The sequence below is a fragment of the Canis aureus genome, chromosome 22 (assembly GCF_053574225.1).
Source record: "Canis aureus isolate CA01 chromosome 22, VMU_Caureus_v.1.0, whole genome shotgun sequence".
Lineage (NCBI taxonomy): Eukaryota > Metazoa > Chordata > Mammalia > Carnivora > Canidae > Canis > Canis aureus.
In genome coordinates, this window is record NC_135632.1 from 5,453,052 (window position 1) to 6,029,767 (window position 576,716).

General features: G+C 39.0%; 1 protein-coding gene, 5 long non-coding RNA genes, 1 other non-coding gene and 1 pseudogene across 43 annotated transcripts; 5 read left to right on the plus strand and 3 right to left on the minus strand.

Annotated features, from left to right (window-relative positions):
• Positions 1-121,515: 121,515 nt before the first annotated feature.
• On the minus strand, positions 121,516-156,798 carry LOC144293681 (uncharacterized). The gene is made up of 4 exons (XR_013360913.1): positions 156,474-156,798; positions 130,264-130,305; positions 127,658-127,706; positions 121,516-121,658 (listed from the first exon to the last, which is right to left on the minus strand). It is a non-coding gene; the product is annotated as an uncharacterized LOC144293681 (long non-coding RNA).
• Positions 156,799-168,573: 11,775 nt separating this feature from the next.
• LOC144294432 (U6 spliceosomal RNA) lies at positions 168,574-168,680 on the plus strand. The gene has a single exon (XR_013361812.1). It is a non-coding gene; the product is annotated as a U6 spliceosomal RNA (small nuclear RNA).
• A 14,386-nt stretch (positions 168,681-183,066) lies between these two features.
• On the minus strand, positions 183,067-188,422 carry LOC144294285 (uncharacterized). Its single transcript, XR_013361712.1, has 3 exons — positions 186,389-188,422; positions 186,094-186,237; positions 183,067-183,765 (listed from the first exon to the last, which is right to left on the minus strand). It is a non-coding gene; the product is annotated as an uncharacterized LOC144294285 (long non-coding RNA).
• A 10,573-nt stretch (positions 188,423-198,995) lies between these two features.
• On the minus strand, positions 198,996-478,552 carry MBNL1 (muscleblind like splicing regulator 1). Of its 29 annotated transcripts, none has more exons than XM_077864652.1 (13): positions 478,538-478,552; positions 403,642-403,766; positions 343,992-345,002; positions 240,358-240,528; positions 239,163-239,273; positions 230,516-230,716; positions 219,491-219,748; positions 218,216-218,269; positions 217,124-217,277; positions 209,306-209,341; positions 208,524-208,618; positions 205,462-205,536; positions 198,996-202,451 (listed from the first exon to the last, which is right to left on the minus strand). In XM_077864652.1, the coding sequence occupies exons 3-12, from the start codon at positions 344,163-344,165 to the stop codon at positions 205,480-205,482; spliced, it is 1,311 nt and encodes a 436-aa protein (XP_077720778.1). In that variant the 5' UTR covers positions 344,166-345,002; positions 403,642-403,766; positions 478,538-478,552; the 3' UTR covers positions 198,996-202,451; positions 205,462-205,479. The 29 variants fall into 29 exon arrangements, with proteins under 29 accessions (XP_077720778.1, XP_077720782.1, XP_077720796.1 ...); XM_077864656.1 differs by lacking the exons at positions 403,642-403,766; positions 478,538-478,552 and adding exons at positions 206,645-206,708; positions 377,149-377,376; XM_077864670.1 differs by lacking the exons at positions 343,992-345,002; positions 478,538-478,552 and adding an exon at positions 309,793-309,912 and having other exon boundaries at positions 403,642-403,757.
• LOC144293685 (uncharacterized) lies at positions 329,757-364,484 on the plus strand. 8 transcript variants are annotated; one of them, XR_013360920.1, is made up of 9 exons: positions 329,757-329,820; positions 335,170-335,255; positions 345,884-345,999; positions 346,168-346,344; positions 347,988-348,134; positions 360,696-360,828; positions 361,304-361,378; positions 363,841-363,915; positions 363,997-364,484. It is a non-coding gene; the product is annotated as an uncharacterized LOC144293685 (long non-coding RNA). The 8 variants fall into 8 exon arrangements; XR_013360919.1 differs by having other exon boundaries at positions 345,887-345,999; XR_013360923.1 differs by having other exon boundaries at positions 329,769-329,824; positions 345,887-345,999.
• On the plus strand, positions 376,031-402,518 carry LOC144293686 (uncharacterized). 2 transcript variants are annotated; one of them, XR_013360929.1, is made up of 3 exons: positions 376,212-376,710; positions 377,175-377,281; positions 402,336-402,518. It is a non-coding gene; the product is annotated as an uncharacterized LOC144293686 (long non-coding RNA). The 2 variants fall into 2 exon arrangements; XR_013360928.1 differs by lacking the exon at positions 402,336-402,518 and having other exon boundaries at positions 376,031-376,710; positions 377,175-377,377.
• Positions 478,553-526,211: 47,659 nt separating the features above from the next.
• On the plus strand, positions 526,212-526,580 carry LOC144294286 (large ribosomal subunit protein uL30m pseudogene; annotated as a pseudogene).
• Positions 526,581-532,772: 6,192 nt separating this feature from the next.
• On the plus strand, positions 532,773-536,059 carry LOC144293687 (uncharacterized). The gene is made up of 2 exons (XR_013360930.1): positions 532,773-532,804; positions 535,697-536,059. It is a non-coding gene; the product is annotated as an uncharacterized LOC144293687 (long non-coding RNA).
• Positions 536,060-576,716: the final 40,657 nt, after the last annotated feature.

The window sequence follows — 576,716 nt, forward strand, 5'->3', positions numbered from 1 at the left end:
ACCAACCTCTTCATATAATGAATTATTTATCTCCTTGACAGGTAGAAGATAATTTATATTTAAATCAGTTTTCTTTGCTACAATCCCATCAAAATGGCAATGTCTATATCACATAGAGGAAGGAAAATACGTAAACTACGTAACTTAAGTGCAATCTTCAATTGAATCAACTTCTGAACATTACAGTGGCTGACTTATAAACCTATACACCCAAAAATATTTTGGGGGAAGCGTCATGGTTATGGGTACATTACTCTTAAAAGTTTAAATAGGGATGCTTGGGTGGTTCAGTTGGTTAAGCATCTGTCTTTGGCTCAGGGTCCTGGGATGGAGCCCCACACCTGACTCCCTGCTCCACAGGGAGCCTGCTTTTCCTTCTCCCTCTGCTTGCTGCTCCCTTTCCTTGTGCGTGCACACTCTCTCCCTCTGTCAAATAAATAAAATCTCGTTGAAAAAGTTTAGATAATAAGTTATTATCACTAAACACAGAGAAGTATTTTTTACCCTGGTGGCAGTAACTCCAAAGTTGACATAATTACAGTGTGAGAATTTAAAACTATGCCTCTACAAGTCTCAAATAAGCTGTTTGAATATGAAATAAGCAATTAAACTTATTGCTATCTGCATTGTTACAGAGACTCAAGTCTTACTAATTGAAAGAAAAGTAAGTGTCATGGTTTCTTTCAACCCTGCAGAAGAAACAAATATCCACTGCTTACCTCCCAAGAATTCAAATTTTTTAGTAACCAGACAAAAAAAGTTGCCTGTTTTTGCAGAGTTGATGTTCTAGTTGGGAAATACATACGACAAAGGGTTAATTATATTGTGCTACCTTCCATAAAGATTATGAACCAGGCCTCCTCTTCCTTTACTTCTTTCTCCCCTTCCCTTCCCAGATATGTCAATCCTACAGCTCTTAGATGGGGCAGAGTGAGGAGGCGGCAGGGGTGGGGAGGGTGGTGTAGCCCCCGGGTGCACATTATTAGAGCCTGAGTGAAGTGAGAACATCGGCAGCAGTGGGCCAGGAAGGAGGAAACTGGAGATTGACTATGTACGGGGACTTGTCATATGAGAAAACACACTAAAAATAATGGCAGTCAGATTTCTAGCTGTTGAAAAGGGAGTTATAAACTCAGAAAATGGGAAAACTAGAATAAATCCAGTTAGATTGGATCAGAAAAATTACAACTTTTAGTATATGTGCAGAAAAATATAGAAATAAACATATATGTAGAAATATATATATATTGGGGATCCTTGAGTGGCTCAGCGGTTTAGAGCCTGCCTTTGGCCCACGGTGTGATCCTGGAGACCCAGGATCGAATCCCACATCAGGCTCCCTGCATGGAGCCTGTTTCTCTCTCTGTCTGTGTTTCTGCCTCTCTCTCTCTCTCTCTGTCTCTCATGAATAAATAAATAAAATCTTAAAAAAAGAAATATATATTTATAATATATAACAGATATTTATCATGTAAATAATGCACATTATATACATATATAATTATATATATTGTATTGATATAAAATATATATATTCCATGTATTTCTTTCCTGAGAGGGATCAAGCACCAAATTCCACTAGCAATGAGGATATCGAGAGCCCAAAAATACTGTTTTTCACTAAAAGGAAACAGGGCTTCTTGAAAAAAAAGTCTGAGTCCAGGGCTAAGGCAGAGAAAGTACAAGTGAGCACACATCTTTTCTTGCCAGAAAACAAGGAAGCACTGAAACAATGATTGAAAGATGTCAAAAGCAAAAAGTCAACCTGGAGAGGCCCCCACTAGCCAAATTTGGGATGGTGTGAGTATCTGAATAGATGATGACAGCAATGGGTTGAAACATACTGAACAAAACAGGGAGCTGTCAGTTCACATAGATGTAAATGAATGGGGGAGAAAACGAAGTCTGACAAGGAAGTGATACCTACAAAGTACCTCTTCCCAAAATGCTTACAAATTACAAAGGGAAGTGAGTAATTTTATAAAGTGGAGAAGCCTAGCAGACACCGCCTTATTCAAGCGATCAAAGTGGCACATCACGTCAAACCTGTGTGCCACCCAGGAGGAAGCAGGGAGAGGCGCAGGGTATCATTTCCGAGATATTTGTGTTAGTGAACTGAATTGAATCATAGGGAAATATCAGACAAATCCAAATTGAGGGGCCTTCTGCAAGATAACTGGTGTGCAATGTGGAAAGTCAAGGAAAGAGACTGGGTTGCGGGGGGGGGGGGGGCTCTTCTAATTTGAAGCAACTAAGAACCACCAAATGCGACGTAATTTTGAAGTGGAGCCTTTCGTTATAAAAGATATTATTGGGACAATGTGAATAAAGCCGAACAAGGAGATGGCGGTAGTGTATTTGTGTTAGTTTTCTGACTTTGTTGGTGACCCTATGGCCCTACAGGAGAACATCCATGTTTGTAGGAAACACCCAGGAAAAGAGTAGAGAGTGACCAGAGGGCATGATGTCAGCATATTACTCTCTCTAGGGGCTCAGGGAAAAATTTCATTGTATCATACATCCACCTCTTCTCTGTTTGTGATTGTTTCAAAATAAACAATATGCATAAAGGTAATATGGCAGATGGTGAATGCACATGAGCGACTCCTTTAAATTTGTGTTGTCTGGAAAATATGCCCTGAAGAGGTGGCATTTCAATCTGAGGACTGAATAAAACCAGAGCTGGCCATTCAGAGATCTGCTTGAAGAGCATTCATTCCAGGCAGAGGCCTGAAGGAATTTAGTGAGATCCAAGAATAGAAAAAGACAAGCATCCAGTAGATGGCTGGAGCTGAATGAACAGGAAGGAGATGGAAGGTACACGGACAGGCTCTCGGGAAGAGCCTCGCCAGTGTCAAGATGTTTGGAACTTCACTTGAGGTGCCAAGGAAAACCACTGAAGGAGTTTAGCAAGAATGTAATGTGAGCTCATTCATGTTTTCAAAAACCACTCAGAAGAAAAGGAGACCAATGTTAACATAAAGAGATAAAGGCTATTCGCACTAGGAGTGAAAAAAGAAGAAAGGTGGTGTGTACTCTGGAAGTAAAAATGATAGGATTTATCACCATCATTATTGAATGAGGAGATTGAGAAAATATAGAGTAAAAAGGGCAGCTATTCCTTAGTTAAGAGCTTACGACCCACCAGGCAGCTTCCAGTCACTTCACATACATTTATTTACTCATTTAACCCCTCGTAACAATACAATGAGACAAGTACATGTGCTAGTCCCATCTAGAGATACCGAGGTGTGAAGATGGTAAGAGACAGGACCAAAGTCACACAGTCTTTGGCAAAAGAGCTGTGATTCGGATTCACAATGGCATACTTAACTACATGCTGTACATGTTTTTTTTTTTTTTTCTAAATCAACTTTTTGAGGGATAATTTACACATAAAATAATACACTGCCTGTAAATGTACAGTTTAATGATTTTTGATAACCATATATAATTATGTAAGTATCCCCACAACCAAGATACAGAACATTTCCACCACCGAAGAGTTTCCACTCTAACCTTTTAATTTCCTCCTAATTCCATATCTGATATCTGGTTCTCCTAGCTCCAGGCAACCATTAATCTGCTTTCTGTCACTATCATTTTGTTTTGTCTGTTCTAGGGTTTTATTTAAATGGAATCAGACAAGTATGTAGTCTTTGTGTCTAGCTTCTTCACTTGAACATTTTTAAGTTTCCACGATATTGTTACGTGGATGAGATTTATCTTTCCATTGCAGAATATTCCCTTTCATTTTAGATTACTATTTTTCAGTGCAGGATACTATTCCATTATAGTCAGAGAACACAGTTTGCAATCCATCTACTAGCTGATGGGCATTTTGGCTTTTTCCAGTGTTTGGCTATTTCAAATAAAGATTCCAGGAAAATTTGTGTACAAGTCCTTTTATTAAAAAAAAAAATAGAAATTTCCTTTGAATCAATATCCTAGGAATAGAACCGCTAGGTTCTATGTTTCATTTCATGAGCAACTGGGAAAGAGTTTTCCAAAGTGGTTGTACCATTTGATATCCCCACTCAAGAATGTCTGGGAATGCCACTTGCTCAACATTGCCTTGTCAACCTTTAGTTCTACCGGTCTTTTCCAACTGTAGCCATCCTAGTGTGTGTGCAGCTTGCATTTTTGGGGCAACTAATAATGTTAGATATTTTTCATGTCTTTATTGGCCATTTGTTCATATACCATCTTTTAAAAGTGTTCACTTTTTCCCATTTAAAAACTATTTTCTTTTTGCCTTCCTATTATAAGTTGTCAGATATAAATACATATATGGTAAATATTATCTCCCCATCCATGTCTTGCCTTTTCATGTTCTAATGATGTTTTTTGAAGTTTTTTAATTTTGGAAAAGTACAACTAATATTGTTCTCTCTTATACAGCTTGTGTTTTTGCCCTAAACATTTTGCTTACTTCAAGGTTTCAAACATGTTCTATGTTTTCTCTTTAGAAGTCTTACAGTATTAGCTTTTATTTAGATCCATGATCTATTTCTAGTTAATTCTGTGTATGGTATGAAGTAATGACTGAGATTATTTTTGCCTGACATGGATATCTAGTCATTCTGGCACCATTTTGGAAAAGACTATCTTTTCCCTGTTACATTGGCATATTTAAAAAAAAAATGAATTGGTCATATTTGTGTGAGTCTATTTATAGACTCCATACCCTGCTCCATTGATTACCATGTCTATTCTTACATTAAATGTATGCAGCCTTGTTTATTGAAGTTATACAATAAACCATGAAATCAAGCAGTGTAAGTCTTCAACTTTGTTCTAATTCTTATTTTTAAATAGATTTTATTGTGTACTAGTTTTGGATTACAGAAAAACTGACAAAGGTAGCACAGAGAGTTCCCATATACTCTGCACCTAGTTTTCTCTATTATTAACACTATGTTTGTATAGTACATGTGACTCAATTAATGAATCAATATTGATACAGTTAATAACTAAAGTCTATCCTTTATTCTCTACCTAATAGTCCTTAATGTTTCTTTAATAATGTTTTTTTTTTCTGTTCCAAGATGCCACATTACATTTACTTGCTATATTCCCTTATATACCACTTGATTATAACAGTTTCTTAGACTTTTTGGTTTTAATGACCTTAACAATTTCAAGGAGTATTAATTACAATTTTCTGTAGGATGTTCCTCTGTTGGAACTTGTTTGTGTTTTTATTTTCTCATGATTACACTGGAGTTATGGGTATGTGGAAGGAAGACCACAGAGATAAAGTGATACACACACTGATAAAGTCCATCACATTAGATCAAGTGTATATCATACCAACATAATTAATCACCATTGATAGTGACCCTTGGTCACGTTGTTGAAGTAATTTTTGTTAGGTCCCACTACCATAAAATTATTCTTTCTCCCCATGTCATACTATACTCTCTGGAAGGAAGTCACTATATGTAGCCCATGGTTAAGGAGTGGGGAGTTATTCTACTTCCTTGAGGGCAGAGTATCTACATAAATTATTTGGAATTGTTCTGCAGGAGAACTTTGTTATCTTTCATTATTCATTTTATTCAATTATTTATTTATATTAGGATGAACTTATAAATATTTATTTTATACTTTAGATTATATTCCAATACCACACTATTTACCTTGTTGCTCAATTTTCTAGCTTTGGCTATTGGGAGCCCTTTCTATTGGCTACTATGTTACTCTGACAAATACCCATTGGTGCAGAATGGTTTTCCTTTATTTTATTGTTTTTATTTTTGTAGTCTTTTTTTTTTTTTTTTCACTTTTTACATTTTGGCCCTAAAAGATGCTCCAGGCTCATCTAGTATGTACCCTGCCCTGGTTCAAGAACTAACCATTTATCCAAGGAACTCTGATTATTTTTATTAAGGAATGCTATTAGGAACCAATATTTAGATAGATGGTGTGTTCTGTTCTTTTTCAAAATTATCTTGTTCTTTTAATATTTTATTTATTTACTCATGAGAGACACAGAGACAGGGAGAAGCAGAGACACAGACAGAGGGAGAAGAGGCTCCACACAGGGAGTCGGATATGGGACTCCATCCCAGGTCTTCAGGATCACACCAAAGGTGGCTCCAAACCGTTGAGCCACTCAGGCTGCCCCTATTTTTTGTTTGTTTGTTTTTAATGTTCCTTACACCTCTATAGAAAAACCCAATGCCTCCTACATTTCAGCTTGAGCACCAGATAACTGATTGCACCTTTTGTTCAAATTAGAAAATCTAGGGCAGCCCCGGTAGCACAGTGGTTTAGCGCCACATGCAGCCCAGGGTGTGATCCTGGAGACCTGGGATCGAGTCCCACGTCAGGCTCCCTGCATGGAGCCTGCTTCTCCCTCTCCCTGTGTCTCTGCCTCTCTCTATCTCTCTCTCTGTGTGTCTCAAATAAATAAATAAATAAAATTAAAAAAAAAAAAACAAATTAGAAAATCTAGAAGATAATTAGTTGGGGATGAGGAAATCAAAAATTCTCTTCTGGACATTTTAAATTTGATATCGAAATGTTCTTATCAAGCCTACATATCTTCTCAGCTCTCAGGACCAGAAGACTATTTTTTTTAAGACTTATTTATTTATTTGAGAGATAGTGCAGAAGCAGAAGGAGGGACAGAAGGAGAGAGAGAGCTGGAAGTAAAGCAGACTCCTCACTGAGTACAGAGCCCAACAGAGGGCTGGATCTCATGGCCCAAAGATCATGACCTGAGCCAAAACCAAGAGTCAGTCTCTTAACAAACTGAGCCACCCAGGTGCCCCTCAGGACCAGAAGATTATTAATGCTAGTTATAAGATAAAAAGGGCAATAGGAACATTAATTAATTAGTTAACTAGTTTAAATGGTTTAAAATCTTGGCTAGCAACATCCAAATTTAGTAGTTCATTCATTAATGAGTTATGTGTTTCTTGACATAAAAGATTGTAAATTTGTAACTGCAGCTATTTCCACATGGCTGAAAAGAATCTTGGTAAAGGGGACAGATTCTGACATTTCTTTTTTTTTTTTTTTTTTTCAGATTCTGACATTTCTTAATCTCCTATCACATTTTAGGTATTGTTCAGATCTTTAGCATATATGTCAAGACTAACAACAACCAAAAAATGGCTATTCTTCTTCCCAGTCTGCAAATGTGAAGAGTGAATTTTGAGAGATTGGGTAATTTCTCAAAGTCACAGAGCAGGAAAGGTGGTGCTGAGATCCAACCCATTACCCATTGAATTGGATTTGAAAAATTATCCATTATTTGAAATTCAGACATAACTAGGCATCCTGCATTTTTATGTGCTAAATCTGGCAACCCTAATCTAGGACCATCTGGCTTCAAAGGCTGTGTTTTTTCCATACCACAGCGTAAACACAATACATCAGGAGACAACACATGAGAATCTGGGAAATATTCTCTCCTATATTCTCATACTTTAATTTACTGTAGTTCCATATATATATATATAAATATATAAATGTGCTTTTGTGTATATAATCCACACTCAGAAAGGTGTAATATAGGTCTGAAGATAAAAAGAACATTTTTGGTTTGAATTTCTTGATTTTGGGGTGTTTTGTTGTTGTTCAGCTACATAAGACTAATAAAATTAACCTTTTGCTTCAATCAACTGTCTCAAATTGGAGGTTTTTCTAACCCAATAATTCCATTACACATTTAAACTGCCTTGTCACACTTAAAAATTCAATCTAAAATATCTGGGAAAAAAAAAAAAAAAAAAAACAATGTCTTGTTATATTTGATGTTCCCAAGTTCTAATTAAAAACACCAGAACAGTAGGACTGCTGATGAGATTGGTCCCACTCTGGAGGAAAAGCGCCCTCTCAGCACACTAGAAGAATTAATTGATGCCTTTGCAATCAACTCTCAAGGTAAATTTAAAGTCTTTATTAGGAGCATCAAGGTCTTGTGACATCTCTTCTCCTTTTAGCCTCATATTCCTTAAAATTATGAGTTTTCTAACATGTCCCCTGTTCTCTATTTCAGTATCTAAATACTCTTATTTCCTACATTGATATGTTTACTTGCTTCTTAACTTTTGTAAATAGGAGAAATGATATAAATTTTGAAAATTTATGTAAATATTTTATAACCTTGGAATATAAATGAGACCTTTTAAACAAGATAACAACAATTGAGAAAGAAGGAACTATAAAGGAGAAAATTGAATGATTTACTCTGCAAAAATGTAGTATTTCTGTATAACTAAAAACACTGTAACAGAATTAAGTCAAAACCAAATTGGTTTAAAAAATGCATATGGAAGCCAATAATTCATTGGCAAATTTGCTCAAACTATTCATTGACTAATTTATTGTTTAGTTTTATATTTTTTAAAACATCCAAAATTGTATTACTTTTGCTAACATATTCAAAAATTTTCTGTTCTTTTTTTTTTTTTAAGATTTTATTTATTCATGAGAGACACAGAGAGAGAGAGAGAGAGAGAGAGGCAGAGACACAGGCAGAGGGAGGAGCAGGCTCCATGCAGGGAGCCCAACGTGGGACTCGATCCTGGGTCTCCAGGATCACACCCCAGACTGAAGGCGGCGCTAAACCACTGAGCCACCCAGGCTGCCCAATTTTCTGTTCTTTTCATTGTTACTTGCACCCCAATCATTCTATCAGATTCATTTTCTTGTATTATTAAGTTACATCCTTTACTAGCTATTTCAGTAAGTGCAATGGATGGTAAATTCTCTTCATCTTTCTATATCTGCATTTCACTTTAACATTGGAATGACAGCCAAATGTGTAAAGATTCCAAGGTTCAAGCTAGTTGTTCCTTCAGATGGATTTAGTCTTCTCTGAGATCTATTGATTTTTTTTCTTTAGCTTTGATGTTCTGCAGTTTCACTAGATGTTGTTACGTATATCAACATCAAAATATTTTTTAAATTAAATTTCAGAAAACAGTGTGCTATCTTATATCTATATATTAACATGCAAGTCTTAAAATCATGACATGTAGACATAGAAATATATACGCACCTAAAATGGACCCAAATTCAGAAATCATGTCATTTTGAGTTGAGAGTCAAGATTCTCTGAGAGCAGCCAAATGCAGAAACAAATATAGGGTAACCAGTAGATGGAAGAGAGGTCGGGGCTTGGAAAAGCATTTTTTTTAGTCCCCTAGCTTGGACTCTGGACTTTTAAAGGAGTCTTTTTATAGTGGAACTCCAATTTCAGTAGCAGCAGCTCGGTGGCCTGGGCACGCTTAGAGATTTAGAGGAGGAGAATGTAGCTCAGCCAGAAAGAGAACCCACGGTGAACTGTATGGAGTTACCACCTGTGGAAAATTCACAGGAGTCAAAAATGCTTCCTGTGCTCAACTAGTCCTCTGTCCTTGAATCAGGTGTCTTAGGGCCAGAGATTGTACAATGACTTGGGTGAGGTTGGGGGGCATGGTGGGAGCTTTGGGCTGGATCATCCTGCTGTCTTATATCAGAAGCAGCTGCTGACTTCCTCCATCCCTGGGGTTGCAGGGCTTATCCACGTATTATGCCATTTTAAGGGAAACTGTGCTTATAGTTTTGGTTAAAGCTTTCTAATGGCCAAGGAGGTAACCAGGAGGGATTAGGATTGAGCTACGTAGGACTAGAAGGAGGTGAGCATCCTGGGGAAGGGGTAACAACTATTATTCAAGAAAGGTGAGAATTTGAACAGTGTCAAATTCAACTAGATGAGCTTGATGAGATGAGAGTAATAGAGGTTAAGAAGATATCCTTCTGAAGCGAGGTGTACACATCAGCCGAATTTCTCATGTGGGAATGTCACATTTACTAGGGGGAGATTAGAGCAAGAATAATATTTTAATATTGCCAAACCACTGTGCTGTTAATCATTAGCAGAGTTTAGCTCTTGCTCTTCTCAAGCCCTAATAATAAAAAGCCAGGCTTGGGTGACTCCATCAGAGTTTCTTTTATAAGCTATAGAGTAGGGAGAAATAAAGATGTCATGTAAATTAAGTTTCCCTAAAACAGGCAGGACAAAAGCTCTCCTTGTGTGTAGAGGATGGAGCGGGAAGGATGGAGCGGGAAATAAAGGGCAGGAGGAGAGGAAGAAAGGCTGGAAACCATATTCAAATATCTCTTCTGCCAAAATACAGCTGAGAAAAATCTCCAAAGCAGAGATCCACATGTCATCTTGCCTTTGGGACCCTGGGATGAGGAGTTCTCTAGTGTGCCCCAACGATAGCAAAACACCAAAAATTATGAGTGTTTAGGCGGAGAGAGGGCTGAGTTCAGGCCCCAGTTTCCTGTGGATGTGTGGAGCTTACAGAAGATTCCTTGTTTGCCACATGCCCATACAAGGTGAAGTGGAAGTGCCAAGAGGACTAGAGACCAAAAGAGGCAAATCCAGACAAGAAACAAGCAGGGATGAGGACCCTGTGTCTAAATCAAGGGCAGAGTCCCCCGAGGGTTAAAAGTGGATGTCAGCTGCCTGGAGGCCAGAAAGGAAGAAGCAACATCATGGAGGGGGCACTGGGAGGTTGTAGGAAGCACGTGCTTCTGACACCTGGGTTCTTGATGAACAGGGAAAGGCCACCCCCACCCACCCCACCCCCCTGGGGCTAGCCAATTTCTAGAGATACTAAGGGACTTGACTAGCCTGCAAGTGTGTCTTTCCTGTGCACACCGATCAGTGCAAAATCTATGTCTCTAGCCATCTCCTTTATGGAGCTCACATAACCAGGCCACTATCCCCTACTCTAATTCACCCTAGGGCCAGGGACCAAACACTGACAGATAGCTCCTACACCCAGAGCCTGTTGAAATTACCCAAACTAGCCAATCCTAAGGCTACTTACTCTGCCCATTGCTTCATGTAGAAAACACAATGAAGCCTCTTGCTCATGCCTTTCCTTTGTTCCCTGTGCCTCCTGGCTGAGCCTGCTGCTGTCCCAAGTGGCTCCTGGGAATGGTGAGCAAGAAACTATCTTTTCAATGACAATCGTCTCCTGATCCGTTGGCCTCACCACACCTAAATAATAACAAAACTTTCATTTTGAAACAGAGGCAACACCCAAAACCCAGCAGACTAAGACAACACATCCTTAGGCCAGCCTGCAGCCTCCTCCTAGTTGACATCACTCTCATTCTGCATTCTAAAAATATTTGGGGAAGGATGGGGGGTAGGAGAGACTCCTTGAGGAGGAAGTAATGATCTGATCTTTGAGTTGGCATAATACTGATCTAAAAATGACTTCTTAAACCAGGAGAAGTTTCTATGTATTTAATTGGAAATGTTTCACCTCCCCTGACCCACAACAAGCTCACACTGGCCAGTTGGTAGGCGCATGGGTTCAACAGAAAGGAGAAGCCAACTGGAAAACCTAATATGAGAGTCTTGCATAGTTGAGTTGACTTTTCTACCCTAGGGAAGGATTCCAGTCTTCAATAATTTTTAAAGGAAAGAAATTCTGTCCATTGGGATTAATATACAACTCTAAAGTAACACATATCTGCTGAAGATAATTTGGAATATCCATCCTTCAAGCCAAAGAAAAACACTGCATTTACTCTCCCACTGTCTTTGAAACGTGTCTCTGCATGTATTCATGTACTGAGCAATGTGCCTAACACCCTAACCTGGTTTTCATTAAACAACATTTAAATTCATTAGACCATCCAAGACTATTAAGTGGTCTTACTATTTGTTGCTTTATTTATGTAATCAGTCCCCTGCTGTTACTTGTTTAAGTTGTTTCTACAATTTCTTACTCTAAATAATACTCTGGTGGGTATCAAAATACATTAAATGTTGTGTGCGTCTTTATGTCTAATTAGATAAATTATTAAATAAATTAATAGAAATTAATTAATAGAAATTAAACAACAGCATTCCCTTTTCAAGACCTTTTGATCTTATGCACATTTTCAAGACTTTTTATTTATATTACCACATTTTTTCCAGCTGTACTAATTTGTATACCTCCCACCAACAGCGTGTGAGAATTTCCATTTCTTCCTTCTCTAAAAAAATGTAAGGTTTATTTTTTAAATATTTATAAAATCTTTGCCAACAGAAAAAAATGGCATTTCTTTAAAAAAAAAAAACACACATCTCTTTTCTTCAATAACCAATGGGAATGAACATTTCTCATCTATCTGTAGGCTAATCTTTAAATTGCATTATTCAGATACTTTCTCAAGTTTCTCAGAATATTAACCTCTTTCCTACTGATTTCTGAAAGTTCCCTTTAGTATAAGAATTATGAACCTTGCTGGTCATAGATGTCACAGTTTTTCTACTGGCTTGGCATCACCTTCTAATTTTGTGTTTAGAGGCTATCTTTCATTTATAAAAAACAGGATAGATATTTAGAGATGAAATACTGTGATGAGCTTATCCCTAGCAAATTTCCCTTTAATTTGCAATTATTCATAGAACGTTGAGAATATGCCCTTACTGGCAGGGAGTAATGATTGTAGTAAATTAAGGAAACAAGTTTAAACAAATACATGCTTACTCAAACTCTGCCTCCCAGAAACTGCTCTCCTCTCAGTCACCAGTCTTCACATGAGCTTCAGGGAATCTCAATAGCCTAAAATGCCCTGGTCTGTGGAGGACAGTAAATACAATAATAACTGACAAGGTCTAGGATTTTAGAGTGTTTCACATTCTTCACCTTAAACTGTATTGCATTAAACTGTAGAAGCTTGTGAATTTTGTTTCATTTTACAGATGCAGACATGAGCTTAGTGACTTGCCTGATGACATTTGGGTAGTGAGTGGGAAGGCATGACTCGTATGCACATGTAGTTCTTTCCCCACCTTGAATTCTACGCTTTGTTTTTACAGGACTACTTTCCCCAATGAGAAAAGGCTGTAGGTTGAGAAAAGTACTGAGAAGTAAAAGTATCATCTCTGGGATAATTTATGAAAAGTGAAACTTGAACATAAATTGGGCTCTTATAGGTTAAGCGTTATTTCAAGCCATGTGCTTGAACTGAAAAGTAACTTGACAGGCAAAAAAAAAAAAAAAAAAAAAAATATATATATATATATATATATATATATATATATATATATGGACTCTCGTCTTTCTCATCATCTCTCTCATCTCAATCTGAGCCCTATGGAGGGTCCAAGTTTTTGATTCTTGAGAATGTTTTGGGGACAAGAATGAGGAGGTCACTGGCACATTGGCATGTGCTCACCTGTGAAGGAGCAGGAATTGGAACATATTAAAAGCAATGAGCCAAACTATATGGTTGTGAAGTGTGTACCTTATACAGGCTGAGGGAATATGTCTGAGTTGTCACCCCTGCCTGTCCTCCCCAACACACACTCAATTCTGCTATGTGTCTTAATCCTCCATGAGATTTCTTCATAACACTTATCGCCTCTCACTTGTTATGTATTTATTTGGTTACTTATCTATCATCTATGTTCATACACTAGAATGAACGTTCCATGACAGGACTTGTTTTCAATCATTACATTATAGTCAGCTCCTAAAACAGTACCTGTTATTCAGTGGCACCAAATATCTATTCAGAAGTCATAGGTAAAGTCTGAGCCACACTGCAGTTGCAGGTAGACCACATGAGGCCTTCTCTTCTCAAGTCTGACCAAGGTTATCTGAAATGTAGCTTCTCTTCATCATACTCCCAACACCGGCCCACCTCAGGGTACTCAAATATTTTCCCAATTTGTAAATTTTCTTGAAAATTAATATTCAAAGATAATACATATAATGTGACTATAAAACACAACTGAACTTTCTAAATTATAAAATATAATTTTTACTGTTATTTTAAGGTATATATTGACCTTATAAAATATATTTTGAACAGCTATAATAAGAACTTATTTGCACATATCATACAGGATGGGGTTCTTTTTGAGTAACTGAGACCCCAAATAATAGTTATTTACAAGAGAGAGGTTTATTTCTCTTACATAAAAGCCTGAAGACAAGCAGTCTAGAAGCTGTAGTTAAAATTTTTAAGTTCCTGGACTCTATCTTGTTATTTTACTAACCTCCAATTCCAAGGCCACCCCATAGACCAAAATAGCTACATTAGCTCCAGCAATTTTGTAGCATTCTAGCCTCTGGGAAGGCAAAGGGACCAAGAAGAAAGGACAAAGGATGCATGATGATTGTCTAATAATATTCAAGGCTGCCATGTGACACTTCCACTTATATTCCATTGATCGAAACTAAGTGATATGGTCTCATCTTGCTTGAAGGGAGGTAAGGAAATGTAGTCTTTATTCCATGTGGTGACATATGCATCTGAAAAACTGGGACTCTCCTACCACACAAAAAGGAAAAAGGAAAATAAAAGACAGCTACTAGTTTTTATGGAGCTATCCAATTGAGTGCTTTCCTATTCAAAATAATCACCCCAGGAGGTCAAGTGCTTTTTCTTTTTTTTTTTTTTTGTTTTTTTTTTGTTTGTTTTGTTTTGTTTTGTTTTTTGTTTTTGTTTTTGTTTTCTTTTCCAAGTACTTTTTGTAATAGCACTGTCATTGCCACCATTTTTGCCTTCAGCGCCTATGATACATGTTTTTACACATCCTCAGAGGTGTCAAATACTCTACCTTAAAAAGTAAATGTGATTTTTTGAAACATCAAAAAGTTATCTCAGATGAAATCTTATGGGTTAGATATGTGACAAAATTAGTAAGATCATTTGAGACCAAAAATTTACTTATAGCCTCAAACTTCTAAGTCCAATGTGTTTATTAAAATGATTTTCAAAAGGATGGTATTGTACAAATTCCCAACTACCAGCACCATCTACTACCCTTCATGAACAGAAGCACTCTCATCAGTACTTAGTACATTAATACTAGTAAAGATTGCAAACTTACAGGACTCAAGTAGATTCATTTCATGCCCTTCAACTTGTGACTTCTAGACTTGTACCCATTTGTGCAAATGATATGCTCTAGGAGCTGATGGTATATCATTTAAAATCTCCCATCATACTTGGCATTCTTTTTTTTCTAGGATGAAGAGAAATGGATCTCCAAAGTTTACATAAAGGTGCCCTAAAATTAGGATCTTAGAGTAGAAAAACTACTTGGGGCTGATTTTAAAATGTCATGTGACCTTGTGTTTCCACCAATTAACTGGAGGTAAAGTGTTAATTATTTGTGTACTTTTTTTATAAGGCAACTCAAAACATTGAATTTCATTCTTACATAAATTTGAAATTAGGAAAAATTGTAAGTATTAGCTATATTTTACAGTTTCTAGAATTTAATATCAAATTTCTTTTGTTTTTGAATCTTTATCAGTTGTTCCAAATCAGGAAAGTTGTTCTTTGTTAGTCTTTCAGAACTCAACTAAATATTGTGCTTGCCAGGTTCTTTCCCAGACAGTGGTGTCCCTCCTAGGTGCCCTGGTAACATGGCATTGTAATGTATTATCCTTGCCCATTGGTCTTTCGCCAAACAGAATATTCCTTTAAGGTGGAAACTATGACATAATCACCAATTGTATTTTTAGCAATGTGTCTGAAATTTAGTGGGCATTTAATAAATCTTAAATTATTATAGAACACCCTACTTTAATTTCCAAAGGCACATTATATATGTACTTTCATATATTCTTCAAACACATTTTACTGGGAATTACTTGGTAAGTGCCCATTATGAATTGTGCTGGAATATGAATCTACCATCATTATACAAATCATAGTTATTGGAGAGGAAAAAAAGGATGAAGAAAGAAAGAAAAATAGAGGAATAAGAAGCTGTGGAAGAGATAGACAACACTCAGCTGACTAAATATAATAACTATATTTTAAAAGTGATGTTTTGGGGGCCCCAAATAAATTGTATTATTTTGTAGATTAGTATAACCATGTTAAAGATAAGGCTGGATTAAGACAAAAAGATGAGGGGTGCCTGGGTGGCTCAGTCAGTTAAGTGTTTGCCTTTGGTTCAGGTCGTGATTCAAGAGTCCTGGGATGAAGCCCTTCATCAGGCTCCTGCTGCTCAGTGGGGAGGCTGCTTCTCCCTTCTCTCTGCCCTTCCCCCTTCTCATGTTCACTGGTTTACTCTTGGTCAAAAAAAAAAAAAAAAAAAAAAAAAAAAGATGAATGGGATATGACTGAAAAATCTGAAAATAATGGTATATAAATTAGAAATTCTAGAAATTCTGTTAAACTACAACCCGCTCAAAATGAGTTTTTCATAAACATCTTTGGTAGAAAAAAATAGATACTTAAAAAATAATAGTTATGATTATATAATACCTCTATGAACCCAAAAGTCAGCATCAGTCAGCACAAAAGGCTTAATGGTGAAGCACTAGAAGAGCATTACAATTAGAGGCATCCAGGCCAGAATGTCCACTAATACCTCCATTATGTACATCCATTACGTATATTGTTCAAGAAATATTAGCAAAAGCAAATCTACAAGAGAAAGAAATGAGGTATAAACACTAAACAGGAAAATGACTAATATATGGAGAAACCATAATTGCACACATGTGGGATCCCACTTGTTAATTTTCCACTTTACACATGAAACTAAGACATAGAAGGGATATGTACTTGACTCAGATCCTGCACCTACTTTGTGGCAGAGATAGAACCTGAATTCAGGCAGTTTCCAGATTTTGTACTTTAATCATTGTACTATATTCCAGAATATAGAGCAAACTCATTTCTTCCTCTTTCTTCCAAATGCACGCACACACACACACTCTCTCTCTCTCACACACACACACACACATACAGACACACACATTTTAGAAAAACATACGAGAGGCAAAGACATTGGAAGCTTTGGTGAGAGTGACAGGAGAGTAAAAGGAAAGATTTGTTTTTATTTTATAGATTTTCATACTGTGTAATTTTTCTAACCACACAGCTATTTTATTTCTGCTTTAATATAAACAGAAACACAAGAAAAGCACATGAAAAGGCCCTGAGGTAGAAAAGAACATTCTCTGAGAAACAAAAGGAAGCTTTCATGATTGATGTACAGAGATGGATCCAGAAGGGAAATACGATGAGCCTGGAGGGGAAAGCTGGGTTTTGTAGGCCATTTGAAATGTATTTTGGAACTTGTCCTAGAAGTAATGGGAAGTCATTTAGAGTTTTAAGCATGGGAGTAACACAATCAGATCAATGTTTTTTAAAGAGTCACTGGGTCAACAGAGTGAATAATAGATTGGAGAAAAGCAAAAGTAGAAGCTAGGGACTATTTACAAGTGAATTAGAGTAGTACAGAAAGATGATGATGGGGACTTAGGCTTGTGACAGTGACAGTGGAAAAAGAAGTAAGTGGATGGGTTGCAGAGGGATCAAGTAAGCAAGATTGTTGGGATCTGGTGATTGACACGATGGGGAGAGACAGAGATGAGATAAGAATGAGTCTCAGTGCTTTGGCATTGAGGGCAAGAAACTAGGGGGGGGAAAAGCTCAATTTGGAATATGTAGAGTCAGAGACAACAGTTAGGAATCTGAGTAAAGATGCAGAACAGGCAAATGGATGTAGGCTTTGGAGCTCAGATGAAAGGTCTCTGTTGGGTACAACAACAGCCCCAATGGGAGTAAAAAAGGACATATAAGAGGATAGCTCCTGAGCAGAGGCTCTGAGAGAGAGACCAGCTCTGTGAAAGGACTTAGAAGATAATTGTTGAATGAATGAATGAGGCAGCCAAGGAGATGGAGAAAGGGTACCATGAAGAAAGGGAAGAAAAGTCAGATATACATCATAAAAGAAAGGGGAAAAACAGTGGTCAATTCAGTCACACAATGTTAAGGAACAAATTTCATGAATATTAATTGATAACAGGATTTATTTTAAAAGAATTCTAAGATTTACCTTTCATTTACTAGAGATCTGAAATAATATCCAATAGCTTTTCCAAGCACAGTATTATATAATTAAAATATTAATTATGATATTGCTGGAATCATGTAAATTAGGGAATCAAAGAAAAATCCCACTCAGTCGATGTGCTCTGTTTGAAAATATAGAATATCATAGGATTCTGGGAATCTTTCACTTATTCGAAACATTCAAATAATCAGATTATCCAATTTTTAAAACAAACCATTTAATAAAAGGATTTTTAATTGAATGTCAAATATAACAGATGTAATTAAGAAACAGTAATATAATTGTAAGTAGGTATAAAATGTGATGTTTAAATAAATATGTTAGAGTAGAATCCTGTCAGGTGTCTCAGAAATAATGTATCGGGGATGCCTGGGTGTCTCAGTGGTTGAGCATCTGCCTTTGGCTCAGGGCGTCAGTCCCATATTTGGCTCCCCGCAAGGAGCCTGCTCCTCCCTCAGCCTATGTCTCTGCCTCTCTCTGTGTGTCTCTCATAAATAAAATTTTAACAAATAAAATAAATAATGAATCATATAATTGAGTTTGTGGTATTTTCATACTTAATTTCATTTTCCGAGTATTTCTAGACTGTTTCCCATCCCCAAAGCAATTTTTTAATATGGGGAATACCGAGGTAATTTAACTCAAAGTTTCTGCCCTCAGGAGTTTGCATTATTGTAAGGGAAGGTGTTGATACAAACATAATCATTTGAGGGGCACCTGGGTGGCTCCCTCAGTTAAGCACTGGCCTTTGGCTCAGGTCATGATCTTGGGGTTCTGGGATCAAGTCCCACATTGGCTCCTTGCTCAGTGGGGAATCGAGTTCTTCCTTTGTGTCTCCCCCAACTTGTGCACACACTCTCTCTCAGTCTCTCATATAAATAAATAAAATCTTTTTTTAAAAAATAATTTGTTTGCAATAATATTAATGTGCACAAATTATGAGGGATGCCTGTCAGTCTCTGATATGCAGGAGGTAACATAGGAATTGAGCTCTGAGGGTTGAGTAGGAGTCAGGCAGAGGAAGTATAAAACAGGCATAGTCGGCAGAAAAAAAAACGAATTCAATCAGAGAACCAAAGGAAAGGTTTACTGCATTCAGCAAAAACAAAAGCTGTTTGGCATTATTGTAGGGTGATGTATAGGACCAAAAGTCAACACTGAATTGCCAGGGATGAGTCTAGGAGTCTTAGAGACTACACAAAGAAAATTGGACTTTACCCTGTAGTAGAATGGAAACTTTGAAGGGTTTGATATAGGTGGGTAATGGTTATACACACATGCACTCACTCTTCTTTTTTACTTCTTTTATTTATGTAAAATGAGGTCTATGTTGAAAACAGATTTGGAGAGTTCAAAATTTCGAGTCAGGAAGATAAGGACAAAGATCAAAACAGTAATTTAGGAGAATAATTTAGAAAAGATGAACAAGAATAAATAGAAGAGTAGAGAGGAAGGAATAGGTTTGTAATGGGCATTTATTTATTTATTTATTTTGGCCATGCAGCACCCCTTTCTCTGATATTTCTGATCCAAGGCAGCGTCTTCATTCAGGAATTGGATCTCACCCCCATAGCTACCCACCCCCATCACCAAGAGTGCCTTCTACATGGATGAATTAAATCTGTTAACCCCTCCTACCTTTTTTTTAAAGATTTTATTTATTTTTTCATGAGAGAGAGAGAGAGAGTGAGAGAGAGAGAGAGAGAGAGAGAGAGAGAGAGGTGGAGATACAGGCAGGGGAAGAAGCAGGCTCCATGCAGGGAGTCTGATGTGGGACCTGATCCTGGGACTCCAGGATCATGCCATGGGCTAAAGGCAGACACTAAATCGCTGAGCCACCCAAGGATCCCCAAACCCCTCCTACCTTCTTACCCCATATCCATACCCATATCATAGTAGCTCAGCCAAGAAGTGAAAATACAGTGCAAACTGAGTCAACAAAAATCACTTTGAGGTTTGGAGTTAGGAGAGAAAATGCCTCTTCTTCTCCACACGAAGCTGTGAGCCTGGGGTTGCCAGGGGGTGCAGCCAACACAGAGAAGCAGGGATCAGTGTAGGGTAATACGAGTGAAAGATTGAGAGGTTTAGAGACACACCTGGTAGCACGAATTCCCTTATGGCTCAGCTGTATTTCTACCAGTCAGTGTGACACAAGTCTACGCAGGTACCCTCAGCTTTTTGAAAGTTTGAGCTACGTCACTTTGCTCTGGTGAGAGATCTACATTAGTACCTGTCTTCTCTGAGAGAAATCCAAAAGGGATTTTCATTTTTATGAAAAAAAGGAGAAAGGGGAAAATGACATTCAGTGTTTGTTTCGTAGGAGCTGTTCTAGAGGTAGCATGCCCTCAGAGCAGTGGCTACCGTGGCCCCACCAAGCTCCCTTCCCAGGAAATATCTTGAGCATCTCAGCATCAAGCCAACACAGCTTGGAACCATGTTTGTGAGCTTCTGTGTTTTATCTCTATTTTGTGCATCCATTAGCAACATGTGTCCTAAGGTATAAAAAAAAAGGCTAAGAGAGGTTACATTTTTGGGTCTGGGAATGCTCAAAAAAAAATTTCATATAAATTAATGGCAATTGCTTCTTCATGTCATTGTAATTCAGGAAAGGTTTCGTAGGAACGCTGTGCTGTTGGCTGCTGGAGTCCATCTGCACAGTTTCCCTTTCGTCCAAGGGAAATTTAAGTTGGATTTCTCTCACTTGTGACTCAAAGTGACATCAATTAACACAAGATTCAGGAAACATTAGGAAATAAAATAGAGAAAGCAAGAAAACAGGAACAATAGCCCTAATAATCTAGTTCGCAATGGGTAGAACATGGTACTGAGATAGAGTGCTGAACATACGGAGCAGGTTTTGACAAGATATGAGTCGAGCTTTACGTATGTTAAGTTTGAGGTGCCATTCAGGGGGCGTTCCACTGATACAAGTAAATCTAAATAAATCTGGATGGACTTGTACCCAGCTTTGGCAATTTACAGGCTAGAGAATTATTTCATCAAGGTATGCCATGAACAGTTCAAAAGTGATGAATATTAGACAAGGAAAATGTGCAGCGTAAGAAAAACAGTAGGATGCAAATGAAAATCTGAAGAACGTCAACCATAAAGAGTACAAAGTGGAAGAACACATTAAACAGAGAGAAAAATACCATAAAAATATAAAACAAACAAGGAGCATGCTCAGTCAACGTAGGAACTAAGGAGTAGAAGATACCTAGGAGAAGTTGCTAACTCTTGAAAGCTACAAAGAGGTCCAGTGCCTGAAAAGTCTCCATGGCACCAGGAAGGGCTATTAGTGCTCTTTTGTTTTGAACATTGATTGATTGATTGATTGATTGATTATTTATTTAGAGTGCATGTGCATGAGCAGGGGCAAAGGGGCAGAAGGAGAAGGAGAATCTCAAGCACAATCCACACGGAGCGCGGAGCCAACGCAGGACTCCATCTCATGACCCTGAGGTCACGACTTGAGCCAAAACCAAGACTGAGACACCAAACCGACTGAGCCACCCATGCTCTTAGGGCTATGGGTGCTCTCACATGCAACGGTTAATAGAACGGTGTGAAGGAAAACACACTTCCAGGGGACTATGATCAACATGTGAGCTGAGGAAGTTAGCTACAACCAGCACAGTTCTCAAATTTTCACAAACAGAGGACAAAAGGGTTGGACCACGGCTGGAGGGGAAACAGGCAAGGTTTTACCAGCTTAGGACAAACACCGGTGGGGAAACGACACACACACACACACACACACACCCATGTGTAATACATGAATCACATATATATATAGTATGCAAATTATATGTACAAATAGACATAAACAGCTACATTTAGGCATGCAATCTGAACTCTTGGGTTTATTTTATTTTGTTATTTTATTTTATTATTTTTATTTATTTTTTGAACTCCCGGGTTTAAATCTTACTTTCTGAGAGCAAGTTGTATAACTTCTCTGGGCCTCTTTGACTCTTTCTGTAATACGAGAAAAATGGGAAAATAACAGAAATTATTTAAGGGAATCATGTTGAGAATTAAATGAGTTATAAGGTGGAAAGAACACAGAGCAGATTCTGGGACACAGTAAGCACTCCGTAAGTATTAGCTGTCATTTCAGCAAAGATAATCCATCTTCGAGAGCCTTCGTATTCACTTGGAAGTCTCTTCCTTCCAGGTGGTTCAAGTGTGTAGGTAGAAAGGACGTCAGTGCTCATAAAACTGCACCACTACCTTGATTTCTTAATAATGGACAGAGCTCTCAACGCCAAAAGGATTTTGGACTGGCTGACAGGGCATTAGCATTGATTTTCTGGCTTTTCCTCATCAGTCTTCCTCCCTGTAAGTGTTTTCTTTTCCTCTCAACTCCAGGCTCCCAGGTGTCCTCTTGATCTACTTAGTCTGACGCCCAGAAGTGCTACTTTTCAGTGTCACGGAGAGCATGACATCATCACAGGGGGGCAGAGGGCTTGTGCTTCCTTTTTCAGTCAATGGTTAGTGGTGGCACCTGCCCAGGACTTATTTCTGCAGCACATCTAGGTTCATTTCTCATAAATATTGAGACACCCTCCAGAGGCCTTGCAGCAATTTTTAAAAATATAAAAAAATGATTAAAGATGAAATGCATGTATTATACAAAACAGTATTCAAAAATTCATCCATAACATAATTTTAACTCAACCTGTACACAGGTAAAAACAAACAAACAAAAAAAACTGGAAGAAAAACACATAAACCCCTTAAAATTACATATCTCCAGGTGGCATGACTTTATCTTCTTCTCTATACTTTTGCAATTATTCACACAGATCATTTGCTAGTTTACAATTTTAAAAAATCTATTTTGTTAGCTGGATATACAGAGTTTTACCAACATTCAAAATTTTTCTTTCTTTTTTTGTTCCCAGGCAACTGCAGATAATTGTAATGCTCTCAGAGCAAAGCTTTTTATAAAACTCTACTTGAAAAGTACCAGTGGCAATCCAGATCCTAAGTCATTTAAAGGTAAAAGGTTTGGTCATTTCTTCTGGTCTTAACATCGCAACATATTTTGGTTTATACGTTCTTTCAGATGCAAAGATTTGCGTACCTCTTCCATATCAGAATTCCTTTTCTGGCAGTAGGACAGGGAACAAAAGAGCTTTAAATCCCTGTCCTCATGGAGAACCTCTCCAGGATTTATTTATCACTTAAGTATTATCTCAGAATAGAATTTTTATCATTTAAAGCTGGATGTTATGATATACAGGAACGCTCCTTCATTTTCTGTCATCTAGTACATACTCATCACACCCCTGACCATACTACCATGTGTTCACCCTGTACCTGCCCTGTCACCACCCACCCCCATGGGCACCACTTCATCTCACAGGTCCTGCTGACATGCCTGGATGAGTCCGGAGGGAGGGTCCGGGGGTCAGGAAAGGGAAAACAAGAAACAAGTTTCAAGCACACTTGTTATTCATATAGTCCTTAAAGCCTAAATAGGGTAGGTAATATTAACCTCCCACTGTGGATGAGGACACAGGTTTAGTGAAATTAAGCATCATTTCAAGCGTCATGTGGCTCGTCAGTGGCAGAGCCGAGTTTTGAACCCAGGTCTAACTGACTTCGCAACTCGTGTTCTTCACTGGGCTGTGATGCTACGTTCTGATCACAGGCAGGTGAAGCAGGGCACAGGCTGAGTGGCTTGGGCGAACCCTCCCATCCCCAACCTCCCTTCCATCACCTTCGCTTACTCAATTTTTAGCAGTTAGTCAATCCATCAATGTTCTCAATTTAAGTGTCTTCTCAATTGTCTAGAAGAATAAGTGCCTTCCTTCAAGCTAATTCTCCCCCTAGACATTGGGTTTTAGAGGAAAAAGAATAAGAATAGAGAAGGACTGAGAAGGATAATTAAATCTTTTTTTAGAAGACACAGACATCTCAGCATAATTGTTTAACTTTCCTTTCTCTTCTCTCTCACCCTCTCTCCCTCCCTTCCTTCATTCACTTTTCCATTTGTTCATTAAACACATATTTGTAGAGCACCTAGGTGCTAAGGATGCAGTGATGAGTGAACAGACCAGAAAGTGAAAAGTGGGAAAAACGGGGATAGAATCATGGGAAGAGGAGAGAAAGGGAAAGTTTAGACACAAAGTTCCACCTGAGGAGTCTGAGGCGCCCTCCAGGGAACCCTATACCAGGAGGAAGAAGAAGAGGCTCACAGGCTTCAGAAAAGGGATATTTTCAGGACACTCTTTGTCTCCCCATCTTGTCTCCCCATCCTGCATCCAAAGCCAGTCACCCTCCTGGTTTTTCATTTTTAATCAATTTTATTGAGATATGATTTTATTTAGATATGATAAATTTCATCTATTTAATGTACAGTCCGATGAGTTTTAGCAACAATTATACCAACGTAACTCCTCAGAGTATAGGGCATTTCTATCAACATAGAAAATTCACTCATGGGATCCCTGGGTGGCGCAGCGGTTTAGCGCCTGCCTTTGGCTCAGGGTGCGATCCTGGAGACCCGGAATCGAATCCCACGTCGGGCTCCCGGTGCATGGAGCCTGCTTCTCCCTCTGCCTGTGTCTCTGCCTCTCTCTCTCTCTGTGACTATCATAAATAAATAAAATTAAAAAAAAAAAGAAAATTCACTCATGCCATTGGCAGTCAGTTCCCAACCCCCTATATACTCATTGATCTAATTTCTATCATTCTAGATTAATTTTGCCAGGCCTACTTTTAACCAACCTCTAACTGGATACTTATCCACGGAAGCTGCAATATTTCATTGCCATAACTTTGCCCACCTTTTTGGCTACTCACTCTTTTTATCAGAAAGGGCACAGACATCAAAATCAATGGTATCTTTTTTGGAATTGAAGCCAGTCACTTTCCACAAGTAGCTACAGAACCAATTACCTCCAAGAAGGTGGGGACTTCTTGGGGGGTGAACCTGGCTCTGGACTCCTAGTCTCTGGGAATGTAGCCAAACTGGTTTTAAAAAGTCTCCCCTTGGTTTCTAGGAATAACAGTCACAGTTGCCCAAATAAAAACTTTCTCCTGTGTTTGAAATTCTGTTGGATGGTGAGTACTGAGGTTGTTTATCCATCTTATAAGAACTTTAGTGAGGATATTTATAAGCATTTGTTTTCATGCTATTTTAGACTTCAGAAAAATCATTCTACCCAATGATTCATTGTCCTGGAATATCATTCACAGTACCAGTTCCCTTGATATATTTGTAATTGTTATAGGAGACAAAATTGCTATTGGAAACAAAAGCAACTTGTGCTTTTGTGGGATAATAGGCAAATGTGTGCATTTACCTATGAAGCCATAATAATAGAGATGCAGGTATTCTTACCATAAGAGCCTTTACTTTAAATACTTAGGATTTAGCCAAAGCAATCTTGACAAAGAACAACACTGAAAGTTTAACAATTCCAGATTTCAAGATTTACCAAAAAGCTGTAGCAATCAAAACAGTATGATACTGGCACAAAAACAGACACATAGATCAACAGAACAGGATAGAGACCTCAGACATAAACGTATGATTATATGATCAATCAATCTATAACAAAGCAGGCAAGAATATACAGTGGAAAAAAAAACAGCCTCTTCAATAAATGAAGCTGCAAAACTGGAAAGATACATGTAAAAGAATGAAACTGGATCACTTTCTAACACTATACATAAAAATAAAGCCAAAATGGAGTTTTGACCTAAATGGGAGACCTGAAACCATAAAAATCCTAGAAGAGAACACAGGCAGTAATTTCTCTGACATTGGTCGTAGCACCATTTTTCTAGATATGTGTCCTCAGGCAAGGGAAACAAAAGCAAAAATAAACTATTGGGACTACATCAAAATAAAAAGATTCTTCAGAATAAAGTAAACCATCAACAAAACAAAAAAGACAACCTACTGAATAGGAGAAGATAGTTGCAAATGATATACCCAAAAAGAGGTTAGCATCCAAAATATATAAGGAACTTCTATAACTCAACACCAAAAATAAAACGAAAAACAAAGAATCTGATTAAAAATGGGCAGAGGATCTGAAATGGACATTTTTCTATACAAGACATCCAGAGGGCCAACAGATACATGAAAAGATGTTCAACATCTGTCATCATCAAGGAAATGCAAATCACAACCACATGAGATATCATCTCATACCTGTCAGAATGGCTAAGATCAAAAACACAAGAAACAAGCGTTGGTGAGGACGTGGAGAAAAAGGAACCCTCTTTCATTGTTGGTGGGAATATACATTGGTAATGGTCACTGTGGAAAACAATATGGAGGTTCCTCAAAAAATTCAAAATATAAGGGAGCACCTGAGGGGCTCAGCAGTTGAGCATCTGCCTTTGGCTCAGGTCGTCATCCTTGGGTCCTGGATTGAGTCCCACATCAGACTTCCCACAGGGAGTCTGCTTCTCCCTCTGCCTGTGTCTCTGCCTCTCTCTCTCTCTCTTTCACAAATAAACTCTTTTAAAAAATTAAAAATATAAATACTGTATGATCCAATAGTTCCACCATTGACTTACCCAGGGAAAACAAAAACACTAACTCAAAAAAATGTGTGCACCTCTATGTTTATTGCAGCATTGTTTACAATAGCCAAGACATGAAAGCAACATAAATGCTCATCAATGGATAAATTCATAAGGAAAATGCCATGTACACACACACACATACATATACACATACAATGGAATATTACACAGCCATATAAAGGATGAGATCTTGCCATTTGAGATAACATGGATGAACCTAGATGAAATACATCAGGCTGAGAAAGACAAATACCATATGATTCTATTTATAAATGAAATCTAAAAACACCTTAGTCTCTGGATTACTCCCTCTGAGGGAAACAAGCCACCACACTGAAAGGGCCCTGATACGGAGAGGAGAGACCTCAGCAAACAGCCAACAGCAACTTGCCAATCATGTGAATGAGCCACCTTGGAAGTGGATTCTCTGGCCTCAGTCAAGCCTTCACATAACTGCATCCCCAGCTAATATCTCGTTACAATTTCATGAGACACCTTCCCTAAAGGGAGACTAGTTCAGCTAAGCTTTTCCAGAAATCCTGACACTCAGAATCTGTGAGCTAATGAATACATAAATAAAAATCAGAATCAGATCTATAAATATAGAGAACAAGCTGATGATAGCAGAATGGAAGATGGGGGGGATTGGGCAAAAAATAGGTAAAGGAAAGAGGGAGAAACAGGCCTCCAATTCTGAAATGAGACAGCCACAGGAATAAGAAGCAGAGCATAAGGAATATAGTCAGTGATATTGTAATAGTGATAGAATAGGGGCACCTGGGAGCTATACTTGGGATGAACATAGCATAATGTATAAATTTGTCAAATTGCTAAGTTGTACACCCGAAACTAACATGTGTCAACTATATTCAAATTTAATTTTTTTATTTTAATAAAAACAAAATGAAGTACTTAGGATTTGTAGCCCTGCCTTCTCTAATATTGTCCTTATGTTCCTATAGGTGAGCTAGCCATGTATGTTCTGAGACAAAGATGGGGAAAATTATTGGAAATTCACCAGGTTGCATTACTTCTTTTCAGCATCCAAACCCACCATTCCTCTTATGGAATTAACACAAGGAATACAAAGGAAAAAGGAACATAAAACAAAACAAAACAAAAACCAACCCTGGAGGAGTTTTGGTTTATTCAATTAGAAATGCTTATAACCCAAAATTTTCCCAGCTCCAGGAAACAATTTTTCCTCTTATCGTTCGTTCTTTCTACACATGTAAAAATAGTTGCTTTCTGCAAATCTATGAAACTGTGTTGTTGTGTTGGGGGTATTTTTGTACCTGAAAGTTTTAGTATAGAAGCTGCAATGGACCCCTGTGCTTCAAAAGTATTTAGAGCTTCAGGAATTCTCAAATTCCAGCCAATCTTTATGAACCTGCACTTGTGATGACAAAATTAGAAGGAGCAGAAAGTTAGGTGATTAGTAATAGATTTGCAAAACAAGGCCCATCACAACCATGGGGGAAAAAAACACCCTTTTTGTTGTTAAGAACATTATAGGTACAATCTGAGGAAAAAAAGAAATGAAACAAAAGAGAGAAGAAGAGAGCGAGATAACAATCAAATAAATCCTTAGTCCTCTGGAATCCTGACATCACATCTCCTAAACCAGTCTCAGAATCTATCCCATAGGACAGCTTTGGTTTTCTAGGCAGAAATCAGCATTTTCAGAGGCTCAAGTCAAAGCCTTTAGTATTTATCTTTGGGTTCCCCCTGCCATGTAATTCTCTTCACTTTTACTTATTATCACAATTAATATGGAATTGCCAGTGTGCCCTGATTAATTGCGTGAATCAGCCAGTCGTCAGTAGTGCAAAGCAGAGGGTGTGTGCTAACAGCACGACATAGCCATTCCCTTAGGGGTATTTATATGAAAGGAGAGAAGAAAAGCTCATCATTACCTGGTTTTGTTTCTCCTACATGCTAGACAAGATGAGAGCTGGAGAAAAACCTGTAGGCACACAATTACAGCATGATTTGCTAAGGGCACATGGAAAGGGTTAGCAAGAAAACGGGGAGGGTTGCATGATTGTGCCTCCTCTGCCCCTCTAGACGACGCGACACTTACTCTAGGCTATCTGAGCTTTCTATTGTGTCTTACTACTGGTGATAGAAACCAATCTAGGATGCCTGGGTGGCTCAGTGGTTGGGCACCTGCCCCTGGCCCAGGGCGTGATCCACGGTCTCAGGATCTAGTCCCAATCGGGCTCCCTGCATGGAGCCTACTTCTCCCTCTGCCTAAGTCTCTCTCTGTGTCTCTCGTGAATAAATAAAATCTTAAAAAAAAAAAAAATAAAGAAACCAATCTGAGCTAGCTTCATAAACAAACAAAACGTGTTTCATTAAACAAAATAACTGCCACTGAGGGACACTGGGAAAAGTATGGTGCGAGGGGCCAAACCCCACAGCTGGACTGCATCAGGTTTAAATCTCAGCTCTGCTGCTCATTTGCTGTGAGACCCTGAGCAGGTCACATCACCTGTCTGTGTTTCATGCCATCTAAGTCAGAGTCTGTGCATAAAATGCTCACAACAGGGCCTGGCCCGTGGCTTGCAGGGCCCAGGAAGCTGGAGCTAGAGCTTGGGGGGATCAGCTGTGCCTCCATCGCTCCTCACGGCCTCCCTCTGGCCTCTGCCTCCCTTTCCCCTGTCCTTCTCAGGCGGTAGGCCGTGTGGACTTGGAAAAGCAAGTGGGGGGAAACACAAAGCGTAAAGGGCTCTGTAGATACAGTGCTCAAGTATTTGGACTTACAGGTAGCCAGCTGGTCAAATAAGGAGCCCGAAGTGCTCAATACAGTGGGGTAACATGCTTACTTATGGTCACAACATTCAAGAAAGATGACGCCCAGAGAGGCATGAGAGAGTGGAGACAGAGATGCATGAGACCCCACTTTATCCTGCAGATTTCCATTTACTGTTTATATGTATTTTCCTGGTTACCCACCCAAGATGAGCAGAGCTGTATCTTTATTTCTATCCATTTCCATACAGAGGGGGTGGAGGAAGAGAGAAGGGACATGATGCTTTGTCAGGGAAGACTAGAGGATCTTTTCAGGGGAGATGTATGTGTTAGCGATGCCAAAACAAAATATCACAAACTGAGGGGCTTAAAAAACAGAAATTCACTTCCTCACAGTTCTGGAGGCCAGAAGTCCAAGGTCAGGGGGTTAGCAAGGTTTGTTTTCTCCCAAAGTGTCTTTCTTTGGCTCCCAGATGGCTACTTGCTTGCCATACCCTCACCAAGACTCTCCTCTGTGTACCACACCACTGGTGTCGCCCCGTGTGTCCTAACATCCCCTTTACACGGGGACACCAGTCAGATTGGATTAGGGCCCACTCCATGGCCTCATTTTAATTTGATTACCTCTTCAGAGGCCCTTCAAATATAATCACATTCTGAGTAATGAGAATTAGGGCTTTGGCATCGAAATGCGGTGGTGGTAGAGGCACGATTCGGCCCATAACAGGAAGCGAAATATCTTGTGTCAGGAAACACAAGAATCCACGGTGGTAGTGGTAGGCCAAAGAAATGGATCACAATGATTTTCTCAGGTAGAATTAAGAGGACTTCATGACTGATTTGATGTGGAAGGAGAGAGATAGGAAGAAGTGAGACTCTCTTTAAGTGGCCTATCTTGGCTAGCTAGATACACTTGGCTAGCAGTACACTTAACTAAAATAAAAAATACTTAGAACAAGATAATCATGTGGGAGTAAAGTGGGGCAATCATTTACAAACTCATTCAATAAATATTTAGCATTTTTTTTACCACATACCTAGCAGTTTTAGAGACACAGATTCCCTACGCTCAGCAAAATTGAGGACTCCGATAAATAAATAAATAAATAAATAAATAAATAAATAAATAAATAAATTAATTAATTAATTAATTAAAATAAAATAAAAATTAAAAAATAAAAGAAATTAATGGTCCTCACAATACGTGACCTTTGAGATACTATACTAATATTAGTCATAGAAGCATGGAGACATTGGGTAAGCAGCTAAAGGTATGAATCTGGAACCCGGGGGTTCCAGGTATATCACTACAGCCGTGAGCCCGAGTATGTTCACCCAGGAAGTGCGAAGGCTGATAAACAGTCTTGGAATCAGGCAAATGCATGGGGGTTAGGGAGGAGAGGAGGGGCCAGTAAGGAGATGAAGGAAACCAATCAAACAGCGAAGTAGGAGGGAAAACAGAAGGACTTCAGTGGTGACTACATCCAGTTGAGACTGCCGACAGAAGTTTCATATACATATCTTCAAAGTAGCATTCTAGAAAAAATAATTTTTTAATTCATACTTTATATCTTCAGGCCCTCACAGTGACTGCCCCACTGTGTTAAAGGTAGAAGTTCTAAGGAAAGGACTTTAATGGACAACCTAGACCAATCTACAATCGACAGGGAACAGCCCAAACCCTCAAGAGGTCTGTCTTCCTGTGCAGACATGACTCTGCCCTTGGCAGTCTTATCTAAAATACGACTTTGCTCAGCATCGACCGTACAGAGGTAACCCAGAGCCGACTGGCTCTCACCAGCATCAACTTTAAACATCGTGCACAATGTTGACGGATACTTTCCCACCGAATCAGGTCTGCCCAACTAGATTTCCCTTGGTTCCCATTATTCTCCCTGAGTCCCCAGACTGCAATAACAATTTCTCTCTTTGATGTTTAAAGCCTTTAATTACTCCTTCAGACATCCCTTCGCAGTTTGCCTGTGTAAAACCAGACTGCAAGGAAAGGTTTTCTGGAATGAAACAAATGGATTGCAGCAACATTTTTCCTGTTCTTGTAAGAATCTGGGCAAAATTAGGTCTTTGTCATGTCCATCCATAGGAGATGGGGCCAAAGAGCAGGTTGGTGATTATTCTCCTTGGGGAGAATGCTGAGTGGTCCTTCATCATCAGTCACAGCTCATTCCAATAATGCTGGGGACAGCACAAAGGAAGTCTTCCTGGCTGCTCTGATAAGACCAGACATTCTCCTTTCACCATTTCCACGTTTGGGAGGCTGGTGTGAGTGCAGTTTCATGTGTCTCCTCCACTTATTTCCCCCCAGGCTCTCCAGTCCCAGTCATTATACCCATTTTTGTCCATAAAAACCATCCGTCTTTTGATTAGTCATCATCTTTCCCAAATCTGTCTGAAATTTTGCTTTTCCCAAAACACACGCACAAGTGGTTTTCTTCAAAAGTACAGAGCTACGACTTTGGCTCCCTCGGTACTTCCTCTTCATAATAAGGCTATTATATATTCCCCAGTTCCTCATGCAGCCAAAAGTGGAGGGGGACCAAGATTTTGGAACCCCTATTCTACATGAGCGGCATATTATACATTAAATACAAAGTCAACGTGAGCTTGTTCAGACACATGAGGGAGGAAAGCCAAACCTCTGCTACCTTCCTCTCAAGTTCCCACTTCTCATCCCCACCCTTTCCCCCGTTTCTTTCTCTCAAGTTTCTCACCGCAGCTTGGGCATGGAGTCAAGACCATTCTCAGCCACAATGTAGACCCTAGTCCAGAAAGCACAGGGTATCGTCCCAGGCTCTCTCAAAGTGATGGGGTAGGAAAGAAGAGGAGAAAAACATGGGCAATTAGCGAGGCCCCCCAGGAGTATCAGAAGAAGGTACCTGGGAGATTGTATCAATGAGGAGAGCAAACCCTGCCAATCCTCAAGCCAAGAATGTGCCACGAATGAGAAAAACCAGACAATGCAGAGAACACGACACATGGAGATGGAGTTGACGGTATTGGTGTCCAACCAAATATTGCCATTTGGACCATGGGCTCAGGGTTGTCAGGGCTCCTGATCATTACTGTTATTTTTGAGAGTTGGGCCTATCATTTTTTGAGAGGATCAGAAGTAAGGTTTTTAAAAAATATCTATACAATACCTCGAGTTTATAAGTCAACTCTTTTCCTTGACATCATTATGCTGAGAGACCGCCAGGTTAAAACCTCTTGTTTTACAATAAGCAAACAGTATTCCAGATGTCTACCAAAGTCACATGATGATTGCCAAACAGAATCCAGACCAAAATATAAATTTCACTCCTCCTGAATATTCTCCAACTGTTATGGTGAGGAGTTTCCCAGTGTATCAAATTCGGTGAAAATATAGGAGGGCAAAGGTAACAAATTCTTCAATGAAGGAACAGTAAAAGGAAGAATATTAATACCCTTCCCTATACATTATTGTGACATGCTTTTTTATTTCTCCTATTCTGCATCTTTTCAGGAAAAAAAAAAAGGAAAAAAGGAGAAAGAGGGAGAGAGAGAGGCTCCTGGAGAGGAAATTAATCTGTTTTAAAGGCTTGTCATGTGCCAAACAACTTCCTTAGGACGTTGGGTATATCTTTTAATCTTATTTAAGAAATGAGAGAGTCAAGTAGGTAAATGGCAAATGGAATGAAATGCAAAAAAGCATAATTAACATCTCTTCCTGCATGTAAGTTAAAAAAAGAATTAAATAACCTAGAAAATGGTACATGAATTTAATCCCTTAAACGTGTTGCAAGGCAAGCACACGGTCTCGGAGAACCCTAAATTTGCAAAAGATTACCTCTGATAGGGGGATCCCTGGGTGGCTCAGCAGTTTAGTGCCTGCCTTCGGCCCAGGGCATGATCCTGGAGTCCTGGGATCCAGTCCCGTGTAGGGCTCCCAGCATGGAGCCTGCTTCTCCCTCTGCTTGTGTCTCTGCCTCTCCCTCCCTCCCTCCCTCTCTCTCTCTCTCTCTCTCTCTCTGTGTATCTCTCATGAATAAATAAATAAAATCTTAAAAAAAAAGATTACCTCTGATAGAGTAAGATTTCTGATCCTCACCCCCCACACACCCCTATTTGAGGGCTCCAAGGTATAAGACAGACAGGATTAGGATATTTTTACTTTTTATTTTTTATTTTTATTTTTTGGATTAGGATATTTTTAGTGCACATATGAATGGGTGCTCCTCTAGGAGCAGGGTCAGAGAGAGGCTGAGCAGATACATCTCACTAATAACCAAATCTGGGTGCTAACGTGAGCACACTGGGGAAAAGTCGAGGGTCTTGCTCACCCAGATTGGGTACATCTAATGCTTTTTATTTACTTTATTTCTTCCCTTCATCCAATCGACACACATTTATTATAATCGGCACAAAGGGATAGAGCAACAGACAGGCTGCAGGAGATCCCTGCTGTGATGATGAAGTTCCTATTCCATCAAGAGGAGACAGACGAAAGAAAAGAGACAAAAATTGACAAACAATACAATTTCCAATCCTGCGAGGTGCTAAGAGGAACACTAAAGCAGAGTACTATACTGGAGAGTGATGGGTGTGATGGCAGGGAACCAGTTTTAGATATTGACATCAGAATGAGCCTGACATGGAGGTGAGGAGGTGAGGACAGGGGAGGAGAGGGGTAAAGAATGGTGTGTACAAAGGCCCTGAGGTCTGAATGAGCTTGAAAAGTTTTTCTTTTCTTTTCTTTTTTTTTTTTTTAAAGTTTTATTTATTTATTCATGAGAGACACAGGCAGAGGGAGAAGCAGGCTCCCTGCAGGGAGCCCAATGCTGGACTCGATCCCAGGACCCCAGGGTCACAACCTGAGCCAAAGGCAGATGCTCACCCCTGAGCCACCCAGGCATCCCTCAGCTTGAAAAGTTGAAGAGAGGGAAAGAGGGTCTACGTGCTGGAAGAAGCTGAGCCCGTCAGAGAGGTCATGGTTTCCACCTTGGGGGCTTCTTATTCTAACACCACAGGAAGCCACTGGAGAGTTTTAAGGAGGGAAATGACCTGCCCCCCTGAGGAAGACTACAAGGATTCTACAGTCTCTGTGACAGAAGAGAACAGGAGAGCATCACTTCTCTGCCACCTGGAACAAAAGAGAAAATGCAGAAGAAAGAAGGATTTTGAAGCTTGACGCACATGTAACATGGAGCCCAGAAACCTGCAAGGGGAGAGGCTCTCACTTTGGCGGCCTTGTGCCAAGAAAGGGATTTGGCTGAATGAGTAAACATTGGCCAGAGTTGCAAGAATGCCCCAACCCTGCTTATAAAATACCACACAGAGCCCATTAAACACCCAGTCGGCTTCCTCAGAACACGGCCTTACAGACAACCAACAGGTCCAGCTCTTGACCTGAACAGAGACAGCCTCCTCCACAGGCCGCAGTTCTCACTGGCAGACCCCGGGGGGCTTTGCACGGGCACCCACTTGCCCGTTCATCTCAGCTGCCAGGCTTTGGCTTGCTTTCTTTTTTTTTTTTTTACTGTAACCTCTGTAGTGTTGGCCTACGTTGCTGGTGAAAGTAAATTGGCACCATGTGGGCCACACGCAGAAAGAATAACAGAAATGGGCGTTCCCCTGACCCAACACCTTGACTTCTAGGACTTTATCTTAAGGAAAAATGATCAGAAATGCTGTGGTAAGATACACAAAAGGAGAAAAAGTGCAGATGTCCAATGAGAGTACGGGGGTCAGGTACACTGGGCCACTTTTGCAGCCCCTCAACGTCACCTTCTAGAAAAATCTTTTTTTTTTTTTTTTTTTTTTTAGATTTTATTTATTTATTCATGAGAGACACACAGAGAGAGAGAGAGAGAGAGAAAGGCAGAGACACAGGCAGAGGGAGAAGCTGGTTCCATGCAGGAAGCCTGACATGGGATTCGATCCTGGGTCTCCAGGATCACACCCTGGGCTGAAGGCAGAGCTAAACCGCTGAGCTACCTGGGCTGCCCTAGAAAAATCTTTCATGACAGAAAAAAAAAAAAAAAAATCTGCAACACAATGTTAACAGAGACTACAAAATACTATGCAGGATGGGAGCCTGATGTTTTTCAGCATCTGCTTTAATATGTACATATGTAATTACATTGCATGTGATAATAAAGTTCTAACGGCGGCGGTTCTCTCCATGGTTTAGACTTTTTTGTTGTTTTGTTTTGTTTTCAATCGATTTTCTATTTTCTGAAGGTTTTGTAATGAACAAAATTATTTTTGTAATTTAAACAACTCTCTCAAAATGTAGTCATACTGCCTCCACTGAAAGCTCGGTGTCCAAAATGCTTACCTGCAACATCCTTAGGGCTTATCTTCTAGCCTGACCAGTGGGGTTCGGGCCAGCCACTCTGGTCAACAGAATCCTGGGAGACCCGAAGGGCTGGGCAATTTAAGAGAACCAAAACAGCCTGTTACCCCGATTGTCATTCCAGATACTTTTTATCCTTTCATAGTTTTTCTTATTTCTGGACTTAAGTTTTTAACATTTTGTGTATTCGGTGGTGATCCCCTCCTTTCCCTCCTGGATGCATGCTGTATCGGGCCAACAAAAGCCCATTGTGTCCATGCTTTATCTCCAGGGTCTGCTGGGAACTAAGTAAGTATATACTGAAAAAATTAAAAGAATGAAGGAATCTAAGCCCTGTAAATAGGGAATCAGAGAGAAACCCGGCACAAGGCATTGATGAAAGTGGGCGCATTCAGGTCAGTGCTCAGTAAAAATGAAAGTATAATGTCTAGGAGGACTGAATTAAGCTTTTTGCAAGACTATAGTGTCCTACTGATGTGGTGGCAAAATTCCCTTCTGCTCCAGCCGTTTTTTGGAGCTACTAATTTTTCATACGAATGGCTCTAGACAATGATTTCTTTTCCACAACAAACAAGAAGATTAAGACCTATGGGGGGAAAACATTGATATTCATAGACTAACATTGCTGCCAACTGGAGGCATAGAATGAAAGGTTGTGGGGGGACTTCATGAGGAAGAAAGAGGAGTAAAACAAATGAGACTATGCTAATTACGAACATTCTAAAATTATTTTTTCTATGCTATTTAATTCAAAAATTATAAATGCAGGGAGCCTGCCACAAAACCCTAGGATATTTTATATAATCCAAATAAGTACCAACAATCTTAAAAATGTTCGCATCTCTGAGGCAGCACATCCACTTCAAGGTTGCAAACTACTGACAAATAAGAAATGCAGACAAAGATTTTTATACAAACAAGGCCGAACCATGGATTCAAAGGAGAAATTTCATTTTATACATAAATCACAGGGAGAGAGAGTTGAAAGGGACCTTGGCCATATTAGAGTTCTCCAAAGAAACAGAACCTTATTAAAGAAAGAGAGTGTGTGTGTGGAGAGAAAAAATATTTTAGGGAGTCAGCTCGTGCAATCGTGGAGGCTGACAAGTCCAAAATCTGCAGCAGGCTGGAGACCAAGGAGAATTGATGCTACAGTTCAAATCAAACGGCAAACTACAGTCATGATGCCCTCTTTTGGTGGAGTGGGGATGGGGGAGAATCAATCTTTTTCTATTAGAGCCTTCAACTGATTGGATGAAGCCCATTCCTGTTATGGAGGATTCTCTGCTTTACTCTGGAGTCTACTGATTTAAATGATAATCTCATCTAAAAAACAAAACAAAAACCCTTCAAACCAACATCCAGATGTGTTTGAGCAACCACCTGGATACTCTGGACTAGCCAGTCTGACACATAAAATTAACCATCACGTAAACCCATATGCACATTTGGAAGGACTCTTAAGAGATTAGTGAACTTCCCAAGCTAGTTGACAAATAGGCCACTGGAATCTTTCTTTCCTCGTGTTGATACAAATCTTTTTCGGGAGTCTGCAAAATTCCTTGACAGTCATTTCTAGAGCTAGAAAGTATCAGGCAACACCTTTTATTGTGTTATGTTAAAGATAGTGTGATTCGTTCCCAAAGTAGGTCAATCAGCTTGCGGGGATACTGATGATCTTACTTGCCTGTTTCCCAGATGCTCTGAGCGCAATGATTCCATAGGGTGGGAATCCAAGACCCACTTACTTGCTCAATTAAACTACGCCTTGTTCTAAATAAGCTCAATCAGAAATTGGTCATGTCACAGCACCCAACTTCTGATTTTCATTTTCCCTCTTTAATACAACAATCGCGTTTCCTAATACTCTGAAGCAGTGGCTGTGTCACATCGGTAAGAGTTTAGAGGAGAGAAATGGCCAGGAAGGCTCTTCATGGAGGTGAGATCTGAAGGAGAAGACAACATATGTGGTGAGAGAAGAACATGGGCTCGGGCAATGGGAGGAAACTTCAGGAAATGGAAGAGGTGGAAATGTCTGAGGCCCACCCCACACACTGTAGGTTGGTGCCCAGTGCTGTTGAGAGAAGCTCTGTAACTGGGGATGCACACAGTGAACTTGGCGACAGTATGAACAGGTTGTGCTTTAAAGGGATTGGGGCATTAGAATTCCGAACTAGGGAGTAACATGATTAAAATGGTATTTTACGTAGAGGGGGGAAAAACTATTCTGGTCATATTAATGTAACCTCTTTAAATTAACCTACTTCATCTTTTTCTTCTGTCTCCCATCCCTCTGATTTTTTTAAAATCACAGACAGAATAATCCAATTCCGTGTATAAATTATACAATACTAAACTGCAAAGCCATGCACTACCAGAAAAATAATTTAGAAGTAATTTTGTCATAAAAATTATTTCAAGGCAGTTGTCACAACTAATACCTGTTATTACATTTATACACAATTACTTGTCAGAGGAAAGATTTAAACAGGAAAATGTGGGCTGTGAAGAACCCCATTAAAATGAAACATAAATCTCGGGTGGAGGAAAGAACGAATTTCAAAATTAAGAAAAAAGAGACACAGTCTGTACCCAAGATGTCACATTCAATGTTCCAAGTTACAAGTAAGGATTGGTGGCTTGCGACTTTATCTCCAGCAGCAAAGAATCAACTGGTTCAATGCATCTGATTGTGGCTGGTATTTGGGAAAGACGGAGCGTTGTTGTGGCAATAACAGGAGATGCTGTGGGGGCTGAGCTCAGCCTCTGCGACTATCTGCTTGGCGACTGAGCAAACATTCTCATCACTGGGCCCTGGCTTCTTCGTCCCTAAATAAGCATAACTGTGTCATAGAATTAATATGCTGAGCATTCTGGGCCAAAGTGCCTAGGGCATTGCCCCACACATAATAGGGCTCTCTAAGAACGCAGTCCACCTTCCCACCACCTTTTCTACTCTGGCCTTCAACATCTTTTTAGTCGCACATTTGTAGACATTGCCACCAATCTCCCAGTGCTTAGGCAAAGAAGAGAGAGGACTAAATCACTCTAAGTAGCACCTCCGAGACTCTCATTGTACCAGGTCCTTTCACACATTATGTATCATACTTTGTTAGACAAAATTATTCGTTAGTTCTATCCATTAAAAGAACGTGGCCTGTACTTTTGTGTCTGGTTGGAAACAGATGTTTCCCCCTTTTCCTTCACAGAATTCAAAAGTGAGCAGAATGCCATGATCAAACGTGCAGAGGTCTCATTCACAAGAGCTCATAAAACCATTCATCTTACTAAGTAAAATATTAGCGACAATAATCTATTGAGCGCTTATTACCTGCCAGACAGTCTTCAAAGTGGCTTGTGTGAATTAACTCATGTAACATTCACTCTAAGTTGGTGAGGCCCATAACCTCTATGATTGGCATAGAGGCATAACCTCTATGCTATTTTATGGGCAGGAAAAATTAGAATTTATGAAACATGGTTGAGGTCACTCTGCTTGTTAATAGCAGAGGGGAAATTAAGAGACATAGAATCCCATGTACTTGTTGGGACATGAAATAAAAAGCAAATAATACCCAAAATTGTGACCTACATTCTTCTTTCTTAAAACAAACAAACAAACAAAAAAAAATGAAAACATGGAAAGCATTAGACTTCTACTGTGTTTGAAGTGCCATTATTTCAAAAGAGCAAATTACATATCAGACAGTGAGGAAAACAAATAAGGGGCATCTGGGTGGCTCAGTCCATTAAGCATCTGCCTCAGCTCAAGTCATGACCTCAAGGTTCCTGGATTTAGCCCCACATCAGGCTCCCTGCTCAATGGGGAACCTGCTTCTTCCTCTCCCTCCACATCCCTTCCTTGCTCCTGCTCTCAAATAAATAAATAAATAAATAAATAAATAAATAACTTAAAAAAAAAAAAAGAAAACATGAAAAATCTAGTAGATCATCCTTAATCAGAAGTGTTCTGTTTTGTTTTTAACTAAATTTTATTTAAAAATTACTTTATAGGGATGGCTAGGTGCTCAGCGGTTGAGCTCTGCTTTGGAGTTCAGGGATCGAGTCCTACATTGGGCTTCCCACGGGGGAGCCTGCTCCCTCTCTCTCTGTCTCTCATGAATAAATAAATAAAATCTTTTTTTAAAAAAATTACTTTATAAAGAATCTCAAAGATATAGAGATATATAATCCATAGAAGAATTTTCAATGCTGCTCTTTACAGAACTTTTGCCCTCATAATAAATAGCTATGTTAAAGTGAGGCATATTTCTGGTACATACCTAGGGATAAACATTCTTGTTCTTAGACATACTTTACCTTTATTTTCTGAAGAGATTTATTCAGATCTAATTTACATACCATAAAACTCCTATTTCTTGTTTACAATTCAAGGACTTTAATATACTTAGAGCTGTGCAACCATCACCACAGTCTAATTTTAGAACATTTCCATCATGGTAAGAAAAAAGCCTTGTGCCCATTTCTAGTTATTACCTATGCCTGTGCCTTTCTCTCCAGATCTAGGCATTTGCTTTTAATTTTCTGTCCCTGTAGATTTGCTTGTTCTACACATTTCATGTAAATTAAGTCGTACAGTGTGTTCTTTTGTGCTGAGCTCCTTCAACTTAGCATGTCTCCAAGGGGCCTCTGTCATGTAGTATGTTGTCAGTGTTTTGTTCCTTTTCATGGCTGAATCATATTCAAATTGTTTAAATATACCACATTTGTTTTTCCATTTACCAGTTGTTTGATGTTTTAGTTGTCTTCACATTTTGATTATTGTGATAATGCTGCAGTGAACATTCATCTTTATATGTAAACATTTTTTTTATGTCTCTGGGATAGCTAACTATTAGTGAAATTGTTGAGTTATATCATAAGTTTATGTTTGTTTGTTTTTAAGAAACTGTTTTCCAAAGTGGCTGCACCATTTTGTATTCCCACAAGCAGTATATGAGGGCTCCGATCTCTCCAGATCTTTGCCGTACTTCTAATTTTCAGTCCTTTTGATTATAGCACGCTAGTGGGTAGGAAGTGCTAATTCACTGTAAGGTTTGATTTGCATTTCCCTAAGGACGAATGATGAGCATCGTTTCTTGATCATCTTTTCATGAGCTTACAGGCCATTTCATACGTCCTTTAGGAAAATGTCTATTCCAATGTTGTGTGCATTATTTTATTCTTTAGTCATAAATGTTCTCTATGTATCCTGAATAACAGTCTCTTATGGGTTACAGGACTTTCAAATATTTTTTTTTCCTCAGTCTATGGGCTGTTGTTTCACTTTCTTGATCTTTTCTGAAGCCAAAAAGATTTTTGTTTCAGTACAATTTATCAATTTTTCCTATTATGCTTATGCCTTTACCGTTGTATATATAAGAAATTATTGCTTATTGCTTAACCCATGACCATGAGGATTTACTCCTATATTTGCCTTTATTTTTTTTTAAGATTTTTAAAAATATTAAGTAAATGTAGGAGTAAGGGCTCTTTGGAAACTTAGATGAGGTGGAATTACATAAATAACAAAAGAATGACTCCAGACACAGCCATTCAATAGTATGCACTGAGAATAACATAGCAAAATAGATGATAAAGTTTAAGGGTATAAAATGCAAAACATTCGCTTTATAATTATCTCACTTATATGTGGAGCCTAAAAAACATAACAAATGACCAAACAAAAACCAGGAACATTCACAAATACAGAGAACATAATGGTGGTTTCGGGGAGTGGAGTGGGTGGAAGGGATGGATAAAACAGGTAAAGGGGATAAAGAGGTACAAACTTCCAGTTATAAAATAATTAAGTCATGGAGATGAAAAGTCCAGGATAGGGACTGTAGACCATAATACGGTAGTAATGGTGTACAGTGACATGGTGACTACCTATGGTATAAAACGATCACATCACCGTTTTTAGGTGCAGCACGTTGTGCACTTCAAACTAATATAACCCTGGATGTCAACTATATCTAAATAAAACATTTTTTAACAAATTACTTGCAGGCTCAGAGTCTAGTAAGAATGAACCAAGAAGGCTGGTCAAAGGAAAGCCCGAAGGTTCTCAGGCTGGAGAATATAGAAAACAGCTGGCCATGAGGGGGTAAAAGCTGAACCTGTTCTCTAAAGAAGGTAAGAGCAGAAACCATCGATCAATTTAGGAACGTACTTGGAATATTTAGACACCAGAGTTTATGGAAAGTGATCTACTTAAACATGACAAATAATAAAGAATTATCTTTTTAACAAGAAGCAGGAATACGGTTGCATTTCATGCAACAAGAATAAGTGTTTTACTGACCCACAGAGAGTTCAACTAAGATGTCTCAGCTAGAACGTGCCATCAGTTCCCTCTGTAAGGCTTTCTAACGAAGTCCATTTGCTTACAAGTTACTAATCTACTTGTTGCCAAAACCATATAGTCTCTCACTCTTTGAGGAGCAAGAAAAGATAATGAGAAAGATGAGACAAATGTCTGTCAATTGAGAAGGCTGTTGAATTTCAAAGCTAAAACTAAAGGTTCTATTCATAGACATGAAGTTCTAGATTTTTCACAGTCTAACAGTACTTTGACAATCTTTTTTTCTTTTAATAGATGGAGCTTCTAGAGATCAGAACCCAATCTAGTGAGCTACCTGTGACCCAATTTTATAGGTAACATGATGACCCTGTGTTGTTCAAGGGTTTCCACTCTCATGTGTATATGTCATCCCTTTAATAATATCATAGGCTTTTCAGGGGCAGGGACTGTTTTTCTGCATCCTCAGTATCCAAGAGTACTTGGCTTAAAAGGTGTTTGTTGAATCACTATATTGTACATTTGAAACTAATATAATACTACCTGCTAATTATACTGGAATTTAAGAAATAAAAGAATTTTTAAACATTTATCACACTTTACTCATAAAATCTCAGCCTATTGTTTCTCTAAAACTAAAATGTCTATATCCACAAATCTGACTATGGTTTGCTATTAGATTTTTCAGCTTTTGTTCTCCCTTATTTTATCTTCTGTTACTTTTTTGCTGCTTTTTCTTTATTTCAATGTTAAAATAAATTTTTTTTTTTTTTGAGAGAGAGAGTGAGTGGAGGTAGAGAGGAGGGGCAGAGAGGAGCGAGAATCTTATTAAGCAGGCTCTACACCCAGTGCAGAACCCAAAGTGGGGCTCGATCTCCCAGCTCTGAGATCACGACCTGAACCGAAACCAAGAGTCAGACGCTCCACTGACTGAGCCACCTAGGCGCCCGCCCCAAGATAAATTCTAAGACATCAGAATTTCTAAATAACTTAAAAAAATAATAATACAGATTACATCAGAATAAAAAAAAGGAATGATCTTTGGAAGAACAAATCGTCAGATAAAATAAAGCAACCAAAGCTTTAAATCCAATTCAACAAGCACCGATGCAATCTAAGCTTTTATGCACTGAAGATAAATAGTGTCTTATACAATAAGACCTACATCCTACCCTCAAACTCACATAGTAGACTCAAATAAATTTTGTATGACAATTTGATAAGGTAATTATATTCCAAAGCAGTAACTCTTCCTATATATTATCACGAAGTACCAAATACTTTAACACATTTAATCTTCACAACAACCCTATGAGGTTTGCACTACTACACGTTAGTTTTACAAATGAGGAAATAGGAGCGTGGAGCAGCTGAATGACCTGTTAGCTGGTTTGGGCAGAGCTAGTTTTGGAACCAGGCGGTGTCGATTCAAACCTGCGATCTTGTGCCACGGTTGTCCTGCCTTTCACCTAACTGCAACATTGCCGCGAATTTTATTTCCTGTCTCAAACAGATCACTGGAATTCGTCCTCAAGATTTGCTAGTTATTTTACATCAGGAAGGGAAATCCATCTTTGACCTTTGACAGACTCCTCATCCAGAAGCAGCCCGAAGGAAGCCTTCAGAAATACACAACATGATGAAAAGACTATTTTGATTCGATGCAAACGTAGATTTAGAAGCCTCAGCATGTGCTCTAGTGCATACGTGCATTCCCCAAATGCGTGTGACAGGCTACCTTGCACTTGCAGTCAGACAGCTTATGGAACCAAATGAAATGAATACAGGCCTCTGAAAACCTATCCCACTTTATGGCCAGAGCATTCACAATAACAAACAACAAAATACTCAAAAACAACTTATTGGGGTTTTTTTTTAATGTTAAAATCATAATAAATACTATAGTAATTATAAGACTTTGTCCTAAAATACAAATGAAGGTAGACACCATAGTCCTGGCGTGGGGATGGGGTAGGTGGCCACTGAGTTATGGGACAAGCACATCGGAAATCGGAAATCGTGGGTGGCTGAGAGGATGAGGGCGTTCACATGCTACCCCAAGAATACAGACTGGTGGGTTGGGATCAATTCCTTTGTCATTGTTTCCTTTGCACCTGTTCAGCCTCCAGAGAAGCGGGCCTGAGGGGTCACCGGGCCCAGTACTGCACCCCCCGGGCTCGCTGCATTCAGCGTCTCCACTAGAATTGCTGCTTAATTCCGGTTCCTTCCTCCTTTCTGTTAAACACGCTTGCAAGTGGAAAATGCGTATTTTACTCAGAACAAAACGCTTCACTAAATTCGATGCAATTATAGTCAGTAGGCTCCGGGTCACGGCCCAGAAAGCATGGCTTTCAACACTGAGCAAAGGCACCCAAGAAACCCTTCCCAACATTTCCATGTGCAATTTCAGCACAAGTGTAGGGTTTCTTCCCCTTCCATCGCCAGCGACAATACGACATTATTAGGAACTGAAGGTGACATGGAGAGACAGTTACGGGCTCGTGTTCCCAGCTGCCCCGTATCAGGAAGGAGGCAGCACCTAAAGTGCACTATCATTTAGAACAAAAGCCCGGGGGGCTCAGCGGTTGAGCATCTGCCTCTGGCTCAGGGCTTGATCTTGGGTCCAGGGTCCAGGGCCCAGGGTGTGATCCTGGGTCCAAGGATCGAGTCCCGCATGGGGCCCCTTGCAGGGAGCCTACTTCTCCCTCTGCCTCTCTGGATCTCGAATGAATAAACAAAAATAGAAACTGGCACTTTCCCTAATTATATACAGAAGAACAACTTTTGTCCAATTCCTAAGAAATGCCTGTTGATTAAAGCCTACGTGTCCAGCCCAGGTTGGCGTTACGCTCTCCGCGTTAGGTGAGCAGTGGACTCGCTGCGGAGCACCAGCCCGGGCACACGCACCTGTGCTCCGGCCCACGGCCTTCTTAGGCCCAGGGAGGAGTCCGCCCTTCCTGGAACTCGGGGCCCTGGGTTGCCTGCGGCTGGGTTTACTCAAGCCCAGTAAAAGTCACTGCTGGTCGCCTCCTGCCCTGAACAAAGGCTGATTTTCATCAGAAGGCGCTGGTGAAAGCTTTCCCCGGGGCCTGGGCGAGCTCCTCCAGGGAAGCGGCCTGAGCCTTGCTCCTCTTGGCCTCTCCTTGCCCCGGTGTTTGGAAAAGGCCGCAGAGGCTGTGCTGCTTGGGGCCTCGGCCTTCCAGAAACCAGGGATGGAAACCAGCCCCATAGGATCGGCGGCCAACGCCTGTGGGCACACAGCTGGGCTTAGGGCCCTGGACGCCTGCATTGTCCTGGAAGCCTGGGCCCACGGACCACCCCTTGAGCATCCGTCCCTGGCTGTGGCTTCCCTGCTGCCGTCGGGAACGTCCAACATGGGACACGGAGAGTTGGCCGTGCAGCTCCAAGCGGCTTCAGGAGGCACGAGGTTAGCAGGGGTTGCAAGAGGGATCCAGAACTTCAGGGCCTGGCTCCGCCTCGGCCTGTAAAGTTGTCCTTCGGTCCCACCTCTGAGGGGTGCTTCTGCAGAAGGCAGCTGCGTAGCCATCCGTTCCTGAACACTGGGAACTTTTCTGCAAGGGAGGAGCTGAGATTTTTGAACACTGATGATGGGGTGATATGAAGGCATGCAAAATTTTCCTTGTCTCTTGGAAACTACTCTCGCCCTTGACGAGTGCGTAGATATTAGCTCGAGATAAGCCTTGAGGGCCTGTTTGCGAGCATCTTAAATGCAAAAAGAGTCTTTAGGCCTCCCTCCAAATGAAGCCTCGGCCCCCGATTTAAGGATTATTTTGCACAGCTCGACTGCACAGGACAGGATAACTCCTGCATAGACGGCGGCTGAAAAGAGGGAGCTGAGGACACAGAGCTTTCCCAGGAGTGCCTGGGTTCTTCCTTTCGGAGGGTCTGTACCCAGGAGCTCTGAGAAACACAGAGGACGTGGAGGAAAATGAGAACATGCATGGCAGGGCTGTGGCTTCACTTCCTGAGTCCCCCACCTCACCCCACTCACCTGACTCCCAGCAAGTGACCTGACCTTTTGCATCAGGACCAACAAAGGCAGTAGGTGCTCAGGGCTGGCTAAGGGGCAGCCACACAGAGAAAAGCCTAAAAGGCAGACTTGGAGAAATCTTTAATATAGAACTTTCCAGAACACACAGATTTTCCCCTGGGATGTGTGTGTGGGGGATGCTATTAACATGTTAATGTTCAAATATATTCATTCAAGAGGGGTGTTAAGATATTTAAGTTTACATGACTCTTGCATCTAAGAGAGTACCAGGAAGGGGAATACTGGGGAAGGCAGAAAATGTGGAAAACCATCTTTTTTTTTTTTGATGCAGCAGAGCAGGGTTCAGCGCCAGTGGTTATCATGTACAGACACTGGAGATTAATTAAAAAACAAAGTATTAAGGAAAAGAATGCCCCATTTAAAAATATTTCATTTTAAAATATTACTCAAGTAATTGAACAGGACTATTTAGAAGGCTCTCCGATTCCATCTAACTTCTTTCTCGGCTCTGATATGATTCTTGCATTTTTTTCCCCTTTTCCTTTGGATTTGAATATGGAAGCACACAATTAGAATTATACTAGCGTAGTTCAAAATACTGAGATAACATTAAAGTTTGAAGACAGTGGTCTTAAAAAGTTAGCCTTTTCGGGTTAGGCCGGTTTACTTGAGGCCAAGTGCATAGAAAATGTATCTGTGCAATGATCAAAGGCATTATCACATCCCAAATCCCTGAAGCCTTTCTTGCCTCTCTTAGCAAGGTGCATTAGCCGGCTAATAGTATTTCCAGATAGAAAAATGGAAAGGAAAATGCTGAGCCTGACACAGACAGAAGAGCTTAATAGGCTTGTGTACATACATTAGGCTGATGACTCACTTCGGATCCGCGGAGCAGCAGTGCCAAGGCCATCTCAGAGGGTCCGTCATCAACACTCCCTCCTCTCCCTCTTGCCTTTTCTCCCTGCAAATTCTCCTACAAGCTCCCCAAGTGGACCCTTTAACGTAATGTTTCTTCGAGGAGGAGAGAATGTAAGCAAACTCAAGACAAATCAACCCATGGTGCATTTTCTCGGCTGATTTCAACACACATCAAGCTCTGGATTTTGTTTTATTCGTGGGGTCTCTCTCTCGATTCACAGAGAAGCAATGACTACTGAGTCACTGGAGGGCTGGAAGGAAAATAATGAAAAAGCCCTCTCTTCTCCTGAACTAACACCAGATTCCTTTTGAATTTGTTTTAAGCGTTTGCGATCCTTTTCAAGAAGCACTAGGCTCAGATGTCTCAAACACACAAAAATGGAACAACTGGTAGTAAAGTAATCTCATTTAGTCATCAAAACTGGTCCCCCCAGCGCCACCTTTTTGTTTCCCACCATCCATTAACATGAGAATCAGAGGGATGACTGGAAATGAATTCTTTTTCCCCCTACAGCAATTGAAAGCCGGTATTTCTGTTACCCTTGATCAAGTCCACATATAAAACAAACTGTGATCTCCCAATTTGAACAGTCATTGAGATTGGCACGGTGGTTCCTCAGTCTTTCGTATTTCCTGGAAGATTCTAGGAAGACGTTGCTTACAAGAATTGTTTAGACGGCCTTTCTGCTACAGTGTTTTCTGGGATGGGGTAAATGATTTCCGTTGCCTCTAAGCAAAGCACAGACACACTAGAAAGCTATCAGGGATCTAAAATATAAAAATAAATGAGGAACTTCTACAGATCACCCGTCCTTCATAACGTCTATAACTAATGCTATTTCAGAAACGGCTGGAAGCGAAATCGGTTTAGAACGGCTTCAATTAGGATGAAAAATTAGTATTTAATAATTTATTCACTTCAGCATTTTCCACATTGGGATCTAGAGGAAGTTTTTCACTGTTCCAACAGCAACGTCTTGTGCATGCTCACCCTGCACTTTAGACAAAAGCTGAGCTAAGAGGTCACATCATCACCTCCTGGCCTTCCCACAGAAGGCCCCAGAACTCAGTTCTCTGTTTGTAGGACCAGCTCAGGCTGGTTTAAATATGCCTAGGCCACATCCTTTCTTCTCCTTTCTCACTTTCACCACTTTTTCTAGCATTACCACTTCCCTTTCACACTTCACCTCCTTTACCTACATCTAATCTTAATACAATCCAACATCTGAGGGTCCCGAGTCCTCCTGGAGAAACCACACCACCATGCAGTCACTGTTCCAGATGCCCGGTGACAGCTGGCCTGTGGCCCTCTCTGGTCAACTATTTCCATGTTCATAGTAAGTGGTCTCTGGCATTCCTCACAGTGGCAAGTCAAAACCACCAGCAAACTGTCTGGTTGCCCTTCACTTACCTGCCACCCCCACGCCTACCCTCTTTCTCAAAACAGCACCCTGCTCTCCTATTCCACACAGAAAATGAAGCTTGCCAAGTGTTTTCCTTTCTGATCTCCAAGCCTTCTACTTCTGTCTTTCCTTTAGTGGCCATTTCTACTCGTCTAACACCTCTTGGGGATGGGGTTTCACCAGCATCTCCTCCCTTCTGCTGTGTCGTCAAGGTCTTTCTTCTACATCCCCCCACTCTCTCTACCTTCTGAGGACTGTTACCTGGTTTCTGCCTCTATTCTGCTAAGATTTTCTGGGGATGTTTGCCAATGATCACTGCCTATTGCTCCACACGAACTCATTGTGATTATATTAATTGACATCCTTATACTATGTGACATAGTCGGTTATTCCGTTCCTCGTGGGATTCTCTCCTTTATCCCCTCTGGGACCACACACAGCAATGTTTCTCCACTTGTATTTCGACCTTTCCATTTCAGTCTTCTTCCCTGATCCTCTCTCCTTCCTCAGATCCTAAATGCTTGTGATCTTAGGGGGAGCTGAAGTGGTCGAACCAGGATTTTGGAGCCAGAAAATAGAACTCCGGAGCTCAGCAACACAGGCCCCATATTGCATGATGACTAAACCCAGTGGCTTGACAGTTAAGCAAAAAAAGGGTTCAAATCCCTGCTCTGTCACTTACTAGATGGATGCTTTGGGGGCAAACTATTTAGCCTCTTTGAACACCAGTTTTCTCCTATATAGAATATAGGAAATAATATTTTCCAGATAGAGTTGCTATGAGGAATATCTCTGGTAATAAATGCAAAGTGTCTATAAGTACTGCTTTCCAATAAATGCTATCTACTATTATTTTATTGGTTTTTATGGTTCCTCAAATATTTATCTTTGTTTTCAGAGTCAAGCATGAGACAAAACATCAATGTGGGGAGCCATTTAGGGCTGCATTATATTAGGGAAGAGAGAGAGAGAGAGGCATTCTTGCTACAATTCAATTGAACCAATTTAACAATTATCTGCTATTCACCTAGCCTAATTCTCCATTAAGTTTAAGAGGCTTCCATTCTTTCCAGAGCAACATTGACTTGAATGCTTCACCAGCACTGTTAGCCAGAGTTCCTCACCATCATTCCTCCACTCCACCCCTACCCCCATCTTAACCAAGAATCTGTATGGATCAATGATCCCAGATTTGCAGAGTACAAAGCATATTAACACATCATCCCATTATCTTTAGGGCTATCTTTGAACATCAGAAGCAGAAATACTTAATAAGAATCTATTGAACAGGGGCACTTGGATGGCTCAGTTCATTAAGCATCTGCCCCTTCGGCTCAGATCATGACCCTGGGGTCCTGGGATCCAGGCTCCCTACTGCCCCTCAACCCCCCACCATGCTTTCTCTCCTCTCTTTCTCTCTCAAATAAATAAATAAAAATTTTTTAAAAATCTGTTGAGCAAATCAACATTTTTTAATTTATGGAGAGTTTCTCTGCCTACACGTTTGTAATGCAAAGTCTATTAACCGTTTAAAGTTCTTGATAAAGGATTATTTTGAAAGGTAAAATGATTGGCATAATATAAAGCAAATGCATGCTAAAGATTTTATCTAACTCATTAATGAAGGAACCAGTAAGATGTCAAAACCTTGTCAAAGAAGAAACCTCAGTACACATATCTAGTGGTCCACAGGAATGTACAAATGGATATTCAGATGGATGTAAAATTACCCACCTGGCAATAAATAAATAAGTTCCACCATACACAATACATCTTTATTTCTGTTTATGGGGAAAACTTTTTTGTATTATCATCAGAGTTGTAAACGTTAGATGACAAGGGACAGGTAACCCTAAGAGAACACTCAGTAATTTTTTTTTTTTTTTTTTTTTGCTTATTTCCAAGTTTTGCACACTTTTGCCTGACACTTTATCTCTTAAAGCCAGGAAAGTTTCCAGTGCACATAGTCTCCTATGTCTTGATACTGTACACAGTCAGGTTCGAGTTCACCAGCAAGACAGATTTAGCGTGTGTTATATGGTTCTAAAATAATATATAGTAGTCAGAGTCTGAATAGGATGGAGAACTCTCAGTGTCTAATCCTACAGCCAATGCTTTGAACACTATGCATGTCCATTAACTTATGTGTAATGTGGCATTTAAGTTTGCTCTATTCGACAATCTTAGAGTAGGTGGCCGAAACTATATAAACAGAAAAAAATAAGATTCACCAGTTTAGGATGCCACAAAAAGAATAACGACTGTTCAGGCTTACATCCCCCCCTCATTCTTCCTCTCTTCGTCACCCTTCAGAATTGCATTATAGAGCTCGAGACAGGACCTCACTGAGAAGAGGAGTGGGAGCTGGTGGCAAAGTACACTGAGCTTGATAGAGCATCATCGTGGCATTTCCACAACGAGCTCACAAGGGAATCTTTGTCAAACTTCCTTTTGCTTTGACCCTGATGCTGAACATGGGGTCAGGGCACATGCCCCACAGTTCATCCAGCTGGAGTTCTAGAACAAGGATGGTGAGGTCAGCTTTGGCAGTCCGGGGAAGGACCATGGAGTCTGTGCCTAGTGGCTTACAAGAGGATGGATCACACCCCTCAGCTCCGAGTTTACAAAGGCATCAGGGCTAAAACCACGTACCTTCTGGGGCAAAAACACCGCAGCCACTCTCATCATCATGACAAAAGGAGAAAAAACAGATTAAAAAAAAAGCATAAGTAATTTAGAAAATACAATAAACATAACAGGACACCCCTCCTTCTGGTTTGGCAATATCACAAGAGCACATGGAAAGGCCGTTTGCCTTTATTTTCCGTGAGTTGCAGCCCTTTGTCACTTGTAGCTATGGTTGTACACATCAGTTATTACACTAACCCTTAGGAAATTTTACAGCTTTCATTTTAGGGGATCCCTGGGTGGCCCACCTGCCTTCGGCCCAGGGCGTGATCCTGGAGACCCGGGATCGAGGCCCACATCAGGCTCCCTGCATGGAGTCTGCTTCTCCCTCTGCCTCTCTCTCTCCCCAAAGGTCTCTCATAAATAAATAAATAAAATCTTAAAAAAAAAAATGAGTCTCATAGGAAAAAAAAAAAAATAGCTTCCATTTTAATTGCAGCATAAAAAAAGGACAAAGAATTTAGTTCTCCAAGTCATTTGGGTCAGGCACTTGTAAAATGCCCATAGCTCTCTTGACACTTCTTTCTCGAAGCACAAAGTTGGTATCTGATTTCACCACCCCTTACACAGCAATAGCAGTCATTAGAACCATTTTCCTTCTCTTTATAAACAGCTTTCACTAATAATCTGCTCCCTCTAAGAAACAACTAAGCACCATTTCTTTTACAATCATACTCATGAGGCGGGGCTCTTAACAATCAAGTTAATGGGTTTCGGTGCATCCCTGGAGAAGGTTCTCAAGGCAGAAGAGAAGGGAAGGAAGGACTCCCACAGCCTGGTGGGGTCAAGTGCACTTGAGTATCGGAAAGCCAGTCATGCCTCTTTTTCATGAAAAAAGCTGGTGCAGTGAAACGCCGGGGCACCTGCACCCCGATGTTTCTAGCAGCAATGTCCACAAGAGCCACACTGTGGAAGGAGCCTCGGTGTCCATCGAAAGATGAATGGATAAAGAAGATGTGGTCTATGTAGACAATGGAATATTCCTCAGCCATCAGAAACGACAAATACCCACCATTTGCTTCAACGTGGATGGAACTGGAGGGGATTATGCTGAGTGAAGTGAGTCAATCGGAGAAGAACAAACATTATATGTTCTCATTCATTTGAGGAATATAAATAATAGTGAAAGGAATAAAGGGGAAAGGAGAAAAAAATGAGTGGCAAATATCAGAGAGGGAGACAGACCATGAGAGACCCCTAACTCCAGGAAACGAACAAGGGGTGGTGGAAGGGGAGGAGGGCAGGGGGTTGGGGTGACTGGGTGACAGGCACTGAGGGGGGCACTTGACGGGATGAGCACTGGGTGATATATCTTGGCAATCTGAACTCCAATTAAGAAAAAGAAAGAAAAACAGAACAAAACAAACAACAGAAAACAACTCTGTCATTTGTTCCACAGTATGGACCATCTTATCTGTATCTTTAAAAGATAAGTGTGTAGGGGGCACCTTGGTGGCTCAGCCAGTTAAGTGTCTGATTCTTGGTTTTGGCTCAGGGTCATGATTTCAGGGTCCTGGGATCCAGACCACTTTGGCTTCTGGCTCAGCAGAGTCTGCTTGAGGACTCTGTCTCTCCTTCTCCCTCTGCTCCTTCCTTCTCACACTCTCCCTCCCTCCCTCCCTCTCTTAAATAAATAAACAAACAATAAATATTTAATTGCAAACAAAGTCAGAAATACTTGCAAATACATTGTTCCCCTGAACACACACACACAGCCTCAGTGGAAAAAGGGACTCGCATATAATTGTCTTTTTTGTTTTTTAAAAATATTTAATTTATTTATTCATGAGAGATACAGAAAGAGAGAGGCAGACACACAGGCAGAGGGAGAAGCAGGCCCCAATGTGGGACTCGATCCAGGGACCCTAGGGTCTCACCCTGAGCTGAAGGCAGATGCTCAACCACTGAGCCACCCAGGTGTCCCTGTTATTGAATTTCTATAGGAAAAAAAAAAAATGTTGAGAAAGAGTTACAGCTCTTAGCCAATAAAAGTGGAAGCATTTTTGATGTAGGAGCAGAGCTGAGGCCAAAGCACAGCTGATGGCCCACAAAGGACCCCCACCCAGGGTGGGGTACGTGCTACAGTCTTCAGGATGTTTCCTTTTTTTTTTTTTTTTTTTTTATTTTTCTTAACATTTATTCACTTTTTATCTCAAATTTTATATCACTCTTATAGATGGTAAATAGAATATAAATATAATACATACCATATAAATAACTATAACATATCTATAATACACAAATCAATGTAACATTACATAAATGTAAAATGAGTTACATTGAAAACAAAAGCTTAATTATTGCATTCTGGAGAGGCCCTTGCCTGCTGGAGGTTCCGAGCCTGAAGTCTCACCCCATTTGGGAAGAAACAACTGTTCTAAAGACTTTCAAGACATAGTGGTGCAAAGTCAAGGTGTACACACCTCTTGGAATCCACTTTCTCGGTCTATCAACCAGTGCTATTTAATGCTATCAACTTGACAGTTTATCTAACAAACATTTACACAGCGTATACTATGTGTCGGAGGCCTTTCTAAAAGTTCTTTTAAAAATTAACTCATGGGCAGCCTGGGTGGCTCAGTGGTTTAGCACCACCTTGATCCCAGAGCATGATCCTGGAGACCCAGGATCGAGTCCTGCGTCCGGCTCCCTGCATGGAGCCTGCTTCTCTCTCTGCCTGTGTCTCTCTCTGTCTCTCATAAATAAATAAATACATAAAATCTTTTAAAAAATAAAAATGAACTCATTCTCCATTTAATTTGTATCATAACCTCATAACCTTGTGTGGTATAGCACTACTTCCATTTTAGAGAAGGGAAACTGAGGCACAGAGAGGTTCAGTAACTTGCTAAAGGTCACCTCAAACTCTTACTCTCACCTAAGGTCATGCGCGCGTTGGTGAAGTCTTCAGGATGTTTCCAATTGTCTTAGTGTTTATGCCTTGCTAGAGGGAAAGGCAATCTTCAACTTGCCAATGGCAAGGCCTCCTATCTCATAGGTCCTCCTAAGCTCATGAAAATCCTTTGGGAATCTCCCTTTTCCCTACCCCTCCCAACCCTGCAGGTATATATAACCAGCCACCCCTCGCAGACCCCAGGCAACCACCCTCCTCCCCCACCTCCTGCCCCTGGGCTTCCATAAAACCACCATTTTGCACCACAGACCTATCGAGAACTCTTTCCTGGGGTCATCAGCTGCAGACCTCATCTATATTCCCAAACTTCAGCATTTTGCTCTTAATCGTTACAGAACTGACTCAAAACCTACACTAAATTTCAGTTCCATGAAAACAAAAACAATTTTGAGGGTTTTTTTCTCCCTCATTCTTGCCTTGCACAATAACGGATAACATAGGACGAGCATTTAATACATGCCAGACACGAAGTCTTTAACCTGCATTAAGTATTTCTGATGCTTAACAACAACGTAGGAGGCCAATACTATTATCATCTGTCTTTTTCATGAATAAGGAACTTAAGGATTTGAGATGTTAAAACTTGCCCGAAGTCACAGAGTCATAGGGATCCACAGCAAGCATTATCTTTCCTGTGTTTTGGGTAAAAACTCAGTAGTTACAGTATAGAGATTCCCACCCACAAGCAGCCATCCCAGGAAATGCTTAGGCTCTGGAACAGTGTTTCTAAGTTCTCGGTGTTTCTCCTTAGGGTTCCAATACCCACAGTCACTTCATTCCTTTGTCTTTATTCTCACAGGCTTTATCACAGTCTCTTTAGTCCAAAAACTCCAATAAATTTTGCCTCCAGAGGTCCTTTCTCAGGTCCCCCTTGTATCTTTATTTTCCTGACCACACTAAAATTTCAAATATTGTCCTTTTCTCATCATTTGTCCTTTACCGACATGAAATCCTCTTGCTGTCCTTTTGGTCTGGCTCCACAGGAACTTAGCTATGCCACAAAATAAGTGACCAGGTTCCAGGGAATGGGTTAAGCAAAGGCCCTTATTTGTCAGACGATTTTACTCTGGTCCTGGAGGGATTATCTTAATTGGCGAAAACTGTAAGTGATAGGAAGATAATAATCACCCCAAGTACAAAAATGATAAAACTTTTTACCTCGAAAGCACCAACCCTCTTCGCCTCCTTTCCCCAGCCCTCTGTGTCCTCGGCAGCTAATGAAGGCAGCAAATGTTTCCTTTACGGAAGCTCCTCAAATGTGAACTTTCTATTCAAGCTTTGGGGACTGTTAGAAGGGGCAGGAGGGTCTGTAAAGTGTCTTCCAGACTGAGAAGGCATGTGAAGACCAAAAAATAAGGCAAACCACTCCATACTATTTATACAGAATTTTTTTTTAGGGTGACTTACTGACAGGGGGGCTCCAGGTGGACAGATGGCAAGGCAGTAGGTAGCCCATCCGGACTTTAGTCTCCAGCTTTATGGAGCCAGGGGCAGGGGGGTGAGGTCATGGGGTAATTATGTAAAGTGGCACCATCTGCGTGCCAGAGGCGCTCTCCTAGTTGGCTAAAGTGGGGCTTTCTGTGCAGGGGGCACCTGAGGGAGATCAGAACAAGCCTTCCCACATTCCCACATTCCAGTCAGGGCACGCAGTCACCGCCACTGGGCCTTGCACATGTAGCCCCTAAACAAGGTGGCCTAAGCAAGAGGAAGGCCAAGGATGGGGTCGTTGTCATCAGCCCTCCTAAGGGGGCCTCCTCCTAAACCACAAGGAGGGAGGGCTGAAGCTTCATCGTTACCATCTGCATTATTCTGACTTGTTCTCTGACCAGGGACCAACGTTCAGGACCACAATTGGATACAGATTTTTAGCATGAGAGAGGCAGGACCATGTTCTACTCAGCTGACCCCCGTTAGATTACATGTATTTTTATTTTTTATTTTTTTTTATTTTTTTATTTAAAAAACTTTTTTTTGATTACATGTATTTTTAAACACACACACACACACACACACACACACCTCCATGAGGTCCTTCATTATTTTTAACTCTTCTCTTTTTCAATAAACTTTTTTTAAGGATTATTTCATTCTCTTTGAAGGCTGGGATCATGCCCTCTTCTCAGACAACGTCCTGCTCTTCAGAAGCACACAGATGGGGGGAAGAAGTCCCCTGCTTGGGGACTTGTACACATAACACCACGGGCATCACGGTGTTCTTGAGGTAACGTAAGAGCTGGTCAGATTTAATTCACCTAATACAGAGGGAGAAGAAACCATTCTATTCCTCTCACCCTGGAGCCCTGCCTGGACAACAGCAATGATGCAACCAGTTTCGTCCTAGGGTCAGCTAAAATAAGCTATGGGACCCAGGGCAGAAGGAAACTGTGCCTTTAACGGTCCTAAAATATGTTTTTTTCTTCCCTGGTCTCTCTCTTGACTGCCCTAGGGCCCCAGCCCACCTCTGGGTGCAGACTATTCACTTCCCCCATCAGCTGCTGGGTCCCTCCTCCCACCAGCCATAGGCCCTATGCCTGTGCCCCAGTAAGGGGCAGAGAAGTCAAGCTGGACATGTCCCCTTCCCTCTCAGCGTCCTCACAGCCTACGGTGGATAGTTGCCCTTCAAGAGACTACAGTCCCCACACTGAGACCTGCCTGGTACCTGGACTGGGGGTGACCGAGAGGCTCACACCAACGGATCTCTACTGAGCGGGTCATGGAGCTGCCAACTCAGGGCAGGGACCACAGCTACCCTGTCCCGCTCCCACGTGCCGTGGGAGTACTCGTCCCTGCCCTCCCCACCTCCATGCCCGTGGCCAGGTCACAGGATGAAGAACAGAGGTGTGAGAACAGCAAGGCCAGGCTGGGCAGGAGAGGCTGCGTGGTGCTCAAGGGGCCAGAGGTCAAGCAAGCAGGCTGCTGCTGAGAAGCCTGGCAGGGAGGGAGGTGAGAGGAGAAGGATGCATGTGACAGAGGCTGTCAGCCTGCTGCGTGTAATCTATTGTTCAGGCTTATTATTTTGAATCTCAAGCAGCAGCCACAGAGCCTTAAGTCCCTATCACGAAGCCTTCGGAGGACACAGTGCTGGGCCCTAGGTGACTGCACCAGCCTGATGCCCATGGAGCGAGTCCCACCTCTCACCACCCATCTCAACTCTGTCATCCTACGGTCGTCCCCTATCACTCCAAGAAAGAAACTTATTGTGCATCCATTTTAATTTTTCTTTAACAGCCACTACTCTAGGATGAAGTAAAAATGTCATAGCCTGACCTAAAGGAGGCTTCCAAATGGCATCACCTTCCCCTGCAGCCCCATGTCTTCCTGCCACTTTCCAGGCCGGTGGGCTCTTTGCCATCACTGCTGAACTCCCTAACCGGGCTTGTGCTTCCATGCTTTGTGCACGACCATAGTCTTCCCTAGAAAAGTCTGTAATGCGCTCGATCCATCTCAAGGCTATAGCGGAGGGAGGGTTTATCTTGGTAATCCACCCCCCTCTGAAAGCCAGCACCTCTCACCTAGCACCATACCATTTTTTCTGTTCTCCTCTGCATCTTTCTGATGCTTTGGCACAGTTCCTGGAGCATCCTTCCAGGGATTGAAGCCCAGGAAACTCTAAGAAAATGCCAATTCAAGCAGTTGACCCTAAACGCAAGCCCACCCCAACTTTGCTGGCATCCTTTTGCCATGGGGGGAGTAGGGGTATAAGGGCAGCGGAGAAGGTTACAGACAACAGTCACTTCCTGATGGCTGCGACTTGCCCAGTGAGGGGCGACAGGGACTACTTGCCAGGAACACTTGGATGGTTGGCCAGGGGGGCCACAGAGCAGTGCCTGGCCATATGGCGGTCTGCTTTCTCCCCCAGAATTCACACACCTAAGATACTGGGTTGGTTTCAGATTAGGGCTAGGTGGATGGGCTAGGTGGAGCCTAGGAAGGGACAAGAAGAAGAAGGGAAAGGGCAATGCTAGCAAAGGTGACTAAAGTGAAGGAGGAGGAGGAGGAAGGATGTGCTCTTCCATACTGAAACAACAGCGGGACCTGGCTGGGGTCCTGAGCTGGTAAAATAAGGGGAGAACCAAGTGACGGGGTTTCTGTAGGATAAAGAACAGGGTGTATAAAAAGAAAGGTTGTTAGAAAGCTTGAAGAAACTTCACTCTGAACGATGCTATTGAACAGCAAGAATGATATAATTTAAGTCAAATGAAACATTTTCTTCTTTTTTGCGTCTCAAAACTGAGAGAATGAAAATGCCTAAAAGTATTTCAAAGAGGGGTGCCTGGGTGGCTCAGTGGGCTGAGCATCTATCTGCCTTCTGCTGGGGGCATGATCCCAGGGTTGTGGGATCGATCCTGTGTCTACAAACAGAGAGGTTTAAAAAATAGGGGGGGATCCCTGGGTAGCTCAGTGGTTTAGCACCTGCCTTCAGCCCAGGGCATGATGCTGGAGACCTGGGATCGAGTCCCACATCGGGTTCCCTGTGTGGAGCCTCCTCCCTCTGCCTGTGTCTCTGCCTCTCTCTCTCTCTCTCTCTCTGTCTCTCATGAATAAATAAATAAAATCTTTTTAAAAAATAGGGAAGTGGTGCTTAGAAGGTACACTTGCAGGCCCCTGGCTCCCAGTGAACAATGTGGGGCTTGTAGTCTTTCGAAGGTGGGTGTTCTACAGGTATGGACCACCTACTACGTGTAATGTTCTCAAACGTCCAGCAGAGCTCATGGGACACACAGATTTCACCTTCCAAATGTACTTTCTTCCATTTCAGTTTCCCAGACTTGATGCACGAGGAAATCCACATGGCCATTTTTTAATCTCTCAACTTTGAAGCCCGTTAGGAGACTTCGCAGGGTGAGGAGCAAGAGCATGGAAAGAAAAGTGTCAGAAAGCATGAAGAAACTTGTAAGACTTATCCTTAAAAATCTCATATTTTTGATGCTATTTTAAAATGGCATGGCTTCTTAAATTTTAATTTTAATTTCCAAGGAGACTTACTCTATATGTAGATGAGGACACATCATCCATTTTAATTTTCTGGGGAACTATGTTCAAGTCCTCATTTATTCAAAATTCCTGCAGAAGTTGTCAAGGCGTTGCTTGGCCACTTAATCCACTGAAGAAAAGTCCTGCTTTCCTTCTCCTAAGTACACCTGTCCTACTGATGGACTATGTAACTAAGTACCTTTGGGAAAAGTACTTAGTGAGAGTCTAAATGAGGTTATTTCCTCAATTGTGAGGAGAGCTTTGAGGGAAATTTCTTTTTATAAACTGAGGGTGATTCATCTGACAGTAATACCCCAGGTATTGAGCTTCTTTCAAGGACAGTACAAACTATAAGAATATTTGGATTAACCTTCCTTTGAACTACAGTGGATAAAACTGTAATGAATAAATACATGTGTTTACCTGCCTATATTATATAAATTGCTAGAGGCCCATTTAGAAAGCTACTTTTTCCAGAGCACTGGAGAGTGTTTGGTTCTCTAATGGGATTAATTCAACTAAGACAGTTAATTGAATCAATTTATTTCCCCAGAGAAGCTTTTACTCACCCTCGTTTTCTACCAAATTAAGGATAAGCCATGTTTCCTTTCTTTTTTTGTGCATTCATATTTAGCATTATTCCTCCGGTAACTTAACAGCATTTAAGTCACAAAACGAGTTAAGAAAAAGATTGATTACAGACTTTGGCAGAAGCTGTGAAGCTCTTTGGTAAAAGCTTAGAATATAATTTATTTCTAAAATCACAGATGAGTGTGGTCTTCTCTCAAGACCCGCTGAATCATACTCTGGAATGTGGGTTTTAAAAAACAAATCTCTTTCCAAATTTAATAGATTTTTTTAGAAGCCCTGTGAGCTGGGAATCTGAAAAAAAGACAGCTGTGTGTGTGTGTGAACATTAATAAGTGATTTTTCGTATTCCTGCATTCAGCCCCAGATTTAAAGCCGTTTTGACAGACTGGTAAGCGTAACCAGAGGTTTTCAGTGGACTGCTAGTCAATCACATTAGTAACTAAAATAATGCTCAACATAACATTTATGGTAGGCCTGAGATACGGAACCCAAGCCTCCTGCAGCGTTCATGAATCAACAGAAGCAGGAGACTGGGACTTCTTAGGATTGCATTGGGTCTAACAACTGCCAAGGCCGAAAGTCTAATACCGGATAGGCAGTGTGACCCCTTTGTATTAGTCTACTAGGGCTGCCATAACGAAATACCAAAGACTGGGGGGTTCAAACAACAGAATTTTATCTTCTGGCCTTCCGCAGGCTAGAAGTCTAGGATCAAGGTGTCAGTAAGGTTTGGTTTTCCCTGCATCCTCTCTCCTTGGCCTACAGATGGACACTGTCTCAGCTCAGGCTTAATTAAACAGCAAACAGTTATTTATCATAGTTCTGGAGGCTGGGAAGTCCAAGGTCGAGGTGCTGGCAGATTCAGGATCTGGATGGTCGGGGGCCGCTTCCTGGTTCTTACAGTGAGTTAGGGACAAACAGGGGTAGGGAGGGGGCCACGGAAGCAGGCTCACAGAAATCCCCAAAATGCTGAGGTGTAAGGAAACCGGAGATAAAAGAACAAGCCAGACCACCCAGCCCTAAGGTGTGGGTGGGGAGGGTGTCTTGTTCTAACAGCTATTAGTGACCAACAAAGGGTAACCAGACCCCAAAGAAGAAGTGAGCCCCTAGAGATGTCCAGTCCAGATCACCAGTCCTGACTCAATGGTGATGTCAATAGATAATATGAAAAGGATTGAGGTTCCCTGATGAGGCTCTCAATACAAGACCAACCCTACCAGGCCTCAGTGGCAACCCAGTCGGGACCCTTCTCACTCCTGAGAACTTTCTCTGTATCCTCACTTAGTAAACTAGTGTCCCTTGACTCAGTCCCCTGTGTCCACAGGATTCATTCTTCAACTCTGTGAGACAAGAGCCAAGCTCAACAGGACTGTCTTCTTGACGGCGCCCTCACGTGGAGGAAGGAAGGTGCAACGTAGCTCCCTGGAACCCCTTTGGTAAGGGCGCTAATCCCCGTGGTGAGGGCTCTGCCCTCGTGATCGAATCACCTCCCAAAGGCCCTACCTCCAAACACCATCACATTGGAAATTAGATTTCAGCCCACGAAGGAGTAGAGGGACACAAACATTCCTTCTGGAGCTGATGCCTTTCCGCTCTGTGTTCACACGGTCACTTCTCTGTGCACACGCATGACCTGTGTTTCTGTCTGTGTCCTGATCTCCTCTTCTCATCTTGGATTATGATCCAGCCTAATGACACCAATTTTAACTTAATCACCTCTTTCGAGGTCCTCTCTGCAAATGCACTCACGTTCTGAGGTACTGGGGGGGAAGGTTAGAGCTTTAACATATTCAATGGGGGAGAGCGGACGGGGCCACAGCTCAGCCCACGACCACTCTTAACTCTTAAAGCCTTGCTGCTTTGTTCACCAAGGATGTGAATTGGTTAAAATACCACTAACAACCGTCCAAGGCCTAAAGGATTAATACTGTTTTGAGAAGATGACCCCTGTTGTTTCTGCAAGTAACCATTGTGACTCTCCAGTGTCCTTGGTTGCAGGCATCATAAAATGATTATAGCGAGCTTAAGGTAAAGGGGGATCTGCTGATAAACTGCAGGGGAGTCAGAGAGGAAGGGGAGGCGAGGGGCTCTGACTATGAAACAGGAAGGACCCCAGGAGCTGTGAAGGCCTGGTGGCAGGGCTATTTAACTGCTGCCCGCTTCCTTGCAGACACGCAGGAAAGGGAGGCCTGGCACATGGGGTGCTCACTTGGGAGGCCAGCGCCAGCCCCCTGCGGGCACCACACAGAGTGAAGGGGGTGCTGGGGACCCCCTGCAAAATGGCAGACGACTGCTAAGCAGATCTTATGTCACGTAACCAACGTGAAGTCAAATCAGGTTGCAAGAACTGACAAAACCACAAGGCAAACAATCTCCTGACATGTCTGAGGGCCCTTGATGATCCCATTTTGATGATACGTTTTCTAAAGACAACTCAGTTTGGAAGTGGAAGTAGGAAACGCTATGCTCAAAAGCTGCTCTATTTTATTTTTCCATTCAGAAACCTCTCCAGACTTCAACAGTTTCATCGGCGAAATGGGCCTCGACCTGCTGTATTTGTTAAAAGCAAGATTTTGCAATAGATGGATTTAAAAAATTTTTTTTCAATAGATGGATTTTTGCTTTCAGCCTGACACCTGTGAACTTTATGATTACATATTGAAGATGTGATCAATGCTCCCATCTTCTGTCAGTGCTTCTGTTATTCATCTTTCACTGATTCTTTTTGGGAAGGTTAATTCTCCCAAGGGAGGAAAACTGCTCATTTTCAGCTTTTTTTCTCTTTTTTATTGATTTCCATAACCTCAATTTTCTCACAGATATTCTGTTATGATCAATTCCACTATACATTTTTTTCCCCAATGGGCTTTCTTGAAATTCCTATCGATCCTATGCCAAAATGCTAGTAATTGCATTTAATTGTTGCTTCATCTGTAGATTTTGTTATCTCTCTTTGTTCCTCAACTCTACTCTGAAATATGAAGCGTTTGGGTTTTTAATTTCAAAATAGGTCCCACTTTTGGTCCGAACCCTACAAATGTAAGATCATTATTAGAATCTAGCTATTCAAAACATCTCTTTATATACGAAACTTTATTTTGGATATCCAAAAAATTACAAGTTTTTATTGAACCCCCTGTTATCCTCATTTCATTTTCAAATATTTTGAAACTTCTCTACATCGATCCTTTTTTTTTTTTTTTTTTTTTGCTCATTTTTAGCTGAGTAGACAATCTCTAAAACCTGACTGCTGCATTTTGAGTAATTCCCACTAGGAATTAGTATTTTTGAATGGTCATTCATTCAACAATTATTTAATGAGCAGCTACTATGGGTCAATGACAGTTATAGTTGGTGCTCACTAATATTCTTTTGTGAATTGTGACAATTCCACTGGGTTTTCTGCTTTTGTTTTCTTTTTCTGCTACTCAAACTTTAGAAGTGACTCTTTAGAAGAGCTTTAGAAGAAGCTCTACTCTTTTTACCTTATGTGTAATGATCATGGGGACACTTCCATTCATTCACTGTGCATATCTAGAATAGAAAATTCTTTAAAATCAGAAGAAATGATTATCTATATAAAAGGATCTTGTTGCTCCTGGTAGCTCAGCTGTTGAGCACCTGCCTTCAGCTCGGGGCATGATCCTGGGGTCCTGGGATCGAGTCCCACAACGGGCTCCCTGCAGGGAGCCTGCTTCTCCCTCTGCCTGTGTCTCTGCATCTCTCTCTCTCTCTCTCTCTCTCTCCCTGTGTGTCTCTCATGAATAAATAAACAAATCTTTAAAAAGAAAAAAAGGATCTTGTACTTGTTTCCAAACTTTTAATGGAGGAGAGTTGGAAGAAAAGCAGGCAGGGGCATGGACAAAAACATGATTGGCAAACAAAGGGCTGCAGAAGGGGAGGTGGGAGGGGGGTTGGGGTGACTGGATGACGGGCACAGAGGAGAGCACTTGATGGGATAAGCACTGGGTTTTATACTACATGTTGGCAAATAAATTTGAATAAAGTTAATCTAAAAAAAAAAACTATGATCGAGTGACAGGTGCAGCAGGGAGGGTTAATCAGATTAAAACAGCCAGCCTACAATCTCCTAAAAACCCCTAGACTTAGAAACTCCAATGGTAACCTTCTTGGGTTCCCTCCCTCTTCAGGACCCTTTTATTGTCGCTCAATAAACTTTGCTTTGTTGCCCACCACTGTTGGTCTGGCCTACCTCTTCATTCTTCCAAGCCATATGACCAAGAACCACGGGCACTACAGGAAAAGAAATTCTGAAACATTTTTAAATCGGTTGTTTTTTTTTTTTTTTTTAAGTAAAATTATACATAGAGCTCCAGTTATCTAAAACAGCCAAAATTGCTATTTTCCTAGTACCAAGATATAGGATATATCCAAATTGATAACTTTTTACAATTCCCACCAAATGAGAGCCATGAGCCAGTTTTGTTAAACGCACAAAGTTGAATATCAGAGTGACATTCCTGGGGACAGTTGCAGTCCCATCAGTCTCAACATCTCCTAGCTTTCCTATTTTGCTAAAGTTATACAGTTTTGCGAAGATATGTAGTTGCAAAGGGTGATTTTTATTGGCCCCTTTGCCTCTCCCTTGAGGGATACTCTTCGACGGGCTCTAATCCAGACATGGGACATGAGAGGTCGTTGCTCATTTTATACTTCAAAGTCAAATCCCTGACGACATCTGCCATCTGCTCACATTCCCCTTCGCAAAAATAAAAGCCAGACAAGAAGCTTACAAAACCTTCAGATAAAACCTGTAAAAGATGTTATCACGACCTGGCACGCTACCCACTCACTCGCCGGCTATTGCACAATAACTGCTAGGCAGTGTGAACACATGTTGAGAGCAGAGTCATCTGAGCCCGGGCAAACGTTTAATTGGGCTTGGCACATGTACGCTGTGGCGATGTACCCACTCCTACGTTTTTATTTGAAAGAGCAAGCACAGGCCTGAAGGTAAAAAAAAAAAAAAAAAAAAAAAGAAAAAGAAAAAGAAAAAAAAAAAGAAAAAGAAAGGAAACAGCAAACAAGTCTTCTTAATCAAATGCACATTTGCAAGGAGTTCAAGGACGTGCCAAGAGACTGCAGGTCCTTTTACCTAGGCCTGCCCTCCAACAAGCTAACCTACAGTAACTATTTAGTGGCTTCACTGTGTTTCAAGAGATGTAGTTTGAAAAGCCCTCATCTCCTCCCACTATAGTTATGGGTATGACACTGGGACCGAGGCAAGTAAAGCACTTTATCTTTTTTAGTCTCCTACCCTGGGTGCGCAATACTTTTTTAAATGAAAACATTTACGAATAAGTGAAGAAATGGATGAACGAACATCGGCCCTGGATATCAAGGGGTCTAGGATAAAGTTATGGGTCTATCGCTATATACCGTGTATAACCATACAGCATTTTCAATAAAACACCAAGCAGCGTTCAAAGAAATATGAGACTTATTCTTCATTCTGATTCTTAGGGCATGTGTAGATGATTACTCTTGTTTCATCCACAAGATCAGAGTTCTTGTACTTCAGAATTTGAAATATACCTTTTTTTCTTTTTCTTTTTCTTTTCTTTCTTTCTTTCTTTCTTTCTTTCTTTCTTTCTTTCTTTCTTTCTTTCTTTCTTTCTTTCTTTTTTTTACCTGAGGGGGTATTCTAAAGATTAATAGGGAAGATTTATAAATTCAAGGACTTACTGTTATCTTTCCATCCATCCACGCATATCTAATAAAGCTATTGTCAAAATGAGAGCCTTATATGTCCACCTCAAATGTTTCATAGTCCTGGACAAAAATAATTCTACAAAATTTAGCACAGCGTTATGGGGCCCATCATATTCTTCTCCGCTTCTCGGTTCATAGATTGGACCAAGCTTCCTGGTCGGGGAAGATCTGTGAGGTGCCAGCCCACTGCACAACTCGAGAGGGCACTGCTTTCCCTGCACTCCAAGGAGCTGGGAATCTCCAGGAGCTGTACAGTGCACAGCCACACACCATGGCACAGGCAAATAGAAAGAAGAAAGACATAGGAAAGCGATCAGGACAGGACAGAAAGACAAAATATACATGTGGTGCAGTGAGCCTTTCTGATCCTCTGTCTCTTTTCTTTAGGCTTGGGTGCACTCTGGACATTATGGGGCCGAGGGGACAAATAAGTGCTCATAGCCGGTCCAAAAAAGCCCAGCAGGACCTTTTTACTGTGCAAGGAGGGCATCGAGACAGAGCTCCTGAGACTTCCTAATGCTGGTTACTGGTGACTTTAGAGTCAATGTAATCTGGGAATTGGAGAGATATCAAATAGGTTTCATGATCAGAGATCTCATATGGAGATAAAAATGCTGCTGCCAACCCCAAAGAGGGCACAGAGGACAAGCGGCAATAGCAAGCAGTTGGGAAGAATTGCCCCAGGAAAGGTTACATGGGAGCTTTCCAATTGGGCTTTTGTCTCTCAAAGTCCTTGGATCTCACAACGTTCTCCCTTTTCTGAGAATCTTCCAGGTAATGGGTATCTGTACATGAAAGCATGGGATGTGAAGGATCAAAATATGAATTTGAATTAATTTTAAAACTACTCTCACCATTTTAATTTTTCTCTGTATTGGCCTGGAACTCCCAAGCTACAGTTATTGTTATTATTATTATTTTCTATAAATTAAAAAGTACTTTAAACACAGCTATGAATATATATCTTTGCCTAGGAGAAAAGTTATATGTGTGTATGCTGTATGGTTATCATGAAAGAGAAATATGGGCACCTCTGGCTCATCCCATAGAGCACGGAACTCTTGATCTAGGGGTTGCAAGTTCAAGCCCCACATTGGATATAGAGATTACTTTAAAAAACTAAATGTTTAAAAGAAAAGAAAAAAAAAAAAAAAAAGGGCACCTGGCTGCCTTTGGCTCATGTTGTGATCCTGGTGTCCTGGGATTGAGTCCACATCAGGCTCCCTATAGGGAGCCTGCTTCTCCCTCTGCCTCTCTCTCTGTGTGTCTCATGAATAAATAAATAAAATCTTTAAAAATAATAAAAAGAAAAAAAACATAAAAGAAAAAAGAAAGAGAAATGCAAGCAACAACTGGAGACTATGTTGACTCACTGAATTATAAGAAACTCTCAAAGAGAAACTTGTGACTTTAAAAAAAAATATGCCAACATAGAAAATTCTTTCATAATAGATATTATACTATTTACCTTGTATGACTATGGTGAAGGGTAAATAAGATAATACATATAAAATGCTTGACATATGGTCTGGCCCAGGATGGATAATAATAGATATCAGTGATATTATCAGATGCCCTTTTGAGAGATCAGCATCCAAGTGAAAGAGATGACAATGAAATGGGATGGAAGGGGTGAGAATACTCAAGTGTTCCAAAAAGTTTAAGAACAGTTGGCCAATAAAATGGATTCCGGGTAACAACGTGTGAGGGGTAGTAGGAGAAGGAACTTGAGAGAGAAGTTGGGGAAAGCAGTAAGAGGACGGGAGAAGGCTCATAGATGAAAGGTTTACTCAGAAGCCCGGGGTGACAATGATGTCACGTGGCCTTAACAGGGTCACACAAAGATTTAAATTTGTCTATTGGATTTGGTAAAGTGGAGATGGGGAGATGACCTTTGTCAGAGCAGCACCGGAGAGAACGAAGGAGTCAGAACTCACTAAGCTTTAGCATTTGGGAAGGTCGGGACCAAGAGTTAGCCATTGGCAAGCCTGAATGAGAATTAAAAGAAAGAGATGAAGTAGCACGTAGAATGTAAAAGAAAAACTGGAGAAACCTGAAATTTGTGTGGCATGGGGCAGAGGGAGTAGGGAGGGTCCCAGGGGGCCTAGGGTACAGGGCGATGAAAACAGATGGCCTGGGAACTGACATGGACGATGGCCTAAAACAAGGGATGGCTGCCTTCATTCCATGCACCCAAGTGGGAACAGGGGAAAATGGCTTAGATGCTATAATAGTAGTGAGAAGAAGAAGAAAGAAGAAAGAAAGAAGAAAGAAGAAAGAAGAAAGAAGAAAGAAGAAAGAAGAAGGAGGAGGAGGAGGAGAATAGAAAGAAGCTGAGAATGGTGGGTTGAGTGCACACTCGTTCTCCCCCTCAGAATCCCATCAATGATAATACAGAAGCCTTCAAAAAACAAAATGTTAAACCCATGGCACTGAAGGTGACTGACGCCAGGGCCAGCAAAAGAGATTCCCACTAATTTCATAAGGAGGAAATTTAAAAAGAGAATTTTGAAGTACGGGGGGGGGGGGGGGCGGGGGGCGGGGGAGCGGGAAAAGTAATGCAAATGGTACGGAACATGTTACAGACAGAGCTTCTGCCAAGGCCACAGAGAGCAGGGGTGCAAACCAAGACAAACTAGGGGGATTAGAGGTCCACATAAAGAAGAACTTCATCAGTCAGCACCTGCCTTATCTTCCTCTGCTCCCATCCTGTGTCCTCCCATGTAGGACAAAATGTGAGAAAAAAAAAATGAGATCAAAAAGACCAGCTTAGTCCATTAACCAACTAATTGGAATCCTAGAAAAAGCAAAATCTATGTGAGAAAAAAATATTTGGTTTCATAAAAGGAAAGCATTAAGAAACGGAAGAAGCAAAATGTCCAGAACTAAAGAAAGCCTTAAGAATTCAACTTTCAGGCGGTGCCTGGGTGGCTCAGCCGTTTAAGCATCCAACTCCCAACTCTTGACTTCAGCTCAGGTCATGATCTCAGGGTGGTGAGATCCAGCCCACAATAGGCACTGGGCATGGAGCCTGTTTAAGATTTTCTTTCTTTCTCTCCCTCTGATTTTCCCCATGCTCCTTCTCTTAAAAAAAAAAAAAAAAATTCAACTTGCAGGACTAACAAATAATAAAAAAGCTGAATATACTATGGATATGGTAGAAATACAAATAGAAAAATTCAAATTGATTTGTAATGATAATAAATCAATTAACTATAAATCAAATCAATTGTAATAAATGTAAAAAGACTAAAATTTCTTATATTAAAAAGTTGTGTTTTGTTCAGATTTTTAAAAAATTAGCTGTAGGCAGCTCATAAGAAACATACTAAAAGGTGGAAAATGAGAAAGCAACTGAAAAATATGTACGATGTAATTTTGAGCCAAAAGAAAGTTAATGACTCACTCAATTAATGTCAGAAGAAATTGAGACAAAAAAGCAAAAAGCAAACTGGCAATGTTTAAATTAGTAGGAATGATAACCACACAATGATAAAAGACATAATCAAATGAAAATCTATGATAATGATAAACTTGAACACATTTGAAAACATACTCTCAAAAAAGATGATCCAAAATAAACCTCTAGGATTCTAAGTAGAAATAGATAAATTTTCAAAAAAGATGATTCAAAAGAAACCTCTAGGATTCTAAGTATAAATAGATAAATTTTATAAGCACAGTGGGAGATTATAACACAACTCTGTTTAACAAGCAAAAGATAAACAAAATTAAGATTAAGAAAAATATAGAGGCTGTGAACGGCACAATTAGGAAGTTATTCTAATAGACAAAGAGAGATCCATAACTTCATCAATAGTAGTTTTAAATTATTTTAGGTATATGTAGACACTAACCAAAAATAATCATATATTCATTTTCCAAAGTATTCATAACATATTTAAAATATTATTATACAGACTGTTTCCTGACCACAATGTGATTAACGTACAAATCAATAATAAGGACAACAGTGAACATTTTTTAATTATATATTTTGAAAGTAACTCCTGAGTTAAAGAAGCGGAAATCATAATGGAAATTATAAGCTATTTACTTGAGAATACAACTTAAAGTAGTTCTTAGTAGAAATAGTTCTTAGAAAATGTATAACCTTGAATGGATTTGAATACTTTTATTTTAAAAAACAAAGTGAAGCTTAAATTAAATTGAAGAAATAAATAATAAAGGCAAATATTAATGAATTAAATGGAAGTAATTAACAGCATAAAAATCAGGTGTTTTGAAATTAATAACAGATAAATGTCCAGCAAAACATGTCAAGGAAAAAAAAAAAAGACAAACACCTAGTAGAAGGAACCAGAAATAGAGGGTATAACCATAGACAGAAATTTTAAAAATCATTGAATACTACGTGAATGCCAATACATTTGAACACATAGGTAAAGGGGATGCTTTCCTTTAAAAAAAAAAAAACTTACCAAAATTTATGTAAGAAGAAGTATTAAATATTAATAAATCAACTGTTAGTGAAGAAATCTCTCTTGATTTCTCTAGAGAACAAACATCCTGCAAAATGGTGAAAGTTTTCCATTAAACTGAGTGACGAGAAAAGTCTATCCTCTACCACTGCTAGGCCTTTCATTCCTACTCAACACTGTAATGAAAGGCCTAGCCCGGGAAATAAGGACACCAAATAAAATCAAAGATACAGCAATTGAAGAGAAAAGGACAAAACTTTCAATACTTGCATTATTTCACTGCCTAAAATGCCCAGGAGATCTACAAACTATGAGACAGAGGACTGTTGTTCCTATAAGTGTTAACCAATTAAATACGTAAAGTGAAAGAAAGAAAACATACCAATAGCTGGTAAAATAGGAAGAACTTAGGAAAGTACCTATTTTTCTATGTGTAAATGAACTTGTGAGATCACAAACGAGTACTCAGGAGCACCAAAGAATAACTTCAAGATGGCAAGATGTAACATGTTCTTAGAATTCATGATGCCGTTCCCATAAAGCTTGAAAGGATCCCAAGCAATGGTATTGGTTGCTTCAGAACATGAACCTATGTCATCTATGTCATACCAGTATCCATAAAAGTAGTAGAATTTAGTGCTTTGGAAGGTGGGAAAGGGGAAGGGATGGATGGGTGGGATCAGGACTGGGTGACACGGTTATCTCTAGCAGTTTTTGCATTTGTTTCTTCTCTTAATGTGTGTGGTGAGTATGTGGATGGATAGGACCCTTCCCTGCACCGTCACAGTTCTGTGTGTTTTACCTATTTTGTCGTTCTCTCGGCCATTATTTTTATTTTATGTATTTTTATAATTTATAAAAATATTCATGGGAACGATGTGTTCCTCTTACAGGGTTTAAAAACCACAAGCCAAAAATGTGAGTCATAAAATTTTTAAAACTCAGTAGGCTGACCTGCTTCATTATAGTAAACAGATTCTTGCAAGGAAGGGGAAAAGGAGAGAGACAAACCAAGACACAGACCCTTAAGTCTAGAGAACAAAGGGGTGGTTACCAGAGGGGTGGGGTTGGGGCAGGGGTGGGTGGGACAGGTGATAGGGATTAAAGAGGGCACTTATTTATCATGATGAGAATAAATAAAATAATAAATAAATAAATAAATAAATAAATAAATAAATAAATAAATAATAAATAAAAATTGAAAGGAAAAGAAGCACTGTATACTGGCGATGCACATTTGAAGCCTAAATCAATTATACATTCAGGTGCAACAATACAGGTCATTTTATTTATTTTTGATGCATTTATTCTTTGATTAATAACTCTTGGTATTTAGTGGGGGAAAAACCAACTTCTTTTCAGCCACAATAATCTCAGAGACTCCAGGTTTCTTTTCCTTTGACAGCTGTCATAGCTGCAGAGACTATCATTTTTATCTCAAGGGAAAAAAGGGGAACCTGCCAAAAAATGTTCAAATTCTGGATTTATTGAAGCATTAAATACAGGTTTTAGATCTGACTGATAGCACAAAAAATTCACTGAATTCTAACTACCAGTAGAGTAGAAATGTTAAAAAAAAAAACCAGCATCTTTCATCTAAAGACCCTAAGTACAATATTGAGCAGAATATTGGAAAGAATCAAACACAAACAAAAGTCGGGATTTTTTTTGTTTTCTTTCGCTTTCTTTCATTTGTGTTCATACCATATGGAAGAGAATAATATTATCCCACTTGAAGAACCACAACCCCAGTTTCCTCACCACATGAAAATGAGCATATTAATTTCTTCGTTAACATAATTTAAATAATGATTTTCTGTGTTGATTAGAAAATATTTGACCTAAAAGTCAATGTTGAAGCTCCTGTCTGTAAATTGACTCTGCTTTGGTAGGACTATACAGCCCTGATTTTAGTAGACTTAGATACCACACCACTACCCAAACAGAGGTTGGATTTTCTCTTTGTATTTCACCTTAAAAAGACACCTATCCGTGCTCTTTGCTGTGCTCCAAGAGATTGCAAACTTCTCAAACACTGCTCTACACTGGAAGGTTCTCAGATGTAGAAAATTCATCCACATCTGAGCAATGCAACATTCAGTTGATTTGGCACACCAGAATGTGAACGGGGATGCAAATTCTTCATGGAATTCTTCACGAAATGCTGATGTTTTGCCAGCATTTCTCATTCTGGCATTTGAGTTTTTATCTTCTCTGATGCTCAGCGTTTACATTATACCCTATCATTTTCTTGTGGTTGTAGGTGCTTAAATCTTATATCCTAAAAAACGATAATGGGGGTTCGTATTTATTGAGAACTTGGCTTTGCTGGAATTCATGCCAAGCTCTTTGTGCGACTGGCTTTTCTTCATCTGCACAACAAACCCCTAGCATAGATATTGTTACCAATTCCATTTTGTAGACGAGGAAATTGAGACATAATGAGGTTAATTAACTTGCCAATGTCACCAGGCTGGTAAGCAGCAGAGCCAGAATGTGGACTCAAGCAGGTGGTCACAGGAACTATAAATATTATTAGTCCCTTCACGAAAAGTTACAATATATAAAATAGTGGTAGACACCTTATTTTCATTTTTCTAGTGTCGTGCCTTCGGCATATGGTGACATTAGACCGTGGAATAAATGACATTCCTCACATCACATAGCAAATAAGGACTAAATTTAGGTGTGTTTCGCTTCAGATCTAATGGTTTTTGCACAGTATCAAAGCTTGCTAGAAAATGTGACTGTTTTAGATGTTACTCGGAAGTCTTTTTTTTCCCCAAAGGGTTTTATTTATTTATTTGAGAGAGAGAGAGAGAGAGAGAGAGAGAAAAGATAACATGCACACACAGGAGGAGGAGGAGGAGCAGAAGGAGAGGGACAAGCAGGCTCCAAACCCAGCACTGCACCCAGCTAGGGCTCAATCCCACGACCCTGAGATTGTGACCTGAGCTGAAGTCAAGAGTCGAATGCTTAACCCACTGAGCCATCCAGGCGCCCCTGAGAGTCTTATTTCTAACCAGTATCAGGACACTGGTGCATGCAAAACAAATAATGGTTTAATGCGAAACACTGGAGGGGTTAATTTGGGAAGATGAGTTTTCATCAATTCAAACAAGCACACTTTCTCTGCATAGCTCTAAATCAGGAATTTGACCTAAACTGCTTAAAGAGACATAACAGATTTCAAAGGCAGTTTAAGAAACAAACAGATGAAGAAAAGTTCAGCATTAGACTGGCAGTGGGCAGCACTGACCCAAATCGTGCTCGCTCTCGCTCTCTCTCTCTCTCAAATAAGTACGTAAATAAATAAATAGAATCTTAAAAAAGAAAGGGGGAGGAGAGTTTACCCAAAAGTGCTCAATGTCACAGCATAGTTTAAAAATAAAGACACATTGGGCAGCCCCGGTGGCCCAGCGGTTTAGCGCCGCCTTCAGCCCAGGGCATGATCCTGGAGACCCGGGATCAAGTCCCACGTCGGGCTCCCCGCATGGAGCCTGCTTCTCCCTCTGCCTGTGTCTCTGCCTCTCTCTCTATGTCTGTCATGAATGAATAAATAAAATCTTGAAAAAAAATAAGTAAAGACACATGATGTGTCAAGGTTGGTCATTGATGGTAACAAATGTGCCACTCTAGTGTAGGACATTGATAGTGTGGGAAGTTGTACATGTGTGGGGATAGAGCATGTATGGGGACTCGGTACTTTCCATGCAATTTTGCTATGAACCTAAAACTGCTCTAAGTAATAAAGTCCATTAAAAAATAAAGCAAAAAGAGAGAGAAAGTCTTGGGGTGCCTGGCTGGCTCACTCAGTAGGGCATGCAACTCTTGATCTCTGGGTTGTAAGTTTGAGTCCCATGTTGGGCATAGAGATTACTTAAAATCTTAAAAAAGAGAGAGTCTTAGTAGGGATGGCTGATTTGCCATTTACAAGAATAACCTCCATAAATAACCTAAGATGTGAGGCTGCAATATGTGCCATTTTCCTACAGATGGAGAGCACCATTGTGAAAACTGTATACACAAGAGGTTGACTTGACTGTTCTTACAGGTAGACTTTCTGAAACAAAGCACTACGTTCTTTACTCACTCCAGAGTCACACTTAGAGTGAACCTCATTGTTTCTTCATTTTTTGTGATTAAAATTACCGCTAAAATGAATCAGGAGTCCAAAACATTACGAGAGAAAGAAAGAGAAAACAAAACGTCTCAGTTCAGAGGGAAATGCATCAGGAAGGGTAGCCAGACTGCCTGGAAACAATTTTCCTTTTGAAGAAAAGTTCTGAAAGCGGCACTGATCCAATGCATTTTTACCCTATTGAGAACAATCTTATCTCTTTAGGCTACTTGTATTTTTGAATCAAAACATATCATTCAAATAACGCTTCCTGTGCTATCATATATTTAGGCCCTGGGGGAGGTGAGTTTGAAGGAAGAAAACTGTGTCCTTTGTTAAAGTTCTGTGCACAGTTGCAGAAGTCCATAATTTAGGAAAGATCCCAATTACTTTCCTGATAGTTCTTTTCATATTTTATTTTCTTTTCCGAAGCACAAAAGAGTTCCCTAAATGCCTTATTCTGCTTTACAGATGTGTTCTTCCGGCTGTTGCTCAACCCTCAACTCGTATGCTCAGCAAAATTTGAATCAACTTCTCCACTCTTGTTCTAATTCTAGTTCGTAGGCACTTTTGTTTTGCTAACAAGTAGGTGGCTAACTAAAGATGGACATCAGGGCTTATTGGTTCCGTCCCTGAAGCCACAGGAAACTGGAGATGTTCACCAAACATTCAATTTTCAGTGCTTCCTACATACATTTGGTCAATCTTTGATCGCTTCCTCAACTCTGCAGTCATCCAAACTTTTTTTTTAATCTTATAATTTCCTGAAATAGCCTGACAACATGGTATCCACTTCATACACTAGATGGCTGAGTCATTCATGTACCTCCCTGGGTCACATAGTTCCTATGACACTAAGGATATAGTAGAAAGATATGTATCCTGAGAGATGGCAGGGAGACCATGCAATTTCTTCCCATGGTGGTTGTCCTGGCATATTCCAGAGGGCTATGACCTGTTCTCCCTGGCCCCAAAGGATACAAATTGAACTAATAACAGAGAGTATAGGTGTTGGTTTGGTCTAAAGAATGAGCTTTCTATTGAAAAAAGGAGATTTTATTTACTTATTTATTTGAGAGAGAGAGAGAGAGCATGAGTGAAGGGAAAGGGCAGAGGGAGAGAGAGAAGCCGACTCCCCGCTGAGCAAGGAGCCCGACACAGGGCTCAACCCAGGACCCCAAGAGCATGACCTGAGCTGAAGTAAGACACTCAACCAACTGAGCCACCAGGCACCCAAGAATGAACATTATTAGATCTGTCCAACAATGTGCTGAGAACAGGAAGCTGTGCATGCTGAGTTCCCAGGCACTAGGAGGTTTAACAGCCAAGACCAAGAAGGGGTGTGGTGCAGTGGGACCTAAGATCCCTCCCAACCCTGATTGCACAGTTCTCTGATTCACCGTGGGAACCACATACAGAGTACGTGTGCGTCCATTATTCATAGAGGTCATGGGGAAGATGCACAGATCCTCCGTAGAACCAGGACCTCCTATGTTGTTTTTTCAGGCCTGGCTCTGTCCTCACTTGCAGCACGGGGATTTGGGGGAGGGATTTAATGCCTCAGTGCTTGTTACTCAATTGTAAGTGCAAAGATAGGCCCCTGGTCAGTCACCATGGCTGGGAGAGAGACCCCAATTCTAGTCTTGGCTTTGTCCTGTGGGCCAGGCATCTGACCTGTGCGGGTCTCAGTTTTCTCACAGGGAAAACAAGTGAGATTTGGAAAACTCTGAGGTCCTTCCTGCTTTGAAGGTCCACAGTAAAAACATATCTCGAGGCTGGCAATTAAAAAGCAATAGGTGGGGGTGCCCGGGTGGCTCAGCAGTTGAGCATCTGTTTTTGGCTCAGGTCGTGTTCCCGGGGTCCTGGGATCGAGTTCTGCATCAGGCTTCCCACAGGGAGTCTGCTTCTCCCTCTGCCTGTGTCTCTGCCTCTCTGTGTGTCTCTCATGAATAAATAAATAAAAATCTTAAAAAAAAATAAAGCAACAGGTGAACATGAGGACACTTTGACTTACAACGCACGAAACTATTGTTTTTTAGTCAATCACGCTCATACAGTAATAATGGCAAGATATGTGATCGCCCTTCCTGTCCAGCCTCAGGAAGTCGTTTAGATGTCAGTAGGCAGGTGGGGTGGGGGTAGGGGGAAATATTTCCAGATGATTAACATCTGTTTAGTGGTAACCACCACCTTGCACCTACTGCCAGGAGAGGCTTTCCAATCTTCATTCACTCAGCGAATATCTTTCGAGCACCTATGAAGTTCCAAGCACTGGGGTGTTATGTCCTGAGGACAACATGGTAGGTCACACATCAGGAAATACACGTTCGTTTATGTGAGAGGCTCACAGTGGAGAAGACCAACGTGGAGTAGGCAATGATAAGAAGTCCGATTTTTACTGACCCACAAGCAGTGTGCTGGGGCTACATGGAGCACACGTGCTTGGAAGATGCGTGTGACTAGTCCTGAGGCCTCCAGAAGGCTTTTTTCTCCTCCCAGCATGAAGAATAAAGAAAGCTCAGCAGACTGAGTCATCAAGGCTTCCAATTCAATGGCAGGAATACCTTCATTCATGTGGTTGAAGGAAGGGCACAACTGGCCGTCACAACTTGTTACACACGCAGATCCAGCACTCTGCAAGGCTAATCCACCTTGAACATGATAAGGCACGAAGAGGCGTGACACCCTGAGACTTCCCTTGGCTCCTTTCACACCCAGCCCGGAGCCCCAGAGCCAACCATCGTGTGGGCCGTTCGAACCAGACATGCTTCTGCCGGTGATTAATGGTGCTTGCGTGTTTCCTTTGGAGAATCAGATAAACAAATAGTTTCTGCCTCCCTCTGTCTTCTCTCCCCTTCCACTCCCCCAGCCGGCACATGGGCTCTGGTTCTGCTTGTGGCTGGGTAAGGGAGTCTTAGACAAACATTGAAAGGCTCCCTGATTTGAAGGGTTGGGCCCAGGACTGATGTCTTCTGTCCCTAGAGGACACTTGGCCAATGAATTGCCTCATTGTTTGCAGAGGAGAGCTATTCAACGAGGAGTGTGGGTGTCTGAGAGACTGCAGGTCTGTAGAGCCAGGCTGACCATAATGCGGGCCCCGAGAAAAAAGGTTGGCTTGCCATCTAGTTCAAACAGGCTGCTGAAAATGCAAAAACAAAGCAGGCATTTCACATGTGCAAAAGGTCACTTGTAAAAAGCCCTCGTGGAATTCAGATTAATTTAGATTTGAATTTTTTTTTTTTTTTTTTTTTTTTTTTTTGGACACCAGTATTCTAAGCCATTTACTCTAAAACTATTTAGGCGTTAGGAGACTATTCAAAAGCCATCCCTTTGTCATGGCAGAGTCAGGGCAGCTCTACACTATCTGTATTGAAGGACACATGTATTTACTGTTTCTACCAACTTTGTTTCGGGACTTATTTTAAGTGGCCGGGCTCCCAGTAAAAAGTCTACCCTAATTACAAAGTCAGAGCAGGCTCAGTTTCTATCTGGGAACCTTATCCTACTTTGAATTTTATTTCACTTGCTGAACTGACAATGAAGTGAAAGGCCCAGGCAGTGCCAGAAGGGCTGCCGTGATGGCCAGAAAAGAGCAGGACTTATGAGGCGTCTCAGTTGGCCCGATGCTCCGGCTGCCAGCTCTCAGGAAGGCTGGCAAACACGCTTGGCACGAAGCTGGAGCCCCAACAGCAGTCGGGGTTAGAGCAGCACCCTCGCAAGGCCTCAGATGACTCGAGCAGGGAAGCCCAACAGAAGGACAAACACAATGTTTGTCCAGATTTCTCTCTGGCTACCCTCAGTGCAACGGGCGCGACGACTTCAGCCCACTTCAGCAGTCCCCATCGTGGGGCTTTGTGAAGAAATTACTGTAAAATTCTCTCTTTTATAAGGGTTTGCATTCTTTTATCCGGGGCAGGCATCTGAAGCCCTGTGAACAAATGTCAATACCAGACAGGTCTTTTGAGTACGCGGCTACCCGCCCTGTACGTCTTCCCACCCCCTCCTCTCTTCACGTCAATCTAAAAGGCCTTCTGCTGATAACACCCACCAAAATTCTTATCAAATTTGTGTCAGGGGTCGTTTCTAGAATGTTGGATTGCTTGATTTCTCAGCAACATTGGACAATTCGACCACTCGGTCCTTTCAGACTTCTCTCTTTCCTTCACTTCCTTTTGGCCTTTTCTTCTCAAAGTCTTTTCTTAAATGGCCTGTTTCCTCAGGTCTTGACTTCAGGCCTCTTCTAGTTTTCCATTTTCTTCCAAGGCCATCGCATTTGTTCCCATTGCTTTAGTTCCCAAGAGTATGGGATGGGAACTAAACAAGCACTTCTAGCTCAGCCTTTCTTGCTGAGCACTAATCCTATATAGTCCACTGTTTTCTGGAAGTAACCACATAGCTACCCCCCAGACTCCTCAAGACGAATATATCCAGTACAGAACACTTTCTCTCTTCCCATCCTCAATTTGTTCCCTTTCTTTGTTATCCCATAGTCCCTTATATGGTGCATCATCTACCAGAGGAAGGAATGGGGTGGGCCATCATTGACTCGTTTCCATCAGTCTCCTAACTCATTCATCACCAGGTTTTGTTGAGCTTGCTTTCTTAAAGTCTTCTGAATCCATCTATTCTTCTTTGTGTCCCCTGTCACGAGCTGTCACCTGAATTGCTGACATCCCATAGCCACTTAGGACCTCTTACCATCTAAACCATTTTCCCACCAGATTGCTGGCTTTATATATTTCTTCAATTCTTTTTTAATATTTTATTTATTTATTCATGAGAGACACAAAGAGAGAGAGAGGCAGAGACACAGGCAGAGAGGGAAGCAGGCTCCTTGTGGGGAGCCTGAGGTGGGACTCAATCCTGGGACCCCAGGATCATGAGAGCCGGAGGCAGACGCTCAACCACTGAGCCACCCAGGTGACCCTAGGTTGTTGGTTTTAATAAGCATCTAACTTAAAACTGACAAATGGCTTTCCAACACTCTTGGGATTAATTCCAAAATCCTAAACTTGCCCCTAAGGTCCAGAACTGGCCCTTCTCCAGTCCTGTTTTGAGCTACAGCTATTCATTAGCTGTGATGAGGCAATTGGTTTCTCTTGAATGGTCTTTCCAGGCTCAAGGCCTCTCACATGGTATTTGCTTTTCTGCATAAAGAGATTTACTCTTTTATGTCCTTCCAGTTTCAAACTCAGCCATGCTCCCCTTGCCCAGTGCTCTGTCAACCCTACATACCCCCCTATCATAACAGTTATTATATTTTATTCTAAAAGTTTGGGGTTTCTTTTGACAACTGTTTTCTGCCAATACACTGTAATTCAGTAAGGGTGGGATCTAATTTATCTTAACCTCCCCCAAGTAACTGGGAACATAGTAGAGTCTCCATAAATATTGAGAAAATAAATCAGTGAATTTTATATGTATTTCTGTATAATTATGAATGCAATCACAAACATTTTTAAATGCTTTACACAATTTTTGGTTGGGAAGTAAAAGGTACCTTTGCCTTTATTCATAGAAAGAAATACTAGCATTTGTGTGTCAGTTGATATTCAAGGAAGAAAATAATAGGGTCATGTTTCTATCATCCCCTTAATATAGAAGCCATCTGTACTCTATAAAAAAAAAAATTCTTTCGCGGAAAGGAAAAATGAAACCCAAATGAGTTGTGGTAAGAAAATTTAAACATTTTATGTCCATTTTTTTTTCTTTCCCCAAATTATTTGTGTTGCCACACATCTCTGTTGGATGTAGGGGGGAAGGGGAGAATGGCACACGTCAGCAGCAGATGGTGGCAGAGGCCGATGCTTAGAGCTACACAGAATGCAATATCTGGACAGAGGCCAGAGAGGACGAAAGAGCAATAGGCAGAGATACCCTTACCCTCAGCCTTGCTCCTGTGAAGCTTCTCTCCTCATCCAGGTACCATTTTGAGAGAAGGAATGGTGAACCTTGGAGAAAAGAACCACTGCCTGGTAGGTCAGGCTTCAGCTAGCTTGGTGATATCCTGAGTTGAATGTATAAGTACCTGAAAGTGGCTGTTATTTTTGGTTGTTTGGTTGGGGTGGTCTTTTCTTTCTTTTTCTTTCTTTCTTTCTTTCTTTCTTTCTTTCTTTCTTTTCTTTCTTTTCTTTTATTTCTTCTTCTTTCTTTTACAATTTATTTATTTTAGAGACAGAAAAAGAGAGTGAGGACAACTGGGAGGGGCAGAGGGAGAGAGAACCTCAGGTAGACTCCACAATGCCCTTGGAGTCCGACACGGGGCTCGATCTCACAACCCTGAGATCACGACCTGACCTGGAACCAAGAGTCAGATGCTCAATCAACTGTGCTGTCCAGGTGCCCAAAGGGAAACTGAGTTACCCCCAAGCATAGGTAGTAGATGTCATCGCAAAGCGGCAACAAGGACTTGTGATCGAGTCAGGTATATTATTGGGGAAGTGAAAGAACTTTGGATTTCTGATCACTCAAGTCATTTATGAGTGTAAATCTAGTGTAGAGAGAGGTCAAGTCCTCAACATAGTACTTAGGAGACTGCCCACGCCTTTGGGTGAGCTACCTGAGTATAAAAGCTAGATCTCAGCCACTGAATTGACTCAAGATAGAAAGTCTCAGTTTCCAATGGGACTTCTTATCCTCCCCAAGCTACTAGGTTAGTGAAAACATGATAAGAACAATCTGAAGCTCCAGGGAAAAAAAAGAACTGTGGGTTTTCCTACTCTGAATAGAAGGCATTTTTGGTCTCCATCTATCATCTTTGCATGTCCCTCCCTACCTCCCTGCCTTCACTGTTTTCCACATTTAAAACATGAATAAAAACAAAATATGAAAAAAATTGAGAGTTTCAATCTTTGGATATTCTCTTCTAGCCTCAAGTGAACTACCTTTAGAAATGCTGACTGGTATATGCAATCAAGAATTGCGAAAGAAAAGCCTCAAAATAAAATATGAAGGATAATACATATACTGTAATTTAATAATAATTTTTCTCCTGGCCCACATAGAGCTAACCAATATCATTTATTTTGTCACTACCTGACATAACTTAATTAGAACTATTGGTAATAAACCATTAGCAGCAGACTGACAGATTTTACTCTCTACAACTGAGCTCAGACTTAAAAGTAAAACTCTGGCGATTGGTATTCTTGATTAAAATTTCTTAACGAACTAATTTTATCACGTCGTTAGTAAAGGAATATCCCTCTCCCCGTCACTAGATGTACTAGCATTTTCAGTGTAGTCTGTGACCTCAGGTTTTATGAAAAATTCTTGTAGAATTTCCTAACAACTTCCAGGAGGATATATCCATAAACAAGATGACACATACGAATACGCAAGAGAAATTGAATGTGATTTTGACCACCTTGTCCAGGAAAGATACTCAGCATCATTTTTACTGCTATTCCATCCCATATATAACATATATGTGTCATGTATGATCATGTAACTGTAAACAAAGTTATGAACCTGCACATCTTCAAGGACAAGCAGGACGCCCTACCACACATGAAGCCCCTCAGCATTCACTGAGCACCATGTACATCCTGGGCCTGGAGAAAATGCAATGGGCCTCTGAGTGCATCGAGCATCGAGCATATCTCAGAAACCACCGTGATGAAGATCCTTGGCAATTTGACCAGCAGGCCTGCCTAGTGCAGTCATATGTGGCTGAACTCTACAAAGGGGGACCGTGGAAAATGATCACAAGTGGGACTGGAGTATTGAAAATAAGGATTTTTTGAGTGACCTAAGGTCCTGATTTCTGAAATGCAACATGCTTTTGCCCAGAAGGGTAAGGACAGAAGTTACGATTCAGGGAGATTCGTAGTTTCTAAAAATTAAACGATGATGGCAAAGAAAAGTGGGATTTTATAATTAATCCTCCCTGGACAGATAGGTTTTTAATGCAGGACTCTAAAGCTTTCGGTTCAACCTTAGAGAGAAGACATAGTCCTTTGGTGACCACAACTTTCAAATAAATCAGTTTCTTCTGCAAAGCTAGATTTGGAAGGCTTACAAAAGAGTGGCTTCTCTGGGCTGCTCCCAGAACCTCCACTTCCGGCGGGGCCCAGAAACACAACAGCAGCAGCTCATCTTGTGATACTTTGGCTCCTCTGCCCTGACCAGCAGCCAGATCCCGGGGGTGGAAAAAAGAATTAACATCAATAGAAACATTTTCAATTTTTACAAAATGCAAGATTCAAGCTAACCACAAACACAGGAGTGAGGTGAGGGGGTCAGAGATAAGCGTTTACAGATGACATCTTACATTTTGGCAGCAGAATCACTTATGGGATATTAAGTTCCATCAAAGCAAAGACCAGGTCTATTGCTATTTTTTTTTTCTCTCCATGATCTAGTTTTGAGCTTGTACGCTACTAAGAAGTCAGTAAATATCTGTGAAAGGAAAGAAGGAAGGAAGACGACCCAGAGATACTAGGCTTTTGCCCTATGGCTGAAAGACAGAGAACTTGAGTTGGTTAAAAAACATGACATGCTGGATTTAAGTAAAATAAGAGGCGTAGAGCAATTATTATTAATAAGCATTAATTAATTACTGTATAATGCATGCTTTCTAAAAATGCATAAGAAGCCCAAACAGAGAAGAGCCTTTATTATCAATATTTCTACCCACAGAATCCTGACCTATGTATTTTTACTGACAAACACCACAAAGAAGATGCTCCCTTTGGGCTCAGCAATTTGCTTTCCGAGGTAAGGAGCTTTGAAACTTCACCTACAATGGACAGAGTGAAAGAGGATGGGAAAAGATGTGTGAAAGATCGGATCCGATGTGGTTGCCGGTTAAAGAGGTTGAAAGTCGGAGTCAGCCTTGTAATGGCTTCAGTCATTCACAGACATCTGGCACGATGAGCTCTGCTTTTTGCAAGCACAGGTTGCACAGAAATGTAGACACCAATCCTTGCACCTAAAGATTCTGCTAAGTCCTTTACCAGCGGGCTGTTTCTTACTGTAATTTCTTCAAGATATAATTTACTTTACCTGAGTGCTGGATAATTCAGGATTAAAACTGTGGAAGGAAAAAAAAAAAAAAAACTGTGGAAGGAGCCACGATGTCCTTCGACAGATGAATGGATAAAGAAGATGTGGGATGCAAATACACACAATGGAGTATTACTCAGCCATCGGAATGGATGAACACCTATCATTTACTACGAAGTGGATGGAACTGGAGGGTATGATTCTGAAGGGCATGAAATATGCCAATCGGAGAAAAACAATTTTTTAAAAAGATTTTATTTATTTATTCATGACAGACATAGAGAGAGAGGCAGAGACACAGACAGAGGGAGAAACAGGCTCCATGCAGGGAGCCCGATGTGGGACTCGATCCCGGGACTCCAGGATCACGCTCTGGGCCAAAGGCAGGTTCCAAACCGCTGAGCCACCCAGGGATCCCAAGAAAAACAATTATCATACGGTCTCACTCACATGGGGAATATGAGAAATAGTGTAAGGGAAAGGAGAGGAGCAAGACAAACCATGAGAGACTCCTGACTCTGGGAAACACACAAAGGGGTGCAGAAGGGGAGGTGGGTAGGGGGATGGGGTGACTGGGTGATGGGCACTGACGGGGGGCACAGGATGAGATGTTATATGTTGGCAGATTGAATTTAAATGAAATATAAAAAAAAAAAAAAACCTCAGCCTTGTAGGTCCACAAATTGTCACAAAACTGAATTATGTTATGGTTATCTATATTTCAGTGATTGACATTTATGTTATTAAACTTCTTTTCTCTCCTAATGTGCTTTGATTACTACTTTTCTGTGCAAGTCTTTAAGACATATTGCAAAGATGAAATTCCACCTCTAAAGACTCTGAAACAAAACATAGTCCACTTCTCTAAAGAATGGACTATTTTTACATGTTGGAGATAATATTATCACACTTCACAGATGTCACAATTCTCTAATATTAGCTTATACGAAATCCATCTGCAAACTTGCCCCATTTTGACAGAAAAACGTTCCTTACAGACAGCTGCCTAACTTTATACCTTAAAATTCCCACCCACGTCCACACCACCCATCACACACGTGCATACTCCTATAGACCTTCCAGACCCTGTCTCTCTCCAGGCCATAGAGCACAGTAATACTTGGAAGTCTGTCCCTCCCTTATCGTTGTCCCTCTGGTCACTTTCCCCCCGACTCAGCACGTCCTACTCAGCCTCCCCAGGACGGCATGGAAGATGCAGGTGGTCAGTCTTACAATTAAAAGCACATTTCTGAACATACTGTTCCAGGGAAGCTTTGTGCTCCAAACCCATGTGGGGACTTGGACTGCTTTAGCTATTATAACAGTTCTCAAAGAAGCACTTGTACAATTCGGAAGAGAACTTCCCTTGATTTAGGGCCATGTTTTTGTACTCAAGGAAGCACACAGGAAGGACAAACAGCCCTCACTGGGATTGGCACGGATGACCAGAACTGGGCAAGTGTCCCCAGAAAGGCTGGGCCTGCTTTCAGTTTGGAACCTCTGTAATCTCCCTGCCTCCCCATGCTTCGTTTCTAGAGCATACCACAGATAAAGCTGCATGCACGTGCATTCCCAGCCACTGAGAATATTAATGTGAAAGCGCCGTCACACATACAAGAAAAGGACACTCGAACACCCACATTTCCAGAGGCAGGTGTGACCTTTGCTTCCAAACCCCGAAGACTGTTATTGACGCCTACTGAGACCCAAAAGCCTGATGGGTGGTGGGGAAGGAGGAGCGTTTTCTCATTTTCTTGTCCCATTTACCAGAAAATGTCTTGCAAAATGACTTCATCCTATACAGGAGGCTTTTTACATTTCCAAATCTCCTGTTAGTGGCAGGGACTGCTTGATTCACAGGAGCCAACCTGCAATCTTTGCACCCTTCAGCCGGTAATTTGGAGTTCACTTCTTCCAGGACCTTGTGCAGTTGCAGATATGTCCCCTCTTATGGGAGGTGGCCCGGCTGACCGGGGACAATAGGAAGAGGAGGGCAGGTGAGGGGTGGCTGTAACCCAGTGCGGAATCCTTCACTGACCCCCGGCTGCGGGGGATCATTACAGCGCCATCCCTATGGAAACATATTCCAAATATCCTATGTTTGCAAGTCACTGGTTTTCTTTTTTTTTTTTAAATGTTTTTTTTTAAATTTTTATTTATTTATGATAGTCACAGAGAGAGAGAGAGAGAGAGAGGCAGAGACACAGGCAGAGGGAGAAGCAGGCTCCATGCACCGAGAGCCCGACGTGAGATTCGATCCCAGGTCTCCAGGATCGCGCCCTGGGCCAAAGGCAGGCGCCAAACCGCTGCGCCACCCAGGGATCCCCCAAGTCACTGGTTTTCATTCTTTCTTTTCATTCTTTCTTTTCTTTCTTTCTTTTTTTTTTTTTTTTTTTTTAGATTTTATATACTTATTCATGAGAGACACACAGAGAGAGGCAGAGACAGGCAGAGGGAGAAGCAGGCTCTCTACAAGGAGGCCAATGAGGGACTCGATCCTAGGACCCCAGGGATCATGACCTGAACCAAAGGCAGACACTCAATCCCTGGGCCCCCAGGCCCCCAAGTCACTGGTTTTCTAAGCAGTTCCTGAAGCAATACCATTTTCCAGGACTCCTTTTGCTTCCAGGTATGGAACCTCATGTCAACGTTAGCCACATCCTCCAAGGGGCTGTGCAGTCTCTGCTGTCCCAGAAGCTACCAGAGGACTTTCACGAAATTAAGGAACACCTCTGGCCTAACAGGGCACTTTGGGTGTAAATTAAAAAGAAGAGTTCCCCCTGGGGAGATGAATAAGAAAAAGTGCCCCATGGGGCACATGCAGCCCCTCCCAGGAAACAGCAGGGCAACAGAAGCACCCTTGTGCAAAGGCAAAAGGCTTCTCTTCTCCCCAGGGGAAGTCCCCCCTTCGGGGAACTGGGTGAGCGGAGCAGGGTTGTGTCTCGGCCCCCACCCTCGTCATTGGTCGGGGACCCTGTACAGAGTGTACAGCTTGATTGGGTTGTCCTGCCCTCAATTCCTAACTCACCAGATCCCTGAGGTGCTTGACTTTGCCCAAACTTGCATTTTAACACAATGGACCTCCTCCCACCCCAGTACTCTGGTAGCATCCAGGGCGCTCGCCTCATCCTTGGCCTTATCTGCAGTAGGCTTCAAGACAAAACAAAATAAAAACAAAACATGGAAAGCAAATGAGATCAGAGGAGGGGTAAAGAAGAGGCTGGAGGAAAGCCACCCTTTGCACTCATCACAGTCGTTCTCCTGGTCTGGCTGAGACACATGATGCGTTGCGTGGACGGTTCACCCCCGAGACAGAACTCTGTGCCAGCACATGTACTTCTAGGATGCACAGCGATATACAAATGGCAGCTGGGAGACGTGCTAAATCACGTGCAAACACTGTGCACACCCAGCCTCCCACCCACAGGTACCCCCTTCACATAATGGCCATGGTTCAAGTCACATAGGCACCCTCCCTCTCTCCCCGCCTCTCTCCCTCTCTCTCTCATACAAATGCACTGTTTGTTCATGTCTCCTGTGTTAACTTCTGATTCCCAACAATAAGAAGACAATGGCCTTGACTTTCAGTCTTCCATTGTTCTACTACTCAAAGGTCCCTTCGACCTCCCCAGCGCATTGCCTGGTGGACGCAGCCAAAATAAACTTTACTTTCAGTCTCTTTTCTCTTATATTTTATCAGAGAAGATTACGTGGGGATTATTTACATTCTAGGCTTTAAAATGATCCTGACTATACTATAGTCATTTTAACATGGCAAAAAAAAAAAAAAAAAAAAACACATTTAAAGCTTTTGCAACATGCCATGGGACAGGAAAATGACTCTTGTAGAAACAATAATAATTAACAACTGAACTTGTGTATCATCCCATACGTTTGGGAGGTTTTCTGAGACGTTGTGGAGGAAGGAGTTTGTTTTGACTAACTGGGCCCCCACCAAAGAACAAACCCCCAAACTTTCATTAATGTGAAGCTGGAAAATCTTGTATCATCCTTCCATTTTCTTATTATTTAAGTACCCAGCGTAAATGCCGAGGGCAAAAATACACAATTACTGAGTTAGGTCGATATTTAAGTGTTTTTTTTTTTTTTTTTAATGTATGTTGAAAATCATCTACCCCGTGAAAATGCAAACCACACTTCTGTAATTTAAGACATAGGGACTACGAAGAACACAAAGAAACTCAAAAACCCGTTCAAAGTCCCTGAGCGCTGGGAGGGACTTGCTCCTGCCCACGGTGATATCCTATGCCACCTTGACGCCTTATCTGATGGTAGTCGTTCCAGGGAGCAGTGGGCGTCTGAGGATAAAATACAACCCATGACAAAGCCTGCTTCGGGCCTTAAACTCAAAAGCCTACAGGGGCCAAAGAGAAAAATGAGTGAAAAGGAGGGCTTGCCTATTCAACATGTAGAACTGTTTGGTCTTTGCCTGAAAAACTATGCTCTCTATCTTTCTTGAAGTCTGCGGTGGTGTTGGCACACATGGCATCTGCTACCCCCAAAATCGATAGAGATTTTGAGCAGCAGAGAAATATTTCCGGTGCTAAAAGAATAACAAGAGTCCAGCTACGCTCGTGTAATGATTGGCAACTATTTCCAGCCTCAATGTGAACAGAGAACAGAGCGAGTGATCAAATCTGTGCTGTCCTAGAAAGCTCATGTCCTGTCTAATGGGGTCAACTGCTTCTCAGCCCAAGACCTCGTTGTCACGTGGAAATATGTGAGCTCTTGTTCCCCTGTCGTCCAATCTTTCAAGGGAAGATGGAAATCCAAATTGTTAGATTAAATCTCTCAATTTTGCAGCGTTAAGCTTAACTTCTTTAAAATTGGGTGATTCGAGGAAGCTACATGAGGCCCTTCACCTTGAAACTCTGGTCTACACCACACAGTCTAAAACTAAAAGGGTTCTGAACGTTCTTAAAATTTATTAGAGCCTAGAGCAGGAATTAGTGAGCAACCTGCATCTCCATGTAGATGGATTTTCTTTCATGTCTGACTCAAAATAAATCCTTTAGCTGTTTCTATTCACTAAGGGAATGGAAGGTGGTGGGTCACCCCATCCAGGTGTCTCTGTGAGTCTCTGATTCATTGCTTGCAGGTTTTTTTTTTTTTTTTTTTTTTCATCATTCGACATCTGTATCATATACTCAGGGAGGAGATGCCCTATTTTGGCTGTGAGGTTCCATCCCAGACATGCATTTATACCTAAAGATCATGGGGTGAGAAAGCTCCTTAGTGTTTCTCCCCTTGATAAAGAATCCCATCTACACTGGTAAGAATTGCTACACAAGTTCTCAGAAGGTGACACAAGTACACTTGAGGCAGATGCATGTTAGTTGCCTGTTAAAGATGGGACAGAGGCCAAGAACCCAAACTAGTGATTACCCACTGGTGCTCTTTGTTTGTACAAAGAAAGAACTCCGGAGGCCCCCCGGGTGGCTCAGGTGGTTAAGCATCCAGCCCTTGATTTCAGCTCAGGTCAGGATCACAGGGTCATCAGATAGAGCCCTGCATCAGGCTCCCTGCTCATTAGGGAGTCTGCTTGAGAGTCTTTCTCTCTCTGACCCTCCTTTCACTCATATGTGTGTGCACTCACTCACTTTCTTGCAAATAGATAAATAAAACCTAAAAAGAAGAAGAAGAAGGAGAAGGAGAAGGAGAAGAAAAGAAGAAGAAGAAGAAGAAGAAGAAGAAGAAGAAGAAGAAGAAGAAGAAGAAAGAAGAAAGAAGAAGAAGAAGAAGAAGAAGAAGAAAGAAGAAAGAAGAAAGAAGAAAGAAGAAGAAGAAGAAGAAGAAGAAGAAGAAGAAGAAGAAGAAGAAGAAAGAAGAAGAAAAAAACACTCCAGGCAAGCATGTATCATTTTACTAGTTTGACTTTCAAGCACAAATCCGTTCCTTCAGAAGATGAACCGGACATCTTGAAGGGTCCCTGGAGCAAGAGGCCTAGACTCCAGGAGATGCTGCTCCAAGCCCCTCCTTGATTCCCGTTGTTTTTTTTCCCAAGAAAGAAATTTCTCTAGACCTCACCTAACCACTTCACCTGCCTTAGAGCAAAGAGAAATGCAAGAGATCAGATCAGAAAACCTTTCTTCCTTAAGGCTTGGCGTGGCCGAAGGTGGACAATGAATTCTCCTCCTTTGGTCCTTCTTGGCCTTCCAAGGATGAAGACATTTTTGAAACCGAGTATCTCCCGTTTTGGAATTCTGGAAGATCTTCAAACATTTCCCCCCTCTCTATCTCCGCCTCTCTCTCTCTCCTTTTCTCTCAATCTCTTTCCCCTGCTACTTCTTTTGCTCCCATGTGCCCTATCCCACAACTGCCCACAATAAAGTAGTAGTAGTTCTAATGTCACTGATTTCTCCTCAGTGTCACGGTAAGCTCCAAGAGTAAATGAATAGTGCTCGACTTTTTCAGCATTCGCCTCTTTCCCTGTTAGCCAACACAAGACTTCCCTGGACGTGCCGAGGTAGACATCTCCAAACAAGGAGCAAATTTTTCGAAACTTAAATCAAGAAACAAAACTAACAACAACGACAAAACAGAAAAGAAAGAAAAAAGAGTTTTCATCTGTCTTTAAATTCAGCCCCATGCTCACATACGGAAGAGTTTTTAGATGAAAATTCCTCCCCAAATTTTAACCTTTTAATTAAACCCCAAAGTCAATCCACACAATTCAGACCCGAACCCTTTTAATATAGATGGTCTGTTTCCCATCTCCTTTAAGGATTAACCTCTAAATTCCAAAGGGAATTCTTAATCGTATGGGCTGATCTTGGGGAACATAAACTCAGAAATGAACCACACCACCTCATACCTTTATTAAATGTCTGACATCTGACATCATTCTCTAAATACTGGACTTTCAGTAAGTCTTTAAGGAGCTCTTTACACCTACACTACCTTTCTAGAAAGGGATGGACAGGCAGGCCTGACCCAAGCCACTGTTTACGTGCCTGTCCGGAGACTCGGGAAGGGTTGTCAGACAGCCACACTTGGCTCTGCGTGGAAGGAGAGGCTCACATTTGTGTCTGAGTGAGAACATCTGTGCTGGAGGCAGGCAAAGGGGGGCAGGTGCTGGGAGACAGCACTTCTTGCTGCTCAATATTTGGACACTGGACCCTCCGTTGCATGAAGCTGCTCCCAGGTGCAGAGTGAGAGGCCCAGCAGCTCCTGCACAACGCCACCCTCAGGCCATTCCCACATGCCACCCATCTGCAGGCCTCCCTCACCAGCTCAGGACTAGACAGGCTTTCCCGAGAGCCACTAGGACCATCGTTTGGTTCATCAGGATCACAGTGAAGCCATTTGTACTGGTGGAGCAGGCATGGGGCCAGTTGAAACATTCTTACACAACCCAACCACTCGGGATGATTTGTACATCTTGGAAGCAGGCACAATATACGCAGCTTTGGATCCTTGGAGCTGAGAAATGAAAACAAAGGATGTGGTCTCTCTGTGGCTCCCTGACCTCAGGGATCTGTGTGGTTTCCATGATTATAAATTACCCCAAAAGAAATTGAGTTTTAGGGCCAGAGAAATTATTCTGAGCAGCAGGATCGCAGTGACTGAATTGCCATGCCAAAGTGTCATTGAGTCGGGCTGGTGGTGTTCCTTTGAGAATGTCGTGATGGCTATTTGTCCCACTCTAGGGCACCTTTTGGCTCGGCAAAAATGTCCTGCAGACCCTAGAATATCAAGGAAGTAAGTGAGATTTGGGTCTCCCAGCTGTGCTGCTGTAAATGATGCGATTAGAGCACATGTGAGCTCCACACCCGGATTTGGGTAAAGTTCACTCCCGGGGGTGGGGTTTGTCTATCTACAAGGGCTCATTCTGCTTGGGCTGATAAGGAAGTGCGTTTCCTGTTTCTCTCAGGACAAGAAACTTAAAGTAGAAGTTCAGCCAGCACCAGAGAGCCCGGGCACTCTTCCCTCCTAACTTGAGTTTCCGGCCTTGCTCTTTTAGAGCTGCTTTTAGCTCAGGAGCTCCTTGGGACCTTCAGTCTTGTGGTGAAGGAGAGGAAGGCGCTGGCCGGCTTCTGTCCCCCCACCCCCGACCCCCCAACCCCAGACTAAAGGATCCCTTGAAAACATAGGAAATGAGAAGCTTGTTACCCAATTCTAGATTATTGTGTTACTGTTTTTACAGGACTACATTTTTACTGAAAAGCTAATATATCACTGAATGCAATCCATTCTTCTTGTAATGAAGATGGGTCATTTCTTTTTCCTTTTTCCAGCGTCCAACCTCTTCATGTGGAGGGAACTCTCCCTTCGGAGAATTTGGTGGGAGGCAGAGACCTCCTCCCAGAAAAGGCCTTCAAAAATTGCTGCCTCGGTGTTCCCGAAGCCAGGACATGGCCATGGGCCAATTAGATGCTCTCCAGGAGGATGTTGGTGTGGGAATGAGGATGCAAAATGTGTTCTTCGAGCTGGGGTGGCAAGACCTCCCAAGGGTTTCCAGTATGATGAGTATCAGCGGTGGGTGCCGGGGAACGGTAGCATCAGTGTCTGCAGAAGACCAGCGCGGCTTGGCTTGACGTTGGCCAGTGGAAAGTTGAGTCTATTCCTGGCAAAACCCTCCAAGCTCACTTGAAGATAAATTATATTTCTGCTTAAATAAACCCAATTAATTTCTGTTGCGTGCAACTAAAAACCCTAAGTCGCCTCCTTAGCCTCAATCTCAAATCACGTCCCTCCCTCTCTCCATCTCTCCTTCCTGCTTCCCTCCCCTCCCTCCCCATTCCTCCTCCCACTTCTCTCTACCACCTCCCTGTCTTGCTGCTCCTTCTCTCCTGCCCCTTAACCTTCACTCCCCACCCCTATTATTTTTGGCTCCTCTCTTCAAGCCATTATTGATAGTCCTCTCTTGAAAGTAGCAGATCTGAAAAGAAACTCTCCACTCCCATTTTGTAGTTGACAAAAAGGAGACCTCACAGATAGACGCTAAATATTCTAGTCAAACGGCAGGAATTTAGGATGATTTCTTCCTAATCTGATGCTCCTAGAACCATGTCCTATCACCTAAAGAGTAGATGCATCATGTTCTCTGAAGATGATTGGGCTACTGATTTCATTCTATAAAGAAATCACGAGCAACAAAAGAGTATCTATTTCAAAAGTTTTCCATCATCTCTGAGATAGAAAATAGATGGATGTATGTTTGCATCCAATCTATTTTCATTTGGTGACTTCTGTGTTTATATGATCCTGTGAAGAGAAGTGGGGAGGACACCTGGACAATCACCTCTATGGGCCCAGTAAATCAAGGATTATCTCTTACCTGTTTTAGGATTTTAAACAAGGGAAAATTATTTGAGACTTTGTATAAACACTTACAGTGCTCATTCAGAAGGTTAATCTTGTCTTTGTTTTAAAAATCACCCTGTGGAAAAATAAAAAAAAATAAAAATAAAATAAAATAAAATAAAATAAAATAAAAAAATAAAATAAAATAATAAAATAATAAAATAAAATAAAATAAAATAAAATAATAAAATAAAATAAAATAAAATAAAGTAAAATAAAATAAAATAAAATAATAAAATAAAATAAAATAAAAATCACCCTGTGGCTTCCTGTCACACATAGAATCCAGTCCAAAGTCAAAGGAGAATGACCGTATCACTTGGACTTGGCTCTGGGATGCTTGTGAGAGGAAGGGGGTCCTATTAGTGATCACAATGAGACAGCAGGCACACATTGAGACCACACCACACCGGGATGCCAGGTCCCGCTACCCCTTGGCCTCCACGCTCTCCTTGACCTCATGTAGTACCGCTAATCTCCCAGCTCAGTATGCTTCCACTCCATTGGCATTCTTTTTTGTTTGGTTGGTTTTTGCCCTACTCCCCCCCCACACACACACCCCTTAGATATATTAAGCTAGATTTTTTTTTCCCAGAACCTTTACCCTACTGTGCCTTCTGCTGGGAACTCCTCTCTGTATCTATTCACTTGGCTGTTTCCACGTCATTCTGGACTCCACTCAAATTTAGTTTTCCAAGAGTGGCTTCTTCTGACTATCCTAATACTGCACACCCCTCCGTACTCTCCCTTCTAGCTATCCTTTATTTAAAAATATTGTGTTTATTCATTGGTTTAATGTCCAAGGAGGCAAGGAACTTGTCTCTCAAGTCCACCCCTTTATCTGCAGTGCCTAGGGCAGTGACGAGCACAAGGCAGGGCCTCAAATCTACTCCTCAAGAATGAGTCTGTAGGAATAGAATTAGAAAAGAATGCTACACAACAGCACTCACAATGATTGCAGACGTGCAGTCAAGGACTTGTTAACATTATACACACACACACACACACACACACACGGCAAAAACATAATCTGTGTGAGAGAATCTTCATTTCTTCAATTATAGTAACACCATAGAAATTTATTTCCATATTTATAGCCCAAAGGCACCAACCTATTTCAGGGAGGCTCATACATTGCATAGAAGATGAGACCCAACAAATTCATAGGCCTCCCCACTAGATTACAACTATTCACTTTTTTTTTTTTTTTTAACTATTCACTTTCTGCTATTCCTTTCCCTGTGCCCACCCAGATTTCAATTTTTTTGGAGAATTTTAAATCCCAGGTAGCACACCATTTTATACCAGATACCTGAGGATGTATCTATTACAATATCATATCTGACAAGATTAAAAAATAATTCATTAACATCTAACATGAGACTGGGTTCCATTTTCTCCAGCCATCTAAAAAAAATGTATTTCTTTCATTGGTTTGTTTGAATCAGAGAATAAATAAGAATCAAATGTCACTTTTCATTCATATGTCTCCTTATGTTGCTTTGGATCAATTGCACTCCTTTCTATGCCATTTATTTGTTGGAGAAACAGGATCATTTGTCTTATAATTTCTCACAGTCTGGATTTGGCTGAGACTCTATCTTCAGAGTGTCTTAAACATGTTTCTTTATCTCGTGTATTTCTTTTTTTTTTTTTTATCTCGTGTATTTCCTGCAAGTTCATAGTTAATGATTTGGAATCTTTTTTTTTTTTTTTTTTTTTTCACTTGGTGCTACTTTCTTCCCAGTTATACCACATCAGGAAGAACAGAATGTCTCGATGTCACACTCTCAGCAATGCTCAGATTGATCCCTGCGTTCCAGGCTGCCAGTCCCATCCATCCACTCTCACCCCACCTTCCCCCCCCCCCACACCAACTGTTCACCTCTAGATCAGCAGTCATTAATTATCATTGCCTAACATCTATTACTTTGTTAGAAACTTCAAAAGCAGACTTTTTCTTTTTAAGTCTATACTTTCTTCTTCTTCTCTGAAGGAGAACTTTTCTTCAACAGCTGTTTGGTTGCCTTAAAAATATGGCCCTTGTGGGAAAGACGGAAGAAATGTTCTAGCCTTTTTTCTTAATAATTTTCAGCCTAATGAGTTGGTATTCTAGTGAACTCCAAAAGTGACCACTGGCTTTTAATTTTTTTAATTACAATTAAAAAAATTGTCATCACAAACTCATTGATTTTCAAATATCTTATTTAACATGTTTAATTCACAGCAATTATTGTTCAATACTTGAGCTCTCCCCAACCCTGGCTAATGGGAACTCCTTCAGGTTTGCTCCTGTGTTCATTTGTTGCCACTCAGTCTTTCTGATAGTTTCTTTGCTTTCAAGCACAACAATATGCTCAAAATACATCTTGTACATTTCCTGCTTCAGACCTAGAATCAGCAGTTTTCTGAGGAGTCTTGGTTCCTTTTAATGGGAAATATATATTTTTAAACCACAGTCTGGGCATCAGGAGTGTTCATTGTTTCCAGGTGTTCTCGATTTTTTTTTTAATGGAACAAGTGAGAAAATACACTTTTAAATAAAAATAAACATCATTCCAAAGTTCAGGGTGATATTTTCACCAAATCAAATGAAAGATTCCAGTATTTTTACTTAAATTCCTTGGTTTCATATTAAATCATTTTTCCCTTCCTCTGAAGATATCTTGGCCCATGGAAACATTAATAATTCATTATTTGCTTTATTTCAATATACACAAGTTTCAAAATAACAATATTTCCAGTATTAACCAATCTCCTGAACGCATTTTAAAATTTCTTTGTGGTTTCCCTTTTTATCCTTAGAATGTACAGTCAAAATACTATGGTTTATAGCCACTTGAAATTAATCTTCCCCATGTCATGGCCATCTACTCGACAGACAGTTTGGTTCACTTGTTTCAGGTTTTATAATTACTACTTTTAGGGACTGGGTTTGATATAATTTATTCAATTGTGTAAAATATAAGCATGATCTCAAAATCAAAACCATAAAATAAATATAATCCATTTTAGAGAAGTCTAATTTCCATCCCTGACCCTATCCTTTGTCTTCTCCCTCTCTTGTGGATAATGTATTTATTAGGTTTTGTTTTAATCATATTTAATCCTTCCCTCTTGTCACACAGAAGGCAGAACACTATCCACACTCTTGTACAACTCACTTTAAAAAAAAATAATTAACAATGTATCTTGGCAATAACTCCCGGAGAATATAGAGAAATCCTTTCTGCTTGCTGTCAGCCTGCATAGTACCCCACTATTTGAGCATATGTGGTTTATTTAACCCATTCTCTACTGCTGGCATTTGGGTTGTTTCCGGCCTTTTTCTGTTACAAATGGCGGACCTGTCCAACACTCGGACTTTATCTCCACGGGAAAGCTAAAGGAAGTCCATTCAATTGCCTTTATGAAGTGTCTACTATCTTAAAAGTCTTAGGGAGGTTAACATTTATCATAATGTGGTTCGGGCCCCACAGGAATTCATATTCCAACTGTGGCAGGAGTTCCAGATGCTTTTGTTTATGTGGCTTCACTACTATTTAGCTGTGTGACTTCACAGAATGTGATCCTGGGCAAGATAATTAACCTCTCTGGGTCATTATCTTCTTTGTGAAAGGTGACTAGTGGGATCTACCTCTAGGGTATGTCATGAGCATTAAATGAGACAATACCTTTAAAAGCACAGTGCTGGGCAGCCCTGGGTGGCTCAGCGGTTTAGCGCTGCCTTCAGTCCAGGGCCTAATCCTGGAGTCCCAGGATCCAGTCCCATGTCGGGCTCCCTGCATGGAGCCTGCTTCTCCCTCTGAGTCTCGGCCTCTCTTTCTCTCTCTCTCTCTCTGTGTGTGTGTCTCTCATGAATGAATAAATAAAATCTTTAAAAAAAAAAAGCACAATGCTTAGCACGTAATAAGTACCTAATAAATGTTATCTATACATGGATATAGATATTCTGGATGAAACACACCACCAGCAAAAACTAATATCATTATCATTAATATTTTTTAAGTAGTGTGGTATATAGGAAGAATAAGAACATTGGAATCAGTCAATATGGGCCTAAATGCTAACTGTCTCTCTTCCTCTGACCTCCCTTGGGCAATACAGTCATTGCCCTTGAACTTCAGCTCCCTTGCCTTTAAAATAGCTTTGTTTTTTTGGATAATATCAAGAGATTGCCGCAAAGACAACTTCAGGTATAGAGTAAGCAGATAACAAACACTGCTCTATATCTCTATCCTGCTTGAACACTCTACAAGACAAAGACTTACGTTGGCATTTGAGATCCAGCCAACATACAAGTATGGCCCTGGTAAGGAGAAGCTGGGCAAAACATCTTTTGCTTTTGCAAAGCAGAGGGTCCCAAGGGCTTCCTTGTTAGGATTCCCTGTAGCCTGCATGGATCCATTTTCTTAACAGAGCATTTCCTTAATGTGTTTGAGGACCTATCTCTCTCCTCAGAGATGTTTTCTGCTCTTCTTCTCTTCTGATCTCTATCTTCCTCGGTTGTCGAATGCTACACTGCTTTACTAGAAACTGGTCTTGGGTTCAGATGACAATCACCTTCTGGAGGCAAAGTGGCCTCAAGGCTAAGTACATATGACTCAAGACAAGAAACAACAAAGCGTGCACAGCAACAGCAGAGTGGCAGTCTCATGACGCCCTGTCATAGCTTCCAACAGGATCCAGTCATTTCATATTTGGGTCACACGTGGTCGTGAGAGGCAGCCTGAGTATATAAGGACTGCTTCCACTCAGGGAAGACAACAGCTGAGTGGTTCCTTTGCCATTCGCACGCTAGTGTGTTATGACACTTCTCCCTCAGTCAGGCACAAATGACTACCTGACTTCTTAACAGCTCAGGTTACTTATTACTCCATCTCAAGGATGAAGTGGTATACTTGCTTGGCCTAGAACTTTGTCATTGGACGGATTCTTACTTATCTCGGATATGGTCTAGATAAACATGGCCTTGAGTTAATCTTACAGGGAAGACTGACCAAGGATCAAATCCTCTGTTGTCTTCAAAACTAAAGGTCACAGAACCAACTGTTAACCCTTGCCACATATATACGGAAGACAGCATGGTATGATATGATGCTGTGTACTAGATATAGCGTGAGACACTTTATATATACATAAATTATCTTCTTTAACCCCCTATGACAATCATAAAAAATACTGTTTTATTCCAATTCTGAAGATGAAGAAATTAATTACAAGTTTGAAATCTAATAGACTATAAAGTTCAAATCCTGATTGTACCATTAATCTGGTGTTTGCCCTTGGGAAAGCTACTTAGCCCCCAGCCTCTATTTTCTCATTTGAGAGAACAATACCTACTTCTAGAGCAAAGAGAGACAGTTGTGAAGCTGGTATACCACAAAAAAAGTGTGAATTGACACTAAAATAGAGCTTGCACTTCCCTCCCTAAGCCATATGCCCTATGACTTCGTCTTTCCAAATTTCCAGGAGCCTTTCCCAGTTTGCAAAGAGTCATTTCATAGCCAGCCTATGCAACCCTGTAAAGTTCGTGATTGTTGGGATGCCCGGGTGGCTCAGTGGTTTAGTGCCTGCCTTCAGCCCGGGGCGTGATCCTGGAGTCCAGGGATTGAGTCCCGCATTGGGCTCCCTGCATGGAGCCTGCTTCTTCCTCTGCCTGTGTCTCTGCCTCTCTCTCTCTCTCTCATGAATAAATAAATAAAATCTTAAAAAAAAAGTTCATGATTGTTGTTAATGATTAAGAAAGATAAATGTAGAGTGGCTTCTACATAGAAAGCATGTAATGAATGTCTGCTTTTATATTCCTTACAGTACCTCATTGTTGGACTTTCCCTTTAACAAAAACTGTAGGTGGCCAGTAACAAATTATACTTAAAGTATTCTAGGAAGTTGGCTATGTCCTCCTAGCAGAAAGATCCAAATTGAGAAGTCAGTCTCTGATCATGAAATTTAAGGCACAGGCTATTAGCAGAGGAGAATCCTGGAAGTGTGGGCCCCTTCATCCTGACCACATTAAACAGACCATCACCTACCCTGTGTGTTTACAAGGGCAGAACTTCCTGGGTAAAGTGATATCTCTACTTAAATCTGAAAACTAGTGTTCTAGCTCATCTCAGAACTCCAACCTACCACCTCATATATAAAAATCATCTTTGCTGGTTGCAGAAGGGAAGGTGAGTGGAAGGATAGGGTAACTGGATGACTGGTATTAATGAGGGCACATGACGAGATGAGCATTGGGTATTATACTGTATGTTGGTAAATTGAATTTAAATTAAAAAAAAATCATCTTTGCTAATTATCTACCAAAACAAAAATTTCCAAGTCCACAAGATCCACAAAATTCCATGTGACCTAAATAATTTGCATTAGCACAATCCATAGTATTAATGCCACCATCATTTCCTGTGACTACTTTGTCTACTCTATCAGTAGACCTAGCATATCCTATTTGTTTTTAAAGATTTTATTTATTTATTTATTCATGAGAGACACAGAAGAAAGCCAGAGACATAAAGGAAGAAGCAGGCTCCCTGCTAGGAGCCCAATGTGGGACTCGATCCCAGGACCCTGGGATCACGCCCTGAGCTGAAGACAGGCACTCAACCACTGAGCCACCCAAGCACCCCAACCTAGCATATCCTTGAAGCACATCCTTAGGTAACTATTTTATTCAAAGATTCACAGGGAGAATAAATGTGATCCCATGGCAAAGCATGTGCAGAAGAGAATGTTTCCTTTTCAATTAAATGTGTTTGTGGCACTGATTTTTAAGCCCTGGGAATCTTACTACCCATTTTTAGGATCATAGAAAGTAAGAAACTCTTAACATAACAGTAACCCCTGTGCAAAATATATTTTCTTACCATCTAGTCAACAGTGTGGCCAATGAAACCACAAAACATCAAGCTGCATTTGACCGAGAGACACTGAGTGTTTCCAGCAATGATGGAAGCAACTGGAAGGTCAAACATCTTTTGTCATGGGGTAAGACAGGATGAAGCCAGGAGTAGGTTTCCCTCAAGGGAATGGAGCAGGGGCAGCAGTGGTTGTGTCAAATGCCAGGGACTCCAAACCAAAAAGAATGACTTAAGACACTCTCCTCTGCCATGCTTTCTGGGAATTCCTGTTTCTGCCTGAGAACCTCTTATTTGAGGTTCTCCTGAGTCAGCCCACAAATGCTTTCTCATTCTCTTTTTATCCCGTTTGTATTTAGTTCGTGTAATTGCACAATTTCTCAGAAAAGACATTCCTTCCTTAGATACTCCATTTTCCTTGCTATTCCTCCTCAACAAAGGGCAAAATCAGATAGGATTTTCCCATTGTCGAATTTGTTAAACTCCGTATTAATTTAAATCCTAACTCTGTGGCAGGACGGGTGTGCTAGGGGTTGTGAGCAACGTCTGTGACACAGGAAAGAGCTCCTGTCCTCTGGGAGCTTATAAACCTCTCAGACCATATTGGGAATGTGTCACCTTGTCAGTCTCCCATCTCTAGTCTGTGAGGCAAGGGCGGGAACAAGACTTCTTCAGTCCTCTGTAGCTAGTGTTTGCACACAATGGTATTTATTGATTGGGTGGGTGGATTAATCGAAGGGAATCAAAATGTGGTTTGGTTGGGGTAGATAACACTTCAGGTAGAGAAGAAAAAAAGCAGCATAGAAATGAGATGAGGGGCTAATGGAAATGTATGGAGTCTCGAGTGGCGAGGTCCAGAGGCTATATGGAGACAGAACTGGGTGGCCAGAGCTCAAGCCTTTGGATAAAAGAGTTGGGACTAAATTCCATCTGTAGGAACTTGCATATTTTATGTTCCTAAACAGAACCTGACTAGACTAGCCCTACTACGTTGTGCAGAATGAAGAGGAGTGGACCCATTCCTCTATTCCTAACACATCTGTGAGTGTGCAAATGGCAGAATGTAAATGCACCAAATGTCTGGTGACTATAGCGATGAGATGGGTTCTTCTACCAGCGGGTCCAGCTGAGTATGTAATTTTATGGCATCGCCTTCAAGAATTTTTCTTCAAATATGAAGCCACTGCTGATTGTCATGGTTGCTGCATCTTTAGCCAATAATCGGGGGCTAAATCAGCCCAAAGTGTGGTATTTCTGCCCCTGTTACAGAGTAAGGAAAGTCAATCTCTTTCTGAGAAGAACTGTTGAAATCATGAGAATGTAGAAGGAAATTGTGAAGGGTTCCATTTTTTTTTTTTTTTTTATCTCAAAAGCCTATCTCTATCAACCTTTAGTCTAACAGGATCCATGATCTACCCAAAATAGTGGTTCTGTGTAGACTTTGTTTAAGGGAAATTAGATTTTAACAGAATTAACAGATTCAAGGTAAGTCGGGATAGTAGTTTCTGGGCTCAGAGCTCAGGTCTCCTTCCCCACTTACTCCTCTGTGTGTTGAGGCGTCCTAGAGAGGGAATGTCTCCTGACCTACATAAAGCATTTCTCTCTGCTTGTCAGCTGCTCCCCACCTTGTGACTATTGGTTGCTCACAGCTGGTTTTTAATGGCTGCCTACCCCTCCTGGATTAGAGGCTGCTTCGAATTGGATTCCTTGATCTGATCCCACCACCTTTTACCCATCTCCACCTCCACTGTCTGAATTTACTAAACCGTTGGCTCTCAAACTTACAGCATGTACCAGAATCCCTTGGAGGGCTTTTTAAAACACAGATTTCTGGACTCCCTCCCCAGAGTGTCTGATTCAGGAAGTTTAGAATGGAACCTGAAAATTTCCATTTCCAACAAGCTCCCAGGTGCTGCTGCTACTGCTCTTCTGGGGCATCTTTAGTTCTACCCATCTTTAAAACCTGGACCCCAAAATAACAACAGAAGTCTAGTCCCTAATTTACAGTTATAGGGAATTCAGACTTAACAGGTAAGAAATATCTTAATAATAACTAACATTTACTGGGGACCTGTTGTGTACTATTTAACCCATTATACTAAGCCTATGAGTTAGGTATAATTAATGTAGTGTTTATATTCTCATTTCAAAAATAAGAAAAGCGGGGGCACTTGGGTGGCTCAGTGGTTGAGCGTCTGCCTTTGGCTCAAGTCGTGATCCTGGGGTCCTAGGATCGAGTCCTGTATTGGGCTCCCCACAGGGAGCCTGCTTCTCCCTCTGCTTATGTCTCTGCTTCTCTCTGTCTTTTATGAATAAATAAATGAATGAATAAATAAATGAATAAAATAAGAAAACTGAGGTATAAATTATACAAATTTCCTAATGTTGCAGAGCTGTGTTTGAACTCAGACTACTCCAATCCCAGAGTAAAATTGATTGCCTTTGATGATGTTTTAATGGGCAAAAAGAATCTCAGATTTGCATGTTCAGAAATGGAATTTTTTCCCCAGTGAAACTGCAATAATCAGATGTGAGACAACTGTTAATTATTGTCATTTACTTGGAGTTATCTAGTGTGGAGAGACTATCTCACTGTGGATAAACTTATCATCCATGGCTTTGGAAAATCACCTCATCCGCTGGTTCTTAATTTCCAGATCTGTCGAAGAAAGAAATTGAAATGCTCTCAAAATCTCTTACCTTCTTTTAGCATCTGTGGTCTCCAATTTATAAGCAGAGAGACTATTGCATTACCCAATTACCCATACTGATGAAGAACTGCCAAGGATTTAAAACGTTCACTGTATTTTCTTTCCACCAGGAGTGTCTACATTAAAAATCTTCTACACTGGAAATTGTTCTATCAGAAAGCGAAAGTCAGAGCAAAGAGGGTTAGACTATTTTAATGGAAAATGTCATCAGCGCTAAGGTATAGGCTGTTCTTGCTTCTGTGAAAAAAAAAATAGAGCTGAAGAGGCATCATGCTATTTCTATTTGAGCTTGGAGTTCGGCTCAAGACACTTAGACCCTTTCAGACATCATCTTTCTCCACTGCCTTCTGCTGTGCATCTAGTCTTTTCTCACCTTAAAGTTACATTTGCCCCCTTGAAATTGGGAAGAAATTCCTGTCCAACCATCAGTAAGCCTACATACAAACCCATCTAGGCGCTGAACTGCTCTCAGCAGTGAACTTCATTTAACTTTAGTAGCAGAGGCTGACATTTTCCTGTACCTTGTTGCCAACTTCTGGGGTGACACCCTGTCTGGAAACTACAGACCATATGTACTGACAACAAGGAGACTTTGTATGAAGAATCAGACTTTTCCTCCCCAGCTGTCTGGGGAGAACAGCACAGGAAGTGTGTCTTTCATGCATGATGTTTATGAAGTGACCATTCATTGTAAAAACAAATTTATAATTGGTGAAATGTGGGTGGAAGATGTGTGGTGGCCATGATGGTGCTAATCATGAGTAAAATTAGAAGGCAGCATCATGGTTTGAAAAACTATGGCCTTAATAGTTTTTAATAGCATTTCTTAATAGCATTATATTTATATATTTATATATTTAATAGCATTTCTTAATAGCATTTCTCATTTAAAGAAACACCTCCTTAGTATCTGACTTCTATTCCTATAACCTGATTTTTTAACATTGCGACGTCCAGACATTTTATCAAGATCAATACTGAAGCAAACCATGTGAGGAAGAGGTTATTCAACAAGAACACGAAAATCTGTTGGAGGAAAGGAGAATAGTATGTGACTTCGTGTGCCTTTAAGCACTCTCTAGTTCTCTGAGAATGTATGAAATTAATTTCCATAACTAGTATCAAAACATCAAATGGGATAAAAGAGAATTATAGTAGACAAAATTCCCCAAACATTGTGAATTTTTTTTCAGTTATGTTCATGTGTGTGTGTATGTGTGTGTGTGTGGGGGGTGTACTAGTCTGATGTAACCTGCATATCTTACCGTGGGCTATGGTTGTTTTAAAGCCATTCATTACGGACGGCCTACCATTCTTCACACGATGGTACAGAAAGAGGTTGTAGCCTCTTCTACTCTTTCCCTGGGGTCTATAAACCAGACTAAGTAGGTATTCACAAAGCATGCAGTGACCCATGATCAATCACACAGAAAAGATTTGTGTGGTATTTTATATTAGAGTCTGCATAAAATTTGTGTTCTGGCCTCCAGAATGAGCAACTACATTTAATATGGTTTCAGTGACCTTGACTTCTGAGGTACAGACAACTGGCTGGAAAGTGATCCTTATAAACACTTTTTTTTTTTTTCCAGCTACGATTGCACGGACATAAAAAACTCAATGACAGAGCAAGTACAGGGTAAACACAACGATTAGTAGAAATAAGTCCCACTGGGATCCCGAGGATGGAATGATCAACTCACTCAGGGCTAAGAGTGGAGAAATACTTCCAAAGGGAAGGAGGTTTTAGGGAGGCAGGGGGAAGGGGATTTTGCTTGCTTGTGGAATGATGACCAAAGGTATGGAGATATTCTTTTTCTATCTTATTTACGTGAAGACAAAGAATTAAAAGATGTCATAAAATGATTTTTAAAGAATGCATTTTACAATGTGTTTCAATTTAAAAACATTTCATGTTGCCAGTTTACGGGGTGGGAAGGGATATCATTAACAGCTGGTTGATGCCTATACCTTGTTAGGCCCTCTGCTGGGAGCTTTCCATGTATAAACTTATTTTTTTCACCCCCATAGCCTCAGTAGGCAGTATAATTTCCTTTTTTTTAGGGAAAGCAAGTCACAACATGGTCAAATAACTTGCTCAAATCCAAAGTCTAAAAGTTGGGGAGTTGAGTCCAAATCTAGACTTATCTGATTTTAAGGTTAACTCTTCTTTTGTTTTGTTTTGTTTTGTTTTAAGGTTAACTCTTCTAAGAACAACCTGATTCTTAAGAAGAAAGTCCATTTGGAAGTTTCCTGGCAAATGGCCCCTAATTGCATATGTCTGAATGCTGGTCTTAGGTAAGTATACAGCAAACTCCTCTGAAGTTTTTGTTTTTCTGTTATTAGAAGAGAAATACCTTAAAATTCCCCATATGTGTATTAGTGTCACTTCCTAAGATGTGGGTTCAAATATTTAAGTGATTATCTCTTGGCTATTATCAATGTCAAGTAAAGTCAGAGTTGAGTGAGAGGTATCCTCAATCACTAGATCCACTCTTAACATTTTATTGATTAATCTTGAGAGGAACTTAAGGCAGAGTTTTCAGATTTTTTTTAAAAGGTATTTTGAAAACATTTAAGTTTAAATGAAACATATTTCAAACTATGACATTCTTTATTATTATTGCTTTGGAGTCATTTATTATTTCCACTCAAGGTAATGGATTTTACGGTTTCATTTAACAGAAAAATCTCCTACTTTGTTCAAAAGACTAGTAGAAACAGGGAGAGCCGCCATGCTGGGATGTACTATGAGCTTCAGATGAGAAGAGAGTCAAGTGAAAGAAAATAACCCACACACCTTCCTTTGAATGTTTGAATGATATATCACTTTATTCTGACTTTTTTCAAAGTTCTCTTGCACTAACAACTCCCTGTTTTTAGCCAGAAATTTTTTCTCAATAATTTTATCATTTCCTTGAATCTTAACCAATACAACTAATGTTTATTAAGTATTTACTCTGAGCCAGATACTGGTTGGAATGAAGTTTATAATTTAAGCTTTCACACAAATCTTTGAGATATCCTTATTATTTCTTTTTTGTATATAGAAACCAAGTCACAGCAAGATTAAATAATTAATAAGGTATAAACTTGGGTTTGTATGAAAGAAGTCTTATTTTAGCACCAAAGATTTGAAGTAAACATCTTTAACAGTTTTTCTCAAAATGGGTTCTGGGGAATAGTAGCTCTGCAAGATATTAATAGTTATTTTTCAAAATCAGATTCCAAGGTCTGAGAAGTTTGCCAGCCCATGAAAACTTATTGCACAATTTTGCAGAATCTTTAATATGGTAATAGGCACTGTGAATCTTCGAGAAAGAATATTATATTCAATGTTTCTAAATATATTTTACACATGTGTTTATGTACAAGTGTTCAAATTAGTGAGGTCTTATATTGACCCTTACACATCTGGGACATATCCATTCCTGTGCTCTGAATGTAACATAATTCAGCAATGAATAGAAAGCACCTAAATTTTAGAGTAGAGCATAAAAAGAGAGCATTTTGATGCTTCTCTAAATGCAACATAAGGATCCTAGTAAGTGGGATTCCTGGATGGCTCAGCAGTTTAGCACCTGCCTTCAGCCCAGACTGTGATCCTGGAGTCCTGGGATCGAGTCCCATATCAGGCTCCCTGCGTGGAGCCTGCTTCTCCCTCTGCCTGGGTCTCTGCCTCTCTCATGAATAAATAAATAAAATCTTTTTTTAAAAAAATAAGAAATAAAATAAAGAATCCCAGTAAGCTCCTAAACAGAGTACAGCATAACAAGAAAATACTGTGATGCTCCAAAGTTTGCATCCCTTCCATAGAACGTAACATTGGAAAAGTTTTAAGTATTGACCAGGAGTCAATAGGAATTTCCTATTCTGAAGCACCAGAATTACAATATCCTTTAATACATCTGAGCGTCAATCCTCTTACTCTAAAAGGTATAGAGGTTTTTCAGGACACATTGTTGATATTTCAGAAATTACCAGTAATAAAAATTATGTAGCTTCAATTTTTTAACTCTTTCCTGAATTATATTGACCTTGACACATAGGTTGACAACATAGTTGGTAACGCTAATTTCCTGCTTCTTTTTCTCCCTAGGCGTGTTTCAGAGCAATGGTTTAAAGCCCTGCCTTTAGCATTGGGGAAGACTCAGCCCTAGTTCCATCAGAAATGTCATCTTTATTTGACCAATGCTAGGTTTGAATACAGCATTAGTAAATGCACTCTATGAGAATAAGAGTAATTATCACGTTAAATCATATAATCTACGCAGCACAGCTGCAATTCACGTACACATAGGTACACACCACACACGCTCACACACAGAAGCATGCAGTTAGACTTTGTTTTCCTTCATATTTCTGTCCCAAGACTGCTCTAGGAAAATGTATTATGGTCCACTACCAGCCACAGCAGTCCCCTTTAATTGAGGTTCATGCTACCATCTACTTAAAGAACATTAATGATTCTGGAGTCCCCAGTTCTAGTAGGACTCTAAAAACTATTGGGCCTTTGTCTTTGTGGCAATTTGTTTACTATAGCTACAAGCTAGTTTTTCAAATAAAAAGGGGGCTAAGTAATATTGTACTATGACTTAACTGATTTGTGGAAGGGTCAAAGTAAAATATGCATGTGAGATTGCTTGGATTTTTTATATTTTGACTTCTCTCTTCATTACACTTATATTTTCTTTATAAGTACTTTAATCCTGGTTAAGGGTCACATGTTCCTATTTGTCAGCCTAACGATTTTTGACTGCATATTGGGCATTGTGTTGTTACATTGTTGGATTTTGACAAAATATCATTTAAAGAAAGACAAGAAAATCCAGACAGTTAAATGGAAGATCAGTTTGATTGCTCTGACTCTTGTTTTTAAGCCTTGTTAGAAAAGATTTTGAGTTTTTTTTATTCCAGAGATAATTTAGTTCTATGACTAAGGTATGACTTTTTGGGGGTCTCCATGGAATGCCCAAGTGATTACTGAGGACTCTTTACGATGACTAGTTAGTCCTCAAATGATAAACCAGCCTTTCTGAGCTCTAGAGATTATTTTGCTTACCACTCCCAGATTGCTTTCTGTCTGACATCCTAGAGGTTTACTCTCATATATAATGGCTAGTACTCCAAAAAGATTCACAGTGATTCCAAAACAGATATCTGGAGCTGTTCTATCTTGTAGTTCTCTCCTTTCTGTAACTCTACCCTGAAACTTCGAGCCACTCAGCCTCTCTGAGCTCCAACCTCTATCTCCCCAATTCCCTAAGACCCATGGACTCTGGGTTTTTCCTCCCTGTGACTGTGGACAGAAATTTCCTCTAGGCAGGAAGCAAGGGAGATTATAAGGCTCCTGTCAATTTTCCCAACAACTCTTAAGGGTCACAATCCTAGATTGCCTATTGCCTAAACCCTAAAACTAGTTATTTTATGTACATCATCTAGTTTCCTATGTTTATAGCAGGAAGTTGAGTCTGGTTCCTATGATTCCATCCCAGCTAGAAGTGAAAGTCTTTATAGAAAGATGCTTTGAATTCTTTAAAGTATTATATTGTTTACATTTCCTCTTCTTTCAACTATGTATTTCTTTCCTAAGCTTTTAGAGCAATATACTCACACTTTTGATTGTGTGTGATTGAGATTGCCATTACGTGTGTGTGATAAACAGTAAGAGAGAGGAAGGAGAAATACTTAACATTATAGAAACTACGATTTTTATTTTTTCCCTTCAACTTTTGGTTTTGGCTTTTGAGTGGTACACTTTTTTTTTTAATTCAGTAACTTGTTTTAATAAGAATTATAAAATTAACATCAAAATTATTTTATATATATTGGATTGCCTACAATATAGCCAAATAAAAACAGAAAAATATTAAGTAAATTGTAGTAGAGATAAAAAAAAAAGAAATATAGTAAATTTTCTGAAGGTGGTACACGGCTGGCTGACTTGGGGGCCTCCTTTACACTGCAGAAGGAGTAGATAAGGAAATGGAAGAGCTAAAATACTCAAGACCTTTTAGTTTGATGCGACACTACTTTTCATCTCTTTGAAAATTCTATCTCCCAAAAATATATTCGTATTATTGCCCTTTTTGGGGGGTCCTTTTGTATTTGAATTGGCTAATGGAAGATACTTGCAGTATCTGGAAATCAACAATATCATGTTGCTGGCACCATGGACATCAATCAGGAATATAGGGATGAGAGCCCAATCCTATGTATCTCTTTTTCATCTACACTTTTCCTTTTGCTTGACAATTATACATTTCTTCCATTTATTTAAGGGAAGAAGGGGGTCCACGAAGAACTCTTCAAAGAGAGCTATTAACATATAAAAAAAGTATAAAATAAATGAGGACATTGCTGACAGAAGGAAGTAGAAGTTAAATTAAAGATTCATATCTCTTTTGCATTTGCATATGCCATGATTGTGTTAGGGTGTTAGAATTCAGGAAGCAGACACTGTCATTATGAATAAATTAGATGAGCCAGTTATCAGGGAGGAAAAGAACGGACTGTGGATGAGACCAGTCATTACCTTAGTGTGCGTCTAGGTCTGGACCTCTGCCTCCCAGTGCTTTTAAGTCATGAGTGTAGGGTTGGATATTTGGAGATTAATTTGGTCGTCCCAAACTTTTCCACTAACCATGGTGATTTTACCCATTAACACCATGAAGGCAGATTTTCTGCCATCTGATTAACAATGGTGGAAGTACCAAAGAGACAGCTTGTTATAAATATAATCAGCAGCTTTCTACATCCACAGTCTTGTGGAGTTCCAAGGTTTGGAGACCAAGGCAATAAAGATCTAAGTTGCAAGAAGTTCTCTTTTACTCGTTTTATCTATCTCCTCTTTCCATTTCTCTCAATGTACAATATCTCCAGAGTGTGGGACTCAGAGTCCCTTGACTGACTCGTGTAGCACAGAGGAGCTGTAAGAAAACATCTCGTCAAATCTTACTGTGAGACGGGGGAAAAAAGTTAAGATCGGCCAAGTGGTTGTGGAATGTCTCAGAAGAAAAATTGAGGGCTTAACTCCATACAGGACTGCCGATCAAAGACGCAAATTAAAAACGTAAAGATGAGCTGACTTTTCCAAACAGGGCAAAATATTGTAAAACATAACTGAAAGTACAAAATGCAATCCTTACGAAGTGAGTTTCCACTCTCTCAGGTGGGTGATGGGTACCTACTGAGACAAGCGCAGGCTCTTCCAAGTAGAGGAGCCTTGGAAGGAAGCATTGCCTCCTCAGGGAGGCAATGGTGAACTTATTTCTTCTTGTCTTCTTTAAAATGAAGAAAGGCTTGGAACCCTTGCCCTGAAACAGGAACCAGCTAGCATTAAGGTTGAGGTTGGCCACCAGGTGGCATCAATGTCTCAGTAACAGGACTTGAACACTAGGGCACAGCTTGCCCTGCCTCCTTCATCTCCTCACCTCCAGATTCCCAAGCATACCTTTCCCATATTTGTAAACCACTGCTAGTGGAATCATGAACTCCGCTTATAACTTCACTCCTTTCCCACCTTCCCTCCTAAGAGGAAAACATAACCCCCGTTTAACCAACTTCAACTTCACTTAGGCTCCCTACACTGACCATAGTTTCTAAGGCTTTACTTCATAGTTTCATTTTTTTTTTCCACCTTTCATCCAATTCTTTGCTTTTTTGCTTTCCTCTTTAGTCCTTTCTTGTACCTGCAAGCACACCCAGAAATATTACTAGAATTCTGCACAGCTAGGCCTAAGGTCAATCTTTGATGTCCGTCTTGGCTTTCCCTCCTCATCTCACCCTTCCCGCTGCACCACAGGAAGACTTTCTCTGAGAAGAGCAAGATGAAATATTTACTTTTAGTTCCCTGTTCCTGGCTCTGCTAAATCATGCCTTCCGCCTCACAGAAGCAGAAAAAGAAAACAAAGCTATTGAGCATAAACCTCTTGTGATTTTTGTCTTCTCTTTAACAGCCATTTCTGTAAATTTGCCTTTAGGGATGTGGAGCTTTGAGAATTTCTTCATCCTGTTCCTTCATTTTGTTTCTTCAGCTGGAGGTAAGTGAATTCATATACAAGGACGCTTCTTTAACAGGATGTCATTGCCAACATCCGCTTCAAATATAAACTGCCTCAGTGGAAGCAACTGTGTGTCTCTAGAGAGTCAAGCATAAAGCCAGTAACAAAGTTGAAGTTAATCTGGATATTATATTGACCATGCATCTGAAATTTTTACAGAGGAAGGATATATATATACACACACACACACACCCAGGGCTTTCAAATTAAGAGAGAGGGCTTTGGGGGGGATCCTATCAAAATCAGAGTCTGACACTGGGTTTGGGGAAAAATGTAATTGTCAATTATACTTCCTTCCCATCTAGGGAATCTACATAAGACACAGGTGCTAGATTATGAAGGAGAGCATTATGTACAGAGGCTGTCACCTTTGGGGCATCTTCTAGATGTTTTAAGTTCCATGGGTAGAGACTATATCTTTTTTTTTTTTTTTTTTTAGAGAATAATGAGCCAAATGCTCATGTATCTATAAAACTGACTCTTGAAGGGGAGTGTTTCCTAAGATTATGTCTCATTATGGGAGGAGAATTCAAATTTCTGGAACACAGACTGCCTATTGTACAGTAGTGCTATTAAATACTCATCTTAGGTAGTATTATGGTGAGGAATAAGTAACAGCATAATCCACCCTGCATAATATGTGACACTAAGTAGGGGAATCAATATATATAACTTCCCTAAGTAATAAATAAGAAACAATTATAAGTGAGGGCTTAGAATAAGACAGATCTGTGTTAAAATTTTGCTTATTGCACTCACCAGCCTCATGTTTTTGACTTTTTAAGTTTAATTTTCTTCTCTGTAAAATGGAGATATAATTGGCCCTACCTTATAGGGAGTGTCCTTTATAGGATACAAGAAATGCTAATGAATTGAATCTATTATTATTATTATAAATGTTTTGAGGTAACATTGATGAAGCATACCTAAACAACTGGAACGGGAAAATTCATGTGGGCACTAGAATGGATTATTAAGCAGGGCATACACATAATTTATTATTAAATGCTCTAGGACACACTATCTATGTACTATTTTCTCCTCTAGAAGAAATTTCTCTCTGGAAAAAAAATGAGAATTAAATAGAATAATTTCCTTTTGTTTTGGCCAGGGGAAAACTATTTAAAAGGGTTGGGTGATAAAAGTAGCTAGATTTAATAGAATTATTTAATGCCCATTCTTCAGTCTCCTTACTCTATTACTATTTTAAAGTGCACTTAATTCCATTCAAAATTTGATTAAAAAATCATAATAAATAAGAACATTTTTTAAAAAAGGACACTTCTTTCTTTCTTAATCAGAAAAAAAATTTTCCATGTCAGTGCTAAGCTTGACTTTCTTTATGCTTTAATAATTAGTGTGTAAGTATAACTGCCATGAAAAAGGCTGAATTTTGCAATAATAAGGAAAATACTCAATTAGCAAAGCAGTGTCCAAGTAGGATCACCAAATATCCAATCTGTGTTCAGGCTGTAGCTTAAATACTGCTGCAAAGATAAATAATTTTCTTATCGTAATGACAAATCATGCAATAAAAATTGATTGGAGACAGAAGTGGTCAGGGCATTACCAACACCTCTGTGTCGAAAAATTGGAAGACTAATTTTCTCATTTAAAATAAAACACTAAAATGGCATTGAGCTCCATGCATAGTGCGTTTGTGCACATCTGCAAACTAAATTCATCTTTTTTGTGGGTTTTGTTCATGTTTAGAACTCAGTCAGTCACAATTTGCTCCTTATCATCCCTTCTAGAGAAATCAGAAATAAGATTTTCCCGTAGCTGCCCTTATGGTGGTTAATCACGATGGAAACAAAAGCTCATTTCAATCATGATACCTCAAAATACAATCCCATGAATCAAACTGAGGAGGTCTTATTAAATAGATGTCTTTGATTTAAATTATGGGAATTAATATATAGGTCTGTAGCATTAGTTGAACTCTGGGGAAAAAGTATCACTTTTTTATTAAGCTCCTGATAACCTATACATTTAAGATAGTGTATAAAATGTTAAAGAACAGGGAACAAGCTTGAACATGAAATACGTACCATATTCTATGAAAAAGCTAATTTATTGTGTTTAAGTACTGTGGCCTTAAAGAGTAAAAAGTCTAAAAGCATAAATCTATTCTTGTACTTTCTTTGCTTCTGTAAAGGGAGATTGAAAATCCCAAGTTCAGCACCATGAAAATAGAACAGCAAGTCAGAAGATAGCTATCTTATTCATAAAAACACACAAGATATAGATAAGAAGTTGCTGATAATGATAGGCATATTTTTGGCTCTACAAAAAAAATTAAGGAAGTATGATTTTTCAGAGAAGTTGAAGTAAATAATAGTATGCTATCACCACATTCAAGCCTTTGCATTATTATTCTTGGCTAGCTTATCATTTCTTTTTTCTGAACGAAAATATGAATGCTATAAAGACCCAACGATCAGATCAGATTGTTCTAGATCTGTCCCATTAAGCATTTTCTATATTAAAAAAGTTAAAAGCCATTACATGAGTGACATATTAAAAAATAGCACGCCAAAATACTTTTCTAAATAGGGTTTCTGGAGCTACTCAAAGCATGTTAGTGGTGCTTCTGTTTCCTTTTAAGAATGAGATGGTATCTGTTTAATTTCATGACCATAAAGCCTAAATCTTTCCAAAAGGGGAAACAGGGGACCAATAGAAGTAAATGAAAAGAATTCTTAATCAAGTTGAAAACTAACATAGTGATCACAGCATAACTTCAAAGTTTACATTCTCTCTGGGCTAACCACAAGTTGTGGGTTCTGTCTTAAGTCTCTTCTTTCCGAAAAGCACTCCTAAATTTTTCCTTCACTCACCCCACTATCCTTCACCCTCCATTTCCTAGTCATTAAGCAGTAAAGGCATAAATATTGATCACTTTGGATGTTTGAAGTGAAAAAGAAAATGTCTTGCTGATTTCACTCAACAATTCCTTCAGTCTTTTGAGATCCTACCATGTGCTGGGGACAGAGTTTGGGGGAAAACATAGTTAAAATGAATGCCCCTGCTCTCCTGGAGCTTCCAGTTCTGGTAGAGACAGAGATAAGCAAATAATACATCATATGCAGGTGGTGATTAAGGTTATTAAGAAAAATAATGCAACAGTGATGGAAGGAGAGAAGATCCTATTTAAAACTGTATATTCAGAAAGACTTCTCTAACAAGGTGACGCACAGCAGAGGACTGAGGGGGACTTAGGGAGTGAACTGAGCAGTTGTATCTAAGGAAGAGAATTCCAGGCACTGGGTCGTGCAAAGCCATTGAAACAGGAGCTGTCTGGTGATGTTTGAGAATGGTCGGACCTAGTGAGAGGTGAGAAAGGGGTAGGAGATGAGGTCAGAGAGGTACCCAGCTGCAAAGTCATGGGGGACTTGCATTTGCAGTCTAATAAGGTAAGGGGGGTTTGGGATTCGGGTTCTGCTTTATACTTGAAAAGGGAGATTGATTAGGCTTTGAACTTTTTCTGTCCCCAAAGGCCGCAATCAGAACAGCTGAAAAATCAGCCTTGGTTCTGGCCTTCACACCCAAGATCTGCATCGTAAGGTGTAGAGGGAAGGTGTAGAGGGAAGCTCCAGGTGTAGGCATAGAGTCCACAGGCTCTGCGAGTCCTTATCCTTATCTGGTTGTACAGGAGGCAGGCTATCAGTTCGTTTGCCTTTAAAATATTTTATGACACTTTCCAATTGTTTAGGGGCGGTGTGTTCCTTGGCATGCCGAGACCCAAACGCAACTAAATAGGACCCACTCAGTAATGCTGCTGACGCTTTTAAAGTTACAGACAAAATAAACAGGATCACCTGACTTCTTTATGAATAGATTATGAGGAGGTAATCAACAATAAGCACAAACAAAAGCTCTGTTATAACAAAATGAATCAAAATAGAGCAGTAATTCTTTGTTTTCTTGGTCGGTTCCTTAATAGAATCTTTGGTTTCATGGATGGCAAAAGGCAATGAGACACCACTGAAATTAAAACACAAGCAATGACTTTGGGAAATGAGGGAAGATATATATTTTTTTAATTCTGCGAGAATCTCTAAAAATGGAGTAAAAAGAATTTTAAATCTATTTCTCTTGCTCAAAACAGTGAAATGAGTTTCTCCCCCAAGATGACAGTCTATAAGATGTATACCCATGGTGCCATTACCCTAAAAGCACTTGTACAGGTGTTTAAATAGACTAGTCAAGAGGGAAAATTATCTATCAATGCTGAGAGAAAATAACACAGGTAATTGAATTTATGAATTCATTTCTCCAACTTCTTCCAATGATAAGATTTTATAAAGAATGAACCTAGAGCTAAAAGTTAGTCACATTTGCTATCAATGATTGGCTTTTAGTATAAATTCAGCGGTTCTTCTAATTGTAAGCACCACTTCTTAAGGGAATTACGGGATGGTAGCGTGGCATTGAGATAGAAGAGAAAGATCTGAGGGCCAATTTTTCCTTTGCTGCTTAATACTGTGATTCTGCATAAATTTCTAATCACCTTTAAACTTCCATTTCCTCTTCCCAAGTACAAGAACAAGCATTTAATAGGTTTTAGTGTTGTTATGAGAATTGAGCTACATCCTCCCATTTAATCCTTGGTTAATACAGGCAGTCAATAAGTACTAGTCCTCTCATCTGCTTCTAAGAGTGTCCCTGGGGTACAAGCTAATATTCTCATATAAAAATGGAGAAAGCAAGCACACATTACCCTGCATTGGAAAAACAACCCAGTTGTCCTTTCGTCCTACATCCTTTCTGAAGGACTTTCTTTACTCGTTACACAGAACACTTCTGACATTTCTGGTCACCACCTGTGTGTGTGTGTCTGGGGGGGGGGGTTCCCCCACAGCAAGCAATTCTCTGACACACCAGCTGAGTGTCCCACACTTTAACTCATTTCCAGCACTATCTACCTGGAGATATTGTCTGATCCCATAGGTTAAGGGCCCAGCCCTCCCTTGAGAGCTTCCAGCACATTTTGCATGTCAATAACGAGGAATAAGTCCCCAGGTTACTGGCAACCTGTGTCCAATTTGGTGGCAAATTGAAGGCTCCCATGACACCTTCCTCGAGTTCAATTAATTTGCTAGGGTGGCTCACAGAACATAGGGAAAGACTTACTTACACATCTATGAGTCTATGGAAGAGTATGATGGAAGATACAGAGGACTAGTTGGATGAAGAGATGCAGAGGCAGAGTCTGAGAGGGTGGGGAGCACAGGAGTTTCTGTCTCCGTGGAGCTGGGTGCTTCACCTGCCCTGTGTGGATGTGTTCACCTCCCTGGAAGGCTTCAGACACCAAATGGGCTTTTGGGAGGCTTCCACACATAGGCATGATCAATTCTGAAATTCACTTCCACCTCCTGGCCCATCTCTGGAAGATGAGTGTGGGGCTGAAAATGCCAAGTTTCTGATCGTGTCTTCAGCTTTCTGGTGATCACCCCTCATCCAGGAGCATTCTGAGCCCTCCTAGAGTCACCTTATTAGAGCAAAAAATGCTCTCAGTGCTCTTATTACTTAGGAATTTACAAGTGTTCTAGAAACCCTATGTCAAGGATGGATCAAAGACAAATATTAAAAGTGATGCTGCTAGTGTTCTTATCATTTAGGAAATTATAAGGGTTTAGAAGTTCTGTGCTAGAAACAGGGGACAGAGACCAATATAAACACATTCTACTATCTTACAGCCCCCCATGTACATATTACAATAAAAACAATTTTAGTTAAAATATTCGAGTTTTTGTATAGCTATTTAAGCTTTCCTTTGATAAACTAGTTAAGTTCATAAGCCTCAAAAAGGGAAGCAACTTCTAAAACTGGTTTTTACTTTTGAACTTAGCTTTGTTGTGAAATAATAGAATAAATGGTACAAGGTAATTTTTGCATCTTTAGCTCTTCTGTGTTAAACATCCTAATCATCTGGATATGTGCTGGGTTAGCCTCAACAATGGCGCTAATCAATGGTTGACAATTACAGATGCTTTTGTATTGATTTAAATCAGACAAAGCCCCCCGTAAGCTGACTCAGAGAAGTGAGAGGGGTCAAGAATAAAGTCAGAGTAACAAGGTCAATGGAAAAGAGACACCCTAAGCAGTAACCATTAGGCACAATTTAGGGGTGTTGTCCCAGGAACGTGCGGGGAAGCTGTTCTAGGGGTGTTGTCCCAGGAACGTGCAGGGAAGCTGCTCTATTTTAACAGCAGATTCAAATCTCCTGCTGAGATCACCAATTCTGGTTGTAGTCAGTGCAAGCTTGATTCCTCCACTGTGAAAAAAGTGGTAATGGGGAACCTGGAGCTTGAGAAATATACTTTACCCGTTCTGGGAAAAAGTCCTCCAAGATATAATGGAGAAAATAGAAGTAAATTAAACTAGGTAATGATAAAATACTTGAGGGATGGGTACAAAGGATTTAAGAACCAAGGTGAATAAATATAAGTTTTAGGATATGACAAAAATAAGGGAAAGAAAAATTAAGGTGGATATTAATATGTTGAAAGGATATGTACTTCTTCCTAGAGATAATGACCCCAAACCTTCCAATATCAATAATTTAGGCTTGATCAGGGCAATGGTACTTGACAAGTTTTTTTCAGTTCTGATTTCCCAGTGCCTAGAATAGTGCTGGGTCATAATAACCAATAAATATTTACTGATTTTAGGGCTAAATGAATGATTAGATGAATAAATATATGGATGGATGGATGGATGGATGGATAAAAGGCAATAAGGAGATATAAGTCCATGTAGGACTTATCCGTTAAATTGGAATTTGATGCTCTTTCCAGACAGATAGAGTCAGAATTGAGTGGAGGTGCAGGATACTCAACTGGTGTCAAAGAATTGGTAGTGATATGGGAACCCTCTACCCTCCCCAGTTGGAATTGGATGCAAAATCAGAGTAATGCCTCATAGAATTACTTGAAAAATGTTTCCTCTTCCTCTATTTTCTGAAAGAGTTTGAAATAATCTCTTCCTTAGTTGTTTTATAAATTCGTAAGTGAAGCTCTCAGGGGCCGGACTTTTCTTTATGTAAAGATTGTTAATAAATGATTCAACTTTTTTACGTATGTTCAGTCATTCTATCTTTTTCTTGCTGCAGTTTTGGTAATTTGTGTCCTTCTAAGGTTTTGTCCCTTCTATCTAAGTGATATAATTTGGTGGCATAAAGTCATTCATAATGCTTCTTTGTAATTGCTTTGATTTTGAATTCTCTAGAGTTGTTAGTGGTGGCCTCTCCCTTCAGTCCTGATTTATTATTTCAGTCTTTGCTCTTACTTTTTTGGTCAGCTTAGCTAGAGTTTTGCCAGTTTTCTTGATCCTTGTGAAGAACTTTTGTTTTCATTGAATTTCTCTATTGTTTTACTCTCTTCTATTTTGTCGATTTCTGCTCAAATCTTTATTGTCTCCTTTCTGCTTGGTTTAGGGTTCGTTTATGATACTTTTCTAACTTCCTAAGCTCCTTAAGCTTTAGGATACTGATTTAAGGATTTTAAACTTTTTTTGTCTTATTTTTATTCTTCTCTGATGTGCTCTTCTTTTATTTTCTGAAAATAAAGGTGCTACTACCATATGTTTTATAAGCCTACTGTAAACTTTGTTATGGATACAAATTACTAGCTATGTTAAAAAGGGCACAAATTTCAGTTTACTACTTTATTGGACTTCATCTAGTTGAGTTTCAACTGGTAAATAAAGAATTACATGAAAGAGTACATAAAGAACACTGGGAATATTAAAATGAAGATTATCTCTGAAAAAGGAGATGAAATAAGAGATTTTATATATTTTGTTATAACTTGGGACAAAAAATTCTCACCTACCTTTAAATAAATCATTTGTCTTTGACACACTCACTTTTAATATACTTTACAAGGGCCCAAACTGGGCAAAACTAGGGGACTCTCTTTATATTAAATTTTCATTCAAAGAAAAAAAAAATTACTTCAAGTTTCAAAAAATACTTATGTATCAATGACCTACAAGAAAAAGTCCGAATTCCCTCACTTTCTCAGGATGCATGAGCTCATTAAGACATGACCTCTGCAACAATACCAATCTGAATTTTCCTCAGTAACACCACCAAAAAACTAATACTAATACTTTTATATTATTTCATATCTAATTCCTTGCTAAGCTGTGTTTTTAGAAATCATAAATTTAAGTTGTTTCTCTTAGATTTTCTGGAAGTGTCTTTCTGTTACTTTTGCCTTCAACTTCATCTTATCCAGAATGAATATTAATTTTGGTGAGCACAATATATTCTCATCAAAATTGTAAAGATGTCATTGTCTTCTGACATATACAACTGACAGGAAAATGTCTTCTACCTTTTACTGATGGCTTTCTATGTCTGAGCACCATTCTAACCACCCAAATTATTCTTCAGGGACACATGTTTTCCCTACTCCAGATTGACCATCTTCTTCCTCAAATCTCACTCCTTTTGTCCTTTTCTGTTGTACTCTGCTAGATGCTGTTCCATTTTTTCACCTCTGATTTGATATATCTCAATGTCAAGGTCACATGTAATCTATCCAGTGTGCATTTTTATTTTTTCCTTATATTTTTAGCTTATCAATCTGTTTTCATCTCATAATATTTTAATCTCAACTTATTCTCTTATATATTTATGCTCCTCTTTGATTATATATATATTTTTTGTTAGGAGATTTTGCCAAAGTTCCATTATTGTTTATTTTTTAAATAATGACTGACTCTATAATAAAGAGCTCCCCAGACTTAGTATCTGTCAACCAATGAGATGTGTGGACTGATCCTGGGTTAACTGTATCTACTTGCATTCTGTTCTAAACTCCTTCTCAGAAATACTCCTTTTCAGCTGGGGTATCATGTTGATATGCACAGCACTTAATCCAATGTCCACATTTTTAGAAAGTTGCATCTAGTACAATTCTTTTTTTTTTTTTTTTTTTTTTTTAATTTTTTTTTATTTATTTATGATAGTCACAGAGAGAGAGAGAGAGAGAGAGGCAGAGACACAGGCAGAGGGAGAAGCAGGCTCCATGCACCGGGAGCCCGACGTGGGATTCGATCCCGGGTCTCCAGGATCGCGCCCTGGGCCAAAGGCAGGCGCCAAACCGCTGCGCCACCCAGGGATCCCTTTTTTTTTTTTTTTTTTTTTTTAATTTTTTTTTTTTTTTTTTTTTTTTTTTTTTTTTGCATCTAGTACAATTCTGCTGGACTAACATATGACCTATTTTTATCTCCTCTGCTGGTTCTCCAACATTTAAAGTGATTCATTCATCCATCCCAAAACATCAACTTTTAGTCAAGAACTACTCTAGGCTCTGGAAAAAAAAAAAAAAAAAAAAAACCAGCAGTAAATTAAACAAAGCCCCTGACCCCCCTGGAGCCTAAATTCCCATGGTGGGAAATTGAAAACAAAACGAGTGGGCACTTACTTAAAATGTCGGATGATGCTAAGTGCTGGAGAGAAAATTGCAGCAGAGTGAGAGGAATAGCATTGCCCTCCACAGGGAGCCATTAGTGACAGCCTTATTAAGAAGTGATAAATGTGGATAGATATGAAGGGAATGAGTGAATCGTGCAGATATCAGTGGGAAGAACATTACAGGCCAAGGCAAGTGCAGATTCCTTGAGGTGGATGCATGATTGGTGGGTTTACAGAATTTCAAGGGGGTCACTAAAACTGGAACAGAATGAAAGAGAGAAAAGCTGGAGACAAGCTTGAAGAGGTTCTGGAGGTAGAGAGGGGAGATCAATTTATTCCATAACGAGTAAAGGGAATTCTTTAAATTTATACTTGTTATTATATACCATCAAAGCTGTTCCTGCTGCTACCCCCCAGAGCAGCATATGGAGAAAACATTTGGCTCTCAGAATGCAGCATACCATAGCTAATATCCTGCTTACCTCCCCCACCCCCAGTCTCCCACCATCATCATTTCCTGCCTAGCTGTTTTCTGGAAATTCCATCTTCAAGAGCTAGTGATAAAAGAGGAATATATGAACAAATGAGATGGGATTTGGGGATTGGGGTCGAAGCAGCATGCTAATTTGTTCAAAGAGAATCATCCATGCAGTGGAGGGCTAGTTGCCCGATAGTCAGGTGGTTCTAGTCACTACACTTAGGAATAGGGGCAGGTGTTGACAGATTCTTCTTTCCAACCTACTTTCTTGTGACTGGACTAATGCTGTTTCAGGACAAGTAGCACAAACAGCACATCAAAAGCACATTTCAGTAGACTCAACAGTGCAGTTAGCAAACATTTAATTTCTATTGGAATCATCCAATCAATTGACAGTTCTCGTGTGTATGAATATGTGTGTTGCAAACATACGCATATTTTTTTTCTCTTAGTATTTCAGTGGGACATGGGGACAGGCAGTGCCAGGATATAGTAATAAGATACTATTTAAATCCAAAAGTAAAATTTAATTTTTAGATTTTTTGGGGGGTGGATTTCAAAAGTTCTCAATATACACAGCTATAACAACACAGCCTTAGACTCTGGAAAAGGTGGCAATTTCAGAAGTTTGATATCCATGCAAAAATTACATTATATTTACATAGACTCGAATTCTCCCCAGTCCAGAGGAGAGGAAGAGATCCAGAATAAGCATGAAATGGCTGCACGGATACTTATATAATGAGCTCAGCCACTAAATAAACATACTGAGAAGAAGGAAGAAGGGGACTATAAATTAGGATAAATACAGAAGACAGAAGCAGACATGTAAGATAGGCCAGAGGAAGTTTAGGCTTAAAAAAATAGAGACTGAGAGAGAACAAACTATGAGTATGATTAGATATGGTCAATGAAAAGCAAGGAAGAGTTGCTTAGAAGTATAATGAAAATGGATGGCAGAGAATGATGAACAGTATAATTGCCCACGTTTCTCATTCCTTTTTTTTTTTTTTCATTCCTTCTGTCAAATAAAATATCCTTACACTAGAAATCCAGGAAGAAGGAAACATTAGTAAAAGGAAATGGAAGGCCAAAACAGATGAAGACATCTTCAGGTATCACCTATCAACTCATAATTAGTTGAGGTCTCCTATCTCAGTTTCATGCATCCCAGGGGCTGGGGGAACTGGTGGACAAAATTGTTCAACAGTTGCCAATAACCACAAAGTAAAACCAGGTTCTCGAATAAACGGACAAAACCCAGGCAATTCTTATACCATGTTTCAAAGAAAATATCTAAGCCACAAAACACATTTGATGACTCTGAGAACAACTCTAGAGAAAGTTTTAGAGTGAATTATTTCTTTAGCAAAGGAAATGGCCATCAATGAAGCCACCATGAGTTCAGTAAGAAACCAGACTATACTCTTTCTTAAAGAACTACTGGAATAGCTTTTCACCAAGGGGTAATTTCTTGCCAAAATTGAGGCTAGAAGGATCATGTTCTTGAAAAAAAAAAAAAAAAAACCAAGAGATTAATGAAAATAATAAAGATGTCATTCATATGCGTATCTATTAAATCAAGAGTATATATATATTTTTTAAAAATGGCATATCCTTTCAGAAAAAAAAAGCACGCTAGTATGACAATCTTGTAAATAATTTTCTTGAATTCTGTTCTCTTTCTTAAACTGTTCAGGAAAAAAAATCTCTGGAATTATTCTCTGCTGAGGCAGATTGTCTCAGAAGATTTATGACTCATATTTGTCTTATTTCAGTTTTGCAGGTTATATCACATTTAACTGAAAAACCATGAGAGAATTTAGTAACATGGCTAAAGTACAAAATAAATGCATAAATTCAACAGCATTTGTGAACCAAAACAGCAACCATTTAGAATATTATGGATAATGCACAACGGCAATAAATCATATAAAACTATGATGACTAAATGGGATAGAAATATGTGAGGCTAAAACAAAAAACAAAAAAAAAGAAATATGTGAGGCTTATAGGACAGTAAATCTTTACTGAAAGACCAAATATTATGCATGAATATATAGAGACATAGCTATGGTCTAGGAAAAGAAGGCAATACTGGGCTCATGTTGATTCCCTCCAAATTTATATACTATGCATCACTTGACTTCTCATCAGGATTTTCTTTGGTATTCAGCATAAATGGTTTTGAAATTCTTCTGGAAGAAAAAAATGCAATAAACAAAAAAATTCAGTAAGAAAATGAGAAACTTCTCTAGCAGGTATTCAATTGTATTTTAAAGGTATAATAATGAAAACATATGGCTTAGGTATAAGAACAAATAGATGAAGCTAAGTACAAATTTTCTATGCACTGCAATAATCCTCTTCCCTGGGGGGCTTGGGTGGCTCAGTTGGTTAAGCTTATGACTCCTGGACTCAGGGTCATGAGATCAAGCCCCATATCAGGTTCTGTGGTTAGTGCTTAGTAAAAAGCCTGCTTAAGATTCTCTCTCCCTCTCCCCCCCTTCTTGTCTACATGTGTTCTCTCTCTTGCTCTCAAATAAATAAATAAATAAATAAATAAATAAATAAACAAACAAACAAACTTCTTCATCACCATCATTACTTCCATTTGTTGAGTATCTACCAAGGGCCAGCCACTAGTCTAAGTTTTTTTCATGTATTTACTTAATTCTCATGATGATTCCAAGTCATAGCCCTAACCTTGCTGTTTGTTACCTTTCAATTTTCAGTGAGATTATTTAACCCCATAGCATTGAGCCAGCGTGAATCTAATAAAGGAAATCAAAGAAGGGTTGACATTAAGATGCTGACTAAAACAGAATTGAAAGAACTGGACTGCATTGTAGGAATGGAGGACTTTATTTGAGCTGGATGATGGCGAAGCCATATGCCCTCTTTACTTCAGCCCTGCTAGACAACCACAGGCTTTCTGGTGATTCACATAGGAACCTGAGGACCATCAGGCTTCTTCCTCAAGATGGGTTTATTTCTGACTACCCAGTTAGTACCCCTCCCGAAGCTGTGTTGGCCCCTCTGGCCAAACTAGTGGTCTTTAAGCTTTAGTAAGCATCCTTAGCCCCTGTGATTGATTAATTAACCTTTCTTGGTGTACTATAGATCACACATTCTTTCCTAGAAAGAACAGAGCACCTCTGCACATCATGAAACAGAAACCAGACCCCCTTACACAAACCCCAGGCTCTAAGGAACCAGACCCCCTTGGGCAACCTCTGAGCACTGAGATAATGTCTGTAGCTGTTACCATCAAGTCTGCACATAATCGAGAAATGCCAAGGACGACTGTACTCCTTTACTGATTAACTGCCCTAAACTCCTAAGAACCCATGGGCCAAGCAGAAACCTTGAGTTGGCCTTTGGACAAAAGCCTGCCTTCCCCCCATGTGGCTGGCCACCTGAATAAAGCTCATATTCCTTTCCAATCAAAGCTCATCTCTTGATGATTGCCTTTTTGACTGACGGTGGCCGAACCTGGGTTTTGGCATTGCTCATAGGACGCTCAGTGAAGGGCAATGACAGTCATCAATGGGAGGTCCTGCTAGGCGGGTGGACATGTCCAGATGGTATAGTGCTCCTGGCAGTGCAAGGCATTTTAGTCTAGTGGCAAAGTCAGCAGAGTGGTAAGCAATCTGAGGAACAACAACTTGGGACCAGTCTTCACATGTCTATTTCAGATAGAAGTCCTAACAGTGTTCTGATTTACAGGAAGAAATCCACTGACACTCATAGTTTGAGAGTCACAAATTATGGAACGCAAACATCTTTGTCCCGTTTTCACATCTAGTGATAAAAGAGCTTTCTCTATCCTGTCCTTTGAGCGGTCATAAACTTACAACCACTCATTAGTCATTCCATGATATCATCTACCCAGACTCAACACTCTGCTGGAGTTTGTGGGACCAGATGGCTACAGCAAGGAGGGAAGGTGAGGGCCAGGACTCTGTCTGAAAAACAGAGTTTGTGAGTAGGGGGTCTGGTTTCTCGTGAATGAGCTTTTAATGTTTTCTAATTCCCCACGTTTACATATGGTCAACATGTTAACAGAACCTAGAGGAGCTCTTCCAAGTGGAGTGATGGCCAGCAACCAGGAGAGGGCATGCACTCCCCAGGAATGCCAAGACATACCAGACTAAAGAAACAGACACTTAGATAGTTAAAGAAAACAGTGATTTCAAGAAGTCAGAAAACTTAGGGATGTTAGGATCTACAAACATGTAGATGTGTGCATGAGTATTTTTTCTGGGAAGGTATGTTTTGTAATGAATCTCACAGTGGCTGAATTGGGTGTCATTTACCTTTTTTTTTTTTTTTTTTTTTACCATATATGCATACACACACATTTTATTGTGTAATAAAGACTAGAGATGACTTTAGATTAAAAAACTTAATTCTATTTTTGTAAACTTTTATCAATAATATATGTGCTACACTTCAAGGACTTATATGAGAGAAATACATTAGCAAAGGCATTATTGCTTGAAATCAAATCCTTAAAGAATTTCTGCAAATGTGCAGTGACAGGAATGTAATCTATGCCTATCTATAAATTATACCAGTGTTCCAAAATATGTCACCCAAAAAGCATTTCAGGGAAGTGCCAAAAAGTGAATCTTCAGCTCAGATCTCTCCTCTTCCAGCATTGATCCATACCCTGAAGTCTACTTGGCCACAGTTCTCTTTGAGTCATGAAAGCCTCTGAAGGGCTGCTTCTAATTTGGGCTTTGGTTTAATGACATCACACCCCCCAACCTTGGGAGCCCACATCCTCCTTTGGAGGTGGCCACCAGTTTGTGTTGGCTTACATTAAGGCCCACACGTTTCCCCTCCTCTCTTCTCTGAGCCCTCAGCCCAATGTTCCTGATCAGGACATGAAAGGAAGCTGCATGGAAAACAGATTTCCATGCAGAGCAGATGCTTGGAAGCACCTGTGAGGCTCCTCTGCCTGGTTCCCTGAGCAAACCTTAGTTTCTACACCACTGCTGTGGAATTGGTACCTTTCCTAAATTATAAATAGCTGATGTTGAAACTTTTCCTCTCAAAAGCATGGGCAGTGTCACACAAAGACATTATTCATACAATCCCCAAACTGGAAAACAATCCAAATATCCATCAACTAGCAAATTTACATTTTTTAAAACATTGTATATCCATATAGTGAAATACTACTCAGTAATAAAAAGAAAAAAGAAAAAAACTACTGATCCATGCCACAATGTGGATGAACCTGAAAAACATGCTGAATGGCACATAATCTGACGTCAGATGAAAAGGACCACATATTGTACGATGCCTTTCGAGTCAAATGTCCAAACAAGGAAGAACCGTAGACAAAAAGCAGGTCAGTAGTTGCCCAAGGCTGGGAGTACGGGTTGAGGTCTGATTGTAAAGGGGGCACAAGGTAACTTTATACAGGGACAGAAATGTTTTAAAACCAGATTTTGGGGGGGATCCCTGGGTGGCGCAGTGGTTTGGCGCCTGCCTTTGGCCCGGGGCGCGATCCTGAAGACGCGGGATCGAGTCCCACATCGGGCTCCCGGTGCATGGAGCCTGCTTCTCCCTCTGCCTGTGTCTCTGCCTCTCTCTCTCTCTCTCTCTCTGTGACTATCATAAATAAAATAAAATAAATAAAAAAAAAAACAAAAAAAAACAAAACCAGATTTTGGTGTGACACAACACTAAATCTACCAGAATCATTACAGTAGATAAATTAATTATAGCAGGGAAATTTTATGTCATGTAAATCATACCTTAATAAAGCTGCTAAAAAATAAAAAGAGCATGGCAGTGATCTGTCTAGATTCCCTGTGGAACAGGATCTCATCCCCTAAAACAGAGTTCACAGCATAGCCCCAGCTCAGATAGTCTGATGATTAAGGGAATGTGGGGAATATCTAATGGGTAGGATGCTCATCCAGGAATTTTTTGCAATACCTGGCAGGTTCTGGGGCATAGCAAGTATAACTCTCAGCCCATGAATTCTTATGGGTAAGAATGATCACATCTCCTTTTCTTTAGAACCCAAATAAATTTCGCCGTTCAACCTTCATCTTGACTGGCTGGTGAAACAATTATCCTCATGGCTAATTAGAATTCCCACTTACTGCTCATGCTGTTGAGTCAGGCCATGGAGTCAAAGCATTGGTAGCTGAAGTGCCTTCTGGTTCTGGGCCATCAGTCTGGGTACTTCCCGGGGTCCCCATCTGCATGACCCTTTCAGGCCAACAGTCCTCTACTGTTTCAGTGCCACCCTGAGACGTGGGAATCACTGAGACCGCCTGGCCTGCAGGCCTGATGCACTATAGGTTGCAAACCAGTGACATGGAGGCTACATCTGGCCTGCAGATGTGCTTTGTTTGGCCTACACTAGGCTTTAAAAACATGTTAGCCAACTTTTAAAAGTCAGGAGAGTTCACTGAAAAATACAAATGTCTGGCTTCTCAGGAACAATCAGAAAATCTAGTAATAACGGGCCACCTATCCTTGTGGCCAACAATCACCAAAGCTGAGAAGGGGCCATGTTTTTAGCTCTCCGATTTGCCATAAACCCATTCAACCTCAATTATCTCTCCAGCAGGTGCCAGTTGATGTTTTTACAATATTTGTAAGAATCCTTTGTTATTGTTTTTCACACCAGACCCTTTGCCACTCTTCAGTTGACCTGCCTTTGCCACGGCAGGTGTTTGAGAGCCCTGGCCCAGCCCCATCATTCACCTTTACCCCTCCCCAGGCCCAACACGAGGACCTGCCATAGTCTCTTCTGCTTCCCTCCTCCCTACCAGTGGTCAGGGTCTGCTAGTCTGCAAGAAATTCTTCTCTCTGCACTTTTTAAAAAACCATCTTCCTATGACTAGGCAACTCAGACTTAGGCTCAAGGATTTAGTCTTTTAAAATCCCAAACCAGGAAATGCCCTTTCCTGGAGTAGCACCAGCTTTTGCCCTCACATAGACCTCTTGTGGGATCATGGGAGCAGATTCAAAAATTCCTATTTGAAAAGAGAAAGGAGACGAAATGTGGAGGCAGGGAGCAGAGGTTAAAAATCTCAAAACACCAGGCAGCACAATAACTTTGCTTTCAGGTATCTAATTAAAGGCCATGCTAGTTGAGTCAAATAACTCACCAGTTATAACAAACACATTCCGTCTATCACTGGGAATCCAAATACAAATTTCAGTGAGTTATTACTCCCTGGACTCGTAGTAGTAACATGGCTGGGCTGTTGATGCCCAAGGAATGTGGGATTGTGCAGCAAGATGGCAGGGCCTCCCTCTAATGGGGAAGGAGGTGCTTCTAGCCAGATCTTGGCCAACACCCCTACCGATATTAGGGCTTACTGGGTGCCACTTCCTGTCCGGAGTGCCCAGCAGGTGGAATAGGCCCCCAGGCAGATCCGAACCCAGACAGGGCTGAGCCAGGCCCCAGTGAATGCTCAGCCTCGAGAGAACTGCAGATGGCAGAGGAAAGCAATGCCATTCCTGGGGTGAAGGATGATGAAAAAAATAATAAAATAATAAAATAATAAAAAAAAATAAAAAGCAGACGCCCGTGGCATTTAGCCAGGCCCACTGGCAGGGAGCAGAAGACTCTGTAGACTGCACTTGAAGTGAACTTTGAGTGTTTACAGATGGGAAAGCTGAGGGCTCTGTGTAAACAGTCCTGAGGGTGCAGAGACCAAGAAGCTGCATCCCGGTCCAGAATGTCCAGAAAGTCATCAGGCCACAGGGCAGGAATCCGCTGCACAAGGATTCCAGGCCAAGTGGACCCAATCACTATTGCTGACTGGGCTTATTACCAGATCCCAGGGGCCCAGGCGTGGGAAGTTGTCATCCAAACCTCATTAAATGATGCTAACGGGTCTCCCTCTGGAGCTTGGGGTCAGTGATTTTCTGTAAGTTCTTCAGTAAATTAACTTCAGTCAATCAGCCCATCAGTCGAATCACCTTCTTTGGCTGCCTAGAGGGAGACTTCTAATTTTCCTGATGATGAACGTTAACCTTTCCCTTCTGAAGGTAAACACAACCCTCTTTTGAGTCTTGTCCCCCATTAGGGCCCTGTCCACTCTGGGTACTCTGCAAGTTAAATACGCAGTTCCCAAGCCTGGAAGGCCAACCTTCATGGAGGCCTGAGTCAACTCACTTCTCTGCAGCCTGGCTTTTCTTTTTGAGGAAAACCTACCTGGATAGTAACAGCAAGTCACTCTAGTATTAATCATTCGGCGATCAAGCTGTAGCGAGTAGACAAATACTATTATTCTTGTTTGAATATAATCGACCCAAAGCAAACTAAGAAGATGTAAAAAAACATCTTATGGTTCCTGGAAAAGAAATTGTGTCAAAGGCAAAGCTGTGGGAAAATAACCATGCGAAAACGCCATCACGTGCCTTTAGGATTGACACTAAAGGGAATAGCAAGTTTAGCAAATTTATGGGCTGTTAAAATACTGCAATATTTCTGTACTGGCTAATAATAGTCTAAACATGATGCAATTGAAAACCAGTGTAAATAGATCCATCTATCAATCAAAATTCCAGTGTGCCCATTGCCATTCAAGGCATTTCCCTTCCCCCCTTTGGGTACTGAAGCTGAGGTGAGGGGAGTGGCCAGATACAAACCTTCTGTTGCTCATGTCCAAAGTTGGTGTGGGGAGGGTGGCATAGCTAAATTGGAGGAAAACCTATTCTTTCAACCTCACTGCCCAAGGGGCAACATATGCGCCTCCAGCCCAGATCTTAGCCAGGAAGGCAGCCAGCAGCCAAGGACATGAACTGACGATTAGAGGGGATATATTCCCCCATAGACTGTTAATTTTCCTTCAGGTGGGTTTGGGGGCTCTGCTGTATTGAACAATCTAATTCCTGGGGAGAACATACATTGCTATAGATCAGGGGAGGTCTGTAGGTATGTGTGTCCTGAAGACCCTGGTTTACAACAGAAGAAGAGATTATCCAGCAAGTGAGCCCCATACCTAGTCCCTTCTGACCCACCCTCACGACTGGTCCCTGGTCAGAGGAGCCTCAAGCAACTGCCCATCCCCCCCCAGGCCTTCCCAATCTGCCACTTGCCAGTCAACAGAGCCTCAAGATGGCGCTGCCATCTTGTCCATCCTGGTCCACTTTTTTGTACTTTCTCTTTTTCCTTTATTGTCTCCCTTTCATTTCCGACTTCTGCCTTCATCCCAGGATACTAAATAGACTGAAATCCACCATGCCCTTGCCTTTGTACACTCTCAAACCGGGTCTGGCCAGCCACTGGCTGTGACAGTTAAGAAGAAACAAATCTAGCCCAACTCATCCCTTATCCTTAGGCCTCCACACCCTCCCCTGTGTCGCTCATCCTCTGGGTCAGGTGTTCCTAGCATGAGGGCCTGGTGTATGAAGAGCATATGAGCAGGATGGTAGGTATCACCGTGGTTCATGACAAGAGTCACTGAGAGGCCAAGAGTGCAGTGAGGAAAACAGTTTGAGAGGAAGGGGAGCAAGTGAACGTAGATGGCTGGCAGGACTCCCAATAACCAATGACTATAAATTAAGGAGTGACTATTCAATGAAGAAGTCCCTGGAAAAGACACAGTCAAAACATAGTTGAGAGAGAAGTATGGTTTAGCTGGCCAGAGCCATGTCAGAGCAATTATTAGAATAATTGTGTCAACGACGTTTGCTATAACTCATATCACTGGTTATACATTATTAAAATATATATAATTTAGACCTGTGCTGTCCCAGTACAACAGGCACTAGTCCAAGATAGCTGCTTAAAGATTTTATTTATGAGACAGAGAGAAAGAGAGAGCATGTGCAAGCAGAGGGAGACAGAAGGAGAGGGAGAGCAAATCTCAAGCAGACTCTCTGCTGGGTGCGGAGGCTGACCTGGGGCTCGACCTCACGACCCTGAAATTGTGACCTGAGCCAAAATCAAAAGTCAGATGCTCAACTGGCTGAGCCACCCAGGTATCTGGCAGCATGGCTATTTAAATTAATTAAAATTAAAAATTCACTAAAATTAAAAGTTGCACCAGTCACATTTCAAGCGCCCAATAGACACATGTGGCTATTGATACAGAACACTTCCAGCATCTCAAAAACTTCTCTGCATTTCCATATATCTGGTTATCTTTTCCTCCATACCAGTTGACCAAGTGTATTGTGTAGTGCTTATAGCTCCGACCACTGTGACAATTTTCCTTCACTGCTGTGGCGGCTGCTCTCTGGGTCACCTATTTATATGATCTGCTTGTGACTTCTGTTTGTATTTTGCAAATCTATTTCTATTATACAATAGATTGGTGATATCCTGTGTCACCTGATGACTCCTCAGATTCCATAATATTCAATTTAGGATAAGCAACTCAACTTTCATAAACACTTTTTACCCCTAGTATCAGACTCTTAATCTCTCTAAAGGTCCATTAGCTTCCAAGGAGCCATTTTTCAAGCAGAATTAGTTCTAGAAACCTACAGGTCTGTCTACCCTGCTACTTTACCCCTGGAGCTTGCCAGAGGCTCCAAATATCTACCATCTACACCTCTAGCACCATCAAATCTGCAGGATTTCATGGTCAAGGGGAAGGGAAGGTGGTACCACAGCTTGGCTGTGGCTACAGAGTCCTCTTCAACCTGAGCCCTAAACAAAATTGTAATGTCCTCCTGTAATCTGATAAGTGGATTGGAGGCAGTATTCTCAAGCATGGCATAAGCTGACTCAAAAAATCAAATAGGCCCAACCAACCAAATACTACGCCTCTGTCTCAACTGAGTTCCAAAATGCAAAACTGTGCTACTTACCTTAGAGGGGAATTTCGTGGTATGTCTCAAATCACTGGTTCACTAAAAAAAAAAAAAAAAAAAAAAAAAAAAAAAAAAAAAAAAAGGTTAACGTTTGAGTACCTATATATGTATGTGACTAGAGTATCTAGGATAATTGCTATATCCTGCTCACCAAGTCCAGATAGCATAAAGGTATCAAAATGGCGGACTTATAGGATACTTTAGGAAAAGTCAAGACAATAAAGATTCATCCAGACTATATTATGAAAAAGAGAGTTATCCTTCAGTTCGATTCAGAACCCTGAAACAAAATGGTGAATATATGCCACCATGCTCGAAGTGAATTCTCTTGCGTGCTTCCCTACTCAAGGGATGGTTCATTTTCCAACAGAAGCCAGAGGCTGTGGTGACCTTTGCTTCAGCAAAGACACCACATCTGGCAGACCAGCTGTAATTGGTCCACGATCTGATTAAGTCTGGCCATCCCTCCTATTACAGTCCTTTTACTAAGAGACAATGAAATGAATATGAGGGTGGATAGCTAAGTTCTAAGTATTTTGCAACTGGGGAAATAACCACAAGTTGAGTCCACAGACCCACTGAACCTCCAGTAAAATGGACTTGAGACCATGTTCCATTTATTACCAGGAATCTGTGAGTTCTCATTCCAACTGATGGACCATGATGAAATTGTCAGCCCATACAGAACATCCTTGAAATATAGGTCTGTTCCTCTTTCTAGAGTGTGCTATTACCCCGAAAACACCAAGGAAACAGTACCAGCTATCATGAGCAAGTGCGCTGTAGCACATAAGCTGAATTTGTCAATGATTTGTTTTAAAATTCTCTACATTCTGTGGTTTTATTTATATATATCTCTATATTTATATATATCTCTATCTATATATATCTTTATTTATATATATCTCTCTATCACAATGTCTTCTTTTTAAAGATTTTATTCATTCATTCATTCATTCATTGAGAGACACAGAGAGAGCAGAGACACAGGCAGAGAGAGAAGCAGGCTCCCTGCAGGGAGCCCAATGTGGGACTCCATCCCAGGACCCTGGGATTGTGACCTAAGCCACACTCAACCACTGAGCCACCCAGGCATCCCAATACCACAATGTCTTAATTGCTATAGCTTTACAAATATTTTGTTATCTGTTAGAGCAGTTTGCTTATTTGGAAATGTCTTAAACCTTCTTGATATTTTGCTCTTTAAGTTTCAAAATCAGCCTGTTAATTTCCATGAAAAATTCTGTTGTGATTTGGAATGAATTTGACTTCCAAGAGATCTGTCACTTATGTATGGGATGGCAGCTGGATACTATTGGTAGCTACAGAATGGATATTACCATGGGAGCAGGAGTGATTAAAAATCAAAGAGTATCTGAGAATGCTTTCCTGACAACTGGTATTTGTCCCTACTAGATCTTCACTGTTTTATAATGAAATGTAAACTTTTGTAATATACAGATCTTTTGAGAAGCCAGATCATAAAGGGAAGGAATTAGAAGGGAATATTCCTTGTAGATAAAACTCGAAGGTTGAAGTAGTATATTTTGATTTTCTTTGCTATCAAGCTAGCAAAATTGAAAGTATTTGTAGATTTTAAAAAAGGAAAACAGAAAGGTAGAGAGCAAAGACTAAAGAAGAGAGAAAATGACTGAGGTAGCAACACTCCATAGCTATAAGATAGAATAAGAATGTAGTTCTCGCTCTCTTTCGTGCATGTGTGCACGCAGACTACACTCAGAAAACATAATTTCAAGAGTTCACAATATTAAAGAAGAAAAGATTCCAACAAAAATCATCCCCAAAGAGTGCCTTGATGTGTGATTGCTTTAATAAAATGGAGTAAAATCATTAGATTTGAAATTGAGGAACTATCAGACCAAAGGATCATTATAGACAACATGACCCATTTTAAGGGTTTTTCTTACAAGAAAAATGAGGTAGGACTTGAAAATAGATATGACTCTATAGAGCATCCGAGTTAATATCCCCAGCCAGTTTTATGACTTCTTGTATAACTCTGTAAGAGCCACGAAGATTTCTCTGTATACCTATAATTTTACCCATCTTATTTAGAAGGAAAATTTCTCCACTACATAAATCAAGGAGAACATTTTCATAAATTAGAGCCTGGTTTTCCGTTTAGGAAAAAATATGGAGGACTGAATGAAAAAAATATTTTAACATTAAATCACTTTTCCTACAAATGCACACATTTTTTTTGGAAATTTTAAAATATGAGAATGAAAGTAAGTTTTATATTCAAATAACGTAATAGAAATTCAACAAGGGAAATATTAAAAATTGAATGGCACTTTTAGTTTCCTTGACAGAAGAATGTTCAATTTTAAAACAAGCGTAGCTTTAGAAGTTTCTGATCTACACCTGGTTGTTTTAAAGTTACTGCTTATGCTTTAATCTAATTCTTACTTGCTATACCTGAGAAAGTGTGTGTCTATGAATCCATAGCTTATAAAATTGTTTTAACAATGTAAAGCAAAATGATTAAAGTTACAGTATGAGAGGATATTTTTATGTTACTCAAAAAATTACCAATGAAAATGGTACAAGCATTAATAAGTTTATGAGTGTTCCATATGACTGCAGAAATATCAATCCTTCATACTATCTCTTCAATCACATTTGTTTTTAAACAGCTATATATAGTTTTGCTTTTGTTTTATTTGGGGGCTGTGGGGGGTAGTTTAACACTCTCATTTTTATACACACACATTCCTTAATGATTCTGTGGTTCTTGGAAAAATTTCAGTGGGTTAGAATTAGAACATAGCTAATAGTTTAAAATTAGAGCATAGCTAGTTTGTTCACTGTGTGCCAGATAGATGGAATAATTTTTCTTTAAGCCATTAGTGCTCTACTTAGAAATTATGGTTCCAATATGAAGCATGACATTGATGATTTGAGGGAGTAACAACTTGTTACACATGCAGCATCTTGCTCACTCAACCAGATCTAATTCGGTGGCCTACTAAATTTCACAAAGTGTGAATAAGGGAAATGGACACTGACTCTTAGGTTTTATTAGTTAATGTGTAAATGGGGAGTTTGAGACAGTTATTTGCTATAATAAGTCTGATGTCATTCAATAACAAATTTCAAGAGCTGAAATTAGTGTCAACAGCTCTTAACTCAACCTGTTACATTAATGAACTGGTTGTATGTGTCTGGATTAAAATAGAACCCTAGATAGGACTTACAGAATGGTGGTGTGAGGACCCACTTCCCAGCAGAACAATCAGGACCAATTAAAATTATTTGAAAAGCAATACTTGAAGTCTCAGGAAACTGTTCTAATAGAGAAAGTGGTGAAATGTTTATTTAAGGAAATATACTGCATCTTTTCAAGAACATCCAGAGTTGGTAGCAATAATTGAGCCACAGTCCACTTCCCCTCACCACCCCCTCAGTTCTGCATCATGGAAACTACTTCTGATGGGTGCAATCAGGAACACAGGGCTCCCTCTCAACCTGACCCCCAGTCTGCTGTGGCAATAGTATCGGTCCAGGTGGAGCAGGTGCTAGCAATACTCATCCTCCTGGTTCCTAGTTGTAGAAACTCTATTTCAGAAAAGGGCGGTTGAGGGATGTGGGGCTCCCTTTTTCTACCCATCTCTCACGTGTAGGGTGGAAACACTATGTCTGCCCTAGCAGGCCAGGAATACTGGGGCCCAATCACTCTTACCCCATCTTGCTCCTAAAGTGCAGGTTTCATGCTGGAACAATCAAGAATAGATGACCAGAGAGTACCAACCTCACCCAGCATTTCACTTGCATGGTGGGATTGTCACTCAGAGAGTAGCTGGCCGGTTATCCCAACCTCCAATTCCCTAATAGTAGCACAGAGGTCTTGCAAACAATCATGAAGCAGGTCATAAGAACAGAAAGTTCCACAGCTCTCCCCAAGAGAAATGATTTTATTTGGAACACATCTGGGGAAATTTAAGGTTTTGGGCACTGTTGAACAATGGAGATTTTGGTGATCAGCAATTAAAAGGAGACTGGTAGCTCCTTGAGAGCAATAAGCAAAACCCTGAACCAGCTAGAAGTTCAACAGATAGAATCAGGGAGAAAAAGCTAAGAAGAGGCCTCTTGGGATCAGAGCAAGCCACAGTTTAATTGAATCAAATTCAATATCCAAGGGCCTGAATTTAATCGAATTAAACTGCAGAACAATTTATGTCCCAGGGTATTGCTGAAAACAATAGAGCAATCAGCTAGCAATTAGTGGAGGTTAGAGAGGGGCACATAATGACAGAGGGGGGAAAAAACTTAACAGAGAGTTCAGGAAAAGAGAAAAAGAGGTCTCTGATTTAAAGAAAAAGACTTCAAAAAAAACTTATCCTCAGTGACTGTATGTATACCCAAGACTTAGCCCTATGAGGAACCACACCAGAGGACACATGCTGTGAGGAAATAGATTTCACTAAAATTATGAGACATAAAGAAACAGGAAAGTGTTGTGACCTACATACAGAAAAAAAAAAAATGCAGGCATAGAAATTGCCTTTGAGAGGGCTCAATGATCAAACTTTGCAGACAAAGATTTTAAAGTAGCTGTTATAAATATATTTGACAAACTGAAGGGAAGCATTCATAAAGAAGTAAATCAGGTATTAAGACAATGTCTCAGCAAGTAGAGAATGTAAAAAAAACTAGATGCAAGCCACAAAAGAAAACAAAAAGCAATTCTAGGGTTAAAAAGTAAAATAAAAAATAAAAAAATTTACTAGAGAAACTCAACATATTATAGCCGACCAAAGAGAAACTTGATAAACATGAAGATGATTGATGTACAACACGTAATCTGAATACACAGAAAAAAGAAAAAAATAAACAGAGCTTCAGAGAACACAGCAAAATGGGATGCAGCTAGAACAGTGCTTAGAGAGAAGTTTATAGTACAAATAATACTTTAGATAAAGAAATTTCACCCTAAAACAGTGGAAAAAGAGCACACTACTCATAAAGCAAACAGAAAAAAAAGAATAATAAAAATTAGAATGGAGATTAATGAAATAAAGGATAGAAAAACAATACAGAAAAAAAGCCAATAGAACAAGATAGTGAAGTGATTAAATGGACAAATCTTTAGCTACTTGAGAATCAGAGAAAAGATTTTAAGTGAATAAAGAAGGAGTGAACATAACCACTGACCTTATGGAAATAAAGATTTTAAGGTAATAATATAAGCAATTGTATATGAACAAGTTTGATAATTTATATGAAATGAACAAATTCCTAGAAAGAAGTAAACTACCAAAACTGACAAAAGAAGAAAGAGATGTGAACAGACCTGCAACAAATAAAAATTTTGAGTTAATTAAAGACTCCCCACAAAGAAAGAACCCAGGTTCAGATGGCTTCACTGGTAAATTCTAGAAACGTTTTAAAGGAAAACAAATTATCCACAGACTCTTACAAAAATAGAATAGTTCTTAACTTCCTTATCAATAGACTAATGGATGACAACTATATGACTATCTCAGAGGCAGAAAAAGCATTTCACTATAAAGTAAAAACAGAATAGAAATATGAATAGAACGGGACTGCATTAACCTGAAAGACAGTTTCTAGGAAAAATCCCACAGCTAACATCACACTTAATGGTGAAAACCCAAATGCTTTCCCAAGATCAGAAACAAGACAAGGATGTCCACCCCACCTCTTCTATACTCAAAACATTCTTGAAGAACAAAGGTTCAGGATTCCCACTTCCCAGTTTTAAAACTTAATACAATGATCAAAAGAATGTGGTACTGGTATGAGGGTAGACCTAGAGATCAACGGAATAGAACTGAGAGTCCAAAAGTACATCCTAACTTTTATGATCAATTGATTTTTGACAAGAGTGCCAAGATAATTTAATGAAGAGTAGTCTTCTACATCGGGTGCTAGGACACTGCATATCCACATCCAGAGTTAAGCTCTACCCTTTCCTTATACCACACACAAAAAATAATTTCTAGAAGACGTATAAATGGCAAGAGCTAATTCCATAAAATGCACAGAAAAAAAAAAACAGGAGTCATTTTCATAACCTCGATAGGCAAAGCACTCTTAGATATGCCACCGAAAGCATAAGCCTAGGCAACAAAAGGAAGAATAAGTTGGAGGCCATCAAAATTAAAATTGTGTTTGAAATGACAGCGTCAGGAAAGTGAAAAGGCAATCTACAAAATAGAAAATGAATTGTATCTCCATTTTCTTAAAAAGGAAAAAAAAGTTTTAAAAGTAGAAGGAACTAGAAGCTGTGGCATATTACATATGGGATCTAAGAACATTTTTTTTTAGTGTCAAGTCATGGCCTCACCTTCCTCATCGATCCTGCCACTTTCCCACTATTTACAGTGAGAGAGCAACAATGAAAGAGGAAAAAATCAAGAATAGTTGCTTTTCTAATCAACTTTAGTAGGGGAATTTTTCTCTAAATCTTTTTTTTTTTTTTAAAGATTTTATTTATTTATTCATGATAGTCACAGAGAGAGAGAGAGAGAGGCAGAGACACAGGCAGAGGGAGAAGCAGGCTCCATGCACCGGGAGCCCGACGTGGGATTCGATCCCGGGTCTCCAGGATCGCGCCCTGGGCCAAAGGCAGGCGCCAAACCGCTGCGCCACCCAGGGATCCCCTTTTTCTCTAAATCTTGAGAAAAATTATAAGAGTTCTCACTCAGAATGTTACTTGGCCTGCAAGGAAAGCCTATGCATCTAGCCTATGTACTATACAAACCAAAAGGACTTACCTGGTGACTGGCAACGATTCTTTAAGATTTACAGCAAATATATGCGAAAACACGCATACTAACATGAGTCAAGTTTTACAAATCAGTACTCCTACCTATGAGTTCCTCCGAGAAAAATGTGGCAATTTATTTCTTTATTTCTTAGAGCTGCATTAGGCAGGTCCTAGGTAGTAGACAAGCTATACCTTGCAGAACAGGGCCTCCGAATGGTAAGGAAGCAGTTTTTGGAATAATTTTTTTTTTTTTTTTATCGAAGAAACAACTAATACACAATGTTACACTGGTTCCGGGTATACAACATGGTGATCCAGCAACTCTGTAGTGGTTCTGCTATGCAGCCACCGCCTGTCACCATACAACACTATGACAACACCGCCCGTTGGCTATGCTGTTCCTTTTGTTATAGTGACCTATTCAACTCCCAACCGGGAGCTTGTACCTCCTACGTTCCTTCACTCCTGTTTACCCATCCTCCCTCCCCTCTGGCAATCACCAGTTTGTTCTCTGTATTTATGGGTCTATTTATGGTCCAAGACAAAAATTAATATTTTAATAGATTACTCACCATGGAATACCTAGCATGTTGGCTTTTAAGCAGATTTCAAACTTAAATTAGCCTTTAAATTCTTTTACCAGAATTACTAATATTCCCTAAAGAACGATTCATTTGCTAACTTGTTCATTTTCATTACTTAATAGACTGTTGGGAATACTTTATCTTGGGCCACGTCTAGACGTACAGATGGTTTTGATAAGTTCATTTGAAAAAGAGGCTGAGTTCGGGGAAATGGCTAATTTTTTTTTTAACTGAACATTTTCTTTTAAAGAATTCCACATAATCATCTTGACTGAATTATTCATCTTTCAACTGGTTATTTTGGCAAGAGGTAGTTCAGAAGCTTCAGGCTCCATGGAGGGACTTCAATATTTAGCACAGAGTCATAGCAGCACCACCCCTCTCACCCCCTTACCCACGGTTTCATTTTCTACAGTTCTGGTTATCCATGGTCTTCTTTCTGAAATATTGTCAGAAGGTCAGTAGTAGCCTAACACTACGTTACACTGCCTATGTCACTCACCTCACTTCGTCTCATCATGTAGGCATTTTATCATCTCACATCATCAAAAGAATGAGCACAACATGATATTTTGAGAGAGAGACCACAGTCACATAACGTATTACAGCACAATTGTCCTATTTTATTAGTTATCATTGTTAATCCCTTCTTGTGCCTAATTTATAAATTAAACTTCATCTAGGTATGTGTGTAGAGGAAAAAAAAAAGTCTATCCACTGGGGGTGTGTGTCTTAGAACATATTTTCCTTGGATAAGGGGAGGTACAGTAGTTCACAGAGATGTGCCTTTTGGAGGGGACAGGGAAGGTGAGGGTGGTGTCAAGGAGGGTTGCTTTTAACGGCTGCCAGGTTAAATATTGCCAAATAATACATGTTCAGCATTTTCACAAGTAAAATCATATCCAAAATCTGGGTGACGTTTTATTCCTAAAGGAAATAGATGTTGATGAGGAGTTTGCCCAAGAATCACTTTTTGAACTATAGACTGAAAAAGACCTTGAGATCAGGACAATACTAAAACTGGTGACCAAAGGTGCAGCTTTCTCACGTGGCAGCAAGTAATGTTTTATTTGCTGCACTCAAAGATAAGGGTCAGAAGGAGACAGGACTCACTGCACACGTCTTGGCAGATACAGAGCGGATTCTCTCTTGTTGACTCCGTCAGACATATTTCCTGGATTCTAGATTGAGGAATGGTGTGCGCGGCCCATTCATTATGATTCTAGGACTCAAGGTCAGGATGGCTCCTCTACTCATCCATTTATTCAACAAATGTGGGAATAAATATACGTTGTGCATCTACCGTATACAGTAGTTCTGAATTAGGTGAACAATATATATGATCCTTATGTGATTCTCAGAGGGGCCCAATGAAATTAATGTATCCAAAACCTCACCCTCTCCCAGATAGAAGAGCCAAAATGGAAGGAGTTCCTGAAGACTACGAGGATATTTATTTTCGTTATTTTTTAAAGACATTCTTTTATTTTATTTACAACATAGCTTATGTACTTAAAAAAGAATAGAAACAGCTTGACATCCAACAACCACATTTAAGAGACGTGAACACTTCATGTGTTTGCTCCAGATTTTTTTGTTAAAGAACTTAGGAATTACAGATCCAGCTATAACTCTAATTTAGTTCTTTCCCTTCCTAATTTCCGAGAAGTGTCCACTACTTGAAAATGCTTTACATCATTCCCATGCATGTCATGGTGGACAGTGCCTAAGTATTTTTATATAGTGATGTTGTTTTGTATGTTTAAACTTATGTAGATGTTATTATTGTATGAATTGGCAAGGGGTTTTTTTTGTTTGGCATGTATCATACTATTATTTTGATACATGAACACTTGATTATTTTTAACAAATTATATTAATATGCATTTTAATACATGAATACTTATTTTTTAACCAACAAATTATATCAATATGCATTTTTAAATTTCCAACTGCTTAGGCTCTTTTTTTTTTTTTTAGGATTTTATTTATTTGTGTGTGTGAGAGAGAGAGAGAGAGAGAGAGAGCATATATGTGGGGGGAGGAGCAGTGGGAGAGGGAGAAGCAGGTTTCCAGCTGAGTAAGGAGCCTAAAGCGGGTCTTGATCCCAGGACCCTGGGATCATAACCTGAGCAGAAGTCAGACGCTTAATGGACTGAGCCACCCAGGTGCCCCTTGCTATTGATTTCTAATTTTATCACTACTTAGCTCTAATTTTGTTGAGTTTCTTGATGGCCCATGTATTTTCAATTTTACAAATTATATTGGTCCTACCCTCTATATTGACACTAAATTTTGTTTGCTTGAGCAACTAAATTTTTTAAAATTATATTAAGTAAAATTATAAATCTTTATAATTACATATCTATAAATTTATAATTTTTTCTCAATGCATATTCATGCTTTTAAAGTCATTATCAAAATCATAACTTACTCTTATCATGTAATGCACTTTTTCATAATAATGCATTTAACTTGAGATCATTTTGGTTGATAATCATCTTTCTAGAACACTGTAATTAGTGTCTCTCTTAACAACAAGGAAAGCTGAATTTTATAATCTAAAACTGAGAATTTCTGTCTTTTACCTTGTGATTTCTCTATTTTTTTTTTTTTTTTTACAGTTCTTTATGGTACATGTATTACTATCTTGGGGTGTGTGTATTCCTATCATATTCCTTTCCTAATCATTTTTCCTTTTTTCCTTGACTCTATTAATGTGTCCTTAATTCCATTTTTTAAGATTTAAAAAATATGCATACTTTAAAAATATGCATATTTGACAAGCTCTAAATTAATAATTCCACACATCTACTGAATAAGGACTTCTGATTGCTTTAATTCTGATCTCATTCTTTTCCCATTGCTTTTATTGACCACATACCATAATTACTTAGAGTCAATACTCTAAGCGAAAAGAAATGTGAAGTAGTTACACAAAGAGACAAATGGAGACAAAATCCTGATAGTGTTCTAGTAATTCCTGAAAGCCAATGGGATTCTGTTCTTTTGAGTCCACTAGACGAATAAACAGACAAATAGTTATCAATTCTGCTCCTTGATTTGTTTGAGTGAAATACATGTCACATGGAACCAAATGAGGTGCCTCTCACTTATAAACTAAAATAGGGTAAAAGGAAAACAAAAGAAATATAAAGAAGATGCCTATACAAAATTAATACTCTGATGCCATGCACAATTCCTGAAGATGTTCCAAAATTTAGCTCTAATGTTTCTTGGTGCTGGAGTAAAGAGGAAATCAGGATTATTTTAAATATGTATTAATGACTATAATATAAATACATATTATTGCTCGGGAAAAAAAACGCAGGTCTTCCAGTTACTAATACCTGGAAGAAAATTTTCTGTAGGTCATCATAAAGCAAGTGCCATGTGAAATGGTAAACTTTATAGTCAAAAACTTCTTTACAGATATCTCTGAGTTGTAACTTTGATTCTCTTTGTGTGATGTTAACGTGGTACATGTGTGAATGTGATCTGAGCCAAAATAAAGATTTAAAGAATACGTCCATTGTTCTCATAATAGAGTCTGCTATATTTGAACAGAAGACCTTCAAAGTTCTAACTATTAAAAACTTTAAAGGTATATTTATGAGGTTGAACAAACAGCATTGGAAGGGTGAGTTCTAACAATAAAAAGAAAATACTTCATCAGGACACACTCTTTAATAAAACAGTTTTTTTTTTCCCCCAGAAACAACTTTCTGCTTATACTAATATGTAGACAAATGTGTGATTAGGGTTACCAGGAAGTTTTCATAGCATTCAAAAATGTAAGAATCCCTTTTAACATATTTGTCATCTCTCTCTCTACCTATCTATCATCAATCTGCATGGGGCAGAGAACTATATAGAGAAAAAATAGAGAAATAATTTTAACATTTAAACACAATGTTTAAACGCAGAAATAATTTCAGAGTTTAAACAAATAAAAATATTAGAATCTACGAGAAAAGGCTAAAACAATGCTAAGAGGTAAATTCATAGCCTTAAATGATACCAGTCTATATGAGGAAAGAATGAGATTTATTTAGTTATGACTTCAACATGATTAAAACTGTTTCCAGCCACAGAAAAGGAATGAAACTTTTTAGAGGCTTTACTAAAAACTAGTGGAACATTTATTTCAAATAACAAAAATAGTACTAAAAGTGGAAAAGGACAGACAAATCTCGAATACTAAATCAAAGATAGCAAATAATGAATTAAAAATGATAAAGCAAGTGCCATGTGATAATGTAACACATTACATAAAATCTGAGTGCAAAGATGATTTCATTTCTAAGAAATCTATTACTATAACACATACTAGATAAAATTAAAGATAAAAATAATGAAAATTGGCAATATTCAATGTGTTTTGGAGACAACTGTTAAATATAGGATATGGAGATAGAGGGATCTCCGATGCATATATTCAGGGGAATACACATGTATTTGCATGTATGTAATTGTATATACAGAGAGAAATGCGCGTATCCATCACTTTCTCAAATGCACACAACTCCCAACAGAAAAGCAAGCTGCTCTCAATCTGAAATGGAAATTGTTCAGGTGCCCAAACAATTAATAACACCAGCATAGAGAATAAAAATTATCAAAGATTACCATGATGTCACTAGATCTAAATGGGTGATGTGAGCCCGGCAGTAAGAGCATTAGCACAGGAACAAATCCAATTTAACTCGCATTATGGGCTAAATAAATGTTTGTATCCCCCACTTCCAAATTCATATGCTGAAATCCCAATTCCCAATAATTTGGTGTCGGGAGGTGGGCCAGGAGGCTAGAACCCCATGATGGGACTTAGTGCCCTTGTCGGAAGCAGCCAGAGAACTAGCTCTTTCTTTCTTGGCCAAGTGCGGATATGGTGAAAAAAGCAACCTGGAAACCAGGAAGAAGGCCCTTACCCAGAGACTAATCTGCCAGTAGCTTGACATTGGACTTCCCGGCCTCCGTAACTGTGAGAAATACGTGTTGTTTAAGGCACCAAGTCTACGATAGTTTACTCTAGCAACCTGGGCAGAGTAAGATGATTTAGTTGAGAATCAAGTCAGAAATGAAGTGAAAGATTCTGACCACAGATTCCAGAGAACTCAAAGTTTTTTTCCATCAAAAACTTTTCTGTATCCCTTTTCCTAAGTAACTCAGACACTTATTGTTAACCCAACCCAGAGCAGTTGACAGAATTGTGGATGGATGGCCAGTCCACCAGCCCATCCTTACATTTGCCAAAATGTTTCCCTTCAGACCCGGAGAGGAAAAAAATTATTAGCTTTTTTAAAAAATAAGTTCTGAAGCCTGGATGTCTTTTTTTCAGACACGGAAACCCGTTACATGGATCACTGCCATCATTAGGTTTTTATTTTCACTAATCAAGGACGAGATCTCCTATCATTTGTTCTAATAAAAGTTCTCTTCCATTTCTAAAATACATCTTCTGTTCATCAGGGAACAGATAAGAAACTGAATTATTTGCCAGATTTTTTGTTCTGACCCTAAAATATTGCACTGGTCAGAGTAATTAGCACTAACTGCCAAAACAAACAAACAATTCAACATTTCAAGGACTTCAAGATTTATTTCTCTTTCGTGTCACAGTCACAGTCCAATATGAATCAGGTAGCCTTTCTCCTTACTAAGGCTATTATATTATTGTGTAAATTATCTATGTGGGATAGGATTATAAATTATAAAAAATATATAAGCTACATAAAATATAAGTATAGTCATATGGCTTCCCCCCACCTGAAAGAGTGGTGGGATGAGATGATGAAGAGCTAATGGATGTTTCTTTGGTGAACACTAATGCAATCTCCTACACATCAACTCTTGGTTTAATAAGCTCTAAAATAAAAATAATAAGTTAATGATTCAATAAAACAAAGTATAACTTTGAGTGCCTTCCCAGCTCACTATATATCAGACAAGATGTCGTCTGTAGTCAGCATTGACTTACATGGGGTAAATGGCAGTATCTTCCTCTTATGAGCAGCCTTCTCAACAGTTACACATACTCAAGCTTCCATCAAATTTCTACCTTTAAGTAAGTTAAAAGCTAAAAAAATATTAAAACCTTTCTCTCCTTTCTCTTTTAAATTAAAAGCTAAAAAAATATTAAACCACTTAATTCTCTAGTTATCATCCCACCTACGGAGTGGGATATAATTAGCTAAGACATTTAGTCTTCTTATAAGCTAACTCTCAGCAACTAAGGGGAAGCCTTGCCTATTCTGTGAGTTATCAGTTGTGCATCCTTTAGACAGTATTTTTGTATCCACTTTAGAAACGAAGGCTTCTAAGACCAATCAATAACCCAGTTAGGATTATAGAACCAACACATGGAGATGTGTTGAGTCCAACTCATCTTTTTTTTTTTTTAATTTATTTATTTACGAGAGACACAGAGAGAGAGAGAGAGAGAGAGAACTCCTCGTCTTCTACTGTCAACATTGCATAGTAGGGAAATGATCTCACTATGATCTTAATGATGCCCTTACATTTTTCTCTTTTGCCTGGCTGCCCCTAGTGGTCTGGTGCCCCACCATCAGGGATAGCTATCTTCTCCGACTACTCATCAAAATTTTCCGTCCCATTCCTCTTGCAAAGAGCACTGATGCCAGCAAGACAACACACACACAAGTGCATGAACAAAAGCATAACAAAATCCGTCATCTTCAAGAGTAAATTTCACTTTAACTAAGAAACAAGGACCTGACATTCTGACACAGTAGAATTTGGCCTTAGACAATGCAATAATTTGAGCGACCTACAAATCCCACTAGGTAAGCAACTATCCGTGCTGTCTCTTTAGGGGACATATCCTGAATATTAATGATTATCACATTCTCATTAAATAATTATATGGATTACCTAACCCCAACATTATGGTAATTTTTCTTAGGTCATATAATAAACAGTAGTACTGGCTAAACATTTTAAATATATTTCCTAAGAGAAAATTAAATTCATGAAACACAAAAATTACAGAGCTGCTATCAAATATTTAGATGTTTAATTCATGGTAAACTTAAATCAACTAACCTTGCGTATTTAGACTTTTCCAATGTAATTTAAAAACCTGGCTGGAGCCGTAAAAATAATTTTCCATGTTAAATTATGCTTTTATTATAACAGAAGCATCATGCAAAAGTTCATCAGAACTGTTATTTATATGAGGTGTAAAATTTTACCAAGTCTTATAATTATATTATAATGTGTTACTGATATTAATAGATGTTTTTATCACTGCCAAATTTTTTAATGTAATTCATATATTAAACTGATACCATTTTTATATAGTCTGACGGGCTGCAGGGTATCACGCAGCCCATGCAGTTTGCATTGCCACCATTAGATGGCAATAGTTGTTTCTCTATAATTCACAAAAGCATTTGTTTACTTTTAACACTTCCTTCTGTAGTGTGGAAAGGGCATGCGTCAATTCACTTCAAAAGTCATCCTGCTTTAATGGCAGCTTGCAAAAAGAGAAACAAAGGTGTTAAAGAATGGATTCAAAGTAAGATCGAACGGATTCGGGTTTTTAGAAGCCCCAAATCACTGAAAACATTCTGGTATACTTGGTTTTCTTCCCTTATGGAACGTAACATAAAAACAGTTAAATCAAACTTGTATGAACATAGATATTAAAATTTTTTTCCTAGATTCTTCTGTTTTCAAAATTCTGGTAATATCTGGTAAAATCAATCCCAATCTCTCCTATTTATTACTCTGTGTCTTTAGTGTTCCCTCTTCAGCACATATCCCGACACCTGGGTGACCCTGCTCCAACCTAAAGACAGTATGTAAGGACAATTCGAGTTTATAATTCAAGGCTTACTAGTTTTTTTTTTTAAGATTATATTTATTTATTCATGAGAGAGAGAGAGAGAGAGAGGCAGAGACACAGGCAGAGGGAGAAGCAGGCTCCATGCAGGGAGACCGATGTGGGACTCGATTCCAGGACTCCAGGATCAGGCCCTGGGCTGAAGGCAGACACTCAACCCCTGAGCCACCCAGGCTGCCCAGCTTACTAGTTTTTAATTCTTCAATGGTTAATAGGAGTCTTTAACCAAATAGGTTATTCATTTTCTCAAACCAAAGCACGTGCATGGACACACACAGTTTCCTACTCCTTCTGTAATAGTAGCTGCAAATAAAAATGTCATAGTCTTCTACTATAGTTAGAAAAGCTTATTGAATTTCATTATGACTGTATCCCAAAACACATGTTTTCTCAAAAGATTTTATTGGTTTGAGAGAGAGAGAACACGAAAGGGGGGAGGCACAGAGGGAGAGGGAGAAGCAGGTTTCCCGCTGAGAAGGGAGCCCCACGTGGGGCTCGATCCCAGGACCCTGAGATCCTGACCTGAGCCAAAGGCAGATGCTTCCCCCACTGAGCCACCAAGCACTCCAAAACACATTTATTATATTCGATATGGAACCATATTGCTAATGTTACTAATTAGTATTAATAACATAAGATCTTTATTATGTAAGAAAAGTTTATGATCTCAGACTTGGGCAGAAACTTGAGCTCCTATTCTGGAGGGTAGAGACCACGTCTGCCTTATTCACCATTATACTGTGGTCAGCGCGGTGCCCGGCACATAGTAGGCCCTAATAAATGTTGGTGGACAAGCTAAAGGGGAATTGGTCAGGCTCAGTTTCCAGAACAGTGTACAATTTACTGAATATAGTCATTGAACTCAAATGGAAGTAGATTTGAAACCTAGCTCGAGACCAGCCATATTAAGCAATAAATTGACATAAATTGATTTTTACCATTCTAACATTTATTCGTATTAGCATTCGTGGAACTTCGATTTCCTCATAGGAAAGACTGAAAGAAATAATGTGTGTAGAGCCCCGGATATAATAGGTATTCAAATGGTGACTAGTGTTATTTCTTACAGACAATTACCATAATTGATTATCCTGAATCCTTATAAAAAGAATTTATGTAGACCACTATTTTTTTTTCCTTGAAAAGCAGCAAACTAGGACCCTTCGGCATTACTTTATCCCCAACATAAATTCACGGCGCCCCTTAGTTCTGATTCTTACAAATCCAAGTCTAAAGTCCAGTTTTGCCACCACAGAGAAACCAAACTGAAGGAGGAAAGCCTTGAGGAGGACAACACCTGGATACGCGAGCATTTAGAGATTCTGTGTCAGTGCAAGTCAAATCAGCCTCTGCACCCCTGACTCTCATAATAGCTCATAAGTAGCCAGCATGGCAGGCTGAGCCCTCAAATGGCACCAACACTCCCACTACGTGGGGCACAGCTCTGTGTAATCCTGACCCTTGGAGTGTGGGCAGGACCCATGAATGTGAAGAGTGGTCGCTCCCCTGTTTAGATTAAGTTATACAAGACTGTGTTGTGACAGACGGGCGAGAGCTATTCCAAGCAGCAGCAGATTGCACTCCTGCTGGCCCTGAAGAAACAAACTGCCATCTTGTGGAAGGCAGCACATGGCAGGGAAAGGTCTGCAGTCTGTGGGAGCTGAGGGCCCTGGTCCTACGGTCCCAAGGAGCTGGGTTCTGCAGCAACCAGTGAGCTTCGAGGACAATCCCCCCAAGCCTCGGAGGAGCCCCCAGCTCTAGCAGACACCTGGCTTTCGACCTACTGATAATCTGAGCACAAGTCCTTACTAGGCCATACCTGGCTTCCTGCCGAACAGAACTGAGTGGGTTTAACCCCTGAAGTTGTGGGGATTTGTTAAGCAGGAACAGTAAACTAGCGCAGATCTCTAAAGAAATGTCTAGGTTATTGAAACATCTAGAAATTCAGTAATGGTAGGAGATACGGGAGGGGACTAGCAAGTCTGACCTGGGACAAAGGAAAGATCATTAACAGGAGTCAAAAAAACAATGTTCAGCTAAACACAAAAACATGAAACAACAACAAAAACCCTATAGTTAAACTTGATCTGTCGGCCTCTGGTGCTGGTGACTAGCTAGTTAGGCCGTAGCATCTTCTCTACCCGCTGACAGGGTAGGGATGCAGCCTACAAGCCACCCAACTCACGGAGTTCATTCCAAAGCTGTACTTTGCAAACTGAACATTCTGCTAGAATTTGGCTTTGATATAAATCAGTGCTCTGGGAAGAAATTATGGTGATCAGTGAAGTCTGGTATTTTGGTCTATTTGATAATTAGTCATAGTTCCCATTGTAAAAGAATAAATTCAAATTCTCTGGAAGCCAAGTCTTCTCCGGGCTGGTATTACCAAAGGATTTCATTCACTTGTAATTTTCAATGAAGTAGCACTGGGATTTCATCAACAAAGTGCGTATTTTCTTGTCCAGAGGAGGCACCTCCCAATACTCCCATAAGATGTTCGGCAAACTGTGAAATATAATTTTGCCACACAGGTTTTTAATCAGATGATAATTAGCCTGAGGACCAAACACTTCCATAAGGCAACTGTATTGATCTTCTTGTTCTTTAAGATTTTATTATTGGTTTTGTTTTTGTTTTTTATTATTTATTTAGAGAGAGGGAGAATTGTAAGCAGACTCCAAGCTGGGCACAGAGCCCCACACAGACCCTGAGATTATGACCTTAACCAAATCAAGAGCTGGATACTTAACTGACTGAGCCACCCAGGCACCCCTGATTTTCTTGGTTCTGGTATTTCGGGTGGTTTGGGCATTACCTTCCAAATATTCCTGAGAAGCCAATGTTTTGAAAGTAAATGTATAAGATAAAGACACGGTAGTGTCTTCTGGTAATTTATTAAAACTTTCTGTCCTCTTGGTGATTACCTTTGGGGCTTCAAGTACGTAAGTTTGTTTGAAATACACGAGCTGAAAATTGAGCAGCAAGGTTGGAAATCTCAATCGAAGCTAACATTTACTCAAGTCTTTTCCATGTGTCAGGTACGATACGAAGCCTTGCACCTGGATCATTTTCTTTAATCCTCAAAACAACTTTATGACTTTAGCCATTAAGCAGAAGAGGAAACCAAGGCATAGAAAGATTAAATAACTTGCCCGAATTTGTAAAGCTAGGAAACCATGGAGCCAGGAGTCAAACCCAAGAAAACATACGCCAGCTACATAACACACCATACTTGCTAGATAGGATATTGTCTAAACGGGGGATACATAACATATAATCAATAATTAAGAGTGTTATCTATGGTCTAATGACGAAATATATCTAACTTTTAATTAGCCAGGTTTATAAAATTGAAAGAACACATTCCTGTAGCTGGGACTAGTAGGTTGTATTCCAGCTCCAGATTCCCCCAAAGTCACTTGCTTCTTCCCTCAGCTATCATGCATATTTCTACATGAATCTTCTGTGCATACACAAATATGTGTTATATATATTCTTTTACACCAATTGGGCATTTACACACTGTTCTGAATCTTAAGTTTTTTTCACTTAACAACGTGCCTTGAAGATTGCTCTGTATCAGCACCATAGATCAAGGTTTATCTGCCTCTGCTTGGACACTTATTAACTTATCACCATGAGAACCAGTAGAATTCTTTGAAGGAGCAGTTCCTCCTTTTTCAAGGCTGCCAAAGAAAACAGGAGAGGGGAAAAAAATCTTTTTTCTCCCTTTCCCACAGTATGGTTTTATAATTTTCATTTTACAGAGAGGAAAAAGAGGACAGACAAGTCACGAGACGAGGTAGGAGTCTGCTCTTTCTTATGTTAAAATTATCTCTGAGGGTAGCATGACAATTTTTAGTTTCAAGGAAGACTTCCATTTGTTTTATGAACGTTTTCCATTCTTATACTTCCATTTGTGGCATTAAAAAGGCACATTCCAATTAGTCACCAGAAGAGTAAATAAAAAAATATTCTCTTTATCCCATCTGCAACAAATCCAAAATTGGAACACCATGCTCAGCACAAATCTTCTGGAAATCTTACACACATTGTATTATTTTCTATCCAATAACTGTGTGCATGTGTGCAATGCCATATCCAATAATTTGAATAGGGCCTTGAGGGGACTTTTTTTTTTTTTTTAACCTTTTTTCCTGTTTCACTGGCTCTTGTTCATTGTGACCTTATCCCTCACGTGTTTTGTAACTTTGAATTTGGACTCACGTTGAATGACTACGCTATGTAGGTGGAATTCAGTGAGATCCCTGATAACTGGGCATCTCTCCAGGGAATATTTGCTTTTACTACCAACCTGGAACCACGTAATAGTTACTTGCCTAGGTTGGAGTTCCCTATAGACCATGTAGGCCAGTGAAAAATGAACCCCAACCCCCCAATTACTTCTACCTAGAACTCACAGTAAGACTGATAAGTTATTGTTTCTCTTTGCTGATAAGCACATTTTACAAATCTGGCATTCTCTGGGCATGTAGCCTTTCTTGGCTCTCGGATTTATGTGGAGTTTCAACTCAAAATCTCTCTTCTGAGTGCTCTAAGAGCTGATTTCCTGTCCTATATGTAGCTGCAAAAAGCTAAGGCTTTGGGGCACATAGGGATCAGAACTTAACAGGGATGATTTCAGGTGTTTGGATCTTTCATTTTGTTTCTTATTCCCTAGATTTGTTCTTCTCCATTTTATAAGCCGAGCTTTGCATTTAAAAAGAAGCGTATTACATTTTATAAAACATATGTAAGGGATTTTGGGCTGCAAAAAAATTTAAAGTAATGCAGTTATATGTCTAGAAACAGAAGATTCAGAAAGTCTCCAGTCTACTTTTTGCGTGAATCTGTTGAATCCTGGGTATCAGATGAACCTCTGAGAGTATGTTACTGTGCCCCTTGAAAGAAAGTGATCATAAACATTGTGCACCAGACGAGGGAAGGGTGGGAATATGAGGGAGGTCAAGAATTGAAGAGGAGTTTTGTGTATAGTCTTGAGGAAGGTTTGGGATTTGAAGTCATAAGGTTACCCCAAGTTTGCATTATGGCCTCACCACAGCCTTCAGGCCTTGAACAAGCCATTCAACAACCTTCGAGTGGGGAGAATAGGTCTTAGCCCACAAAGTTATTTTAGAAACTCAATGGAATAACTTATGAAAAAATTATCTGAATACTCACTTACATGAACTGAATTTCAGTAGTTGTCCATGTGTGAGCACTAGGTGATGACTTAGAGGATTTCAGGGCTAATCAAGGGGAAAAATATGACCACAAGGTGGCAGTGATATATAACCAGCTTTACTGGGTGGTGTGTGAGAGATTGCATGAGAGATGAGAGGGAAAGCCCTTCCTGGAAGGGGACTGTCCAGAGACAACAGGGTGGGGTCATCACCCCAAGGGAAGGAGGCAAGGAAATCCCTGGGGAGAAGGGGAATCGAACAGGGGGCTCACAGGTCTGGGTGATGCCGCTCAGCCTCCAAGTGGGGAACCTCTTGGTCAGAAATTTGCAAGGGGCAGCAGGGGTTGGCAGCTTTCTACAGCCCCACAGTTTGTCTATCTATGGCTGGAAGGTGATGTGCGCAGTTTCAGGGAGTACACAACGCACGCAGTCGCTAAATAGCTAAAAATACGTCCACTTGGGCTGAAATTGAAAACCACTGGACATGTAAACATTGGAGTTTGACACTGCCAGGATTTGAGCTAATGGTCCTAGCTTGCCATGAAGAAGACACAGTGTCAGGGCCAATATACAGGCGCCATCTTCAACTTATTTATCTAACACATGTGGACGGACCTGCGCACACACGGCCAAGATGCAAGTTGTCATCCTAACATCCCCTACTGGTGATTTTTCATTTGTTACCCAGATTTGTCCTCCTCCCTTCTCTGCCCTCTTCTGTCCACCAGGAAGATGACTACACACTCCCCTAGGCCTCCGGGTCCTCGAGTTCTGTTTGGCACTATCAGGAGATTATGCTGGAAAAACAGGAAGACTGGGATATTATTCTTTTTGTTCCTCTTTGCCCCACTGCTTTTGGCAGTAGCTGCTTTGTACTGTTAGAGCTCTTGTCCCTGCAGTGCCTTCAGGACAACTCCAACCCCCATCCTTCTCTTGTGACCTAGCAGTGGTTCTGGTATCCTGTTTTTGCTAATCCCGGACTGCATCATCCTCATTCACGGATTCCCTAAAATCAGCACATGGTCCCTCACTGAACTCTCCTCTGTTAAACCTTGGAGTGAGCCATCTCAAAGCTAGAATTCCTTCTCAAATCCGCTTAAATAATGTGTCTGCTGACAAAGGGCAAGCTTCTTACTCTTTAAGCACTATAAGCTGTATATACAGTTTAAGATTTTTTAAAAATTTTTAATTAGATAGTATGTTCACATGGCTCAGAAAAATGAATAACTATAAAAGTAAAAAAAAAAAAAAAAAAAAAAAAAACTCCTTGCCTTCCAACATTGTCCCTCATCTAGCCAGAAAGAACCTCCTTCCCTTCTACATATACATGTCTATTCTTGGATTCTATGGATCTTTCCAGAGTCATGCATATTCAAGAAGATGAACATTTAGATTTTTATTTTCACTTACTTTACACAAAAGGTATATTAAATATACTGTTCAGACATATTTTTCCCCCCACTGTATAGTTCCTACAAATATTTTTTAACAGATACATAGCACTCCACTATAAAAATTAGGCCTAATTTGTAGCCACTCCTTATTGGATTTTGAGTTGATTCTAACCGTTTGCTCTTATGTAAAAAATGTTTCAGTGAATAAATTTGAACCTACAGCATTTAGCATATGTGCAAGCATATATGCAGAATATATTTACAAAGTAAAGTTGCTGGGTCAAAGGTTATATGCATTTACAATTTTGGATAAATATCGTCAGATTCCTTCATAAATGTCATACTAACTCACACCCCCCAGCAGTGAAGAGTGCTTGCTTCCCTACACCCCGCCAAGGTAGGGTGTCCTAATGCTTTCTCCTATAGATCTCTCTGGCACCGTCTCCAACTCCCGACAGTGGGGCAGGAAGTTTGCACAGGATTGAAGAGAGCAAAAGAAAAACACCCAAGGTGAAAAAGCAAAATTAGCTTTAACAGGCTTACTTGAAATACTAGATGAAGAGAAGGGGTTATAAACCACTCTTTGGAATGATCCCCACTACAGTGTCTCACTGATTTTCTGCTTAATAACCTCATGTTTATTCCCCTAAAATGTCTCATTTTCATACCCACCAAAGAGCAACAATCAGTGAGGCAGAATTTTTTTCAAAGGGCCTTTTTCTTTTCTGACGAGTGGCCCCAAACTCCAAGGAACCTAAACAAAATCATTAGTCCTTGGGGAAACATGCATCAATTCCTTTCCTTGCTTATCTCTCCAGAATATTGGTCACAAAAGCTTCATTTCCCTAGCTCAGAGCTGAAATATCTGGCTGGTAGTACTGGTGGTCCCAGGAGAACTGTTGCAAGGCAAGGACAGGGAAAGAACAATCCTTTCCCTCTTCTAATGTGTTCACTAGTTAACCTTCTGGATGTGATTAAAAGGTTACTGAAACATACTAAATTTGTCCCTATCCTGATTCCTGATTTTTTTTCCTTTTTTTTTTTTTTTTTTTTGGCTGGCCAGCATGAATATTGCAGACTATCAAAAAATATTTTAGCTAATAGAAGGCAGAGTGTGCTGGTAAAGGTTGAAAACCTACTCTCCAGAAAAAAAAAAAAAAAAAAAAAAAAGGACCCACATTTTAGTATATGTCAGTTTCTGTGGTATAAATATTCCCTCGATGATCAGCTTTAAAGCTACCAATGTGACGTCACTAAATGCAGGACTGGGAAGAGATCTACAGCAGGACCCCATGACAGAAATGTCATCGTGCAGACTTAATAGACGTACGTAACTTCAAGGGCTTAAATAATAACAAATTATAGTAAAATAATTAAGGACTTCTAATGTTCTAAGTATCTCCTATCTTTGTTTCTAATATAATTTATTCAGTTCTATTTCTATTATTTAATTTTTAAGTGTGTGTGTTTAATTGCCAGCTTGTGAAATTCTTGAGCGCTTACCGGGTGGCTCTCCTAAGCCAGTAGAAGCTGCTAAAAGGGGAACAGCGCAGGAGAGACACCCAGAAGCAAACTACTGGAAGAAGATTCATTTATTCGTGGACTTCCCAATAATTATAATCGTCACCATAACACTGGGAAAGACAGTTGCCTCTCCAAATCCAATTTTCCTTTTTCTTTCTTAACTACAGAATTTTGATTTTAAGCTTGACAATGCTTAAAATCCGGTCAAAACACACGTTACAGCTTACCTTAAAGAAAAGGGAAGGCATGTAACTCTGCTCAGGACAATGTTATTTGGGCAAAAGCTGTTCACCGGGACTCGGAAAAGTCTCATTAAAACAGCAAGGATTCAGCTGGCCTTGACCATTTTGCATATTCCTTTTTCCTTCTCTACCTGTGATCGGTAAGATAGGGCAGCCATCGGGAGCATGAGGTGTTCTGAGGATATAAGCTTCTGCTAAGCACAGCAAAGCAGGAAATAAAAGTATTCTAAAGATATTAATACAAAAAAAGTCAACATGCCAGGCCTGAACAGCCTATCTCTGGATTCCATCATACACGAGAGAAAAGTTCATGTATTTTTAAGCCGCTTATTTTTAGGTCTTTGTATCTGGCAAATGGCACTCCTAACTGGTAGTGTAGTTTGGATTTATGGAGTGTGTGGTAGGTTCTAGATACAGGTCACCCCAGAAAGGTAACACCTTTCTGTGCAGGTTAGACGTACCTAGTTTGTGATTTTTATAGCCTCATTTGTCGTCGGAAGAATTGATTAAATTGATAGATGTTCATACCCCTCCATTCAGCAGAAAATAATTATTCTGAGATTGGGTCATCCCTTCACACTATAGAGGGTACTAACTCTACTTCTGCTCAAAGTAGTATTAACAATTATAATTAACAGTGTTGCATTTGAATTTTAAACGCTAACTACTCAATTCACTGTTTGCTGTACAGTAAATATCAAGTCACAACGACAAGAAGTAAATACAGAAAGCACCGTTTTGATGTTTGAAAGCTGCTTACAAAGATTGAACTGAGGTTACGCTGTTCCATTTTTCCAGACAGCTTCAAAAACTTCTAAAAAATTATGTTATTAAATTAGACATAATATTCTGACATGGAGTCCTTGGGAACGCAGACACAAGAAACTTACATTTCTAGTTCTAGCTCCTTCCAAGGAGTCTATGACAGCACCTCAAAATATAACAACTCCTTTAAATTGGCTCCTAGGAGGAACATTTGATTATCAGAAGAATGAAGCCTTTGGCACGCTTGTCAATCATATCTATTGTTGTATCCTGTGAAGAAGGGTAATCAATTCTGAATAGTATCTCTTAAGGAGAAAGCTTTTATTATAATAAGGCTTTTCTGTAAATGTAACTTGTAAAAAAAAAATCTCGCTTTTTCTTTTCTGAAGTCTTAAGAGGGCTCTTCTGGGATTGTTCAAGCTATAGTCCATCTTTTATTTTTTATTTCTTTTTTTTTTTTTTTTTTTTCTAAAATTAAAGTTGAAGGGTTTTGGCTTTTGTTTGGTATTTCAAGTCTTCAGGATGAAACCATTGATAGTTTTCTGTGCCTAAAGCCATCACCAAATTATTCTCAACGTCTTCAGCTTCACTCAGCACCATGTCTGTCTTAGAGCAGGGATGAAAGGATCCTGAACAGAGTAGAGTTTCTGCAAGAGATGTAGGGATGTGTTCTAAGACACTTTTTTTTTTTTTTTTTGGACTACCATGACTTTTTTTTTTTTTTTTGAAGATAATCTCTACTAAGTTACCTCTATTCCTCAGTGTATTATAATTAAAGAGAAAAAAATCTGGGAGTTCATGGCACATTTTTCTCCTTTATATTCCACTCCCCTCACTGAATTGTGAGAATTATCAGGAAGTAAATACCCACATACATATCCAAGGATTTAGGTAATAGGTTGTACTGTTGATGATAAAAATCGACAAGTTCTAGGTGTGTATGCGCTAACTACTTTTCTTACATAAACTGGTATATACGACAATGGGATGTTATTCAGCCACAGAAAAGAATGAGATCTTGCCATTTGCAAGCACATGGACGGAGCTAGAGTATAATGCTAAGCAAAATAAGTCAGAGAAAGACAAATATCGTAGGATTTCACACTTCTGTGGAATTTAAATTAAAAAAAAAATGAACAAAATAAAAAGAGAGAAACACCCAAACACAGACTGTAAACTGTAAAGAACAAACCCATGGCTCCCAGAGGGGAGCTGGGCAGACGAGGTGACATCGGTGAAGGGGATTCAGAGCACACTCCTCATGCTGAGCCCCGAGAAACGTAGAGAACTGCTGAATCACTACATTGGCCATCTGAAGCCGAGTAGAGACACTACTAACTATATTGAGCTAGAAAAAAAATACAAATAAAAATAAATAAATAAATAAAGTGCACAGTTATGTTTCTGGGCCCCTTCACAAGCAGAAGGTCTGGAGGGTTCGAGAGAGCTCCTGGGTCTAAGGCTGTGCCTTTTGCGTTTCCCTGGGTCTTCCACAAAATGCCTCGTCCTAGGCCCAAACTAGAAAGTCACTGACTGGGAAGGTACGAGGAGTCTTTACTCGCTGACACACAGGATTTCCCTCAGAGCTCACGACACGCCCGAGGCGGTCACGGTCCGTGGCCTCCTTTCACAGCTGAGGGAACGAGCACCCCGCCTCGGCCACCAGATGGCAAAGCCCAACCGCCATCAGCGTGTGGCCCCCAGGTCTCTGACCTTTGACCTCGGAGCTTCCGTGTGGACGGGAGCAGGCGTGCAACGTGTGCGTGCGGAGCTCACAGTGGAGCTCTGGGCCTGCAAGGCCCACACAGCCCTTTGGAAGCACTCGGACTCCAAGACGTCCCTGGCGTGGGGACCGCGGGCCTCAGCTCCTCAGCCTCCACCCCAGAGCCACTCACCTGAATCTGAGGGCTCCTCACCTGCAAGGGAGCAGCACCTGGAGGCACTAGCTGTTTTGACCGCAGGGAAAGGAAGAAAGGGCGTGAAGAACGGAACAGTTTGGAGCAGTGACCAGCGTCTGCCAAGGGAGGCCTGTGAGGGGCCGGGAGATGGCCCCGGGCAAGGCGCGAGCCTGAAGAGAAAGCCGGAAGGCCTCCGTGGGTTCTAGCTCACCTCGCAAACCCTGAGGCCCTTGGGGCTGAGACACAGCCACGGCCCCCCCGGGGCACATCTGGCTTTGCAGCTGGATTACTAACAGCCGCCCTGGGCCTTGAGGCGAAGTTTTAAGATCATTAAAATGTAATAGTGACCCCACCCGTAACAACACAGCACAACGCCAGAGATCCTGTTCGGAAGTGGATTCAAACCCTTTCGGGTCTTGCTTGTGAACCTGCCTCCCCAAATGCAGAAAATCATGCTCCTAACACAGGCTGGCGGGTGTTTGGAGACGCTCGAAGCTGCACAACAGGAAGACCGTGAAGCAAGCCAGCGGCACATTTTCTGCAGAGGAAAGTTACTCCCGGCCCCAAGGCTGCTGCAGGCCGACAGCCTTGGCCACAGGCCTCTCCTGGCGGGGCCACAGCCTAGTGGCTTCATGGATGCTGCGTTGCTCTTCTATGGCCTCTCCAACCCCTTACCACAAACACGGTGGTATAAATAAATAAATAAATAATAAATAAATAAATAAATAAATAAATAAATAAATAAATAATCAAGTTACCAGCAGTCTTGTCGGTTGGAAGCCTGACACAGACTTTCCTCAGGCCTCACTGAGCTACGACCAAGATGTTGGCAGGGCTGCTCTCTGCAGTGGAAGCTGTAGATGGAAAGCCATCTCCTTACCTGTTCCAGCTTCTAGAAGTACCCCTCTACCTTGGCTCACGGCCCCTGCTTCCACCAGCTTCTAAGATGGTCACACTGCATCTCTCCAACCTTTCTTCAGTCCTCACATGTCCGACTATGGTCGAGAAGTGTTCTTAGCTTTTAACGACACGTGATTAGATTGGGCCCACCTGGATCATCTCCCCCCAGAGCCAGGCAGTGCCCATCACACCTGCGAAAGTCTCTTTTCACCACGGAAGGGGACATAACGCACAGGCTCCACAGATTAGGACATTGGCATCTTTGAGGGCTGTTATTCTAATCACAGGTGGCCAAGGTGGAAATATTTTGACTAGCACTGCAATGGTCACTCCCCATGGGGCAGACAGGAAGGTCACTGCTGAGAGAGCCTGGCGGGGCCTCATCTCCGAGTGACTCCAAGATGAATCTTCTCGTAGCAACCTTAGTGATAGCAAGTTCAAAAACAATCAACACTTGCCAGTGGACTCTAGCTGTGAGCAAATGTCACAGCCCTGGGAGAAATAAGATTGGACGAACTGGATTTGCTGCTTCAACGTGCAAATTTTTCGACATACGTCTGAAACGGTCCTGAGTTGAGGGGAGGGGTACATTCACGCAAGCCATCGCATCCATTCCAGGGCCACCCCAGGACGAGACCGAGCCGTCCCCTTTGCTGCCCAGTGCTGTGGTCCCTGCCACAAAGGTTCTGGCCGGTGAATGGTGTCTGAGCCCAGCAGGGGATGGGAACTCACTGCTCATTTGAATTCTGCACGGTTGTAATTGTTTGAAGGCTCTTCCCACCACTGTGCTGAAATAAGCCCATCTGTCATGCTCACATATGGCTCTCAGTTCTCCTTTTGGGAACCACACAAGCAAAAATTTAATTCAGCTCCTACTTGCTAGCTGGTTTTTGAGGGGGCCTCGAGAGCCATTCTGGACCACCATATAGACCAGTTAAAGAAGCCAATTCTCCTAGTCTCCAGTCGAGTCAAGGAAACAAGAAATAATAATAATTTAGCTTATGTAACGAGGAATCACTTGTGAGAACAATTAAGAGAGAGATGACGTAATAGAGGCACTAAATTATTTTTGATTTGTTATAATCTCCTTAGTTAGATGTGTCACAGGGGAAGAGAATTCCACAACACGCTTTCAGCCAGCCCGATTAAACTTGCAATTTATTTCCAAAATATTAAAAAATCATCTCACTCTTCCACTTTATGATTTAAAATTACAGTAGTTTGCTTTATTTTTTCTAACTCACCTTAAAATAATCTAAATAACATTGCCTATGTTATTTAGCTCACGGGTGTCTTCCGGGTGTCTCCACCGGTTAAGCATTCAGTCCTTTTGATTTAGGCTCAGGTCACGATGATCTTGGGATTGTGAGATCGAACCCCACATTGGGCTCCAGGCTGGGCATGGATCCTGCTTAAGATTCTCTCTCTCTCTTTCCCTCTCCACCCTCCACCCTCAAAAGACATAATGTTATTCTGTCAACAAAAAGAAAGAATTTTAAGGTTGAAATTCTAAAGCAATAGAAGAGATAAGGGTCAGGTAGGTATGAAGCAGATGTTTCTGTGTTCAGACATATTTTTCTTGAAAAGCACTTAAGAGTGTTCTAGTGTATCTCCCATTTTTTGGTCATGCTTTCTTTCTGTATTTCAAAAAGATTTTAAGTCAGTATTAGTAAACGTATATTAAAGCTAAAAAATTTACTCAACTAACTTTTCTGCAGAAACATTCTTTCTGATTTGTTAAGTTTACTGGTTTATAAGCAGCCAAGAAAAGCTGAATCCATCCAAAGACCATTTATTAGTGTTTTTAAAAAATAATACTGAAAAACACAGGAAGTTAGGGGGAGAGATTTTTAAATGAGGGGATGATCTTAACCACAGAAATGTCAACTTCTTGAAATGATGAAAAGCAACATGTTCATAAAGGGAGCATTTGATTGACAGATGAGAATCTGTACAAAAAGCTTTGAGAGTTTGATCCTGGTCTTTTGTGAAGTTTTTGAATTTTAAAAATAATGAACATACCATGTTGTTTGGAGGCATCTCTGCATCTGAAGTGTTATTTGGTTCATTTTTTTTTCTGTGTTGTTAAATATAATTGCTGTTAAAATGTCCTATAAATGTGATGGTCTATCTAAAATTCAACTTTAAAATGGAATATAAAGTCAATGAAATCCCCATTTGCCATTAGACTTTATTTCTACCTGGATGAATCCTTAGCTAAAAAAATTCTAAAGAGGATATAGCCTAATTGAATGTTCTCCTTTAACCCCCATTGTTGGATGGTTATAATACATCATGTAAATAATACCAAATTCATTTGTGTCATCGTGGGTCTATTTTTTAAAAAAAATTAAAACCTTTTATTTATGAATAGGTACTTTTGTGAGACATTTGTGGCTTAGGTTGGGCTTCCTGAAGAATGGATTCTGAGAAGGATACTTGGTGTCAGGTTTATGATGGGTGCTCTCAGGGATACCTGAGAATCACCCTCCTACATTGCCCAGCCCGCTAGATGTGAGCCGCACACAGGGGAAGGCATGTGCAAGGAAGCCTCCTTCAAAGGAAGAGCAGTTCCCCAAGTATGGCGCAACTGTGAGCTCTAACCACCCAATGCTCCCAGGAGTTGAGAAATGGATACCTCCATCCTGATGGTTGTGGATACACTGCAGTAGGTGCTACAATTAAAAAAAAAAAAATCTTTCAGTATACCACTGGTCTTTATGGCCATGATATCATTAATACTGAAAGCTGCAACCTCAAAATAACATATGTCATCCTCAAGCCCAGCAGTCTCACAGCACAAAGGTGGAAAGGATATAGATGTACTCTACGAACCCAACGACTTTAAAAGACATTGGACTAATGCTTTTCAGCTAAATTCCAACTCATATAGTCTACATATTCTCAATATCCTCACTCGGATGCCTACGTGGCATATTAAAATCATATGATGCTCAAATTAAAATTATCGGATTCATTATACTTCACTCCCTGTGGCACATCCAATCCATCATGTAGGCTCTTCCTACACAGCGTAAGTAGAATCAGGGCACTAACACAGTTACTCCCTTAACATAAGCCAGTATCTCCACTCGACTCCTGCAGCAGCCTACTAAGTGGTCTCTCCACTTCCTCTCTGTCTCGTATTCTACTTTCCACCCATCAGACTGAGTGATTCTCCTACAACTAAGAAAGATTATGTCACTCCTTGTTCCAAAGGCGTCATATCTCCCTCACAGCGCCACTTACTATCTATCTTAACCACTTACCAATTTCCCCTCCTGCCCTCTGATCTGGCTACACTAGTCTTGCTATTTCTTGAACACACCCACCAAACTCATGTCCTACCCCAATGGCCTTTTGCACTTTGTTTCCTCCGCCTTGAACTCTGGGCAGAGAGTTAGATATCTGCATGGGTGGTTCCCTCCCTTATTTGGGTGGTTAGTGATCTTTTCACCACTTTGGTGATCCTGAAATTAATTTTTTTTTCTAATATGGCTGTTAACATTGCTGGCAGCTTACTTCGTCTAAAGTATATGCCTAGCACATAAGCATCTAGCATGGCAAGAAAAAAAAAAAAGAAAAAGATGATGGAGGAGAAAGCAAATTTTGCAGTTTTGCTCAATAAAAGAATGTTCTAGCAATGACTGCCATCTAGAGGGGACTGACACAGAGGTGGTGTTTCCAACCTCCAGAGGGTGTCCACAAGGCACTAGAGAATCACCTGCTGGTGATTATATTCATGGACTTGGCTTAGGGGTTGGCCAAGTGAGTCTCAAATTCTCTTACACATCTGAGTTCATATGATTTATTAGAATTTTAGAGACCATTGTGTTTTACTATTTTATGAATCCATGAAATATTTTAATTCATATTGAGATCTCACTAGACAATCCATCTCAACACGCTTGTGGTTTGCCATTAAGATGACTCTTCTGGTAAACAAGCAAAAAGATTTCTCTTGAAGCATTCATTATGCATATGAGTACTTGATTAGAAATATGGCAACGGGAAATAAATAATCTCTTGAAAGTTCATTACCGAATGATGCTATCATGTTCTAAATAAGCACAGTGTGAATTTCAGACTGGCTCATTAATCATTAGAAGACAACTCTAATCAGTGGAATGTGACTCTAACTTTACTTTAGGGCAATTGTACTTGATTGAAAATAGCAGCCAATTAAGAAAAAAAGTACAAATGATTGGCAAGAAGGAAAAAGAGAACTTTGAAATCTTAGACATAATGACTCCATTGATTGCTAAAAATTGAGTTGTTTAAAACTTTCAGTTTGTGATAGTTGCCCTGAATTAATCCTGCACTATGCAGATTAGGGAAGGAATTTCTAAGTATAGTACACAGGGTTCATTCTCTCCTTCCTTAGTGTAGAACCTCCATTATGTGTGGGCTACAATGCACTCATGGGATGGACCACATTTCCAGCCAGCCACCTTTATGGTTTTTGGCCCTTTATGGGACAAAATTCTGGATAAGATTTTAAAGTTCTCTTTTTTATTTCCTCATAATGATGTGAGATGATAAAGTGCCTATGTGATAAGATGAAGTGAGGCAAATGACAAACGCGTTGTGACATAGTAGCTAAGGCTCCTATTGGCATCGTGACAATGCCTCTGAAGGAGGATCACCCGCTTCTGGACCACTGTCGGCACAGGTAACAAACTGTAGCTAAAGGGGGAGTTGTGTACACTTCGATAAATATATTTCATTTTTGCTTTCTTTAGGGAAAGGGGCTATATTTTCTTTTGTTTCTGTCTAAGTAAGCAAAAACGAGCTTTATATTCCAAATTGTACTTAACATATGACCAAAGTTATATGGCCAACAGTGGGTCACTCAAACCCAGCATAGTTGGTATTAACTAAACTCAAAACTCATGTCCACTATAGTCGATATATGGATTCTGACATTAGCTGACTCCTAGGACTTCTGAAATTCCAGCATTGGTTCTGGGCCCACTGGACTCTTAGGTCACCACTACTTAGTGCAATTAGTTACTGTAGAGTTTTGATGAGATCAATGTAATAAGGCCAGATACCTTTTTTCTAGTTTATGACTCTGGAATGTACCCTTGGCCATAGCTTGCCATATCACAGGTAATGCCACTGACCGCCAGCAATATTTGGAGTGCGAACATTTATTTTTGCTCCTAGAATAGCACATCAAGGATTACATAACATTAACGCTAACATAGTAGACCTCGAACACATTTAGTACAGCCCCAACTTAGCCCCATAAAGCATGATCAACCTGTACCAGATCTTACTATAGCAGAGACTGGTCTAGAAGATGAAGCAGCCTGACTCCAGTTTCTGTGCTCTTTCCCCACACATAAAGGCTAGGTACAAACTTTAGCTCTGGAGTCAGAGAACTAGATTAGAGTCTACATGTTCTAATTTGCTCAGCATAATTTATATAACCTCTCTAAGATTGTTTTCTCACTTCTCATCTGTAAAATGAAAATTATTGAATTAATGCATACATTGGGTTTAGAAAAGTACCTTATACAAGGAATTGATATAATGCTATAAATGTTGGATACAATTATTAAATTAGCAATGATTATTTTAACAATATGAAAATACTTTATATGTTACTCATTTTATTTTCCATAGATCAATGAATGATTTGGCATCAAAAAGGAAAATAAATACAAAAACCAAAAATAGAAAGGCTTCGATTTAGCTCTTTTAACTATGAAATATCAAGTAAATAAAAAATAATTGAATCTTTTTTTATCTCTTAAGTTCTTGGAATATCAAAGGCTTTTTTTAATATTTTATTGATTTATTTATTTGAGAGAGAGAACATGAGCAAGGGGAGGGACAGAGAGAGAGAGAAGCAGGCTCCCCACTGAACAGGGAGCCTGACATGGGGCTCGATCCCAGGACTCTGAGATCATAACCATCAGCCAAAGGCAGCTGCTTAGCTGACTGAGCCACCTAGATGCCCCAGAAATATCAAACTTTTAATCAAACCTTTTGTTCACAAAATGTCATTTATGACTACACTACACTGTCTAAAGCTGCACTCAGAGGAAATTTCATAGCTTTAAAGACACATATAAACCAAAAAGAAAGAATAAAAGTAAACTTGTAGAAATTCAAGAAACTGGAAAAATGCCAACCTCAACATAAGGAAAAATAAGAGAATAATAAAGACAGAAATTAATGACTTAAAAATGAAAATGACTTGAAGTAATAACTAAATTAAATAGCTGTTTAATTGAAAAAGCTACAACTTTTACCTATTCTAAAGAAGAGGAGAAAAAGGACAAATATATAAACAATAAATATGGGGAAATAACCTCAAATATTGAGAAAATTAAAATAATCAAAATGTACTGTTTGATCAAACTCCATGAAAACAAATTTTAAAATATAGATAAAATAATTAATTTTCTAGAAAGATATGAATTATTCAAACTGATCTCTATAGTGGGAAGATTTTTTTTAATTGAATAACCATAGAAGAAATTTGTCAAAGAGCTGTCTCCTTAAAAAACATTCATAAGTACAGTAGGCTTAAGTAAAACTATTTTGTTACATGGACCCACCCTGGAGTGGAAATTCTGACAATTCACATGAGGCAACTCTGGGTGGATGGGATTCCAGAAAACTGAATTACTGTGTCATTGGTCTTCCTGACTCAACACCGGCCAAATGACCCAGTGAGACCTGCACAGAGATTATTAGCTTTCCTCAGAAGCTTTGCTCAATTTCTTTAGTGGTAGGTCCTCAGATTTTCACAGGAATAAAACTCACTGTGCACCTCAGGATTCCATTTGTCCACTTTGTTTCTCTCTCTGTGATTTCCCATCCTTTTCCGATTTGCAGAAATAAAGTGAAACTTCTCATAAATGATGACTTCTTTTCACTCTAACCTCCACAATTCTTTTTTCTATTACGAGTATATTTTTATTCATACATCCTTATTTCCTTCCCTCTTTCGGGAACATCTTAACAGGCAAAGGGGGCAAATGCATACATTTGATCTGTCACATTTATTTATTTATTTAAGAGAGGGAGATGTTGGTGGGGGGCAGGGGAGAAAGAGAGAGAGAATCTCAACCAGGCGCCACATCCAGCACAGAGCCTGATGCTGGGCTCCATCTCACAACCCTAACAATATGATCTAAGCCAAAATCAAGAGTTGGACACTCAACTAACTGAGCCACCCATGATCTGTCACCTTTAAGAGAAATAATTTTTATCTTTATTCAGAAGATGTCAGAATGCAAGTATTCCTAGTATATATTTTTGAAATAAACAATTTCATATACGCATTTTACTGAGATAGTTAATATGTAGTGTAAATCTAGCAGTGTGATAGCTTCAAATTGTAATAATATAGCCATCATATATCTATTCAATGTCAACATAACCAATAGCAATATACTTTAGCTTATTACATATTATTGGTGCAATATAGTAAAGACTAAGATATAAAGGTGACTTGACTGAATATACACATTTATGTAAATGTAGACCACATATCAATGCTCTGTCTTAACAAATGGCTACACTTCCTTACTAAAAAATACATCTCTTTTCCTCATTCTCCACTTTACTTGCTATTTTGACATTTTTATCTCTCCTTTTTATTCCTACCACCAGGAAAAAAAAATGATAAGGGGTTTTGAAAAATAATCTTGGATTCTGCTTAGCTTCCAGCCTGATACTCATAACTATTAAATAGGTAAGCCATCCTTGAAAAAAATTCAAACATTCTCATATTTCATATAAAATCAATGTACAATATCTACTTGTAATATCTAATTATCCAAATCATTTCTATAGGATTTTTTATGTGCAGCTTAAGTATTTTTTATTGGTTTTAAATCTAGCTTTGGAAATATAGCATTCCCAAAAATCGAAGTATTATAGAACAATACTAACAGGAAACCAACTTTAAAAATTTTTCCAGTGAGCTAATTTTAGAGATATCCTTTATTTTATTAGATATAGTAGTATTTCTAAATTAATGTTCTTCATTTTTCAGTAAGTTGATCACAGATCCACATAATGTAATTGTGTATTTATAAAATTCATACATAATAATCTCATTTTCTATAACGAAGTCAGTGAGCAAGTTTTAAGAGATTTAGTGAAACAATTTTATATTAATCAGATTAATATGTTCTGGTTGTATATTTCATAAATAAAAAAAATGCATTATGGTGTTGACTTCCTGGTAACAACATGAAAGCAATTGATTTTTCAATATAAGGATGCAAGGTGATTTTAGATTAATTCTTGTTTGAATTGTCACAGTGAGAATGTATTTCTTTTGAAATGTAATAGGTTTGTAACAGATTCAATTAAAAATAATTTGGCTAATTCAGTGGGAAAAATTTAAAAAAAAAAGTTATTTGACATTCTTTGATCTTTGCTTTCCTGTCTTATCTCCTGTACTGCCACCTTCAAAAGATGTTGACACCTAAATTACTTAGCTCTGCCCTCTTGTGCTGTAGCTTACCAAGACTCTGAATCTAATGATCAATGTCAACTCTAAGTAGGGCTTTTCATCATGGTATGACTTTGGGTGGCAACAATGAGCAGGGAAACTGTTTTGCTCTCTGCTTTATGGCATGTGGTAATAATTTAAAAGTATTTGATAAATAGATAATTAAATGAAAAGTTAATGAAAATAATAAGCACACTAGGCTTAATAAGATAAATATTACTATATCTACATTCGTGACATAAAAAGAGAGATAACAAAAATTATTATTTGTAGGAACCCATTTGTAACAGAATTCTTCCTATATTTTGCCCACCTTGTTATTTTCAGTCTCTTGCTAACATCTGACATTTTCTTGACATGTTTCTTATTTTGTTGACTTTGTCATTCAGAAGAGAAAATACAGCTCAGCATCCATCTTTTGAATTGCACAGAGAGTAAAAACATTCTGGGCCAAGACAACAATGCAACTGAATATGAAACACCCCCTGCCCCCAGGAGGAATTGGAAATTAGAGTTGAGTGGTAGCAGATATACTCAGAAAGAGAGAAAATTGACAGCAAATGGAGGGAATAAAACAAATACTCTGGTTGGGAAATTAGAAAATATTGCAAAAGTCACCTTTAGAATAATGTGCCTGTTGACTATTTTTGGGTATTGAAGTTGAAACAGGATTTAGAAAGCCACTGAGACAATAGATAAAATGTTTCATTTAACTCCAGAGAACATTTCGGTTGACAAGTGACTTATTTTCTGAGAAAATGTAAACAGAAGGATAAAGGCTTAAACAATCACTATGTCTATAAATTAGTAGCAGTCATGTTTCCTTCTTGACCATAGGAGGAAAAAAATAGAATTTCACTGGCAGGAGTACTGTGTATCTCATCCAACTCCTTAAGTTACAGAAGAGAAAGCAATGACATAAGACAGTCAAGCTGCTTGCCCAAGTTAAGTGAAACTATGTCTACTAACTTCTAGTGAGATGGTCTTTTCAAGATTTATTTGATAGTAGAATTCTTTAAAAATGATTAGACTTCCAGCCTCAATACCATCATGGTAGAGAAAGGCAAAGGGAGCTATGGAAACCTGCCCACAAAGGAAGTGCAGACCAATGATCTGTGATGGGTATGAACAAGTTTCTGATAATGGTGGCAAAGTGATGTCATATAAATCACACCATGGATAAAAGTTATATAGCTTAGACATAAGCTCAAACATAAGCCAAGGGCAATTGTGTTCTCAAACACTTGTCATTATGAAGATTAAGAAATGTTGGAGCATGCTCCAAAAACCATCTGTAGAGAAGGGAAACCGCCAGCCTAACCAGCTCAGGAATGGAGAGGAAAGTGATCAGTATTAAAGTAACAGTTGAGAATTTAAAAGGCAAATCTGAGAAGTGCAGAAGTACCAAGACTCAACATTTGCATTTGCAGAAATCCCTGGCTGACCACTAAACTATAAATGTGTAAAGCAGAGCCCTGGGTGACCGGCAAATAAAGCAGGGAAAGGCCAATAGAATATAGTGTTGAAAAACGATTTATCAGGTGAAATTTGTGATTTTGCTGCTTTTTTTTTAACCAAGTGCCTTCTCTGACTAACATGCCAATCAGCCTTACTGATTTGAAACATCAAAAAAGAGAATCTGATGCTGGCACACTCATAGTGAAGAAATTCAGGAACTAGGCTAGAAAAAAAAAAAAAGAAAAGAAAGAAAGAAAGAAAGCAGCAGCTGGTTGCTGTGAGGCATAAGCAGGGTTTTCAGCTGCTGCATTCCATTAGAAAGAGTGAAGTTACAGTTAGAATCCAAGAAAGCTAATTAGACTGCTATTACAAAACATCCCCAGAAGAACACAACAGAATCCAGAGTTGCTACAATGTATTATCTACAATGTTCAGTTTTCTCCAAATATTATTATATATGTAAAGAAAGAGTAAAGTATATGCTATAATCTTAAAAAAATAAACAACACAAGTCGAGCGGGACCTTCAGTTGACCAGATGATGGCTCTGTCACACAGATACATTAGAGTAGCTATTATGTGTTCAAAAAATTAAAAATATTTTTAAAGAGTTAAAGAACAAATGGTCTAAAAGAGTGAATACAAATGAAAATACATAAAAATGGAAATTCTGGAATATAAACATTGAAATGAAAAATCCACTAGATGGGATCAGCATCAGATTGAAAATGATAAAAGAAATGACTGGTGAAATTTATGAGAAGATCACAAGAAATTGCTCACCCACAAAAGCAGAATGAGACAAATTACTGAAGAAAAATAAATAGAAAATAAGTAAATAGGAAAATACTCTTCTGGGATAATACCAAGCAGCTTAACACACATGCAATTAAATTTCCAGAAGGAGAGGAGACAGATATAGACAAATATCCAAAGAAATGATGGCTCAACCCTTCACAAACTGGTAGACAATCTTAAGTTTCAGATCCAAGAATCTCAACAAATCAGAACAAATATGACACCTACACACAAAGGATAAATATAAAGAAAACCACATTGGAGTCAAACTGCTGAAAACTAAAAAAATAAAGAAAAAAAATCTTAAAAAGTACTTAGAGAAAAGTAACACAGAACACATACAAGAACAATGATATAATTCGTAGTTAACTTTTTTATCATAATAAAAGGAGTCCAGAACTATATTCAAAGTGCTGACGGATCTTTTTCCAGAAAAATTATCCTTAAATAATAAAGGATAGTGCTCGCTTCGGCAGCACACATTCTAAAATTGGAACGATACAGAGAAGATTAGCATGGCCCTTGCACAGGGATGACATGCAAATCCGTGAAGCCTTCCATATTAAAAATAAAATAAAATAAAATAAAAAATAAAGGATATACAGATATTTTCAGGTAAACTTACCATGAGGATATTCGGCTCCAGGGGATCAAGTCTAAAAAAAAAAAAAAAAAAAGTGCTAAAGGAAGTTCTTCAGGCTAAAGGAGTTGTTCTCTTGACTGTAAGAGAAGAGTTACAAATGAGGGCCGCTGGGTGGCTCAGGTCCTGATTCTGGGGTCCTGGGCTCAAACTCCTTCTTGGGCTCCCTGCTCAGCGAGGAGCCTGCTTCTCCCTCTGCAGCCCTGGCCCCCTGCCCCTGCCCCTGCTCATGTTCCCTCCCTCTCTCACTCTCTCTCTCTTTCAAATATACATAACATCTCTTTAAAATGAGAGAGAATAGTTACAAATCAATACAATACGACACCTAGAAAAGCCCCAAAGATAAGTCAATTAAACAACTCACTTCTGCACAAGCTAGGAGTCAAGCAAGAAGTCACAAAAGTTAGAAATCCATTTGAACAACATGATACATGAAACGTTACCGCAGTTGGGTCCTCGGGCCCCACAACCATGAAAGCAGTGCCAAGGCTTCCTGGGGCCCCAGCTGGAGGCAGACCAGCACCAACAGAGTGGTTACAAAGGGGAGACTGTGAACACAGAAATCTCCCACTCAGGTTCCCACTCTAGTCCTCTATGCTAAGGAGGGAAAAGGGGGGCGAAAAGTGCTTTGTCCCAATTGGTAAATATTGGCAGGCAATTCCAGGCGCTCATTGGTGGCCTTGGACCTGGAGCCCTCTGTGTTAAGGCTGCTTGGTCTAGGGGGCCGCATTCTGGTTCGGCCTCCTAGGAGCAGCAGTGTAACAATAGCATCCAACAGAAAGTGCCCTGGTGCATCATGCTTTTCACGTGGGCCTTGTTGCCATGGTCCTTAGCAGCCTCAAAAACAGCAAAATCCAATCTGTGGTATTCAGCTGACACAGAAAAAGAAAACGGAAAAAAAGAAAAGAAAAGAAAAGAAAAGAAAAGAAAAGAAAAGAAAAGAAAAGAAAAGAAAAGAAAAGAAAAGAAAAGAAAAGAAAAGAAAAGAAAAGAAAAGAAAAAGAACAACCCAACAGTTACCTTGGTATGTTTCTATTACAAAAGAAAAAAAAAAAAAAGGTCTAGGACCCAACATCTAAGTGTTGTCTGCCTCGGGAAGATAAGAAATGAAGAACACGATGAAGCAGGAGGAAGGAAAGAAGGAAGAAAGGGAGGGAGGGAAGAAGGAAGGGTGGTGGTAATTGCTTATGAGTCCAACGTGGGGTTCCTCTCTGAGTTTCCATGTGTCGATCTGCTGATGATTTTCCCTCGAGGATTTTTCCTGTTGTCCTGGTTCTTTGTATGTCGAGTATTTTTGGATCGTATCCTGGACATTGTGAATATTATGTTAGGAGACAGGAGACCCCGAGTCCTCTAACAGTCCCTAGAGGGTCCTGAATTCTAGTGGCGGTGGTGTCACAAAGCAGTTTACCTACTTAGGGGGCAATGTCAAGCTTCAGGAGCCCGGGTGGCTCAGTCGGTTAAGCGTCTGCCTTCAGCTTGTGTCATGATCCTGGGGTCCAGGGATCGGCCCCTCCACCCAACCACCCAACAGGCTCCCTGCACAGTGGGGAGTCTGCTCCTGCCTGTGCCCTTCCTCTCTGCAGATCCCCTCTGTCAAATAAATAAATAGAAGATCTTTAATGAAAAAAGAAGAAAGAAAGAAACTTGAAATTCCATCTGAACACCCAGGGGTAGAATTCCAATCCTTTGCCTTGTCGCTCGTGGTCTGTCTCACGGACACGCAGACCTGTGTCAGCTCAAGTGCAGAAGTGGAGCCTCCCCTCCCCCTTCCCTGCAGGTGGCACCTGCCACATAGTCTCAAATGTCCAGGGAAATCCTGTTTTCCTAGTCGTCTGGCTTGAATACGATTGTGTGTGGTTCTGCGTTTTGTGTTTTGCTTTGCTCTTGGAGTTTTAGCCACGTGCACCGCTGCAGTTATCCACAATTGGGGCTGCCCTGGGAGCAAAGGCTACTTTTCCTGTTCCTCGGACTAGAAAGACAGAGTTTCTCTCTGAAATTTGCTCCCTGTACCAACCACTCTGCACCTTTTCACGCTGAAACTGCCCTTGATCGTGGCACAAAAATAAAAGAGGGAGAAACAACCCAGAAACTTACCCTGTAAGGGTCATTTTTCGGGCTTGGCCTTTCATCCTCCATTTATTTGCTGTTGCTAATCTTCAGAGTTCTTAGGTTGTTGGTTTTTGAGGTTTTTTGTTGTTGTTTTGTTTTTGGTGTTTAGGAATGAAGAGAAAATAATACAAATAATCTATCATTAAATTTTCTGTCTTTTTTTTAAAGATTTTATTCATTTATTCATGAGAGACAGAGAGAGAGAGAGAGAGGCAGAGACACAGGCAGGCTCCATGCAGGGAGCCCGATGTGGGACTCGATCCCAGACCCCAGGATCACACCCTGGGCTGAAGGCAGCGCTAAACTGCTGAGCCACCCGGGCTGCCCTGCATTAAATTTTCTCAAGCTGCAGGGAATAAAAGTTGTTTTGTAGAATTTCAGCCCAGCAAAATCAAAAGAAAGGAAAATACAGTCACTCCTGTGTATGTTTTTGTGGTTCATGTGTGTTTGGCTCCTTATCAGCGCATATGCTTGTTGCCAGGAACCGTATGTGACCATATTTGCTTCTGTCCACCGTGGTTAGCGCTGCGTATAACCCGTAGTAAATGTTATATTGTCCTGACTTCGATTATCTGTTATTAGAAAGAGACTCTATCTAGGGGCACCCGGGTGGCTCAGTTGGTTCAGCAGCAGACTCTTGGTTTCAGCTCAGGTCATGACCTCAGGGTCCTGGGATCAGCCCTGAGTTTGCTCATGCTCAGGGCGAGTCCACTTAAGATTTTCTCCCTCTCCCTCTGCCCCTCCCTCCCCGCTCGAGGTCTCTCTCTCTCAAGTAAATAAATCTTTAGAAAGAAAGAAAGAAACCCTATAAGTGGAGCCCTTTCTGGCTATCTGCTGTAATTGCTGACCATATACTTTTTCCTACTTTCTTCTACCCCCACCCTTCACTACTCAATTCAAAATCCTGTAGTGAGTTAGAGAGGAGCTGAGTTGAAAACAAAAGACTCTAAATGTTTAATAATAGCAGTAGCTTTAAGGAGAAATTAATTAATTAATTCTGTCAGTGGTGTGTCAAATGGACTTTAAAAAGTTATTTTCGGTGGGACACCTGGGTGGCTCAGCGGTTGAGCGTCTGCCTTCAGCTCAGGGCGTGATCCTGGGGTCCTGGGATTGAGTCCCACATCGAGTCCCACAGCCTCTCTCTCTCTATGTCTCTCATGAATAAATAAATAGAATCATTTTTTAAAAAGGTTATTTTTTCAAGAAAATAGCAGTACTCATATTGTTACTGAGCCTTCTTAAAGAACCTTTCCAAAGGCAAGGGATTGTGTATAGACCTGGAGAAAACAAAATTGTCAACATCCATAGGCTTATTAAATTAAGGCTATTGATCACTGGGGATAAATTTTAATGTAGGAAAAGACTAATGCAATGATACCTGCATATACTTAGTCCTAGATCACATATTTGACTCATTTTGAGAAAGTACTTATTTGATGGAAAATAATTCTAAAAATAATGAGCAAAAATGTATAAAGAGGTGAATTTTATTATTTGATCTTGCCTTTTGGTCTTATTCATACAAAAAACCCAGTAATTAATAAATCAGGTTCTGAACTCAGAAAATTGAGTTATAAAAGTGACTAGTCTTGAGAACAGTCACCATCTTACAGTTTTAGTAAAATCGGTTTTTTCTAATGTTATACAACTAATATTGAAATTATTAAAAAAAATTTTTAAATAGTATAATGGCCCCAAATCCATCATCCTAACACAACTATGAGCATTTTGATATTTCTTGAAATCGCTTTTTTCTGGGCATCTGTTTCTCATTTAGCCTTAATGGGCCTACACAATTTACACCACACTTTTCTTTTTTTCTAAGCCTTACCATCATGCCATATTGTTTTCATGAGTTAATTTTAATTGGGACTTAATATGCCGAGAAGAGATGGCACCATGGTTATTGCAAACAATTTTTTGGTGGGTAATTAGACTCTCCTCAGTGTTTACTCAAATAATACTATTCTAAAAATTATATCTATGTTGATTTTCCATTTTTAAAATAATTTCCTTGGTGGGAATTCTCAGAAGTAGAATTGATGTTTAAAATTAAAATTAGTTTTTATATTTTTGAAAAATATTATTTAATTGGTCTTCCAAAATGTCACCTTTTATCATCAATGAATAAAATCGCTTTCTCTACTGTACTTTTAAAGTCATTTAGTGGCATCTTTTTGAGGGCGATTAATAAACAGTAAGTGGCATGTTGGTGTCATTGTGCATTTCTTTGATTACTAAGTAGGTTTAAATGTTTTCACGTTTCTATCATATTGTCTTTTGAAGATTGGTTTTTACACCCTTTGTTCTTAGGAAGGAGCTTCTTATAGATCTCTCTGATGCTAAGCAGCAAAGAAGCTTTTGTAATCATTTTTCAATAAGCAAGGGGCAATTTTTAAATCCCTTATAATGTTATTTTCAGTAATCCTACTTTTTGCTCATAGAAAATGTTTTTTTTTTTTTAAGATTTTATTTATTTATTCACGAGAGACACAGGGAGAGAGAGAGATGCAGAGACAGGGAGAGGGAGAAGCAGGCTCCATGCAGGGAGCCAGATGTGGGACTCGATCCCAGGACTTCAGGATCACACCCTGAGCCGAAGGCAGGTGCTAAACCGCTGAGCCACTCAGGGATCCCCAAAACCAGTTTTTTAGAAGTCTAGTTGCCAAACAGAAACTGAGCATAGAGACTAGACTCTTTACATTCACTATCTCACTTATTCTTTTGATCAGTGTTTTGAAGTAGGGACTATTTTTTATTGCTAATTTAGAGGCAACTGGAGAGAAGTTTAAAAAGGGTAGATTACCAAAGGTCCTACAGCTGGGTGCTGCTGAAGTCAAAACCAGACCCACACCCCATGTACTTTAACTTCTACAAACCACCAAATACAGGATGTGCTTATAAAAACAACCTGTCACATGGAAGCTGTCAGAGAACTATCTGATTCATCTGGTCTCATTTCTAAGCTTTTAGCTTTAGCCTTATGACCGGAAAATACCCAAAGAATAGTATAAAATTTACCTCTCAACATGACTAAAGAGCTGAAATTGTAGCGAAATGTTCCTCATTATCTGTTGAGTTGACAAAGAGGACCAGGAGTAAGGTCTGGACCTTCCACCAATCCTCAGTCTTCCCTTAACCCACTGAGGGACCACAGGAAGTTACGTTCTCAGAGTCACAACACCCTCAACTTTAAAAACAGCATCCATGAAGTTCTGCTTGGATTTTTTTTCCCCAAAGATTTTATTTATTTATTTATTGGAGAGAGAGGAGAGTGAGTGAGCATAGGGGAAGAGTGAGAGGGAGAAGCAGACTCCCCACTGAGCAGGGAACTTGAAGTGGGGCTTGATCCGGGGACCCTGAGATCATGACCTGAGGGGAAGGCAGACAGTTAACCAACTGAGCCACTCAGGAGCCCAATTTTCCTTGGATTAAATGAGATTATAAGTGTAATGGACCTCAAAGCATCCTGGGTACAAAAACAGGAGCTCCATAGACAACTGATGGTTCTGTACTTAGTTTCCAAGACTTGGTTTGGATGTGCGGTGTGTCAAATGCCTCCAAATGGCTCAGACTCTATCATTTCTGTGAGTAACTACCCAACTTGACGCTTGCCAAGACTTCAGCTGGAAGAAAATAATCCATTTTAGAACTTCTAACAAGTACGTATACACTGGAAACTTTCCAACATAGATAACCCTACTTGGAGTGCGTCGCTGGACAATTTCATGTCCCCCCAAATCTCTGTACCTTGACTCTTCATCATGTAAATTCCTGCAATAGGCTTAAATAATTAATTCAGGGAAAGAAAAAAGAACCGTACACTGCTAACAAGATTTGATTCTGACACCCAGAAGCCTAATTACCTCCCTGAAAAGTACTCTTCTGTCCTCCGGCTCCTGTCTCTCAAAACAATTAGCCACAGTCTTGATTTTTGTTTCTGCTCATTACCTATAGGTTTTATCTTCAAAGTAGGTATGAATAATGGATTATTACTCTGCGATCCAACACTGACACAGGCATCATTGTAGGATCTCAACACCTCTTTGGAAGCAGTTCATTTTATAGAGTCCTTTGTAATCTAATTGTTCCTGATTACTGATTTAGTTTAAAGAGGGTTGTCAATGAAACGTCTTGTTTGCTCATATTCTGTTGCTTCCTGTGGGTGGATTGTAAGCCATTTGGTCTCTCTCACACAATCACAGTCATTATCTTGGAACAACTAGAATTGTTGCATTTATTTCCTTCAAGAATAGTATAATTTCCACACAAAAAAAAGAAAGAAGAAAGAAAGAAAGAAAGAAAGAAAGAAAGAAAGAAAGAAAGAAAGAAAGAAAGAAAGAGGAAAGAAGAAAGAAAGAAAGAAAGAAAGAAAGAAAGAAAGAGGAAAGAAGAAAGAAAGAAGAAAGAAAGAAAGAAAGAAAGAAAGAAAGAAAGAAAGAAAGAAAGAAAGAAAGAAAAAGAAAGAAAGAAAGAAAGAAAGAAAGAAAAGGTCATACTTAGGAGCTGGAGTGATTTTATCCAGTTTTCTTCATTCACTACAGATGGTGGAAAGACTATTTGGGGTCTGCAGAGAATAAATAGGTTAGATAGATATTCAAAGCAGACTATTTTTGAATGACACAAATATTTCATTATTTTAAACTGCTTTGCAGTACCTCCTATGTCGTAATTATTGTCTTTAGGCTTTAACGACCCAATGCTCACCTAATTAAAATGGCAGCTCTAATTCTCATTCAGGCCGTGTCGTATTTCTATTCCTACTGTGATGGATAAATCACTTGGAGGACATAACCCTTAACAACTTTTAACAAGACCTCATACTGTAATCTGTCAGAATTATTCCCTGAATATAGTTCTTCCTTCTGCTGCTGAACATTTATATAGCAATGAAATGTTAATAACTCCCAGGAGAGTTGGTTGGATTTTATTATATTTTAGAGGGGACAATTATTTCTCGGAGAGCCCAAGATTTACCCTGGATAGTCTATCCAAGGACCTCAACCTCAAAGACTTCTCTAGAAGTAGAATGATCCAGAAAGCCATTTGGGATAGACTTTGAAAATTTCATCTTTTCTAAAGAAACTGCCCTGATGCCAATGACATAGGGTTAGACCGTTCCTTTCTTGACTGCTGTGGATTAAAATGTGACTCCCCTGAAATTCCTTACTTATTACGTCACAAAATGCACACGACTCTTCTCTTGACCATGGTGTGATTGAATGTCACCCAGCACATCTGATCATAATATTTTGTGCAGAGCAATCTAGCTCCTGTGCACCAGAGTTGACAAGGGTAATCCTTGCGACTCCCTCAGTTATGGCGCCGAGTTCACTTTTGGAGTATAGACTTCACATCTGGTTTTATCCCATCTGTCTCTTTCTAGTCTTGATTTGATTCTGACCAGAGCCACGCAGATATGAGAAGTTATGTTAACCCACATCTGTGCCTGCCGCGGTCATCTAAGACTCAGCTTTATACCCTGTAACTGTTGGGTTTTAAAATCTCACTAACATCTAGGAGAAATTTTAGAACAAAAACTTACGTGCTAAAAAAACAAACAAACAAACAAAAAAAACTTAGGTGCTGGGTGATTAATGGTGATTTTTTCTCTTTTCTCTCTCTTTTCAGAAGCTCCTTAATTTCTAGAATGACTCCTTAGCTGCCTATTTACTATGCACTCAGCATGTGTGTTAAACATGGATGTGGGACAAATATTCCTATTACTCAGATTTCTTCTTTCCCCCCATGTGAGTTTTGAGATTTCTTTCTGATGGTGGGTTTCTGAGAAAACGTCCTCCACCTAAATCAACCCCAACCTGAAATCTAAATTCTGTACGGACTCAAATGTCCATGCAAATATGTTTTGGTCACTCCACAGGAGAGGGCCCTACACTCAACATCTGGTTTAAATGTTGAGACTACTGATGCCACACACATCAAGGGAGCAGAGAAAAGTTAGTTATGTAATGAGATTTTTGGAGAGTGCAGGCTGCCTCCAAGCAGGTCCCAGAGTGATTTGAGAGAGGGAGCCTCGCTGGAAGGTGGGGTGGGGGGAGTCTTGTACCGTCCAGGGCTGGGACTGCAGCAAGAATTGTGCATGGCTTGAACCTCCTGCATGGGCAGGAGGGAATACCAGCCTTTTTTCTGTGCTTGCCCAGATGCAAAGTGGGGGGGGGGGGGAGAGCAGAGAGGCTTATATTATTTGTCAGTAGGCAAATATCAAAAAATGAAGTCAGACTTGTAATGCAATGCTACACCTGCATAGACGGCGCAGATTTGAATGCACCTACCTACACCTGCTGCCTCCTTAGCAAACCTTCCCGCAGGATCTCTGTGCATCACAAGGACTTCAGTTTCTGTGTCATCCTCGGTGCATAATTCCTGCTCTGTTGCCATTCTTTATATATATATATATATCTTTTTATTGGAGTTCGATAGTTCAATTTGCCGACATACAGATGACCTGCGTCTCACCTCCCGGGGCTGTTTACTGTCTCTGCACTGGGATGGACCAAAATGCAGAATTCAGTCCCTCTACATGACTGAAAAAGCAACAAAAACAAAAATCCCACACTGACACAAGACCTTTGTATGTGTGGCAGGCAATTCTAGAAGTTTGATCACTGAGGGGAACAAGAGGGGAGAATACTATCACCCTGGTAGGATTTGCTGCATCTCTTAGAAGGCAGATGTGCTTGCAAGTTGGAACTTTAAATAACTAGTAGTTTTATTTTTCTTTCTGACATTTTAAAAAAAAGCTGTTCCCCTTTGTATGAGATTATAAATCTAAGCAAGCTAGCCCCTGTCTGTGTGTGTGAGCACCCACACCCCCACACACACACGCTCAGCCCGTGCAGGAGAAGGCTGACCCGTGCTTTGCAGATTTTGTTGGCATCCCTGAGGCTAAATGAGGAAACTCCCCACAAACTTGGGCTCAGGAGACTCAGGAATTCTAATATTCCCTTGGAAAAGTGAAACCGAAGCTCACTAAAGATCTTTCCAGTTAAATTTTATTATTTGTATAATAAAACTCCTACAATGGAGTTCTCACAGAAAGTATATCCAAATTCATTTTCCCTCTTTTTCTTTTTCTATTGAAAGCGACCTCAGGGGGAGAAAACCCAGAAAAATTGGTTTATTCCTAAAATATAGATTCACACCTCACTTTCCCTAGGGACATGTGACACTGGAGGTAAATTATTTTTAGTGCCAACTTGGTACTGGGAGTTGAGTCTGTTTGTAGACATGAAGCCTCTGATGCTCACCTGTAATGGTGTCACTGTAAGCATTTGCTGAGAGTGAAGGTTCTAGAAGCTACACTGTACTGCTTCCTCCCAATAATCCCTAGCAAGATTCCTACTGGGGAGGACAAGTGATAAATGTACCTGCTTGATCTTTGTCTTAGAATACGAATAATTTGAATGATTCAAATATAAATCTCAAGGTTTATTTTTTTCCCCAGTTCTAGGATATATGGTTTCAGGAACAGTTTGTCCATCTCTTATGGAAGCTAGTAAATATTTTGCCTAACCGAGGAGCTCCACAAGGCTACTCAATGCTACAAAACGCTAAGATCAAGAGACCCTTGCCTCACCCAAATTTGCTGAAATATTAGGAGGTGATTATATAGGAAACAAATTACACACATCAGTTCCACATATGTCAGATAAATCAAAAATATTACCTCGGATTTACAATATTAGATACCTGCCATTAATAATGTAGCTATTTTCTCTTTCATCAATTTTTTTGTGAGTAATTTTCTCATTTGATACAATTCCAATGACTCCAAGTGGTTTCTTAGAAAAAAATGTTCTCAAGAATCCAAATGAATCAATGAATCTTTGTAACTAAACATTTCACTTGCTTTCTCCCTAAAACAGAGAAATTAATTTTAAAACAGATGATTCATCCTGATACATCCTTTAGCCCAAACCAATGCTGACCAAGTAAATCAGCTATACCATTTCTTTAAATGTTTTTATGGATTTAAGTGCTTGTGAACAGATTAGGCGAATTCGAATTCAAAAGTGATCAAGACCAGTGACATTTCTCTTGAAAATACCAAGGTTTTCCCGAGGTCTCTGGAGTCAAAGGCCTCATTTGAATTCTTGGTGAATTAATAATGTGATATTTGGCAAGGCACCTGTCCTCTCTGTGCCTCGGCTTCATCATCTCCCAAAGGGGGATTAAAAGCACTTACCTCAACAGACTAGTTGTGAGAGTGAATGTAAATGAAATGATTTGCAGAAAAAAAGCAGAGCCCAGTGCCTTGTCTACAGGGGCACCTAGTGCATAGTAACTAGTCTCATTATGGTACAATTGCATTTTCTGGATACTTTTTCTTCACTTCTAAAAATACATATTCTTCTGAACTAATACGTGGGCTCCGCAGCAAGATGACTTTTAAGTCTGTTTGGTTTGTACACGTCTCAAGCGGACCCTTTATGCTAACTGTAACCTCTCTCCCTCTTTTTTCCTGCTCAGGTGCATATGATACAAAAAAAGAAAAAAAAAAAAAACTGTTACAGGCACACCCAAAAAAGAAAACGATCCCTCTTCTTCCTGTTCTGAAAATATTTATACTGCAAGAAACACAATTTTTTATGAAGAATTTATTTTACATAATATTTATTTATCTACTTAATTATTTACATAAAATGCAAAGCTTTTATCCCAAGGTAGATGCCAAATATAATTGAGTTTAGGAAAGTTTCCTTCTTACAAAAGCACCTGAAAATGTTTAACAGACTAATGTGATTGAGATCGTTCTTACCACTTCACCAGTTTATCTAGGCCAATTAAAAAAATAATAATGTAGGGAGATAATAGTTTGAGATGCTCTTTTGGGCGAAGACATCTGAGCTATCTTGCTCAGTAAAGATAGGAGAGATGGAAGACGGAAACTTCTTAGCTTTTTTATTCAACCTACCATCAAGCTTTAGGATGGAATCATTTAGGAAGTGACCGGTTTTCAGCCAGAACTAGCTTTTCCTCCTTCCACCCAGCTCCAGAGCAGATGAAGCTCCTTTACATTCAGGTTGAGAACTGAGAGTGTTTCGACATTGGTCGTTCTCTGTCTTGCTTCCCACCTTCACCCCACCCACAATGTATCTGGGTGGGCTTTGGAGTAGCAGGAGAATCCTTCAGAAGGATCTGAGGACCATTCAAGAACTGAGAAGACAAAAACAAAAAAAAAACAAAACAAAAAGAACTGAGAAGACATGTGAATCACCAGTCCTTCTGGATTCTAGTGATGGCCAATCTTGCTTCAGTCCTCCCACCAAATGGGGTGAAAACTAGGCTCAAGAAGCCTGCGAGGGGTGCACCTCAGTGACTCAATCAGTTACGTGTCTGCTTTCCACTCAGGTCATGATCCCAGGATCCTGGGATCAAGTCCTACGTCTGGCTCCTTGGCCTGCTTTTCCCTCTCCTTCTGCCTGCCCTTACCCCTACTTGTTTTCTCTCTCTCTCTGTCAAAAAAATAAATAAAATCATAAAAAAAAGAGAAAAGAACACTGCGAGGGATGTTAGAGACATAGATTGTAGCTTCTCAGCCCCACAGAGGGCTATGTGAGAGCAGCCAAGACTTCTCGAAGTCCAAGAGAAAGGGTACAGAAGTTGGACGAGAAGGGAAATGATTAATGTAAGCCTGGGGTTGGTTCCTTCAGCTGAGATTAGGAGTCCTGTAGCAGCAGATGTGTGCAGAATTGTCCTGGCCGGGAGCTGGTTGTGAGTGCAGTCCTCACAGAAGATGGCCAGTGAGGACCGGACAGTGACAGCTCAATCACAAAATTAATTAAGGAGGGCTTTTGCATCCAGAAAATTTCTTTGCAGGAAAAATAAAGGTATATTTTTTGCGCACATGCTATTCCAGGAAGCAGGTTAGTGCCAGGTGAGAGAAGCCAGATCTTTTCCAGAGAAGGAAAATGAAGTATATCCCATATTTCCTATCCCCAAATTGTACCAATTTTGGAACTGAGGCTCCCGATAATTTAACTCCTGTAACGTATCCTATATTCTCCATGTTGAAAGAGTTCATCTACCAAATAAGACATGTGTCAAGTGACAACTAACTCATATTTTTAAACTTTAAACCAAGGAATATATAGTTGCTCATCAACTTGAGTCAATGGAATCCTTCTCAGGCCAATGGGATTTATTTGGGATAAGATCTTTAGTCTTATCATGGCAGTCGACAGGTTGTTTCCTCCTGGGAAATTTCTGAACTCCTAAAATCCGAAGCACTGAGTAGTTAATACTCGTTCTCATTTTGTATGTGAAGGGACGGTGTAAGGTGCATGGGGAGTGAGCCACTCATTCAAGTTCACATGGCGAGGAGATGGTATGCAGCCAAAAGGAGCACATGGAAAGAGGATAGATTACTGTCGTTATGAGTAATTAGAATTTAAGAAAAGAAGAATTCATGGGTGTGTTTAAAACTTTGTAGAGCTATCTTACTTACCCAAATATACATTGAATAAGCTAAAAGGTGGGAAAACTGTGAAATGGTTGTTGGGAATATCCTTAATTCTTTAACTCACGGCTCCTTACATAGTATCTTGTGCGACAAAATTTCCCTTCGGTAAAAACTTGGCTTTCTTTGAGAGACTGACGTATTTCTCTCTCTTTTTAAGATTTGAATTTTTTTAAAAGCAGTTTTAGGTTCACAACAACCCTGAGAGAAAAGTACAGACAAAGGCATTCCTATATATTCCCGGCCCCACAGAAGCATGGCCTCCCCCATTATCACCATCATGTACCAGACTGGTACATTTGCTACCGTGGGGGAACACACAATGACACATCACAGCCACCAAAGTCCATAGCTTATTTGAGGGTTCATTCTTGGTGTTGTATATTCTTTGGGTTTGGACAGTTGTATAGGGTCACGTATCTATCATTAAAATGTTTTGCAGAGTATTTTCACTGTTCTAGAAACATCCCCTGTGCTCTGCTTATTCATCTTTCCCCCACAGCTCACCCTTGGCAACCACTGAACTTCTCACTGTCTTCATACTTTTGCCTTTTCATAATGTCATGTATGGGAATCATACAGTATGTAGCCTTTTCAGATTGGCTTCTCTTGAGTTCTTATATATTTTGGTTCACAGACCTTTATCAAATGTGTCTTTTGCAAATATTTTCTCCCAGTCTGTGACTTGTCTTCCATCTCTTGGCATTCTGTTTTACTGAGCAGAGGTTTTGTTTTTTAGGGTGTTTAAGATTTACTTATTTATTTTAGAGAGAGAGGCAAAGGGGAGATGGAGGGAGAGAGAGAGAGAGTCTTAGGCAGACTCTGTGCTGAGTGCAGAGCCTGACGTGGGGCTCCATCTCAGGACCTTGAGCTCACACCTGAGCTGAAACCAAAAGTCAGATACTCAACCGACGGTGCACCCAGGCATCCCTAAATGAGCAGAAGCTTTTAATTTTAGTGAAGTCCAGCTTCTCAGTGATTTCTTTCATGAATCATATCTCTGGTGTTGCATCTAAAAAGTCATTACCATACCGAAAGTCATCTAAGTTTTCTCCTACATTATCTCAACAATTTAAATTTTCTCCTACATTATCTCAACAATTTAAAATTGTTACTGTTTTGTGTGGTCTATTTATCTTTATGATTCATGTTTAGTTAATTTTTGTGAAGGGTGTAAGTTCTGTGTCTAGATTCCTTTTTTTTTTTTCCATGTAGATGTCCAGTTGTTCCAACACCACCTTGTTGGCAAGACTATCTTTGCTCCATTGTATTACCAAAGACCACTTGACTACGTTCATGTGAGCCTGTTTCTGGGCTCTCTATTCTCTTCCATTGATCTATTTGTTTACTCTTTTGCCAATACCACACTGTCTTGGTTACTGTAGCTTTACAGTAAGTCCTGAAGTTGGGTACCATTATCGCTCCAACTTTGTTCTTCTCCTTTGATATTGTGTGGGCTATTCTGGGATGTCTGTTTCTCCATAAAACTTTAGAATCAGGTTGCCCATATATGTTTCTCTTTTCAGGTGAGTTATTCAACTCATTCCACTTTTTCACTTTGGTTGCCTGGAAAGTCAGTGTAAGATATATCTGCTCAGTCACTGGAATTTTGTTCACTCTGATGGTTGGAGAACTAGATTTTCTTCTTTTTAAAAAAGATTTTATTTATTTATTTGAGAGAGAGGAGAGAGAGACAGAGAGAGAGAGAGAGAGAGCATGAGCAGGGAGAGGGGCAGAGGGAGAACCAGACCTCCCCCACACCCCACTGAGCAGGAAGCCCAATGCAGGGCTTGATCTCAGGACCCTGGGATGATGACCTGAGCCAAAAGGCAGACACTTAACTGACTGAGCCACCCAGGCTCCCCTTGATTTTCTTCTTTAAGTCTTGTTTCCCCCTCTTTTATTTAATTTCACTTTCTGAATCTGATCACTTGCATAAAGTAAATATGAACATGGACCACACGGTCAACCCAAATTTAATACCCCCCCCCATTCACCTTCCTCACAGATTTGGAGTTCTAGTCAATAAACCAGGGAGCTGAGGATATGATTCCCATTCTCTCCTTCAACCAATGCATTCCATTCCCAATTATGACTTATGAAAGGAGTCACTCTTCTTCACAGGACAGGAGGGAAAGCAGACTGCTGGGCGATCAGACTTTCAATGTTGGCTTCCAGGCTCGTGTTGACAAAGTCCTCAATAACCCTGATTTTCTCCTGAAAGTGCTTGAGCACTGTTGTTACATGGAGGAAATTTCTCACATTCTGTTCTTTCAGCCTGTCTCCTGCCTTTTTCTCGGTATGTTTCCGAATCTGAGTTGGCCCTTCGCTGATAGCATGTGAATGTGATCCAACACCACAAAGCAAGACATGTAGAACAGATGACTGCTTAAAATGCCTGTTTTGACATGTTTTCTTCCCTAAAAGATAGAGCAAATTCTGCATAAATATGAAACATTGGTGAACTATTTGTTAAAAAAAAAGGTTCACTTATTTTGCCAACTATAATCTAAGTACCTCTGCTCAGTGTCACCTTTCTTGTACGTTTCTTCATCATTAATGAGATAAAATAACTCCCAATAATAGCTAACATTTTGAATACTTCCTATGCGGCACATACAACACTAAGTACTTTATATTTATTTCACTTAGTCTTCTTAACAATTCTAGAAAGTCCTGATATCATCTTTATCTCCTTTTCAGATGAAGAAACTGGTGCAAAAGAATATTGAATTTTTTCCTGTATCATAACCTAATCATTGGAAAGCAAGAATTTGAATCTGTGTAGACTCTAAACTCTGTGTCCTTAACCACTTTTTAAATGGCCATTGATCTTGATCCCAAACTATTCTTCTCTTTTCAGAGGGGGAAAGGGGCAGAGAGAGAAAATCCTAAACAGGCTGGAGCAGAGCAGAGCCTGCCACAGGGGCTCCATCTCACAAACCTGAGTCATGCATGACCTGAGCTGAAATCAAGAGTTGGATGCTTGGGATCCCTGGGTGGCTCAGCGGTTTAGGCGCCCGCCTTTGGCCCAGGGTGCGATCCTGGAGGCCCGGGATCGAATCCCACATCGGGCTCCCGGTGCATGGAGTCTGCCTCTCCCTCTGCCTGTGTCTCTCCCTCTCTCTCTTTCTCTCTCTGTGTGGCTATCATAAATAAATAAAAATTAAAAAAAAAAAAAAGTTGGATGCTTCACCAACTGAGCCACCCAGACGCCCTTACTCCCAAATTATTCTTAACTACTTGAATATACTTCAAGTACTCTCCAAAGAATCAAGGACTATGATCTAAAGTCATTTATATGCATGACCAACATTCGTTAGAATTTTGCATGTCATTTCTTCTCTGAAAACCCTTCCCTGGGAAGCTCGTATTCATCCTTCAAGGCTCCACATGCCTTCCCCAATGAAGCCTACCTCTCCCTCCTAGACAGTATTTGTTACCCTGTCTCCTGTGCTTTCTTGGTAATTTGTTTATATCTTGTGATAGAACTTACTGCTGTAATGACAAGGCTTCCTTCCTTTAAGGCAGCTAGAATATTCTATTCTGTTGGTACCTGGTGGGTGCTAAATATATTTTTCTGAGACAAACACATTGAAATTCTTGAAGCCAAAAAAAAAAAAATCATCATTCTGGGAAGAAATTCAGACAGAGAAATAGATAGTGAATATACTTTTTGGAGCAAGAGGAAGAATAAATTCATACAATTTATGTGCAACTAGAACAAGCTAAATCTAAAAGAGATGGAAGAAAATGTTGAAGCCGTATCTATTTCCTAACTCACAGCAATATATTTCTGAAGAAAACATCCTACAAAAGAACAGGATTCTCTGACTACCTTCCCACACTGCACAAGAATTGAGGATCTGCACAGAACCCTGCTCATCCTCAAGGTGAGGCCCCCGGTTTGGAGGACTTTCTAGATTATATCCAGCACCAACACTGACATCTGCTGGAAGTGCACACTGGCCACATCTTCTGCACTTCGCTATAAAAAGGAAAAACTAAAAAACAAAAAAGGCAAGATGATAAGAAACTACCTAAAAACTACCTCAGAATTCCAACCAAGAACTAATATATCAAGAAAATGTGAGCTTGAGCAATTTTGGGCATTCCCTTTAATTGAGAATATAATCTTGCCAAACAATTGTCTGGTGATAAACATGGCCATAGATTTAGGATTGTGAATGACTAATTCTTTTATAAGCATGGCCCCCAAAACGAATTTGATATTTTTAAAAGCCAAATAAGAGACATATCTCTGCATTTGAGGAATTCAATTAATCACCACATCACATTTCATAAATAGCATGGGTTCATGTTCTGAATCATAGGAAGCACTGACTCATTTTGAGGCTTCACTTTTCATGGATATGAAGAGGTTTGACAAGTGGTTTGCTACTGTGGTTTGTATTTTTCTACATATCCTCCTAAGTTTTCTTTCTGCTGTCTCCCTCGTGATATCAGTTAGGTACCTGAGAAGTAGTCAAACTGAAGAAGAACATACTTTCCTCTACTTGTTTATTTATAAATTTTAATTAATAATCAGAAGTAACATATTTCTTTCTACGCCCATTTTTCCAACTTATTGAAACTTTTTGGTAAAAGAAAAAATTCTGTGAATAGAGGAAATTATTTTTTTCAAAACAAATCCCCAAAGCCCGTGTATTTAAAATTGTTACTGTAAAAATCAGCTCCTAGTTTCCTATCATCTGTTAAAAGACGTTCATCTTTTCTTCTCAACTTACCTCGTATGTTTTCTTTTCAGGAAAAGAAGGTATTGCTTTTGTCCCTTTTTGCTTCTCGGTTTTTATCTCTTTATTGTAAAATACAGCAAGTAAACAGAAAAGGTATAGGTATACCTTGGAGACATTGCAGTTTGATTCCGAACACTGAAATCAAGCAAATATCACAATGAAGTGAGTCAAATGAATTTAGGCTTACACTATAATATAGGTCATGAAGCATGCAAAAGCATTATGTCTAAAAAAGCAATTTATATGCCTTAATTTAAAAAATACTTTATCACAAAAAAATGCTAACCATCATCTAGCTTTCAATGGAGTCATAATCACTGACCATAGATCACTGTAACACCTACAGCAATAGTGAAAATTTTTGAAATATTATAAAGGTGACATAAAGATACAAAGTGAGCACATGCTTTTGGGAAAATGGCATTGATCGATCTTCTCCACGTGGGGTAGTCAGAAACTTTCAATCTGTAAAAAAGAAAAAGGAGAGTATCTGAAACACAATATAATGAGGTATGGCTATCCAAAACACTAATTTTAATATACATAAATATAAATATATATTTATATTAATATAAAATATATAATACGTATTTTAATAACATGAGCACTCATGTAACCATCACTCACATCAAGAAATAAAACATTGTCAACATGCCTACGAAAGCTCCAGTTGTCCCTTCTCAATTACAATCCACATCCTTGCTTTTCCTTACATCTTAACTTCAGGTACACATCTCTAAATACGATAGTGTTACTGGCATTTTATTTTTATTTATTTATTTTTTATTTTCATTTTTTTAAGATTTTATTTATTTATTCATGACAGAGCGAGAGAGAAGCAGAGACACCGGCAGAGGGAGAAGCAGGCTCCAGGCAGGGAGCCCGATGCGGGACTTGATCCCGGGACCCCAGGATCACACCCCAGGCCCAAGGCAGATGCTCAATTGCTGAGCCACCCAGGGATCCTGGCATTTTATTTTCATATCAGTGGGGTCATAGCACGTTTTATGTTTGGTTCATTCCGCCAACATTCCGCAAGTTTTGTCTGTGCTGCTGCCTGTGGCTATGACTTGTGTATCTTCACTGATCAATGTGATTTCCCATTTTATGATTATGTCACCATTTGTTCGTACAATCGATCACGGATAGATATTCGGGTCATTTCTGGTCGGCCACTGTTTCCGTTTCCAAGGCTTCCACAAACGTTGTCGAGCAGATCTTCTGGTGCATTTCCAGGCATTTCTGTTAGATGTAAGCCCAAGGGTAGATTTGGTGGGCCATAGGTTATACGGGGCTTCAACTTCACGAAACTTCTCAGGAAGTGGTTGGACCAATTTGCACTCTAGCCAACCACATATGAGTGTTTCACATCCTTACTAAAAACCTGATATGGTCAGACTTTTTCATTTCAGTAAATAGGGAAGATTGGTAGTAGTGTCTCATTTTATTTTTATCTTTGCACCGAATAGCCTTTTTTATGAAGTACCCATCTAAGTCCCTTGCTTAATCAGTCTTTTTCTTATTAATTTCAAGATTTAAAAAAAAAAATCTGTGTATTTGACTTTAGTTGGCTTGCCTATTCAGTTTCCTAATGTTAACCTTTGTTGAACAGAATTACTTTAATATAGTTAATTTTATAAAGTTGCATCTTACAAATAACTTCAGACCGAATGCTTCTTAAATCTGATGCTCTGACAAGCAAATAGCTTCATCTTTATGGATATATATCTATATCTAGCTGTGGATGAGGATGAGCATAAGGCCCATTGAGACCCATGTGTCTTCAGATATGTTTTCTTAGTTGTGAGCTGACCCTATCCACGTAGATATTCCAAAAACATTTAATATTCAATCTGATTTTAAAAAAAGGAGTTTACTCCCATTCCTATTAAATCCTCCATTCTTTCTCCATCAATTATTGCTTTGTACCAGGTGGCACAGAAACCACAGTCACCCTGTGTCCTTCCTCTTTCTCTTTGGCTTCCATATTCAATCAATCACAAATCACACTTTGCCAGACTGCTATACTTTATATATTCCTTCCCATCCCTGTAGCAGCCATGAATATGCACCTCCCAGATCTCCAACTGTGTAGGAAGCAACATCAACTGACAAAGCTTGTTACTTCCCTCCTCGTTCCACCACTGCATTCATGCCAAGGCTATGTTTTCCATGAGCTATTCCTCCTTTTTAGCTTAGTTTTTTTTTTTTTTTTTAACACTCTAAAGCCCTGGGAAAATAAAAGTCTTTTAATTTGCATTCGTTTTTATCAATGAGTCCTTTTAATTGAGATTTAATTGACATGTAACATTACATTGATTTTAGATGCACAACACAACAATTCAATCTTTTCATGCAATGTAGAATAATCATTGCAAGTGTAGTTATCATCCATCACCACACGGAATTATCTTTTTTCTTGTTATAAGAACCTTCAAGATCCACTCTCAACTATATTAACTATAGTCACTGTGTTGTACATCGTATCCCCAAGATTTATTTATTCTATGGCTGGAGTTTATATCTTTCGGCCACCTTCACTCATTTTGCCCATCCAACTACCAATCTGTTCTCTGTATCTATGAGTTCTGTTTTGTTTTGGTTTTAGAGTCCATATATAAGTGAGGTCATATGGTATTTTTCCCTCTCTGTTTGACTTATTTCACCTGGCATAATGCCCTCGAGGTCCATAGGCCCATCTATGATCTGTATGGTCACAAATGGCAGGACTTCATTCTGTCTTATGCTTGAATAATATTCTATTCTATCCTCCTCTCTCTCTTTATCCATTCATCCATCTCTGAACATCTAGGTTGTCTAGATGTCTAATGTCTAATGTCTTAGTCATTGTAAAAATGCTTCAGTGAACATGAGGATGCAGATATCTTTTCATTTCCCTCAGATAAATACCCAGAAGTGGGATTGCTACACTGTACGGTTGTCCTACTGAGACCAGCCTAGGGAGGTAGGAATGGGAATTGGGTCTGGAGGAATGGGGGACCACTCTGTCTCCAGGCTGGACAAGAGGTCCTGGCTCTGCCTCACTTTCCTCTTATGGGACCTCAATCCCTCCTGCTCACTGGGCACACAAACCCCAAACCTTGCTGCCCTGATGCAGAGGTGAGGGCTAGGTATGTGAAGGCAGTGGACAGGGAGCCTCGGGGAGTTACGGAGCCTAGGGTAGGGCCCACAGTGTGGAGGCAGTGGCAGCTACCTGGGCAATTCATTCCTGGAAGCAATGACAACAGAGAGAGCCACACCTCCCAGGGCAATTGCAGTGCTCCATGGGATGGACCAGGAACCCTTTCCAGGACACTTGACTGGCCATGGGCTGGGGGAGTAGGCAGCATTTTCTGACATGTGGCAGTCTCTGAGCTCCTGGGCTGTGTGCTTCTTCACCAGCTCCATGGACTCTGTGTGTGGACCGTCCCAGCTTTAAGACCACCCTGAGGGTGGGGATGGCCTCTCTGTACTCACCTGGCTGGGTTGGCGCCTTGACGTTTCTGAAAAGTGCAGTGATCTTGCCCATTTCTCCTTCCCAGCAGGCCTTGTGGCAGCCCTTCTCCAGCCCAGTCCTAGAACGAGGGCCCATCACTCTACCTACCAGAAGGTGGCCCTCCTGCTACCTTCTGACCAGGCTCCCCACGCTCAACCCCACCCCCACCAAATAGTAAAATGAAGCCCATCTCTCCCTCACTACCCCTTACCCTCCCATGCAAAATGCAGACACCAAATAGCAAAATGCATGGCTTCTTTAACAGGCCACTTGGGCTTGGAGTCTCTGGTGGCCTGGCTGAAAGTCTCCTGGAACTCTGCTGGAGCCTGAGCCCTTCGGACCCTCTCTTCCTCGCCCTCTTCCCTTCACAGTGTCAAATGGTCCTTCCCACTTTCTCCCACTTTGTCCCCAGTAAGATTGTTTTTTTGCACGTTTCATCCATCCTGGCCCAGACTACTCGGGATCTTAATCCTGACAGTGATGTCTCATAACCAAGAACTGGTTTTCCTGTTTCTACTTTGGCCTTCACAGATACTCTTGACAGTGGCAACCAGAATATTCCATCTGGCCTCTGAAAGCACAAAGTCTTTACTGAGACCCATGAGGTCTCTGTGATCCCATTCCAGCCTCTCCAGCTTTCCCATTTACCTTGTATTTTAGACAATAATGACATGAATGTCTCATACTCACTTCCTCTGTGTTTAGTTACAGTGGCCTCTTCCTCCTGGGATGCCCTTCCCTCATCCTTCCCCAGATATTATGGCTTACCTGGTTGGCACCCCCTCCAGGAGAGCTTCCCACACCACCTGAAGCTAGATTTAGTGCTGGACCCCACCGATCACCCCATCCCCTACATGCTTCTAGGTCCTATATGTTAAGCTCCAGTACCTTTTTCCTCACCTGAACCATGACCTCCACCAGGGCAGGAGAGAGGCGTGCAACTCTGTAAGCACGCACGTAGCCCAGAGCAATCCTTCGATAAATATTTGTTCTTCAGCTGAAAGTGTTAGACTCTAGTGATTCGTTAATTTGCCATCTTTCGAAACTCTCAGAATACAAGAGAATCGATTAGTTTGTTCAAGGGTTTTGCAATTATGGGACGACAAGTGGTTTGCAATTTGGAAATTAATAAGGTGAAGCAGCAGCCTCCCAGAGTTTTTTTCATCTCACAATCATGGGGAACCTCCACCCACAGGGTCAGCCAGAGAAGAAAAGTAATATCAAATTAGGATCAGTCCATTTTCCATGAATAACAAGGCTGGAGGAAAAATTAAAATGTGGGTATAATGATTAAATTGAGGTCAAAACATGGTAGTGACCTAGTGTACTCACTCACCCCTAAATAGTCATGCTTGAAATAAGATTAGTAAATAAGTCCTGTCCTTTGAAGGTTTTTTTTTTTTTTAATGTAATGAGTAAGCATTTTAATATCTTTTTTTTATGTCTGTCTCAAAATATTGTAACCACTTATCCAGGTACACGGTGGGGATGCACTTGATATTGGCAAGTCAGATTAACTTAAAAAGATGCCCACATTCTGCTGACACATCGATCAACTCAGGTTAAAGAAATAGGATTAACAGATCTGGGGGCACCAAAAAACTCAGGCGATGATCACATCTTTGACTTAACACACTGAAGGACTGGATATTGTGTAACTCTGGAAGGCAAATAGTATTTTCTTTATATATATATATTTTTTTTCTTCATTATATGAGTGTGATAAAGCTTTTAGAAAGTTGCATGGGGGATCCCTGGTGGCTCAGTGGTTTAGCGCCTGCCTTTGGCCCAGGGCGCGATCCTGGAGACCCGGGATCGAATCCCACGTCGGGCTCCCGGTGCATGGAGCCTGCTTCTCCCTCTGCCTGTGTCTCTGCCTCTCTCTCTCTCTGTGTGTGACTATCATAAATAAAAAATAAAATAAAATAAAAAAAGAAAGTTGCATGACATGGGAAAACTGTAAAGTTGGGACGATCTGTGTTCCGTAGACCCATCATCTTCTGGCTCTTTCTTCCCCATTGCTCCTTAGGGATCAGGGATGGTTCTCTATCTTTTCCATTGCAGTTTGCATAGTCTTCTGGGATTTAAATGATCAGTTTGAATTGTGGCTATTTGTTGACATCCGTCTTTCCAACACTTCTTTGTGTTCTCGGAGCACAAAGACTGATTCAGATTAAATGTATCATCCTCAGTCTCTACCACAGTGCACCGCCCAGATTAGCATTCTTTAAATTCTTACAGAAGAGAGAACAGGGGGAAAAAAATAGGTGAAGACAGGGTGGGAGAGAAGGATGGAGAGAGAGACAGAAGAAAAAATTGAAGTCATTTTCCCACGAAGTCTCCTAAAGCATTGAGATCTCATTAACTGTAAAATGGAAAATTTTTATCTCTTATTCACGGGCTGTTAATGAGCAGTGAACAGGTGGGAAAATTGTTTGTAGGGGGATGGAGTCGGGTTTCCCAGACCCTTTCAAGTCCCATGAGATGAAATAATCGTCCAATATACCTTTTCTTAGGAGGGTTCTGCTGGGAGCTGAGGAGATGAAAATTATGATCAGAGCTCAGAGCCTTGTGAAATAATATGAAGGGGACGGGAAGGAAGAAAAAGAAACCAACTAATTGAAACAAGATAAATATATTAACACGCACTCAGACTGTAGGCGTATCTTCTGTACAAATCAATTTCTGCTGCAATTCTTATAATTTGTTCACAAATAAGTGGCTTGTGTGCCTCCTCTGCTCCGCTGTTGATGCTAATTAACACAGGCTGGAGGTGCCTGGGAAAAGGAATATATAAATAAAAACAGTTCAGCAGATGAGAGGGAAAGACATTTGCATGCAAGGCCACAGACTCTCAGTCTCAGACTTAGAAATCTTTGAAAGGAGGTAAAAATACCCTAAAGGTTGGTTCTCTCACCACAGACAGACTCCTCGTAAGGATCTGTCCCTAAGGTATAGCACACATCCCACAATACCCCTTCCTACATCCTCCTCTCCCCAGATACTGAGTTTGGTAATCACAGCTTTTACTCAAGAAGGAAGGAAGTTTCATTAAACACACTCTAAATTCCTCTAGGGTGGCACGGTGAGAGGGTCAGAGTGGGCTGTGGGATTGGAAAGAACCCCTTCTTGTCACCAGACTGGGTCTCAAAAAATCGAAAGCACTGAGATCCTCTCTATCTTTCTAGATTCTCAGGGGTTGGGTTGTTTTCAGGGCCTGAAAAAGCAGCATCCAATAGAATGTTCCAGAGCCGCATTGTCAACTGCAGCGAGGAGAACGATTTAATTAAAATCCAAGCAAACCCACGTTCACCCAGGGCTTGTTCCTTGCAGAACTTGGTACGGTGCACCGGGGGCCGGTCGGAGGGGACTAAAACTTGTTCCTCCCCTCCTGGTAAGAGAGGAGGAGAGGATTTGTGAATCTTCTCCGGCGAGATTCCGATGCATGAAAGATGATCCACCTGCCCCGTCAGGGAGGATAAAATAGGGATGAAGACGGAGGTAAAAGCAATCAGCCCTGCAAAGATAGAGCGAGAAACAAAGAGTGCTTGCTTCGTGGCATCAGGAGGGAAGAAAAGAATGTTTCTGGGGGTGGGGGGCATTTCATGGAGCCCAAAGGATGAGTCTGCAAAAGGTGTGCGGCCCAGTTGAGGAACGCTAGGCCTCCTTCCCTCCTTTCAGGTCTGCTCCAATGCCACCTCCCTGGAGAGCAGCGACTTGTCCTCATCTCCCCCGTTAATGCAGTTGCCCTGCCAGCAGATTTCCCACAAGTATATATGGCCTAAGATATACTTAGTCGTCTTTTTCAATAAAAGTATAGATTCACCAGTTTTGATGAACCAGGGTGTCTTTTGGAGGGCAGGAGGGTGAGGAGATACCTACCTATTAAACAAATAGATTAATCCATCTCTCTCTCTGTGTCTCCCATGAATAAATTAAAAAAAATATTAAAAAAAAATTTAAATGGAAAACTGTGCTATAAATAGGACGTAAATTGAGAGTGATGGCATCCCAGAAACGAGGTAGGGTTTTAGAGAATGGTGACCCCAAGATGATACTGAGAGGAGTTTTATTTATCAAAATCCTTTTCCGATTCTTCCCCAAAGCAACATACTTATTTTACCAACGTGGCAAGGTATTTTATAGAATTTTCAACTAACAGTGATAGTTAAAGTGCACGTTTTAGAGGACGCGTTAATATTCTGGATTGAGTAAACTCAGTCACTTACAGGGGCAGATGGTCTAAGGAGCAACGTAAGTGACTCAAAGGAAAGAAATAAAGGAAAAATAAAGGAAGTAATTTAAATCAAAAGTAACAAATGTTTACGAAAACAATTAGATTTTAAAACCCAGAAAATTTAAAGAGCCTCCTATAATCCTACCACTAAAATTACTTACCCGTGTAATCAAATCAGTTTTGAAAAAATGCTTTTTAAATACATAACACTCCATTATACGTTACTTAGTCATTTTCTAACGACTGAAACAAAGACTGTTCATTACAAAAAAAATGCTGTCATTAACGTAATCACACGTATTTTTTTTCAATATCCAGATTACTTCTTAAGGGCAAAATGGTTTGAGTAATGAGCAGGGTAGTCGTATTACTATATTCAAAAGGAGCGTCGTTTTCATTTAATGCTATTCTCAATTACTTTGTGATGCAGTTAGAGAGCTTGGGAGACTTGTGGGAGGTGGGAACTAACGGCCCGGGCTGTATTCGGGGTCCTAGATGCCTGCATTAGTCATTACACTGTGAGCCTGAGGCCCTGCATCCGGTCCCTGCGAGCCTAGCGCAGTGCCTGGCACATAGTGGGAGCCTCACTACAGTTTCTAGAGCTCAGTTCACACTAACGTCAGCATCTAAAATAAGCCTGTGACAAAAAACGATCTGGAAAGATTCTCTTGATAAACATACACGTATTAGGAACACGTTGTCTAAAGGCACATTTCTTAAGTGATGATTAAGGCATCCATTCTTGGGCCTGCAAATACTCTCAGGCCCAAATTAGAGGCGGGAACATTCAAATAATACTTAAGCCCAGACACGTCCAAACTGTCACCTTCGGGCTGACCTGACGTGGGGATGATGATCTGCGGTCCTGTCGTGCTGGAAAATGAAAGACAAGTTTTCGAGGTGAGTCAAAAAAGTACCTGATTCTGTTTTGGGGACGTTCACTGCACGTGCAGAAAGGAGCAGGGGCCGAGGGGAAGGCACAGCGGGGGGAGAGGAGGCTTCCCGACTCAACAGGGAAGAGAACCGCAGGTAACACAGATCGACAGGGTGCACACCTGGCTCCTTGCAAAGGGAAGTGTCACCGAAACCCCGAGCTGGCAGCCAAAGGGCACGTGCGGGAGTCCGCGAAAGGCCGGGAGAAGAGCCATGGCAGGTAACAGGTGCCCAGTGCGGGCCGCGCGCCAGGCCCTGCTCCAAGCACCTTGCGCAGATTCCCCCAAGAGTTGCCTCCACGGCAACCGGATCAGAAGGTCCCGGGGGGTAGGGACCGAGCATCAGCACTTTTTAAAAAATCTGTCGGATAATTCCCAACCTCAGCAAGGCCTGGGAACCACTCCCTGACCCCGTGAGGTGAGTATTCCTGTTAGGGTGTCCGTCTCACTAGGGTGGAAACTGAGTCACGGAGAAGGAAGGGACCGCAAAGGGTTGAAGGGTTTGAGAGATGAATCGGGGGGTCCGGCCCCAGAGCCCTTGATCTCAACCACCACAGACACTCCTGAGGGGAGCTTTATGGTCATTTCTAATGTGGAGCTTGGATATCTGTGAATTTAAGGACATTTTCAACACAGGTCTTAAAAAACATGATAGGAGGTTCTAATCTCTTCCTATGTGGTTTGTTTCCTACCAGCATCGGTGATACTGGTCTCCCTGGGGGGTACCTGTCTTTACCATGCAAAAGGCCCCGGTTCCTTAGCCTCCCCCCACCCCAGATGTCACTACTTCTAGTGCTCTTTAGGGCCGCCCCCCTAAGTTCACAACCGGGAACTGGTTGCCTTGCGACAAAAAGGGGGCCCCGGGGGAACATACACTAAGGTGCTCTCTTCCTGAGACCCCATTCAGGGCCCAGATTTTTTGACTGTTAGTTTGTTAGATGCCAATTACTGTGGCTTCTTTGGCTCAGCCTCTGCCGCAGGCCTCCAGCTCCTCTTTCATCCTGAACGGAAAGTCACCCTAGATCCTGGGGCTTCGGGGAGGAGGGGGTGAGGGAGGGAGGGACGGAGGAAGGAGGGGGGTGGCGTCTAGGTTTTCTGCTTAACTTTCTCACTATAGGACTTCAGGCAAGAGGCTTGTAATTCCTTCCAGACTAATGGACTGTGGGCCATTCTAAGTGGGCTTTGGAGAGCTGCTTGGCTATAAATTTTTGGCTCCCTGGCACGTCGTTGCCCCAAATTTCAAGGATGTACTTCTGCCCAATGCTCGCTTATTTCTAGACCTCCAGAGCCACTATAGCTGCTGGTGTCGAAGTCTATGACGAACTCGATGTTGGCCTGTGACCCTATGCTGTCTGCATGGGCAATCTTGGTTGTAGCTCTCCTTGTCCAGGCAACTGCATTTCAGTTGCAATTTGGGGGGGGCAGGACTCAGGACCTAACTCCCTCCCCAGAACTGTGTATCTAGGGCCAAAACGGATTTAATCAACTTGGGCCTGAGGAGTCACACAGAGGCGGGACCCTCCTATGGAGATGTTTCCTTCCATGGCTGCTTTTTTAGGTCCAAGGAGACCCAACACGGCCGAGGCCCAGGAAGTGTCTGCGTGGGCTACAAGCTCCCTCCAGCGAGACTGTGCCCGGCAGGTGGAATCACGCAGGCCCACCTGAAGCTGAGCCGAAGCCGGGCCGAAGCCGGCCGCCGAGCTCTCGCAGGCTCCGAGGTCAGGGATTCCACACCCCCAGCTCCGCCAAGAGGCCAGTGGGACCGTTAGAGCTAACATAACAAGCCAGGGGCTTCCAACCACCGTGAATAAAGCTCCTGGTTGGTTTTCTGTCGAAAAAGAAAGTCTATGCTTTGTCGTTATTGAAACCCAGTTAGGGAGAGAGCGACTGATCACTCTGGCTTCAGGAAATCGTTTCTGAAAGACCTTTATCAGATCAGTAGTGGGAACAGATTTAATCTGTGTTCTTACCTGCTGCTTTTTTTTTTTTTTTTTCTAAAATGGTAAATTCAAGAGCAGGCCGTGTTTCGTTCTAGTTCCCAACATCTAATTGGCAAAAGAAAAAAAAAAATTGGATGAACAAAGAAAAAGTCCTTACAACAACAACAAAAAAGGGTTGAAATGAGGGGGGTCAGGTTCCTCAGAAGGCACACAGGGCAGGACCTGCCCTTGGTTGCCTGGGACCCGTGACGGGGGGCAGGTGGGGTTAAGACAGAGCACCTGAGGGTGACAGGCCTCCCGGGCAGGTGCCGGTGACTTTGAGGAGCATGGCAGTAGTGCTGGGGACAAGGAGAGTTCCCAAGCCCCAGGTCCAGGTCAGGCCCAGCACACATCTGGATTTCATTCTTCTGGGGTTGAGAGCACGCCAGACCTTTGGGAGAACCTACTGTCCAAGTCCTGGGGACTTTGGAAAGGGAGAGCTGTGGCCCAGTGTGGCCTCACGCCGCCACAGGCTAAGGAAGATTCCAGATTTACCACCCGCCCCAAGTGCTGCTGGGGCCAAGGCCCCTTCTGGGGATGGTTGGGACCAACAGCAAGAATGACGAGCTGGTGGCTGGGCCAGTGCCGCCTCAAAGCCATTTCAAGGAGGCCCAGTGTTGTCCTGACAGATCGAGAGAACTCAAAACAAATCGCTCGACATTTAAATCTGTTTGACAGTTTTGGACCTCTCGGTGATGTCAATACAGTAGACTTTAAACATTTAAAGCCCAGACCTTCCAGGCTTTCAACAGTTTCCAAATCCTCGAGTAACAGGACAGCACCCTTGACTCTCCAGAACACAGAGCACCTCGAGATTAGGGTGCTGCCCCAGACTCATTCGAGAAGGGAGTGAAAGCAAGTAGAAAAGTCACAAAATCCTGCTGCTGAGCGTCCCACAGGTTGGACTACTTCCTGGGCGAAGGAAGCTCCATTCAGGGTGTGCCCCAGTGACATCCTAGGTGGCCACACGTCCCTGACCTCCGGAGGAATTCCCAAGTGAGAACTCTGTGAGTGTCAAGGGCCTGTAAGGAAAGTGCAGCTCTAGCAGATGATTTTGCTCCCCAGATAAGAAACTAATGACGTCTCAGATGGGGTCCCCTCCTGCGAGCTGAGGACCCCTGGTGGTCCCCACACTAATAGCTCCCCTGGAACAGTAAGTGCTGTCTGGAAAAGGAATATAGGAAACACCCTTTTTCTGTTGTGATTAATAGGATACAGGATCGCTTAAAGCATTTAAAATGTGACAATGGCTGTTCGTTTACTATAATCCGTTTTCAGTTCAAAGATACCCAAAATACTTACGACTATTGGAGAGAGTTGGATGTCACCCAAGATTGCAAACTCCTGCTGTAGATACTTCTCTCCAGGCCAGCTACTCTATGTTTTGTTAAGTGGCCCTGGAATAGTTGGGTCCACTGAGAATAACAGAAATGTTCTCTAGAACTCAAATAGTAACAGAATTGTATTAATTATGAATAATATACTTACTTTCATCGCAGTAAGTTTTAGAGAAACAAAACAACCTGCAACCCCCCCCCCCCCCCCGCCCCTCCAAGATCTACAAAGGAGCATTTGCAGCCTTTGGCCAAATATGAACTGGCCATCACCTAAAATGGCCCTGAATGAACAAATGAGCCAATTTCCTCGTATGGGAACTTTGGCTTTCGCTGGCTCTTAGTGGAAATGGCAAAATGCAAAGGTATATGGGATCCTACACCTTCATTTCAACCAAAATTTTAAGTCATTGTTTAAAAAATTCAAACACACACACACACATACACACAAGTGACGGCACGGCCTGGCTCAGCTGTATGTGTGTGACCTCTTTGATCCCCTGAATCAATGATTATTTCATTACTGAAATGTTCCCTTAGATGGCCAGGCTTCCAGGGTTAGCCTCCTGGGGAAGTCCAACGCAAAACAGCTCTTTGCCACAAAGACAGTGCTCTGGAACTGATAGAAGAGAATCCGCCCCCCCCTTTTACTCAAAATAATATTGGAGAGCATATAAGAGCATCATGCAAGGGGTGGGCAAGACTTTTCAGAAAATACCGGACAAACGTCACACGATTCAGATTCTCACTCTTAGTACCAAAGGAGAATTAGTGAGAAAAATAGCGAATGTCTTCCTCACAATCAGTTAAAACCAGATAATGAATTTTCCTATCACTACGGTCCGAAAGACAGGCAGGCACGGATACTCGAAACGCGCAAAAAAATAATTTACTCTCCAGTCTCAGATACACAAATATACTTAAGAAAGAGAAGTTTTATTAGGGCAATTTCACTTTATTTTTCCATACAGCAAAGTCAACTATCGCAGTAATAATAAAATAAGCATAAAACAAATTGCAGCCCAAGACAAAATACATAATTTTAAGCAACTACAAGCAGAAAGTAAGTTGTGATTACATAATAGTAAAACCAAGCACATCTGTCCTTTCAGCAGATGAAGGCTGTAGGGTTGCGGATAAGTGCAACATGATAACCAGCTGGAGTGAAGGCTGGATACACTAATTCATTAAACGAGTGCCCATTATCACATTTGCTTTTTTGAGTGCTCGAGTTGAAAATTAAAACCGTGAAATTTGAACTGTGTTTTATTTTTTCACCTGCTGAAAGAACAGGATCCTACGGCAATTAAAAAACAATCACATAACAACTATAGCTACGGTGTGCTGTTTGGTTTGCCTGTTTATGGTTTAAATTTTGTGAAAGTCAATACTTGTTTTGAAGATTTTTTTTTTTTGTGAACAATAAACCACTGAAATTGGCAGAAACTGATTTGTATAATATATGTCCTTAGTATAGTTCTTTCTCTCTTGCTTTTTTTTTTTTTTCCGTTGAAGTTTTAAACATGCAGTAGTTTTGAAAAATGTACGGAATATCTGATCCATGATTTCACCTTAATGGTTGAAGTACCTGCTATTTTTGGTAATGATCTTCAGGCAGATTTGGCCCAATGGAGTTTTTGTCAGTCATGAGATCTCGGAAGGATGGCATATCTTTCCAGCTGAAAAAATCCTGGCAAACTACAAGCTGTCCACAATAAAGCAAAGCAACATGTTTGAAGGGGTATGGAGTGCTAACTCTGTGCCACTTTTGCAAGCAATTTTGCTCAGTCTGTCATTTTATTAGCCTTAACAAAACTCCTTGTAATTATAGACGTTTTTATTCAAAATAAGATCTTACTATTATACAGGTTTCTCTCTTTTGACTATATACAGAAGTGCAAAAAGTCAACCTTCTCTCTAGACGTTCCAACATGCTAAATTGCAGCATAATCAACCCTCAAGAGTTTGCACACGCGCTATAATTCTCATTACGTAAACTTTGAGTATTTGGATTATCAACAAAAAGTCCCTTGTTCTATTTATTGATTATGCAGCTTATTTATAACAAGGCCTGATATTCAGGGATTTCAAAAATATTAAACAATACTTTAACATTTGAAATGGATACAGTAGAAAATAAATTTTATTCTAATATCTAGGATCTAGATCTTCTTATAATAACTAATTACAAACAAAATAAATCATCAAAATATTACTCAATTGTCTGCCAGGATTGTTGCGATAGCAACAACTTAACTTCTTACTTAGCAATGATTATATATTTATAAGATATCCATATAAAAGATCTTTGTTCTTTTTAATGAAAACTAGACAAGAACTAACAATGACTGACATTCTTACACTTTAATATTAAATCAGTAAAATATAAATCATTTAGTTAACAATAATACGAATATTCGTATGACACTACATGTAATTTAAAACTGAGTATGTTATGAAGGAAAAACTACTTTAATTTTTTTTTGTATTTTGAAAAATTCATCGGTAAAATCTAATAAAACAATAGTCTATAAACTGAAATGGTATTCAATTGTTAATAGAAAATGAAATCTAATAAATGTAGGAAATGAAAAACTACATTTTAACAAGAAAAATAAGTAATATTCTATAATGTAACTAACTACAATAACATGTGAAGTCACCATTACTCTCTTAACATGATTGAAATTACATTGGTATGGGTTCCAACCCGTAATGTAATAATCTAAGGCTTTAATAGATGTACAGTACAATCAGTAAAATCAACACATCAGTCTTATATTAGAAAGCATCTCTCTCAAGCATAAAAACTTGCAGTAAACTTGGAAGTATGGAAAGTTCTATAACTGAACTTTCGCTTCTCCCATTCCATACTATAACTACCAGTGACCTGGCCCCTACTTCAGCAATTTTTAGAACTGCTGAACAGAGCAAAAATATCCTTTACTAGCTGCAACATCCAAACCACAAAAAAGGAATTCCTTTGGATGAATCCATTCTTAAAAACTGAATGCACATCTATTTTTTTTTTAATTTTGTAAAAGGCTTTCTAAGGCTATAAGCAGTTAATCTGAACAAAACAAAACAAAACAAATCACATATAAAATTCACCCATGTACTTAACCCACCCAATTACTAGGTTAATTAAACATTTCCCATTTTCATATTTTGGTTTATCATGCATCTGATGACAGTGCTGCTTTCTTCTTTGTTTAGAGTCACTATTTTAAATGTGACTGTGATGAAGCATTTAAGCAAATGTGAAACCATTTTTGCAAAGCATTTATAGTCTTTTGACTTTTGACAGAGCTATAAATAGAAGCAAAATAATTTCCTCAAACATTTTTCTTTTGTTATCGTGTCTCAGAAATGGCATATCCCTTTTGAATAACATGTTATACAGTATAGTATGCATAAATATTACACTACAATGCATTAAAATAATTTTATATATATATCTATTATATATATCTCCAGTATGTGTGAGTTTATCTGTATCGAGAGTTTGTGTTGTGCTGTCTATTGTTACCGTAGAGTTAAATTGGCCATTTCTGAGACAGCTTTGGTTTCAAAAAAAAAAAAAAAAAGATGATAAAGAAAAAGAAAGAAAAAGAAAAAAAAGAATGGTGCCCTTTGACTGATTAGTACTAGCAAATAAGCAACAAAATGTGGCTCTGAAAACAATAACACTGAAGAAATAATACTCTAATTTGATGTACAGTCTATGGCACTTCATGAGAATCCTTAACAACATGGTACTTAAAGCCATGATGTGCTTTAAAAGATACACAGTTGTGGTTTTGCTTGGCACATTCATCTCTGTCAGATCCCTCCCTCACCACATCTTAAAATCTATTACATTAAAAATATTACTCTTAAACAAAAATGACTGTGCATGCACGCTCTCATCTATAATGGCAATTTTAAATACAAGGTGCACCTTTGTTATTTGTAAACCTTGAAAGAAATAAACTTATTTTTAAAAAATTATATCTTGGTCTACAGACGTACCAATACATAATAGAATCATGGTTACACCATAGTCTGTCTTTTCCAGATGGCATGAATAGATAGGAAACGAATTAGGTATGCATATTTTAATGCATAACTCTGTGCTAGAAAAGAAAGACAATGTTGTTCTTTTAGACAGGAGTATCACCTCAGCACAAATATCAATTAAATGTACAAAGTGTATAGGCAACAGTGTGCAGTGGATTTCCATGTTGTCTTTTCTTCTGGGTAACATGCAATATGTGGATGTCTTGTGGCTGAGGGGTTTTTGTGTGTGTTGCTTGACGGTATATACAATATGGCTAATGACCTCGTCCTTTACTCTAACCAAGCACACTGTCCTTTCCTCTTTAGTATGATCTACAAGGGAAAAAAGAGATAATCTTTGTTAAAACAGACAATAAAGCAGTTTCCAGGACATACTTACTATGAAAATCGCATTTCTTGATTTAAAGTACACGTTATGTCGTTGTATCTTCCCATAAAAACAACAACAACAACAACAACAACAACAAAGGCTTCACAAGTGCAAGTGGACCTAAATGTACAGCTCTAAGAGAATGGAAGGACATGCACGGCTTAATAAAACTGGGGAAAAATAAAATAAAATAAAAAAATAAAATAAAATAATAAATAAAATAAAATAAATAAAATAAATAAAATAAAATAAATAAAATAATAAAATAAAATAAAATAATAAAATAAAACAGAATAAAATAAAATAAAATAAAATAAATAAAATAAAATAAATAAAATAATAAAATAAAATAAAATAATAAAATAAAATAATAAAATAAAATAAAAAATAAAATAAAATTAAAATAAATAAAATAAAATAAAATAAATAAAATAAAATAAAATAAAATAAAATAATAAAATAAAATAAAATAAAATAAATAAAATAAAGCAAGCAAGCAAGATGGGGGCTCTGCTCAAATGTCACCCTGTACTGAGCTCAAGGTACAATCTGAAAAATCGAGGGGCATAACGTGGTGGCAGTCAGTGGGGGCCAGAATTTGAGCTCACTTTAATTCATCTCTTTTATGGTTTAACAGGTTTCAAGAGTAATGATTCGGTCCCACAAAATGAAAATCCATGCAACTTAAGTCCTATTAAACACAACTCCTCATATTTGGGTGCTTAGCCGGTGTGTGTTTGGGGAAAAATGATACTCTAAGTAACTGTTTTGGATCATTTAAAGTTTGGGATCTTTTTCCCCCCTAAATCCAAGAAACATTAAGAGTCTAAGAACATTAAGAGCCTAAGCTTCAATCAATACAGACACATCCACTTGCTTGCTAATTGATAAACTAATGGCCATTTGGTATCATTTTTTTTTCAACCTGGATTATTGCTCAGAAATAAACACAGTTACATGTATACATACCAAGCGTACCCAATTGACTACAAAAGCTTGAAGTAGATCTTTTTTAAACCTGTCAAAAGGAGGACTTTCCTTCCAAACCTACATAACTACAAAGTAATGTGCTTATTAAAAAATGTGGCTCTCGTTCAGGATGATTATCAGATTACAGAGAAAGCTTATGAAGTAGACAAAAATCATTTTCAGTAATTTAATTCACGATTACAGCATGTCTTTGGTAGCTACTTCTGGGATGGCTCTCAAATATCATCTATCCTCTTCTCCTGCATGGGCTCAACCTTTGCACAGTTATTGCTGTGGATTATTATCCACAAGGGTCTCAGAAACTGGTTCTCGGCTACCACGCCCTCACTTGGCACAGTGTCCCTTCTCAAAGGCCCTCACTCCGCCCTTCTCTCTATCGCAACCATCATTGCTCCCAATTCACTTATTTTCGGACTCTGCTGGAAAAAAAAAAATTGCTCCTTCATCTTTGCTCCAAGAGAAATTTGTTCAAACTTATTTTAATAAAGTGTGCTAAAATGTCCATCTTTTATCCCATTGTCTATTCATCTTGATCTCACTGACATGGGAGCACATAGTAACACACAGTACCAAAAAAAAAAAAAAAAGTCATTGGTAAATGTGTTCAGATACATGAAAGGAAGCAACAAAGAAGGATCGCCCATCTTATGGCCAGGTTCAGTTTTTAAACGTGGTGACTCTTTTTAAATATAAGAAATAGGGGATCCCCGTGTGGCTCAGCAGTTTAGTGCCTGCTTTCGGCCCAGGGCAAGGTCCTGGGGTCTCGGGATCGAGTCCCACATCAGGCTCCCTGCATGGAGCCTGCTTCTCCCTCTGCCTCTCTCTCTCTCTCTCTCTCTCTATCTCACTGTCTTCTCATGAATAAGTAAATAAAATCTTTTAAAAAGATAAATATAAGAAATATTCTGAGTATATATATGATAGCCTGAATGCACACATTCTGAATATAAGATCACCTCTAAGGAAGGATGAAAAATGGCCCCCTAAGTCAACGTGTTTGAAGGAAAAGCAGAAGACTTTCAAATTATCTCTGAGCAATGGCAACATTTTCAGAACTGTGCAATCCTCTAAGGCGACTGACTTCCCTGAAGTACCTGAAACTCACTTGGATGCACAGATGTACGTGCATGCACATACGTGAGTGTGTGTATATACTTATTTAAAGTCCAACTCTTTACATCTGGATGACCCTGTGTGTGGGGGGAGGCAGGTACATGTTCTCATTTAGGATTTAGAAAAAAAAATAAAATAAAATAAACGATGACCTACACCAGGGCTCAGCAAACTCCTACCTGCTGCCTAGTTTTATAAATAAAGTTTTATTGGGTGACAGCCACAGCCTTTCATTTATATGCCACATCCAGCCACTCCGTGCTCAGTGGCTGAGCTGCAGCAGGAAAGAGTGGAAACAGAAGCCATATGGTCCACACGGCCACAAATATTTACTATCTGGGCTTTTCAGAAAAAGTTTGCCAACCCCTGATCTAGGCCACCTATTTAGTTTTAAATCACATTTTTTTTTCTCACACTTGTGTTTATTTCTAATACGAACTAAAAGCAAAATTTATTTTCCCTAAGTATTATGTATATTTAAGTGATATTAACATGTCTACTGTAAATGTGTGTAATAAAATTCCTTATAAGCCGTTTTAAGATAAAAATGGGAGATCTTCCTTATTCTGCTCAGAACCTTCAGTACTGTAACATATGCTGGGTTATAAACATATTCATTCATCTGAGCTTTGTTTAATTCGCTTGTACATTCTACTTATAGAACCGAGCCAGTCTCTAGGCAGGTGTTCAATAAATATTTGATGATACAGAATTTTAAAAATAATAAAAATAAAATAAAATACATATTTTCTCTGAAGTTTTGCAAAATTTTCTCAAGTGCATCATACAAATGTTATCTTAAAAAAGAAACACTACAAGTACACACTATATATGACATAATGAACTTACTGTTTAGTGATGAAAATTCTACATCTGGGTAACATACTTGTGGCTAGTCAGATGTTCGGCAGATATTATGGGTATCTAGCAAATAAAAAATTATTTGATGAATGATCCATGCAAGCAAGCCAACAACCAAGAGATGAAAACATTTTAATATTAAGTTTTTTTTTTTTTTTTTTTAAGAAAAGTGAAATTCAGCTGTGAGGTGACAGTCCTTATCTGGCCAACATAACAATAAGTTAATATAAACTTAATGTCCAAGTAGCAACTCATTGTTTAAAACCTTTGTGTTAAAGACTATTCTATAAAAGTTATCAGTTTTTAGGAAGTAAGAGAAGTAAAACTACCAAAATTTCATGCACAGCAGTAATTGAAAGAAGCCCTTTTTGTTGGCCTACACACACACACACACACCTGTGGTTTCGGTTTTTTTAGTAATCCAGAAATCAAAGTAGGAAATGCCTTGCCTATTTTTGTGCAACCAATTTCTAACATTTTCGTTCAACTTACGGTTCCCTAACTTTTTTTCTCTTTTTTTCCAAATTAAAAATACCAAGGTAAAGATTTTAAAGGAGCATTTCAAAGGAACCAGATAAGAGCACAGGTTCATTTCAAAACATATTTCTGAATCTGGATTGCACATTTTATCATATTATAAATGGGCAAGAGAATTAAAAAAAAACTTGAGGAAAAAATATAGTAAGAAATCAATACAGAGGTGCCTTATTGCAATGGTCCCCAAAGCAATGAACTTCCAATTTGTAGCCAGATTTTCCTCCAACCCAGAATTATGGCTGCTAACCTGGGAGAAGGCTGCACGGTAGAGTGAGACCGTCAGAGGAGTGAAAAGGGTTCTAACACGAGTGGATCCACTTCTTGGCCGTGTTACTTTGAGCCAAGCACTTAATTACTCTATGGTTAACAGTTTCTTCATCTATAAAATGGCACTGATCCCATCTCGGCAAGGTTGATGGGCGAAGAGGGAAATCACATACATGAAGGCATTTTGTTGCTGTTGTTTCAATTTAGATGTCCTAGACTAATCCAACATATTACAATTCTGCAGTCTGGAGTGTAAATTAATATGTCTCTATTTTATTTCCATTTCTCAGCTGACATCTTTACACAGTTTTACAGCATTGGCAAATGGCACGAAAATGTGCTCCAAGCATAATGAAGCTTCTCATACCATTTTTCCTGCTGCTGCAGGACAGGATGTTGCACCCAACAGTGTAGAAGCATCAAGGATGGGGCTGTCGAAACATACCAAGGACCTTCAACACCAATCGATGCAGATGAAGGGCCAGCTATAAACTTCTGCATGCATGCAGGCTGCATTTTGTGGCATCAGCTATTTCCAGCATTGCTAATATACTGTAGGCATATACATATGTATGTATATGTAGATATAATATATGTGTGTATATATATATCCATTTCCCTTTTCTTTCTTTTGGTTGTAAAACAGTATGAAGACCCAAGATTATGCATGAAATGGTCACAGCACAATGCAAAAAGTAAAGTGTCCCCTACAACCCAGGTGGCCCAGGGCATGTTGAAATTTGCTTTGCTATAGTTCTGCTTACACCAGCAATTCTGTAGTCATACATGGTACACGCACAGAGCTCAGCATCATTGATTTGCACCACAAATGGACTGCATTGAATCCATTAAGAAATTTCTGCCATAGATTACTTACTAACATGCCACATATGCACAATCTAGTATTCTTGTAAATGAGTCTGATGTGTTAGCATAAATCCAGGGCTATTTTGACAAGCTTCAGAAAAACTAATGATTCTTTGCCAAGAAATGTTTAAAGCTTGTCTGAAACTTTAAAATACGCCCATTTTGGCATGCTGCTTTTGAAAGTTTTTAATGGCTGCACTAATAGCTTACAGTTCTTCAACAGTACATGGTGTACCGCAGAAACCAGGGTGGCTACCTCTCGCAGCAGTTAACCACAGATTCAGATGGCACTTAACTGGCCTTCTCTTCCCAAGGGGCCACGTGTTGATTCCCATCTGATACTGGTTCTTTGGCCTCATTTGGCTACAGTGAGCCTTAGTCTGTGGTTATCTGAAATTTGACTTGGCTCTAAACCTTATTGAACTTTGCTTTTGTAACGAACGTGCCTATACGTTGAAGTCAAAGCCGACTTCACGTAAGTTTGACTTTGAGTCAACTGTTATTTTCTAAAGCACAACTCAAAATAGGATCAGAGAGCGTTGAATCAATGTCGGTTTTTAACTTTTAAATATTTTAATAATTTTCTTTTGAGCAGTCATTCCTGTACATCATAAAATTCAAATTTCTGAAACCGGCCCCATTTCCTTATGAGTAATCTGTGAAACTGTTACTCTACAAACTTGTATGGAACACCGAATGACTCAATTTACCATATTACCTCTTTTCCTTTATAGCTCTCCAAAACCTATGCTGGCTAATTATAGCAATAAGAGCGCATAGGTTTTTTGTTTTGTTTTGTTTTGTTTTGCATGTGTATGTGTTTTGTTGAAAGCATTGAGCATCAAACCTGGACACCAACCTAATTTATTCTGAATATACAATCTGCTTATCAAATGAAACTGTAATGAATTTATAACGAACTCTATTTACAAGACTGGTCATTTGTGGCATATATGACATGTTTAAACATTTTGCTTTTTATGTTAAGAATTTAGGCGAGAACTAAGAAATTGTATATAGCAGATGGTTCTAATAAAAACCTACAATTACCTGCATTTTTGGTTGGTCAAAATACCTGCACGATTGAGACCAAATGAGAATTGCTTGTGTAAATATCATTTTAGTAGCTTTAGAAATGGAGCCGCGACAACTTTGGAGCACTTATAAATGGCATAAAAGCATTCTGCTGCTCATCATAGAGAGAATGTGTAGGCCAACAAGAGGTATCTTTGAAACCCCATGCTATTAAAGCACCCACTACAGCCCTCACGTACACACGACTCCCACTGACCTCAATGGGAAATCCACGTGCGTAAGGGCTGTTGGATCGAGCCCTATTAGAGTTGGTTTTTAAGAAACAAAGCTGTAAATTAGCAAACCTGGTTGGCTGTGGCTGTTGCAGCGAAGGGAACACTTGTGGCAGATGTTGTTGCTGCGGACACAGTGGCTGGCGTAGCACCGTGCACCATGGGAACTTTCGGAGGGAAAATCATATAAGCAAACATACAGAAGAGTGTAGCAATATGGAAACCATGGCAACATGGAGGAGATAATTGGGCATGGTATTTATCACAGCAATAAGCCATGTGACGGGACATCATCACCAGCGAGTGACATGCAATCACAGCGCAAAGCAGGACAACATTCCAAGGAGAGAAGGGGAAAGGGGATGAAAGAGAAAAAAAAGGGGAAAAAAAGCTTGTTACCATCAAATCAAGAAAATTGACACAACAGGCTTAATTTGCTACGTCAAAAACAAGAATTTCATATAGTGTTCATAGTCAGACATTCAAAATCTACGTCAAAATACAGGCTATTTACTTCATTTATACAGTTATCTGTTTGAACGTATTTTTCTTATTTATTATTATAAAAATACACAAATATATTACTTTTATGATACAGATTTTTCTTTTTTTACACACCAGAACTCATAGTCCAATCAAAATCCACCAAAGGTGACTAAAGGAAACTTGTGTGTAAAGAAAACATTTATGTGAGTCCATGTCAATTAAATAGAAAATGGCATTTAATTGACAGGTGTTAGTAAAAGGGAAATGGACTTGCCCAATAGATATAAGTTAAACTTAGCAGTGGATTTTGAGGGGCTGTGAGGTGCACCATAGGTTTAAGATAATCAAGAAACAAAGCTGGCACCTACCAACACTTGTAGCGGGTGTCATGCACAATATTGAGCCTGCCCATCATGCATTGCAACAGGAAGGTGGATTTGAAAAGGGAAAAGAATTAAAACATCCCATCACACGTGTAATTAGGAAATTCATTTGAACAAAGAAGAAAAATTGTTATTATGGGAACAGTGGCATGTAACTGTCAGCACAATCAAATCATACAATAGCACAGTGATCAATTAGAACTAGTCTCAAGTGAAGAATAAAAGCCAGTTTAACTGTGTGCTGGTACACTTTGTTTCTCCTAATTGCTGCCTATAAATAAAAGTATTTGGGGGAAAAGTTTGCTTAATTCTTTTAAAAATAATATTGTTAATTTGTTTTGTTTTAATCTGGTTCCTAGCCATCTGGCGGCTTTGCTATTTCTGACTTCAACATAAGACTATATGAACATTTTCTTTATATTGAGCACATGTTCAATAATCAGAGAAATTATTTATTATTAAAATGCTAGGTAATCCAATGCACAAAACTGGCTTAACAATGTAATAAAACCAAAACACTCATTGTCATTCCCTTGGTTTTATCTCCCTGTTCACTGTAGCAGCAACCACACAGACACGGAAGGGGTTGTGATCATCCATCCATACAGGAATTTTATTTGGAGGGATACCAAACAATAAATTATGCATAAAGAGAAAGTGAAACTTCTACATCGCTTTTGTTTGGAATTTAAATGTAGGAAGAACATTTAGAGGGGATATACGTGTAGGTCTCAAATTGGTTTGCTTAATAGGTATCTGAGGAGACAGACTGGTTTTTTCACTGCGGGTTTAGACCTTCAGGACTTCTTGGAATAGCAAATATTCTAGAAAATGTCATGTGCAAGAAATCATTGACTGGACTTCAATTAAAAACCCTGAATGGGACAAAATGAAGATATATACATTGCATATGGGGGGTTAACTGTGATGTCTCGATTGTTCCAACCACGATGTTAAAATATTATGTATACAGTCCCTGTTCTCTTTTACATATAAACATTGCGAAATAGATTTTTTTTTTTTTTTTTACCAAGTACAGGGCGCTTCCCACATAAAGAACTACTGTTCTTTCTATGAGATTATTTTAGATTTCTAGGTTTTAAAATATCAAATGATTTTATATTTCTATCTAGATCTTGGCACATCCTATTTAAACACTAGCAGCATCTGGGATGAACATTTGTTAGAAAAATATCTGCCAATTGAGCCTTGTCAGAGATGGCCCTACAAAACAAAGCTGCCATTGAGAAACACGGATTACCAAACTGGCATCCCTGTAACAGCTGCAATTAGTCTGTTATCACAATTAGACCCTGGGCACAATGATCAGTGATTAAACTCGGGGAAGGGGCTAGGGAGGCATCCTCTCAGGTGGAGTAATATCATCCTGACAGGCATTCTTTTTTTTTTTTTTTTTTAAGACACTTGAAGATCTCTATCATTTGCTACTACTATTGAGTCAAAGACTTGTAAAAGACAACAACAGAAACAGACCAGTAACAACAAAGACTTTAATTTGAGACAGTAGAGCAAGCGAAATTTAATCCTGGGTCTAGATCCTGTGAAATCATTATCCTCTCAAGGTGGGGCAAGAGGACTGGGAGAGAGAGGATGGAAAGATGAATGAAGAACAATACTGTGGTATTCAAGGATTTAAGGCCAGTTTAAATACTGTCCAGGTTATATGTTTTAAATTTACTATTTATTATGATGCTGCAATTTGCCTATTATATTTCATCCCATGCATAATGTAGCCTGCACATGCTGAAAGTGAGTTAACTCTCCTCTCTGTCTGAAGCTGCTATGGTTTGAGTTTTAGTTTGAGTTATCTTCCTCGTTACCATTATAACCAGTGCACACAGTTTTGAGAGGGATTGGCAGCAAATAAACATAAGGCAGCAATGAAAATACTAGCCAGGTGCAATAACGCACAAAAATGAAGACATAATGCTGTAGGACCCACTTACCAAAACCAAAAATCACTTTGAAATGACCATAATATCCATCTTTACATCAAATGGGTTGATTTACTAATAGTGATGCGCGAATAGCCAATTGAAATTTTTTCCCTTAATTTTCAACACGAGGCAGATTTTAAGTGAACGTATTTGCCAATTTCAAATTTCCCCTGATATTTGCATGGCAGACTGATGTGTTTTCTGAGGACTGCAATACTGTTGGAAGATGCAGGAGGAACAAGTGGGAAGGTAATTTAAAAAACACGACGCCTGCACAGTTAAAAATACCTCAAGGAGAAGGGAAAGAGGTAGAAGAGAGAAAAAGGGAGTCTAACGGAGATTTGGTTGGAGGTCTGAATTTGGATGTGATAATTCAAGCCTATTTAAGATTAGAAGTATAAAGCTGATGTAAGGTCTTCCAAAATGTGTATCCTTGAGGCCTAAACTTGTGTCATTTAGAGCTAAAAGTTCACAACACAGCAAGAGCTTCATACAGTTCCTTGCTGTTTCTATTCAGTGTTTTGAATTCTATTACGCTGCGCTACTGAATTCAAAGAACAACAAATAAAACCTAGTGCTACTACCTTCCAGGCTTTATTCTAAACTCTCAGACCTGCCTATGAAAGTGCTTTAAGAGACTGTTTTATGGAATTACGTTTAAGACTCACGTAAACACAACCTTATGAAATAATTACCATTAGGAACCCCATTTTATATGTGGGGGAAAAAATCAAGGTACAGAGAGATCGTAACTTGTGGGGGAGCTGGATTTAAACTCCCCAGCCTGATTTATGATCGCTATGCTGAGTTTCAAGTAAACCGTCTGCATGAATTTCATTGATTATAATAAAAGTGACAAGCTGGGAATTTTTTTGTTCCTGTTTTCCCCTGTTTTCATCCTTCTGCACCTCCCCGCTCACCTCCACATCATCCCCAAAGAAAATTTCTAAGGCCCTCCCTCTGTTTCTTCATGTCTGGTAAGTTGCAACATAAGCCAAAGCTGAAGTTGCTTCAATAAGGGACCCTTATTTTTTAGATTTTTTTTTTTCTAATCCTAAGCCCACACTGAGGGCAATAATGCTAGGAGGAGAGAAGAGAGGTGTGCTTCTGAGGACAGCAAGTAAGCAAAACCAGTAAAGGAGAAAGGTGGGGGGGGGGAAGCCCTCAAGATGCAGAGGCGGGGAGTCTGCAGGGTCCATGAGTAGTTGGGCACACAGCCTGTTCTTCCACAACCAGCCTGTAGGCCCAGGTTGTCAAAGAAATGGGCTGCTTACAGGGCTATGGAGCTCAGGCAAGCATGACTGTACCCGAGGCAGCCCCGGGAGCTCTGGAATGCCTGCCTTGCTGAGACCCTGGAAGCAGGGGCAATGATCACACAGGCAGGGACCAGTGCTGGCTAATGGGTGGAGGATGCACAGCCTGACTACCCTGCTGGACTGCACAAGACCTCTTTTTGAAGGTGGGAATGGGAGGGAAGAGATGTGAGGAGAGGGTCCCAGAATCCTTGTAATGTCTGATATTTCTATCCAATACAGTGAGCTTAGAGTTTAGAGGTGGACATGATTTAAATTCAAGAAAATAAACTGATGTTACCTAACAGTGATACTTCTTACCTACTCTAATTTTGGGGGTGAAATTCATACCTACAGCATAAGTAGACCTTAGATTTGCATAATCTGTAGGGATAATCAATTTAGTCTTAAAGGGTGAAGATTTTAAAAAAGTAGTATACACCTAAAACTGAAAAAAAAAAAAAAAAGGAAAAAAAAGCTTGAATGTGAGCCTCATCTGGTATTTTTGTTTGTTTTTAAATGTGATGGAGGGTATAAAACAGCAGTCATAGAGTCAGGTTATCAATAAGGCGTACTTCCTCTATTAGGCCAAATCATTTTTTAGGATTTCATGTAAAGAGCTCACAGATATTGAGACACTGACTCAAACCTACCTGACCCGATTTCAAGTTCTATCGAAACCTTGCAAGCCATGCAACTTGGAGTCAATCACTGGACCACTCTAGGCTCCAAATTACTCACTGGTAAAATGGGAATAATAATGTCAACCTTTTGGGGTTGTTGTGAGGGAAAAAAAAAAAGGAGCTAACGTATATAGAGTATCCAGTGTAGTAGGGCACAGAGCAAACACTCAACAGAGGTAGCTCTTCTGAACAAAATGTGTGAAACAACCGGGCCGAAGCAATAGGGAGTTGTGCGACTTGGCACTGGAGAGTATGCAGACCTTCCAAAGGATTTACATTTTGCTTTTATTGAAACGTTCTTAGACAAATATTCTTGGATGTTAGGTTTAGCTCCTGGGTCATGGGTTTGTAATCCCTAGTGTCAGTACTGGCATACCATGTGGCATACAATCAATATTTATTGACTCGATGGATGGATGGATGGATGGATGGATGGATGGATGGATGGATAGGTGGATGGATGGATCAATGAGTGGGTGGATGGGTAGACGGATGGATGGAAAATGGGGAAGGATAGAGGAAGAAAAAGAGGAAGGGAGGTAAGGAGGATGAGAGAGAAGGGAGGAGGAAAGGAGGATAAGAGGGAAGATGAGATAGATGGTTGGAAGGACAGATGGATAAATGGATGGAGGAGGACATGCACGGATGGATGATAGATAGGTAGACACCACCTAAATTCAATTTTGTTATTAAAAGTTATGATACATAGTAATTTTTTTTTTAACCTGGCTACCTGGCTTGCCACTGAACTCTGATCTTTTGCCAGCTACCTAGTCACCTCCTCTATTGGTTTAGGCAATTATGCTTCACGGTAACTTCAATGAAAAAGACCTACACATCCCTGAAGCTATAAACAAAGTAAGAGATTACAGAGCTCTAAAACTCTAAGTTGCAAAAATTATTATATTGTGGGCAGCTGGGATGCTCTGATCATGTAATTCATCTGTATGCCTGCAGAATAACATTGTCTTTGGAAAATAAACTTCCTCTTCTCCTAGATATATGTAAGATTACAGGAATTTGTGGCGGGATGGATGTCCTCTTGTTCTCAGAGCATTTAAGAGATTGAATTAGTTGGAAACATTTTAAAAATTGAGAAATTTCACAGATGAACATCCAAATGAGGTAAATAACTGAAAAACAACAACAACAACAACAACAACAACAAGATCTGGCAATACCGGATGAACATCGGGGCCACTACATTCAACTATACAGGTTTGCATGACCAAGTGTGGGAGGCAGGGACACAATTACCCTATTATGTAAATGGAGCCACAAAGGGCGTGCAGTGTGCAACAGGTACAACCTGCCAGGCAGATATTCCTCTGAGGCCATTAAAGGCTGAGTCAAAACATTCACCGTCCCCTTTAGATTGGGGCTGTGCTCCCCAGGGCCTCCCGCACCCCACAGTGCTTGATTTATTTCTCATTCCATTTGTTTGTTTCCTGCCTGACTTCTAAGGCATTTTTAGTTTACATTCTCTGCATTACAAATATTTCTTTCCTTTCTGGCTACCCGACAAAGTGGGTTGGCACAAGTAAAGATGGGCCATCCATTTTAACCTCTTAATGTCACAGAGCCAATTTTTTTTTTTTTTTGTACACAAGCACATATGACTATAATGACAATATTTTAAAAGAATGATGAAGGTATTACCTACTTCTGATGACATGACTAATAAAGGTTAAGCCCTTTAAAACTGGGTTACAAACAAATGTAATTTTATATTACTGTTGCCGTAATTTCCTATCACTCTGATGCAAAATTCATCTACAAACGCAGGTATACCTTAACAGTTTCAGGACATTTCAATATGTGGTGACACGTTTTATTTAAATTAACGATGCTTAGTTTCTAGAACAGAGAGATAAGGATGATTTTGAATTATGAACGTGTTTGTTTTTCCCTGAGATTCCTTACCTAGCATCTTTTGCTCTGTCTTATCCACAGACTAAAAGCCTTGCTAGGGAAGAGACTACTGTCATAAACAACATCTAATTAATGGTTAAGTTCATTTAGAAAAGTCCTCAGTTATTAGAATGTTGGAGAAATTAATGTAAAACCCGTTTAATAAGCCAAAAATGTTAGATTTCCTTAAAAACACATAGAAGAAGTTAGATCTTTTTAATGTTTAGATTTTAAATAAAGAAATTCACCTTGAATGGCAATGTTTTATTCGATGAGAATAAACCGACTAAAATAATTTTTGGTTACTTGAAAGACATTACAGGAGCTACTACCTACAATCTCTTTAAACTTTGTTTAGCCATCAGACTATAGAGAAATTGATTACTTTATTGAAGACAGCATAAGTCTAGGGGCACAGTAATTTATGTAAAAGCAAAAAAGAAAAAAGCAAAAAGATCAAATTGTGGAAATCTCCAAAAAATCTATATATGTCGAGAAAAAAGTGTTAATCTCTAAAATAATAAGAGGAATATATATAAAATATAAGAGGGATTTTCTCCTCTGAATGTAATAAATACCCTACAGATGTAATCTGTAGTCTCAAATGGACAAACAGCATCTTGATAGATACTATTTCATGAGTACAAATATTTTACCCATAGTGCCCAAGGCATACGCTGTTTTAACTCATGGAATACTCCAGATACTCTGGTTCATTGAATGTTGAACCATATTCTACATATGGATGGCCAGACTTCAGAGATGAGCTGTATAAAAAGTTGTACTTAGAAGTGTAAAAACTAAGTGTAAAAAGGTGTGCTTAAAAAAAAAAAATAAATAAATAAATAAATAAAAAATAAAAAAATAAAAAGGTGTGCTTAGCAGCAATAAAAGCTAAGGTGAATGCAATATATTCTTTTGTTCATTATTCAAAAATAAATAATCACATCCCCTCACGGCATTATGAACCCAATGCATCTAAGGACTGTCTATATAGGATAATATACTAATGATGCTGGACCTTCTGACCTACACACTTCCTCATTAATTTATTCATTCAATGAGTAAGATAAAATCATCCTATTAAATAAATCTCTGGACCCATGGTAATCATTTTAGAAAGGTTAAGAGGTAAAGAAGAAAATGGGATTAGAGTCTGCAGTTGGTTGAATTCCAGATTACCAGAAATTTAATATGTGCTTCTTCTTCTGTATGAAGAGTAAAAATAATAAATTTTCAAGTAGTTAAGTGACTAATGTGTCTCAATTTTATACCCTTGTGGATAGCTCTAGAGGATGTTTCTGTGACTAAGCTGAAATCAACTGAAACCACAAATGTATAACTCAATGGTCGGTGTAAAACCCCCTGGGGCCTTAGGACTATTTGAATATTAGGTCAGGAGCAAATCATGATTTTTAAGCAATGTGCTGGTTGGCACCAGTAAGAGCACTTTTTAAGAGCTCTGGAACACATAGTCAAGTTTTCAAGTTGTTTTTTTTTTTTTTCTTCACCTTGAAAACAAAAAGGCTGAAAAATAAAAATCGAACCTGGAAATGTCATTTCATAGAATTCCAATTTACTCTATGGAATCATGAAGGCAAAGGGGTCTTACAGCAAGAAAGTGTCATAAAATAGCTTGACAGACATATAACAGTGTTGAGGAAGGAGGAAAAAAAAAGAGAGAGAAAACTATATTTCAGTTCCAAATTACACAAACAAAAATAAATATATAAAACATCACACTGATATTCATTCCACTCCTCATTAAGTTAAAATTCTCAGTTCTTAGGGAAAACCGCCTGTGCTACCTGAGGTAAGTTTCCACCACTGCCCACCTTACCTGTCACCTTATCTATGGCTGACAGCAAACTGGGGGTGGGGGGCATGGCTTATCTGCTTAACCAGCACTACTCCCTGCCGCTCATCAGATTCGTTCATTAACAAGCTCAGACCCCTTACCTGGTGGGAGAAACGCTGTATGTTGTTGCAACTGCATGTTGGCTAGAGCCTGTTGGTATTGGAAAATACCAGTGTTAAAGACTGCGGTGGCACCGTTGGTTTTTTCAAGAGCAGGCCTCTTTGGTAATGGGGGAAGTACAGCTTGAGGAATTCCCTGTTTAGTGAATGAGTATAAAAAACAAATACCAGTAAAAAGAGAAAAAGAAAAAAGAAAAATCAGTTGAAGGCTAAAATTGTTAGGAAGCATGAGCAAGCAAGCAGCAGAGCACTGAACTACCCGGGGGATGGGGGTGGGGGGAATCCAATCAACAAAACTTAAAGAAAAAAAAAAAAAGGCAAGACCAAAGCTTTTAAAGGAAGCATTATTTTTGTTCAAAAAAAAAAACAAAACAAAACAAAACAAAAAACAAAAACAAAACAAAAAAATAAACCCCACTAGGACGAGAGCACATGTTATAATGTGTTAAAGTGTTTTAAGTCCCATAATGCTTCAGGCTTTCTGTGAGAAGCCACTGATTTGGGGAAAGAAGAAAAGCTGCACTGCGAGCTCCATGAGGATTGACGAGTATAAGCAATGTTAATAGTTAATTGTACAGAGTGACCGAAACAGGTAAAATAAAAACTAATCCCACTCTGCTCCTCCCCCCAGACCTACCTAGACATGCACATGTCCCAGAGCATGCAAGTTTTTTTTTTTCTTAAACACTGAACTATAAATATTAAAAAATAAATAAGTCTATCACTAAAGCCATGCTAACCAAACAGGTACATAAATATACAGTCAAAAAATACATTTTTTTTTAATGTCCTTAAAGTATTTCACTAGAACATTCTACAATGTAGTTAAACTGAATGTGGGCTGCTGGGCTTTTGGAATCTTTCATTGTATGATATCCGTCCAGGTACATACAGTATAGTGTTTTCCACTAATTTTTGTCAGGAAACCACACTCAGTTTTTCATTGTACTTTACAATTTTTACAACAGAAAAAGGAATATATATATATATATATTTTTTAAATTGATTAAAAAAAAAAAACTTGTATCTACAATAAAGCTACATGCCAAGCTAAAAGGTGAAAGGTCATAGTACCAGGTCAAAGGTTGCCTCGAGGGGTCGCTTCAGTGATTTGACAGCCGACTGAGTCTTAATTAGCAGGCAGCGAGCACATGATGGCAATGGGCCAGTGGGGTTCAAGCGCATTAACATAAACAGCAAGCAGAGGTGCATCATGGGGGCAGCAGTGCATTTTTGGGTAGGTGAGAAAAAACAAATAAAAAAACAAATCATCGGAATGCCATATACAACGAATAACAAGACTAAGCATGCACAATAAAGGCACTACTGAGTTGTTATTGGGAGGATAACTCCTCTTTGTAGTTAATTACAAACAAGATACTCTAACAGAAAAAAAAAAAAAAAGAGTGAGAGGAAGAGAGGAGGAGAGAGTCTGCCTTCTGTATTTTTGCTCAAGTATCCGTAAACAAACACAGAAAAGACCTCTCTCGTGATTATTTGGCTGTGCTGTGAATACCACACAGTGTCTTTTTTTTTAAATGAATATTTTCATGATTAAGTCATATATATTTATGTAAAAAAAAAAAGGACAACATTAAAACAGCTAAGCAAAGAACAAAGAATGGACTCATTAAAATCAGCTATTAGATCACATTAAAATTTACCTTAAGAATATAGGTATCTGCTCTGAATGATCCAATGTCTAACTCCTTGGGTACTGCTGTCTGTCTCTCTCCTTTCTATTTGATGGCATAGTCAAGCTTCTCTAGTTTGACAGTTATGCTTATGCCACAATAGTATGTAGGACGGTCTAGAGAGCACACGGTTGAAAATCTGGTGGCTGATCCTCACCACAATATTGCTTAAGCAATTCTCCTAAATAGTTCCAGGTTATGTTACTGTTAAGAGCAAGATATACGTAGAGAAGAGCCCTGATGTGCAAAAGAACACACCGAAGGGGAACGATGGCTGATTAGATGGCACACAGAAAAATAAGAGGACCGAGAAATGGCGATATCGTTAAGTTGAAAAGGAGACAGGTGGTTCTTTACAAAGCAGAAGTTTCAGAAACCCTACATCCAGAATAAGACAGAGTATTAAGAGTTAGGCCAAGGGTAGGAGCAATCTGAACCACTGGAGGAGTTACCCTCACATCTGTGAACGGTAACTTCAGGATGTATTATCTGGGATACCTGAACAAACATATCTTCAGCAAAAACAAAAACAAAAACTAAAAACAAAAATAAAATAAATTTAAAAGGTTAATAAATGAATAGCTCGTAGTCAGATCGAGTGGGTCACTTGGCTTTACTGACTGCTAACAAAGACAGGCCTGATGCCGCTACTCACCATGGCAGCTGCGGTGGCTGCAGCCTGGGCTGCCGCAGCCTGGTTGACCTGGTATTGGGCAGCCTTGATCTTGGCTTGCAGATGTGCGGGAGGATGAAAGTATTTGCACTTTTCCCGTGAGCATCTCCCTTTGATGTAATCCATACACACGGTGACGGTGTTGTCATTGGTGTCAATCATTGTGCTGTCAGCAGGGTGAGCAAACCGACAATCGTTTTCTCCTCTGTTGCAATTGCCTCGCTGGTACTCTCGACACACCTGTGAGGTCATGAAGCGCACGGGGCTCAGTCAACACGGGCAAAGAGAATCTTCCTGCAGATTTTAACTCAAAGTCCAAAACCGGTGGTAGAAGGGCCACACGTGAAAGGGCGGGAAAAAGGTCATTTGCAAAAACAACAACAACAACAACAAAAAAAAACAGAACAAAAACAAAAAACAGAACAGAACAAAACCAAAAAAAAAAAAAAACACACAAAAACAAACAAAAAAAAGCATCATATAACTTGAGGAGTTCCTCATGTCGCACACAAGTTACAACCGCATGTCGGTGGGATTTCCATGAGAAGGCAACTGCATTTTGGCTACTATGGTAAGACATCTAATTTGAATTCTGTTGATATAAGTGACCAAGGGGAGAGCAGTGACTTCACAGTGAGGACACCTGGCGGGCACCACTTGAACCAAGTGATCAAAATGAGTCGTGCCAGGAAGACGACAGGATGGCATCGCGTGCCCACCGGTGGGACGCGCTGCGGAAAGAAGGGCCCGCACACCGCTTCGTTGCATCATTGCTGACGCTGCATGAGCAGAAGTCACTCACCAGAGAACATCAGACAAGCTGAAGGGGGGGAATGTTTTTGCGAAATAACTCATCAGTACCCTCCCCAAGTGTCAAGGTCACGAGAGCCAAGGGACAATGAGACAGCACCACCGATCCAGCGACCCCGGGGTCGGAGGCAGGATGTTGGTAGAGCAACTGGAGAAACCTGAGGTCTGCGGCCTGGCCCACAGCAGAAAACCATCCTAATTCTATTTTGCAAGTGACCACGTGGTGGTGAGAGGGGGTCTTGTTTAGGACAACTGGGGGAAGGGGAGGCAGGAACTCATGGTTCTGTTCTTGCAACTTCTGTGCTCATCTGAAACGACTTACAAGTAAAAGCATAAAAAAAAAAGTTAAGTCTGATAGCTTTTCTTTTTTAAGATTTTATTTATTTATTTATGAGAGACAGAGAGAGAGGCAGAGACCCAGGCAGAGGGAGAAGCAGGCTCCCTGTAGGTAGCCCGACGTGGGACTCGATCCTGGGATCCCGGGGTCATGCCCTGGGCCGAAGGCAGATGCTCAACTGCTGAGCCACGCAGGCGTCCCTCTGATAGCTTTTTAACCAAAAAAAAAAAAAAAAAAAAAAAGGAAAAAGAACTACCCTTCTGACCTTCTGATCATTAGCGATTCCCCCCGGTGGTTACACAGAGCAGATGGGAAAAGATGGGTTTTCGTTACTATTTGTTTGCGATCGGTTAATGCTGGATGGGGGGCCCCCCCCCGGGAAAGGGTGAAATGGATCGCTGCTCATGGGTCTGCTCAATTCTGACTCTTTATTATTAAAGTTTGCCAGGATGGTTGCTCACTTCAGGAGGTTGCCGGCACGGTCTGCGCTGGAGCTAGTTTGACCTTTTTGCCACAAGAGGGCCGTCTACAACCCAGAACGTCCCCTTAGTAGCTTCAAGCTCCCACTGCGCTCCAAGGAGACAGTCTTTACCTTGCACTAACTGAGAAAATACAGACCCCGAGGGTTTTCTTTTGGAGCAGCAGGAAAGAGGAAAGGCGACCCGGTTATGATTTTAAAAGCACAGGTTTTCTCGGATTTGTGTACATGAGATGATCACAATCGAGTCTAGGTACTTTCCCCCCCTTATATCCATATCCCATTACTGAGCGAAGTGCTTCCTTTTAAGAAGACCGCTATCATTTGCATCACGCTCCCTCTTAAAGTCCCTCTTGACATTTATGTCATCATAAATGACACCTTGTGCTATTTTTTTAAACCCCAAGCTGGCTGAAGCTTTGTATATGCACAGCAATGAACCAACTTCATTCACCACCTCGTTCATTTTAATTTTTAAAAAAATTGCTAAATAAATATCATGGGACAGACACCCTGAGAGATACTAAGAATACAAAGAGGACTTAGGAAGTTGCCGAAGACCCTATAAGTTTTGTTTTTCCTCGTTGCATCTGTCTTCTCAAATCGAAGAAAACAAGGGTCACCAGGAATTTATAATTTGAAAAGCAGGGCACCCGGTGGGGCTCAGGGGTTGAGCATCTACCTTTGGCTCAGGGCGTGATCCTAGGGTCCTGGGATCGAATCTCGCAGGGAGCCTGCTTCTCCCTCTGCCTGTGTCTCTGCCTCTTTCTCTGTGTCTCTCATGCATGGATAAATAAAATCTTTAAAAAAAAAAATTGAGAAGCACAAGCTGTTACCCCTGAACTACTGTCCTCTACTCTGGTTGAGCGCTGGAAGCAGGTGCAGAGCTTTCTACACCACAAATCCTCAATCCCTAACCAACACTTCACTGGATTAGGCTCAACAAAACAACCAGGAAGAGAGACACACTTAAATGAACACAAAAACTTCTCACGTATGTATATTACATTTATGCTAAATTTATTCTTATCGTATGAACAAAACGGCTGTTTTTCTGTTTAAGCCAAGCTGTGTCAGTGCAGTCTCACGTAATAGGAAACTATATGTGAACGCAGACTCCTGGGGTTGGTTCTCTGGTACTTCTTGCTTTCTTGAACATGCTCACAAAGAAACTGGCAACAGATAAACTGATACCCTATCTTTCCATTTATCTTACTCTTTGCCACACTGACAAGAAAGATCTGAAGGCAGCCTGTGTGTGAGCTCTTTAATAACTATTAAAACCTAAGATTTGTTATTTTCCAAAAACAATTCTGCAAGTGTCTGGTGCCAGACATTTGAGCGTCATTCTCCTAAAATACAACCCGAGTGCCGGGCTTTTTGACTTTTTCTCTGTCCCAACATTCTTTATATTTTCAGGGATATAAGCTGAGGTTCAGATTGCACACACCTGGTCATTCTAATTTATCTTGTCATCCTCTCTGCTTCATACATGTGAGTGTGTGGTTCATAATAGGTTAAAGATTGATTTATATTATCATTTTCTACTCTTTCCTCTCTTGCAAGATGCAGTTTAGGAGAATTCTAAATACATTTAAGGGGAATTGGTAACTAGGAATCCACTTAGAATCTGTCCTAAAACCAGCCTTTTTGAAGGTTCAAAGGATTTAGTCAATTGCTTTGGAATGAGACACATTTTTTTACTGTCTTATTTATTCCTAGCTTTAAGTTCTCCCAACACGACATATGGAACAGAGTAAGTATACTGAAATAGCCATTCTCCCATTATTTCTGCTTTTGAAAAAAAAAAAAAAAAAAAAGGAAATCTCCTATGAAAACCTGTACCATTGGGAGCTAAATGCCAGAGGGGCTAGAGAAGTATGCCATGCGCCAGATGTGCATCTGGATCATTGGTACCTACCTGTACAGAACAAATTTCCCCACACTTTTAAGACACATCTTTGTCTAATGATGACCACCGATAAAATAGGATCTATTCCTTGACGACTGACTTTGGTTTGGCCTGGTTTCTTTGATGAACTCAGGAAAACTTTGTGGACTATGCTGAGCCTCGAAAGAAATCTCTTAGATGTAGTATTATATTAGCAAATGATATAAGTGGGTGACAAAACTTCAACAAATTTAATCTCATAATTCAAATCAGGATAAGAGAATTTAAAACACAAAAGGTTTAAAATCCTAACAACATTGTGGTTCTTTTTTCTCTTCTCAGCCACTCTTCTGCAGGCACACATTTTTCAAATAGTTGTAATTATGGTAGAGCTACTACTTGGTGACCTGTTTTGTTCAATGATGTGTGCAACCATATTTTTGTTTTACTAAACAGGGTCCAGAGTGATCATTTTGTGATGGCTGCATCAAATTCCATCCATTCAGAGACCATCTAGATTATTTTCAATATTCTCATATTGCAAAGAATATATTCACGACTATAGACATTTAAAAATCATTTTCTAAGGTTAAGTCTGCAGAAATGGCATTAGTGGGTCAACAAATATAAGTACTTTTTATAGTTCAGTAAGTGGTTTTCAAATAGATTAAAATAATTCCATCTATTTAGCTAGACACATAATGTGTTTCAGTCAAGAAAATGTCTGTTGAGTCTTTCACTCTATAAACATTAAGGCAGGATTTGTTTTGTACATCAGGTAAGTTTTAGAGTTTTCATACAAAGTAGATAAGGGGCTGCTTTTATATTTAAAAAAAAATCATTTCAAAGAAGATACTCATTGAAAACATTTATAAATGCCAAATTCCATTTCCAGGATCATCTATGCAATAATTATAAACTTTAAAAAACTAGATGAAAAAAGTACTTAGAAAAACTTCCCAAAGAAATGTGAATTATTCTATGTAAACCTTTCTTTGTTAATTCAATGGTAGTGGTATATTGGAATGATAATAGAGTTCAGAATCAGAAATTGTGAGTTCTTTCTAGTTCCTACACTTACTAGCTATGGAACCATGAATATTGAGTAAAATAACGCATAGATAGCTGAAAACACACAATAAAAATCTGGTTAAAATAAACAGTTCTTCTATTTGACAACTAGGGTGGGTTTTTTTTTTTTAATGAATGTGACAAGCATATTTCAAAATGGTCACAAAGTAATAGGTTTTATAAGTATTAAATTCAGCAATGTTTTGCAAGTTAAGGCATGGGATTCTCAAGACATCAGGTCAATGTATGAACTTATTCAAATCTGGACAGTCATTTGCATGTTTGCTAAGGAGAGATCTCTTTGAAGTAATATGTTTTGTGCTCCCCATATCTAACTCAGTAATTTTTGGAGAATAATTTCCAAAAGCAGGAACAGACAACTTATTATAATAAGAACAGGGACTATTTGAATATTTTGGGAAGTCATTTTAAACCTTCATGACAAATATTAAGGAGCTTATTATATATATATGATATTATATATTCAATAAATATTTAAGGAGCTTTTTATATATACATATAGACATATATGTATATAAATCCAGATATGCACCTGTTGTTCAACAATAAGTACCAAAGACTTTATTTTCCATTAAGCTTGAGCTATATGAAATTTCAAAAAAGGAATACTGGAAAATCAATGATATTATCAAGGTATCCACAGCAGTAGCAGTCATGCGTATACAAGCTAATGCCCAGAAATAATCTGTATTTTCAACTCAAAATTGATTATAATCTCCACATTTTAAAATTCTGGTGATTATTAGTAATGATCTTAGTTGATTATATAATTAAATTCCCAAGATATATGTCTGATGATGTCATATCTAGTTTTAATCTGTTACCTAATACTTGTACGAATTTAGTCCACCTGAACTTCAGACACCCGTGTCAGCTACCTCAGAGGATTTCTGGGAAGATCAAACGGGAGCTGTCTTTGAAATCTAAAAGGCAGAACTGCTCATTACCATAGATAACATAGCTTAGAATTTATCACTTCACCTCATGTAATTAAAAAAAAAAAAAACGATATCTGAATATATAGGAATGGTCAACTAAAAAACAAAAACAAAACAAAACAAAAAACAAAACAAAAAACCCAGAACACTTTTCATTAAATCTACATCCAGGTCTTCACTTATTCATTCCTATGAATCACTGTGTAAACCAACAGGATAGGAAAACACACCCAACTCTGAAACGAACTCACCAATAGGCCAAAATGCTGAAATCTACAGTTATTTTTATTACTTTTTCTAGATAAATGAAGTTAGAGAAATTTTAGCTTTAAGTTGAATGCAGAAAGTAGTGGGAGAACAGCAAAAATGGGTGGCTAAGCTTAGTAATTATTGTATTTTAGACAACTTACAACTCTTTCCTCTCCCAAACAAAACTCAGACTAATCACAGAGAATAGTCACTGACAGACAAGAGGTTTTAAAGGGGATATGACTACTTATAAGAAGCCAGTCTAAAGCCTCATGACAGATTAAAAAAATAAACGACACAGACCTGTGTGTGCAAAACTCATATTTCTTAGTAATTTTCTAAAGAAATTAAAATATCATTCAAGCGGTAGCTAAACACCCTCTACAAAAATACAAAATTAAAATAATCCTATCAATAAATCCCTTTCATTACAAGCATCTGCTTTTCTAATCTTATTTTGAATCAAATGTCTTTTATATGCAATAGATCATGACAAATCCATTAAACTTCTCTAAAAATCCCAAGCAAGGCATGCCTTCCACTACTACTTGAACCCTCATTTAGGTTTAAATACTCTTTTTTGTATGTAGTCAATTGGAATCATATTGTCTAATGCCTGTACGAAAAGTCACTAGACTCTTCTGTGTCAGTAAGTGCTGGAAGCACTCAGCAACCAATGGCCTAAATTAGGTACTCATGTCATGATTACATCAGTAGAATAAAACTTTCAGCACAAGAATAATTTTAAAACAAACCAAAAAAATAAAAATAAAAAAATAAAACAACTCCAACTGAAAAATATCAGAAGCCATGTGGTGTGCCCACCTTTCCTGAAATACATCCTATGTTTTTCTCAAATAGACTGATGATATAAAAATGATGCAGTTAACCAAACTGCAATCTAATATCTTCTACAGCATCTGAAATGCACAGTCACTGGTTAGTTTTTAGTTTGATTAATGCCTTTATGCGGTATAAAATGACCTTAATAACCATCAGTTTACTTGAAATATTTCATAATGTGCACTGTGTTCTAACAAAATGTTGAATGTTAAAGTTGTATCAGAGGAGATGGGTTTTTAATTCTGAGTCACAAATAACTATATATATAAGGTAAATGATGAAAAGTCCAGACTTAAATAGCAGGTGCTGGCATCCTGTGGAGTAAATATTTGATAGACTATTTGCATTTCGAATCACCGGGCCGATTTGTGGAAAAGCTCCCAAGCCCCACTGAAAACCTACTGCATCAGTCTAGGGCGATGTGGCCCTGCATTTTTAGCAATCGTCCCAAGTGAGTCTAATCACATTAAAACTTGAAAACCACTGCCTAGGACCAAGGGCATGAATGAGACACCATATTTTGTAGTTGGAATGCTCAAAATGTAAACACGTTCCCAAGGAGAATGTTAACAAATGTTAAAAATTCATCATGTTCTATCCTCTCTGTTGGATGGCACTAAACTCTGAATAAAGGCATGTGTCTTTTTGTGATTAATTAATTAACTGGTTGACTGTCTCACTTGTTCGTTCATTGAACAAGTTATTGGGTATCATTTATGAGCTTGGCACTATCCTGTGCGGACCTTTTCTTGTTATGGGTAAGACAGCAGTCAAATGGTTTCAAAGATATTCCTCACTTTATTTTTCACTTGAAAGATGTTCACGAGGTCTCCTTTGGATATTGTTGGATGAGAAAATGAATGCATTCATGGGTCCTTTTGTACCATAAAAAAATTATTGTGTAACTATCACCAACTCTTTGTTATAAAGACATGATTGAAAAACCTTAGTCCTTTCCAGTATCTATAGATTTTAACAATTTTTTAAAATAACCCCTGAAAATAAACTGCTGCTTGGAAATTATGAAAAGGTATGCCAAAGTCCCGAAATGGAGTTTTAAAAGCCTCATTTCAGTGACCAATATGTAAGAGGTTTGCTCCTTTTTAAAGACTACCATAAAGACTGAATTTTACAGTATAGAAGGTATGCAGCCACAAAGTCTCCCAAAAGGTATCAAATGAAGAATGGATAATAGAGATACTGATACAAAGTTTATGCGTGTATTTTACATTTATATATTTAATAAAATGTATATTTATATATTACAATTAATACAATATATTTAAATATACTTATTTAAAATGTTATAAATAAAATTTCCAATAACTTATAAGCTGGCATAAAAAGCAAAGAGACAACCTAAATGTTCCATAGAATGTTCTAATTGGAGGCAATCTTACAGATTATCTCGTTCAATCCTCTAATTTCATATATGTGGAAAATGAAGCTCAGAAGAGATGAGAAACTTGACCCAAGGCTACTCGCCTAATTAGCAAAAACACTAACACTAATTCTTGGGTTCCTGTTGTTCAACATTTTTGGTAGCCTCACATCAGGTGCTATAAATAAGTCATCAGTTCTTCCGAACAGAAGAACCAGAAGGCTGATAATCTATGGGATTTTTAATTTCCTTATGGCCTAACAATGTGCAGCAAAAAGAGAGAAAGAGGCGGCAAGAACAGTTGGCCAATATTTAAACAAATTTAAACTTTTTTCACCTTAAAAGGAACTCAGAATTCAAACATGTACTTCTGAGTCCCATGAGGACAAAGTAGAGATTTAAACCCAAATAACTCGACATGTGACCAACTGGCAAATAAGCGTGTGCACTTCTTGCCACACCGTTTAAGTCCCAGTATGCTGTGCGATCAGCAGCAGAGGAAAGAACCTGAAGATAGGAGTGTCTCAGATCTCAGGGCCGAGCAGAAAGACGGGCCCCTGAGCTTCCCACTGCAATATGCTAGCAGATTCTCACTGTGACACTAGAGCAGATCCTGTTAGCCAGAATGAGATAGGAAGCTGCCCTCCCACCAGCAAGCAGTTAGATAAGAGGAATTCGGGTTAAGAGGAAATGACAGTCATACAGCAGTAGCCACTTGTGAGCACAGCAGAAGACGACGGACAAAATACACAGAGGAGCTCCTCGCAGAAGAGAGAGAGAGAGAGAGAGAGAGAAAGAGAAAAGAAAGAAAAGAAAAAAGACAGAAACCCCAAACCAATGACAAAAGTACTCTAATTTTAATTAACCATTATACAAAATATAACCAATTACAGACTACCTCAAACTGTGGGAAGCTTCGTTTCTAAGAGTTCTGACCACACAGCTCAGCCTCGTAAGAGATTTCAATAGAGAGTTGTAAGCTTCCTAAATATCGTCTCCTGTTTAATAACTAATTCATCAAAGTTCATCCCAGGTTGCCTGTTGGGTCCCCTTCAGTCAACAATCATGCATTATGAACCCAGGGTGTGCTTCCAAAAGATCGGGGCAGGGGGAAGGTGAGTCACATATGAAGCATCCAGCAATTTTTAAATATTTACAATCTCCTAAACTTCCTCATAATTTATCTGCAAACAGCACTAGCTTGCTAATGAGCAAGTGCAACCGCACGATGACAAACCACCCACAAGTCGAAGTGCATCTCTAGCACACAGCAGTCCTTGGTCCACGGGGAGCGTGCAACTAGGTCTCAAAGTCCTTTCTGAGTTCTCCGCATGGTGCTCTCTTCATTAGCAGCTTTTCCCAAAATGTTCAGGAAGGTAAGAGCTCAAGCTAAACAAGCAAACAAACAGAAACCCTAAAGAATTTACCAGAAGCCAGAAATTCTTGCTTCCTCTCTGAACTGTCACCTGTGTGGGAATGAGTTATATAGGGTTTCAAAACGGAGTCCTAAGTTCATACCAGACTGGAACATCCTTCCTACGACCTCAAGTAAGTTTTGCCACAACTCTGCCCCTAAATCTATTGTCCTGGGAGATGGAGTGAATGACAGTGTCTTCCTCAGAAGATTGTCTTGAAGACTGACTATGTGCTGCATGAGATGGGTTGAGGCCGAGTTTGCTAGAAAGTCAATACCCAATAAACACCAACGACTGTTACTGCCATCAGAAAAGGTGGTGGCAGTTCTAGTTGCGCTGAACTCTGGGATCCTCTGCAATGCATGTAGTGAAGCCCTATAAACAAGAAAGCGGTGCTTGCTCAGTAAATTCCTGCGCAACTGATAAATCATTAGTGTCAATTATGTTCATCACACAACAGCCTTATTTTGCCTTTTTCTCAGTCGTTACCAACACCCCAAACTTCTCAGCCCTAACTGTTGCCTCATCCTAACCGAGGGGAAAGAACAAAGAGTCATTTTGCTCCTCAGTTGGACACGAATGCCTGGTTTTAGAGCTTCCACGGACAGTAACGTTGCCGTGTTTTTCTTCAATCTACAGTTTACCGAATCCATTAATTTACAGCCACGCTGAAATTCGGAGCAACCACTTTGATACCAGAATGAGATCTTTCGCTTCTTTTTCATGCTGCAATAGCAAAGCACATCCATCTGATCATCCTTGACTCTAGAGCCCGATGCAGTTTCCAACTGAAAAACTTTCATCGGAGCACACTTCACCAGCGGAGCTGCCTTGCTATTCCAACCCAAATATTGTGAGGCCTGTGAGGAAATTTGCAATAATAAATTTTAAAATGCCTGATGCACTGTAACTGAGCAAACTGTTGTGAGAACAAGTGTCAGGGGAGGAATAGAATTTGTTCTCAAAAGAAGCAACACGAACAACGCACATCCAGGGAGCATTTGCTGTGTGCCAGACGTCGGTCTAACGCTTTGAGGAAAGGGCCATTATTATGTCCATTTTGAGGATGAGGAACCAAAGATAAAACCAAATGGGATCCCTGGGTGGCGCAGTGGTTTGGCGCCTGCCTTTGGCCCAGGGCGCGATCCTGGAGACCTGGGATCGAATCCCACGTCGGGCTCCCGGTGCATGGAGCCTGCTTCTCCCTCTGCCTGTGTCTCTGCCTCTCTCTCTCTCTCTCTCTCTCTCTCTCTCTCTCTCTGTGTGACTATCATAAATAAATAAAAAAAAGAAATTTAAAAATAAAACCAAGTTAAGGGGCAGCTGGGCCCCAAGGTCTGGGTCCCTAATCCCTGCTACACTATCCGGCTGCTGTGGCTTTTATCAACGTTCCATTTGTCAAATACAGCATACCTCCATACCTCCTCCTTTTGGAGCAAAAGGCTCCAAATAGTCAACCCAAATCTCTACTTCAAATTTCTTTTTGGCCTTTATGGCCGTGGAAGAAATGAACCAACAGCACACTTTGAAACTCAGAATGGAGTCCATAGAGAAACCGGCTCATCATTCCTACCTCAAGTCTGTCTGTCCGCATTAACTTCTGTGCGGCAGCTGCAGCAGCTGCAGGTACAGGGACCCCGGGATTCCCTGTGACCAACATTGGTGCGGTCGGCAAGATCTCTGCTGGAACCAGGCTTGGGGACACAGGTCCCAGGTAGGGATTAAAGGCTGCTGATGCATTGGTGGCTAAGCTTGGTGCAACTGAAAACATTGGCTGGAAAAAAAAAATAAAAAGCAAAAGTTTAATATACAAGTCTTGGCTTGTATTTGATATCCCACATTATATATCTACCCTCCATCCATCCATCCATCATCCATTCTTCCTTCCGTCCCTCCCTCCCTTCTTTCATTTAATTCTGTTTATTTAATCTCACTCAGGCTAAGAATGTTTCTTAAATAAGTATTCATCAAGTCAATGTGTTTCTAAACTATAATAGGTGATTTACTCGTTCAATTAGCTGCTGGGATTTTGAAACCCGGTGTCTATAATGCTTATAATTTCTTTTTGAATAACAGATCACTTATTCAATGCAGTCATTGCTTGTGGTCATCTAATCTCCATTTTTGTCCTGATTTAATCCTGGAAACTTATCTGAGAAACACATTTTATAATTGCTATGTCAGATGAACTTGAAAGATCTGTTTACAACTGTTAATGGGTTGCAAGTGTCCTATTATCTGGAATAAATAAAGCAGAACTCCCAGTGGGCAACAGAGTTTCGCAGTCAATATAAACTGTGAATAAATCTCAGGGGATATGTGAAAAGACGATGATGACACAATTTCTTTTGAACACATAAGGTAAAGCGTTTGGCATATTCACTTGTGCGTTTTCCTAAAGAAACTATCAATATCGCACCAGCTTATCACACCCTCGTGAAATACTTAACAAAAAATTTACCTTACTAGGGAGAAACCACCCCAAATGTGAAGCCTGAAGCAGAAAACTTCGAAACACATGCTACATGCTTTTGCAAGGAAATACACGTGGTGGCACCGAAAAAAAAGTCACAAGATCGAATTTCTGCCAGAAATGCTTTCATGGATATAGGAGGATGGTTCCTACCTGGGACACGAAGATTTGTGTAACGGGAAATGTATTTGTTCCTGAGTAGAACTAAATTATTTACCTGAAAGCTACTTTGGCAATTTGCTTTTCCCATTTTTTTTAAAGCATAACGTAGCACAACAATCTGCCACCTTATGGGTGGTATATTTTTAACTTCCATCATTCAATAGGGTTTCATTCAATTCTTGAAGCCTAAGATTTTGTGCAATAATAGTGTTTGTCTCCAAAACCCACAAAGTCCTGGGCAAAATGAATCCTGTTCTTTAAAGGACTTTTTAACAATCAATTTTCTTTATTACCCTGTGATAAGGAACAGAATCACAGAAACCTTTTTAGACTGAAGGGAACATCAGTGTTGTAGCTAATTCTTCTCTCTTACAGAAATAAGAAGTTGGACGAACCCTAAGCTGACACAGTATTCAAGAGAGTTTTAGAATAAAGTTTTATGCAATTAAGATGTAACCGCAATTCTTAAGAGCTCAAAAGAAATAGCTTTAAAAAAAATAAAATGTGTTCTTATTTAGTATGGCCCTGCCTTGTCCTGTATTTAGAAGAGTAAAACGGAATTCAAGTATTCTTGTTCTCAAGTAGGTAGGGCACGTGTGGCAATGTCTGGAGACATTTTTGACTGTCACAGCTTGGGGGTGCTCTTGCATCTAATGCATAGAGAGGCCAGGGATGCTGCTAAGTGGCCTGCAACACCCAGGACAGCCCCTTACAACAAAGAATGGGCCTAGCCCCAAATGTCAATAGTGTTTAGGTTGAAAATCCCTGTCTTCAGGGATGCACTCGTCTTCTGACTTCACAAATTGTTTCAAGACAAAATCACTGCAGCTAGTGCATACATTCTTACTAAGAATAAGAAGACCATGCAAAATAGACCATTTCACACATAATTTGATTCACGTGGGAGAAGACACAATGCACCATACCTTCCACTGGCATTTTCAAGTCATAATTATGTCTCCAAACGTGTCGGTCTGAATACCATGGTGAGCTGTCCTGCCAGGCTGAGGGCTCCTGCCTGAGGAAGTGGCCTAAAGCTATACCTCGGACCCTCACCCCTCATCCCTGCCCAAAACACTGACAACACGGAGACTACCTGGGTGCTCCGGGTATGATCAATAATCAGTCCAAATCTAAGGCCCAGAGCAATCTCTGTCCATCGAGTTATTTAAATAGCAGCCGATTTTATGCTGCTCCACTGTCGACTGGCTGCCGAGGCATTGCCAGGACAAGGGCTGACCTCTCTCTCTCTCTCTCCCTTTTTTTTTTTTTTAAGAAAAGCATTTATTTTAAGAAAATAAGACCAGTGACCAATAAAATGCAGCTGTGTTAAATCTCATTGAATAAAATCAACTTGGAATCTATGATGCATATAATGTAGCAGTTGCATATCACAGATAAAGGAAGACTCCTACTAAATAAAAAATATTGATCTTACTAACTGGCAACAGTTTTCCTGCTGGATTGCTTCTGTAGGCTTGTCGCGTGAATTGATTTTCTGACTTAAGGCAGCAGAGCAAATTTAAATCTGAAGAATTTTAGGGCCCTGTCCCCAGGTAAAATCTAGCAGCTTTGAAAATCTGAAACATCCAACTCTTCAGCAAGCATTCTCTCAAACTGCTCCCTCTCCAGAGAAGTAGAGCTATTTGAGTGATCATAACAGCTCTGAACTTTGAAACTTGATTCCAAAACCTGCCCACCCCCCAAAAGTACAACATTCCTTCCTTTATTTTGAGTTTCTGTGAAATTTGCTACATTCCTTCTGCAAAGAGCACCTTCCTGGAGGTGGGTCACTGCATGGCCCCATCAGTGCCCTAATCGGATTAGTGAGGTGCTTGGACGGCTGGGCTGCTGAGTCCATTCCAGAAAGCCATCCTGCCCAGGGTTCAGCAGAACGGCAAGGTAGGACGTTAATGCTATGGTATTAGCAAGTGCATCCTATTTTCTCCGAAGTATCTACAGGATAACATACAACGATGCCATCGGTGTAGTCGGTACCGACCACATCCTGTAGAACGATTTACAGATAATTCTCTTCTTGGAAGGCATAAGGCAGGTTGGCTTACGATCGCCTTTTGCCAGTGAACACCTTCCGCAGAGCAAAACCCAGTGCGATCTTACCAACACTGGTGCATTTATGGGATAACCACTTGTCTGTTTTAAATGAGGCATTTTGATTCCGTTAAAGCAATCAGGCTCTATTATAAATTAAAATGTTCTTCAATTTCACATGATGACCCTAGTTAAAGGTGTGCAACCATGGTTATTACCAGAATTCCTTCTGTTTATTGTGTGCCGGGCATTGTGCTAAGCGCTTTACCTATGCTATGGTATTTAGTTCTTGGAACAGGAAAATATAAACTCTGTGGGCAAACAAAGGCAAAAACTCCATTGTTTCTGTTTTGAGTTGGGGGTGTGTGTGGATCATCAGTATAGTGCGCTGCTGAATCCCTGGGATCTAGCTGGAGGATGCCCAGCATATAGTAAGTACTCAATAAATAGATACTGAATAAGCGAATGAATGAATGAGTGAATGAATGAATTGCAGTCTCGTCAGGTGGTTTTTATTAATCCCTTCCATTTTGCAGACAAAGAAAAGGGCCCACTGAGATCCCGTGTCCATAATCAAAAATAAGTGCATGAAAGAGTTAGGATCTGGGCACAGGTGTGTCTGGCTCCAGGTGGTTCCAAGACCAGGGGTTCTCAGGGCAGCTGGCCGTGGAATCCTCCGGAGAACCTCAGCCCCCCGAATGCCCTGGCACTCCCCACCCATCACAGGGTCGGCAGTACTATTTAGAAACCTCCTGGGTGATTCCAATTCCATACATTATGTGGTCTTTTACTCCTTAAACACAGAAACAGGGCCAGGCTTCTGGGCCTGTGTGAGGTCCCCAGGGAAACACGTGCCCTCGTGGCTCTTCTTCTGAGCACGGTGCGCCGTCTCCACTGCACGCTGCTCCCGCCCAGCCCTCTGCTGCATTTCTAACCACGCTTCAAGAATCACGACTCTTGCTCATCCAAGTTTCCCCTGATCCGCCCCCATCTCCAAACTCTGAAGAGGTGTTTCCTACCCTCCGTTGCCATAGAACTCCTCAGCGCTCGAAATTGGGGTTGATCACCCCACGTGTTCACTTACCCCCCCCTCTCCTACGCAAACCAGACGGCAGGCACGGCCTGGCGCATCCTTCATCCTGCACCCCACCTGCTGCAGGCGTCTACGCAGCCTCCTGACTGCCTTAGCCGATGTGCTGCTTTCCTCCAGCACACAAACCAACTAGCAAATGCATTAAGTAGTTTCTTGTATAGATATGTGAACAGTTTAAAAAAAAAAAGAGAGAGATTTAATGTTATGGCCTCTCCGCCTGAAAATGTAATCATTAATTTGTCTAGTATTCTTGTTTGAAAACTGTAATTTCCTTTATTTTTGTTTTGCGGGTTTTCTTTCTTTTTTAAGATTTTATTTATTTATTCATGATAGACATAGAGAGAGAGGCAGAGACACAGGCTTCATGCCAGGAGCCCGACGCGGGACTCGATCCAGGGACTCGATCCCAGGACTCCAGGATCGCGCTCTGAGGCCAAAGGCAGACGCCAAACCGCTGAGCCACCCAGGGATCCCCGTTTACACTGACCTCTCTCTCGGTTTCAGTAATGTGGCATTACCATGCTGTAATGTTGCAACTATCAGAGGGGCCCTAACTTATTTTAATACCTTATGTGAAACAGTGTCTGGCATACAATGTTTGTGATTTTTTTTTTTAAGAAATGGATGAAGTACATATCATAAATAATATCTGATTAGTATTTGCTGAGATCGCTGGAATATAAATTTGGTCAGATTTTTCTAGATGTTACCTGTGTGTGTGTGTGTAAAGGCTGAACTTGTAAGTGGTAAAAAATAGAGCTGCCTTTTTTTTTTTTTTTTTTTTTACTTGACAGCACATCATCAAAGCATATGAAACCCTGTTTCTGGGTACGCACAACCCTGTACAAGAGCTACTAAAGTCCCTGTAAACAATGACTTTGAATATTAAACAGCCAAAAGCTAATGGGAGTCCTCAACAAATTCATATTACAATGTCTACCCTCCCCCCCAAGAAGGCAAGCATATGACTGGAATAAAATAAGAAATACTGTTTTATTTTATTTTATTTTTTTTACTTTTTTTTTAGAAATACTGTTTTATTTTTTTATTTTTTATTTTTTTTAGAAATACTGTTTTAAAGTCAGCTTCCAGACTGACCTGCTGCCTGGGCAAATCACAATGACCACCTAGCCTTATTTTTAATTTTACCTTATCCTTCAATCTGGTTTAATGGGAGTGACAAACAGAGAAGACTCACTCCCAGCCCACCAAGGAATAAGGTTATCAACCCATATGGTCTGGCCCCTAAGATGCGGGCCTGTCCTCCAGCTGCTTGAGGATGCGCAGGCTCCTTGCCTGAAACAGGCCCTAGAAGGGCAGGTGGACGGAGCAGGACTCAGGATGATGGCCGTGGGAACATTTCACCACAAACGCTTTGTCATGAGGTGGCCTTATCCCAATCACTACTTGGGAAAAACTGGAGAGTAAAGCACTAAAAAGCAGCTTAAGAATTTTAGGTGTTCCTGGAAATGTGACAGATGATGACTTGAGAGCTTTCAGCGCTCAACCGCCAACATCCACGACATGGGGACACCATGCTGCCAAGGTGAGGCGACACGAACAGCTTTAAGCCCCCGCGACTTGTGAGCCAAGTCCAATAACTTTGAATTTCTTGGTCCCTAGGCTACTTCAAACCCACGAAAGGCACAGGAATTCAACTTGAGTCATGCACCCCGAGGCAGTCAGGTGTGTGGACCCTGAGGGCAGCTGCCACCAGAAATTACGGATGGCCCAAGCTAAGGCTTGGGAGCACGGGGAAAGGCGAGGAGTGCACGGAAGTGCAAAGCCCCAGATACAGCTCTTCACAACCATGGCTTATGCAGAGCTCTTCAAGGACAAAGACAAAAGCCTGGAATCAACAGAATTGCTGAAGACATCTTTCTGGGATGGCTCAAAGAAATACACCAGCTGCTTCCAAGTTGTGAGCCACAAGAGATGGTCTATATTTGGTTAGGTTGTTTAGTTTTCTTGTTGGATTATCTTTGCACCAGATAGTGCGTAAAAATGTAATGATTTTTTTTTTAAAGTAGCGCTTTAAAAAAAAAAATCCAAAAATTCAATTTTAAAAATTTGGATAATCAAATATTATAGGTCCTCCATTTCTCTTCAAAAATCATATAATAAAGAGAAATATGATCTTTTTCCACTTTTATTAGGGGCTTAGAAATGATGATAGAACTAATGCCAGTTTTTTAAAATAATTTATTTTGCAAGTTTTAGGGAGCAGACACACAGGTAAATTCAATTACTTCCTTTCAACTACTTATTTTCTTATGAAACGGAAATAATGATGAGATTGTTAGGAACCTGCAGATAATATACTTGAAACTTTTCACTACATGGTAATGAAGGTCAGAGATTTTAAATGGATCAACCAAGGACCCAGAGCTGGTTGGTGGCATGTCTCTAATTAGTATTTCTGCAGCATGGATGCCAGAACCTGAACCACTTGGGTTAAAATCCAGGACCTGCTATGCACTAGCTATGTACCTTGGGCAAATCAGTTAACCTTTCTGAACCCCTGCTGTCTTTATCTCTAAAGGTGAGATAATAACATCAGCTTTATAGGGCGGTTGTGGGGATTTATGATACAAAAAGTAGAGAGCGCAATAAATGCCCTTTGCCACCAAAGTGGAAGCCCTCTTTCTGGTTCCTGGCGTGGTGTATTTCATAACAACAGAATAAAGTCCACGAAAACAGTTAACTCTCCTATAAACCCCTGCATTCCCCAAGTTAGCACGGTGTCATCTTCTGAAGACCTTAACTTTAGAGACCCAGCCTCTCCCAATTTTTGAGAGGATGCAAACCCAACTGAGTGGTATCGTAGCTCCTGCCTGGTCGCAGCACGACCCTCAGCAAGCCCCCGGCTGCCTCTGCTCAGAGCGTGCTCATATAGAACCAACTGTGTGCCCCATTCTGTGCCGCAGTCTCTACACTGGGGCTTGTACTCTGATTCTTGCAGAGGATTCCTTGGGAATCACAGGGCCAGGTAAACCACCACAAACCTTTGCCTGTCTTCCTCGTGTTCAGGAAACTCCTTATTTCATTCATTCACTCATCAAGCAATTTTTGATATCGCTATATGCCAGGCATGATGGAGATGCTTCTCGATTTGATTAGAGTTTCTCTGCTACGTCTTCTCTTCGTGCTCCTTCACCTATGGTTTAGGGGCCACGCTGGTTAGCCCTAAAGAACTCAGATGCTTCGCCACCTTGACTACAAACCCTGAGACTGCCCAGATACTCCTAACTACTCCTGAATGATGGATCCGCTCACAGCATCGTCTCCTTTGCCAGAACCACCACCTGGGTTGGATCCACATGTGCGCTCTGTCTTCAAACACTAACATCTGTACGAGTTACCTGGCTGCTGCTAGCCCGGTTACAACCCCTATCCGTTGACCCAGCATTCAAGTTGCAGTAAGCAGCTGGTTATGACCATCTCATTTATTTCTGAATCTCTGTATCATTACCCTCATCAGCAGGGCTGACTACACAAAGGACTGAGAAGTCTCAGGTGGGGTTTTGAAGGCAAATTTCCTGGATTAAAGCCTTCTCTACAGTCATTAAAGCCCCAAATGCTTGAAAATTGAATAATTAAAATGACTTCTATACTTATTACAAAAACGTCACCCTGAACAGAGGGTATTTTTAGACTATGATCTCAGGATGCCTGTAGCAGAAGGGTAATTCTGCATTCAAATCTAGTCATACCAGGGGAAATTAGCATAAAGCCTGAATGTGCTCACAACTAATAAAAATAAATGTTTTTGTCAAAGCAGCGAATTTTCCCACAAAAGCACCAGAAAATGTGATTTGTCTGATGGTTTCAGAAATTGTGATTTCATGACTTCGAAAGCACCACATATGTGTTACTGTGTTTTTATAGGCATGAGCATAAACATTGTTGACAGCCCGTCCCAGGGTCACCCATACGATGAGCCTGGCATGGCCTTGAGTAAAGCTCAAGGACTAGCTCAGGAGATGCGCCGAGACTTTGCAGTGAGGAGCTCAAAGCCGTGACCAGCACTGTTTTTGGCAGCGTGGGAATTCCACCTGCCAGTCACTGAGAAGGCAGATAGAGCCCGGCCTTAAATGTTTAAGTGGAACAAAGTATCTCACATCAAGGAGAGATCCTTATACCAGCTAACGGAGTAGCCACCCCAAAGATTTATCAGATCTCCGAAACTGTGTGACAAGGCCAGCTGTAAGAGACCTCATGTCCTAGATCTTATGCTACGGAGAATGATTATAAACTTTTTTTTTTTTTTTTTTTTTTTTTACCCAAATGGAAATCTTCACGCTATCCCAATGCAGATATAATATTAGCAGATGCCACGAAAATAAATGCAAGATATCATATTTTTAACTGAGCCCCCGATAACGGTTAAAAAAATATAGATCAGGTTAAAACAGACACAGAATTATAACATTCTCTCACCTCAACTGTACAGTACTGACAATTGGTATCACTGCCGATGTGATATGGAGATCCCTCCCACCTCGAAATGCAATCCCCCCCTCTTTTTTGGAATGATTGGTGCATTAAGTTCTAAGAGAGAATAACAATTACATTGAGTTCAGGGGTTAAAATGTATCAGGAAAAAAAAAATCAGTTAGCACACATGCTACAGTTAGCGTATAAGAAAACTGTGGGTCTTCCCATTCCCATAACCCCACAATATTGCATATAAGTTAGTGACATAAATAACTGCCAGATATATTCTGATCACTGCAAATTTTAACATGCATTTAAATACAGAATTATAGTATCACAATTAACATCGGAACACATTTTGTAATCTAAAATTGCTTATGATATCGTCTTTCAATTTTATGAACAAATGTAAAGGTTATTGAAGTCATTTATCATACACACTCCCCCAAAGCATAAATAAATAAATAAATAAATAAATAAATAAATAAATAAATAAATAAGCAAGCAAGCAAGCAAGCAAGCAAGCAAGCTCAGAATCAAAAGTTACTCATACACAGTGCTCGGTAAACATTAGGTCAGTATGACTACCTACGATTTAAATTATTTAGCTCTTTGCTTAAAAACCCTGAGAGTTTTTGCCCCTCCTGATTAGTTAGTGATCTTTTAAGGAGATGTCCAAGGGCATGATATTGATTCGCCACTGTCAGAATTTTGGTAGCATCTGTAACTGCAGAGTAATTTCAGGTTGAGTTTGAAAGAATAAAAAGGCTCCTTTTCAATCAGGGAAGTGATGCAAACGGATTCTCTTCAAGAAAAGAGGAAAGGGAACATTTTTCTCAAAATTAAAGATGCTCTATGCCAAATTTTGCAATTTTAATTATTACCATTAAAGGGAGTCTGAAAATGCATATGGACTCTGTTGACGAGTTTTAACGCCTGCAAATCGTAGGATTTAATGTGAAGAGAATTTTAGGGGGAACACACGCCCTCATATAAATTTCCACATGATTTAGCAAGAAGATGAGTAACTTCACAGTGTGAAAACCTTTCCGAGCTTGCTTGGTAATTTTGCTAGAAAATGCTAGATACCTGATACTGTTACCTATGTTCATTTAATCCAGTGCAATCATTACTTTCACGCTGAAACTGAGCACTTGGAATTACAAACGTAAGGAATGAAGAACGAGTATGTGCTTACCACGGGTTGTAATGGGGCACCGGGCATCATGGCATTGGCTAGTTGCATTTGCTGGGCCAACATGGCCATGTTCTTCTGCTGAATCAAGTTATTGCGCCCATTTATCTCCAATTGCGTTTTTAAGTGTGGGGGTGGATGAAGATATTTGCAGTTCTCCCTGGAGCAACGACCCTAAAAAAAAAAAAAAAAAAAAAACAAAGCAGAGAATACCATTTAAAAAAGATTAGACCAGCAAATCCTCAAAAAGAAGTGCACTGCAAACCTACCCCTTGGATCTACCATGGGTTTCTAATGCACGGCCTTATCCATATCCATTTATAATACATTTAGAATTAAGTAATGATTTCACCCAAATGCATTATCAAAATGAGGTATTAAGACATTTGAAAAAGTCTTAAAAGCTTAAAGAAGTTCCCTTGTTTTTATAGTAGCACTAATATTCCTAGGGCCAAGTTTAAAAATCTACCAACAGGCAGGGTAATATTAAAATAAAGACTATGAAATAAAGGATACTAGCTCCTTCCAAATCTTCTGGTTAACTTTACTGAACCCAAGAGAATCACGAAGTTGTAGCACCTATTTTTACTTGTACAGAGTTCAAAGGAAATGAACTTGGAGGATATGACCCAACAGCTATAAAATAGGAAATAGACATATTTACCCTCCAAAAGATTTTTAGTGTAACATGGAGAAACAAAGTAAGTTAGCATAAAATAAGAAATGTGAATATACCCTTTCTTTTGGGATGGTTCTTTTCATCGAAAATATATATTAAAGTCTGTAATATGAAATATTGTATTAGGGATTTATTTCATATTATTTCAATACTATCATCATCCCACTGTTTCCATATTATTTCACTATGTTCTCAAGTCTGTACAGTAACAGGTCTCATCAGTTATTACCTTGACAACTTCTTTCCCCAATACATCTAATCAGAACTGTTTGGGAGGGTCAAAGGAAGATTCCATTGAAGCCATCAACCACCTTCCTGAGCTTTCTTTGATTTTTCTAAGAAAAATCCATTTGCCATAATTTGACCTTATACTGTAAACTGACTCAGCATGCTTATGTTCGTGATTAAAAAAAAAAAAAAAAAAAAAAAAAAAAAATCTTGTCACAATCCTAACTTGAAAGATCTATTTCTGGCTTGTTTTGTTTCAGGTTTTTAGGAATAAGTTTCTGCAAAGGGATAATGTCATAGGCTAGCGCCTTTCTTTCATTTTAGCAAGCTTTATGTAATAGAGCATCACTTCTAATACTTCAAGTCAGAAGGTGGCAAAAGACAGTCACCGATATCAAGGAACTGACAGGCTTCAAGGCCTGGGGTAGAGGCCTAGGTCTCCCATCAGCATCATGAGCTGCATTAAAAAACTCACTTCTTTAAGTCTCAGGCCTTTTATCCATTTCAAAATTGCTATGTAAGCTACACCATATGTTTATCACGAAGATCAGAGAAGATAATGTTTACGTCATGCCCCTGGCACTGAGTGTCATTCTGTGAGCAAGGTAAAGGTCAGGAGCTGCTACTGCCAACCCCCACCACCACTTTGATCGTATATCCAACAAAAGAAAAACAAAGTATTGGCATGAGGGGAACTTTTATAGTATCCTTAGTGATGCCTATTGATATGCTCACAAAGTACCACTTATCTATCTATGACTTACTCCGAATGAAACCCTGCTTGCTATCTGGGGAGGTCATGAGCATGTTATTAGCTTGAAAGCGTCTGGATGAAAAATAACTTTTACAGAAAAACAACACTAGGAGTCACAAGAGAAACCACAGAGCGCGGCTGGCCAACATAAATAAGCTCAAGGATAAACCACATGGTCTGATTTCAGGACTATCCAGTTGAGATGTCTTAGAGAAAACCGCCTTTCTCAGGACAAAGAACAACTTGGCTCTAAGAGAAATTCTGGATCTCAGTATCTCCACATCGTATCTCTTACTAACACTGGATCTGTTTAAGTGAAGAGAAGCAAGGCTTACCCCCCTGAGAATCCAGGTACTGTCAATACACCCAGATCAGCTTCTCTAGCTCCAACAATCGCACAGAGACAGCTCCGGGCCCTGAACTAGGCCTGGCCAACACCAACACTGATCTTCCTGAGCTATTCACGCGACTGCCTCCCTTAACACAAACCACCCAGGCCCTCCTCCCCGTGAACGTGAACGCAGCTCAGATTGAAATAATGGAGACAAATCACAGGCGCCTTCTATAGATTCTGTGTCAGATCCTGTCAAACCTTTTAATATGAAGCTCAGACCTTTGGTCTCTGTTTGGTATTTACCGCACTCATTCAGGAAAGATGCCATTCTACTACATTTCTTACATATGCTACCTTTCTATGCACGGCTTGATGTGATCGCACTGAAACTGCACCTTCAAAAAGCTACGTTCCTAAGGATATTTAGTGAAAAAGTTGGCAGACGAGCAGGCCTCTTCCATACAGTTTGTGGTGACAGATCTGGGGGGCCCAGGGATCTACATTTCAAAAGTATTCCAGATTATTCTGAAATAGCAAAAAAAAAAAAAGACTATAAAACACAATTCTGCAAATACATGTAAATTTTTCATTGATATGTGTGTGTGTGTGGGGGGGGACAAAAAAACTAGAGTAGCCTCTGCAATTGATGTTAGATAAACTCAGCTTCCCAGGGAGTTCAAAACGTGTTTAGTGCTGACTATGCTGCTGAATAATTGTGGTTTGACAAATAAAAAGGTCAAGAAAAAGTTAGAATAAACATCCTCTTCTAGAGGACTGCCTGAAAACCCTGGGGCAAATCACCAGCAATGCACCTTCTTTAAGAGGTAAGGTGAACACGCCGCTGGTATCTCTCGAAGTTCATCCCACCTTTGAGTTCCCAGGACCACCCCTCAATACGCGCTTGCAAAATCAATGGACACCTCCTAAAAAATCCTTAAAGATGAATTCCACTCTAACTCTACTCTGGACACAAGGAGAATAATAGAATGAGCACTAACTCTAATACCAAACTTTGCTTCTGAGTTGTACTAACTGATGCTTTCATTCTGAGGCCAGTAACCGAACACCCGATAAAAGGAGAAGAGGTAACAGAAGGTTTAGAAGTTGCATCAGGGAAGAAACAAGATTTGTGTAGAGATTCAATGTGTTTGGCATCCCAGTATCTATCCAGTGACAACACATTCTAAAAACCTAAGAACAGAAATCTGGTCACTATCTAGCGCTCGCATATGCAAATCTATATAGAGGAACTATATCCTAAATCATCCTGAGATTTTGCTTCAAGATACACTAAATTGGGCTGCTAGGATTAATGCTAAAATGTAAATATAAAGTAGTTTCTGTTCCATTTTGATTGCTCCATGCCGTTCAACCTATGGCCATGTAATTTGTACATTTTATCCGACACAGCTTGGTCCAAAGAACAGAATAGCAGCTTTGTTATTTACTTGTTGTGTGATCCTATGGGAGTTAAATTCTCTGAGTGGCCGTAACTTTCTGTAGACTGGCAACAATACCATTGATCTCACTGGTGATGTGTCCGGCTTGAGCAAGCTAGAGGGCCAACTTCATACAGGGTAGGGTTCCTAAAAGAACAGGCTGTTAATCTATGTTGTTATTTTTCTTTCTTTCCTTAAGGTCTCAAGCTAATAGCAACAACAGTTGCCCAATTTAGCACTGTATCTGTTAAAAGTACTAAAAATAATGCAAATAGCAAAACCCAGTGACAACGCATGTCAATCATCAACAATGTAAGCTTGGCCCTTAATCATCATTCTGTATTGGCCACATCCACTACAGAAGATGCCATTCTAACACATTTCTTATAGTGTTATGTTGCCGTGGTTTGTTTTTGTTGATGGCACTGACATTTACTGTCAGTGAGCTGCCCAACTAACCAGAGTCTGTACCATAAATACCTTTGATGCCAAAGAGGCTGTTTAGAGGTTAACTTGAACACAGATTTCAAAGACATCATTGTAATATACATACTATGTATTTTAAGGGAATGGAGGAAGTTCAGTGCAGTATCAATTCAGATTAAGTTCATTTTTCTCCAGTAATTTTTCTACAGCTTTACATTAAAAGTAATCTTTCCAAAAAAGTCAAAATGTTCCCCTGGTAGTCCTAAAAACCTATATGAGACCGATAACGGTCACTCAAGAGATCAACTCATCAAGACTTTAATTTCTGAAGTTATAAACTATTCAACTGTGAATTTAAGGATTTTTCTCATTAGCTTTTGAAATGGGCACAAGTTTGTGATTGTAACAAAGGAGAATGTATGTTTGGATAAACTATGTGAGCTTCAAAATAAGCACCTGGTTAATTTTTGAACATTGTAGTTTAATAAAGAGCACTTTTTAAATTTTTATTTTAAAATTTTATTTATTTATTTGAGAGAGAAGGAGAGAACGAGCAGAGGGGAAGGGCAGAGGGAGAGGGAAAAGCAGACTCCCTACTGGGCAGGGAGCCCGATGAGAGGCTAGATCCCAGGACTGTGAGATTAAGACCTGAGCCTAAGGCAGACACTTAAGCAACTGAGGCACCCGCATGCCCCAATAAGGTGCACTCCTAAGTAATTAATAATAGATGCATATATAGTACATATTTAAAAATGATGAGTATGTATGTACACTATATGATGTATATACACCATATGATGTATAATGGGATATAAATTGTAAAGATAAAACTGAATAGAACTACTTGGCAATTTAGAGATATGAGAAAATGGTCTTTTAGCTATTTTTAATATTTAAGAACTAGCTAACAATAAAAAATGAAACATCTTAGATATCGGTGAAACTCAATAAAAAATCAAAATTCTGTTTGAAAACTAGAGAAACTAACCTCTCATTTTTAACTATAATTCATCTACCTAAAATAAAAGGCATATGGTGATTTCTGAGATCAGAATGTAAAAAGACACCTGGGCACCTGAGGGGCTCAGTAAGTTAAGCAGCTGCCTTCAGCTCAGGTCATGATCCTGGGAGAAAGCCTGACATGGGGCTCCCAGCTCCGCTGGGGAATCTGCTTCTCCCTCTCCTTCTGCCCTTCTCATGCTCGGTCTCTCTCTCTCTCTCTCTCTCTCTCTCTCAAATAAATAAAATCTTTTTAAAAAAAGAATGTAAAAAGACATTAAGCTGCCAAATAGTAACTAAGTGATAGAATTAAAATTACTGGGTCATATCTGGGTAGACTCTGGAAATAAAGGGTAATGAAAAAATTATAAGGGTACCAGCTTATACTCATCAATCTTTTCCAACTTTCACTGGAAATACTGGTTTTCAGGAAAAACTGTTTCAACTGCACCCATTTATTTCAATTGTTAAAATAAAACCAGTATTTCCTTTGGGGCAATTGAGATACACAAATGTTTTTGAAGCACTTTCTGGAGATATTCATTGCTCAGATATTGGCCAGAAACTCTGGCAAAGGAATTTGGTAGCTTCCTATTGAAAATTCTTACTACTTTTTCTTTTTCTTTTTTTCAGCTGAGATGATACAAGTATCTCAGAAAAATTTTGCCAAAGGGGGAAAAAAAACTGGCAGTCAAAAAATATCATTTCATGCATTTCCAAAAATATTTCTTATGGCTCTACCATGCTAATTTGTAATTATCGATTCTGATACAAGGTGAATAAATTTACATATATAATATTTATTTAAAAATTACTGGCATCTAGTGGTAGGAAATTTAAGGCAGTTTAAAACACGATTAACTTTTAGAAAAAATTATATGCACGCAAACATGCTTGCACATGCATATACACTCCCATTTTGTTTTCGTTTAGGTGGATATGAGTTTGATTAACTCTAGAAATTAGTTTATTGGCTTGCAAATATTGAAAATAGTTTATTGCACCTAACACACAGGATTTAGTTGCTCTTAAGTGTATGTTTTCTTACAGGCTGCTTGTTTCCATGAAGGACTTGCTCCAGCTTACAAGAACAGAAGCACCTTATAAGAGGAAGCTCAAGCTTTCTCAGCCTCGGCACTATTGACATTTGGGCCGTACAGGTTTTGTTGTGGAGCTGTTCTGTGCACTGTAGGATATTTAGCAGCATGCCTGGCTTGCTAGATGCCTGAAGCACTCCTGTCCTCAGTTATGACAGTGAAAGTTGTCTCTAGATATTGCCAAATACCATATTTGGGGCGAGGGGGAGGCAAAATCATCTCCAGTTGGGAGTCAACCACTGCTTTATACCTCATGGAATTTAATGGGGGCTTCTTAGCCTGCTTTGGCAGCCACAACAAAATACCACAGACTGAGTGTTTTAAACAACAGGAATGTATTTTCTCACAGTTTCTGGTAAGAGTGTTTTCTGGCTTGCAGACAGCTACCCTCTTGCTACCCCTCATACAGCCTTTCTTGGTGTGTGCACGAGGAGAGAAGGTTTGTTCTAATGTCTCTTAGAAGGACATTAATCCTATCAGATTAAGGTCTCACTCTTGAGACTTTAACCTGAATTATTTCCTTAGAAGCCCCATCTTCATATACAGCCACACAGAAAACAGGGCTTCAACATAAGAATTTTGGGGGGGGGACACAAACATTCAGTGCATAAAAGGGGTACACAACTAAAAACTGCCAACCCAAAGTTATTTGTAATTAACTTTAAATATTTCCATACTCACATTTAAATGTCTGACAATTTCCTCAAACTTAAGATAATAAGTTTTGTCCTATAAAACCTGACTCAAAGAAGGTGGGCGGTTGACCAGTTAGTTATTCCTTCTAATTTTGCCACATTCTAATAGCTGTAGCTTCTAAAAAGTTTCAAGGTCTGAATATGTGAGTTTCAATGTTTATTTCTTATGTGAAATTAAAACAAAGATGGTAGTATATAAAAAAAAGTAAATAAGTTCCAAAAATATATTAATAGCTCCATTCACCCATTAACTAGAACACTGGATATGCTGACTTTAAGAGTCACAACATTTTCTTGGTCTCACTTCCCTACAGAAAGGTTCTTTCAGGATAACTACATGTGAGACGTATACTCCCTACTTTGAAACAGAAGCTACTGAGAAAGGTAAATTAAGTAGCCAGAGAACCCAGAAAAATAACGAACGACTTCGGACCACCACCTGAAATGCTGGTGGATCCTTGCATAATTTTGTGTTTAGTCATATGCAAATGTATACACACATGTATGTAGGTATACACACTTGAAATTGGATTAAGGCCGTTCCTTGCATGAGAAGTAAAGGCTAAGAGGTGGAGGGAAAAGAACATTCATTTTGTCTGTTCATCTTCTGTTTTCACTGGATGAATATAAAGCCTATTTTCAATGGAGGCAGCTCTCTAAAGATGTAAACTTTTGTTGGGAGATGATGCAACCCTAATCTAAACATAAATAAGGAAAACAAAAGCCTTCTCTTTGGAATTAGAACTATCAGAAAAGAAGAAATTTTGTCAGTGGACAGTGAAAAACAAAATGCTGATAATGATCAAAGAAGCTAAAGGATAGGGTTAAGAGGGTAGACACAAGGGCTCTAAAGGTTACTGGTTGTGGGGGGGTGATGGCTTTTGCCGTTAGTCTAAATGGATAGAACTCTAGAACACCCAGCTTCCCTGAATAGTTAGCACCATCCTTAGATGTATCTAGAGAACCACAAGGAGATGGACAAATTGCACCAATTCTAGTTAGATTCAGGACACAGAGAATCTATTACTTGTAGGATTATTTGGAATACATGGATTTCCTGTATGCTTTAATGAATAAATGCTAAGACTTCTACTAAAAAGACAAACACATACACACACACACATATATATTCACCCCAACTATGTACCTATTTCTAAGAGCAGCATATGTATTACAAACTTAGATTCTGCTCTTGTTGCAAATTTAAGAAACCTAGAATATAAAACCTAAAATTTACATTTCATGTTTTATTTCGAAAAACACATAAGGACTTTTAGAAAGCCATAGAATAAAACGCAAAGGAACACTGGACTATCATTTGGTATAAATCCCTAATGTAGCTGAACAGGTATTTTCATTTCTTTTCTTGGAAAATCTCTGTGGAGATTTTACTGATTTTAAGTTATTGTTTTGTTTTGCTGTGTGTTGTAAACAGTGTACTATATTCTATTGTAAAGATACATAGTATCTACATTCTTAATAAGCCAGTACCATATATTTACTCTATTTAAGTTGTATAGTATTGTATGTAGTAAATATGTAATATTCACATATTTTTTTAAAAGAGTTTATTTATTCATGAGAGACTCAAAGAGAGAGGCAGAGACAAAGGCAGAGAGAGACCCGAGGTCCCTTTGGGTGGCCCGATACAGAACTCGATCCCAGGACCCCAAGGTCACAACCTGAGCCCAAAGGCAGATGCTCAACCACTGAGCCACCCAGGCGTCCCTATAATATTCACATGTTAACAGTAATTTTTCTATGTCCTTTTAATCCTCAAGTATTATAGCTCTTTAACTCATAACAAAATGGGATTTCTATTGTCCTTGCTGTTTTTGCACACTGTACCTATTTCAGAATTTTATCATGTGGAAAGGTAAGAAGATATTCTTTACACCCAACACTACTTTTCCTGTTTTACTTTCTTCATTGGACTTGCAGATAACTCCAAGAACACATGCATTCTCAAAGAACATGAAGATAGGAGCCAATTCTCCTTTTATTTTGCTAGGCATTTAACTTCCAGTCTTCTAAACTTAACATAAGGTAAATAGAGTAACACTAATCGATATCTAAAGCTTAACTTTCCAGGTGGAGACTACTCTATGTTCATCCAAACAACATGAGGCCAAATGCTTGGAGCTCAGGTCAAACCCAAGAGCTGGGAAATTTTTCTCCTATCAGTGAGAGGAAAAAAGCAGAAATTTATGAATGTATTTTAATTGAAATAGTCTCAGTTTTTAAAAATCATTTTAGCCCAGATACAAAATATTTTTCTTGTGTTTACAAGAGAAGTCCAATTTAGATTTTTCCATTTCTTGATCCCATAAAAAGTTCATGTTCACACATACACTGTGGCTTGACAATGATTGAGACTGCCAGGAAAAGGAAGAAAACTACAAACCCAGGTGCATACACACAATGTGCTGAGTTCAAATTTGTAATCTTGCCATGGCCTGAAAGAAGGTAACAGAGTCTGTTTCACTTGGGTTAAATGTTCTCTCATCAAAGTCTAACATGATCTCAACCCGGCAATTTTAGGTTAGACGTTTCTAGCTCGTACTCCAAGGCTGTTCTAGGCACTACTTCATAGAACATTCCTAAGTGCGGTGATGAAGATTCTTGGACATTAAAACCAATAGTGACATTTACAATATCCCAAAATATCCTCAATGCTGACGCAAACTCAACGCACTCTAACTCAAACATCGGGATACTATGACTTTTTTCCCAGAGAACTTAGGAGCTTTAATTGCACAACTCCCATTAATCATCCTGAAAATGGCATAACTGAAACTCTACACATCTAGAGAAGTATTATGTAATGCATGAGAGCCTGAAGAGGTGGAAAAAGGAGAAAAGGCAACAAATCACACACATTCTTGGTACAAAAATACCATTCCCTTCTTTCTCCAGCAGCTTTTGTCTGTGAGAGATCCCATATACGTACAACGGTGATGGCAACAGCAATATGAGCACACAATTGTAGCTGACAGTCATCTGAAGACAGTTGGCCTCTTCGGTTGAGGGCCCACAAGGATCCTATGTTAAGAAATGTCGGTGGTGGGATGCTGTATGAAGGAACAGGCTCACCTTTTTGTGACAGCCATGGCCTCGCCTCTACCCCGCAGAATGCCACACAAGCGTGTAGCCTACTGTGTGAAGTGCAGGGAAGGGTTTAACTGGCACCTACTGTCTGTCCCTCTTCCACCGTCTTCCTGTGTTCCCAACATGGGTCTGGCCAACATCCCTGAGTCAAACCAGAGTCTCCATGACCTTGTGAAAGCCCAGTGACATTTGGTAGGTGCCAGCATCATTAAACAGTCCAACATTTCTTGGCTGCTTTTTTATGGCACCATAAAATTGGAAATGCCAGGTCACTATGTTTCTATTATTTTTTTCAATTGCTTCATTATTTTTTCGGTAGAGCAACTGTCAGACTTCTAAACTGTTGGTAGCAAGAAACACTTGTGAAGTTTTATGGCATCCAAATGAGACACTCTTCAATCTTGGCTAATAATTAAAAACCCTAGCATTTACGTAATAAAATTTAGTGCTCTATTTGTAGCACATGCCTTTCAATTGAGAAATACAAAATGTTTTAGAAATAGTACCCAATTCATCATCGTATCATTATAGATGGATTACAACATGACCATATCTATTATATTTCTAAGGATTTCCGGAGGGTAAAAAGAAGGTGAATGTTCTAAGTCAACTGCATAGGATTTTTTCCTTAATGATCTCCTGAAAGACTTGTTTAAGCAGTCCTTTCCAGTCCTAGCATTGGCCACACAAAAGCTCTCCATCTTTAAATATCTCCCCAAACGTATGTGGGGAGGAGATGGTAAGGATGTGGGGAGGAGGGTGCTTCTCCAAGGGCATATAATCAAGCCAAGGCAGTCTAGCTACACAGTTGACACTCTTCCCCACTACGCTGGAGATGCATTCGCACTGATGTTCACTTTTAGATACTCAAGTACATATGTACGTATGTTTCTCTAATCATTACACTAAAACATAGATGATTCTACCCAGAATAGGTCAGAACCAAATGAATGCCTCTATCTCCATTGAGTTCTACAAAGGAGAAGATGTTTCACGACATAAACAAGTGATTCTGGAGAAGCCTAATCCACACGGTATTTCCAAAGTATAATGAATAACATTAGATTCTCTTATAAGTTTCAGTTTATCTGCTATTCATTTTTTTTTCCCTTCGGCAGGACTTATACTATAGGGTCAATGTTAGAAAATAAATGAACACCAAACAGGTTAAAATTTTGCTTCCCACCACCTGTTGCAACAAGACATCTAGCAAGGCAAGAGGTTCTTAGATTATCTGTGCATTCCCCTGACTGGCCTCTGTGATTTGGATATATTACAAATGGATACAAATGGACACGCCAAAGGATACTGGATATGCAGAAAAGGTGACTTTATATAGAAAAAAGAATACATATATTCTTTATATATGAATATATAAGTATATATTTAAATGTATGTATATATAATACATATTTACATAAATGTGTATATATATATCCTTTCTATATAAATTCTTAATGTATGTATATAAAATGAAAACTATAAGTTAGTGATATAGAGAGGATGGCAGGTTTTAAGGGGCAAGTCTTTTATTCAGCAATAAAAAACTCAAAGAAAATCAAAGAGGTAAAACATCTCTGAAGTCAGCTCAAGATTAATAACACTATTACCTTGCATTTATATGAGGCATTTGCTATGTTTGTACCTTCTAGATACACCTACTTATAAATTTTTACATACCTAAAATAAGATTTATTATCAGTTATGATAAACTTTAAAGAATAATAATATGCAATATTTTCAAAGTCCTATTTCAATACTTTTCACTGTAAATCTTTCATCCAAGTCCACTAGTTGGGATACTGTATACTGTGCATTGAATTAGTGCTCAGGTCATTTTCCCAACTGTACCGGATGTCCAAAATTTTGTCAATTATGTGCCGAAATTATTACACTACACTGCTCTCTAATCTTTCAGACACATCATCATCTTTGCCAAGTAGCAAACACCTTTTTTTCCCCCCCGATTTTTCACTCGGACTCCTCTGTAAAACCTCTGGGATTCCCTCACTGCACACAAATGTTGTCGCTGGCTGGCCCCACAGGTCTCATCTCGAGACCAGTGATTAAACGCTACTTCTTCACATAAACAACAATGACAGAGCACGAAGAAAAGGTGAGGCGACAAAGGTCCTTACCACGGCTGACCACTGTCTCCTTCAGACAGATCAACTTTGTACTTGAACAAAATGTGCTCAATGACACTGGCTCTGTTCCTGCAGGGAAAGCACCCTCCCCCCCCCCCCCCCCCGCATCCCCATGACAATTTGCTAAAATTGTGCACAGACTTCAGGCTGCAGTGAGGAGAAAGACAATTGGCTCCTGAGCCCAGAACACATCTCGATTGGATGCTGACTGCAGCAGCACAGGCAGTGAGGGTGGGGGAAGGAAAAAAAAAAAAAAAAAAGCAGAATCACAACCAAGGCTATCTGAGCCTGAGCCGGTATCCTTCTCTCCCCCCACCCCCACCCCTACCCTAGAGGCTTCCACCGGCTTTTTAAAGGCAGGGCCCCAAGTCTCTACAGAGACGACACAACGCAAGGGACTTAAAAGTGATCAGTGGGAAGAAAATGGGAATTTTGAGAAAGAATTTTGAGCAAGAGCTCATGGTTCGAGTATCCTCCGGTCGCTTTTTGGAAAGATGCATGGGCACAATAAACAAACAAGTACGACTGGGTGCGCGTGAATCCTGGAACTCTCACCAACATCTATAAGGAGACTCGTGGAGGCGGAAGGGTACTGAAGTCATCACTTAAACACAGGCACTCGAAAAAGCTGCATCATCACAAGGTTGCCTTGTTCTAGAAGGCAATCAGGGGCTGCGGAGCGGATTCCACTTTAAGTGCTTATTTAATTAAGATGAGGAGTATGGAGGTGGTGGGCCTCCCAAGAACATCAGCCATGGCAACACTGTTTTTTAATAAGCCGGAATTTTGGGAACGTAAGAGGGGAAAAGCACAGGCTGCTGTCACATGATGTTTTTCTCTCGCTATCGTATCAACAGCATTTAGGCTGGAGGCCCCATCTGCTAAACACCAGGCCTGGGTGCAGGGAGCGAGTAAAGCAACCGAGGCATGGATTTTCGCCTCCACCTCTGGCTAATGCAAGTGGGCGCCGGGAGCAGTAGCTGGTTTGCCTTCGCTGGCACTTAGGACCTGCCTCTCTGCTAACGGACTCACGTGGCTTCACTGTGCATTGTTTGTACACCTCCTTCCTGTGCCCACTGCTTCCAGAAGGCGGTGTCGTGTCTCAACCTCGTGCCCACCAGCTGGGCCAACCCAATAAGCCCAACAACTATTTGCCAAGTGAATGAGTCCGTCTGTCTTTCAGGATACAAGATGCTCTGTCCAACAACATTTTCAAGCATTCCTTCTGTATCCCCTCCAGGGCCCCTCTCAACTCACATGCTATGGTCCCATTTTTTTTTTTCTTCGTCAACTCTATTTCCCTTCTTCCCTAGTCTCCTCCCCATTGGCTCCTTCTTTAGGTAACTTCTTACCAGAGATACCCAACCTCATCTTTGTACTTTGCTCCCCTCCACCCACCCATATAAGAAACATGGACACTTGTTGGATTTATCTGTGTCCTTAGCTTGTAAGCTTCTCACATACAGGCCTTAGAGAGCTTCTCACAGGAAATGTCCCAGGACTTGACATAAAAAAAGCAACTGAGCCCCAGCTCAATGGTTAACATCGCATGAGCTGGAATCACAGAGTTGTTTGTTCAAATGCCAACTTCGGCATTTATTAGTAGTGAGATTTTGGGTTAATTATTCAACCTCACTACATTTCAACTTCCTCTTCTATAAAAATGAAGATAGGAATACCATCCTAGGGAGGATGTAAGTATTAGAGGAAAGAATGTACACAAGGGCCTCAGTTATGATGGTCTGGTACTCAGTAAATGGACATTCCTAGCGTGTCCGTTACACCCCTGGAACCTCAGAAACCCTGCTTCCGGTTACTCGGTCCCACTTCTCGGGACAAGCTTGAAAGGACAAGCTTTCTCTACTTCCTTCAGCTTCCCCTCTACCAGAGTCCTTCAGCTCCCTATCAAGTTAGAATCTCTTCTACTGAACCCACACCAAGCCTCTAAGTGGCCAAGGACGGCAATGAATGGTCCAGCACACACCCAAAAACAAACAAACAAAACAAACAAACAAAAGAAAACAAAACACCCATCCAGGAGCCAGGGAGACCTGGATTCACTGCAGCTCTTCACCCACTGGCAATGGGACCTTATGCAGGTCCTCAACTCCCGGCCCAAACAGCGCCTTTATTTGTGAAACTGCATCCGAGTAACATCGCTCCTGGGTGGCTGTGAGAAAGCTTTCCCAGTGCCCAAGGTAAGTCTCTTACCAGAGGGAAACGAAGCATCTGGATTTTAAACTGAGTGGATAGTAACAGGGAACCATATTCCTAAGTTACATTTAATTACGAGAGATGACACTTTCAAATGTCACTTTCTGGGGGACATCTTCTCCCTCACTGTCCCTCCCGGCCTCGTCTTTATTTTCTTGCCAGAGAGAATAAACTCACAGTAGTGAACTCAGCACCTGTCAAATTGCATTACAGCTAATTTCCACAAGTCTGTCTGCTGCTCTAGATTAAGAACTTGTTAAAGACAGGGCTAAACCTAACTTAGCAACCTAAGCATTTCTGATAAATGTTTGTAGAATGAATACGCAATTTAAGAGACAGGAGGGCATTTCTGGCATCCCAGCTATCACATCACTGCGATGATACTGATAAAGCCTAGGCGGTTGGTCCTTGACCATGGCTGCACATTATAAATAATAAATTTCTATACCCAGCATCCACTCCCAGAAATTCTAATTTCATTGATCTTGGCTGGGTCCCAGGCAAGCTCTCAGATGATTCTAATGACTGCTACTCTGAGGACCATTGGTTAGTCTATATATACCAATCCGCATTCTCATTTATGCATCAATCACAACTTTTTCCATAGTTCTTGCAAAGCCAGTGTTTGCCAATGACTCCAGGGCAACTGCTAGCGTTATCTGACTGTCTCTTCACCGACATATCTGTTTCTAAACTGGTTCCTCCATAGCTCCTTCCCTACACGGTGATGGAAAGGGCACCCAAGGGCAAAGGACGACCCAAAAAAGAGCTACTGCCTTTTGCTCCCTTGGGCATACAGTCATAGGACGGTGCCTCAGACCAGCACCACATGCTTCTAAACACCTTGTTCACAGGAAGCAAGAGAGCTCATGGGAAAAGAGGGGCATAGGATCCATGTCATCAGTGTACCCAGGAGAGCCCTTAAGTATTCTTATTAGATACTCGACATTGATGGTACACCAAAAAGTGTATCAAAGTATTAGTGGCATTTTAGATTAGTAATAGCAGTTCATATACAATTTAGTTTCATTCCCATCCACTGAGGGCTAGAGGTCTTAGGTGGCTCCTAAGTTATCTTGATAGTATTGAGTTTATGACTCCATTGTAAGTTGCCTATGCTCAAGTTAAAATTATCATAGCTGCAGTAAACGTTTATGAAGGTAAACTGGCATGTCATAAATTTTCAAATAAGAAGATATGAGGTCTCCACAGGACTAACAGCATTTGCTTTGGAAGACCATTACAGTGGATAGAATCCTTGCCCTAATGGTGACCTCCTCTGTGTCCTGTCCGGGTGTAATTACAATGTCTATCATTAACCCTCACAATAATCTCTATCATCTACCCTCAGGGCAATCCCAAGAAGTGATTCTTACTAGCCTCCTATTACAAATGAGGAAACAGAAGCTTCCAGAGGTTAAATATCCCATGTAAGGCCCCACCTGTGTCAAGTGGTGAAGTTGGAAGTACTAGACATGTCAGAGTCCCCATACATCCCACCAGTGGGTAGGCAGGATACAGGTGGCCGAGACAATCTAGGGACTGAGGGCAACTTTAATCTGTTGTTGCTGTTTGCTTGCAGATACAACACATGCTTTTACTTCAATCCAGACAGAGAAACTGGACATTGATATGTTCCACCCGCATCAGAAATTATTCAAAAGCGAAACAGAAGGTTTCTTTTGTGTTTCTTGCAATAATACCAGAACATACAGAGTCTATGAAATTGTTCTAAAAGAGCAAGATTTGGGCAGCCTGGTGGCTCGGCAGTTTAGCACCGCCTTCAGCCCAGGGTGTGATCCTGGAGACCCGGGATTGAGTCCCACGTTGGGCTCCCTGCATGGAGCCTGCTTCTCCCTCTGCCTGTGTGTGTCTCTGCCTCTCTCTGTGTCTCTCATGAATAAACAAATAAAATCTTTAAAAAAATTAAAAAATGAAAGAGCAAGATTTATATATAGATAAGAAATACATATGCACAGACACACCTATGTGGACATAGATGAAAGAGAAAGCAGAACAGAACAAGTGATTCATTGTCTCCTTATCAAACTTATCAAAGATCGATGTAAAAAAGTAAGCTAGAAGCTAGGCACTGAATGGATGAGGCGAAAATAGATAGATGGATGGATGGATAGATAAATGATGGAAGAGAACTGTTGTCAAATGTTTCAAGGTGTTGCCTTAAATATACTTCACCTTAAATCTTAGTATCTTCTGGAATAACTCATTTATTCATTTATGCACCATTTGATGGGGCCTTTCATGTGCTCAGTGCTATGGGGCAATTGAGTCAATAAATGAATCAGATGTTGTTTTTTTTTTCCATGAAGAGAAATGAGGCATGCACTTAAATAACTAGAATATAATGACAGAAGGCAAAGATTGTTATATGGGACGTTCAGATAAAGAGTTCTCAATTCGAAGGAAAAAAAAAAGAGAATGCTTCCATTTAGAAGAATCAAATTAACGGCTTTGAAGATGAGGTATAATGTAAACATGAAGAGTTAGAAAAGATATCCAGGTAGAGGAAACGGCATAGTCTGAAGCATCAGTGACAAATAATAAATACATTTATAAGAGACGTGAGAAAGAAGTATGAAACGTAGGCTGACTCCGGTGTGAGGACAAGTTTTAAAAACTTGAGTTACAGATCATCTAGTTCCTTCTACAGACCGGGGCCCGGGATGTCGTCAGCACAGCAGCAAAGCTGTACTTCATGAACTCATGGGGCAGGACTGTGAGGACTCCTGAAGTGGCTGAGAGCTGGGGAGGGGACACCAATTAAGTAATTTAACGGATGGGGCCAGAGCTAACACAGATCTGATCATTCTCCAAATCATCTCCCAGACCCATCTTTTTCACACCCTCCCCGAACCACTCCTACTCTAATGCGTGCAAACACACACACACACACACACGCTCTCCCAGCCACAGCGAACTGAACTAGGTTCAGTGTCTTTCATAAGACATCACTTTGACCATGTAGATCCAACTATCAAAACACTCTGCCCTTGCAGGGTTTTTTTGGCCTGGCTAATTTGTAGTTAGACTTAAGAGTCTCCAGTTGATGTCACCTTCTTTAGGAAGCCCTTTTTTTTTTTTTTTTTTAAGCTTCATCTTTGTTTTACGTTCTTCTGGCTGATTCCAGAGCATTCATTACCCTTTATCATAATTAAATGCCAGCTGCCTGTTTCCTTTACTAGACCAGGCTCAGTGAGAGTGGAACCATGACTGCTTATTTGCCATTTGCATTCCCAAAACAATACCTAGACAAGGGGCAGGCTCATAACAGGTGTTAATTTGTTATTCTATATGTTGGCAAATTGAACACCAATAAAAAATAAATTTATAAAAAACGAATCTTATAAAGCAACATGTACATTGCATCATATACATAGAATACATATTTAATAGACACAATGAACGTGTAGAGAACATACGTTAACCTGATGTCTGACTTCCAAACACCTAAAACAGTGCTTTTTGAACACCTAGTAATATTCTGCCAATTAAGCTTTATTATCTTTATATCTTATAATTTCATACAACTCAGTAGCAAATTTCTGGCTCAATCATTAGTCCATTACTCCGTTTCACTGCTGCCTTATACCAAGATAAAAACTGGACTCCAGAGGACAATCACATCTGAGAAGAATAAATAGTAAATGTAATATGGATTGTTCCGATTGGAAAAGGCTACTCAGAGGTATCAATACAGTAGATAACTCGGCAAAGATTCTGAAGCACTGCTCAAGCAGCATACCAATAAAGTAACCACATTATGTTCTTTTTCCTGATTTCAAAAACACCAAAAGCAATGAAAAACAAAGTTCATGTCTGCCTCGTTTTACTCTGCCAGTAGCTGATATGGATCATTTTAAGGTCTGTGCTCTGAATGTGACATATTCGTCTTTAACATCTGAACATAACAGTCATATTACCCCCCCCAAGAGAATCCTACAAGATCATGAAATCAAATATGAAAAGCCTGTCTAAAATTAGATGGAATTGTTCTAAACTGGTGTAGCAAATGCACTAACATAAAAAATAAATAAATAAATAAGAATCAGGATCTATGCCTACCTCCTAAACAGTTTTTCCAAACTATTTCAGTGACTCATAATGATGCGATTAAGTTTCACATTACCCAAAATACATTTAAGTACTCTACGTGTAACTATTTTTAGGTATCTCTGAAATTGTTTGTTTCACAGTTAGCACTGACCTGTAATCAAAATAATTTCAAATTTCATTTAAAAAGCTGTGGTTCCTAATCTACAATAAATTTCTCTTGTGCTGAATTAGGGCAACTGTTTTTGGTTTGTTTTGATTTTTTTTTTTTTTACATACATTGTGCCCTGAAAAGAACCATTTGGTAAGGCAGATTATTTTTTTTTAATATTGATTTCCAAAAGAGAATAACATTGATAATCAGATGGACTGATTATGCAAATGAACAAAAAAAATAATTCATCTTCAAATCGGTATGCTAATTATAAACTGCCAGGGTTTTCCTGAATATTCTAGCTTATGTGGGACCAGGGTGCAGGTGCCTCCCCCTGCCGAGTGAGTGCATGCCATGGTGGAGCCTGTGCCAGCGCACGGCAGCAAGAGATTTATAATGTATCAGTCAATGCAGTTATTTTAGGAAAATATTAAACAGAGGACCATGGAAGGATCAAGAAACACCTTAAAAAAGACTCGGGTAAAAATTCACAAATTATCAATAGCTTCGTTATTTACGTTTAAAGCATACCATTGATCATTTGAGATTGAAACAGCTCTCAAAATGATGATGTTCCTTAACTGCCAGATTTTAAAAGGTGAGGAAATTTTCAGGTTGGATCACCCATTTTTAACAGCCCATCGCTACTGTCACACAGGCTTCACAGGGCCGCCCTACAGGCCTCCTCTTTATACAGCCCTGCTGGCTTACTGCGTGTTGGGGGAACCTGTCATTTCCCCTCCTGTTGTCTTTCCAATGACACATTTAAGGGCAGGTCATATACCCCATCCCGCCCCCCATGTTTGTCTTCAATGCACTTCTATGGGTCTGCTATGCAAAAACATCTGTTCATTCACCACAAACCATTCCTTCTACCTCGGTTTTCGTAAACAAAACACCGCTCACATAAATGAACAGATGGTTCGTTAAAATAAAGAGGTAATCCTCACACTTTCTTTTTTGAGAATTTTAACCGACCTCTCTCTCTTTTATCTGCCTATCAAAACACCCCAAAATCCAAACCAACCAAACAAAAAACCAAAAGAAAGGGGATCCCTGGGTGGCTCAGTGGTCTGGCACCTGCTTTCGGCCCAGGGCCTGATCCTGGAGACCCGGGATCGAGTCCAGCATCGGGCTCCCGGCATGGAGCCTGCTTCTCCCTCTGCCTGGGTCTCTGCTCTCTCTCTCTCTCTCTCTCTCTGTGTGTGTGTCTCTCATGAATAAATAAATAAAATCTTAAAAAAAAAAAAGAAAAGAAAAAGGTCACGTGAAAATAGTATGAAAAGAGAAGGTGATGTGGGCAGATCATAAAGCCTAACACACAAGGGAATATTTCAGAAAACAGATGGTCGGTACCATGAAGTGTCCTTCATACCACGACGTGGTACCAAGGTGAACAAAGTGCAGGGGAGAGCACACTGGGAGTCTAGCATTTTCCCTGAACTTCACAATGACCATAGGAGTAAGTAATATTAACCGTGTTGTGCCAATGGGGAGACAAAGACTCGCAGAGATTAAATGCCTTGCCCAAGATGACAAAAGTAGCCAATAAAGTTTGAGTCCCAAATTCAGGTCTGATGCCAAGTTGGAGGATTGTGTCCTCCATCACGCAGCTGCCTTCCCAGGAATTCAAAAAGACAGAGGGCCTAACAGGTAAGATAGCACACAGGTGGGAATTTCAGGCCATCCAATGGCCAGTGTTTAAGCCAACCTGATTGGGACGAAGGCTTTACTTAGGGGAGGCACATTCAGAGAGTTAAGGCTGTGAAAATGAATAAAGGAAACCTCACTCAAATGGAGTTTTAGGAGGGCGGGTGGCGTGTGGGTGGCTCAGTCGATTGGGCATCTGCCTTTGGCTCGGGTCATGATCTCAGGGTCCTGGGATGGAGCCCTACGTGGGGCTCCCTGCCCAGCGGGGAGCCTGCTTCTCCCTCTCCCTCTGCCCTTGCCCCTGCTCATGCACCTGCTCTGGCTCTCTCTCAAATAAATAAACAAAATAGTTTTTTTTTTTTTTTTAAATAGAGTTGGGAAGCCATTAAGGGAGAGCTCTCAAGCACTGTCACCAGGCCCAGCCTGCAGAGTTCAGGAGGAAGAAAGATTTCCTCTCAGCATGGCTACAGCGAGCTGCCCTCACCTGCAGCCAAAGACAAGCTGCCACCACTCGGAATTCCCAGTTTCCTCCAATGAGCTTTTGTCAGAACACCACATCCCAACCTCCTCCTTTCCTCTACAAAGGGATGCCCTCCTCCTCTGTCCTCCAGACTTGCTGATGGTTTGCCAGAGTCTTCGTATTCTAAATTGCAATCCTCTGCTGTTTCCCAAATAAACGAATTTGCGGCTCGATAACCTTTGTTGCTTAATTTTTTTAAGGCTGACAAAGTGAAGTACGGGGCATTATCCTAAATGCCTGATTAGGAAATCTAGAGTGTAAGCAAGGATAATCCATTCATTGAATGGCTTTGCTGAGGACTACTTGAATTTCAGGAAGACAGTCCATGGTGAAGAGGACCTAAGTCATGAGGATAGAGTAAGATGGGCACCCATTAAACAAAGCAAGAGTAATGGCTTCACCTAATGGTACTTAACAATCCAAGACAAAATAGTTGCACTAAACCATTCAAGCGGGTTAAAGGTGAGCTAGTGCACAAATGGCCTCCGTGAAATTTATTATATACCAAGAGAGCAGAAAAAAAACCCACACTTCCACAATCATCAGGATGACTATACGACATCTGGGTCTGCAATAATCTGTATCACCCTGTGAAGCAATGAAAATGTACCTAATCACTCTGTCACCCCTCAAAGCTATCGGATATCTGCTTTGCAATCTTAAATTTATAAAACAAAAACAGCTGTCACAAATAAAAAGGTATCCATATTTTTGTTGTTGTTGTTGTTTTATCAATCACGAACACGATGGTTAAACAGGAAGAAAATTAACTGGGGATGATGAGGAGGAAAACACACGACCCCCTACTGCCTCTGCTCTTCCAGACAGAGCAGTGAACATAACCTGCTCCACTCAAGTCCTCCCAGAACCAGTCTCCACCAGGCTGCTGCTCCTGTTTATGTTCCTTGTAGCACTGCTCACACCTGCAGTTAGGTGGCTGATTTATAGGTTTACCTACTGACTGACTGACTGATCCCATTAGGATGTAGGATCCATGAGGGCAAAGCCTTATTTCCCGTCGTGGTGGGCCCCAGTGGTAAATAAAGGAAAGAACAGGCCTCCCATTATCCTCCCCATGATTTTCTGATTGGATCACTTTTATCTGATGGGATCACTTTTATCTGATTGGATCACCTCTTCTCCCCATTTGCTGACAAGGACTCTGAGATCCCCGTGAAACTAAGGAATTTGTACAGTCGCAGAACAACTAAAGCAATGGAGACTCCTCTGCCTGACTTATCTGCACTGTATAAACACATTTGGCAGGCTATATTTAGAACAAAAATGGTATCAAGTTGAAATTCAAATAGCCAGTAGTGTACAAAATGCAGCAACTAAGAAAACAAAATCTAAGGGTTCTTTTCATTGTACATCGATACAGACTTCTTATGGCCGTCACCACAATACACTTTTGAGTGACGCTGCGGATTTCACCTGCATTGACTATGCCACGTGTTATCAGCTGTGTATCGGTATGTCAGAGTTGGTTTGTGTGAAATCCATAAACGGAGTTGTCAACAGCAAAGTTGTCCAAGTTACCCTTTGAACAACAACAACAACAACAAAAACCCCAAAACACCTCAATTTTGCCCCAGAGTATTAGGGTTGCCACTATCAAGATGATAGCAGGTCTCCACAGTTCTCACTTTGGATGAAATTGGGAAGAAAAATCTCTCTGATAATTTTGATCCTAAAAGCTGCTGTAGAGAACCACTGTGGGATGAAGGGGAATGTCAGTGATAAAAACAGATTCATACGAAACGGGTTACGCTCAATAACTGTTAGCACAGTTCTATAAATTAGGCCCCATTTTTTTTCAGTGAGGGTCTTCGAAAAAAAAGTATTTAAAATAATCTTATACTTTTGACGAAAAGCGGAGTCTATGAGAATTCCCAGGGAAGTAAATGACTCTTTTGAGAAAACAGTTTCTACAGAGAACTGTTGGATTGTAACATTCAAATTCACTGTGCCAACTACGGCACATGCGTATTAAGAAGGAACCTAGATCTACAATTTTGCTGATTTCCTATTTTTTTTTAATCTCTTAATCAATATATATTGGCTGCCTAACAGCTTATCATTAGGCTGGGTGATGGAGGTTAGAAAAAGAAATACAAAATGCAATTCCCACCGATAAACAAGAGTCCGATGCAGGTGGCATCGATGGCATCTGACTTCCTGAGAAACATCCTCAACAAGAGGAGTGGATAAAGTTGGGGGCTCAAAGGTCAAAGGAAATTCCTTCAGACCTGAAGAGGATCCACATCCCCTGGGACCATTCGTTCTCTTGTAAAGGTAAGTCAGTGGCTTTCTTGACCTAGCAGCCCAGCATGGTTCCAGAGACCTCTGGCTCTTTGTTGCCATTGTGGTGGGGGTTAGAATTACCACGTCCCTCGAAAGTGCCCTGGAACCTGGGATCGGTCCTGGATACCAAACCATCCTCTAGGATGGGCTCCCCGTGCAAAGTAACTCGTGTTTGTACCCGCATCACAAATCTACAAGCCACCGATACCCATGAGCCCCTTCTGAAGCTACTCTATTGGGAATACGGTGGCACTGCTTCCTAGGATGTCAGAGACACACCAGGAGAGGGATCCGAGGGAGGAATGACACAGGACAGGGACACAGCCCAGTAAGCGCTGGGTGGGAAGGACAACAGCCTTGTTTATGCGGAGGACATCTGTCACCTTCCTCTGGCATCTAGGCAACGGATTCTGGACTCCTTTTAGGAGGCACCTCAAAGAGATAAGATAACACCATTCTAGAAACTCAGGATCTCAGGACACAAATTGTATACTGCAGTAAAATGCCGGAAAATTCAACAGGCCATCTGCACACGCATGTTTCCTGTGAAAAACCGATAAGGGGCTTTGGGATTTTCGACCCAGACGCATTCTCAGGAGTATTTTTGCATCTCATACGACGTTTCCCTTACGTTACCGCAAACGTGGGAACAGCTACCTTTCAGAAGAACGTGATAGTATTGGCAGCACACTGAAATATTCTGAAAGGCTATTTTTGTGATATATGTTCTTTCGTCGTGTGTATCTTACGCAATTTTGCCGAAAATAGAAAGGAGCTGGTTCAGAAGAAATGTTAAAGCAAACATATTATTCAGAAATTAAAGAACGCCACTTTGGATGTTTTCTACGTCTTGCTGCTGCTTAACAAGTTCTAGGATGGTTGTTTATCCAAAGAGGCAGAAGGAGGAGAGGTACGTTGGTTTTCCAAAAGCATTCCATTCATTTTTTTTTGAGTTTTGAAATAGCACATGAAATGTAAATATGTACAAAAGACTCAATTAGCTGAACCCTGCCTCTATTAGCATCACTGTGATGGATCTCATATCAATTAGTTCTTAATTTTTGTCTCAGAAGCTCTGAAACGTTTAATAGAAGCATTAGGCAGCAGTGAGAAGTGAACTACTTGTTATCACCGATACAGGGTCGCCTGAGACTGTGTATTAAAGAATAAGGCCCCTCCTTAAGGAACTTTTGTTGCTACTCTATCACATAATATGAAGACAAAAGAAGTCTATGTGCCACTACTGGCTATTTATAAATCTCAACTGCCCCTACCAGGTAAACATATATATATATATATATATATATATATATATATATATATATATATATATTTTAACCCAATGACAGGGGTTGGTTACTCTATTTGTAACCCAAGCTCAGTAAAAAAAAAAAAAAAAAAAAAAAAAAAGCCTCTTAGACACCGTTTGCAATCCATTCAGATGATAAAAGCGAAGAGAATGCCAATACTTTATTAGCCGTTCCCTGCAAACCTAGCCATTCCCCTCAAAATAGAATCGGAAAGAATTCAACAGAATTTTAAAAATATGCCTCCCCGTGAGTTGGGGGTGGGAAGGGGGTTGACAAACAGATTCGGTAGGCCTGCGGCAATCGTATGCTACTTCTCGCTGCTTCCAATTAGGATGTCAGCACTTTGCCGATCAAATTTGATTTTCTTCCCTCCTGTATACCCTATTTTTCATCCTGAATTATGCCAAGGTGTTTCGTATAGAAAATACCACTGAGATCATGCCTGGTATAGGGTTAGCAAAAACGCTGCACAAACCAAACCATGTCAGGCAGGAGCCAAATGCTCAGAGAACTGAAAAACATGCCAAATTGAGCCCCCCCCCCCCCCAACCATACTGCCGGCTTCTCAAAGGCCTTCTAGAGCTGCAAGGAGCACTGCTGTTTCATGTGTGATTTCTCAGGAAAGTTGCACGAACCAAGTCTTTAATTTCAAGTGACAAGGTCAGAAGGAGGATTACAGGTATGTGCATCTGGAAGGAAGAAAAATGGAGATGTGGCAAGGAGGTCAGGCACCTGAAGGTGATGTCAGAAACCTACCAGGAGCAGCTTACCCAGTTACCTAACACATCTGCTCCGAGCGGGGAGGGCTTCGTATCTCACACCTGGGAACTTCATTATCCACCCTAGGGAAGGTCTTAACTTTCTCCAAGAAGGGTCTCCTGCGCGTGTAACAGGCTGCAGAATTCCTTCAAGACTGATCCAAGGAAACCGTGCTGACCAGTGGGTGCTCCAAAAGCAGAAAGATTCATGGGTGCTTCAGATTCGCAATTCAGATCTTACGCCTACTTGCCTGTATCTGGTTCGAATCCCACTCGGCCACCTACCAACCCCATGACCTTGTGTGTAGTAACTCGTAATCCTCTGGGCCTCAGGCTCCTCATCAATAGAATGGGAGTAACTATCCTCTCCACCTGACCGTGTGATTTATGAGGACTTAGGACAAATCTGTGCAAAGCCAACAGCTGGTCCCTAGAAAACACCAGTAGAATATAAATTACTCACATGACGAGTTTATCTGGGTTTGTGAGCTGGAGGTTTTCCAGTCTCTGTCTTCCTTGAGTGTGTCTTGGGGGCCTCAGTTATTGTCCTGGTAAGAGGGGGCCGGGGGCAGGTGGCTTTCTACAAGGTCACAGCTCCTGCTCTGCTGCTCCACAGACTGCAGGGTGAGGGCATTCTTGCCTGTGCTCTCCAGCCCTCTCTCTGAATCAAGTGTCTCTCCAGCATCAGTGTCCCTGCTACTCGGGGATGCTTCCTCATTATAGGAAAGAAGGCATGATGACTTATTTCCGAAAGCCTGATCTCAGACGAAGTCACCTGCGGACTGTCACCCATGTTTACCCACTTATGGTTCCGTGTGTTGAGTGTGTGTATGTGTGTGCGGACAGAGAGATGCACACGCGTGAGCGAGATGGATGTCTGTGCACGTAGACACACACAGATCAATATACATACGCCTATAAAGAGCACATATGTAAATTAATCCCAGTTCAAGGTCTATGAAATATTTCATGTGAACTGGGAAGGATAAATGAAAGTGAGTTAGGCTCCAAACCACAAAAGGTTTATTATTGGTCTTATTAATATATTTTTTTCTACTCATATATCCTAGTAACTCAGAAACTACTCCACTACCAACTAACCTTTCTCCTTTGCCCTTATGTTAGGGCATGACTTAGGTAATAAAGATACCGCTTCCTTCCATGAGTCCATTTGCCTACCTACCTACGTAAATAAAATACCCGTGGACTACGAGATGTGCTTAGAGAAGACCCACCCAATACTGTCATTGAAATGTTTCCAGATTTCCAGCTCTAATTGTTAACTGCTAGGTCTCTGAACCAGAATCCTTAGCCACTTCCCAGAAAATCCTATGCCCCCTTCAGCCCTACCTTTTGCTCATCAGGTGTCTAGTCATACCTCTTCAAAGACATAAACCCCGGGCCAGATATAGGCAGGTAGGTGTAGGCCCTGAATCGCGAATCCGAAACATCCATGACCAAGACAGATGCTCTTGGGTATAGGAATTGAGGGTAGAAAGGGGATGGAAGAAGAACATTCCTCCACTCAATCATAAGACTGGGACTCCTCCGATTCTAAGAACCAAAAATCTAAACACTGTAACTAATTTCTGTTACATTTTTTTCTTCATTTTTTTCAAATGCTATTTGCACAGGACTGGTATGAAAAGATCCTTGTAATTGTAAAGCTTTATGTCCCCCGGAGCTTTGTAGATGCCCAAACGTAGAAATGCTCTATTTCATCAGAGTTGCTGTTTACATGAACAGTGAGCAAGGACAGACTGAGGTGGGCGGCCAATTAGGTGCCCTCTCTAGCTGAGTCATCAGGCCTACTCAGAGCACGGGGCTCCCCAGCGCTCCTCCCAAGCACTAACACAATCGTATACATGTTGTGAATCTCCGGGATTGTTCCTGAAGACCCAAAGGCGACACGAATGTACAGGGTCTAGTAACATCCTGTTGGCCTAAAAAAACAGTGATTAGGGCCAGTGGCTCAGAGAATGGAACACAGTACAGGGAGGCGCAGGCCACCTAACCTCTATTCTTACTTTTTACTTTTCTCACTCACTTCTGGACTGACCCTGGTAAAGCTCTTTAAATAAATTAGTAGTACCCTTCAATCACATTTCTTAGGCTACTGGAGATAAATGAGGATGTACATGTATATACCTATTATGCACACAGATGGCAAATATGCATAATTGGTTTTCTATATATACATATTTCATTTTAATATTATGAGAGTCAGAATTTGCTCAGGAAACATATATGGATTAGAAGGGTACAAGGTAAGGTTGAACTATTCAGACATAAAGGCTTTCTGTGACTTCTAATGAAAGGAGCAAAGTCATTTGCTAATGAAAAATGCAATGAGAACACGTTTATGAGACAAAGAGCGCATACAAGAAAGGAACACTTTTACAGAAAATCTGCAACAGAGGAGAATAATTAAAAGGGGGTGACTAAACATATTTTAGTTCTTGAGTATATGAAATCATGGCTTTTGAAGGAGGAAACATACACTGTCATTTACTCTTTTCATATTTTAATTTTTAGAAGGCAAATTCAATTTTAATATTGCAAGTCTTCAATGCAGACAATTCCCTTCTTTCCAAGGATTTGCCTTCTTAGCTTTCGCTTAATAACAGTTTTACATTCGACACCAACTGCAATGCTGTCTTGTGCTTGGTGCAGGGTTATGCTACTGCAGTGATATAAAAATAGCAAAGGCAAAAAAAAAAAAAAAAAAAAAAAAAAAACCACACACACACAGCAGACCGGAATAGTAGACCAGAATAGCTTAAAAATTGAAGCTTTTGGATCAAGCTCTCTGAAAGAATTATAATAGTTACAACACCTGATTCCATGCTGTAAAATCATTCTTTTTTCATTATATAATATTAAAATTACATTGGGGATTCATATTTCTTTCTCCCCAGACCAATAAACCATTAAAGTTATACTGGGTCTCAGAAGAGTTCAAAATCCAAGCTGCACTGGCCTGCTGTGTCTGTTTACTTAATCTATTTTTATAACACTGCAGTAGCTGAAAGCAACTCACCAAATACCTGCTTCAACATTCTGTACCGCCTCGATGCAAGAGATAAAATTTTTGAAAAGTAAGCAGCAAACGCTGCTTTTTCATAAATCAATCAACTCTATACTATTAAAGTCAGGGCCATAAGGAACCCCAGATACACTGTTTTAAACATCTGAAATACAGCCCAGAAAAGATTCTAATTTTTTTTCCCACTCTGTTCTATCAGGTCAGACCGTCGCCTACGTCCCCTCTGTGGAATCACACACGTCGCCGCTCTGAGTGTGCAAGTCTGAGCGTCTGCACCAACCCTCTGCAGGTTTCCTGATACACAACAGGCTGCTGGGATAGATGTATCATCTCTGCAGCCACCTACGACACAAACACGCTATATGGCTAAATTACCTAATGAAATAAACCCTCGACCATTGAACACCCTCATGCCAAAAAGCAATGCCAAATCCAACTTTTACGTTGTGAAGCGTCTCTAACGATTCAACATACCCATGAAAAATAAGCTTGAGAGCACCAACAGAATGGGATTTGCCAATTAAAAGTTGTTGCCATAGAAACAGGCTTTAATATGTTCTATGAAAAATATGAACATGTCATGCTTTCTCTTTAGTCATTTACATTTGAACATAAAATGTGAAAAACACAATTATAGAGAGGAGTGCAGCTCCCTAAGGGAGCATCAAACACATTCTCTTGTTCGGAAAAAAAAAAAAAGTTCTTTTCTCAACCAAAAATGAACACATACTCTGTTTTCTTGAATTTTTTATAGATTATTTGAGTAATATATCACTCTAGTGTAGGGTGTGATTTTTTTCTCTAGAACTGAGCTTTTTTTCTTTTTCCAAAGTCCTCTACTAGATTTATATTTTCTGAAAGTCTTCAAACACTGTGCTCTTTGAAAAATAACTTTAAAAATATCTTTTGAATTACTCAAGGGGAAGATCATTACAAAGGATCCTTTGACATTCTAAACACTCTAAATACCACATGTTAAAAAGTATTTTAAGTACATCATTGAATGTTCCTGACTGTTGACTCAAGGGATTAATATGGGTTAGACTCTAGCCAGATGACCATAACCAGCCACAGGATATAAAATAGTGAACTACTCTATCACTTTTATTACTGTTTTACTAACATAGTGCATGACAAGAATTCTGGACATAGTGCTATTAGTCTTCAGGTGGTGACCCAGAAGATAAATATTAATGTTTTGTAGAAATTCTATCATGCAGTTCCCAGATTGTACTCATTTCAATATCACTGCAAAAAAGCAAGCGACACATTTTAAAATTTGTTTTGTGAAAGGCTCAATCTATTATGATGTGAAATGATTCATTATGTATAAAATGAAGTCATCCTATGACTGATGAAAATTAAAAATTACTTAATCCTTCATCAATCGAGCATAATAGAATTATCCATTCGTGTGGGAAAGGTACGGAGAGAATATTTAATATATTAATATTGTATACCTTTGATTATTTATGATAATCAATATGAAATGATTATTTATAACTGAAAGATTTTTAACTGAGTATATTTGATTTCTTTTAAAGATTTTATGTATTTATTTATTTGACACACGGAGAGAGAGCACAAGCAGGGGGAGTGGCAGGCAAAGAGACAGGGAGAAGCAGGCTCCCCACCAATCAGGGAGCCAAATATGGGCTCGATCCCAACGCCCTGGGACCTAATCAACTGAGCCACCCAAACTGAGTATATTTTTAGATGAAAGAAAGTAGTTGTTCGGAAAGAGAAGGCTCGTTTTTTTAATCATAGAAGATCACCTGAAATAAAATATTACAAAGTATATGAGAGTACCAGTCCTATAAATTCTCCTCTGTCTTCCCTTGTGGATATTTTCTCTCCCATCAAAGACGGCTAGAGAGTAATTTATTTAAGACAACAATGGCTCTTGGAAGATTTAACCAAAAAAAAAGTCTAAGTATAAGAAGAAATATTCTTTTGTTTTTTTCAAAAGATTTTATTTATTTATTCATGAGAGAACAGAGAGACACAGGCAGAGGGAGAAGCAGGCTCCCTGTGGGAGGGCCTGATGGGGGACTCGATCCTGGGTCTCCAGGATCACGACCTGAGCCTAAGGCAGATGCTCCACCACTGAGCCACCAAGGCTCCCTAAGAAGAAATATTCTTGAAAAAAGTTTCTTTTTAATACCTTACAAATTCATTTTAAAAATTAAGCTATTTACTCTTCAAATTATAACAAAAATGCAAATCACATCTTGAAACCAGGTATTGCTACCACATAGTACGAGGTCGCTTTCTGAGAGTCCTACTGGAGATGTGTATAACCTCTCTTGCGTTACATTAAAAAGTGTAAGTAATTCTGAAAACTACACAATCATTATTTGGTCTTCTTTGCAGGCCTAATGAGTAAATAGTAATGATCTAAGTAAGCTTTATGAAAACATGCCCACTAAAGAATCAAATCTGTAAGCGATACTCAGACAAACAGTTGGCCAACTCCGGACACGGCCTATCTAACGGCACAAAGTCCAGAATTATAAACACCTGACGGCATGGGTTTATCAAATTAGACATTTCCCAAGAAACACAAAAGAATGTCTGTTTTATCGAGCAAGAAGGTCCTCCCTCTGCAGATTGAGATTTTAAGTTTTAAAATCAAAAGTTGGAAAGCAAACATCATATAAACTCTGCACCTGGCAGTGAGCGTTGCAAACAACCTGCTTGGGTGCCTGTCTGATTGGGTCCAACAACCAGCACCAACCACGTCAGTGCTACCCGAAAGGATGTCAAAAACACTGTGGCTATAATCTATTTGTTGTTTAGTTTCTTTTTCTAAGATGTGTTGATCCTCCAGTATCATCATTATAGTCATTAGGCTTTATGGTTTTTAAACTGACAATGAAATGTAATTTTTAAAAAAAAAATGCAACTTCTAAAAATCATTTGAACTGAGTTTGTACTGTTTTCAAAATGAATACATTTTACCTTCAATTATTTTTCTAAAATTCTCTAGCCAGGCCAAAAAAAAAAACAAAAAAAAACAAAAAACAACAAAAAACAACAAAATAAACCAAAAAACAAACAAACAAACAAAAAAACCAAAACAAAAACAGAGAGCAACACTCATTGGGGATAAAGGATTATTTTACATATGAAACATATTTTTTAAAAGCTTTTAAGATACCCTGATATATGGACCAAAAGGAGAACGTTTCCACTCGTTATAGCCAACCTCCATCTACCGCCCCCTCTCAAGTGTAACTTTCCTTAGAACAAAACACAGACTTCTGTTGTCTACTAAGCATATGGTGTCTATGATAATTCAAATACAAATTATTTATATTTTACATTTTGAAAAGTAGTATGAAAATGTTTGTCACTCTGTTACCCAAATAACTAACACATGTTGCAAAGTCAAATTCCCATTTTGTCTAAGTAGGCATCAAGTCTAATAAATAATAAATCTGAACCTCCCTTCCATGGCATGGACTTACTCAGGTGCTGTGAGCACGATACATACATCTGCTCGATGGCCATCATGTAAAAAGGGAGTCTGAGGGACGTGAAGGCAACAACACTCTCCTTCTCTTAGTCACAAATTATAAGGGATACGCTCTAAAGGGTTTTTGTTCACGTTATTTCTTCCAGCATGATGGCAACACGGTTCTCAAGGTAAAAGAGCCCTGAAGGGTATCATAACACATCTATGTACTAAAAGCATTCAGCTCCCAGCCTCCGTATCAATACAACGCAGAACGGCCCAGAGGATTCCTCCAAAAACAACTCAAGAGCGGTCACTGGGGAATTAGCCCCGTGGCAGCTATTCCACAGGGATAACAAACCTTTGTTGATCTTGTTACAATGGATCCTTCACACCAGCTCATCTAATTCGATCTAATGTATTCTCTATTCATGAGACAGTATTTCTCTAGAACCAGAAGTTTTCACATCTCTGCTCTTTGCAGGATACTTGCTGGCTCTGTGCAGGGCATACGGGCAGCTCCTGAGCTGTGGAAGGTCACAGACTCCTCTGTGTGCTAGGGACTCACTCTCCAGAAAGCTGCAGGCCTGGAATTAAAATAAAGCCTTGGGGGTGGGGGTGGGGCTTTGAATATCCCACCCTCCCCACTGAAATCAAGAACTCCTTTAAGGAGCTCTGTGGACCTCAAAAGAGCCCCCCAGGTTAAGGTGGAATGCCACCCTCACCCTCCCTGCTGTAGTTGTCACAGAAGGTGGGACGCGTCTCAGCATCCACAGGCAAGTCAGTTTGCACAAAATCATTATTTGCAAGCAGTCTGATGACGGAGAAGCTTTTAGTGGATGATAGAGATTTTAGAGCAATTTGGTAGGAACTTGAATCAAAACACTGGTACCAGCTTACAAGAGAGCCCCTGTGACATGGGCTTCTGGCATCCAGAGGTGGCATCAGGGAGGTCTTCCTTTCTGGGTCTGACCTGAAGGGTGGCGCCTGCCCCCTATCTCTCTCCCAGTGAGAACCACCCCTTGAAGGTGAGGTTACTGGGAGACTCAACACTGAGAAGTCTATGATGACACACAAAATAAAGTAGCATTCTAGAACTAAGAATGCTAAGACAAAAACAAAGTTGCAGAAAATGTTAGGATAACAGAATAACAGAAACTGAATTTAAAAGGCAAGAAAAATAAGAGAGAGATGGACGGTGCCTGATGAAAGAGGGAGAGCTAACAGAACAGGGCACCTAGCCAACTCCTACCAAATGCTGCCACTGAGGACAACTGGCTTCCAAATGAAAAAAAAAATATTAAAGTTGTAACGCACCCTGCATAACTGCCTGGGATGCGTACCCAACAGCATTCATGGACGAGAGAAGTAGTACAAAAAAATGAAAATGAGCTCCTAGAACAGCATACTTTTTTTTCCCCCCATTCACTCTGGATTTTCAAAGTTCTGTTTTCTCTTTCACATGTCAAATTGCTGGAAGCTTTAAGGAAGGGGCCGGAAAGTCTTAACTTGCCTGTTCTCTCGAGTTCCTTTAACACAAAGTGTGATTTCTCCAGCTTTTTACCCCTTTTTAAAAATGTTACGTGGCAAGGGATAAGGATTCTATCACAGAGTCATGGCTGATGATTGTACGTTACGATTTTAGGAAAGAAAAATGTTTCCTTTCCCTTAATAAATCACTGTCTTGAGTGGCACTTGGTTGAACCACTGCGTAAGAATGGTCAGCTAGTTTTCCTTTTGGCTCCCTTTCCTGCCAAGTGGGTTTAAAGGCAAACTATGTCATACTTAGATTGCTTACTTGATTAAACATTACCACCTCTGCTTACTAAACAAGTCTAAATATACCTTCCTTGGGTAACCAAGGAGTGTGTTATGACTACTGAGTTACACTAAGGCTGTTTCTAAATCGATTGACAAATACACCAAATGCCTAATATGTCCCCGGCCTCAAAAAAAAAAAAACAAAAACAAAATACCATCCCTGTACTCAAGCAGGTTAGGGTGTCAAAGAGCAGTCGAAACACAAAGCACTAAGTCAATCAATTATTCAACACCAAACAACTAGACTCTTCAAACTCTAACTGGGTTGCTCATTTTGTTTTTTTGTTTTGTTTTGTTTTTTGTTTTAGGGGTTGCTCATTTTGAAATGAAGTTAGGCACTTTAGAGAAGTATCAACTTGAGCCTTTTTTCACTCTACTACCTTACAAAGCTACACTAGGTCACGTCTTTCAAAGGGATGGAAACATACCTTTACAGAAACACATGTGGAAACTAACATGTGAGAAAAGAAAAAAAAATGATTATTTGTCCATTAAGACCAATTTTCATAAAAACGCGAACATGGAAAAATTAAATTTTGCTAATTCTTGAATATGCTAGATCATCCCCCAAATGGATTTTCTGATAAGTGATTTTCCACTCAACAGCACACCTGTATGTCCCCTGTTCGGCTCTAATGTTTCAAGAAGTAACCCGTCGAAACGTGCCCACCTTTTTATATTTCATCAAAATTTAAAATATCCCAACTGTAAGCAGGAATCTTTCTTAAAATAATAGTGTGCATGTATAGGTAGGGTTTGTTTTTTTTTTGTTTTTTTTTTTTTCATTTTTATTTTCTAACAAGAAAGGATACCTACTAATTCAATATGCCCTGGGATTTTTTCCACTCTGCCTAAAATACCTAGATATGGTTCTAGCAAGGAAACCTATACACTTCTGCTTCCTTGCCACATACCCATATCTGTACTTATTTCTCCAAATCCAGATGCGTTCATCTTTCAATCCAGGCTTTGTTACAAGTAATTCTGAATATGGGCAGAGTCTAGGGCTGCCTTTTAGGTAAAATGTAATGTAAATGCAAAACTTGTTGTAATTATAATACCTAGTATGAAATCTTAGTTTGGGAAAGGATGTACGATTTTTGCAACTTGGATCTGTCTAAAGGCAAGGGAACATTTTCTGACACAAAGTCAGTTTACTCTATCTCACCCCCACCCCTGTTTTATTTATTTACTAGGTACTTCTCAAGTGCTATGGCATCAGAACTTGCTATAAAACATATATGGAGGGGAAAGTGGCTTATGAATATTTTGACAACTCAAAGAATCTTCCTGTGGAATGCCAAGCAAAAATATATCAATATTCAAAGGGGAAAATAAAAAACAGTAAATGCTTATAGAGAAATGTGCGCTAGAATATGTACACGTTTGAAGTGAGTAAACACTCACAGATGACTTTTGGAAAAAAAGCTCAATACAGGAGGAACGTGTAAAAGCCATAGGAAAATATAGCATGGGGCAGCCAGGGTGGCTTAGCAGTTTAGCGCCGCCTTCAGCCCAGGGCCTGATCCTGGAGACCCGGGATCGAATCCCATGTTGGGCTCCCTGCATGGAGCCTGCTTCTCCTTCTACCTGTGTCTCTGCCTCACTCTCTATCTTTCTGTGTCTCTCATGAATAAATAAATAAAATATTTAAAAATATATATATAGCATGTGAAACTGTAGTCACTCTCATGGGAAGGGCTGAATATAATGTAGAGAGGTATTAGATACAGCCTTTATTCAAGCTCACAATACTCCAGATGCATTTAGCCAAGCCTTTGGGGCAAAGATGAGGAGGCAAAAGTTATAAAAATTCTTTCAAAAACCTCTTTGGGGGCTTATCCACAGTAATCAGTTAATAATCTGAAAGTTCTTCCATCCTCACTCTTGTTTTTCTGTTCTCTCCCCTTATCTTCTGTCTCCCGTTTCTTCTATCTAGCTGAGTGCCAGTTAGACCTGAAGATAAACTTTGAACTTGGAGGCAAGGAAAGAGTCCAATTCGAGCAATCTGGAAGATAAGGAGGGTTTCAACTTCTCAAATTATCCCACTCTTTCCTCCTCTGATCATTTCAGGCACTGTATTTTAGGCGTTCCAAGGACCAATGTGTTCTACAACTGTTAATGTTGGATTTTGTGGGCACTTCCTATTTTTATACTTGATGACGCATCTTTTAAACTTCGAGTGTGTAACAAAGGGAGGGTTCTCAACCACGGAGAACACAGTAAGTGATTGGATAGTGAAAGGGTGCCTTCATCTCAAGTTTCTACAACATGAAATGTGCTATTGAACAATGGTATAAAAATCCTCAGGCCTCAGAGAAATCTTTAAGAAGACTTCTTTGTTGTTTAGAATTAATATCAGCTCACCTTGTGGCAGCCTGTGGTTTTTTAAAGCTCTCTTTGCTTTTACAAATGATACCTATGTAGAGGGCATTTAATTGCCTTATAATGTAAGCATCCTATTTCATTAGCTCCAGTCTATCTTAAGGAAATTAGAGTCCATCAGCAATTCAAATGGAGCCAAGGCACGGTACTTTAACATCTTTATCTGAATCTTTGACCAAAACAAACAAACAAGCCAAAAAGAACAAATTTTAAAAGCCTCAAAACAACCCAAAAACAAAAATAAAGAAACAAAGACACAAAAGCCCCCACCAACCCTACTAGGACTTCGTAGTTCTTTGTCACTTATTTGCAGCAATTATTAAAATGTCATTTAGAAAAATCTGTTCCCGTAAATCTAATGAAGATAATTCTGAGCAATTTGGAATGGTCCCAGGAAAGGAAAAGGCATCTTGCCAAAAATATAAAGTACAATCAGAACAATAGTTTGAAAGAAAAGCTGAAATGATTTGAATATTTAGGCCTCCAAGAAAAGCCACTGGGCATCCACAGGTGGTTTGTAGTGGAAGGGAAAATGCTGTAATTACTTGACATTAACGATCACTGGTTGGCAAAGGGGACATTCTAATAAAATGTTTTCAGAAATAACCATAGTCTACATGTATAGGAATTCCTGTGTCAGTTTCCTAGTGTCTTCAATAAAAATACTCAAGGTTAATTATGAGAAATGTCAGTGGTACCCTCTTACACAAGTCTTTATATTTAATTGCCATTGTTTCCAACCTAGTTTTAAGTTGTTTAGTGTATGTTAAACCTGAGAGACAATCACGTTATTAGTCAAAATATAGTTGGTAGCATATTCAGTCTACCACAAATAGACATTTTTAAAACTCCTAATGATGATGCAACATAGTACATGGGGTATGAATTATTTGTATTATTAGAATTGTAAAACATTTTGCAAATCTTCAAAGAGAAAATCTTTTGTAAGCACATTTAAAAATAGTTTTCCAAAAATTGTCTAGTTATTATTATTGTATAAACCTCAAGTAGGAATATCCTATTAAGCATTCAAACAAATTCAGAGAGGCTACAGCACTGAGAAACGTGTTTACACTACATTATACCAATTACGTATATTATACTATTATTATTTCATAATAATAGAATATGAGTTTAGCTCAAATAACAACAAATAATTAAAACTTATAAATATAGGAACAAGTATAAATATAGGACACTACTACTACCTGTCATTTAAATAGTAAGAACAGAAGAAATAGTCTTAATACTCAGTCCTTGTGCCCTGCAGTTTGATCACTGTGCATTTTACTGAACAATAAATTAACATAATAGTCTTTTAAAAAATCTGTGATGGTTTCCATTATAAAAGAAATGTAAGGTACTGTAGAAGAGGTTAGAGAATTCTAAACAAGTAACTGCCAAAGATTCTGAATCATGAATGTGACCTCCAAATAAATACCTGAGGTGTTTCACAGCATAGGTTTTAATTCTATTAACAATGTGTCTTTGGGTACACAATGACAACTACTATTTATTGTCATATAATGTGTGCTAAGCACGGTTTTAAGGGCTTCATAGGTCTTCTTTCCCGATTTAAACCTTTACAATCCCCTTTCAGCAGGTACTATGATCATCCCATGCAGGATGACAGAACAGGCAAGAAATTAGTTAACAGCCATGTGACTGGCAAGGGGCAGTATCAGGGTTTGAACTTTTTTTTTTTTTTTTGTAAAGATTTCATTTACTTATTCATGAGAGACACACAGAGAGGGGCAGAGACACAGGCAGAGGGAGAAGCAGGCTTCCTGTGGGAAGCGTGGTGCGGAACTCGATCCCAGGACCTGAGCCGAAGGTAGACGCTCAACCACTAAGCCACTCAGGTGTCCTGGGTTTGAACTTCTTAACATGGGCGCAATAACCACTCTCCCATCCTTAGCTACAGTGCCTCGTCTACACACTCCATGGGTCATGGTGCAACAGGGGAGCAGCAAGTGGTTGCAAATGAACCCAGATTCAAAGGTCCATATTAAGAACAAGGACTCGGTCCATCTAATAGAAAAAGCGTCCTACCCAAGCATGACTCTACTAAAAAAAAAAAAAAAAAAAAAAGTACATGTCATCTTATCAAAAAGGAAGATGCCTCTAAAGGAAGGAATGACTAGAACCATTATTAATAGCTTCTTACGATGAAACCTTTCCAACTGCTTGGAAGAGCCTCACTCTTAGTGCCGTATTCTCCCCAGGGCCTTGGTGGTGGGGTTCCTGCAAAGCAGCAGGAAGCCACGTGTGAGAGGCCAAGCACGACCTCTACTTCTGAGTCCAGGCAAAGGGAGGAAAAAAGGGACGATCAGGGAAAAAGAGAGACACAGCCAGGAGAAGATGGGGAAGCGAACCTCAGGCAGAGCTTGAGGTGGCCCCGTGGAATCACAGCTTCCCCAGAAGACACAGAGTGGCCTACACTACCCCTCAGGTCCCCTGCTGAGACCTGAGCTGGGACAGATGGCAGGATCCTTCTGCACTCTTCACGGCAAGCTCTTCTTCCGAAAAACACGCCATCTCCCCACAAAGTGCTATTTTAGACTCTTGGGCTGTGACTCCTGCTCAGCTAGATCTAATGCATGATCATCTACATGAACAATCCGACAAATGGAAAGCTCCCAACAACTATTAGTCAGCAAGTCTTACCCGCCATACACATTTCATCCTGCTTCTAAAACAGCTTCATATTTCAGGTGTAAACCACAAGTAACAATGGCACTTTCAAAGAACCTCTCATTTCAGAGATTTTAGCTACGAAGGCAGAGCTGTCTGGAGGTATTCATCCGAAGATTGAAAGAGTTGATATAAACAATTGGAGTGCAGCTCAATTTATAGCCCTTGAGGACCCTCTGTGAGAATGTTTTCTAAGACATCAGAGTCAAACATCTGTATACGGTCTTAAGACAAAAGCCAACGTTGTCAATTTTACATTTTCAGTTGTAAATTTGAAAACTGTTCCTGAAATTAAGAAAAAAAAAAAAAACTTCTTTTGTAAACTGTAATTTCGTATTTTGCTTAAAACTATGAATTTATGAATATGTTGATGTGTCCTGTAGCAAGAGACATTTCTCCAGGAAACAAAGGGTTGGCATCCAAACTTGGATGTTCTTAAGTCTAAAGGGAAATAAATGTGACTAACATTGCATTGCAAATACTTCCTACCCTTGTTAAATTATACAATAGCATTAACCAGTGGGAAAATATTCCTCCCAGGACTTGAGAAATACACAGAAACTTAAGTACCAGGTCTCTATTATTATAATTATTATTTATTTCTATGAATTCATTACCCAAAATGTTGTAAATATTTGTATGCATGATTCAACAGTAATCAGTGGTGTTTATCTTGACTAGCTGATAATCTACAGGCTGCAGTGCATTTATGATTTCAATGGAATTAATCTTCAATTCTCTACACTTCATTGTGAAAAGAGCTATAAACAGGTTGCCAAGAGGAGCCTTTTAACACCAAGGCTTTATTTGTGGGAGAAAAAAAAAAAAAACAACTCCTCTTGGGCAAATTCATCTGTATTTACTGCAACATATAACTATTCTCACAAGGAGCAAACGGGCTTAACTCCTTGTAACGTACCCGTCTAAAAGACATCCCAGATATGAGAATAACACACGTTTCAAGAAGCAACACGATGGAGTCAATTCTGCTTTGTCTACGCGAAAAGCAAGTACAGGTCCTTTTTTGACCTGTGAGAATGCAAAGGATCCAGGGGTGCTGGGCAGAAGATAAGGGGGTGGCAATCTGTCTTGTTAACACTTCCAGCATCCCTGGAAGCCCTAAAGCCCTCCTCTGACTTTTTTTTTTCTTGAATTATCTTTCCATATTCAGATACATATGCAACACTTTATTCTTGTTGGGTAAATTTTAGTTAGATGATCCCGCAGGCCAATGCATCACATTTCACCAAGACCAAATTTCTTGGCCATCACGTCCTGCCCATTTTCAGCCGGCTTCCTGGGCCACCAGGCTGACACCCCTGCTTGGACGGTCGTGGCAGGCGAGGGAAATGCCAGGGCCTGTCCATCAGCTCGATGCTTGAAGCCACTGCAGTGTGGCTACTCAGTGATTTACCCAGAGCTGGGGAGGGACCATGACCGCTGGCAGTGCTGCCGGGAGACGCTGGTGGCTGTCACCGGCCAGTGAAAGCGGGTCAGATGTTCTCCCAGCGAAGATGCCTCAGAGCATCTCCTCTCGTTTCATCAGGTCATGGCACATGCCCGCTACCCACCCCCCAAAAAATGAAAATGGATTTCCCACCACCCTCTCCTCTTGCAGACAAAACAAAACAAAAAATTCAAACTAAAAACAACAGCCACAAACTAACACAAGAAACTAAACATGTCTTTTGTGGGGCTTTTGAAAATTGGATACTTTTCAAATAATAATTTGGAGGAACACAATGGTTCATTATAAGAACTGATTTTATAAGTCCTTCTATATATAGTTGGGCTACTCTTCTAGCTCATAGCTATCTTTAAATTTAAGTGTTTCTGAAGGAAAAAAGATAAAGGAGTTCCTCGATTTTCTTTATAAATAAAGTTTTTACACGTAAAAGAGGCATATTAAAGCACTGACACAGGATATGCCATGCAAGATTTGCCTTAAAATACCTGAGCCCATCACGCCCCACCCCAAGAAAGAGTAGGACGATAGAAACAAGATCAACAAATATCAAAAACTGTCAACACCTGATTATGGTACATTAACAGTACTCTCTCCACTTCTGTAATGTGTCTGAAAATCCTCATTTAAAAAAATTTACTTAGAAATCTCTACACATGGAGGTGTGCCTTAAGTCACTACTTCCCCTAAATTAACCAAATCACTTAAGAGCCAAGCGTTCTCCCCCTTAGAATTCAAGCTTTAGTTACTTTAAATAAATACATGATACATTCGCAGTTCACTGTAGAATTAGGAACGCCACCCATGTTAGCCTATCTTTGCTACCTCCGACTATTAATGTCTAATATTCTGCAAACTAAAACTTATCTGTTAATTAAGGGCAAATGAGACAGTACCTAAAGAAGACCTGTCCTAATTCATCATCCAAACGGACATACAAGTAAGCAATTATTTTCATATCCCTCATTTTCATGACAGACATTAAAACCGAACAAAGAATGGCTATGACGTTCAAGAGCCTGCTCACTTCCCTAGTTGGCTGCAATATTTTTTCATTCTGCCTACATATTTAAATTTCAGCCTTGCACTTGTCCTAATCTACCTTCCCAAAGTGTCAGATTGCTGCATTTCTAAAATATAACAATAAGCTGTAAGATCTCTTCATTAATCTTCCAACATGGGCCACTTAAAAGTAAGTGAGGCATTATAGCCTAATTCAGTTAAATTTTCCATAGCATCTACATTCAAATGGAAATGTATCTGCCAGCTTATTAGGTGCTGAGGATATTACATTATACTCTGTGAAGCGCAGTAAGATGACTCACACAGCAAAATAAAAGGAAAAATGGATTGAAATGGAATAAAATTAAGTGCTATAAAAATCAACTGGTAAAAATTACACGTGATAAAGACTTGTACTTTCTCTAAGAATTCCAGCTTCAAATCTGAGATATATTGGTCTTTAGGACCAGAATAAGACACTTGTGATGGTAATGAAATGCAAGTTTGCAAAGTTGTTACTCAATATTCAAACAGCAACAAACCCTCTGGCTAGGATTAGGAACCTAGTTAATAGCTTTTTAGCTCCACTGTGATCACTGGGATTACTCTTCTTCTATTTTTCTTTTTCACTTTTAATCCTGCAGTTAATAAATTATGGAATCTTAGAGTTGGAGCAGAATCGAGAAATAGGGCTAAGTCAACCACCCAATTTAGTAGATAAAGAAATGAAGGCTCATGGATCGTCAATCTTGCCTTCCTCCTAAATTACAGCAAATCTAGCGTTCTTTTACGTGTTTTTCCTGACACAGGCTGCCTTGTTTGTGCTTTTGAAAGATTCCTTTATATAGCTGAGTGTAAAAATTCACTTCCCCCTCTCCCTACCCACCCCTATATATACATACATATACATACATATGTATACAAAGATTTATGTGTGTGTATATATATCTATGTGTGTGTATATAATATATATATATATTATATAGACACATAATAGAGACATCTCTTAAGCTAACAGACTATATCTGAAAAGAAAAAGTCCCTGGAAACTATCTTGGAATTTCCAGGGAAAAAAAAAAATCGCATAAACTTTCAGCCTTGTAAAAGATGTTTAACAGAACTGCATAATTAAAATAATTTAGTCTTGTTATGCCAACCTCAAGGCTGTATCAGTTGTTCACAAACTGCTATTAAGACAAAATAAAATTAAGCAGAAGTTTCTTAATTCCATTTTCAGAGGCTAGATTTAAAAGACAAAAGTTAACTGCTTGACATCAGCAACCTAACCTCCAATACAGCTTTTTAGCAATCTCCATATTAGGGAAGCTAAACTGAGCTTAAAGGCTCAAGTACATCCATCCAATTTGAGGTCTCAAAATTTGAGAAAGGCTTTAAGACTTCAGACAGAGAACAAATACTGAGACAATATTAATATGTGAGTTGTTTTGCCTCGTAGTGAAGCAATGTGGAAATGGCAAACACTCAAGCATTTTCTCTCTCGGTTTAGCTGAGACCTAAAAAGTGAAGTCATGTGATCATTTTTTACTACTGAGTTCACCAAGTAATAAAAGGGACTCCAAAATCATAAAAATTATCAGAGAATTGTTTAGGCCACGTATCCTTTTCACTTTCAAAACTTACAAGCTGCTAACTAATACGCTTCGGGGATTATTCTTCCCAAAATACATCCCAACCTACATTTTATAGGTGTAAAGTTTACTAATGCTATGACACACGTGTCTTTCAAATCTCTAGCATAGTTAAATGCTTTCTGCATAAGCCACCTCCAACTACCCTAAGTCTGGTGGTACAGAGTTAGGAACCGCGGTCCTCTGGAGAGCTTCCTAAAAGAGAGGTCAGTTATAAAAGGCTAAACTCAGTGTGAGGGGAGACAGTGCAGCATTCAGGCAAAGCAGCCCCTTTCCAAGGAGCTGCCGCCACAGGGACATTTGCAACCAAGCTCCTAACACCGCCTGCCCTGGATCTTTACTTAAAACCTCAAAAAGTGGTTATGCCAAGTAAAAGGCAGGACAAGTCATAAAATAACAAGTTGGATTCATTTTTGCCTTTGTAATAACAGATCTACTGTCTACTTGCTGGCAATCTCTCACCGTGTCTGACTTTTTCTTTTCTTATTTTCCAGGTTGGAGAGTTTTTTTTCTCAAAACCTGATGAAATATTTTATGTGAAGCTAAATTATCATGTTGATGGGCCCGGGTTTAGAAAACAGGCTGAAGTCGTACATATGTTCCAAATAAAATATTTAAGATACTTAGATGTTTACTTTCATATGAAATCTGTTCACTAATTGGTCAATTTAGGACATAAATACAGAAGGTGCAGTTAGAGCTTTGGTTTTACAGTTCAGGGGCCATCCCTGATTCCTGTATCATTTGGGACGTCAGGCAAGGTTTCAACTTCCACATCAGTTCTGTTGGGAGGTGGATTTCTGGAGTGATGGCAGGCATGTAATGAATTTATCCTTCCTGACCTCCACCATGCTGTACATATGCTAGACATGTAAAAGTATGCAGTGTTTTACTAGAAATCACAAAGGGTGCATTGTCTCCTTGCAAGTGATCTCTTGCTGAGATAACAAAAACACAAAGTTATTGTAAGTCACACTGCAGCTACATTGTACACAGATGTCTCTTGTCCTGAGGAATTTTAAATATAAAAGATGCAGGCACTGCTAAACAAAGATGGTATTATAATCTCTATCAGTTACATAACTTAAGTGATCAAATTAGAGAAAGAAGGAACGCTATTCCAGAAGTTTTGCACGAAGAATAAGGGCATCCTGAATTTATAATATATGTGGGAGCAAAAAAAAAAAAAATTCACCTGACAGATATTCTCTGTGTGACAAGGTTTTGATGGAACACGGCTACTCCATCAACACAGGTTATGTTCCCTGGGGTTATCAGCTGCGTGACTGATGGATCTCATTCGTGATTATGGTACACAGAAAAAGCATGAAAAAGAATGAAATGTGAGGGTGATCTGCTGAAGACTATTATCTACAAAAGGGCGGGACCTGACCTATGTTTTCTTCATTGCAAAGTCCCGGGTGCATTGTAGGTGCTTGTTGAATATACACCCAGTAAAGAAAGGGTGGTAGGATTTCGGTTTCATCTCTGGTGCTGACATCAACCACTTATATGACATGTAGTCAAGCACTTAATTCTTAGTGTTCTCATCTCTAAAACTGAACCATCAACACCTGCCTCGGTGGGCTGTTTTACAGAATGGAATCATGGAAGTGTAAGCACCTAGCCTGGCACCACAATGCCTGATATATATATATATATATATATATAGTGTTTGGTAAAAGCTTATTGGGGGAAAAATGGTAGAAATAATAGTTTAGTACTGGGCTAAAACAGAGATTAATGTCATTGGGCTATTCTTTTATCTACCACCTTTACCCTGCTCTTTGAAACTTATTGATCCCTGAATTTAGCTGGAAGTAATCTAATAGCTCTCTTTACCTTAATGATACTAGTGTATCCCAACTAAATCCTTACCACAACACCCTTTATCCTGGTATCCTGTGGCTCAATCTATAAAATCAGCAGTTGAGTTAACATTTTAGAACAATGACCGCACTGTTGGTGCGTAAGGTATGTATAAATTCCCATGGCAACCTAAATTTGTACCTCTCGAAGCTATTTTCAGATGCTAGTAATAACATATCTCAAAAGTGAAAAAGTATTTGTAGACAAAAATGAGATTCTAAAACAAATGTACAGTTCCAGTATTATAAACCATGGCTGAAAAGGACTTCTATCGTTGTCCTTACAAATTTAATCCTAATTCTGCTATTGTTATGTAAAAATATAGAATCTGTCATGGAACTTCATCTTTACTTCATTTGATACACATTTCTGTGATTCAGTTTCCTTTCTACTAAAAATATGGAAACTTCACATATATTAAGTTAGACAATCCCACAGATATTTCGTACTTGTTCATTCTGTAAAAATATTCTCCAAATTTGAGCACTCAGCAAAGTATCAGAACATTATATCTACACCCTTTCTCTTTCTATGTAAACATATAGATTTTTTTTTGAGAAATGAATATGCAATTAGCCCACAGGAAGATTAACGGAACTACTTTTTTTTGGTTTTATTTTAACCATTAAATGTCTAACCTAGGGTTCTGAAGCAGAGGCAGTTTTGCTCACCAGGGGACATTGGACAATAACTGGAGACAAGTTTGGTTACAAGAACTAAAGGTTGAGAGGAAACTGCCACTGGTATCTAGTGAGTAGAGGTCAGAGATGCTGCTGAGTATCTATAATACATAGCACAGCCCCCTACAGCACATATTTATCAGGTCCAAAATGTCAGAAGTGCAGAGGCTGAGACACCCTAGTCCACAACAAAGTCAATTTAATAATATGCCCTTCAGAAACTGATATACTCTTTTGTGGCATTAACCTTAAACCAAGCATTATGCTGTCTGAAGGCGTTTAAGACAAACACAATGTGATATTTTAGAGTAATATGGCTAAGTTTTTTGGATCTATATCATAGACTTTCAACATCTGCATAAGTGATTCCTATTAATGCCATCTCTGACACAATCTTGAAGCCCGTTGATCCTGCCAGGGGATCCGCACTGCAGTTGAGGACAGAGAATTGAAATGTGAGCAATGGGTGCTTTGTCAGAGCGGCTGCAATCTCCAAGTCAATCAGGCTTAATTGGTCCAATAAACAAAAACATTACATCAATTATAAAATCTCCAAAATCACTGTCATGTTTTCATTGATTAATTCCTACTCATTTACTCAACAGAAAGAGTTTTGCAGCAAGAAATAAAGTGCTTTAAATCACATCCAGTACGCTGCAAAGCCAGGTGTCTAATTATAGCAACCCCTCCCCCCTCACTCTCTTTCTCTTCTCTCACGCACTTACTTCTTCTAGGGAGCAATATTAGCTGCAGAGACTACTAACTCCTTATTGTGAGCTACGTTTTTAAATTTTGCATGGCAGTGATCTTAGGAGAAAAGGTCTCAAAAAAAGAAAATTGGTCCTTGGGTAAGAAACATTGGTTGGGGTACCAATAATTTGATTAATTTATCACATGCACGCTTACTGGCTAACCTTGCCATTAAATCACTTTTACTCTTTGAGTTAGCTCCTATTACACAACCATGTTGAGTCTCCCCAAATTACAAGAACTAGGATTAGGATCTAACCATTTCCCAGTGGTTTTCAGACCAACTCTACTAAGACCCAGATCTGGTAGCTGCCACTACCCAACCTGAACCATTCAGTGGTTTCCCACAGCCTTAGAATAAACATTCAACTCTTCAGTTGGAACTCACGAAGTCCTTGGTAACCTGCACCTTATCGTCCAGCCCTGAGCCTTCCCTTTTTTTCTTAACTGCCTTTTAGCAACTGTCATCCCAGTCATGGCAAACTGCTAGCAGTTCCTGGAACATTCCATATTTTTTTCATGCTTGACTTGCAATGCACTGATGCTTTATCTCCAATGTGTTTTATCTGCCCCGGTTACACCTTCATCCTTACTACCAAGTGTCATTGGAACTGCTCAGGAGGCCTGCCCTGCCTTCCTTCCCCTCTGTTTCCATAGTATCCTGGGGACCTTCATCGATGAGCATGTTCCACTACGTTCTCTGACGATCTGCTCTGTCTCCTATGTGAGACTGATTGTGTAAAGGTAGGAGGCCTCATCTGTGAAGACCCAGAGCCCCTGGCAATGGCTGGTACAGAACAGATTATAAACACTGGTGACTCAATCAATTAATGGATGAATGATGGTACTTTCATCATTCCTCCACTTACAATGGCAACATTTTATCCTTCTCTAACCATCCTCAATTATACACATACTCTATAGCCCTGACTTCTACTCACTGAAGCCTTCAAGGTTCAGCTGCATAGTACCTACCTAATAAACATCTGATGAACAAACCAATCAAGAAATGAATCCTTAAAAAGTCGTTGAGTGCCATTAATCCAAGGACAGGAGGATCTCAGTAAAGGCTGACTAGCAAAAGGAGGGGATAATGTGCAACTTATTTCCTTCTGGATCTGGGGGGAAAATGTGTATGAACACATGACTCTACCTGAATGGTATATGCGTAGTTATGACACCAATATTGCAACTTTGCTGGGTTTGAAAGTTTCCAAAATAAAATTTTGAGAGGAAAATACCAGTTATTATATTAAATGTAGAAGTACTTACAGAAGGATCAACAGAGGGCTACGAGATTCCCCAAGGAGAAAATGGAGAGGAGCCTGTACCCAACTCTGGGAGCAGAGGAGGCCAATTAGGGAAGATGTCATAGCAAGGATGATGCCTGGGATGAATCTTGAAGGACATACAGGAGTAAGGAAAGGAGAAGGGAAGGAGATCCCAGGATAAGTGGATGACCTAAATAGCACAAGCTGGGAAGACGCTGTTTATATTGCATTCTATTCATTTAAAAAAGTTAAAATGTGTGTTAATGTTATCACAGATAATTACTGAATGTGTGTACAATTTTTAGGTATCACTAATCTTAACCAACGGGTTTGGGATATGGGTGTGGGGTTTGTGCTTAGAGTTTTGTTATGTGATGGTATAACACAGGAGCTGTCTCTGCTTCCAATAAATATGGAAGATCTATTGGAGGATTGAAGAAGTAACGGAATACTAATTTGATTATAAGCACAGGCCAAGGACCTAGGCAAGATGCGTTCCGGGGAAGATACTTATAAAAAATGACAGAAATAAACATATCAGAAACTAGAGATAATTAAACATTTGGAAATCATTAGGGCCCTGAGCCAAGGTACTAGGTTGCCATGACAAAGCCAAAAGAAGCTACAGAAAATCTGACAAGCAGGTATCCTGGGAGAAGCTGAACAAAGAAGAGAAAGGCCAATGTTTTCAAGAGGCAATAAGATTATAATTTTCTAAATCTCTCTTGGGAATAGGCTCTGAATATTACTCTGCCTTAAGTTTTATAGCATGAGTCCAGTCTGACTGCAAATTAAGCAGAGGTAGGTACTGTGAAACAGGGATATTTTACTTAATGTCTGAACCCTCTTCTGGCTTTTTATTTTGCCACGAATCACCGAGGAATCTGCTATTGGCTGTTGCAGAGAAGAAGGAGGCTGGAGCAATCACATTCACCAACCGGGAGAGATCCCCAGAGCCGCTGTTTGTCTTGTACCCCATGCTTCTCTCAAACCCTAGAATGGATATTTGGGGGTTCTGTAATGCTGACCCCTCCAGGGATGGGTGTAAACCTGTTTGCACTGGCTGGCATTAGCTGACTGTGGCCCTTGCGTCTCAATTCCACATTCAGTGGCCTCGTATTGATAGCTTGAAATTAGTCATGGAATTACAGAAATCAGCAAACTTGACAGATCAAGGTGGTTCTGTTTTTCCCCTCAGAGCGCAGGTTGTTAGACACTGACTAGCATACCACTAGATCCAACCCATCTAGACAGTCAGAAACCAACTACACACCTCATGATAAATAATTACAAACAAACAAACAAAAAAAAAAAAACCCTCAGCAATCTATCAGCAAGCAAATCAGCCTGGATTCCTCTTACAAATCAAAGGTTTCGAAAGTTGCATTGTCATTTGTCCTGCTCAAGCGTCTAGATCAAAGTATCTACACACAGATAGGTCCTGCTAATGTCAACTAAGAAGGAAGCAAAAACCATTTTTTGCTTATTATACATAGAGTTGAAATCAAATGATAGAAAAGGTAGACAAATTTAAATTGTGTTATTCTGGGGACTTTTATAAGGTTTTAATCTCCAGGGGGAGTAATCAACCTTTGTTCCTAAGTACTAACTGTAGCTTTTGAGATTCAAATGGTTTTCCCTCACTTTTGAGCAACTGATTATCTTTCTATACCACATGTATGCGTTAAACAAACCAGATATCTTTAATAATTTAGATACTAACCCACATGGATCACTCCATTCTCTTGATGGAAAGGACGGCTAACCTAGTGCTGTCTTATGCAATCCATAATCAGAAAAGAAGTAAAATATGTTCTATTGGTATGAATAAAAGGAAACATGAAAGAAAAAAAAATGTCATCACTTGGATACCTCAATTCATTCTCTTCATTCCTAAGAGCAAAGGAAAGACACCTACTTATTAAGAAGAAGAGTAACTGCATGTGAATCTTTCAAAGTGAATCAGATACATATTTTTTCAAATGTGTCTGATTTCTCTTCTATCCTTTATTCTAATGAGTCACTTAAATCCCAAAAGGTAATTTTCAATTCTACTTTTCCCCTCAATCATTTGTCTCCCCCTCCCCCCATACCAGGCAATACAATAACAGATCAAGAGGCCGATGACTAAGCATTATACTTACAATCTTCATCAACACATCTGTTTACATGTGAATAAATGAAAAGTACCTTTCATCAAATGTATCAGTCATCAAAGACACGGAGGTAAGTGATCAGTCCTGAATTACCCTGTAAAATGACTTCATACTTTTTAAAATGTGTTTAAAGTTTGTATTAAAATTCGAGTTACTTAACAGTGATTCATCACTCACAACCACCAGGGAGCATCACAATATCAACTTATAAACTCCTATATGACTTTGAAGCCCCTTGAATCACGGATCTGTCCCTAAAGTTTAATAATTCTTACTTTATACACATTTTGACTCTTCATGAGATGCCAGAAGCTGTCCTCAACGATGTGAGTTGAATATTCGAAGTTAACAAATTCTTTTTTTTCCCTAAAATACGGCCTACCAAAATACTTGTTCCTTAATTTACACACAAACACATCTCTAAGAAAACTACTTGAATGTGGACAACGTATTATTTTTTTTTTAACTTCTCAAGTGTTTTCTGCTTCATGCTTCCTGTGTATTCCCATATTCCTAACCCCAATATGAGTCTCTTTGGTCTTTTGCCACCATCCATACATATCCTAACATGGGCCTATCTTCCTTCTAACCCTTTGCATCTCACTGCTTTGATCATTTTATGTTATCTCAGTGAGGTTTAGAGTCCCTGAGCAGTCACATCACTCATTTAAATGTCAGTCTACAACCAGGATCCTATGGGAATAGTAACATAAAGAAGCAAGAATAAGTTGGGTAAATGAGAGACACTGCTTGAGATTCACTTTCTCTGACACGGTTTTCTACATATCCTTTCCCCTGCTCCATACCCCCCCCCCAAATTAAACCCCCACACATCCTCCCAGAACCCTAATTACCACATTACTGAAACAAAAGTAGTCTTTAAGGACTCCTCCCATATGCGTACACGGGGAGTCCTCTGCTCCATCTCAGACTCTCTCTCTGGGATGGGAACCTAGCACCAAAGACAGTGTGTGAAAACTACCACTCTTTGTGTTTACATAGCACACTATGATTTTCTATAATCCTCACAACCACTGCTGGAAGTCATCCAAGCAGATGCTACTACCTTATTTTAGAGGTAAGGAATCCAGCTTTGGGATGTGAAACGTCTGGCCAAGGATCATATGTTTAATGAACAGCAATGGTCTTACTTGAGAATTGACCAGCCTCCTTCCCGTGTCACTTCTGAGGATACTAAATAATCTAACTAATCGACTCCTGAAAGCCTCTATGGGCAAAGTACTGTCTTAGGCTCTCAACAATCACATTCTCCCAGCAGCCTGGAAAGGTTGACAAGGTGTACTTTGTAATTCGGGACTGCATGATCCCTGCCTAGAAAATGTAGAAAGTGAAGCCCCAAAAACACATCAATAGTAAATGGTGACTATGGGGTTAGAACCAGGTCTTCGCATTCCTTGACTGTCTCCCTACCACAGGGCTCTATATTTGGGACTATAAGCATGGTAACACCACAGGGGAAACGTATGACTTTGTGTTAAACTGCATTTGGGGAACCACAGGCACACACACACACACACATATTCCTGTTTTGGGATAGACAACCCAAAATACTGTATTTTTAATAATTTTAAAAACTAAAAAGAAAACAATTTCTATAATAAAGTTAATGTTCTGAATAGTGACATTACTCTATTCTATATAATTTCAATTTTCTAGGTAGCACAGACTGTAAAATACATGCCCTGCTAGAGAGCTCCACTTCTCCTAGAGCAGATATCATGAACAGCTGAACTTCTGATCCTTTAAAATTACAGGAAAAAAAAAAGGGGGAAGAGGTATCTGTATAATATCTAAAACTAGGACACCTTTTAAAGGTATCCTTTGGGGATGCCTGGGTGGCTCAGTTGTTGAGCATCTGCCTTTGGTTCAGGTCGTGATCTTGGGGTCCTGGGATCGAGTTCCGCATTAGGCCCCCCTGCAGGGAGCCTGCTTCTCCCTTTGCCTGTGTCTCTGCCTCTTTCTCTGTGTCTCTCATGAATGGATAAATAAAATCTTTTAAAAAATTTAAAATAAAATAAAAAAATAAAATAAAATAAAATAAAATAAAATATAAAATAAAATAAAAAATAAAATAAAAATAAAATAAAATAAAAAAATAAAATAAAATAAATAAAATAAAATAAAATAAAATAAAATAAAATAAAATAAAATAAAATAAAATAAAATAAAATAAAATAAAATATCCTTTGTCAGACAAACTCAGATTACTAAGTAGTTTTCTTGCCCCATTCACATTCTAGGATTCAGATGTTTTTGTTTATATTTTTTTTAAGGAGCAGATACTGGCCAAGCTATTTTATAAAGGGGCAACAGGCTGAACTCACAATGGTGTCACACTGCAGTGGCAGGACAGTGAGAAGGACATGAGTCAATCCCAGAAATAAACAGAGTAATAATTCTCTGGGCAGTATTTATATATAAAAAGTATGCTGGAAGACCTGTTTATTATAGTTTACGACTATAAAAATTGTATCTGAGCATAAGAAGACATAAATGAGGGAAACTGTTGTCTTGCTTAGCACACATTTTAATGACTCAGGAAGAGCTTTCATAACACCGTGAAAACAGACGCTGGCCTTATGATCATGGCCATCCCCGGCCGCTCTGCTGCACGAGATGACAGGGTGCCTGACAAATGGAAGCAAAAAGTCTTTCCACTTCACACTATTCTGGAATTCGTGCTTCTTCCCATGAGGAACAAAGTGTCCTGAAATTGAGGCCTGAAGCAATTTTATATACATGTAGGGGAGAAAAAAATAAAAAGGGCTTAGGTGAGCCACACAGTGATGACGGCCTCTCCTACTATTGCTGCTAATCAATTCACTTTGGCAACAAGTGTTGTGCTAAAGGGACAAGCTCCATGGTGACTCCCTCATATTCTGGGATGACTCAAGCCAAAACACATGGCAAAAATAATGACGCCTTGTGCTGCCTCTCCACTCTGTGCTTTGGATTAGACTTACTAGAGTATTACAATCAGCCAGGAACAGATTAATTCTTGGAAACAAAGTCATATTTAGTGGCTAATTTTCACATTAAGTTGGTTTTGAAATATACATTCTGTAATAAAACAATAGGGGAATACGTATTTCCAGCAGATGAGCCTGATTTGGCCAATAATCTAATAACACCGTTCGCCTAGCAGTTACCACGTCCTCTGCTCACTAATAAACGACTGCATTTTTCTAACTGGATGCTCACTGGACAATGAAAGAAGATAAAATCTGGAAGAAAAAGTTAATTCTATCATCTCATAAGACTTCAGTGTTTTAAGACCTCATTATATCTTAAATAATGTACATTCAAATATTTTATGCTTAAAGCTAAAAAGGAAATTTAGTCTCAATTTCCAGGATTATCAGATGCATGTTAATAAGCCAAAGTTTAAAATATTTTGCTTCCTTTTATTCAATCAATGTCAAATTATATTCGCTACGTAATTCTTATTTTAATCAAAATTTAAATATTTATGCCCTAGTTACATAATCCTTAGGGTTTAAAATCTGCAAAGCAAAACTAAAGTGGCTATATACAAACTAATTTAATCCTCACATCAGCACTATAAAATAGGTAATGCTATTGTCCAGTTCCTTGACGTAGTAAGTGAACCAAAGGAAACCGGGCTCCGATGCCCTCGTACCAACCCTGATGCTATTTTGTCTCTCAGACACTTGGCCAGGGATTGTCATTCTTTGTTTTGTCTTGTTTTATGTCCGTACTTTCAGTTAGTTATCTGCTCATTCCTTTACTTGCTAAACATGAGCACCCGAACAAGTGCCAGGCTCTGGAGGAATAATGATGAATAACACACCGGTTATGCTTTTCAGTACAATGTTCCAAGTCTGGTGAGGACAGCGGACTTTGGATGAAATAATTAAATTCTATTGACAAAACTGCTGAAAGGACAGGTAAAAACTCCTATAGAAGCAAAGGCTTGGGGATAGTCATTGAAAAACTCTGAATCTCAATTCCCTCAACTGTAAAAAGAAAGAAAGAGAAAGAAAGAAAGAAAGAAAGAAAGAAAGAAAGAAAGAAAGAAAGAAAGAAAGAAAGAAAAAAGGCATAAATAACAGGTGTTAATTCTGAAGAAAATAATTCTAAAACCATATCAACTTGATACTAACTTCTTTTCCATAATAAATATGCTCAGGGCATTTTATTTTTCATATGTAAAATATGTGATATCACAGTGAAGTAATTAAGGCTATCAAACTCCAATTTAGGAGATTTGCTTTATAATCTAAAGAACAGAGGGCATTTGAGTACAGAATTAAGCTATAGAAATATCATATAGTCCTTTCATTAATCTATGATCTTCCACCTGAATATATACCTGAAGTACCTGCCCTAATAGCAAAGCAATGACTGCAATGCAACCACTTAAAATATGAAAAATTTAATCCACTTATCATTAAAGCTTCACATCGTAGAGCCTGGCAAAAGATACTATGAATAAAAGCTATTGTGTATTCCTCAGTCAGCTGCCTCTCAATTATGCTTTTTTTTTTTATCAACAATTTTGTCTATTGTCTACATCTCTCTCATTAAATGAATCTACATCTAGGCTTGTAGGTAGCAACCAAATTACTTCTTTCATTCGAATCGGGGGACTAAGTTTTGATTTGGAAAGATTCCCAGTGTTCAGCCCACAGCAGCTAAAATTTATGCTCACACTGATTTCTCATCTTCTTCAATACTTCCTAACTATGTGGCATAGGCCGGGTACTCTTAATACTGAGAGGGCTAGGATGGGTGGTGGGCTGCAGAGATCTCATAAACCCCTGAAAGTCCTGCCAGGTTTCAGGGTTAAGTGCTCATACTCACTGAATTTCATAAGTCCGACCAGATTCTCAAGATGAACCATTAGCTAAAAAGATGAGAATGTCTTCAGACAGACTCTTTATCCAGAATACACAGGAGATAGGACAAGGACTCAATAAACAAAAGACTGTAGAATTAATATTTATTAATATTAATATTTCCCACTTGAATTCACCTAGAGGCGTCTATCTCTTACCTATCCACCTGTCCCATCATGCCTCCCCAAAAACAGCAACGTAAAAGACAAAGCAAAACACACAGTGGCTTGGTCAGTTCCCATGCCCTATTCTGTGTTAAGTACCACGGAAGCTTCCTTTTCCAGCTTCTGTTGCGATAACGTTGGTGCCACATAACTAATTCTAGCCCAGGGACCCTGAGCTGGCGTAAAACCTCTGGGAAGAAATGGGTAAAAGCCACCGTTTTCTCCCTACCTCTCTGTCAGAGCTTCAGCTACCTTGGAAGTCACAAGTTGGAGGAAGATGGAGCAAACTCAGATCCCGGAGTCACTGGATAGAGTGTACCACTGAGTTTACAAGAGCAAGAAATAAATCTTTGCTGAAATAAGCCACCAAAATGGGGGGAGAGGGAGGGAGGATATTTGGTATTTCTGTAGCTTAATTCTGTACTCAAATGCCCTCTGTTCCTAATACCAGCCTATCCTCATATCCTCAGAATTAAGATTAAAAAAATAGACACATTAGTTTAAATCTATTTAGGGATCAATTAAAAAGGGGGGTTGTTTATTCCAAGTGCTTCTATCTTTTTATAAACTCTTCATTACGGGGGGGTGGGGGTACCTGGGTGGCTCAGTGGTTGAGTGTCTGCCTTGGGCTCAGGTCCTGGGATCAAGTCCCACATTGGGCTCCCCGCAGGGAGCCTACCTCTCCCTCTGTCTCTGTCTCTCCCTCTACATCTCCCATGAATAAATAAATAAAATCTTAAAAAAAAAAAACCAACTATTCATTACAAAGTCGACTTAAACTAGTTTATTTAGTGACATACCACATAATCCAAAAAGTTTATGTCCGTGCACCTCCCTAGTAAATAAGGATAAAACGTAGCTTAATGTCCAAATAAAAACAGATACGTATGTCCAAGCAACAGTAAAGAGCATTCACACAATGGTGCAAGCCACTGGAGGTACAGAGCCGAGGTCTATACAGTCCTGAGACACCCCAGAGGACTCACACCAGTAAACAATGACAGTAGGCTCTAGTGTGGGATGCTATGGGGACATCTCCCACACATGGGAATAAAAGGACCAAGGGAGGCTCCCCAAAGGAACTGTCACTGGTATTGAGAGTCTAGAAGGACAGGTAGTACTTAATTAAGAAAAGAAAGGTGGCAAAGTTTTGTTTTTTTTTTCTTTTAATGAGAAGATAGAATGATGAGAGAGCACAAAGGTGAGACAGTGAGGTGTGTTAAAAATAAATAAATAAAAACCTCCAGGGAGGCTGGAGAGGAGAGGCTAAACTAAAGGGTGTTTCGGGGTAGTTCTAGGGAGGTGGGCCAGGGCAAATGGTGCTGCAATTTAAAATTCCAGTCTAAAAAATAATAATAATAAATAAATAAATAATAAAAATAAAATAAAATAAAATTCCAGTCTAAAAAAATAAATAAATTAAACAATAAAAAATAATAAAATTCCAGTCTAGGGACACCTGGGTGGCTCAGCGGTTGGGCATCTGCCTTTGGCTCATGTCATGATCCTGGGATCGAGTCCCACGTCGGGCTCCCTGCAGGGAGCCTGCTTCTCCCTCTGCCTGTGTCTCTGCCTCTCTCACTCTCTGCGTCTCTCATGAATAAATAAAATCTTTATAAATAATAAAGTAAAATTCCAGTCTAATTAAAGGACCTTCTCATGCCTTCCCAGGCGCTTCCAGGAGACAATAGGATGTTTGTGCAACTGGAGGATGGTCATGATCAGTCAATGCTTTAAAGGATTCTGGGTAATAATGATCATAATACAAAGAGATGAATATGTGAAAACTGTCATCAGCCACCTGTTACTCATTTAGATATACTGTGTCACCCTTCAATTTTTCCTTCTTCATTTATCTTGAGGAGAAATAAAATATTTTGGGGAGGAATTACGATCAAGTGGCTTTACATTATAAACTTTACAGCTTTACATAATTTAGAAATTTAAATAGATATTTCAGTTTCAGTGTAATACTGAGTCTAAAACCATGAGAATGGCAACCAGTTCATAATCTTTGTGTCTACGGAGCTCTACTTAAAAAAAAATGGAACACTATTATTTATGTAAAAGGTAAAGAAAGTGGATGAGTAGTAACCATAAAATAGTAACATAGTATAAACAAACAGGAACATATTTACTCTATTTTTGCTAAATGGGAGGCAGAGACAATCTTCCTTTTTTTTTTTTTTTTTTTTTTTGCTTCGGCCTAGAATTATTTTTGCTCATAAAGAAGCAAAAAATATAATTCAACTAGCCTAATTAAAGGATTTATGCCTAGAGTAGGGATGAGACCAAAGTTAAAGACATAAACCTAATCTGATTTGGTTGACATAAACAGTGGTATAAACCAACTGTTCAGCCAACATTTGCTCTGCAAACTTTTGTCTTTTCATGATTGTCTTTCTGTCCAATGTTTCCACTTTCTACAATAAAGTTTGGTTAAAAATTTCATCGGGCTTTGGAAGCATCCACTTTTGAGCTCTACGTTATATTTTGTTATGGTGTCACTTTCTTAACCAGGAAAAGAAGAAAAAAAAAAAAAAGTTGGATGTAAAAACCTGTCCCATCCATTTGAAATGGAGAATTTGTTTTAGAAATTGTTTTTGAGGTTCACAGAGATAGCTAATTATAGCCTTCAGCCTTGTACTTTGATGGGCAGCCCAGGCTGTGAGACCTGTCCCCTGATAGCACGGGCTTGCGGGGTTCCTGAAATACATTAGGGGATCACATGGAAAGGGATCACCGTAAGCAATGAGTATACACGGATAAAACATGTTCCCACCCTCACAAACCCTACAGCCAGGCTGAGAAGTCAAGTCACACTAATGAGTTTAAAAAGCAATGTACAAAAAAACGTGGAGACAGGAGGCAGTAAGCTACCCACACACCAAACAAGATGGAACTAAAGATGCAGGGGAGGACCTTCTTCAATCTGACTCTCAGGGATCATTTGGCTCATCTTGCTTCAAAAGTCAGCTCCTCCCCATTTTTTTCTGACCCCCTTCTTAACGTCTCTGATGTATGGTACCCTCCGATATTCCTACTCCAAGGAATCTTGGAATCTTCCTTTTTTTTCCCCTTCTCCACTGACTTCTGTACCTTCCTTTAGTTGAAAACGTGTGTTTCCACTGGAGGAGCACCTCTAGTCTTCCACAACTATCTTCTCTCCTCCGCCGAATTCTCCAGCTGACACCCACTTCTTCTCTTCTTTCTGTTCCTGAATTTCTTTAGAGTTGTCTAAACTTGCAGCGTCCTCATAGGCATCTTCCAACTTACCAGTGACTCATCTTCTTGGAATCTGGTTTGTGCTGAGGATCCCCCCCACTCCTGTCTCCTCCCTTCCAATGCTACTCAGAGTGCCTTCTCGAAGCTCTCTGTGCTTCTCACTGCCGGTCACTGCCCTTTCCTCATTTCTTGTCCTATCTGCAGCATCTGCACCATTAACAACTTCCTTCTTTTTCCTTTTGCCTCTCCCGTTCCCTGTCACTTTCTCTGGCTTTTCTCCTCTCCCACCTGCTGATTAGAGAGAGATATACCATTTGTCACCACATCCTTTTTTTCTCACCATCCATGGTCTCCCCAAAGATAACACAGCACTGTCCTGTGACACAGCACATTATCAGTGCCAAGGGAGTGGCCTTCAGGTGCTTTTTCTATAAATTAACAACCCAACCAAATCAGTTATCTACCCCCTGCTGATCCTCTCCCCAGAGAAAGAGAACACGTCAATTCTAACACCTGTATTTCTTACACAGGCAAAGAGCAATCCCATCCTTGATCATCCAAACTAGAAACCTCAAGGTCATTCTCGACCCCCTTTCCTAGCTCTCCTGCTGAGAAATGAGAGATAAAACAGTAGCACAGTACAAAACATTTACTGTGCATCACATCAATCTTCCTGAAATACCTCTGAGTGGGCTACATGATTTTATTGTTCAAGATGGGCTACTATGAAGCAGGAACTAAATAATTTCCTATTATTAGGATGACTAATAGGTTAGTCAGAAATGATATTCAGCTTTTCTAGTTCAGAAATTGCCTCTAGGCTTTGTTAGCAATAGTAAAAAAGAAAAAAAAGAAAACTTTCTACAGGGAAAGCTCAGATAAAATCAAAAGCTAGTGTTTTGATAAGCTGTTCATTCAGAAGCGCAAGTTTCCATTCTTTTCCATTTTTTTCAAAAAAAAATTTTTTTTATCTTTTCATTTCTTAACATGCCATAGATAGATTGTTACGTTAAGCAATTCACTTACAAAATAATGCGAAACAAGTTTCCAGTTGTTCTGCTCACTCAAGAAAGCCACTGATGTTTGCATTTTTCTTAAATATTGTTTATGGACTTCTCCAAACTATGAAACAAGACACTGGAGGTAACATAAGTCAAAAACTAGCTCTATAAATTAGTACCAAGATAAATAAATGCAACAGCTAGCAATAATTACATAGTAAGCCCTGAAGAACTGTTATTCGAGTATTTTCAAATGTCTGCAGTGTGTGTTTACACAAGTACTCTATTTAGCACAAGGGATACATTCCAGGGGAATGAGCCCCATGAGAGGGCATGATAGCCAGTACTTGGGCTAATCTGAGCTTGCTTTTCTGTCAGCAAAGGCTCTTCCTTTCTCTTCAAATTCCCACCTCAGTTTATTTCTACAACCCCTGTTTCTGCTCCCAGGTTGTGGTAAGGCTTAGTACTACGTTGTTCTCCATGAGGTCCCGGCCAAGACTTCCAAAAAGCCTCATTTCCATGTTAATATTTAACCCGTGTCCTCAAACCTTTTCTCCAGCAGTCAAAAACCTACCATGATAGTGGCAAGCCCAGTGCTTTTTCTTTTTTTTTTTTTTTTTGAAATACAGCAAAGACCTTCAATATACTTTGGGGTGTTGCTGCTGGTGGCTCAAAGTTTAAAACTATGTAGCGTGTGGTGCTCCTTTAATAACGATTGCCATAAAATCCCAATGAAAATAGGGATGGAAAACACACCAAATTCTTCGAAACCCCTGTAATTTTCCTAATCCATTTCTATTTATTTTATTTAGAATGCGATTATATGGATCAATGTTTATTTTTAGACTAGTACCAACTGCCCTTTTTGCTTATGGTTTGTGTTTTCTCATCTCCTGATTCCCCGAAGCTCTATAAATGCAGGGTAATTCAACCTACAAAAACAGTATCTTATAACCTAGAAAAGTTCTCATCCCACTGTAACAACTGGCTGTTACTACAGGAGAAAATGAGGAATTGAACCCAATTTCTTCCAATGAATTCTTTGTAGTATTTTTAGATAACGATTTTTTCCTAAAAATAATAAATAGGAAGAATGTGTTACCACTAAGCTTATCCATTCATTCACCCACTCTCTCTTTGATTTTCACCAACACACACTCATTTATTCAATAAATACACATTGGCTTATCCAGCTGTTTGATGAAATAATACACTCTGTTGATACAGCAAATTCTATACTCTCTAGTGTTAAAAATACATTTTCTCCTTAGGGGAAGGTGCTTGTTTTCCATACTGTTTTTTTTTTTTTTCTTTTTCTTTTTATTCCCATTACATGCATTTTTCCCTCTCGGAAAATTCTTTGGGGCAACAGAAATCGGTTTCCCAAGTGTAGAATAAATTTTAAACAGGACCTTGGCGTTTACAATTTATGGCTTATCTCGAAGGAAGAGAAGAGTCTGTACTCTCCCCTACCCCCAACACCACTATTCTTTCAAACAGATTAAAATTTCTACCACCAATTCTATTATAGAAACAATCATCATGCTTTCAATGTTAGTGTTCACGAGAGTGATACACAGGTGTGTCATCTGTGGGCAGGATTCTAGAAAAGGCTTGCTTTTCACAGTTTACTTTTAAACGTGGACTTAACAGCGCTTTTCAGATAAATGAATTACTTCACAAACAAGATGAAGCAGACTTTACAAAAGGTGCTGTTCTTTGTGTTATCTCCACTAGATTTCATTCCATTCAGGGAGGCAAAACGATGGGTGGGCTTCCAAGACACATGACCCGAAGTAACAGGGTGATTAAATGCGGGCCTGTCCCAGAAAACTCAGGGACCGAAACAAAGTCCAGTGCTTTGTCCACAGCCTTCTTACATGACTTCTACTCTTTTTTCGTAAAGCTCCCAAGTCCCATCAAAAGTGCCCAAAACATTACAAATCTTAAGCAGAAACTGACCCGATTCCATAAGAAATGGTGGATTTGACTCACAGGTAGGAAACGGCCCACCTGAAGCCTTAAACGTGAAATCTAACTTTAAAATATCTTTCAAATGGGAAAGTATGACTTCAAAGTAATTAAAGGAGAGTTCTAACTCAGTCTGAGGTTCTGTTAATAAAACTCAAGTGTCCATTCGATTAGCATCTTTTAAGGAATTCACTTTCCACCTGTTACTTTTCAACCCACCAAAGACACCTGAAAACCAATTCTGGTTCTCCAAAGGACCTACAATCAAACTCTCCTCTGAGTTGAGGGGGTCCTGCTTAAAGGGCTATTTCCATGCAACCATCCTAATACGGTACAGTTAGGGACTGCTCTGTTATATGGGAGTTTATCAAATGTGCGTTTGCAGATCCATCAACATAGCTTCAAAATTAAAATTACATAAAAGAAAGGATAAGCTCAATCCGTCAGTCCTTGGTCTCTGAAAATACAATATAGTTTACTTATTTCCTTAAAGTAATTTCACTTAGGTATTTGGTGTGGGGTCTAAGGCGGGTGTCACCACAACTACTGTGACAACCGGTTCCACGAGAGGTTTCCAAGAATGGTGACAATGACCCAACACGGCTCCCTTTAGTTAGAACGTTTCCCTCTTTGCGCTGACCCTTGGATTTCCAATGACCAAATTTTCCTCGAGGAGACACTGCACCTGTTGGATTTGTACCACTGCCTCTCATGTTGTTGTTGTTGTTGTTGTTTTAAGGGAAAAAACAACAGATTAAAAGTGCCAAGAACACATCCAGGGCAAGGTCTGGGAGGAGAAAGCCCGGTACTCCGTGATCTCAGCTATTTCGCGTGTATAGGGCTCTCTAGGTGGGGTTTGACTCTTGCTAGTTAGGCCACAGCGCTTCACTATCATCTCTGACTTACTACCTAATTAAAACTCGCGTGATCAATCTCCAAAATAAGCCAAACTCGGGCATCAGAAAACAACAGGAAAGCAAAGCCCCGCTAGGGTGTCTCCACACACAGGTAGGCCCAGCAGAATTCAAGGGCACAAAAGCAAATGATGAGAAAGGACTATAGGGAGTTAATATCGGGCAATTCCTGTTCCGGTATAAATCCTTTATGGGAGAAGCAAAAGCCTGTGCGTGTGCGATTCCGTGTCTACACGTTTGGGTGCACACACAGTGAGCCGGAGGAGAGGGAGGAGGCAAGTTCACGGTCACACCGGAAAAGAAAAACACAGGAAGCCCCCACCTGCTACACAGTAAGGGATGTAGGTCAGTGAGGACTCTGCCACTTTGGACTCAATTCCCCCCCCCCCCCCCCCCCCCCCCGTGCCTTCACATCGGCTGGGGCTTCGGCAAAAAAGCAAAAGGTCCTGAGCGTGCAACCCACTCAGCACGTGGCTTAAGAGTGTGCGCTGGAGATCCTGGGGAAGGTTCCACACTCTCTTAATATTATAGAAGCACCGCTGTAACATGGTCTTTTTCAAATTAAGGAGACACAAATGTTCACGGACATTTTAACTCTCAGTTGAAGTTTCCTAAACAACCATCCTTCAGGTGCCAGCACACGATGTCCTGGGCCGGAGCGCGGGGCTCAGGTGTCGGCCGTGCGCTCCGCGAGGGACGGGACACCTGCTCGGGTGGCCGTGGCACCTCCGTGGCCGCGGGAGGAGCGCCAAACCTGGCTGGGCTTACCACTGCGCACCGGGAATTTTCTTTATTCTTTCTGGTGTCTGTTTCTGATCCAGACTCTGATTGAAAGACGTTTTTTCATCTTATTATTTCGGGGGAGCGTATGAGTAACAGAATCTGTGATTAAAAAGCCTCACCGTTTTACCGATCGTCCCCCATAAATATTTCAGCTTTTAGAATAACACTCTGACTTCCCACAGCGTCTGCATAAGCTCTTCCATTTTATGTCCACGTATTACAAATTACGACCTCACAATATTACATGGTTAAAACTGTATTTTTGAGGACGTCTTTATATGAGGTCATGTATATCGATGATGCATTGACAGATACATTTTTCCTCAAGTCTCTGGCACCAAAATCGAGTTTTTAAGACTAGAAATCCTATTTTTAACTGTATGAAAAACTAGTGTAAGTGGATTCTAATAGATCTTTGTTTTTTAAGATTTTGTTCATTTGTTCATAAGACACACACAGAGAGAGAGAGAGAGAGGCAGAGACACAGACAGAGGGAGAAGATGCGGGTCTCGATCCCAGGACCCCGGGGATCACAACCTAAGCCAAAGGCAGACGCTCAACCGCTGAGCCACCCAGATGCCCCTGGATTTCAATTTTTAAAATTCTTTTCTCTAAACTCTTGAAAGGTTTTAAAAACCTGGAATACTTTATTCACTACATTCATTAATCAGGCTACGCTGGCAGCTTCCTTTCTCCCAGGCCCCTAAGCCAGGCATTAGAAACACTATGTGCGTTCAGCTCCCTGGCCCACCACCAGGATCTGCCTTAACCCTTCCCTCTGTCCCTGAGGGAGCCCCCACGTGTCCTACGCTTCCTGCCCTGAGGCCCTGCTCTCCAAGCCCTGTGATGGCCATGATATCCTCAAACGAGTTCTTCTTTTACTTAGCAAGCACCCATCAAGGTCCTGCAAACAAGTAAAATAAACATCTCCGACTTCAAGAAGTTGAGACCCTAGGAAGGAAATCCCTGGTCTGACTAGCATTCAAGGGTAACCCCTGACATTCCACGCAGCCCACGTTAGCTCACTCCGCTCCAGAACTGGAGCTCCAGCTGCTGGTCTGGGTTCTGCTTCCAAAGAAGAAAGAAGACAAAAACGACAAACCTACCACCTGCTTAACCAGGACTATCTCATCATCTGACGACACTGAGGCCAGTCCTTGACACCAACCCAGCTTGAGAGAAGTTCACCCACCTTCTGGAAGGTACAACCACTCCATATTTGGGTCAGTTCTGACCATCGATGCCTTCTCCCCCTTTCTCCACTGGCCTGCCACTGAGCTAGAATGTCTTTGATGGGGAGTGCATGCAGATTCTCGGAGAATGGAAAGCCATCTGATCACCAAGATCCTATCCATCTCTAACACTGTAGGGATTTCTGATTTTCACGAACCATGCGTTTCATTCTGTGAACATGCTTTATTTTTACATAGATATTCATATCTCTATCAATCATGAATGAAAGTCACTAATTGGAGGTGCTTTGTAATTTCCATCTTTCCTGTCCACAATAATGCAATGCAACGGAGGCTACCGTTAGCTTCATATACAGACAAAGAACTGTAAAAGGGGATGTAATTTAATCACATAGCTTGCATGGGGCAGGGCTTGAAATTCCAATCCTTGGAAGCTTTGGGTCTAGAGTTTTCCCCAAACCACTGACCTCTGCTACTTTCCCAATCAGCACGCATGACATCGCGATTTATGCATCATAGAGGGGGATGGGGAGGCACGAGAAGCCGTGTCAGAGTTCAGAGGTGGCTAAGTTCTCGCTTCCTGGTTCGTGTTATAGAAAATGTGCATGTGTTCCTGTTCTGTTTGGATTCCCTGACATACAGACTTGAGCCTGAATTCTGATTCCATCCCTTTCTAGTGGTGTGACCTTGGGAAAAATGTGCAACAACGTCAACAAGGTCTGTCTATTTTCTAACATGCTAGCCACTGCGCTAAGTGCTTGGCACACACTGTCTCATTACATTAAAATGTATTCAATCTTCATAAAAACCCCGACAAGGAGACGACACTCACTCTTCATATTTTAGAGTGTTGTGAGATTACAATTGAGAGAATAGGTAGCTTTTTGTTCTAAGGTCAAATTGCTGGTGAGGGAACAGCAGTCCAGACTGAGCCGGAAGGAAATTCGGGCAAAAGCATCTTGATGGCACTATGCCAGGAAAAGGTTAGTACTTAATTTGGGATCTAGCACTCACAGCCAGGGGTTACCACTAATTAGGACCTCTGCTCATTGTCCACCGGTCCAGACAGTTCTCATTCTCTCCAAGAAAGGATAGGAGTACATGGAAAAGAGTAAACAGGGGAGACTGAGATGTGCCATTTTTATGAGTTGAGTGATGGTAGAAATAAATACTCAAGGATCATTATGACTGGGATTAAGAACCGTATTTTGAGAACCAGCCTAAGACTTCTAAGACTTTCAGGGAGAACAAGTTGTTGTTGTTGTTGTTCTTCTTCTTCTTCTTCTTTTTTTTTTCTGAAATAAGTGTCACAAATTCCTATTCCAAAAGCACTCCAACTATTTTGCAAATTGAACTTTCTAAAAAGAGTGTTCAGAGTTTACATTCTTAGTTTTCCACACATTTTTCACTTAGGTCCGTTTTGGGACTTGAGCCCATCTTGGGTACCATTCAAGGGGACCGGATCGCAATTACAATTTGCACACATTTCTCTCTCAGGTCCATATTGGGTCTTGAGTCCACTGGGCAGCACTCAAGGGGACTGGATTACCTCCCCAAAAAATCACATTTAAGGAGCCTGGACACGGTCCTATTAAATGATAATAGGTATCCAGTCAAATCAGGGAGAATTTGGATTTTGAAGTAATAATTCTATGTTAAAGATAATAATTCTATGTTAAATAATTCCAGAAAGCACTTAATTAATAAATATATCAAATAATTTCATGTGCATATAATTATTGTAGTGCCGAGAATGTGTACTCTTTCTGCATTCGTGATAACCACAAATCAACAGATATCTTTAAAGATGCAAGCTGAGGAATTTTTCAACTTTGGAAACAAGGGAAAGCAATTAAAATTTTTTTGCTTAGAAACAGAAAATCAACCACATATATATACACATAGGTCTACTCTTCTCCATATTAAGAATTTAAATTTTCAGAAACTTGTTAAATATACAGGATCATAACTAAGTAAATGGCAAGCCAGAAATTCAATACTCCCCTCAAACAAAAATATTGTAATGATTCTTCCGCTGTACTTTTCCAGACCCTGATATAAGGAAAGCCACATTAAACAAGACAGAAATAAAAGGGGAATTCTAAAGGCCTCAATCAGGCTACCCTGCAGCAGTGACCACATGTTTATCAGCTATAATCAGACACCCTTGATATTGCAGAAACTCACTTTAATTCCTAGAATCTATTTATTGCCCTGCAGACACTGGCAGGATGACCGCCCAAATATACCTCAATTTCAGTAAATAGCATTGCAGAGAGGCAAGTACGCTGGATTAGAATTCAGTGATTTGCATTCTGGTCTTGGCTCTGGGCTTCAAAACTGGGAATTACCAGTCTTCTGTTTCCTTATCTGCAAAAGGGTCATTCTACTATTTATTCCATAGATTTTTCTATTCAGGTAGTGGCTGAGATCTTCACGGCACCAATCTTTTATATCATGTATCTTTACTGTACATCCTAAAAAAATCACTAAAGTCTAAATATTACTGTATTGAGTCCAGTTTGTGGGAAGTTACTTGGTCCATTAAACACAGTGAATTCCACTAACTCATTCTGTTCCATTAAAAATATTTTTAAGTAATCTTAAAGCTTTAAAATAATTCTGTAAACACCTACAATAATTTCAATCTATCACTCTATCTTAATATTTAATTACATTAAGTATATGATTAACATAATAAACAATCTATAACAGTAATAATATATAATTTGATGATTATAGCTATTGTTTCAGTTCTTGTCCTAGTAAGAATTCTAAACAAACAGAAAAAGAAAAATGCACTTCATAAGCCAACCTGAGAATAACGCAAACTCCTGGCTTGAGATCGTGCCTTACATTTTCAAAAACTGTAAACTCATTACAAATGTTAAGAATTAAAGCATTACAATTTTCCTTTTCTATTTTTACACATGAAATCAATTACCCAATTTAACGCACTAGAAAGACTTCAAAACATTCCATTTACTTGTACTTTTGAGGTCTAGAGGAAATAAAATTGGGGTATTTTCAAGTGTAAATAAAATACTTTGTTGCACATCTTTTAGTTTCAAAAATAGGCATCTTAAGCAAGCGCTATCAAAGAGAAGTCTGATGCTTCCTTTTGTACGGCTATTAGTAAACATTCTTCCTTTTTCATTTTTGAAACCTCCGTTACATATTTAGTTATTGAAATGAGGGAGTATCAGTGTGACAGCCAATAGCCTGGATTCCAACCTCAGGGAATCAATTAACAGATCGAGTCCATATGGGAAAGAACACAGAGGAGAAAAAAGGAGACCTGAATGGAGAGTAAGGCCACTGAGGATCACACACTAGAGGAGCTGCCTTAACGTCACGTCACAGACTAATGCTCATGAATGGAGGCAGGGTAAAGAATAAAGGGTTACAAACAATGCTCACGAGATGATCTGTGCTGTTCACTCCACGATGCTGTTGATCTGTCTCTTACACCCTCCCCTCCACCAACACACCCACCGCTCGTCCAGGTTTTATATATATATCCATATGGAGTGATCTCTTTTTTTGCCCAGAAAAATTAGAGGTGGGGAATAATTCCTTTTTAAAAAAACTGAAAATAAAGTCCTACAAGAAAAGAGACGGCTACATTTAGAATGCTCAGCAGTGATTTTTGACAAAGGACAGTAACATACCCTTGCACTACCACGAGCTGAGCGGCTCTTCCTATTCCTTTCGGATTAATTATGGCTTTAGAACTTTGAGTGTAAAGAATTGGAGGATATAATAAGGTGATGTTTCTGCTTTTGAACAGTAACAGGTAAATGAAATACAAGCATTTGGGAACTTAAATAACTTCTATTTTACTTCTGACTGTTCTAATTCTCGAGACTTCTCCTACTGGATACACAATGCAGATTTTGAAGGAGAGAAGAAGTGCTTTATAGATTCCAACTCAAGTAATGGAAAAGGTATTTTTAAGAATCTATTCAATGCCAAGTTTTAATATAAATAAAACAGATTAGAAATGTGAATATCATGCCGAATTCTCAAAAGAGGTGTTTTAATAAGTAGTTACCCAATCTAAGATTCATGTGTTGGCTTTATCACCGAGCACAGAGTTCTTCAAGGACATACTTTAGCTACTGAGTCTACATTAAATCCACGGCTGGAGGTTTTTAGCTTCTAGAACAGCTTCCTAGAGAAATCAGAATCTTACCTTTACATATCTTCCGCAGACGTTTCCTGGTGCTTTGAAAAGTCCTGAGGTCTATGTCAAACGGCCATTCTCTTGCTCCCAGGGTCTTAGGGGCTTGGAGAAATCCCAACACCTGCTGCTACCACTGAGTGTCGAGGCTAGAAAAGCTTCAGGGTTTCGACAGCAGGATCACTGAGCCACAGCCAAAGCTTGGGAAGCCTTAACAACTGAAAGCAAGTGTAGAGGGCAACGTGGTACCCAGCACGGGCTCAATTGTAGCAGCAGGGGGAGGAATGTTCCCGCCCTCACAAGGGTACAGAGGCAGCCATCAGGGAACCCAGGCTCTGTCAACAGACAGGGCGGAGGAAGTGGAGACACGACCACGCAGCACGAGACCGTGGGGGGAATGGAACAACTAGCACAGAGCTCAAGGTAGCGTTTGAAAAGAATCACCAAAATTCCCCGACAGAACACAAGAAGCAATGGCAAAATGCAACGGAATACATGGAGACAGGCCATTCTAGCATCCCCTAAGAGAGCCAAAAACACAGTTGAGGGGCATATGGAGCTCTAGTTCTAGAAAGAAAAGTAAGGAAGACATATTACAGTATGCCTACTGTAGTTGAGCTTAACAGTCTAATACCCGAGACCGAAATTCCTAAGTCCTGTCATTATAACATTCACATTAAGAAAAAGGAATTTAAAAATATCTACAACCATGGGGTGGGGGGGGCTCATCCACAAGGCAACAGAAATTAAAAGGCAACGTCGTCCATTACTGGAGGAGAAAATGCGACAGAAGTGTTCAACTGAGCTGGTTTTTGACCTCAGAAGTAATGAAAATTGCTTTTTAAAGAAGAGCAACGGATGCTTTATCAAATACATCACTTTCTATTCTGATCAGATTAGGAAGACCAGAGGAATTCAGAGAGAGAAGAGAGAATATGAAGACAAAGAAGCCAGTGGACAAAGAGAGTTCAGAAACTAGAAGGGGAAGACACAGAAGAAAAGGGAAGAAAAGAGGAGGAAGGACAGGAAAATGTGACTAACGTACTAGGTGTTAATGCACCATCAGATAAACCACTCACTAGGACTCTCCTGAAACTGGGCTTCATGATACTGTTTTCCAGAGAGCCCCTTCTAACTTGTTAGCCACTCTTCACAGCTCTTCAACAACTCATGAGCCCTCAGGAACTCATCTGGGGGAGCCCCCTGAATATTAAATATCCAACAGGTACAAGAGACCAACCCCTAAGGCAATTTTGCTTTCAGGAGCTGGAAAAAAAATCAAGTCACGTGGTAGGCTTTGTCAAAATGAGAAAAATAAAATTTTAGAGTGAGAAAAATTGAGAAAGCTCATTCAAATTATTCATTTAACTGACAGAGAAACTTGCTCAAGGGAACTACAGCTTGGATTGGTACATATATAAACTAGCGATGTCAAAGCCCCCTCCTGTGCAACTATCTGAATAATAGACCCAATATTGTACTGGTTTGCTTACATAATGATCTTGAATTGAAAAGAATATTCCTGGCAAGCATTATGCATACTAAATGGCTTCTTAAGTGAAAATTCCGTATCTTTTGCTGTTTAAAAAAGGAGGTGCTCCTTGAGAATTGAAAGGAGGAAAAATTGCTTTCATATACTAAAAAGCCTTTTTTTTTTTTTTTTTTTTTTTTTTAGATCACTCTGGGTCAAGTGGAAAACAAGAGTAAAAATCACATTGCGAATTGTGTTTTACGTACTGAGGGATCTAACCAACTTCAGGATTAGGATCTTCCAAGTAGGAGAGCTGGGAATGGATATGAACTTCGTTTAGGGAACATATAAAAGATCACAGGTCACCAGTGTGAAAACTAGGACTTCCCTCCAAAACAGCATTCTGATGTTCAGATTGTGAGAGGCCGTTTTCCAACGGGTGCCATGTCAGTCCTTGAGAGATCAGCCCTTCCCAAAAGATACCTTTGCGAACTGGCTTCCCATTTGCCTTATTCACTCACCAGCATCCATTAGCCAACTCCATGCTTTATCTTCAATAGATAAGACACAGCTTCTTCTTGCCATGGTGCCATGAAAAGGATCCAGAAGGTTCCCCTTAAACAACACTTCCTGAGTGACTGCTGCAGCACCAAGAGTAAAGGATATGCCAGGTCAGCCACTCTTCCTTCCCAGCAGTATTAGCAGCAGCAGCAGCAGCAGAAGCTGGAGCAGACCGTTTAGACCCAACTCCTTGCAGGATGCTAGCCAAAGCACTCTTGTTTACTCTACACCTAGACAGAGTTTGCCCGTATGTTTGCACCTTTTCCCAGAGTGTCAAAACAGGTGTTTTTACTGTGATCATGCTTAAAATCTGCTCCCCAAACAAGGCGATAAATATACCGTCACTATGAAATTCTTAGTCTCTAATTCTATGGAAAACATGTTCTTAAAGGTTTCACTCTATTACAAGGAGGTCCTGATGAGCCCTTTTAAGAATCCATTCGCCCTCCTCACTCCTACCAAGCAAGTGGATCGCCCTAAAGGTCCCTGTTAATGAAAGAAAGGATGTTACCATATAAAATAAACGCCTTCGTGCAATATTGGCCACTTCTTTCCTAATGTTCTATCTGCCTTCCTGGCACACAGTCGCTTCTTGCAAACACTAATGTTTTCATAATCTTTACAACACTCCCAACGGATGGGGAAATATCAGGTCTTACGATATGATCTTTATTTTACAGAAGGAGCAATGACTTCTTTGCTACTATATTCTATTTCCATTTTGATGTTATTGATGAATTGCTTTTGCTTTCAGTGCCGTTCAACTTAACCAGGGGCTAGAATATCGCTGCACAAAAGAGTCGGCCAGGTAACTTCATTGACGAGGCATTTACCTAACGGATGTCTCCAGAGCTGAAATCTTACAGACATAAAAAGTTATCCAGATGAGATTTTTAAAAATTTAAATACCTCGAAACAATTCAAATAGCTCAACCAAGGATATGTGTAAAACAGATGACTTTTTTCCTAATACGTAAATGCTATTTACTTATTAGAGAATAATTGTGAAGAGTCATTAATACCAGAAAACAGAAACTTTGCTCCCTCCGTAGTAGAGAATTCCAAATCTCATTAGCAAAATGGAAGCCCTGCACACACAGAATCTTAGGATACAATATTCTCTGTATATTAATACTTTTCACCACTTACCAGGTGCCAGGCACTGGTCCTAGCGCTTTAAATGCATTATCCCATTCAATCTTCACAGAAACTACAGATCCCCTATTATTACTGCCTCATTTTGCAAATGAGGATACTCCGGTTCCATCACACGCTCAAAGTCAGCTCTCAAAGGAGCTCACACCTGCCGAGGACCCGGGCTGTCCAGTTCAGACCTGCAGCTCTTGAACCTTTTGTTAAAACTGCCACACCGGTTTTGGTTTTCATTGCTTTGTGTATTTGCAAGTACAGCTTTCACAAGATAGATTTTGGAAAGTGTTTCCATAAGATTAGGAATTTAATAATGGTTAACATGCATAAGGTACAAATCGTGGGCCACGAAAATTCCATATGTTCTTGACATGTGTTATAAGGCTCATGACACCCCCAACAAGGGAGATATGCTCCCATTTAGTGGAGTGCATCGGAGCACTCAGAGGCATAGAGTGTTAAGGAAGTTGCCAAAAGTCATACAGCTACGAAGGAGCAAATGTAAACTGTGAACCCAGGGAAGGCAGCTCCTCAGGTTGTGGTTTATGCCTCCACCTATCCTCCTCTGCCTCTTGAAAGCTGATGGTGCCTGACACTTCAAGAAAGGGAGTGGGAACTGCCAGGCCTGGCCAGAACTCTGGTGGGAAGAGGATCTGCTATTTCTGTGTCTTTCCAAAAACTTAATATGCATAAAGTACATCAGTTTACAAGATACACAAGTCTACATCCATTTCTCTTAACGATGTTTACTAACTTGAGGAATTAAATGTTTCGTGTGGTTCTTAGATTTCAAAAGAAGCCAAACACAATTTCAGTTTTCACCTTTTTTTTTTTTTTCTCAAGTATATCATATCTTCAGAAGCACTAACAGGGCGGTAATAACATCATTATCACTCAAGTACTGGCCATCCTGTTGGGGGGATGACCACTGCTGGCAGCCGTACTTCTATTTCACTGCCATCATTTAATTATACATTTAATTATGTGCGGGACCAAGACAATAATTGTGAGGTTAGAGGAAGCTTCAGAAATCTCAGGATCATCCCTTGAGTTATGAGCTGAAGTAACCTTGGACCAAGACACCTCCTTGAATATTCAGCAGCTGAAATGACCTTCTCTGAATTAGCTCTTGAGGACACAAAGCCATCTGGGTCAGCTCAGACAGCTCAAGTCAAGCACCTACAGTCAAAAATGTGAGACTAAGAAACCAATGAAGAATACTGAAACCCATCTTTGTCTTTAATTGGGCAGCGAGCCTAACTCTCCAGACTAAGTGTGGCTAGCTTCAGCTTTTCTGGCTTTAACCTAATATAAGTTAGCACAAGAAACCAGAAAACTTCAGAGAGAAAATACAGTTATGGTGAAGGCATCTACCCTCTGTCAGAATTTAGCCACAAGCTATAAGAAATGTAGCCATTTGGTGGCATTTAGCAAGAAGAAATTTAGGTGCCCATGTGGCACTGCTTGAGGTGCTGCATTCCAGTCTATTTACTCTCGATTATTTTTAAAATCAAAAGTTCCCAAAGAAGGAAGACGACAATTCTTTACCCAATCTCTAGACAATTATCTTCTCTCCAGAATTCCTTGAGTGGTGGCATTATACATTGTACCCACATAAGCTTGATTCACTCTTTGGCTAACAGCAAGATTTAAATTTATCTGTCTTCAATGCTAACACTAAATTAACACAAAAGTTATTCAGAAGTTCTAAAAAAAAAACAAAAAACACCACATTCTGACATCTTTTGGGTGAGGAAAACAAAGTAATCTCCTAGGCTTTTATATAAGATAGATCATAACAGATGATTTCTATGACCTTGGCTCTACTAAGTGATACACCAGGGAGGTCAGAACTCAATTATTCAAGTCAAAATATATATATTTATATTTATATTTTCTGACTGTTCAAGCTATCTACTGCAGCTACAATCATTATTTCTTGCTGATGTTAACAACAGTGCAATTAGAAACACACAAGTGTGGGTCATTTTAAGACTTTACTTTCAAAACGACATCAAATAACAGAAGTTATATTTGTAGCTGACCACATGAGCTGCTTCTTATTCATCAAGTCTTACTACTGGGCATACTCTCTTTCATTTAATTCCTTGAACTTGGCTTTATCTGGAAAGAAACCTATTAATAAGCACTGACTCTAGGTCATGTTTAGATCAACACAGGTGACATTGCAGTGAGCAACCCACCTTCTCCTGAAACTAAACAACGCATTTTTACCAATCCTTAACTAATACTAAGTCAGTCAACTATAAACTGGTGACCTAAAAGTGAAAAGCTGTAATTGTGCATTACAAATTCCTGAGTCATTTTGTCCTTGCAACCTTTTGCTTTAAATAAACCTGAATGCTAGCTAAAGAAAATCTACAAGCAACTCAGTATGACTTAGTGTTTCCAAACCAGGAAAAGGAAGGACTTTCAGTGTTCGAGATAACGTTTGTTTTCTGTAGTTTGGAAAATAAACATTTCCTATGTAGTTAAGCAGTTAAGCCCAGGGACTCTGTGTGTGTGTGTGTGTGTGTGTGTGTGTGTGTGTGTGTGTGTGGAAAGTGCCTGTGTTTGTGTGGATAAGGATAGAGAGGAGAGACAAAGAGAGAAAGAAGAGAGAGGGAAAGGAAGAGAAAGAGATTTTTTTTTAGTACTATTTAGTGCTCATGTAACACCAAATTTTGTGCTGGAGTTAGAATTTATCTCAGCAAGTCTGCGCACATGAACCATGAAAAAATTACAATTTGGCAGTCAAATCAACAGGAAATGCTTACCTGATTATACAGATTACATTTCTCTATTAATTGGATGATACGGAATGATATATTACATACAGTTGCATAAAATAATAGCAGTCTTGGGTCTCTAAATTGGTTTGTTATCCTTATTTCAATATACATAAGCCATTTTCTGCATTTAAATAATAATGTCATTTTCTTCTTGATCGAAGAATACGTAGACTTTGCCCTGCTATCATGCTTACATAACACTAGAGATATCTACTTGATTTTAATACATTTTATGGAATTTATTGTTTCCCGGAGTTACTAAGCAATGGCCAAGAGAAGTAATCCTTTTGTATTTGTCAAGTGGGGATACGTATGTAACTTATCAAATGACAGTTTAAGTTGTCAAGGTATGAGTAAGAGCTTCTACGGCAACCATCCATCTTCCCATGTGTTGGTTAAAATGCATCCTACAAGCCTCTGTTTCATGTCTGGGTACAAGATTATAAATTAAAAGGACAAATACCACCTCCATGTCAGGTATATGGCTTCATCCTCATTGCACAACTTTGAGGGCAGGCTTATTGCTGTTCCCATATGACAGAGGAGAACATTCAGAGAGATTGGAAAATGCTTCCAGCAAAACCTGTTCCACAAATGCCTCTAAAACCTTGGGTAGAAACTAGGGACTAATGGGATTACATATACATATACGTGTGGACACACACACACTTGTGAGGTTTACTTTCTTCTTTTCTGTTATAGGGATTGTGATATATACATTTAAGATACACAGAGAGTTACAAGTAACATTTTTGAGGACTTACAGAAATAATTCTTAAAATATTTGGAGACTGTGACTCCTTCAGTTGTCAGATAAGAAAATGCGAAGGGAAAATTATTTCAAACCAAATAGCATACATATTTTGAAATATCCAGAATGCCTGAAAATAGTAGGATGTTAGTTTGTTTTAAAAGAAATACATTTTCTTCACGCACATTTGACACTGCTGGCTGACCTCAGCCAAGTCAACGAGGTTAAAGAGTAAACATCATTCTTTTATTTTTACAGGGTTCTCTTAAGGCCGAACAGAAAAGTCCCCCGTTTTTATTTTTGTTTGTCATTAATACAAACTTTATATTGTAAAATTACATGCGACCAGTATTATTCCTATTTTAGGCCTGGTTTCACTCCTAAATTAGCTCGTATCTGTCTCTTAGCACTAGCACTTCCAGTTCTACATTCCTGTTTAAAATATTTCTTCCCCCTCTCTCCACCTTTTTTTTCCCTTCCAGAAATGACTAATCTTCCTGTTATTCTACTCTGTCAGTTTTTCCCCTGGTATTCTTTTCATGTTGCGTAACGTTTACTTTTCAACAACTCCTTTTAGAATTTTACTACTGTATCCTTGATGCTAGCCTTCCGTTTTCAACAGATTAAAACAGTCAATATTTATCTATTAGCAAACTTTTTTGTCGACTTTTGTGCTATTCAGATTAAGCTATCTCTTCAGCCCAAAAATGCAACTATTCTCTCAACTGACATAATACAAATGTCCATGTGTTGGTCTTCAAAGTTAAATTCAGTCTAATCCTCTATTACCACACACCACAATTAAAAGGGCTTAGCTTTTTGTCTCCTTTCAAAGTTCCTAATAAGTGCTAGCAAAGCAACATAACGCCACTTCTTTAAAAAATAAATTTCTAAAAAAAAAATAAATTAAAATAAAAAATTAAAAATAAATTTCTCTTGCTTTCCAGCATTTCCCCATGACATCATAAAACATGTGAGCATAGACTTAATAGGCAGAATGTAAAGGTCTTCACCTTTCTGATTTTCATTTCCAAAAAAATTATTTTAATTATATGCCAAGGATCTGACCTCTACCCTAACCCTAAATCATCAATAACAGCTATAGAGCTATACTATCTGAAGATGAGTAGAGTTCCTTTTTTTTTTTTTTTAAGATTTTATTTATTTATTCATGAGAACACAGAGAGACAGAGAGAGGCAGAGACACAGGCAGAGGGAGAAGCAGGCTCCATGCAAGGAGCCCAGCGTGGGACTCGATCCCGGGACTCCATGATCACACCCTGGGCTGAAGGCGGTGCTCAAGTGATGAGCCACCCGGGGATTCCCCATGAATAGAGTTTCAATCCTAGAGAAAACATCTGAGATTTAGAATTATGATGACTATTTAAATATATCTAAAATTTACAATGTAATATTGTATGCCTAACAAAATGTTAATCACAACCTCAGATTTACGTAGTTCATTTTTTTTTTTTTTGGCAAATTCAATATTATATTCATTATCTCATAGTCATAGAATCCCTCTGGTCCTATTTACACTGGCTAGCCATCCAAGAAGATGTTCACAAGGCTTTAGAAATTGTACGTTTTCTAAAATCCAAAAACACCTTTAAACATCCTGACAAAACACACTTGAATTATAGGAGATAAAGACATCCCTACAATGTCACTCTCACTTCCTGAAAATAAAAGTCAAATGAAGTTCCAATATTTGCTTAAGTTAAAATAGCAAAAGATCTTACCATTTACTTTTAGTCTTGGGGGGAATCCCCATTATTAATTAATAATCCCCATTATTGCCTCTTCTTACTTTTTCAAATAACAAAAATTAAACTTCCTTGTTTGTCACATACAATGCTCTACATGGACACATCCTACTTTTCTTTGGGTCAGCACAAACAACCTCACTTTCAAACTTCTTTCCTGTCTCTATTTCAGACTCTAGGGCCAGGGACTCTAAAGCCAGCTAAAACATTCTTGGTTAATATTTATGATATAGGACATCAAATATTATAGTAACCAAAACCGGATTCACATACACATTTTGGAAAATCACATCACATCAGAAGTAGAAAACAAATCCAATCTATATATTCTATAAGAAAGGCAGGGCTCATGGCCACATCCCCAGGGACTAGCACAGTGTTTACCACCCCCCCCAAAAAAAATGACGCTCGATAAATATCTTCTAAGTGGATAAACTCAACCATATAGGGGTATATTACGGTAAACTAAAAAGGAAAGACAAGATACTTCCTGGAACTGTGGGAAATAATATTCTCAAAATGCATTAATCAAAATGAGGATTAGGAGAAATAATTCAAAGAATATCCCCAAGGGAAATTTGTATCAAAATTTGTTAGAATACTTTGAATGTATCTGTAACTATATTTAGGTCTTATATTAAGAAAAAAGTTAATGTCTGAATCTGAAATTGATAAATACAATAAAACTCCTGCATTTTTCTCTAATATAAACCATATCGTGGAGGTACCAGTCATTAAGAAAAAGTTCTTTGTTAGAAAAATTACACATAGTGAATGCAGCAGGTATGATATAATTAAAACTCACCATTCGGCAATCTCTTAAAAAACCATGAATCTAAGAACTGATCAAAAATGAGGGGAAGCCACTGGTCCAAGCCTGATGAAGAACCGGCCTAAGCTGACCTGAACTCACTGATAGATTTCAGCACCATTAAAAATGGGAACACCAGAAATTATGCCCCTTTGGTGTGATGCAAGCGAAAAGTACACAGCACCATCGAGAAGTATTCTCACCAAATAATAATAAATTAATTACAACTGAACTCAATTCTAGCTTTAATTTCTAGTCTACAGAAAATGAGGGTGATGGAACAACAAGGTAAACAACATTATAGGGAAACAACTAGCTAAATTTGGAACCTCAAACCTTCTTCATGACAATGATTGAATTTTTCAACAAATAAAAGCATGGGGAGAAAAAAAGGAGCAGAAATTATCATAGACTAAAAGGATCTTAAAAGATGTAACATCCAAATAGAATGTGTAAATCCTGTTTAGATGCTCATCTGGTCACTCCACCAATTAAAGAGATCTCACAGTGACAATAGGGAAAAATTGAACATAAAGTGAGTACTAAGTAATATAATGCAATTATTGTCAATTTTGATAGATTTGGAAATAGGGTTATATTTGAAACAAGTTCTAATCTGTTATAGATATATACTAAAGAATTTATAGATATACTAATAGGATGTCTGGCATCCTTTTTAAAATACATCAGGAATAAAAGGTATATATGGGAGGTAATGAACGAAACAAGATGGGTAAAATGTTGTCTGATGCATAATATGGATACAGGCATACAAAATGCTGATTCATACATATGCCAAAAATACCGTTATATTTTCTCTAATTTTGTGTATGCTTGAAAATTGCCATAATAATTTGTAAAAAGCTTAAAAAAAAACACCACAAACAGAAAGCAAAAGAGAATGAGTTACTGTCTGGAAGAATAATCAAAGTTTGTTATATTTCTGACCCACAGTCACAAAGCCCAGTTGACCAGCTAGACTTGGCTTCTTATACTCTGATCTGGCTGACCTAATTCAATTCTTTTATGTCCGAACATAAATATCTGTATCTATGACAGAAAAATGATAGATTTAACCTACTTCAAAAAATCATATACATATATAGAAAAATTATAAACTTAAAATATCTAAAAATATAGATATTATTAAAATGCTTTCTTATTCACCTTCATGTCACATGTATCTGTGTTACCTCTTCAATCAAGTAATAAGGTCTTTAATGAGCAAAGTCTGTGTCATATTCTTTCGACCAACAACCGTTCACCATACATTTCTAATGGGTCTACTACGTATCAAGTATTCCACTAAATAGTAAGAACACAAAGGTGGTAAGTCACAAGTCATGCACCCAAATCCAGAGAGGGAGGGAGATATATACATAATGATGATCCATGTGTCAAAAACAATGATAAAGATATGAATGGGGCATATCACAGACACAAAGAGGACAGTAACATGGCCAGGGCTAGGGTGAGGAGAGGCTTCCTAGTAGAAGTAATATCGACTGTAAATCTAAATATGAAATGGCTTACAAAATTATTTCAGGGAAGGAAGGAAAGTTCTATGCACAAAAAAAGGACAGAAAACATTAGACTGAAAGAGCAAAAGAGCTTTCTCTTCTGCAACAGGGCAGTATCACTAACATCCCACGTTATAGGCACTGGGCTTCAATCGGTGTGACCCACTGGACCAACAAAATGCTAAGTACCTAGGAGGAGATCAATAAACATCTATTAATTAGGGTATGAAGAGACAAATGGAGGTACTATCTGAGTGCTCACTGTGCTCCAGGTATTTTGCTAATATCCCGAGACAAATGTATTTCTTATTCAACCTCACATCAAGCCCAAGGTAGGTCCCTTTATCATACCTGGCTTACAGATTGGGACACCGGGGCACAGAAGGGCCACGTAACTTGCTCAGTCAGTCCGTTAGCAAGTGGTGTATTAAGCGATGTTTTGAATGTTTCAAACAATGTGGAAAGAAAATACCTGGAAATAAAATTCTACCTGGGTATCCTACGTGGTCAATGGATTTAAAAAAGAAGAGATGACACTATAAACAGTGAGGGCTGCTAAGTGTCTAAGTGGCTGTCTGGAAGAGGGAGGGACCTTGAGTTGGCGCATTTGTCAAATTTCCACGAGGTAACGACTCCCTCCGTGGCCAAGTTCAAGCTGCAAACATGACATCATCTTAGGTGAGCCAGCTCCATCTCACCACTGGCCTGCAACAACCGATTCAGTAAAGAGTTAAATTAACAGGCTGATTATATGATCAAGAGGATTACAAGCATACAAAAAGGTCCGATGGCCAGCTCTGTCTACAGGGCTCTGTACACAAGTAACAGCCGATTCATGTTTGAAGTTAATGAACTTCTAAGGAGTTTAATATAAAGTATGAAAGGCAATGAGGATGAACAAGTAATTCACAGAGATTCCTCAAGGAAACATACATTTTCTATGAATGAAGAACTGACATTTTTTTTAAAGTGTTTTTTTCTATGTGATTAATGAACTGTGATTACTAAGTGACTTCCTACTAAACCACCCCTCCCTCAGGTAACACATAAGAGGATTTATTTCCAACTAGAAAAGTTAAAAATGAAAACAAAAAAGTTAAAAATGAAAACAAAAAAGTTAAAAATGAAAAACGAAGGCAATTATTTGATTTGGGTCTTCAAAAGACATAGCAACCAAAAAAAGTAAGATTACTTTTGCATACCCTGTGTTTTACAAGCTTCCCGCCGTATAAAAAGTGTTGAATGATACTGATCATAAGGAGAGAGGAAAAAAGTCAATCATGGAACTAGATTTATATACATGGAGTCTTATTGATAGTTAAAGAATGTACAGATATATGTATACAAGAGAGAGTTGAAATGATTAATATTAGTGTGTTTACACCAGTGCTTTAAAAACTTCCTTCAGGTTACTCATGTAACAATGGTATTGAATGAATAAGCATAGTTAGATGAATTTTAAGTGTGGACAAAAGGGAGTTAAAATTATTAATGCTGATATGTATTGATCCTATCTCCTTACAAAATCCCTTTATCACTGAACAATGGTGTCCAATAGATAAGTACATCTATTAAAAATAGATATTTTTTAACAATACATAAAATCTATTTTTCACATAGAATGCAAATATAATGTTGAAGAGAAGCAACCGATGATTAGTAAAGCAAAAAAAAAAAAAAAAAAAAAAAAAAAAAAAGGTTAAATTAAATACAAATTTCCTGAGAGGTCTGGCAACCTCAAACCAGATGTCTGCATTTGGGGCATGTGGGCAGCGCGCTGCTGACCCGTGACTGAATCTGGTTCTCAAGACCCTGCAGCCTATCTGCAATTTAACAGAATCCTCACTTAAAGAGATGCCATAGAAAAAAAATGCAATTCATTAGCACCTCGTTATGCTATTTAACACACATGCAAAACAAATGCAAGAGATGCTTCTGAGCCTTGTTAGAGTCTCTATATGTTTTCTGATGTGCTTGTCTCAATAGTAAGCCCCAGACATCTTTTACTGGGTCAATTTAACTATTGATTTTTACTCATAATGCTTATCAACAGCAGAAAGATATCACTTTTTTAGTCTAGCGCCTTAGGGGAGAAAAATTCACAGAATAAATGATTAAAAATGAAAAAAAAATCAACAACACAGTTGCCTAGCATATAAAATATCTCGAACCAATTTTGTTACTTAACTAAACTGACAATTTTTTCAGCCCAGTTATCAGACTGAGGTGAAATTATAGGTGTATATTTTTATCTTTGTGATATCACAATTAGTTGAGAAGTGAAAATTCAACTTAAATAATTCTAGTGTTCTACCTACAATGCTGGTTTCATTTCCTTGAATGAAGGAGGCCTTTCAAAGAGGTGACTGTGTCAACTTTTAATGAAATGTATGGTCTAATTTATAACTGAAACACCTATAATTAGTTTAATTTTAATTTTTTTTTTTTTTGGTAAGGTGTGGAGGTGGGGTAAGGATGGTTATGGCATGGATCTGGAGCTAAGGTTTCAACCGGCACTCCACATTTTGTCCTATTTTAATAATAGTAAAGCAAACTAGTATTTATTGGAAGGTTACATGTGTCAGCCCTATGGGCAGACAGTAGAGATTCACAGATGACCCAGGCCCAGTCTCTGCTTTTAAAAAGCTCCCAGACAGGGAGCATGGAGATTCAAACTGACTACAATGGTCTGTCCTAGGACGAGAGTAGAGTTCTAACACGTCTATTGACACTGCATTTTCATGCAGGAAAATAACCTTACAAGTAATGTACGTGTTTTCATGTTTCTATACAATTGCAATATCACCTAACTAATTAGAATCCTATCTAAACACAAGAGTGAATAGTTTTGGGGTTAGAGATTAAGAGAATCATTAAAACTGTTCTGTCCAGACTTAAAAAACAAAAACAAAAACAACAAAAAACTCAAGAGAAAATATTACTCTCTCTTCCACTTTAGTCTGAAAGTGGATCTGAATACACATTCTCTTGACATTCACATGTCCCTGCATGCTCTACAAACAGGAAGCGTGGCCGGATATAGAGGTATGTGGAGTCACTGATACTAAACTCCTTAAAAATTTCATGATGAAGAACGGCACACCAGGCTCAATTTGCTCTCTCCTGAACATTTTAGTTATTTTCCAAACCTGCAAGATTAGAAAATTAGGCTAGCCTCCTAATTATCAGCAAACAAAATAAATGTAGTACAGAGAGCTCTTCTCTAAACTCCTCTCTTTGGAGCACTGTGTGCAAAGGCTCACTGCTCAGAACAATTAAGTACTGCTTCATGCCAAGGGGAGATACTCCACACACGGCCCCTATCTCCTTAAGATCATTATCAAGGCCTTACCTTTTTCGGAAAACACACTCTGTTTGCAGAAAAGCATGCCAAATCTAAAATAATGGATCAGCAGAACTTATTCTCTAAGCAGGTGACATGTACGAATTGTGAAGCTCCTTGAAGAGGGGCCCATAAGTCTCAAGGAGTAATATATCTTAATGTTCAAGTGGTGATTGTAGCATTTGTTACCAGCTACATAATTACTACACTCTAACCCATAATGAGCCTGAAGTGCTAAATTTTTAATCCCTCCTGATGACCCTCTTCAAAGTGGATAAATATAGGTCTCTTCTCAAATACTTAATTGCGAGGACTACCGGTATCCACACATAATCTGGATCATTTTTGACCCTCTCGAACTTTTTATCTTTTTTTTTTAAAAACAGCTTCTATCAAATAGCTCCTAAAATAATTACTAGAGGGGAAAAAGCAGTGAGCAGGTTAACAAGGGGCAGGGCCTAGGCATTTATATTTTTCGGAAGCCTAGATTCTCTTTTCTGTTTCAGGTTGAAGATTTACAATACTGGAACGTTTTCACGCTTGGAAGACAAAACTTTATTATTTTTTCTTCTGAAAGTAAAGTGCGGAGAAATTTAAGGGCAACACAGATACATGGACCTCTCTATAAATAGCACGTACCTTTGCTACTATTATTTCTACAATAAAATAATAATTATAGTTGCTATAGTTGCAGTCTGGTTCCCAGAATGTTCCTCTCATAATAAATACCAACACTGGTCAAGGTTCTTCTTGATATTCTCAGTAGTTCATTAAAAAGGGGGGGGGCGGAGAAGAAGAAAGAAAGAAAAAACAAAACACTAATAATGCTGCTATCCTGGTAATATCACTTCTCCTCCCTATGCAACTTTTGGAGGGTATTATTCTACATAAGCTTGATACTTTCTTAACAAAGCACTTTTACTAACAGAGAGCTAATATTGTTACAAAAATAACTGTTTTGTGCCACTGCACCCACTAGTGACCATTCCCCATTAGAGCCATGGGCTGTATACACACCCATGTATCAGGAAGCCTGGCCAGGTCCCTATGTACAAGATAACATGCAGAACATGGCTTAAGTGCAAAAAAAGGCCCGTTCTAGAAATTTACACCAAGAGAACATAAACAACCCATTAGAGTGTCAGAGCAATTTAACTGCTTGAGTCCTACAATAAATGAGGGACTCCTTCGAGAAATAGTTTATAGTTACATGTTGCTAGCCAATAAATGTCCCATTCCATGAAAAAATTCTCCAACACTGAATTCATAAAAGCACGTAGGTTCAGCATTGGGACTCTTTGACTTTGACTCAGCTCATCATCTCAGGGCTGTGAGTTCAAGCCCCACATCCAGCTGCCCGCTCAGCTGGGGGTCTGCTTGAGTTTCTGATTCTCTCTCTCCCTCTGCCCCTCCTCCCCCTGCAAAATATTTTTTCAAAAAAAGCACATGATTATTGGTCATGGTCAGGAAAAAACTTGGCTTTCAATTCAACAAACACTTAATAGATGCCAAAGATATTCAAAACACCATACATACAGAGGTGATTAATGTAAGCTTCCCATTCTTAGGGAGCTTAAACGCTAATGGGGGGCGGGGGAAGAAACATTAACAAATGAATGTAAGATGTGATTTACTCTGTGACAGAATGCTCGGGAGAAGTAGACAAGAAAACGTAATCATAAAAAAATAAGAAAACGTAATCATTTCATAGAGTATGTCTCATCTGACAGTCGTATAATAAGGACCTTTTATGAATAAGAGCACAGAGAGAACTAAATCCATCTGTCACCTGCAACTGCAGGTTGGCTAAAGATGTAAGCGTTTAGCAAACAAACAAAAAGCATCTGTAAGAATCAACTGGGTATGGAGAATTTAAAATATAGGCTATAAATATAGGGTATTGTATATCTTATTACAATCTTAAACTGTGTCCTATATATCCTTTTATTAGTCTTATAACAAACTCAGGTATATGCACACATACTTTTTTGGGGAGAGCCTGCTATTAAACCATAAACCCTTAATGCCACCAGTAATCAAGGCATCAAAAGAGTCAAGGAAGTAATTCACCTTAATAGCAGTGAACAGCAGTGACTTGACCTTAATAGCAGTTCTCATCAACCAGGTGTATCAGTAATGCCATTTTCATGAAATGAAGACAAGATATTCCAGTTTTTGCTGGGACCTATTGACTAGTCACATTTAAAGAGTCCTGATGATCTTAGGATCCTTAGGACTGTAATTGGGCCCTAACCTCACCGGCGGCTCCTTGGTTTCCTAAGCAGTAAAACAAATGGATTGTAGGACACTGTTTCTCAAGACTCTTCTAACTGCAATCCCAAGAATCTATGGATCACTGGAGTTCAATATTAAAAGTGATACAGGAAAAAAAAAAAAACTTTTTTCATGGAAAAACCTAGCACCTGAGGTTTTTAATTCTTAACTATTTTTATAAAGCTTCACTTGTCGTGGAATCTTGACTACTGAGCGATTGCCTTGACAGTTACTCTGGTAGAAACCTTAAGCGGAATCACAGCTAAAATCCCAGTTTTCTTTCAAGTTACTTCAAAAAATACTAGAAACCCTTCCAACAGTACAAATAAAAATGAGACTCGTAGGTTATATTCCAAATTTTCAATATTAACCTCATACTGAAAAATAAGAATCAAGGGTACTTTACCAGCCAGGATATTACAATCTAAAAGCTGACTGCAATCTGTGAATGACTGCTGAGTGTCTTTTATTTTTTAATGTGTATTGATTTTATTTCTATTCTTCAATTGACATAAGAGCTAGTCATGGTTTAGGAACAAGATTTGCAGCCTATCCTTTCAAAGACCTATGTATGCAGTCATGAGAAGCCCCACGGTTGGAATCCGTCAAGCTCACACTGAGCACTGTCCCTGGGTGAAGAGCTGTGGCAGGACAATGTGTCTTTTCAAGCCACCCAGCATAAAATCTGTAAACCCACAAATGATTTTCCATCGATCAAGTCCTATTTTCATTCAAATCCAGTTCGCAACCACGTGACGGACTTGTGGTCACTTTATGAACATAAAACATTTTACTTTTAAGATTATGATAATGCAGCGTTATTTATGCTACTAGAATTAAAAAAAAAAAACAGTTCAAGAAACAGGATGGCCAACAATCTGCCATGATGGTAGAGTTAAAACTCATCATGGTGTTGCACAATTTCTTGTTGGGTTTCGAGACCATATTCAAGAAATAACTGGAAACGCATGAAGCAGTATCCTTTTAAGGAGCTTTGTCATAAGAGAAACACATTTTAGTGATCAAATCACTTTCAGAATGCTTGTAACTTGAGATTTCATTTTTCTTCCAACAGTGACCTGTTTTTCTCTAGAACAGTTACTCAGAAAAATATTTTCAGCTAGTCATAAGAATGACTTCCTTAGAAGCCCTTTCCTTTGTACTATTAAGCAGTCTGGAAAATTGCTTGCTTGACTCATTCATGCTGTCAAAATATACTACAGGCTAAAGCTCACCATCCATTTTCCACTTCCTAGAACAACACATGCGATATATGTATGAAGTTCTAAAGGAACAACAGCATTTGGAGTCTTAGAACCCCTCTCATGTGTTGATAGTTTATAAAACCATATCCACACAGGCTATGTGTTTGGTATGTCTGAAGACGACCACTTAGGCAGGAAAAGTCTGCCACCTTTAAATCCATTATACTTAAAAGGTAAGGGGTCAAGTGAACCGAAGAAGGTCTCTAAGTTTTAATAGACTATCATCACTGCTAACTTTGGTGGCACAAGCAAGAATCCATTAGAAATTCAAAGAGGACGTACTAGAGTTATTTGGAGATTATTTGGAGTTATTCAGAGATACTAAGAAATAAGATAGGTAAGGAAATACAGAATTCTGTACAAAAAAAAAAGGTTATGAAATCAAACAGATCATTACTGGAACTCCACATCTGTTGACACACATTATAGAACTGAAAAGTCACACTTATTCTTTTACCAACAGGCTACGATCATTAATAGAAAAGAGATCGCAAAATGAGAGACATACAACACACAGAAACCTAATTATCATCAACACACATCAAATAGCATTTTTTTTTTACGGTAACAGAGATCATAGGGAATGTCATTTAGAGAGAAAAATTATTTTTGAATCAGTAATCCAACGAAGACACTACTGAAATGAAGTGACGTCACCTTCTAACTCTGAATAAGAGATTACTAGGTAGGTAAGGAGGTTATTTTGTTTTCCTAAATCATGTTTGAAAACTTATCTACAGTGCTCATCAGAAAGCAAAGCCAGCTCTGTGTGAGAGTCTGGAGCTTATGAAGATTTCCAGATGGTTTTATCCTTAGGAGAAAAATACATCTTCTATATAGATTGAGAAGTCATGACAAAAATACTATGTTCCCTGAACCTCTCAGCAATGTTAAAAGAGCGATTGTTAACCAGGAGCAATATAGCTGTTTAAAAATATATCTGGCTGTGTTTCTTGGTTTAGAGATTCCAACTGAGTGAGTCTAGCTGGTAGGGCAAGTGGAGGTGGGGAGGAGTGGGGCAGGGGGGAATACACCTTTCCAAGTCTTTTCTACTATGTGCTGGACGCCTGGAGAAGTAGCCGAGATGACGTTTGGCACACAGTGGGCATGCCATGTAAGCTGTCGACTCACTTGGAATTAAGTGCATCCTACTTAGGATCACTAGGCAAGGGGAAGGTTTGGGTCTAGCAGATATTTGCAGCCTAAGTGGTCCAATTGGCACCTTCTCTTATAGACTCTCTACGTTCGATGCTGAGCTTTTCATATTTCTATGGTTAATTCTGAACCGGGAGGTCTTTTGAGGCCAGGATTTTAAAAGGCATTTCAAAAAGCCAGGCTATAATTGTCTATGTTCCCCTATTCTTCAAAAATTGTACACTAGCCAAATAAACCAGAGGTGACCAAAGGTTGTAGATCAAAAAGGCCTGCAAGGTATTATTAACATAGGAAGGCAGTGGTCCTCCAATCGTTCTGAAGCAAATATATTTTAAAAAGTAAGCAAACTTAAACGTTGAGGTCATAGTATGACTAGGAAGGATTAATAAGGATTGCCTTTATTAACATAAAGTCACTTTCATTATCGGTATCTCAATATTGTTTCCCAACTTAATATTTCTGTAAAAGAAAAAGAGGGAGAGAGAGAGAATGCACAAGTGCATGCTCTTCGACTGTTGATAGTATCTGTAGAGACTTGTCCGCTGGAAAATGTTTCTTTAACTTTGGTTTGGCTCCTACCTTGGAGCTGATGGGAAATAAAAACTTTTCCATGGATTAGAGCCAACGGAGCTGCTAAAACAAAAGGTAACATTCATCAGAGAACCATGGTACCATGATCTCATTCTGGGGGTTAATTTTTTTTTTTTTTTACATTAAGTGTGGACTGTCTAAAGTTTAGAAAAGTCAAACAATCTATGTTAAAGAAACTAAATCTTGGCCTTATCTTACGTGTTGTTATTTAGATGGGGAAAAAAAAAACTTTTTAAACTACATAACATGGAACAAAACAACAGTAAATATGAAGAACTCATTGGATTTTTACGTATTTTGCTTATCTCTGCAATCCCCCTAAAATGTGAGTGCCCCAGACACATGTACATCCTGCTCATTATTTCTACTTACAACTAGTAATATGTAGTTTCAACATGAAATCATTCTCAGAGAAGTGAATTTTTATCAGTAAAACATGAGCATCTGAAAGTGCTACCTCCCTTGATTTTTAAGAGAAAAATCCCAGGTTTTACACGTCTGTTCACTCAGTATCAACTGACCACTTAATTCCAGGAAGCCCTTCTTGCACAATTTTTGGCATCTTCTGAAAACCTGAAGGCAAATTTTACTTCCCCTGCCCTCAGCGGTCCTCCTCTACTTTCTCCCCATTGTTTCACACGTTAAAAGCCTAAATAGATTGCTTAATTTATTGGCGTATAGCTGTTCATAATATGTTTTTAAAATCGTTTATCCATTGGAAGAAAGACAGTCTCTTCAATAAATGGTGCTGGGAAAATTGGACATCCACATGCAGAAGAATGAAACTAGACCACTCTCTTTCACCATACACAAAGATAAACTCAAAATGGATGAAAGATCTAAATGTGAGACAAGATTCCATCAAAATCCTAGAGAAGAACACAGGCAACACCCTTTTTGAACTCGGCCATAGTAACTTCTTGCAAGATACATCCACGAAGGCAAAAGAAACAAAAGCAAAAATGAACTATTGGGACTTCATCAAGATAAGAAGCTTTTGCACAGCAAAGGATACAGTCAACAAAACTCAAAGACAACCTACAGAATGGGAGAATATATTTGCAAATGACATATCAGATAAAGGGCTAGTTTCCAAGATCTATAAAGAACTTATTAAACTCAACACCAAAGAAACAAACAATCCAATCATGAAATGGGCAAAAGACATGAACAGAAATCTCACAGAGGAAGACATAGACATGGCCAACATGCATATGAGAAAATGCTCTGCATCACTTGCCATCAGGGAAATACAAATGAAAACCACAATGAGATCCCACCTCACACCAGTGAGAATGGGGAAAATTAACAAGGCAGGAAACAACAAATGTTGGAGAGGATGCGGAGAAAAGGGAACCCTCTTACACTGTTGGTGGGAATGTGAACTGGTGCAGCCACTCTGGAAAACTGTGTGGAGGTTCCTCAAACAGTTAAAAATAGACCTGCCCTACGACCCAGCAATTGCACTGTTGGGGATTTACCCCAAAGATACAAATGCAATGAAACGCCGGGACACCTGCACCCCGATGTTTCTAGCAGCAATGGCCACGATAGCCAAACTGTGGAAGGAGCCTCGGTGTCCAACGAAAGATGAATGGATAAAGAAGATGTGGTTTATGTATACAATGGAATATTACTCAGCCATTAGAAATGACAAATACCTACCATTTGCTTCAACGTGGATGGAACTGGAGGGTATTATGCTGAGTGAAGTAAGCCAGTCGGAGAAGGACAAACATTATATGTTCTCATTCATTTGGGGAATATAAATAATAGTGAAAGGGAATATAAGGGAAGGGGGAAGAAATGTGTGGGAAATATCAGAAAGGGAGACAGAACATAAAGACTGCTAACTCTGGGAAACGAACTAGGGGTGGTAGAAGGGGAGGAGGGCGGGGGGTGGGAGTGAATGGGTGACGGGCACTGGGTGTTATTCTGTATGTTAGTAAATTGAACACCAATAAAAAAATAAATTAAAAAAAAAAAAAAGCCTAAATAGCCAACTCAATTAAACAGACTGTAAGCATCTCCTTTGAACATGTATTTGACCCTTTCTCAACAAGTAATACAGCCAACTCACTGCCACGTACTGAATCGATGCACAGCAGAATAGAAGGGGGCAATAATCGATATCCTTAACAAGGTGGCAGTGGCATGGCTCAGTAAACCCAACAGTAAAAGCACAGCTCATATTCTGAATTAGAACGTAGCAAAATATTCACACAACTGCAAAGGAAAACCTGAAGCTAGCCGTGGGAAACCACGAGGCCGTACTATTCCTGGAGAACCAGTCGAATCAGGAAGCTGGGTTTTTTTTCCCCTCCTTGCTGCAAAAAGTATATACTCTCCTATGTCTAACCAAAGTCAAAAGTCTCAAGCCTGTGAAATTAGGCAGCACCTTTACATACCTTGGAGCAAAAGAAACCATTTGGGCTAGAACTAGATCCCTATCCATTCAGAGTAACGGTGGAAGGGGGTGGGGGTGGGGAACGAGGATGTGGTAAATAGAATTCTGTGGCCTTGGATACTTCTTGCTGCCTTTGAGGAAGTGAGTGGTTGACTTTCTACTAAGTAAGTAAGTTTATACAGGCTTAGGATGAAGTAGGGATAGTACAAATCATGGAAACATGGGACTTTAATATTTGACCTTCTACGCCATGCAGGTACTTTATTGAATAAACATCAATTTTATTTTTGAAAAAAAATAAAAGGCTTAGGTGAGTCTTTTAGGAAGAAATTTATATAAATAATATAGTGCTTGAAATATCAAATGTGAGTTATTTATTTTAGACCAGCACAGAGCTAAAGAGGCATTAGTTTTAAATGAAACTAAATTTGGAACAGATGGCTACAACCACTTTTTCATTCATGGATAACTGCACTTCGAGATGGGTTTCCACGCACAGACAACGATATAAACACTGAATTATTGCATTAATACTACCCCTGTGAGTTTAACGTCAAGCGGTACACATGTTGCGAGGTTAAGGGGTATCTTCTCTTGATAACCGGTAAGTAAAAAAGCTCGGATGCGATCATGCACATTTATGTGCATCATCCAGATCAAAGGTGTTTCTAATTATTTAATCAAATAATGGGTAGATATCTTTGGGACAACATGCAAACTGCATCGTAAGGTCAAGTTCCTCTTGTAGGGGGAAAGATAACTTAGACCCAATCCAGCACTGAGACAAGAACAGCACTAGCAACTACCATGTACAGAGTATTTACAATGGGTGAGACACTGTGTGAAGTGACCTGTATTATATAACTGATCCCGCGGACTCCGCGTGAACCTTCATAGCAGGTGCACTTAGCCTCCTTTCAGAGGCCACAGTGACTGACACCAAGTCAGCAGGAAGTAACGGATGCAACCAAATCCAGGTCCAATTGAAGTCATGTTCTGGGCTCTTAACCAGCTCTTATTCTTTGCCATGAACATTTTTGTGTATAGCTTTTGCAATTATTCTAAAGATCCTACACTGATTTAAAAAAAAATATATATATATATAGCCTTTAGACTAAGTGAAAAAAAAAAAACACTGGCCATTTTCTCACTCTTCCTGGCACTCATATTTATTTGCTATAAAGTAATATTCATTATGAACTTCATCCCAAGGAAAAGAACACAGAGGCCATTCCAGACATTCAGAAAACAATCAATCAATCAAGCCAATACTAAAGCAAAGTCATGAAGAAAATGCCCAGAGAAATAAAGTCAAAGAACAAAAAGTACTTACTGCTCATCTTTTCCTGTGATCAATTTTGTCCTAGACACGAAGTAAATTCGACTTTTACGCCAAGTTTGAATTCATATCAAAGACAGTTGTGTCAAAGATCTTTCTAACTAGCTGTTTGATTAAACTGATACAGTCAAGAAAATGGCCCAAAGGCTTGGAGTTTCTAATCATTCAAAGAAAGGATCCTTGTAACACTTGCTATTGATGTTAAAGGTTGTCTGTTCGCTTTTCTCCACGCTATCACTCATCCAAACCAACTGCTCTGTGAGAATATATATTTCCCACGGGGCATTTTAAATCATATAATGAACACTAATATTTGAGATACAACTCTTAACAGTCCAGGATTATAAGTTAAAGTTAATAGTTACTAATGCCCAGGAAGCTCAGCTATTTCACATTACTAAGTCCACATTTTTCTGAGAGCAAACATGCTCTTTGGGCCATATCACAAACAGAATGCAATCAGTGATGCTTGTGCCTACACAGAATGCAAAAGTCTTAAGAAGAATAGGGGGAGTTATTTTAAAATTAAAGTACTCATGTGAAAACACCTCCTTTCACTGGATCTAGATATTTCAGCGATATTAATATTATAGGTACTACACAAATAATACGAAGAACTAAAATGAACTACCAAAATTTCACTCCTAGCTAATTTTTAAACAAGGATGCTAAAAGTTATTATAAATACATAAGTGAGACATACAACATCAAGACATATGACATAAACCATTACAAAAGAGACAGGTGAATGGTTTCCTCTAGATTTTAATTTTATACGGTTTAACTTACAAAGACAGACAGAGGCTTTTCAGCATAATTTTTGGCTTATTTCCAATATTATCATAAATGTCCAGTTAAAACTCATAAAATAAGAATGAAATCTCAGCCTCTCACAAAGTGATGTCCGGTACATTAGAAAAATAGAAATTATACTATTTCTTTGAATAAGAAAGCATATTCTATTTTATGCAAAATATATATATATATATATATATATATACTTATGGAAGGAAAACCTCCCTATTGGTGTGCTTTATTTCCCTTCAAGCTGTGTCTTGGAATCCTGAAATTCTCATTTTTTCCCCCCAAACAGCAGTCTATTATCCCAATTTGGTAAACTGATTCCAGTCTGGCATGACTTTCAAAATCCTTCCCAATCTAATGCTTAGGTTCTCTACATTATCAGACTTCTAGCTAAAACTTTAGTATAAATTTCCCATTTTGGCTGGGGGCGGGGGGGGAATCTCCATGATTGCTCAGGCATGGCTTTCTGAATTATAAAAAGTGCAAGAGCGATCATGATTTAAAAACTCGAGCTGTCTTAAATGCAGGAAGTTACAGGGACGCAACAAATACCTGCCCAAGTATGTCCATCATCCGACCATGTGGACTCCCCGAGAATGGACCCCGGGTTTCATCTGCACAGTGATCACGCCTATCAGTGTTGAGCTGTGCTGAACCCCAGGTTCATACGTTTGCAGACCGTGCCCCCTTCTACAGGTTATGCCATCGTGCTCAGGCCTCATCTGCTATATAATCAATAGAGTAATGATCAAATCGGGCAAGTAAAAGTAACCATTTCTATGTGTGCTACCCCCAAATCAATCAGACTCGGGTTGATCTTGCTAAATGATGCAACGTGATGATGGGCCTGGTATAAACTCTGACCAGGTTATAAATCAGCGGTGAACCACTCTGAGTAACACAAACACACGGTCTTCCTCACAACACACACAACCAGAGCTGAAACTCATCTGCTCTTCCTACACCCACCACGTCCCAGTTGACAGTGTTTTTCATAACAAACCTCCACGGACCCACAGGAGGACGTTTTGCGTGTCTGCTTCTGCTTTTACATGGGCAAATCAGTGTTCTAATGGGAAATTTTAAAATTAGAGAAGAGGGCAAAGAATGGCTTATTATTCTCTGATCATTGTAAGCTTCACTGTATGTCTCAGAACCTCAAAAGCTTTTGGTTACGACTGTTCTACCAACACCCAAAAAGGGCAGGGCCCCCGTGAGTCACTCACTATTGCAGCAGGATGGCCCATCATAATGTCTGGCACATAGCAGGTTAGAAATGACGAAAGTGGGGAAGAAGGATGGATTGTCTTCTTCTGGCTGATATGCAGAAGTCGTAAAAACTTTAGTCTGCAATGTCTTTAAATTCCTAAACTTTCAGTGTTAAGAACATGTTTCTGGTGAAAATCCCTCCTCCGGCATTATTCATCCTCAGTGCAAAACACAGAAGCCAAGAGTAGCTAGGAGTGGTTTTTTAAAATTGTAATTTTGCATTTCTCACTAGGAGAGGTTTTTCAGAATTATAATTCTGCACTTCTTACTATGTACATATAATCCACTTCATGGCTGTTACATGCGAAGCTACTATTGGTTAATTTTAGCTTAAAGGCTTTGTAGGAGCAAAACTCCCTAAATAGAGTCCACTATGCAAAAATGTACAATGTAGATGACTCTTCGGTGTAGGTCACAACTCGTTAGTTCATCTGAGTGTAAGTCAACTTGAGTTTTTCTTTCTGTTTTTTTAATATGTTGGATTTCCTTATGTGGACATTTGTTTTCAATTTATTACTCTGCTGTGATTCATGGAAGGCAATGTCTGGCAGTAAAAGTTCGTAAGAGCAAAAAAAAAAAAAAACTCAATAAATAAAATCAGGATGATAATCTTTTCTCATGGCTAGATTTAGATTTCATCAGTTTCCACTTAACCGTGAAGAGATATGAGATAATGTGAAGAAAGATAGTTCATTCAGAACACAGATCTTTCTTAATAGGATTCTTTATATAAATAATGAATTTTTTAGTTATTTCTTTTTCCATGGTTCATTTCTTGGTTGCCTCCCTTAAAGGAGAATTGTTTTATGAAAAGTAAGGTCCTCTCCCAGAGAGGAATCTTATTCTGGGCATGATAAATTCGGCTATGTTTCTCTCAAAACACTCCTTCTCCTTCTTTTTTTTTTTTTTTTTTTTTTAATTTGACCTGTTTGGTAAGCTAACACTCTTTAGTTTTAAAAGCTTCCTGGGACTGGGAGATGTAACTAGACTTATTTTCAGCCTATGAACGATTTTAGAATATTAGATGAGCAAAGATATCTGAAAGCAAATTATCGTCTGAATGCAGTAACATGGAAAAGAATGAATTACAGATGTAATTTATCCGTCACAAGCAGATCCTAAACACTGATTATGTCCGTGCTTGTGCAGAAAATTGAAAATGATAGAAAAGCTCCCCAGCTTTTCTAACTTTAATTTTCCATGTTTTACTTTGTGTAATTTACTGTCAACTATTAACAGCAGATGCTTCTTGCCTTATTTGAGAATGGCCTGGACCTAAGTACAAGTGACTCTGAAATCCAGAAGCCTTACACACCGAGGGTGAATTTTACGCAGAGAAACCAGGGCTAACTGAAGAGGCCTGGAGTCTCATGGGGTCTTAAGGAAACGGTGTGGGATTCTCAATAAGTAGTCAGTCTCAACCTAACATTAACAGAAAGTTAAAATATAAATACGGATGAATAAATGGAGACAGCTTCAGAAGAATCCTTCCGGGCCCAAAGCTATGAGCTGGGGGGAAAATACAGGTGGATCCCAACTGGCCAATGATGACTCAGGAAAAGCCACCCTACTTTGGTGGCCCGTGCCTATGGGAACTCTCTCGGTGGGGATTCCTTCTAGTGGTCTTTTCTTCCCACTTGTGGTCTGAGAATGAGAGGGAGTGGAGGGACAAAAGGAAAGATAAACAACCAGAGGCATTTCTGTCTGTCTTCCCGAAGTTCCCTCTCCACGGGCCCTCCAATTGCTGTGGAGGAGTTACTCTTCCAAACTCCATCACCACCACCCCCACCGTACTGGTCTCCTTGTTAGCAGTTAGCCCCTTAAAGACTTGTTTTTCCATACCTTCCCACAGTCTGACATGGGAAGTGTTTACACTCCTTGAATTGGGGCCCATCCCTCCCCTAGGCCTGCTGTACCATCTTCCTCCTCATCTCTGGGTCTTTACTGATAATCCGTTTACTCTATCTCGTGATACAACCCCAGGAAACAAAAAAATAGTATTTTTTTTTTTTAGTTTTGATATTTCCACTATCCATCTGTGCTACTAATAACTAAAGAAGCAACCGTATCAAAATAACAGCTACACTTTTGAAAATTTCAGAAATGAAAGAAAGCTCATCACTAACATGAAGTTCCACAGTGGACCAGAGTCAGGATCAACAAACTGTGCACGTGAAAAGAAAGCAGGTTGAGGTTTTGATTTTTTTTGGGGGGGTGGGGGGGAGAGTATTGGGGGAGATGGCAAAGGTCACTTGGAAGACACTGGCAAAAAAGTCTTCCCAACCTGAGTAAGCTTTGGACTACAGCCCCTCATCCCACACCATCCTGAGGCCCTGCTGATTCTGAGCCAGTGTCCTGCTGCAAGGCAGCATGGGAGCAGGAGCAGCCCAAGCACAAAACCAGGGAACCTCTTGCGTGCCCTGCAGAAAGTGCCCCAGGACCTTGGGAGAAACCACGTCTCCTGCGCTAGGGCCCACGTGAGTTGCTGGAGCACTAAACTGAAACGTGCTCTGTTATCACTGCCATCGAAACAGTTTGACAAAAGCAGTTAAGGTCTAGGACAGGAGCAGTACTTCAGATGGGTGATAGGATGGCCCTCACAATGCTTCTGTGCAGCCTCCTGGGTTTCATTTATAACCATGTTTTCCCGGGTATTATTTGTACTGGACTTTAGGTCCAGCATGGTAGGAGGTACTTGACTTCCCAGGGTTGGCCTGATGGCTTAACCACATTGCCCCTGGGAGAAGATGCTTTCTAAACAACTAAAACTGGGAATATGGCTTTTTATTTTTTTAATAGATTGGGGGGTGGCTATAGTATTAGAGATGACTGCTTATTTAAGGTGCTTAATTTAAAACCATTGTCCCATATGACCACTTAGAATACACAATCCTGAAAAGTCGGTGGCATCCGCTACCTTGCTGCTATCTCGTGTTCACTTACTGATTCATTTGTTGACCTAACAGAGAATTATCTTTGAGTATTTGTTGTTTTAGGCTGCATGCTGTAAGTTTGCCTTAAACATTAAATTTTTCACTCTTAAAAAAAAATTAAAAAAATAAATTTTTCACTCTTAAGTACTCCTTTGTTGAAGGCTTAGGATGTGGGTATGTAAATTAAGAAGCAAAGTTTTATAGGAAAGCGGTTAAAAGTGAAGGATGTGAAATCAGGTTACTGGGCTTGGAGTTCACATTTTGCTGGCCGAGTGACCTTGGGCATGTCACTTCTCTGTACTTTAGCTGGGCCGTCTGTAAAGTGGTGGGGATATCAGTAACTCTGTCAAAGAGTTTTTGTGAGGACTAAATACTATGAAAAAATTAAAAACAGTGAAAATACTGACCAGCGTATCATAAATTTCAACAAATACAGACTCAATACGGATGAAATAAAATGTATTTGTGGAAGAAGCAGACACAGACATTGGAGCAACTACAGATTCTTCTGTCGAATAAAATCACTTGAGACCTGTTCTTATGATGTGCATTCCTGTTGCAGTTCAGTCATAATTATATAACCATATGCAGATATGTACTAGCAAAGGAAAAATTAAAAATGAAGCAATTTTGATAGGCCAGGTTTTATTGACTAAATGTATCATGACTTGGTTGTTTAAATGTGTCTGGTTACCCAGAACAAGAGACTGATGATATGTCTGCCAAGGTAAGAAGATAAAAGTTTCTCTTCAGGGCTGGTCTCCCCTCAGCACCCTGCATACCCAGGTATTTTTCAGGGAGAGTTACCTGATTCTGGATTTTTTTCCTGGAAAAAAAAATTCTCTAACTGTTTCATCCCCGTGGCTGCCCTCCTGAACATCCATTGTCTCCTGCTACCTTTTCCACCCAGAGGCCTGATTTTAACCAGGACAACAGTTTAAAAGACTCTAGTTCCTGCAAACAAGCAAAGGGGGAAAAAAAGAGAAATGGGGGGGGCAAATCAGGAAACAGACTCTTAACTATAGAGAACAGACTGATGGTTACCAGAGGGGAGTTGGGGGGTGAAACAGGTGAAAAAAAGTAGTATATACTTATCATGACGAGCACTGAATAATATATGGGATTGCTGAACCGCTATATTATACACCTGAAACTAGTATAACTCTGTATGTGAGCTATACTGGAATTAAAACTCAAAATAATATTAAAAAATAAAAAAGACTATAGTTCCCAGCTATGTTTGCTGCAAAAATCAGCCAATGAGAGACCAGGATAAAGCACCAGGTGAAGCTTAGTGGACCCCACAGGGCAAGGAAGCCCAAGAAGGCAAGGCTGTGGCCTCTTTGGCCCATGCCTCCTCCTGCTTCCTGGAATGAGCACACAAGGGCTGGTGCTGCACTGGGCCATCCTGCGATCCTGAAACCATCCTCGGGTTGGAAGTCGTTGGAAGCCTCAGGACTGAGGGTGAGGACGCCCACGTTCCAGGGACTGTGGCATCATCCTATCGTACAGGCCGGGACAACTGGCCAACACATAAACAGTTAGTCTGTTCATGCCACATGCTGGGGAGGGAAAGGTGTCTCCATGACTCAATGCTGGACACAATTCCCTAAAGACAAAACGTCTAAGGAATGTCTGCATAGCCTCAGAGAGAAATATAAAGAAGGATCCCAACCAACAGCTCTGAAGCCGGACTGTTAGTAGGCTGGAAAGAACTCAGAGATAACACAAGATGAATTAAAAGTGAGAGACTGCCACGGCCCAAAGGTATCCAGGAGGCGGCCTTTCAATCAAATTATAATACATGAGGGCTTATAACTATCAGGATTTTCAAAGCACACGTCTATAAAAGAAAGCCTTATCTCTAACAACAAAACAAACTTTGCCCCAAAGTCAAAGTCTTTCAAAAATGTGCCAAATGATGACGAATAATGCTGTAGATGATGTGCATTTGATGTTATTTGCATGAGAACTATGTACTCGATAAAAACTGTGCAGTTGTGTCTCATAAATGACTATTCATGTAAGATCTCCTCACCAGAATGGCTCGTTTCGAGTGAAATTCACAAAGAAATCACTATTCTAAAAAAAAAAAAAAAAAGAAAAAAGAAAAAAAAAAGAAATCATTGTTCTAATAATCGATTATACTTCAAACAGCTAAGTAATTCCAACGAGCCTTTCCAGTTGCTTTTACTGACATTTCTGCTTATTAATAACTATCATTAGTGCTAAATCAAACACTATCTATTTAGTTAATCCACTTCCCACTGACTGTCATAATTTTTGGCCTGTTAACATAGAAAAATGCTCCCTTATCTAGAAGCATGGAATGTGTTTTTGCTCAAGTTAAAAAAAAGAAAAAAAAAAGAAAGCAAAAAACTTCAGAATTTCCTCAATAGTATCTCTTTGTAAGAAAATAAGCAGCTTTGTCTAAGACTGTGGGAAGGCAGAGACATTGCTCAGCATGAAAGGTAACAGATTAGTGATGCTGATAGCTGAAATCCTCCACTTATCCTTGGCAAGGAAAATGACAGCATAAGCTTCCCAAACCAGGTCCCTGGGTGTCTGTGCTGGAAATGAGAAACATTCCATTTCTCACCTCTCGCGTGACCTGGGAGTGTGTCACACAGGCCCTGGAGAGCAGATGTGCCCCACCCTGCGCATCTAAGAGCCTTCCACGTGGAACTGTTTTGAGGCTATTCGTGGGCTCGGGATTCTGCAGGAGTTCAGGGGTCTGAATCACAATTAAAGGTCGAGCTCCGAGGGCCACACTGCTTTAGGTTTGCATCGTTTGTCACATACAGGAACTTTGTCACATCCAGGAACTGAAGGACGGTGTAACGAGAGAAATGGAGGCAGGCTACCAAAATCTTAGGAAACCAAACAACCGGCCCTAGAACTAGAGCCGTGGGTAGCATGACTTAAAACATGACTTGAAAACTGTCCAAGTTTTAAGATCTTAACTCATTTAAAAACCATTTTTCTAAAAACAATTCTAATTTGAAGAATAGAAAGAAAGTGAATAAAAAACTGTGGGTCCTGGGGCGCCTGGTTAGGCATCTGCCTTGGGCTCAGGCCACGATCCCCATAATATGGGACTGGGCTGTATCACGGGCTCCCTGCTTCTCCCCCACTCCACCCTCCCCCCAGCTCAGTACACTGGCTCTTTACTCCCTTTTTCAAATAAATAAATAAAATCTTAAAAAAAAAAAAAAAAAAAAAAAAGAAGAAGCAGGGGAAGTCTGGGTGCCTCAGTGGTTGAGCACCTGCCTTCAGCCCAGGGCATGATCCTGGGGTCCCAGGATCGAGTCCCGCATCAGGCTCCCTGCATGGAGCCTGTTTCTCCTTCCAACTATGTCTCTGCCTCTCTCTCTGTCTCTGTCTCTCATGAATAAATAAAATCCTAAAAAAAAAAAAAAAAAAAAAAAGCCTATAAGTACTAGAAAAGCAGCTGCAGCCATTGAGAATTTCATGAAAAAAAGGGTTCATATCACAGTTGATGGCATCCTGGCCAGCTCACAGGGGATTCTTTACAAAAGTCAGGAGGGTTCTGTGCAGGAACTAGAATGTGAACTCTTCAAGATGATACACGTTGTCTCACAAGTTATGCCTTCTAGTTAGTTCGTCTCCTAAGTCATTAGGGGGAAACAAGATAGTCCTGTGCCAACCTGTCCCCGAAAGCCACCCCGAACGTGTACCTGTAGACTCACAAGTACGTCTTCCCATCTGCCCAAGTTTTAACATCACATGGGAGAGGGCGTCAGCAAAACAATAAACAGTAACAATAAAACCCTTGGGAACGTTTACAAGATCAAAGGTTCAAAACTGGGTGTTCAGGGTAAAATTCGCAAATACCACTTTGTCAGGGTTACCAGCAAAACTGGCTGGAAAGACAGGATGAAAAGACTATGCCAGCAACACAGGCGCCTGCCACGCTGAAAATACTCTCTGCTAACAACGGAGGGCCTCTGACAATCTAACTATGAAGACCCTCGGGACCGCTTTAGAATGTCACCCTGTCCCTGTGTGACAAAGTAGGGCCCTGAGTTTCCTTACTGGCTTTACGTTCTCCGGCTGTTCATTTGCCCGGATGTTTACATATTTGTAGGTCTTCTAATAGCTGAGTTCATTTAATCTGCTAGGTCTTCAGAGGCACCTTAAATGTGTGCACTCAGGGTCCTTGATCCCCTCTGCCTCTCTGCGGCGGAATCTGATCTCTGATGTGTCCATGTCAAATCTGATTGGCTGGGCTATAAATACACACAAACGTGTGGAATAGTGAAATGACCCCTTAATCATCTTAAACGTAACTGCCTACTTTGCTAGGAAAACAAGCGACTAAAGTTTTCAAAGTAAAAGAATTTTGCTAGATTTTTGGAAAATAGTAAGTATAAAGGTTATACATCTATCTCCCTTCCTCCTGCACCTGATAAATGAATGGATACTCAAAAAAGAAAAATTCAGTAAGCGGTAGGCTTTTTGTGTTGATCATATGGTGAAAGTATACTTTTTCTGATAGCCTAAATAACTTGACATCACAAGAAAATACATCCGGTAGGCTTCCTTTAACTCTCTACATTTGAGTTGAGCGATTATTACTGAAGAAAATAGGTAACTTGCCAATTAACTGTTACTTGAATCATATCTTAAATATACTATTCTAATGGCAGCTCGCAGTGTTAACTTTCTTTTTTTTCCTCTCTTTGGTATCTCTTTCACAAGCCATTAAAAAAAAAAAAAAAACTCCTCTCAAGCCTAAAATTATCTACCTTTTCAAATGTTCACAGTTTCTGAAGTAACTAAAACCCTGAAATCTATAGTGTGTAAGTGATCTAATTCTCAATTTCAACAAATCCTCAGACTGGCATAAATGGAGACTGCAAGTACAAAAGCAAAAATTAGGTGAGAACAACAAAGTGTTTGAAAATCGTGTTTAATTTATAAACTAACACAGGTTATTACAGCTTCTGCTCTCTCTTCCTGGCATCACTGTATCTCCAACATACCTAATATATACACAGATTCCTGATTATCATGAATTCTATGTTTTCACATAGTAAATTTAATCTCCGTTAATTATTAAAGACTTTGAAATCACGGACCTGCAACCAAAAAAAAAAAAAAAAAAAAACCTCTCAGCTAATTTTCCTCCTATTACCTTTAGCCATTGGCCAATTGGTTTCTTTTACGCAGATACTTTTCTTGAACTGTTCGACTTCTGTTTTTAATGAAACGAATTCTCCTCTTCGAAGTAGAAGTCTGCTATGAACGTAAGTCACCTGGGAGCCTGGCCAAAGTCTGCAATAGCACAGCTGAAGGGTACGGCCATTTCACAGGGTCCTCTCACAGAGTATTTGGTTTGCTTTCCTAACTTGCTAAAAATAGTAGATTACACAGGCCACCTCCATCTCACGGCTCAAGAACTCACAAAAGGCTGGACTATGGATTGTGGAAATACATACAACACATTCAATTCAAGAAGTCAGGATATTACAAGTTTTCTAGATTCCTTCCGTTTACTCTCCAAAACAATACAAAGGATCTGGTGGTTATTGGCATGGAAACCTCATAATGCTCCCAAATTTCAGAACTTCAAGCATGAGTCACAGAGTTACCTTAACTGTTTTAAAATATGTTTTTGATCTGTTGTGGCCACAAAACCGAATACAGGAAGACAACTATAAAAGCCGTATTAAGAATCACACAACGTGTTAGTTATAAATATGGATCTAGGAAAGGTGGTTTTTGAGACATGAGAACTTAATTACATATTCTAAGTTTGTTGCGTGAATTCTCAATATACTTATTTCACTAACATTTTAGGAGCTATTGTTCTGGGTATGAACCTCCACCACAAATAAACTTGTGTCTGGGTTTTGTTTTGGTTATTCCTCCCCCCCTCTTATTCCAATCAAAATATTTTACCAAGTTTCAGACACCATAAATTAGATTTCAGTTTCTCTTAGAAAGACAAAGAAGAAGGACAAAGTTTGCATTGATTAGCTGCTATAATGAGTTCACTTCATAAGTAAATTTAAATCTTGAAATTACTCGTTATTTAAAAAAAAAAAGTCCTTGATGTGGCAGTTCAATCTTGTTAACCACACAGCATGTCATTAAGCAATGCTGCTGTTTTACTCAAAGGGAGACTGTTCTGCGTCCACAAGTGAGCAGCCACTAAAAAAATATTTTGAGATGGAAAAATAGCAACTGAATTTTAACGTTTCGCAATGTTTCCAAATGCTGTGGAGGCAGGTCTTCTGTGAAACCACTCAATGTCACAGCCAAGTTTAATGTCCTTCATTTTGTAGCTACGAGGGCACCATCAACTGTCTGTAGGATTAAAAATTAGATTTACCAGTAATTGGGTCAAAACAGGGTTACTTATGGACACAGCTGGTTACCGACAAGTGTAATTAGCCACTTGCCCCTCATTTTATGGGTCCCCATCTCTAATTACACCTAAATTCAGCCAGCAGGCATTTAGGAATACACATCCACAAAGGTACAACCACCGTGCCCTTCATCGACGCCTTTCAAAGGAGAGCAAGAGAAAGGCCTGATGGTAATTTATAACTTTTGCCTTATTGATCTTTGGGACTATGACGTTCAGAATAATCTAACACTGTAAGACAGCCTTGTTTTTGGGAACACCTCCCTGGATACCCTTCTCTAAAGATAATATCCTTGAGTCTTTGGCAAAAACTTTAGCAAAGTAGGCAGCCCAAGCTGAGCCAAGAAGCAATTAACTGAAACAGTCAACTCACATGTTAACTCCTAACACATCAGGGTGAGTTAGGAGTTAACGCAGGAGTTGACCATTTCAGCTAATTCACCCCATGTTATTAAAGAAAGCATTTTTATTATAAAAGCACGTTGTTGTTGTTGTTGTTGTTGTTGTTTTGCAAAAGCCAAGATGGATCTATGAAACTTTTACTTCTCTATGGATGTAAAATGATAGTCACCCTACCCCCCTCACAGGTTCAAAGAGTGGCACATTAGTATTCAAAGGCAATTCGATTAAACTGTGTAAGTGAAAGCACCCGGGAATCTTCACATTTCTAGCCTTCACCTCGCATGTCAGAGTAAAGACACATATGCTATCCTTTAAAAGGCGCATTTTCAAACCTGATACCTGAAATACGAACCAGTGACATTTTTGAATGTCAAGACAGATGAAAGTGGATCTTTCGGTATCACAGTGCCCAACCAAAAAGCTAACTTTTAACACTTCTGGCTGAGACTGTTACAAATTTCAAAATAATCAGTATCTAACAAAATAAACTAGGTTATTTCACAGTACAAGTTTGGAAGCTAAAAAAAAATCCAAATAATAGTACTTAAAAGTTCCTACTTCTTTCTAAAACTCAACATTCAGCCAAGTTGAATGCCTCACTCAGGGTACGGGAGCAGCAGGAGACCCTTACTTCTCTATTTTCCACAAAAAGCATTGCTTCCAGCCTTAAAGGCATATGCTTCTACAATAAAAAGGAAAGCCACAATGTCAAAATGTTGATATAAAAAAAGTCTATCCAAGTTTAGCTGCCTAGAAATCTCTTCTTTGACAGCTGTACAGCACCTTTACAAGCAAGGAAAAACATACCATCTTCATTCAGCTATTGCCATGGCCTTGGATAATCTAGGCATTTGCTCACACACCTAGGTATCTACATCTCCTATTCCTATAGATAGACACTGACACTGCTATCGCTAAGTAAAAAAGTGGCCTGACGCTTTCTGTTTCAGGGAAAAAAAAAAAAAATCATTGCATCAAAGGACGGATGAAGTTATTCATAACAAACCAAGTTTGGCCAGACTTGCTTCTACTGCTTCTCAATAAAGTCCCCCACCCCAAAACCAGCAGTAAGAATACACTGTGTAACTAAACTATTCCCAAAGCAACCCAGAGCCCCAGACTCCACGGACTCTGTGTCACAATCCCCTTCATTCAATCATTGCATATCCTTAAAACAATATAATATTTACTCACTTTCAATGAATCAAAGCAGGCGATTACTCGTCCATTTTCAACTTGGCAGCTTTTCGAAGGATGTGCAAATTTACATTCCGTGTCTGGCCGTGAGCAAGTCCCCCTTTGGAACTCTCTACATACTTCCAGTGTTAGCCATTTTGTGTCCCGAATCGGTGTGACACTAACAGCCATGTTTATAGATTTTACAGGTAGTTAAATTTTTCAGTGAAACCAACCAACCCAACGCCCCCCACAAAAAAAAACAAAAACAAAAACAGCAACCAAAAAAAAAAAAAAAAAAGCTGAACTGATAAAACTGTAAAATGATGATGAAAATGTCCCCTCCAAAATACTTTTTTTCCCCCCACTCCCTGCTTTAAAAGTACATGGAAAATTGTGTTGTCAATATCAAGGAAAAGCTCTCCCACTAGAAATTCACAGCATGAAACTGTTAATTCAAAGAGGTTTTGGTTTTTAGAGAAATACCAGAATCGTAAGTAGATGAACGTTTAAAAGTAGGGCCTCGAATCAGCCTTGTGCTCTCAGTAACCCCTTCCCAGTGCCAATTGGGAGCCCAAAATGCAAGCATGAAAACGTGGCCGACCCTTTGACACCGAATTTCCAAGCTGCTCTCAGCAAAGTTGTCTGAAAGGGGAATCTCCTCACAGCTGAATTTGCAATGGAGTTTGGTGGTGCAATCGGTATTGATTAGTTTGGCATAGACAGATGCAGCAGTTTAGAGCAAATCGAGAAAATGATTTTTTTTTTTTCCTCCTTGATTTCCTGGCAGAAGAGATCTTACTTTTTCAGCAAACTTTTCTTTTAACACTAAAGCAGCCTAGGGCAATGCCAGATACTTAGAGCTTTTGTCTTGATTATAAGTAGAAATGGGGGTGTCTGGGCTAGAGGTGGAGGGTGGATGTGCTGTCGTCACAGTCTAGCTGGCAGCAAGCAAGGCAAAAGCAGAGACTGCTCTAGAAGCGGGTCCAAGCAGCAGAGACGTCAGGAAAGGCACTTCTTAGTACCAACCTGTAGAAAAAAGAGATAGGTTAAGATTTACTAAGTAGCACTTCACTGATGTCCTACAGTATCACAACCTTGCCATGTGCTAGCAGCCTAAGTAATATTCAAGCCAGCTTCTCGCTTTCTCTCTCTCTGTCTCTGTCTCTCACTCCTTCCCTTTCCGTCTCTCTCTTACACACACACACACACACACACACACACACACAATACTTACAGTGAGGCATATTGCAGCCAGCCATCGTAGATTTATTAAAAAAAGGGGCCGTTTCCCCTTGTGAAGCAATGCATGATAGAGAGATAACCAATCACAGATAGTGTTGCAGCAATATTCTGGGCAGAAAGCCAATAGTGTGGGTTGTCTTATGAAAGGTCGCGCCTGTCAGACGTTCATTACTATGCCATAAGCACAGAAAATGTCCATCAGATGTGACTTATTCCACTGCAAGAGGACGAGCATGTGGGTTTTGAATTTACCCAACATGCAGTGAGTGGACTAAACCATGTTAGCTCCCCAACCGCCTCCAGGGCAGGTCCGAGCCTTCCAGGTCCTTCCCCGGGCGCTGCAAAGCCAGGCCTGGGGGCGATCGCAGCTGCCTTCCAAGCTGCCTCTGCCTCGGGCTCTGCGCAGGGACAGGCACCAGGCACCCCACCGCCGGCCCCCGCCGGCCTGACACGTGAATAGAAAAAAAAAGGAAGGGGTGTTTACGAATGGTACGTTCTCCTGACCTATCCAATTCACTTCCTTCCAGAGCCCAGGTCCTGCCCCTCCTCTGCCAGCCGCTCTCCTACTGTAAAACTATTCCATTCAGCCGGCAGACACTTTGTCAATATATCACGGGCAGGCGAGAGGCGAACAAAAGCATCCTTTATTGGCACATTTTTTTCAGCAGAAGCTGAGGTCATGGGGGGAAAATAAGGAGCGCAGTGTTGTCAGCGGCTCGGGCCAATCTGAAGTCGACCTCCAGGGAGAAAGTGATCCCATCGCAGAAACCTTAAACATCCAGTGAGCACTGCGATGGGGGCAGCGCCCCGGGGGCCGGAGGCTGGGGTGGGGGGGGCCCTGGGGAGAGGGGGGTCCCCTGTCCCCGCGCCACCCCTCACCTCGGCACCAACTACCTGATGATGCCAGCGCATGTCTGCTTTCCGCCACTTACTTTCTCTTTCGGATCAGGATTGGGAAAACTCTCGCAAGAGGCTTAGCAGCTGCAGAAGCCAAAGCCCACGGTCTAGCTGTTTGCGTGCTGAGGGTCAGCAGCGAGGGAAGCGGGGCTGCAGTGGCTCCCCGGGTCTCGCACCGGCACAAGAGAAGAGTGCTCGAGCCCACCCACTTCTCCGGAGGCCAAATATGGTCAGTTGGCATAGGGTACATGTGCAGCCATACTCGGGAAACGGGCTAGCATAGCCGAGGATGTGAATACGTAGATGCAGAACCTAAACAGACCTATCTCTGGCTGTCTAGCAGAGTTCCTACAAACTTCTTTTAGGGTTCATGCTGGCGTCCTCAATATTATTATTATTATTATTATTATTATTATTTTAACTAGCAGTTACCAGGTTGGGGAAACCCTGCAGTAAGACTATGACTTTTGAGAAAGGTTCAAAAGAACCAACTCATCTGTTTGTTTGTTTTCAAAAAGCTTTCTGGCCCTAACTCCCGGTTATATAAAGACAAAGTCGAGTCGGTCATGAACTCGAAGAGTCATTCACCTTCCTAACATAAATCCCCGCTTTGTATTCAGGACCTCTCAGCTGCTCCAGGCCTTCAGCCTGTACCCATCCGTGGCCAACAACCTCTTCTTCCGTCTTTCTCCCTACAATCTTCAGGCGCCTCACCTGCAACCATTCACCTCCTTGGGAAGCCGGCTAAGAGGTCACCTCCTCCAGGAAGCTCCCAAGACGTCTCCTTCCCCACCTCCACCCACCCGTTTATTAACTCTGTCTTTTCTGAATTATCTTTGCACCCCTACCCGGTGTATTACTCACCTATACGCGTGACCCGCTCGATTATATGCTCCCCCAAACAGAAATAACGTCGCTCATCTCAGACCCCCAGTGCCTAGCACAGTGATGGAGAATATATGCAGCTCCCTAACTCTGGTAGATTAAGTGATTGATTACTACATCTGGCCTGGAATTACCCCTAGGGCACGCAAGTACACAAACACACGTGCAACACATGAACGCACACACGCATCCATCATCGCCTCTATAAATCACCATATTCCAGGGTCACTCAGGGGCCCTCCCGCTGCCCAGGAGTCCTCCCCCCACCCCAGATTCCTGGACAGCTCCCTCGGACATTCCACATAACCGCCTCTCCAAAGCTTCCAACACTCTGGAGCCCCTATCCCCCCTATTTTCCCCTCATAGTAGCACACGACGATCTCACCTGTCACAAATATTCCACAGTCAGGAGAGTAGCCCTCAGGCATGAACTCCCTCTCACTTTCCAGCCACCCATCTTTAAAGCCTCTTTCTGCATCTTTCACTTTGGTCTTCCAGTTTGGCCTTCCCTTGCACACCGACCGCGTTAAGCTTCCAACTTCACTCGCTCCTTCTCGAAACATCTTTCCCTTACACTCCCTCTATCTGTGAAAGCCCGGCCTTGCCTACATTCTTGCTCTTAGGCGTCAACAAGACTGAGGGGGCTCCGAACTAGAGGGGGTGGCCTGGCGGGAGAAAGGGGACCCTGCCTGGCTATGCGTCCAACTCTCCCTAAGTCTCTTAATCTGACGTTCCCAGACAAATGTCTAAAGGGTCATCCGTACCTCGGGCTGGTTTTCTGCTTCTTCGGTTGTGGATCTGTATCAGTGTGACCTCCACACTCATCACTTTACGCCTCAGCCATGGCCCTCGCTCCAATTCAAGCCACATCCAAAGACTACGCTCATCCTTATCTCTGACCTCTAACAGCAGTTACAGTTCCTTCTTTCTGGAACCTTTCCTCTTGTCTTCAACTGACACATTCTAACCTTTTGGTTCTTCCCACAGCTGCTCCTCTGGTACCCTCCCTCATAGAGAGGAGCTGCCCAGAGCGGGGAAGATTCTTGGCATCTACCGCGTTGTCCTAGGCTCCTGGGACTTGTGACACGCTACCCCTCTGCCTGGTGTGACACACTTCCTCACCCTTTCAGCTTGGTAAATCCCTTCTCCTTGTTTAAGTCGCTATTCAAATACCACCTTCTCTCTAGGCCTGGGCCAACTGTGCTAAACATTATTCCATCTCAGAATATCCTCAGCACTTTATAGCTCTTGGAACTCTTGCCTCCGAGGTAATAAACTCCCTGACAACAGGGCCTATCGCCATTTTTTTGATCCCAGTTCCTAAAACATAACAGATGTTTTTAAAATGTCTGATAAATGAATGGATTTTATTCAAACTCCCAGGAATAAGCATATATATATAAGAATGTATCCCCAACAGCAGGGAAATAGTTCATCAAGATCTATGGGGGGGGGGGGTCGCATAACAGGAGAAAGGATAATGGTACCATTAGAAATCTCTTCATTGGTCAGTGGTTATGTCTAAATATAACCACAAAATCAATTTCTAGGTTCTTCGTCCTTTCTGCCATGTTCCAGGCTTAATCTCACTCAAGCACAAAATATACTCCAATTAGTGAAATGCTTGCAAATAGGCATTTTGGACATTTTCATTTTTCTGTAGCCGAGATAGTCTATTCACTTCAAAAACTGTTCACTGAAAAAATTATGGGTATACCGCTTAATTGTAAATTATATAGGCAGAGATGATAATCAAAATGCTTCTCATTATCTAGGCATAGAGGACTGAGCAATCAAAATGGACACAATCTTAACACATTATTCCCGTAGCTGCACCTGGCAACGTGTGCTCCGGTCCTTGATATAGGCCCCTGGGAGCAACGAACTGAGGTTATATCTAAATTGCTGATATCAGATTTTTGTCATTAAGATAGAGAAGTTGCTTAAAAGTGTGTGGGTGATGTCCACATCGTGAGAATTCTTATAAACATAGTTGCCCTAAAAATGTGTTGTTTATAAGCAATCATCGAAGGGACTATTTCTACGATAAAAATATTTACTGACCGCTAAGTTGCTCCTGAAGTAAATTTCTAACCTGTATTTCAACACAATATAATAGAATTCCCTTCACCAAAAACAAAAAAAAAAAAAAGAAGTTGGAGAACTTAATAGTTTTTTGCAGTAGGAATCAGACTTTTTAAAGCTTATGTAACGACAAGCCCTCTTGTACCTATTGATCAAATTCCAAACACTAACCTACAGAGCTCACATCATGTGACATGTTCTACCAATAACCATGTTCCGCCCTAAGAACCAAGGTCCAATTTCCCCTTGAGTGATCTCAGAAATCATATATATTTTCTACCTTAAGATATGTAGGAGGAAATCGAAAGGAAAAGAAGAAAACATAAAGCTGGAAGAAAGGAAGCTAAGCAAAGAATCAAAACCAAAGCAAAACAGCATGGGAAATTACTAATTCGGAGTCTCACGGCAATTGATATACACATTAGCATCAAAACGGACACTGGATGGCTTCGTATAAATATCTATTTAAGGGTAACGTATATACTGCAATAGAGGATCAACAGGTGCTTACAAGGTAGGAGACAGAAATTCTGTTTTGGAGAACTGGATGGCCTCTAAAAGCAAAGGTTAAGTGTCTTCGTCATCTAAATGTCATAATCATTTCAGGTCTTCTGAACCAAATAAAGGCAGGTTGGTCCTACTGCATCCCAGAGCAGTTAGCTGGGAATTTTGGGGACTTTTTTCACAAGCCTTTGATTTTGAAATAGCTTACGTATTGAGGAAGTTAATGGAGTAATTATATGAGGTTGCTTTTTTCAATCTAACTGGAAAAGAAAGCCAACTTCACCACGGAATGTTTAAAGGTGACGAGAAGCCCCTTGCCTCAAACCGTAACTTTTCCCCCAGGCTCACTGATGCCAAGTCCATCAGCAATGCATTACTTGATTTAATTAACTCATAGTACAATTTTGCCCTGAGCTCACCCCAAATATTAACAGAGATTTCAGTATACAAACCAGCTAAGCATTTCTGAGAGCTGTACTGCCATTTCCCTACTCATTAAGGTACTAAATAGAGTAACAAGGCCGTTAGTTATTACATGGGGAAAACTGTGGTCTGAACGGGTTAATGCAGTCTTCAGCAGTATTCTACTCCATATAACAAAAAGCTGAGATCAGTGTTTCTCAGCAAAGGGTAAGCACACTACTGGTAGCACCCATGACAATTTTAAGTGATGCGGAAACAATATAATTTTAATAGATGCATAGAATACACAAAGTAGCTCACCAAGCCTGTGATCACATGGCTATCATACCTAAGAAAAAAGCTAACCTTTGCTAAAAGTAATTTAGAAAAATAAGACTAACATTATAAAAAAAAAAAAAACTAAGTAAATATATTGGCAAAATCATGAAAGAGATATGCAAATAAGTGAAGTTTTTAGGAACACTGATGAGAAAAAGAGATAACTTTCAACCACACATGCCGATTGTCAATGTGGCCCGTCAGGCTGACACACGGCACTGTGTTCGGGTGACAATCTGCTGCCAAGAAAAGGAAAATTTACTAACTCAAATAAGTCATCTACGGTCTGTCAAAGCATTCCTTTACAATTTAGGCTCAATTCCCTAATCATCAAGTGGTCCCTTACTAGAAGGATAACGAAGGAGTGTTGGCTGGCCGACCCGCTACTGCCAAAGATTAGAATTCCAAAAGCAACTCGCCAAACTGGGCTCAACAGAAAATGATTATTGTCCCTTCCGTATTTATATTTAAGACAAAATAAAACAGGAAGCCTCTATGCAATGATTAAAAAGTGAATTTTGAACTGATTCCTGTATTCAGGCAAACTAAAAAAAAAAATTAAAAGTCTTCAGATCATTAGAAAATAAATATCGCGGTGGCAGGCTGTACACTTTGGTATACTGGGTCACTAGCTTTGTACCTAATTAGGTCTTCATCTGGTCCCCACTGCCAAGGTAACTTCCAGCCAGTCTCAAAAGGTATCCAATCTTCTGTTCCTCCTCCCGACATCAGCCCAGACTTGCCAGACCTTTATCTTGGTTTATTTTTCTTCAAAGCACTTGTATTTGGTGCAATATCAGGTACCTATCTTACTATCTGCATATCGTCTACTTTTGCCATTAAATATGTAAGCTCCATGAGAGCAAGCAGTTACCAAGCTAGTTCTCCACTAAACCACTAGCACCCAGTGTCTGATCCAGAGAAAGCCCACAATCTGTTTGTGGCATGACTAAATATTTCTTAGGATACCTGCATACTAGCTTACAAGTGTTTTCCATAAGTTACAGTGCCTGTTTGGTACACGGGCAATGCCACCTTTATATGTGAATAAAACCAGCATTGAATTCCTTGGAAAGACGGCATGAGGCAGTGACATTAACACAGAACCATACTTATATACCTCCTCAGCTGTGAAGTTGATGGAAGATGTTCTTACCCACAGGATAATCTGAAACAGGTACATGTGGCTTTGCAAATTTAAAACAGCTAAATAAGTATCTGTGGAGTTCTGACAGATTCAGTCTTCAATTCTGGCAAAAGAAGGGGAAATTTGCATTTTTTCCCTGATAATATTCAAACAGGCAGCCTTTTAACATTCCCGTCTATTCTACAAAAAAGTAAATTGGCATAATGGCACAAATGCCACTTCATCGTGCTTCAGGGATTTTTACACAAAGAAGTCATCTTGTTAACCTCAGGGAGTCATTTCTGATCGGTCCGTATCATGTAATATTTCAAAATAATCAATAGCTGAGAAATCAGAACACAAACCACAACAAGTTAGCAATGTTATGTGCTCAAAAGCTAAAATGGTAGAGGGGGGGCGGGAAAAGAAAAAAAAACCTCACCATCCTGGAAATTTTCAGGGAAGAAAATTCTACGTTGACCCAACTGGAATCTACCAATGTGAAATCAGCACGACAAAACTGTGAAGCCAAAACACTGGAATTGTCATTCCCAATGCAGTGCCGAAGTATAGACTTTGATTCTAACATTCACTCAAAGCAGTTGTATTTTTTTTGGCAAAGTAACTGGAGGCCAAGATCTTAGTTTTAAATTTTTCACATTTCTATCTTTTGAATAACATCACCTAGCTTCTCACAAAGTTGATGGCACCTCAGCCCAAAACATGCTTCAATGTAACCTTCACTGCATCAGAAATGTCAGCAAATTCATCTATGCTTCCCTAATGTTGTTATTGCCCAACTCAAAAAGAACTATGAAGGTGATTAATGAGAAAGCCGAGGAGATATTCCCACGGTGCCCTGTGCATCAGTGAAATCTGCTGCATGTGTTCTCTTCATGCCACTGCCCCCAACTCTGCTCCCAGGGCAGAAATCACGCTCCCAATTGGTCGTCATTAAGGCCTTCTTCACAATTAACCTGTGCCTGGTTCGTGAGCAGGCTCAATTAATTGAGTTAAATTACAAAATCAACCTGAGAAGAAATGACAAATACTATAGATGTGTATACACACACACACAACATGAAGAGTGTGCATGTGAGCGAGAAAGCACACCAGAAATAAGGTATATCTATCAGAACCAGATTTAATCATAGTTGTCACACTTTCCAGAACTGCTGAAATCTTAATGTGGCAATAACCATCAATACTATCAAGTATAGCTGAGTACAAAAGCTTCATCGTGGGCACCTGGGTGGCTTAGTAGTTGCACGTCTGCCTTCGGCTCAGGTTGTGATCCCAGGGTCCCAGGATCGAGTCCCACATCGGGTTCCCGCAGGGAGTCTGCTTCTCCCTCTGCCTATGTCTCTGCCTCTGTGTGTCTCTCGTGAATAAATAAAATCTTAAAAAAAAAAAAAAGAAAAGAAAAGAAAAGAAAAGCTTCATCCTAACAGATGAATCCTGAATTTCCAGACAGGGCTGATGTAAAAATCTGACACAGTGACCTCAATCTGAGAAATTTCAGACTTATTTCTCTTGAAGATTGCCCAAAACATGTGTTGCTTGATTACTAATCATTATGAGGAAATTATTAAATGTATGCTTACGGTTAGATAAAGAGATGTAAAATAATTATTCTTCAGAATATAATGATTAAAACCAATTATAAATATAGTATGACATTACATGAATGTATCCAATTTAATGAATTAGTGGACTTCTCATGACACAACACAGTATATAAACATCTCCGTTCCATCTCATCAGCAAAAATCATTTTACATCATTTTACAAATGCATCTCTTACTGCAATCTTTACAAATACTCAAGCCACAAAGGTTGACTATTATCATCCTATGCATATTTCTACTGATGTATAGATTTGACCTTAAAAATTACCTTTTTCACAAATAATCTCAAGCATACTCTTACTAATACACCAATGTTAAACGAATTCATTCCTGATAACAATAAAGTATCAGAGTCTGTTTAACTTGAGCTTTTAAAAAAATTTACATACACTGACATATAAATAAGAATTATATTTTGCCTAATTAACAGTGACCAAGACCCTGTTGTTTTTACCTAATTTAAATGAGGAAGGAATATATGCACCCAAACAAGGACATGCACTGACAACGCGTATTGTCACTTTAGGGTAGTGTAAGTATCCTCTGGAGAAGATTCCACATAACTCGTATACTTAACTAGGTCTGAGATGCGCACAACAACAAATTACTCTCATATTATTGTAACTGCTATATCACAACCCAGACCTACAGATGGAATTTTGCAGAGGCCTAGAGTTTCAAAAGCTGGTCCATAGTTCTTTAAAAGAGATGGGTAACTGGGAGGCATATTTTGCTCATGCCTATCTCAGTATTTCTCATAAGGCTTAATAATTTTTTTTAATTTAAATCTAGTTGACACACGATGTTACATTAGTCTCAAATTTGCAACATAGTGAAACCACAAGTTTATAGACTATGCTATGTATGCTCACCAAAGTGTAGCTCCCATCTGTCACCATACGATGCTATTATAATATCCCTAGGCTGTGCCTTGCATTCCCATGAAATTATTCATTCCTTAACTGGAAACCTCTATTTCCCATGTTGCCTATCCTCTGATCCCCACCCCTCTGGCAACCATTAGTTTGTTCTCTGCTTATAGGTCTCATTCTGCTTTTTGTTTGTTTAGTCATTTGTTTTTTTTAGATTCCACATATGAGTGAAATCATATGGTATTTGTCATTCTCAGTCTGACTTATCTCACTTAGCATAAAAGCCTCCCTCTAGGTCCATACATGTTGCTGCAAGTGGCAAAGTCTTACCATTTTTATGGATGCCAAATATTCCTCCGTGTGTGTGCATGTGTATAAATCTACAAATTTATTAAAAAAGAGAAACACACTGTAATATACAAGTCCGAAAACATAAGTAGCTGGAAAGATCATTTGTCTCCATGATACTTGCTTTTTAAGCTACATGTACACTGTTTACTACACTCTATGTCCCTCTGCGTCCTTGAATTTCTAACATATTTAAGAACCGAAATCTCATTATAAATGCACCAAACAACAATGCAGATCTAGAATCTCCGAGTCACTGGTTCACAGGAACTTTTCTGCAGACATATGTGAAAATGTCATGTCTTCATGGAACTCACATTTAGAAAGAGATGTCAAATTAAATAAAAACCTATCGAGTGGAGTAATTAGGATTATGAAAATAAAGGATTCTCGGAATTGTAAAGGCCCGGGAGCACATTAAAATTCGAACCAAATATTGTTTATTTAAATGTTAAGCCTCTTTTCTTCCTCCAATACATAGACTTCCACACTTCCAGTGACTACAACAATTATTTCAAAGTCAGTTAACGACTTGCACTCTTAATTATGGTTCTGCTTTCTTTGGTGTGCTGAGAAGTATGGTATCAATTATAAGGCTAGTCTCTATATAGAGACTCCTAAATAATGGAAGGCATAGTAAAGTATAAGTTAAAATGGTGAACAAAAATCTCTAGCAAGTAATCTACGTGAATCACATACATCAGTTCGACATCTTTTCTTCCTTTCATCACTTTTAGACATTGCTAAATGAGTGCATTTTCACTTGCAATAGATTTAAACCATACAGAAGGGTTTTAACAAAGTTCAACTGAATCCTCCACCCCATCCATACCACTCCACCGCCAAATCAGACCCCCAATCATCTCAAAGTACCCCCGGCTATTATTAGTATGGTATATCTAGTCCTTTATCTATGATTCACATACACACATCTACACATACAAATTCACATAGTTTATCATTCTTACAGAAATGATGTAAACATACTATAAGCATATTGTTCTAAGGCTTGATTTCTACAATATTTGATAATAACCTTTCTTTGTCAGTATACATAGGTCAACGTACTTTCCAACAACTATGTATTATTCCATTCTATGTCCGTTTCTTTAAGAGCAGTCACCTAGGTTAATGCTAATTTTTCACAAGCAATGCTGCAATGTATAAAACTACTCTCACATTTTGAGTGTTTTGTTTGTCTTTTGTTTTAAGATTTTATTTACTTATTCATGAGAAACACAGAAAGGCAGAGGGAGAGGCAGGGAGAGGAGCAGACTCCCTGTGGAGAGCCTGATGTGAGACTCGATCCCAGGACCCCGGGATCATGACCTGAGCCAAAGGCAGATGCTCAACCCCTGAGCCACCCAGGTGCCCCTATTTTGAGTGATTTTAATAACATACTTAGAACATAATGCATATATTAACTGTGAAAAACAAACTTCCTGCCAGAAAACATTTACCAATATATACTTCGACCAACAATGAACATTGCTTTTCTACATTGCTAAATCTATTCTAGTCCTTTAAGGTAAACAATCTCTATATCTAGATTGCAAATATCTAAAAAAAAAAAAAAAAAAAAAAAAGCTGTAAATTTCTATTGTGGGACTAGGCCAAAGGCATGATAAGGTCTATCCTCCCACAAGCAGACCTTAAAGTCTTGTCTTTGTATTTTGCAAAATATTTTCTACCATTAGCCCTCCGATGGCAGCTAATCAATGGAAACATTTGTAGAATCAGTTTTTTCAACTCCCATTGTTTCAGAATAAACCATCTCACTGTAAAAAAAAAAAATTAGAATGTTTATATTTTGTAATTATTTGCTAAAGACCAAGGACTGGGAGTCTGAATGAATGTTTGGGTTGACAGAGGATCAAAATGGACAATATACAGCTTACTATTCTTTTCTTATTAATAAAAACAAGATGAGTAGTTAACAGAGTCTGCAGGGCATGTTATATTTGGAAAATCACTGACAGCACCATGTCACATGATTAAGGGAATGCTTTTTTTACACATTATTTCTACAAATGTCAGAAAATATCCTGCTCCCCTCCTCCCCCCGTTTTTAGACTAGAATTGACTAAAGGAAATGGTTTCTGACAACTGCTATAAATAATGCAAGGCATTATCAAACTAGCTAAGACACAACAGAACTCTGTGAACTCATGTAGCCCTACATACATTTTCTCATGTGGCCATTTCCCCCAAGGTTGGGACTCCCCATGTAGTCATTTCCGACCCTGGAGTAGAGTGCTCCCCTGAAGCACCATACCCAACCAATTAAAACAACCAGGGTATGTATTCTTGTAGGATTTTGCCAATAGACATATGTCCCATTAGAAAATAAAACATCCTGGAGTGCCTGGGTAGCTCAAGATGGTTAAGCATCTGCCTTCGGGCTCAGGTCATGATCCCAGGTTCCTGGGTTCAAGCCTCGCATCAGGCACCCTGCACAGTGGGGACCCTGCCACTCCCGCTGCTTGTGCTCACTCACTTGATCTCTCTCTCTCTCTCTTCTCTGTGTGTCTCAAATGAATAAATCAAATCTTGATTAAAAATTTTTTTTTTTTTTAAAGAAAACATTCTCCCCTCACTTTGCCCTCCTCAAACTCATCCTCCACTATTAAATAACAGCTCACGGAATAAAGAAATACCAATATAAGATGCTACACTGGCAAAATGTGGGCATTTTCAATGTTTTTTTTTTCTTTTTTCACAATGTGATTTTTACCGTGTTGTCAAGTGTAAATAACGTCTTGCTTCTCACATGAGATCAAAGATTTTATTCTCAGGATTCAGTACTTTCCAAAAGAGTTTATGTACTGAACAAACTAATACAGCCACTGAGGTTTGGTTCCTTTGCTAAACAGAAAAAGCAAATCCCTTTCTTAATTTTAATTGCCCATAAGGTTCTGTGCATTCCAAAAGCATGTGGAAATCCAAAGAGCCAACTACACACTCCCTTCTAATGAGACAGTGATTAAAGTTCTACGTGTTTCCATCAGCATCATATGCACTTAAAAAGCAATGACCAGCTTTCCATGGCAAATCACAATGCAGTGATAGCTGCTAATAAACCGAAACAACTGCCAACAGTTTCTTAACAGCAACCCTTTGTGTTCTGGGATCTGATGCTCCAGGAGGAGGCTTGGACTCTCTGAATCAGTCACCTGGGGATGACTGTTAAAAATATACATTCCTGAGACCTACCGTCAACCAACTGAGGATAAAGACCAGGAATCTACATATTTTTTAAAGATTTATTTATTTGAGAGAGAGAACAATGAGCACAGGGGAGAGGAAGAAGCAGGCTCTCCACTGAGCAGGGAGCCCGATGGGCAACTGGGATCATGACCCCAGCTAAAGGTAGACGCTCAACCAACTGAGCCACCCAGGCACCCCAAGAATCTACACTTTAACTAAACTCCTCCAGGTTATTCTTAATCTCATTAAACCTTGACAATTACAATCAACTGAAGCTAAACTACTACTTCCACCAAAGATGTTTACTATATACCTACCCAATAGTTTCCTAAAACTCAGAGTATCTGTCCTGAAAAGATGGGATTGTTTGAGATTTGGTAACAAGCTTTTTGGTTATATTCCATCAACTACTTTAGAAAGTTGACCCACCTGCAAAATATTATACAAAATTCCGTTATGTTCATTTTTCAAAATATTATTTTAAACATTATTTTATTATTTAAAATAATACTTAAATTTTATTTTTAAAATTTTTTTATTGGAGTTCAATTTGCCAACATATAGCATAATACCCAGTGCTCATCCCATCAAGTGCCCCCCTAATACTTACATTTTAAATATTTTTTAAATTTTAAATGCCTAAGCTATTTAGGCATCCATACATGTTCCTTCACATCACTCTAAGATACTCCTCACCATATCCTACTACTCATCATGTCTCAAACCACTTGTATTTTAATCCTTTACAATAGTTACTCCAAGTTAGCATGCAAAAGCTACTTAGCTTATAAAAAATATATCTCCCTTGTATATCTGAAGGAATACATTGGATAAACTTAAAGAGCAATCATGTAGCAATCTTAAAACTTCATATAGTTCTATCATTTAAATGTCAAATAAGCCATCGTATAAACACACATACACACACTAAATTCTCTAAAGAATGCTATTTGGATTCCTTATTTCTAATAGAATAATTTCTAATAGTACAGCTGTTCTGTAAAAAGATGAAAAAACAAGCACCTGTCAATCGCAGCAACATAAGATCAACTGTTAGTAGTAATGATAAATGTGAAATAAGGATTAATTTATGAATGCATGTGTAGACATAAGAATTAATAAGGATTAGTAAGAAATAAGGATTAATTATGAATGCATGTGTAGACATGCTTGTGTGTACATGCGTGTATCTCCCAAGAATAAGAAAAAAGCAAAAACTTTTATGAGGGAATTAGTCAAATCATGTTCTTTGTATATAACAACTAGCTCTTCATTTAGTTAAATCAATTAATTAACATAGTGTATTATTAGTTTCAGAGGAAGAGGTCAGTGATTCATCAGTTGTATGTAACACCCAGTGCTCTTCACACCACGTGCCCTCCTTAATGCCCGTCACCCCGTTACCCCGTCCCCCAGCCTCTCGCCTCCAGCGACCCTCAGTATGTTCTCTATGACGAAGAGTCTCTTATGGTTCGTCTCCCTCTCTGATTTCGTCTCATTTTTCCCTCCCTTCCCCTATGCTCCTCTGTGTTGTTGACTAAATTCCATGTTTAAGTGAAATCATGTTGTCTTTATGATTGACTTATTTCCTAGGTCTTCACTTAAATTGAGGTAAAAACTTTGTGTTAAAGTTAATAGAGGGAAAGAGAAATTACTTAATCTTCTTGCAGTAAGAGCCACTTTATTTGATAAAACTACAAGCTATGCTCCTTTATTAAGCAGTATAGCCTTAAAGAGACGAACTTTTGAGAAGTTGGCTTACGCCACATTTCTTTTTTATTTATATATAAAACCTGCAGGTGTTCATCTGAGTCTTTAATAGCAAGTTTCTACTGGAAGACCCAAGTAGAAAAATTAACTGCCCCCCCCCAGAACTCATCCATTCTATGATAGTACAGTACAGCAAATAATATTTTATATTTTGGCAGATAATTTATTTTCATCTGATTCTTGCCATTTGATCCTCACAACTGAGAGATGGTTATATTATCTTGCCCATTTTTAAAAAGATTTTTTAAATTCATTTATTCATGAGACACACACACACAGAGGCAGAAACATAGACAAAGAGAGAAGCAGGCTCCCTGCAGGGAGCCCGACACGGGACTCGATCCCAGGACCCCAGGATCATGCCCCGAGCCGAAGCAGAGGCTCAACTGCTGAGCCACTCAGGCGTCCCTATCTTGCCCATTTGTGAACAAATAAATTGAGGCTAGTACAGTTTGACTCACCAAAGTCCCCCCTAAGCTAATTAATTGGAAGGATCAGGCCCCCAAATCAGGTTGCTATTGTCCTATGTCCACAGGGCAGGCACTAGACACTAATAATGTACACTTAGGGGTGTGAAAATTACACACGCGCCTATCAGCTTCTTCTTATGACCATTGATCAATTTTCATCTAGTAACTAATACATGACAGGGCTGTCAATGCTCAGTAACTGATTTAAAGATTGACTGTTGAGGAAGAGGTCTTTGAACTTATTTTTATTTGTCTGCCCTCTGAGCAAGAAGAGCCTACATTTTCTTCAGAGCTTTCATTACAGGCGCTTAAAATGTATCAGCAGAAACCTTCCCTGTAAGTAGAAGGACATGCTTCTCTAAAAGTATAAAACTGAGTATGTGCTAAGCAAGTCTGCATGTAGGAAGGCTGATCTGTATCAACCACTAAAACAGTGTTTGAAAAGCAGTGAAGGAGATAGAATAACTCTAAAACACTTCTAAGCCATGTAGAGTCAGACAGCTCTTTTGACAGCCGCTAAAACCATAGAAAAGTATACTAGAGAGAAAGCACTGAGGGTGTGAAGTGGCATAAATGGCTTTTCTTTTCCTTTTACATGTAACAGACCTGTTCTGTAGTTCTGTACTATATTAGTTTCTTTATGGCACCGAGAAATGGTAAATATTAAGTTGCTTTCTAACCTGAAGGCCCAAAGTCAAAACAATTAAAACATTGCTTATTTATACTTTTATTCATTTATCTATTTAGTTCTCTTTTTCTCCTTCTCTGCTATCCTGGAAAAAGAAATGTTTTCCTAAAAGAAATCCAAAGACACCCAACACATACAATAACCTGATTAAATGGGTAAATACAGTCGTGAAAAATAAACAGTACACAGATAAAATTATTATCTATGCCTTGATTGTGTAAAACCGTTCACTGATGACCCTTTATACCTAACCTAGACAGAGAAGGAATACGTGGATCCCGCTGTGGGAATCTTACTGCTTTAACGGGGAACATAAAGCAAACACACAAAATAACCGAACATTGAAAAAGGAAGTGAGAAGTACACAGTAGAGATAACAATAAAGCCTGGTGAGTTAAAGGGGAGATAGGTCAGGGGTGGTTTCCTGATAGATAAGATGGGGATATTGGGGGGCACAGAATGTGAGCCCTGGGGGACTGGCAGGAAAGAAGGCTGCCCTGGGAGACTGGAACAAATCAGTAAGCGCCTTGAAGGCCAGGCTGCAGAATTTGGCCCTCACTTCTTAATTAATTGGAATTCACCCATCCCAAGGCTTTTTTCCCCAAGGACAGAGCCAGAATATTTAACTAAATACCCTAAGGGCTAAGAATAAGCCTGTACCTGGGAGAGGAAGAGACCCTTGTCAATAAAGTCAGGAATTTTTTTTCTACTTCGGAAAGCTTCTGCTTTGGTTGCCAGAAAGCTCAGAGAGAAATTGAGGGCTCGATCTCATCTCAAGGCCTTGTTTCAACTCTTTTCCCCCTAATTGATCTGTTATGTCTCTTTTTCCACTGTCCTATTTCACGTGCACTTCACTGGTGTAAGCCGACTCCCATCGGTTTTGACGGAGCATACGTCAGACCTACCCAGGAGCAAAGTAACGTCTGGTCCCGGCACCAGGTAAGGTGGGAGATGCGCCACTTAAAAGTTTCAGAAGAGGAAAGAGAGGTTAGAATTCACCTTCAAGGAAAGCGCAGTCCTCTCAACATAGGAAAGGTGGTCACACTGGATTAGGATACCTGGTCCCCGCAGCTGACAATTGCCCTAAAATCTACAACTGCTGGGTTCAGCGGCCTACTTTTTTTTTTTTTTTGGCCTGGCTGTCCAGTTTGACCTTCCATGTGAATCAGTGTTCCTACCAGATGCCAAAATGACCTTCTAAAACTTACCAGGCTTCCAAGGCTACAGATATTTTCAGCTGTATCAGCCCTGGCTGTCACAGCATTCTGCATGATATTGAGTGGCAAAACCGGAGCCTCCTGTACCAGCCTGACCTTTTAAACTCACAATATTGTGCTGCCACTCAAAATTGAGTTTTCTCTCTCTGCGTTACTTTGCGATGCCCTTTCTCTTGCATAATCGTGAAGGGGTACTCTGAGCATTCAGTGGTTCTTTCCTTTACATGAGAATAAACTGCTTCCCTTTTATACACAGTAAACCTACCGTTGATTTAAAATAAATATTTATTGACATCCGTGAATAATATTTTTTAACGACTGAAAGGAGTATTTAAATTTTGTGGCAGTAAGAGCTATAATAATATGTCACTACTTCTGCAAGGGCCAACGTGAAATTGGAGAGATGTCTAAATTTTATAATTGCACCTTTATAATTACATCTGCTTATGTCGACCGTTATGTATTCAATGCCTAGCACAGTGCCCAGAATATAAAAGAACCCGAATTAATATTTAAGTGAATGTTGCAGAATCTGCATATTTAATTATATTTCATTTATCATAGAACTCTTGGACTGAAATGTAGGCGCTTAATTTTCTTGCCAAAAAAATTAGTATATTAGCATGGAACATTCCTCTTAAAAAATATGCCCAAGAATTCTTGGACCACAGAGGGAAAATATTTTCTGAATCCATGACCATCAGGTCATTTATAAACAGAAAAGTATTGCTGGTATGAATTGGTTAGAGTTGAACTCCAGGGGAAGAAAAGAGCTATGGAGAGCAATTCATTAAGATACAGAAGATTCTTTTTTTTTTTTTTTTTTTTTTTTTTTTAAGACACAGAAGATTCTTAATAACAGTCTCTATCAACTGTTGGATCCCAAGCCTTAAGAACTACTGGAGTGATAGTGTATTCAAACTGGCATACGTCTACCAGAGGATCTGTCGTTTTATTTCCACACAGGGTCTATATTTTCACAAGTCCTACTTGTCATCAGTACAGAGAACCGCAAAATAATATTAAGTATTTCAGAGCAAATTCCTAAACTAACATTAGTTGGCGAATGAACCGCTTAGCGTCACGGTCATCCTATTCTATTTTAAACTATAACCTACGTACTACTTCATAATCCTTTATGGACTACACCGGGACGGATGGATCAATCCACATATAGGCACACAGGACACACACCTGCACATGCTCTAACTACCCTGCTAGGGATTTGAGGGAAAGTGAGAAAGTTTAATCAGAAATCTCCGCATGGATGTAAATTCTCAATGACATTTTTTTATTATTTTAATGTTGGCAGCAGATTTCTATATTTTGGTTATGAGAGAAATGAATTGAATTCTCTAATGCCTCCAATAATGCAGCTGAATAAATTAGAAGAACATTTGCAATACTCTTTGTGGGCTCCAGACGCTTCTGAAAATGTGCCACTGTGAAGCCATCCAACTGAGCAATTGGCAGAGTGCTAGGTCATTCAGAAGTGACATCAGAAACTTCACAGGTGGTAATGATTTTGAGTCTAAAAGTAGATTTTGCTGATCTCGGTGAGTGCTGGGGCAGCGGGTATCAGGTGTGAGTAGAACCACTACTATGCAGACCACACAGGCATATTTGACCATTTGAAAGCTCTTCCTTCCAAGCCAGTGAAACTTCAAAGCTCACTTCATCGTCTCTCCTGGTTTGGGACCACAATGCTTCAAAACCCATCCTTCACATCGTCCCTTCTTCATTTGGATTCATTGAACTTGGATTAGGTCTTGAACCTAAGCTGCTGTCAGTACTGGTGTCCTTAACCCGTACCCCACTGATGGAAAAGAACAAGCAGACAAACAGCAAGAGGGGGCAGGTTAGGATCCCAGCACTCCCGGTAGGGTGCTACAGGACCCCGGGGGCAAATTACCTGACCTTCACCTAGCCACGCCTCCTCTCCTCACCTGTGAACTGGAGAGGGCCGGCGACACATAAATCTCGAAGCCCTGTCCAAGAACTACACACGGTCACCTATGTAAAGAGGATACGTGCCTACCAAAAAAGTCACTAGTTTTACCATTATTACGATTGCTAACCATCTGGTTCTTTGGTTGTCTTCACTATTTCACTAAAAATGGACCTTCTTCTTTAGGCTACCGGCTTCAGAAAGATAGAAGCTACACTTTTTTTTTTTTTTTTCAGAAGCTACATCCTTAATTTCGCTTGAAAATTTCACGCCACAACCTTATCGGGACGTTTTTACGCAGTGGGCATGAAGTAAGTGTTCACGATTAAAAGTGAATAGTGGTAAGCGATCAAAAATAATAATAATTCTGAGTCCTCTCATTGATCCCGCAGCTTAAGTCCTGGAAACGAGGGGCGAACACTTCACAGCTGAACGGGGTCTTACCGAATACGCACGGTTGTGCATCTACCATCCGAAAGTTTGGAAGCGGGCCCACAAAATACAGCTTTATTTCCTGCACACCCAGAAAAAGCTGGAGGAAAACAAAGAGCATCGTGCGCATATCGAAAACCCTTTGTCGTTAAAGTCCAACCCAACACACCTCTCTCTTACAGGTCTTCCTTTTCTGTTAACATTTTAAAAGTTGCAGGCCTCGAAACTCAGCTGTCAACACGGAGTGATTTAATCTCCTCATCAAGGGGTCAGCATGAAGCAGCTCTGGGTGAATTATATACGCCCTCACTTTTCTCCCAAAGTGCCAACATCAGGAGAAAAAAAAAAAAAAGTGATCTTTTCTGTCTAGTTCTAGGATGACACTACATTTGGGTCATGCTTGCTTTATCAGGTACTGAAACCGAAAAATAAATGGTTTAAATATTAAGCCGTATCATCAGATTCAATTATGGGCTGATTTTTGTCTTCTCTCCAATATGCAGAGCACGCAAAGAGTTAATGCGGCTACTGGATGGTTTTAGGCAAATTCCACACTCTGCCCACAAGCAGCCTATTCTTGGCTCCCGAGCCCACTTTATTTTGCCCGAACATTACTTGTGAATAGTTCTATCACTACGCTGGAAACCACTTGGAGAGCAGGGCGTATATCTTACTCACCTCTTTATCCTCTGATGGGATAAAGCAGGAGAGGTGGCACATGGACGCTGCAGCCGGTCAGTATTTGCTAAATAAGAGGGTTTTCCTTGGGGGCCAACAGCAATGGCATACGTTTCTTCCATTCTCCTTCTCTAGACATTATATAATTTTATTTGGTAGGTGTTCTAAATAGCTCGGCGGAGAGAGGAATGTGTTAGCAAAGTGACATGCTCCCGACAGAACACATCTTCGGTGAAAAGTCTATCTCTTAAAATCATCAGCTATGCCACATAGTGGCTGAGGACACAGACCGGTGCGTGAATAGGCTAGAACATGAGAGCATGAAATAACCGCAGGAGGAAGAAAAAGGAATGCAGCATGCCCCCTGGGGTTACCCCCATCATTTCTTGGTGAAAATTTTATGGCATCACATGATTGGTGTGAAAGCACATTATCTTCTGGAACTTTTGCAAAGCTTCCTCTGAGGGCCTCCCAAACGCAATGTTGTAACAGGCCACACTACTGCAAGCCCTTACCCCGTCCGCCGGACACAGGAGGCCTAGTGTGTTTTGTTCGGTTTCTAAACTGAAGAAATAAAGATTATAAGCATTTATCAAACTATGTGCCAACGTGAGAGCAAAAGAAGCAAATTTTACATTTGCCAGCCTTTTCTCAAGTTAAAGTCACACCTTCCTGACTTGGGTCAAGCGTGGTACGGGGGAAGTTTTAAAATCGCTGCACCCTAACTAGGCCACACCCATTCCCAGCAGAATCTTTATGATTCTGGGGTAGCAAAGAAGGCCGTTTTCAAGAAAAGCCTGGGCTTCCGTTCAGGTTGCCCGCCCACCAGCTGTGTGACTTGAGGCAAGCACATGAACTTCTCTGAGTCTCTGAGTGCTCACAGCCACCCGGAGAAGGGTGGCTCCTGTTTAACAAACACCACTGCAAGGTGGTTCTTTAATAAAACAATGCAAGCCGGCAATGTCTCATGAAGGAGACACTCCAACATGGTAGCTGGTGCCTCCTTGTCCCTTGTCCATGCGGTTTCCCTCCACGTTCTGAACAGAATGGCCAATTCCCCCTCTCTGCAGCCAGCAGGCCTGGACTCTTGGGTTCCGCAAACACTTGCCTTCTTTGGGTTCCCTTCTTTCTTCGAATTTCCTCTTTTGGTGTTCAGTTGCAGGACCCCGGGGTGGCTCAGTCCATGAAGCCTCCAACTCTCCAGCTCAGCTCAGGTCATGATCTCAGAGTCGTGAGATGGGGCCCAGAGCCCCCGTTGGGAGGGCCGCCCGCTTAAGATTCTCTGTCTCCCTCCTGCTGGGCCCTCCCACCACCTCCCGAGCCTGTGCACATGCATGTGCTCTCTCGCTCACTCTCTCAAAAAGAAAAAAAAAAAAAAACAACCCTCAATTGTACTGTTACACATGCCTTTCCCCCCAGCTCAGTTACATGCCAACCAAGAGAAACTACCTGATTCTCCTTTGGATCCTCCCCTCCTGACCGACTATGACCCCTGAACTCTACTAGGTGCTCCAAACGCGTTTGTGGATTGGCCATTCAGCAGAACACAAAGGATGATTTGCTTTCCCTATGTTGCCTCATTGTTAACATAGTAAAATACCTTTTTAAGTGAGAAGAACCTCAGCATTTAGCAAACTGTAATCCGCTGCTGAGAAACAGACACAGTCATTTCTTCCTATATTAATTGCTCCCACAACGACGCTCGCTTTTAAAAGCCAGTCCCCAAAAATATATTTCTCTGAGTTACCTCCTAGATGCAATTCTCAGTAAATGTGGTCCCCCGGAGAGCATTATGCAGAATTCTGTTGGAAGGATATACTTTTTCAATAATATCAATTGCTCTGGACATTTCGAATTACTTTTTTGGAAAGGTCATGCAATACCTCAGAGAGACTCTGCACCTGAGTCAAAGATTTGCTTTGTGTTCGCTGTCATTCACTTTTGCTATGCTCCCCAAATCTCTTAAGAGTCTTCTGGATGTGGTACTTAAAACCAAATACCTTACCCGAATGCCACTAAGTTGACAATGCAGCTTTCCCTGAAATGTCTGAGCAAATTCAAATAATACGGCTCTAAACAATTTGGAGTAAATTTGTGTGGTTAAAATTAAGCCCAATGAATAGAGAAAGCAAAGAAGGATTTCTAATTTTAACACTGTTTAATCTTAGTTACTTAAGAAATGAACATCTTCTGAACATCACCTTCACGACACAACAGAAGAGATTTTCACCATATCTTTATAGCACAGGGCAAAAATCTAATATGATTTTTAAAAAACCCTAAAAATGGAAAAAAGATGTGCACTAAGTGTGGCTCTGACATAATACTAATGTAAATGAAAGGTGAAATAAAGCCCTGTTAACATTATTTTCTCGAGCTCTACATAAACATGCTGTAAAGACAGAGACGGGACAATTTTTATTATTTTTCATGGACACAGACCATTGAAATACACAATAAGTGGTAAATATTTATAAATAGAGTCATTGTCTCCAAAACTGTCTTGATTTCCTGGGAATTTTTTTTTTTTTAATGCATGTTAAACACAACACAATCTGCCACTGCTGTGACATTTTCTGCTTAAACCGTGTTAAGCCGTTTACTTGTAAAAAAGCACGTGAGGACCTTCAGCAAAAAGGCCCAGGGGTATCCCTGCCAAGCTTCCTATTCTCTTCAAAGGAGAACTATCCTCACAACCCCAGGAAACTGGTAACTCAGTAGAACTGCGTATCTAGCCCCGTGCATACATCATTCTGTTTACGAGAGTGTCTGATTGTTAAGGAGTCTTATTTCCAGGAAAAAAGGGTATCACAGTTATACTGATACCTTCCCTAAAATAGCAAGGTCTGAGAAGCCTAAATGTCAGTCACAAAGAACACACTGCAAACTCGTTTTATCGTGTATCTGGGTGTCACCTGGTTTATCGCACAAGATAGGTGACACCGGTGTTCCTTTAATAGGGGACGAGAACGGCCTGGCCCACGCTGAAACATCCCCTAGCCGGTAATGAAAGACCCCTAGAGAAGAAATTAGGCTTACTTTACAACTGCCAATTTGAGATGAAGAATTTGGCGACCTGCTGCGGTTCATCGGACCCTGTGCTTGACTTAAAAGAGCTGCACACAGAAAGGAAATGTTTCAAGAATTCAGCATGCGCCTCCCACTTGGTTGAGCTCTAGTAGTTCCTGATGAGACACAGTGTGTATTTTCTCTGACTGATAGTTTAAAATATAGTTCTTTATCCTGAGAGAGCACACGAGTAGCAATGTAGGGAACAGAATTAACAAGAAAGATGAAAATGCTTACAGAAGAACTTTTTGATGAAAAGTTAAAAAAAAAATCTTCCTACATGCTAAGAATCGTTTTTAAGAGCTCCCATTGCCTTTCCCGTCCGTCCACATCTAGTCACCTGCTACGTCCTATGGACCCTGCACTGGCACTTTTCCCCCCATGCACGTCCTCCTTTGCATTCCCTGGCATTTCCCTCATTTAATCCCTCATCTCTCTCCTACAATAGCTCTTTACGTGCCCTTTCCTCCCTCTGTAAATTGTCACCAAAACCCGTGCCTGTAGGGTTGGGAGCCTAACCAAACACCTCCTGTTGCCCACTGCGTATCCTAGGATATGCTAGCATAGACCATCTGCTCCTCGATGCCCCCCAAAGTGCCCCCCATCTCCTCTCCCACCTGGCTCCTCCCTTCCTCCTACCTTACCTGCTGCCCACCTCCCCCATGCCTTTCCTCTCTATCCTCTTACTTTCTAAATGCTGTCAAAGCGTGACTCTGCTAGAAAATGACACATATTTACGGTCTCCATCTCCCATATGCACCTGATGCAAGTATTTTCTTTTTAATCTTTTATTCTTTTGCATATAAGCATGGGCTCTAGAACTGGACTACCCTGGTTCAACTCCTTGTTGTGCCACTTATTACTTACGTAATTTTGGACAGTTGACTGGTCGGTGCCTCAGTTTCCCCATCTGTGAAGCTGAGCAATTAACCGTATGCACCACACAGGGTCCTTCTGAGAAACCCATGAATTAAGTCCTAAACCTTACCCTGGCCTACAGAAAGCAGTCTAAAGTGTTAGTAATTAGGCAGCCCGGGTGGCTCAGCAGTTTAGCGCCGCCTTCAGCCCAGGGCCTGACCCTGGAGTCCTGGGATTGAGTCCCACGTCAGGCTCCCTGCAGGGAACCTGCTTCTCCCTCTGCCTGTGTCTCTGTCTCTGTCTCTCTCTGTCGCTCATGAATAAATAAATAAAATCTTAAAAAAGATTAGTTTTTATTATTAGTTTTATGATGTTAGTAATCATCATAGTTCTTATCCTCCTTACTGTTCCTTATATATCACTGAAGTCATACAAAAAAAAAAAGGTGAAAAACATGGACATTTGAATAAAGGCCCACAACGAGCCTCATAATTCTGCAAATGACAAGGAGAGTTTTTTAGTCATGCTACTTAATCTTGAGGATAAAGGTCATGAGGCCTATTTTACAGTTGTAAAAGAAAAAAAGATTAGGTGAGATATTTTATAAAGGAATATATAGCAAGTAGAACTTTTATTATTTTTTTAAGATTTATTTATTTGAGTTAGAATAAGAGCAAGAGGAGCAGAGGGAGAGGAGGAGAGAATCTCAAGCAGACTCCACGTGGAGGGCAGAGCCCCACACGGGGCTCGATCCCAAGATCCTGAGATCACGACCTGAGCCGGAAACCACGAGTCAGATGCTTAACCAACTGTGCCACCCAGGCGCCCCCTTGAACTTCCATTACTACTAAGTATGTATGTATATGTTTACCATTTCACAGAGAACTCAGGGATTGGAAAGAGTAAATGGCTGTCCCCAGGCCACATACCCAGTCGGATCTGGTAAGATGAAAGCAAGTCTACACCCTGTGAGGCTTGTCTGTGCTAACCTCCCAACAAAGTCTTTCCTTTCAAGACACAGACAAAAGTGCAATAAATATATTACACACACAGTAAGTTTAACATGGCAATAATAAAATTGTTATCACCTCTCCCATTTGCAAAGCCTTCCACTTTTCAAAAACTACCCACCCCCACCCCCACCCCATGAGGTCTGTTTTTGTTGTTCTACTTGCACTGCAACAAACCTTGGGCTTTCCAAACAAACCTAGGGGCTGTTTAGAGGAAGGGATGCATCTTTTCATAATAAGGTTTCTTTGAAATCAAAACTTAGTAAATAGAAACATCAATGATAGGGCCTTTGGCTTGGGAATACTGAATTGCAAGTCCAGCCAATGACTCAGAGCTTTTCCCACCAACTCCCTCCCCCGCCCCGCCCCCAAACACACACACACTCCCACAGCTGGCCCTCTGCCTTCCTTTCTTTCTATCTGTCACCCAACTTGACTACCACCACCCTGACCCGGACTATCTTTCTGCTAGGATAAGAGCTATCCATCCACATGGAGTGGTATAAGGTTATCTTGAAGGTAACTCTTTTCTTGCAATCAGAGAAGATAGAAACAAATAAAATGTGAATGTGTCATCACTATGATCCCCAACAGTGCTGGTAAACCCACTGCTAGATTTGTAGCAACAATGGCTTGTTTCCCATTATTTATACATTAAGACTGTTCCCTATATGATTACAAATTGTGGATACAATGAGCCCTGAATGGTCTGTAAATTCTAATACTAAATCAGGTTCCGAGAACGTCTTTAATGATGTTCTAAATATGAATACGAACTGTGCAATGCCTTATTTTGGCATCCCTGCTATTTAACATGCTTATGATGTGTTTTGACTATTAAACTGTAAAGTCTCACTGTTTATATTTCCTCACACTCCCACTGCATATATTATTGTTACCATACTTTTTTGGCATTTTCTGGAAGCATTTACTCAGTCACAGTCACTATAGACAGATGTCAGTAGGCTAGACACTTAAACACAGAAGGTATAGACGACGTTACGTCTTCCACCAACGAGGTACTTAAAGAATTTATTATTTTTGAAAACCCACAAAACTGTATTCTCAACTGGGACACTTCCACCGGTGTCTATACCTTCTGTCTTTATTTCTCCACTTTCCTTGTATTCATTGTCATGTTAACTGGGCTACTCTGGCTGTTTCTCATTAAAAATCTCCTGGCTAATACCTATTTCTCTCATCGCTGTTCATTATGTAGGATACATTTCTTTTCCCAAAGTGAAATCACTGCTTTTTAAATGTATTTTAGCATTATGTCCACTTCTTAACTTCAATATCTAGATTTTTAGCGAACGACCTCATTGTAATTGTCAGCTTACTTTCAATCCAGCCTTTGGCAAATTCTCCACATCTGCCGTTCAACCTCATTACCCACTCCCGTCTTCTAACACATCTGTAACTACCTGGTGACTTCCAAAGGTGGTATTTTATGGTATTCAACAGGAAAATTAATGCAAAAGCTATGGATAGTCTAGTACAGCACATTTGGAAATTTATATATTGAAATAGAACACATACAAAAATCCTGTGTCTGGATGTTAAATATAAATGTATGAAAAATAAGGAAATATCACTGAAGAGATCGAATTAATGCTGGCTTAACAAAATACTTTTTTGCATGGTTGAAAAATGAAGAATAGCTTGTTTCCCATTATTTGTGCATTAAGACTGTTTCCTTTATTACAGTACTGGCTGGAGCTACATTAAGACTTATCTTTCCTCAAAAAAAAAAAAAAAAAAAAAAGACTTATCTTTCCTCATCTGAACTTTCAAACCATGTTACCAAGCCACTGTTTATGAGACATCACTTTCTACTTTATGGTTATTTTAAAGCTCTTACTTCCTCTATCAGACTGCTTTTCTTTGAGGATAAGGTATCTATTGATTACTTTTGGTAGATCTCACTGAGCCTCGCTTGCTACTTTTGCTCCAATATGTATTCACTTATAAATCAACATTACAAAATAAAATATCTCAGATCAGCAATGTGATGTTTATTTCATACGATTAAACTTGTTCCCATGATCCCCGGATCTTGTTAGCTCTTTAAAACAAGTTCATTCTTTTTTTTTTTTTTTAAACGAGTTCATTCTTAAGTTAATAGCTCCCAAACGGTTTTAAAAATGAAAAATGTAAAGAAAACCCAGTGTTAAACATAAGTCTCTTTTAAAAATCCTTTGCAGGTAGAAGTATCAGCTTAAGAGGGACTGGAATGGAGTTGATATTTGCACAGACATTAGCCTCTAGATTACATGACACTTAGCACAATTATTTTCAACAATTTGATGTTATTCAACATCCAGATTATTTGAATAAATTAGCATTGTCTTGGGAGCATCCAGCCTTCACAACAAACACTCACATAAAAATTGTGTCCCCATTTCATGAGAGTATTATCTTATCAAGTCTTAATTCACCTCTTTGGGTATATAAAAAAATATAACTCTCGATTTCTGAAAACAATGTCCAAAGAGATGACAGTTTTTCCTCTGGAGCATATCCACTACTGGAAGCATAACAGTTATTTCAGAAACATCTTCACCTTTTTACAAGAGTTGATCTCAGTGCAAAGGGAATTCTTCACCCTATCCAGTATGGCTACATTTCATCCCGAGATTAATACATCCTGAACTGTTTTAACACTGGGTAATCACAGAAACCTGAGTAAGATCTCAAAAACAAGGGGGAAAGTGCCAAAGACATACGTCTAATACTGTAACATAAATGCTTTAAAGATTCCTCATTTTTATGGATGTCAGACACGTGTGTTAAGATGCCTCTCGAAAAATGTGAATAATTATCTGTAAGAGATGCACTTACAGAGTCATTAAAAACTAATAATAATATGTAAAAAAAAAAAAAGAAAAACCTTCAACCATGTATTTGCTAAGTGTTTTCTCAAGGATATAGCTGTAGTGTTTACATAAATACATATTTTCATAATATGAAAAACACTAAATAAAAATCAATACCCCTATCTCATCTAAAAATATAAACTATGTCTAGAGACACTTAATGCCATATGTCAATAGTTCTTCTTGAATTCTCTGCTTTGCAATCAATAATCCTCCAACCATTAGTGAATATGCTCCATGACTCATCAGAAATGATACACAAAGTTAATGGGGATCAGTGCTCCCCTCACACTCCACACATGCGTTGACACTAATGGCAGTTATGCCTCATAGAGTGGGAGACAGGCTCAGACGGCAGGAGGCAACTCTTGCGAGGTTCTCTATACAATCTGCCCCCCCCCCCCAAAAAAAAGAACTCACTATACCCACCCTGTCCTATATCTCTGGCAACCTCCAAGGAAATAAAAGTAAGCATGCTTTATAAGGGTAGAAAAGAACTGCCTTTTTTTTTTTTTCCAGCTTCACACTCACTGTGTAAGGCAAAATGTACTTCAGTTATGAAAATATCTGAGGGGAATGTTTCCAGGACCTATGCCATTGTGCTTTGTTTGCTAGTCAGATGCTTTCTCAAGAATGTGTTCAAATTATAAAGACAATATCTCCGTGTATAGAAATCTTTCAAAGCCCCTATTACCACAGAATCCTATTTTTACCTTCTGTGACATTCAAAACAAGGCCTTATACCCTGCGAGTGCAAATCTGGTCCGTGTAAATTTATTAATCTTCGATTAACGTGGGGTCGGGAGCTTGTTTGGATTTACTTGTTTTTTGTTTTCTAAGGAAGGAAAGTCATAGGAAAGGAAAATACATATTAAGCATTTGAGGATAATTGCTATTTACTGAGAACTCCATTTTAAAATAAGTTTTAGTGACTCGTTTATGTTTGGTAACTTCAGGACAATGATAACTATAGTGTCTCTAAAATGTTCCTAAGTAGCAATCATACTCTATTCTGGCCTTTGAGAGGTGTTAAGACTCATCCCCTAATTATAAGCCTTCAACTACCTCACCATTAAATCTCTAAACTAAATAGTAGTTTTGAGGAAATAAAAATAGATGTTAGGTAGTGTGTTTTCTCAAATTTTGGTTACAATGGATAAGAAAGACAAGGTATGCCTACGTACAATAAACTTCTTTAGCTTGTAAAAATAAAAGTTGATTTTATTATATTTTAGCCAGCAAACTCTTTCTGGCTTTCTCTCAGAATGCTGCTTCCCTGCTTTATTCTAGAACAGCACTATCCAATGGAAATGTAACACAAGCCACGTTTGTTATTTTAGGTGTTCTAGGAGTCATATTTGTACAGGGTAAAAATAAGCGTGGGGAAATTAATCCAACAGTATATTCTACTGAAACCAATATATCCAGAATATTATCACTGCAACATATAATCCACAGAAAAGCTATTAATCTGGTATTTTTTACATGCTTCCCTTCATACCAAGTTTTCCAAATCCAGAATGTCTTTTACACTTAGAGCCCATCTCAATCCCAACTAGCCACCTTTCAAATGCTCAGCAGCCCCGTGTGGCTAGTAGCCACAGCCCTGGATGGCACATTCTAGATTTCCAAGGAAGCTTCTTAGCCTAGAAGGCCACCACTTCAAAATCTTCCTATGTAACATCCTCTATAACCAGGGCTGCTGCTAGGATCTCCTATCAAGCCAAACATTTAAGTGAATACATTTCACTTCCTATCCTCCACCCCTCTGACCCTCCTACCTACTGCTCACCCTAATGACTTTTCCTTAAAGGGTATAGGAAATCTCATCGACCAGATAGTCCCTTCAGCTTCTCCTAAGCAAGATCTGGGATGTTCTCTAACCTGAGCATCCTTTATCATCAAGCAGAAAAGCAGAAGGTACAGCACAAAAATTCTCTCCCAGCCTCCATAAATAGATCTATCAAACACAGGCCTAAAGACCCCCGACGGTGATAAATGCAAGGGCAGTTTTTTTTGTTGTTGTTCCCTATGATGAACATAGGATATTGTATACAATAAAGTAACATACCCTTATTCAATGAGAAATATGATTTTACTCTCCCCCCCTCCCCCAGAAGAAACTTTGGGATATTTGTTTCTTGATCTGGAACAGGACTCCATGTTTCATTTCATAGGAATTCTGTGCCCAGAGGAAGGAACAGAATGTTGGAAACAAAATTTAATGAATTCAACTTGGAGTCTAAGTTTGCCTCAAATGTGGAAATGTAAACACAAGCAATAATATTTTAAACCATAAAACACTCGGGATTGATCCTCCACCGGCAGGGCTGCACAGAGTACCACACTCGATGTGCATCGACACACAAATTCGTTCTTAGTTACACGGGAAGAAAAATTAAACCAGGCACATGTGAGATTCCCTGAGTCTCCCAGTAATAATAAAGCCTGATTATTATGTCTTAAGTGACACTGTAATTATAGACGGATGGATGAACAGGTTTTCTGCTGCTGACCCAACCTGTTCCCTAAAACACAAAAGGCAACTTTTGTAGTCCTCACTGAGGAGACTCCCCCCACCCCATTAAACAAATAAAACTAAGAACCATGTATACATTTTGAAAGATGGCCTACCAACACAGTAATCCAAAAAAAAAAAAAAAGAATTCACCCTCCCACCCCCATGCAAAGGAAAATCAGAACCCTGCAGGGTTTTCCCAAAAACAAAACAGTTTGGAGCTAGCTGTGGTTGTCACCAACTTTAAAGAAAGCAAAGATACAAGCGACAACAACGTGGCTTCTCGGGCTGCAAAAATAACTTGATTCAGAGCCCCCTGGCTCTAGGTCTACTTCTCTAGGTTGGAAGTTAAACGTTCCTAAGATGAAATCTCACGCAGTCGCTGAACTTTCATTTTCACCTGCCTGGGTGATACTAGCTCATCTCAACAGCAAGGCAAGGGGGGAAACACCTAACCGCTCTCGGGGACCCACACAGGTCCCAGGGAGTGGGTCCCTCGCGCGGTTAGAGACGCGTTACGCCCTGAATCCCCTCGGTGTAGGGACAGACACCGCGTTCAGACCCAGGAGGGAGGAACACCGTGTGCGCGCTGGTGTTGGATTTCAAAGCGCCTTGCACAGGGCCTGCAAATCCAAAGGCATTAATTAGCAGGACTTCTCTGTCTCGGTGCATTAATTTGTTTAAGAAATTCCTCCGAGTGCGGCCCACTTTACCATCCCTTTGCTTAGGAGGGCCTGTGCCCGCGGGCACACCAAGGAAAGCCAGGGGTGGGGGGTGCGGGGTGCAGGGTGGAGGGTGGAGGGGGGGTGCAGTAACCTTTCTGGCAGCTTCTTAACTCCGGCTTAATCCTAGGGAAGCACACTCCACGGAAACACACCGCCAAATCCCCGCAGCCGTAGGTGCCCCCCTGCGCGGGGGTGGGTGCGCAGGGTGGAGGCGGGGAGGGGGGCACCTAAGAACACTTCTACTGCGCTTGCAACACCCCTGGGGCTGGGAAGCGCTGCGCGAGGGGCAAGCGTGAGCTCCGCCGTCTACCTGCTCGTGTTACAGGCTCCGGCATCAAAGTATTCTCACATGACACATTACTACCAATAACAGATTCCGGCTCCGTTTAAAAAAAAAAAAAAAAAGTGCGGGGGTGGGGGGTGGGGGGCTACATATTTGTCCCGCTTTTGTCTAAAAGAGCAGAACCCGAGCCCTAACTACTTGTGGTTCTTTTGAACCATCCGGTGAAAGCGATTCGATCCAGCGGCTGCGGCTCCACCCCGAGAGCGTCTATACTTACTTTTCTTACAGTTTTTGAGTGACGCACTACCAAACGATGGGAAAAAAAAAAAAAAAGAAAAAGAAAGAAAGAAAAGAAAAAAAAGAGAGAGAGAGAGAGAGAGGAGCCCTCTCCTGCAGGGCGTCTTCCGCCCTGTAAACTTGGCAAAAGGCAAACTGGACTGAAATACAGCCCTCTCCATATAAGGCAGCCCAGCTAAACATGTCATGCGTAATTTATGGGTAGCAGGCAGAGAATTAACCTTTGCGTGCACATATTTGGCCCAGATGAGAACCGGGCCCGATGGCAGCCCCCGGGGACCGGGATGCGGGGTCTGCCGGGGCACACCGGGGCTCGCGACTCAGGGACTCGCATCCTCCCCTGGCGAAGGTCATTAAGTTGTGAGTACACTTCCACGCACCTGTTTCTTCCATCCCCCCCACACGCCCCCCCCGCCCCCGTCCCCACCCCACCCCCCCCCCCCCCGCCGCCCATCTCTCTTTCTTTCTTTTCTTTCTGCCTCTGCTGCCAAACTGGAAGCTGCCTGCGCGCTGACAGCGGCCGCGGAGCCCGGGGAAGGGCGGCCCCGGCCCGGCTGCAGCTGCCCCCGCCCGCCCCGAGTTAGGGACCCAGAGTTAGGGACCCGCCGCCGCCGCCGCCGCCGCCGCCGCCGCCGCCGCCGCCGCCGCCAGCTGCCCCCCCGCCCCCCGTGGGGGGGGAGGGGGAGGGGGACTCCGAGCCCCCCCTCCCCCCACCTCCTCCTCCGGCCCCCGAAAGACTCCAAACAATGCCGAGCCGCGCGGCAGCGCCGAGGAAACTGTGCAAAACGGCAAACTTACCTCTCACATTTTTTTTTTTTTTTCAGAGGCAGCCCGACTGCCGAGCGGGTGCCCAAGGCATTGTGGGAGTCCTGATTCCGAGAGGCCCGCGGCTTAAAATTGAACTTGTCGGCCCCCAGGTCACGGGAGCATGGTGAGCGCCCCGACTCATTCAGCTGCAGTGGAAAGGCTGTTGCATGTCGCCCGCAGCCTCTTATCGCCGGGCCCGGCTTCCGCCGCCGCTGCTGCGCGGCCCCTCCCCCGCCCCGCCGGCCCAGCCCCACCAGGAAGCCCGGGGCGGACCGCAGGCTCCCGGACGCACGCGGCGGCGGCGGCGGCGGAAAAAAAAAAAAAAGAGAGAGAAAAGAAAAAAAAGCCCGCCGCTCCTCCAGCAGCCGCCGCCCTCCCGGCCCCCGGCCGCTCCGCCGCCCCGTCCCCCTCCCCCTCCCCCTCCCCCTCCCCCAGCACCGGCCGCGGGGGTGGTCGCTGCGCCGAGCGGGCGATGCCGATGCACAGGCGCATCCCCGCGGCCCCCCGGTGGTATCGTCCGTCTGCACGTTCTGCACCGGGACGGGGGGGGCCTGGCGCGAACCGGGGGCTCCAGGGCGGGCCGGGGGGGGGGCTCTAGCGCGGACCGAGGGGCCCTAGGGCGGACCGGGGGGCTCTAGAACGGACCGGGGGCGGGGCTCTAGCGCGGACCGAGGGGCTAGGGCGGACGTCGGGGCCCTGGCGCGGACCCGGGGGCCCTAGCGCAGACCGAGAGACCCTAGGGTGGACCGAGGGGCTATAGGGCTAGGGCGAACCAGGGGGCTCTAGGGCGAACCAGGGGGCTCTAGGACGGACCGGGGAGGGGGCTCTAGCGTAGACCGAGGGGCCCTAGGGCGGACCGGGGGGATCTAGAACGGACCGGGGAGGGGGCTCTAGGGCGGAACAGGGGGCTCTAGCGTAGACCGAGGGGCCCCAGGGCGGACCGAGGGGCTCTAGGACGGACCGGGGAGGGGGCTCTAGGGCGGACGGCGGGGCTCTAGGGCGGGCCGGGGAGGGGGCTCTAGGGTGGAACGCGGGGCTCTAGCACGGATGGGGGGCGCTCTAGCGCGGACCGGGAGGCTCTAGGGCGGACCGAGGGGCTCTAGGGCGGACCGAGGGGCTCTAGCACGGACGGCGGGGCCCTAGCGCGTACCGGGGGGCTCTAGTACAGACCGAGAGACCTTAGGGTGGACCAAGGGGCTCTAGGGCGGACCAGGGGGCTCTAGGGAGGAACGAGGGGGCTCTAGCGTAGACCGAGGGGCCCTAGGGCGGACCGGGGGGCTCTAGAACGGACCGGGGTGGGGGGCTCTAGCGCGGACCGAGGGGCTAGGGCGGACGTCGGGGTTCTGGCGCGGACCCGGGGGGCCATAGCGCAGACCGAGAGACCCTAGGGTGGACCGAGGGGCTATAGGGCTAGGGCGAACCAGGGGGCTCTAGGGCGGAACAGGGGGCTCTAGGACGGACCGGGGAGGGGGCTCTAGGGCGGAACAGGGGGCTCTAGCGTAGACTGAGGGGCCCCAGGGCGGACCGAGGGGCTCTAGGACGGACCGGGGAGGGGGCCCTAGGGCGGACGGCGGGGCTCTAGGGCGGGCCGGGGAGGGGGCTCTAGGGCGGACCGAGGGGCTCTAGCACGGATGAGGGGCGCTCTAGCGCGGACCGGGAGGCTCTAGGGCGGACCGAGGGGCTCTAGGGCAGACCGAGGGGCTCTAGGGCGGACCGAGGGGCTCTAGCAGGGGATGGGGGACTCTAGGACCGACCGGGGAGGAGGCTCTAGGGCGGACCGCGGGGCCCTAACACGAACGGGGGGGGGGGCTCTAGGGCGGACGGCGGGGCCCTGGCGCGGACAGGGGGGCCCTAGCTCAGACCGAGGGGCTCTAGCGCAGACCGAGGCCCTAGGGTGGACTGAGGAGCTCTAGGGCGGACCAGGGGGTTCTAGGGTGGAACGGGGGGGCTCTAGCGTAGACCGAGGGGCTCTAGGGCGGACCGGGGGGGGGGGCTCTAGCGCAGACCGAGAGGCCCTAGCACAGATGGGGGGGGCTCTAGCACGGACCGAGGGGCTCTAGCACGGACGGCGGGGCCCTAGCGCGTACTGGGGGGCTCTAGTACAGACCGAGAGACCTTAGGGTGGACCAAGGGGCTCTAGGGCGGACCAGGGGGCTCTAGGGCGGAACGGGGGGGCTCTAGCGTAGACCGAGGGGCTCTAGCGCGGACGGCGGGGCCCTAGTGCGGACCAGGGGGCTCTAGCGTGGACGGTGGGGCCCTAGCGCAGACGGCGCGCACCCCTGCCGCCTTGGGCACCTTCCCAACAGCCGGGCGCACACCTAGCTAGCTAGGTCCTTTTTGGTCCTTTTTTGAGGGGTGGGGGTCTTTTTTTTTTTTTTTTTTAACGAGGCCGGTGCATGGGGCTTTTGTCGGGAAGCCAGCAAGGTTAGGTTGAAGGTGAGAGTCAGATCTGCAAATAAGACGCCGAGCCTCTGATGGGGCTGCCGCCTGGAGATGCGCCGCAGGGCTTTTGAGCCCGGCTGGCCCGCAGGACCCCCGCCCCCCGGGGTCCTCTCGGGTCAAGTTCACAGGGTGCCCGCAAGTCCTGCGGTTCCTTAGCAAGACGGATTGCCACACAGGCATGAAGACTCCCATCCCGCCTTCCAGTCTGGCTTGCCAGTAATATTGTAAAAATCCCCCTGCTTCCCCAACTCCGCATGTCACGGTCTACGGAAAGTAAGGAAGAAAGAAAAGAAAAGAAAAGAAAAGAAGAAAAGAAAAGAGAAGAGAAGAGAAGAGAAGAGAAGAGAAGAGAAGAGAAGAGAAGAGAAGAGAAGAAGAAAAGAAAGAAAAGAGAAAAGAAAAGAAAAGAAAAGGAAAGGAAAAGGAGAAAAAAGAAAAAAGAAATGCCTTTTTTTTTTTGGAAATACAGGAATAGTCCAAGGCAAATAAGTCCTATTATTGTTGGAGCAGAAGGAACCACGGCCCCAAATCGTAATTCACTGGGTGTTAAAACATGCAACTTGGCTTCACTTTGAATGGAAAGAATTCTGGACTAACGTGATGTGATCATGTTTTGGAGATTTGGGGGCAGAATTTCCTTTGAACCTAAGAGACTTCTGATGACTTGTGCAAGGACGGTTCTAATTGAAAACACTGGCTCCATGATTTGGGCACACCTCGGAATGCAGTGGTAGATAGGGTGCCGCGTTCGCGCCCTACGACTGTTGAGTTGTGTTAAGGAGGGTGGGGCCGGCTTTAGGAGGAAAAGGGAAAACATCACGGAAGGTGCTAAAGTTCAGAAATACGTCCAGAGGCTTTAACAACACACTTGAGCTCTCACCCTTGGCTAGATCCGCAAAACAGTTCCTATTGTGCGTTGCTCCCTTCCACAACAAATGCGTTAATTAAATGGTCCTACTTCTCAGTGTTAATCATTAAAATGTACCCAAGTGGCCACACGGTTGAAGCAAAAGGACACAGACACCTTCTCAGAGGACAGGAATGGGCACTCTCTATCTGCCAATCAGCAGCTATGAGGAATTCCTTTTTTCGCCTTCAGCATTCATTTCAACAACTACATCAAATGCCTGCCACGTCAGAAATACAAGGATGGATAAACATGATCCCTACCCTCAAGGACAACTACTACTGCTACTAGGGAAGAGACAAACCAATTAATTCTGCCTGAGGGATAAATGCTAAAATGGTTGTAGGCCAGCCAGAGGGCGGCCTGAGGAGGGTTAGGGAAGGCTTCCTTGGAGGAGGTTTTTTGTTTTTTGTTTTTTAATTGAGGTGCCATTTGCCAACATATAGTCTAACAACCAGTGCTCATCCCATCAAGTGCCCTCCTCAGTGCCCATCACCCAGCTACCCCGCAGGTGCCTGAAAAGGGGTAGAGCAAATAATGAGATGGAAAGGGAGCCGAGTCCGGTCAAGTGAAGAAAAGAACATGGCAAATACCACGTCCCACCCCCCCACCCCCCCAGCTTTCCTGTTAGAAGTGAGGGAAAGCTAGTGTAGGGGAGTGGCAGGAGACGAGCTCGAAGGAGGTTTGCTTTCATCAGAGGAGCCTCAGCTTTGCTCTGAAAACCATGCTCCACTGCAAGAGTTTACACAGCAAGGGAGTAGGGAGAGTTTGGACTTGTATTTCAGAAAGATCCTGAGGCAGCAGCTTGAGGGTGAATGGGAGTGTGGGGTGGCGGCCCCTAGAAGAAGGGTGAATGGGTGTGGACAGACTGGAAAAATGACTCATGCAGGGAATGAGGAAGGGAGGAACCCTGGGAGGCTCCCAAATCCCTGGCTTAGCCTACTGGATTGTTTGCTACTTGCCTTTTAATGTCTTCAATTTGCCTTTCATTCTCCATGACAACGGACCCTGACTTCTGAGCTGGGCCACCTATGTGTCTGCTGGCAGGTTGGTGCCCTAGCTGGCTTCCAGGCACCTCTCAGAATGTCCAATGAAGCGCTACGAGCTAATCCCCGTTGTAGGAATTTATTTCCAATTGTTCTCAGACCCTTGTAGACTTCCAAGTTGGAACTTGGGTGGTGTTTTTTTGTTTTGTTTTTGTTTTTGTTTTTTTTCTTGTGGGTTAGAAAAATTGCCGTTTGAAGCATCATGGTGTAAAGCAGGATTTTGAACCTGTGTGTGGTGCAAGAGGGGAAATTATTTTTCCACTTCAGCATTGGAGGAGGGGGGAAGTTCTGGGAACAAAAGAGAAATTGAAACTGAGACAGATTTTCTGCTCTACCGAACAGAATACAAAGAAATACAAGAAAGACCCTTGAATGTTAGAAACAGTAAAATAAACATCCTCGTAAATGACAAAGAAGAGGAAAAAAATGTTATTTTACATTAGCTAGAAGAAAAGGGGATGGTTGAGAAGACTCCTATAAAATAATGGTCAATCTAGGGGTCAAAAATAAAAGAAATCGTGGTATAAAACTAGCTTGCCACTGATTTAGCTTAACTTGCCATTATTGATAATACTGTAACATGAGTAATGACAGTGAGAAATTGAAGCACCGTAACAAATACCAGATCATGTGTTAAAAATATTAAATCATGTTGCCAGCTTTCAGCTACCAGTGGCATTCTAGCCCCACTTTAAATGGTGGAAATTACTTAAAAATCGTTAGTAATAAAAAGTAAATAGTTTCCCATTTAGAACACCACCGATATCCCCTCAGTGCCGGGGACAGCATGAGCAATACGGTTTCTTTTGCTTCTGTGAAGTGTACGTATAGTTCACTGGCTCGTGAGTGAGTAGATCCATAAGTATAAAAAGAAGGTCATTTGTGGGTGGAGAGGGAAATTATAGAAAACAATTTCGGATGAAATAAAACTACATTTTCAGATAAATGAAAGAATGTTCACTGCAGGTTCCTGAAATATTTCAGACCACTCAAGCCTTAATTATACCAATGAATCCCACTAGAAGTGCAGTTAAGGAAGATGGTTTTTAGAGATAATATCAATTGCCTGGTTTACCAATAATACAGATAAAGCAAATGGTAGCATTCATCTTTTTCACTCAGCTGGGAGTCTTTAAGGCACCTGTGTGTGTGTGTGTGTGTATGTGTGTGTATCAATTGTAGCTTCCTTGGCCTACAAACCACATTCATAGCTCAGTACGTTGTCACTGCTTCCCAAATGCAAATTGGCTTTCCTGGCAAGACAAACAAACAAACAAACAAAAACTTCAATGTAGGGATCCCTGGGTGGCGCAGCGGTTTGGCGCCTGCCTTTGGCCCAGGGAGTGATCCTGGAGACCCGGGATCGAATCCCACGTCGGGCTCCCTGCATGGAGCCTGCTTCTCCCTCTGCCTATGTCTCTTCCTCTCTCTCTCTCTGTGTGACTGTCATGAATAAATAAATAAAATCTTTAAAAAAAAAAAAAACTTCAATGCAAATATCCCAAGAAGGTATGCTTTTTGAAAGTCGAAATATGACTTTGAAAACAGCAATGCTGTTTTTATTATACTGGCACAAAAATAATCCATTGCAAGATACTGCCAAAACTGAGACCCAGATGCAGTTCTTTCGCTTTCTAGTCCACATTTAAATACATATGGTTGCGAGAAGAAGCTTCTGGAAGGCAGGGAAGAGTGGGAAATGTTTTTGTATGGAAAATCCACTTTAAGCAGATACATTAAATGGGTCCCTATTACATTTCAGAGGGGAGGAGGGAGCCTGGATTCAAACTTGTTATAGGTATCTGAATAAATATCCTGATAGAGTCACATGATTTTAGTTTACCTTCAAGGACCTTACATATTTCACACACCCTGTAAGTTTTTTAAACCATAGTCAGTACTTAAATATAAATAATTTATATTCTATTATATATTATGTAAATATATAGTATGCTCTGTAATACAACACGTATTTATCACGTACATGTATGCCATTTAATGCACAAATCACATAAGTGTGAAAATATTATATAAAAATCAACAGATTTGTCTTAAAATATTTATAGAGACTAAAACTGAGTTACAAATATTAATTTGATTTGAACATATCTCAATTAAGCTATTTTACCTAACAGTGGAATCTAAATCTTCAATATAATTTTTTTTGGCACCTGACAATAGGGCAATATAAAACATACATTTCAGAATTAAAAGTTTAGAACCACAGAATTTTAGCTGGGAATGGAGCGTTAGAGACCATCTGGCCCTGTTCCTTTGTTAGACCAGAGAACATCGTATAAGTAAACTGGCATCGTGACAGAGGAGAACTGGCATCAGTGTCTTCTGACTCTCTCAGGCCGTTTAAGTCCATTGTTTTTCTGAAAAACCCTGGGGGTAACAAGAAGCTCTAATATAGACAATAAAAGTTCCCCAAGTTTAATGTAAAGAAGGCCACACTAGATTTTCGGTATTGTTCTTTATTCCTCTATTTGTACTTTCTGGTTTTTCTTCTTCTTCTTTTCTTTCTACCATTTTTTCCATTCTTCCTTCCTTCTATCAGAAAATCCTTTTCACGTAATCCCTCTATCCTGTATCTCACGAATGTTTGTTGAGCACCCACTGGGCCAAGTGTTGCTCTGGGTGCTCTGGTTTGAGAAATGAGCACAGCCCAGTCACTTCCCTCAAGGAATTTACAGGCTGCTAGGGGGATCCAGGCACTACACAAGGAAAGAATAAATATAAAGAAACAGGTGAACCTAGGACGTGATTTCAGATGGAGGGAAGCGCTGTGGCATAAGAGAAAGCAGGTTAATGGGACGAGGGCGGGGGGGAGGGTGTGTATTTAGCAGCACTGTCAGGGACTGAGGTGGTCCCGGAGCAGCAGAGTCCTCAAGGATGGGCAAAACACTTGTGGAAAGACCATCCCAAGCAGTGGGAACTGTAGGTCTATGGTCTCGCCTCCCAATTTCCCTAGGCTAGAAGGCTAGAAGTCCAATGGTGAACAAAAAAGAACCAGATAACCTAACTTCAAGGAGCTCACAGTCAAGTAGGAGAACAATGAATCCTAATCACATGAATCACACTCTAAATGTAGACCTGCGGTCATGAGACTTGTGGTCAGTGGGACACCATGCAAGGGTTTGGTTGTATTAGGGCTGGGGTCGGGGAGGGGAGGATGGTGTGTGATCCAGAGTCGGTTTTCACAGATATCAGGAGAGCACTCTCTTGACTGCTAGTGGGGAGGCCAGTGGTCTAACCCCAGAAGAGAATGCAGTAGGTGCCCCCCCTCTGGAGGTCAGGGGGCAGCAAATGGCTGTAGGCCCGTGAAAAACCCTGAGCAGTGAGAGACAGCAAACCTTAGAATCTTACATCTGACAGCTGAAGGAGGATCCATACGGTGCCACCTCCAAGCCTTGCGGGAAGTGAGATGTATGGTGTGTGAGTGTGTGTGCTTCCCTTCTTTCTTAAAGTCAACACAGAATAGGGAATTCAAAATTCCCGAAAATGGACTATTTTTATACAATTCGGCAGTGATTTGCAGTTCCCAGAGATAGTCGCTGGTGATCCTACAGTTTGTGTCCTTCCAGGCCTTTCTCAACACATCTTTGACTTAGCTGATACCGTACTACACGTGCAAATTTTTTATAGACCCAGTGACATCTCTCATGTCATTCATCTTCACCGTCATGTATCACGCGGGGTGATGGGACCCGGAGAATTGACCCTTTGACCAAAACCTCACAGCTAATGAGGGGTCAAGACTCCTGCCCCACAGTGTAGTGTTTCACAACCTGTATCCCAGATCCTGAATTAATGCGTCTCATTTGCAACATATTTCTAAACTAATTCGACCTGGCGTGTGTGCTTTTTTTTCCCTAAGAACTGTCACTAAGGAAAAGAAAATATACAAGGATGGCCTTTTAATAAATAAAAACAGTTACAAAAATAAATACAGATAGCCAGGAAGCCAAAGTGGACATATTACGGTTATAGTACATAATTACATGTAATATTGTGAAATGCTTTCTACCATCTCGTAAAATTGCGTGTTGTGGCTTAGCCCAGAATCTCCTGTAATCTTTTAAAAATAGTATCTAATAGGTCGATGGCATAAATGTTATAGCATAACTATCTTATGTGCCATAATGCAAACATTGCTACCTATTAACTCCGTCCGTCCAAGCATCTGGAAATATGGCCATTGCCTTCCCTGTTCCTCAATGCAAACGGATTTCTGAAAACTGCCAATAGCAAGGTTGATGTTTCCTTTCCTGAATGTCTATTTCATCTATCCAAGCATTTCAGTTTTGGGGTTCTTTCTTTGGGCTGCCGTGACGATCGATGTCCCTCTCTTCTCTCGTCCCCCTCTCGATTCTCTCTGGACCTTGCCGGCCCCTCTTATTCCCTGGCACCCCCCTTTGTTTCCTGGAATTACCTTCAACAGGTGTCCTATGGGACTTTTGAGAAAGAACAACTTTTGTCACATTAATAAATGGTGGGGGAGTCATACACACGTCTTGTCCCCTCTCTCCCCTCTTTGCCTTGTCCGGGAGCGTGGAACCTGAGAACACAGTCATGAATTAACCCTGATATCGTGGGCATCAGTATGCTGCCTATTGCTTCTTAATTCATTTAACAAATATTTCTTGGGCACTGATTAGAGTTCTGCTTGGCACTGGGGATACAGACATTTTTAAAGATTTCTTCAAGGTACTCAGAGTCTAGTTTAGCTGGTGGGGTGGGGGCTTGGGGGGGCAGATGTGGAACAAAACCTCACATTTTTTGGGGGGAAAAAAAGTGTAGCAAATGAAACAATTCAATTCAACAAACCCTGAGCGCTCACCATGTGCCAGGCAGATGGCTGGGAGGCTAGGGCTGCGCCAGGCTTTGCTCCTCACAGACTCCCAGGCAGCTGGCAAATGGCAAAATCACCTGGCACATGTTAAGGGCTTCATGGCACAAAGAAAGACAGAAACGTCATAAAGGGCCATGGGACAGACAAGCAACTTGATCACATGAACACTTCTAACAAATCACTGGGCCTAGCGATGCGAGGAGAAAGTTTGCTTTTCTTGTATTTTATGCTGCTATTAGCCTACCAAGTGCCCTAGCTCCCAGACGGCAGGCTTCCTCACCTCGCCCCCAGCCAAGCCCTCAATTGAAGCCCTGGCTGGCCTTGCAACCCTCCCTTGAGTCCCCCAGGCCTTCAACCAAATCCTCCACTAGGTGATAGGAGATTATCTGCTTAAAGTCATTCACACTAAGGTGAGACTGAGGCTTAATCCTTCCAAAGTGATTACTTTGACAAAAGATAGCTGGTTAACCCTAATGAACCGCTAACTGGCAGAGCATGGAGGGCCCCGGGAAGGGCCCCTCCTCCTTCTCCGCCCAGCCCACCAGCATGTCTTTCCCTTTCTATTTCCTCCCCAAGAGATAAAGGAAGAAGGGAACCTGGTGAACCCTGGACTGTCTCTTTGCACTCTTTCAAGGGGCAGGTGAGGTGGTATTTATGAGCCCAGCCTAGGAATGGGGAGACCCCGAGTAGGGCAGTTGTTCCTGACTTTGGCTTCCCTTTGGGTGCCATCCAGACCGATCAAATCAGGATTTCTGGGAATGGCAACACAAGCATTGGTGTTTCTTTTTTTTTAAAGTTCCTCAAAAAAAAAAAAAAAATAATAATAAAATAAAATAAATTAAAAAAAAAAAGTTGCTCAGATGGCTCCAACGTGCAACCAAGTTGTCCTACTGAGCTAGAGTTGAGGAAATCAAATTCCCCAGAATCAGCGGCAATCCACTGACCTGGTCCACGTCCTCCCATTGGCAAGCAAGGTCTGTTCACCTCAAAAGAAGCATCATTCTATGCTGCAAATGCTGTCTCAAATAGAGTTCGGTTTGGGTAAACTGGTCACATACCAGTTGTGGGCATCTGGACCAGTCTGGAGCTAAGGTGCCCACAGAAATGTGGGCATCAGGACCAGTCTGGAGCTAAGGTGGTAGGGCACCTTTGTCATGCACCTGGTGGGACATGGCGCTTCGTAGGCAACCTAAATATGTTCTGCTTTATACCAGGTAAGCGTCAGTGGTCTGTGGGCTTGAAAACAAACTAGACACAGTCAAGTGCACACAGAGGTTAATCCTACATATTCTGTAAGGTTCTCAGGCTGTGGTGTGCTTCTAATTCCATATCCTCCTGCCTCTTTCTAAGAAATCGAGACTCTGAGTGCCCCCTGAGGGCATTAGGGTCTCTGAGAGATCAAAAGTGTTCTAGGCCACTTCCTTTTGGATTTATTCGTATCAAACTATGGAATAGATGTGTGTGCGTGTTGCATCAAAGTGCGCCAGTATACACACATGTGTATGCACGCGTGTACGTATCCATAACTTTCTTAGAAACGAAGTCTTGCAAATTATTTTTTTTTGCAAATTCTTATGCACTTTATGAATTCATCCAACAAAGAGGCATGGTTAAATCATAAATACAAATAAATTAACAGGACATTTCTGACTCGAATCTCATTTGCAGGTAATGTTAGAAGTCCTGATTTACAGTCCTCGTGAGTGCACCATCGGTCCCAGTGGCTGCACCTGGGTGGCTCTGAGCCCCCATATTTCTGCCACAGGCTTAGCAATGAGTAACTGCCGACAGGACCTGATCCCATTGAGCCTTCCCAGTACGGAATGTATTTTTAGACAATGTTGAACATTCTTTTCCCTTCTCAAACTTTCCCGGCTGCAGGTCACCAGCTCACCAGTAACTGCCACATTCTCACTGTCTTTTTGCCGTCGACTTTCCCACCCAGTCCCACAAATAGTCACTGAGCCCCGGGCATAAGTCCAGCCTTTCCTAGAACCTGAGACTATAGAATGAGCAAAACTAGACCTCGAGGATCTTGACACATACAGTCCGGCCGGCTATAGACATGAAATAGTAAATAATCACGATCAATGAAGTCAACAGTAGGAATGTGCAATGTGTAGTGACAGAGAACAAGAGTGTGGACAGGGGACCCAAACTCCAAAGATAGACAGTTATCACTGTCTTTGTGACCTCTTTTTTTTTTTTTTTTTTTTTTTTTGTTCAAATGTCCCGACTTGCAGCCATGTGAGAGCCAGCACAGGGCTTCCACGTCTTCGGTGCTGGAATTCCTTTTAAGTTTTAAGACAAGAGTTCCATTACTGGTTGCATAAAACAGCGACTTTATTTCTGTCAAGATGCAGATTGTCCACCACACAGCCCCGAGGGCAAGGTTTGGGGAAATCTGTATCTGATCACTACTACACACTCCCCTTGCTGGTGTTTGCTTTCATTCATTTCCTGGGTTTAGTGTTTTAAGGTTATGACACCTACCGGACGAAGCCAGCTTCTCTCTCGTACTTTCAGAGAGGGTAACACTGTCTTTTACATCAACATGTGGAACTCCAATCCGATCATCTTTTGTTTTGTCAAAGTTAGAGGCTCTTTTCTTGTTCCTGGATGTAAAAATCTTATTTTTTTCTGTCCCTGAATATAATAAGTGATATATGTACTTTTAAAAAATAATCTATCAAGTGCCTTTAATAATAGGAGTCCATTAATTCTGTTCAGGTGCCATTGAAAAGATGTTTATGCACGGTTATTCTAGACGAGCAATAGAGCAGTCGTCTGTAACTCCTACCCACATGCTCACTCCCCTGCGCAGGGTAACTTCCTTCTATAGCTTCGAGACTCCCACGTTCCCACAAAAGCACTTCCCTACCTGTCATTTAGTCTTCACGATTAAATAAAGAAAAAGCTAACTGTTTAAAAGAGGCTGGCCACTCTGGGTCTGTCTTTTCATGAAGTCATTCTTCTCTGAAGATCGACTAAATTATAGACTTAGCCAGAACAGTTTTTCCTCTCGTGAGGGCTTTGAGGCCTGTCTATTCTTACGACATTTCTGGTAACGTCTGCCTTGGAAGAAACTGTAAATAGTTTGTCAGGGTCCCTAAATACCCAGAACTCTATGTGGGGCCTTGGGGGGGGATGTTACCTTTCTTAGGCTAGACTTGAATTTGGGGAAACAGGCATATTTGGCATCAAATAGCTAATGTATGTGGGACAACCAGAACTAACTACGAAGAAAAAGGAGTGTGTGGATGATACCTGGTACAGCTCTGGGTACTCTCCTTCCTGGGTTGGAGGAAGCCTGCTGAAAGCACACCTATTTTATTTGTGACCAAATTCCCAGGTGACTCAAGGGAAAAACACCATCTCTTTGGGGGTCACTGGCAATAGGTATACACGTGCCAAATGCGACACATGGGCCAGCTTCCACTGGCAAGAGTCAGAGCTGCTACAACCTTGTCCTTCTGCCTATGACGTTGGCGCCTCTTGGAGACAGCATGGCCACCTGTCCCCCTCCAAAGTGGTGCGATGGCTTGTGTCTGCACCAGACCTTTTAGAAGAATCAGGTTGCAAAATAAGGGGGTGTTACTTCAAATAAGGGGGCTGCTGCTCTGCCTCTGCCTCAGCTCCTATCAAACAAAGACAGTCTGCAGTCTGTTACCTAATCAGGCACAAATTTCTAGACAATCTCTCCAACTCTCCGTTTCCTGCTAACGCAAAAAATCTGCCTCATAGAATTGTGCTCATGAATGATTCCACAGGAATTAACCTGACCTAGGTCAGACCTTTGACAAATTACAGCTATTATAATGATTTTAAGTAGATGGTAATTGTGAGTTTAAAAATTAGAATATTTAAAAAAAAAACAAGCTCACGTTAAACTCCAGGTCTCTTCAAAATATGAGAATTAAAATCAAATTGCAACTTTAAGAAAGTTACAACTTTTTATGAGATAAAAGATCTTTCTACAGTTTTTTTTTTCTTTTTTTTTTTCTTTTCTTTTTTTAGTTTTTTGAATGGACAGGTAGGATGTAATCCAAAGGGAATCCAAGATATTCCCTGGAATGATCAACAGGCACTTTAGAAACATGAGTCTTAATTGACCAGAGCATGGCTTTCTTTCGTCCAATTCCCCGCCACCCGCCCCCCAACGACATTTTGTAAGAAAAAACATGGGAAGGACAAACCAAGCCCAGTAAAAGGCATCTATCACTTTAAAAATGAATGTATAATGCACAGTTGCATAGAAACCACATCCTTTGGAGCCATATGTGATTTTTTTTTTTTTATTGCAGTCAGAGCTGTTGCCACAGGATAAAAATTTAGTTGTCTACTTGCTTCTTTTAAGTAACACAAGTCAAGAAATTGTTCCAGGCACAGCTTCCCTTTTTTTCAGCTCTTACTCCTACCTCCCTGAAAAATGTATCTCTCAATTTCATCAGAACAAACACCCTCAGAGCTCTAAGTGGAGAAAATAATGATTATGTGTTGCTAAGTACTATTTAGTAACAAAGGCTTGGGCCACAGGAATGGTGACATCACCCGCAGAAAGAGGAACATTTACACTTTTGAAAGAGATTCTTTTCCAACGTGATGGGTCACCAACCAGGGGAACAAAGCCAAATAAGGCAGGAGCAGAGGACGCCGGGCCCTGGACGAGGCATCATTAACGTCCGATTCTGGAGTCATGCCCCAGGCCTACGTGGTCTTTCTATGCTCCCCTCCTGATTCTAGTTCCTTCAGCAGATGTGTGCCATTCTTACTGTAGAAAACCTGCTGCTCTCCTACTTTAATATATTTGCTTCTTGGCTAGTCTGTCCACCTGTAGTAAGCAGCAGGTCAGGAAGTGGCTTCCTGTTTCACGAGCGTTCTCTAAACATTCACACATCGAAGATACCCATGCGTTTACACACGCGTGCGCTTGGAAACCACACACCAGCTTACATTTTGCACTAATCCAGTGATACAGTGAGTCATCATACCCACATGTCTGTGTGATACAATGGACTCTGTCACTTAAATAGCACATAAGTCATCTCTACCCTTCCACACTTCCCAAATACCAGTAACATAATGATGGTCTATTTGGGCGCTGTAAGGAACACTCAAAAGTCATCTTGTGGCTCCTACAACAGTACTGTGTCTGCTAGCCTTGGGGAAATTACGATTGTGTTCCTCCCCACCCACCCATGGTCATCCTTCTAGCTACGCCCAGTCCAAAGCAACTGGTAGAGTTTATTTATTTATTTTCCATGGTCAGCCCTCAACTCAAATCAGAAATAGAAATAGCCATACTAGTTGTCATTAACTTCTCAAATATATGGGATGCCATTTGTTCTTGTCCTTAATAGCTATTAGGTTTGTTTAAATAGTAATGATAATAATAGTAGTAGTAGTAATAATAATAATAATAATAAGAAGAAGAAGAAGAAGAAGAAGAAGAAGAAGAAGAAGAAGAAGAAGAAGGAGGGGGAGGGGGAGGGGGAGGAGGAGGAGGAGGAGGAGGAGGAGGAGGAGGAGGAGAAGGAGAAGGAGAAGGAGAAGAAGAAGAAGAAGAAGAAGAAGAAGAAGAAGAAAAGAAGAAGAAGGAAGAAGGAAGAAGGAAGAAGAAAGAAGAAAGAAGAAGGAGGAGGAGGAGGAGGAGGAGGAGGAAGAAGAAGAAGAAGAAAAGAAGAAGAAGAAGAAGAAGAAGAAGAAGAAGAAGAAGAAGAAGAAGAAGACCTAAAATAAGATACTCTATATTCCCTTCCCAAATCACACTCAATCTCCCAACTCCCCTCGCCCCAAACAAAGTTGTATCTATTTAATTCTGGGATTTAAAAGGTAATAATTGGATAGTTTAGATCTCTTGGGATAATCCAAATAAATCAGAGGAAATTTATAATTATTCTGAAAATGGAGTGTAAGTAACAGTTACTTATAATAGGAAGAGGTTGATGCTGTAAGGGTCCCTAATATCACCAGAGCTAGGACTTGAGAAGAATAAACAAGAGAGCATCTGTTGTCTCCAGAGACTGGGAAACAGCCTTTTCTCTAGTCTTATCTGCTTCATATTCATACAGAAACTAATGTGCTTGATGACCCCATTACCAGACGTCAGGGTACTGATTTTCAATGGTTGTGATAAAGTCAGTTATTCCACAGCAATTTTGCTGAAAAATCTTCAGTTGACTAAATCAAATAATATTTAAGCCCTTTTCATTTTTATCAAGCCTGCAGCTTCAATAAAAATGAAAAGATAAGAAAATAAGGTTAACCTCTGAAGATAAACTCGGTTTACTTGAAATTCATCAAACTATAATAATTTTTCACCTAAGCAAACTTTTGACTTATGTAGTAATTTCTGCTTCTCTTCAAACAACAGTTTTTTCCCCAGGCTGTGTTAAACACAGAATGCACGGGTCATTCATTGCACCCACTCCCACAGTACATACATGTGCCTGTCCTTGCAAATATTTGTTCACAGTGTACAACTCCTTGTCTTGGCCCTTTGTCAACCTCAGCCCCTTAGCTTCAGCTCCCACTACCCTCTGAGACCTGCACTTTTCCTTTCTGCTTCTCAGATATGCCAAATTCATTCCTGCCTCTGCTGCACTTGCAAATCACTCCCCCAGCGCCACTCTTCCCAGGGCCCTCTGCATGGCACACTCAAACTTGTCATCATCGTTCATGTCTCAGCTTCAAATGTTTTTTTTCCCATTCAGGGACACCTGGGTGGCTCAGTGGTTGGCCATCTGCCTTTGGCTCAGGTCGTGATCCCGGGGTCCTGGGATCGAGTCCCGCATTGGGCTCCCTGCATGGAGCCTGCTTCTCCCTCTGCCTGTCTCTGCTCCTCTCTCTCTTTCTCTGTATCTCTCATGAATAAATAAAATAAAATCCTAAATAAATAAAGAAATACTTAAACACACACACATACTCACATACACACACACTTTCCCTTTCAGAGAGGCCACCTCGGGAGGCCAGGTAGGTAAAGAAGCAGCCCTTCTCTGTTTCTCTATCCTTCTTCTTTGCTGAATTGTCTTCCTGCTGCTGGCATCATCTGAAATTCTCTTTTTAAAAATTGACTTGTTTATTGGCTTGCTCATTGCTTTTTCCCACTAGACTAAAGTGAAGCTCCTTCAGGGTAGAAACTTGGTCTTGGTCACTCTTTTCCTAGCACCTAGATGAGTGCTTAATGCACACTGCTTGATATATGAATACACGAGTAGATGCACTTCAACCTGCAAAGAAGTTTCTCACAAGAATTAAAATCCTCTCTCTTCACATAACCCACTTTCTGCGAAGAGTCACAAAGGCAGAGTCACCAAATACTGGCAGGACCATAGGATCCGTAGGATAAGGGGGAAAAAAAGTGACTCAATGTTAAATTCATGTAATATTAAAAGGCTTTTCCAGGTCTTTGAAAATGTTCTGATATCTTTTGAAAATGTTTTATCCCAATGTGTTTCCACTTGATGAAAACTTTGATAATTCAACCTTAATGCCGCCTCCCCCAGGGAGCCTTGTGCCATCACTGCATCAAGAAGCATAATTCTCCTTCTCTTATGGTCCCTTTCACTATTTCTTATATTCTACATATGAGTGGGGGAAACTGAATGGGGAAAAATTAGAGAGAAAGACAAACCATGAGAGACTCCTAACTCTGGAAAATAACAAAGGGTTGCAGAAGGGGAGGTAGGTGGGGGGATGGGGTGACTGGGTGACCAGCATTAAGGAGGGCACATGATGAGATGTTATACTATATGTTGGCAGATTGAAATTAAATAAAATATTTAACAAATTCAGGCTTATAGATCCATATATTGTTACGAAACTGAATTATGTTATGGTTATCTATATTTTAATGATCGACACTTATGTTATTAAACCTCTTTTCTTTCCTAACTTGCTTTGATTACTACTCTGATGTGAAAGTCTTTAAAAGATACTTACTGCAAATATTAAATTCTACCTCCCAAAACTCCAAAACAAACAAACAAAAAATAGTCTCTTTAAAGAGGTGGACTATTTATAAAAGTGATTTATAGTCACTACTTTAAAGAGAATATTTTTACATGTTTAAGATAATATTATCACACTTAACAAATGTGACAATTCTCCAATATCAGCTAATATAAAATCCACTTACAAATCAAATTTAAATAAAATTTTCTAAAAAAGAAAAATAACTCTCAAGTATTTCAATGTCTCAGGTGATACCTTACATTTTTCATAGTGGCTGAAAATCCACGTCTTTTGAGATTTTCCCTTCTAGAGTGTGAGATTTCCAAGGGGTCATGCCATATAATCTATAAGTGTCTAACAGTATCTACACCAAAGTTTTGCCTACCTTGCTTCTCATTGTAAGTACTAGAGGCAAGTATATTAATGATAAAGATCCAGACACACCAGGATTAGTTTTTTGACCATTATCAAACTAACTCTCTCTGAACCTTTCTTTTTTTTTTCTTTCTTAAATCTGTAAAATAGTAATAATGGTACTTATTTCACAAAGTTAGTGAAGGTGTTTAATTCATTAATTATGTGAAGCACCTAATATATACAATGGTATTTTAAAACTGGCACTAAAACCTGGTACTAAAAATGATATGCAATGGTACTAAAAACCAGTACTAAAAAATGTGATAGTAGGGGTGCCCGGGTGGCTCAATTGTGTATCTGCTTTTGGCTCAAGTCATAGTTTTGGAGTCCCAGGATCAAGCCCCAGGTTGAGCTCCCTGCTCAGAGGAGAAGTCAGCTTCTCCCTCTGCCTCCCCCCTCACTCGTGTTCTCTTGCTCACTTGCTTGCTCGCTCACTGTCTCTCCCAAATAAATAAATAATAATTAAAAAATGTAACAGTAAATCTATTATTATTAACATTATCACGATCATCATCATCATCACCATCATCATTACCATCCTTTAAGACCTAATAATCTCAAGAACCAAGTCCTATATTTATAGTTTTAACTTGGTATGTTGGATACAACATGAAACAACTCCAAACAGTTTTCCTGGAATAGCTTTAAAATCTATTTCAAGATGAAAAATAGAACCAGGAAATAATTACAAAACAATATGTGAACTATATGCATAGCCATGAGGCCAGCACAGGCAGATGGTTAATCAGGAAAGAATTCTGGAAGGAGATTGCTCTTCCATCTGGCTTGAGGGAAGCAATGAACCCTAACTGGCAAGGAAGGGTGGGCACATGTTTTTTCTTGGTGGTGAGGGCAAAGGCAGGACAAGTGCAAAGGCAGTGGGGCAGCAATGCAGAGCAATTGCCCCCAGGATTCTAAGAGATTAGGGGCACCCACTGTGAACCCATCCCTTTTTAGCTCAGTGGTGGAAGAGAGCCAATACACACAAAAAAGAGAACTTCTCGGTCTATTTGTTGTCTCCAGGGACCATTTCTTTTGTTTCAGTTCCTTTCACTCATGTTAACAGAAGTATCCCACCTGACAATTGTGTGGCAGCTTAGGCCATTACCATAACCATGGCCTCCTCCACAAGACCTTGGGAGATAGCTGTTATTTTTGTCATGTTTGTGTTATTTGTACAGGAGGCTCAGAACTGTTGAGGCCTTGTGCTTACTCATCATTTGAGTACCTAGTATGTTCTTTGCATTTTTCTAGACACTGAGGATGTAACACGAACAAAACAGACCAGATCCTGCCTTCACGGAGCTTACATGTTAGTGGGAGGAACAAACAATAAATAATTAAAGAAAGATAAACATTTTATGTAGCTTTAAGTGGTTATCAAGAAAATGAAAATGAGATAAAAGGATAGAGAGTGACTGGGTTGGGGAAACTAATAATAATGTGTAGTTGGCCATGGAAGACATCCTTTGGGAGGAACGTTCAAACGTCTAAAGAAAGGAGAGTTGTGCCACAGTAATGTGTGGGAAGAACATGCCAGGAAAAGAGAGGGAAGAGCATTTGCAAAGTCCTGGAGTCAGGAATGAGTTAGGATGCCCCAGGGCAAAATAAGGAGCGGAGCCAGAGCATAGTGAATGAAGGGATGAGAGGAAGGATATGTGAGGGCAGAAACCTAGGTAGAGGAGAAGATATATAAGCAGTAGAAGGGGAATTTGGATTTTTTCATAAATTTTTAAAAAGATTTTATTTATTTATACATGAGACACACAGAGAGAGAGAGAGAGAGACACAGAGACACAAACAGAGTGAGAAGCAGGCTCCATGCAAGGAGCCTGATGTGGGACTTGATCTAGGACTCCAGGACCATGCCCTGGGCTGAAGGCAGGTGCTAAACCACTGAGCCACCCAGGGATCCCCCATGATTTTTTCATAATTAACATAGGAAGCCATTGAAGAATTGTGGGCAGGGAGTCACATGATTTGATTTCTATTTTAAAAGGTCCTGCTTGCAGGGATGCAAGAGTAGAGAAGGAGAGATTTCTTAATAGGGCTGCAACGGGAACAGAGATGTCCAGAACAGAGATGATAGAGTCTTATACTGAGCTCAAGATGGCGTGAGGGGTGAACTTGGGCAATATTGGGATATATTTTGGAAACAGAATGGACAGACTTGCTGATACGTAGGGTATAGGTGAGAGAAAGAAAGAAATTAGTGATGCTTTTGACCTAGATCACTGGGTGTAAGGTGATTTAAGAATAAAAGTATCAAAGAAGACTGGGCATGCAGCAGAGAGAAGGGTAGGCAGTGAGGGCCTTTCTTCTGGACATGTTAACTTCAAGAGGCCGGTTAACATCTGAGATTGAGTAATCACTTTGAGATAGGAGTCCAAAAGTTGGCAAAGAGTTAAGGAGGTACAATTTTTTTTTTTTAAACTTACAGTTATAGGGCTAGATATCTGGAGAGGGAAGAGGAGCAACCATCCAAGATTCACAGTCAGTAAGTGACAGAATGGAAACTGAAAATGAATCTTGACGCTGACCCACTTTCTCTTCCTACCACAAATACCAGGATGCATTCATCATTATGAGTACTGGAGTAGAATATGGAGGAGTGCTGGGGGCAGGAACCTTCTAGAATTACTTATAGAAAAGGGTGAGAATTTGCCCAGTGCTTACGGACTATACAAATTCATGATTGCTTCTTTCCTTACCTATTTTTCTATAAATGTGGTGATAACGTGCACATTTAACTTTTAAAAACCACTTAGTCTCCATGGCTTGGAAAACAATGAAAAGCCGGTCAATTAAAAACATTAAATTAAACCGATAAGAATGCAAAGGGGGAAAACAATTCCCAACCTGGAAACAAATAGAAACAAATGAACCTAATTGTATTTCAAATGAATACTATGATAACCCCACATGGAAAGAAAGAAGAAGGAGGGATGGAGGGAAGGGGGAGGGAAGGAAGAGAGGAATCATCCTAGTAACCCACAAACGCAGTATTTGGTGGGCTATGGCTGTGTGGGGGAAGAAGTGCATGCAGACCCGAATTCTTTGTCAATAGGTTTGTTTATTGCAGTGTTTAGGTAAAGTAATTCAGAAATCATTTTAGATGTTTTATAGAAATGAGTAAACATGTTGATGTTAAGATCCAAGGCTGCCACCGTGGAAGAAGGAGGACACAAACATTGCACAGGTGAAGGCAAGGAAGACCCTTCTGGGGAATGGGTTAGAACTGGAGATATCAGATGAACTCATAATGTCCAAAATATACCTGTATGGATATCAGCGTTTCTATGAACGCATGCGTATGCATTTGGGATATGCATACTTATATGTTTGTGTCTGCATACGTGTATTTTGCATTACTATATTCTTGCCAAAAGGGTCAACAAACCCAAACACTCCAGGAGCTGTGAGTATACCTCATCCGGATCTTGGCCTCTCCTGCCATTCCCCATTACAAGAAATGAGAAGTGGGGCACCTGGGTGGCTAAGTTGGCTAAGTGCGGACTCTTGATTGTAGCTCAGGTCATGATCTTAGGGGTGGTGGGATCAATCCCTGTATCTGGCTCTGCGCTTAGCAGGGAATCTGCTTGAGATTCTCTACGTCTCCCTCTGCCCCTCCCCTTTATTTATTTATTTATTTATTTGTTTATTTATTTATAACTAAATCTAAAAAAATTAAAAAGAAACAAAAACAAAGAAAGAGAGAAAGAGAGGAAGAAAAAAGAAAGAAAAAAGAAGAAAAGAAAGAAAGAAGAAAGAAGAAAGAAAGAAAGAAAGAAAGAAAGAAAGAAAGAGAAAGAAAGAAGAAAGAAAGAAAGAAGAAAAGAAAAAAGAAAGAAGAAAGAAGAATGGACTGATTCTGGGGTTGGGATGGGATAGGTACCAGCTTAGCCTTGAGCATCTTCTATGCCATAGAGTGTTCCCGAACACGAGGGAGGCATGCCATATGGACATAGAAGCCAGAATAAAGGGGCTTCCTTCGTTAAATGTGGACAATCTGAGCACCATAATAATTAAGGCAGTAAGGAATTCTAAAACAGTGGAAAGACAGAAATTCACAACTTAATATCAGTAACAGAGATATATATTAGTAATTGAAGCAGGAGAGAAGGGAGTTCTCTTGCTTACGAGGATGCGAGAGACTCTCTGAACTGTGCAGGGAGTACTGGCAGTGGAGAACCACGAGTGTGTAACTCTAATGCCTTACAATGAAGACTACATCAGATGAGAACATCGATTTGTATGAAACCCAAAGGGAAATTTTCCTGAGGAATTGTCATTATAAAATGGAGAAATGAGGCGACACTTTGGCGTGGCGACCAAAAGTAACATTGCTCATGGGGCATAGATGAGCGTCCTGTGGCTCTCGGTATGACAGCATGGGAGGAGACCTAGCCTATGCAGTATTCTAGCAAAACATGCATAACCACAATCTAATCATGAGGAAATGTCAGACAAATATAAAAATGAGGAACACTCAGTGGAAAAAAAAGAGAAGAAGAAGAGTTGGTGGATAGACTTTAAGGTTTTCCATTTTATAACAAAGAAATGATGTGAAAATGTTCCAGATTAAGGGAGGCTAAAGAGACATGGCAACTAAATGTAACACACACGACTCTGAACTGGATCCTTTCCTGGAGGGGAAAGTATTATAAAAGGTATTATTAGATAAATAGCAAAATTGGAATATGGGTAAACATTAGATAAACCTATTGCATCGATGCAAATTTGTGAAGTAGATCATTGTAATCATTACATAAGAGACTACCTCTATTTTTAGCAACTACCAGCTGAAGTCAAGGGTTTTTTATAACTTACCCTCAAGAGTTCAGAAGAGAAAATGGAGACAGAAAGAGAGAGAGAGAAAGAATAAGAGCAAATTATAAAGCAAATGGAGTAAAATATTAAGATTAGGCAAATCTGGGTAAGGGTATATAGACATTCACTGTGCTATTTTTATTTTTACAACTCTTTTGAGCTTTGAATTATTTCTTAATAAAAAATTTTAAGTAACTGAAGTATAATAAGCATTTCCAGCGAGCATCTAAGAAACTCCAATGGCATTAGATATGATTTTTACTCAAAAGGCAGCCTAATTGCCTAGAGAATGTCCCTGCCTCTCCTCTAATTCAGATCTGTTCACCAACACAGGAAAAGCATAAAAGCATTCGGCCTCGATTTTTTTCTTATGCAAAGTGAAAATAAATCAAACTGAGGCATGCTTTGGAAAAAAAATGCGGCTAATTTTACTTTTACTTTTTTCAGAATCAGAACTGTGGTGATTTTTTTCACAATCATATTTGTGTTTGTTTCCAAAGTGAAAAGATTTTTGAGACCGTGATAACCACTAACTATTGAAAAAACTGGGAAGTGACAATGAAATATCTGTAAAGTAGAATAATAATGAGCTGTGACATTTTTAATTAGTTCATGGAGTAAAACCAGTAGGCTCACTTCATTTCTGATTTGTTTTCCATAGTTCCAATACAAATTAATGGCTTTGAGGACATTTTTCTTTCAATTTGGACATAAAACTACAAATTTGCTATTTTCCTTAGTAATACTGAAAAGTTAAGACCCATTTTTGTACACGTATAAAATGGTGAACAGGCCAAGCTGGAAAGTATTTAGAAAACATCAAATCTAAGTGCCTAGTTTTAGTTTGTATAAAATGAAACAAATCGGGATGTTAGGGAAGCAATATTGGAAACGATCAAACACCAAATAATTTACATTTTAAAGTTTTTGAAAATTAAAGTTAATTTTCAAACACCAAATAATTTACATTTTAAAGATGTAAAAATTAAAGTTTTTATTTTCTAGAGTCCAGTTGTGTACATCGCACTGCATAAAATGTATCTTTTAAAAAAAATATTTTTATTTATTCATGAGAGACACGGGGGGGGGGGCGGGCAGAGACACAGGGGAAGAAGCAGGCTCCATTGCAGGAGCCTGATGTGGGACTTGATCCCGGGACTCCATTATTATGCCCTAGGCCAACCGCTGAGCCACCCAGGGATCCCCAAAATGTATCTTTTTAAATGGAAATATTCATAAATGTAAACGAACTTGCCTTTATTCTTTATATTTGCAGAAATTATTCCTTGTATGTGAATGAGACACATATTCTCTCTTACGGAGCACCTAGGCTTCCAAAGCACATATTTTTGTGTACACAATAATTTTCCCATGTAACACATATTTTGATTAATAGAATAAATATGAATATGTTACATATGGCACTTATTTGAAAGTCACGTCCACTGAAAATGAACGGAAAATCAGTGGTTGTAAGTGGACATAAATTTGCGTTTACAAAGTTGGAAGAGGCACATTATCCAGATTGAGAGGATTTTTGTTTCTGAATTCAAAACACACCATTCCTCTTAGTCTACACCAAATCATAATCTTTCTTTTGAGCCACGAACTCTGATCTACTCTTGCCAATGAGACAATGGCCGAAAGAAGGGAAAAACCAAACAAACAAGTGTTCCAATGTTCCAAAAGTTCTTTGGGAAGTCCAGTTATTGATGTTAAGAGCAAACAGCATCATGGTTTCGTGGCGAATTTATTACTTGAGAAGTAATGCATTTGCCAAGGTGGACTAGAGCCCTCAAGCAGCAGGCCTTTCTCCTGCACAGGTGGGCAGCTGTAGAGAGTTCACACTGCAGGAGGGGGAAGACACCCACTAAACTGTGAGATTTGTTGGATCAACCCTGGAATTCAACAATCCTATGGCTACCCAGCAAGACCACGCACACATCACACAGGCCACCGTGTCTTATTAAGACAGATATAAAATTTTACGATGCTATACAGCAGTCATCCGTTTCAACTTCTATTAGATTCAGTGAAAATTTATGTCTTCGTGTGTCCCATGAATGTAGTCTTAATGAAACAGTAAAAAAAATATATATATATACGTCTCTAGTTGAGAAGTAACAATTTATGTATGCCAGCAATAAATTATTTACAATATTGTGTCTAATTTCACTTCAAAAATTGGGATTTGGGGCAGATTCTGAAATGCTTGTTCTTATTACACTATGCGACATAAAACCACAAGCAATGCATCTTGCTATTGTCCCAATAATGGTAAGATAGTCCCCATTAACATCCCATATGTCTCATGGAAGGTCAGCCGGGTAGCTCTAATTCTTTTTCTGCAAATATGATTTTGTCATAGAACGAATTCTAAACTTATTTTCCACAATCTAGAACTAGGCTGTTCGTTCAGATTTTAATGGTTCACAAGAACGACGACCACAACAACAGCAACACAACCACCTTACCAGCAAGATAGGGTTTTCTCTACTTCTACGGCCTTCATTTGCCACTCGGAATTACAGTGTTGATCAAATTTAGATTGTAAGTTCCTTGGGCTATGTTTTTTTCTCAGTTGTTACCAGTTATTCAGTGTAACACCACACTGTATGACAAACACACAACACCTGATAGCTTATGATATCAAAATATTATCAAAATATCTCATACTTAAAATTCTGGACATTTAAAAGTCCCTTTTTTTTTTTTTTTTTTTTAGAGCGAAGCATTATAAGCGGTGTTGAAAAGAACCATAATCGAGTTCTGGTGAAGTAGCTGTGTTTAATCAGTGTGATACATAAAGATGAACATACAATTTTAATGGATTTCTCACAACTGTCAACTTAATTTTACTTAATTTTAAAATTTTGATCTAGTTAAGAATATTAAACTTGAGTCAACAGTTCATTTCCTAAATTTGTAACACTGACAATCTGTTTTCATTCTCTCTGTAATCAAAAGACAGCAACTTCTATCACAGTGCATTGCATGAAAATAATTTTTTAAAAACATCCTATTCTCTAGGTAATGTAATAGAACCAATGTGATAGCGTTGTTTACCCAAATTGATTAAAATTAAATCCATTAATTTATGGAACAGTGCAGACTTTCTTTTTCGGAAGCCATGTGATTATTCTAATTAAAGCAAACCAAATTAAGTAATCATTCAAATATATTATTTGCTTAAAAAAAGATTCAAAAATACTGTATGAGAATTACAATTATATTAAATAGTTAATATTTATATACATTATTCTAGCTTGGCAAAAATTGAAAAAAATCTGCTGGATTTAGATTACTTTAGAATTGCCTAATGAAATTAGTTTCAGCTTGATTTGATTCCCAATTATGAATCCAAGTGGTCTTTTAGTTCTCCTCCCATTTTGGGGCATCATAACTGCAAATTAATCTTAAACATAAATTTCTAAAACTTGAGTTACTTACCTTATTTACATTTTAAAAGACTATCTACACTACAAATAGCTTTTTCTAAAGTATTTAAATTTCATCATCATATGATATGAAAAATAATACTGAAATGTCACAGTTTAATACTATATATTTTCACAGTGGGTAGAAACAAATTCAAGAATATCTTTTTCCTGGAAAATGTCCAACTAGTAATATGCAAAACTAACAAACAAATATAGGTAGGATAACTTACAGATGTTAGGAATTTACTAGAGCTAGGGGAAGAAAAAACTCTCAAAATTTAAATTAATACAAAAGTTCTGTCAGCATTAAATTGTGTACAAAATTTGAAAAAAAAAGTGAAATATTTTTCCTTTTCAGTTAAAATAATTTGGAGATCAATAAGAACTTTAAAATTTTCCAGCTTTTTAAAAGGTTGTACGTGAAGTTGAAACTGTAAACGTACTAAACGTTGTCATTTAAAATATTGAGTACTCGCTTTAAAACTATGAAATTTCTTTAATCTATTTTGTAATTCAGCCCACACTGAAATCGTTGTTTCATGAACAGTGATCCAAATAATTAAATGAAAAATAGCAAAACTTTCTTCTTACCTCAGTGTCTTATTTTCAGTTGCTTGTTAAGCTGCTTAAATAGTTGAGTTAACCAGCATCTCAAAGGGCTCTGACTCCCCTCAGCTTTTTTTAGTCAGTTTTTTTTTTCTCTGCAAAAGGACGGTCTACCAAAAGAGGAAGTTGTGAAACACCAGTCATTTTGCTTTATAAATTCTATGCAGGATGAAAAATTCTTCACAAACCTTACCTTTGGAACCATGGTGACAGGCTATAATTTGTGTGCGTATACATGTGCAATTAATTAACATATACGCAAATTTATATGTGTAAGCGAGTTTTCAGAAAGTTCTTGAAATCTATACATTATTATGTAATGCTCATTTACATAAGGAAACATCTCCTCTGTGGCCAAAAGATAATCATAGGAAAACAAAATACTGCTCTTTGCAGACAAAACCCGTCAAGCTCATACGTGAGGACTAAACTTGCTTTTATAAGGTTAATTAATTTAAACTCTTTGAAGTATGACCTAAATGCTAATCTGACTACAGACATATTGTAAAAAGAAAAAAAAAAAAAAACTTCAGTAAACGGGCATTTTCCTGGAATCTGAGTAGTGGTTTTTTACCTACAAGCCTTAAACTTCCTTTCTCATGAATAGCTGCCTGTTACATATAGATAAAGCATTGCAAAACTGAAACTGTTGCTTATCCATAAGCTCTGCTCTCTCAACTTCAGCCACAAGAATGCAAAACAGGTGCAGGTCCTGCACTGCTGAACACAAATGGTTAAGTTTCTAACAGGTTGGAGCCCTGATGGAAAATAGTTATGGGACAGTAGAGACGATGGTAGAAAAGGGACAGAAAAGCAGTTGATCAAAGCCAACACTACCTCCAACCCCAAATAGAAGGAAACACTCATATATATATATACTTCTCCCAGGTTACTGAATAGTAGAAGCAAATGAACAGCTGCAATTTGCATGTGGCAGGCCCTCCCACCCGGCCTTGCTGTTGGGGAAGGGAAGGGGGAGGGTGGTTTGCAAGAATAACAGTAATTATGCAAACCTCCACACGCTGCAAGAACCACTTTCTGGACTTTGAAACTATCATGTTCCCAGGGTATCACACTCTGCTTTTTTACTTAACCATATTTTCAAAAGGGCAATAAAGAGCAATTAGGGGGTAATGAAAAATGGAAACGTTTTTCCATTTCATCTACACTCCAACTCGATGGGAATCTGCAGGAAGTAAAAACAAAGGCACAAACAATACTAAGAAAGCTACCACGACAACGGCCAAACACCAGAGTGTCATCAATGTAAAACTAGAGTGGAATTCTTGCCCGAGATACTTCTACGAAAATCCCTGAAGGGAGTTATTGAATGTGGTCAACAGTGCTTAGATTCTGTGTGTTTTGAGAAATTTTAAGTATGAGCATATTTGACTTTTATTATAAAAACACTAAGTCCACCTGACTGCCAAAGACCCAGGCTCAGCAGCAGAGGCAGAGTGCTGGGTATCGGTGGATGGTTTAATGCGCCCGCTCAGTATTTGTGTCCCTTTCACCTGGTGGGTGGATGTGTGTCTCTGTTTCTGTAATGATCCTTTCCAGACTGGAGAATATGCTCAAGAGTCTTCCCTCTTAGACAGTTCTCTGACTGACCTGTCCTATCACTTTCCAATTTGAAAAAGTTGTCATCACCGACGTCCTGCAAGTCCTCCTAGCTGGTATGTGTATGTGCATACGTGCATGTGCACGTGAGCATGTGTGTGTGTGTGTGATAGCACATACATAAAATCAATGAGCTTATCATTTTATACATATAGTCTAGAGATGTTAGGTATATGCAAGTTATGGTACAACCTTCACCAACCCCCACCTCTAGATATTTTCATCCTCCCAAACTGAAACGCTATACTCATTAAACAATAGCTTCCCATTCCTCTTCCATTCCCTACGCAGTCCTTGGCAGCCACCATCCTACTGTCTATCTTCATGAGTTGACTTCTCCAGGTACCTCCTACAAGTAGAATCATAGAGAATTTGTCCTTGTGGCTGGCTTATTTCACTCAGGTGCTTCCAGGTTGCAGCATTTGTGAGAATCCTCTTCCCTTTTTAAGGCTGAATAATATTCCATTATGTGCATGTGCCACATCTTATTTATCTATTGTATTCTTCGATGGACATTTATGTTTGCTTCCTCCTATCGGCTATTGTGAATAATCCTGCTAAGATCATGGGTTTACAAATACCTGTTTGAGTCTCTGCTTTCTTCTATATTCTTTTGGGTATATACCCAATAAATAGAAATTGCTAGATTGAAATATTCTCTATTGCTGGAGCATATCATGATTCTATGTTTCAATTTTTGAGGACCTCCCATACCATTAAATTCCCCTATCTTCTTCATGTTTCATCTCTCTGCATTCTGGTTTCTGCGGCTTCTAGTCACTAAGATTCTCTTGCCAAAGTCACCCGATGACTATGTTACCAAATCCAAATGATACTTCAAAGCCCTCTTGCTTGACTCCTTTGCAGTATATGCCACTGTTGACCATTTCCTTCTTGTAGAAATGCTCTCTGTGCTTGAGTTCTTCACTCTCTCTTTCTGATTGGGTAGCAGTCTCTTCTTTGACTTTCTTACGGGGTTCCTTAACCATGTTCATCCATTAAATGTTGCTGCTTCTCAGGATTCTGTTCTGGGCCTGCTCCTCTTCTTATGCACAATGTCCTCAGCATACTTCCATGGTATCAATGGACAGAGACTTAATTGCACTTTCATCTCTGTTTCCAACCTAGATATCTCCCTTGAAAAATTTTGGTCAGTACAAAATACAAGATGGTTTTGACCTGTGCTCTAGAGAAAAGCATCTGCATAGAGGGCCTAAGATCAACCAAATTTTTAACTTTCATTGTTTAACCTTGGACAAGTCAGCTATTATTTCTGAGCCCCGTTTCCTTATCTGGAGCCACAAACAACCACTTTGGAGGATTATTGAAAGTTCATTTTCTTGACATTTAAAAATTATAGAATAAAGAATACTTTGTTGTATTTATAGTATAAAAAATACAGGTAAAGTAAAAATTTATACTATTTCCCTATAGCATGATTCTCCATATATATATATATATATATATATGGAGAATATATGTAGATAAAGTAAAAAGTAATATATGTAGGTAAGGTAAAAATTTATACTATTTCCCTATAGCATGATTCTCCATATATATATATATATATGGAGAATATATGTAGATAGATAGATAGATAGATAGATAGATAGATAGATTCATATATCCATATGATATATGGAATTAAGTAATTTTGTGGGCGTTTAAATATATATAACATCACAGTGTATTTTTCACTGTGATCTTTTTTTAACTTTATCTTTTTTTTCACTGAGATCTTTTTTTACTTAAAGCTATCCTCAAGGTATTCTTTGGAACTGAGTCATACACATCTAATACCCCCATCGATAAAATTTATGTAATTTCTTCACAATTAAAAGCAGTGTAGTCAATCAACAGTGTTATAGATGTCTCCCTAAAAGTATGGGGAAGTTTTTAAGTATAGGGATGTAGAATTGCTGGGCCAGAAGGTATACACATTTATTTTTTATTTTTATTTTTTAGGTATACACATTTAAAATGTTAATTGTTACTACCAAATTGCCGAGTCAAAAAACCTTTACCAGTTTGAACTTCCAACATTTCCTGTTTTTCCACTCTATTGTCACTACTTGACATAATCAAACTTTTAAAGATTTGCCAATCTGATGGGCAAAAGAATGGTGTCTTCATATTTTTAATTTGTATTTCCCTGATTACTATGGAAATTGAACATATTTTAATGTTTGTACCTTTTGTATTTCCTGTTTTGTAAATTGCCTGTTCATTCATTCCAGACATTTGTTCATTGGACAATGGTCAACTTTTTATCGATTTGTAGGGTTCAATATACCTTAGGTTTTAATGTATTGTAATCACTGTTCTTTTTTTAATGCTACAGTCATTGAATAGTGTAGCTTTTTGAGATGATCTCAATATTGTTTTATAATATCCTTGTGTTTTGGCACAAGATGTCTCAGGCTCATTTTGTAAATTTCCTATTCCAGACCTAAACTTAGCTCTTTCTCTAAATGGCTTTGTTTCCTTTCAGTAAGACAGGGTTTTCTGAGACTGAATTTAGACATTAGTGGTGCTACATGGTTATCATTAGCATTAGGAATAAACTGGGTTTTGTAAGCATTAGCAGTTAGTCAATATAATGTTAGTTATTTCTATATGCAAAGCAATATGTATTTGGAATATATATTTAAACATGTGCTAGGAGTTTGTAGCATGCATTAACATTACATCATATTTTGCATTAAAGTAATTTAAGAATAACATACCTCATATGAGAAAATATTTTCTCTTGAGTAAAAATTGGGCACTGTTTTCCTCTGCAAGGATATTTTGATAAAGAAAGGCAATAACATAGTAATTGTCATATCTTGCATTTGGACCTTTCCAAATACCCTTCCAAAGAAATTTCAAAAGTCATGTAGAATGGAAAAATATTACACAGCTTCCATATTTTTCATTTTTCTCATTTGCTTTTTTTAAAAAGATTTTATTTATTCATGAGAGACAGACAGAGAGAGAGAGAGAGAGAGAGAGAGAGAAAGAGAGGCAGAGACACAGGCAGAGGGAGAAGCAGGCTCCATGCCCGGAGCCCGACGTGGGACTCAATCCCGGGTCTCCAGGCTCACACCCTGGACTGAAGGCAGCACTAAACTGCTGAGCCACCCAGCCTGCCCCTCATTTGCTTTTATCATTATGATTCTCAATCTGTTTTCTCTTTCCTTTTTTTGCTCTTATGCACTTACCACTTAAAAGTAAGCAAAAATCTTCGCATTTGTCCTTGAAAAAATATTTCAATTAAAAAAATATATATTCATGGTTTTAGCCACCATTTTTTTCCCTAAGACTTATTTCACGGCCACTTTAAAACTACTGAAGTAGCACGTTTCTATTGCTATCTGCAGAGCTCAATGGTGGGAGAAGTACTTCTGATTCACTGATTTTATTTTTAATTTATTAAAGAAATGACTTTAATATGTAAGTGCGCATATAATTGTTTTGTTTTGTACAGCTAGATAATTGAAGAGGGAAGCACTCTCTGATCATTCTTAAGTACCTTTGACCCTCAGGTTCCTTATCTGTAAAAGAGAATAAGAATATCTACTTCACTGGGGTGTTGTGAGGATTAATTGGCTATTATAGGTAAACGGCCAAGCACATTAAGTTTCCTGATAAGTATGATGCTGATAATTCCAAATCTAATTTGAAAAACACAACTGGACAAAAAGTTTCTTCTAGTTTGTGAATTTATTTGAAAACACTACAAAAGGTTTACAAATTAAAGCACATCTCGTTTTACATTTATATTTATTGTGCGTTAAGAGAAATAAACGAAAGGAACCAGGACTATAGGAGATTTGCGGAGAGTCATTCACTCATTCATCCACTCAATAATTATTATCTGTTATAAGTAAGAAGATATACTAGGGACTGGGCCTACACAAAGAACCATTGGACTGTGCAGATTATTCTGTTGGTCTTGCCCTTTGCTGCCCTAGAGGCTGGTCTCTACACACCATTTACGAGGCTCCTTTGCCCTCTTCCTTCTGGTTACCTTTAGCCAATGGATGCATAAGCATGAGATAGAAAGAAAAGAATTTGAAGTATGTTTTTGTATCTCCTTCATCCTGTCAGGCCACAGTTTGGGAAGCGGCTATATCACTCTCCCCACATCTATGGCCCCTTTCTGGTTCCTTCTCTTCCTCAGCTATACCTCTGGTCAAGTTCTAGCAACATGGTTCTTCCTTGCCTTTCATGCTTAGGAGTGACATCAGCTTCCTACCACTGCTAACCTACAGGTGCTTTACCCTACCTGGCTGACTCTGAATCATTTCGATACCTCTTAATAATCCTCTCATTAGATGCACTTTTTCAGGCAGAACTTATTTTACATTGGTCTTGTCATGCAATCAAACTACACATGCCACCTTGAAAGTGATATACTGGGAGGTATATGGTTTCAGAGGAAACACAAAGGTGGAAACTTATAGAAGATGCACTAGGCTTCGGGAATCCAGGATTGCAGTTCAGGGAAAGTGACAGTTGAACTGAGACTTGAAGGATAAGAATAAGGAGGACTTCATGGGTATTTAGCAGGGCTGGGTCTGCTGGGCAAGGGTAGGAAGAAAGAGGGAACTGGAAAAGGAATAGAATTCAGAGAGAGTGAGAGCATCCTATTCATGGAATTGCCTATACTATGCTCATTGGAAGGCATAAGCTGGGTGGGTGGGGGTGGTGCTAAAAAGGGGGGTGGTGAAGGCACACTTAGAAAAAGCCAGAAAGAGCATCAGAAGATGGTGAAGGGTGTGGTGAGGAATGAGCCAGGAAATAGGACTCTTGAAGAAGCAAAAAACAAAACCAGAAAACCAAAACAATGAAAAAAAAAAAAACAAAAAACAAACACCAAACAAACAAACAAAACAAAACAAAACAAAACAAAACAAAAAAACCCTTGTAGCATAAGCAATCAGGGCTTTGGGGTATATGTATCTTTTCTTATTCTTTATTGATTCTCTTTCTTTTGGTAATAGGTTTTGTGATTTTTCTCTGAGACACAAACCCATCCTCAATATCAGCCCATGTGACAGGAGGCACTGATTTTCCTCACATTCTAAATTGGTATGACCAACTGACCAATGTCTGGCAAAAAATTTTAATTTTTTTTCTTTGCCACAGTGATGGTTCAAAGATGGTTAGGTGATTCAAGCCATCCAGTGAGACTCATTTCTGGAAATTTTAAATTCTGGTTTTGCTGGGATTGGCTAACTGTAAGACCAAGTTCTGATGACATCATCCTAGTCCCTGACTCCAGCTACACCTAAACTCTTATCTCTCTTCTTTTCATTTGCTGAGCCAAAAAATCCTGTCACTCACAACTACAAAAGTCTTTTACATCAGGAAGAAAATTATGCAGGACAAGACATGTTTTATTTGAAGTAGAAGTATCAATATCAAGAAAAGCAAGGTTTTCATTGTCCCTGGAACAGCACTGTCCCATAGAAATATAATGCAAGCTACATATATCATTACAAAATTTTTAGTTACTACATTAAAAAGAAACAGGTGAAATGAATTTTAATAAAGTAGGTTATTTAACTCAGTATATATAAATATTATTATTTCAATGTGTAATCAATATAGAAAATTGTATCCAGTTTAATTTTTAAATTTAAACTTAAACTAATTAAAACTAAATACAATTAAAAAAAAAATCAGTCCTCAGCCACACTAGCCACATTTCAAGCATTCAGTAGCATCAAACAGCACAGCCCTAGACTAGATCCTAAAGTACAGGAGTTGATAGGAGTCCAGTTGAAAGTGAGCCTGTGCTCAAATTTTAGGCCCTTGGAATGGGGAACTACTTAATATTTTTGAACAGGGAAATGATGTAAGCTAAACAACGCTTCAATAAAAATAATCTGGCAGTTATAGCATCCTTAAAGCTTTCCTGATTTCCCAGTCAAATTAATGATGCCTTTCTCTATAATCCTCTTGCTCAGAGTCGTAAGGACACATGTCAGACTCTCTAGGGACAGAAACACTTATCCATTTTGAGACAGCAGCCAGAAAAATAATCTGCTGTTGAGCAGGATTCTCTCAAGACCTTGCCTATGCATTCTTCTGTCCCTAATGCGATTTGGAACATTCCCATGGCATTAAGTAGTGTGCCAGTTTCTGACTCTTGCTTCTAGATGGTCAGGTACAGTGGAATGATGAAATCAAAGGTCAGATGCAGAAACGATTAAAAACTTTTTCTTTCTAATGTTTGCATTAACTCAAAGACCAATCTCAATTCGAGACCTATTCAAACAAAGAAACAATGAGAATCTTAGAGTCCAGAAAATACACGACAACATACTGTCAGCTCCAAAGGGGGGAAATATGCTTCACTTTGTTCTCGTTTCCTCCCTGTTTCTTGCCCCTGGTAGGTTTTTCAAAACGGTATTTGTTTAATGGAACTAATGAATTATAAACTACAAGTCATAGTCTTTCGATTCTTTTTTGGATAACAAATATAAAGTAAAACACTTTAAAAAGTTTAATTTTTAATCGACATATTTGAATAAATTCTTGATTACATTTTTCTGATCAACGTCCCATTGTCTATTTTTTACAAACGTAAAATGATTTAAAGATAACACTTGTCATTCCTGAAACATTCATTGCAATTTTAATCAAATGATTGTATCAATTCTAAGAGTCTTCATGTCCTAGCAAATAAATCACGTTAACAGAAAAATTTTTTATAACACCCTTTTTTCTTGTAAGACTATTTTAAGTTCCTGAACACAGGCATTTTATATGGTTAGTGAAACATTTTGTTTCAGCTAACTGGGTGAGGGCTATGTTTATTATTTCTGTGGTGAAACAAAGAAAGGATATGTTCTCTTTCCACGGTACACAACCGCTACAACAGAGGAGCACGTTTCCAAATGGGGGTTAGGTCAGGAAAAAAGTCCCTGGGGGAAACTTGTTACAGACTGGCCACACCTAAACCTAGAGAATATAATACAACAGCCATAGGTGAGGGCCACCGCAAACCGTAGCCCCTGTGAGTTAGATGTGACTGCTTTCAGAACAAGATTTCAAGGGGACAATGGTGTCATGTAATGATGGAAGCTCTCATAAAATTATAAATTCACTTCATCTATGTGCTTTTTATTTGGAGCAATGATGAGATGCATATTCAAGAATGTTGTGGGGATTCACGGTTTTGGGGACAGTAAGCATCAAGAAGAGAAAAGGTATTTCCTGGGGGGGGGGGGATTTAATTTCTGCTTTTTGAAGGTAGATGTCTTTGTAATAGACCTAACGCTTTTTGACTTTTGAAGACCAGTTCTGACAGTTGATGGCAAGTATGGATATCCATTTGGCCACTACTGACTGAGTACTTGGTAATCCTTATTGGAAAACTTTACAATGTGCTATTTTGTTGTAAAACATTTGCATGAGCCTTAATGCATTCTGTTCTTCCTAAAAGCCAATTTTACCAGCAGTTACACAGCTTTTAGAAGGCTTCAAATGGAGTCACTTATGTTTCACAGTGACTGAAAATTCACAAAAATATCAAAGCTCAAATCTCTTATTCTGTGTTCTCAACTACATCGGTGGTTTGCAAGATTTTCTGAGTGTTTTGTTTCCTGGAATTTTTTTTTTAGATGCACACACACATCTATGGATACACATGTAGATAATATATGTGTGTATTTACATACTACATACATAAATGGATTTTTGGTGGATGGGGAGTTATAGAAACATGTGATCATCATAAATCTACAAGGAAGACAATACAGATCGCTCTTTGTTTCAATCAACTGGGGATTATTACTATTTAATTTTTGCACACACCCTTTCAGATTCATATATACTTATGTGTTTTTTTCAAAAATGGATGATAACATAAAAATATAGCAGAATTCTACATAACTGAATTCTATTTTTAATATTCACAGACTGTGAAAATACATAATGGCAAAGTATTATCAATTCAACAATACTTCTTATTCACATCATCACCTACGTACATTTGAACAATAATATCATGTGTTCTTTTTTTTTTTTAATATCATGTGTTCTTACAGAACATATATATCCAGGCTGCTAAAAATACCTGTGGTTATATGATTTGGAGACCTTTTGTAAAAAGTATATCTCACACGTTTAGAACCTGTGACTGAAGTCTTTTAACAACAAGCCACACTTGTGTGGCTGTTTTTGATTACTCTATATTCAAAGCAACTTCATCTGTCAGAGCTTCTGCTGTTATCAACAAACACACATGAAATATTTGTTATAAACCAGGATAGGCCTCAACTTGCAAGAGAAGAGCTTGGGAATCAGCTTGTCTGATTATGTAATTATATGACTTCAGGAATTAAGTATTGGTGGTTCTTATGCTAAGGGTGAGTGAGATACATCAATAATTTGTCTCTCCCAAACTTGGGAAGACTTCTAAAAAGAAATAAGATCTGGAGGAAGTCTTTAAGGAAGGAGCTATAATAGTTAGTTGGGCAAATGAAGTTTTCATGGAAATGTGTAGTGAGAATCTCAAAGAAATAGCCAGTGAGTATTGTATTGAGGCTAAGCAAGAAGTTAACATTCAATTCATGAAGGAATTTATATCAGAAGCAGCAGTAGTGCCATTCAGAAAATGAAAGATTTGTTTTTAACTTAGAAACAAAATTTTAAACAAAGGTTAGTTCAGAAAACAATGTGTTGAACACCTATGTACCCACTATCAGAATAAAAACTACTAATCTATGGGTATCTCTTTGTCAGGTATTTTCCTCTTTATATAGCTCCTATATCTTTAAAAACCAAGCCTTGAAGCACAAGGAATAGTTGAGCAAAGTGTTGGGGATGTTGTAAAAGAGACTGGAAAGGGGGGAAAGCACCTCGGGACAAGTAACTCCTATGTAATGTAAATGACACACACTCAAAAAATTTTTAGAAAAATGACTCATTGGAATTATTTAAAATTGCAGACTCCTCAAAGACGGGAGGTTAAGTATGACATGACTTAACATGTTGTAAATAATTTGGTCTCCACAGTCATTTCATTACAAGTCATTAACTAATTTCAGAAATACATACAGACTTTGAGTCCTAATGGAATATGGTCCAAAAGTTTACTTGTTTCTTAGTTGTCTGGATTCCCACATAGTTTTAAGATTATACTTTGTTGTTAACGTTCCCAAAGAGTTTATAAAAGCCTGCTTACATAACATGGCAGCCAAGATTACCTGCTCTTTTAAGATTCTTCATTCATCATGCATAGTATGCAGTGATTGTTAGATGTGATCATAGTATGGTGATTATATTTAGAAAAAAATGATTAGTTTTCTATGGCTATGTAACAAATTACTACAAACCTAGGAGCTTAAAATAACACAAATTTACTATCTCACAGTTTTTGAGGAGTCTTACACATCATGGCTGGATTCTCTGATCAGAGTCTCAAATACTGAAATTAAGGGACATTCTGTGTTGTTCTTCTCATCAGAGGCATAGTTGTGGACAGAATTCAATTACCTGGGGTATTAGGACTGAAGTCCCCATTTTCTTCCTTGCTGTTGATCAGAAGCTGCTCTCTGCCCTTAAAGACCACATTCTTTGCTGCCTGGCCTCCCCTATCATTAAGCTAGTAATGGAGACTATCTAGCATGACCAATTACTCTCATGGGATGAATTTCTGACTTCCTCTGTCTCTGACCTCTAGATCTAGATTCTTGTGATTAGGCTAGACCCACCTGAAAAAAATCTTCCTATTTTAAGGCCAGTTGATTTAGGATCTTAGTTACTTTTGCACAATTCTTTACAGGAGAGCCTATGTTAGTATTTGATTGAATAACTGAGAGAAGATGTGTATACGTAAGGGCCCAAGAATCCAGAGGGACCACTTTAGAATTCTACCTACCATAAACCCTATCAATTAGAGATACATACTGACATACATGAAATGGAATAACATGCTGTGTGGGATATGTATTCAAATAATCCAACAACAACAACAAAAAAGAGTAATGAATAGATGCAATAAAATAGGGAAAACATTGAGTTATTGAAACTGGGTGGTGGGCATTTAGAAAGTTATTCTTTCTGCTTCTGCTATGTTTGTGAATGTCCACTAAAATTTTAAATAAATAAACAAATAAATAAATAAATAAATAACATTATCTCTCAGCCTTAATCCTGACACGCAGCCTTTGATTCCACTAAATTTTTATCTTGTGACTGTACACTAATAGTTTGGATCCTTCCTTTCTTCTGGGTCTCTCATTTAGTCTTTCCTCAGCCCTTTAGAGCTGTAAAGGAAACTGAGACTGAGTAGATTCCCAGACATTCCTGGGATAGCCAGAATCCTGGATGTTAGTGTGTGGACAAGGACTAGAGCATTTGTCATGGTAAAGATGTGGAGTGAAATCTCTGGTCAAAGGGACAATTGTGAACAAGTGAGCCCTTATAGTGGTTGGAAGGGGTAAGGAAATAAGGAGGCCTGAAAAAGAGGAACTATATTCCATATAGAGGAGTGTTAGCAATAAGTGTAGAAAGAATGACAGAGTTGGCAAATCACCATTATGAATCCCCAATGTAACATGAAATTTAGACAAAGATAGAAGAGATATGCATATAACTTGGTGAAAGTTTATTAAAACAACAGAATTTTCACATAGTTTTAAAGTAGCACCACACGGGTTGTCTTTTTTTAATTACAAAAGGAAAACAGATCTTTATATTAGAAAGATTTTGTGGGGACATTTGGGTGGCTCAGTGGTTGAGCTTCTGCCTTCGGCTCAGGACGTGATCCTGGAGTCCCAGGATCGAGTCCCACATCGGGCTCCCTGCAGGAAGCCTGCTTCTCCCTCTGCCTGTGTCTCTGCCTCTCTCTCTATATATATGTCTCTCATGAATAAATAAATAAAATCTTAAAAAAAAGAAAGATTTTGTAATTCCTACCTTTAAATGGGCAATCTAATAGTTTAAGATCTTAAAAATTTAATTTAAATAATTTAAAATCTTAATAGTTTAAGATCACTGTTAGTGACACACTGTAACTTTATGTGATTCCTGATTAATGCAATGTGAGTTACATGCTATCACTTATATAATATTTTTGCTCAAAATGTTTAACTTGAATCTGATCATAAGGAAATAATCATCCAATCCAAAATGTAGAACTTTTTACTAGACACCTGGCCTGAGCTCAAACAAAATTCAGTATCATTAAAAATAAAAACTAAGAAGCATAGGGATTGTTTTGATTAAAATAGACTCAACCAAATAGAATAAATGAACTTTGACTGGATCCTGGTTTGAAGAAAAAAAAAGTTATAAAAGACATGTTAGGGAAAGAAAATTGAACAGTACATGTTGTAATTGAAGTATTGTAAATAATCTTGAGGTTTGTAACTGTATTGTGCTTTTGTAGGAGAATATCTTAGTCAGGATATGTTCTAAAATGGTTAGAGATGAAGTGACATGACGTTCAACATACATACATACATACATACATATACACACATATGTGTGCAAAGAGAAAGAATAAACAAATTTGACAAATGTCCACAATTAGTGAAAATTATCTTGTGTTTATTGTACTATTCTTTCAGCTTTTCTATAGGTTTAAACATTCAAATATAAAGAAAAAAATCATGCCACCTTTTCTGATTTTAGTTTCTGTATCTGTAAAATGAGAGGGTTTAGAATAAATCATCTCTAAATTCTTCTTCTTTTTTTAAAGGTTTTATTTACTTATTTGAGAGGGTGTGAGCACGAGAAGTGGGGAGGGGCAGAGGGAAAGGGCTGAGCAAGGAGCCCAACATAGGGCTTGCTCCCAGGACCCCAAGATCGTGACCTGAGCTGAAGGCGGACACTTAACCAACTGAGCCACCCAGGCACCCCAATTATCTCTAAATTCTTGACTATTATTTGATTTAATGTAAATTGGAACAAAGGAGAAGGAAACAGTTAAATTATTCAAGAATTTAACAAAACAGATTAGAATGATAAAAAAGTGCTGTGATGACTTGGGCAATAATTTAAAATGATTTTGCAAATTACAGGTAGTCCACTGCCTTGCACATAATTGGTTTTGGCTTTTTGATTTGTTGATAGAATTATGCTAAAGCACTTTAATTCTTTCAAAACTTATAATAGAGAGCCCAAATTATTTCTACTTTGAGAATAATATTTACATGGTTGATATATATAAAGAAATTTATTTATTTTATATCTATAGCATAGTTTTTGAGAAAAATAGGACTTCATTAATGATTCCCTATCAAATATTATGGAAAATTTTTTAAAACTGTAGAAAATATGTATTTTATATATTATTCAAACATTAAACTGATTATTTTCTGCTATTACTTCTCAAGGAAGAAATTTTAATTATTTTTTATTTTATTTTATTTTATTATTATTTTTTTAAATTTTTTAAATTTTTTTATTAAACAGATTAAATCCTTTGGTTCCCTCACCATGTAATAAATTAGAAAAAACTGACAATTCTCAATTTATGAGCATTGATTAAAAATTGTATCTTATTACGTTACATTTATTATTAAGTAGCGAGATTGAAGGATAGAAATATTTCAAGTATATGGGAAGTACAAGAATTTCAGCTATTTTATTTGAAGATTCTGAAAAACACAGAGCTGAAATAAAACATGCTAAATTGTTAATGAATCATCTTGTTCCATGGTGACATAGAATATTATTTGGAAATATAACAATGAAGTTTCTTCTTCAGCTAGAAAGAAAATTTTCTACAAGTAAAAGATATTTCTTAAATGATTTCCTGTCCATATTGTAAATATTAATTATTTCTTCAGCAATAATTTTTGACAACCTTCTTTTCTTTATTGATTTATACATATTTGTGTAATTTATTAAAAATCATGATCTAAATCTATCATAATTTTTTGTTTAAAATTATGTTCAAGGGGAAGAAAATGAAAATTAACTAAAATTCAGATTTTTTACTCACTATTTTACTATATATAAAGTAGTGTCTATGGGAAGCCCAGGTGGCACAGCAGTTTAGTACCTGCCTTTGGCCCAGGGCGTGATCCTGGAGACCCAGGATCGAGTCCCACGTCAGGCCCCTGCATGGAGCCTGCTTCTCCCTCTGCCTGTGTCTCTGCCTCTTTCTCTCTGTCTCTCTGTGTCTCTCATGAATAAATAAAATCTTTAAAAAAAAAGTAGTGTCTAGCTAAGCATAAAAGCAATAAAGCAAAATTGCTAGGGTAGGACATGACATATCCTGGTAAAGTTCTGGACAGAGTATCATTATTGAAATATTGGTCTTGAGTATAAAAAGAAATACCATTCTTAGAATGAAAATGGCATATGCTTCCCATTTAATCCTCATAGATTCTTGATAACTAATCCCAAGATCTTGCCAGTATGCTTTCATATTATATGTAGATTTTCTTGCTAAGCAAGAACATCACAGTCCATGGACCTGAGCATCAATTGGCTATTTTGTGACTAAAACTGTTTTGTCTCATTTGAAAACATCCAAACTTATGGATACATTAATTTTTAAACATTGGTCATATAAGTACATTTTGAAATTATTCTTTATTCTTGTAAAACACAAATGTAAATTTATTGAGAATTAAAAATAAATTCTGCTTGTCATGTACTGATATTGTCTCACTCTTATCTCAACAGCAAATACTAAAATGCCTACGTTTTGACCAAATGTAATTTGCAGCCTCACATCACATTAGAACATTAGTTATGATTATATATGTATATAAATACACTCACATATTCAATATATATTTGTTAAGTGGGTGATTCAATGAATGGATTATCCTTGTAACTTAGTAGGTATTCAGATTAAGGGGTAAAGTTCTCATGTAAAAAGTGGCTTTTAAAAAATTTATTTATTTATTTATTTATTTTTTTGGCTTTTAAAAAATTTAATATGAGCATTAGCACTTAAGACTTTAAGTTGAGACCAGTAGGTCTTCCTGTCATCTATTAGATTTCCCAGATTTTAGTATCATATTTCTCTCTTTTTCTAATGCTTCATTTATTACAAATGTCAGAGTTACCAAAACTTAGCAATTTTTACTACAGAAGGATTACTCTTTGCTTATCATAACAGAATATGTTTAATATTGGTTAACTAAACACGGAAGAAACATTAATTCTACTCTCTGATTACCCACATGCCAAATTCACATCTTTGTCTGATTTGCTTGCATCTGTTTTATTTTAGCTTGGTCAAGAAAACAATAAAATCTTGAATGGCACTACAAAAGACCAGAAATGTGACTGAATCAGTGAACTACCATCCATGAAAATGGTTATTTTGAAAGGGATATTGTTACAAAAAACTCCTATGACTAACTATAGGGGAGATGGGAATGTAGTGGTACCTTCGTGCACAGGGCTTCACAGCTCTCCAATTCATGAAATCTCAAGATTTCATGAAATCTCGAGATTTCATGTTGGATTACATAATTTGCAGCACCCTGACTCTTTCTAGGCAATTTTCCAAATTGTCTAAGACAAACTTACCACTGTTTCTGCTGCTGGATGTTTGAAGTTTAAAAGAAATCACAGAGTGAGGCACTTGACGGGATGAGCACTGGGTGTTATTCTGTATGTTAGCAAATTGAACACCAATAAAAAATAAATTTATTATAAAAAATAATAAAAAAAGAAATCACAGAGTTACTGCACTCTGAAATATGTTGCAAAAAGGTCTTTGCTGTTTAACTGAATAAATTAGTAATTTTACTTAGGATGACTTCTACTCATAAATGAGCATATTTAAAAACATGATTCTATTTACTTACAAGATTTATATGACCCAACATTAATATAAACTCTGGATCCCCTTGAATAAAGGTTTAGGTCAATACCCCAAATCACTTGAGTATTATTCTCCCTCTAGGGCCTATAGTATATCTTAATTCTGCACCTAAAAATCATTTTTTTCCAGTTAAATTGTATTATGGAGATATAAGTAATAATATAAAAACATTGATACAATGCAATCCTTGCATCATTTGCCTTCCACAAACCCTGTGAATTTTCTGATTGAGATGGAACAAAGTTATTAAGTCACGGGTTCACTAAAACTTCATGATGATGATTATATTAAGATCAATTTTGGTAATAGTGCTGTATTTCTCATCTTCTAGCTAAAAACTATGATGATTTCTGACTATCTAGATCTGTGGCTACTTCCTCTTCCTGATTTGGAGTGAATAGTAGTTGCTCATAGTTATATTTAAAACCAGGTTTCAAAAATTTTTCATAACAAAACTTTCTGTCCCATCATCTTGAGTTTCATTGAAAATGTAGAGGTGCATAAACATCTAGAATAGGAAAGAAAAATCAGCCACCATGGGGACATTTCCTTTCTGTTATAGTAAATTAATTATGATAAAAAATCTATGTAATATCATGCTTTTTTCATTTGGGTATTTTTGTTTATTTCAGGTTTTAATTTAAAGCCTATTTAACATATAGTGTAATATTGGCTTCAGGAATAGAACTTAGTGATTCATCACTTACACATAACACCCAGAGCTCACCACAAGTGCCCTTTAACACCCATCACCCATTTAACCTATCCCCTTGCCCACTTCCCCTCCAGCAATTCTCCATGTGTTCTCTATATTTAAGGGTCTGTTTCTTGGTTTGCTTCTTTTTCTATTTTTCCCCGTGTTCATGTTTTGTTTCTTAAATTCTACATATGAGTGAGATCATACAGTATTTGTCTTTCTCTCACTTAGTTATTTTTCTTAATACTTTGCATAATACCCACTAGCTCCATCCATGTTTTTGCAAATAGCAAAATTTCATCCCTTTTTATGGCTAAGTAATATTCTGTTGTGTATATATACCACGTCCCCTTTATCCATTCATCGTGTGATGAATGTCTGGGTTCTTTCTACATTTTGGCTATTGTTTTTTTTTTTTTAATTTTTTTAAATTTCTTTTTATTTATTTATGATAGTCACAGAGAGAGAGAGAGAGAGAGAGAGGCAGAGACATAGGCAGAGGGAGAAGCTGGCTCCATGCACCGGGAGCCCGATGTGGGACTCGATCCCGGGTCTCCAGGATCGCGCCCTGGGCCAAAGGCAGGCGCCAAACCGCTGCGCCACCCAGGGATCCCCCATTTTGGCTATTGTAATATCATCCTTTAATTTTCACTAATGTTTAAGATTCATTGTTATGGCAGCCTGCAACTCCCAATTCTGTCCTGCCATGCATCTCCACCTGATTCTTCATTTAGAGTACAAATGACTCAACCCAAAAGTGGTTTCATATAGTCAGTCAAAATTTTAGATTAAAGATATCTTAGACTCTCTTGAGAAAAGAGCAACAACTCAAGAGAAAACAATCAGTTATTCTGGAACCTTTTATTTTGTATACATATAAGCACAGTGGTGAGAGAGGATCTTATATGTTAAAAGCAACTGAAGTGAAATCATAAGCATAAAAGGAAGTCATGCTTGAAAAGAAGGATATTTCTGCTTTTGGCCATGAGGGAGTAACAGAGTCTAGAATTAACCTTAATCCATAAACAACTAGGACACTGGGCAAAATATAGAAAACATCTATTTTCAGAAACTGGAACATAGGCAGTGCAACTAATATTTCTGAGAAAAACAAATGAGTTGAGCTTCTTGTGTGAAGGTCATTTCTGGGTGGTAGTATAGGAATGGAGAAATGAAAATGTGCAATCTCATTGACTTGGGGAGATATTCCAATTTGAGGAGGTTGTAGAAGCTAGTTTGCAGGACAAAACATCTGAGATTAAAAAAAAAAAAAAAAAAAACTGTATAGAGAAGGAGCTCCAGTCTATGAGTCTTTGGCTGAATACCAAATACATACTAGTAATATGAAACCCCCTGAGTCCAGACTAGCAATGTCATCCAAGGAAAGAAAAATTATAAGATTGTAAGATGAACAATTCCCAAAACTCACACAGAGCTGGGAGTTATTTGAGTTCCCATCAGCTAGAGTAGAGATGCCTTCTTGAATACACAAAACATTAAGTAGACTCTATAAAAGGACCCAGGCATCTTAGAAGTGGGGCTAAAGTTGCCCAGAGTAAGTTTTATTCTAGATTTTCCCTAAAATGACTTAAAAAGAAGATTCAAAAGATTAAATTTCTAAAATGTGGACCACATCTAATAATCTTTAAAGGAACAAAACAAAATCCAGCACTAGGCAACCTAAAATTGACAATGTTTAGCACCTGATTAAAAAAAAAAATTACTAGATATATGAGGAAGGATAAAACTGGACCCATAATCCAAAGAAAAATCAATCAGTAGAAGTAATCCCAGAAATTAAAGGGATGACAAAATTGTGACATGAAATTTAAGATATGTAATATAAATAAATATGCTCCATATCATCAAGGAAATAAAGAAAAATGAACATAACAAGGACACAAAGAGAGTACATAAACAAGAAACCAATGGAACCTATAGAGATGAAAATTAAATATCTGAAATTAGAAACTCACTGGATAAAATTAACAGTAGTATATGCATCTCAGAATAAAATTTCAGTAAATGTAAAGACATAGCAAAAGAAGTTACCAAAAATGAAATCAGAAAAAAACAAAGACTAAACAATACAAAGCTTCAGAGCTCTGAGGGACAATATCAAGCAGTCTAGTTTATAGGTAACTAGAGACCCAGAATGAAATGAGAGACTGCAGAGGACAGAAATAATGAACAGAATTCCCATACTTGTTGAAAACTATAAATTCTCAGATCCATGAAGCTCATAATCCCTAAACAAAATAAACACAAAGAAAACTGTCCTAACATGTAACATAAGCAACAAATTGCTAAAAAAATGCTATTGAGAATGAAGATGGGTCTAAAGATAGGAAGGAGATGGAGCTAGAGTCATGACTGAGAAAAGCCCCGGATAATTGAAGCATTCTGTTGCATTCTGTTGCTACTCTCTGGTTTACAACAGGCAGAGATAAATATTTAACACTGGCATATATTTTTTTTAAGTCTGCCATTAAAAGTGAATAAAATTGAGGGTATTGACATATAGCTAATAAAAACCTATAGACTACACATAGCCAAAAATATTTATTGGAGGCATATGGGGGTGTGTGTGGGTGAGGTCAGAGAATAGGATAGAGGGAAGCTACTGACCATGTGTCACTTATTGTAATTTTTAGCTACTCCATCAGAAGAGTCGTTCTTGAATATGCAGAATAATGCTATCCTCTTTTAGAATTACATTTCTGTTGAAGTCCTCTCAATTAGATATTTTATCCTGTAAGTTTTTCCTCTCCACCTTTCTCTTTCCTCATCTGTTCTTTTTTAAGGGTAAGGCATAATGTTGAAGAAAAGAAAAGGGAGGATACAAAATTCTACCCAACAAGAGGAACAACTAACAGATCTTCTGGGAGTCATATGAGAGTCAAAGAGAGAAATGAAAGGCGATCCTAAGGATTCAGACTCTGACTGGGCCTCAGAGTTGAGGATGGGAGTTTCATGAAAAGATAAAAGTGTGTGTATAGACGGAAAGATCTCACAGAATAAAGGGCTGTGGCCTAATTCCCCAGAGTTTATAGGCTACGGGCCACCAAAGAATATCTCAGTCATGTAGGTACTGTTCATACTGTGGAGCTGCAGTATAGTTAAGCAAAGATATCTTGAGTTACCGTTGACAAGCTTCCCTCAAAGACAAATAGCAAGTATGAATCCCAAAGTCCTTGCATTCTCCTTGAGGTAAGAGGATGCTGGCCATGAGGACACCATGAGAGCTGAGATAAGAATGGCCTATCACAGGGAACAGATAAACTAGGGGTTGAATGTGAAGGTGGGAGAGATGTAGGGGGTTCATTGTGATGAAGAGTGGCAAAGACATGGGTTAAAGGGGAGCCACAAAGCCCTAACAACAACAAGAGAGAAGACTAGTAATAAGTAGTTCACTAGCCACTGACTCAGCAGGACCTTAACACCCAGTTGTGTTTAAAGAAAAGAAGGAAGTTGACTATTTCTACATAGTTGGCCTTCAAAATATTTTAATTGAATGAATAAAACAATGCTTGAAATAATCCATATTCTAGTAGTTTTAAGAGGCTAAGCATATCCTTGATAAAATATTATTTTAAGGTAACTGTAATTAACTGTAAGTTTGAACAGTTATAGAAAACAGTTCTATCTGAAGGATTTTAGGTAACATTTTTTTAAAAAACTAAAAGAAATGCAGGAAAGTTTTAAGAAAATATCTTCATTGTGGAATGAATATGACTGATATATGTCATTTCCGCTATCTTTATGTAGCCTTTCCACCTGGCTCAAACTTGATGTGAGATGCTTACTTCTTAGCAGGGAGTAGAGTGTTTTCCAGAGACAGACAGCTGGGAGCTGGGCAGTGCATTTATGACAGGACATATACTGGGGCCTGGAAAGACCATGTGATGTGAAGAAAAAGAATTCAGAGATTTATATATTCCCAGGTGCCCAACACATGGTCTCATTATCCACATGAGTGTATTGATTCTTACCATCTTGGATTCTGATGAGACCTCTTGGAGTATTGTGGCTGAGGCATCCACTGGAGTGGAAGGAGCCGTGCATGGGGATGCTGGGTAGACTGACCTCTGCATCAGTTTTAGCCATCAACCAACCATGTCAGCTTCAAACCATTGAGCTTAGTTCTTCCACTTACAAAAGTTGAGATTGGGGCTATTTTTAAGCTCTTCATCAACTCTGATGTTTTTTTGAACTTAAAAAAAATTTCTAGCTAATTTCACAAACCTAGAAAACCATATAATCAACACCCAGGTTTCAAAACTTCCAAAATATGGCATTTAAAAATGAATGAAAAGAGTCAAGGGCATTGTCTGTGTCCTTTCCCAAACTCCCACCCCTCTTGCAAATTTTTTTCTTTTTCTATTCTTTTCTTTTCTTGAAAGAGAGATAGAGATAGAGATAAAGAGAGATAGAGAGAGAGAGAGAGAGAGAGAATGAGTAAGAGGGTGGGGCAGAGGGAGAGGGAGAGAGAGACAGTATTAAGCAGGCTCCATGTCCAGTGTAGAGCCCAATGTGAGGCTGTATCTCAGGACTCTGAGATCATGACCCGAGGCAAAATCAAGAGTCTAGACGTCCAGCCAACTGAGCTACCCAGGTGCTCCTGCAATTTTTTTTTTTCTTTTCAGATTTCTTCCCTAAATTTACATTGACAGAACCACCTATTTTATCCATTTTCTGTCTCCTTCTGAAAGAAAGTATCCGGTAAAGTCAATAATTCTAAGTTATTAGTGACTTCATGAATAGTGTGATTCATTAGGAATGTTTACTTTTAAAAAGATGTATTGCCTACCATCCCCTCAAACACACCAATAAATTCCTCGTGATATTTTTAAATTGTGGACCACTACAGGGGAATAATTTTAAATTACTGAATGTGTTTTCCTGGCCCCTGAAGATTTTCAAATTTTCAATTTTAAAAGTACCACCTTTTATTTTTATTCTAAGGTATTCAAATAGGAACCTAAGAAACCTATTGCAAAATGAGCCATCAAACCACTGCATGATAAACCACAAACTACACCAAAAACACAAATTGAAATGAGCATTGTCATCTCAGAAACTGTCCTAATCAAAAGATTTAGAAGTTTTCTGCATGAAGATATTGGGTAGTTAGTTCCATTGGGTAAAAGTTTGATTTCTCTCATTTATAGGAATCTCAGCATCATTCTTTCATTCAACATTCATGGAGCACCTATGGTGTTCTTGGGCTTGTCTGCAGGTGGATAGATGATGGTGTTATATAAAATGTAAAAGGCATACATATTACTAGTTAGGTCAAGGCCATGGTGGTCCCCTAGATTGGAAGTTCTGAGCTGGTGTGCAAATAAATAGTAAATAGTGCTTTACATAGGAAAAAACATTTGCATATAATAATCTCCAAATCCTCATCCCATAAATACATGTAGTACTTATAAAGTTATCCTTATGCATCAAAACTTCAAGATACAGCATTCTGATTAAAACAAGACTATCTGCCCCTTCCCCTAAGATCTGGACTGATACTCTCAGAATCAAAAGGTGCTGGAACTAGAGGAAACTTGAGAAATCAGTTAGTACAGTGGTTTTCAAACTCATCTGACCGAGGCCAAGTGGCTGCCCCAGATGGGTTGGGGGAATAGTGGTGGTGTTGGGGGCAGATTGGCTGAGTACCTGGACTCCGGGCACAACCAGAGCAGTAAAAATAACTTGAGGGAGGGTGCAGCGCTCTCTGCTTCACCTTTAGCATGGCTTTTCAAGTCACATATTTACATCATTTGTCTAGGCCTTGTAGACATTGAATTTGCAAAGCTTGTATTTTATCCTCACCTTTCTTTTTATTCATTCTATCTTTTCTCCCAGTGTGTAACCACTAAGGAAGGAGGTTCATGTCACAGGCTGATGTTCTCCTGGATAGCACATTCTTCTACGACACAGAGGGAACCACGGGTTTAAGTAATTTTTACTTTAACTCATTCATACCCTGTGCTTCTTTGTATAAAAGAATTACACGCTTTGTTTTTGAGTAGAAATTCTTGATGCACACTTTTGGAATTGTTTTTCTTTTCTTTTTAAAAATTTTGTAAAAAGATTTTATTTACTTATTTGAGAGAGAGAGAGAGAGAACAAGCATTGGGGAGGGGCAGAGGGAGAGGGATAAGCCGACTCCCCACTGAGCAGGGAGCCTGACTTAGGGCTCCATCCCAGGACCTGGAGATCATGACCTGAGCTGAGGCAGATGCTTAACCAACTGAGCCACCCAGCTGCCCCTTATTTTTCTCTTAATAGTACCATTTGTGATAGCTAAGATTATGGAACGAAGGTTGGAAATCTGCTCCATCTCATTTGCTTTAGATTTTGCACAGATAAAAGCTAAGTTGTACTACTAGCTATAGAACCTCAAATTCTTCATAAGCCTTAGAAGAAATAAAAACTGAACAAAGACTTATCTGACAGAAATGAAAGGTAGAGGAATGGTTCCAACTTCTATTTTGCCTGCTGAATTATTCAGTAGGGTAGCCACTAGCTATATGAGACTATTCAAATTTATTTTTATTTTTTAGAAAAGATTTTATTTACTTATTTGAGAGAGAGCAGGAACAGGGAGGAAAGGTAGAAACAAGCTCCCCACTGAGCAGGGAGCCCGACATGGGGCTCAATCCCAGGACCTCAGGATCATGACCTGAGCCGAAGGCGGACACTTGACCAACTGAGCCCCCCAGGGGTGCCAAGACTATTTGAATTTAATAAAAAATTTAAAAATCAGTTCCTCCGTTGTGCTAGTTACATTCAAGTTCCCAATAGCCATATGTGGGTACTGGATATTTTACAAGATAGCTGAGATGGAAACAGTTTCCATCATTACAGCAATTCTATTGAACAGCTTGGAGAAATGGAGAAATATTGTAAATTGGAGAAAATTGCTTGTCATCTATAGGCGTGAAATCTTACTTTCCCTCCATCTCTTGTCATGGTAAGGAAACTGTTACTCTGTGAAAAGAAAATCTGGTGTGTTTGTTTTCCTTTTGACATTTCAATTGTCATTTCCTCCTGCCCGCCTTATACTTCTCATGTTTCATCCTTCCTGCTCAATCTGCATGTTCAACACAAGATATCTACCATTTCCATCCATATCCTTCTTCCCTGCTAAAAAAAAAAAAAAAAAAAAAAGCAACGTTTCCACTTCCACCAATATTTGCTATAAATTGTCATTCTGTGACTGGAAAAGATTGGATCATACAAACCTCAGGGAACAGATTTCTGCCTTTGATGGGTCTCCAGTAAATATCCTTTCCCCCAAATACCTTCCAAGAATCTGGTCACAGTGCTTGAGATCCCAGCATGTTACTGAAATTTAGTTTTTTCAAAGTTCACTAAAATGCAAGTTCCTGGCTGCTGTGCACCAATCTGGTGTCCATATGCAGCTGTTTTTATTATAACAGATTAATCCCCCAAGGTATGTAGAACCTGGAAGGAAAGAGGCATTGGCAGTTAGGGAGGGCAGTTTGTCAGCAGGAGCTTTCATGAAAATGTCAGGTTGCTTCTGGAAATAGCCTTCCTCACAAGAAAAGATGAGGCCAGGAGACACAGAGTGCTGCGTCTAGCACCATGGGAGATAAACCTGGCTTTGATACTGAGCCTACGGATTCTCTTTTGTGCTCTTGGAATATTACTTAACTTCTCTGAACTTTGATTTCCTGTCCTTAAAATGGGTCTAACAGTAACTTAGGACACTAAAGGAAGTGGACACGAGGTGTAGCTTTGTACACAATACACCCTTTCTGACCCAAATTTTTGAAAGTTGGTGGGTTGGAGCTGGGGCTGAGTCCAGAAGATTTCAAAGAAGGGATAGTAACAGAGATTCCATGGTGTAGACCGATGAACATGAAGAACTGGCATACCTGGAACAGAGAATCATTAAATCTTTATCCAGAGGAGGCTGGATAAGGAGATTGAAAGTTAGAATAGGGATAAAATGTAGGGCTTGGCGGAAGTTGTGTTTTCATTTTCATCTAGCAGATTCCCTCAAGGACTGAAACCAGGAAGAATGGATTATTTTTCATTGTCTCAGTTTCTTGCATCTGTCTGGTTTTATACCAACCTTAAACATTCTTTTCAGTTACAGCTAGAAAATAAGTGCATATTGGATAAATATTTGTGTCTATGAAATCAGTGTATCTTTCCCTTTAGGATTTTTTTTTCCCCTAGAGGAGTAGAAAGATTCTAAACAGAAATTTTACCCCAAAATGCTTGAACCGTGATATAGGGCAGTGTAGAGTACCATGGGAACACAGGGCTACCTGCTCAGAAAAATATGTTTCCTTTTAGCTGCTAGTAAAATCTCCAACACAGAGCAAATGCCATTCCATGTGGCCATGACTCTCAAAACCATGGTTAACTTATTTAACTTATTGGGATATTTTTCCCTTTGTCCTTTCTATCATATCTTCAAACATAAATCACCTAGAATCAAATTTAGGTATTTAAGTTATGACTGTCTTAGAGAATTACAGCAATAGTCCACTTATCAGTAATCATCATTCGTTGACTTACCCCTTTGAGGGCAACATGACAAATACTAATAAAGTACTTCTGATCACCACAGAGCCATCGCCAAGTGGTCCTAAAGATCATCATTTATTTTTGACTTTATGTGCAATTGTAACAACCTTTTTTTGCTTGTTTGTTTTTGCTGTTTCATAAAGCCTGACTAGTGGTAGCAAATGAGACACTTTGGACCTAGAAATGGCCAAGTATGAGCCAAATGGAATTTGAATCTTGAAGAAGAGACTTAAGAAGAATTTTGTCAATAATACTGTTGTTCTGATAGCAAGACAATGTGGAATGCATTTTAAAAGACTTCCTGAAAAGTGATTGAAATGGAAAAAGAAGACATCAAAAGTGATATGCTTCCACTATTTTTCACTTATGAGATATTACTTTTATTGGTGATGATTGATAGATGAGGTGCTATAAAACCTTTAGACAGAGTATTTGTGCCTTCAAAATATTGCCTCTGATTTCTAAAGCCTTGCAACAAAGCTATTATAAGCTTTCCTTTTAAACTCTGGTGCCAATGTCAGATGAAAAACTTACTCTTTAGGAAAGATTTTAGGAAAATTGAGATCCTATCTTATATTAAGTTTATGTAACAGAAAATGGAATTAGAAATTAAGGCATTTGAACTCATTTAAACCAAGTTATGAAAACTTTTATACATTTAAAGAGTAACATGTGATGTATATCTTATTTATCTTATACTGGAAAGAGTGACTTAAGAGTCTTTATAAAGCAAGAGCTAAACAATCAAAACCCCAAAGGAAAAAAAAAAAAGAAAAAAGAAAAAAAATCTTCAGAGCAGCTTTTCCAACCAAACACTATCCTAAAAAAAAAAAAAAAAAAAAAAAAAAAACTACCTTCTAGAATAATTACAGAAGTTTCCATTTCTTGTATAACAGTTAATTTCCAAAGAACTGAAATTAAATAAAACAACAAAATTTTTGTGTTTAATGTAGGAGTCATAATAGCAATAGTATCGTTAGGACAGTGAAATCAAAATAGGGTTTTTTCATTAGAAAATAAAATTCCAATTTAAACTAGGATGTTAATGAATACCTCTGTCGCACCCCACCTCAATTTTGGGTTCAGCCGCTTTTGTAGTATTTCAACAGTCTGCTAATTAAAAGATCCCCTTCTCTCTAATCTTTTTTTTTTCTTTCCAGTTTATCATTTTATAAGATTCATTTTACAAGACTAATCTTCATAGAGCAGTGCTGTCCTATATCATTTTGCTTTAAGAAATCTTCAAAGGCTCCCATTTTTTAACTGAGTTTAGACAAACCTGTCAGTGGCTGCACTTCAGATTTCTGTATCCCAGTAGTTTTTCAAGTGAATTCTTTGGAATCCTAACGATGCAAACAGGTGCTTCAGGAGTTACGTGAGATTTTGGCCCAAGTGCAATGGATGTCGAGACTGCAACTCTTTTGTCCATTATCCTGGGATTCAAATGTCTACACTCATTAGACCAAAGCATTATGGGAGTAATTGCACTCAATTTGAATTTACAGAATAACTAATTATTACTTTGAAAAATATTTCAATTTTACATATTAGGGTCATGCGTAACATTTTATTGAAAATCTTTTGATTTATTAAAAGAGTTTGGGAGAAGTGGCTCTACAAATGCAAATTTTTTAATTTAAAGTATAATTGACTTATTATATTAGTTTCAGATATACAGCAGAGTGACACAACAATTGTGTACATTGTGAAATGCTCACCACAATAAGTGTAGTTTTATTACCAAATATGCAGGGTCCTATATCTATTACCATGCGGGTTCTTTACCAGGAATTCCTTCCTCTTCATCCCATTCCCCAGGTGCCCATATTAAATCTTTCTGTGCCATCAGAGCCTTTGCTGATCCTTCCATCTATTCAACAACTTTCTCTTTGCTCTGTATTATGTTGATGACACCTATTACATCTTTTTTTCCCCTCTGTTTTATCTATACTCCATGCCAGGTTTATTTTTCTTTAAGGCAGGAATTGTCTTATTTTGCATTTATTAAATGATTAAATTTTAAAGAAAGAATTAAGGTACAAGATTCTGAAAGTAAAAATCACCACCATTACCACCATAAAAATTCCGTACATTCTCTGCCTCTCTCTCTCTCTCTCTCTCTCTCTGTTCCTCATGAATAAATAAATATTTTTTTTAAAAGAGCACTACCTTTTGGAGAGTCTTATCCAATGATAGGTGTTCTTTAATTAGGGAAGTATATAAAATATGATAACTTCAAAGAACACGTGCAAAATCACCAATATTTTAGAGTAAGTTGACAGCGTGGTAAAATATGATTGCTGTAACAGGGATAATGAAAACAATAATTTATTGAAGGCTTATCATGTGTTAGAGCTTTCGTATATTTTCTATCACTCTAATAGTTCTCCAAAATGGGCAACATCTCACTTTTATAGAGGAGAAAACTGATACTCCAAGAGGTCTTTTGCTCGAGGTTCCAATGAGAGTTAAGTGGGAGAGTCAGAATTCAAACAGTGTCTGTGTGGCTCAGTAAGTAATGTCCTTTCCAGTTCATCGTACCATCACACAGAATGGAAATAAAGAAAATAATAATAACAATGGCATATGTATGAATTCTTCATGCAAAGAGATTTGAATGTTACTATTTGATGCCTAGAGTCTAAGATTTTTTCATATGTATCTATATTAAGATTTTATTTATTTATTCATAAGAGACACACAGAAAGAGAGGCCGAGACACAAGCAGAGGGAGAAGCAGGCTCTATGCAGGGAGCCCGACATGGGACTTCATCCCAGGACTCCAGGATTAGGCCCTGGGCCAAAGGCAGTCAGTCAACTGCTGAGCTCCCCAGGCGTCCCTATGATGCAGGTATTTTGAAAGTAGCTTTAGTGACTATCACCTGGAGACAACCCTGAGGGTACCAGCAGGAAGGAAAGAGCCCGAACAACAGCAATGCCCAGTGGAGGATGTTCTCTGGGGAGGGAGCAGCAGAGGTACAATTGCTAATCAGCCCCAGTGCTGAGGTTTCAGTTCCAATTACCTAGAAACCAGTTATCCTAGACTGTTTACAAAGCCTCCCCCTCTTCGTCTCTTTTTCCTCCCTCCACTCTGCCCATTCCTCCCTTCTCACACCTTACCCTTCACACTGATTCCCCTGACCTCATCTCCTCTCTGATCCTATATTGATGACTTTTCATTTCATGAGAACATTTCTCCAAAATCAGAGCGAGCAGGGCCATGTGAAACCATGATGCTATCGAGAAAATGTTTTTAACTTGCAAATAAGAAACCCTGTGATGTCTATGTCTTCCTCTGTGAGATTTCTGTTCATGTCTTTTGCCCATTTCATGATTGGATTGTTTGTTTCTTTGGTGTTGAGTTTAATAAGTTCTTTATAGATCTTGGAAACTAGCCCCTTATCTGATATGTCATTTGCAAATATCTTCTCCCATTCTGTAGGTTGTCTTTGAGTTTTGTTGACTGTATCCTTTGCTGTGCAAAAGCTTCTTATCTTGATGAAGTCCCAATAGTTCATTTTTGCTTTTGTTTCTTTTGCCTTCGTGGATGTATCTTGCAAGAAGTTACTATGGCCGAGTTCAAAAAGGGTGTTGCCTGTGTTCTTCTCTAGGATTTTGATGGAATCCTGTCTCACATTTAGATCTTTCATCCATTTTGAGTTTATCTTTGTGTATGGTGAAATAGAGTGGTCTAGTTTCATTCTTCTGCATGTGGATGTCCAATTTTCCCAGCACCATTTATTGAACATGCACATGAGAAAATGCTCTGCATCACTTGCCATCAGGGAAATACAAATCAAAACCACAATGAGATACCACCTCACACCAGTGAGAATGGGGAAAATTAACAAGGCAGGAAACAACAAATGTTGGAGAGGATGTGGAGAAAAGGGAACCCTCATACACTGTTGGTGGGAATGTGAACTGGTGCAGCCACTCTGGAAAACTGTGTGGAGGTTCCTCAAACAGTTAAAAATATACCTGCCCTACGACCCAGCAATTGCACTGCTGGGGATTTACCCCAAAGATACAGATGCAGTGAAACGCCGGGACACCTGCACCCCGATGTTTCTAGCAGCAATGGCCACGATAGCCAAACTGTGGAAGGAGCCTCGGTGTCCAACGAAAGATGAATGGATAAAGAAGATGTGGTTTATGTATACAATGGAATATTACTCAGCTATTAGAAATGACAAATACCCACCATTTGCTTCAACGTGGATGGAACTGGAGGGTATTATGCTGAGTGAAGTAAGCCAGTCGGAGAAGGACAAACATTATATGTTCTCATTCATTTGGGGAATATAAATAATAGTGAAAGGGAATATAAGGGAAGGGGGAAGAAATGTGTGGGAAATACCAGAAAGGGAGACAGAACGTAAAGACTGCTAACTCTGGGAAACGAACTAGGGGTGTTGGAAGGGGAGGAGGGCGGGGGGTGGGAGTGAATGGGTGACGGGCACTGGGGGTTATTCTGTATGTTAGTAAATTGAACACCAAAAAAAAAAAAAAAAAAAAAGAAACCCTGTGAATAGGATAACCACTACCTGCTTACAGGATTTCACTTCTATTTAGACATTAAAGGTGATTTACATCTATTGAAACTAAGCCATCATTTTATTTCAAAATAGAAAAGGTGTAGCCAGCCCTTACTGAATTTTCATCATGTGCTGGGCACTTGGCTAAGTATTTTTCATGAACTTCCTTATGTAATCTTTAAAATCAGTACCTATTGGGCAATAGGTACTATTATTATTATCCTTACTTAACAAGTAAGGGCATTGAGACTTACAGAGATTAAGTCATTTGTTCAAGGTCACACAGACAGTAATTATTTGGACTCAAGACTTGAAACCAGATGCTTAAATAAATAAATAAATAAATAAATAAATAAATAAATAAGCAAGCAAGCTCTTAACCACTTACACTGTCACAGATTTTCAATTATTAATATTAAGCCATATCTGATACTCTTTTGGCCAAAACTACCCTCCTAAAGCTATTATAGAATAAACTGAATGAAATGCAAAAAGCAGGCTGGTCAAATTTCACTGAGAATTAGTTTGGGTCAATAACAGAATCAGTTCCAACAATAAACTCTGCCTGCATTATATTTCAACATATTATGATAAAAATGGCTTTTTTTTTTCCTTCTTGTAGAAATGTTCTCCTGGAGCCACGGTAAGATGGTCTAAATACCATTCACCAATTCTCCAGCTAATTTAAAGTCTTTCTCCAGAAATGTTCTTACAACTGGAAAAGTGAGAATTTGGGTGTTTTTTTGGGGGGGGAGGGGTGACTGGTGATAATCTCCTAACTTTAATGAAAACATCTCCTTAAGAGCATGGAAATGATATTTTCACATTCAAACACTGCACTGCCCTTTGGGCACGTATTTGGAGCCGCAGTGTTACAGGGGATTTATTTATATTACATCGTTTTATTATGTCCTGTGAGCCAGACAATTAAAAGGTCATCTGGCCCAGTGTCAGACCTATGTGCTCTAGCCAGGCTCTCCATGATAACAGGAACTTGCATATGAAGATTAACTCCTCTGTTCCAGAAGCAGTCTGATCAGGAGCATCCCCTCCTCCACCTCAGAGAGACAGGGAATTACTTGCGCAGCCTCAGCCCAAACTAAACAATGGCTTTAACCCATGAGGTCACAACCCACGTGACTTTGGCTGTCACTATTTGGGAACTCTAATTGCTGTTCCCTATACACTAGACTGAAATCCTGCTATCTACGCTGATCTAGTCTAGGTTTGTGATTTGTCTCAGTGCACTGTTCCTTGGGGCACTGAAGACTTTTGGGGAGCTCATCTACTTGGATAATCAGTTCCTTAGCCATAGTCCCAGCTGGTCCCAGCAGGTGGAGATCCCAGCATGTTGAGATGAATCCAGTTAATTATGACACTTAATTGTTAGAACTAGAATGAAACTTTAAGATTACTTGGTGTGCTACTTGAGTCAGTAGATCCATTTCTTCAAGTGGAATTTAATGGAAAACCTCAATTTAAAAAATACAACTAAAGAGAAGTGAAGGTGAAGTACAGAAATGAGAAGGTCTAGGGATGACTGGGTGGCTCAGTGGTCGAGCAACTGCCTTCAGCTCAGGTTGTGATTCCGGGGTCCTGGGACCAAGTCCTACATGGGGCTCCCCACAGGGAGCCTTTTTTTCCCCTCTGTCTATATCTTCTCCTGTCTGTATCTCTCATGAATAAAATCTAAAAAAAAAAAGAAAAAAAAAAAAAGAAAAAAAAAGAAATAAGAAGGTCTAAGATTCCCTGACTTCCACCATAAACACATCTATTCAACATTGTTAGAGCACAACCTTAACATCCCTGATTTATTTCAGCTAATCTAGAGTCCCAGGTACATTGTCCAAAGTCACTCAAAAGTCTGTGACCCAAAACTTAGCTAGTAAACTAGCTAAGGCTTTATTTATTTATTTATTTATTTATTTATTTATTTATTTATTTAGAGGGTACATGAACAGAGGGGAAAGAGAAAGAGAGAGAGAATCTCAAGGAGGCCCCCACACTCAGTACAGAGCCCGATGCAGGGGTCAATCTCATGACTCTATGGTCACAACTCAAGCCAAAATCAAGAGTCAGATGGTTAACCAACCCACCAGGCACCACCCCAAGGCCATGTACTTTGGACACATAAAAGTATCCAATACATTCAGGGCTCTTAATGCAAAAACTATGTTCTTTCTGTTATGAATAAAGCTGTAGGATCCAATAGGAGAGAAAGGACAGTATAGTATGTGTTGCTTGTTGCTTATTAAATATTCTTTCTCCTTTCCTTGCTCCTGACGAAACATAAAATTTGGGGGTGAAAGCCAATAAACCCATCTAAAATATCAAACTTTCTAATCTCCTCTAGAGTAATTGTTGGTCAGTGAGATCTAAGTAGAGGTCACTGGGTACAGTTTGGGAAAACCTCTTTAAAGAGAGGAGCTGATTTGGCTGTGATGTGGCCACGTGGCCTTTCCCTGCCCTCCCTTGTCTTGCCTGGAATTTGGACCTGGTGACTGAAGCTAGAGCAGACATCTTGTGATGGCAAATGTCAAGAGGATCAAGAGACACCTAGGTCCTAACATTTTGGAGTCAATGAACCTGTATTGATAACTATGTCCAGATTTCCTGGTACATGAGAAAAGGAAAAAAGGATCTTTTTTCGAAGCCTCCCTTAATATATGCAATCTAAATCCTTAATTGATACAGACAGGGACACAGATAACTACAATGAGGATCTTGAAAACTGAATAATGATGAGAGCTCTCAGACTTTGCCTAAGGAAGCAAGGCAAAAGAAACAGGGTTGATATGCGGAGACATAATGAACACATCAAACGCTATGGGAGACCTAATTAGGCAGGAGCACTGGGAGACTGAACAGCTGCCATGAATTCAGCAGAAAGGTAAATGGACAGACGTAGCTACAGGAAGAAAGAAAGTGGCCATTTAGAAGACCTAAGCTGGAGCACCTGGGTGGCTCAGCGGTTGAGCATCTGCCTTTGGCTCAGGTTGTGATCCTGGAGTTCCAGGATCGAGTCCCACATCGGGTTCCCTGCATGGAGCCTGCTTCTCCCTCTGCCTGTGTCTCTGCGTCTGTCTCTCATGAATAAATAAATAAAATCTTAATAAATAAATAAGTAAAAGACCTATGCTTCCTACCTACAAGTCGAGAGAGGTCCTGGCATGGATTACAGTGAAAGCCTGTGTTTGTTTGTTTGTTTTTACACCCTCTGAACCTTTCTGGGAAGTGGAAAGTCAAGAGAAGGGCAGGAACAGGTAACTGCCTTCATTAGCAACCTCCACTGTAAGATACCTCCTCCTGATAGACCCTTTGAAGAACTTTACCTGGCCTGATTTAGCAATAAAAGCCCCTCCTCGTCCCAAGGCTTTTGGCACAAGGCTTAGTTCACTAAACCTTCTATCTTGTAACTACAAAGCCCACCTTAGTGCGAGAGCTGAATCACAAACCACATGTAGGCATTATATTTTAGAAGAGTGGGGTGCAAGGGGGGAGAGAGCAAGCTGGTCTGCTTGAGAGGATTTAAATGAACTCCTACCCTGAGGCTGAGGGATGTCTTGAACTTTCCACAGTCATCAGCAATCTCTCCTAAAGGTACCCTTCTGATGAGCATCCAGTTTTGCAGAAAGAATGAGGGGTTCCCAGTAGGGGAGAAGGTATAAATGGGAAGGTTTGTGATTTAAATTCTCCAGACAGAGTTGCGATGGGGAAGTTTAAGTAGGTGGAGGATGACCTCCAGGGCAGGACAGTCATTGGCAGGAAGTGAGCACAAAGTATCTTGGGGGAAAAGAGAATAAAATAGGACAGGTTTTAGTCAAGTTTAACTTCAGAGATGTAAATGAGAACCCACATGCATCTAGCAATACATGATCACGTCGGCAGGAGTACTTAATCTGCGGGACAAGAGGCAAGTGGGAAGCAAATACAGGCTCAAAATCCCCAAAAAGGGAGATACAGCCTATCTCCTTTTCTCTGTCCCTCCCTTCCATGTTTCTGGGCCATCAGAAGTACCTCGCTCATTTTCCTAGCCAAGTTGATTTCCTCCTAGTCTCTCAAAACCCGGGGAAAAATGGCTCTCTTTCGTAGTTCCCCTTCCAGAAATCTTTTAGGAAGCATAAAAATAGAAGGTATTTCCTCAAGCTTATTTGTTTATTACCCTCTTTCCCTCATCTGCTGTCAGGAACAAATTTACTTTATGCAAAAATACATTAAGTATGATTTTTGACAAGCTGAGATACTTGCTCTTATAATTTCCAAAACAATAGAACATGAGACTCAAATCTTATTATAATGTATCTATAAGCTATCCAAATTTCTTCCAGTGAAGTGATATTTTTAAAATAAATATATATTCCTGACACTTGTTTATTAACACATATATATTTTCAATATTCTGGCAAGAGCCCATCTAACTCTCTGAGTAAAAGACATCGAAAAGAACTTGATTGGTACGATACAACTATCTGTATTTCCTTTTTTTCTTTTTTTCCTTCTACCCTTCAATTCCCTGTACTTTTGTGGCCTCAATTTCCTTTTGGCCAAATGATAAATCAGTTCATTGGAATCTAACATTTGTTGAGAATCTACTGTACAAACATGGCCTCATTTAATACTTGAACATCCCAATCTTTTTCTCTCCCTTTTTCCCCAGAGGTTTAGCCACTTGTTCAAACACACTCAACTAGTAAACATGGTAGAGAATTTTCATTTTCCTTGAATTCAATTAGCAACTTAAAGAAGAAAAAGGAACTTTATTGCATGAGGATAAATCTGGGTGCTACCTCAAGTTGTTTTCAAAGGACCTGCCTGAGTGGGGAAAGTGTAGGCAAGAGTTAAAACAAAGAGCATTTTTGGTACAGACCAATTTGAATAGAGTCATTATGCCAATTTAATAATGAATACCTGGGACTAGAGGAACTTCGGTGGTAAAATAATCATAGAAAATGAAAAATTAGCATTTTTGTTTAGCAATGTTCTTTCTCTACGTGGAGAAATATTGCTTTGTACAACAGAATTTGTAAACATGGTAGATTCAATTTCCAGTGACCCAGTTAGCAAAGCCAGCAGCCAGCATGATAATGAAAGAGCTTTCTTAGCAGTCCTCACCGACCCTCAGCCACTGCCCCTGTATGTCTCTGTGGCTCTTTGTCATTTGCCAGCCACATACCTGTGACTTTTCAGAAAGGCAGAACAGGGTTAATGAGCTGTTTGGTCATTGTTTCATCATAAAACAAAACAATTTTCCTGCTTTTACTAACAGGACAATTATGTAAGAGCTAGATTGCTTTCTGTATTTAGCACAACAAACGGACAACATGTCAAACTCTTTTTTCTTTGGTGGTTCAATGGTTTTGTTCTTTAACTTATGATATCCTGGAAGCTGAAAATGCATTAAGTTTTTGGATAATATGAAATCCACAAAAATTTATAGAAGCTTCACTTAAGACATTAGAAGTACGCTCTGGGGCAGCTGGGTGGCTCAGCCAGTTGGGTGTCCAACTCTTGGTTTTGGCTCAGCTCATGATTTCAGGGTCATGAAATTGAGCCCTGCATTGGGCTCTGTGCTTAGCCCAGAGTCTGCTTGAAATTCTCTCTCCCTCTCCCTCTGCCCCTCCTGCTCTTTCTAAAATAAATCAATCAATCTTTTTTTTTTTAAGTAGTACGTTCTGCTTGCTTTCCGAAGGAACTAATTTCTGAATATTTGTTTAATTTATAAAACAGGAATAATTACAAATATGACCGACACACACCCATATTTTCCAGATCTTCTCAGAGCATAAATATATGAAGTACTTTGGATTTAAGACTTTCATGTGTAACAATTCATAGACAACCTAGTTTTACTATATCTTAATGTTCTAAAATAGTGCTATAATCTCTTAATATTATTTTATGTTTGAACCATTTAAGTATACCTATTAAAAATGAGGTCGAAGTTCAAAATAATCTATTTCTAAATGCCACAACATTTTCTGATTATGTTCAAATATTATTTGCATGCTTACACAAATTTAAAAATAGGGTGAAACCTCAGCATTCCTAAAAAAAGGATTATTCTCTCATGGCCCCTCTCAGCATCTTCAGTCCATGGCCCAGTACCCAGTATATAGTTTATATTTAGTAAAATTTAGTAAACTGCTAAATGTACTGAACTACTGTACTGTCTTTAGGTATGAGAAACCCCTGTTTCCTTAGCTTCATTACCAAGTTAAAGATTCCTATGGTCAACCACATATGCTTTCCTTTCCTTAGCACTATTCCCCAATCCTGGACACACTCTACAGTCTCTTTCTCTACTCCTACCCCACGGCTGCATATTGCTCAAGGATATCAGATAGCGATGTGTCTTACAGGGACACAGCATGAATTTATGCTCCCTAACCTCGTCTGGGTTTTCAGTGTTTCTCAGTAATATTCTTGTGATTTTTGCTGGCTTATTTTCTATTGATTTACCCTTGCTTGTTATATACCTAAAACTCACTTCTGACTGTCTCACGGTCAGCAGGTGATCTTTATACCCCTTTCATGAAGAGGATTTAGACTATTAAATATGAACTTTCTACTTGTCTCCTGTAACATCATATGGTCTCAGCTCCACTGACCTTTTCTTTCTGCTCTTGTTATAGAGAAAGAGAGATTTCTCCATTTTCCTTGCTAAACCTTATCACCCATATTTTTGAGCCTAATTATTTCCATCTCCCTAGCACACTGTCTCCTAGATCCTTTAATTTCTTTACTTTGGCTTTTTTCAATCAATCCTTCTCTTCCCCCGCCCTTGAAGACCAACCAAAGTGTCACTGAACTAGATAAACTTTTCTCATACTGCATTCAACTTAAGAAACCATCCTCCTTCTCTTCCTTCGTAGCCTGACTTCTTTAAAAGGAAGTCTGCTCCTTCTGTTCTCTCTTCCTGACCTGGCATTCTCTCTCTCCAGCAACTGAGAGTCTAGACTTGGCCTCACTGGTGTATTAGAGCACTTTTCCCTCAGACAATCCACACAAATCCCCATATCCGGTGTCTCTCCCTAAACTACTCTTAACTTTAATCTAACACCACAGACCACTCTCCTTTTCAAATGTCCAAATCATCTTATTAACAATTATATAAACTGCCATTACATGCAGTACATGCAACACAAAGATAAATATCATACGGTCCTTTTCTTTAAGAAGCCTACAAACTAGAGTTGGGACATACTACCGAAGTTATGAGCTCCCTCCTTTACAGGGAGCAAAGGGAGTGATCAGCTCTGCCGGGGGGGAACTGGGGGCAGCTTCACCCGTGTGGCATCTTCCCTCTGTGTTGGGACTGGTTTGGGTTTGCTGGGTGGAGAAGAGGAAGGCAGGCACCGACAGGAAGACCGACATGCCCGAGGCACCTGCTTTGGAAACTGCTAACAATGTAGATATTTCAGTAGCCGTAGAATATCAGACCTTCAGGGTGCTGTACGGAGGCTAGAAAGGCAGTCTGACCTCTTACATTAAAGGACTTTTTAGGCCAAGTAGAAGAGGTTACAATCTGTTCCTTGGGTAGTAGAGAGCAAAAGAGACTTTTCAGATGTAAAACTTCATAATGAGATTTGTTCAAAAGAGAGCAGATTATATATAGGTCCCCTGAAACTAACTCTTCATTTACTAAAATTTTAATTAAGGGACCCCTTAGCCTCCTAACCGTTTAGTCTTTAAACCGTATACATCTCTGTCTACTCTGTCCTGCCCCGATCTCTCTCTCTCTCTCTCTCTCTTTCTCTCTCTTGGCTGCCAAAGCCTACCCATTCTATTTTGCATCATCTCCTACATCTTGCTTTCCATTCTTTCCATCTTTCACATCCAGAGTCAAGCCTCACCTAGTAGCTCCTGCCTAGATTTTTGAAGCCATCATATATTGGGTCCCCAGCCTCTAGTGTCTCTCCTTTACTAATATACTCCCCATAGTAGTGGTGCTATGGCAACTCTGCAAAGAATAAGCCAATATGCCAAACACTTGTCCAGTTCTGCTTGGTATGAGAAGGCTTTTCTTTCCTTTCAGTAAGCCTTTGTTGAGAACCTACTATCTAGATGCACTGTGCTGGGTGGGGCTTTGTTATTTTACATTTGCATCTAAGAACACAGTTTGCCATTAACACAAAAGCATATCTTAGCTGTATATACCACCTCTGCCAACAGTTCCCTCTTCTGAATTCCTTGCCTAAACTTTAATTTGGTAGTTTTGTCCCTAAACACACGGGATAGGTTAAATCCTTATTTCATGTCATCTGTATAACCAGAGGACTTGCCCATTGCTGGCACTAACTCAGAGAAAATCAGATTCCTACTGCCCCAAATAAACCACTGTTTGGCTCCTTCGAAATGTTGGTGCATGGTATAGATCAAGCTGAGCCTGGAAGCCACTGAAATTTGCCTAACTGCTCAGATATAAGAGCATTTAGGAATTGCGTCAGTCAGTGTTCCATTTTTATGACTTTTATAGTAAAACTAATGTCATTCCTATAAAGCATGGTTTAACTCTCCTTCATTTAGACTTTTTAAATTAAGAACTCATGCAATGCCTATTATTTGATACAATTGTTTTGTTAATGTTGTGCCTATGTGCATATCCTGTAGTATCAAAAAAATCCAGAAGCACAAAGTGGTATGGTAGGTAGTAAGTCATAATCACCAAATGTTAAAGTGGGGGCCATCTAAGTGAACATCTCCTTGGAGCCCATTGGCCCTGAAAAGTTAAGAAACAAGATAGCTAGACTGACCCCTTGCCTTCAAGAAGAACAGAAAGCAGAAGTATCCGATGGCAAGTGCCATTAAGATATTTATCAAGTCCAGGATAAAAGTTGTGAAATGATGACCATTGGGCTGAATCGGCTCAAAGCTGTATGTCACTTACACTGCCTAATTAAGTACACATTTACAATTTGGGAGAATTTACATAGAAATTACGTTTTGTGGTTTCTGTTAAAACACAGAGGAGAACACAGAAAACAAAGCAGGATCAACAATCAGATGGTCCTAAGTAGGGGAGGAACAAATTCTTGAAAAGGTACTAAATGTCCCTGCCTTTGCATCTCATTTGGTTTCTGTGCCCTAATTCTGCTCCAGGGTCAAGGAAGGGTGAGGGGAGGGAAGGGTGAGGGAAGGGAAGGTAGGCAGCAATGGGTCTTTCCTATGGGAAGAGGCCTTAAGAGTCATAATTAATTTTTTAAATTATGATTGTAAAATATTAGGGAATATTGATACATCAATAGAAGCAGTGAAGTGTAAGGAGGGAAATATACAGGACATGGATGGTCTTTAGCATAGAAATTCAAAGCAGTAAGTTAAGGTATATCATTGGTGGAAAGCCCAAGGGGAAAAAAAAGTTCTTGAGCAACTGAGATGGACAGAGAACTCTGAGTGTGAGAAGAAGCTAATACAGAACCGAAAACAGAGGTCTTGTTTTTTCAGGTGTTTGAAGAAAACCAAGAAACATCATGGCCTAGAGCTAGATAGCTTGTAGAAAAGAAGTCTAGAGAAGTCCTCAAAGCCATAAAAGAAACTACTTCCCCAAATAGTTAAAGGGTGTTTGCCTTTGGTTAGCCAAACCACTAAAATAAGGAAGTAGGCAGGGTTAAGATTTTCTCTTCTAGGTTCAGAAGCGCCAAGTTTTGCTGTTTTGATTCTGAAGCAATTGTCTTTCCCTACAGAACTTGGAGTTGTATGTAAATCCACCCTTTGCCTAAACCTATCCCACAAATATGTGATAACCCGGGACTTGAAGACAAAGAAGCCAGCTGGGTCATAGCAGCGCATCCGTACCTTTTATGAACATGTATCCCAGAAACTCATTTGCAGAACATTTATATTGCCTTGGCCGTGAGCAACCCATAAGGCATCTGCAAGGCACTCGATCTAGGGAGGAAATAGTGTGTGGGTTTGTTGACCAGAGGCCTGGTTGAAGTGTATGTGAATAAGGGCAGTGTAGACGAGATGAATTAGTAAATCCAGTTAAGACAGAAAGATTCTTTAAAACTACTTTTCCCACTTTAAAACTATTTTGGGACATAGAGCCTCAATAGTAGAAATTGTTCTTACAGGGAACAAAGTTCTCTGAAAGGAAAAAAAAAAGTGCTAAATGCATATCTTGGCAAAAGGTTTTATATTTGAATTTAAATTTTAAGACAAATTTGTTTTTCAGATTGTATAAGCAAGCAATCTCAGAGAAAAAGACAGAAAATTTTCATTTTCTTTTTATTAAAAAAAACCCACAGAGATATAAATTGATTTACATTCCTGTTATGTTCCCTTGGGTATTACGTAGATTGAAAAATTATAATTAGAAAAGGAATGAAAAACAATTCCATAAAGCTTTCACATTTACACTTGAAAAACCCACAAAAATTTAGTGACATAATTTAGTAGGTCAAAACTGGGAGTCATTTTTTAAGGTGAACTGAAGTGTGTATTATTGCAACATCAGGAAATAAAACCTATAGCTGGCACTATTTTTTTTTTTTTTAGAGTTCTAGCAAAGTGGTATTTTATTCAGACTTTCCCTATGTGCCTTACAATTCCAAATACAAATCTGTAACTAAAAGCTATGAATTTTATAAAATATGGGCAATCTGTACAAACATATACATGTATTTGAAAGGGTTATATTACTCAAGCCACAGTCAATGAGCTACTTTAAAAAAGAAGAATTCACCGTATGAATCAAGTTATCTCCTACTATAACTAACTAAATAGCTAACTTGCATATGCTAAAATTCGTTTTAAAAAATTTAGAATTTATGAAATCAACAATGTACAGTTTTACTGCCCTTCCTGGTCGATCAACCTGAAATAGAAGTGAATTATTTCAGAGCTATTACTTGAAAACTATATTATCATACTTGAAAACTATCATTGCAAAAAATCTGATTCTCATCAGGGAGTAAAAAAAAAAACGAATTACCATATTTCAACTCAAAGCTAAATTTTAAAATGCTCCATATCACTGTGTGGAATACATTTTGAGAAGCATATTTAGATCTTTCTGTGCTACTTAATTGTTGTCTTTTGCTCCAAATAATCTTCAGCTAAACAAAAGTTTCAACGCCTCTAAAACATAGTTAATAACACAGTAACTACAACATTTTTACAATAACTTACAATCTTCTGAGATGATGTTTCACAACTCCTTCGGTTAGAGCTGGCAAATATGATTTCTGTTACTATTCTATTTTAGCTTTTCAGTAAGTGCCAGCAAACAAAATTATATTCCTTCCCTTTTATGGCTTTCTGCAAGGCCCTGGCTTGTAGAGAAGGCATTTGCGAGGTTGCTTAACATTAAAGTTAATGTTAAACAGCTTATATTTTAACTACAGCTATTTTGTAGGTTGGATATATGCACGTTTTGATTCTTTGCCACAAATTTCTGTAGTTGGAAATAGTAAATGGCCAAGCTTTTTTATTTACTGAAATAAGTGGCTTTTTATACCTTCAGAAACAGTAGTTCTTATGAAAAGAAGATCAGGAATATCAATTAAATGAAAGTTCAAGTGAAAATGAAAGTTCAAGCAGTCAACATTTTTGTTTATTTTAAATAACTTAGGAGCCAAAAGATAAAATTAATTCACTTTGCCAAAATGCGAGGCATGTTAGGGTCTTATGTAAAAAAAAAAAGAGTAAACACTAACATGGAAATCAGCAAACTCCTTTAAAAAAAAAATGTGAAAGGGTGGTTTTTGTTGGAGGACATGGTTGCTTGCTATTAAAATTGGTCACTGTTCCAAGAAGCCTGTTTGGCTTATGCCAGAGACTCTTTATCAGCAGAATCAGAAGCATGCTGCATCTCAAATATGTTTCTACACATTTCTTGAAAAGGTCTGGGCAATCTTTAAAACAGGAGTGAAGAGGAGAAGCCATTCTGGTCAATCATGTTTGAAATAATTGTCTGGTAATCTCAGTCACGACTCTGACCACGCCTCCAGGTCCCTGCTGTGTTCACGTGATAAAGGTAAGCAACAGAAGGATGCATTCCTCTAGAGAAGGCCATCAAAGCTCTGACTCTCCTATCCTGGCATTATGTAGATGTAGTCAAAGAAAATGAAAATTGATTTATTCTTATTTATTTTTTGATTGATTTAAGTGGAAGAGTCAAAAAGAAGCCAGCGAGGCACTGCGAACAAGTAGGCACTTTATACTTTGCCTTTATAATACGACTGCAATTCTTCAAGTATGCCTCAAAAATAAATTTGTATGGAATCTATTGATTGGGCCAACACAAAAAACTCTACACTATCAAGCACTCCTCAACTATTATAATTCTGGGATAATGCATACTTTCCTATGTAACTGCTTATCTTTCGAGATAAAGGAGTATTTCCATTCACTTGTCCTTTCCCGAAATGGCTGTCTTATTAAGGCTAATAGTGCTCTGCCAATAGGATTCTTTTTTTTTTTAACTAAACAAGTTTTTTTTTTCTTTTTTTTTTTAGTTTTTTTTTTTTTTAATGCCTATATCTGATTGTATGACTGCATATTAGATTAGAGCTCTGTAATTAGACTTTGGTCATTGGCCAGTTGAATTTATACTTTTCCTAGAGCTTTTCGTTAAAACTCAATAGGTATTTAATAATGATCATTAAAACGAATTCTAGAAAAACCCATGATGCATTCTATATAATCGATGGCTATAGTTAACTGTGATACTTTATGTATTTTTTTAATTTCTAAAGTTTTAATATAACTAACATATAACAATATGTCTAATGAACTTTAAAACATATTCTTTTCCATTCTCAAAACCACGGCACCTAATATAATTTTATTATGCTTTGATATTAGGAATCCTATACATTGACCTTTCAGAACACAGAAATTTAGGATCTTAGGGCTATTATGGGCCTAAGAAATCATCTAGTTCAACTGCCCTTGCTGAGGGCAGAAAACTGAGTCATTGAATGAAAAATTGCCTGGATTCCTACAGCAGGTGTGACTAAAGAATACATAGAGCAATGGGAATATGAAATTATAAAAGAATTATAATCTAAAATCTGCAATATCCTTCTTTCAGTGAGTATATAAACCCTTATGCATCTATCATGTGGATTATTTTACATAAGATTAGGAACTGGTATTTCCCTTCTTGAAAAATATTTTTTATATCTTAGAAATATAAACACACACAAGTCATCTTCAACTCTCAGTTGCCTCAACAGGTATTTACAGAAGCTGACTGCCTTCCAAAGAATAACAAAAATGTTATGTCACTGAACATTTTCATAACAGAATATAACATGAATTTACAAAGCCATTCCCCAATCACTGAGTGATACTGAATTTTCGGTACTTTAATTAATCCTTCCATTGCCAAATCCATAGCTGCACACCTTACACTTTTTTCCAAAATATTAAGTAAACAACGATGAGATTGGACTTGCACTCCACCGTGGCTTTTCTCCTTAGTCCTATTTTTCAAGCAACGGTACCTTAAATAGATATTTATGTTGTAGCTCCTTTCATGAGGGGATAATAAACAGAGCAAGCAGGGCTAGCCATATGATAAACATTATGCAACCATTAAAAACTAGGTTATTAAATCATAATGGCCAGGGGAAAAGAATTTGACATAATTTCAAGTGAAATAAGCCCACGAGAACTCAATTACAAACCCATACACATACATACACACACAGGGTGAATACAGACCCGTAAGACAATATTTGAGAATATTAATAATGTAGGCTTTTTCCTGGGTTGCAGGATTTTGGAGGATTTGGGCTTTTTAAAATAAACGTCTGTATTTTTAGTATTTCCTACAATTAGCATATTTGCTTTTATTATCAGGAAAGATTAAAACTAATTTCATCAGTCTATACACACAAAAACTAAACTGTGGACTGTGACTATGCCTGTGCCATTCCAGGCTGCTTACAGTTCGCATTCAGACAGTGTCTTTTCTCCAGAGAACCTTGCGATCTTGGCTAGTGTGTATTTTCTAAAAGACATTTTTTTTTTTTTTCTCACTGGAAGATTAGAAGCTCTGCAAAGCGGAAGAGACCAGCAGAACAGGAAACAAAAGTAAAAGAGTCAAGATAAGGGACTGCTGAGAAAAACAAAAGAGAGCTGCTAATGAGTAGTAAAAACAGTTTCTGAGTATTTGGGCTCATACTATTACCCAGAGAAAAGCAGAAGAAACTAGTGTTTCTGTAAACTCTGCAAAATGACAGGAGTGAAGGCTTCTGTCTCTTGGTTCTCAGCTGTGTCACACTGGTCTGATTCTTCTCAGATCAATTAGGTGTGATTTACCTCACCCTGGGTATAGCGCCCAGAAAAAGAGAGTGACAGCAGGGAAGGAAACCAGGATGTGCATCGAGGTTAGCAGGCCCTCAAAACGTCTGCTCTTTGCATTTCACCCCACCTTCTCCAGGGTAATTTCTGTGCCATAACTAAACACACAGTCTACCTCCTAGGATGGTAGTGGCTGTGTTACCTGACTGTAAGAAGAAAAAGGGAATTTGGGCATTTATTTTCAGATAGGAAAGTAGGACAGAGGAGGGGTTTGATGTAGAGACAGCCCTCCCAGAGTTCTCAGTTCCCCGGCACAGCGAAAGGCAGTGATGGAATAAAAAACAAAGTGGTCATCAGAGGAAAAGAGACCACAGTTCCCAGATCCCACCTTTACTAAGTGTGTGACATCTGGCATGTTTCCTAACCTTTCTGAGACTCAGATTCTTCATTGGTAAAATGTGTAATAATACAGTCTTACAATGGTTGTAGGATAAATAAGAAAAACATCCAAAGGGTACCTAGGAGAGACATAGCACACAGTAGGCCTCCTGAGAAATGTCGATTCCCTTTTCCTTGGGGCCTGGGCCATTGGCTAAGCACATTACAACGTGCTACTCACTGCCCCGGACTTCGGGGAGTTGTTCTAGAGCTTAGATACCCTAGATACCTAAGTCCATGCAATTATTTTTAAGAAGAAGAAGACATCTTGTTGAGATGTCTCACTGTGGTGTTTCCTCTTAACCATTTTCTCATTTTCTCCACGAACTTCAGTTGTCTGCTATCAAAATACAGGGACCAAATTTAATGAAGTTGCCATCAAGTCTGTGTTTAGAGTACTTAGAAATCCAATAGATACAGAAGGACCCTGAATGATCTTTGAGTTCAAGAAGCAAACAGAATGGATGAGGCTCCTATCCTTTCAGTTTAGTTGGAACAGCACTCATTATTTTCCCTCCAGCCTGAAGGCTCCAGGCAGGGCCTTATTTCTCTCTTCTGAGGGCTCTACTTTCTATTGTGGCCACTTCCTGCATTTACTTTCCTTCTGTGGCCCTGATTTCATTCAAACCCCTGTTTCAACGGTCTCATTAGAAATGGGGAAGGGGGGGGTCACTTGAAGACTTGTTACTAATTCTTGGGCCCCACCCCAGACCTACTGAATCAGAAACTCTGCAGATGGCGCCCAGCACTCAATGTTTGAATGTGTCACTCAGGAATACTTGCCACATTTCGAGAATCTATTATAGACAGGAGCTGAACCAATGCTAGCACTCAGCTTTCTTGACAGCAACCCAACTCCCGAGCCCCTGCAGATCCAGCTTTTGTTTACAATGATGTTTGACATCATTGCTTTGTTCAGGGCTTTTCAACAATCTGGTAATGTTTCAGGTTGGCCTATGTGGGGAGAGTCCATTTTTGCAATAATCTCAAAAAATGACAGGCAAAGCATGTCTTTATGCCGTCATGACCTCCCCTTTAATCCATTCCCCGTGTACCACACCCTCAAAATTTCCAGGGAGGTGAGCAGAGTGCATAACATTTTTTAAACACTAACAATTTAAGCTTCTCCTTTGTTAGGAAGCCGGGACTCGCTTTAAAGATTAAAAAAAAAAAATAAAAGCAAAACAAAAACAAAAGCCCAAACTAACTGGAACAATCAAAACAAACAGAACCCCCTAAAACCAAGTCTTTAAAGTAACAGAAAATTGAAGCAGTCTGTAAATGCTGAAGACCACTAAGGGGTATGCCTGTATCACACAGGCATGTTTGATGTCAATCCCTTTTTGGTTTACAGAGCAAAGCTTTGTCTCCTCTGTACCTATTTATAACACAAACACAAACACAAAGCGCCGCCAATCTTCTTCAACTGCTAACATGACTTGTCAATGTGAAATAACTATGAATATGCTCCTCAAACAATAGAAAAGGAGAAGAGGGCTAAGTTTCATTTAGATTAATATTGATAAATGTTGCTTTGTTCCACCTGGTTTTGTTTCTCTTCCACAGTTGTTTTTTTTTTTTTCCAAGTTAGGGAAGCTGTTAACATTCTTGCTCAAAATTCCTATGTGCTTCTTTAAGATGTGGGAAACAGTAGTCACACTGTGGGCTAAACAGTCAGAAACCAAATTGTTTCACCTTGCCTAAAGATTGATGGTGTTATCCTTGATGCTGGCCCTCGTTAAAATTTCTGAGTGTTTACTCATCCCACGTAATAAAATTCCTTTCAACAAATTTTCTCCTTTATCTAACTACGAATATTACTTCTCAGGTTAAACAGACCTTCTACCTTCTGTGCCTCGTTGTTGTTGTTGTTTTATTTATTTTTTTATTTTTTTTATCAGAAACCAAAGGGGAATTTAGAAACATTTTGCAAAAATTTTACACAATAAACAAAAATTAAATGCAAAAAAATGAACTCAATGCAATTACCACCATTTAGAGAGTTTATTTGCAGAAGGATATCTATTCCTCATCTCTCTCCTCAGTCTTTTCCCTCCAGAGCTATGAAATATATCTAGGAATATTGTTTACATTATTTGTGGTGCCTACTTTGCTTTATTCAACCCTCAGAAATAGAATCTATGAGCTCTGCTTGATGTGAGAAGCAAAACATTTACTGTTACAAGGTGAGACCAACCAAATGTTTAATATTCTTCCAAATAATTATCAAAGTAGAGGACGGCACTGAAAATTATTTTGGGGCTACATTATGTTATTATTCTTTGTATCATCAGCACTTGGCACAGCTCTTGTCACATTATAGACAATGAATGCTTGTTGAAATCGTGCATGAATAATCACTAATATACATTGCCTTGATTAATAATTTGGGTAGTTTGAAAGAAGTCTCAAAATGGATGAAGGATCTGAAGCAAGCTATGATTCATCTTCATAGATTAACTAGTAGGAGTTTAAAAACTGAACAGCAACAAAAAAATAACCCTATTAGGAATGACATCTGAGTCATAAACCCGGTAATAGAAGCCTTGAGTTTTGAAGCATGTGTTGTAATCATTAAATTCCAACAATCCTTTTACTATCATCCAACTTCACATGCCATGTTCAGTAGCAGTATGTCAAGATGGAAAACGCCAGCCTGTCATGGATAGTACAGAGATATAATTCCTCTTCCACATTAATCTAGCATTTTGTTTCCTTTTAGCAGAGGTAGTAGCTGCGCATTTGCCTTACATCAACACTCGAAAGTGCTGTAATAAATATGGTTGATAGATGCTGATTGAATACACAACATTTTTCATGTATTTTTAAAATGGCTTATTTGGTTTCTGTTTCATATATCTAATTTAAATAAAAAAGTTTTTTTTCCAAGAATGGATATATTATTTATTTTTATAATTTACTATTGGGTCCTGAATTTTTTGTGGGGAAAGGGAGGTGGGATTTTTTTTTTTTCTATTTAAACTTCATGCCAGAACACTGTAAATGCTTCTGAGTAATATGAATTCCAAAGATGGTAATTTTTTTATAATCCATTTAAAGTTACCCGCCCCCCCCAAAAGTGACAGCATGGAAGATTCAGGCTCCCTTTGCAGTTCTGTAAGTTAAAATGACTAAAAATGAAACTCTGTATGTGGTTAGTGTAGACTGAGCTTACAAATGTTTCTCAACTTAAGTTCCTTATTTTAGGCAAATGTACTACAGCTAATAGTTTCTCTATTAATTCAACAAGAGATTAGAAAAAAGGAGAGTACTTATTTTAAGAAGTGTTTCTCAAGATTGACATGTTAGATGACTAAATTCACTCTATTAACAAAATGTCAAGTGTTTTTCTTGTCTTCATATTTGTTTCCATATGTCCTCCCCAAATCTTCTCCCTCTATCTGGAAAACATGCCTTAACTGTCTTTGAATCTGCTCTTCAGGCAATCAGCTCTTTCAAAAACCCACTCCAATAAGCCCACAACTTACTTAGAAGCACTTATGCTTCAAATACTACTCTGTTTTTTGTTTTCTTAATTCTGCTAAAAAAAAAAAAAAAGTTATTGGGTTAAAAAAAAATCCAACAACAATCCCAATTACCTATCCTTATACTCAAACTCCTCCATTAGGGTCTCAAGCTTTTCCACAATATGGCCCCACCCACCTCCCCAAGAGCCTCAACCCCTCTATTTCCTCCCATCAATCAAGCCCACTCTCCAGCCAAAGTGGTCTCTGCTGTTTTCCAATTATAACTCATAGGTTTGTTCAACCTCTTTATTTACATTTTCTCCCTCTCAGCTCATTATCCCCTATTTCTACTTCTGTCAGGATTGATATTTAACAGGCATTTATTTAACAAATACCTATGAAGTGTGACCATGTCCCTGGGCCCATGCTAGGAAGGAGGGCAAGGCCAGAGAACAACTGAAGAAGAACTTACAGTAAATAAAAGCAAACTCACCAAATGAAATATGCAATTAAAAATATGTGACAAATGCTTAGAAGGAAAAATCCAGAAAGCTATGAGAGCAAAACAGGGAGACTTAATTTAAATTGGGGGACTTCTCAACTAGTAATACTGTGAGATCTAAAGTAAGAGGCAGGATTAGCCAAGCAAAGATTAGGTGGAAATCAGTTCAGTCAGAAGGAACAGTGCTTTCATCTGCTCTGAAGACCTTTCTGAAGATAAGTGTGACGACTGTATAACGTGAGAGAGGGAACTGCACCTAGAGAGACACCTTCCTGAGGAACAAAATGGATATGCTCCTCTATTCCCTCTTCTAATCTTAGCAGCAGACACATTTTAATTAGCTGTCCTTGATATCCTTGACTTATGGATTTGGACATATCTTAGCTCCCTTACAGATTTTTAGCTCCTTGAAGGCAAGAACTTCTTCCTTTTCATATTTTGTCCTCTGTATTATTTGGTACAATGCCCAGTAGATAATGAGCACAAGGCTGGCTTCCCGAGCGTGGAACATGTGCAACCATACAGGGGCCTGCATTTAAAAAGACTCTTTCTTGATTTAATGCTTTGTTGTCACCATCTTCAATTTCTTAATACTTTTTGGAGACAAGGCCCAGACTTCATTTTTCATTGAAACCCCCAACTTAGGTAGTCAGTGTTGAATTAATAGAAACTGCCTGAGTGAATGAGTGATTCAAGGATTGAAGAAGTCTCATTGGAATAGGACTGTAGATGGCATTTTTCTCTTCTAGAGTCTACCTTATTCCAGGAACACTGCATGATTCTCAGTTATGTGATGGATGGCTCAGAAATGGGCAAAGTTTTCCTTTAAGAGAAGTTTGGTCTCTAGTGTATCATTTCTTAAATACTTAACTGAACTTCATATTGACTTATTTAGATATTCCTAGAGCCCTCCCCATTGAGGCATATTCTTTCATGGTCATCACTTTTCAAGCTCCATCCCCAATATTTAGGAGATGGGGAAGTCAGATTTAAAGGCATTGTTTTCCATGCCATTCATCTCTTTGCATTTTGTGAATTCTTTGCATCCTGCTGCATATCACGAGTATGAATGAGATATCAATGTGGAGAAATACATGTCATTCAGGCCTCTGCTGATGAGCCTATGGAGGTTGGCAGAAAGAGCTGGAGCCGCAAAAGATCTTTAGCTTTCCAGGATTAATGACTGACCAGGAGTGAGTGTGACTGGACCTTCTAGAGCCGAAGCCTTGTGACTTTGGGGACCTGAAAGACTAGTTTGGTTCCTAGTCTAGGTAAGTACAGTGTTAGCAAGTATTTGTGAGAAGCTGGGATAAATCTTGAGCTATTTACTGACTTACTCTTCCCCACTGAGAAGCCCCTTTGAGAATTCAGAAGGATTTTTAGCTCATCCACTGGCTCACTGAATTCCATAGGACAGGTTGAGTTCTCACTATTCGTCTGGCCAATGATCCATAGATTATGGTCTCTTTCATGCAGATGACAACTTAAACTATCTTAGTTCAAGAGTTTTACAGTTACTTATGGTAGTGAGTCAAAAAGGTGCCTGCAGAGTAAATAGGACTTAAACCCTTCAATTCACTGTCCAATGATAGAGTGCACAGACTCCAAGTTTATTTTATGAAAGCCTTTTAAGGACCTTGGTGGACAGTCTCATGCATGCACTGAGTGTGGGCTTAGATTCTCTCTCTGTTAAGCAAATAGTAAAACAGCTCTTCATTAATAATTATTGCAGTACTTTATCATCTTTTAGAAGGGATAAGAACAGACTGTAAAATTAATGACTAAAAATATTGTTTTGAGAGAAAGTGAAATTTAAACCTATGCAACCAAGCAGGACTGAATAAATCCAATATTACCTCCACTGGGTGATTATTTAGGGATCACTTGCTGAGAGAGCACATTCACTTTGTAATGGCGGAATGTAGGGAACCTATATTATTATTATTTTTAAAATATTTTTATTTGTTTATTTATTTATTTATTTATTTATTTGTTTATTTATTTATTTATTTATGAGAGAGAGAGAGAGAGAAAGAAAGACAGACATAGGGTTTGGCCCCATGGACTCTGAGACCACGACCTGAGCTGCAACCAAGAGTTGGATGCTTAACTGAGCCACTCAGGCACCCCAATGAACCTATATTATTTATGAACAAAATATCATCCCTCAACCTTTTATTTTCTGAACCCCTTGGGGAGAATTCCTTCTTGGTATACTATTCATACATCATAGATCTCTCATGGCACCTCTTAATCTTCCTGTACTTACATCTTTTTACCATTTTATCTCTTGCTCTCTAGGTGAAAATCCTCAAGTGCAGGGACCACTCTGCCAGTGTAGACATATTGTTGATATTTTTATCCATAGCTCCTGGTAGATAATAAATGTTTATAAGTGAAAAATGAAAGAATGTATGGATCATTCTTTTTTTTCAGTGACACTATGGTTCTCTGTATCTCCTTAACCCTGACACCTAACTAGCAAGCCTATGAAAGGCAGTCTGAGGAATGCCTGGGTGGTTCAGCAGTTGAGTATCTGCCTTTGGCTCAGGGCATGACCCCGGAGTCCTGGGATTGAGTCTCACATTGGGCTCCCTGCATGGAGCCTGCTTCTCCCTCTGCCTGTGTCTCTGCCTCTCTCTCTCTCTCACGTCTCTCATGAATAAATAAATAAAATATTTTTAAAAAAAGAAAGAAAGGGAGTCTGAACAGTGGGAAATTTATACCAATCCTAGAAGTTGTAAAGGCATATGAGAACATGCCCATGTGTGATGGAGGACAGAGCTCGGAAAAGCAGAGTGATTTCTGTCCTGGAGGCAAGATTATCCACTCAAGTGGCAGGGGGAGGCAGAGTTTCAGGAGAGCACACAGCACAGGGCCTGCTTTGATGCCTCTGCTCACTGTGAACCACATCCTCCTCGTTGGGGTGAGTTGCTCTCTGAAGTGCCTAGCTTGTGCTTTAACATCTGAAAGGAGGCCCTCATTTTTAACTTCTGCCCCCATAACACTGGGCCTGGAGGGGGTATGGGGAGCCCAATTAGAGCCCCTATCAAACATTTCTTTGTCAGATGATAGAAACATCTGATTTAATGAAAGGGATTAGGAAGGATTCATTTCCACACTTACCTTTTAAATTTCCTACATTCTGTGAGGGCAGAGTGCCAACACATTCATTTACAGAGAGATAAATATTTCACAGGTGTGTATAAAAGGCATCTTGTAAAGAATGTTTTTTATAAACAAGATCAATCTAGATTGGGCTCTGCTTCTCTTTTGATTCTTTAAGGAGTATCAGTTCTTAAAAAAAGTTTTTATATACAGAGGCATTATGTATATGTGTATGTTATATATTATATATAACAGATAATATAGATTATATTATAGATTTAATATATAATTTTATAATCTATATATAATTATAAATATAGATTATATTATCTATCTATAATCTACTCATAAAGTAGCCAAATTAACTGTAGCAAATTTTAATCTGTGAATCTAATTAAGTATATTGTCTAGATGCCAATTGGAGGCCAATTTCAAAAGGCAGGATAGAAGAATGTTAACCGAATTGTAATAATTTATATAACTCTCTTTTCCCCTAATCTAGCTGCAGAAAGCTATTTTTTTCAAGCAAGTATTTGTTTTTGATTTTTAGTTATATACATTTTCTTTCAATGTGATTTCTGGAAACATAAAATGCAGTATTATTTATTTATTGACAATCTTTAAAGTACTTTCTATTTTAATTTTCCTCAGATTATTTTAAATTTATTTTAAATTGTTCTATTCTTTTAGTAATTGTGTACCAGAAAATTTTATTTGCAAGGGACTTGTGGTAAACACTGCTATTCCCTATTCCCACTCCTTCCGTGTCCACACAGAAGCATGGTTTTATTGAAATATCAGGAGGTTACTCTGTCCACCAAAGGAAGGAAAATACTGGTTAATTTAAGACATCTATTCATCTTTCCAGTAACAGAAAAGGAGATGGTCACATGATGCGATTCTAGCCAGCCTGGGAAAATTGTTATTACCATGAATAAAAGGCACAGGAAAGGATATGGCCTTTTGTAGTCCTTTTCTGGGTGGGGAGGTGATATTTATGGCTGATGTAGCCAATTTGCAGTTAGGTGGAAGAGATAAGCCTGAGGACAAAGCTGAAGAATTAGAAAGAAAAGATGGACAGATCCTGGGTCAATGATAAAATCTTTGTGAGTCACTAAGTCCTCTTATGTTTTAAGCCACTTTCAGTGCATCCTCTGTTACTTTCGTTGAAAGCATGGTAACAGATACATCACCATCTTGGGAGGCTCATGGCTTCTGCTGGGAGTGGGGCTGCCAGTTAGGAGCAGAAGGTGCTATTAAATTCCGTGTTTTGTTTTCAATGTGCAGAATCAGCCAGTTAAGATAAAGGTCATGTTAGGCTGAGGTTGAAACTCCACCATTCCAAATATCTAGATTTCTGAAAATATTTTAGTGTTTAAAATACATAGTCACAGGGTTAAGCTGCTACAGTCTTGCCTTTAGAACATCATTTACATTTGGAAAACTCCCTTTCTCTGTCTCTCTTTCTTTTTACCTCAGTAGATTATTATAAAGTGAATCTGAAATTTTCAATCCATTATCATATTGAAATCACAAAGTCATCATGGTGTGATGGCTGACAAATTGACAAATTGAGCAAGACATAGGTTTTGGGGGGACTTCACACAATCCTGAACATTTTGTCAGGCCCAGCTTCTACAGAAAATGCAATTGATAGTCACATATCAATGATCTGTTGAGAATATTGTCATGAGAATCAACAAAGGAAACTTTGGCTAGAACATCTGGGGAAAAAATTCTCAGAATATCAAAATTTTAAAAAATATTATAAACTACTTTGTCAATTTCTTTTTAAAAAGATTTATTTTTATTTGAGAGAGAGAGAGAGAGAGAGAGAGACGAAGGGGCAGGGCAAGAGGAAAAGAATTTCAAGCAGACTCCTTGCTGAGCATGGAGTCTGATGTGGGGCTCAATCTCACAACTCTAAGATCATGACCTGAGCCAATATCAAGAGTGGGATGTTTGACTAACTGAGCCACCCAGGCTTCCCTCAATTTCTTTGTTAATGCTTAATTTCTGTCTTCAATGTCATTATTAATAATTCTAGCCCAGTAATTCTCCTACTGAGTATCACAATTTATTGGTATGTAAGTGACATTTTTTTGCATGGTTTCTTGATGCCTATAGCTTAAATTAATAAAAACAGAAAAATTAACTTTGTATGTTGAATTTTCAAGACATGCTTCATTGAAATCAGCTAGTATTTTCTCGTATTTTTCATAACAAATCTTTATGAAGAGTATATTAAACAGAACTCCAAATTGAAGCAGTCTATAAAGGAATTTAATTGTGCTGTCTCTACTTCAGGTTGATTCTACTATGAGGCAGACCATGGCCATCAGCAGGTCTGTGTTCACATCCTTAGACCTTGCTAAGCCACAAATCTTACAGTGACTAAAATGTTCCAGAGCAGAAGGTAGTGCGTCCTGCTATCACCCCTGGGTAAATAGCAGCTTTACCAGCTGCATGTGGAGTAGGAGGAGGAATAATGCCCCAACAGCGTGGATCCCATTACCAGAAAAGGATGGCAGAGAGTCTGAATAAGACAACACATGTCCTCTACACAGGGGATATTTACGGCAGTATGCAGAGTTTCCCAAACTAATTTGCCCGGAAACTTTCCACTCAGAACATCTGTTACCATTTCTGGGAAGTAGATTTGTGATTTAACACTCTGAAAAATCCTTCTTTAGAGTATGTAAAACATTTCAATACAGATTAATTCCCTGGACCCTCATAACAATCCCACTGGATTTGTCAGCTAGGTATAACTGATTTACCTTCGGAAACCCAGATTCAGAAAGATATAGAGACTTGTGAAAAGTCATATGGATTATCAGGATAAAAATCCAATCCCAATTACTTGTCAAATGTTGTGAGGTGGCCTCTGGACTGTAAGGTGGCCAATTTTGTCAGTTTTTTCTAATTTTGAAAGTAGCTCACCTGAGGCTCTACACACAGTGCTGTCAATCCCACATGATGGCTTGGTTGCAATGGCATTTTATAATCCGTTAGTGCAATTATACAATGTTGGCTTTGGTGTCAAACCACTTAAGTAAGAATCCTGGCTATTACTTTTGCTACAGTTGTGTCCTTGGGCATGTAACTTTTACCTCGAGAACTGTGTCACTGAAAAGGCTGGCCCTATATGGTTGTTGTTGTGATTAATAAAGATAATGAATGTAATTACTTAACATAATGACTAGGATATACTAATTACTCAGTAGGTCTTATTTATGCTTTTAGGGACAATTATCACAACTGACTCATTGTATAGCAAAAAATTCCACAAAGGTTCATATTAATTGTTTATTTCTCTCTTAACAAATTCTTATCTGCAAATTGCATTTCCCTTCACCTCCTGATCTGTATTTTCTAATGTGTTTTGGGCCAAAAATAAAAAAAAAAAAAAAGAAAAGCAGGAGAGACACACACAAATGGAAATCAATTAACCCTAACTTGAAACAGATGTCACTAAAATGTGCTGCATGTACTCTCACCCATGAACAGTTAACACATCAATTATGGAAAGGGAGAAGCGTCCAAAGCCAGATGTTTTGCATGTCTTTGGAATTTATGTACTTTCTTAACTATGTCCAGTTGAGTTATTGTATATTGATAACTGAAACAGCTTCCCCTTAATCACACACGATGGTAATTTCAAAGGCAGCTCTTGGCCTTTTAATAGTCACAGAGGTGCTTCTGCTTTATGTGAAGCAAATGTCAAGATCAGGTTCAGAATATATAGATGATATTTTTCTAAATTATTCCATCAGAGAAGGGATTCAAACATATTTCCTTTTGCCAGTCTCACTTTATACCTTGATGCAGTTGACAAATCTCGAAGGAGCTCACAACCATTCCACACAGAGACTTGTTCCAAGTCAGAAAGAAGCAGATACAGTGTATTATGATTTAGAGTCTGTTGCTGAAAATAGGATATTGTGGCTTAAAGAAATATTTAGACATTACTTAAGCTAACTATTATGGGATTGAAATGAAGGTCCAAATGTTATGACTGGAACTGCTCTCATGTTTTCAAAGCTTTTTAACCAAGCTGGTAGCTCGCAAAACAAACTTTACCCTGGAGTAGAAAATGGGTGTGTGCATGTGCGCATGCGTGTGCAAACACACACACACACACACACACACACACACACACACAGAGTTGGGCCGAAATAATAACATTAATTCATATGAGTACTATTTCTTACTCTTCTTTCAAAAACTAATTGGCACTGCTTTACTCATTAAATGTGGATAATTCATATCTAAATATTCAAGAACTGAGAATTTGAATCATGAATCTGCAGGTCATATTGCCTTGAATGTAGTGGTGAGGTGGAGAGTGTGGAGTGGTGTGGGGCTATAGCTTGAAGTTGACTGCTTCATGTATAAAATTACTTTGAAGTCCTGTTTCAGCATAAATTCATTTGAATTTATTTTTTTAATATTTTATTTACTTACTCATGAGAGACACAGAGAGAAAGAGAAAGAGAGAGGCAGAGACACAGACAGAGAAGAAGCAGGCTCCATGCAGGGAGCCCGATGTGGGACTTGATCCCGGGACTCCAGGATCATGCCCTGGGCCAAAGGCAAGCGCCAAACTGCTGAGCCACCCAGGGATCCCCTCATCTGAATTTAATAATGATTTTTAGTCAAGTCTTTTCAAGTATAATTGATTTTTTGGGGGAAAACGTTAGTGGGTGATTTTTCATACCTGTTGGCCCACTCCCACATATGTAAAAACTCATATCACATCCCAACGGAGAAGCATGGAAAAAAGTAGGGAAAATGTTTACTTGAAAATCTTTTACGAATCTGAGGTAAAAGCATATGCTGGACTCACCTCTTACACAATTTTCCTGCAAATATTCTTAGGTAGAGAGCAAAGGCCCATGTTGCCACTGCTCTAACAACCAAAATCTTCAGGGAGGGCTCCTGGTTATGTCTCAAAACCAAAGTGAAAATAGAGGAAGGAAGGGGGATCACTGCTATCTATACTACAAGATGATGCCCTAAGGCCTTTTTAAGAATTTAGGGCCAAAATAATCAGATTGAGTCCTTAATAGGGGGAATAAATACAATCTAGTTAGACCTATATGAGTACCTTTCTTTTCTTTCCTCTAACACAGAGTTTGGGTTGTTCCATAAGTGTCTTATACAGGCTTGTACAGTCAATCTCTTAGGAGATACCAACAGGCAAGGGGAGAGGAGGCTGTAAGGACAAAAAAAAAGGAAGAAAGCCTTGGCCTAGCGGGCCTTAAGCTAAATGTTTAAATAGAGCTGCGAAAAATCTCTTCATTGTTTGGTTCAGTTCATCCATACGGCTCATGAGGATTTGGAGGCAGATTTGGTTATTCCTATAAATTAGTCCAAAGTAGTTTTATTGTAAAATATGTGGTTTTATTTCTTTTTCCAGGATGTTTAAATGGAGGAGCAAGTGATTGGATGGGATTTTGAATCTAATATATGAGAGAGAATCCTAATATAATGGGAGTCAAAACCCAATTCCTACTATAACTCAGATGGGCAAAGATAAGCCTTACCCACCAGGATTTGGGAAAAGAAATTACTAAATACCCAATCTAATTTAAAATTTATTTTTTATTTATTTATTTTTTTAAGATTTTATTTATTTATTCATGAGAGACAGAGAGAGAGAGGCAGAGACACAGGCAGAGGGAGAAGCAGGCTCCATGCAGGGAGCCCAATGCGGGACTCGATCCCGGGACTCCAGGATCAGGCCCTGGGCCGAAGCGCTAAACCGCTGAGCCACCCAGGGATCCCTAATTTAAAATTTAACCCAGTTAGATTTATATAATTCCTTTAGGTAATTAATATTCAGGGACTCTGAAAAAAGGAATAACTCAGTTGAGTCACCCCTTTTTCCTTTGCTTTTCTTCTTAAGTGATGACTAAGTATCTAAGGTGAGGGATGAGACAGGAAGGCATTGCTATCCTTGGGCACAGTTTATACCGCCCCGACTTCCCTCACCCCCAATCTCTGGGCAATGTCCTCTTTCTACCTGTTGTTGCTTATCCACTTAGCACTCTGTACCAATCTGAGGCTGGTGTGAGGTGGTGCACACTCTAGTCTTCCCGACAGTTTAGTAAGAGTGTAGTGGATGGTATAAAGAAATGGGGTGACCCAGCCCTACCGCAGTCTCTAATGGTGCCATAAACACCTCTAATGTCATGCTGTGATGCTTAATTAGACTCCATATGGTGGTTTGTTCTGTACTTCTTTCTCTAGAGTCATCTGTCCTGCTAAAGCCATCCCATTTGCCAAGCTCCACACCAGATTCTCAACCATGTCAATGTCCTTTTTATGTTATTAGAAACCAAAGGTGATGAGGAAATCTCCTTCTCAGGACCTCCCGTTGTGTGCCAAGATTCCAGTAGGTATGAATAATCAAGGCTCAGGGCTTGGAAACATGTCTGCTAGTCTTGCTCTCAAGTCAGTCCATATCTCTTTTCTCTCCTTTTCTGTTATCTCTCACCTATCCGTCTTCCTTCCTCTCCTGTGAGCTTTCCCTCCTAAATGCACCCTCTCCTATGACTTTGACCTCTGCTCAAACCTTAATAATACAGGGGTATATTCTTGATACTGGGTGAAAACTGATGCTCTAGGCCTGGCTATTGAAATGCAAAAGGATAAGGAAAACAGATGAAAGAAGTTTAGGAGATCATTTTTCAAGACTGTAGCCTGGCTTGCAAGGCACTTTTCTACTGCGTTATTCTATTTGCATATCAGAAGCAGAATATCTCCTTCCTTTTTTTATTTTCACTGTAATAAATGGTTTCCTTTCGTAATAAATTCTAATCTTCCTTCAGCAGATGGATACTTTAGGTCTATTAGTGCCAAGCTTATGAGTTCACGTATTTAGAAAGGCAAAAGTGGAAAATACATTAATGTTTCCAAGAGGTCAGATGCTATATCCAGACTTCTCTCTCTCAGCTTTGACCCAGAGAGAAGCAGTATGTTTGATAAATGATAAATGATTTGGTAATACCAAGGTATTACCCTGCTTCTCCTCTTGGCACCTGAGGAGAAGATTGCGGTGTAGGATATCTCATACTACAATGGGGGCAGCCTGGTCCATTTAAGGAAGCAGAGAGTCATGATCAGACACAATTTCGAGGGTCACTCCACAGCCTCTTTCATTTCCCATGCGGTGTGGACATTGAGTTAGAGCAGAGTCAATTGGTGGGGGTTGCCAGCTAGGAGGCTATATTTGGGATAAGGAGTTGGTCCACTGGTCTATATCTAGTAGGAGTTCAGAGGCAACCTAATCAAGAAGTTAAGAGATATAGCACGATTCACGGTAGCCAAAAAATGTGCTATGAGTTCAATAGCTATAAGCTTTGGCCCTGCGATCCAGAAAGATGTCTAGGTAGCAGGATGTCAGGGACTGGGCAGGGGAGACCTGTGGATGTCAGCAAAGACCCATAATGAAGTTATGGGATTTTACTCCCATGCCAGAGACATCAACTCACCCCAGTCACATACTTTTTCTACCAGATTGCATATCATCTTAGAGATAGAAGCAGAGGGAGAAATCAAATGTAGAAGAAACTGAGCAGTTTTTCCCCAAGAGAAAATTGAGCATTAACAAAAGTGATTGTTAAGCAAATGGCCACATTAGACAAAGGTCTAAGACAGATTGGCCATTTACTTGTTATGTCATACTCTGCTTATCATAGGAACCCCCAAACCAGAAAGGGCCTCGCTTTTTACTTCTTCCATGAGCCATCTTTTGACCTTGAAAATTGAAGCTTTACATTAAAGATGGTGGAGCCAAAAATATAGAAGGAAGCCTGGGCTCCTGATAATTTCCATGGAACCATATACTTATCCTGCAGGGTCCTCTTCGAGACTTCCTTTAGTGAAAGAATAAAAACCTCCAAATTTAAGTCACTAGAGTCAGTTCTTTGTTCCTGACTGTCAAACAATTCCTAACTGAAGCAATTAACTTTTTTTTTTTCTCTTTGAAGTTCTAGTAAGAATTTATCATTTTACCCTACACATATGTTATATACTTAGGGCAAAGGTTATTATTACTTTTTCTGAGATATAAAAGAACACATTTGAAAATTTTAAAACATCACCTGAACAGTCAATGTGTAGGACTGATAGTCAAAATTAATTGTCATTATTTGTTCGTTTGTTTTGAAAACCTTTATGTGCCTAAAGGGCATAGAGATAAGGTGTGTGTGCACACAGATAGGTGCTCCTGTTTTCTTGGTTCAATGAAGTGGAAAACAAATAGCAACAACTGGGGAAGATTATGGCAATATTATGAGTTCACAGATGAAATTACTGCAGGTATTTTATAAAAAATGTTTAGGCAGGGGCATCCTCATCAAAGGAAAAAGAGAGGTACTTTATGACTCTGAAACCTGACCATAGTAGAATATCAGACACTGTTTAAGGAGGAGTGGATACCCAAATCCTAGCACATAAACTGTCTACGCAGATAGATCCTATCCATATCTACCCTCTAAATCCTGACAACAAGGCCCCAAGACAGGGCCTTATCCTGTGAAGCTCCACAGGGCACCCCTTTACAAAGCAGGGAATGGAATAAGAGAGCTACAGCTGGCAGGGAGCTATTTTGAGACCCCACTGAAAACTTCTATAACTGAAGTCTAAAGCTCAAAGCCCAATTTCTTTTTTTTTAGCAGAATATATGAAAGTTTTCCTGTCTCAAATTATTTATTCCATGTTATCTGAAAAATTTACCTGCCCCATTATCTCCATTTATTTTAATTGGTACATTCTGTAATTGCACAAACTTCTCTTTTAAAATAAAAATGTTCCTGGAAGGGAAGCTAAAGTGGCTATATTCTTAGGGAACATAAATCTTGTTTGAGGAAATAGAAAATAGGTGGTAAAAAGGGAAGCATGTTGGTGAATGGAAAGATAATTTTAAGAATATAAGACCTGGCAACAATAAGCAGGTCACTTAACAAGCATTAAAGTCCTACTTAGGCCAACATCTAATCTTTGTATTAAAGAAGATATCTATTTCTTTGTTTTTACCTTGGATCATACCTAGGGTAACTATATTTTCCAGGTTGCATGTGGCAGTTCCAATTTATACCAGTTGTTTTGAAGTTATTATTTTACCTTTTTTAAATGGAGAAATCTTATTTTCAAAATTGTCCCAGAATATATGATAAATCTTATGGAAAGTCTATTCTTGTCCCATTTTCCCTCCTTTAGATAAGAGGGGAAAAGCCTCTAACATTCAGAGATACAAAGTATCTGTGATTTCTTTCTCTAAGAGAGCTACCTGTCTCACACTCCTCTGTTCTTTTTTTTTATTATTAAGATTTTATTCATTTATTTGAAAGAGAAAGAGCACAAGCATGAGCAGTGGGGAGGCAGAGGGAGAAGCGAGAAGCAGGCTCCTCCCTGCTCAGCAAAGAGCCTGATGTGGGGCTCCATGAGAGGCTCCATCCCAGGACTCTGTGATCATTACCTGATCCAAAGGCAGGTGCTCAACCGACTGAGCCACCCAGGTGCCCCTCTCTCCTCTGCTCTGGCATCTCAACATAGGTTAGCAAGGTTGTGGGAGATACGACAAAGTGTTGTCTTAGGACACTGTCCTCCCATGTACTGACTGGCTGAGAGCTGTGAAAAAGAATACAGCTAAGGAAGTTGTTCCCAGCAAGATGGAACAGGGGCAAATGATACTTTAGGTGGTTTTGAAAACCCAGGAGTAGTGGGGTCTGTCCATGTACATAGTGTGAATAATCACCACTGTATGTATAAGTATGTTGAAGGGAATACAGCCAATGCAAAGTGGCTTAACTTTGTCTGTCTTAACAACAGACCCTGAGTACAAGTAGGTTATTTGGGAGGTTGATCTCAAGAAGTGAATAGAGAAGTGGAAAATGGTGGGTAGGACAGGAAAGCAAGCCAATACATGTTTATTATTGAGCAAGCTACCTTTGTAGATATAGTAGCTCAATCTTGCTAAGGACCTCTAGTGAGCTGTGTGTCCTCTCTAAGAAGGTATGAGGGACTAGGGGTATTTATTTATCTACTTCTGACAATCACTAATTGAGAGCAGCTACCAAGGATCATAAAGTGCCCAGATTTTCTGGTCTGCACATGAGCAGAGTAGTCTTCAACAGCCTAAAGCTCTCAAAGAATCTCAGGTGCTTGAATATGGAAGCCAGTGGCTCTACACAAATGTTAGTACCAAGTGTAGATAGGCCATTGACAGTGTCTAGGGCATAGGCACAGGGAAGTCAACCACATATGAAATATAGCTTCAGGAATATCAGGAAAATCAATCAACATTGAGTGAGAGCCCATGACAACTCTTTATCTTCCCCTAATGTTGAAAACAACACTCAATTATGATCTTTTAGTTGCAAACTGATTGATAAATTGATATACAAGTGAATTTATTAGTTCAATATAATAGAAAATTTCAAGTCTTTGGTTTCAGACATGACTGTATTCAGGCTTTCTGGTAATGTTATCATGATTTGTTCTCCTTTTTTGGACTATTTTCCTGTGTGTTGGCTTCATACTTAGGTAGGTTATCTCCTTTGGCAGTAAAATGGCCTACCAGTTAGATTCAATCTGGCTAGCAAGCCCAGAATAGATAAATCATTTATTTTCCAAAAGTTCCAGAATACGTCTAAGGAGGCACTCACTATACTAAAGCACATCCCTTGTACACCTCTCTACCAATTATTATGTATCGGTAGAGAAATGGGATTTAATGATTGGCTGGACTGAGTTCATGTAACCATTCCTAGAACTATGGGAACTGGTTAAAAACTTGCCTGCATAATATAGCATGAGGTATGGACAGAGTAGGTTCTGAGAAGAAAATCAGGTTGTTGTTATTAGAAGGAGAAATGGATTACACACTCATACACAACACAGAAATATATCCATATCTATTGCCGTTTTACCTTTTATCTTTGAACTCTGAAAAAATGTAAGTTTCTTTGGAGATTTATTAACTTATTTCCAGTCAGGTGACAATTTTCTTTCTGGCTTTGCAGCTAGCTATTTTTGTGATACTGAAAAATTCACTAACTAGGATGTTAAGGTGGGATATTTCATCTCTTGGCAGTTTTCAGGTGAGACCTCCAAGCTGAAAGTACCAGGTACCAAGGATCCCTATGTTCTAATTGGGGGTTCTAGGCCATCTGAATAGGAGTTACAAATGAGGGGATCCCAACATTGGTTCTTTGATCTTTAGCCCAACAAACCATGTGGACTCTATGAGTTTATCAATGAGAATTTCTTTAGAGGCATTTGGGTCCTGGTTATTCTCCTCCTCCTCCTCATGGGGGAGAACAAGTGGTACTTTCCACTTCCACACATGGGTGAGGCAGGCCCCCATGAGGTCTGTCCAAAGCCTAGCATGTACTCCTTGGTTGGGTTTCCTGATTTATGCTTGCAAAGGACTAGAGCTGCCTCAACTGAAGGGTGAGGAGAAAGACCGAGAGGAAAGGAAGCATCCTGGGCTGTTCCCTCAATGTGCTGTAGTGGTTAAGCGCATGCTCCTGCTTTAGTTCAAATCTCACCTCCACCAGGTATTAACTGAGTACTTGTGGTTGTGCAACTAATTTTTCTGTGGCTTTGTGGGAATCATTCAAAGGAGTATTGTGAGAATGAGATGAATTGAAATATGTTAGGTGCTAGGAAGAGGATTTGGCACATAGTTAAGTGTTAGCTTTGATTATTACTTCTTTCTCACAGGCTGAGGTAGATATTTCTGGGGCCCCACAGAAGGAAGCTGAATTTGAGTTATCTAGAAAGGGAGCCAAAAAAAAAAAAAAGTCATTAGAGGTGACACAACAGAGAGTCTCCGTGGGACTTTCAGAAGCAGGGACGGAGGGAAATGTCATACACAGCCAACTGGAGAAGACATCATGTAGTATGGAGTCTTCAGCAGGACCTCTGATGATAGTAGGTATCTTCAAAGAATCTCGAAGATACCCTAAAGTTACTAACTTTTAAAGAACTGCCCATAGGTATGGACGGCTGAGAGAACTACACGGTACCACTTTTTTTTCCCATCCTTCCTCCACTCCACAGACAAAAGCAGAAGCTTTGTGAATGGGGGAAGAATGCAAAAGCCAGGAAGAATATAAAATAAACCCAAACAAAGCTGATCCTTTCCAAAAACTTTAGCTCCGAAGTAGGTAAGAGAGTGAATCTCTGATATTGCTACGGACTGAATTGTGTTCCACTGCCCTCAAATTTGTACGCAGAAGCACAACCCGCCCTCCCTCCAATGTGATTGTAGTTGAAGAGAGGCCTTTTAGGAGGTAATTAAAGCTAAAGAGGGTCCTAAGGTTGGGGCCCTAATCTGGCAGGACTGATGATTCTATATTCTGTATGTTGGTAAATTGAACACCAATAAAAAAATAAATTTATTTAAAAAAAGTAAGAAGAGGAAGAGAGAGAAGATATCTCTCTCTTTGCCATAGGAGGACACTTTAAGAAGGCGACCATCTGCAAACCAAGAAGAGAGCCCTAATCATGAACAAAATTGACCTACGTACCTGATCTCAGACTTCCTAGCCTCTGGAAGTGTAAGAAAACAATTTCTGTTGGTTAAGCCACCCAATCTGTTTTGCAGCACAACTTGACTAATAGATATTAAGCTTTACAATGCCTGAAAAATTAGACTCGTCAGTTGCACTATTCATTAATATCTAATCGTGGCTGGAAAAGCAATCCTTTCAGCCTAAGATTACATCCCAGAGCAGGGGAGAATATTCGTTATAACAGACTTCAAAGGCCACAGTGAGGAGGAATGGACCCAATTTCCATGAATCTAGCTTTTCAATAATTTGGCTGCACACTTCTTCAGACTATGTTTCGTTGCTTTGGAACGATAAAGGAGTTGGATTAGTTGGGGTTCAAGTCCCCAGTGCAACTCGGCTGCGTTACATTGAGATTCACTTCCATTTATGCTAAAGAGCTTCAGGTATTTTCCTGAAAACAGTTTCTAAAAAGTAAGTATGTTCAGACACTTCAAAAGGAAGTTGCAGAGGAAAGGAGCACCATTTAGAGAACTAGAAGTCTTCGGGTTTCCAACCACAATCCATGCTTGCTCTGTGGCTCAACATTATCACCAGTACTAGTTATTTCACTTAAAAGGACCTTACTAGGGACACCTGGGTGGCTCATTGGTTGAGCATCTGCCTTCCGCCCAGGGCGTGATCCCAGGGTCCTGGGATTGAGTCCTGCATCCAGCTCCCTGCATGAGGCCTGCTTCTCCCTCTGCCTATGTCTCTGCCTCTCTCTCGGTGTCTCTCATTAATAAATAAATAAAATATTTTTTTTTTAAAGAAGGACCTTCCTAAAATGAATGTCAGTTAGTGAAATTCCAATGACGCCAACTAACAAAGAGCCACTTAGTGTTCTCAAAAATTCTTCTTGATAGCCTAAAACTAATTTTAGTGAATGTAAATTATAATGAACACACCTGCACACACACACATACACATAAACACACACACACACACACAATGATCACAATGAATCCAGAACTCGAGAATGTCTAGTTAATAAAACAAAAATACAGCTAACCATCAAGTTTTAAAAAGTTGCTGTGATATTCTGAAAGAGGTGCAGATCATTTCATATTCACTCTCAGGCAACTCATCCTAGTAGCATTTCTTTTTTTAACGTTTTTTATTTTTTAATTTATTTTATTTATTTTTTGTAGCATTTCTTTAAAGATAATTATTCCTTTCCCACACCACATATGTCTCTATGCTTAGGGAAATTGCAATTCCAATTTTAAAGGTCTGCCCTGCCCTGGTGGCAGGTTTAAAGACATTCCCTTCCAAAGTCTTAGGTTTCTGAGAGGAGAAACCAATGAAAATGTACACTGCGAATTCCCACTTAAAAAGCACCTGCTTGCATGAGGACATTTTCACATTTAAATGTTGCCAATGATACGTAATTTGCAGCCTGCATGTATAGAAATTTTCCCTGGTAGGCCTGCCCAAACCAAGAGCCAGGGTTATTAAAAAGTCTTTGTACCTTTTTCATACAAATCTAGTGCTTCTTGTACAAACATTTTTCTCATGTTGGAGTGATTCATAAAGCCTCTAATCCCATGGGTGTAATAGGACACCTCTCAATTATGCATCACAGGGATGAGTAATTTCACAAGCTGAGGGAAAGAGATAAATGCATTAAAATGTTCTTGCAAAACAAATTCCAGGGAAAGAAAAAGATGAAAAAGGAAGTGAATGTAGAAATTGAAGATTTATTTCATTGTGCAGAAAAGAATATTAGATCTGCCTCGGCAAAACTGCTTAATTCATATTTCTGCACAAACGATCCTGGAAACAGCACTGCCAAAAGCCTTCCTAATATGCATGTACCTACCAAAGCTCAGCTTTGTCTCTGGTAACTGCAGAGTATGAGAACTGTATAATAATCACATTTTGTAGTGAGTCATGGGTCAGAGAATCTGTGAGGAATTATCTCATTATATCATTTCATTCAGGATTAGTTCTATTCAGAGGCAGAGTGGTTGGTCACTTCTGGACTTTTTGGCCTTATCAGAAGCTATCTGCTGCACCCCTTCACCTGTGGGGAGGCACATGGCAACTAGAAGTTAGCAGGGTTATGACCCTCTTAAGAATCAGGGCTGATAAAGGAAAAGGCAAATAACCATATAAAGCAATATCATTTGTCCTGGGGGTGAGAAATCTTAAAGATACACAGATTAGATATTACATCTAATCAGATTGTTGGAATCATTAAAGAAGGCTTCACTGATGAGTAGAACCTTAAAAGAAAGGTAGTCTTTAGATAAGCAGAGGTGGGGGAAGAGTGTCCTGGAGGATTACCTCATGTTGGAGAAGGGAACCACATATGCCTAGAGGTTGGAAGATTTAAGGCATGCTTGGAGAACACTTATATTAGTAGATAGGGCAGTAGGAAATTGGTTTTGTGGGTAAGAAATGATCAAGTATCCCCAGTTTTGTAAGACACAAACCCGGCCTCCTGGAAGACAAAGGTGGGTATGTGAGTAGGAGCCCAGAATCCGGGATGGAGAATGCCCCGGCAAGGTCCTTTCCAGTGAGGCATTTCCTTCAAGCCTCAACAACATGGCATCTGCAATCCAAAGAATTATGAATCTTAGGATTCTCTAAGGAAAGGGACTTAGGAAATATTTAGTTTGACTTCCAAATCCTGAATGACCCTTCCTTGTGTGCTTTTATCATCTCAGTGATGATGAACGTACACCTGATTCACTTAATTCTCTTTTGAGACAATTCTAATGGTTTGTTTCTTTATCCTTCTCTCTCTCTCTTTCTCTCTCTCTCTCTCTCTCTCTGTGTGTGTGTGTGTGTGTGTGTGTTTATCTAATGTTGAACCAAAGATTAGGGCTAGAAGCAAGGTTAAAACTTCAGGTCATCCCTTTAAATATTTGAATACATCAGATTTAATACAGATTCTTCCTCAATTTATGATGGGGTTGTGTCTGATAAACCCATCATAAATGGAAAATATCCTAAGTCAAAAATGCACTCAATACACCGTACCTGCCGAATATCATAGCTTAGCCTCGTCAAGCCTAAATGAGCTCAGAATGCGTACATACCCTACAGTTGGGCAAAAATCACCCGACACAAAGCCTATCTTATAATTAAGTGTTGGATGTCTCGTGTGATTTATTGAACAGCGCACTGAAAGTGAAAAACAGAGGGGTTGTATGTGGGTACAGAAGGGTTGTAAGTTATTACCCTCCTGATGGTGGGGCTGACTGGGAGCCCGGGATCACCGGAGAGCATCCCACTGCACATCACTAGCCCAGGCAAAGATCCAGATTCCAAAATGAGAGTATAGTTTCTAACAAATGTGCATTGCTTTAGCCCCATCATACAGAAAAAAAAAAAATGTTAAGTCTAACCACCTTAAGTCAGGGACTATCTGTGGTCCCTTCCTTATTGCTTTTACCCCCGTGACTTAATTTCAGGCGGCTCCCCTGGTTTGTCTCCTTTCAACATGCTCCAATTTGTGAAAGTTTCTCTGCAAGTTCAGTATTTAACACAACACACTATGTGGAGATTGTAAGCCTATATCCACCCACCTTCTAGACACGTTTTCTGATTAACACATAATAATTTCACTACATTTTCTTGGCAATTGCGGTGCAAAGGAGAGTCATACTGGGTTTACTGTCTGCTAAATCCTAAAGCATTTCTTACCCAGGCTACTAAGCTGTGAAACGGCTATTTCATAGCTGTACAATGGTTTTGTATTCCACAGTTAGGGGTTGTCACTCAATTCCTGTTAGATGACATCTAGGCAGAGTAAGCTCCTTGTTTCAAGCTCTTAAGACCTCTGTTCTTTCTGTCAGCGTATTTTCTATTGCTTTCCATTTTTTTTCACCTACAGTTTTGATCAGTGTATGATAAAGTCTTTACAGTAGTCTTTAGTAAAACTATTTAATAAGGTGGGGCACTAAAGTACACCACCCGATCATTAGCTGGGTTCACATGAACCATTTAGAAAATTATATATATAGGGACACCTGGGTGGCTCAGCGGTTGAGCATCTTTGGCTCAGGTCATGACCCCGGGGTCCTGGGATCGAGTCCCACATCAGGTTCCTTGTAGGGAGCCTGCTTCTCCCTCTGCCTGTGTCTATGCCTCTCTCTCTCTCTCTCTGTGTGTGTGTGTGTGTCTTTCATGAACAAATAAATACAATCTTTAAAAAAAAGGAGAAAATAACATTATGGAATTCACCTAATCTTGCTATACTTTAGCCAATATTTCTCGATCTCAATTAATGGTATAACATGATCTATTTGTCAGATATCTTGCTGAAATACCTGTGCTCTCAGCATTCTCCACTTTATAAGTTTCACCTCAAAATTATCATCACAACTTTTTCTTCATGGGTTGTTTCTATGATGCCTTTGCAAAATAAAAGTGAGGAGGAATATAGGGGTCACCTCCTGTTATGCAGTGGGACCCTTTCAGATCATTTACCACCTGAATGGTGCCTACATCTCAACACAAATGATAGATCAAAACAAAAGCCAGAAAACTTTTTATGCAAAAGGCAGTCAATATTTTAGACCTCGTGGACGACACGGTTTCTGTCACAAATACTCAACTCTGTCATTGTAGGGCAAAAGCAGCCAAAGACCATACTAAATACTAAACGAATGGGTGTGGCCCATTGAAACTTTATTTGCAAAAATAGGCAGGGGTTTATTTGGCCAAGGCAGAGGAGTTTGATGACCCCTGTATTAATACGTTGGTATTAATATATTGTCAATGATCATATCTATAACATCTGAAAGTTCAGAGGAGTCTCTAAAAAAAATGAGAACTCTACACGGGGAAAGTCAGGATAAGAATTTGAAGATTATGGGGCGCCTGGGTGGCCCAGTGGTTGAGCGTCTGCCTTTGGTTCAGGGTGCGATCCAGGGTCCTGGGATCGAGTCCTGCATCGGGCTCCCTGCAGGGAGCCTGCTTCTCCCTCTGCCTCTCTCTCTGTGTCTCTCATGAGTAAATAAAATCTTTAAAAAAAAAAGAATTTGAAGATTATAATCTCTCTGTGAGGAGAGTAGATGGCTCCCCACTTCAAGGAGCCGCTATGGACAGCTGAGGGCTCTATAGAGGAGAGGATGGGTGATAACATCCATCTACAAGAGAGTGTGCCTAGTAACAAATGCAAATTTAATCTATTTTGCACTTTTGCTGAGGTTTGGGACAGATTTCAGTACTGCTATTACCCGAATATCCCACTCTAGCCTCTAGAGGTTTGATACGAAACAGAAAAGCATGCAGCATTCAGCTACCACCAGCTTGGGGTATTTTTTAACTTTGCTGGTGACAGTTAGAAGGCCTTGAGTGTATGCATGTAAAATAGTATTTCAGTTTTTTTACTGTTTTCCTTTACTGTTCAGTAAAGCTTGACCTATGAACTCACAAAGTACCATTGTGAATATAAAAATAAACAAATGAAACTTCCTCCTCGGGGAAGACTTAGCCTGTCACATGAACTGAAACGGGAACTGAAAGATTCTTTCGGGAAGGACATTATTGTTCTCTACACTCGTATGGACTCCATACACCATCTTTCTCCAATTATAAAATACCATAGATTGTAGGATGCACAACTGATTTAATAATAGCCATACAGGAAAGAAACTCAAGCAAACTAAACAAAACACTACCGTATTAAATGTTCCCATCAAGTGTGGACCACATCCTGGCTTCAGAAATTGAAAAAAAGTGAAAAAAGAACATCATAAAATGCAAGAAATGTTTCATATTATCACCTCCACTGTCCCCTCCACACACACACACACACACACACACACACACACACACACACCTTGGCTTTAGGGAAAAATAAAACAAGCGAGAACCTATCACTCATTCTTCAGGAATATTGCAGCCTAAATGAACTTCACTGCTTTGTCCCAACTTGTCCATACTAAGATGAGGTGAAATCTTATATTTGGATTGTTTTTAAGTGGATATGACACTATTACGGATTTTTTTAAAAAATAAACTTTTATTTTTAGAATTATTTCAAAGATAGTATAGAGGGTTTTGCTATTCTCCACACTCAGTTTTTATATTTGGCTTTAGTTTGTTATTATTGTTAAGTTTTAAGAGTTATTTGTACATTTTAGATACAAGTTCTTTTTTTTTTTTTTTTAATAAGTAATTTCTATTTCCAGTGTGGGGCTTGAACTCACAACCCTGAGATCAGGACTCGTATGCTTCACTGACCGAGCCAGCCAGGCACCCCTAGATACAAGCTCTTTTACAGATACGTGTTTTGTAAATATTTTCTCCCAGTTTGTGGTTAGTCTTTTCTTTTTCGTAACTGTGTCCTAATTTCCTTTTTCTGTTCTAGGATCCCGTCCAGGATACCACATTAAATTGAATAGTCATGTCTCCTTAGGTAGCTCTGGGCTTCAACAGTTTCTCAGACTTCTCTTGTTTCAGACGACCTTGACAGTTTCTCAGATTATTGGTCAGATATTTTATACAACGTCTCCCAGTTGGCATTTGTAATACACTTCAATTCTTTTGCCACTTTCTGCATTCCATTCTGGAATCCTCCAAACTCTGAAATGATTTCTTAACAATTGCATACATTAATGGTTATTCTTTGTGCTACAAAAGTCAGCGGATTTTGACAAATGATTGATGTACTCACCACTACTGTACCCTACAAAGTAGCTTTACCGCCCTAAAAATCCCCCCTGTGTATTACCTATCAACCAGCCCTCCTTTGCCACCCCATTGAATCCCTGGTAACAGCTGAACTAGTCACCAACGCTATGGCTTTTGGCTTTTCCAAACTGTCATACACACACCTGTGGAGGCACACGAGAAGTCGCCTTTTCAGAGTGGTCTATTTTTGCAATGTGCATTTAAGGTTCCCTCATGTCTTTTCATGGCTTGGCAGCTCATTTCTTTTTGCTGCTGAATACTATTCCATTTAATCGTTTACCAAGTTCGTTCATCCTGTCATCTGTTGAAGGGGGGATCATGGTTGTGCTCAGTTTTCAATGATTATAAATAAAGACCCTCTAAACACATGTATCCATGTTTTTGTGTGGATGTAGGTTTTCAGTTCATTCAGGTAAATACGTAGGAGTGCACTTGCTGGATCTTACGCAGGCCTCTGTTTAGCTTCTCCAGACACTGCCAAAGTCTTTTCTGAAGTCACTGTACCATTTTGCATTCTCACCAGCAGTGAATGAGAATTCTTGTTGCTCCACATCCTCACAAACTGTTGTTGTCAGTGTTTTGAGTCTTTGCCATTCTAGTAAGTTTGTAATGATGTCTCCTTGGTGTTTTAATTCATAATACCCTAATGATAAATAATGCTGAGGATATGTTCATGTGCTTATTTCCATCTGTTTATCTTCTTTAGTCACGTGTATTCAGATTTTTTAAAATCTATTTTTAAATTGGGTTATTTGCTTTCTTTTGGTCGAGTTTAAAATTTTTATTTGTGTATTTTGGATAAGAGTCCTCTATCACATGTATCTGTTGCAAATATTCTCTCCCAGTCTGTGGCTTGTCTTCACATTCGCTTGACCTTGTCAATCACAGAGCAGAAGTTTTTCATTTTAATGAAGTCCAGCTTGTCAATGATCTCTCTCATGGATCATACTTTGGCATTACATCTAAAATGTCATTGCCATACCCAAGGTTATCTAGATTTTCTTCTATGTTGTCTTTTAGGAATTTTATGATTTTCCATTATATATGTATGTTTTTTAAAGATAGATTTATTTATTTGACAGAGAGGGGGAGAGAGGGAGCACAAGCAGGGGGAACGGCAGACGGAGAGGGAGAAACAGGATACCTGTTGCTGACTGAACCACCCAGGTGCCCTGCGTTTTATTTTTAGATCCGTGTTATTTTTAAGTTAATTTTCATGAAGAGTGTAAGTGTGTATATAGATTTTTTTTTTTAATGTTGATGCCGGCTGGTTTTGCATCATTTGTTGAATGGACTATCTTTTGATTCTCTCGATAGTACTCTTCATTGACCAAAGTTTTAAATTTTAATCAAGTCGTTTTTTTCTTTTGTTGCCTATGTTTTGGGCGTCATATTTAAGAATCCCATTGCCAAATCCAAGCTCATGCATATGTGCTTCTATATGTTCTTTGAAGGGTTCTATAGTTGCAGATTTTAAATTCAGGTCTTTGATTCATTTCCAGTTAATTTTTGTATATAGTGGATGATAAAGGTCCAATTTCATTCTTTTGCATGTTGATATACAGTTTTCCAGAACAATTTGTTCAACAGACTGTTCTTGCCCCCATTGAATGGTCTTTTCATTCTTGTCAAAAATCCACTGACCATAGATTGATAGACCATTGAGTTTATTTCTGTTTTTAATTCTATTCTATTGGACTATTTATATATTCTTATGCCAAAGCCACAGTTTTGGTAACTGTAGCCTTAGTAGTAAAATTTGAAATCGGGAAGTGTGAGTCCTTCAAATTTGTTCTTTTTCAAAAATGTAATTACAATCCTGGGTCTCTTGACATTCCGTATGAATATTAGCACCAGCTTGCCCATTTTGAAAAAAACAAAACAAAAACAAAAACAAACATTAATGGGGTTTTGAAATAGTATGTAAAATGCTGACATCCTGCTCCTGTTAGTTAGAGGGCACTCCAACAGGAAGCTGGGGAGAAAGAAGGATGACTGTATTCTCAGATACACCAGTCTGGAGTGGCATTTCTGTTTCACTGATCTGGGGGAGGGATGAGGGAACCCATCATGGTTCATAGACCTCAGATTCCTGCTGTTCATAGTGAGTTTTAGTAGATTTTCTTGAATAACTGTTTCTTCATTTGCTGTATGCCCTTAGGATGATTTTCACAGACATTAAATGGTTGTTTCTTTTAAAATATATTCCCCCTAATTTTGCTGGAGAATGGGCCCATAATGACCCTCACACTGTCGTGCTGCAAGTGGAATTCTCTTCAAATATAATTTTTAACACAACATTCATAATTCATTAAGCACTCTAGAAAGCAGATTGGTCCATTCACAGAAAACCAATTTAAGTTATGAATTTGTTCTTAAAAGAATGATATACATAGCCCCTAAAATAATTATAAATTGATCTATGGCATCTTCTCCAACAAAATCGAAGCTTTAGGTGCTTATAGTAAAATCTGTGATTTAAGATATGGTTTGATATTTGTAATTCAAAAATTTTAATTTTTAATTAAAATTAAAATTTAATTTTAATCAAAGCACTTTGTACAAATACAGAATTACAAAGAAAAGTAGTAATTCAATTTTGTAAAATATATTTTCTGTTTATATCTATAATGCGTTAATATGTATTTATTTTTAAAGGTTTAAACAACACAGTCCTGTATCCCTACAGAACTTTCATGCAATTATATATATTTACTCTATTTAAAAATAAATGTCTTTTTTCTGCAACTTTACTTTTTCACTTCATAATAGACTTCATTATTTAATATGGATCTTCCTCACATTTTTCTTTAATGACTCTAAACTATTTCATAATGTGGATTATTTTATTTTTATTTTTTCAATTTTTGTTTAAATTCTTGTTAACATGTAGCATAACATTGGTTTTAGTAGTAGAATTTAGTGATTCATCACTTACATATAACACCCAGTGTTTGGGCACCTGGATGGCTCAGTCAGTTAAGCATCTGCCTTTGGCTCAGGGTCCTAGGACTGAGTTCGACATCAGGTTCCCCACAGAGCAGGGAGTCTACTTCTCCCTCTGCCACTCATGCTCTCTTTCTCTCTTTTCCCTTCCCCTATGTTCATCTGTTTTGTTTCTTAAATTCCACATATGAGTGAAATCATGCAGTATTTGTCTTTCTCTGACTGACTTATTTTGCTTAGCATAATACCCATTGGTTACATTCACATCGTTGCAAATGGCAAGACTTTTTAATGGTTGAATAATATTCATATGTATATGAATATATACCACATCTTCTTTATCCATTCATCAGTCGATGGACATTGGGGCTCTTTCCATAATTTGGCTAATGTTGATAATGCTTTTATGAATATTGAGGTGCATGTACCCCTTTGAATCTTATTTTTGTGTCCTTTGGGTAAATACCTAGTAGTGCAATCGTTGGGTTGTAGGATAGTTCTGGTTTTAACTTTTTGACCATCTGTTTTCCATAATGGCTACACCAGTTTGTGATTACCTTATTTTTTAAAAAACACTCTCTATTGATGAACATTTAGGTTTCTTTAAAAAATCTTTTACTTATAATTATTGGGAATTAGAATTCACCTCAGTGTGTATCTGGGTACAGCTATATGTAACAGAAACTTCAAACAAGTTAAGTTCTAAATCCCTCCCCCTGCTTTACCTCCAGTATACACTTACCAAGATGCTCAGAGGTAGGATTAGTTGACAATACTCTTGCAGTTGAATATGTCAGGGTCAAAGATTCTGAGATCTCTTAGTTTTTCCTTCGTCACAGAAAGACCATCCAGCTTCAGACCTCTCATCTGCCTCCCAAGCAGAACAAGGAAGAGATACAACATACAATTAGGGCCTGTGCCCCAGTAAGGTGCTTTCCTGAAAATCCTGCTGTGATTGGCTGTGCTTCCCTCATACAAGTTCATATTTTGAATTCCTAACTCCCAGTATTTCAGAATGTGACTGTATTTGGAGATAGGGTCTTAAAAAGGTAGTTAAGTTAAAATGAGGTCATTTTATTTATTTTTATATGACTCATGTCCTTATATGAAGAGAAGACTAGGACAGACAGACACAGAGGGAAGACCATGTGAAGATACAGGAGAAGGTAGTCATCTATAAGCCAATGAAAGGGGTTTTGGAAGAAACTAACTCTGCAGACACTTTGGTCTCAGACTTCTAGTCTCCATGAATGTGGAAAAATAAATATCTGTTAAGCCACCAACTCTGTAATATTTTGTATGGCACCCTAGGATTATATATATATATATAATATATATATAATATATATATTATATATATATTACACACACACACACACACGTATATATTTGTTTTCATCACATTAACTAGAAGTGTGTCACCTGGCTATCCTCAGATGCAAAGAAGCCTGAGAAATAAGATTGTTTTTAATTGAGTACATTGCTGCCCCTATCCAAAACAAGATCCTGATACTAAGGGAAGCGAGCCTAGTAAATAATGGATATTCTCTGCTTCTGAGTTCTAAGTTCTTTAAACTCCTAGTACATATACTTTTTAAAAATCTCCTTTATTATCATGGAGGTAAAACATCTTTTCAAAGAATTATTGGCCATTTGTATTTTTTGTTGTTTTATTCATTTTTCTATTTGTTACCCTTTCATATTTATTTGTTTTTTTTATTTGTAAGGGCTCTTTATATATTCTGGGTATTAATCCTTCTTATATTTGCTTTATATGTTGCTGCTCAACTTATAATTAGTCTTAACTGTGTTTAAGGAATCTTTTTCAAAACAAATATTGAATATTTTTATGATGAATTCTGACATTTATTTTTTTTTAGGAAGATCTTTTCCAGTAGTAGTTATAGTATATATATGCTATATATATATACATATATATGTATAGTTCATTTTACTTTTATAGTTGTTAGTTTGTGGTTTTTAATTGAGTTTAACATTTAGCTCTTTTATCTACTTGGGATTTTTTTATAATCACTGTGTGAGGCAGAATTTTTTTTTTTACAAACTTTTGGCTTATTGTACTAATTTTATTTTTGAAATTGTTAATCTCATATTTTTTTACAAAAATATGAAGATTTTTTTTGTCCACACAGCACACTCCTTTTGATCTTTTGCACCAAAACATCATAATCATATTTCATTTGCTCGTAAACCTGAAGGTGAGAAACATGTTTTGGTAGTTTTAACACTAAAAGATTTGTACTCTTTCTTCAGTTTATGGAAAAATTCTTTTTCACCAGTAGTTTTAACATTATGATTGTATTCCTTTATGAGATGTGTACTGCCTTTTGGGGGATTCTCAAGTGGTTAGTGAATGTAACTCTTTATTTGGCTTTTCTACTGAAACTTTATGCCAGAGTTATATTTAGTTCCCATCTGTCAGCAGATTAATATGTTTGATGGAAAGTACTTTATCTCAAAGATTTATTCAATCCCTTTAGTCGTTTGAAAAATGAAGGTTAATCACAAAACACAGAGAGTCAGTATAGTTTTATCACTTGAAAGTATACCATTGGAAGGGTTAATATATTCACATTACAGAAAAAAGAAGGTTCGTAATTTTCAGGGAATTAACTGAAAGAGAGGAGCAGCCCGACTCAGAGAAATTTCTCTAGGGTCCCGTAAAAGTTCCAAGCATTCTGATAATTGGTACTCAATCTAGCTTGTTTTCTTTTTCTCTTCTTCTTTTTCTTCTATTTTTTTTGTTTGTTTGTTTGTTTTTCTAGCCTATTTTTTGAGCCAGTCGCTCTGTGGAAGAAAACATTTTCTCTGATATTTTAAGTTGGAAGAATCAGTATATATTTTAATGCTGCATATACAAATATCTTTCAAGTTTACTTAGAAATTTAGGCAGGAGAATGACTTTTTGGAATAGGGGGATTAAGGGGAATTCTCTTAAGGCAATTTGAAAAATAAAATGGACAGTCTAGTATAAATGTTCTTCAAATTTAACACTCACTAAGACCTGGGATATTTGACTATAAATGTTCCTGCTTTCTTGATAATCTGAAATCTGTTCTAGCTATATTAGATGGAATGCAATAGATGCTTGTACAGTGAAAATAAAGGACAATTTGTCTATTTTTTAAGTTGAACGTGTATATATTTGATTTTCTTAAGATGAGATTTACTCTTGTTTTTTGTTTTTCTTTAAACTTGGGAAAATTGATTTATTCTGTTAGCACTACTGGTTACAGACCATCCTGTCTCTCTGACTTCACACTAGTTTATTTCTAAAGAATCTGCATTGTTTTAGAGTCAAGGTATCTGACTGAAATATAGTGTGCTAAAAACAAAGTATGAGTCAAATAGTGTTACTACACTGATGAAGTAATCACACTATTTATTTTTAAGAAGATTTTATTTATTCAAGAGAGATGGAGATAGAAAGAGCATGAGGGGGAGGGAGGAGGAGGGAGGAAAAGGAGAGGGAGAAGCAGATCCCCTTCTGAGTGGGTAGCCTGACTTGGGGCTAGATTGCAGGACCCTGAGATCATGACCTGAACCAAAGGCAGACGCAAAACTGACAGAGCTACCCAGGTGCCCCAGTCATCACATTTTTAAAAAGAAGAATTATGAACTATTAGTGTGTGCATTCGAGATTATATTATTTAAGTGAATTTGTATGAAATTCTGAATAATTTCTTTCAAGGGACAGATGCTTATTTAAATTTTTAACAAGCATTTCCCGCTCTGCCTTTTGATTTCTCTGATTGTCTTTATCCAGCAGTTCATACTTTGCAAGCTCTCTCCTTATTGCTGGGGTTGCAGAAGCTGTCATGAATTAAATATGGTGTCTATGGAGTATAGCTAATCTATAAGCCAACATCATGTAATGTAGCTTTACCTTGATTTTCTTTGACAGTTGTCATAAAAATTGCTTTTGGTTTCAATGCAGTCCTCTCTGATAACCACAGTCTGCACAGCTTCTCGGAGCAAATCCTTTCCTATGATCTGAGTAAGGAAGTTCTAAGCTCAATGTATATGTTGGTCTTCTACTTAGGGAAATGAAGATAATAGCTATTATAAACTCCTTGCTTAAAAAACACTAGATGTTCCTATACAGTTGAATGAAGGTCAACAAAGCAGCAACTTAGTAATGCAACAACTTCAGAAAACCCATGTCTCAGAAAGGGCACTCTCACAAGCATTTTTCTAGGGAATGGCATAGTGGAAACATCCTAAACCTCAGGCTACATAGAGGTTAGGGTTAATCCCAGGCTCTTACCTGCATAGTAAGGGAATTTTGGCAGCAAAGGATTTAACTTTTCCATATCTTGGTTTGTTCCTCCTGCAGGGCAATTGCAAATGCCCAAGTCATAGATTGTTGTATGTAATAGGAGATTTACCATATAGAAAGCACCAGGCATAGTACCTAGTAACAGAGGGCCCTTCAATCCTACCAAATCCATCCCCTGACCAGATATTACTCCTTAGTTTTACCTTAACACTGAGTTTTGTAGAGTTTTTGATACTGTGAGTTTGGGAAAACTCCACTGAAATATGATTCAGGGTAAGGAACACTACGTTCTCAAAATCTACTGAAGTTGGGCTCAGGAAACAGAAACACAGCCTAGGTAGGTAGAGTAGGGAGGATTTAGGTATCTGGGCAGAAACGGGGCTTTGCCGAGTTTTCAAAAAATGAATTTCACCGTATTGTTAGCAATCATGAACAATTCTAAGAATACTGGTGTGATGGTTAATTTTATGCATGAACTTGATGGGCTAAGGGATGGCCATATAGCTGGTAAACATTATTTCTGGGTGTGTTGGGGAGGGTGTCTCATGAAAAGATTAGCATTTGAATCAGTAGACTGAGGAAAGAAGATCACTCTTACTAATGTGGGTGGGTGTCATCCAATCTTTCAGGGCCTGAATAGAACAAAAAGATTGATGAAGGGTAAATTTTCTCTTTCTGAGCAGAAACATCCATCTTCTGCCCTTGAACATTGGTGTTTCTGGTTCTTGGGTCTTCTGTCTCCCACTGGATCTTACACCATCGGCCTCCTCTATTCTCAGGCCTACAGACAAGACCTGAAGTATACCGCTGGTTTTCCTGGTTTTCCAGCTTGCAAATGGCAGATCATGGAACTCCTAGGCTTTCATAACCATGTGAACCAATATCTATAATAAATATCCTTTTGTATAGATCTATGTATCTCCCATTGGTTCTGTTTTTCTGGAGACTTCTGACTAATCCAACTGAATTTTTGCTGTTTTATATATTCAGATTATATTCAAAACATGAAATTTGGAGGAAGAAGACATGAATTCATGTCCTACCTCTACCTCTTACTACCTAGTTCTTAAGAAATATCTTCAACTATTTAGACCTCAGTTTTCCCATCTGTAAACTGGCAACAAAAATTATTCACACTATGTTGAGTTCATTTATCTGATTATTAGGAGAATCAGATGTATTGCTGTAGGAGATAAGGCTTTGAAAGTATAAAACCCTATTTATACATCAATATCTATATTATCTACATATAATGTATACCAGAGGAGGTGTAAAAATTAAGACAAATTGATTATATTTAAAATGCTACATAAACTCCAAAGGAAAATTCTCAAGGAAATAAGTAGATATTTCCAATATATAAAACCAATTTATGTAGATCATATAAAAAATTCTCATAGATTTTTGTAGCACACACACATACACAAAAAAACATAATATTCATTATGAAAAACTCAGGACTTCTTAGCAAATAAAACTAAACTGATTCACTAGAAAAATTCATGACCTGGGGATTTCATTACTAGATTTTATACTTATTATTAAAACAAAGTAATTTGTTAAAAATTTGATAACATTTTAAGCTGTTTCAGAAAGTAAATATATAATTCTTTTTATAAAATTATTCAATCAACTTCCTAATATAGAAATAAATTTCAGAGGTTTGGACTCTGGACCTTGATTCCTCAAAACAAAGCAAAGAATTCCCAATGACTTGATATTATGATTTGGTCATAGGAAATGTGTTGCACAAAAAGCTTCAAGTAGTACAGCATACTAAATAAGCTCTAGTTAATACAATAATAGAAGGAAGGAGAGTGTGCATATACATTTAACTATCCAGAGAAGCTCCTTTACTTTGAAATTATGAATTGGAATCAGAACATTTAAAAACTTCTAATGGACCCCAAATGAAAAATAATGATAAAAATTAATTAGAGCTGGAGAAAGAATACCACTTACTCAAAAAGCATGTACTAAGAATCCAAGGGAACAGATAGGTCACATGTTCAGAGTTTGTTTAATGAGGTTTCAAGAAAGTACTCTAAAAATTGGTAAAAATTGGTAGTATGTTTTGGTTACATTTGCAGAATGTAATGGCTATTTTCTTTTTTAATCCAACTGGAAGCGTAATTTTTGCTATATCAAAGAGACTCAAAGTGTTTTTTAAATTCTTTTATAAAAATATTTCTTCATTTGATTCTAAAGGTACAGTTGACCCTTGAATAGCAGGGGTTTGAACAATATAGGTCCACTTATACATAGATTTTTGTGTTTTTTATCGTTTTTTAAAAGATTTTACTTATTTATTTGAGAGAGAGAAAGAGAAAGAATGCATAGAAACAAATTTTCCAATGAGCATGGAGCTGGACAGACTCCGAGCTCAATGCTGGGACCCTGGGGTCATTACCTGAGTCAAAGGCAGACGCTTAAGGAACTGAGCCACCCAGGTGCCCCTGTGGGGTTTTTTTTTTTTTGATAAAGAGTGCCACTACCAATGTATTTTTCTTATGATTTTATTTTTTAAAATATTTTATTTATTTATTCATGAGAGACACAGAGAGAGAAGCAGAGACACAGGCAGAGGGAGAAGCAGGCTCCACGCAGGGAACCCAATGTAGGACTCGATCCCCAGACCTGGGATCACGCCTTGAACCAAAGGCTCAAACACTGAGCTACCCAGGTGCTCCCTCCTGATGATTTTTCTTAATAATATTTCCCCCTCTAACCTACTTTATTGTAAGAAGATAGTATACAATGCATATAACATACAAGTATGTGTTAATCAACTTTTTATGTTGTTGGTAAGGCTCTCAGTTAACAATAGATTTTGAGTAAAATGTTTGAAGAGTCAAAAGTTATACTCAGATTTTCAACAGTGTGGATGGTTGATGCCTAACATCCCCACATTATTCAAGGGTCAACTGTGCATCCAATCAACCCAAAAAACATCAACACAAGAAATTGATAGTGCCAGGATCTATTATTTTAAATCTTCTATATTTACCAAATATTTCTGACTCCTTAATATATTTTTAGGAATAAGTATTTATCAATATGAAATTTTATTTATATACCACTGTTAACATTTTTATATTATGTTGTAATATGTTCACATATTATTTTAAGAATGTGAGAAAAGATTAAGACAGGTGATTTGCTGTGAGCAAATGATCTCCTTTAATACAAAGGGGAACTTTATGGAGGTCAAGCTTTTCCGGCAATTTCTTCCTCTAAATAGATAATAGCTTTTCTGGAGTATGAACCCAAGTATCAATTTTTGAAAATAGTTCAAGACTGTTGAAGAGAAATGTATTATTTTTACAACCTCACCACACAGAATTTTATAGTATAACTCCATTACTTGCCAATAACCATATAACATTAAAATAAAAGAAAATGGACTACATCTTACAAATATTTTAATGAAAACTTAGCATGCTGATTCCTCGCCGGAAGAATGCAGAATGTGAGTTAACAAGAGACTCTTAAGGAAGTGTTATTACCTCCTCCTCTATGTTTCCAGGGAATTATCTGTACTCTGCATCTAGAAATCATGTACATCATACTAAAATTGTGTACATATCAATTTCTCTTAAGAGAATGCTAGGTCCTCAAAGAGAGAGATGATTTTGTTATTTTTTTAATACTTTGGTGTACTCAAAATACTGAATAAATGAATAACTCTACATATGAATGAGTATAAACATGAGTTTGGTAAATTTTTAGAAAATTGTATGACTATGATCCAAAGTAAAAAATACATTTCACATTGTGATGCAAAATACAAATGTCTATATTGTTATATCTCTGCCTATCTATCTGAAACAAGAGTTGTAAATCAATACTCCTCCTTACTTTGGGCACTACTCTCTGATATTTTCTATTCTAATCTATTTCATTTTTTAAAGAGGCTTGTCAGTGAACTAAATTGGTTTTATAAACCAAGTGAGTCATGACCTGCAGTTAAAAAAAAAAAAAAAACAACTTATTTGTGGGGAAAGAAAAGAAATATAAGAATCAATCCATCCCTAATTTAACTTACATACAGGAAGCTAATAGAAAACAGATATATAGATGTTGTGCATTTCATAAAATGTTCTCGAAATGCTGACAGTACAGGAAAGATACTTGAGGGTAAATTTCTGGAGAAGGTTTCAGAAAAGTTTAACAGCACTTGAGCCTTAACATTTTGGAATTTGGATGTAAACAGAGAAGCTGAACATTCTAAGTCACAGCAGATAAGAGCAGGAAAAGGCAGTGAGGAGCAAGCAACTATAATCCTAGACATAATGTCTATCTGCTAGACAGATGGGCTAGGAGAGATAACATGGATTGAACACTGGACTGAGGATTCCATTAGGATTTCAAGATGGAATTTTTACGCTAAGAATGCTTTCTATTTGCATATTTGGAACTAGGTTAAACTTTAGTATCTAGGTAGTCTATTAGCAAGCAGGCAAATAAGCTGAACCAGATTGCTCTTGACATGACTCTCCAAATCTCATGGTTTATCTATGATTGCTGAGGTTCAGCAATGAATCTCTAGGTACAAACAAACAAATAAACATATCAGGTATGAAAAATTAAAATAAAACAAAAAAAATTCCTCCAAATCAACTACATCATGGAAATATTTTGACCACTATACAAAACTTGACTGAAGTTATTTCCTTTCTTCATGATGAAAAAAAAAAATGGCCTTGAGCATGATTTTCAAAAACCATTAGGCTTCTATCCATTGGATTTCAAACTTTCTCAAAAATGCTGTCCTCATCCCTTAGCACTTTCATCTCCTTCTTTCTCTGAGTCACTAAACTAAGAAAACACAAGAATTGCTTCTGATTTTAAATAAAATTTTATTTTAATTCTTTAAACCCTCAAGCTAATTCTTGTTGAGCCACAGATTATTCATTGAGTGTTATTTTCATGACCAGTTTTATCATTTGGGATCCATCTATCTAAACATATCAGATGGTTTATAAATAATAACATTCTATAGTTGATTCACTTTAAGATCATGATTTTATGTGAAATATAATATCTAGTTTGTTAGATTTTTTTCCTCAGACCGAAAAGACACTTGTGATGAAGGTAATAGTCAGTATGATAGAATAAAGTATTAACATTTACAGGATTATTGTTATAGTGTGAATGGTAGTACTGTACACAGAGAAAAAATGCACGCTGTAGAACCTTAGACTATATTCAAATATTTATAGCAGACAACATATCATAATACTTCATAATCATTAAGTACCTTTCTTGATAGAGTCTATTTCATATGTTCTCATAGTTTCTCTGGTACATCCAATTTAAGAGGTGATGTGTAACACAGCAAATTCTTACAAAATCCACCTGAGTTGAAGAAAGGAGAACAAGACCAAGCTAGTAGAGCAGATATTTGTGTGTGAGACGGCCTCTACTGTTGGTGACCTAGGGCTGGTGGAAAGAATTATTCTAGGCACTAGTGCATAGGACTGCAATAGGTTCTTGCCCATTGTAGGAATTAATATTTCAAAATATCCTTATTGAATTTCAGGTGATGTTCTGTTAAGAGCCATTTTTTCCCCGAGGTCCTCTGAATGTAATTGCTAATAATGATAACCTTTAGGAAAATCTGAGAAACCAGTCATGGATGACTTAGAAATTGCAAGAACAATTTACTCCCTTCAGGTAAAACAAAATTGGAACTCAGTACGCATTATGACTCCAGTAATCCATTTAGAAAAAACATCTTGTGGATTAGTAAGAACATCTAAAATATTATTCTTCCCAGATGACAGTAAATCTTATAAAGAACTTATTATTCAGAATCTAGTCATTCTCTCTGTAAGTTCTTTGCAGTAAGTTTAAATGATAGAATGAGAAAAGGTAGAGCTAGCTATGACAGATTTCAAGACTATAACGTCATGGACGTGGTTTAATTTTAGATAAGAGTCTGAGAAATGCATCCAAATCATGAGAAGAGAAATAATTCCAAGGCGACTGAAATGTGATACTACTGCTGATTGCTGAGAATGTAATTATTATAAAGACTCAACAGTGAGTCTGCACTAAAATGTGATTTAGGTATCTTTCCTTCTTCGTAAAACAAAAAGGAGTGTGATAAAAACAATTAATTTTGCTAAGATTCCTTGAGAAATATTCAAATGAAGCTACAACAACGAGAAAGCAGATAGCAACAGGACAAACCACAAGAGGACTTTTTCGAGTTCTTAGACGCTTCGGGGTTGAAAGCATATGAAAACAACAAAGTTAGCAGGATTTGGGAAATCCAGCAATGATGAAGTCCGCATAAATCAGGGTTCCATAATACCGACAGCACCAGCTCTACCTAAAATCGGCAAGTAGGTGGATTTTGGTTTTTCCACTACCCAATTATTTTTTTTAATCCAAAAATAGTTGCAACATGTGGTAAGATTGGATTGGATAAAGGGAGAAGGAGAGTAGGTTGTGTTTTCTCATATTCCTTTAAAATGTTCTGCTTTGGGCATCTTTTTTTTTTTTTAATTTTTAAAAAGGATTTTTATTTCTTTGAGAAAGAGAGAGCTAAAGAGAGAGCTAGAGAGAGAGCATGAGATGGAGAGAGGCGCAGAGGGAGAGGGAGAAGCAGACTCCCCACTGAGCAGTAGGCCTGACACAGGGCTCAATCCCAGGACCCCGGGATCATGACCTGCACCAAAGGCAAGTAACTGATGGAGCCACCCAGGCGCCCCTTTGAGCACCTTTCTTAACCACCCCATTATCTGAGTATCTATCCTAGAGGCCTCAGTTCAGAAGACTGTTATCAGGTTAGCTTGTACTTCCAAAGACGTTTTGCTGCTCTTGCAACTGCATACCCCTCCATATTTCTGCCTGATAGGCCCTATGAGCAATAGGAAAGCACCACAAAGCCTTCTTTTGGGCCTAGCTGGAAGATCCCTTTCTGTAAGTATCTGAGTTTTAGAATTTCCATCAGTAAAATGGAGCCAATATAGCAACATTGTGGGATTGTGGGAAGGAGTCCATGGAATTGCTTCTATAGTTGCTGGCATCCAGGAGTTTGGCACAAAGTTTGGGCTCAGATACACTTCACCGTCCACATCACACTATGAAAGAAGGCATTTGGTACAATCCGCAGAGATGGTGTGCAGTAATTCCAATATATTTTTCTTTCTTTCTTTTTATAATCCTAGTCCATCTGAAATATAACACTACTTATTCATTTATTTGTTTATTTATTTATTTTAGAGAGAGTGTAAGAGCAGGAGAGTGTGCATGAAGGGAGGTGGTGAGGGGCAGAGGGAGAGGGAGAGAGACAATCCCAAGCAGGCTCCACACCCAGTGGAGAGCCTGCCTCGGGGCTCGATCCTACAACCCTGAGATCATGACCTGAGCTGAAATCAAGAGCTGGAAGCTTAACCGACTGAGCCACCCACGCGCACCTATAACCCTACGTTCTTATGAGTCACAGATATGTTCACTATAAAAAGTCTCCTCAAGGTTGCGGTAATTAATTTCAAGATCTGGTGGGCATATTTCATAAGTAGATTCTAAAAGCCTTACAGGAGGTGTGATACAATGTGCCCTACAGTGACATTTATGTCACTCCTTTTAGGGGAACATTTTTTGTCTGAAAACTTCCCTGGTACAGATAAAAGTGGGTTGGCTTCCACCGTGGAGAGAGACTAAGGAGGATATGGAGCCCCTTCTGTTCTAAAGCACCAAAGAACACAAGCAACTTGAAAAAAAAAAAGAAAACAAAACACCAAAAAGGTAAAATCATTTTTGAAATTTGCCTGTCCATTTATTCACAAAAATAAGATAGAAACCTATATATGAAGGCAGGATCTCAATAGTTGACTTTCTGGTTATAAGTAAGGAATTCTGAAAGAAAAAAGGTAAGGAATTCTCTAGCTTTTAGTTGAATAAACAAAAGCTGCTTTTTCAAAAAACCATATGTATTCTGGTTCCTAAAATTTTCCTAGAAAGTAAAGCCTTTGCTTTATATGACTTTATATGACTATAAAGCCCACACATCTTTTATACATTTGATGTTTATATCCACTTTGAGTCCAATGTACATTAAATTACTATAAATTATGAAAAATACTGTTGTTCAGAAAACAAAGTGCTACACAAAGAGGTAGAGATCTTAAAAGCACTGATTTCTTCAATTTTCCCCTACGGGCACAGGATTTTATGAAGGGATATACTACTCTATTATAATTAAAAAGTACTTCATAATTTTAGAGAAAAGCTTAGATATCCCCACATTTGCAGATTTCTAATATACATAATTTATTAGTGAAATTTAGAGCATCTGCTACTTTGGGTATCTAAACTGCTATAGTCAATAATAATGCTATTTGCCATCATAAATCATGGAATCGAATCATTTTATAATTTTATAATTTAACAGGTGGCATTTCTGACATATATATATGTGTGTGTGTGTGTGTGTGTGTACACACACACACACACTCAGGTTCTTGCATCCATAAAAATCGGAATAAGTCACTCCCCCTTTTATTTAGCAGACATCATAAAGATAAAGAAGATAATGAAAGGAGCCTGAACATATGGGAATAAATGTCTGAACCTGAGGCAGGATTATTCTCGCTATGACAGTGATGGTGAACAAAGATTATATTCAAACCTGAATGATGAATGCAAACTCCACAAGGCCATTGGTTGCCCTGCATGCACAGGGAAACTTGGAAAGGAGGGAGGAATCACAAGGGGGGCAGTTGGGAAAGTCTGGGAGCCTGAGCCCTGCCGGAGGCCCTGAAGGGTGTGTTCCCTTGCGACACTCCAGCCTGGCACCTGCCCCGTGAGTGCATCATGGGTTGGAGTCTTTCCCACCAGGTGTGTCCCCTCTCACTTCTGGCAGCAGCAAAGGCCAGAGGCCTGGAGGAACAAGGCACCTTTCCTTCCATGGTCCCAGAAAAGGCTCACAGCGTTTGGGATCGGATACTGAAGTGGAATCTCCTGCAGCATCCAGGCTACAAAGTGTAGCCTCTGGTTCATGGTCAGTCAGGATCAGTCAGTGGCCAAACAGAAAAGACAGATATGTGGGGTCACCTGCTTCCCGAGTGTTCTGCAGCGTGGCGAGCAGTCGGGGTTTCTAGTGCTTGAACCATTAAGGTTAGACACGTCCCCCTGTGGGGTAAAGTCACGTTTGAAAGTAACACTAGGGGGGGCATCTCTGATTCCTCAGGCCCCTCGTCACTTTTAGTTCCACTTGTCAAGTTTTACCTGCAAGTCTTCCCGGATGTCCCCTTCCAGGCCAGGTTTCTCTGCCTGTTTTCTCCTTCTATAGCTCTGTACTTGTCCTTGGTTTAATACTTATCACAATTATATTTATTTCATTCCTCTACCAGGTTATTTGATTGGGATGTGACTTGCCCACTGAAGTTCAAATGATATGTATAGTATATATATATATATATATATATAAATATATATATATAAATATTTATATAAATACAAATATATTTGATATATATAGTTTATATATATAAGTAGTTATATAAATATATATATTTAAGATTTCTTATTTATTTATTCATGAGAGACACTGAAAGAGAGGCAGAAACACAGGCAGAGGGAGATGCAGGCTCCCTGTGGGGGAGTTTGATGCGAGACTCGATCCCAGGACCCTGGGGTCACACCCTGAGTTGAAGGCAGATGCTCACACTGAGCCACCCAGGCATCGCTGATCAGGAATGATATTTATTTTTCCTAGTGCTGTCATATTTAACATGCATGTAAAATAAATAACATAAAAGAAAATGAAGGTTACAGGACACCCAGTTTTATTTAAACTTGATATACAGTAATTTTTACTATAAATATCTTATTGATCTAAATTCAAATGTAACTGGAAATCCTGTGTTTCATCTGGCAAGATTATCTAGTTACAATTGGACCTTCAATGCTTACCATAGTGTTAGGAATATTGTAAGATTTTCATTAAAATTTCTTGAATGGGTTAATGAATGTTGTAGGAAGGGGGTAAAAAAAGTACCATAAAGATTGAGATATGTACTTGTAATCGTCCCCCCACCAAAAAAAATTATTTTGAAGTCATATTTTAAAGATGAGGAACAATTCATCAAACTCCTAAATAAAAGACTTTTATAGTTATTGATAAAAATGTCATACTAGAACTCCGTCCCTCTGAGCTTTGACCCGCTGAGTCTCCATATAGCAGAGGTAACAAAAATCACATTTATACACCATAGTAGGAACTAAAAACTAAATTTGAGGCGAAAAGGTTCTCATTTTTTACAATGTTGATTTAGATATAGCAGATGAAACTGGCGTATTAGATAGAGGCTGTGGAATGATTCCCTGAGATCAAGTGCTATGAAAATGGCAAAGGAAACTGGCCGAGAACCTTTATGAGGTCTTGGGTGAGCTCAGGTATTGCCATTCCTCAACATTATAACTGCTCGACATAATTGTTTCCTACAAATTACAGAGCAGTTCATCGTCTTCTCAGACCTGTTTTCATGGTCATCTTTTCTTTCATGAATTTCAGCTAACAAATACAGAATGCCTACTGTATGCAAGACAGGGCTTATAGCAAGCTAAAAATCTGCACCGCTCTATTGAAGACATATATGGAAAGGATACTTAAGTGGAGATACGGACATTTTTCACAAAAAGAAATTGCTATGTTCCATAAATGCAGCAACAGCACAGGTTGCAAGCCCAGAAAGAATCAATTTATGTGAATACAAGTTAAAACATGTATTATGAAGGAATTAATTCCCTCCATCATACATGCAGGATCCGTAGAGCATTAGCCATTTCATTTGTTTGAATACACTGTCTTAAAACACTAGTCAAACACGAATAGAAATAAGTTCTACTATAGATTTAAATTACTACTAATGTATGTAAGCACACTTCTACTTTGTTGTTTTTCACACAGTCCTCCTCTTCACAATATTTTAGAAAACCACTTTGCAGCAGATTCAAGATGAGCTACAAATTCGTTGCTATTCCTTCCACATAAAGTGGAGTCTAATCCCCATCCCCTTGAATCTGGGCTGATTTTATTGACATGTTTCCTCTTTTTTTACATGTACTTTGGAGCAGTGGGCATAAGATTGAGGTATTTTGTGTTGTCATCATTTTTTGTTTTTTTGTTTTTGTTTTTTGGTTTTTTTTTGAGCGATAGGGCTTGCTGGAGAAGCCACATCTGGACTTCTTTTACTCTTATTTTCTTTTTTTGTTTTGTTTTGTTTTGTTTTGTGAGAAGTTTTTTCACTAACAGCTCAAACACTTTAAAAATATCAAGACTATGATGCTTCTCTTTTTGTTTTGGTTTCCAGGAATTTGACCAATTATGTAAATATTCAACTTTATTGGCATACAGTTGTATATAATAATCCCTAATTTTCTTTTTAAATGTTTACATCTGTTATGTCCTCCGTCTATTTCTTTTTCTTTTTAATTTTTTAAAGATTTTATTTATTTATTCATGATAGACATAGAGAGAGAGGCAGAGACACAGGCAGAGGGAGAAGCAGGCTCCATGCAGGGAGCCTGGATGTGGGACTCGATCCCGGGACTCCAGGGTCATGCCCTGGGACAAAGGCAGACGCCAAACCACTGAGCCACCCAGGGATCCCCTCCTCCATCTATTTCTAATGGCAATTCTTTGAGCTCTCGCATCTCTTTTTTACCCACTCTGTCTTCATCTCTTTCTTCAACCTTGCCAGAGTTTTCTCAAAGAAATTGTAATTTATTTTAGCTCCATTGATTCTTTTTTGTGTCTTTGTTTCCTATTTTATTTTCACCACTTCCTTATCTGTTAATAAGGATGAAGGGTCAGCTTACAGCAGGTCACATACCCACTTGAAAACCGCCCCTATGTTCCACAGAGGGCTATAGAAAATTGCAAATTTTGTAGAAGTACTTTAAAAATAAAATTTTATGCTTTAATTATTTCAAAATGATATGTTTTGTTGTAAAGCATTTTGCCTGGCAGACAGTGGTCTAGCCTTATCCTTGACTCCAGGGAAGTAATCTCTAGACTCATGGGAATATCCCTAGTGATAGGAGTGTCTTTGCTTTTCACGGTAGGCTCTGTGTACAACAGCTGCCAGTTTATGATGAGTGGTGGAGCCCCCTGACCACACCTGAGAGTTTATGCTATTCATGATGACTCATGGTGGACCTCTAGACCCTATGTCATTAGCCTAAGCCGTGGGAGTCAGGGCTGGAGACCGAGTGCAGCCATGTGGGCACTCAACCAGTCAGGCCTAAGTAGAGAAACCTCAGTAAAAAGTCTGGGCACAGAAGGTCACATGAGCTTCCTGAGATGTCCATACTCTACACATACTGTCATACGTCGAGGCCGGGAGGAAAATGTGTCCTAAGGACCAAGAAAGCCTTGTGTTTGAGACCTTCCCAAGATTCTGCTCTGTGTTTTCCCTTGACTGGTTTTAATGTATCACTTCCCTCTAATAAACCTTAATCGTGTGTGTAATGGCTCCTAAGGACTTCTATGAGTCCTTTCATCAAATATGGAAACTGAGGGTGGCCTTGGGAAATGTCAGTTTGGACTGTCAAGTCACATCCTGTCGGGCCAAGGAACGCACTTTATAGTAGATGTGTCTAACAATGGGCAGAGAGCCAGTATTCACAGAGCAGGGTTTGATAGAAAATTAGAATGGGCAGTTAGAACATTTGTTGCTTAAAATAGGGTAGATAAAAGCAAGAAGGGTTAGCTTATACAGCTTCCTAAGTGTGTTCTCACATTCAACATAAGAGAGGCTAAGGGGAGGGTCTCCACTAGACAGAATCCCCCACTATTTTTCTGAAAAATTGAAGAAGGAAGGAGAGAAGTATTCTGGTGTCACTATATAATTCTTCCCACAGGGATGGATGCTGGTATGACTACTCTGTTTTCTTTTTTCCTATCACCTCGACTTTCTTTCTTACCTAATGCACTTGGTCCTAGGACCAGGCCTATGACACTTGGTGTCAGAAAAACAGGGATGATCCCTAAACAACAACAAAAAAAGTGCCTATATTAACCTTTATGTCAGAACTCCTAAGGGCCTGGTAAGTTGGATTGTGCCTTCATGTCATCTGGCATCATAGATATTGGTGGGAAATGTAGCACATGAGTTGCTCAGTGTTGGAGAGCCCACTAACTACGTACCACATAATCCTCCCCTGTGTAATGGGAATATGCTGAAGGGAAAGGCTTGCTGGACTAGTACCTACTGGCAATCTGAGGGACGCCTGGGTGGCTCAGTGGAAGAGCGTCTGCCTTTGATCCAGGGTGTGATCCCAGGGTCCTAGGATCGAGTCCCACATCGAGCTCCTTGCAGGGAGCCTGCTTATCCCTCTGCCTATGTCTCTGCCTCTGTGTGTGTGTGTGTGTCTAATGAATAAATAAATAAAATATTAAAAAAAAACTACTGGCAACCTGAACTTGCTCAGCAGCCCAACCTTATGAACATTTCCAAAGGAGAAAATATTTGGGTACTACTAGATAGTTCATGTTGCCGAGGAAAACAGTAGCTGACTATGGGAAAGAATAAATGGGTTATACAATGGGGAGAAATGAAATATTACATTACTACTTTGAGAAAGGCTCAGAACAAGAGATAAGATCATCTTAGAGCTCACTTGTCCACCAGTGCTTGAAAGGGTGAAGACCACTTCCACTTTTGCAACCTGACAAGGTTCAAGGGAAACCTGCAAACCTGCGCGGCATTGCTCTGAGAGACACTTTGGTTGTGATATGAGGATGGATCGTACTGTGAACGACTGCGTAGGACTCTGGTAGTGTGCCAGTATGCTTTCATTCTTATATTTTAAGTCACATTTGGTGCCATGGTGTCATAGGGTATAATACTGGCCTTGTTGAGGTTATAATGCTGATATTGCAGTCAAATTGGGAAAATGAGTTAAAGCCTCCTCAAAGTGTAATACTGATAGAAAAGGACTAGCCTAAGGAAGAGCTGAATTTAGCTAATCATCAACTAAATTTTTTAAAAGATTTTAGTTATTTGTCGGGGGGTGGAGGACAAGCAGGGGAAGTGCAAGACAGAGGGAGAAGCAGGCTCCCCGCTGAGCAAGGGGCCTGACTCGGGACTCAATCCCAGAATCCTGGGATCGTGATCAGAGCCAAAGGCAGATGCTTAACCGACTGAGCCACTCAGGTGTCCCTCATCAACTAATTTCTATGCTAAATATCATTTCATGAGCTTATTGTAAGGTACACATAATGATAAATCAAAGAGCAAAAATAGAAATATAATCTATGTGATGACTTTATAGGATAGATTTTTTTTTTTTGTTAAGCCTATCCCTTTCCCCATAGTGGCTCCTCCAAATGTGAGGCACATTCATGGGATACCATCGCTGCGACTACTATATAAATCTATTCTAAGTGTAGTTGCCTAGACCAATAGGATTGTTTTGCTCTAAGACAGACTTGGCCAAAGGCAAAAGGGTATAGCCTTTATGGTAAATTATTCAATTTGGCCAAAGGAAAGAGCTGGCCTTTTTCCCCAGCTGCTGGAAGGTAATTTCTAAACACTTTGAATTTCTTCGATGATAGGAATGTCTATTCTTCTGGATCACACCTGACACTTTATGCTATTGAGGTGAATCATGGTGGGCTTCTTGGGCCATGTGGTATCAACCCAACTTCTGGGAAGTAGGGGACTAGGAACTGAGTGCGCCCACATGGGCAACAATCCAATCATGTTTACTTAATGAAGTCCCCGTAAAGCTGTGGACACCAAAGCTTCTTCCTGGTTGGCACTAGTGAGGGCATATGTCACACACATCAGTGCTGGAGGCGTAATGCATTCTGAAGACGACCAAGACCTCACATTTGGCATTTTCCCAGATTCTGTTCTATGTGTTGTTGGCTGATTTTAACTTATTCCTTCCCTATAATAAACCATAACTGTGTGTACATTACCTCTCAGTGAGTCCTTCTAGTGAATTATCAAAACCGACAGTGATTTTAGGAAACCCTTCACACTAGTAGTTGGGGTCAGAAGTCCTAGGAACACTTAGAAGTTCAGAGGACAGTGCCCTCAAGCCTCACATCTTTGCTAACTTTGGAAATTGTACGTGGAGAAGAAAGTGGAGAGACCGGACCAGAGAAAATACCCCGTCCACATATACTTCATTTAGAAATAACTGTGACTATTGTGGGAAGCCAAGGCACGTCAAATTATGTTTAATAAATGCCACAAAACAACTAAGTCACACTAGGTACCTTAAAAAGAATAAGGTTTCTGTTCTGCAGCATAGTTAGGCAATGACTTCACCCCTCTATTTAAAGGAATTTACATGGTTTGAAAGACCCCTGTGGCTGGGCCCCATTTCCGCCTCACCTGCAGAGGTTTGGCACTGCTGCCTCGCAGGCCTTATAGGAGCTCCCTAAAATGTCATGGTCACTCAAAATATAGGGCACGGATTTTCTTCTGCCCTGAATACTTTCCATCACACCTTCATCTGATTTATTACTGTTTATCCTTCAGACCTCAGCTTAATTCCCATTTTCCAAAGGAAGCTTCTCCTGCTTGCCACAGAATATTCTTTTTTTTTTTTTTTTTGCCACAGAATATTCTTATGCCTGTAGAAGAACACAGACTTCTCCTTTACAAAATTTGTGACCGTTGTGATAATTTATGTATGTCTCCTTTATTAGACTGCAAGCTCCACGACAACAGGATTGCCCGTGTCCCCACATTTGCTGAGCAATTGCTATGAGCCAAGTATTGTAAGGCACAGTCATCATTTTACTCAATTTTTGGTCTTCTGTGAGTCAGATGCCTCTCTTTACAGAAAAAGAACATTTGACATGAAGACAAATTAATATATATAGAGAGAGAGTGTTAAACTCTAAAATGTGGGGAAATCAGGATTGGAATCTATGAATTTTGATTTTAGGCCCTATATTTTAAAATGCCACTTTACGGTGGATGGTCAATAATAATTGTTGAACAAATAACAGAAATTAATAAAGTATGTGGGGAGTAGGATGCCATGCTTTACAAATAGCACCACTTCCCAAAATGTAGATGATAATCTCTCATGCCATAATCACATTTTATCTTTTATAATCAAGAATATACTCCAGAATCTTACTAAGCTGTAGAAATATTAGGGAGGGAATCACTAATTCTCAGTAGAAGTATCAGGAATATGTTAGGCCAAATCCTATGAAGTTATAATTTTGAAAGAAAAAATAGTTCAATGTCAGTAAATTTATATAGTTGAAGTCATAAAAACTTTTTTTTTTTTTTTTTTTGGTTAATAGAAATCCAAATAATCATTTTTTTTTTCCTAAATTCAACAATAGATGAAGCTGGCCTGGGATTTCTACAAAGTGAAACAAGATGACAAGGTTTATGTCAACAGAAAATTTATTGCCAAATTAAAATCCAAAGAACTCCCCACCCCTCCAAAGAAATTTTACAAAATATCTGAAAGGAAACCACTTCCCCTTGCTCCTTTGTGCTTGCAGAGACAATTGAAATATTGTTATTGGATATAGCTGCACACTCAAAACACTGGTGCTTCTCTCCTCTCCGGCATATCACAAGAAATTTTAAGATTTTTAACAGAGGATCTATAAATCTGGATCCCACTCACTTAACCTATTTGCATTTCCAGTGATGGAAAAGAGTGAAAACAAACAAACCACCCCCTCTAACTACAGCAACAACAGAACAAACAAACAAAGGCAAACCCTTAGACTGAAAAGCAAAAGCAAAACAAAACACAACTGAGATGTTTATCTACATCATGCCTTCGGTCTGCCTACCTTCAAACCTTGTTTCTCTCCTGGTTCATATCAGATTCTTCAGTGACGTCGTCGTTTCAATGCCAAGTCGAACCCAACCAAAGTGGAGTCTATCTTCATGATCGTTATTTCCTTTGAAATTGCTGCTGGCCTTCAAAGCTTTTACCTCCTCACCTTTCTTGAGAACCTGAGTACTGATGCCACTTCATAGACCCTTTCATGCAGTGTTTCTGGAATCTGAAATTGACTTGGATATACTGGTGGCACATTATTATTGTTTTCTCTGTTTTGTGGAAGGCTATGAAGTTTTATCCTACTCGTGAAGATACTTTTATTTTTTATTTATTTTATTTTTTTTAAAGAATTTATTGATTCATGAGAGACACAGAGAGAGGCAGAGACACAGGCAGAGGGAGACGCAGGCTCCCTGCGAGGAGCCCGATGTAGGGACTCGTTCCCAGGACCCTGGGATCACGACCTGAGCTGACGGCAGTTGCTCAACCACTGGGCCACCCAGGTACCCCCGTGAAGTTACTTTGGATAAGTTGGATGAAGGCAAGTGATGTATCTTTTCTGGCTCTCAAATAAATGAAATGACTGAGGCCTAGTAGCCATTGAGTTAGGAAGCCGGTCTCATCCTCATGCACTTTTGCAAAATCTTCAGCAGTTTATCCATAACATCTGGGTGTAGTTCATAGCTCATGCTTAGGGATTGCATGACAGCCTCTCTCCTTTTAAATTGGCTGCAAAGAACGTGGATTTGGGAGGGGGAGAGATTAGCAGGACTTAATGGATAATATTATTCACAACAGTATTGGGAGGATTAAATGAAAGTGCTCCTATAACTTAAACACGAGGTGTTGAGGCCCACAGGAGACATTCAGTGAGCATTCCCTCTCTTCCTCATCTCCTCCAGTGTATCCTCCACAATGGTCCATCACTGGCTCTCATGGCCTGCTGTGTGGAATACCCACTGTTCTTCTCGCCTCGGGACTTACTCCCATGAGTCTGTGTTCTCCCTGTTCCATAGGCGTAACAAAAGTTCCCTGGCCTTTCTTTAGCTTTCTGTTCCTTGGGGGATGTTCTGGAGATCTTCAAGTTTCGCTTGCTTTCAAATGGCACCATTATTAACCACTGGCACAATCTCCTGTCACTTAGGGTTTTTGATTTTCCCCTATTTTGCCAAGAAACTTCATTAATTTTATTTATAACTGAGCCTCCTATGAAATGCGCAAATTACCCAAGAGAATGTGGAAATTACCCAAGAAAATAGGCTTGTGAAACTCTGTTTATAAATTATACTTCAGATCCTTCATGAAGCAGGCTTCATCACTGGCCCCACAGTAAACTCCATCTTAGGGTGATGTTATTCAAGTCTTCTGGGTAAGAAGGGACTAGTCTGCTTCTCCCCGTGATACACACCTGAATACATCCAAGAAGTCTAGCAACAGCCTTAAAACCTTTATTTGGTATACTCATTAAAGAAACACGTATATGGCACCTACTACTAGTGTCCGGTTCAACGGCAAGCACTGAAGCTTCCACAAGAAGCAGATTATGGCTTAGATTAATAAATTTGTTATCTCAGATAACAATAAACTAATAAATGATTTTTTACCATATGAAAAGCAGTATTCTAATTATTATATGCGATATCATGCATATAATAAGCCTATGGAGTAGGAAGATACTACAATCATCTCCATTTTATAGATGAGGACTTGGAGACACAGAGAAGCTAAGCAACATGCTCCAGGTGACACAGCTGGTATGTGGAGGACCCAGTATTCAAAACTTGCTTATCAGACACTGTTAATGTCATGCCACATAGTCCCTTGGCCTATTTCTGATTTCGTCTGCAGGGCAAGTCATGCGTTGCCACATGCTTGGAGCTTCCCACCCCAGGCACCTGGTATCTGTACTTGTCAGCCTGAGAACTTTCTCTGATTATTGGTTGGGGGCTTGCAGGGGAAAGCTTAATGGTGCCAGGTCTTTAATGCCTCCAGGGAAGACTCTGTAGGAGGTAGATATGGGGGGTGATCACTTTGTCTCTCATCTCTTAGAGGAGGGGAGGACTGTTCTGAGACATGTTCCATAAAGTTCCTTGGAGGATCTTGAATGGGATGGAGCTCCTGCTGCTCTCAAGGGTAACCTGCTCGCTGACATGCTTCTACGTCTTTTTCCTCTTTTCTTTCCCTACTCCTTCATCTGTGCTTCCTGCAATCACCTCTCAGAACAAGTACATGCCCCCAAATCTTTACCCCAACATTTGCTTTTGAAGTAATCCAAATTAGAGCATATAAAACCCAACAGGCCATGCTGCCTCTCTGCAATCTTTGCTTCCTTAGTCCATTTGGTCTTTGCTCAGAAAGGCCTTCCTTGCCCATGTAAATTAAAATATTTATTTGTTAGGTTACAGGCTTAGCTGCCAGAAAACAAAGAGACCTAATATTGAGATTTAAAAAAAAATGAATTGTACTTATCTCTTGTATAACATTCCAGAAATAGGTAGACTGGGAGGCACCTCCTTGTCTGAACATCTTTCAGGAATATAGATCCCTTCTATTTGGAGGCTCTTCCATTCCCTAGAGTCCATGTTCAAGCTGCTTCACATTCCTGCCAAGAGGGAAAAAGAAAGAAAGGTATCCTTTATTAAATGTGTCTTAGAATTGACACACATCCTTTCTCTTCATATTCTATTGGCCAAAACATTGTCAGATGGCCTAGCTACAAAGGATCCTGAGAAATGCAATTTCTACTCAGGGAGCCATGTTTCCTTCTATCATTCTGGAAAATGGATATATTTTTTAAAGGTTTTATTTATTTATTCATGAGAACACAGAGAGACAGACAGAGAGAGAGAGAGAGGCAGAGACACAGGCAGAGGAAGAAGCAGGCTCCATGCCGGGAGCCCAACGTGGGACTTGATCCCGGGACTCCAGGATCAGGCCCTGGGCTGAAGGCAGTGCTAAACTGCTGAGCCACCGGGGCTGCCCTGGAAAATGGATATCAAGGATATCCCCCAAATAGTATCTATATTCTTCCTCCTGCCTTATTCCCCATCAATTCACATGTCACTATTTGATGACAGATATCTGTTTAACCCACTAATATGTAAATGCCTTGCGGTGAAGACTGTTAGTTTTGCTCACCACTATAAACCAGGGCCTAGAATGGTACCAGAAGTGTGAAATCACTAGGGCCATACTCCCTCTGGAGGATCAAGGGGACAACTTGTTTCTTGTCTTCCAGCTTCTGGTGGCTCACCTAGCATCCTGGGCTTGTGACCAGTCTCCAACTCTATCTTCACATCACACACTTTCTTTGTGTCTATATCTTCTCCTTTTATATCTGCCTCGAATATCCCTCTGCCTTTCTCCTTATGAGAAACTTGTCATGTCATTGGATTTGGGCCCACCCAGATAACTCATGATTATCTCGGGACAATAGATCTCAAAATCTTCTTAATTGAATCACAGCCGAAAAGGCCCTTTTTCTGAAAAAGGTGACATTCATAACTTCCAGAGTTTTTCTGTATATTCTTTCTTTTTGAACTGGGGGATGGGGTGGCGGTGGTGGTGCATGTCTCAGCCTGCCATAGTACCTTCCATGGCCCCAAGGACTCTCATCCATCCCATGTAGAAAATATACTGACTCCACCCTAACATCCCCCAAAGTCTCAATGTATTACAGCATCAATACCAGTCCAAAATCTCATCAAACTCTCATCAACCCCCTAAACCAAATATCATCATCTAGGTCCGATATGAGTAAGACTTTGGGTATTACCCAGCCTAGAGCAAAATTTCTCTTCCATTTCTGGACCTATAAAACTAGAAAGTAAACTGTCTGGTTCTAAAATACAATGATGAACAGGCACAGGGGGAAACCCACAAACACAGATTCTGCAAAATATGTGTTTGTGTCTGATTAAATCCTTGGGTCACCTGGTTGTAGACCTTTGCTGGAGGAAATTTGTGGAGTTCTTCCATGGAGAAATGTGTATACATATGATGGTGATGGGTGGAAATCTTAATGAGATATTTTGTTAGGGAAAGTAAGACTCAAGAGCCTTGAGTTTGATTGAGAGATTTTAAGGAAAAAGATGTAGTTACTGAAAAAAAAAAAAAGTATTGTAGTTTTTCTATAAGTTTCAATAGATTGATATATATGAAAATGTTCCTTGTTTATTATTTTAGCCCATTCTGATCATCTTAATCCTTTTATCTATATCTATCTATGTTTATCAAGCCATCTATTTAATGAAATTTATAGAAAAATTGAAAGTATGGTGCAAAGAACAATTTCACTTTTCCTGAAGCACTTGAGAGTAAGTGGCCAAACTGGTGCCCCCATCACCCCTACTATTTTAGCGTTTCCTATAAACTCGGACATTTTCAACATAAGCAAAACCAGGAAATTGTGGATATTGACACATTACTACATCTAATCAGATTCCATTAAATATTTTCAGCAGTTCCAAAATGATTCTTGAGTCTAACCTAATCCTGACACCACCCTAAAACTTCCCAGTTGCCCCAATGACACCTTTTTAGCAAACATAACTAGTTCAGTATCTTTCTTCACATTTAGTTGCTATGTTTCTTCAGATTCCTGGAACAGTTCCTTGGTTTTTCTTTGCCTTTCATGGCACTTTTGTAGATTACAGGCCATTATTTTATAGAATAGATATAAATAAATACTTTGATATTAGTTTGCATTTTCTAGAATTTTATATGAATAGAATAATACATTATGTATTCTTTTATTTTTTTTTTGCCTGTTTTCTTTCACTCACCATAACATTTTTGAGATTTAGCCATTTCTGTAATTCATTTTTTTTGGGGGGGTGACTAAATTACTTTGTTTGACGACGTGGTACAAATCAAGGAACTTAAGTAGATGTTTTGGTGATTCATTCTCTTTATTGTTGAGCTGTACTCCATTATATGGTTATACCACAATTTGTTTATCTATTCACCTGCTGGAGAATACTTGGGTTGCTTCCAGTTTTAGGCTATTACAAATAAATTGATGTGAAAATTTGCGTACATAGCTTTGTATGGACATATGCTTTCATTTTTCTTGGGTAAATACCTAGGAGTGAAATGGATCGGCTCTATTAACTTTTAAAAATGTGCTAAACTCATTTCCAGAGTCTGTGTGCGATTCTGCATTCCCACCAGAAGTGTGTAAGAGTTCTGATTGCTCTACATCCTCACTGATACTTGAGTATGGTCAGTATTTAAAGTTTTAGTCATTCTAAAATGTGTAGTGTTATCCTTTTGTGATTTTGATTCACATCTCTTTAATGACTAATCATGTTGAGCAATTTTTTAAAGATTTTATTTATTTATTCATGAGAGAAAGAGAGAGAGAGAGAGAGGCAGAGAGAGAAGCAGGCTCCATGCAGGGAGTCCGACATTGGACTCAATCCCGGGACTCCAGGATCATGCCCTGGGCCAAAGGCAGTGCTAAACCACTGAGCCACCCGGGCTGCCCATGTTGAGCATTTTTGCATGTACTCATTTACAATCCATATATCTTCATTGGTCAAGTGTGTGTTCACATTTTCTTTCCATTTGGGTTGTCTTCTTCTTCTTAAGTTGTAAGAATGCACTATATATGCTAGATACCAATTCTCTTCAAAATCTTAAAGAAAATTGCTTATAAATAGTCCAAAATTTTCAAAAATTTTAAATGATTACTCTGCTATGCTTTAAAAAAATCTTCACTAAAACAAAATTCACTAAGACTTTTACCCTATGTTTTCTTCTAGGAGTTTGATAGGTTTTGCTCCTACATTTAAGTATATGGGCCATTTTGCACCGATTTTTAAAAATATGATGTAAAATAAGAGTTGAGCTTTTTTTCTCCCATGTAGCAAAACTGCTTTAACATCTTGATTGAAGAAGTTATGCTTACATACTGAATTATCTCACATCATTATTGAAAAACAATCAACCATGTATGTGCGTATCTATTTCTTGGCTCTTTATTTGTTCTGTTGACCCGTACATCCATTTTTATGTCAAAAGCACAACTTTTCCTTAGTTGGGTTAATAAATATCCTTTAAGTTACTACTGTGCTCTTTTATGCTGCCATCCTCTTTGAGCAATTCTTTAGTTTCTAGCACAGAGGCATAGTCTATGTTCATATTGCATTGCTTTAAGACCTAAAATCAGTCTCTTCTCCAACAAACCCTATTTCTTATCAGTGAAGAATGGTATTTGGAAGCGAAGATCTGAGTGCTAGTCATGAGCAGTTGTGACTAATAGAGAATCACTACTCTCATACGACTCAGTGGACAAGCTAGAGTATATGTATGTATATGAAAATACAAAATAGACACATAGACACACAGTACATACATTTACATCTATAATTCTCTGTCTTTATTGACCTATCATAGACCACTATTTCACACTGATACTACCAATTCCAAAACGAGGTTAATTCCATGTTTTTCTTTCTATATTTGAATTGCCTTCTGTGACAATGAGAAAGCTGGCTCCTTACCATCTTAAATATATTACTTATTAAATCAACCTCCCTTTATGGGATCACTTGCCACCATCACTGCCAGTCTTCTTCTGCATAAATATCCTCTTTACCTTCTTAGGCCTCTCAAGTTGGACTCTTCCCTGTGTGAAACCCTGTTTCATTCTTGGGTTATGATTATCTTATGCTTGACTCTTGTCACAGAAGGATGCCCTCCTTCTCCTGCTTAAACTCAGGTACCTCAAACCAGAACTCTCCTTATTTGGGGACTCTCCTTCTTCCTCACTCCTGAAATCTGTGCAGATATTTACCTAAATCAGCTACATTGAATAGTTTTCTGATTGAACTGTTTTGGAAAGAAAAGAAAGAGAGAAGAGGAGGAAGAAGAAAAAGAATAGTGAGATTGATAAAAAGTAACATTTTGGGATGCCTGGGTGGCTCAGTCAGGTAAGTGTTCAACTCTTGATTTAGTTCACGTCATGACCTCAGGGTCAGAGGATGGAGCCCCATGTCAGGCCCATCTCAGCTCAGTGCAGAGAGGGCTTGGGATTCTCCCTCTCCCTCTTCCTCTGTGCCTCCTAATGCTTGCTCTCTCTAGGTGAATAAATAAAATATATATATTTTTAAAAAGTAATTACAGGGGTACCTGGGTGGCTCAGTGGCTGAGCGTCTCCCTTCAGCTCAGGGTGTGATCCCGGGGTCCTGGGATTGAGTCTCTTTTTGGGCTCCCCATGAGGAGCCTGAATCTCTCTCTGCCTATGTCTCTGTCTCTCTCTCTGCTTCTCTCATGAATAAAAGCTTTTAAACAAATTTTTAAAAACTAAAAATAAAAAAGTAATTGCATTTTGTCGTTAAGTGAGTGATAGTACAACTCTGCTATTGATATCCTGTAATTGATATTACAGGAAAGAGTATCTTAAGACATGAGAGGCCTCAGAGATATATAAATTACATGTAAATAACATATTGATAATTGGTACTCTTACTTACATTGTATCTTTAAGCTATACTGAGCTTTATGGAAGTCAAGGCTGCTACAGCTGTCATTTCACATATCCTCTCCCCTCTCCTGCTAGGGAAAGACAGTGCTTTCATTATTGTGTTTTATTTTTGAAACTCCAGCACAAAAGTAATGGTTGAGGAAATTTAGAAGTGATATCTAACATCCAATTTTAAGTTTTTGTTTTTTTCTTGAATCTTTAAGAAAATTCAGCCTTTTTAAAGGATTTGCTCAATAAATAAGATGACTTGCTTCAAGGCTTGGTCAAGGGACATAAAGAAGTTTAGTAGTTAGAGAGGACAGACTAGTGGGAGGGGACTGATAACAACAAGTAGCAGGAACTTGTGTACAGATGAATCCATATACAGAGTCAGTAGGAGAAAATACCTGCAGTCAGAAATGAGCTATGGAGGTTAATGTTAACACAAGGCTCTATGAGAATAAATTTTTTTCATTATTGTGGCATATATATGTAAAAAAGATTCTAAGCTCCAGACTGAGCAAACCAAAGCAGAAAATTTTTTTTGAAAAATTTAAATGATGTAAGATTTTTACTTTTATTATTTTAATATTCATGGCTTCATAAACACAATGAAAAGCATCATTAAATTATTTTTTAACAAATTATAGAAGTCCTAGGGAGTAATTTCACTTATTTTGGCTTCCAAAATATGAATCTCAGTTTTTTAAAAAAGTAAATTCTATTTTTTATAAAGATTTTATTTATTCTGAGAGACTCAAAGAGAGGCAGAGACATAGGCAGAGGGAGAAGCAGGCTTCCTGCATAGAACCTGATGTGGGTCTTGATTCCATGACCCCAGGATCACAATCTGAGCCAAAGGCAGACAGATGCTCAACCACTGAGCCACCCAGGTGCCCCAAAAGTAATAAATTCTTAAAGCCAAAACCTACAGAATACCCACTGAATACCACTCTGTATGTAAATTGAGGCATCAAGTGTAAATAAAGAGAGACATTAAATGGGAATTGTCACATTCCAGTGGGCACTTCGATATTCAAAAAATTTCATGTCCCATTTCAACTAAAACTCCCAAGCACAAAGATGTAAGTTTCTCAAAGGCAGACTACACGGAGCATAAAATTTTTCTTTAAAAATAACTTTGACTCAGGAAAAAAAATGTTTATTTGTAATAAAAAAGGTGTCTATAGTTAAAAATCAGAAGCATCATAGATTCTGTATATTTATTCATTTATTTATTTTACAAATAACATATAGATCAAGTATATTAATTCTCACATTTATCTTAAGTTCTCAGATACCCATTTTAATTATAATTAATTATAAATCTATTTTAATCTGTCCTCTGAGAAGTTAATGTAACCAATTCATGGATTTGTCACACTGTAATATTAAAAACCACAGAAAGAACATCTACAAGGAACTAAAAGCATCAGAAGACTATCATGTGATTTTAAATCTGATAAAAGAACTTTCATCAAATTCTTTAGGTTTGACTATTAAAAGTCATTCATTCAATGTTAAAAAAGAAAATCAAACCTGGTGACACCACAATGCCAGACTTCAAGCTCTATTACAAAGCTATGATCATCAAGATAGTATGGTACTGGCACCTACAGACACCTAGATCAATGGAACAGAATCCAGAATCCAGAAATGATTCCTCAACTCTATGGTCAACTCATCTTCGACAAAACAAGAAAGACTATCTTCTGGAAAAAAAGACAGTCTCTTCAACAAATGGTGTTGGGAAAATTGGATAGCCATGTCAGAAGAATGAAACTGGACCATTCTCTTACACCATACAAAGAAATAGACTCAACATGGATGAAAAATCTAAATGTGAGACAGGAAAGATTCAAAATCCTAAAGGAGAACACAGGCAGCAACCTCTTCCTCAGTCACAGCAACTTCTTGCCAGACACGTCTCCAAAGGAAAGAGAAACAAAAGCAAAAATGAACTATTGGGACTTCAACAAGATAAAAAATCTTCTGCACAGCAAAGGAAGCAGTCAACAAAACTAAAAGACAACCTATGAAATGGGAGAAGATATTTGGAAATGACATCAGATAAAGGGCTAGTATCCAAGATCTTTGATAAAGAACTTACCAAACCCAACACTCAAAAAATAAATAATCCAATTTAAAAATGGGCAAAAGACAAGAACAGACATTTCTCCAAAGAAAACATACAAATGGCCAACAAACACATGAAAAAATGCTCCACATGTAGTGATCTGAAGGGACAGATCACTGTACCCCAATGTTCATAGCAGCAATGTCCACAATAGCCAAACTGTGGAAAGAGCTAAGATATCCATCAACAGATAAATGGATAAAAAAAAAAAAAAGTGGTATATAGATATGCTGGAATATTACTCACCCATCAGAAAGGATAAATACTTACCATTTACATCGATGTGGATGGAACCCACAATACCCTCCAGGGTATTATGATGAGTGAATTAAGTCAATCAGAGAAAGACAATTATATGGCTTCACTCATGTGGAATATCAGAAAAAGTGCAGAGGATTATAGGGGAAGGGAGGAAAAACTGTGTGGGAAGTCATCGATTAGGGAGAAAAATCACAAGAGACTCAATTATGGGAAACAAATTGAGGGTTGATGGAGGGGAGGTGGGTGGGAGGACGGGATAATTGGGTGATGGGCATTGAAGGCATGTGATGTGAGAACACTGGATGTTATATGCAACTGATAAGTTATTGGACATCTGAAACTAATGATATACTCTATTTTGGCTAATTGAATTTAAGTTAAAAAGTCATTCATTCCAAAGCAGTTTTGAATATGTATTATAAACAAAGAACTGGGGCAAATTTTTAGTAGGCACCTATTATACACTACCGGCTAAGCCCTTTTACCCATATTATTTCATTGCTCACTCTCCTTGAACCCCAATTAAAAAAGAAAAAAAAGATATATCATTAAAGGATTTTTTTTTTATGTTAAAGAACTTAGCACAGACTGCATGGAGCACATGGTCAATGCACAAAAAATTAATTTTTCTTATTCCCTTTCATTTACTCTTTCAAACAACACAAAAGAAATTCTAGAGCATCCAATTGACAAAGGAAGAAACTAAGGCTCTGAGAATTTAAGTGATATACTTATGACCAGACAAGCAGGAGAATTTAAAAGCAAGTTTAAAACCCCAGTCTCCTGGGCAGCCTGGGTGGCTCAGTGGTTTAGCACCTGCCTTCTGCCCAGGGCGTGATCCTGGGGTCCTGGGATTGAGTCCAATGTTGGGCTCCCTGTACGGAGCCTGCTACTCCCTCTGCCTGTGTCTCTGCCTCTCTCTCTCTCTCTCAAGAATAAATAAATAAAATCTTTAAAAAAAAGTCTGTTGATACCCACAGGAATTATTTTTCCTTTATGTCGTGCTGTGCCTGTATTTATTGTAAATGGAAAAATCACTCTTTAGTTACTATAAAATGAACATGAACTCTCCATTAATTGTTTAAGGATCCACAACATATAAAGTTTAGAGCAGCTGCAAATATAACAAGGAAACAATACAGTTCTGCTATCTAAAGCCATATATGCTGGTGTCATATCACACATAGGTTCATATTACATGAATTCAATAGTTTATGCTCACTGAGAAAGAGAGACAAGCAATGTAAGTACTCTGGGTACATCTGCCAACCAGAGCAAATAAAGGCATATGTTGTTGAAGTGAGCATGAGATTGGAGTCCCTTAATCATCTCAGTTCCCTCATACCTTTCTGAGTGTAAGCATCTCATTTTACATAGGATGATTCTGGTCAAATATAGATATTTTTCAGTGACAAGATTCCTATACGCATGCCAACATTTCAACTGATCCTAATAAAAGTAATTGTGCATCTTTAAGTGCTGATGTATAAAGTATAAATCTATTATATATATAGTATTGCATATGTATATAATAGTATTTTTTTAAAAAAGAACTTCTATTCTGAAAAATAGCAAACAGACATCCAAATGGAGAGGATAATGTACTAAACCCCCCATATGCACATCACCAAATGTCAGATGTTAGCAATTCATTTGTAATCTTGTTTCATCTCTATGAAAATAGCCCACTGAGTGGGGACCCCAACATGAGGCTGATTCCACAGACAACCCTGAAATCATGGCCTGGGTTGAAATCAAGCATCGGATGCTCAATTGACTGAGCCACCCAGGCACCTTTGCCTTCTCATTCTTTAAATATGGTAATATACTTTAAGCTATATTCTTTAGACACAAATTAGTCTGTGTTTATGTTTTGCTTTTAATTTCCCTTGAATTACTATCCTTGACACTTTACCTATTGTAGTTGCTCTTCTGAAATTACAAGTAACCTATATTGTTTTGATATTTGGATATTGAGATCTGAATGCCTCATTTCATGTAATTTTCCAAGTGGCATAAAAATGCATTAGTCTTTGCAAAAACTGTAGAGATTTTAAAGCAAAATTTCTGAATAGACTCTCAATATGTTAGCTGCTGGAAAAGTCTTTTTCTTTTTGAAGAAATTCTCTGTCTTTTGTGAAGTCCCCTGTGTTATACGGACTGAGTGACACTTCTGCTGCATTAGATTCTTTTTAGTTCCAAAAGGCCAGGCATATTTCTTTTGAATTTTACAAGAAATAACTAATTAGAAGACATTTTCTCTCTTTAATTTGCATTCAACCAACATCACAGATATGTGTGATTGCATGCCACATATCATGTATTATGTATAAGGCTGGGTATTGTGGGTGAGACCAGGGTGAATTGTTCACAGTTCCTGCCCTGTAGCCACTCACTTTAGTGTGGAAGACGGACTCATTAAGAAGTGTCTCTTGTTCATATCAGAAAAAGAAACTGTTATAACGGAGATGCAATATATGATAGAGATATCTAAGGGTACAAGATAGTTATCAATATTGTCTGACTTCATGGCAAAGATGAGATTTGAGCTGGCCCAAATGAATGAAAAAAGAAAAACCTTCTAGGCAGTGAGAAAGGCTTGAGCAAAGATATGGAAACAGAAAAGCAAACACTGTTTAGAGAAATAATGATTAATCTCTTGGGTTTTGAACATGTGTTTAACATGTGTCTAAAGAATAGTTCAAGATGAGATGAATAATTTTGTGGAAAATTCAAATGCCTGCTTGTCAAGTTTTGACTCTCTTAGAAAGGGACACTATAGAACAATATTAAGCAAAGATGTATTTTTTTTTTTACCTTTCTCCATGGCATTTATAAATGAAATAATGGTAATACATTTCAATATGTCTATTCATATGATTTTCTCTTTTTAATATATAATCCTTCATATTGCTTTACTCTGCCTCAAGGAAGATTAGCATTGCTACATCAAAGAATAAAACAACAAAAGAGTGAGAGAACAGCAGTACTAAGTTTTGAATTGCAAAATTGTATTTTTTTGTTCTTAGCACAACAATAGCCTTTAAATTTTAGTACTGCTGCAATATAAAGGGAATTTCCAAATTTCTATAGCTTCCACTAAGGGATCTGGAGCCAGACATCTGACTAGATCTTACTGCTCCTTCCCTGGTGTGTGGGATGGACTACGTTTTGAGTCTAAGTCCCTCGAGAAGAAGCAAGATATGATGAAGAAAAGAAAAGGAAGTAGAGAGCCCAACCTAGATGCTGCATCAGATTGTGGAAAGAGGTGACAAAACAGAAAAGAAAAGAACATCTATGGCAGAGAGATATTTTCCTGAAGGCATTGTGCCCTTGAATATCCTTCTCTGTTACCTCTGCCTACCTAAGAAAGTTCATTTATGCTCACACAGCACGTATCCAAAAAGCACGGAGGACGAGAGGGCATCTGGAAGACTTACCTGAGAAGGACAGAATCAACCAGAAGAAACAGTTTAATGGGGAAGAAATAAGATATAGTTCAGGAATTTAAAGCAGTGTTTTGTTTTCCCACCCACCACTCAAAGAGAGGCAGGTCTCAAAGGCAAATCAGATCAGTCATAGAAAATAAAACTCCATTTGCTTTAAGTATCTGAATGTTGTTGTAATTTTTCTATTTACTACTCAAAGTGTTTCACCTATTTGTAAATTGTTATTTCTTTTAATTAAACCACAACAATCATATAATAAAGAACCAAAAAGATTTCATACTGGTTTGTCACAATTTATATTTGGTTCTGTCACTTGGTGGCTGAATCACAGGTCAAAACACGTGGCTCAAAACCCAAGATGAAAGGTGTCTGGAGAGTCTTAGTCCACCATGAGGGAGGTGCAGAGAAGCTGATAGGCAGGGAGGACAGGAGAGGAGGCTGAAAGTATCATGTGTGGCAGACAGAGGACTTGGGATTCCATGACTTTGCAGTCTATACTAACTGGACCTATGATCACCCCTCCAGGTCAGGTAGTATCACTTTGGCGCACAAAAGACCACATTAAATTTATGTACTTTTTCTGGGATTAATTTTTCATTTATTCAATTTTACAAAATAAATTTATATGCTTTTTTCCTTCCCTCCTTATATCCATTGATCCTTTAGTCCCTAAACTCATTGTCATATTAGCTGGTAAGGAGTTAAACTTGGTGATAGTAACTGATATTAACAAAAGTACCATATTATTTCAAGTTTCTGTAAAAAATGAAGAAATGTGCATTTGGCATTTTGTGTAATGTTGTGTTGTTAAACAGAACACGCATGTAATAAAACAAAAAAAGTATATCTAGTGATAGAAAACATATCAGTGGTTGTCAAAGAAGAAGGGGTAGGACACTGGCACCAAATGAGATTCCTGGGGATGGTGGAAATGTTCTGTATCCTTCCCATAATGGTGTATCCATTTGTCAAAACTCATTGAATTGTACACTTAAACTGTGTATAGCTCATTATATGTAAATTATACTTCAATCAAGTTAATTTAAAAAAATATATAGTGAGCATAGTCATTTTGCTAAGCAGTTAAGGAAGTGTGCTTACCTGTGCTTGAATACCTGCTGGGCTCCTTACAAGCTGATCCACCCGGGGTAAGTGATGACATCTCTAAATTTCAGTTTCTTTATCAAGTAAGAGTAACAGTAATATCTATTCCCTAGGGTCCATATTAAGAAAATGTGCTAATATGTGTAAAGCACATAGGAAAAGATAAGGCAGATAGGAAGAGGTCCACGAATGCATATCATTACCTATACCTCTCATGTCATGCGAGAGGTAAAAAAAACAAAACAAAAAAAACATTTTTATTAATAGAGCTGAATAATGCAATCCCAATCATAAGAGAAAGTTCTTTGATAAAACACCTAAAATTAAAATATGTGAGTTATTATTCTAGTTTTTTTCTAATGTAAAAGTATCCTTTCCCTATATTTCATTATTTCAGGAGAAAATATGCTCAGCTCTTCTGACAAAAACTTTGAGGGGAAAGAGCATTTAATGTGCTCTTAGTGAAGAGGATAACTACAGTGTGCTAATGTTGGTCATCTTGCTTTCTTTCCTTGCTGGGGCTCTAAAGTACACTATACCAATAATGTTACACCAGTAATGAAAACTATGACCTATATTAGCTAATGCTATGAAGAATAACTTCCTTTAAAAGTAAAAGATCTCAGTCTCTCTGGCTCTGTAACCACTTTTGGAATGTTCTGCTGAATTCTTTTAAATCAGCCTAATTTATGGCCCAAAGTATCATGGTTACTTCAGTCTGAGGTTAATTCATTTGAACACAGACTGGCTTCTGATTCCGAGATTTACATAGTATCCAAAGATGGTATAAAATAGATTCACTCCCTCAAAATAAAATGATAAGAATTATTGCTCTTGGCCTCTCTAGGACTGTTCCAGTCAACAAACATGTTGGCCTTGTAAAACGATGACTAAAAAGCTCACCATCTGAAAGCTAGGAAAGGAATGGCTGTATCGCAATATATTTAAATGAGATTTATCCAGAGGCTGAGGAAAACCAGAGAAAAAGAAGCTCTCTTATTTTTTATTCATTTGTTTGCAATTTACATCTCACTTCCGCTTGGAAATGAAAAGAACTGAAGATGAGACATACAGTCTGGCACGCTGTAGACAATTTAAAAGGTTTAGAAAGAAAAAGGGGAATGGGATTAGGGTAGGTTCATTTAATTACTGTAATATATGCTAAAAATCTTTAATTCCTTGCTATTGAGCAATGACAATTACAGTTGGTGAGGAGCTCACCTTTCTGGCATTGTAGTGAAACGTGAACTATAATTTGGAACACATTCAATTGCTGTTTTGTGCTCCAGCATTAAGGCTCCTCTATAGCCCATTAATTTTAGTGAAGTTGACAAAATAGTAGGTAAGGGTGCATGTTCTAGAGTCAGGCAATTCTGAAGTTGAACACTGGCTCTCCCATCCAGTGGATGAGCAGTATGGACTGAATTCCTGCCTCACCAACTTGAAGGTAATTATAACCACCTCATAAGTTTTTGAGAGGATTAAATTCAATAGTCATGGCAAACACCTGTTTCTACCCCTGGCATATTGTAGGCTTGGCCCATCACCACTGGCCCCATGCATATAAAGGGCTTCCTGTGCCATGGGTAGTATTGACGACTAGTGTAAATACTACTGAGAGCAATATTGAAAATCTTGCCTTTTTGTTTCTACTATGCAAGATGGACGGAGAAGAAAACCCAAACATCACACCTTTACAAATCGAAACAGTTGTTTTAGCCAGCTCCTTTTCTTGACCTTCTATACTTAATATACATGCCTTTAATAAATCTCATTTATTTCTCTAAATGTCCCTTTTTTGAAGATGTGACTATCTTTTCCCAGCCTTCTCTGATAAATACCTGCATTCCCTTTGGCAATGGATTACTCTGGGGCATCTTGTCTCCCCATTTTGCCATGTTTTGCCATCACCAGTTGCCTACTGGACAACTCCATGAAGAAGAACTACAGGTGAATATTGCATATTCAACACTAAATTCATTACCCTTTCCCTAATCAGGTCTCTTTCCCTCGCATTGTTCTTTCCATATTCCTATTCCTGGTGGATGGTTTGAACAGATACTTGGGTTTCTTATTATATATCCTGGAGGCCTTCTTGATGTTTCATTTTCCTATCTTACCATATCTTACTGATCCAATTCAATTCACTGTACTGCTCAACACAGCTTTTCTCTGATACTGCCATTTACACACTTTTCCAGCCATATGACAAGATGATTCTTTCCTCCACATTTGCATTCATGCTGTTTTCTATATTAAAATGTTCTCTGAACAAGCTACAATTTCAAAGCTCATCTACAATGTCAATTTTTCCATGAGGTCTTATTTCTTGGCAAGGAAATTTGGACTTTGTGCCATCAACTCCCTTACTTTTTGATATAACTACATCATGTATATGCTTTGCCTTCTTTGAGGAGATCAATGGCTCTGTGTCAGATGCCCTAGATTCCCTTTTAGTACCATAACTTATCAGTTTCCTGTCCTATAAAATGGGGTTAACGTAATAGTGAGAAATAATTGATATAATTAATAAAATAAGGTAACTGAGAATTCTTTTATTGAAAATTGGCACATAGTTACTTTTATTATATTTTTCAGTTTGAATCTGCTATGGCTTAGCCAAAAGAAGTTACCTGCATTGTTCAAAAATTGCATGTTTATTAACTGATTGGATTTCAAATGTAAAAATGCATTTATTGCTTCATAACCTATTATTCTGGCGGATGTGATTCATAAAATCTTTCTATCATACATATTCAGTAGTTTGCAATTTAAGATCTGTTGCTTATCAATGGTTCTAGGGCCATCTCAATAAAGTCTTCTTTACTGAAAACTTCCTTAACTATTAGAATCCATATTATTAGTACCTGAATTATATCTCAAATCAAAAGGCAGCCATTTTTGCTTAGAAAATGTTAAGATCTATGAAAGAAACTTTAAGGGACAGAAAGATGAATTAGTTACAGTCTTGACTTTAATCTATTACAAAATAGAATGTGCTACGAAAAAATAGAGAAAAAGTAAGGCACGTTTGTGTGTATGCGTGTATGTGTGCATATGTATGTGTTTTGGGGGGAGTTTGCTCAAAAAAAGTTTCCAGGACGAGTTGATATTTACATTGTGCTTGGAAGAAGAACCAACTAACCCAAAGGTGCAATAAACATACTGCCTAGGACCCATGATACTTTTAGGGGCCCACAGATAAAATGCCTTAATTTTAACCTATTTTCATATCATAAAAATGTAATGTACAGTAATGGATATATAATAACAAACTCAACAGGATTATACATGTAAATAGACATGTAAATGTAAAAATACATGTATTTGTAAAAATACAACAATTTTTAATATTTGGATGGAAGAAAGGGCCCCTGAAAACAAAGTTAACTTGGGCTAACAAAAGTCACATTGTCACCCTGCCTGGAAGAATGAATGTGATATTAGTAAGTGGATATAGAAAGAGGAAACAATAGGAGCAAAGGTCATATTGTAGAAAAATATAAGGTATACGTAGAAATTCCTGCTAAAAGAGTACTTAATTAAACATGACAGATGGTGGCTAAGAGAGGTAGGCCAACATGTAAATACAGAAGGTGGAATGGAACTTATGGTCATGGAAGCATTATTGGTGGCAATTTTAAAGAGATTTGAACTTTATGTTTATATAAATAGCTGTTGACTAGGGGAGTGACAAGATAACAGTTTTCTATATCTAGTGCATTTATTCAACACATATTTACTAAGCACCTAAGATGTGCAAGACATTGTGCTAAGTACTGGGCATACAGTAATATAAAAGGGAGTCCCTGTCATTATGGAGCTAACAATCTAATGGGTTCAAGAGACAAGAAACACACAAACTATCAAATTAATAATAATTTCCCAAAGTGATAAGTGCTTTGAAGGCAATAGAGGAGGAGAATAAATAGAGTAAATGTTAGAGGACTGTTGTAGTTGAGAGGGTCAACATTCCAAGTGAGAGGAACATAACAGAGAGAAGAGCAAGTTCCAAGACCTTGGCAAGATGACAAATCTGAAATGAGGCTGGTGTGACTGGAGTGAGTGAATTAGAGAATGAATGTGTGGAATGATGTTGGGGAGGAAGTTTACATTTTTGTACTTGGTTATATAACATCTTAAGTCCCTCTGTCCTATCCTTTTTAATAGTTTTTAAATTCATTTTTAACTCAAACTCTCTCTCTCTCTCTCTCTTTTAATCTGTGAGAAGGCATTTTGAATCCTTCTTGGAATGTAGTGGTGTGCTTAAACTTCTCTATCCTGCCCAACATTTATCAGTAAGTTGAAATTATGAAAGACGTTCAATAAACATTCATATAACTGGTTTGTTAGACAGCAGATATATTCAGATACCATATGAAATTCCACTGAAAGGAGCCAAGAATTCACTTTGGTCTTAGATAAAATAAATTGTCATTTAGTTTACACAGTCCCATGAATATTTAAAATAAAATAAGAGGTATTACATGGTGCTTTAAATAATGTTGGCTTGTTTCTTTGATAAATTCGTCTGGTCTTATTGCAAAAGGACATCATGATCCATGATTCAATTTGAAATTTTATTCATTGTCATGGTAAACCAAGAAAAATGCTATCCAAAGGTAAAACTTAGAGATTATTTTTGGAAGTTCCAGCATATATGTATATAATTTCCCCAAAAGTCTCCAAATAAATTTAGAAAAATTAAATAAAATCAAAAATTCAATTTGGAAGAAAGTTTCCATTAATTGATATAAGCTTTGGAAGATTCAAGAAGTTGTGTTCAGAGTATACATCAATCTATATTTATGGAATAGTTAAGAAAAACAGCATGATATTATATATCTGTAAAATAAGGATGAGCAAGTCATATAGTTTTTGGTATATTCTATAATGCTGTAATAACTCTAGGTAAGACAATTTACTAAGTGTTGTAGCATTATATAGATTTGCCATAATCATTGATTTTAACTGCTGCAACTTTGGAGGGATTATTGAGATCTTACATTTTATTTCAGTTTTTGTTAGATAAACTAGTCTCATTTGTAAATGAGATAAACTAGTCTCATTTGTAAATGAAAGGTTGATTAAGGGGAGTTTAAGTTTGTGATAGGCTTGTCTTTTAAGAGTGGTAAATAAATCTTAATAATATTGTATTTGGAAAATAGTTAATCTTCAAAGGACTAAACAAATAGAAATTAATCCCTTAATTAGTCTGTCCTTCAATTAAAAGTGGTAGCTCCCGTTCTCCAGGAAAGCAAAATGAGTCAAGAAAACTTAATCCTTTGCCTCTGTGTAAATTTCATCACTTTCTAAAGTAACATTAAGATGTAGTTCAGAAGAATGGGGATTTTAGAGTGCAACTAGATTTGTGACTCTTGAGGGTGGAGTGATTTATTACTAATTACTTTCCTCTTATTCTTAAGTATGCAGCAAAGCATTACTCCTGTACTAAAATCCAAAGAATGTTTACATTAGATCTTCATTTATAATTAAATTTTGTAGACTTCATTTGGGAATTCTATTATGTAAATATGTACAGGCCATTCAATTTAGCCAAGTATTTTTCAGTATAATATCATAGAGAGCAAACTTAGAAAGAGTTAATGTATAAAACAGAGTTCTGTGTGGGGAACCACTTTTCCTGATTTTGTCCACTTGGGACATGTATGACCCTGTGGTCCAGGAATTTATACTGAAATATATATTTCCATGTAATCTGGTAATATGTTCACCTAGAGGTTTCATGGAAGGATTGGGATTTTTTAGGCAATAATATGGTTTAGAATCACCGCATGACATATTTTAGGAGACCACAAAATTCACAATAAACTCCAAAATCTATATGGTGGGATCTGATATGAAGTTCCAAATCCTTCATACTGAGGATAAAAAGCTTGGCTTGGGACCATGTCTACCAGTATTGATAACAGAATGATTCAATCAGAGTGAGCTTTCCAGTTCTAAGTCCCTGATATTCTTTTTATGACACTTCTGTGGTTTGTGCTGAGATAGCTTTTTTTATGCTGCATAGCTCTAATTTCTATTCATAATTATTATTCTTATCTTGTTTTCTTTGGGTGTTGTTGAATGATTCTTCAGTTGTCACTTAATTTTTAAAAATGTTTTTATTTTGATGCAGTCTCAAACTTATAAAAATTTCAAGAATAGTCCAAATAACATATTCTTGGGCCATTTGAGCGTGAGAGACTAACTTGATGCTCCATCACCCTTGAACACTTTAGTATAGAACAAAAACATTTTCTTATATAACCTCAATGCAACCACCCAGGAAATTGATATTGATACATTACTACCATCTAATCCTGGGATTCCATTGGAGTTTTTCAGATAGTCTCAGTAAGGTCCTTTATAAGAAAAAGATCCAGTCTACAATCATGCATAATATTAAGTTGTCATATTCCTTTAAACATCTTCAATCTGGAACAGTTCTTTGGTCTTTCTGAGACTTTCACAACTCTGACAATTTTGAAGATTATAGCTATTATTTGGTAGAAGTACCTCAGCTGGGTTTTTTCACATTTCTCCATGATTAAATATAGGCTTTTCAACTCGAGCAGGCATAACACAAAAGTGACTCTGCTTTATTTTCCTCCTTTCATCCTATTAGGTGACGGGCAGGTTTGACTTTTTCCATTACTGGTGATGTTAACTTTGATCACTTGTTTTAGGTGGTATCTGATAGCTTCTTATCATAAAGTTACTTTTTCCCCTTTATAATTAAGAAGTAGCTTGTGGGGAAAGTACTTTGAGGCTAGGTAATTATCTCACTTCTCATTGCAATTTCCATTTATTCACTTATTTATTCAGTATGGTACATTCTTGTTTTATTAAATAAGTTTCAGCCCAATATCCTCATTATTTATTTTAATGTTAAAATTACCCCAGATGTAGTCATTGGGTTCTCTTTGAAGGCACCTTTTTTGTCCTTTTGACTTTTCTCCATTATTTTTTGAGAGTTTCTTTCTTTCTAACACAACAAGATTGTCCAGGCTCACCTCATCATATCTCTACCCAATCATAGATTGAGTTATTTTTCCAAGAAATTTTGCTTCTTTTAAATGGACAGTAGTATTTAAAACCCAACATTTGGGCTTTAGGTGTTCTTATTACTATTGGGAGATTGCTGATTCCAAGTTTCTCAGTAGAGAGGAAATATATTATATAATATATAATTTTTATTCATATATATTTATTTAAGTAGGTAGGTAGAGATATATAGTTACATATAGATTTATACTTATTTCCATCTGTAGTTTATATATCTAGAATATGAAGAGTTCACATTAATATCTCCACTTCAAATACAACACCACAGAGTTCATCTTCTGGTTTTTGCCCTTTCCATATTTATAACTCCTTAGCCTGACATTGGGAAATTAGGGTCTTATTATTTTGAATATATTTTATTCGGTCAATTACCCTTATGTATCCAATCTCCCAGTACTGCCACTGCCACACCCAATCTGGATGTCTAGCTAATACAGACACCAGATGATTACTGGCCCAGCTGACATCTGCCTAAAACTAAATATAAGGCTGCATGTAAGAACCACCCAGGTGGCCCAATAAATCCAGAGAATTATTAGAAACAATAATACATTACTGTTTGAAGCCACTAAGTTGTGGTGTGGTTTCTCATACAACCATAGATAATCAAAAAAGTGGGATTGGAAGGATAGAAAAGAAAGAGAGCAAGCGGCAAAGCATCTAAGAAAATTACCTAATAGAAATAGGTGGAGGGTAAATACCAATATCTTCTCATTTTACATTGCAGCTTTGCTTGGTAGTAGCCCTAATACTACCTAGAGGACAATACAGACATATTCAACTGTTTGAACTATCACTTTGACAAATGATTTCATAGGAGTTTTGACTGCATGACCTACACAAATCAAGATTTGCAAAAATAGATTAAATTAATAAATGTAGAGCTAGTTTTGTATTCTTAATTCTCTAAGAGATCTTAAAGGCTAATTGACTCATTTTTCTTATATATGGGGTCCCTTTTTATCTGTGTATTTGCTTTCCAAGAGGTTATGAGATGACATAGAGAATAAAAACTAAATCATGAGTGAACAAACAACATGGAAATTTGGTTTTTCCTCAAATATCCTTTAATCTCCATCTTAATTTATTTTATTTTTTTAAAAATTATTTATTTGAGAGAGAAAAAGAGAGAAAGAGGGAGTGAGCAGGAAGGGCAGAGGGAAAGAAAATCTCAAGCAGAGAGCCCAACAATGGGCTCCATCCCAGGACTCTGAGATCATGAACTGAGCCCAAATCAAGAATTGGATGCTCAACAGATTGAGCTCTCCCTACCTCCATCTTATTGTAACAGTAGAATCTATTTAGTCCTCTTCTGCAGCTTCCCTTCTCTTTGCAGCTTAGCCTGCTTCTATTCTTGGATATTTAGAAGGCCAATAGATTGCAAATTTATTGCCAAATGAAATTTTAAGCTGTGCGAAAGAGAACAGAATTCCATGGAGACCACAAAAAGGATATTAGAGAAATACTTAGATCTCATTTGAAGCCATTGGCAAGTAGGCAGTAAGCAATGGAAGAGAAAAAAATAACACTAGTGAGGACAGAACAGAGGTTTCAAAAGAGAACAATTTTTAAAAATCAAAGACTTAAGACAGATATTTACAAAACTTGATTAAGCACATGTATATTTGCAAAAATAATCCTCATTATCGTGCTGAAAAAAAAACACGTTTTGTGCAGATATGGTATCATCCGATAGTAAATTACATCAAGAAGAAAACAATGTTCTTTATCTTTTCTAAAAACTGAGCCATGTTTGCCATTGTAAATAAATTGAATTTAAATGTTAGATTGCATTTTATCACAGTTTTATAGTTTTGGTTTTATTTTTCAAGATAAAGTTCCAATCAAAATCTTTTCCTCTATTTTTACAAATGAAATTGTCATGCCAATTTAATGCTGATTCATTTTAAGTGCCTTTTCTCCCTATATTAAACATATTAATTATCCCCAGATGAGGAAGTAAAACAATTTTTAGTCACCCAGATTAGTGAGAAATAATTTATTTGAGAATAGTTTTCATTGTCAGTAAATGGAAGATACCTTCTTAAGTAACAGAGCTTGCAAACGATGGGTAAATAGACTGTAACATCATAAGCTTAGGTATTAGTTTTACGTGAAATAATCAACATTATGATAATGGAAAATATCAATTTCTGTCAGGAAAGGATGTGTTCAAAGGGAATTTTGTATTTGATTTTAGATATTTTAAGAGAATATTAATAGAGCACAGAATGGAAAATCCCACTGTCTTTCTAGTCTCATTCATCTAGGCAACCAGTGACAATTCATCATTTTCTGAGGAAAAAAACAAAATTAGACTATGAGACAGAGTCCCACCCTCTCCTTGATAGAGGAGATAAGCCAGTGCTATTTAATCCTTGTGCTGTGAAATGTGCAAAACATCAGAAGGAATTGATGGTGATTGGTCACAAGGTTGTTGCCTCGGGAGAGAGGAAGAGAGAGCATAGGGCCATCAGAGGGGAGGTTACTGAAACAGGGAACTGTGATAGTTCCTGGAGCAGCAGATTAATTCCTCCATTGGCTGCACAGCAAGATAATTGCTGTTTTAGAGTTCCTAGGTAGTTTTAGAATTATTCTTGGGTGTTCCATAAACTATTGTAGTCTTAAGGGAAAGTATCCAAAAAGGATGTTCCCTAAAGAAACCCATTATAGAAAAATCTTAATGTAAGATCAGTGAGAATTTAGGAATCTAGGAGAGGTAGTATTTTATAATGAAACAAGTGTGATACTGAATCCATACACCCATATTCTAGATTCACTGCTATTTTTAGGGAAAAGATCCTGCTTAGATAAAACAAAGAGGATAAAGTACGTAAGTTATTTCAGATGATTTTTGGTCACAGAATTCTTCTCTCCTTTCTTCTCTTCCCCCTTCCCTTATCCCACATTCTCTCTTTCTTCATCTCTCTTCCTCTGAAACTTATAGGAAAGGACAATATATGAAACATATACAAGTGGACAGCTGTAGTGAAACTCTGGGGTCCCAGAGTCAATTTATCCAGTATCTATTTGTTCTCTTACTATATTGGTTTCTATGGTTCTTTCATGATTCCCTAAGAGTTAAACTAAAGAGAATTTGAAGTCACTGGATTATCTTCAGTGTTCTATCAGTTCAGAATCCACAATTCTATCAATCAGATTATTGATTATGGCACTGTGTCGTCATATTTTACAGTGTCTATATCATAGTGCTTGCCTTTCTTTTAGAAATTCCTTCCTGTGATGGGCCATAATAATCATATTTGTACTACATGGATCTTCAATGTTTGTTCTTATCAATTAAGTGAGAATAAACAACTGGCCTGAGAAAGGTCAATAAGGTTTAACTCCTAGGAACGTGTTACTTGTTTCAAATATGTTATTTTGATGTGGACTGGTCAAATTGAGTGCAAATATGAAATAAGGTGTGTTGTGGATATTTTAGACCATGGGAAATCCCAAAAGCTGGAGAGGAGGAGGATGGAAGAAGGAGAACAGAAGAGAGGGAGAGAGACAGAGAAGGAGAGGAGAGAGGAAAAGGAAAGAGGTGGGGAGAGAGGAGAATAGCATGTAAATTCAGAGACAGGTGAAATTTTAGTACTAATTAATTTGCTAAAGGCTTTTGAGTTCCTGATTCCATTTCTTTATAGCCCTGAGTGCCTAGGATTCTGTGTGATATTTTCTTCTATGTTTCAAATAGATAAATACATATGCATATAGATATTTCTTCTTGTTGAAATAAATTTATTTGCTTGAAACCAAGGGAACTGTGATGGCTTAATTACAGGCTGAAATGAAAAACAGGAATCCAAAGTAATTAGTCTAAAGCATTTGTTACATATTTCAGCATATATAAAGAATCTTTAAAATTGTTTATCTTTGGGGGCACCTGGCAGCTCAGTGGTTGAGTGTCTGCCTTTGGCTTAGGTTGGGATCCCGGGGTTCTGGAATCGAGTTCCACATCGGGCTCCCTGCAGGGAGACTGTTTCTCCCTCTGCCTTTGTTCTCTGCCTCTCACATGAAGAAGTAAATAAAATCTTAAAAAAAAAGAAAAATTGTTTTGAAAAATAAATAAAATTATCTTTTGACTTATATATATTATACTTGAATGCACAGAGAATACAAATATTTTTGTACAGATGATTTCATATAGCATTAATTATAATATAAAGAATGGAAACAAGTTAAACATCCAACAGTAGACTAATCATTAATAAAGAATGGCATTGTTATGTAATGAGCAACTATGTGGCCATTTCAAATGTTTTTTAGAATGCTTAACATAGGCTGTCACATTATACAACACCAGGATGTGTGTCATAGTCTAGGTAAATGATGATATCCCTTAGATTTATGCAGTGTCCAGCCTATACTGCTCTACACAATTCATGACATATTAAACATTAAGCCAGATTTGACATTATGTTACTGTTAAATTGAAAAAGTACCATTCACACAAAACTATGTCTTCGGTAAAATCCCAAATATGCGATTTATAGATTTAAATTACATATATATATATATATTTCTATATACACATATATTATAGTATTCATTTAGATAGATTATAGATATATATGTCAAATTATAATAAATTATCTCTGGATGTTGGAATTATGAATGATTTAAAACAATCTTTGGCATTCTCTTTTTCACTCTCTTTTTTTTAAAGATTTTATTTATTTATTCATGAGAGATACACAGAGAGAGAGAGAGAGAGAGAGAGAGGCAGAGACACAGGCAGAGGGAGAAGCAGGCTCCATGAAGGAAGCCTGATGGGAGACTCAATCCCAGCTTTCCAGGATCACACCCTGGGCCAAAGGCAGGTGCTAAACCACTGAGCCACCCAGGGATCCCTCTCTCTTTTTTTTTTTTTTTTTTTCTATAATGAGAACATATTGATGGAATCTGAAAAAATGGTTATAATTTTTATGTTACTATCTATTGGTCTGTTAAACTAAACATCAAACACTGGGTTTATAAACGACAAAATCTATTATATCCTATCTAATGTACTTGGGTATCACCTTCATGGCAATTCTGTGGCTATGCTTCATATTAACACTTAACTATTAATTTTTCTTTTATTATTTCATACTATCTGAGATATCTGCTTTATTTATGGATTGCCAGACTGGATATTATTCCCTAATAAGGATCTAATCAGACTTGAATATACTGAGAGACAATTTCATGTTTACTACATCAGTGATTCTGTTGACATGTAATTCTTATTTTGCAACTTCCTAAACTATAGAAAAGATAGAATTCTCCAGAATCAGTAAAAAGCTTTGATTCTTTCCACACTACAAATGGATTTAACTTCTCAACGTACTGATTTTCCCAATTGCAAACTGATGATATGTAATCCTACCTAAATGGCCTCAGGGGATATGATGAAGATTGGTATGATTTAGACTAATAGAAAATATTAGGCTCAACTATGGCATAAACAAGTAAATAAATCTATGAAACTCTTTAACACTCTTACAGAAAGGGATATATTAAAGAGAGGCTTGGGGACAGTTGGTTAAATATTGACAATAGAAAGTCCCATTTGGGGAAAAACTGACTTAACTCACACATTGAATATATGTATCTTCTACTCAGCATGGTGTAATTTCCCAGTGAGTTTCAAAGAAGGACCACAAGCAGACTTATATATGAAAACCTGAACTGTGTAGGGTCAGCCAATCAGTTAAAACCCAATGCCAAGCCCAGGTGGTCCTTCCTCTGTTCTCCTTTCCCTCGCCTGAAGAGAAAGGTCAGCACAATCATGGCAGGGATTTTGCACTCAAATTGTTCAGAAGCCCCCAGACCAACTTCAAACTGATGACAAAAGTTGTGGAGCCTCTTATTTGTACAGACTGTATTCGTCAAAAATTAACGAAGTCAAGAATTCCGGATAAAGTGTTTCAACCTTCACCTGCAGATCATGAAAAATATGGTGGGGATCCACAGCACCCTCATAAACTGCATATTGTTACCAGAATAAAAAGTACAAAGAGACATCCATATTGGGAAAAAGATATAATAAATATGCTTGGATTAGAGAAAGCACATCCTCCTCAAGTTCACAAGAACATCCCTTCAGTGAATGCAAAACTGAAAGCGGTTAAGCATTTGATAAGGATCAAGGCCCTGAAGCTGCCACAGGGACTCCCAACAGAGGAAGACTTGCCTCAAGAGCACTGGAATTAGTAGTGCCGTGGCATCTAAACCCTGTAGATCAGAAAGCTGTTAAGTCCTAGTTGCAGAGCAATTTCATATTAAAAAATGTAAATAATTTAAAGGTAGTGAGAAAGTGTTCTCATTAAAATATATTTTAAATAGTTAAAAAAAATACAAAAAAAAAAAAAAAAAAAAACAATGCCAACAAGCAAGTTAGTCACAACTTGGGTCCACACCCAAGCATCATGCCCATATCAGAGGTATGTATTTCTATTGTTAATCTGCTCTTACATCTTGAAGTGAATGCTACTAGTCAAAGAAATTATAACCATGTATTATTGAGCTCCAGTCTTATGGACCCATTCATAGTTTTAATGTTCTACATGTATTATTTATAATCCCCAGAAAACTCTCTAAGTGGATTTTCATATTTCTATTATACAGAAGAGGAAACAGAAGCACATAGATTTAAATGATTTGCCCAGGGTCATTTAGTACATTTGGGTTGACTCAGCACTCAAATTCAAGGGTGTAAAACACAAATTGTGCTTTTTATACTTTGATGCTTCCTTCCTGTTACCGAGATTATATGGGTTGAGATCCTCTGTGTTAATGTAAATCAGTGTCTTATCTAGAAAACAACTCATAAATGGTCAATAGATTTATCTCTGTTTGTAGACAATATATTATAGTAAATTATGTTATGTAATACTGCTTTCCAATAGCTTCAAAGATATATCATTTTAAGTGGTTTTATTAGTTATCTATTGCCATATAACAAGTTATTCTAAAAAATAGCAGCTTAAAACAATAAACATTTATACTCTCATAATGTCAGCACATCAGAAATCCACACATGGTGAAGCTGGCTGCCTCTGGCTCAAAGTCTTTCATGACACTGCGTCAAGCTGTCAGCTTGAGGCTGTGGTCTTATTTAAAGGCCCTAATTGGTTTGAGGAATGAGGAGAAGATTTGCTTTGTCTCACTCAGGTGGTCCCTCACCAGGTGGGCCTCATGTCATGTCACTGGCTCCATCCAGGGTAAGTGATCCAGAGAGAGTAAGACAAAGCACCAAAGACCAAAAATGCAATCTTTTCATTTAATCTGAGAAGTGAGATCCCATCTCCTCTGCTATGTGATTATGATTTATACTTCTCAGTGTTCTAAAACTCCAGAGTTGTTGTAATCAGGACTCTAATACCAATAACAGAAAGCCAACTTAATCTAGCTTAAACAAAAATATGAAATTTATTGACCCAGGTAAATTAAAAGCCTATATATGGGTCCAGTCTGATGGACTGCATTGAGTGTTTGGATATTAGCAGTGTCTTTCTTCTTTCTGGCCTTACTTTCTTCTGAGTGTTTTTATTTTCTGGCAGGCTCACTCACATTGTGTAAAGATTAATTCTGGTGACCCTGGGGGAACATGATCTATAGTGGCCACTCTCTTTCTGTAGAGGCCCAAGAAAGTTTTTCTTTGGGTTCCATGCTCATTTCTGAAGAAAAAGATAAAGTTCTCTGAATCCTTAGAACTATGGCATGTGCCATCCTAAGGTTGTGGTTACCCCTAAATGAATCATAAGAACAAAATGTTATAGGGAAATTTGGTTCTAAAAAGGAAAAGGTTACAGGAATAAGGGGTCATATTAGGGGAAGATAAAAAAATTTTAAAAATATTTAAAGAAATAGAAATAATCACAATGTACAGACTGAATTGTGAGCCCCCTCAAATTTGTATGTTGAAACCTCAACACCCAAATGATGGTATTTGAAGGTAGGACCTTTAATGGGGGTAATTAATATTAAAGACTTTTTTTTTTTTTTTTTTTTTTTTTTTTTTTAGAGAGAGAGATTGAAGAGGGGAGGGTTGGAAGGAGATTGAGAGAGTTTTAAACAGACTCCATGCAGAGCCAGATGTGGGGCTGATCACATGACCCTAAGATCAAGACCTGAGGGGAAACCAGGGGTCAGATGCTCAATTGATCACCCAAGTGCCTGGAGGTAATTAATGTTAAATGAGGTCATAAGGGTGGGGCTTGAATCCCCTTATCATTTACATAAGATCTTGAAGTTATCAGTATTGTGTTTGTTTCCTGGAGCTTCCATAACAACAAACCAGGTGACTTAAAACAACAAAAATTTATTCTCTTACAGTGCAGGAGGCCAGAAGTCTGAAGTCATGGTGTTGGCATTGTTGGTATCGCCTAGAGCACTACTCACATATAGATATTACAAACAACCTGGTAAATTGGACTGAATAGGAATTACAGGAAATTCCTTAATGGAAAATAAGATTTTTTTTCAATACAATTTTCTATATGGAGTTCAAACATAAGCCTCAAAGATTCTTTAACTTAGTGTAATTTGTAATAATATCAGAAAACAAAGCTTCATAAACTTCACTGAATTTTTATAAAACCTACCACATAAGAATTTTAAAAGTATTTCAAAAATTATAACTAAGTATGTTAGTTTCCTAGGGCTACTGTAACAAATTGTCACAACAAAGGGGCTTAAAACAGGGAAATTTATTCTTTTATGTTTTTGGAGGCTTGAAGTCTGAAATCTAGGTGTCAGCAGGTCCACGTTCTCCCTGAAGTCTCTAGGGAAGCGTCTTTCTTTGCCTCTTCTTGGCTGCTAGGGCTTGCTGGTGATCCTTGACTTTAGGTGCGCCTGTCTGTGCCTTTTTCATCACATGTTCTATGTGTCAGAATCCAAATTTCCCTCATCTTATAGGGACACCAGTCACTGGATTTAGGGTCTACCCGAATTCAGCATTAGTTCATTTTAACTTAATTAATCTGCAAAGACCCTATTTCCAAATAAGGTCATAGGCACATAGTATTAGAGTAGGATATTTCTTATTGGGGAATACAATCCAACCCACAATACTAGGATTTAAGATTCTTTAAATAAATTGCATTAAAAAAAATGGAAAGAGCTTTAGTTCTCTTTATGTCACTTTATTGGTTTCTATGAATAAACAAGAATAGTTTATTAAAGGAAGGTTAAAAAAATCATAATTTGGTTAGGACTCCCACTGTACTAATCTAGTATTTCATGAATAAATCTCACATTATAACGGGTTTTTGATTAAAAATATGCTTTCTACACAACTTTTAAAACTTATTTATTCACTTTCAAATTCATAATTTACCAAATGATCTTTTCTCCAACTAATGCATACTCTGTAACTTTGGGTTAGGAGTTACATGCTTAATATCACTCCACTGGGCTGAAGAAATCTGTTTAAACAAATCACAAAGCTGTGACACAGGACAGAGCACCGAGTGAAAAACATTTTTAGCTTCTTCTATTTAAAGTCATCCTGGTATTTACAAATGCAGGCAAACTACACGTTGCCTCAAGTGTTTAGATCATCATTCTCCTACAAATCTTCCAAATCATGTTCTAGATAAGAGCTCTAAAATTCCAGCATTCACAGTGACATTCCACCTGCATATGGAATTTTCTGCCTGCCCTGATTTGGCAGCTGTTTTAGAAATGAACATTCATGTTTTGTTATTTTCCCTTCCACAAGATCAATAGTTTCTGATAATATTTCTCACAGCTCTGTAAATTTGGGTTAAAATTTCAACATGTTAAATTAAAATATTTTGTTTCTTGATTTAAACAGAAAATTTGGGATCCCTGGGTGGCGCAGCGGTTTGGCGCCTGCCTTTGGCCCAGGGCGCGATCCTGGAGACCTGGGATCGAATCCCACATCAGGCTCCCGGTGCATGGAGCCTGCTTCTCCCTCTGCCTGTGTCTCTGCCTCTCTCTCTCTCTGTGACTACCATAAATAAATAAAAATTGAAAAAAAAATTAAAAAAAAAATAAAAATAAAATAAACAGAAAATTTGACTACTGGAGTATAAAAATGGAACAAGTAAATGTTATATAAGGGAATGATTATTGTCTTTCTTATATTCTCTTTTTTTCCTCCATTAGCCTAAGTACTCTAGAAAATAGTCAGAACCAAGTTGTACACACTAATGTTCTTTTGTAGGAGTGAAATACTATGTGCAAGGGCAGTAAGAGTGAAGGAAAAAGGAAATGAGGCAGGAACAAGGGCCAGAAATGAATCCACCTATCTATGATTTCACAAGAAAATGCACTCAGTTATTTAGTCACATAGGAGGATATCTCTAGACAAGCTTCACGAAATTACTACATCTGGGAGCTATCTCTTAGGTGGGCATGAGGTTCTAGTAGAAGAGTAATTCATCTGACAGCTCTACTGTTCTCACTGGTCAAATCCACTCCAGGAGCTATGAAGTCCTCACACTCCTGGGCTGTATGACCTAGCTCTTCCACAGAGCCGTCAGAGAAGCCACAGCCTTCACAGCTTTGACCTGCCAGGATTTGGAGACAGTGGTCTCTACTAGCTGGAGGTTTCTAGACCTGATCATGGCAGTAGTTAGAATTTATCATCCTCAAAACTGTGTGAGTCAAAGCAAGGGCTGCTCAGACCAAGAACAAAGTCAGGAAGTTGAGGTCTGCAAAGGACATGTCAAAGGAGCCTATTGGGTAGTACATAACTGGGTCTGATTATGCAACACAGATGTGAATGTTCTGACCTGTGAAAGAATTGCTAATTTTTATAGCTGAGTTGGTCTTTGTAGATCATTTATTCCAATGGTGACTTTAAAAATATGAGAAGATATTTCTATTGTCAGTTAAAATGGAGTAACAAAGATTGGATTTGTCTTCCGATTTGAAATAATTCCCCTCCCAAAAGGCAAAGCATTTAAAACAACAGATTTAAGATGATAGATGTCAGATGATGAAGGAGAGTGAGACCTGAGAAATAGGAAACCAAAAGGTGAGCCTAGCAAATGCTGAAACTTATTTCCTTAAGAGTTTCTAGGCCAAGAAAGAGAGATTCAGTAGGAGCCCAGTATATGGAGGAGATGGAAATGTAAGTAGACTGAGGTAGCTAGACACTGCAGTAGAGTATAAGGAAGAAGAGAGCAACAGAGAGAGAGAGAGAGAGAGAGATTCAGAAACCTGGCAAAGACACCCCTTGAATATGCAGCTGGGTACTAACACACACGCAAGGAGACTACGCCAGGCTAAGGAAAGGACCACCTGATAGTATTAGAAGTAACAGTGCTTAGCGCTCAATTGGGATCTGGAGTAATGCCTGTTACCACCATTGGAATTGGAAAACCTCAAATGGCACTGGGTAGAGAAAACAAAAAAGTTGCCTGAAGAGTGACTAGTAGTCACTAGTTGAGTGACTAACTCAAGTTAGTCTTGAGTAACACTACTCTGATTCTAACAAATATAAAATTAAGACCCCCAAAAGAACAAACTGTTTGCAAATAACTTAAATGCATCCTAGAACAAACCTCAGGAATATTTGTATACAAGCAAAACTGTCCAGAATTCAGAGTAAAACTCACAAATGGCTAAAAATAGAATCAAAAACATTATAGACTTGCAAAGCAATAAGAAAACATGAGCCATGTTGAGGAGAAAAAAACCAATATATTAAAAGGGGTCTAAAATTGATGGAATGTTAAAAGCAGCAAACAAGGACATTGAGACTGCTATTACAACTATATTACATATGTTCAAAGAATTAAAGAGAGACATGGAAAGATACAAAACCACCAATTTGAACTCTTAAATATAAAAACTTTGATGTGTGAGATTGAAAAATACTGTGCATGAAATTAAGTTAGGAAATATTAAAAAGGAAATATTTTAGAATGGCTAAAATTAAAAAGATTGAGCATCCCAAAGGTTGGCAATGAAGTAGAGAGACTGGAAATCTTATAAACTGTTTGTGGTAATGTAAAATCATATAATTACTTTGAGAGTTTGACAGTTTCGGAATCAGTTTAACATACACCTATAATATAATTTGGTCAGTCCACTCCTTAGCATTTTAAGGAAAATGAAAGCTTATGTCCCTACAAAGAATTGTATATAAGCTCACATTAACAACCTCATTTATAATATCTCAAGCTAGAAATGACCAAAAGGTCTGTCAACAGGTGAATGGATTAGCAGACTGTGATTTGTCTGTATAATGGATACTTGTCCACAATAAAAAGGATTGGACTATTGATAAATGCTACAAAATGGATGAATCTCAACATCATTATGCTAAGCAGTAGAATTGAGACAAGAAAACATACAAGGTTTATGATTCCAGCTATACAAAATTCTAGAATATAAAAACTAATCTATAGTGACAGAAAATATAACAGTGGTTGCCTGGAGATGGAAGAGGGACAGAGAAAGTTGAGTGGGAATGACTGCAAGGACCCTTTGAAGATTATTGATATACTCATTGTCTTATGTTGATGGTTCATCATATTACATATGTGAAAATGAATCAAATTGTATGCTTTTAAATATGTGCAGTATATTGTATGTTGTTAAAAAAAAAGAACCTGGAGAAAAAAGTCTCACAGGGAATTATAAGTAGAACTGATAAGAACTAATAAGTCATATTTTCTTTTTTTCTCTAATGCATTTCCTGTATTCTTAAACTTATTTGAAAATAGCATTGATTATTAGATGTAGGGTTATATGTAAGTGCAATATAAATAATTTACAGTTCTGTCTTACTTCTTCCAAAAATCAAAGAAGGACAACCGCAACTGCTGCTCATGTGGACCCTGAATGGCTTGGAGTCCAGATACTGATGGGACCACCAGAGTCGGGATTACAATATCGCTTATTGGGGACTCCCTAACAACAAAGGATGTGGGATGACAATTCGTTAAATAGTCTATTTACTGTAATTTTCACTTCACTCAGTATTTGGAGTTTCTCACACTTTACCTTGCCTTAGAATCACTTGCAGGCTTGTTAAACACAGATTGCTGGGCCCCATTCCCAGTTTCTGACTGAGTAGGTCTGGTATGGGGCCAAAAAATTTACATCTCTACCAAATTTACAGATGATGTTGATGCTGTTGCTTGAGTGACCACACTTTAAGAACCACCAAAATAAATTCCATAGACCAAAAGAAAAAGCAGCCCTTCATGCAGTTGAATTTAATTATTCATTTAGGTTTGGATTTAAATATATCCAGGTAGCAGAGAGCAAGCTAGCATCTGAGCATCCCGGTGGGCATACCCCTGCCAGATCCTCATCTCTCCTTTCCTGTTTCCTGGATATATTCAGCTCACAGCAAACCTGTTTTTGGAGGTGTAGGAGCCACAACTCTGTCTACTTTTCAAGTTTAAAATGTTTAGTGATAGTCAAAGATAGCACTGTTCACAGTTGAATCCTTGAAGAACCAATGCAGATCATTGTTCACTTACAAGTTCAACAGGGTATTTAAGCGCCTACTGTGTGTCACACTCTGTGTTAGGCACTGGGAATTTAGGGGTGAGCAATTCAGGCTTGGCCTTTACCTCTTAGAGATTTCTGTCTATTGAGAAAATTGCCATTATACCAATAAACATCCAAATAATAGAGCCACGATTATAACAAATGTATAGAAGGAGAGCTGTAGATATTGATGATCAGTATAAGGATAATGTTCATATTCATGAAGAAAATGCATATAATTCTATTACTTGATTGGATCTCTATGTCTCCAATTCCAATGATAATTTCTGATATAAATTGCATTGGACAATTCTAATAGACAATTTTAATGAGTACGGCACTGTTTCCCATTTATACTTTCATTGCTTTTGGTTTTGTCTCTGAATTTGTGTCTTCTTCCTCTTGTGAGTTGATTTAATCTTTACCTTTTATTACTTTTCTATTTTTAGAAGCCATGGTGTCAGTTTATTCAATGTTTATCTTTTCTTTTTTTTTTTTTTAAATGATTTTACTTATTTGAGAGACAAGGAGAGAGAGCGAGCAGGGAGTGGGCAGAGGGAGAAGCAGGGGCTCAATCCCAGAATCCTGAGAATATGATCTGAACCAGAGGTAGACACTTAACTGACTGAGCCACCCAGCTGTCCTCAATGTTATCTTTTCTTTTTTTTAATGTTTATCTTTTCTTTGACTAATTTCATCTCAACAAAAATTGACCTCTGTTTAATTGATTATTGTACTTTATTATTTATTTATTTATTTATTTATTTATTTATTTGATTTTTAAAAATTGTTTTTATTGGAGTTCAATTTGCCAACATTTAGCGTAACACCCAGTCCTCATCCTGCCAGGTGCCCCCTTCAGTGCCCGTAACCCAGTCACCCCAACCCCCCCCGCCCACCTCCCCTTCCACTACCCCTTGTTCATTTCCCAGAGTTAGGTGTCTCTCATGTTTTGTCACCCTCACTGATATTTTCACTCATTTTCTCTCCTTTCCCTATATTCCCTTTCACTAATTTTTACATTCCCCAAATGAATGAGACCATGTAATGTTTGTCCTTTTCCGATTGACTTATTTCACTCAACCTAATACCATCCAGTTCCATCCATGTCGTAGTTTTTGAAAATAATCAGATATTTTATGTTTCACTGAATTACCACTTTTTTTGTAAGATAAGTGCTTCACAGGAGACCTTAATGTGAGTGTACAATAAATACATTTTTTCCATTTCTCAAACTTTTCCTTTATTCTTTCATGCACAGTAAACTGGTGAAATTCATGAATGATAAATCTCAAAATTGCCTTGAAACTTCAAATTTATCTATACCGCAATGTTTGCACAGGCTCCTGGCTCTCACCTAAATGCCAATATGGTTCCTTTTTTTTTTTTTTTATCATCACACCTTTTTTATAAGAATTTATTTATTTATTTATTTATTTTTATTTGAGAGAGAGAGAGAGAGAGAGAGAGAAGAGGGAGAGAGAATCTGAAGCAGACTTGGCACTGAGCACAGAGCCTGATGTGTGACTGATTTCACAGCTGGAAGGACCTGAGCTGAGCTGAAACCTAGAGTCAGACACTTAACCAGCTGGGCTGCTCAGGTGCCCCTCATCTCACCTTTTTGCAGTCAAATGCTCTACCCCTGAGCTATACCCCCAGCATCTCACTTTTTTAACTTACATGAAAAAATTTTTATGCAATGCAATGTTCATGCTGAAAGGACTTTTTAAATCTCTTGTGAGGGTTACCATGTATGTGATGGAAAGCAGAAAAAAAAAAAAAATCAAAGTTGCCCTGAGAAGTGCATAGTGAACGTTTGACTAAATTTGTGCTTTCTCCCTTTTTTTCAGGTCTTAGGACATACAGAACTCTACAGCCTCAGAGTTGAGAGCGCCAAACTCTCAGAGCTCTCAGTTGTGACAAAACATAACCTGGGATGTTCAAGGCTAGGCTCCATTACCAGCTGAGTGACTCACCAGCTCATGCAGAATACATGAGATTCAAATTTGTGGCCGAGCAAAACTTCAAATAACTCCAAATTATGATTCCAGGGCTGCTTGGGAATTGTTCATCCTGTCTTTCAGCATTTGCACAGTATTTATTCAACAAATTATAATATCAGAGCTAGTAATGAATACGAAGCCTCTCAACTTCTTGTTCTATAATTCTGCTGGGTTGTATAAAATCATGGACCTCAAGACCCTATGACATTATTACAACTTGTTCCTTATTTCTCTGACAGATAACACAGCATTTTAGACCCTTATTCATCCATTTACACATTTTTTTTTTTAATTTACAGTGATGTAAGCACTTTTCCTACCTCTTGGTAAGTAAGACAGGCTCTACTCAAAGAGCCTATAGTTTGGCTGGATAAAAAGTAACACAAAGAGATCATTATGATAAAATGTGAAGAGTGTTGTATCACAGAGAAGCCCGGAAAAGGAAAGAACAAAGACAGATACATCAAGTTTTCTTCTTTTTGTGGTATTTAATCCAGTAACTTTCCCATTGGTTGTCCTCTCATACTGAACATAGTTCATGAAATAACACCCTGAATATGTCCAGAGTCAGTGAGTACCACCAGCATCTATGCTTTAGTCCCATGGCAGCTTTCACTATGAGCAGATCTGTCACTTGCCTATTCTAGTTTAAGTTATTATGGTTTCTATCAGGACATCCATGTGAAAATAGATGTGATGGACTTGAAATAGAATTTAGTCGTGGGAAAAATGTCTGTTTTAGGCTAAAATCTCATATCAAATAAATAGTTGCTAGGTGACTACACAGTGTGATTCATATTCTGCAACTGATATCACTGTAAAAAAAAGTTAGGTTTTCTTTAAAGTATTTTTCATTTCTAATGATGTTAAGTTGAAGACTTCTAATATTATAGGACAAACTTAAAACACACTGCCCATTAAACTCTGATTTCAGTAGGGAGTTACTGATACCTTAAGTCCCTGCTGAAGACACAGTAGGGTTTGATGATCTGAGATTTGAGGTAGATTTTCCTACAACTTCCACTGTCTCAACTTCAAGAAAAAAAAAAAAAACGTATTAATTGAAAGTCCAAAGAATTATTAGAATTGTATGGTTCCAAACACGGCAATATAGTCATATAAGTAGTGGGAACATATGTCAATAGAAACTTACTTTCTCTTTTCTAACCAGATAGTGTGCCCCTGTAAATAGGGACTATCATTTCTTCAGGGATGGCAACACTTAATTCTCTGTTCTGTACTTGGTAGGGACCCAATAAACATTTGGCAATGATTATAAAAATAATGAAGATGAAATTATTTTAATTTTAAATTAAATTCTGGGAAGATTTTGTGGTAAAAGTAAATTTAATATTTCTCCCTGTTCTAGTCTTTGTTTTTTAGGACATTTCACAAATATGTCTTGCCTATTCAGAATGACAGTATGCGTTATTCTCAAAAGGCATGATTTTTTTTCAATCTCTTGAGTCATATTGATTTGGAATAAACAAGGTCCTTAAAATTCTAATTTAATGTTCTCAGAAAATTTTGCCATTATGGAAGTCACTTTCATATGTTCCTATGAGAGGACAGAGATTTGAATTTCTACTTGATTTCTTGCTTCTATTCAATTTCCTACCCAAGATGTCAAATTCATCTCTCACTTGTGACTTTCATAGGAAGATATGATAGCTCCAATGGCAGAAGGAAAAGGACTATATTTATAATTGTCAGTATTTTTAGCAATAAGCTGCTGTACCAACAAAAGATAATACAGATTGAGCCATTTGTATTTTTACAGCTATAATTTAATTCTACTTAGGAGCAATATATAACTTTTCCTTTGTGTTTATTTAGCTATCTGTGACTTGGGGCCCCTTTGTTGCCTTTGAATTGTCAGTTATTCTAATACTGTTTTTATCTTTTTTTTTCCATGAAAGCAGAATTTTTTTTTAAAGTGTAATGACTATAAAAGGAAACTACACTGTATGAAAGGTATTGTTAAAATGAGGTGTTAAATGTCAAGATTCTTAAAGCACAGGAGAAAATTTACATTAGATTCTAATTATACTTTAGCAGCAAATGAAAAAAATACAAAGAGAATCTAAAATTGGAATAAATTTACAAGTGAATCAAAATTGCTTTTAAAATGCCTTTTCTTTACCAGATGATCAAAGTACCTATTTTTCTTCTGTATGCAATGCCACCTGTTCTGCATAGTTTTCCCTATTGGTTGAAAATGAAATAGAAAATTCTGTGTGTTTTTTCACATCCACTTCAGTCATATATCTCTTCATTTTGCATTTTATGTTTTCTAATATTCTCTCTTTTAATAATCAGTCCCTTATCCACCTAGATGTATATATCCTGTGACAATCTTTGAAGAATATATATACATTATTGTAGAGATTGAATGGTGCTATTACAGTAGATAATTGGCCACTCTGCTTCACTATTTCTCTTAAGAGTTCACAAAAGCAAAAAAGAAAACAAATAGTCTTATTGATCAAGAATTACACTAATAATTCATCTGTAGAAGATGAGTGAAGGTGAAATCATATAATTTTTATTAATTTTTCCACTTCAAAGCAAGTTTGACTAAACTTGTAGTCAAACTGAAAATAAAATGTTTTATTTGATTATTTTCAGTTGTTAATAAACAATAGAATTTAAAACCATAGTGGATTATAAATTAAAAATTGAGTCACATTCCTGACTTTGTAGGTGACCATGAAAAATTCATCTCTCAGCTATTCTCAGGTGTTATTGGGAAACAATAAGCCTCTTAAATTTTCTGAAGCTTAAAAGCAATAATCTCTCCAAATGTTTTTTTAAATCAAAAGAACATAAAATTGATATGCAAGCTAGACATAATAATGCCTTATTTCAAACTATTACATAGTTAGTGACACTTTATTTTTCATTTTTATTATTTTTTAAAGATTCTATTTATTTATTCATGGAAGACACACACACACAGAGAAAAGCAGAGGCATAGGCAGAGGGAGAAGCAGGCTCCCTGCAAGGAGCTCGATGTGGGACTTGATCCTGGGTCTCTAGGATCACACCTGGGCTGAAGGCGGCCCTAAACCACTGAGCCACCCAGGCTGCCCAGTAACACTGTTTAATTAAGCTATGTTTAATTGGAACTTATTACCATAAAGATGAGCTTTATTTTTTTCATGTGTCACTAAAATCATATGTTTTCAATACTCTTTTTGAGACTCACCTTAACAGTTACCACATGAGAACAAAGAACAAAGAAATTTCATTTCTGTATTTCTCCATTTAGAATTATTGAAGAGAAAAGTCAATAACCACATCAAAATACAGTTCTTTGAGATAAGAATCTAAGCATTGTCAGCACAACATGAAATATTTAAGATCTCTACAACAGGAATTACAATGGGAATTTTGTTCTTAAAATAAGTCACATAATACCAGATATGTCATTTCACTTAGATTACATAGAAGTAAAGCATTAAACACACTAGGTAACATTATGTAACTATATTCTCATATCTAAGTTAAAATCATGCAAGGAGATCCATAACTTGTAATCCTAAAATTCTAGCAAAAAATTTATCTTGTTTTATATTCTTCACTGATAGTTCTTTTGTGTCTTTGAATAGTTTTTCTTATAATCTGTGTTTCATAATTACTTATTTTGTAATGCATGTCATTTTTGAGATTCCACTATATGTATATGCATTCCCTATTCCACTGCCCCACTATTTCTTCTACTATAGTATGCACACGACATCAGCAGGGACAACTATTTCTTCCTTTGGGTCTTCTCTTCTACACTCTGAACATTTTAAAATAAGGATTTATCTTCTATAAGACAAGTCATCAGCTAAAATATACAGATATAAATAATCTATTTATAGACAGGCTAATTATATCAATCCAAATAGAAACAAAATTCCTTCATATTTGGACTCATTCATTGGCAAATAAATGTAATAAGCTGGCCAAAATATAATTTAATCCCACTAGGAACGCTATTTTAGGAAAACAAAACAAAAATGCTTAACTCGAACCAATTCTCTTCTTTATCTCTCTCTTGGACACATAAATAATGAAAACAATTTATCTTATAGGGATAAACCATGGCCCCTCCCCAACTTCTTTTTTCTCTGATTTGGGACAAAACAACTAAGTAGCATAGTTTTCATATAAATTTGCCAGTATTTCTAAAATGTTACATAAGAAAATTTTCACTAGTATATTAAGAAAAATTCCAACTTGGTACAACATAATCCACATAACAAAAAGTAAGGCCTAGAGGGAAAACAAAAGGTCAAAAAATTAGTTCTAAAAATCTTCCAAATCTGCTGGATAGCTGGTATTACACAAGTTCTCCAGTAAAAAGCTACTATAAAATCTCAGTTTAGGGTTTGTTTTTTTTGTTTGTTTGTTTGTTTTTGTTTTTGTTTTGCCTATGTAGGCATTGGAGAGCAATTAAAGTAGCCAGGATTGGAGGTACAGATCAGAAAGAGAAGAGAAAGACACTGAAAGGAGCTATACTTTAGCTGCTTTTTCACAGTGAAACATGTGCTATTATTTTCCATTTCATAGTGTGAGGCTCAGGTTTAAGCAGAAAGTGTCTGTGTAAAATGCTTGTGAAACTTGGGATGAGAAAGTAAAAATATAGCTACTAAGGTAGGTCAGACTCAAAATAACAAGATCTAGAAAAGATGAGTTTATAAAGAAGTGATGGCAACATTCTTTTCCTTGAAACATTTGTCAAGCATTAATCTTCCAAAGTGTAAGAGACTGAAAAACAGAAGAAAGCAGGCAAAAAGGCAAAGAAAAATTTTCGTAGTCTCACAACACCAGAAGAACACAAATTGGAAATAAGAATCTGCTGAGAAAGAGAGCCAATGGTAACACACAAAATTTTCAAGAATACGAATAAAGTAAAAATATTACAGCTCTTAACAAAGCTTGAAACCTATTCTTAAACTTTATCAGTCCTTGCTTAGACTGATGAAATCTGCCCTTATACTAACTAATCACTGGAATAATTAAATATTCTTTGAGGAAGATAATGTCATATAGAGTTCCTTATCTCAGTAGTCTTTTGTATACAATGGTTAGAATTTTTAAAAAATCTACAAAAGAGTACCAAATGACCAAAAAACAAGAGAAGGAATATATGCTAGAAATAGACCGACAGATGATCTAGGCAGTGAAGTGATAAACAGAAACTTAAAAATAATTGTAATTAATATATGCAATAAAATTGATGACAAGATAAAGAGTTTCAGAAAATATGGGAATATATATAAAATAATCAAATAGTAGTTCCAGAACTGAAGAATATAATAACTGAAATTCAGTACTCAGTGAGTAAATTACCAGCAGATTAGATATAAAAAAACAAAAAATGTAGGTCAGTAAAAAATAACCAGGATGAAAACAAAGAGAAAAGAAGATTGAAAGATAAAGAAACAAAATTAGAAGACATAAGTGATATTGGAAATGGTGTATGTGTAAAAGAGAAAAAGAGAAGAGGGAACATGAGACTGACGCAGCAGTTCAAGAGATATAGGCAAAACATTTTCCAGAGCTGTGTAAAGATACCAAGCTAGAGTTTTACAAAGAACTACTGCTCTCCAATACTGTAAATACCAAAAATATCACATCTAGGCACACTTTAGTAAAACTGATGAAAAAAATAAAAGGAAGAAAAAATGTTAGAAAGAGTAAAGATAAAAAAACTCACATTATGTGACTTTTAAGAATAGCAGTAAAGGACTCTTATTCTTTCATTTTCTTTCATCCTTAGAGTGATATACTTCTCTTAGTTCATCCTACAGTCTCTTACCCTCGAACTTGTAAAAAATATAAAAATACATGCATATGGCTGGGCAATTTGAATGACCAATCACATTTTTAAAATATCAGGTTAAGGACACTTAATCATTTCTCCTTTTCTAGAATGAATTCTCCCATTTGTAATTTTACTTTGAAAATTAGAAGGTAACTTTTGTTTCTTAATTGATTAGGAATGTTAAACTTTGAGACCAATTCTTCAACTTAATTTGTCATTGTCTCATGACTTTTTGTTGCAAATATATCCTCATCGACTCACTCAATATACAAACTTTGAAGTTCTTAATATAATTTTTTTTTAATTTTTTTTTTAATTTATTTATGATAGGCACACAGTGAGAGAGAGAGAGGCAGAGACACAGGCAGAGGGAGAAGCAGGCTCCATGCACCGGGAGCCCGATGTGGGATTCGATCCCGGGTCCCCAGGATCGCGCCCTGGGCCAAAGGCAGGCGCCAAACCACTGCGCCACCCAGGGATCCCCAAACTTTGAAGTTCTTAAATTCACAGTAACCATGAAGCTTGAGTCTTTGTTTTAGGTCATAATACCATTATGAAATATATATCCCATAATACTATTCCAAAATTCATAAAAGGATGTAGGACAGAATTATTTTATATTTAGAAAGATAAAACTATATTTTAAAAATAGGAATATTCTGGGGCAGCCCCAGTGGCCCAGCGGTTTAGCACTGCCTTAAGCCCAGAGCATGATCCTGGAGACCCGGGATGGAGTCCCACGTTGGGCTCCCTGCATGGAGGCTGCTTCTCCCTCTGCCTGTGTCTCTGCCCCTCTCTCTCTCTCTCTCTCTCTCTGTGTGTGTCTTCCATGAATTAATAAATAAAATCTTTAAAAAATAATATAGGAATACTCTTTTTATGATTAATTTAATTATTTGAGATGGAGAGAGAAAGAGAAAGAGCATAAGTAGGAAAGACAGAGGGGGAGGGAGAGAGAATCCCAAGCAGTGTCTGCACTGAATGTGGAGCCTGACATGAAGCTTGATATCATGACCTGACCTGAAACCAGGAATCAGGCACTTACATGACTGTGCCACCCAGGGTCCCCTTTAGTGGGAATACTCTTAAAGAGTTATACAATAGTCCATCATCCTGGTTTCTATTTAAATCAAATTTGAAAGAAAAATGGTCATGTCTTTTGGATTTATAATTTGCTAATTTTTCATTGGGACAGACTTTCATTTATATAAGAAGGAATAAGACAATGGCATTATGAGCAACAAAGGTTACTGGAAGAGTAAGCACAGAGGCAATGAGGAAATAATTTAGGAAATTATGGTAGGAAAAGTAGAAAAGAAAAGAGGTAGAAAGGAGTATTTGAGTACAATATAAAAGGGAAAGAGTCAATAGGAGGCATTCAGGTAACCAATAGTTTTGAAACTCTGTGGGCTTGCCTGTGTACTGGGCTCTGAACAAAATGAAAAAAGCCTCTGCTTTCAAGGAACTTATATTGTAGCTGTTGTACATCAGTTAAGATTAGGTTGTCTGGGGATCCCTGGGTGGCTCAGTGGTTTAGTGCCTGCCTTCTGCCCAGGGTGTGAGCCTGGAGTCCCAGGATCAAGTCCCGCATCGGGCTCCCTGCATGGAGCCTGTTTCTCCCTCTGCCTGTGTCTCTGCCTCTTTCTCTGTGTCTCTCATGAATAAATAAATAAATAACACCTTTAAAACAAAACAAAAAGATTAGGCTGTCTGCATATAAAAATATTTAATAAGATTTTAAAGATCACATTATTTTTCGTTAACACAAGATAAAACTGAATTTAGCCCAGTACTGGTTAAATTCCACCCTCAAGGTAATTCACTGTTCAGAAGAGCTGTTGTGGCACCAGCCTTCACATCCATTACCAGACAGTAAGAAGGGAGAAGAGAAGAAAGCAAAAGGGAAATATTACCCCTTAAGGAACCAACCATACTTCCCCAAACTTCTGACTCATTAGAATGTAGTCATGTTGATGGTGTGGTAAACAAAGGCAAAAGAAAAAAATTAAAATTCCTTACTACTTACAGCCCATTGACAAGACACAGGTCGAGTGACCTTCCTCTGGGAGCTCAGCTGCCTCAATGTTAATACTTTGCTAAGGGCAAAAGGCATCTTAGCTTAACATTATCCCAACTCTCCAGGATCTTAGAGATCTATTTTAACATATAAAACTTCCTTTGGAGATTTCCTTTATCTCTACCTGCCAAGATATATGTCAGCAGCTATCCCCCAAGCATATGGCTGACCAATATTCATCTAAAAGGTCTTGAAACTTTGCTTCCAAAATCCCTTGGAGACTTATGCTATTTCTAACCTCCTTCCAACTTGAAAGTATATAATCCGCCACTTCTCATGGCCTCAGTGCAAGCTCTTTCTGCCCACAGGTCCTGTCCCTGTGCTTTAATAAAACAACTTCTTTTCACCAAAGATGTCTCAAGATTTCTTTCTTGGCCATGGGCTCTGAACACCAAACATTTCCTACATCACTGATACCTTTAGCTCTAAGGAAGAGTGGGAAATAAAATATCTTTGTCATGCATATCCCTGCTCCAAATAATATTGGATTGTTTGCTCTTAAAGCAGAAAGGGAGAATGGATATCATGCCTGGATGGAAACACTGGCTCTGTCATGGTTGAAAACACGTGAACATGTTTATTTTAACAATATATCACTCAATATCATATGCTGGTGGAATTATAAGTAGTCCAAAAAGGTCTTTATTATTTTATATTTATTTGCTTCTTATAGTCTTCAAACCACAGATATATTTTTAATGATAAGAAAAAATAATGAGACACGTTGGCTGAGAGAATATGTTCCCCTAGTTGGCCCTATTAGTTATTTTTCATCTAAATCCATTTATTTTGTTCCATTCCCTAAAAGCTTACTTTTTTGGAGAACTGAGAAAACTATTTAAACTCCAACTTGACTCACAGAACTACTTGCAGATGTTGCCTTTGAACATTTGGGAGACTAATGAGAGCTGCATGCTAATCTCATTAGATTACTCGCAAATATGAGCAATAAATTTATATTCTTAATAGTCTAAGACCCAGAGATTTGGTATAAGACACTGCCACTCAACCCTATTTCTGGTTACACATACCAAGGACATATCTAAATAAGTTCCCCAAAACACCTTAAAGTCTCAATCCCATTATAATTCTTTCCTGTGGCTAATTACCAGTGGCAGAAGGACTGAGTTTCTCTTTGACTCAGTAGTTTTGTAAGGTTGAACCGTGTTGGAGTGCTAATAAGGAGTATACTGATAGCTTCTCAGCTCCGACTTTCCTCTCACACTATTAAAAAATAAATTAATGGTTACCTCCTTCTCTGAATCAATCATGCAATTTCCTGAGCACAGGAGCTTTACGATTTGCAACATGTTGTCCCATGTAGTGTCTTACTTTATTTTCACAGTTGTCCTGTAAAGTAAAACGATTTGCAGTAATACCCAGGTTGTAGTATATTTGAGGTTCTGAGGGGTGATATGAATTGCTCACTTGGCCTGTGAATAACAAAATTTGAACTAGGCTGATTTAGAACCATTTTTTTTTTCACTATAATTATTGTCCTTTTTATCTACCCACAAGTTTTTCAGTAAAATCATTTTCCTATGTTGCTGTTACCAATACAAAGGAAAAATAAGGTTTTTTCTATGTTGCTTCTGCTCTCTGCTCTTTTAATTACATGTATACACATTCTCACATCTCTCCCTTTTCTTCCCTTCCAGAGCAATTTGTTTTGTAGCTATCCCTTAATTAATGCCCATTCTTCACCCACTGGTATAAAGGGCAGGAATGAAATATCAAAACTTGCTTTGTAATTGTAGATTCCCTCCTGCTGGGAGGCTCAATGAAAGGAATAAAATTTCAATTAAGCAATTACCAAAGAGTGCCACTGAAAGCCTCAGGAGTGCAACTGTTCCTCTCCCTGATTTCTGCAGCCCTCATTGACCATATGTTGAATTTCCATTTTCCATGGTTTCCGCTTGGGCAGAAATCTCCCCATATTGACATGTGTGTAATGGAGGAGCACCACGTGAGGCCCAGTTTTGTATTTATCCAAGCCCACTTGCTTCAATGTCTGTGACAAGAGTAGAATGGGTACCAGCAAGAGGCCGGACATTTTCGATGCCCTGTCAAAGCCTGGCTGTTCTCGGTCCTGTGATGATATGGAAATGGCTCCCTTCTTATTGTGCAAGCCAAGCTCACATGTGGATTAGCCCTTTGAACACCAAGTCCATTTCTTTGCTTTCATTGTCTGTACTTGTAAACCAGACCCTGCGTAGAGAGCAGGCTCTCTGGTTTCCTACCCCAGAGGCCAACTTAGGAGAGCCTAAGAGAGGAGAGCACAGAGTGAGGTCCCCTTGAAGGTACCACTGAAGCCAAGTTTAATTGTGTTTTCCTGTCTTCAAATTCACAGACTTCAGTTTCCAGCAAGTTGTGAGCACAAACTATCATGCTGTAGCTACAAGGCACTTGCTATCCAGTCACCATGTGCCCACCCACTGGAATTAATTTGGAGGAACAGTATGTTCTCTGGATATTTCTTATATCCAGAGTTTTTGGTTTTTTTTCAGTGCTTTTGCTCCAAGATTATAAAGCACACATTTAAAAAACTAATAGTTCTAATGGTGAATATAATGCTTTAATACTAATGTAATATAATGCTACTAATAATATGCTACATTTGCATTGAGATTTAAATTTGTTTACATACTCCATGGTTTTCAGGAATAAATGCATTGATTTTTCTCTACATCCAATGATATTTGAGTAAAGATACAGAAATTTTTATGAAGAAGATTTAGTGTTTTCATATCATTTTTCTTTCTTTTCATTGCTGACCTTGATGTTTAAGGAACAGACACATGTAGAAGCAGTAGTGATCTTTTGTATTATTCTTTTCTAAAAGGAGATAGAGGTTTCTGAAGCAGGAGTACTCAGGAGCTTATTTTTAAACATTAATACAATCGGAAATACACTACAGACCTTTAAAAATGTTACAAGGAAGGTTGCAGAAAGAACTTGATTTAAAAATAACATCAAAATAAAAAGAAATATTAATTGAATCTTCTCCAATCTCTATCCACAATACCTAAGGCTGCAGAAGTAAACAGACCACACTACCCTCTACAAATAGGATTTTGATAACCACCTGTAGGAACAAGCCCATAGTCTTCGCTGTTGCATTCCAAACCCTAATGGTCTGACCCATGCCTTCTTTAACTTCTCCATTTCCACTCTCTCACCCGAAGTTCCAGTAATGCCATTTAACTGATATTTCCTGAATAGTTTTAAGCATCTACATCACTTTCGTAAATTCTTTCAGCCTGTTGTGATCTTCCTCTGTTATTGGTTGAGTTGCGTTCTCCCCAAAAAGTATGTTGAAGTTGTAATCCCCAGTATCTCAGAATGTGACCTTATTTAGAAATAAATGTGATTAGTTAAGATGAGGTCATGCTGGAATAGGGTGGGCCACCAATGCAGAATAGCTGGTGCGCTTACTCACAAGATGACAGCCATATGAAGATCCAAACACACAGGGAGACGTGATGGCTCTACAAGGACTGCCAACTGTCACCAAAAGCCAGGAGAGAGGCATGGAATAGATTCTCCTTCATAGGATTTAGAAGAAACCAACCCTGTTGACACTTCGATTTTGGACTTCTGGCCTTCAGAAATATGAGAGAATAAATCTTTGGTGTTCTAAGCTACCCAATATGTGGTGTTTTCTTACAGTAGACCTAGGAAAGGAACATATCCTCCATCTCCAACTACTATTGTCTGCCCATTCTCTGGAGCAATTTAAATGTAATTGCTATTTTCCCCATTCCTCCCTAAAGGCACTATTGCTCCCTAAATCAGGAATCTCTTATGCCTACCTCGTTTTCTCTCAGCCTGTGGTGTTACTTTAGCCAGTTCTATGGTAACCATCTGCCTACAGATGCAACCTGATAGCACCTCATTCAATTGCAGTGCATATCTTTGCTTTCTTCTAACCTTCTCTGCTTCCACCAAATGGGCCTTCTCCAGGCTGGAGATTGTTCAGCTCTGCCAACATGAGCACAAATCTAAAAGAGCAAAGGAATTAACACCTATAGGAATACTGGCCGGCTAGAAGCCAGTGAACTTAGACTCCTCTATAATGTTCCTTGGATGGACAGTTCTGAGACACATTTTGTACAGTAGCTTGCAGGACTGAGTAGAACTGAGCCCACAGAAAACCAGCCCAGCTTTAGATTGACTTTCCCTGACTTTTTTTGAGGTCACTTTCTGAAATAATTATGTCGCAAAAGCTTTAGTCTTAAATTCTGCTTTGAGGGTAGAAGGTAAGCAGGCTAAGACCCTTTTCCACCTTATACTGTCTTTGCACTGTAAATCTCCATGTGAAAAATTCTGCTTTGTATTTGGTTAGTTGCATATGAGTATGAATTTTCTGAAAATCCCCTTATCTTGTGAGGCCCTGGCTGTTGTGGCTATGAGGGGTGTTTTGTGACCTAGCTTTATCTAATGTAGGGCCCAGGGCAAAGAAAAAGAAAAACTAACAAAAAAAAAAAAATCACTAGCAGCAGGGTCTAAAGCTACATATCTAAATATTTAAAGGTAATAATTTAACCTAATAAACTGTTAAGTAAAATATGTATCTTCCTTCCACTTTGACAAATAAATCTTCAAAATGATCTGGGAGGGGGGTTATATACAGGAAACTTGGATTTTATTTTATTTTTTTGGAGTCCTATACCAGAATGTGGTATGGAGAGAGAGTCAGCATTTGGCCTATTCCCTTTTTCTTTGTATCATATACCAAATACCATTCCACTTTGTCTTGTACTGTGCATGCATGTGGACTCTACCATCCAACTCTACCTCCTTGGGTCTAGGGATATACACATAATAGTTCAGTCTGCCCTTGAGAGGATAGAAATTGAAAAAACCCTTCAGGACTACCGGACATGGAATTCTGGGATCTAGAGGATCTAGATCATGATCCAAAAGGGGGTATGTGACCTCTAGGTGGGCATATCACAAAGAACTGTTAAGAAATTTGTTCAATAAAGAATTGACCCTTTATTTAGGTCAATAAATGACCTACAGCCAGAACACTAAAATGACTGTATGCTTCAAATCAGAATACCCTTAGGCTTTCAGGGAGCATGCATGAAGACTTTCTTAAGGATGTTTCGAGATGGATAGTTTAAATCCATTACTTTCCAATTGTCTGAAGAATTACTGTCAAGCTAAAAAGCGCAGTAACAAACCTCTGAAAACCTTAGTGCTTGTGAACAAAAACCATAAATAAGATAAATAAATAAAGCCACACCATTCAACCTAAAAAGATCTTTGAAAATAGGGGATACAGATTATTCTTAGCTAAACTAGAAGAAAATCATATAGTGTTTCAGGGAGTACTGAAAAAGTTGCTCACCACCCATTGACATAGTTCTAAGTAACCCTTTCATTATTCTTGAGCATTCCAGCATTCCAGATCAAATACAGAGTAGGGTAGTCCCGGAACCCCTGTGGTATAAAGGTAGGTACAGAGGGCAGCCTGTAGGTTTGCCTCTTTCTTTGCCATCTCCCAATGCTGTCCCAAACTTCAACAAGATTAGCTGGATTCAATTTTCTGACTCTGAACATTTTTTTCTTAAAGATTTATTCATTTAAGAGAGAGAAAGAGAGAGAGTGCACAAGGCAGGGAGTGGCTGAGCAGGGAGCCTGATGCAGGACTTGATCACAGGATCCAGAGTTCATGACCTGGGCCAAAGACAGATGCTTAACCATCTGAGCCACCCAGGCGCCCTGACTCCAAACAGTTTTAACATTTTTTTCCCTCTATTAAAAAATTTTTACCATGTTTTATTTTGTTTTTTTTTTCCTGTTTGTGTATTTATTTATTTGACTATCTTCTTTATATACCCTATTGGTAATTTGAAAAGAGCTATATGGACACACTATTAAACAACCGCATATGCACAGTTTTTTGATAAATGATATATAGTAAACAAAATTTTAAAAAGGTTTTATTTTTTTACTCAAAGGATACACACTATAAAGCTATGTGAATTCTAAATTTCATTACTACTATTTAGTAATGAGTAAACTTTTAGTCATCAGTCAATTGTCTTGTATATGTTCTTTTCTATCAACTCATAATATTTCTAATTCATCCATATCAAATAGTGTTTTCTAAATGCCTTGGTAGATAACAGGTTCACTGCATAATTCTTACTGTAGCTATTTAAGTGTTAGCTTTATTTCTTGGCGTGTAATCATGGGTGAGGGTATTAAGTGGTGTCTTAGGGTGTTTTTACCTCCATTTACCTCCATCCTTCCCATCCCTGCCTTGATATTCTTATAGTTTCTAAATACTATGGCGGCATGTATAGCATCGTGAAATTTTTCTATATTTTTTATGTGTAATATACAGCATAAAGAAAAAAAACTGCAGTGTGCACACTATGTGGTCAAGATTGCTTTCTCCGTTCCAGCCAGACTGCAGTCGGAAGTCCCAATTCAGATTTCTGGATAATTTGGGTACCTGATTGAACAAACTTTTATTCAGATGGAATGGCACACTGAGTCAACTTCAGAATTGTCCCAATACAGGAATGCTGGCAAACTATCACCAAAGTTTTTATAACTGTGGAGTTGAACAAAAAGGGAAGAAAGTAAAATCTTCAGGTGCCACCAATAAGGAAGAAAGTGAAAACATGAATGGCTAAGTAAGAGAATGGGTGCTATGGCTGTGGGATAGGAAACTGGAGCAGGTGACAAGCTGTTGGACTTTCTAGAAGAAAACTAAGTGACATCCTGACCTAAAATAAAGCCAGAACACTAAAATGACTGTACCCTTCAAATCAGAATACCCTTAGGCTTTCCGGGAGCATGCATGAAGATTTTCCTAAGGATGTTTGGAGGTGGATAGTTTAAAGTCATTACTTTCCAATTGTCGGCTTCCTAAAATTGATCATTTATAGAATGTCTGGGATGAAAAAATGTTTATGCCCCAAATGAATCTGTCTGGCATATGCTGGTTCTAAGTTTTGCCTTCCTTTTTATAATTGCCCTTCCCCAAATAACAAAAGACAAATCCTACATCTCCTCTACTAGTGACCCTAGTAACAGGCTTTGACCACAGGTGTAACCTCCTCCATGCCAAACAAAATGGTGTTCGGAAGGCTGATGTTGGTGTTGGGCCAATGAGCATTTAATGACTGGGTAACTAATCTTCTCATAAATCAGTATTTTATTCATTGTTCTTAATTAAATTGGAGCAGAATCTGCTTGGCATTCAGCTTAACATTAAAAATAAATATTGATGACTGTTTTCTACCATATTACTCAGAATGAGTTGGCTCGGTTGTGTGTCAATGCTGTAACAGTTCCCATCTCCTTATTTATGTGAACATAGGTTTTCAGCATTTGCATCTAGTCAATAATTTTAAATTATAATTATTACTAAATCATTTTTCATATTAGAAGTATATAACTTTCATCAATGGATACATAAACTCATAAACTAAGTTAAAAAGGACTTGCACTTAGAGCAATGCCTTTCTTTCTTTCTTTCTTTCCCTTTTTCTTTTCCTTCCTTCCTTCTTTCCTTCCTTCCTTCCTTCCTTCCTTCCTTCCTTCCTTCCTTCCTTCCTTCCTTCCTGTCTAATAATTATCAACATGTTATTTTGTTCCTGGCTTCCTAAAAAAGAGCTATGATAATAGCTCAACTCAAAATAAAGTGATAACACTAAGAGCCTTATGATTTCAAGAAATAAAAAATGAAAATATAAATTTGCAATCTTATCTTTCTCCTATAGAGATATGATAGGGTAATCAACTAAAAACATGGACTTCTGTGTTCAATCCATTCTGAGTTTCTTTCTCTTCATTCTAAATCTTTGTACATACGATACTATATAGTGGAATGTCTTTTTATTTATCTTTTACACAGTTAACACTTACTTTGAAAAACAATTTTTAAATTTCAACCACAGGCTAAACTGTTTTATGTGGTCAAATACCAGGCTTGGTAAAGCTATGTTTATGTTACCAGTGATTTCCAATGGGACTAATGTAAGGACTGAAAAGTGACCACTACATAGGCTATTGAATGTAAGAATAATGCACTTAGGAATTTAAATATGATTGCTCTAGTCAAAAAGTAGAATTTTACTAAAATTCAACTTTGCCTTTATTTAAAAATCTAGCAATACAAAAAAATCTACTAATAGATGTAATGGCATTGGTATATATATATTTGGATTTGGCCCTGGGTCACCATAAAGGTACAATTGGTGATGTTCCTTAAATACGCAAGTGCATAGATATTTCATTCCCATGACTAGTGGCCTATACCACATTCTATTATTTATTCTGTAACATTTAAGTTCTACTCTCCTGTACCTAATTGGCTAAAGAATGACAAGATAACATTACTGATACCAAAGACAATAATGTAATGAGCTTGTAACAGCATCTCAGAGTACTATTGAATTTGTTCAATTTATCTTGCATAATTCCAATTTAGTCTATATTGTCAAAAAATGACTTTTATGCATTTTTTCCTCTGCATATCTTTAGAGTACAATGTAACAGGGTTATTACATTCAAAGGGAAATTTTACACGTACTTTCTATAGTAAAATATTGTTGACCGTAGTCAACTTTAGCTAAAAGTTTCCTGAGGCCTATGTCATGTATTAATATGAAGTAACCAAAGCTCTTGCAATAAAGGCTAAGGAAATGTTGAGGTCACCATGTATTCTATATGGAAATATACCTTGGCTGACACTTTAGAAACATATAAAGGTTTTTTAAAGATTTCAGAACCAGTTGTTTGGCCTGTATATACAGTTCTCTTTGTTTTAGCATATTTTGAGGTAAAGTGATCATACTTCACACACCCTGTAATTGATATAGCAACTATCAACTAGACTAACTTACATTTCTTTTTCCAACCTAATTAATTCAGAGAGATCAAAATTCAATGGTTGGTGGAACCCACACAAAAGAAGCTAAGGAAAAAAAAAAGAAGCTAAGGAAAATGTTTCAATAATTCATCAGAGTCATTCACAATGCAATTATACATAAGAGCAGTCATTAAAAAATGAACCTGAAAAACCTCTGGTAAATTTGAAGGGAAAGATGTCAAATTCACCATGGGTGTAAATCTTTTGAGTTCTTAAATTATTTGTTTAAGGATTTATTTATTTATTTATTTATTTATTTATTTATTTATTTTGGAGAGAGGAGAAAGTGTGTGTGTGTGTGTGTGTGTGTGTGTGAGCAGGGGGAGGGGCTGAGGGAGAGGGAGAATGAGAATCTCAAGCAGACCTTGGAGCTTGATGCAGGGATCTACCCCATGACTCTGAGATCATGACCTGAGTAGAAACCAAGAGTTGGACTCATCACCTACTGAGCCACCAAGGTGCCCCTTAAATCATTTTTGTTTAGACAAATTCATTATAGAACAGCTTATGTTTCCTCCAAGGAAGGACTAATTAAAAACTATTTAAGGAACAACTTGGGATAGCAATGTTTAACAATGTTAATGCTACTCAGCTCATAAATTCTAACTGGTATGAAAACGGAAGAGGGGAACCTGGGTGACTGAGTTGGTTAAACGCTGGGCTCTTGATTTCTGCTCAATCATGATCTCAGAGTCATGGATTGAGCCTGTAGTCAGGCTCTGTCCTCAGCAGGGACACTACTTAAGGATTCTCTCCCTCTCTTTCTGACTCTCACACTTCTCCCGCCAAAATAAATAAATAACTTTCTAAAAAAGAAGAAAATTGACCCATGATATTTTTAATGTCAAATTCTCATGAAGACAATATTATTGACATAAAATTTCATATTGCCTTATTTTTTCCTAGTTACAAAAGTAAGCAAAAGTTAAAATTTAAAAATTAAGGAAATGTATAAAATGAGTAAAAGTCTTCTATAATCCCCCCATTAGTTTCTGACTATACAGTCCTTTGGCTTCTTCCTTTCCTTTTTCCTTTTCCTTTTCCTTTTCCTTTTCCTTTTCCTTTTCCTTTTCCTTTTCCTTTTCCTTTCCTTTCCTTTCCTTTCCTTTCCTTTCCTTTCCTTTCCTTTCCTTTCCTTTCCTGATTTTATTTATTTATTTGAGAGAGAGAGAGAAACAGAGAGAACATAAGCAGGAGAAGGGGCAGAGGCAGAGGAGCTGATGAGCCGCAAGCTTGACGTGGGGCTCTATCCCAGGACCCTGGGATTATGACCTGAGTGGAAGGCAGACATTCAATTGACTGAGCCACCCAGACATGCTCCTTTAGCTTTTTTCTGTACATATTATTAATATTGTTACTGTTCTTTTATAGAAAGATATCATACAGATTGCTCTGAAATTTGACATTTCTCATTTAGCAACATATTTTGAATATTTTTTCATGAAACAAAATTCAAGTCTATCTCATTATGTTTAATGGATTCATGCTACTCCATTAAATGGGTCTATCATAGTTTTTCTCTACTGATGGAAATTTGAGTTCTTACCTATCAAAACAATACAGAGGTGAATATATGTTATAGTTTGGCACTTACTTCTGGAGGATAAATATCTATATGTGAAATGTTATGTCAAGGATTTGACCATTTGAGATTTCATAAATCTTTCTAAAATATTCTTGAATTAATGTTGCACTGAATATAACAACCAAAGCATTAAAATGTCCCTTTCCTGTTTCTCAGGGATTTCGATTTTATTTATTTTGAGTAAATTGAGGTTGTACAACTTTAAGTCTTCCCTTCAAGGACATGACATTTTTCACTATTTATTCAAATTGTCTTTGATATTTGTTTGGGAAGTTTTATGTTTAGAAACAGAGCACATACATTTGTATAATTCTATATGATTTATATACACAGAATATTGTCACTAATTGCTAAACTCTCATGTTTTGGCTTATATTTTATATTCCAAACTTTATTTGCATCACATTTTGCTTATTAGATGAGTTCTTTTTGAATATGAATATGTTAAGACGAATGTAGATAATAGAAGTCTTTCATATTTACCTTTGTGTTCTAAGCACAAAATGTAGCATTTGGCATATGTTCAATGCTCAATAAATTCTTATTGAATAGGTTAATGAAAGTTATTTACCCTTATGAGTAAAGAAAAGAAGGAAACACAAAATGTCTTTAAAAGAAGTGAAGCTGGGTTTCTCACTGGCCTGCCACAATAATTCTCCATTCCATCACAATGCACTTAATTATGTGAAATATATCTCCAAGGAGCTACTCGGGAGATTTTATTTTTTGGTGGTGGACAGAGAGACACCCCATTAAAGGGCTGTCTTTGGCTTCCACCTTTCTGTTTCCTCTCCAATTCCCCCCGTCCCTTCCCATGTTTGGAAGTCCTACTAAACAAACTGAAAATATGAAATCATGCCAGGATTTGTTTAAAAAGCTGAACATTTCAGTGAAAGATTTTCCTGAAATAAAAAACTGAGTATAATTTTCATGAACCACCAATAAAGATCTGATAATGTTATTCATGCTGCAATTTGAAAGTGAAGCAGGAGGAAAATTAGACTGACTCTGCCACTGCATAAATCACTCCCATGGGAGTGGGGGAAGTACTCAGAGAATGGGAAATGGGAAGTTCGTGACTCTTCCTGACTCACAGTTCAGTCTAGAGTGAGCTGCAGTCATGATCTTCCAATAACAGCCTCTCACGAAACATAAATTTTAGTTCAATAATAATGCTTCTATTGTATTCAAAATGGTTTGTTTTGCGTAAAGATGGTATATTAAACTGCTGGAGTTTGTCACTGAAAACAGCATTTTATACAGATAAGACTTGGTTAGTAGGATCTTGTTATTGGAAACTGACATGGAACTTGAATGTAGATCCCATAACTGATTCTAAGGGGAGGAATATAATATAGATCCAAACCCTCTGGTAGGAAAATAACACCTTCTAACTGAAGAAAATCAAATATAAGCATACTCCTGGAGGCATCTCAACCTCCTGCTTTTGCCTGCCATGTGTATTTGAGTATAGAAGAGGTTGTAAACATAAACTAAGAACCAATTAGCTTAGACATCATCAGTAATAATCAATGGGCTTCCAAGGAATGAAATAGCAGCCAATGCAAAATGTGCAAACTGAGAAGCCTTAAAGTTCTGCTACTGCAGAGGTTCTAAACTGTTTCCCCTACCCCAGTACCCCAGTATATTTGGCAATCTCTAAACCAATTTTTGGTTGTCACAGCTGGCATGGTATGAGGAAGCAGTTTCAACCGTATCCACTGTGTTGCTAAACATCCTATAAAGCACAGAAAGGTCCCCATAAGAGGCAATTATTCAGCACAAATGTCAGCAGTACTGCTATTGTGAAACCTGGGTTAGGTGGATGAACAAAACGCCAGGTGTGTCTTCGTAATATGACTTTTGGTTCTGATTGAGATAATTGAGGAAAAGATAAAAAATGGCCTCTGATAAATATTGAATTGCACTTAAAATTATGCCTTTAAATTGCTTTAAATAGCATTTACAGTGAATGGTAGGTTAATGTTGATTATAATTGTGTAAATAATGTGAATGTGGGGTAACAATGTGGGGTCATTTGCAGTTTTGGGTAGAATTTAGCATCTGGGTCTTACACAAATTACATATCTCTTCATTCAGACCTTATAGAGAGTGTCCTACTGGATAACTCACAGAAAATCTCCAGAATGGCAGTTTTTTTGCTATACAGAATAGATATATAGATTCCTTTGAAAACTTTGTATAGTAAGCAGACTGACCCCTGAAGACTCAGTTTCCCAGAAACTTTCTATAGAATGTGGCCCTAAGTGGTTCTTTGTTAGATAGGTCTGATGCTACCTTTGGCACCCTAGGTGAAATTAACAGGTCTCCCCCTGACTACAGCTTACCTGGATCAGAGAGAGAGTCATGCGCCATAGGTGCAGTATGACCAAAATGTCAAAAGTGGCAGTTAGCATAATAGATTTAGTGGCAGTAGCTTTCTGCTTCCATTTTTAAAAATATTTTATTAATTTTTTATTTGAGAGAGAGAGAGAGAGAGAGAGAGAGAAAACACGTGTACAAGGATGCAAGCTCAGGGAAGAGCAAAGGAGGAGAAAGTGGGAGGGGGGAAGAATCTCAAGCAGAGTCCCTGCTGAGCGGAAGCCCATGAAGGGCTCGATCTCACAACCCTGAGATCCTTACCTGAGCCAAAACCAAGAATCAGATGCTTAACTAACTGAACCACCCAGGTGCCCCTCTACTTCCATTTTGATGAAGAGTTTATGATTTTGACTTTATTTCAGAAAACATAAATTGTAATTTAGTTTTCACAATTGAATAAGCTGATTTTATAAATTTTAGATGGACTATCTTATTTCTCAATCTTGATTTTTTTCTTTTTATCACTATTTTCATGCTTACATGTGAGCTGAGTAGGACAGGACAGAGAGTGGAGCAACTATTTCTGAATATCTTGGCAAGAATTCTGCCTAAGAGAGGTCCTTTATGGAAGCAATGGAGGAGATGAACTCAACTAAATACTCTTTTCATAAGAAGGCTAAACTCTAAGGTAAAGAAAAGTTAAGTTTCTCAGGTTCAGGCTATAGTCTTTGGCCATGATATTGCTATTTCTTTCCTTTTTCTTTATAATATTTTATTTATTTGTGAGACAAAGAGCAAAGCAAGAGAGAGAGTGAGAGAGAAAGAGAATGCACAAGTGGTGGGTAGGGGCAGAGAGAGAGGGTCAAACCAACTCCCCGCTGAGCAGGGATCTAGACATGGGGCTCAATCCCAGAACTCTGAGATCATGACCTGAGTTGAAGGCAGCCACTTAACTGACTGAGCTACTCAGGTGCCCCCATGATATGCTATTTCTAAAGTCATTTATAAATCCCAGGAATCCTGAGACTCTTGTCAGTCTGGAGCCAGACAAGTCCCATGTTACCTCGTGCTTCTATGTGTTCTTTCAGTGACACTTAAATCACTGAAGATGTAGTTTCTTCTTGTAACTCTGACTTCCTTTCTACAAGTTGAATCTGTACTGAATTTTGAGAACTGAACCCACACAAGTCCTTTTCTCTGTGTTAAACAATACTGGGACTAAACATTTTTCTGAATGCATCTTCAAAATTCTATGATTGAGTATACTTTCCCAGTCATATCTAAATAATACTAAGAATAAACAAAAAGTGCTTAGCTACTGTCCCAGGAAAAACTTATTCCTGATAGACAAGAGTATGAAACAGCTAAATACAGTATAAATTACTGTATACTAATCAGATTCAGAGCTTGCTCATCAAGACTTGTTTAAAGAATCTTTTCTCACCTTCACTTTGCTGTGCCCACCAATCCAAAGTCATTATATCATAAACTTTGCCTGATTACAGCTGCTTTCTTACCTTTCAAGATACAAATTATAATGATCCAGCTGAGGCCCTAAAACCTTAAATTTCCTTTGATTTCCCCTTCTGAGACACTTTTAAGACTCTGTTAAGGTAAAGTTCTCACTTGCTCTAGCAGGTACCATAAAATTAATTTTCCTTGGCCATCATGCTTTTCAGCATGGTCTTTGGAAGGCAGATAATAGCCAAGTAATGATATTACAATAAGGGTCAAGAAGACTGAAGGCCCAAAAGGATCAATAGATCTCTTAAGTTGCTGGGCCTTCTTTAAAAGTGATTTATACCAAAAGTGGTGTCTAAGAAAATAGGAAAACTAAACAACCAGTCATCCCCTATGACTATCTCAAAGCTGATTTAGGTGTTTATCAAAACTATTGTAAAGTACCAAGAAAGAAAAAAAAAAAAAAGCTCTAAGAAAGAACAAAAATGTATAAATACTCTCTTGAAGCTGGAATTTCATGAACACAAAAATCTAACTGTACATTGAACCAGAAGAACTCCTGGTATGTATAATTATAAAATTAAACATAGTTTTGACTCTCACCATTCTCTTAAAATTGATTAGTGAGTATTATACTTTTTCTGCCCCTGGGTGATGATGAAACAAAGTGCTATTTCTGACCATTTGTTTACATTGAGTTTAAACCTTTAAAATATCCAGTCCTGAATAATCATCAAAACTTTGAGGTTGATTCTCCTTTCTCTCTAAGCTGGAGTTTCCTTTGGGCCAACTATTTTCAGAGAAAGAGAAGACATTTAATTCCCTTTCTCCCCTTCTGATTCACCTCTTGTTCCACTGGCATCTCTTAATCTAACACCATCAGAGTGGGTAGGGTTGGGAGAATAGTGAAGTATGAGAGAAAAGGCAAATAGGAAAACTCACATTTGACAGATACCTTCATGATTTTGTACACTGCAAATATTTGAAGACAACTTTTTCACTTGTTGGGTACTTTGTGGATTTTCTGAAGATTTCTCTGTGGAGTGCCTTTTTCCTGAAACTCCTGTGATGTGGCAATGTCTTCCCTTTGTTAGGTCTGTCCTCACCACAGAGGATATTCTTCTGGATGGACACCCCACATCCCTTTTTGGCTGCTGTTTCTCAACCTAAAAGGCAACCCTCCTGGAGTGGATTACAAATAATTCCAGGATGACATTTCTACTTGGGATCCATATGTGGTCACCATGATAACCTACATTGACCCACTATCAGAAAGATAATAACTTCCCAGTTCCAGCTCATTTAGGCATAAGCCACAAATTTTGAGAGACACAAATAAAGCTTCCTTAATAGGCCCTTCAAAACCTCTTCCACAACACTAGGGGTGAAAAACAGACACTGTCCAACTGTCCCTGCTGTGCAACTGAGATTCCTAGTATGTTGGTGATGGTCTCAAAATTTCTTTTCACAAAATCTTCTCTTTAACATCAAATTTCAAACATTTCAGTTCTTAACGAAGATGTAAGGCTTTAAGAATTGTGTTGCCAGTTTAGGGATATTTTCATTGCAAATCTTGCATGAGGTATAACACCTACTTTGGAATGGAGGAATGTCTAGCACATTATATTTTATCTTGGTACTCTGTCAAAATGTCAATTTTAACATTCTGTTAGATACTGAAAAAATTTTCAGAGTAGTTCTTCTTACATATAGTAATGCAAATGGTAACAAAATTAATCCCAGATAGAATGCACCGGCATATTAATTGAGTTATAGCCCAGTCAATTGTATTTGGTCTCAGGAATGCAAGGAAGGCTAATATTCAGAAATCCATTAATTTTCCTCATTATAGCCCATCAAAGATTGCAACTAAAAAGGGATTTGATAGAATTCAATTTTCTTCCTGACATAAAATTTTAATTAACAAAGATGAACATTTTCCTAACAGAAAAAAATCCTATTTCTGAGAAATACGAAATTGTGCTTAACTGTAAAATACTGAAAGTACTTCTGTGAAAATTACCAATAAATATAATATTGTTCTGTTTATTCAGTTTAATTAGAATAGTGGCATTAAAAGTGGAAAGGAGAAGATACAATTTTTACAGGATGTTTGATTATATACCTAGAAACTCAAAGAGAAATATCTGAAAAACTATAGGACACAATAAGAGAACTTGGTAAGATAAGTAACTTCAATCGCAATAGTTTTTCTTTATATGAAAAGGAAATAACATAATGATGTCTTAGGCAGTTTAGGCTGCTATAACAAAGTGCCATAGACTAGGTGGCTCACAGACAGAAGAAATTTACTGCTCACAGCAATAAAGGCTGGAAGTCCAAGATCAGAATGCCAGCATGATCAGGTTCTGGTAAGGGCTCATTTCCAGGTTGCAGATAACTGACTTCTCATTGTATCCTCACATAGTGAAAAAAAGGCAAGAGAGTTCTGGGGTCCCTTATTAAAAGACACTAATACCATTCACTAGGGCTCTACCTCATGACCTAATTACCTTCCAAATTCCCACTTCTTAATAATCATCACACTGAGGGTTTGGACTTCAGTATATTTCACCATGCAAACTGAAATTGAATATATGTAATACAGCTAAATAGATTTTTGTCTCTAAATGTCTCTTATTTAAAAGTTTATTTAATAATGAAATGTTTTTAACAGTGGTATCTTGACATATCAAAGTAATTGATTGACTATTTTCACTGTGAAAACTGATGCTAAAAAGAAAACAGGAATTTTATCCCCCAGATTCCTCTTTGCTATTAAAAACTCTAACACTCTTTCAAAGTTAAATTACAAAGTTCTTTAATTGTCATGTTAGAATTTTTTACTTTTTCTTACATATCTTGAACACCATTCTCTATTACTTATTAGATGCATATCTATAGTTTTAAAAATATTGTACCATATTCATCTACTTTTCCTTTTTTTTCTTTTTGGTATTTCACCTCTACTGGTATATGAGTGACATTTTGGGAGATGAGAGTCATGTGGTTTCTTCTGCTACAATGTAAAGCTACACATTTAAGCTGATTTTTAAGGAAAAAATAATTAAAGAGTAGTATTACTTCATGGCCTTTATGAATTATAATAACTGAATAGACATGTGTATTAATTCCTTTTGAGATGTTCATTGTGTTCCTATTCAAATATCATTTTGGTAATCTTTAAATGCATTATTCATAAAAATATGTTTTTGGCTTTGATTTGGCATCATTGTACCAAAACTAGCTGAACTTTAACATAATTATAAATGAGAAATCAAAGTAGATTTTATTCATTCATCTAAGAAGTAAAATTGCATATATTAACAATAATGACTCAAACTGATTTGATCTTCAGTTAAAATTTTTTTTTGTACAATTAGAATGCATATTTTTATATTTACTTCAAATCTAGAGTACTTTTAATTCAAATCAGACTTAGAAAACACATCACACTTAGTACACCCACATAATTTGGCTTTTTAATTTACTCTTTTCAGTGCAATTATCTGTGACATGGAACATGAGAAGAAAGTGTCCTGATTCTCAAAACTTCTGTAGGAAAGAAAACTCTGCTTTTAATGAAGAAGTAAAATGGATTAAGGATCAAGTATTAAATGAATTCTTGTGGGCAACAGGATCTCTGATTGTATACTGATAATGCCTGAAAGGTGAATTTGGGCATCTAACTACTGAGCCCAGCCATAGCTTTGGACCTGGAAGCTCAGGCTATATAATATGAGGTCTTTCTTGTGTAATGTTTTGGAAGGAAAGACAATCTGCTTCCCAGGAAAATACAGAGTATTAAAAAATGCCATTAAAAATGCAAAGATATAAGCACAGCTATTAAAATAAAATTAGTATTCCACTTGCCCTCATTTTAACTTGTTTTTCTAATAATCCCTTTGCTTTGTTTTCTCCTCTTTTGTTCCTTTACCCACCCTCTCTAGTTTAATTTGTAAGATCTTTATGATAATCTTTCTAAAAAGTCACCTCTTGAACATTCCTCATTATCTTAAAAGCCATCTATGTAAAGCCCACAGTGAATATCATCAGCAAAGAGGAAAAACTGATAGCCTTTCCCCTAAGATCAGGAACATGACAGGGATGCCCACTCTCACCACTGCTATTCAACATAGTACTAGAAGTCCTAGCCTCAGCAATCAGACAACAAAAAGAAATAAAAGGCATTCAGATTCCCAAAGAAGAAGTCAAACTCTCCCTCTTCACAGATGACATGATACTGTATATAGAAAACCCAAAAGACTCCACCCCAAGATTGCTAGAACTCATACAGCAATTCGGCAGTGTGGTAGGATACAAAATCAATCCCCAGAAATCAGTGGCATTTCTATACACTAACAACGAGACTGAAGAAAGAGAAATTAAGGAGTCAATCCCATTTACAATTGCACCCAAAAGCATAAGATACCTAGGAATATACCTAACCAAAGAGGTATAGGATCTATACCCTAAAAACTACAGAACACTTCTGAAAGAAATTGAGGAAGACACAAAGAGATGGAAAAGTAGTCCATAACTCATGGATTGGAAGAATAAATATTGTGAAAATGTCTATGCTACCCAGGTTAATTTACACATTCAATGCAATCCCTATCAAAATACCATGGACTTTCTTCAGAGAGTTGGAACAAATCATCTTAAGATTTGTGTGGAATCAGAAAAAGACCTTGAATAGCCAGGGGAATATTGAAAAAGAAAACCAATGCCGGGGGCATCACAGTGCTGGATTTCAAGTTGTACTACAAAGCTGTGATCACAAGACAGTGTGGTATTGGCACAAAAACAGACACATAGATCAAAGGAACAGAATAGAGAACCCAAAAATGGATCCTCAACTCTATGGTCAACTAATTCGACAAAGCAGGAAAGAATATTCACTGGAGAAAGGACAGTCTCTTCAATAAATGGTGCTGGGAAAATTGGACACCCACATGCAGAAGAATGAAACTAGACCATTCTCTTACACCAGACACAAAGATAAACTCAAAATGGATGAAGGATCTAGATGTGAAACAAGAATCCATCAAAATCCTAGAGGAGAACACAGGCAACAGCCTCTTTGAACTTGGCCACAGCAACTTCTTGCAAGAACATCTATGAAGGCAAAGGAAACAAAAGCAAAAATGAACTGTTGGGACTTAATTAGGATAAAAAGCTTCTATACAGTGAAGGAAACAGTCAACAAAACTAAAAGACAACCTACAGAATGGAAGAAGATATTTGCAAATGACATATCAGACAAAGGGCTAGCATCCAAGATCTATAAAGAACATATTAAACTCAACAGCAAAGAAACAAACAATCCAATCATGAAATGGGCAAAAGACATGAACAGAAATTTCACAGAGGAAGACATAGACATGGCCAACAAGCAACAACAAAATGCTCCGCATCACTTGCCATCAGGGAAATACAAATCAAAACCACAATGAGATACCACCTCACACCAGTGAGAACAGTGAAAATTAACAAGACAGGAAACAACAAATGTTGGAGAGGATGCGGAGAAAGGAGAACCCTCTTGCACTGTTCGTGGGAATGTGAACTGGTGCAGCCACTCTGGAAAACTGTGTGGAGGTTTCTCAAAGAGTTAAAAATAGAACTACCCTATTACCCAGCAATCATACGGGTATTTACCCCAGAGACACAGATGCAGTGAAATGCCAGGGCACCTGCACCTCAATGTTCACAGCAGCAATGTCCACAATAGCCACACTGTGGAAGGAGCCACAATGTCCTTTGACAGATGAATGGATAAAGATGTGGTCTCTATATACAATGGAATATTACTCAGCCTTCAGAAACCATTTGCTTCAACATTGATGGAACTGGAGGATATTGCACTGAGTGAAATAAGTCAATCAGAGAAGGACAATCATCATATGATTTCACTCATATGAGGGATATAAGAAATAGTGACAGGGATTATAAGGGAAAGGAGGAGAACTGAGTGGGAAAAATTAGAGAGGGAGACAAACCATGGGAGACTCAAAATTCTGGGAAATGAACAAAGGGTTGTGGAAGGGGAGGTGGGCAGGGGGTTAGGGTGATTGGGTAACAGGCACTGAGGAGGGCACCTGATGAGATGAGCACTGAGTGTTATATGTTGGCAAAATGAATGTAAGTAAAAAAATAAAAATAAAAAGTCCCTTCTTTTAGTTATATTCACAGATCTTATTTTGGACATTGGAAATGCAGATAAAGATTGGTGGATTAATTTTAATTTTGTTTAAAGAAGGAGCTCTAAGGGTCCAGATACCATTAGAGCATTGACACACTCATTTGATCAAACATTAATAACTGATTTTCAGTACTTGTCATATATGCCAGGTATTATGCTAAATGCTGTATGCAGTATGGTAGGTATGGTAGATATGATTTGTACACTCCTAGAGTTATGGTCTCTTGAGAGAAATTTCTATTAAATATCTGCAGAGATACATATATCAATTACAGAAAGAGACTCTTTTTTGATGAGTCTAGTAGGAGGATCTAATTCAGGTAATGTCACTTTGATGAAATATCTTTTAGCTAAGAGCTAAAGATGAGCAGGAATTGGCCAAGCCAAAAATGTGGAGCTGAGCATGTTTAGCAAAAACAAAGGCTAAAAAAAAAAAAAGAGAGCTTGGTGCCCGTGAGAATCTAAAAGGCCAAGAGCTATAGTATTATGAGCAGAGAGAGAGACTGTCTAGTGGTGAGGCTGGAGGGAGCAAGGGTCAGATTATAAAGAACCTAAAAGGACAGGTTAAGGATTTTACCTTCTATCCTGAGTTCACAAGATTCCATTTACTGGTTAAGGGTTTGAGTAGAATGATAATCCTATTTTAGAAAAGTCAGTTTGGCTTCAATGTGAAAATACAAGTTAGAGTGAGAAAGAAACAAGGAATCCAAGGATGCCTGGGTGGTTCAGCAATTGAGTGTCTGCCTTGGGTTCAGGGCAGGATCCCAGAGTCCCAGGATCCAGTCCCCCATCAGATTCCCTGCAGGGAGCCTGCTCCTCCCTCTGCCTGTATCTCTGCCTCTCTCTGTGTCTCTCATGAATAAATAAAATCTTTAAGAAAGAAGGAAAAGAAGCAAAGAATCCATTTAGAGGTTTGATGTAACAGTCTGGATAACAGTCCAAACTGACATGTCTTAACAAGGGGAGGTCTTTGTAATCCATGTACCTAACACAATAAAATACACTAAAATAATGGGTTAGTGAGTAATGAAGAAATAAGTTTGGGTAGCCTGAAGTTCCACTGAGCCATTTACATGAATTCACTATGAATACCAAAGTCTCATAACTACCTATCAACCTGTAGAATTGCTATGGATTACCATAGAAATTTATTACCTTAAATCCTAAATAGTAAGATTGTAAGAGTTCCCAAGAATTTTTTTAAAGGCCTTCAGTCCATAAAAGCTTTCTTTTCTTTCCATCTCTTTTTATTGTATATGCTCCAATTCAGATAAAAATTAGATCTTGAAGTAGGAGATAAGAAAAAATATAATCATCTAATATCCTAAAGAAGTAATTCTTAAACCTTCTGTTTTATTCTCCATTAAATATTTGATCAAATAGGCTGAATCCTGTACAAATTATATAGTTGCAAACATTTGACTATTTTATTCATTATTTATGATAAAATAAATGGGTATAGAAGTTAACTTTTTGGTGAGAGAACAATTTTGTTGGTCTATCTTTAAAACGCAAATTAAAATAATCCCTTTAGTGGTTTAAAATGGTGATAATAGGGTTGGAGAATAAATGTCACTGCTTTCATGACTATAAAAGCACACATTTTCCCAAAATTATTTTGTTCTCATTGTACACATATATAGCTGATGTAGAAAGGGGAAGAAGCACAGGATGTAGCCTTTAATAGGTAGTTATAAAAAGTGTCATAACAGAAGTACTGACTAGTGGGAATAAGAAAAGCACTCCAAATGCAGGGATTACAGAAAAAGGGCAGGTGGTAAACCCCTGGCAGATAGAATCAACTACAAATGGTACTTTGACTTTCAGGTGGATAACTCGGGTGATGAGAGAAAATATATAATTTTTAGAAACTTTATAGAAACTTTGAGGAATAAAGTGTCCCTAAACTAGGATTCTCCCACTAGCCATTTTTAACCACACTGGTTAAAAACCAGAGTCCTATCCAGCAATCATTCTCTTTGGCTTTTTTCCAAAGAAGCTGAAAACTTATGTCCACAAAAAAAACAAACAAACAAACAAACAAAACAAAACAAAACAAACAAAAAACCTTGCACATGGATGTTTACAGCCCCTTTATTCACAATTGTCAAAACTTGGAAGCACCAAGATATTCTTCAGTAGGTGAATGGATAAATAAATTATGGGTCATCCAGATTATTCAGTGCTAAACTGAGATTCACTATCAAGCCACTGAAAGGCATGAAGGAAACTGAAATGCACATTATTAAGGGAAAGAAATCAATCTGAAAAAGCTACATACTGTATGATTCCATCTGTATGACATTCTGGAAAGGGTAAAACTATGTAGACTTTGGGTGATTGTGATGTGTCAACATAGGTTCATCAGTTGTAACAAATGTACCACTCTGGGAGATGTCGATGGTGGGGGCGATTTTACTTGTGTGGAGGTAGGGGTATATAGAAAATTTCTGCACCTTTTGCTCAACTTTGCTGTAAACCTAAAAACTGCTCTAAATAAAGTCAATTAAAAAAAAAAAAACAGAATTCTACAATATTATACGCTCATGTTCCCTCTTTCCTTTAATGTTCCTCTTCTACAATTCAGAGGGTAAATATTTTCAAGTAAGCACTAGATTCAATTCCCTTCTAGTTAGGCAATATACACTAATAAATTATTAGGTGCAGTTTTGAATTCTTTGTTCCTTGAGTGTCATTAGTTGTCTGTTTAATATGTTTATATATGAGAACAAATAAAAAAATAAATAAAAAAATAAAAATATGAGTAATTATAATGTTTTGAACAATAATAAATGGTTGTTGAAACAAGTTCCTCTTCTGTTTGCTATTCTAACACAAAATACTGCATTTTCTGGCAAAAGGATGATAAATCATTACTAAAACAAAGGTAGGTAATATAAAGATACATTCAAATAATTTGGTAAGCAATTAGAACCAGTATTCATTTTAAAATAGCCTCTGAGTTTTAATATCCTAGTTCCAGAGTAAAATTACATACTTGATATCAGTCATTTTGCTTCTTATCATTTAAAATATAGATGATTAAGTTCAATATTTTGGGGGAATAGGACATAAAATTATTAGTTAGCAAGTTTTCATTCCTTCTTGACTTCTCTAAACCCCATGATACAGAAGTATGCATATTTGCTCATATCTAGATAAGAAGTGTGATGAGCATAGAGTACACTTAGGAAGAAAATATTCCCTTTAAAATTAGACATGTGGCCATGCATTCTTGAGAATGGGATAAGTTAGACAAATTAATGAAATTCATGTTAACAATGAAAAGAATATCAATATTAGTTTAATATTAATAACAGCTTAATTTATATGAAGTAAATAGAGCAAAAATTATCCTTTGAATATTAATTCTGACTCATTCTAGTCAAGTCTTTGATAGGATAAGATAAGAATATTAGTTCTTTAGGATAAGAAAATTAGTGCTAGGCAATGGGAAGAAGGCAACAGAGTAGGAGGACACTAGGTTTGCCTTGTCCTATGAATACAACTAGATAACTATCAAATCATCCTAAATACCCCAGAAATTGACCTGAAGATTGATAGAACAAACTCCACAACTCGAGGTAGAAAAAAGTCCACATCAAGGAAGGTAGGAAGTGCAGAGATATGGTTTGAGAGAGAAATGCATTGTGGCTGCTGTGGTGGGGAGAGAGCCATCGTCACAGAGTAGGGTGAAAGAGAGACCAGCAAGTAGAGGAGCACTTGGAGGAAATGAATTCCCATAGCAATTGGCTTGGAAAGCAAAAGGGGCCAAATCTTTGAGTTCTGGCAAACAGCAGAGTATAAAGCCTAGAGTTTTAAAGGTCAGCATGCTTGGCTCTGCAGGAGCTCAGAGGGCATTGAAGCTGCTCTTGGAGAAAAGGCAAGGCAAACAGCCTGTGGACATACAGCATGAAACAATGATCTGCAAAGCCCCTGGGGCACACATGCTCATCTCAGACCATGTCCCAGGGAGGCAACATTCATGGAGAGACCCCTCTGGGAACAAAAGAACTGGCAGGCACTATTTCCTTCCCCTGTCCCTCAGCATAAACACAGAGGACCCTATGGGAACTAGTGTGGTACAAATACTACCTAATCCTTCCACCAAGCCCTCTCCACCGCCCAAGCTCTGGTGAAACCACTCTTTTCCACATTTGCCTCAGTTCAAGTGCAATAGTCCCTTGCCCCCAGAAGACTGGCCCCAATTCTTGCCAACACTGTGCCTCCCAACCTGGAAGTTTTGTGTGGTCTTGTTCAGGTGGTGGAGACAGATCTCATTACACAAATACACCAGAGCGTATCTAGTTAAAATGCACCACATTTAGGCCAGGCACCAAACAATGGCCACAGCAGGCAAAGACAGCTTCTGTAGACAACTGGCCTGAAGGATAAAGTGGCTAGAACACAACAGCAGGGCACACACAGCACATAGTAGAGACACTCCCAGAAGCACCAGGACCTGGGGAACAAGGAATGGTACACTGCAGAGCACTACAGGAACTCTTCTTCATAAAGCCAACACTTCAAAAATAGGAGACACAGCTGATTTTCCTAAGACACAGAAACAGGCACAGAGACTTAGACAAAATGAGAAGACCGAGGAAGTTGTCCCAAATGAAAGAACAGGACAAGTCCACACCTGAAGATCTAAGTGAAACAGATATAAGTAACATGCCTGATATAACATTTAAAGCAATGATCATAACAATACTCACTGGACTTGAGAAAAGAGTGGAGGGCATCAGTGAGATCATTAGCATAGAGATAAGGAATATCATAGTAGAGATATAGGACTCAATACAAAATGAAAAACATGCTTGATGGAATGAACAGCAGGCTGAAAGAAGCAGAGGCATGAATTAATAACCTAGAAGACAAAGTAATGGAAAGCAATCAAGCCAAACGAAAGAGAGAAAAAAGAATTATGCAAAATGAGAATAGACTTAACGGAACTCAGTAACTCCATTGATCATAATAACATTTGTATTACAGGTGTCCCAGAAGAAGAAAAGAGAGAGAAAGAGGCAGAGAACTTTTCTGAGGAAACTATAACTGAAAATTTACCTAATTTGGGGAAGTAAATAGATATCTAGATCCAGGAGGCACAGAGAACCTACAACAAAATTAACAAAAGCAGGTCCACACTAACAGGTGTTGTAATTAAAATGGCAAAATATAGTGATAAAGAAAAAAATTTTAAAGCAGCAAGACAAAAGAAGACACTTACATATAAAGGAATCCTTGACCCCCATCCGGCCTCCACCCTCATAAGGCTATCAGCAGAATTTTCAGCAGAAACTTTCCAAGCCAGAAAAGAGTGGCTAATATATTCAATGTACTAAATGGGAAAAACCTGCAGCCAGGAATACTCTATCCAGCAGGGCTATCATTCAGAATAGAAGGAGAGATAAAGAGTTTTCCAGACCAAAAATAAAGGATTTTCATGACCACTAAACCAGTTCTGCAAGAATAAATATTAAAGGGAACTCTTTGAATAGAAAGAAAACCAAAAATGATAGTAACTCATAAAATAAAAGGATGTAAAATATTGACACCATATAACTAAACAAGAGAAGGAGAAAAATAAAGAATGGGTTCAAGCATAAACAATCATCACCTTAATATAGACTGCTATATGCAGAAGACCTTATAAAAGTAACCACAAATCAAAAAACACTAATAAATATGTAAAGAATAAAGAGAAAGAAATCTATCACTAAAGAAAACCAGCAAATTATGAAAGAGAGAAAGACAAGGATCAGAGAAAATTATTAGAAATAGCCACAAAACAATTAATAAAATTGCAATAAATACATATCAATAATTACTTTGAATGTAAATAGACTAAATACTTCAATCAAAAGATATAGGATGACAAAATGGATAAAAAACAAAAATGATGTCTACAAGAGACTCATTTTAGACTTAAAGACATTGTAGATTGAAAATGAGGGGACGGAGAAACATGTACAAATGGATGTCAAAAGAACGCCAGAGTAGTAATACTTATATCAGAAAAAAATAGATTTTAAATCAAAGACTGAAACAAGACTCAAGGTAATCAACAGTAATACAATAATAGGGGGCTTTAGCACCCCACTTACATCAATGGACAGATCATCTAAATGGAAAACAACAAGAAAACAAGATCTTTGAATGACACATGGGACCAGAATGATTTAACAGTTATATTCAGAGCATTCCATCCTAAAACAGCAGAATACACATTCTTTTCAAGTGTATATGGAATATTTTCCAGAAGATATCAGATATTAGGCCACAAAACAAGTCTCAACAAATTCAAAGATTGAAGTGCTACCATGCATCTTTTCTCACCCCAATGCTATGAATGTAGAAGTTAACCACAAGGAAAAATCTGGACAGAGCACAAGTACATGGAGGTTAAAAAGCATGCTACTAAACAATGATGGGTCAACCAGAATATAAAAGAAATAAAAGGTGGATGGAAACAAATGAAAATGAAAATACAATTATTCAAAACCTTTGAGATACAGCAAAAGTGGTTCTAAGAGCACCTCAGGTCTACCTCAAGAAAAAAGATAAATCTCAAATAAACAACCTAATACCTAAAGGAGCTAGAAGAAGAACAACAAATAAAACCTTAAGCCAGAGGAAGGAAATAATAAAGATCGGAGCAGAAATAAATGATATAGAAATTAAAAATCATGGGGATCCCTGGGTGGCTCAGCTATTTAGCACCTGCCCTCAGCCCAGGGCATGATCCTGGAGTCCTGGGATGGAGTCCCACGTCAGGCTCCCTGCATGGAGCCTGCTTCTCCCTCTGCCTGGGTCTCTGTCTCTGTGTCTCTCATGAATAAATAAATAAAATATTTTTAAAAAAGAAATTAAAAATCAATAGAATATATCAACAAAAGCCAGATCTGGTTTCTTTAATTAAAAAAAAAAATCAATGACATTAGTAAACTTCTAGCCAGACTTATCAAGAAAAAAAAATGGAAAAGATCCAAATAAAATCACAAATGAGAGGGGATTAATAACAACCAATACTACAAAAAGACAAACAATTGTAATAGATTACTGTGCAAAATTATATGCCAACAAATTGGACAGCCTAGAAGAAATGGACAAATCCCTAGAAACCTATAACATACCCAAACGGAATCAGAAATAGAAAATTTGAATAGACCTAATACCAGCAAAGAAATTGAATCAGTAACCAGAAAACTCTCAACAAATGGAAGTTCAGGACCAGATGGCTTCACAGTCAAAATCTACCAAACATTTAAAAAAAGAGTTAATATTATGTCTATTCTCAAACTATTCCAAAAATAGAAGAAGGAAAACTTCCCATTTTATTTTATGAAGCCAGTATTGCCCTGATACCAAAATCAGATAAATATACAACTAAAAAAAGAGAACTACAGGCAAATATTCCTGATAAACCTAGATGCAAAAGTCTTCAACAAAATATTAGCAAACTGAATCCAAAAATACATTTAAAAAATCATTCACCATGATCCAGTGGGGTTCTTTCCTGGGTTGCCAGGGTGGTTCAATATTCACAAATCAGTCAATGTGATATGTCACATCAATAAGATAAGGGATAAGAACCATATATCATTTCATTAGATGCAGAAGAAGCATTTGACAAAGTACAACATCCATTCATGATAAACACCCTTCACAAGGTAGGTTTAGAGGGAATATATCTCAATTAATAAAGGCCATTATATGAAAAACCCACAGCTAATATTATCCTTAATGGGGAATAACGGAGAACCTTTCCCCTAAGGCCGGGAACAAGGATGTCCACTCTTACCACTTTTATTCAGCATACGATTGGAAGTCCTAGTCACAACAATCAGACAACAAAAAGAAAAGGCATCCAGATTGGGAAGGAAGTAAAACTTTTGTTATTTGCAGATGACATGATCCTCTGTAGAAAACCTTAGAGTCCCCACCAAAAAATTGCTAGAACTGATAAATTCAGTAAGGTCACATATATAATATCAATCTATAGGCATTGTTGCATTTCTGTATACCAATAATGAAGCAGCAGAAAGAGTAATTAAGAGAATAATCCCATTTACAATTGAACCAAAAACAATAAGATACCTAGAAATAAACCTAATCAAAGAGGTGAAGGACCTGTACTCTGAAAACTATAAAACAAGACAAAGAAATGGAAAGGCTTTCCTTGTTCATGGATCGGAAGAACAAATATTGTTAAAATGCCTATTCTACCCAAAGCAATCTTCACATTTAATGCAATCCTTATTAAAAAAACCAACAGCATTTTTTACACAATTAGAATAAAAAAATCATAAAATCTATATGGAACCACAAGAGACCCCAAATTGCCAAAGTAATCTTGAAAAAGAAAAGCAAGGCTGAAGCCATCACAATTCTGAACCTCAAGCTATATTACAAAGCTGTAGTAGTAAAAGCATAGTATTGGCACAAAAATAGACATATAGATCAATGGAACAGAATAGAAAACTTATAAATAAATCACAATTATCTGGTCAGTTAATCTTTGACAAAGTAGGAAGGAATATTATATGGGGAAAGGTAGTCTTTTCAACAAATGGTGTTGGGAAAACTGGACAGCGACATGCAAAAGAATGAAACTAGACCACTTTCTTACACCATACACAAAAATACATTTAAAATGGATTGAAAAGGTGCCTGTGAGGCTCAGTCGGTTAAGCCCATTTTGGCTCAGGTCATGATCCCAGCATCCTGGGACCAAGTCCCATGTGGGGTTCCCCATTCCTGGAGACACTGCTTCATCCTCTTTTCCCTGCTGGTGCTCTCTCTTGCTATCTCTTTCTCTCTCCAATAAATAAAATAAAATAAAATAAAATAAATAAAATAAAATAAAATAAAATAAAATAAAATAAAATGGATTGAAGACCTAATGTGAGACAAGAAACCATCAAAATCCTAGAACAGAACACATGCAGTAAATTCTCTGATATCAGCCATAGGCACATTTTCCAGCTATGTCTCTGAGGCAAGAGAAACAAAAGCAAAAATAAACTATTGGGACTACATCAAAGTAAGAAGCTTTTACACAGTGAAGGAAACAACAAAACCAAAAGGCAACCTGCGGAATGAGAGAAGATATTTGCAAATGACATATCTGATAAAGGCTTAGTATCCAAAATATATAAAGAACTTATACAATTTAATCCCAAAAAAGAAATTACCCAATAAAAAATGGGCAGAAGGAATTAACAGGTATTTCTCCAAAGAAGACATACTTATAGCTAACAGATACATGAAAAGATGCTCATCATCATTTATCATCAAGGAAATAAGAAATCAAAAGTACAATGAGATATCACCTCACACCTGTAAGAACAGCTAAAAATCAACAACCCAAGAAACAACATGCATTGGTGAGGATGTGGAGCAAAAGGAACCCTTGTGCATGGTTGATGGGAATGCAACCACTCTGGAAACAGTATGGAGGAAAAATTAAAAATAGAACTACCAATGATTGACTACTGGGTATTTACCCAAATATAGAACTATCCAGTAATTGCACTACTGGGTATTTACCCAAATAATACAAAAACACTAATTCAGAGGGATCCCTGTTTATAGCAGCATTATTTACGTTACAAGTTTATACAGCATTGATAGTGCTGCCATTATTATAGCAGCATTATTTACAACAGCCAAGATATGGATGCAGTCCGTGTCCCTCAATAGATGAATGGATAAAGAAAATATGGTATATAGATACAATGGAATATTATTCCCCATAAATATGAAATCTTGCCATTTACAATGACATGGATAGAACTAGAGAGTATAACTCTAAATGAAATAAGTCAGTCAGGGAAAGACAAATACCATAGAATTTCATTCATGGGTGGAATTTCAGAAACAAAACAAATGAACAAAGGGAAAGAGAGAGGGAGAGAGAGAGAGAAATCAAGAAACAGACTTTTAATGATAGAGAACAAACTGATGGATACCAGAGGAAAGAGTGGGTGGGTATATGCGTGAAATAAGTGATGGGGATTAAGGAGAACACTTGAGATGGACACTGGATGACTAAAATAAAAACTAAAAAAAAAAAATCTGAGTTCTGCTGCTCATAGATGTGAAACTCTGGGAAGATTATCAAGTGTCTGGGTTGAGTGACTTAATCTGCAAAGCAGTGGTAATATTGTGTGTTTTTTTTTTTGTGAGAAGTCATATTCCAGGTGCCTTTTATTAATGAGTTGCAGAATGGTGTGTACCTCAGCAAGAGTCAACATCCTAAGAATAACGGATTGAAAAATGACACAACAGACTATATCAGACTTATCATCCTATGAGGAGGTATAACGGAGATGTGGGGAGATGGGTTAAACTTGAAAATCTTAATGGCAGGATTATAGTCAACCTTTCCTGGTTCCCAAAATTGGGCCAATTACTGATACTATTAGAGTAAAAGAGTTCACTCACTAGCTCAAGATTCTATCATAACCCCACTGGCCCAAACTGTTTCTTCCAATGTGCTGCCATACTTCTATTAGTTTCTCCTGGCTCAAAACAGAGGTTCAATATACATTTATTGAATAAATAATCAACATATCACCTTTCTTAGTTTACTGGCACTTAGATTCTTAAAGGTGGAAAATATATAATTTTTATTTATTTTTTAAAAAGATTCATTTATTTATTCGTGAGAGACAGAGAGAGAGAGAGAGAGAGAGAGAGAGAGAGAGAGCAGAGACACAGGCAGAGGGAGAAGCAGGCTTCTTGTGAAGAGCCCGATGTGGGACTGGATCCCAGGACCCTGGGGTCATGAGCCGAGCTGAAGGCAGACGCTCAACCACTGAGCCACCCAGGCGTCCCAAAAATATATATAATTTTTTAAAAGTTCTGTGAAATATGACAAAATATACTGAGATTTTAAACAGATTAGGTGAAATAAATGACATATGAAGTCTACTACTGACAGTGGGGAAGAGCACACGATTTCACAATGATAGTCTGGGTAATGTCATTAAGAACAGGAGCGAACACAAAAACTGAAAGCTATTAGTGCACATACTAATATGAACATTACTTCCAAATTTTCCTCTGGTTAATTTTGAAAATTATTCATTAAAAAATAAATAAAATAAATAAATAAAAATAAAAAGGAATAAATAACTGTCATGTATATATATATATCTACATATCTATATCTACATCTATATTTATACCCATCCAGATCATTATAACTATTCATCAGGGTACTATCAGAGGCTGATATCAGATGCTGCCCACGATGCCATACGGGTACATACTGCACAAATAACAATCATTCTTCTAGGATGATCCTTGATAGAATTATGATCAGTAGAGAGATTACTCATATAAAATGTATTTTCATTTTTTACTGGTCATGGATGAAAAGGTCATCTCATTCTCCAGAGCTCTTTACACTGCTAAATGAGTAAGAACTAGATTTTATGAATAATTGAGAATGAAAGCAGTTAGGAATGTATCTACATATTATTAGTTCCTTATTATGTGTGAACTAAAACTACATTTTCAAAATAATGCAAATGAAAATAATAGAACCCAGCAATGGGGAGTTTGAATAAGAAACTGAAGTATCATATATCAAATGTTTGATGGCAAAATCAATCTAATGGAATTTGTTTATCTTGGTAGCCAATTTTGATGGCCTGAAAAGACTTTTTGTTCTTTTTTAAGGCAAAATTTAAAAATTTTCCCAAGTCTAGCGAACTAACCTGTTCTTGGTAGAACCAATCTCAAGACGTCATTCTTTCCATTCCTTGAAGTAATGTTTACTACATGAATTGATATGTGTATTAACCATTAGTCTTTCCTTAGAATCACAGAGACTGTTCATTCAGACAGCTGTTACCAAGCCCAACGAGGCCGCAAGGCAATTGCTCTTACAGCAGGCTGAAATCCTCTAACACTTCTGATCAGATTCCATAGAGCATATAATGCCAATCCTTAATGAGAGGAATCAGGAAGAAAGCAATGAAGAGGAAAACGAGATGTCAACCACTTTGGGTTTTGTTCTCTCACATTCTCTGACCATTTATTGTAGTTTTGTTCTTAAGATTTAGTTAGCTTAATTGGGAATGACTTGCTTGCCAACATTATGCTCTATTCTCCAAAGGCTTGCCTTTAAGCTTGCTCTTAAATACATGATGCCGGGGGTTGGAAGCCTAAGTGAAGAACAAACACTTTTGTCTTGGCTTGGTATTTGACTTACTGCTTTATATAGGCAATCTGACACCCATAGTTAAGCTTTAGCAAACCCTCACTTTAACACATGTTAATCTTCTCCTTTAACTCAAATGTAGAGCTGAAAGCTCAGCCAATGAAATTACCACCTTGGCAGTCATGTTGTGTGAGTGTTTGTGTATTTGAGAATGTTTATCTCAGGCTGGTTTTTATAGGCATTATAAATCATTACTGTGGTTGCAAATTAACAAAAATAATTTAGTAGTTAGAAGACAAACTTTGTATACTATGTACCAAATTTATGA

What these genes read in the sequence shown, in the direction of transcription:
- MBNL1 (XM_077864652.1), bottom strand. Translation starts at nt 344,165, where the DNA reads ATGGCTGTTAGTGTCACACCGATTCGGGACACAAAATGGCTAACACTG. An exon ending in CCTGCTTTGATTCATTGAAA is followed by an intron (nt 240,529 to 343,991) that starts GTGAGTAAATAT and finishes TTTTTTTTTTAG; the next exon opens with GGTCGTTGCTCCAGGGAGAA. An exon ending in GACACCCGCTACAAGTGTTG is followed by an intron (nt 208,619 to 209,305) that starts GTAGGTGCCAGC and finishes TCCCTCCGAAAG; the next exon opens with TTCCCATGGTGCACGGTGCT.